The sequence below is a fragment of the Mobula hypostoma genome, chromosome 23 (genome assembly GCF_963921235.1).
Source record: "Mobula hypostoma chromosome 23, sMobHyp1.1, whole genome shotgun sequence".
Lineage (NCBI taxonomy): Eukaryota > Metazoa > Chordata > Chondrichthyes > Myliobatiformes > Myliobatidae > Mobula > Mobula hypostoma.
Genome location: NC_086119.1, coordinates 39,383,078 through 39,948,039, shown reverse-complemented (window position 1 = coordinate 39,948,039; position 564,962 = coordinate 39,383,078). Strand labels below are relative to the sequence as shown.

At 41.8% G+C, this 564,962-nt stretch overlaps 4 protein-coding genes, 1 non-coding gene and 1 pseudogene across 25 annotated transcripts; 1 reads left to right on the top strand and 5 right to left on the bottom strand.

Annotated features, from left to right (window-relative positions):
• Positions 1–791: 791 nt before the first annotated feature.
• Positions 792–57,140, bottom strand: vps37d (VPS37D subunit of ESCRT-I). Its single transcript, XM_063031973.1, has 4 exons — positions 56,965–57,140; positions 46,603–46,774; positions 23,359–23,441; positions 792–6,688 (listed from the first exon to the last, which is right to left on the bottom strand). Exons 1-4 carry the CDS (start codon positions 57,061–57,063, stop codon positions 6,185–6,187), a joined length of 858 nt encoding a protein of 285 aa, XP_062888043.1. The 5' UTR covers positions 57,064–57,140; the 3' UTR covers positions 792–6,184.
• On the bottom strand, positions 38,219–38,292 carry LOC134337132 (U4 spliceosomal RNA). Its single transcript, XR_010015942.1, has one exon. It is a non-coding gene; the product is annotated as a U4 spliceosomal RNA (small nuclear RNA).
• Positions 57,141–77,602: 20,462 nt separating the features above from the next.
• Positions 77,603–183,760, bottom strand: LOC134337005 (septin-4-like). Of its 4 annotated transcripts, XM_063031745.1 has the most exons (13): positions 168,266–168,280; positions 151,416–151,553; positions 146,811–147,149; positions 134,294–134,390; positions 131,215–131,301; positions 127,594–127,717; positions 125,983–126,117; positions 120,893–121,010; positions 114,472–114,573; positions 112,153–112,249; positions 105,530–105,692; positions 84,394–84,493; positions 77,603–79,303 (listed from the first exon to the last, which is right to left on the bottom strand). In XM_063031745.1, the coding sequence occupies exons 1-13, from the start codon at positions 168,266–168,268 to the stop codon at positions 79,232–79,234; spliced, it is 1,575 nt and encodes a 524-aa protein (XP_062887815.1). In that variant the 5' UTR covers positions 168,269–168,280; the 3' UTR covers positions 77,603–79,231. The 4 variants fall into 4 exon arrangements, with proteins under 4 accessions (XP_062887815.1, XP_062887818.1, XP_062887817.1 ...); XM_063031748.1 differs by lacking the exons at positions 146,811–147,149; positions 151,416–151,553; positions 168,266–168,280 and adding an exon at positions 183,730–183,760; XM_063031747.1 differs by lacking the exons at positions 146,811–147,149; positions 151,416–151,553 and having other exon boundaries at positions 168,266–168,356.
• Positions 183,761–204,643: 20,883 nt separating this feature from the next.
• On the bottom strand, positions 204,644–264,328 carry limk1a (LIM domain kinase 1a). Of its 5 annotated transcripts, XM_063031197.1 has the most exons (16): positions 263,984–264,328; positions 263,464–263,560; positions 238,797–238,935; positions 236,878–236,987; positions 235,631–235,837; positions 233,301–233,406; positions 231,730–231,908; positions 222,858–223,032; positions 220,516–220,602; positions 219,238–219,369; positions 218,092–218,151; positions 216,878–216,943; positions 215,292–215,445; positions 214,334–214,389; positions 213,081–213,238; positions 204,644–208,494 (listed from the first exon to the last, which is right to left on the bottom strand). In XM_063031197.1, the coding sequence occupies exons 1-16, from the start codon at positions 264,039–264,041 to the stop codon at positions 208,344–208,346; spliced, it is 1,935 nt and encodes a 644-aa protein (XP_062887267.1). In that variant the 5' UTR covers positions 264,042–264,328; the 3' UTR covers positions 204,644–208,343. The 5 variants fall into 5 exon arrangements, with proteins under 5 accessions (XP_062887267.1, XP_062887266.1, XP_062887270.1 ...); XM_063031196.1 differs by lacking the exons at positions 263,464–263,560; positions 263,984–264,328 and adding an exon at positions 247,586–247,772; XM_063031200.1 differs by lacking the exons at positions 263,464–263,560; positions 263,984–264,328 and adding an exon at positions 239,624–239,727.
• A 22,205-nt stretch (positions 264,329–286,533) lies between these two features.
• LOC134336752 (elastin-like) lies at positions 286,534–530,446 on the bottom strand. 14 transcript variants are annotated; one of them, XM_063031179.1, is made up of 71 exons: positions 530,153–530,446; positions 486,264–486,335; positions 477,220–477,285; positions 475,723–475,764; positions 474,018–474,086; positions 471,429–471,458; positions 470,463–470,525; positions 467,263–467,289; positions 457,897–457,932; positions 449,550–449,609; positions 448,858–448,893; positions 448,238–448,282; positions 445,171–445,218; positions 443,822–443,857; positions 442,338–442,385; positions 441,680–441,715; positions 440,911–440,946; positions 438,773–438,820; positions 438,054–438,089; positions 435,739–435,786; positions 434,319–434,354; positions 432,180–432,227; positions 431,472–431,507; positions 429,179–429,226; positions 425,558–425,605; positions 424,848–424,883; positions 422,866–422,913; positions 419,245–419,292; positions 418,534–418,569; positions 416,272–416,319; positions 415,554–415,589; positions 414,069–414,116; positions 411,433–411,480; positions 408,001–408,036; positions 406,775–406,810; positions 405,331–405,366; positions 404,318–404,374; positions 401,957–401,992; positions 401,004–401,063; positions 398,893–398,928; positions 398,494–398,556; positions 395,336–395,371; positions 394,568–394,624; positions 393,452–393,487; positions 391,743–391,823; positions 390,396–390,431; positions 387,016–387,090; positions 384,995–385,030; positions 383,322–383,393; positions 380,268–380,303; positions 377,289–377,348; positions 371,381–371,416; positions 362,630–362,689; positions 361,192–361,227; positions 358,160–358,219; positions 342,692–342,727; positions 341,531–341,566; positions 339,766–339,813; positions 338,685–338,720; positions 333,681–333,701; positions 332,131–332,187; positions 331,673–331,708; positions 326,826–326,870; positions 322,155–322,175; positions 319,920–319,955; positions 311,751–311,852; positions 302,634–302,681; positions 301,569–301,610; positions 299,517–299,564; positions 297,708–297,749; positions 286,534–287,684 (listed from the first exon to the last, which is right to left on the bottom strand). In XM_063031179.1, the coding sequence occupies exons 1-70, from the start codon at positions 530,214–530,216 to the stop codon at positions 297,727–297,729; spliced, it is 3,222 nt and encodes a 1,073-aa protein (XP_062887249.1). In that variant the 5' UTR covers positions 530,217–530,446; the 3' UTR covers positions 286,534–287,684; positions 297,708–297,726. The 14 variants fall into 14 exon arrangements, with proteins under 14 accessions (XP_062887249.1, XP_062887248.1, XP_062887257.1 ...); XM_063031178.1 differs by lacking the exon at positions 297,708–297,749; XM_063031187.1 differs by lacking the exon at positions 302,634–302,681.
• On the top strand, positions 471,812–472,242 carry LOC134336726 (small ribosomal subunit protein uS9-like; annotated as a pseudogene).
• Positions 530,447–564,962: the final 34,516 nt, after the last annotated feature.

Sequence of the window (564,962 nt, the reverse complement as noted above, 5' to 3'; positions counted from 1 at the left end):
GGGACCAAAACTGCACACAATACTCCAGGTGTGGTCTCACCAAGGCCTTGTACAACTGCAGTAGTACCTCCCTGCTCCTGTACTCGAATCCTCTCGCTATAAATGCCAGCATACCGTTCGCCTTTTTCACCGCCTGCTGTACCTGCATGCCCACTTTCAATGACTGGTGTATAATGACACCCAGGTCTCGTTGCACCTCCCCTTTTCCTAATCGGCCACCATTCAGATAATAATCTGTTTTCCTATTTTTGCCACCAAAGTGGATAACTTCACATTTATCCACATTAAATTGCATCTGCCATGAGTTTGCCCACTCACCCAACCTATCCAAGTCACCCTGCATCCTCTTAGCATCCTCCTCACTGCTAACACTGCCACCCAGCTTCGTGTCATCCGCAAACTTGGAGATGCTGCATTTAATTCCCTCATCCAAGTCATTAATATATATTGTAAACAACTGGGGTCCCAGCACTGAGCCTTGCGGTACCCCACTAGTCACCGCCTGCCATTCTGAAAAGGTCCCGTTTATTCCCACTCTTTGCTTCCTGTCTGCTAACCAATTCTCCACCCACACCAATACCTTACCCCCAATACCATGTGCTTTAAGTTTGCACACTAATCTCCTGTGTGGGACCTTGTCAAAAGCCTTTTGAAAATCCAAATATACCACATCCACTGGTTCTCCCCTATCCACTCTACTAGTTACATCCTCAAAAAATTCTATGAGATTCGTCAGACATGATTTTCCTTCCACAAATCCATGCTGACTTTGTCCGATCATTTCACCGCTTTCCAAATGTGCTGTTATCACATCCTTGATAACTGACTCCAGCAGTTTCCCCACCACCGACGTTAGGCTAACCGGCCTATAATTCCCCGGTTTCTCTCTCCCTCCTTTTTTAAAAAGTGGGGTTACATTAGCCACCCTCCAATCCTCAGGAACTAGTCCAGAATCTAACGAGTTTTGAAAAATTATCACTAATGCATCCACTATTTCTTGGGCCACTTCCTTAAGCACTCTGGGATGCAGACCATCTGGCCCTGGGGATTTATCTGCCTTCAATCCCTTCAATTTACCTAACACCACTTCCCTACTAACATGTATTTCGCTCAGTTCCTCCATCTCACTGGACCCTCTGTCCCTTACTATTTCTGGAAGATTATTTATGTCCTCCTTAGTGAAGACAGAACCAAAGTAATTATTCAATTGGTCTGCCATGTCCTTGCTCCCCATAATCAATTCACCTGTTTCTGTTTGCAGGGGACCTACATTTGTCTTTATCAGTCTTTTCCTTTTTACATATCTATAAAAGCTTTTACAGTCCGTTTTTATGTTCTCTGCCAGTTTTCTCTCATAATCTTTTTTCCCCTTCCTAATTAAGCCCTTTGTCCTCCTCTGCTGAACTCTGAATTTCTCCCAGTCCTCAGGTGAGCCACTTTCTCTGGCTAATTTGTATGCTACTTCTTTGGAATTGATACCTTCTACTTGGGCTGTTGCCTTCTCCCTATCCCCAGAACTTCCCAGCCTTTCCTTTGCATATATTAAACACTTTGTTCCATATACATCTGAGGTCAGTCAGCAGCGCAACCACATTCCTAATCAAATGTTGAAACTTTGTTTTTTTTCCCCGAAGAGTTAATTAACATGCCATCAGCTGATTGCACAAAGGCTGAGCTTTGTATCCAATACATGGTGGGGGAGGGAGTGTTTTTTAAAATTATTTATTAAGGTTTTTGAATAGATTCCCAAAAGTGTTTTCTGAAGTTCAGCTTTGCTTCAGTGTGACATGTTAGTCTTAGCATTTTAACGCTTAGTTTTGGTCAGCATTGGTACAATGGTAACCAGCGGAAACTTTGCATTAACATCTGCCTCCTTTCCTTCAATGGCGAGGTAACCAAATTAAGAATACGATTTGAGAAGCAATGAGCTATGGTTGAGATCAAACCATGGTTCCAGATTTGATAATTGGAGACACTGAAATATGGGACATCAAGGAAATAATTGTTAAACTATCCAAATGACTCTTAGGTATTTCCGATATATGTGAAGGCTATTTATCTCTTCGAAGTTAGCTTGATGACAGCAACAGGTGTCAGAAACTTGTACATGGGATGCACTCTCCTAGCAAAAATACTGCAATCCAGTTCAACCATCAGACTCCTGAACCAGTGTGGACAAAAAAAATTTAAGAAAAGGCATCCGTTAGTCTTGCGAGACCATGGATCTGTGCCCGGAAAGTCTTCACTCTCCAGGGCGCAGGCCCGGGCAAGGTTGTATGGAAGACCAGCAATTGCCCATGCTGCAAGTCTCCCCTCTCCACAACACCGATGTTGTCCAAGGGAAGGGCATTAGTACCCATACAGCTTGACACCAGTGTCATCGCAGAGCAATCTGTGGTTAAGTGCCTTGCTCAAGGACACAACATGTGTTGCCTCGGCTGGGGCTCGAACTCACGACCTTCAGGTTGCTAGTCCAATGCCTTAACCACTTGGCCACATGCCCACACTAGTGTGGATAACTTCACTCACTTCAACGCTGAACTGATTCCACAACTGAACCACTTTCAACGACTCTACAAATCATGTTCTCGGTATTATTTACTTGCTATTTATTCTTTTTTTTGTATTTGCACTGTTTGTTTTCTTTTCCATGTTGGTTATCAGTCTTTGTGTGTAGTTTTTCATTGATTCTACTGTATTTTTTTTATGAAAATGAATCTCAGGGCAGGATATGGTGACACGTGTACTTTGATAATAAATGTATTTTGAACTTTTGATCTTTGAATGGCACCCATAATAAACCATCGTGGATGCAATACTGCTTCCAGAGAAGCTTCTTCCTTCCAAGATCTCAGCATCTTCCTTTCTATCCAATACTAAATTCAATTTATTTGTTCCATGATGCTTAACCATTCTTAACAGCCTCATACTAGTAAGGAACTCCTGAAAATCTAAATATATTATATTTCCCTATCAATTTGGTTCAGTAATTCCCTCCTCAGAGAATTCCAGAGGATTAATGGGTTGGAACCCAGTAATTTTAAATTCATGCTGACTGCTGCGTTAGCCTCTGCACTCTTTAGTTTAGCATCCTGTGAAGCAAATCCAATACTTGTAAATTAAATGTTATGTTATCCATCCTGAAAGCTTGAAATTTATCTTTCTGAACAGTAGCTAGCCTTAGCTGTTGGCATGCTTGTGGCTGAGTTAGAAAACCACTGGTTAAACCCAGGCCTTCAACAAACATTCTAAAGTTCTAAGTAAATTTTATTAGCAGAGTACATATCTGTCACCACATACAGCCCTGAGGTTCTTTATCCCTCGGGAACTCAGCAAATCCATAGAATAATAACTACAAAAGGATCAATGAAAGAGCAAGTAGAGCATAGAAAACAACAAACTGTGTAAATGCAAATATAAATAAATAGTAATAAGTAATGACAACATGAAATAACACGATAAAGCGTCCCAGTACGAGAGGGCATGACTTAAGGATTGAAGGGCGCCCATTCAGAACAGAGCTGCGAAGACATTTTTTCAGCCAGAGGTTGGTGAATCTGTGGAATTTGTTGCCACGGGCGGCAGTGGAGGTCAAGTCATTGGGTGTATTTAAGGCAGAGATTGATAGGTGAGAAGGCGGGGGATTGGGACTAAATGGGAGATTGGATCAGCTCATGATAAAATGGCAGAGCAGACTCAATGGGCCGAATGGCCAACTTCTGCTCCTTTGTCTTATGGTCTTAAAGTGAGACTGATTGTGGGAACATCTCAATAGATGAGTGTAGTTCTCCTCTTTTGTTCAAGAGCCTGATGGTTGAGGGGCAGTAACTGTTCATGAACTGTTCTATCTTATGACTTCTATGTAAAGATAAGACATCTTAGCTAGGCATAAAGTATTCCATGAAGGTGAGTGGTAGTGTTCTCAGCAAATGACAAACAAAATCTGGTTGCTTATATGCTGCTTGAGTAAGTCCAGTTTGTGTAGATTGTAATTGAATGTGATTTGGAAGGGTTGGGGGAGGAATCCTGAAACAACCTACACTAAAGGATGAGGAATTTTAATACATTGTTATCTTGTTTCCTGGGATTCCCTAGCCTTTTAATCAAGCGGTAAGGTCATTTACTAATCTATGTCTGCTAATGGAGAAGTATCACCGAGAGTTAATTCCATTCAATTTCCAGCAGGACTCAATCCATTGGACTGCTCAAAGTCAGAAACCTTATTGCAAGTCCTAGTAGGAATAACTTTGAGTTCAAGGCTGAAACAGGACACGTTCAAACCCTAATATCTGTATACTTTATTCTTACACCTACTGGTATGGAGCCAAGAAGCAGCCAGATAAATGTAATTGCTCAAATTATTAATTCCATATAGAAGCTAATACAAGTTTGAAACTGGCTGTGAACTTAATGAGTGGCTTAATTTTATTGACATTTGCATTAACTTTTAAATCGTGTGTTACATTTCTCAAAGCAATCTAGTGTTTTACTAACCTGGCCCATCTCTTTAACAGAGCTGATCTCAATATGCAGTAAATGCAGGTCAAGTGCTGCCTCTTGTAATTTGTTGAAATCATTCACAAGGGAAATTGTAACTGCTTATAACTTGCATGTCAGTGACTTGATTTCTATTTTTCTCAATATGGTTTTAAATCCATGACAGTGACATTTACATACGGCACACATCTCAGCTACTAGATTGTGGATCATTATAGGTCAGGCAGCAGGATTATTTGCTGGACAAGTAATTGTCAATTAGGAGTTGCATACTCAGTTCCAGCATTAACAATGAACAGGAATTGGCAAAAGCAGGTGGAACAGCAGACTTAAAAAAAAAATTTATGCCAAATTGTTCAAAGTCTGCTTGTTTACATGTACACTTCTTGCTCTTTTCATGCATGAGACACATGCAGATAAAAAAATAACTCTGAGGAATTAATGTAACCTATTTCCTTTCAGACACATAGCACCAAATGAACACTAGCGTAGTAATTACAAAGGGGGGGGGAAGTTTTATGAGGGGGAACCTCTTCACTCAGAGGGTGGTGAGAGTGTGGAACCAGCTGTCAGCATAAGCGGTGGACGCAGGGTCGATTTCAACATTTAAGCGAAATTTGGATAGGTATATGGATGAAAGGGGTATGGAAGGCTATGCTCTGGGTGCAGGCCAATCGGACTAGGCAGATTAAAGGTTCAGCACAGACTAGATGGGCTGAAGGGCCTGTTTCTGTGCTGTCATGTTCAATGATTCTATTTACTCCCACACTTGGAGGCCATTTTCACGTCAGATCGGTTACCTCCAAGATAAGTCCTATTGACTTCTACTCGAGGGGAAATTCCCACCATTGAATTAATTGCCAGAGACTGCATTCAAGAGCTGTGTTTAACCTTTCTTATGATCACCAGAGGCAGATATTTCAGGAGATGATGCCTTGATCCATGTAGGATCATGTCTGAGAGTTCTCATCTCAGCCTCATCGGCCGTTATCCAGAACAGCTCCAGATCCAGTCAGAACTGAGCTGTAGCAAAGCAATACTGACCCAATTGGATCGAAGTGAAGTCATCCAGTTTCTCACCCACGTTTATCTTTCATGCAAGGAAACTCGTACCTGTGAGCAAGACAGGTCAGACCGACCTTCATTTTCAGGCTACTCATTCCACTGGCTACATCACAAAGCGGATAATTAACACAATTCTTCAAGTCTCCCAGATGCTCAATAACATTCATGGATTGTACAACCCAGACCAGTCTGTGCCTCCTCATGGAAGGTGGATACATTTCCAGAGAATGATCCTCTGGAACTAAAACTAGAAAATCCACCACTATAAAGGGGGAGTTTGAAATATTCCTTCATGACAAATTCTACAATTAACCACTTACGAAGAGACATTGTTCATTTAATCAGACGGTGTCGGTCCTTTGAACAACTATTGCTAAATACCGCATCAGGATTCTACCTCTTATCTTGCAAACACACTCAGGAGCAATCCGAGATCCCAAAATGAAAATCCATTTCTCCTCCACTGACTCTTACTCAAAGACTGTCTTCCAGCTAATTGCTTTCTCCTTCCTCACCCGACAAGGTACGTTAGATGCGGGTTTTGCCTGTAGTGTGTAATTCTGTTGTTCCCCCATCTGCAATGACTTGCATAGAACAATATTTGGAAGGCCTGTGCACGCTCCTATCGGTAGGGTGGTTGCTTCTGCACAGGGTACTCCCTCTGAATCTTAAATGGCCGAGGGGTCCAGAAAGAAATCTGGCCGAACAAACGCAGGCCTGAGCGAACTGCCTGGGGTACGAGGGGAGTGCCAGGCTGCGAGGCTGCAGGCTGGTGGTCACGCAGGCTGAGCGGAGGCAGGTTCTTGCTCTGAGGAACAGGCGAAGATGCAGGGAATGGACTCGTGGTCTCCGAGGTCAGAACGATGGCAGGCTTGAAGCCCTGACGCTGATGTAGCATGTGGCGCACAGGTCCATTTCTCAGGTTGGCGGGGGCGTTTTGGGAGGCTGTTCGCTGCTCTACCCTCTGCTGCACTAACCGCTGCTGACTCCGTTTGTCCTTTTTAATTAGCTCCTGCAGCTTCTCCACCTGAGTTTTCCTCACGTGGCAAAGTTTTCTCGTCCTGTGGAACCTCTGCAGGAAGCTCTCCAGTGACATCTTACCAGCCAAGAATGTGTCGGTGATTTCCTATAAAGAAAAAAAATAATCTCATTATAAACTCTGAACCTGGAGCAAGGTAGACCCCAAAACACACTATGATCAGAAGAAAAGTCCCTGAAAGCTCTCCCCCAAGTCTGATCGAGATCTGGTGGCCAAAGAGGGTTTAGGCTTCTCCACTGAGGTTGGGAAGGTCTACAATTAGAGATCATGGGTTAAGGGTGAAAGATGAAATGTTTAAGAGGAACATGAGGGGAAACTTCTTCACTCAGAAGGCCGCCAGAGTGTGGAACCAGCTGCCAGCTCAAGTGGTGCATGTGAGCTCGATTTCAACTTTTAAGAGAAGCTTGGATAGGTATATACTTGGCAGGGCTATGGTCCCAGTGCAGGTCAATGAGAGTAGGCAGTTTAACTGGTTCGGCATGGACGAGATGGGCCAAAGGGCCTGTTTCGGTGCTGTACTTTTCTTTGACTCTAGGTCCTAATACTGTGCCAGAGTTTTGCAGTGCAACAGGGTATCACAGGATTTAACAGATGCCTCAGCAATCTCCTCTGAATACAGGCCAATAAAAGATCAGGATCATCAGTGAGAAGCGAATAAGCTCAGTACATGGGCTATCATCAGGTCAAAATGTAACAGCCAAGTCAAGTGCACTGTTAGGGCTGCTTATGATGTCGCTGTGCTTCTGGCATTGAAATACATTTCCACACATTGCCACAGCGGTACGGTCAGAGCGCAGCCGTGCTGTGCACGACAATAAATAAATCAAGTGCTGTTAATTGGTTTACTCTCTGGTGAATATACCTCTTGCTTCACTGGATCTGCACACCATTGGCAAGTGCATATTTCATTGCCCCCCCCCCCCCCGCCCTGTGTGACAAGACCACATCATTAGGTCTGGAGGCAAATAGAGTTGGAGACGGACAATTATGGCAGATTTCCTTCCCTGAAGGGCACGGGTAAACCAAGTAAGCTTTTACAATGGGAGCTTTTGGTTACTGTTACTGAAGCTAGCTTTTTTTTTAAATTCCAAATTTAATTTATTAACCGATGCTAACTTTTTCATTCCAAGTTTGAATTGTGCAGATTCCAAGGTGAGATTTAAGTAGATCATCTATTGAGGCTTCTGCATTGCTACTCTGGGAACACAATGAGGTTACCATTTCTCTCAGTACTGTCCGTATGCATTTCAGATTTATTAGTGGATATAGTAACACTTAAGGCTTATTTTTTTTATGTTTATCTAGTTCCTTTTCAAAAGTCACAAGAGAATCTGCACTATATTTAAAAAATGCTTCCTTGTACCTTGGAACTTTTAAAACTTAACTCTTGGCCTTTGACTCCTCGGCTAGTAGAATAATTTTTCTCCATTTATCACATGTAAGTTTTTGTACAGCAAATTTCCTCTCAGCTTCTGTGCTCAGGGGAAGCAATACAACAGCAGGCGGTGAAAAAGGCGAACGGTATGCTGGCATTTATAGCGAGAGGATTCGAGTACAGGAGCAGGGAGGTACTACTGCAGTTGTACAAGGCCTTGGTGAGACCACACCTGGAGTATTGTGTGCAGTTTTGGTCCCCTAATCTGAGGAAAGACATCTTTGCCATAGAGGGAGTACAAAGAAGGTTCACCAGATTGATTCCTGGGATGGCAGGTCTTTCATATGAAGAAAGACTGGATGAACTGGGCTTGTACTCGTTGGAATTTAGAAGATTGAGGGGGGATCTGATTGAAACGTATAAGATCCTAAAGGGATTGGACAGGCTAGATGCAGGAAGATTGTTCCCGATGTTGGGGAGGTCTAGAACGAGGGGTCACAGTTTGAGGATAGAGGGGAAGCCTTTTAGGACCGAGGTTAGGAAAAACTTCTTCACACAGAGAGTGGTGAATCTGTGGAATTCTCTGCCACAGCAAACTGTTGAGGCCAGTTCATTAGCTATGTTTAAAAGGAAGTTAGATATGGCCCTTGTGGCTACAGGGGTCAGGGGGTATGGAGGGAAGGCTGGGTTCTGAGTTGGATGATCAGCCATGATCATAATAAATGGCGGTGCAGGCTCGAAGGGCCGAATGGCCTACTCCTGCACCTATTTTCTATGTTTCTATGTTTCTAAGATACATCATCCCTGAAATACCTCATTTTAGCAACTCTTTTCTTAGCTTCTCTAAGGCCTGAAATGAAAAGAGTGTCTGATCAATGTTTAAAGAGGTTCAACCAAATCTGTTTCATTGTCTCTGCTTCTGTTTGTGAAGCCCAGGATTCCACAAGCTTTCTAAAACTACCCTGCAACATTCAGTGACTTAGACTAGTATACACCCACAGTTCCCGTACTGTTTTATTACAATTGGACCACCCGGTCTACATTACAACACCCCGTTCTTCCTGCTGAAATGTTTCCGCATTCATATCTGCATAATATCTGTCACAGTCTGCAAGACAGTTCTCCCACTTTGCACACAACCCCCTCGTTCAGGGGTTCCCAACCTGGGATCCACGGACCCCTTGCTTAATGGTATTGGTCCTTGGCATAAAAAAGGTTGGGGACCCCTGCATTAGAGTGTCATTGAGGAGCACAGTGCACGTATGCCATCCAAGTCCAGTCACTACCAGATGGTCAGGCCAGTTTCAGTCATGTGCTTGTGCAATCCAACTGAATGACTTGCTAAACCATTACAGGTACCAATTAGGAGCCAACTGGATTGAATAGGCAGATGGGGAGAAAACAAAGGATTTCCCTTAAGGAACTCCTTTAACAACGGTACCTGCCCAAAAATGGCATTTGAACCCTGCAGTAAGTATTCCGAGCTGCCTGGTAGATGTCCAGTTTACCGGAACGTTCTGCAGCGTTTGCATCCTTTCAGTCAGCAACTCACGATGCATTCGAGCAAGCTGGGGGAGGGGAAAGCATTTCCTGTGTAAAACACGGTGGAAGAAATAAACTGAGTTTCACGGCCTTGTTCAGAAACGCTCTGCAGTCGAGTGAGGCAGCGTGTGGCTTCTGCTGCAGAACAGCAACCAGAGACAGAGTGGACCACAACTTCCTGAGGTAGTGAAGCACTGTCTCGATCTCCTCAAGGCTTTCTGTAATGACATACTGCTAGCTCACAAAAAAAAAAACTTTTCGAGAATATGCTGCAAGAAAATTGAAAACATATATAGCGGAGATTTACTCATTCAGTTCATTGGACTTCAATTTTCTTCTTCGGTGCTGAGCTTCATCCACTAGATCTTCAACAGGTGGGGATATGGACAATATTTTCTAGGCTTCCTCATGTATCAGGGAACTGCTTCTTTGTACATGAAATGGCTGCCATTTGCAGAGGAGTGATCTCTTGCTTCCAGCTAGACTTCTCAGAACGTAGGCATCGGTAAATCAAAGGGGGGGGGGTGGGAGAGGAGAGTAATGAACGTAAAAGCCAGATGTGGATTGTCAGCATTCCAACACTGCGCTGCACTGCATTAATCGGGCACACGTCAAAGAGGAAGGTGGCCTCCTCTTCTGCCAAATGAGGCCATCCTCAGGGTGGAGGAGCAACACCTTATATTCCGTCTGAGTAGCATCCAACCTGATGGCATAAGTGTCGATTTCTCCTTCCAGTGAACAAATTCCCACTACCCACTCTGACCTTTTCCTTCTCACCTGCGTCCCCTCCTCCCATGGTTCACTCCTCTCCCATCAGATTCCTTCTTCTCCAGCCCTTGACCTTTCCCATCCACCTGGCTTCACCCATCAACTTCCAGCTGGCCTCCTTCCCTCCCCACCCCCCCCACCTTTTTATTCTGGCGTCTCTGCCCTTCCCTCTCAATCCCAAAGAAGGGTCCCAGCCTGAAACGTCAACTGTTTATTCATTTCCATTGGTGCTGCCTGACCTGCTGAGTTCCTCCAGCATTTTGTACTTGTATTGTTTTGGATTTCCAGCATCTACAGACTTTCTTGTGTTTGCTTTGCATGTCAACTTTGCGTATCACGGCTGCATTGACTTTAACCAAGTAATGTTTCCAAAAGGGCATTAAAATATGAAAATGCCCATGGTTTATTTGTTACACTAAAACTATTTACATGCTGAAAGTTAAGCTCGGAGGCTGATTGCCAGTGACATTTTTACATTGTTGAGAAGCAGGCATATGACATGACTATCCTGTCCGTTAAAGATCAGTGTATGGGCACAGCGGACAAAACTCTATCCACCACGAAGGATCGTCACTATACAGAACATGCCCTCTTCTCGTTGTTGCCATCAGGGACGAGATATAGGAGCTTGAAGACCCATAGTCCAACAATTAAGAAAAATCTTTCTCCCCTCTGCCATCAGATTTCTGAACCGTCCATGAACACAACCTCATTATTCTTTTTATTTCTGTACTATCTGTTTAATTTTGCAATTTATAATATTTTTATATCTTTGCACTTCCCCTACTGCTGCAAAACAACTTCCACATCATATAAGACAATGATAATAAATCTGATTCTTATTCATTACAAGATGTTCGAAAGTTCCTCATGCCGTTTAAAAAATTTCAAATTATGGGCCTCATGAATTTTAAACAAGCTTCAAATTTGCTTCTTGAACTTTCACACGACGGAAGTAATTATTCAGCTTGCTGGATCTTTAAGGATTTCTGTTTTCCTAAGTGAGACAGGCCAAGGCAAATACAACCACGTGGCCTAGTACAGGGTTAATGGAAACTCGGGACTGCACAATGAAGGGTCTCCATCCGAAACACTAACTGTTTATTTCCCTCTGTAGATGATGCCTGACCCATTGAGTTCCTGCAGTATTGTGTGTGTTGCTCCAGACCTCCAGCATCTGCAGTCTCTAACTTTGTGTGACTGACTGGCAGCAATATTAAATTCTAATTAGTATACTGAAAATGGAAAATAACTGTGCTTTCCTGTGGGGTAAGAGGCATTATGCCATCGAAAGATGCTAGGTCTACAGCCTTCGCACTGGATTTGGAGGAGAATCTCAATATAGGCAAAAGTTAGAGAAGTGGGTGGCTTTATGAAGAGAGCCGCAAGGTATGTGACTTGATGGCATAGTCGACAGAGGGGTTAAGAGAGGGAGATGCACACAATATCCAAAGACTGGACAACTTGAGAAGGGGATTGGATTGTACGGTTGGAGTATGTGACGGAGACAGGGGAATTAGAGAAGGGTACAGTTGACAGCCTCGTGAAATTATGGAAAACCAGTTGGACGGTGGATGGAATGGAGCGATAGGGCTGCCTGGTATCTATTACATATGGAGGGACACCTGTAGATGAAGTCAGTTCAGAAAGGTATATAGATAACGAAGAGAAGGTGTACAGTAACTTCTTCCAACAGACTGCAGCCAAACCCTCTGGAATCCTGCACACGGAGTTGTGGAGGCTAGGTCACTGGGTCAAAGAGGAGGTAAATAAATCTTTGAGGGGCTGAAGCTTGAGGAATTGAGGACTATTGATAACTGACACAGAGGGAAGTTGAGGCCTGGGACAGATCAGCCACGATCATATTGAATGATGGGGGCAGGCTTGAGGGACCATCTGGCCTATTCATGTGCTTGCCCAACGTTTTAATTCAATTTTCAGTTTAGAAACCAAAGAATAACAATATTAAGTAATAAAATTGTGTCACGTCTGGAATACTGTATTAATATAACACAAATGATAAGTAATCTAAACAGACAGTTGAACTTAATGTTACACAATTATAAAACCTGGGTACTTTCTCTCCCCATATAGATTGTTAGTTTTATTCAGTTTGGTTTAATTTGTTTCTGATTTTTTTATTGATTGACTTTTAAAATCCCTTTTCAATTTGTTATGTTTTACTTTAATTCTGCATTGCCCTGCCCTTGCAATGTTAAAGAAATATCGCCAACGATGCTAATATTGCTGGGCATTCACCAGACACCTGCTCCTACAAACCGCTGGAGGATCTCAAGCGTCAGGCCGCGTCTATGGTGGGAAATGGACAGTAGAGGTTTTGGGTCAAGGCCTTGTACTGTCCAATCCTGATGAAAGGTTTTAAATCCAAAAAGCACAATTTGAAGGAGAGACTTCCTCCAATGAACCAGACAGTATCTTTCCCTAAACACAAAAAAACCCAATGAAAAAAATTAACTGCTTGTATGAATCACCTGTGTGTGAAAACAGCTCCTGTGTTCATGTACATCATAACATAAAGACAGCACCAAGTTACAATTAAGTGTCCCACAGTGCAAATCCTTCCCCATTAACCACATGTTTATGTCCTTGCCAAATGCGTTAAGCAGAAGCGACATCCTTGTTTGCTGTCTCACATCCATTCACCACGTTCAATTATTTTGGAGTGGATTTGGATACTGTTCCATTTGTACTGCTTTTGTATACGAACATCGATGGAAAATTTCCCTCCACAGAAGATGCCTGACCCACCGAGCTCTCACAGCAGCTCTTTTTTTGCTCCATATTCCAGCATCTGCAGTCTCTCGTGTCTCCGCCTGCTTCTAATGGACTGTGTTGTTCAGGAAACACCAACCAAGTTCCGCCCAAACAAAGAAGTAACTTGGGAAAACATCAAGTACTAATATTCCAATTAAATCCAGGCATTAACAAGTGTGGATGGGGATAAATTTAAAAAGCCCACTGTGCCCATGCTGAATATCAAGCAGCCACATACACTGATCCCGTTTTATATTCTTACGAATTCTTCCCAGAGAGTAATTCAGAGTGGCCTCTTAACTTACTAGCCCACACATCCTTGGGATGTGAGAAGAAACCAAGGTTTCTGCAGTACACCCATGTGTTTTGAAGGAGAACGTGTAAACCTTAGGCAGCATCAGGGGTGAGGATCGAATCTGGGTCACCGAAGTGGTGAGGTAACAGTTTTACTAGCTATGTCACTGTGCAACCTCTACAGATCTGTCTCTAAACAAAGGGTTTGATCTTAACCACCTGGCAGGCAGATTGAAGACTCGGTTGTATTTTTTTTAAGGTTGCATCCTACCCTAGCCAGATCTTCTAACAGACACTGGAGTATATTTAGCATTTTCATTGATAAAGTACAGTAAGCGTTCTGCACACTACGTCGAAGTATTAACCTAACTAACGTACAAGTCTTGGTGCCCTTACAATCTTCCTACTTCCGATGCAAAAAAAATGCGCCATTCAGGTTGATAAATGTTGGTGTTATTTGTACAATTAAGCAGGTTTTAGAAATTCTTAAGCACAATATGAAGGAGGGATTTCATTCAGTAAAGCAAGCAATATCTTTCCCTAAACAAGAAAAAAAATTGAAACAAAATTAACTGGCTGCTTGTATGGATGGATCACTTGTGTGTGAAAACAGCTCCCACGTTCATGTACATCATAACATAAAGAGAGCACCAAGTTACAATAAAGTGTTCCACAGTGCAAATCCTTCCCCATTAACCATATGTTTATGTCCTTGCCAAATGGATGAGGCAGAAGCCACATCCTTGTGTGTCCGCTCATATCCATTCACCACGTTTAATTATTTTGGAGTGGATTTGGATATTGTTCCCTTTGTACAGCTCTGTATATAAATATTCAGCGTGCTCTCTCACCCAGGGCAGGTGAGAATTCTGATAACCACACATACCATCTGTTCTAAATCCTCTTGGGATTCTGAGATAACCCAGCATTGCTAATTCCTTTGAGCAGATTGCCTGTGTTTTAAATTTTAATGCACTCGGAACAACGCAAATTCAGTTTTCCAGATTTTTGATCTCTTTTTGACTTGATTTTTCTCGTCCGGCTTTTGTGCAGGATCCACGATAAGATTGAAGGCTGGTCTGGTATGAGCTGTGGTATAATCATTTGGACTTCAAATGGTAATTAATAATCACAAACAGGCAATGAAGACAACTCAGGGAGAAAATGATGGACTTGGCACCCATTTGAAATGTATGCACAGAACTTCTAATCAGCTTTTACAGGTTCAGAATTAGCTGAAGAAAGAGTGACAAAGTTAAGTGTATTATTTCTGATAGGACTGCACTGGTAATAAATTAAGGCATAATGCAGCCCAATTCTGATAAAAATGAATTTCCATTGGTTTGATTGGACCCATCAAATAAAATAAAGAAACTAATGTTCCTTTTAATGCATTATAATCTAAAGATCAAGGGATGTACTAAAATATAAAGGCTTTGAGGTTGAATTGCTCATAAAACATGCACTAAAATGGCATTCTGTGTATTTATGGCAGCCTGTTCGGGTGCCATCAGTTGCAAGTATTTGTGTCTTCAAGAGGCCATAAGCCAGCAACCGTTTCCCATGACCACATTATTTATAGTGGGCAATCTCAGGAGTTCTAACCACAATGAAATTAGTCTACATACTGCCTACCCCTATATGCAAAGATGGAGGGAGGAGGAAAGTAATAAAGCAGGATAGTTTGCTCAACATCTGTCAGTGGGAAACAGTTGGAAGCTATTATTAAAAGCATTGTCTCAGAGCACATCCAAGGTAATTAGGCATAATCAAAGTGGCTTTGCAGGAGAAACGCTCTGTCCGCCAGAGAAAGCAACCTCTCCCAGTGGCCACACATTTTAATTCCACGTTCCATTCCCATTCTGATATGTCCATCCACGGCCTCCTCTACTGTAAAGATGAAGCCACACTCAGGTTGGAGGAACAACACCTTATATTCCATCTGGGTAGCCTCCAACCTGATGGCATGAATATTGACTTCTCTAACTTCTGTTAATGCCCCACCTCCCCTTCACACCCCATCCCTTATTTATTTATTTAATATTTTTTTTCTTCCTGTCCCTCTCACTATAACTCCTTGCCTACTCTCCACCCTCCAGGCTCCCCCCACCCTTCTCTTTCTCCCCAGGCTTCCCGTCTCATGACCCTCTCCCTTTCTCCAGCTTGGTATCCTTTTTGCCAATCAACTTTCCAGCTCTTAGCTCCATCCCTCCCCCTCCTGTCCTCCTATCATTTCGGATCTCCCCCTCCCCCTCCCACTTTCAAATCTCTTACTAGCTCTTCTTTCAGTTAGTCCTGACGAAGGGTCCCAGCCCGAAACGTCGACTGTACCTCTTCCTGTAGATGCTGCCTGGCCTGCTGCGTTCACCAGCATTTTTTGTGTGTGTTGTAGGAGGAAATCCTGTCCGACCAGTTCATTGTTGCTCTTGGAACAAGCAACTTGTGCTGTGATAAAGGGAGCCAGGTGGATGCACCGTATTCAGATGGCCAAATGGCATTTGACAAGGTGTCACATCAAAGATTATCGTGGAAAATAAAAGCTCAGTGTAAGAGATACCATATTAGCATGGATAGAGGAGCGAGTGCCACATAGATCAGCCCTAGGGGCCAAGGACCAAACATTTGGCAGCTAAAATCACTAATCGCAAAGACAGGTGGGAAAGTAAGTTGTGTCGGCTGCATGAGGAGACATCAATGGAACGAGTGAATGGGGAAAGAATAAAAGTGTGGCAAATGGAATATTACATCGTAAAATATTGCATTATCCATTTCGGTGGGGAAACTGAAAAAGATTATCTAAATGGCAAGAGCTTGCAGAGCTTTGAGAAGCTAAGGAATTGGGTGTTCAAGGGTACGCAGGTGCAGCAACCATGGAAAAAGTTAACATTAGAACAATAGGATACAAAAGCTGGGAAAGTGTATTGTTTGCCATTATATCAGGCATCAAAGGTCAACTGAAGATTGGAAAGTCTTCTATCCTCTAGAGATAAACATTGAGAGGGGACTTAACTGAAACATACAAAACCCTGATGCATAATGGATGCTTTATCTGTGAGAGTACAGGTTTCCCCCGCTATCCGAATGTACAGCGTTCCTATGAAACCTTTCGTAAGCCGAAATGGCGTAAAGTGAAGAAGCATTTACCATTAATTTATACGGGAAAAATTTTTGAGCGTTCCCAGACCCAAAAAGTAACCTACCAAATCATAACAAATAGCAGATAAAATCAGAATCGGGAAGGTTTAGCCAAAAAAGCGATCTGCGGAAAAAAAAATCAGCATGTACACGCATGCGCACACACCTGCCCGCGCAAGGCTTCACGGTCATGGTAGTCTTTCTCGGGGTAAACACAAGTTTAAAGCGGGCGCCTTTTTTCGAAAAAGTGAAAATCCTCTTCGGATTTCTTCCGGTTAGCGAAAACAGGTACTAATGTAAGTCATTCATAAGAGCGAAGTGGTGTAAAGCAAACTTTCATAAAACGGGGGCACCTGTATTTAGTACTAGGAGTCACTGTTGCAAAATAAGGGATCACCCATTTAAGGCAGAGAGGAAGTGATTCCACCCCCCGCCCCCAGAGGATCATAAACTGTTACAATTTTCTTCCTCAAAAGAAAACAGGAGTTTTTGAACATTTTAAAGGAGAATTAGATAAGAATCTTGATAAACAGGGAGCAAAAGATTAGGCAGGTAGAAGGGAATGTGTTTTGTTTACAAGGAAATCAGTCTTGACCTTATCACAGTTAGTGCATTGCTTTACAGCGCCAACGATCCCAAGCATGGTTCTATTCCTGCTGCTGTCTGTAAAGAGATTGTACATTCTCCCCGTGACCACGTGGGTTTCCTCTGGGTGCTCTGGTTTCCTCCTGCATTCCAACGACATGCAGGTTAGCATTAATAAGTTCTGGACATGCTATGTTGGCACCAGAAACATGGCGACATTTGTGGACTGTCCCCACTGCACCCCTAAACTGTGCTGGTCGTTTATGCAAAAGGCGCATTTCATTTTATTTTTCCATGTACATGTAACAAACAAAGATCACCTTTAAAGCTTTAAATAGTCAGCTAGGCTCAAGGGACACGTGGCTTATTCCTGTTTCTAGTTTGTATATCTGTATACATACATCTCTTCGGAAAAAATAGTAATTACTAAATTCAACTAAGGCTGAAAGTCATTACGCTGCTTGGAGGGATATGTGGCATAGAGTCAGTGGCTACTTGAGTACACCTGTACATTTATGCAAATATCTTATCAGCCAATCGTGACAGCAACTCCGAATCAGAATTCTCTAGAAATTTGTAATAAAACTGATTCTGATTTGCTGTCACGTAATTGGCTGATAAGATATTTGCATTAATGAGCAGGTGTACAGATGTACTTAATAAAGTTGCCACTGAGTTTATGCCACACCTCTCTCCAAGCAGCATAATGACTTCCAGCTTTGGTTGAATTTAGTAATGCAAACATGGTCAAATCAGTTGCTTTTCAGACCAAACATCAGAATGGGAAAGAAATGTGATCTTAATGACTCTGACTGTAGAATGACTGTTGGTGCCAGATGAGGTGGTTTGAGTATCTCAGAAACTACTGATCTCCTGGGATTTTTGTGCAGAGAACGGTGTGAAAAACAACAAAAAAAGAGTGAGTGGCAGTTCTGCTGTGAAAACGCCTCATTAATGAGGGAGGCCAGAGGAGAACGGCCAGGCTGGTTCAAGCTGACAGGAAGGCGACAGTAATTCAAACAACCATACGTTACAACAATGGTGTGCAGAAGAGCATCTCTGAATGCAGAACATGTCCAACTTTGAAGTGGATGGGCTACAGCAGCAGAAGATCACACTGGGTTCCACTAAAGTGGTCACTGAGTGAATATAAAACTTTATTTAGGCCACATTTGGAGTATAGTGTGCAGTTCTAGATGCCATACTATGAAACGAATGTGCAGGCTTGGTAAAGATGCAGAAGAGGCTCACCAGGACGTGGTCTGGATCAGAGTGTACCAGCTATAAGGGTAGTTTGGACAAACTGGGATTGTTTTCACCTGATATCCTGATAGAAGTAAATAAAGTTATAAGAAGCAGAGATGCCTAAGAAGAACATGGTGGCCCGCCTCAATGACTACCATCCAGTAACACTTACATCCACTGTGATGAAGCGCTTTGAGAGGTTGGTGATGAAACCCATCAACTCCTGCCTGAGAAGTGACTTGGACCCACTCCAGTTTGCTTATGGGAGCAGCGGGTCCACAGCAGATGCCATCTCATTGACCCTAGCCTCAATACCGCCTTGTGCAATTTGATGCTCGTTTTCCTCATATGCAGACCACAGTCAGTTCGGACTGGCAGCAACATCTCCTCCACAATCTCCATCAGCACCAGAGCACCACAAGGCTGTGTGCTTAGTCCCCCTGCTCTACTCACTTCATACTTATGACTGAAGTTAAACGTAGCTCCAATGCCATTTTTAAGTTTGCTGATGACATCGTTAATGTTGGCCAAATCAAAGGTGGTGATGAATCAGCCTATAGGGGAGAGACTGAAAATCAGGCTGAGTGATGCCACAACAACAACCTCTCTCTCAATGTGTAAGCAAGACCAAGGAGCTGATTATCGATTTCAGGAGGAGGAAACCAGAGGACTATGAGCCAATCAATCCTCATTGGGGCATCAGAGGTGGAGAGGGTCAGCAACTTTAAATTCCTCGCTGTTATCATTTCAGAGGACCTGTCCTGGGCCTAGCATGTAAATGCAATTATGAAGAAAGCGCAGCAGTGCCTCTACTTCCTTAGAAGTTAGCGAAGATTTGGCATGGCAACTAAAACTTTGACAAACTTCTATAGATGTGTGGTGGAGAATATATTGACTGGCTGCAGCACAGCCTGGTAAGAGAAACACCAATGCCCTCAAATGGAAAATCGTAGAAAAAGTACCGGATATAGCCCAGTCCATCACAGGTAAGGCCCTCCCCGCTATCAAACAGATTTACATGGAGCTTCGTCGCAGGAAAGCAGCATCCATCGTCAGGGACCCCCACCACCCAAGGTCATCTTCTTTTCTTCATGCTACCATCAGAAAGAAGGTTCAGAAGGATCGGGGCTCACACCACCAGGTCCAGTAACAGTTACTAACCCTCATCCGCCCGGTCCAGTAACAGTTACTAACCCTCATCCGCCAGGTCCAGTAACAGTTACTAACCCTCAGCCACCAGGTCCAGTAACAGTTACTAACCCTCAGCCACCAGGTCCAGTAATAGTCACTAACCCTCAGCCACCAGGTCCAGTAACAGTTACTAACCCTCAGCCACCAGGTCCAGTAATAGTTACTACCCCTCAACCACAGGGGATAACTCCACTCAACTTCACTTGGCACATCACTGAACTGTTCCCACAACCAATGGACTCACTTTCAAGGACTCTTCATCTCACGATCTCGATATTTATAGCTTATTTATTTATTATTAATACTTTTTTTCCTTCTATCTTTTTGCATTTGCCCAGTTTGTTGTCTTTTGCCACACTGAACGCCTGCCCTGGCGGGGTGGGCTTTCATTGATTCTATTATGGTTATTGGATTTACTAAGTATGCCCACAAGAAAATGAATCTCAGGGTTGTATATGGTGACGTACATATACTTTGATAATACATTGACTTTGAACTTTGATACAGATCAGGTAGATAGTCGGTTTTAATCCCCACAGTAGAAAGGTAAACCATTAGGAAGTTTAGGACAGCGGTCCCCAACCACCGGGCCGCGGACCGGTACCGGGCCGCAGAGCATGCGCTACTGGGCCGCGAGGAAACAATATGATTTGGCGATATGAGTCAGCTGCACCTTTCCTCATTCCCTGTCACGCCCACTGATCAGCCATTACGCATACGAGGTCATGACCCGCGCGTCATCCGTGTCAGGGTGGGAAGGAGATCAACTCCTCGAGCTTGCAAATGACGACGGGCTGAAAAGTATGTTTGACATAACATCTCTGCCGGCATTTTGGATCAAAGTCAAGGCTAAATATCCTGAGATAGCCACAAAAGCACTGAAAACGTTGCTTCCATTTCCAACGTATCTCTGCGATGAATGCAACGAAAACCAAATTGCGGAATAGACTCGACATAAGGAACCCCCTTCGAGTATCGCTGTCTCCCGTCACCCCTCAATAGGACCGTGTTGTTGCAGAGAAACAAGCCCAGGGCTCCCACTGATTCAGCGATATTGGTGTGTTGCAATGATTTTATATATTTATACGGGGAAAATATGTGCTGTGTGTTTAATATCCAAATGTTACTAAAAATGTTATGATGCTATTGACTTATAAGTGACCGTATAACAATTACAGCACAGAAACAGGCCATCTCGGCCCTGCTAGTCCGTGCAGAACGCTACTTTCACCTAGTCCCGCCGACCTGCACTCAGCCCATAACCCTCCATTCCTTTCCTGTCCATATACCTATCCAATTTTTCTTTAAATGATAATATCGAACCTGCCTCTACCACTTCTACTGGAAGTTTGTTCAACACTTACTTCAAGCTCCCCTGATAATTGACTTATCACTATATTCATGCGAGGAAAATATGCGCTGTGTGTTTAATATTAAATTCATTAGATAAACCCTTTTAGAAACAAAATTGAGTGTATTACCCACTTATCACCTATATTCCAGTAGTGATTAACACCCACCCCCACGAACAGAATCGCCAAAAAGGATTTGCTGGTGGGGGGAATCAGCAGGTCAAGACGCGCATGCGCACTGGTGCATGTGCAAGGCTTCATGGTCATTGTAGTCTTTCTGGGTAAACAACGCATTTGACTGCTACGCTTGTCCGCTGGCAACCCCACCCCCCCGGTCGGCCGGTCCGCAAGAATATTGTCAATATTAAACCGGTCCGCAATGCAAAAAAGGTTGGGGACCCCTGGTTTAGGAGAGAATGAAGGTAATATAGAACATAAAACACAGAAATTTACAGTGCATTACAGGCCCTTCGGCCCACAATGTTGTGCCAACCATGTAACCTACTCTGGAAACTGCCTAGAATTTCCCTGGTGCATAGCCCTCTATTTTTCTAAGCTCCATGTACCTATCTGAGAGGCTCTTAAAAGACCCTAATGTATCCACCTCCACTACCGTTGCTGGCAGTGCATTCCACACACCCACCACACTGTGTGAAAAACTTACTCCTGACATCCCCTTGGTACCTATTTCCAATCACCTTAAAACTATGCCCCCTTGTGTTATCCATTTCAGCCCTGGGAAAAAGCCTCTGGCTATCCACACAATCAATGCCCCTCATTATCTTATACACTTCTATCAGGTCAGCTCTCATCCTCCATCGCTCCAAGGAGAAAAGGCCAAGTACATTCTCATAAGGTACACCATCCTGTCCAGGCAACATCCTTGTAAATCTCCTCTGCACTCTCTCTATGGTATCTACATCCTTCCTGTAATGAGGTGACCAGAACTGAACACAGTACTCCAAGTGGGGTCTGATCAAGGTCTTATATAGCTGTAACATTAGCTCACGGCTCCTGAACTCAATTCCACGGTTGATGAATGCCAACACATCATACAGCTTCTAACAACACTGTCAACCTGCGGAGCAGCTTTAAGTGTCCTATCGACACTGACCCCAATATCTCTCAGATCTTCCACACTGCCAAGAGTCTTACCATTTATATTATATTCTATCTTCAAATTGGACCTACCACAATGAACCACTTCACACTTATCTGGGTTGAAGTCCATCTGCCATTTCTCCGCCCAGTTCTGCATCCTATTGATATCCCTCTGTAACCTCTGACAACCCTCCACACTATCTACTACACCCCCAACCTTTGTGTCATCAACACAATGTGAGGCGAGTTTGTTTCTTTTTAATACACATAGAGTGGTGTCTGAAACATGCCGCCAGGAGAGGTTGTAGAAACAGATACAATAGCAATGTTTAAGAGGCACTTATGAAAGCACATGAACAGGCAGTGAATGGAGAGCTAGACCATAGACAGGCAGATGAGATTAATTTAATTTGACACCATGGGCAGCACAGATACTGTGAGCCAAAGAGCCCGTTCCTGCACTGTTTTATGTTCTATAAGTTGTGGCCATTTCCCAACTCCTAATTACACCTGTAGAAGCTCCTGAAACACCATCAAATTTCCACGTCAATAGAGGCCTCCCAGACCAGAAAACTTGGGGGAATTCATCAAGCTCGTGGCTACTCAAATACTCCCACCTGAGTTAGGATGACCTGCGACAAGCGCGAGCATCTTTTCCATCACAATTACCCGATCCAAGCTGGAGCTTTGAGCTCACAGCCTTTTGTCTCAGATTCAAGGGAGGGAGAAATGAAGCCTCAGAAAAATCAAACTAACACAAAGGTGTTAATCCATTTGATTAAGCAGTATGAAAACAAATTTAAAACATTCCCAGGCAAAGGACTTTAGTCTCTTAAGTGCTTAATTTGATGTCTTCACAGCTCACAATCAGGCTAATAAAAGTGGAATGTAATTTAAACTATCAATTATCTCAGAGCATCTGTCTGCAGGTATAAATAGCCCACATAATAATGTTGATTCCCTCTCCTTTAACATTCTGTTAACATTATGGCTGGGTCAGATTTGAGACTGCCTGCTCACATTTGGGTCTTCTAACATTTGGACATCACTATAATTTTAAAGTGACAAAATATCGATAAACACGAGAAAGTCTGTACACTTTCAAAATCCAGAGCAGCACACACAAAATGCTGGAGGAACTCAGCAGGTCAGGCAGCATCGATGGAAACGAATAAACAGTCGACGTTTCAGGCCGAGAACCTACTTTGGTATTGAGAAGGCAGGGGAAGATGCCAGAATAAAAAGGTGGAGGGAAATAAAGATGGCTGTTTGAATATTCAAGATCCCATACAACAGAAAATAACTTATCCCCAGTTTTTAGGGTTACTGATTGTGTTGTTGGGTTAAAAACCAGGAAAGGGGATACAAGGGCTCTAGCTTTGTCAAAATCTTACCTCAGATTCTTCTTCCTTTTTGACCATATCTCTTTGCAGGTGTTCCAGTGCAGACTTGGGGCTACGTCTCTCCAGGTACGCAGCTGTGGAGACAGGAAGTAAACTCAGTCAGAAGATCACAGCAGTAAATATAATTCTTACACAAAGAAACATCACCAGCGCGGAGTTCCATTTCTGCAGAGTTCTATCATCTCACTAGATTGGGAACAAATGTATGAATTCACCTGGTGGCAGTTTGACCACTTTGAAAGACTGAGAATCATTACCACCTGAAAGGTCACTGTGATAATCCTTCATCCAACAAATCTCCAAAGTTCATCAAAGTTGCTGGGGAACACAGCAGGCCAGGCAACATCTCTAGTTAGAGGTACAGTTGACGTTTCGGGCCGAGACCCTTCATCAGGTCTCGGCCCGAAACGTCGACTGTACCTCTTCCTAGAGATGCTGCCTGGCCTGCTGCGTTCACCAGCAACTTGATGTGTGTTGCTTGAATTTCCAGCATCTGCAGAATTCCTCGTGTTTAAATCTCCAAAGTTGACTATTTACTCTTTTCCTAGATGTTGCCTGACCTACTGAGTTTCGTGTGTGTTGCTCCAAAGTATATCATTAGATTTCATTTGACAATCTTTACTGAGGACTGAGGATGTGTGATTCAGCAAAGGAGATGGGTAACTAGGCATAACAGTGCAAGAAGCCTCAAACATAGAGGTAAGAATGGGGATGGGATGAGGAATTATTGTCTGGTAACAGAAGCTCAGGGTCACTCTTGGGATAAGTCCCACAAAATGATCAGCAGCATACACAAAATACTAGAAAAACTCAGTAGGTCAGACAGCACCTATGGAAATGAATAAACAGTCAACATTTCGGGCCAAGACACTTCTTCAGAGGTGGTACAGACAGGGGAAGATGCCAGAATAAAAAGGTGGGGAGGGGGAAGGAGGACTAGCTGGGAGATAGGTGAAGCCAGGTGGTGTGTGAAAGGTAAAGGACTGCAGAAGGAGGAATTTGATAGGAGAGTGGACCATAGGAGAAAGGGAAGAAGGAGAGGCACCAGGGGGAGGGTGATAGGCAGGTGAGGTGAAGAGGTAAGAGGCCAGAGTGGGGAATAGAAAACAGGAAGAGGAGGGAAAAACACAAAATTGATGTTCATACCATCAAGTTGGATACTATCTAGACGGAACATGACGCATTGCTCCTCCACCCTAAAAGTGGCCTTATCATGGCAAAAGACAAGGCCATGGACTGACATGTTGGAATAGGAATGGGGATAGGAATTAAAATAGCTGGCCTCAAGGAAATTCCATTTTTTTGTGGATGGCTAAACTGCATTTGGTTTCTTGAATGTAGAGGGACCACATCGTGAACTCCAAATCCTTGAAGCAGAAGTGATTTGGCATCTTACCTGGAAAGACTGATTGAGTTACTGGGAAAGGAAAAGGTGAAAGGGCAGGAAGTGTAGTGGCCTGACACTTTAATTCACCATCCCAATCTCACTCTGACCTTTGCTCATGGACTTTTGCACTCTTTCAATAAATGCCAATGTAAGCATGAGAAACAACACTTCCTTTTTTTTTGTCTAGGCATTTTGCACCCTGCATGACTCAGTGCTGAATTCTCCAATCACAAACAACAGTGAATCTGCAGATGCTGGAAATCCAAGCAACACACACAAAATGCTGGAGGAACTCAGCAGGCCAGGCAGCATCTACGGAAGAAAGTCCAGTTTTTGTTTCGGGTGAAGGATCTTGACTGTACTCTTTTCCATGGAAGCTGCCTGGCCTGCTGAGTTCCTCCAGCATTTTGTGTGTGTTGCTGAATTCTCCAACTTTGGATAATTCGCCGTTTCTTACTCTTTGTATCAGTTCTGGCCACCTTTCCTGCCGTTGTTTTTTCCTCTTTATCTTTCATTTCTATAATCTATTACACAGAATTTACAACATCGGCAACTCGCTGAGCAAAGGAGCTAATTAATCTTTTAATGAAACACATTATTTCACCCTGTCAGAGAAATTCCCTTTGTTCCACCCCCCACCCTTCCCTACTTTCTCTGCCTACTAACATGCTTCTCCAGTCCTGATGAAGGGTCTCAGTCCGAAACGTCGACTGTACTCTTTTCCATAGATGCTGCCTGGCCTGCTGAGTTCCTCCTGCATTTTGTGTGTGTTGCTCTGGATTTTCTCGTGTTTATGCTTCTCTCTTTCTCAGCCCGATGAAGGGTCTCAGACCTGAAATGTTAAGTTTCTCTCTCCGCAGAGGCTACCTGACCTGCAGAGTTTCTGTTCCAGCTCATTTCAGATTACCAGAGCGTGTAGCTTTTCCAAAGCCGCTTGTGCTCAGTGTATGCAGGCTGGAACTGGCAACCCTTCAGCACTTCCAACCTGCCACTAGTACATGCATGAATGAACTGACAAGTCCTCAGTGCCTGCAGCCTTTTCAATGCCCGTTTCTTTTGGACGAATGAATCTCTAAACTGTCAATTTATCACCAAGGTCTGAGCTGTGAACCCATTTAAGAACAATAAACTGCCTATCATTTACGCTGTCCTCATCCCTGTGATAGGTGGTGCTGATTAACTGTGTAACTGAAGCAGGCAACTGTTTAACACAGAGGAAGGGAGTAGAACAAACAAACAGCACTGAATATATTCACTATTATATCAATGGTGTGTTATTGATGGAAAAGCTAAAAATTAACCAATCAATGCTTCTTCACGCCTTGAAATATAAGGGAAAAAGCCGCAAGAACATTGCAACACACACAAAACACTGGAAGGACTCAGCATCTATGGAAAAGAGTATCGTCAACGTTTCGAGCCAAGGCCCTTCAGCAGTCCTGCTGCCTGGCCTGCTGTGTTCCACCAGCATTTTGTGCGTGTTGCTTGAATTTCCAGCATCTGCAGACCTTCTCTTGTTTGCAAAAACATTGCTTTTCAAATGCACCTTCTGTTATTACATGTGCAAAACTTAGGCAAAGTACATACAAAGTCCCACTAATTAATTATTAAACAAATTCTACTGGAATGGGTTACACTAGGAGAAACAGGGTGTAGTCCTGAAGAGATTTCATTGGTACTTTGACACTGGTTGAAGTAGTATACAGTTTATGTTAACAAATTTCATGACATATGTTGGTGATATTAAAACCTGATTCTGATGCGTCAAATCCTGTATACAGTTTATGGGAAGATTATGATTGTGGGATTAGTGTGATTTCAGATACCACACAAAATTCCAGGCTTGCTTTCCTTGGAAAAGAAGGCCTCATTGTGATTCAGATTGATTGAGATTTTGAAAAATTGATTAAGGGAAATTATTCCTGACAGCAAATGGTCAAACCCCAATGGGCTGGCTTAAAGAAAGGAAATTTGAGGAGGGATACAGGAACACACGCGCCAAAAGGTTTGATAATTAAAACCAACATGCCTGCTGCACCACCCAATTCTCTGATATTAAATCCTCAGCATCTATTCCATCCACACTATCTGCTCCTTCCACTAAACTGATAACTAGTGACATCATGTTCTTGATATTCCTGATTAATAAATTACCCTTTCTCTCCATTCCTTCCACTCTACCATCAGCAGACATTTTTTTTACTGACTTAGCAGATGGCAAAGCATTTTAGCAATTTGAAGAGACTTTTAGAAACATGGCCATTCCAAAAGTGAGTGCTGAATCTGCAGAACAGAATGAGAGTTTATCATCAGATTACGGTCTCTGAACAGCGCTGCAAGCCTGAAGCCCTGAACTTGGAGGTACCTCATGACTACAGCTGGGACTGGAGCAGATGGGAATAACTATAAAGTGGGAGACAATAATGAGGAGATAATGAGGGTATGTTTGTGCAGTCGTTCTGCAATGCACCGGGGAAATTCCACGAAGTGCCCACAAAATGAGCACCACCATGATTGCCATCTGTTTCTCCGACCTCACCCATCTGCTTTACGGCACCCTCCGTGTTCCTCGTGCAACCTCTACTGTCACATTTTCTTGTTCCAACAAGCTTCGGCTGTCTCTCCATGCCAAACAATCAAATCAGCACAGGCTTGATGCCAGCGTCAATGCTCCCCTCTTGGCTCAAAGGCAACCATAGGCAGTCGTCAGCCTTGTTTCAGAGAATTGCTCTGGGTTTTAGGCCAGCCCCTTTAATTGATTACTAGATGGTCAATGAATATGCAAGCCCAACCAACAAAAGAGGAAACCAAAAGATACAATTCCAACAGTTTTTGGACAGCACAGCGACACAACCAGTAGGGCAGCTGTCACACAGCTCCAGTGAGTTGGGTTCAATCCTGACCCTGGGTGCTACATGTGTGGAGGCTGGATATGCTCTCACATCCCAAAGATATGTAGTTTGGTAAGTTAATTGGGCTCTGTACATTCCCCTTTTATGTAGAATTAAGGGGTTGAAATTGATGACAGTGTGGGAACAGATAAAGAAGCTGAGAGATATAGAGGATTAGTAAAGGCAGATGTTTGGTCAGCATAGGCTCTTAGACTATGTGCATAGTGGAAATGTGGTGTTTATATACCTATCAACGAAACGTCAAAGAAGGAGGGTGCCCACCTGATGACCCCGATGACGTACCTACCCTCCCTCCTTGTCACCACTCCAAGCCCACTGCCAACATCGAGAGTGCCAATTTACCATAGGGATTGAAACATCAAGTCCTAGTAGCTCCACTGCCTAAGTGGAACAGTGGCTACATTACTGGTTTGGTAAAAAAGCAGTAATGGTGCCTTATCCATTTAACAGTGAAAATACCATTATATTAATGGAATAAAAATCAAGATGTCTAGACCTGTAATACAGGACCTTCAATTCAATCTTAACCTTTCTATTCTGATCTTTTGAATTTGTACGTAGAGCAGTACAGCAGCGTACAGGCCCTTTGGCCCACGTTGTCGTGCTGACCCATGCAAGTCTACGCCTTGATCAATCTAATTCCAAGATCAATCTAGCCTTCCTACACAGTTCAGAATCCTCCATTTTTCTAACATCCATGTGTTTATCTGAGTTTTCTCCCCCCAAAAGTCCCCACAAACAACAGTGTGTTCTCTGTAAAAAAAAACCTACCTCTGACGACTCTCCTAAACTTTCCTCTATTCACATTAAATAGGACGTCATCTGGTATTGACCATTGGTGACCCAGATAAAGTTACTGGAGTTTCACTCTGTTCATGCCTCTCATAATCCTATAGACCTCTATCAAGTTGTCTTTTATCCTCCTTCGCTCCAAAGAGAAAAGTTCTAGCTCAGCCAACCTTTCCTCATAATACATGCTCTCTAATTCAGGCAGCATCCTGGTAAATCCTGTCTTCACCCTCTCTAAGGTTACCACAAACTTCCTAAGACGTGGCAACCAGAATTGAACAAAATATTCGAAGTGAGATCTAAGCAGGGTTTTATAAAGCTGAAGAATTACCTTGTGGCTCTTGAACTCCATCACATGACTAATGAAAAGTCAGCACATCATACACCTTCTTAGCCACCCTATTAACTTGCACAGCAACTTGGATGGATCTATTGATTGGACTCCCAGATCCCCCTGTTCCTCCACACTGCCAAGAATTCTGCCATTAACCTTGTACTCTGCCTTCAAGTTTGATTCTCCAAATTGTATCAAGTTCACACTCTTCCAGATTGAACTCCATCACAACTTCTCTACCCAACTCTACATCCTGTCTATATCTCATTGCAACATGTGACAATCTTCTATACCATTCACAACACCACTAGCCTTCGTGTCGTCTGTAAATTTGATAACCCACCCTTCCACTTCCTCATCCAGGTCATTGATAACAATCACAAAAGGAAGTAGAACAGATCCTGACAGAGCACCACTACACTGCAACCTCCAGGCAGAACACGCTCCATGCATGACCACACCCAGCCTTCTATGGGCATCCAAACCTAAGTTTCCATGGCAAGGTTTTCTGGATGAGCTACCATGAAAAACCTTGTCAAACTGATACTAAGATTCATATATAGCACATCTACTGCTCTACCTTCATCAATTTGTTTTGTCACCACCTTGAAAAATTAAATTAGCCTCATGAGGCATGACCTGCCCCTCAGAAAGCTATGTTGACTATCCCCATAAAGACTATGCCTCTCCAAGTGTTCGCAAATCTTTCCCCCAAGAATTCTCTCCAATAGTTTGACTACTAATGATGTAAGGCTCACTGCTGTATTATTCCTAGGATTGTACCTTTACCTCACAAAACGCTGGAGGAACTCAGTAGGTCTGGCAGTATCCGTGGAAACCATCAGTCAACGTTTCGGGCCGGAACCCTTCGTCAGGAGGGAAGGGGCAGAGGCCCTATAAAGAAGGTGGGGGGAAGGTGAGAAGGAGAAGGCTGGTAGGTTCCAGGTGAAAAACCAGTACCTTTACCTTTCTTGAATAGTGGTACAACATTTGCCATCCTCCGCTCCTGGTACCACTCATGTGGCCAGAAAAGGCGTAACAATCATTGTCAACTCCCCAGCAATCTCTTCCCTTGCTTCCTGTAGTAATCTGCAGTATGTCCTGTCCGGCCCTGGAGACGTATCTATCCTAATGTTTTTCAGAAGCTCCACATTACCTCTTCCTTAACCTAAACTTGCTCTAGAACATTATCTGTTCTATGCTATTCAAAGTCCCTCTCCTTGAACACCTCCCCTACCTCCAACCACATATCCTTCTTTATCCATGAGTGGCCCTACCCTCATTCTAGTGATCCTCCTGTTTTTCATACACGTGTAGAATGCCTTGGGGTTTTTCTTAATCCTACTCGCCAAGGCCTTCTCATATCAACTTCTGTGGATATGTGCTGTCTCATGCGGGTGTTCATGGTCTTTGACCATGATTGTTCGTAGCAAATTTTTCTGCAGAAATGGTCTGCCATTGCCTTCTTCTGGGCAGTGTCTTTTCAAGAAGGGTGACCCCAGTCATTATCAATACTCCTGAGAGATGATCTGCCTGGCGTTAGTGGTCACATAACCAGAACTTGTGCTCTGCACCAGCTACTCGTACAACCATCCATCACCTGCTCCCATGGCTTCATATGACCCTATGGGGCGGGGTGGGGGGGGGGAACTAAGCAGGTGCTAGCGGAGGGATGGAGCGCTTTGCACATCCTTTATTAGAGAGGTGTCTCCACCCTGCCACCCAATGTCCAGGAAATGGAGGAGAACATCAGTAGCGGAGGAAGGGAAACCTCATTCCTTGAAGAAGGAAGATACCTTTAATATTATGGAAAGGAATACCTCATCCTGGGAACAGACACAGCGGAGACAAAGGAACTAAGGAAAAGAAATGGCGTTTTTTCAGGTGACAGGGTGGGAAGAAGAACAGGCAAGGTAGTTGTGAGAAATTGTACTAGAGGTGTTATTGAGCAGTTCAAGGTAGCGGTTGTTTCCAAATAAGATTAGGCAGTTCTTGACACTGTTCATATGCATGTCAATGTCAATCCTCCACTGCATCTTGTGCCACATAAGGATACTAGCAATGTGCATAGCCCAGTTTCTTTCCTCCGCTGAATCACAGCCAAGATTTACAACCTGTTTGTTTAGCGAGGATTTCCACACTATAAAAAACCTGTATGATTTCAAGCCATACCTCTGGGGCATTTTAGGATATTATTGTTCCAATTGAGTTTTATTAAAAAATCAACTTCTGATGAAACATTGTTGTTCCTTTCCACACCATGCGGCACATCAAGTGGCAATCTTGCCATTTCTTAAGCATTTGCCTGTGTTTTATGAGGCTGAGTTGCTAGCTTGACACTCAACCCAGCACGGATGCAAGGAGCCGGCTGGATTCGAACCCAGGACCACTCGGAGTCCAATGCGGATACCACTACACCACCGGTCAGCAAAACATAACTGACCTGAAATATTAGCTTTGTTCCTCTTTCCACAGAAGCTGCCAGACCTGTGTACCTCCAGCATTAAATGTTTCATTTCAGATGCGATATGTAGAGAACAAGTTGGCAGAACACTTCAATATGTTTTGTCTCAAGTATATGGATGAACGAGTACAGGACGAGGCTAATTTGTATCTCATATGGTGCAATGAGATCTGATTAATTAATAGCTGTGGTTAGGGGACTCTGGGGAGCAGCAAATGAAAATATAATGGAATTTTATATTGAGTTTGGGAATAATCTGAAAGTAGACCAAACAAAGTAAATTCTGTAGATATGTTGGCTAAAATAGATTGGAAAATTACATTAGAAATTTTAATATCAGAGAAGAAATTGCAACTATTTAAATAAATAACATGTACAAATATTCATTAAAGAATAAAAAAAGCCATGGTCGAACAATAATCTAAATCTGTCTCTAACTTCATATAACTAAAGGAAGAGGCTTATATTGGTGCATTAATGAAGTCAGAGCTTTAGGAGGGTTTTACAATTCAAGGAAGAGTGATTGATATATTGATAAGAAACACTGAAAATAGAATTAGAAGAAATCACAAGATACAAAACAGATGGTAAGAGTATCCTACTAACATGTAAAAAGAGATAAGTTAAATATATGGGTCCCTTAAACATGGAGAGGAGAAATAAGGAACTGGGGGAAATAGTAACGATGTCTTATTGTCTACAGAATTATAAGTTAAAACATTGGTAATGGGACTAACAAAACAAAACCAACAGATTTCTGGATCCAATGCTTACACTACAGAGACTTGGAAGATTTGGCTACAAACAGAACAGGTCATTAGTTTTGCTTTTCCAGAAATACCCAGATTTTAGAATTGTGCTCAAGAGTTTAAAGTATTAAGTGAAACACACTTACTCCAAAAAGAGCGGAGAAAATGAAGATCTGATGTCAATGGTAGGGACAATGCTAGAATCTCTTGTGAACATTGTAATATAGCACCTGAGAGAAATTATAGTTTGATAATGTACAGTGAACAAGGTTAGCCTAATTTGTCACATGTACATCAAAATAGACAGTGAACCGCATCGGTTGTGTCACATCAAATCAGCTGGGAGCAGCCTGAAAGTGTCACCACACTTCTGCGGCCGAAATAGCATGCCCACAACTCACTAACCCTAACCATATATCTTTGGAACGTGGGAAGAAACTGGAGCAGCTAGAGAAAAGTCACATGGTCTCAGGGAAAACGTACAAACCCCTTACAGGCAGCATGCAGGAATCGAACCCCAATCATTCATTGCTGGCACGGTAAAACAATTGCACTAACTTCTACTCTATCACAAGGATTTATGAATGGGGATTGTTGCTAAATGGGTCCATTTCCAGTTCTGAAGAAAGCTTATTATAATTGAAATGTCAACTCTCTCCACGGATTTAATACTATCATCCCCTCAAAACTAATTAATAAGGTTCAAGACCTTGGCCTCAATGCCTCCTTGTACAATTGGATCCTCAATTTCCTCACTTGCAAACCCCAGTCAGTTCAGATTGGCAAAAACATCTCCTCCACAATCTCCATCAGCATAGCTGCACCACAAGACTCTGTTCTTAGCCCACAGCTCTTCTCACTTTATACTCATGATTATGAGGCTAAGCACAGCTCCAACGCCATATTTAACTTTGCTGATGACACCGCTGTTGTCGGCTGAACCAAAGGTGGTGGCGAGTTAGCACATAGGAAGGAGATTGAAATGAGAGTGGTACAACGTTGTGGGCTGAAGGGCCTGTAATGTGCTGGTAGGTTTCTAGTTTTCTATAACCTCTCACTCAATGTCAGCAAGACTAAGGAGCTGGTTATTGACTTCAGGAGGAGGAACCCAAAGGTCCATGAGCCAGTCCTCACCAGGGGATCAGAAAAGGAGAGATTCAGCAACTTTAAATTCCTCGTTGTAATCACCTCAGAGGATTTGTACTGGGTTCAGCACATAAGTGCCATTACGAAGAAAACATGACATCACCTCTATTTTCTGAGAAATCTGCAATTCAGCATGTCATCTAAAACTTTAACAAACTTCTATAGATGTGTGGTGGAGAGTATATTCGCTGGTTGAGTCCAGCCTGGAATGGAAACATCAATGCCCTAGAATGGAAAATCTTACAAAAAGGAGTGAACGTGGACCGTCCATCACAGGTAAAGCCCTCCCCACCATTGAACACCTCTACAAGGAGCACAGTCACAGGAAAGCAGCATCCACTCTCAAGGATCCCCACCACCCAGACCATGCTCTCCTCAGTGCCGCCATCAGGAAGAAAGTACAGGAGCCTCAGGACCCATACTAGGTTCAGCAACAGTTATTACCCCTCAATCATCAAGCTCTTGAACCAAACTGTTCCCACAACCTATAGACTCACTTTCAAGGACTCTTCATCTCATGTTCTCGATATTTATTGCTTATTTATTATTGTTATTTTTTATTTCTGTATTCGCACAGTTTGTTGTATTTTGCATACTGGTTGTTTGTCTGTCCTGTTGGGTACCGTCTATCACTGATTCTATTGTGTTTCTTATATTTACTGTTTATGCTCACAGGAAAATGAATCTCAGGGTTGTACATGGCGATAGATAGGTACTTTGATAACAAATTTACTTTGAACTTTGTGATGCTGCCTCACCTGCTGAGTATTTCCAGTATTTTCAATTTTAATTTCAGATTCCCAATATCTTTAAATCTTGCTTTCACCTACCCTTAGGTAAAGAGGTGGGTATGAAAACAGCGGACAGAATATAATGCGGACAACTAGATTTAGTGTTGTGCAATGAACCGGATTTGATCAGGGACCTCGAGGTAAAGGAGCCATTAGGAGGTAGTGACCATAATATGATAAGTTTTAATCTACAATTTGAGAGGGAGAAGGGGAACTCGGAAGTGTCAGTATTACAGCTGAACAAAGGGAACTATGGTGCTATTCAATGGAACAATACCCTAGCAGGGATGACAGTGGAACAGCAATGGCAAGTGTTTCTGGGAATAATGCGGAAGGTGCAGGATCAGTTCGTTCCAAAGAGGAAGAAAGATCCTAAGGGGAGTAAGCGGAGGCCATGGCTGACAAGGGAAGTAATGGACAGTATAAAAATAAAAGAGAAGAAGTATAACATAGCAAAGACGAGTGGGAAGCCGGAGGATTGGGAAACTTTTAAAGAGCAACAGAAGGTAACTAAAAAGGCAATACGTGGAGAAAAAATGAGATACGAAGGTAAACTAGCCAAGAATATAAAGGAGGATAGTAAAAGCTTCTTTAGGTACGTGAAAAGGAAAAAATATTTAAGACCAAAATTGGGCCCTTGAAGACAGAGGTGGGTGAATTTATTATGGGGAACAAGGAAATGGCAGACGAGTTGAACAGGTACTTTGGATCTGTCTTCACTAGGGAAGACACAAACAATCTCCCAGATGTAATAGTGGCCAAAGGACCTAGGGTAATGGATGAATTGAAGGAAATTGATATCAGGCAGGAAATGGTGTTGGATAGGCTGTTGGGTCTGAAGGCTGATAAGTCCCCGGGACCTGATGGTCTGCATCCCAGGGTACTTAAGAAGGTGGCTTTAGAAATGGTGGACGCATTGGTAATCATTTTCCAATGTTCTATAGATTCAGGATCAGTTCCTGTGGATTGGAGGGTGGCTAATGTTGCCCCTCTCTTCAAGAAGGGAGGAAGAGAGAAAACAGGGAACTATAGACCGGTTAGCCTGACGTCGGTGGTGGGAAAGATGCTGGAGTCAATTATAAAAGATGAAATTACGACACATCTGGATAGTAGTAACAGGATTGGTCCAAGTCAGCATGGATTTACGAAGGGGAAATCGTGCTTGACTAATTTTCTGGAATTTTTTGAGGATGTAACTATGAAAATGGACAAGGGAGAGCCAGTGGATGTAGTGTACCTGGACTTTCAGAAAGCCTTTGATAAAGTCCCACATAGGAGATTAGTGGGCAAAATTAGGGCACATGGTATTGGGGGCAGAGTACTGACATGGATTGAAAATTGGCTGGCTGACAGAAAACAAACAGTATCGATTAATGGGTCCCTTTCTGAATGGCAGGCAGTGACCAGTGGGGTACCGCAAGGTTCAGTGCTGGGACCGCAGCTGTTTACAATATATATTAATGATTTAGATGAGGGAATTAAAAGTAACATTAGCAAGTTTGCCGATGACACAAAGCTGGGTGGCAGTGTGGAATGTGAGGAGGATGTTATGAGAATGCAGGGTGACTTGGACAGGCTGGATGAGTGGGCAGATGCATGGCAGATGCAGTTTAATGTGGATAAATGTGAGGTTATCCACATTGGTGGTAAGAATGGGAAGGCAGATTATTATCTAAATGGAGTCAAGTTAGGAAAAGGGGAAGCACAACAAGATCTAGGTGTTCTTGTACATCAGTCACTGAAAGCAAGCATGCAAGTACAGCAGGCAGTGAAGAAAGCTAATGGCATGCTGGCCTTCATAACAAGGGGAATTGAGTATAAGAGCAAAGAGGTCCTTCTGCAGCTGTACAGGGCCCTGGTGAGACCACACCTGGAGTATTGTGTGCAGTTTTGGTCTCCAAATTTGAGGAAGGACATTCTTGCTATTGAGGGAATGCAGCGTAGGTTCACAAGGTTAATTCCCGGGATGGCGGGACTGTCATATGTCGAAAGATTGGAGCGACTGTCCTTGTATACTCTGGAATTTAGAAGGCTGAGAGGGGATCTTATTGAAACATATAAGGTTATTAAGGGATTGGACATGCTGCAGGCAGGAAGCATGTTCCCACTGATGGTTGAGTCCAGAACCAGAGGCCACAGTTTAAGAATTAGGGGTAGGCCATTTAGAACGGAGTTGAGGAAAAACTTTTTCATCCAGAGAGTGGTGGATATATGGAATGCTCTGCCCCAGAAGGCTGTAGAGGCCAAGTCTCTGGATGCTTTCAAGAAAGAGATGGATAGAGCTCTTAAAGATAGCAGAATCAAAGGTTATGGAGATAAGGCAGGAACTGGATACTGATTGTGGATGATCAGCCATGATCATAGTGAATGGTGGTGCTGGCTCAAAGGGCCGAATGGCCTACTCCTGCACCTATTGTCTATTGTCAACTACAAAATTATCTACATGGATTGAATCTTTAAAAATTATTACTGAAGGAGAGTGAGAAGAAAATGTTGTTATTCAGGGTGATGCATAGGAATTGAAAATGTAATCATTATTGATCAGTAAGCATTGTCAAAGGGAATGGAGTTGGGCTTTATTGATATTGTATCGGGATATAGAGCCAGATATTCTAATACAGTTTCACTATAGTGTGTTTTAGTGAGACACAGTTTGAGATCACACACAAAGCAGTTATATATATATATATTATTTTGGTATCTTTACCGATGGAAGGGGGCTCTTTCCTTATTGATAATTTAATCAAGGATCACAAGGCTAACTTCTGGGTTGATGGACAAGTTTTTGAGACAAGGATTATGAGGAACAGGGAGGAAAGCAGAGCTGAGGCCAAAATCAGTATAGTCATTATGTTTTTAAATAGCGGCACCATCTCCCGGGGCGCTGTAGTACCCTTGTGAGACCAAGCCTGGAATATAAAGAACAGGTCTGGTCTCCTTACCCAAGAAAGGGAATGCTAACGATGGAGGAGTGTAATGATGGCTCACCAGATCGATTCCTGGTACCCTCGGGTTTGGCAAAATGATCAGTGATCTCATCAAAACCACAAAACATCATGGGGTTTGACGAGATTGATGCAGGGCTAATGTCCCTCCCCGGCTAGAATCAGAGGTCGCAGTCTCAGAATAAAGGATCACCCATTTAGGACTGAAATAAGAAGAAATTTCATCTGTCAGTGGGTATTGAACACTTGAAGCTCTCTACCAGAGAGTGCTGTAGAGGCAGACGGACATCAATGGGATTTTAAATATACAGGGCATCTGGGGATGTGGTGTCAGTGCAGGAAAATGACACTGAGGTAAAAGATCAACTATAGTTTTACTGAGCAATAGAGCAGTCATGTGCAGCTAGTGTTCCTGTTTTGACACACAAAACGCCAGAGGAACTGAACATGCCAGGCAGCATCTATGGAAGTGATGTTTTGGGCCGAGACACTTCTTCAGGACTGAGAAGGAAGGGGGAAGACGTAAGAATAAAAAGGTGGGGGAGGGGAAGGAGGCTGGCTGGAAGGTGATAGGTGAAGCCAGGTGGGTGGGAAAGGTCAAGGGCTGGAGAAGAAGGAATCTGATAGGAGAGGAGTGGACCATAACGGAAAGGGAAGGAGGAGGGGACCCAGGGTGAAGCAAAATGAAGATGAGAAGAGGTCAAAGGCTAGAGTGGCGAAAAGAGGAAGAGGGGAGGGAAGGGGCAATTTTTTTTTATAACTGGAAGGAGAAATCGATATTCATGCCATCAGGTTGGAGGTTACCCAAGTGGAATATAAGGTGTTGCTCCTCCATCCTGAGGGTGACCTCTTCTGGACACAAGAGGAGGCCATGGACCAACATGTCGGAACGGGAATGGGACTCGGAATTAAAATGTTTGGTCACCGGAAAGTTTCGCCCATGGTGGATGGAGCAGAGGTGCTCGATGAAGCAGTCCCCCAGTTTACGACAGGTCTCAGCGACATAGAGGAGGCTACATCGGGACCACCGGACACAACAGACGACACCAGCAGATTTGCAGGTGAAGTGTTGCCTGGTCTGGAAGGACTAGATGGAGGTGAGGGAGGAGGTGAATGGGCAGGTGCAGCTTATTGGTCGATAGCAGGGGTAAGTGTGAGGAGGGACGAACAAATAAGAAACGTGTGGGGGGTGGGGTGGGAAGGTGATCCTGGCAGAAATCGGGGTGGGGGGAGGTGGAGGAAGGTAACGATACGCTTTGTGGTGGGATCCCTTTGTTCCTGTTGTCTTTTTGAGGATAGAATGAGCAGACTTGATTGAGAATGAAATGAGAAGCAATCTAATTTCAATAAGCAATAATCGTGCCTCAGGTAAACCTCATCGGCTACGATACTGCCACTGTGCAAAGCTAAAAGCGATCTAATTAAAATACAAGTTGTTAAGGGGCAAGGCACTTAACTTCTGGGAGAGTGTTTTCCTCAGCCGGGGGAACCAGGATTTATGGTCTCAGAACAATCAGCCATCCGATGAAGAAATGACATCCCTTAAGAGGATTGTAAACCATTGAGATTCACGCACGGAGGGCTGTGCATTTTCAGTCATTAAGTATACTAAAAGCAGGTCCGTAGATCTTCGGGTACTAAGGGAATCAGCACAGGGAAATAATGCAGGAAGATATATTTAAGGTAGGAGAGCAGACATGTCCTCATAAGATAGCGGAGCAGGTTCAAAAGGCTGAATACAGCTATTTCTAATGTCATGACATACGGGCGCCGCCCCAATTCTGAACTCTTGGGTGTCCTTTGCCTTGAAGCTCTGACAGTGGAGAACACACCAAGCTGGTTGAAGTTTAAAATCGCAGTGGTGGACATGTCCAATGAAGTGATACCAAGAAAGAGAAAAGAGAAGGAAAAAAAATGGATGACAAGATGAAGTTCTGGATCTAATGAAAGAAAAAGAGAAAATCACCCCAAAGAACAGCATCAAGTATAAAACTTTGGACTAAGAAATCAAGTGAAAATGTAGGGAAGTGAAAGAACAATGGAGAATGTAAAGAGATTGAGAAACAGAACAATTCTCACAATATGAGAAGGTAAGGATGCTCACAGGTGCTAACTCTTGTACTTCTTGTCGGTGTTTGAAGGCAAAAGAGGGATTGATACGCATGGAAAAAGCAGGTACACTGGCTAGATGGTCTGAATACATTGCCAACTTGTTTGAAGATATGAGAGGAGAGAAGTTAGTAAGACGAAAGAGCTGATTGTGGACTCCAGGAAGGGTGCGACGAAGGAACACATACCAATCTTCATAGAGGGATCAGAAGTGGAGAGAGTGAGCAGTTTCAAGTTCCTGGGTGTCAAGATCTCTAAGGACCTAACCTGGTCCCAACATATCGATGCAGTTACAAAGAAGGCAAGACAGTGTCTATACTTCATTAGGAGTTTGAAGAGATTTGGTATGTCAACAAAAACACTCAAAAACTTCTATAGATGTACGGTGGAAAGCATTCTGACAGGCTTCATCACTGTCTGGTATGGGTGGGAGGGGCTACTGCACAGGACTGAAAGAAGCTGCAGAGGGTTGTAATTCTAGTCAGCTCCATCTTGGGTACTAGCCCACAAAGTACCCAGGACATCTTCAAGGAGCGGTGTCTCAGAAAGGCAGCATCCATTATTAAGGATCCCCAGCACCCAGGGCATGCCCTTTTCTCACTGTTACCATCAGGTAGGAGATACAGAAGCCTGAAGACACACACTCAGCAGTTCAGGAACAGCTTCTTCCCCTTCCACCATTTAATCATGCCCTGATTCAATTCTTCCAATCATCCCCACTCCCCTGCCTTCACCCCATACCCTTTGATGCCGTGGCTAATCAAGAATCTGTCTATCTCTGCCTTAAATACACCCAATGACTTAGGTGTATTTGGATTCCTAAATGGACATTCAACCCTTGGACACTACCTCACTTTTTAATATATATTATTTCTGTTTTCTGCACGACTTTCAATCGATTCAATGTATGCATACTGTAATTGATTTACTTATTTTTTTTTCTCTATATTATATATTGCATTGAACTGCTGCTGCTAAGTTAAAAAATTTCATGACACATACCAGTGATAATAAACCCGATTCCGATTAAGAACGTGGTTGGCCCACCGACTATGAAATTAGAAGTTAAAGTAGCAGTGGGGAACATGAAAATGAATAAGACATTAGGACCAGATGGCATTGCTATAGAAATGATTCAAGTGCTGAAAGATTTCAGGATTAAATGGTTGACAGATTTACTGAATGAAAAATATGATAAAGGGGAAATACCTGAGGAAATGAACAAGTCGTTAATTATTGTACTGGCTAAGAAACCTAAAGCAATTGAATGCAAATTACACCGCACAACTAGTTTCATGAGTCACATTGTGAAAGTCCCGCTATGAATCATCATGATGAGAGCAAGAAACAACATGAAACCGGAGATCGCACAAGAGCAGTGGGGCTTCATTGAAGCTAGGGAATATGAAATGTGATCTTCTTCCTTCAAATGATTTGTGAGCATGCCATCGAGGTCCAGAATGACCTATAATTATGTTTCATCCATTACACCAAAGCCTTTAATAAAGTGAGGCATGAAGAGCTTGGACATTGATGTGAAAGACATCAGAATCATCAGAAATTTGTTTTGGGAACAAAGAGCAGGAATGAGAGTTGAAAATGAGCAAGTGACTTTGTCCAGATTAAGAGGGGAGCCACACAGGGTTGTGTTCTGTCACCTAACCTATATGAGCTGCCTCCAGCGCATCCTGGGAATTACCTGGCGTGAGCGGGTGCCTCACACTGAAATACTTGTAAAGACCAACTGCAGGAGTATTGAGGCCATGATCACCCAGCGTCAGCTGCAGTGGCTGGGGCACGTGATAAGGATGCCCCCATGTCGACTACCCCGCAGAGTGTTATATGACCAGCTACATCATGGTCGACGCTCAGCTGGAGGGCCAAGGAAGCGCTATAAGGATCAGATGAAGAATGCTTTAAGGAAGTGCAAGATCAGACCCGAGGACCTGGAGGATGTTGCTGCCGACCGTACCACTTGGCGACAGCTGGGTAGGGACAGGGTTCGTATTCTGGAGATGGAAAGAACAACCAGAAGACAGCAGAAGAGAGCCAGGAAAAATGCAGCCATGGTTGCCACCACTACTACATATACATATCCCACCTGCAATAGAGCTTGTGGGTCCAGGATAGGACTGTATAGTCATCAAAGATCTCACCGTTAAAGGAGTGGACGTCATCGGATTTCAATCGACAATCGAAGAAGATTCAATCTTTATAGCGAGAAGGTTCTAAGAGAACTTAACAGCATTCCAGACATGATAATTGGTGGATACAATTTGATCAACCAATGATACGCAGACAACACAGTGCTGATAGTTACTTCTAAAGAGAAGCTCCAAGAGATACTAGATATAGTCGTTGAAGAAAGTCCAAAGACAGAAGTGACCAAGAGGACAGAAAGTATGGTTGTCATAAAGCAGAAAAACAGAAATACAATCTTAAGGTGGGCAACAAAACAATTAAACAAACATAGAATTTAAATTACTCAGAGAGAACGATAACATTTGATGGTAGGGCTGATGAAGAGGGCTTGCTGCGGCGTCCATTCCGGAGCAACTCACTCACCTTGATCCCCACCACTCAGCTCTCACCTCCGGCTCCAAGTACCTGTCTGCATGTGGCAGCAGCCAGACCATGTACACTACTTCGACAGGTGGGCTAAACCAGGTGAATATAGCAGGTGGGCCCCATGCTCCCCTCCCCCCAGTGAAACAGACGGGCCTCATGCTCCCCTCCCCCCGGTGAAATAGGTTTATGCCTGTCCTCGCATACATTGTCAGCTCAGGCAGACTGAGCTGATGAGATCAACAAGATCCAATGACCAGGAAGGAGGTTCTGCAAAGTTTTGTGGAGAGTGAAGGGTATGACAAGGCACGGAAGAAGTCACGGTCATCCACTGCAACCAAGGAAGACACCAGCCCTGACGACTAACCGTACCAACGGACCCAGATATCCGAGGCCAAGAGAGTGGAACTGTCCCAGTAGAAAGTCTTTTCCACTTTAAAAACTCACCCGCACAAGTGTCCATCATCATCAAATGCGACAGACAACCAATCAGCTCAGGATCTCAGCAATATTAATATAGGAAGGGCCATCTGATCATTAAGTCAGTTCTGACTCTATACAAGAACAATCCAGCTAGCTAGTCCATCGCTGCAGCCTTGCCATTTTTGTCCTCTCAAGTATTGTATTCAACTGTCCTTAGAACACCATCATTCAATCTGTTTCCACTACATATGCTACAATGCACTTCAGAACCCATCCACTCGCAATGTAAAAAGAAGTTTTCCACACTTCACTTCTGCTCCACTTTCTACCTGTTCCAACTGGATCCTTCATCATTTTAACATGCTCCTGTCAGATTCCCTCTCAACCTCTGCAGGTTCTCCAGTCTACCTTTGCAACCGGAATCCTTCACTTCCGGAATCATTCCAGCCACGTCCCCTCCCAGGCTTTCATATTTTTCCTGAACTATTTAGATCTGGACAAAATGCTCCAATATTGGCCAAAACGTTAACTTAGAAAGGTTGATCATGACTTCCTTGCTCTTGCATTCCATGTCTCTCTTTATAAAGCTGAGAAACAGAAATATGAATTGGTTTCTCAACCTCCTTGACCCCAAGAAAACTCACATACATACAGTATCTCCAGATCTCTCTTTTCCTGCATGGTGTCTTTGAGTTTCTAATGCCTCTCCTTGTTCTTCCAGTTGAAATATAAAGGCTGATTTATACTTCTGCGTCAAATGGACGCCGTAGGTACGGCGTAGCTGCGAACCCTACGCAGAACCTACGTGGATCCCTACGCTGTAGCCTGACACGCACCTCTCCCAAAATGTAACTATGCATCGCGACAACGCAGACCGCAACAAGTGTGATTGGTTTGCTTGGTAGCATCGCATTTCCTCCTACGCTGCAATAGCTTCCCATTGGGCGACTGAAGGACAGGGAAGGAACTCTGGCTGCAATGCCTTCCATAAAGCTTTACAGACCTCCAAAATTATGGAGGACACGTTTCACTTTTATGAAAAAAGACGCTTGCTTTAAACTTGTTTACCCTGAGAAAGACTACCATGACCATAAAGCCTTGCGTGGGCAGGTGTGTGCGTGACGTGCCCGAATTGCAGAGTGACGCAGACACACCAACGCACAAGCGTAAATGCTCACAACGTGCGTAGGCCACTTGAGGCCTACTGCAATCCTTCTTCCAGGTCTCGATTATCTGCGGATTTGGAAAGCCAATTCTTATGCATCCGGGCCCAATATTAATATTTATTAAGAAGAGCAATGGTCGTGATGGTGCCAGCTGGGGAAAAGTCCCCTCCAATCTGAAAAGTGACCATTGGTTACACTGCCTCCTCCCATCACTCTGCCAGTTCTCTATCCATGCTTCCACCCATGGGCAGCAGTCTCCATGGCAAGTCTATGGTTCGGCATATAATGCTTTATGGAAGTCTATATGCATCACCTCATCAAAGCCTCTATCATATTAATCAAATATAGTTGGCATATTTCTACAATCAATTCACACTGCTCCAAGTTACTGCTAATACTGTATTTGATTAACCTTGGATTACTCCACTTCATCAGGCAGCAATATTATTTGGGTTTGAATTCACCCATAGGTCAGATTAGATAAGGCTGGCAAGTTCCTAGCACAGAATCAGAATCAGGTTTATTATCACCAGCATATGACGTGAAATTTGTTAACTTAGTAGCAGCAATTCAATGCAATACATAACATAGAAGAAAAAAAAGTAATAAGTAAATCTTATTCAGTATACTTTATACAGTACACGTATATTGAATAGATCAAAAATCATGCAAAAAACAGAAATTCTATATATTAAAAAATGAGGTATTGTCCAAAGCTTCAATGTCCATTTAGGAATCGGATGGCAGAGGGGAAGAAGCTGTTCCTGAATCGCTGAGTGTGTGCCTTCAGGCTTCTGTATCTCCTACCTGATGGTAACACTGAGAACAAAGCATGTACTGGGTGCTGGAGGTCCTTAATAATGTATCCTGCCTTTCTGAGGCACCGCTCCTTGAAGATGTCCTGGGTACTTTGTAGGCTAGTACCCAAGATGGAGCTGACTAGATTTACAACCCTCTGCAGTTTCTTTCAGTCCTATGCAGCAGCACCACCCGCCCCCCCCCAATACCAGACAGTGATGCAGCCTGTCAGAATGCTCTCCATGGTACATCTATAGAAGTTTTGAGTGTATTTGTTGACATGCCAAATCTCTTCAAGCTCCTAATATAGCCGATGTCTTTATGACTACATCAATAGGTTGGGACCAGGTTAGATCCTCAGAGATCTTGACACCCAGGAACTTGAAATAGCTCACTCTCTCCACTTCTGATCCCCCTATGAGGATTGGTATTTGTTCGTTCGTCTCACACTTCCTGAAGTCCACAATCAGCTTTTTCATTAAGTGCCAGGTTGTTGCTACGACACCACTCCACTAGTTGTCATATCTCACTCCTGTACGCCCTCTCGTCACCACCTGAGATTCTACCAATAACGGTTGTATCATGAGCAAATTTATAGACAATATTTGAGCTATACCTAGCCACACAGTCATGGGTATATAGAGAGTAGAGCAGTGGGCTAAGCGCACACCCCTGAGGTGCACCAGTGTTGATCGTCAGCGAGAAGATTATTATCACCAATCCACACAGATTGTGGTCTTCCGGTTAGGAAGTGGAGGATCCAATTGCAGAGGGAGGTACAGAGGCCCAGGCTCTGCAACTTCTCAATCAGGATTGGGGAATGATGGTATTAAATGCTGAGCTATAGTCAATGAACAACATTCTGACATAGGTGTTTGTGTTGTCCAGTTGGTCTAAAGCCACGTGGAGAGCCATTGAGATTGCATCTGCCATTGACCTATTATGGTGATAGGCAAATCGCAATGGGTCTTGAAGCAGATTAGTGATAATATATATATTTTTAACAGTCTTCATCACTAAGGCTAGTTGTTAAGACCAATTCTGGCTTTCAGGATTCATTATCGAATTTTCCAACTTTAGGTAACTCATTCTAACTTTCTGTCACAAAACTGGCCACTTCTACCTTTTATCATTTTGATTGAGTTTTTCTCTCAGTCTAGCCTAACAGACATTCCTCACAGATTTACCACGAGTAACAAAAACAAAGAAACTTAATCTGATTTTAACTTCCGCAGTTAGTCATCTGCTCTTACCCTTTCAGAAATATTCCCCTTGTTCTACCCCCCCCCCGCCCTTTCTCTGCTATTGAAAATTAACTTGGTTTTTCCAGCACTTTCGGTTTCAGGTTTAAAGTATCTGCAGTTTTTTTTGGATAAGACTAGTTATTCTTTCCACAAAGCAGTTTATTAATTTAAATTCCACAGGCCCACAGCAGGATTTGAATTCAGGACTCAGGTTACAAGTCCGGTAACTTAACTACTACACCACCGCCAGACCTAAACCACGAAACTTTGGTTTTCAAACTAGCTCTTGGCAGCTCACTATCAGCAATAAGATCACATAGATGCTCTATATGTAGAACAAGCTATAGATCATCTTGTTTTAACATTTGGTGCTCCAGCAAATATCATCAGAAGCAAGAAAAACATTTCAAGTACTCAACTGGTTTGCAAAACACACAAAATGCTGGAGGAACTTGGCAGGTTAGGCAGCATCTATGGAAATGAACAGACAGTCAACGTTTCAGAACTGGAAAGGAGAGGGGAAGACGCCAGAATAAAAAAAGATGGGGGGAGGGGAAGGAGGCTAGCTAGAAGATGATAGGCGAAGCTAGGTGGGTGGGAAAGATAAAGGGCTGGAGAGGAAGAAATCTGATGGGAGAGGAGAGTGGACCATAGGTGAAAGGGAAAGGGGGGGTAACCCAGGGGAGGGGATAGGCAGGCGAGAAGAGGAAAGAGGCCAGAGTGAGGAATAGAAGTGGGGGGGGGGGGAGGGAATTTTTTTCACCAGAAGAAATCGATATTCATGCCATCAGGTTGGAGGCTACCCAGATGGAATATAAGGTGTTGTTCCTCCACCCTGAGGGCGGCCTCTTCTTGGCACAACAGGAGGTCATGGACTGACACAGCTTTGCTATTTTCCTTTCTTTGTATCTTTGATTCAGTACTTAGCAGGAAGAAGCCAGTCATATTCAAATGACACACATAAAAGTTGCTGGTGAACGCAGCACGCCAGGCAGCATCTCTAGGAAGAGGTACAGTCGACGTTTCGGGCCGAGACTCTTCGTCAGGACTAACTGAAGGAAGAGCTAGTAAGAGATTTGAAAGTGGGAGGTAGAGGGGGAGATCGAAAATGATAGGAGAAGACAGGAGGGGGAGGGATGGAGCCAAGAGCTGGACAGGTGATTGGCAAAAGGGATAGGAGAGGATCATGGGACAGGAGGCCCAGGGAGAAAGAAAAGGGGGAGGGGGGGACCCAGAGGATGGGCAAGAGATATAGTGAGAGGGACAGAGGGAGAAAAAGGAGAGAGAGAAAAAGAATGTGTGTATATAAATACATAACGGATGGGGTACGAGGGGGAGGTGGGGCATTAACGGAAGTTTGAGAAGTCAGTATTCAAAGTCTTGCCCAGCCATTACAGAAGAAGAGGAACTTACCCACTTTTCTCTGCTTCTCTGCACATACTGTAGTTACCTCCAGCAGCTCCTGGTACTTGGTGGCCAAGTGCAGTTTGTTGGTGTCCAGCAAAGGCTGCATGCCAAGATTCTTCTCTGCCATGCTCCGGTTGTTGGCTAGGATCATCTCCCGCTCCTTCTGGAGTGCCTGTAACTAAATCGCAAACACACGCATCAGCCCCAGAGATGTGCGGCCACCTCACACAGAGGACGTAGCTCCTCCGTGTCCTTTCCAGCAGCATGTTATCCACAGCGGTGGCTCTTCAGGTGATAGTTTTAGATACATCTTGTACTTAAAAATGTCCGCCTGTTTGCTCAAAGGTGATTACTTTATAACACCGCTCTACTATAACCATCCACTTCTACTGACTTCAAACTTTTTAGAATGGCGCGTGGCTTGTCGTCTCTGGGTGTCTTTGCTAAATGCAAAGCTCGTTGAAGAGAGAGAGGAGAGCAGCTCAGAATGACTAACCACAGGAACACAATGAACACTGAAGTTCCTTCACATCAGCGAGACTTTTGCAGCTTAACAATTCCATTTTGGTACATTGTTCAAATGCCAATCTCCAAATCACTTGGACATGTTATGGTGGTGCCAGAATATGTGGGAACTCTTGCAGGGCTGCCCCCAGCAACATTCCTAGGTCTGAACACAATGTCACTTTTCACTGTATGTTTCTATGTACATGTGACAAATAAATCTAGGTCTAAATCTGGATCTGAAAGATTTGGCAGGAATGAAGTGGCCACCTAATGAATCTTTAATAGATCTTCGGTTGCAAGGAGCACATAATGGACTCTGATTCCTTAGGTAATACATACACACACACACACACACACACACACACACACACACACACACACATGCCTTTTCCCACTGTTGTTATCAGGACAGAAACATTATCTGTGCTACCTGATGATGGTCTGTGCATACATGTGGCTGTGTACCTTTGTGAGGCAGGAAGCTGGACCAGCTTCTGCACTGTAAACTGGTGACTACTGGCTCTTGTTATAGGATATAAATAGTCACCATCATCAGTTAAGTATTTTACATGTCTGCTGAGGTGTTTTGTGACCACAGCAGTGTTAAGTCAGTAATCACATGATGTAAGATTTACTAAAAAATAAAACTGATAATGCTTCAAAATTATTCAGAGATGACTGAGGACACAGAACAGAGGAGAGATACAGACAGATGTAGAATAGGAAACACTGCTGGCTGTTTCCAACATTCATGTTGCAATATCTTACACTTGTAGCATATCCATTTCTGGTAAAAAGCTGTCTACTGTATGTCACAACTTCAGCAATTTAACTTTGTGTCCTTTCCTCAAGGATACGTATACAGAACGTGCATACTTTTCTCACTCAGTTTTTGAACAAGTACGCATTTAGGGTGTGACCGACTTTCTGCAATTTCCCGTGCCTTCAGGAGCAACAAAAAAATGCACCGTGTAACCAAGAGCAATAGTGTTGCAAGCCTTATATTAGCATTTCTCACAAAGCATGCAAGAACAAAGGGATATAGGCAAAAGGGCTACGGCATGTTTGGATAAAATCAATGGACGAAAGGTGCTCCTAATAGAGGGCACAGATTTCAAGGGAGATGTAGACGATAGAGTGGATTGAGGATGGATGTTGAAGTGCCATGCAAAGAAAAATATGTATTTTGTACCCAGTGTGGTTTGATCTGGATATTTTCTGTGTGTAATGGTAGCTGAAGAGTTGCTTATGCCTTTCAAAAGAGAATTAGACCAGCATGAATTAAATACATAGGGAAAGAGCAGGAGAACAGGATTTAAGGAATTAATTAACATCGAGCTTGCATAGAATCAATAAGCCAAATGGTCCACCGTACAATCTCAAACAGACAATTTGATGCATGTGTACCAGATTCCTATTTACCAATGTCAGTAGACAATAGACAATAGGTGCAGGAGTAGGCCATTCGGCCCTTCGAGCCAGCACCGCCATTCACTGTGATCATGGCTGATCATCCACAATCAGTATCCAGTTCCTGCCTTCTCCCCATAACCTTTGAGTCCACTATCTATCCGCTATTCATCAATACGAATTTCCCTTACTGATGCATCACCAGATCATGAAGAGGCACACCCTGAACTTTCTGTTTCTATTCTGTTAGTTATAGCAACCTGTTTGGCATGATCATTTTTAGAAACCACAGAAGAAAGATGCAAGATATATCACGTAAAGTTAACTGTCTGAAGAAGAGAATGAAAGAGGAATCTGACCTCTGCCCCTAACCTGTGCTATTCCTTAACAGCTCAACATAAGCTTGAGCCACAGCTCCTCACTGATTGAACATATCACAGCCTTCCAGACTTAACGCCGAATTCAACAAGTACACAGCCATTCCAGCCATACATCTGTATACAATTCTTTTTTTCATTTTCTCTTCTGCTAATTTGAAATTTGATTGTTTCCACCTACTTTCATCCTCAAAAAAGGGCACCAGTTTATTCTCTGTTCTATCCTCCAGCAATTGCACCCGAATTCCATGAGTTTTTATCTCCTGACCATTATCCTCTCATAGACCTTCCCTTTTGGTCTTCCCTTCTGTCAGCAGCTTCAAACTTGTTCTGTTTCTAACTTTTCCCATTTCTAGTGAAACATCATCACTGTTTCTCCCTCCATAGATAGTGATCAATCTGCGGAACATTTATTTCAGGTTTCCGGCATCTGCGGTGTTTTGCTTGGATTACTGATCCACTCAGCAGCAACTAGCTCAGGGACGTCATCAGGAACTTTTGTTGATAAAACAGATGTTACTTAATTGCTGATTGTGCTGAAGGGTTTAAATTGCAAGGAATGTTAGCTAAAGGTGGCAAGATTAAAAATAAGCGAGCTGAGATGAAAAGGATTCCCTAACTATGAAGCAGTTTGACGGTAATTGTATTGAGACAGGGAGCCTAAACAGACCAGGGCAGCTCAGCCATTTCTATTTCTGGTAGAGACAGGACCAAGGCTTCTGACAGACAACAGTTCATAGTACAAAGTAAATTTATTATCAAAGTACATATATGTCACCATATACAACCCCGAGATTCATTTTCTTGTAGGCGTATTCAATAAATTCATTATAGAATCAATAAAAGACCGCACCACCTTGGGCGTCAGTTGGTGAGTGTTACCGAACAGAGTGAGTTTACTTGGGTCACCGTCCTTTGCATTTCCTAAAATCATTTATAATATTGCCCGCTTCCTTTACCATCCACTACAAATTAGTTGACTGGTTAATTATTAATATTATTGTCTGCCAGAAAAATCAATCTCTTACCTGTTGATCTGCATTCATAATTTCTCACAGCTCATTACTCACAAACAGGCCAATATTGTATCACTAAAGCATGGACATCATGTGAATGTAAGCACTGAGGAAGAATGGCCATTTGTTCTGAAGGCATAGGGTGCAATCTCCTTCTCTACCGCTTACGTTTTCCCCGTCCTCCCGTGAGAGGGTATCCTGCAGCCACCCATCATCCCATTGACAGAAGGAGAGTTCAGTGTTCGCTCTGTAGATGGACAGTGGAAGGCCTCAAAGTTTTACTCCCTGCTATATACCTTACATGATATAGAGCAGGATTGTTTCAACAATGCAAGAGATTCTGCAGATGCTGGAAATCTAGGGAAACACACACAAAATGCTAGAGGAACTCAGCAGATCAGGCAATGTCCATGGAGGGGAATAAACAGTCGACATTTCAGACTGAGGATTATTACGTTGATTTATTTCTATTTGGGATTTGGGATCCCCAGGAAAGCAACCCTCAAAGAGGACCACTACCTTGTTGTGGTTTGGAGGCTTGTGTGCCTCAATGACCCAGAGAGCTGTGTTGGCTGGAGTCAGGGTTTTCTGCTTTGGCTCTTGGTAGGGTCACCCATGCCAAACAGATCAAAGGGTAGAGGCCAGACTAAGAGTGACCCACTGGTCCTCCAGGTTCAGGGGTTCAGCTCAGGGCTAACAACCCTGAGTGGTAAAACAAAACTGTTACGGAAACAGCAATGAAGAGTCCTACATCTGAAGCCAAGAGATGGAGGACCTTCATTGCTACCCTAAACACCAGCAGTGTAACAGGCAAAAGAGACCGAGAGGAAAGCAATAAGTTAGCATGATCTCTAACTGCCTTGAGAGGCCTATGGTCCTGGTGAAGATGACTCCTTGGTACAATGTATAGAGAATTACAGGATTTACACTCAGCACCTATGACACCACATTTCCAAATCAAGGTGGTGTGTGGGGAAGCTGCAGGAGGGTGTGTTCTCATGCACTTGTCCTGCTAGAGGTCATGGGCTTGGAAGGGAATGTCAGTGTAGCCCAGGTGAGTAACTACGGTGTATTTTATTGATGGTAACCACTGCATGCTGGTGGCAGAGGGAATTAATATTTAGGATTCTCAAATCCAACACAGTGTTCTGGATGATCTTTCACTCCTTGAGAGCTTCTACTTTACTTAGAGATACAACACAGTAACGGAGCTCTTCCAGCCCAACGAGCCCACTCTGTCCTAATACATGTACGCGAGCAATTAACCCACTATCCTGAACGAATTGGGAATGTGAGAGGAAATGCGAGTGCTCAGGTGAAACCCACGCGGTTACGGGGCAGATCGTGCCAACTCCATACAGACAGTGGCGGAATTGAACCCAGGTCACTAGCGTCACGTTAACTGTAACACCACTGTGCCACTTCGGTGGCTGCTGGAGATGCGCTCAAGACAAGTGGCGAGCATTCCATCACACCTTTGGCTTGTGCCCTGTAGGTAGCAGGAAAGCTTTGAGTGTTAGGAAGTGAGTCACCCATCCACAGGATACCCAGCCTTTCACCTGCTCTTTTGACCACAGCATCTTTGTGGCTGGGGCAGTTGAGCTCAACTCTGTGAAGGAAACTGTAATGTGCAAACTCTTGCTTGGGTTAACTCATTTTCAAACCAATTGATCGCAGATATGGAGTGTCAACAGTCCATTGTACCACAGAGCCAACCCAATTAGCTCTATGATTCTGCTCACCCAATAAAGAGAGAGTTTACTGCCTGGCTAGGTTCACAAAGCAGATCAACATACCTAAACCCAGTGTAGGACACCAGTTACAACAAACTCACTTGGCATGGAAGTTATTATTAATTGGATGGAAAAATGTAACGTAAGTTAGCTGTCTGCTGAGAAAGAAAAATTCTTTATAGAGCCAATATGAAAAACATCCAAAAGCATTTCAGAACAGTTATATTTAGATATCTCATTGATTTTACTGAATTCAAGATGGCTGAGAGGATCAGACGCACAGTGCTCCAACGGGACCATCATGTTCAGTGGTAGTCACTGAGGAATAATGGAAGTATTCAGACTACGAAGGCAGAGCAGGGTAATCCACTAGGATAATCTCCAGAGTTGGAATCTGAGTTTATGAGATAAGACGAGAGTGAGCCTCGGAAGGAGATTTTACAAGGGACTAAAAGATGTTCAAGGAATGACATAGGGAGATCTGCATCACAATTAAATGGCCAATGATTCAAGAGAAAAACGATAACTCGCAGCAGAAACTCAGTGTTCCACTTCAAGGTTCTGGGGGTGATTAAATACCCCATGTAGATCGTGGGTGGTAAACATTGTGCATGGGTGTTGCTGGCACCGAAACTTTGAGCAAACTAGTCAGGCAGGGTGAAGGGCCACTGGGAGAGAGCACGAGAGTACTGTGAGAAGTGAGAAATGAAAGCCGCAGTCGCTGGAAACACTGAACGTCAGGTCCGAACTTGGGCTCCCCTAAACTCATCCAACACATTCCATCCCCATCTCCTCCAGAGAGATCAGCTGCCATTAGCCAGCCTTCTGTCGTTCAGTCCCCACTCTACCACAGGCATTCTATTTGTACTTTTCACACCCACCCACACCCAACCAAAAACGCATTTGTCTTCTAACAGTTACGGGTTCTGATGAAAGATCATTGTTTGAAACATTAAATCTTCACACTTGAACTGGGCTTCAAAGAACAGCTACGGAGGCATAAATCCTGGAACCATTTAATAAGCAAAGGGACGTGGCAAGGGAAAAGAATGCTCAGTTGTTAAAAAAAATGGGCGAATTAGGGAATGTACAGAAGGTATGCCTCATTCATTACGATCCGAGCAAATTTACCTAAATCTGTTTTTGTCTAAGGGCAAATCAGATCAAAGTAGGTGGCTTAATTGAATCAAAACCAACGGTGGCCACAGATGTGCAGCATGAATTTAGAATGAATTACTCGTACAGGAATTAAATTTAAGCAGAATTTCATCACTGTTCATGATAGCCTTCACAAACTCTCACTCAGCATGACCTCCCCATCTACACATCCCCAGCAGCCTTTCATCACACCATCTCCCGCTGTGCCTGCATGGTGTATCTATCTGGCAATTCATTGATCTGAAGTGCGCTAACTTATCAACCAGGTCTGCAGTGCGTTCACAGTTCTTGGCTATAGTCATACAACTCAGATTGGGTAACAAATTAGCACTCTTTTTGATGACTGCTGGGAAGTATTTATCCCGTAATTTTAACTATTTTATCTCTTGTTATTTATTCTCTCTCCACCTACCATTCAACCCAGTTGCTGGTTAAAGCTCCAATTTAGGACTGAATTTTGACTGCACTAGATGATGCAGTATCCTTTACATTAAGGTGTTAAATTGTGACCCCCCCAGTCTGCTTGGCTGGATCTTGAACAGTAGTAGGATGGTTTATTCGAGTTGCAATCTTCAATCAACAGATACCAAAACACAGGCTATTAACTAGTATTATTCTGCAGGGCAAGGTTAAGCACTGCATCTTTCTGGCTTCCTAGCACTTTGAAGCACTAAGATTTTGAAATTTATTATTGAATTTTCGGTATCTCTATCTCAAATGCTTTTTGTTGATTCAAGTTGAATACCCCTTATCCGATATGCCTGGGGACATGATTTTTTTTTAAATTTTGGATTTTTTTTGATTTTGGAATATATACTGTAATAGGATTAATTGGAGTTGTCGGGGCTGCTGGAGTGGCGTGAGTCAAAGGGCTGGAAAGGTCTACTGAACTCCGTATCACCAAAATAATTTCCGACTCTTAATTTATGTGCTACCGGTAAGCAGTCTTAGACTTAGATTTGCTTATCACACACGTACTTAACAGTAAAAATTATTCCATACAATTAATATACTGAAACTATAATGTGTGCAGGGTAACAATAGCAGCATAGCAGCATTAGAGAATTCCTGCATCGGCCATTGAACACCAACAAACAACACAGGCTTTCAGTCTCCACCTATGATGCCATGTTTTGATTAAACTGTCTTTGTATTTTAATTTATTCAGGTTTTACGGAAGGTATAAAAACAATCAGCTTTGTAGACTTGTTCTGGTGTTCAGCAGTGATGATCTTCACAAACTCATCAATGAATTTCTCTATTGTTTCATGATCAGCAGAAGCTTTACCTTTGAAGTTTCTTTAAATCTAAGAATTTAACATCTTTTCCTAAATTTTTGCAACTAGCATGCTGAATATTCACAATTACCTTCATCGTGACGGAGCTTTGCTTGTTTCATGATCGGCATACTGTTTAGTGGCATGCGTTCACTCCAACACTGACAAATCCACTCTGTCAATACGCCATCGAGAGCTTCATTTTTCAATTCATACAATGTTTTTCTGTTTTTCATTAGCCGAATGTTCATTACGGTCTCAGTACTGTCAGAGACCTCTGCATCACCTGGGAACCATCCCAGCACCTTGTGGAATTTTCCACTTATGCATCATGTCAGTGCTCAAAACAGATTTTGGATTTCAGAGGATTTTGGATTTTAGAATTTCGGGTAAGGGGCACTCAACCTGCATTATGTTCCATACGTCAGGCCATCCCCAGGTTAAGAACATTTGACTTATGGACACCCTTTCATATATTCAAACTCCCATATTATTAAGTTCAGAGTCAGGCATATGACCATACACTCATTCCTGCAAACAACAGCACTAGTTTCCCCTCCCCTTCTAAATTTAGTATTTGTTCTTTCCTGTCAGACCTGTATGATTCTGATGCTAGTCAATCTAAGAATGTGGAGGTATGCTTTCTGTTTTGAGTGAATTTTATGTATTTTCTGACTTACATACAAAAATCAAATTACAGACATTTGTAAAACTGTTACTTAGTGGAGGCCTGATTTTTTAGTATTTATTTACACTCCCACTTTGTTCCTCTTTATCCATTAGCTTAATTTTGCCCTTATATTGATAGATAGATATAATTTATTGATCCCGAGGGAAATTGGGTTTCGTTACAGCCACACCAACCAAGAACAGAGCATAAGTATAGCAATACAAAACCCACAAACAATCAAACAACAAAATGCAAACTATGCCAGATGGAAAATAAGTCCAGGACCAGCCTATTGACTCAGGGTGCCTGACCCTCCACGGGAGGATCTGCAAGTTCGATGGCCACAGGTAGGAACGACCTCCCGTGCCGCCCAGTGTTGTATCTCGGTGGAATATGGCCGAAGTCCTGATTGTTCCTGATTATTCCAGTAGTGATATTCCTGTACTGACAATGGAAGTTATGATTTACTTGCATTTATTTTTCTTAAGTATATAATTCCTCTGCATTCTCAACATTTCCCACATTTTTCTTCCTTCCTCAGCTGAACTATCTTTTAGTGGTATTTTCTTGTCACAATGGACCAAAGTGCTCCACATCTCCAGATCACTGTTTGTTTCTACTTCTAACACCACACGGACAGTGGATCCAGGTCATTACAGCTCAAAGAGCAAACTAAGCTCACTCCAACTTCCCTTGGCCTAACACCTCCCCTCAAATGTATGAGGAATGTTTGATGGCTCTGGGCCTGTACTTGTTGTAGTTTATAAGAATGAGGGCAGGTGTCACTGAAAGGCCCACAGAGAATGAATATTTCCAATAATGTTAGAGTAAAGGACCAGAGGACACAGCCTCAGAATAGAAAGATATCCTAAAGGAATTTCTTTAGCCAGAAGGTTGTGAATCTGTGGAATTTGTTGCCACAGAAAACAGCGGAGACCAAGTTATTGGGTATAATTAAAGCAGATGTTGATATTTTCTTGATTAGTAAGGGAATCAAAGGTTATGGGGAGAAGGCAGGAGAAAGGGGTGAAGAGAGAAAATAAATCAGCCATAATCGAATGGTAGAGCAAACTCAACAGGCCAAATGATCTGCTCCTACGTCTTATGGTCTCAACCTTCCTTGGTCTAAAGAGAACAACCCAGCTTCTCCAGGACAATCTGCAATAGTTATTCACCTCCAGTAGAGAACTTTAAGGGATACAGATTCTGTCTGTTTTTTGGAAAAGAAAATGATTCATTATCTCAAGAGAAATTATGTTAAACTTGTCTCGCAGTGTGTATCTCTTCCTTTGAACCACTTCAGCTGAGGGGAGGACAGAGTTAGGTAAACAACAGTTTGTAGAGAGTCTCTATTCTAAAAGAGTGTTAGAATTCTGAAAGGAGGAAGTTAACAAGATTTTTATTGTTGCTTTGTGGATAGCTGCATGGCTTTTTTTAAAAAAAATTGTTAATTCTGCATCGGCTTTCTTCAGTCAGAGTATGGTGAATCTGGAATTCTCTGCTGGAGTGGAAGCTCAGTCATTTAGGACAGAGTACTGTGGATTTCTGGATACAAGCAGGATCAAATAGTCTGGGAGTGGGACAGGGAAATGGCTTTGAGGTAGATGATCGGCCATGATCTTTTCGAAAGGTGAGGCAGGCTGAGGCGCTGTCCTACCCACTCTTCTCCCTGCTTCTGATGTAAACAGTTACTAGTCAAACCCACCTGTTCATTTAACACCCTGTGCCTAGACAATGAAAGCTGTTGACAGCTTAAGTGTGGCTCCAGCAACAATAGGTTGTCACTGGGGCACTTTTGAATGTCGGTGCTAGTTAGCTGGAGTCTCAGGGGTCAAAGGAACCCGTCAGCCGGCACACAATAGATTCCTTCCGTTGTGAGTAACGCGGTCAACAGTGGATGCTACCAGCAACTGCACAGATCTCCACTCTTTGTTCCAAACTAAAACCAGAGTTTACCTGCTCCGATTCCCAATTACTCTGCATTGCTCTCGCCTCCAGTCCCATCACCATCCCTCCTGGATAAAAAGATTTCAAGTGTTTCTTAAAATCTTTTTTAAAAAAAATAAATTAATGGCTTTGATATGCAAGTATTTGTTCATTTCCCCCACACCATCTGTCTTTGGGAGAGGTGCAAATTCAATGTTAAATTGGGGAGGGTCCGACGCCCACGGGTCCCTATGCTGCGATTTATTACAATGTGACTGGTGTCTCGATTCCTACCTGCGGACTCAGCTGCACCATCCTGGCTAGTTTCTCCTCGTCCTCCAACACTTCCTTCAGCTGCCGGGTGCTGAAGATACCGAAGCGGTCCCGGGACATGCTGCGGCCGGTCTGCCACCGGAGGGGTACGCGCCACCGAGTTAACAGCGGAGCCGGACCATGCCAAAGGCAGCATCCGAGACACAGGGACAGCGGACCGGGGCGGAGTGTGTGCAGTGGGGCGGGGACTGGGGGGAAACGCCACGGCCGCCAGGTGGGGCTGCAGCGGCGGCGAGCGATAGAGCGGAGCGGAGCGGGGCGGGTGGAGAGGGGGAATGATGTGGACCAAAAACAATGCCAACGTGTTAGTGTAGTTGCATTAGAATTGCCTGCAGCTGAGGCATAATCAGCAACAGAGGAACGGAGCAGTTCCTCGTTCACGGTCCAGTATTTATTGTCCATCTCTCCAATTACCCTTGGGAAGCTGATGGTGTTCTCCAACAGTTCCTGTGGGTGAAGGTGTGCTCACTGTACTCAGGGCAGAACCACACGCCATGAGGTCAGGAGTTTTGGAGGGGAACCTGTGGGTGGTGAAGATCCCACGGGTTTGTTGCTTTTCTCTTTGTGGAAGGGACTTAAGGCTCGGGAGGAGTGGCCTAGAGGAGCAATTGCAATGCGCTTTGGAAAAAAGGCGCACTGGTGATGTGAGAATAATATTTTGCGTGCTTGATAAGATGCCGGTCAAACAGACTGTTCTGTGCTAGATGGAGTCGAGTGCAGTTGAAGTCACTCTCCTGCAGGCAAATGGACAGCTTCCCACTTAACCCCTGACTTGTGACTTGGAGTCAGTGGAAAGTCTTTGGGATGCCAGCAGAGTGTTGGAGGACTGGAGGAGGCGCTCAGAGAGGAAGGACTTGGGAGCAAAGACGAACATTTTTAAGATTGTTGGTTGGTCAGTGAACACAGAAATGATGAGTGAAGGGGATGATATGTATTCACATGTGGGAGGCAGAGTTTTGGAGTTAAGTGTATTTACACAGGATGTCAGGAATGTGAGTCCTGCGATTGATGAGTGTAGGTGTAATAGAGGGACAGATGATAGTGAAAAGGTGATCACCCTATTTAAATCCATGATAACGTGGCAAACATGGAGGCATTGTCCAGCCATTCTTTGGATAGGTTTACTTTACCAATATGGTGGGTTTGTGGTGTGGGGCCCCTGTCAATATGAGCTCACCCAGACTGCAGGTTTGAGTGAATTATAATTCCTATTTACAAATGAAAGTCTTTCCTGCCTGTTCTCCAAACCACACTGGTGATGATGTTTACAGCTAAGGATTTTATCTTAGGTCTTCAAAATAACAAGAGGTTTCAACTTGGTAAATTCTTAACATTATACTGCACCTTAGTGAAAATACATTGATCACTAAATGGGTAAATAGCAAGCTGTTATGAAATATAAATATGTCTATTAAATACATTATAGTCTGTGCATCTGGAAGGGCTTGGTTGTTGCTGGCGATTCCTATTATTCTTCAGTGTGTGCTGGAAGATGTTGGGCAACTCCCATGACTGCAGTTTACTGGCTCAACGCTTTGGCCTGTATCTGGTTGCACTTCACCACCGGATTACAGGAGCAGACCATGAAGTGTCCCAGTGCCTCTGTATTTATGCTGGCAAATTTGCTTTCAGATTCTGTGGCAGGATCTAGCATGGCACTCTATCGTATCTACTATGGACCAGCATTCTTCCCAGTTCACAGCACATGTCCTTGTTAAGGATCCCCGTGCACTCACGCCTTTGCCTGTTCTGATGCTTCATCTGGGAAACACATTCATCAGTCAGCTGACTGAGTTGCAAGATGGAAGAATATTCCCCCACCCAAAAGAAAGGCAAATGAAACATCGGCAGGATTCTGTGTCAAACTTTCTCTTTTAAATTGGTGAATGGGTTTATTATTGTCACGTACTGAAGTAAGAGTGAAAAATTTGTCTTGTACCCTGTTTATACAGATCAATTCGTTACAACAGTGAATTGCAGAGTGCAGAATAAAGTGTTACATTCACATTCAGTGCAGGTAGACAATAGGATTCAAGATCACAATGAGGTAGACTGTGACGTCAATCGTCCATCTTATTGTATTAGGGAACTATTCAATAGTCTTATAATGATGGCATAGAAGCTGTCCTTGTGCCAGGAGGTGTGTGTTTCCAGGCTTTGTATCTTCTATCTGCTCTGGGGGGCATGGTGGGAAGGGAGATTGTTCGGGGTGAGTGGAATCTTTGATTAAGCTGGTTGCTTTACCGAGGCAGTGAGAAGTGTAAATGGAGTCTGTGGGATGGACGCTGATTTCTGCGGTGTGCTGAACTGTGACCGCGACTCTGTGCATTCTCTTGTGGTCTTAGGCAGAGTAGCTGCCATACCAAGCCATGATGCATCCAGAGAGGATGCGTTCTGTGGTACGTCAATACAAGCTGATGATGGTCAAAGGGATGCAGGTAGCATTCTTGGCCGTGGTATCAACGTGGTTGGACCAGGGCAGGCTGTTGGTGATGTCCACTCCTAGAAATCTGAAGCTCTCACCCCTCTCAACCTCAGCACCTTTGATGTAAGCAGGAGGATCAGAGGTGGAGAGGATCAGCAACTTCAAATTCCTGGGTGTGATTATTTTGGAGGACCTGCCCTAGCCCCAGATTACAAAGGAACCATGGCAACGCCTCTACTTCCATAGAAATTTGTGGCGATTGAGCATGATATCTAAAACTTTGACAAATTCTATAGATGTGTAGTGGAGAGTGTATTGACTGGCTACATCGTAACCTGGTACGGAAACACAAATGCCCTTGAATGGAAAATCCTACAAAAAGTAGTGGATACGGCTCAGTCGATCACAGGTAGAGCCCTCCCAACGTTGGGCACATCCACATGAAACACTGTCACAGAAAAGCAGCGTCCATCATCAGGGACCCCCCACCACCTAGGACATGCTCTCTCCTCGCTGCTGCCATCAGGAAGAAGGTACAAGAGCGTCAGTACTCACACCACCAGGTTCAGGAAGAGTTGTTACCCCTCAACCATCAGGCTCTTGAACCAAAGGTCCTTGGTGATGGCGGAGTTTCTTAGATTGTGAGACACTGTCAAGGTAGCCTAGGAGGGTAACTACAGAGCATTTTGTGGAGAGACACACAGCAGCGACTGTGGTGGAAGGACCGAATGCTGAGAGTGATAGATGGGTTAGCAAACTGATGTGGATTGGATGGTGTTGAGTTGGATGAGAGCGTTTGGAGCTGCACTTGTGCCAGGGAGTGGAGGTTATGGTGCCACATCCAGGCTTGTTCCTTGTAAATGGTGGGAAAGTTTTGAGGAGGTGGGTAACTTGCCCCCAGGATACCCCCTTGTAGTCAAAGTATTTGTGTGCCTGATCCAGTTGAGCTTCTGGTCAACGTGATGCCATTGAACATCGAACATCACAGGTAGGAGATCAGACTCTCTTTTATCAGGGATGATCACTGCTTGGGATTCTTGGCATGAACACTATTTGCCACTTACCAGCTTATGTGTGAATGTTATCTGGGCTTACCATGTTCAGGTACAGTATATAGAGCTGTGTTTGCTGAAGAGTTGTATATGGAATTGAAGATTATGCACTCATCTGTAAACATCCCCACTACAGACCTATTGGTGATAATACTGAAGAAGCTTGGGTCTTGGATCTTGAGTCTTGGATATTTCTGCCTCCCTAGCAGTACCGGCTCCAGCCAGAATAAGATTTACAGTGTACAATGAACCATTAAATAGTAACAATGAGACTGTCTCCTCTCTGCTTAGTCTAACTTAAGAACACCCAGAAATGGTTACCAGAATGTTTGCATTAAAGTGGTTCTGACAATGCAGCAGAAAGCTGCAGGTTTTTGGTGTGATGTCCTCCAGATGATGTCAGCTGACAACTCTGGATATTTGGGAACTCTCAGTCGTTTGCTGTATCTGTCCATCTCTACCCAGTCAACTGTTTATCTTTACCCAGTCTATTTAGGCCTTAAGTTGAGAGACTTTATAGCCTCCGCAGGACACTCTGTCTGCTGCAGTGTTACCAAAGACTCTAGGACTAGCCTGCGAAAAGGTCCTTTGTCAAGTTGATGTAGAAGTCTCTGAAAACATGAAATGGATGGCACTTTTTGTTGAGAGTGCTTGTGTTCCTCTTAAGTGGGGCTATTAGAGTTAGGCAGCTTGGTTAGAATGGACAGGATGGGCAGAAGGGCCTGTTTTCCATTCTGTTTAGCTCCAAGACTCACTTCTGGCAAGTTAGTAAGCTCAAAGGTACTTCTCTCATCTGCTGTGTTGTATTGAACATCATTCATTCAGGTGCCTTGCCGTTTGGCGTAGGCGATCATGTTTCTCCATCCATCACGGTCCCTGACCCTCTGAATTGTAGTTGTTGCCTCCCCTGTTTCTAACCATGATGTTATTCCATCTGTCATTTTCATTCTCTGTCTGCCCCTGCTTCTTTTCCCTTCCAGCTTTCCAGTTGTAACGAAATGTTCTAATGTCTCTCTTCGCATAATATGTCCAAAGAATTTTGATTGCTGTTTTCTGATTTTTTAAAGTAATGTACGTTTTGTTTTCGTTCTCTGTAGAACTCCTTCATTGGTTATCTCGTCCGTATATGATATGCATAGCATTCTTCTGAGGAACCACATCTCTGCTGCATTGATTCTTTTTCCCATTGCATTTGTGATGGTCCATGACTCGCTGCCATACATCAACACAGGATGAATGTAGCAGCTGGGAGTTCTGAGGCGGATGTCAATTGCTATTTTCTTGTTCGTTAGGATGTTTCTCATTTCTGTAATTGCTGTTCTTGCCATTGCTATTCTTGCTTTTATGTCTGTTTCGCATTTGCCATCAGATGTTACCCATGATCCAAGGTACTTGAAGTTGTGAACTTGTTTCAGGATTTCATTTCCCAATACGATCATACAGATGGGACATCAGATTTCTTTGATATTACCATTACTTGTTTTCTTTTTGTTTAAGGTTAGGCCAAGACTTTTGGTCTCTGTGTTAATGGTAGATACTAATTTCTGTAAATTTACTTCACTGTTTGCTATCAGTACTGTATCATCCGCATAGCGGAGGTTGTTGATATTGTATCCTCCTATACTTATTCCAGGTAGGTCTTGTATGGTTCTCATGATGTTTTCACTGTACAGGGAGAACAGGCCTGGTGATAGAACACAACCCTGTCTGATTCCTCGCTTTATTGTACAACAAGATCTATACTTCTGTTTCATTGACTGCACAAAAGCCTTTGACAGAGTCATCATGAAAATGCTTAAAGATATTAATATCAACAGAAAGGATCTAAGAATAATCAGGAATCTCTACTGGCAACAAAGTTCATTCATGCGGATAGACAACAAGATTGGTTTATTGAACATCAGGAAACTTTTTAAGATCCTCACGGATTGCCTCCAGAGGTCTAGGATCATACAAAACTCTGCCCTCACGTGGCTTCTCAGAGTCCTCTGGTGCCCTCTGTAAATCTCCAGGAACAGCTCTCCTTCCATTTCTTTACTAGTCAGCCTGCAAGTAGTCACCACTATCTTACAAACAGCATAGAATGGGGGTTCTCCCCAGTTTTAGATGTCTATTTCCTGCTGCTTGCCTAAGGCATTGTTAGTTCTTCCACAAGAACGAAGGCTTTACAATCTTCACAGTTCTGGTTGTCCCATTACGGAAGCATATGGAAACTTTGCAGAGAGTGCATAATATTTTTATCAGGAAGCTATCTGGATCAGAGAGTATTCACAATAAGAAGAGGTTGGGCAAACTTTGATTGCTTTCTCTGGAACATCTTGAGGCTGAGGGAAGACCTGATAGATGTTCATAGAATTTTGTGAGACGTGAATAGTACAGATAGTTTTTCTCCCAGTGTGGGGTATTGATATTAGTGGGGGTTCTCAATCGGGGTCCATGGACCCATTGGTTAATGGTAGGAGTCCATGGCGTAAAAAAAGGTTGGGAAATACTAGAGGATATTTTAAAGGAACTTCGTAGGAGATGCCAGAGATTGGTAGCAGACGGTTCTCTCTGACTGGAGGCCTGGGATTGGTGCCGGGTCCATTGTTATCATCTATATCAATGATCTGAAAGATAATGTGGTTAACTAGATCAGCAAATTAATGGATGATAACAAGATTGGTGGCATAGTGGTCAGAAGGCCCACCAGCGCCTTTACTTCCTGAGAAAACTAAAGAAATTTGGCCTGTCCCCCAAAACTCTCACTAATTTTTATAGATGCACCGTAGAAAGCATTCTTCTAGGGTGCATCACAACCTGGTATGGAAGTTGTCCTGTCCAAGACCGGAAGAAGCTGCAGAAGGTCGTGAACACGGTGCAGCACATCACACAAACCAATCTTCCGTCCTTGGACTCACTTTACACCGCACGCTGTCGGAGGAGCGCTGCCAGGATAATCAAGGACATGACCTGCCCAGCCAACACGCTTTTCGTCCCTCTTCCCTCCGGGAGAAGGCTCAGGAGCTTGAAGACTTGTACGGCCAGATTTGGGAACAGCTTCTTTCCAACTGTGATAAGACTGCTGAACGGATCCTGACCTGGATCTGGGCCGTACCCTCCAAATATCCGGACCTGCCTCTCGGTTTTTTTGCTTTTCATTTTTCTATTTTCTATTTATGATTTATAATTTAAATTTTTAATATTTACTGTTGATTTGTAATCCAGGGAGTGGGAAGCGCAGAATCAAATATCGCTATGATGATTGTACGTTCTAGTATCAATTGTTTGGCAACAATAAGGTATAAAGTAAGGAAGGCTATCAAAGTTCGCAAAGTGATCTGGACCAGCTGGGTAAACGGGCTGAAAAATGGCAGATTAAGCTTAGTGCAGACAAGTGCGAGATGTTGCACTTTGGCAGGACAAACCAGCTTGGTTAAGTAGGGTTGTAAAGAGAGCTTTTACCTTTATAAATCCCTAAGCATTGAGCACAGGATTTGGGAAGTTATGTTGAAGTTGTATGAGAAGTTGGTGAGGCCAAATCTGGAGTACTGTGTACAGTTCTGGTCACCTACCTACAGGAAAGATGTAAATAAGTTTGAAAGAGTACAGAGAAAATTTACAAGTATGTTTCCCTGACTTGAGGACCTGAGTTATAAGGAAAGGTTAAATAGGTTAGGACTTTATTCTCTGGAGCGCAGGAGAATGAGGGGAGATCTTATAGTGATATACAAAATTATGAAGGGTATAGATAGGGTAAATGCTTGCAGGTTCTAGACTAGAGCTAGAGGTCATAGGTTTCAGGTGAAAGCTGAAATATTTAAAGGAAATGTGAGGAGGAACTTCTTTACTCGGAGGTAGTGCAAGTGTGGAACAAAATGGAAGAAGTTTGAGGAGAAGTTTAGATAGGTACATGATGAGATGGGTATAGAGGGTAATGATCCAAGTGTTGGTAGATGAGACTAGGCAAATGACCAGACTAGCATGGATTAGATGGGCTGAAGGGCCTGCTTCTGTACTGTAGTGCTCTAATAAGTGTACTGTTTTGGATACTGTTGAGGGGAATGACTGACTTGAGTAGGCGGGGGGAAAGTTGCAGTGCCTGGGTGACACTGAGTCTGGCACTGTGGCTCAGAAGGGAAGGGGAGAGAAGAGGACTGCAATAGTGAGAAGGTTTCCATAGTTAGAGGAGTAGACACAGGATTCTGTGGGCGTGATAGGGACAGCTGGATGTTATGCTGGCTCCCACGTGCCAGGGTCAGGGACGTTTCGGATCGGGTCCACGATATTCTAAAGGGGGTTGGTGGACAGTCAGAAGTCCTGTAATGTATTAGCACCATTGAAATGGGTAGGGAAAGCGAGGAGGTCCTGAAGAGAGATTTTAGGGAGCTAGGTAGAAAGCTGAAAAGCAGGACCTCCTGTGGTGGTAATCTCTGGATTGCTGGCTGTGCCATGTGCCAATGAGGGTAAGAACAGGATGATTTGGCAGATGAATGCACGGTGAGAAACTGGTTCAAGGGCAGGATTTCAGATTTCAGGATCATTGGGATCTCTTTTGGGGAAGGTATGACTTGTACAAAAGGGACAGGTTACACCTGAACCTGAAGGGGGCCAGTATCCTTGTGGGCAGGTTTGCTGGAGCATTTGGGGAGGGTTCAAATCAAATTTACAAGGACGATGCCTGGTTTGGAGGGTGTACCTTATGAGAAGAGGTTGAGTGAACTTGGCCTTTTCTCCTTGGAGTGACGGAGGATGAGAGGTGACCTGATAGAGGTGTATTAATTGATTAGGGGCATTGATCATGTGGATAGCCAGAGGCTTTTTCCCAGGGCTGGAATGGCTGACACGAGGGGGCATTGTTTTAAGGTGCTTGGAAATAGGTACCGAGGAGATGTCAGGGGTAACTTTTTCACACACATAGTGGTGGGTGTGTGGAATGCACTGCCAGTGGCGGTGGAAGTGGATACTATAAGGTCTTTTAAGAGCCTCTTAGATGGGTACATGGAGCTTCGAAAAATAGAGGGCTATGCGTTAGGGAAATTCTAGGCAGTCTCTAGAGTAGGTTACATGGTCAGCACAACATTGTGGGCTGTAGATTTCTATGTTCTAAATGGTGCAAATGGTTCTGTTTATTGTCAGAGAATGTAATGTTGGCATTACATGTTGGCATTCATTTCTAGAGGAATAGAGTATAGGAGCAGGGATGTGATGTTGAAACTCTATAAGGCGTTGGTGAGACCTCACTTGGAGTACTGTGGGCAGTTTTGGTCTCCTTATTTAAGAAAGGATGTGCTGACGTTGGAGAGGGTACAGAGAAGATTCACTAGAATTATTCTGGGAATGAGAGGGTTAACGTATGAGGAACGTTTGTCTGCTCTTGGACTGTATTCCTTGGAGTTTAGAAGAATGAGGGGAGACCTCATAGAAACATTTTGAATGTTGAAAGGCACGGACAGAGTGGATGTGGCAAAGTTGTTTCCCATGATGGGGGAGTCTAATACGAGAGGGCATGACTTAAGGATTGAAGGGCGCCCATTCAGAACTGAGATGCGAAGAAATTTTTTTAGCCAGAGGGTGGTGAATCTATGGAATTTGTTACCACGGGCGGCAGTGGAGGCCAAGTCATTGGGTGTATTTAAGGCAGAGATTGATAGGTATCTGAGTAGCCAGGGCATCAAAGGTTTTGGTGAGAAGGTGGGGGAGTGGGACTAAATGGGAGAATGGATCAGCTCATGATAAAATGGCAGAGCAGACTCGATGGGCTGAATGGCCGACTTCTGCTCCTTTGTCTTATAGTACACAAACTGAAATACTTGTCTGGTGGACATCCATGAAAAACAGAAGAACCCCAAAAGAATGAATGATAGAAAAACATTAGAACCACAAAGCCCCTTCTCCCCCCTCCCCTGCGCAAGCAGTATCAACGCAACAACCTCCTCTTCGCGCGCCCCCCCCCCATTTCAGCAAAAAGCCTCAGTGCCCACCACCTACCAAACGATAGCAAAGCACCTAATGGGAGACCATGCAGTCACAAAGACTATTGTTTACCTAACAGTTCGACATCCACAGGCTCTCGCTCACCAACAAGGGACAGAGGGATATAAGCAACACACTTCAAAGTTGCTGGTGAACGCAGCAGGCCAGACAGCATCTCTAGGAAGAGGTACAGTCAGGAGGGTCCTGACGAAGGGTCTCGACGAAGGGTCTCGTCCCGAAACGTCGACTGTACCACTTCCTAGAGATGCTGCCTGGCCTGCTGCGTTCACCAGCACCTTTGATGTGTGTTGCTTGAATTTCCAGCATCTGCAGAATTCCTTGTGTTTGCGACAGAGAGATGTAACCCATTTTCACAGCGAAAGGGGAGACTGACAGTCACTCTTACGATGTTACAGTCTGCCCCATCGCTTTTTATTCCGAGATTCTTCAACTTGAGAATTGACAGCAAACATCCCCCACCGTCGAGAGAAAGAGAGGGAGAGTGCGACCACTTGACCACAGAGACCTCCATCTGCACATCCACAGCAAATCCTGATGAATTGGAATTGGAATTGAATTGAATTGACTTTATTTCTTATATCTTTCACATACGAGTAAAAATCTTTATGTTATGTCTCCATCTACAAACATAAATGTGCCATGTGCAATCATAGTAATTTATAATAAATAGAACAGTCAATGTAATATAAAGTACACTCAAATCAGTGTGAGTTCATCCATCTGATGGCCTGGTGGAAGAAGCTGTCCTGGAGCCTGTTGGTCCTGGCTTTTATGCTGCGGTACCATTTCCCAGATGGTAGCAGCTGGAATACACCGTGGTTGAGATGCCTTGGGTCCCCAATGATCTTACGGGCCCTTTTTACACACCTGCCTAGGTAATGAACCGGGTCAGGTCACAGATCTCTCAATGGGTGAGCATCTGGGGGACAGTGACCACCGCTCCCTGCCCTTTATAATTATCATGGAAAAGGATAGAATCAAAGAGGACAGGAAAATTTTTAATTGGGGAAAGGCAAATTATGAGGCTATAAGGCTAGAACTTGCGGGTGTGAATTGGGGTGATGTTTTTGCAGGGAAATGTACTATGGACATGTGGTTGATGTTTAGAGATCTCTTGCGGGATGTAAGGGATAAATTTGTCCCGGTGAGGAAGATAAAGAATGGTAGGGTGAAGGAACCATGGGTGACAAGTGAGGTGGAAAATCTAGTCAGGATGAAGAAGGCAGCATACATGAGGTTTAGGAAGCAAGGATCAGATGGGTCTATTGAGGAATATTGGGAAGCAAGAAAGGAGCTTAAGAAGGGGCTGAGAAGAGCAAGAAGGGGGCATGAGAAGGCCTTGGCGAGTAGGGTAAAGGAAAACCCCAAGGCATTCTTCAATTATGTGAAGAAAAAAAGGATGACAGGAGTGAAGGTAGGACCGATTAGAGATAAAGGTGGGAAGATGTGCCTGGAGGCTGTGGAAGTGAGCGAGGTCCTCAATGAATACTTCTCTTCGGTATTCACCAATTAGAGGGAACTTGATGATGGTGAGGACAATATGAGTGAGGTTGATGTTCTGGAGCATGCTGATATTAAGGGAGAGGAGGTGTTGGAGTTGTTAAAATACATTAGGACAGATAAGTCCCCGGGGCCTGACGGCATATTCCCCCGGCTGCTCCATGAGGTGAGAGAAGAGATTGCTGAGCCTCTGGCTAGGATCTTTATGTCCTCGTTGTCCACGGGAATGGTACCGGAGGTTTGGAGGGAGGCGAATGTTGTTCCCTTGTTCAAAAAAGGTAGTAGGGATAGTCCGGGTAATTATAGACCAGTGAGCCTTACGTCTGTGGTGGGAAAGCTGTTGGAAAAGATTCTTAGAGATAGGATCTATAGGCATTTAGAGAATCATGCTCTGATCAGGGACAGTCAGCATGGCTTTGTGAAGGGCAGATCGTGTCTAACAAGCCTGATAGAGTTCTTTGAGGAAGTGACCAGGCATATAGATGAGGGTAGTGCAGTGGATGTGATCTATATGGATTTTAGTAAGGCATTTGACAAGGTTCCACACGGTAGGCTTATTCAGAAAGTTAGAAGGCATGGGATCCAGGGAAGTTTGGCCAGGTGGATTCAGAATTGGCTTGCCTGCAGAAGGCAGAGGGTGGTGGTGGAGGGAGTACATTCAGATTGGAGGATTGTGACTAGTGGTGTCCCACAAGGATCTATTCTGGGACCTCTACTTTTCGTGATTTTTATTAACGACCTCGATGTGGGGGTAGAAGGGTGGGTTGGCAAGTTTGCAGATGACACAAAGGTTGGTGGTGCTGTAGATAGTGTAGAGGATTGTCAAAGATTGCAGAGAGACATTGATAGGATGCAGAAGTGGGCTGAGAAGTGGCAGATGGAGTTCAACCCGGAGAAGTGTGAGGTGGTACACTTTGGAAGGACAAACTCCAAGGCAGAGTACAAAGTAAATGGCAGGATATTTGGTAGTGTGGAGGAGCAGAGGGATCTCGGGGTACATGTCCACAGATCCCTGAAAGCTGCCTCACAGGTGGATAGGGTAGTTAAGAAAGCTTATGGGGTGTTAACTTTCATAAGTCGAGGGATAGAGTTTAAGAGTCGCGATGTAATGATGCAGCTCTAAAAAAACTCTGGTTAGGCCACACTTGGAGTATTGTGTCCAGTTCTGGTCACCTCACTATAGGAAGGATGTGGAAGCATTGGAAAGGGTACAGAGGAGATTTACCAGGATGCTGCCTGGTTTAGAAAGTATGCATTATGATCAGAGATTAAGGGAGCTAGGGCTTTACTCTTCAGAGAGAAGGAGGATGAGAGGAGACATGATAGAGGTGTACAAGATAATAAGAGGAATAGATAGAGTGGATAGCCAGCGCCTCTTCCCCAGGGCACCACTGCTCAATACAAGAGGACATGGCTTTAAGGTAAGGGGTGGGAAGTTCAAGGGGGATATTAGAGGAAGGTTTTTTACTCAGAGAGTGGTTGGTGCCTGGAATGCACTGCCTGAGTCAGTGGTGGAGGCAGATACACTAGTGAAGTTTAAGAGACTACTAGACAGGTATATGGAGGAATCTAAGGTGGGGGCTTATATGGCAGGCAGGGTTTGAGGGTCGGCACAACATTGTGGGCCGAAGGGCCTGTACTGTGCTGTACTGTTCTATGTTCTATGTTCTAAACGTCCTGAATCATGGGAAGTTCACATCTACAGATGCACTAGACTGTCTGCAGCACTCTCTGCAGAGTCCTGTGATTAAGGGAGGTACAGTTCCCATACCAGGCAGTGTTGCAGCCAGCCAGGATGCTCTCAATTGTGCCCCTCTAGGAAGTTTTCAGGATTTGGGGACCCATACCAAACTTCCTCAACCATCTGAGGTGAAAGAGGTGCTGTTGTGCCTTTTTCACCACGCAGCTGGTGTGCACAGACCACGCAAGGTCCTCGGTGATGTGGATGCCAAGGGGTTTGAAGCTGTTTATCCTCTCAACCCCAGATCCATTGATGTCAATAGGGGTTAGCCCATCTCTATTCCTCCTGTAATCCACAACCAGCTCCTTTGTTTTTGCAACATTGAGGGAGAGGTTGTTTTCTTGACACCGCTGTGTCAGAGAGATGACTTCTTCCCTGTAGGCGACCTTGTTATTATTCGAGATAAGGCCAATCTATGTGTCATCAGCAAACTTAATTAGCAGATTGGAGCTGTGGGTGGCGATACAGTCATGGGTATACAGGGAGTAAAGGAGGGGACTCAGTACACAGCCCTGAGGGGCTCCTGCATTGAGAGTCAGAGGGTTGGAGGTGAGGGAGCCCACTCTTAAAACCTTGATGCCCCATCTCCTGCGGTGTCTCACTCAGCAACACTGGCCTGGAATCAGTCATTCACAAAGCCGCACCCCTGAGGCGCCATCTGTCAATCTGCGCCTGGAGAATGTCGGAAAACAGTCGGCCGGGGAGCTCCAGGAACAGGAACTCATACGCCATCTAAAAAAATAGATGCAGTTTGAGTGCCACTTACTGATCAGGATCTTGATAGAACCCCAACCACCTTGAAAAGGGGAACAAAGAGACATTAAAGAGACGAATTTAAGCTGCTTCTGCAGATGTGCTCAAAGAGTCAGCCACTTGGCGCCATCTTAACTCCTGATATATACTAGGTAAGAGGTGGATTGGTAAATACAACTGTGCAGAAGGCAGGAATACCAGGCTTCCCGGGATGCCTTGAACATTCTAGTATGATATGACATACCATCCAGGAGTTGAAAAGGTTGAGAAGAAATCTGGCTGTAGTTTGGCTTGATCTGGCAAATGCGTATGGTTCTGTTCCCCATGTCCTGATTGAGTTTGCGATGGAATTCCTATGGATTCCTGCTAAGGTGAGGAACTTTGTTATGCAGTACTACAAAGATTTCCAGATGAGGTTTTCCGCTCAGCAGTTTACAACTAGGTGGCAGAGCTTGGATGTTGGAATCCCAATGGGATGTGTGATTTCACCCATCCTTTTTGTGGGGTGTATAGGGTGTCAGGGAGGGGTAGCACCTCTGATGGGGGAACATGTCGCGTCCTTGTCAAGGCGGTTAGTCCACCTTTGGTCCCCACCTGGCACTCAGCTCTCACCTGTAGCTCCTCGTAGCTGTTTGCATGCGACAGCGGCCACACCCTGGGCAACGGCTTCGACAAGCCGGCTAAACCAGTTGAGGGTAGCCAACGGGTCTCAAACCCTCGGTGAGATAGCGAGTTGTCTATCCCAGCATGTGAAGACAGACTCCGGCGGATTAAGCGAACGAGACCAATAGAAGGTCAAGAAGGTGGCCTCTGAAAGCGTCGTGGAATGTGTAGAGCAGGACAAGACACAGAAGATGTCCTGGTCATCCACTGCGCCTAGTCCCATCTCCAGCCATCTCGACTCTGTCTTGCCACTGGATCCAGATGAGAATTGGGAAGAGAGAGTGAGGCTGACGCTGCGCAACTCTCCCTCACTTAAATCCAAATCATGCGGTAGTCTCGACACCATCATAATGGTGTCGAGGTCCTCATCGATGTCAACGATGGGCGAACACTTGTGTTAGCCATGGAGATCACTGTGAGGGCTGCAGAATCAGTGGGACCAGGTGTTGCACTTGATGGCGAGGGGAGTTCCAAAGAAGTAGTATTGTAAAGGCAGGATGCCACAACCATGGCTGACAAAGGAAGTCAAAGCTAACATAGAAGCCAAAAAGAGGGCTTATAATAGAGCAAAAATTACTGGGAAGTTAGAGGATTTGGAAACTTATAAAAACAAACAGAAGGCAACTTTAAAAAAAACTCATAAGGGAAAAGATTAAATATGAAGGTAAGCTATCCAGCAAATCTGTTAGAATTCTTTGAGAAATTAACAACCAGGATAGACGAATGATAATCAGTGGATGTTGTGTACTTGGATTTTCAGAAGGCCTTTGACAAGGTGCCGCACATGAGGCTGCTTAAGAAGATAAAAGCCCATGGAATTACAGGAAAGATACTAGCATGGATAGAGCATTGGCCAAATGGCAGGAGGCAAAGAGTGGGAATAAATAGAACCTTATTTGATTGGCTGCCATTGACTAGTTGTGTTCTGCGGGGGTCGGTGTTGGGACCACTTCTTTTTATGTCGCATGCCAGTGATTTGGATGATGGAATTGATGGCGTTCTGGCCAGGTTTGCAGATGGTACAAAGATAGGCGGAGGGATAGGTAGTGTTGAGGAAGCAGTCAGTTTGCAGAGGGACCTGGACAGATTGGCAGAATGGGCAAAGAAGTGGAGGATGGAATATAGCATAGGGAAGTGTATGGTCATGCACCTTGGTAGAAGGAATAAAAGCAGAGATTATTTTCTAAATGGAGAGAAAATTCAAAAATCAAGATGCAAAGGGACTTGGGAGACCTTGTGTAGGATTCTCTAGAGGTTAAGTTGCAGGCTGAGTCGGTGGTGAGGAAGGCAAATGCAATGTTAGTATTCATTTAAGAGGACTAGAAATCTAAATCTGGGCCGGCTCATGTGCTGTGATGTACTGATGACAAAAGACCTCTGAATGAATCCTGATGCAAGATTGTCAGGCAGGTTCTGTTTAAGCAGGTATTTCGATCGAGCGCTCTTTCAAACACTTTCTTTGACAATGTTACCTCTTTTAATGGGGAAATTGATTGGGGGAAAAGCACTAAAAGAAATGATAGTCAAGTAGACCAAAAATTGTTGTGCTAGCTGTCAGTTTTGGGCTGTGGAGGACAATGGTACCCAATTCTGGCTGGTAATGGAACAGAGAACATTACAGCACAGTATAGGCCCTATAACCCATGATTTTATACTGGCATTTTAACCTACTCCAAGATCTAACTTCCCTTTCACATAACTCTCCATTTTTCTTTCATCCATGTGCCTATCTAAGAGTCTATTAAATGTCCCTGCTATGCCACCTGTCCTCTTCTGGGTAACTGGGAAGGTATCTGGGCCCCTTACCTAAGAAAGGATGTGGTGACATTGAGGAGATTCCAGAGGAGGTTCACAAGGATGATCACACGAATGAAAGAGTTAAGGTATGAGGACTCTGGGCTACACTCGCTGGAGCTCAGAAGAATGAGGGGAGATCTCATTGAAACCTACTGAATATTGAAAGGCTTAGATAGAGTGGATGTGGAGAGGATGTTTACTATAGTGGGAGAGGCTAGAATCAGAGGGCACAGCTTCAGAATACAGGGACTTACCTTCAGGACACAGATGAGGAGGAATTTATTTGCTAGAGGGTGGTGAATCTGTGGAATTCATTGCCACAGATGGCTGTGGAGACCAAATTATTGGATATATTTAAAGCAGAGGTTGATAGGTAAGGGTGTCAACAGTTACAGAGAAAAGGCAGGAGTTAGGGGTTGAGAGAGGCACTAAATCCAATGTGATGGACTGGCAGAGCAGACTTGATGGGCTGAATGGCCTAATTCTGCTCCTTTGATTTATGGTCTTATTTGCCTGTACCACCACCAGAGCCACAGTGCAGTTCATTCATTTACCATTCTCTGCATATAAAAACCTACCTCTGACATCCCCGTTATACTTTCCTCCAATCACCTTTGTAATGGCCTGGTTTCCATCATGTGCAAAAGTCACAGGCACATATATATTAGTAGTGTATGTAGTGTGTGTGTGTGTGTGTGTGTATATGTAGTGTGTGTGTGTATGTGTGTGTGTGTATGTGTGTGTGTGTGTGTGTGTATATATATATATATATATATATATATATATATATAGCCTTTTGCACAGTACTGTAGTTATTTTATGTATTGCACTGTACTGCTGCCGCAAAAAATAAATATTACATTACATTTGTGAGCGATGATAAACTTGATTGGGATATGGGTCTCTGTTGTGGGCTGAGACAGGGAAAGGGGAATCATGTTTGATGAAGGGGATGGGAGAGGGAAGCACCAGTGACATTCTGTGTGTTGCTTTGGATTTCCAGCGCCTTCAGAATTTCTTGTGTTTTTGATCAATAAACCAATTGTTTAGAATCAAATGACCTTGCCTAGTGTCTCAGGGCTGGGTGTGTCTGCACCCGTACACCACCCCTACCCCGGCAGTGTCTGCCACCCATCCCACGGCGCTCCATCCTCACCATTCCCAACATCCTTTGCTACCGCCAGATTTACAGACTGGCTCTCCCCTCCACATTGACAAATGCAGTGATGTACAAAAGTCTTAGGCACTGTAGCTATACACACACCTAAGACTTTTTTACAGTACTGTATACAGCTGAGAATTACTTCTTGTTGAGGATAAAATATTCAAAATTAATATTTACTGTTGCACTTGGCAACAGAGGGCAGTGTTGCACTTGCAACATCGTAAACCATTCAGTGCAGTGCAGGAAATAATCAGGTTTTCCCAAAGTACCTCGCTTTGTGAGATGTTTTCTGGTGTGGTTTGTGTCTGTGTGTGCGCTCTTGTATAAACATTAATACATGATTTCATATCTGTGGTTGGCTTAACTTTGTGCACATAGTAATTACCATAATCTGTAAGTATGTGTTTACATATTTATAATGTATGAATTTGTGTGAAAATGAGATCTGTAAATTGAGGTCATGTGAAGGTCTTGTATCAGTAAATTTATTTTAAAGTTGCCTTTGTAGGTTTACTTTGGACAATATGTCTAGTCTTGAAAGAACAGCTAAAATTCTCCTAACAATTAAATGTTGTGAATACACACTTCCACCCAATTTTTGTATCCACATGCATGTTTATACTGTGAACCCAATAGCCAGTAGAGTCATAGGGAGTGCCTGTATATCAACAGTATAACTTTGACCCAGAGATTCAGTTTGCACCATTACTTCAAGTGCTCAATATGTAAAGCTCAAAGTAAATTTATTATGAAAATACACATATGTTAACATATACTACTGAGATTCATTTTCTTACAGGCATTTAAAGGAAAAAAGAAATGCAATAGGAGTTTATGAAAAACTCTAGATAAACAAAGATTGACAAGCCAATGTGTGGAAGAAACCAAACTGTGTGAATGCAAGTTAATGCTGAGAACGTGAGCTGTAAAGGGTCCTTGAAAGTGAGTCTGTAAGATGTAGAATCAGTTCAGAGTAGTAATGATTGAAGTTATCCATGCTGTTTCAGAAGACTGATAGATAGAGGGTCATAACTATTCTGTTCCTGGTGGTGTGCGGTCTAAGGCTTCTGTACCTCCTGTCCGATGGTCGTAGCCTGGATGATGGGAGTCTCTGATGGACACTGCTTTCTTGCTGCAGTACTCCATGTAAATATACCTATTAGTCTGTTGCCATATATGAATTTCTTCTTAATCAGCTCCTGCAAGTCAGGTTAGTTCATCCGTTATAATTCAACGCTAATAAATTTTGTTTGGAAGTAGACTTGACAATAATACAAACGAGAGAAAATCTGCAGATGCTGGGAATCCGAGCAACACACACACAATGCTGGAGGAACTCAGCAGGCCAGCCAGCATCTATGGAGAAGAGTGCAGTCGACGTTTCGGGTCACACACAGTCATTTCATAATCGTGTGTGATCTTGACAATGCAACCATCTTGAGCTCAGATGTGTGAGCCCTTCTGTTTCTGTGTGGGAAATGTTAATTGAACAAGTACACCCTGAGTCTGCAGTATTAGGTGCTTCAACCCGACTGAATCTGCAGATTGCGGTGGTACCTGGGAGCAAGCTGTCTGTCGGACAATTAAGATGGTTGACATTGTGATGTTTAGCCTCATAAAGGGAACTTTAAATATTTTAAGAGGTTACATTAAACTATGAATCTTTTTCTTGATTTCAGGTCTATCTTCACAGCATCTGTGCTTTGAATATGTCTTGATGTGAGCGAACCCGTTCGCACAATGCTTGTCTGTTATTTAGTGGTGACCCTGCAGACGTCAATGTACACATTTGCAACTTTGCTCTCTACATCCATTGACTGAAAGTCAGTTTCTGTCTCCGCAGATGCTGTCTGATCTGTATCACATTTCCACATCTTCTGTTCTGTGTTCTTCAAAGCCTTTTTTCATGGATTGACTGATTTGCTGTTTCTTCGAAGAGTCCTGTAATAATCACCCCCCCCCCAAGTAGTTCAGTGTATTCTATGAATGTAAGTCAATGTTCAAATTTGTTATCGAAGTACACTATATACACACAACATAAACAACCTCGCAATTCATCTTGTAAGCACCCATCTCCCATCTCCACTTTGACAATGCAAGGGTTAGGGGACCCAGATGAACTCAAGAAACTGCAGATACTGGAATCTTGAACATAAAACATCTCAGCATCTTTGGAGCAAAAAGGTGCAAATTGATACTTTGGATCAAAATCCTGCATCAGGACGGAAGCTCTCTACAATAGAGCAGTATCAGAGCAGAGGAAGAGAGACTAGTAGGTGATGGATGGAGCCAGAGGGGAGGATAGGATGGGCAGGTGGGGCATTTACCTTAACCTCAGTGTCCTCCCATACACGTGCTCCTGTCCTCCCAGTTTCCTTCTCCCTTTGTTCACATTTCCCATCCACTTCCCCTCCTGGTTCCATCTGCTCATCATCCCCACCTAGCAGCCTCTATTTCCTACAGTACCTATCTACCACCCCTCCCCACACATACACCTTGCTGTACTTCAATATACTCGCAAACTTCTCCCCAAGTCCTGATGTAGGTGTCAACCCAAAATGACAACTTAGACCTTTCGCTTCCACAGATGCTGACTGACCCACTGAGTTCTTCCGGAACAAGTGTTGTTTTTAAAATCCTGGATGGAGTACCGTGCACCATGTAAACTATTAAATAAAATCGCTGTACTTTATATAAAATGGAGTTGTGGGATAGAGATGGAACATACCGGAAGCTATGTCCTACTGGACAAAGTTTATTAACTACATCAGTTATTGTTTCAAGGCACTACATGTTTAACTGTCTTCAGGTCTTGAACTGATTATTTTATGAGTGACTATAAATCACCAACTGCAAGAACATAAGGAAGCATCAGACTGATTTCATTTAGGGCTGGTTTGCTGCATGGTGTGCTAGAGTTGACAAAGGTGAGGTACTTAATGGCTTCAAAAGCTGGCATTTCAGGTCGAGACCAGTAGCCATAAATCTGAAGAAGTATATTTTTAAAAAAACTTATTCTTGATCTTTGGTGAGGAGGGTTGTTTGCTCCTCCAGCAATGAAATTTGTGGATAGTAATCCTGCTCTCCCAGGATGAACAGAGCAGGTAGTGCTGCTGTCTTCAGGTTCCTGTGGCGGGGTTTTGATCCCGACATCTGGTGCTTTCAGCATGGAGATTGCCTTTTCTTCCTGGGATCGTGTGGATTTCCTACTACATGCTGGTTGGCTACTGTAGGAGGTCGAAGGCTTGGAGGGTAGTGATGGGCATCCGAAGGAGAAGCGAGGCAGTAAGATTTATGAAATTGCTTTGGGGGCCAGAATAGAGTTGATGGGCTGAATAACCTTCTGTGTCATAAGGGAAAGATGAAAATATAATGGAGTCGAGTTCTACTCCACAGAAACAAGCTCTTTGGCTTAAATCATCTTCTGGATCTGACTTACCTGAACCAAACTGAGTGCTTCATAAATCAGCTGCAACAAAAAGCAAACCTGACCAGCCCGGTGTTTTGAATAGCTGTATTTATTCAAATTGTAGCAACTTACCAGACAGCAGTCCAACTGAATTGAAAAACACAAGTACCTAAACATAAGAAGCTAATAACGGGTTCATGCTTGGTTGTTAAAATATCTACCAATCAACAACCATTTCATTCAGAGAACCTTTAGAAGCAGCAGACTTTAGTTTGGAGGTTTTTTTTCTCATCCTTGATTTTTTTTCTGCCATTCTTACACAATTAGTGTGTGCTGGAGTATTGTCCTCCAGGCCATGGCTGCTCTCCGTCATTCAACCCAGATGCCATTGTTTATGGGTACCGGGGGGGGGGGGGGGTGTAGACTGGAGTTTGAAATAACACATGTAAGCCTGGCTGACTTCCTGTTCCTCCCTCAAAGTACCTAGCAGCAGACAGCAATGCAACCTTGGCTCAATTCGCCTGATCCAAGAACGCCAAGGTCCATTTTAGGACTCCCTCGTCTAACTGAGAGTTTAAAGCATGATAGAGGCCCGGGCCCAAACCTTTATGTGCACAAATCAGAGCAGGAAATCCAACTCGCCCACTGAGCAATGAATTGTTCCAATGCCATCAATTACTTTTCTTCAAAAGGAGCACTGTTTCTCTGAGCCTGGTCCTAGGAGAGTCTAATTGAAGGACCTGATTGCAACCCTTGTAAGGTTTGTGTTCATTTTATAATAATAACACATTTAAGTATTCAAAATATATTAAATAAGAATTCATAAGTGACTTTTATAGTGCATATTTTAAATATCTCAGAAAATAGAAATCTGTTCAATAGAAGTATTAAATTGTTTGCTACCTCATTCAATGTCCCTGAATGGCTTCCAATATTAATTGATAAAGGTCAGTGACCTGTTTGTCTCTCTAGCGATGTTGGCTGACTTGCTGTATATCTGTTTTTCTTTCAAATATTGATGGTGCTTTGTCAAATTTCCAGTAAGGTTAGCTTTCATTTAAAATGTTTTGCTCCTTATTTCAGTGCCCTCTCCCATTTCTTTCTTTTCATTCCCACTAGAGCTCAGTGTTTTAGACCTTCTAGTTAAGTCATCTTCCAGCAAACTCTAAAAGTTGCAAGGATGAGATTCTTGACATTACTAGTGCCTCAGGACTAATCTGAAGTTTAAAAGCTGTCAATAGAAACCTTGTGCTATCAAAATGTCGTGGAAATCTCTGCTGGGTTCTATCCATGACCACAGATGTTCAGACTGATGCAGTTTTATAAGTCTAACCACATTAGAAACCCTATGACGATAACAGCAGTAAAATCCATTATTTTACCATCAGAATAGAGCATAGCTATTAAAGTCTGTGGAAAGAAAGACCAAGCCTGCTTTAAACAAAGCTAAATGGGATAATTAAAGCATGTTGAAAATGCCTCAAATTTAGCACAACATCCAACATTTATTGCAGTTATTAACCTAGGTTCATTTCCTACTGTTTTAAGTGCTTTAAATTAGTGGGACTAATAAATTAAATGCATTTCTTCCCGGTGACAGGTGAGATGTTGAATATTAAAGTTAAGTATTTGGATAGGCAGATCTCCAAGCCTACAGCTTTGTCTGTAGGAACTGTCTCCCTGCCTGAGACAGGGGTGAACCCTGTAAACATCTCAAATCCCTGAAGTAAGCTGTCAGCTCCTTGTGCTACAATCCTTCGGGATTCTGCCCATGCATTTGCTGCTGAATCTTCTGCAACATCTCTTGCATTCGCCGCAGCTGCAATACAAGAGAGACAACAAAGCCGTGGTCATTTTACAAGGAAGACGAGGCCTTCATCTCACCACGAGGACAATGGTGGGTGTGTTTCTGGTCATGCACAGCTCTCACCTGTGTTATCCAACTAGCCACACAGGACATTATGGCCATGATTGACCCTGCCCTGATTGGGAGACCCGACACATACATTGACCAAGATACAGTATTATAAGGAGACAGTGGTAAATTCATGCCCTACATTCGGTAGGTTTCAATGAGATCCCCACGCATTCTTCAAAATGCCAGTGAGTACAGGCCCAAAGCTGTACTCACTGTCATATGATAACCCCTTCATTCCCGGAACCATCCCTGTGAACCTCCTCTGGACTCTCTCCAATGACAACACATCCTTTCTGAGATATGGGGCCCAAAACTGTTGACAATACTCCAAGTGCAGCCTGACTAGTGTCTTATTAAGGCTCAGTATTATTCCTTGTTTTTATATTCTATTCCCCTTGAAGTAAATGCCAACATTGCATCTGCCTTTTTTTTAAAACCACAGAGTCAATCTGTAAATTAACCTTTTGGCAGTCTTGCATCTCTGATGTTTGAACCTTTCCCCCATTTAGGTAACAGTCTGCACCATTGTTCCCTTACCAAAATGTATTATCGTACATTTCCCAACACTATATTCCATCTGCCACTTTTTTGCCCATTCTTCCAATTTGACGAAGTACTGCTGCAATCCCATTACTTTATCAGCACTACCTACCCCTCCACCTGTCTTCATATCATTGACAAACTTTGCCACTAAGCCATCAATTTCACTATCCAAATCATTGAAAAACAATGTGAAAAGTAGCAGTCCCAATACTGACCCCCGAGGAACACCACTAGTCACTGGTAGCCCACCAGAAAAGGCCCCATTTATTCCTACTCACTGCCAGCCATTCCTCTATCCGTGCCAGTGTCTTTCCTGTAACAGCAGATTTTATCTTGTTAAGCAGCTTTGTGTGTGGCACCTTATCAAATGCCTTCTAAAAATTCAAGTAAACGACATCCACTGCCTCTCCTTTGTCCACCCTGCTTGTTACTTCCTCGAAGAACTCTAACAGATTGGTCAGGCAAGATTTCCCTTTACAGAAATCATGCTGACTTTGACTTATTTTATCATTAGTCTCCAAGTACCACAAAACCTCATCCTTAATAATAGACTCCAACAATTTCACAAGTACTGAGGTTAGGTGAACTGGCCTATAGTTTCCTTTCTTGTGCCTTCCTCCCTTCTTAAAGAGTGGAGTGACATTTGCAATCTTCCAGTCCTCCAGCACCATGTCAGAATCAAGTGATTCTTGAAAGATCATGAACAATGCATCCGTTATCTCTTCAGCAACCTCTCTCAATACTCTAGGATGTAGTCCATCTCGTCCAGGTGACTTATCCACCTTAAGACCTTTGAATTTGCCTAGCACTTTTTCCTTTGTAGTAGCAATGGCTCTCCCTCCTGGTCCCTGACACTCACGGACCTCTGGCACACAGCTAGTGTCTTCCACAGTGAAGACAGATGCAAAGTACCCATTAAGTTCATCTGCCATTTCTTTATCCCCCATTACTACCTCACCAGCTTCATTTTCCAGTGGTCCAATATCAACTCCTACCTCCCTTTCACTTTTTATAGAACTGAGAAAACTTTTAGAATCCTGCTTTATATTATTGGCTAGTTTGCCCTCATATTTCATCTTTTCCCTTATAGCTTCTTAGTTGCTTTTGTTGAATTTTAAAATCTTCCCAATCATCTAATTTCCACTCACTTTTTCTACCTTATATGCCCTTTCCTTGGCTTTTATGCAGTCCTTAACTTCCCTTTTCAGCCACAGTTGCCCAGTTCTGCCATTTGAGAACAACTACTTAGAAACATAGGAAACCTACAGCATAATACAGGCCCTTCAGCCCACAAAGTTGTGCCGAACATGTCCCTACCTTAGAAATTACTAGGGTTACCCATAGCCCTCTATTTTACTTCTGTGGGTCATACCTATCCTGCGCCTTGTGAACTATTTCTGGAAACGTTGGCCATCTCTCCTCTGCTGTCATCCCCACCAGTATCCTCCTCCAATCCACCTGGGCAAGCTTCTCTCTCATGCCTCTGTAATTTCCTTGCGATACTGATATGTGACTTGTGCTTCTCCCTCTCAAATTACAGATTGAATTCAATCATATTATGATCACTGCCTCCTAAGGGTTCCTTTACGTTAAGCTTCCTAATAAGTTCTAGGTTATTACACAACACCCAATCTGAGATAGCCTTTCCCTAGTAGGCTTAAGCACAAGTTGCTCTAAAAAGCCATCTCATAGGCATTCAACAAATTCTCTCTCTTGTGATCCAACACCAACCTGATTTTTGCCAATCCCCTCTCATACTGAAATCCTCCATTACCCAAGGGTCATTACCCTTATTACATAACTTTTTCCAGCTCCCTTTGCAAACTCAACCCCACATCTTAGCTACTATTTCGAGGCCTGAATATGATTCCCATAATGGTTTTTTATCCTTGCAGTTTCCTAACTCCACCCACAAAAATCCAACATTCTCTGACCCTATGTCATCCCTTTCTAAAGATGCAATTCCATTTCTTACCAACAGAGCCACACCACTGCCTATGCCTTCCTGCCTGTCTGTCCTTTTGATACAAAATATATCCTTTGATGTTAAGCTCCCAACTATGGCCTTCTTTCAGCTACGACTCAGTGATGCCCACAACGTCATACCGACCAATCTCTAATTGTGCCATGAGTTCGTTCACCTTATTCCGAAGGCTACGTGAATTTAAATACAGCGCCTTCTGTCCTGCATTCATCACCCTTTTGAATTTTGCCTCTGTGGTACAATTTAACTCTTTGCTCTGTCTGTATTTGTACCCAATCCTTCCTTACATTCATGTTATATCCATCATCTGCTGGCTCATCCTCAGCTCTATCATACTGATTCTCATTCCCCTGCCGTATCAGGCTACATCCACACTAGACTGGATAATTTTGAAAATGGCGGTTTTGCGTAAAAACGATAGGCGTCCACACCAGGCATTTTTGAAAATACCTCCGTCCACATTAAAATGGGTATTTGGGTGAATCTCTTCCTACTGGGCATGTGCAGGACACATCTACAGAAAACAAGCGAAGAGGAAATGGTATACTATTTCCGTTTTCGCGGCGGCGTTGTGCTATTTCTGTTGGTCAAAAACTGGAGTACCTACAACAACAGCGAAAGAAAGTTTTCAATGATGTCTTCGAGGAATACAAAGAGAACCTCCGCTGGAAAAAGCAGACTGGACTTCTTCGTTTGGACAGATGATGAAGTTGAGCTGCTTCTGTGAGTTAGAAACGACTACAAAGTCAGCAAAGCAGTGGAGGACGTGGACTGGGAGTCGTGCCAAACCAAATACAAAGACATCCTCGACTGCTATAAAGAACAGGTTGCGTTCAAGAGAACAATGAAATGCCGTGCTGCTGCCATCATCTGTACCGGCACATCGTGACGGCGTTTTTAAAAAGCTCCGGTTACCCCGTACACACTACACCGCCCAACCGGCATTTTCAGATTTACACACTCTGGTGAGCGTTTTAGAAAAGCTCCATTTTTGGGGGAGGAAAATGCTGTTTCAGTATGGACGGAAGGTCAAAACGAAGAGAAAAAGCTTCGGTTACGGATTTATCGGGTCTAATGTGGATGTAGCCTTAGTTTAAACCATCCCAACAGCTCTAGTAAATCCACCCACAAGAATATTGGTCCCCCTTGGATTCAAGTGTAACCCGTCACTTTTGTACAGGTCACACCTGCCCCAGAAGAGGTCCCAATTATCCAGAAATCAGCCGCGCATTTATCTGCCACCTCATTCTATTCCTATCCTCACTGTCGTGTGGCACAGGCAGTAATCCTTGAGGTCCTGCTTCTCAGCTTTTTTCAGGACCTCCTTCATTTTTCTATCTATGCCGTTGAGATCAATCTGTACCGTGACTTCTGGCTGCTCACCCTCCCTTTTCAAGCTATTGTGGACATGCTCAGAAACATTGTGGACCTTGGCACCTGGGAGGCAAAGTATCATCCGTGTTTCCTTTTCACATCCACAGAATCGCCTATCTGTCCCCCTGACTATAGAGTCCCCTATTACTGCTGCCATCCTCTCGTTCCCTACCCTTCTGAGTCACAGGGCCAGACTCTGTGCCAGAGGCACGGCTGCTGTTGCTTCCCCTAGGTAGGCTTCCCCCCCACCAACGGTACTCAAAATGGAGTACTTATTATTCAGTGGGCCAGCTACAGGGGTGCTCTCCACTATCTGATGTTCTCCTTTCCCTCTCCTGACAGTCACCTATTTATCTGTCTCCTGTAGCCTTGGTGTGACTACCTCCATATGTAGCTCCTGTCTATCACTGCTTCACTTTCCCTGCATGTGTGTGCAATTCACATATTTATACATATAACCTATAACAAATTATTTCAACAGACAAGAATTGTTAATCAATATTTATATATAAGAAGATGACTCAATCATTACCTAAATATTAATTATAAACAAGCACCATGTGCACTACCCAAAGGACATTCATCATCTCACCACTACCAATGTGGCAGAGACTTTGAGACTGATTTGGAAGAAGATGGAGTGACAACATTACAATAACTGAATTGCATTAACTATAAACAACTGGTGGCAACACCACCCCTGCCTTCTTTCCTACTGAGAGATGATGCTGGTATTAGTTTCACTAGTGCTGAACTCTTAATGAGGAGTGAAGAAGCCCTTGGAATTTGTCCTGCCATCTTAAATAATTCTGATGCAGACAGATAAAATGGGACCACAGTGGGGTTGAAGGACTGTTTGGAAGTCTTCCCTGATTTCTGCAGCGATTCCGCCCTTAAAATCTCCCACTGAATGTCTTGGAGAGTTAGAGTGAGCCAAGTACAAGATTGGCCTGCAGGCTTCTCTCATTCTAATGAACACAGACTAATGAACTTTTCAATACAAAGCTATATTTCCTTGAAGAACCTAAAATGTCTTAATGCAAACATTCACTTGAAGGGTTGCTTACAATATACACATTTTTTTTCTTACCTCCTCATCCTTCTCCCGGATTATTTTCTCTGTCTCATTGTCCGTCAGACCTGATACAATGGGAATTGGGAAATCTGTGCCACTCTCCCTTGTAAGTTTGCTGAAAGAAATTGTAGGGTCATTTGAGTGTCTGCCTCTCACACACCATGTTAAAGCCATAACCAGAACTTGTTTTTAATCAACCTTCAGTAAAGAACACAAACAACAAAAACTTGTCCATCTGGGTGACAATTATTTGCTTTTGGAATATTACTACTGCAGAATTCCCACCATCGATACAGGATGGATTGGCAGTAAGCAAGTTTATGCATCAGTCCTGCAGTGAACAGGGATGTAACACTTATAACCCACTGCTCCCATGTCCAAGGTAGACTGTTATTTCTGTTCTTGGTTCCTTCAGCCAGCCAGGATACATTCCACCTGAATATGGAGATTTTTTGATCTGAATCATCTTTGATACAAACTCTTTTTTTCTCACTGATCCTATTTCTCTCCCATGTCTTCAATCACTGAGATTAGCAGCATCTTAGGGGGCCCTGTCCGAGCCTTTTCTTCTACCACCACAATATTTCCTGCTGCTCTGATTGGTCTGACATTCTTTTAATTATCTTTTTACCTTCTGGATATAATGCAACTTAAAAGTTCCTCATATGAAACTTGCTGATCTTTATTCGTACAGTCACTTTGCCTCTCTTCCTAATAGAATCCCTATTTGTGTTCTTTCCACTCAGTTTGGAATTTCTGTTTATGTAGAACCTGATAATTTAATAAACACTCAGTGCACACTTCATTAGGGTAACTCCTGTATGTAATGGATTGTATGCATTTCGAGATGATCTTCTGCACACCTCTGTTGTAATGTGTGGTTATTTGAGTTAGTGTTGCCTTCCTGTCAGTTTGAATCAGTCTGGCCATTCTTTGACCTTTCTTATTAACAAGGTGCTTTTGCCCACAGAACCACAGAAGTTTTTGTTTTTGTACCTTTTTCTGTGAACGCTGGAGACTTGTGCGTGAAGATCCCAGGAGTTTGGCAGTTTCTAAGATACTCAAACCACCCCGAATTGCACTGACAATCATTCCACGATCAAAGTCACTTAGATCATATTTCTTCCCCATCCAGATGCTTGGTCTGAACAACTGAACCTCTTGACCATGTCTGCATGCTTTTATGTATTGAGTTGTTGCCACACGATCGGCTGATTAGATATTTTCATTAATGAGCAGATGTACCTAATAACGTGGCCACTAAGTGCATGTTCTGATGGAAGGTCTGACATGTTAACTGTACCTTCCTCCACACATGGGGTCGGAGCTGCTGTGTAATCCCAGCAATCTCTGTTCTTCTTTCAGCGTTCTAACATCTGCAGTCTTTTGTTTTTAGATGTTCAACTTCATTTTAATTTCAGTTATCCCGAAAACTGTAGCTTTAAGTGTCATTCATTTCTCCAGTAGGTATGGTATTGTTTGTACTTAAACTCTATTTGAAATCTGACCTCACTTAACCGTACAATTTAATTTCAATTCACCAGGGTCAGATCCTTTTACAGCTGTCCAAATTTAGAAACACAGAAAATGGTATTAGATTAGATTATTAGATTATGAGGACACGCAGTCCTCTTTTATTGTCATTTAGTAATACATGCATTAAGAAATGATACAATATTTCTCCAGAATGATATCACAGAAACACAAGACAAACCAACTGAAAAACTGACAAAAATCACATAATTATAACATAGTTACAACAGTGCAAAGCAATACCGTAATTTGATGAAGAACAGACTATGGGCACAGTAAAAAAAAGTCTTAAAGTCTCTCACAAGTCCCATCATCTCACACAGATGGTAGAAGGAAGAAAAAAAACTCTTCCTGCCATGAGCTTCCAGCGCCGCAAACTTGCCGATGCAGCATCCTGGAAGCACCTGACCACAGCCGCCTCTTGAGTCCGTCCGAAAACTCCGAGCCTCCGACATTGAGCACAATCTCTGCCAAGTGCTTCGACCCCGGCCCCGGCAACAGGCAATAGGCAAAGACGAGTATTTGGGGCCTATCCCTCCGGAGATTCTCAATCGCACAGTAGCAGCGGCAGCGAAGCGGGCATTTCAGAAGTTTCTCCAGGTGTTCCTCCGTGCTTCTCATGGCTGTCTCCAGCAAATCAGGATTGTGCACGGCATCCTAGTTAACACATACGATATCATTCGGAACGGCCGCACGCACTGCGTCGCGCCATCTTCTCCTCCCTCCGATATTGGTATTGGTTTATTTTTGTCACATATATTGGGGTACAATGAAAAGCTTTTGGTTTGCATGCCATCCAGACAGATGAAGCCATACATAATTACGTTGAAGTATACATAAAAAAAAACAATGCAGAATATTGTATTGCAGTTGCAGCAGAAGGGTATTGCAGGTAAACAAATAAAGTGCAAGGGCCATAAAGTAGATCTAAAGATAAAATACTCAGGGGACCTATGACAGGTCCTCACAAGAGTCTGATAACAGTAGGATGGAACTGCCCTCGAGTCTGGTGGTTTGTCATCTCAAGCCTGACAGGAAAGGGGAGATGGGAGAAATAATGGAAATAGAAACAGGAGGTCGTCATTTGGCCCTTTGGGCGTGCTCCACCATTCTGCATGGTCATATTATTTCATGTTTTGAATGATCCTGATTTTTTTTTCATTGCTACTCTAAACTTAATATTGTGGTTAGTTTCTTAAAACGAGCAAAGTTCCACCTGGTTCTTTTCCCAGGACTGCATCCATTTGGTTATGAGTTGGGTTGTTGTTATGGAGATGAAACTCTAGAACAACAACCCTTCTACTTGTACTCCCTGCGGCTGAAGAGCGCAGCACCAGGGCTGAGGGCCAGGGTAGGTGGAGGAGTGGTTAGAGGACGGCTTCGAGTCAGTGGACTGGACTGTATCCAGGGATTCATCTTTGAGTCTGAGTGAATACATCACAGTTGTCACTGACTTTATTAAAATGTGTGTGGATGAGTGTGTGCCTACGAGAACAAACTGTGCATACCCTTATCAGAATCTGTGAATGAACCAGGAGGTTCGTAGTCTGCTGAGGCCTAGATCTGTGGCATTCAAGTCTCGTGATCCAGGACTACACAAGAAGGCCAGAATGGAGGGTTATCTCAAGAGCAAAGGAACAATTTTGATTGCGTTTAGAGGCAGTATCAGATGCACATCAACTCTCGGCAGGGTCTGCAGGCCATTACTATCCACAAAGCGAAACCCAACATGATGAACGGCAGTGATGATTCACTCCCAGGTGAATTCAACGCCTTTTATGCTCACTTTGAAAGGGAAAATAAAACTGCAGCTATGGGAGTCCCTGCAGCATCCAGTGACTGTGATCTCCATCTCGGAGGCTGATGTCAGAACGTCTTTCAAGACGGTGAGCCCTTGCAATGCGACAGGTCTGGTAGGGCTCTGAAACCTGTGCCAACCAACTACGGGGTGTGTTTAGACATTTTCAATCTCTCATTGCTACAGTCGGAAGTTCCCACCTGCTTCAGAAGGGCAACAATCATACCAGTGCCCAAGAAGAGCAGGATGAGCTGCTTTAACAACCATCATTCGGTAGCACTTACATCTATGTGATGAAGTGCTTCGAGAGGTTGGTTATGGCTAGAATCAACATCTGCCTTAGCAAGCAGCTGGACTTACTGCAATTTACCTATCGCCAAAATAGCCACAGTGGATGCGATCTTGTTGGCTCCTCACGTGGCCTTGGATCAGCTGGACAAAACTAATACTTACATTAGGCTATTATTGACTACAGCTCAGTGTTTAACACTATCATTCCTACAGTGTTGATCAAAAAAACCTCCAAAACCTAGGCCTCTGTACCACCTTCTGCGACTGGATCCTCGACTTCCTCACCGGAAGACCACACTCTGTGCAGATCAGAAATAATACCTCCACCTCACTGATAATTAACACTGGCACACCTCAAGGATGTGTGCTTAGCCCACTACTCTGATCTCTCTACACCCATGACTGAGTGGTTAGGCACAGCCCAAATGCCATCTATAAATTTGCTGCTGACACAACTATTGTTGGCAGAATTTCAGATGGTAATGAGAAGGTGTACAGGAGCGAGATAAATCAGCTGGTTAAGTGGTGTCACAGCAACAACCTTGCACCCAACATCAGTAAGACCAAAAAAATGACTGTGGACTTCAGAAAAGGTAAAATGAGGGAACACACACCAGTCCTCATCAAGGGATCAGAAATGGAAAGGGTGATCAATTTCAGGTTCCTGGGCATCAGCATCTCGGAGGATCTATCCTGGCCCTGACATACTGATGCAGTTACAAAGAAGGCATGGCAGTGACTATACTTCATTAGAAATTTGAGGAGATTTGGTATGTCACCAAAGACGCTTGCAAATTTCTACAGATGTATGTGAAGAGCATTCTAACTGGCTGCATCACTCTCTGGTATGGGGGTGGGGGGGCATTGCACAAAGTCAAAATAAGCTGCAGAAAGCTGTAAACTCCGTCAGTCCCATCATAAGCAGCATTCAGGACATCTTCAAGGCGCAATGCCTCCAGAAGGCAGCATCCATTGTTAAGGGACCCCATCACCCAGCACATACCCACTTCTCATTGCTACCATCGGTAGGAGGTACAGGAGCCTGAAGGCGCACACACAATGATTCAGGGATAGATTTTTCCCCTCTGCCATCAGATTTTTGAATGGACTTTGAACCCAGGAGCACCACCTCACTAGATTTGCTCCTGGTGATTTTCTCCTTTTGCACTATTAATTTAACCTTTTAAATTTACAGTTTTATTATGTATTGCAATGCACTGCAGCCATATATCAACAAATTTCATGACATATACCAATGATTTTAAACCTGATTCTGAAAGTAACTATTGCAAAATATGGTGACGTGTCTGCTTGCAGCTATCTCCTCTATCCCATTGGAGACAATCTAAAACTACACTTGTTATCACACATTGTGATGGTGTAAATTAAGTAAACGGTGAGAAAACCAAATGATGCAGACACAGATTTCAAAGAAGAATGCAGAACATTACGGCTTTAATAATGAAGTGCTACACCTTAGGATGTTAGCATATACAAAATGACTTGTATACGGGTGGAGTTTAGAAACGGAAGGGGGAAAAAGTGTGCAAGGAAGCATAAGTGAGAAGGGAAAGCAGGTGGGACTCCGGGGCAGCTAGGCAAGTGGAGCGCTAGCTCGGGCATCTGAGTGGGTGACGCAACAGTGTGGGAAGAGCTGGAGCACCAGTCTCAGGAGTAAGGTTTCCCTTTTAAAGTGAGATTGAATTTACAAATGGTCTTTTTTTATCTTGTGCTTCTTGGTGTTACAGAAAGTTGCTATATGGACTGATTTCTAGCAATTTCAATATGGAATGTCAACTGCCCTCCCAAAAACGGTGGGGTGGGGTGTTGATTGTCCTCTTCTGTAGAGCTTGAATAATACCACACAGACAGACATGTTGGCCTTGGAGAAGGTGTGAGTGAAATTTGCTGAAATGATGCTGGACTAAAGGGTTAAGGTACGAGGACAGGATTCGTGCACTTGGGTTGTACATTTATAATTTGCCTTTGTAACTTCAGAGTATCTCAATGGACAGGATACACAACAAGATACATCTGAAAAGTGCTAGTCCAGTCACACACAAAGGTCTCAGATTATGAACATTATGAGATAAATTACTTCAGTGACCTTCATTCTGGAAGTTAATTTGGGATATCTGTTCTCCAGTCCAGCCCAACTACTGGGGTTCTCTCCTTTGACCTCCAACTCTATGCCTTCTTTTCTCTCCTTTCAGGTTATCTGTACATTTGTGTCTAAGCAATTGATGTTCCACACTAATTATCATGTTTTAAAATTATGTTGGATATTTTATATTTACATCAGAGGAAGACATAACCTTGCCTTAAAGCCTAATCTGGAAATGCGCCACCTAGTGGTACTTTTCTTAAAGACCCACATCAGAACATCAAAGTAGTTATATATTTAGGTCTTAGCAATAAACTTGAGCTGACAACTTCTAACTCACCGGCAGGTGTGCTAACACTGAGCTGCAGGCAACAATATCATGGTCAGGGGATGAACATTTGGAGGTTTTTAAAACTGATAAGAAGCCATCTCCTAGCCTTCCAGAACACAATCTCAAAATCATCACAAGGCTCTTCAAGAGTGCACCAGGCAAGACTATTAAAGGGGGAGTAGGCATGACCATCTCTATTCTCCAAATGCTAGGAGTGCTGGATGAAGCCTAAATTGACAAGTTTTTAAACGAGGAAGTCTAGCAAGTCACATGCTTCAGCAGGTGAATGGAATGACATGTTTACTTCAAATGGCAGAAACCATCCAAAAGGCCAAATGTTCCCTTTGGGTCTTCTTGGTTAAAGTTAAAAGGGTCACTGAACAAAAAGATTCATTCTGTTCTTGTGCTTCTGATGTCAACTACAGTAGACACAAGCAAGATAAAATGCAACATCTGTTCCTGAAAGACATATTGGATGTGGTACATCTTCTGACCTATGATGGTGCATTGTTTTTGGTCAAGTTGAAGATTTTCAAGATCTAGTTTGCTATGGAATAAAATGGATTGTCCTGTTATCTCATTATCTCATGTAATCTTTCCTTTACTTGCGATGAAACAGTTGTTAACATTTGACTAGTTCCACCCAATAATGCAACTTTTATGAATAACTAAGGGACTACAAAACTCTCTGAGAGGTTTAACTTGTTTTGTTTATTTGTAGTTTTAAGACAAGACAAGCTGAGGTGACCAGGGGTTGTTGAGTAAAATTGGTTTGAAAATGACGATGTGCAGGAAACTCAACCTATCTCAACCTGCAACAGAACCAGAAAGATTTTTTAAAGTTCTTAATACTACTTTCAAGATAATTTAGTTCTAGATTGTAAGGCAATTGTTTTCTTTAGTCCAAACAGTATAAAAAGGCTGGCTTCAATACAAATGAGACTGCCATCTCCAATTCTTTCTCTCAGAACTGATGGTGGAGAATTCACACCATATTGTTGCAAAGGAAATTGGGCAGTCTATCCTACTGCCATTCAGTAATATCATGTCTGATTGGTATCTCACTGTTGCTCTATATCCCTTGATTTTGTTAGAAATGAGAACATCTGTTTTTCACCACCTATCCACCAAGGACAGTAGCAAGAAATGTGCAGCCTCATCTCCTCCATTGTGTCAATTTTCCTTGTTTCTTGGGAAAGATTCACTACCCACAGAATTGTCATGACCTGCATCAGACAATATAGGCCATCTGCCTTAGAGCTACAGACAAACATTAACTGCAGCTAGCTACTGCTAAGATTGAGTCCTTACTATGGCCCCCACAGTCCATAACATGTTACTCTCATTTCTCTGCATTGAGTCATAATCAATGAATGAGGTTAATTGTGCATTTTAATCACTTGGATCATTTAGCTCCCAGTCATCTCTTTCACTTTTTGAGTAGACTAACAGCCTCTATAATTGGTAATAAAGTTGACTTTGAAATTTTATTTCAGATACTGAGTTGACAGTGCTATTTTAGAACTGCAAATTAATGAGGTATTGATTTCTTTTGCCTTAGGGAAGTGTTCAAAGTAAGAGGGTAATGCACATGGACCTCTCCTCTGTGTAGCCCTCGGCACCATCTTTCAGGTCCAGCTTTTCCTTCCAATCAAACAACCAATTTAAATGTGGGACGGAACTTAGAAACCCCACTCCAGACATCTTTTAATCAAATTGTTTTTTTTAAATCCGGATGATCTCCAAACAAATCATTTATGGTAGACTGTTAAAGTTGCAATAATTTTCATTTTTCTGCACCTATCTAGAGTCTCTTTGATAAGTTAAAAGTAAATTTATTATCACAGTATGTACACATCACTGTAAACTACCCTGAGATTCATTTTCTTGTAGGCATTCACAGTAGAACAAAGAAATACAACCATATCAATGAAAAGCTACAAAAACTGATGAACAACCAATATGCAAAAGACAAACTGTGTAAGTACAAAAAATGATAAATAATAATAAATAATACTGAGAACATGAGTTATAGAGTCAAAGAAAGTGACAGCACAGATTGTGAAAACAGTTCAGAGTTCAGGTAACTGAGGTTATCCACACTGGTTGAGGATCTTGATGATTGAAGCGTAATAGTTGTTTTGAACCTGGTGATATGGGAACCAAGGCTCCTGTACCTGCTTCCCCATGGAAGCTGCGGGAAGAGACCATGGCCTGGGATGGTGAGGATCCTTGTTGATGGATGCTGTTTCTTTTGCAGCGCTCCTTGTAGATGTGCTCAGTGGTGGAGAGGATAACTGACAGAACTCAATGATGCATACACGAGGAAATCTGCAGATGCTGGAATTTCAAGCAACACACATCAAAGTTGCTGGTGAACGCAGCAGGCCAGGCAGTATCTCTAGGAAGAGGTACAGTCGACGTTTCAGGCCGAGACCCTTTGTCAGGACTAACTGAAGGAAGAGTAAGTAAGAGATTTGAAAGTGGGAGGGGGAGGGGGAGATCCAAAATGATAGGAGAACACAGGAGGGGGAGGGATGGAGCCAAGAGCTGGACAGGTGATTGGCAAAAGGGATATGAGAAGATCATGGGACAAGAGGCCTAGGGAGAAAGATAAGTGGGGGGGGGGGACCCAGAGGATGGGCTCTTACTAGCTCTTCTTTCAGTTAGTCCTGACGAAGGGTCTTGGTCTGAAACGTCGACTGTACCTCTTCCTAGAGATGCTGCCTGGCCTGCTAAGAACTCAATGATAACTGACAGAAGTCTTGTTAAATATTCTTATGTCTTTAGTGAGGTGCTATTTCCTATAGAGAGATACCTGGTGCAGTCCAAATGGTGTCCAGCTTCCCAGAGGAAAGCTGTGTTATCCTGTGGTTGTACATTGTTTAACGAGATTATGGCTAAAGACCAGGCATGGTTCTGAGTATATGCAGCATCTTAGATGAGACAGTAAAGGAAGAAGCAATTATTTACATTATGTTCAGAAATCAGCCAATCAGTGTAATTAACCATAGACAGAAGGGTCAAACTGCCCCAGTTTAAGAGAAGAAAATTCTCAGCCAAGGCTAAGTTTGGTCTCCTGCAAACACAAAGCTTTATGGTTGATGTGCCATCGTAATGCAATAGAACACACACCTTGACTAAAGCGTTATACCTCCCTAGCCACTTTTTGACTGGCGACTGATTTACCTACTAATCCACTCGACCATGCAAAGTGAGAATCTGTAGAGACTTGGATCATGTTACAGTAACATGTGATTGTCACAACATGAAAATGAAACTAGAAGGCCTGGTAGACTGGTACTGTGACTATTCTCTTCCTCCAGAGATGGGAGCCGAGCCTCATTACAAACTTTAAAGAAAGCACTTGCATTTATGGTTCATCCTTTGAACATTACAAAGTATTTCTCAAACATTTAAATTCCTTTAAAAGAGTCCTTATGGTTAAGGAGGCCTCTTGGCCCATCAGACACATGTTGTTACTCTGTACAGCAATTCACCTAGACCCATTCTCTTCTCTTTACCAGAGTCCTACAAGTTTTTTTTTGTTTCCTTTTGGAATGCTTGATCTGCTTTATTTCCATCACAGGCAAGAAGTTGAAACCAATGCCATAAAAGTGGAACATAAAATGTTCTTCCTCATCTGCCCCACCTCTCTCAGCCAAAAGTTATTATCTATGTCTTCTAAATTTTATAAAGAGAAACTTTGTCCTATCTAAATCAGTCATAGCCCTGTATTTCTGTCAAATCTCCCCTCATCTCCTCTGCTTCAATGAGAACAACACCAGCTTCTCCAACCTAACCTGCAGTTGAAGGTTCTCTTTGCTTTGGTAACTACCCTGTTTGTTCTGATGCATTTATTTCAAACTACAGGTACCTCTGTTCCTGCAAAAATCCCTCAAGTGTAGGTGTGCGTGTGTTTACGAGACACACACGCACGCATGCACTGGATTACAGAGGGGGAATTTCCAGAGTGCCTATGAGATGGCTTTTTAGAGCAGCTCGTGGTTGAGCCACTAGTTGATAGCTATTCTGGATTGGGTGCTGTGCAATGAACCAGAATTGATTGGAGAGCTTAAGCTAAAAGAACCCTCGGGGCAGGTGATCATAATATGATCGAATTCACCCTGAAATTTGAGAAGGAGAAGTTAAAGTCAGATGTATCAGTATTTCAGTGGAGTAAAGGGAATTACAGAGGCATGAGAGAGGAGTTGGCCAGAATTGACTGGAAAAGAACACTGGCAGAACACTGGCTTGAATTTCTGGAACCAAAGAGGAAGTAGTATTCTAAAGGAAAGATGACACAACCGTGGCTAAAAAGAGAAGTCAAAGCCAACATAAAAGCCAAAGAAAGAGCATATAATAGGACAAAAAACAGTGGGAAGATAGAGGATTGGGAAGCTTTTAAAAACCAACAGAAGGAAAATTTAAAGAGTCATTAAGAAGGTAGAGATGGAATATGAAAGTAAGCTAGCCAATAATACTAAGGTGGATACCAAGTGTTTCTTCAGATACATAAAGTGTAAAAGAAAGGTGAGAGTAGATATTGGACCTCTGGAAAATGATGCTGGAGAGTTAGTAACGGGGGACAAGGAAATGGCAGATGAACTGAGTAAGTATTTTGCATCAGTCTTCACTGCGGAAGACACTAGCAGCATGGTGGAAGTTCCAGGTGTCAGGGAGGATGAAGTGTGTGATGTTACCACAAGTAGAAAGAAGGCTCTAAGGAAACTGAAAGATCTGAAGGTAGATAAGTCACCTGGACCACATGGTGTACACTCCAGAGTTCTGAGAGAGGTGGCTGAAGAGATCGTGGAGGCATTAGTAATGATCTTTCAAGAATCATAAGTTCTGAAATGACTCCAGAAGACTGGAAAATTGCAAATGTCACTCTACTCTTCAAGAAGTGACAGAGGCAGAAGAAAGGAAACTATAGGCCAGTTAGTCTGCCCTCAGTGGTTGGGAAGATGTTGGAGTCGATTATTAAGGATGAGGTCTCAGGGTACTTGGAGGTACATGATAAAAATAGGCCGTAGTCAGCATAGTTTCCCCAAGGGAAAATCTTGCCTGACAAATCTGTTGGAATCCTTTGAAGTAACAAGCAGGATAGGCAAAGGTGAATTGGTTGATGTTGTGCACTTGGGATTTTTCGAAAGGCTTTTGACAAGGTGCTACAAATGAGGCTGCTTAACAAGCTAAAGCCCATGGTATTACAGGAAAGATTCTAACATGGATAAAGCAGTGGCTGATTGGCAGAAGGCAAAGAGTGGGAATAAATGGAGTCTTTTCTGGCTGGCTGCTAGTGACTGGTGGTGTTCCACAGGGGCCTATGTTGGGACAGATTCTTTTTGTTATATGTCAATGATTTGGATGATGGAGTTGATGGCTTCGTTGCAAAGTTTGCAGATGATATGAAGATAGGTGGATGGGCAGGTAGTTTTGAGGAAGTAGAGAGGCTACAGAAGGACAACACAGATTAGGAGAATGGGCAAAGAAATGGCAGATGGAATACAGTATTGGAAGTGTATGGTCATGCACTTTGGTAGAAGAAATGAAAGGGTTGAATGTTTTCTAAATGGAGAGAAAATACAACAAAAATGAGGTGCAAAGGGACTTGTGCAGAATACCCTAAAGATTAACTTGCAGGTTGAGTCTGTGGTGAGGAAGGTAAATTCAATGTTAGCATTCATTTCAAAATGACTAGAATATAAAAGCAAGGATGCAATGTTGAGTCTTTATAAAGCAATGGTGAGGCTTCACTTGGAGTACTGTGAGCAGGTTTGGGCCCTTAGAAAGGATGTGCTGAAACTGGACTGGGTTCAAAGGAGGTTCACAAAAATGACCCCAGAATTGAATATCTCGTCATATGGTGGCTCTGGGCTTGTATTCACTAGAATTCAGAAGAATGAGGAGTGACCTAATTAAAACTTAACAAATGGTGAAAGGTCTTGATAGACTGGATGTGGGGAGGATGTTTCCTGTGGTGGGAGAGTCTAGGACCAGAGTACACAGCTTCAGAATAGTATATGTAACCTCTCCACCCCCACCTCCCCCACTTTCTGCCAAATGCATCAACTCACATTCTCCACATTATAGTTCACCTGCCTCGGTCTGCTCTTTCCTTTCAGCCTAATATCTTACAATGTTTTTAATTGAGACATGTGGCTATAAATGTGTACAGTGAAATCCAAACGACGAGTGTTCAGACTAGTCACATATTGATGACTGAGGGAGAAGCCTTGCCCATCTTTGAGAGGCCCTATTCTTCTTTGATTGTTTATATTCTCAGCCTAACATGGCGTATACATTTAACATTCAGGACACAGACACACAGACACACACACACACACACACACTTTGGGCCAATTGCACAATTAGCCTGTCCCTAGATCCTAAATGACAAGCAAACTACAGCAATGGTGAAAAGAGGAATCTTCAACATTGTATTCTCCTTCCTGTCCTGAGGAAATCTTAAAGCAATTTGCAACATACTGATTCCTAAAAGTAACTTCAGTTATGTGGGTTACTTGGGGCAGCAGGACCTTGCAAAGTGGACTAAAAAGACAACTATATAATCCTGTGCTTGGTAGTGGTCTACTTCTGTAGTCTTCATAACAATTAAGAATTGTTTTCTCTTCCACAAACTCGACAACCCTTGCCTTGGCTGAAGGCATTTAGCTTCTTTCATTTGGCAATATTACAGTTGTTGCCATGTCTGTAAGATCTTGGCTTGATTCTGAGGTTGAGCCCCTGGGAAGTAGGCTTGGGAAGTCATGTCATCGCTACTAGAAGAATTCCAGGAGTTATATTAATGCCATTGATGACATACTAAGATGGCCTTTCAATTACTGAAGTTATCATACTAAGAAAGGCCTTAGGAGAAGTGGAGATTATTTGGAGTTGGCAGTGAATTGCATTTTGTAAGAGCACTGAACAGTATAGTCAATTCCAAGCCTTGGATCACAACTCATTGGAGCTTGGGTTCTTGAAATTTTGGTCCATAATTAATATACAACTTGATCCCTCAACAAGAACAAGGAATGGTTAACAATAAATGTTAAGGCTTTATAAGGCATTGTTCAGACCATATTTAGGCCCCATATCTGAGAAAGGAGGTGTTGGTATTGGAGAAGGTCTAGAGGAGGTTTATGAGAATGATCTTGGAAATGAAAGGGTTAATGTATGAGGAGCGTTTAATGGTTCTGGACCTGTATTCGCTGAAGTTTAGGAAAATAAGTGAGTGCAGGGGTGGGGGGGGGGGAAGATCTCATTGAAATCTACTGAATACTGAAAGGCCTGTATAGTGTAGATGTGCAGAGGATGTTTCCAAGAGTGGGAGAGTCTAGGACCAGAGGGCACTATCTCAGAATAAAGGGACATCCTTTCGAAAAGAGATGAGGAAAAAAAAATGCAACATGCAGGTGGTGAATCTGTGGAATTCATTGCTACAGTGTGCTGTGGAAGCCAAGTTATTGGATATATTTAAAGCAGAGGTTGCTAGGTTTTTGATTCTTAAGGGCATCAAGAGTTACAGGGGTTGAGAGGGAAAATAAGTCAGCCATGATCAAATGGCAGAGCTGTACCGGGTACTATTTCAGAATTACAGAAAGATAACGATAAGAGGGAATGAAGAGAACAAATAATTTTACAGATCAAAGGTAGTAAATATAAATAAAATAGAATGGTTAGCCTGATGCAAGGAGAAAATAGGATAAATTCTTAAAGTGATACAGAACACTTAATAAATAATAGGGCTGTACATTCTTAACATTTATTTATATTATTTAACGATACAGTGCACAGTAGGCCATTCTGGCCCTTCAAACCATGCCAGCCCAGTAACCCCAGACAAATCCGATTAACTCTAAATTAATCATGGGACAATGTACAATGACCAATGAACCTACTAATCAGTACCGTATGTCTTTGGACCGAGAGAGAAAACCAGAGAACCCGGAAAACCCCACATATCTCATGCGGAGACCGTACAAACTGCTTATAGAATAGCACCAAACTGAACCCCAAACTCCAGAACGCCACCAGCCGTAATGGCGTCACGCTAACCGCTGACCCCAGGCTTTCTATCAGCATCAAATTTACAAACGCTGCACTTGGTAAAGTGAATGGATGAGCAGACGGCAGGTGGAGCATAATGTGGAAAGTTGTATGGCCTCCCTCCCCGGGTGAAAAAATAGAAAATGAGGTATTTTGTTTTAAAATGGTGAGAAATTTAAAGTTGCTGGTGTTGTTAGAGAGCTGGGTATCCTTGTATATAATAATTTGAATGTATCTACAACTTCAATCAACATAAAGGGAGCCATTCAGTCCATCAAATAAATCTATGGCACCTACCAGAACAATCACATTCACCACTTATTTTCCCTTTTGACTTATTGTTCCTACAGTTCCATCAACTCCTTCCAGACTTCATCATTTACCTACAAGGAGAGGTAATTTACAGTGGCCAGTTGACTTGCCAGCTCACATACTGGAGAGGAAACTGAAACTACCGGAGGAATCCCATGTGAACCCAAGGGAAAATGAGTGAACTCCTTATAGACAGCACCAGAGGTCAGAGTTGAACCGAGCTAGCTGGCGTTGCGATGTGCGCCACTGTTCTGATTCAGCAGGCAACTTGAAAGGGAAAGGGTGTGGTTACTTCATTGCAAAAGGACTTGAGTGCAAGAGCAAGGATGTCTTGCTCCAATTTAACAGGGCCCTAGTGTACCGATCCAGTTCCACTACTTTAGAATTAGTTTTATTAATGCCACGCAAGGTACAGTGAAAAACTTGTATTCCTTACTGTTCAAACAGATCATATCATTGCACAGTGCAGTGAGGTAGTACAGGGCAAAGCAATAACAGAATGCAGAATACAATGCACAAGATACATAGAAAGTGCAGTGCAGATACTTTGGACAACATACACAGAAGTTCACCAAGTTGATTCCTGAAATGTCAAGTTTATCAGACAAGGAGAGATTAAGCAGACTCTGCCCATACTCCACTGAACTAAGAAGAACTAGAGGTGGTCTCAGTGAAATGTTCAAAATTTCCTGCAGAGCTTGATGGAAAGAGGCAGGGCTCGGCTGTCTACAACTAGGGATCACTCAGAACAATGGACCAGCCATTCAAGATTTCCGAATATCAAGAGAATCAAGGGATGAGGTTCACAGGAAAAGCAGTGGGCAAATGATTAGGCACAATCTTATCGAATAGCACAGCACAAGTGAGAGCTGAGGGTCCTGCTTTCTCCTTATTCTTCTATGTTCTTTTTTTCTTAATACGTCACATCGGAAATGGAAGCTATTTTCACCAATAAGTAATTTGTTAGCATGTCTGTGATTGCAGAAATTTCTCGATGTTGGGACCCATGACCCCCTACCCCCAAGTCTATTGATATAGGATGAGAAAAGTTTGACCTTCCAAAGTTACATCTTTACAAGTACTCAAATTATGAAAGGTATATAAAATAAAAGACCAAAAGAGTTTTCTCTCCCCCCCCCGCCCCAAACCAAGGATGAAAATGTAAAATGCATGCGGGCATGGGTTTAAGGTGAAAGGAGGAAAGTTTAAAGAGATTTTGAGACTTTTTTTTAAACACACAGAATGGCAGGTGCCTGGAAAGCACTGCCGGAGAGGTGGTGGTGGAAGCAGATATGATAAGGATGTTTAGACAGGCACATAAACAGGGAACGAAGGGCTACACGCAGGGCCGGGGCCCCTGGGCTGGAGGCCCTGATGGGCCCCTGCTAACACCGTAAAACGCTGCTGTACCAAGCAAAAAAAGGCAAGAACAAGAGCAAAGGTCGTACTGGTCTAAGTATCAAAGCTGTGGACCAAGACATTGGTTTAGTCTATAAACTTACAGGCCTTAAGAGGGAGGACAGAAAGTAATGCAGATTCTTATTTTGAAGGACAGCATCTAAAGAACTCAAAAATTGACCTAGGCTTAGTTGGCTTACTAAAGTTATGAGGGAGACGAAGTATGATGTACCCAATCTTGAATCTTTATTTAGCTATTGCTGCACAGACCATAGGCCATATTTCTCAAACAATGCCAAAGCATTTTTATCTAGGTATTTTTCTCAACCGTGTGTTCCGAGAATGTAAAATGGAAATGAGAGACAAAAAGGCCAAGAGAGATGCCACCATGGCAAACTAGGAAACTTGACTCCAACAATCTTTTTGAAAAATGAGATCTAGGACATACTAACCTATTGCTGTACTGTGTGGCTTGCAGAGTAAAGACCACTTATTACTTACTAGGTTTGTAAACTATTAGCCTATTGCCACAAAAACAGGAACAGCACTGACACACAAGCCTAGATATTTACAAAGTCAGATGCTTGTTTTTCAAAATTAAAGCCTAGTTCTTCTGGATTTCTTTGCAGCAAAGTCCTCGATCAGATCACTAAAATCCAGTTTCCGAACAAGATCACTTTCAAGTGTCATCAGAGTAAGACGACTCAGCCTGTTCTGTCCCATTGTGGATCTGGGCCTATGTAGCTGCCGTTATCAGGCCTGCCAAATATGGCAGTGGAGCCTTGGATAGCCAGTCCTCTCGCGACCAAAAACTTCACAACCACCAACACTCTTCTCAATACGTCGGTCCAGTAGACACACTCTGACTCAAACTGTTTTTGCAGTTCTGTATCTATTCTTCCGCTGTCAGAGGCTAGTGTTACATAGGTCAGTAACGTTTTCCTGTGGTGTTCGCTATTTTCATGCTCTCCTATGTGCTCAGCGGCATGTTTCCAGTCGCTAAAGCCAGTTTCGAAGATGGTCAGACAGTTACCATCACTGAAGATGCGGCATGCAAAACAAAACACACAGCCGGTGGAAGGGGAATATAAGAGCCACTGCCTTGATATGTACTCACCATTTACCAGCTTGCGTTTGAAGTGAAATTTGGAGAAAAAACATCTCTGCTGTTTGTATACTCATTCCAAAGCTTTGATATCCACATCCTTATTCTGGAAGGACTCTGGCCCTTTCATAGCCCAGTATGCTTGGACTGAATCATCTAACGTTTCCTTTCCCCAGCGAGCAGGATCAGTGCTGTAAGGATCCTCAGTAGCAGTAACGTTAACGTTAATGGCGACCCGACTTGGTTGTTCAGAGGCCTCTGTGGTTGGGAATCCCAAAGTCATGCCCTCTGCCTCTTCAACGTTAGCTGCTGACTGTGGCAAGGACGGTGGTCCTGCACTAACGCTGGTGCTAGTGCTAGCTGTTGAACAAGTCTCCATTTGTCCACTGGTCTCAGACTGTGACAAGAGCGATGGTACTGCTGCATCATCGAGAACAGGTTTAAAAAATTCTGTCAAGTTCAATGTCTTTTTTAATGCTTCTTTCTCAAGGTCCTCTTTTTCGTGTTTCTTTTTTCTTTTCTGTGCTCCACTCTCGTATTTTTTTTGTCCGTCATGATGATAGCTACCTATTTTGGGCCCCTCTGCAGCTCGGGCCCCTGGGCTGCAGCCCAGCCTAGCCCTGGCTACACGTCACATGCAGGCAGATGAACCTAATTTAATTCAGCATCATGGTTCACTTCATGCACTGAAGGGCCTGTTCCTACGTATGGTTCTGTGTTTAAAATAATTCTGCAATAGTTTTAGAAAGATTCAGAGTGTAAGAAGTGCTAAAAGAATTTATTGGATGGTATTCAGACAATGGCTTCCATGACAGTTCAATGGTTGGAAAATAGCCGTCAATGTAATGGGGAAAGGGTTGAGGAGTGGTACCGGAGGTTTGGAAAAGGGACTTCCCATGTCATGAATGAAAAAAGACAGATATTGCTCAGGCCCGTGCTGGTGCCCATGGCTATGCCTTTGATTTGTGAGAAGTCAACCAGGTGGATGAGAGTGTTGCTGGCAGGAACTGGTTACACCTTTGTTGTGGAAAGAAGTGGAGGGCTTTAAGACCTTCCTGATGAGGTGTATAAAGACTGAACATCCATTGTGAAGATGAGGTGGGCGGGGGTGGGGGCAGTGAAACTAGAAGTTGTCCAAATAGTGGAGAGCATGCAAGGTATCCCGGATGTGGTTCGGAATGAACTGGACAAGGGGAAGCAGTGTGGACTCAAGTTATGAGGTGAGGCATTTGTTAGAAAAGCAGAAACACTGTCCCTACCAGCACAGTGCTGCTTCTCCACCTTGAGTAAGAGATAGAAGGGGGAAATGTGGAGTTAAGGCACCATCAGGTTAGAACAGCGGTTTCCAGAGTAGGTGACATCACCCCTCTGGGAGCAGTGGCAGTTTCTAAGGGGGCGATAAGGATAAAGAAGGCAGTAGGGGGCACTCAGTAGCAAGGGGGCAGCTGAGGGATTACAAGCCTAATTTAAGAAATAAATTACTTTTAAGTATTTGAGCCTCAGTATCTCATAATTGATTAAGATGAGCATGTAATCACCTCACCTCTTGCTAACCCATTGTTCTCTTAGACTTTGCTTGAAGCATGTTATGGTTGCTCAAAAGTAATGTGACACTTCTGTACTCGGCAGACCATGAGAAATCTGGACTGAAGAAATTGTGTATTTCCGGGCCCAGCCCATGCATTATTGATGTTCAGGGTGTTCGCTAGAATGATTCCCATATTCATCATGCAGTGATGCACTTCCTGGGAATTACGGTATTAAAGGGAAATGGAAAACACTTCAACACGTTTCCCAGCACTGCACAACAAAACAGTGATGGTTTGTATGTTTCATACAGCATCTCATTTCTCAATGCTAAACCCAGAAAGCCCCAAACAATTGCAGAACTAGTTCCACTGGCAGTAAGGGAGGCTCTGAGTACAGTTATGCACAAGTCACCAGACCAAATGATGAAAGTAATTCCGCAGAGCGACAACTCTGTTCAAAGATGAATAGATGAAATGTCTGACACATTGTGTAACATACGCAGGACAACAGAATTTGTTCAGCATCAACCTTGCTTCCTGGTTATGTTTGTTTCATAAATTATAAAAGCATGGTTCAAGAGTTGTTATTTGCAAGGGGACTAGAAACAGATACGAAGGGGAAGTCAATATTACGGGTTGTTGAGCAATTTTTCCAAAGAGAAGGACATTCCCCTCACCAGCAATCTTGCTTGAGCAACAGATGGGGCACCAATAAGGCTGATTTATACTTGTGTGTACAGGCTGCGCCGTAGGCCTGATTTATACTTTAGCAAAGCCCTACGCCATAGCGCATATGCGTAGTTGTGTCTGCATCGCTCTGCAATTCACGGCCGAAACACTAGTTGGTGGGGTTTCTGCGCCACTGTGTTGAGTTTCTTTGTGAGAGACCTGGACGAGGAAATGCATTTCAAATATTTTCGGATGTCGGCAGGTAGATTTGATGATTTGGTTCATCGTCTCCAGCCTTTTATTTCGCATCAGTGTACAGACATGGCGGAGGAAATGCGATACTACCAAGTGGACCAGTCACAGTTGTTGCAGTCTGCGTCGCCACGATGCACGAGTTACATTTTTGGGGAGGTGCACGTCACCCTACGGCGTACATTTGATGCACAAGTATAAATCAGCCTTAAGTGTCAGGACACAACTGTGGAGTAATTTTTTTTGAAGTTGTAAATAATATATTTACCATTCACTGTGTATTTCACAGATAATGTCTTTTCACAAACAGAACAGTTTGAACACTTGTTGCACACAGCAATCAGATGGTTATCAAAACGAAATGCCTGACATGCTGCTATGTGCTCTTTGAAGCTGTGATCAAATTCTCAGAGGACTTGGATGCTTTATTCAGTAATCAACTGAATATTAGGCATGACATTGCTTATTTGTCCGATTTATCCACAAAGATAATTAAACCAATCTTCATTTGCAAGAAAATTATGTGAATCTTCTGAATGTCAAATCAGTCATCTCCACATTTCTGTCCATGCTAATCCTATTTAAGTGCAATATTGGCTGTCACAAGCTTTTCCAATTTCTGAGCCTCTCTGAGCTGGAAGAGATAGATGATGATCTTCATGTATACCCAGCCCATCTGGGTGAGCTGCATAAAGACTTCAGAGAGATTTCAGGATCTTCTCTTGATCCAAGTTGTGAATTGGGTAATAAATCTACTCCAAACCACTTGTAGTGAGGAAATAAGAGGAAAGATGGAGGAAGAAGTGCTCTTGCTATAAAATGACTGAGCTGAAGCCAAGGTTCAAATAATCCTATCAAGACTTTTAGTTGCAGAAAGAAATCTCTGAATTGTGGAAAAATTGTGGACAAACATCTAGATGTTCTTTGCCTTTCCAACGTCACATTTAGTGGAGCGTGGTTTCAGTGCAGTTGCCTGGCTTCTTTCAAAGCAATGACACAGACCGTGAATTACTGAACATGGGGATCTGAGACTCATTGAGTGATATTCAGTCTGATGCTGAGAAGCTGATATCACTGCACCAAGCCCATCCATCTCAGTGAAAGGTGAAAAAGCAATGAAATAGTGAGTAGTTGGACTACTGATGTACACTCTAAAATTGTTGATGAAAATTGTCTTTACTGTAATTATTTTATTTGTAGCTTTCAATAGGTTTGAATAATTTTTGCAATTATTTGGCACTACTTTGAATTTGCAGTTTCTATTTCCTTTTGATGTGCATCATAAATCAAAATTCTTTCTAGCTTTTATATAATGTCACGAAAGGGAGGGGGTGAGGGGTGCTGGGGATGTGGTCTGGGAACCAAGGAAGTTTGGAAACCACTGGGTGAGAGGTTGTGGAGGGGAGATCCCTTGGCATGATGAGGTCTGTGACAGTGTGGGAGATGTTGGCCTGGTGTTTGTCAGTGGTTTCGCGATCCAGAGGTAGGTGGTCCCAGTGCAGGGTTTTGACCTGAAATAACAAAAATTCCTCTCTTCACAAAGATACTACTTGACCTGCCGAGTTCTTTCAGCAGATTGTTTTCTAAATCTTATTGTCCAGCACCAATTTTAATGATAATCAGATGTATTGAGTGTAGCCGACGTACAATGGCATTATGTGAACTAACAGTCACTGGAATTACACATCTCTCTCTCTCTCTAGCAACTCCTTCCCTTCCCCATCCCACCCCAACACAAACAATTAACTGACTTCAGCCAGATGAGTACACTTACTTCCTGTTCCTCTCTTTCACCACCATCCTGGTCATGCTCTGGATGCACTGGGCCCGGTAATTTTCATAGTGTACATCACGTGTCACATCCTTCAGGTCCTGCATGTGTGTTCGGATCAGCATGTTTCGTAACTTGACAAAGTCACAGTGAGTTGGATTCTCCACTGTGAAGAGACAATGGGACAGAATAAAAGGATGTGGATAATATATAAAAAGAACTGTGCTACAGAGCACTTCATGGATACTAAACAATCTTAATCTTCCAAAAGGACCACAGCCTTGCTGTGGTTGGAGGCTTGCGTGCTCAATGACGTGGAGAGCTCTGTTGGCTGGAGTCAGGGCCTTCTGCTTTAACTCTTGGTAGGGTTACCCATGCTAAAAGGTCAAAGGGTAGAGGACAGACTAAGGGTAGTCCCCTGGTCCTCCAGGTTTGGGAGTTCAGCTCAGGGATGACAAACCTGACTGGTAAAACAAAATTGTTACAGAAAGGGCAGTGAAGAATCCTTCTACATCTGAGTGTGATAGTATTCCTGAACCTCCACCCGGGACTTGCACGACTGACATTGTGTAAACTGAAAGGAAGCTACTGACATGACAAAGGAAGCCCTGAACAACAAGAGACAACTGACAAAGTCCCAAAGCAGATCTCAGTTCAAGTCCCTTTGCCTCCACAGATGATGTTTGACTGGCTGAATTCCTCCAGCAGCTCGTCCTTGGCTCCAGATTCCAGCACCTGCTATCTCTTGTGACCTCAGCGAGACAAATGACCTGTCAACCTGCTTTTGGAAGAGACAAGACCCTATAGACTCCTTAATATCCATTTGAACAGATTGAAAGCTCTGCTGTAACATCTCAGCCAAAGGGCAATGTGTCCAAAGCTGTGACACTTCCTCAGTTTACAACTTTAGACCCTGAGTGGAGTGTTCCCTCACCCTTATGACTCGGTGGCAAGAATGTATCCAAAGTTGTTTTGGAAAATGAGACACTTTCAGGGGTTCCCAGTCTGGGGTACATGGACCCCTTGGCTAATTGCAAGGCTTCATGGCATTAAAAAGGTCAGAAACCCCTGCCCTAAATCTTCAAAGGAGTCTTTAAATTACCCAGACCTATTTCAAATGATCTGCATCCCAGATGAGTTTGGACTGAAAACAGGTTGAAAATAGGCAGATTTCTCTGATGGGTTTACCTCAGAGTGGTACAAGTCCCTGAAGACACAGCTAGCCCCATTACTACTTAACACCTTTAATTGGATCTTGCAGAGAGGAGAAACTCCACCTTCCTGGAGAGAAGCGATTATTTCAGTTATTCCTAAAGAGGGTAAAGATAAACTAGAATGTGGCAATTATCGGCCAATTAGTGTTCTTAATTTAGATTACAAACTATTTACATCTATATTAGCACGCAGATTGGAAAAGCTTTTACCTGGCCTAATCCATTTAGACCAGACTGGATTTATTCAACAAAGACAAACACAGGACAACATAAGGAGAACTCTGCACATATTAGAACAGGTTAATAAGAACGAGACAGAGACAATGGTAGTAGGATTGGACGCTGAGAAAGCTTTTGACTCGGTTAGTTGGGCATTCCTATACAGAGTGTTAGGAAGATTCGGCTTTCAAGAAAGGTTTATTAAAGTAATTCAGACTCTATATGACAGCCCTACAGCCCGAATTAAGATAAATGGGGACCTCTCTGACTCCTTCATTTTAGAGAGAGGCACTAGACAGGGATGCCCAATTTCTCCTCTCCTTTTTGCGCTATATATTGAACCACTTGCCCAACTAATAAGACAGAGCGAAATCGTAAAAGGTATCAAGGTGGCAGGGATTGAACAGAAAGTGGCGTTATTCGCAGATGATGTTTTGGTCTATCTGAGTGAACCAGAAAAATCATTTATAGGATTGTTTACACTGTTGGATGACTTCGGGAAAATATCAGGTTATAAAATAAATGTAAAGAAAACGCAGGTTATGTCCCTAAATTATACACCATCCAAAAAATTGCAGGATACATACGATCTTAAGTGGGAAGCTAAATCATTAAAATATTTAGGAATAACCCTGCCAAAGGATCTTTCAACACTGTCACAGGTAAATTATGGGCCATTAATCTCAGAGATAAAAGCAGATATGCATAGATGGAATCTTATCCCCTTTTTAAGTTTAAATTCAAGGATAAATACTATAAAAATGAATATTCTTCCTCGGTTATTATATCTTTTCCGTACTTTACCAGTGGAGGTGGATGATAATCAATTCAGGGAATGGGACAAATGGATTTCCCGCTTCATTTGGCAAGGAAGGAAACCTAGAATTTGATATAACACCTTACAGTTAGGGAAGGAAAGAGGAGGTATGGTTCTTCCTTGCCTGAGAAATTATTTTTATGCCGCACAGATAACCCCTCTGTTATATTGGTGTAATAGGGAATATAAGGCTAGATGGAAGGAAATAGAATTTGGATTAGTTGACAGTTTTCCTCTTCAGGCCTCAATAGCTGACAAAGGATTGATGGCCCAGTTGGAAAAATTTAATAATGCTTGGATAAATCTTACATTAAAAGTATGGCAGAAGGTGGTTAATTCATGTGGAATTAATAACATGCTAAAACTCTTCAGATGGTGTGCATATGATACCGAATTCCTTCCCAACAGAGGAGATAAAAGATTTGAGCTATGGATAAAGAAAGGTCTTACAACCTACCTCTCAGTTATAGATAAAAGAGTATTACAAAGTTTCCAAATCCTGCAGGACAAACATGGCCTAGAACATAATGACTTTTTTAGGTACCTTCAAATACGAAACTATGTTAACCAGAGTTGTAGATATACAGACCTATCAACAGTAGAATTAGAATTTTTCAAGATTCTGAATTCGGCTTGCAGTTCAATACCTAGTAAATCAGTTTCTCGCCTATATAATGCACTCTCCCATGCTAAAAATGTAAATACACTGTATATTAAAGAGAAGTGGGAGAAAGAAGCGGGGTTGGTACTTTCAGAGGAGGCTTGGGGGAAAATCTGCAGCTTTCAATGGTCCTCGACTAATTCTTTGACTTGGAGAGAACATTGTTGGAAAAACATTATAAGATACTTCAAGACCCCATATCAGGAAAAATATAAAGATACAAATGTGATGTGTTGGAGAAGGTGCGGCTCCAAGGAGGCAAATCATTTTCATATTTTCTGGGATTGCCCTAAATTAAGTCTATTTTGGGAAGGTATTCATAGAACATTAGTTAAGGTACTTAGGTCCCAGATACCTCTGAACTTTGAGACGCTCTATTTGGGGCATGTATTGTTCCTTGAACAGAAGGAAGATATAAAGTTGCTGCAGGCCCTCTTAGCGGCAAGTAAGAAATCAATCACTAGAAAATGGCTAAATCCAATACCACCTACATTAGAAGATTGGTACGCAATTACCTTGGAAATATTTAAAATGGAAAAGTTGACCTACTCCCTGAGAACTCAAAAAGAAACATTTTATCAAATCTGGAATAAATGGATTGAATATATAACCCCAATGTGAGCAGACTTTAGATGACTCTCCTGATGATTTATATTGCTCTTCTCATCAACACAGTAATATTGCTAACGTAAGCACCCCTAGTCAAAATGTTTGTTGTTTTTTTTTGGAAAATAGAGAATTAACACAAGTAAAGGGAAAGATTTGGGAAAGGGATAAAAAAAAATGAAAAAATTAAGTAAATAAGTACATAGGGATTGGATAATTATGTCTGCGGGCAGGAACAAGCACGAACAAATTGGGATATAAACACCTATAATGGTTGGTATATAGGCTTGTATGCAACATTTTGGACCAGTGGAAGTGGTCCAGAAGGGTTGTATGGAAACTATTATTACCATTTTTCTTTACAACTAATTTCATTACTTAGCCTAATAGGTTAGATTTACCACAGTACATAACTATCTATTTAAATGTTTATTTTGCTTTTATATCATCTCAATGTGTACTTAAGAATGTATAAATAATTGTAGTTTTATACATATAAAAAAATGGAAAAGGTTATATGTGTGAAAAAAGTACATGATAATTGTGAACTCCTTATCCAAATAAAAATAAAATTAAAAAAAAAAGAAAATAGGCAGATTTTCCCTTTTTAAAGCAGATTTATGGGATAACGTGAATACTTTGCCTGGGGCCTTTGACAATAGACAATAGGTGCAGAAGTAGACTATTCGGCCCTTCGAGCCTGCACAGCCATTCTGAGATCATGGCTGATCATCTACTATCAATACCCTGTTCCTGCCTTGTCCCCATAACACTTGATTCCCCTATCCATAAGATACCTATCTAGCTCCTTCTTGAAAGCATCCAGAGAATTGGCCTCCACTGCCTTCTGAGGCAGCGCGTTCCACACCTCCACAACCCTCTGGGAGAAGAATTTCCTCCTCAACTCTGTCCTAAATGACCTACCCCTTATTCTTAAACCATGCCCTCTGGTACTGGACTCTCCCAGCGTCTGGAACATATTTCATGCCTCTATCTCATCCAATCCCTTAATAATCTTATATGTCTCAATCAGATCCCCCCTCAATCTCCTTAATTCCAGCATGTACAAGCCCAGTCTCTCTAACCTCTCTGCGTAAGACAGTTTGGACATCCCAGGAATTAACTTAGTGAACCTACGCTGCACCTCCTCCACAGCCAGGATGTCCTTCCTTAACCCTGGAGACCAAAACTGCACACAATACTCCAGGTGTGGTCTCACCAGGGCCCTGTACAAATGCAAAAGGATTTCCTTGCTCTTGTACTCAAGTCCCTTTGTAATAAAGGCCAACATTCCATTAGCCTTCTTCACTGCCTGCTGCACTTGCTCATTCACCTTCAGAGACTGATGAACAAGTACTCCTAGATCTCATTGTATTTCTCCCTCACCTAACTCCACCCCGTTCAGATAATAATCTGCCTTCCTGTTCTTGCTCCCAAAGTGGATAACCTCACACTTATTCACATTAAACGCCAACTGCCAAGTTTCTGCCCACTCACCCAGCCTATCCAAGTCACTTTGAATTCACCTAACATCCTCATCACATGTCACACTGCCACCCAGCTTAGTATCATCAGCAAACTTGATGTTATTCACAATGCCTTCCTCTAAATCATTGACGTAAATTGTAAACAGCTGTGGTCCCAATACCGAGCCCTCTGGCACCCCACTAGTCACCACCTGCCATTCCGAGAAACACCCATTCACTGCTACCCTTTGCTTTCTATCTGCCAACCAGTTTTCTATCCATGTCAATATCCTCCCCTCAATGCCATGAGCTCTGATTTTACCCACCAATCTCCTATGTGGTACCTTATCAAATGCCTTCTGAAAGTCAAGGTACACCACATCCACTGGATCTCCCGCGTCTATCTTCCTGGTTACATCCTCGAAAAACTCCAATAGATTAGTCAAGCACGATTTGCCCTTGGTAAATCCATGCTGGCTCAGCCCAATCTTATCACTGCTATCAAGATATGCCGCTATTTCATCTTTAATAATGGAGTCTAGCATCTTCCCCACTACTGATGTTAGGCTAACAGGGCGATAGTTCTCTGTTTTCTCCCTCCCTCCTTTCTTAAAAAGTGGGAGGAGTAGTGAGAGCTCTGGAATATTGGGTGTAGCTGCTGAGTTAGAGAAGATGCCTCACTTTGTTTCTCAGGTTACTGCTCAGGTTAATGCCAGTGACGTGATGGAAACAAGCTCTTCCTGAGGCTAATTGCTGCAGGGATTTCGGCTGAAAGAAGAATGCTCATAACTATCATGTAAAGGGTTATGCCCTGGACAGTGGTTAGATTATTGGTGTGAAAAAAAGCAGAAAAAAAAACTAGCTTTTAAAAAAAAATTGTTTTGCAACAGAGGTGTTTTGTAAAATTTGCAACGGGGTGATATCCTGACCGAATGTGTTGTAGCCTGAGATTCCAGATTCCAGAATCCTAATTGTATAACAACACACACACACACAAAATAGGTTATTTAATTGTAATTCTTGTTAATGAAGAACTTAAATTAAAACACTAAAGATAGATTTTATTTTATGGGTCTTGTGTGGAAAATAAATAATATGAATTCTTCTGGTAATGCACCCAATAATAAAATTAACCTTCATTATGGAATGAGTCAAGTAACCAAGCATTAAATTCTGCAATTGTCTGATTTAAATTCACTTCAGCATTGTGTATGTCAGCATCAATGCTGAACAGGAGGTGAAGTACCTACTTTCACTTATTTTTTAAAATTTATTGATTTACGGGATGTGGATGTCGCCAACTAAGCCAGCATTTATTGCCCATCCCTAGTTGCCCTTGAGCAGGCGGTGATGAGCTGCCTTTTTGAACCACTGCGTTCAGTGTTCGAAATGCTGAGGTAAAATGTGGAGAGCTCTCTACAGCCTTGCATTGAATGTACTTTTACCCTTTAGTCTTATTGTTTGACGAGGAAGAGCTTTATGATATTGTTTTCAGAAACGGCTCACACATCTATTTTGGAAATCCGAAAACCGAAATTAAAGGGATTAATTTTGGAAAATCTTTTCCCACACCCCTTAAACCAGTGGGGCAAGACACCACCCAGATTCATCAAAGAGTACACAGGATAATGTCTGTGCATTACCTTCTACAATTCCCCAGGGATACAGTCGTCCTCGAACTCTCCTTCCTTTGGCTTCAACCACAGTGTTGCTGCCGATCACAGTGAATGGGATGCTTTCCTGGAGCAGACAATTAAAGTCCACATGAAAAGGAATTGATTAAGGGTGCAACATCTCTTTGCAGACAGAACCTTGAACACTGGTAACTAAGTGGGAGCTAAAATCGAGTCAGTAAACTGCACACCGAACTTTAGGAAGCCTCTAGGTAGAAAGTGGGATTGGCTAGAGAAAGGGCCATTGTCATCTTAAGATCATGGGCAAATTTAGCTAAATTTTAGTCAGAAGGGATTGGTATCAGTCTTTTACAGGGGTGAAACTTTCCAAACAGGATCTTCAACCTGAATTAAAGGCACTATCTCACATTAAAGACTTGCATTTGTAGATCAGCTTTTATGAGCTTAAGTTATGTGAAAGTGTTTTACAGTAAATTCAATTCTGTTGTAAGCTAGAGAGTGTGCAGAAAATACACTAGCATTGGAATGCTTGAGTTACAAGGAGCGACTGGATAAATTGGGACAGTTTTTCCTAGAGTGAACTAGACCGAAGGGTGACCTAACAGAGATTTATAAAATGATGAGGAGCGTTGATAAGGTGGATGGTCAGAGGGTAGAGGAGACTAAAACTAGAGACATAGTTTTAATCGAGAAAGGAAAGAGTTAAAGGGATTCCAGGGGGCAAGTTATTCTCCCAGAGGCTGGGAGGTATCTGGAACAGGCGGCCAAAGGAAGTGGTGGCAGTAGGTATAATTAACATGTTTAAGACATTTGGACAGTTTCATAGATAGGAAGAGTTTAGACGATGTTGGCCAAAGTGGGCAAATGGGACTAGCTTGGGAAGGCATCTTGGTTGGCATGGATGAGTTGGGCCAACAGGCCTGTTCTGTACTGTAAAATTCCACGCGAGCCCTCTGTTGGTCAGGGTCAACTACGGATGTTGTGTCTTCAAAGGTTCAAATTAATGTCAGAGAAATGTATACAATATACACTCTGAAATGCTTTTTCTTCACAAAACATCCATAAAAACAGAGATGTACCCCAAAGAATGAATGACAAAGTTTCACCCCCCCCCCCCAGCTGTCTCAGCTGTTTACGCAAGCCAAGGCAGTACGATACGGAAAGCGAGCTGTTGCCCGTGCAGCAGGCTCCCCCTCCCCACGCAGCTGATGTGTCTAAAGGAACAACAAAGACCGATATAGTCTGGCACCAGCGGCGTTGCGGGAGTTGCCAGTCAGCGTTGAACTCAGCTCTGGACTTTTCCTTGGGGTTTACTCGCAAGGCCTTTCCCACCAGAGGGTACAGCCACAAGGCAGCGGAGGTTTTCCTTCTAGGCGAGCTTTCAGCCGTGACTGATGAGCACCATCTGCCTGAAGTGACTGGGCTTCAGGCCCCAGAAACTCAGCTTTTGCTGCTTTTCCTATCAGCAGAAACGGTTCCACCAGGCTCAGTAGCTAAGCTACACGTGACGGCCAGGAGCTGGAATAGTTATCAGAGGCTAATGAGGTGCACACAAGTGGGAGCATTTAATAGGTAGTGGGAGCTTGTCCACACTACTTCCGCTGGCTATGACAACGTTAAGGAACCATAATTCTAAGATTCTGTAATAAAATACACATGGCAGCCAATCTGTGCACAGCCAACTCCCACAAAGAACAGTTAGACAATGGTCTAACTGATTGTGTGCAATGATACTGACTGAGTGACAAGGAGGACTGAAAGAACTTCCCCAATAGTGTATTGAATCTTCTAAGCATACGCCAGTGACCACCGTTAAAAATGAAGACAGATAATTGCTTGAAAGATTGAGGAATTACAGGCTGTGGGGAAATGGCACAGAAGCGGAGTTGAAGCCATGATCATATTCATTATATCTGGTGCACTGTAGCCATTAACTGCAAAGAAGAGATTTATAGCACATTTTGTGCCTTTTGTGTTCACGTTAACACCCATTGCGTGGAATTTGGTGGAAAAAAAGTTGGATTGTGTTCGCCTGCAGCTGTACTAGTGCGTGATGAGGAATTGCTGCGGGCTTGTTCTTACAGAAATGTGGCTCCAGGACATCACCCCATGTACCATAATTCTACAGGCCATGGCACTCAGGGACTTGGGCTATATTATTTTTGAGACTGTATGCTTTTCCTGCTGTTGTAATTATATGTGTGACTGTTGGTACTGTGTTTTAGCACCTTCTCCCTGGAGGAATCCTCTTTCGTTTGGCTGTATTCGCGTGCGTGGTTGAACGATAGTTAAACTTGAACTTGACATTGTGCCTGAACTCTTCCTCACCTTCAATTCTTGATCCTGCTGTTTAAATTCCTCGTCTTCATCAGAGTCACAGTCGGGAAATTGATAGATTTTGATCCCGTAGGATTTAATTTCTTCACGGATCTATAGATAAAAATTCAGAACAACATCATATCTGTGGGCAACCAACAGGAATTCTGCAGATGCTGGAAATTCAAGCAACATACATCAAAGTTGCTGGTGAACGCAGCAGGCCAGGCAGCATCTATAGGAAGAAGCGCAGTCGACGTTTCAGGCCGAGACCCTTCGTCAGGACTCACGAAGGGTCTCGGCCTGAAACGTCGACTGCGCTTCTTCCTATAGATGCTGCCTGGCCTGCTGCGTTCACCAGCAACTTTGATGTATGTTGCTATCATATCTGTGGTATAGTTTGGAGTTGGATCCCACCAATCAAATAAAGAGGGTGCTTATTCTGACAAGAGTCTGACAAGCATGACAAGAGATCAAGAGGTCAAAATGTTCACAAAATGTGTCTGGTTTGTTTGGCTATATTGGAAACTGAACAGAAAGGCCAAAGCAAATTGATGTAATTCATGTTTTTTTTTGTGTGAATGCTACTTATATGATGCTATGCATATATCATGTATTGTGATGGTCATGATTTTGGTAGAAGGAATGAAGGCGTAGACTATTTTTTAAGTGGGGAGAGAATTCAGAAATCAGAGGTGTAAAGGGATTTGAGGGTCCCAGTGCAGGATTCCCTGCAGATTAACTTGCCGGTGAGTTGGTAGTAAGGCAAATGCAATGGTAGCGCTCATTTCAAGAGGACTAGAATATAAAAAGCAACTATGCATAGCTGAGGCATTGGTCAGACCACAGTTGGAGGACCATGAGCAGTTTTGGGCTCCACCATAAGACAAAGGAGCAGAATTAGGCCATTTGGCCCATCGAGACTGCTTGCCATTCCATCATCGTTGATATATTATCCCTCTCAACCCCATTCTTCTGCTTTCTCCCCATAGCCTCTTACTCCCCTTACTAATCAAGACCCCATCTACCTCCAATTTAAATATACCTAATGACATGGCCTCCAGAGCCATCCTTGGCATATATTGAAGAAGGTGCTGGTGTTGGAGAGGGTCCACAGAAAGTTTAAGAGAAAAGGTTAATGTAGCAGGAGCATTTGATGGATCTCTGTTCATACTCACTGGAATTTAGAAGAATGAGGGGGGATCTCATTGAAACCTACTGGGTATTGAAAGGCCTAGATAGAGTGGACATGAAGAGGATGTTTTTAACAGCGAGAGAGGACATGGCCTCAGAACAAAAGGACACCCCTTTGGAACAGAGATGAAGAAAAATTTCTTCAGTTTGAGGGGCGGTGAAACTGTGAAATTCATTGCCACAGAATGCTGTGGAGACCAAGTCATTGCATATATTTAAAGCAGAGGTTGCTATGTTCTTTATTAACCAAAGATTACAGGGAGAGAAGGCAGGGGAATGGGGTAGAGGGGGAAAAATAAGTCAACCATGATTGAATCACAGAGCAGACTTGATGGGCTGAGTGGCCTTATCCTGCTCCCATGTCTTATGCTGCTGCAAAGTAAGCTTTTTATTACACCTGTGCATACATGTACTATGCATATGACAATAAACTTGACTTTGAAAGCATCAAATTGCCACCTTTTGATGCCACGTATTGTCAGGAGTGATTATTTTACCTGTATATCACCATATCAAGGGAAAAGCAAGAACAGTTGAAACTGAATCTTAAAAGCTGGTTTAACTATTCTTAAGCATCACTTGTGAAAATTGTTTACTCTGACTTGTAGCAACTTTGCTTATGCAAATATAGAAAGAAGGAACTGTCAAGAAACATTGATGGCTTATTGTTCCCATAGCTCTGTTCCTTAATTATATTTTGACACACATGTACAACTAACCTGGGGTTCATTTTTAGACTACAGAGAGATACAATGTGTGCATTCTACACACAATACAGTGTTGAACTGCCCGAGTCAATGTGGCTCACTTTACCGCCCAATCCAGCCACTAACGACCAAGACCTCGTGAGCGTGATTTGTGTGCAAGAGTCAACAGGGAAAACATAACGCGTGAATCCTGCCTGATCCTAAAACTCACTGAAAATGTGGGTTGCTGATGGGGGCAGAAACGTGAAGGCTGGAAGACCTCGGGCAAAATTCTGCACGCGGGTAGAGATGACAGCTTTAGGAACCCTGGCGTTGGGCACTGTGTGCCTGGCCAATCCTCTTCACTATCCCATCCACTCAAAGGTGGGCGACTAGAAAATAAACAGAACTTCTCAGCAATCAAAACCCACCAAACCTGACCCTTCAATGCCCAGGGACCACCGCTGCCAACAGTACGGTAAGGAGCTGTGTGGTACAGTCAGTACTGATGGTGTACTCACATATTTAACAATGAAGATCATTATCACAAATAATATCATTAAAGACTGGCCTCGTCTACGGTGAAACAGAGACCTAAAAGCTGTTGAAAATCTGACCCAAGCTAAACTGACACATATAGTTGGATGCTGTTGACCTCTAATATCACATCCTCTCGGGTGGCAAGGGCTCTATGTTCCATTGGTAAAACTGCATTATTGTGAAAGGTTCTTGTCTTCCAGCCTTTCGAAGAATGGGATCTTGAAGTCACCGTGTGTAACTATGACCTAGTTGGTTACGTGTGAACTGAGTGTTCCTGCAGCCCTGTTTATCAGACCACTCTGAATCACTTATTGAGAAGGTACTTGTAACTCCTCATCTTCATTTACCACTGATCTTACCTGGCCCAGACACCGAGTGTTACACCTTCACAGCCAGGTTCCCCGTGCACTTCCAGTGGGACTGCAACCAGTTCTTTCCTTGGTTTGAATTTTGTGTAAAGTTATAACTGGAAAACTTCAAAGCTAATATTTAAATCCTCCATAGTACTGACAAGCCCCACCAACCAATTCCACCCCCACCCTATTACATACCCAACTAACTACTGCCATCCATGCATTAACTTAGGCTCCTGCCAAACTCTTGGCCACTAACCTTAGCAACAGTAGTTCCCTCTACTGGACCACCACATCTGCTCTTCCTCCCCCCATGACCTGACCAAAATCTACTTGAATATTTTTCTTCGTATGCTCTACAAGGCTGTAAAATCTAGAGGGATGTGCCATACAATAATATCCGACAACTACGTCTCAGTTACAGTGGGACTGGGGCCAAGATGGTTACTGCTGGACTGCACATTCACTCTTTGGCCTCTGGAGAGGTTTTTGGAACCTAATGGTGTTAGTTAATCGCCAAGAAGTTTGTCTTTCAAACACAATCAGAAGCTATACAAGTTCCAGATTCTTCCAACTGACTTAACAAAGGAAGCCCAGCCCAGGGGATCCTTGGTTGTGCAACAGCTAGCGACAAACTCATACTTGTAAGACCATAAGACAAGACAAAGGAGCAGAAGTCGGCTATTTGGCCCATCGAGTCTGCTCCGCCATTTTATCATGAGCTGATCCATTTTATCCTATTTAGTCCCACTGCCCCGCCTTCTCACCATAACCTTTGATGCCCTGGCTACTCAGATACCTATCAATCTCTGCCTTAAACACACCCAATGACTTGGCCTCCACTGCTGCCCGTGGCAACAAATTCCATAGATTCACCACCTTCTGACTAAAAAATTTTTTTCGCATTTCTGTTCTGAAAGGGCACCCTTCAATCCTGAAGTCATGCCCTCTCGTACTAGACTCCTCCATCATGGGAAACAACTTTGCCACATCCACTCTGTCCATGCCTTTTAACATACAAAATGTTTCTATGAGGTCTCCCCTCATTCTTCTAAACTCCAAGGAATACAGTCCAAGAGTGGACAAACGTTCCTCATATGTTAACCCTCTCATTCCCGGAATCATTCTAGTGAATCTTCTCTGTACCCTCTCCAACGTCAGCACATCCTTTCTTAAATAAGGAGACCAAAACTGCCCACAGTACTCCAAGTGAGGTCTCACCAGCGCCTTATAGAGCCTCAACATCACGTCCCTGCTCCTATACTCTATTCCTCTAGAAATGAATGCCAACATTGCATTCGCCTTCTTCACTACCGACTCAACCTGGAGGTTAACTTTAAGGGAATCCTGTACGAGGACTCCCAAGTCCCGTTGCATCTCAGAACTTTGAATTCTTTCCCCATTTAAATAACAGTCTGCCCGTTTATTTTTTCTGCCAGAGTGCATAACCATACGCTTTCCAACATTGTACTTCATTTGCCACTTCTCTGCCCATTCTTCCAATCTATCCAAGTCTCTCTGCAGACTCTCCGTTTCCTCAGCACTACCGGCCCCTCCACCTATCTTCGTATCGTCAGCAAACTTAGCCACAAAGCCCTCTATTCCATAATCCAAATCGTTGATGTACAATGTAAAAAGAAGCGGCCCCAACACTGATCCCTGTGGAACACCACTGGTAACCGGCAGCCAACCAGAATAGGACCCCTTTATTCCCACTCTCTGTTTCCTACCAATCAGCCAACGCTGATAAGAGAAACAAAGACAGTATCTGTGGATCAAAATGAGTAACTCTCTGCCATCCCAAGGTCACTCAAACACAAAAACACAGGCAGCACCTCCTTTCCAAAACAAGCAATTCAGCCTTCCAGCCATTGCAGACCTGAATCAGCATGTTCCTTGACTCCTAGTTCTGATCTCTTAATGATTCCAAATGCCCGGTTAGATGCCAGTGGGGCTGTTGCTAGGAGCAGTGTTGTAACATTCCAGTATCCTTTCAAAAAAACACCAAAATCTTTAAAAACAGATTGGCCTCTTTAAAACAAGCCCCAAACCACTTCTTTTAAGCAGACTTGTTGTTAGTGGTTGTGTGACGGGGTTTATTTGATATTGACCACTGGTCATCGAGAGCAATGATACCAGCTCACTCAAGTGCTTGTGGCACATCTAATGTCCTCATTGGATAGACCTGTATCAGCACAGAGTATCAAAACAATAATGTGGGTAAACAGGAAATTTAAATGGAAATAAAGAAAATCCAACAGATATAGGAGCAGAATTAGACTACTTGGCCCTTCAATTCTGCTCCACCTTTCAATCATGGCTAATTTTTATAAAAAAATTCCTATTTTGCCTTTTTCCCCGCAATCCTTACGCCCCTCGGTAATCAAGAACCTATCGATTTTGCCTCAAATATACCCAATGACGTGACTTCCATGACATTCTGTGGCAATGAAATCCAAGAATTCATCACCTGCTGGCCAAAGAAATTCTTCCCGTCTCTGTTTAAAAATGTCTCTCAGATCCTAGACTTTCCTACCAGTGGAAACATGATAATAGGAGGATTTCCTGGTCATTTTTAAACTATGCAGGGCTTATTCTAAATAAAGAGTGAGTTCATTAAAATTAGAGACACTGGTTAAATAGAAATTAGATTTACTCATTACAGTGGTAGAAGAGTCACTGAGGGCTTGAATTGACCAACAAAGAACCAGAGCTGACATAAACTCCTTCACCAATAAAAGCAGGATTTGGAGTTGATTGGTTGATTCAGCGGTCAATAACTGATCTCAAAAGAGAATGTTAAGTGAGACTAACTGAATTGGTCTTTGAATTAGCTAATGCAGACATCGGGATCAGGTTTATTATCACTGATGTCATGACATCTGTTGCTTTGTGGCAGCAGTACATCGCAATATATAAAAATACTATAAATTACAATGAATTAAGTAGCACAAAAAGATAGCTTGATGGGCAATATAGTTTTCTGTGAACTGTGTTCTATTATTTCTGTAGAGTGGAAGAGTACAGCACAGAAATTGGCCATGTGACCCACAATGTTGTGCCAAACCAGCTGAAAAGCAAATCAAAGACACCCAAACACTAATCCCTCCAACCTACACAATGTCGATACCCCTTCATCTTTCTTACGTCCGTGTGCCTATCTAAACATCTCTTAAAAGTCTCTAAAGTATTTGCCCCTCTACTGCCATACCAGGCAGCACATTCCAGATATCCACCACTCTGAGAAAAAAAAAACAAATCCCAAATAAAACAGAAAACCACGTAAAATCAAGAAATACTCTTTCATAATCCTTAGGGGGAAAGCACAGGTTTATGTTTGTGGCAGCAAAACCAGAGGACACTCAGGGTAAATATTGTGTGACTGTCATATGATTAAACCTCAGTTAGTACTCAGACAATGTAGCCTCTAGAAATTGTGCAGCTAGAGTTGGCAAGATCCACAGTCATCTGGCTCAGAAACAAGGCAGCTACTGACCAAGAAAGGCTGATGCTTGAAGCACATTTATGTCCAGGGGAATCTTTTCCCAAGTAGTTGATGACAGAGTTATCAAAATTGATCTCTTCCAGCAGTGGAAGAAACTCAAAGTGGGATGTGAATGTCAACTATAATGTGGTGGCTGATGTAAACAATCCAATTACCTTTGCTTTCATTTTGTGAACCTCTGCAGGAGTCAGTGTATCAGCTTTGGCAAGGATCGGGACAATGTTCACCTTGTCTTGCACAGCTTTCATAAATTCCACATCCAAAGGGCGTAACCTTCAAAACCAGACAAAACTTAATGAAAAGAAGGTCTCTGAGCAGACAGTTGGTGTTTTGTAAGTAGTAGAACAAAATTCTGTCACGGCATGGATTAGTGTGTCCAAATCTTTTCCTAGCAAAGAAATAGACTGGCACCATTTTTTGGCATTAAAGTGGGTTGATTTTTCTGTTAAGTTCTGACCTCAGGAAGTAACCCTCAAGACAGTGGTCCCCAACCACCGGCCGCGGACCAGTACCGGGCCGCAAGGAAACGATACGAGTCAGCTGCAACTTAACTCATTCTCCGTCACGCACTGTTGAACTTGAACACAGGGTTGCCAACTGTCCCGTATTTGCCGGGACATCCCGTATATTGGGCTAATTTGGTTTGTCCCATTTGGCACCGCCCTTGTCCCGTATTTCCCCCGCTAAGGTAGAGCGTTCCTATGAAACCTTTCGTGCCGAAATGGTGTAAAGCCAAGAAGCAATTACCATTAATTTATATGGGAAAATTTTTTGAGTGTTCGCAGACCCAAAAGATAACCTAACAAATCATACCAAATAACACATAAAACTTAAAATAGCACTAACATATAGTAAAAACAGGAATATGATAATATAAATACACAGCCTATATATAGTAGAAATAATGTATGTACAGTGTAGTTGGGAAGATTAAGCCAAAACCGATTTGTGGGGGGGGGGGGGGGAAATCGGTACATATGCGCATGCACACGTCACATATGCGCACACAGGTGCCTGTGCAAGGCTTCATGGTCATGGTAGTCTTTCTTGGGGTAAACCCAAGTGTCCCGTATTTGACTGCTACTTTTGTCCCTTATTTGGGAGTGAGAAAGTTGGCAACCCTAACTGTAAAAGACATGTCGAGGTGAGTTTAACCCTACTTGAACACCCCCCCCCCCACCCCACCCTGGTCGGCCAGTCCACAAGAATATTGTCAATATTAAACCGGTCCGCGGTGCAAAAAAGGTTGGGGACCCCTGCCTTAAGATGTCATATATCACAGCACAACTTGCACTTACAGCTAATGGGGAATGAGTGCAAATTCCTCCCAATTGTAAAGGGAGAAATGCACAGGCTCCTTTTGCAGAGGGGTCTTAAGGCAGGAAGTTGCCAGCGATGTATCAGTGAGGACACATGGGCTTTGTTAATGCCTACACTTTTGGGAGTTGGGCACCAGCTTTGAATATAAACGTCGCTATTATCAACATTGGAAGCTTCTTCATTCTTTTTATGATGAAGTTTTCTTGACTTTAAAAGCAAGAGTGTCACGTATGGCACAAGGCAGCGAGGATCCTGGGCCAGCGTGTCAGAGAGTGACCCTGATTTCCACTACGAGGGGCAAGTGCTGGTTTGTTACTTTGAGATCTTTAACCAATTTTTCTAATCTTTTTCACCTGATGAATATAGAACCGCTTTTTTTTAAATATACAGAATTTCTTCTGATATTTCATTGGGGGTGGTGGGATGATTCTGCTGAGGATGTGCATACTCAGGTCCCAGGTCAAGTCAGTCTGTCTGAGGTTTGTTTGCCAAAATTGTGCAGCGCTCTGCCTCTGACACCAGCAGAGGTGTACTTGACCCATCAAATGATGCTCAGTTATTAATAGCTGAGCTTACATGACTGACAGTGAGAGCTATCTGGACCACTGTGGTTGAAGAGCTCTTCAGAATTCAGCAAATTACTAAGAATGTCATTTGGATAAGCCGAATGCCGGAGAAACAGCACCACAGTACACCAGAACTCCAATCCTTACTAATGATTGGTATATCTTATTGGGCCTAGTTGGGTAACACCATGTTAACTTGGACCTTTTGCAGAGAACTTCTTTAAAGTTGGTCCAATATAGCCTTAAAGTTAATTTACAAAGATTAATTGTATTAATGCATATAGATCTTAGCCCAACACTATGGATCTTGGTGTTCTGGGTCATGTATTTTCTACTAGAGATTATAGTACTAAGTACAGGCAACACAAGGTTCATAACATTCAAAATTCCAGATATATTTGATAAAAGTAGCACAAGAGAGTATTCGCTGATTTGATATTGGCAAAGACAAAAGGGTATGGAGTTAGAGTCACCAAGTCATATAGCACAGAAACAGAGGTTGCCCTTGCACCTATCTACACTGATCTGATTTACTCTCGTTAGATCTGCAACCTTCTATTCCACAATGATTCATGCCCATCATTATTCAACATCCTGACACACTGGTTGGGAGGCTGGTGGCAGAGAGTGCAGGCGAAGTTCTTGAATTTAACTGGATGCTTGGACTTGCACTGCATCTTTTAATTTGGGTAAGCAAATAGGGAGATGGATATCCATTTACACAATTAAATGGAATAAATTAGTCAAATAGTCTTTGCTGGCACATACACTCCATGAGCTTCCTCCTATCCCATTTCACTCTCAACCAATCACGTACGCGATTTCTTTTCTCTCACGTACGCGGGCAGTCTCCATGCATGCTGCTTGCGTCAACCACCCATTGCTAATGAGTTCCATTTTCAAAATGATCTGAAAGCAGAGATTTCTCTCCAATTTCCTTTTGGATTTATCAGTAACTGTCAGTTAATAATGACAGCTGGCTTTGGATTTTTCTCTTCACATCTACACCATTCAAGCTACTTCTAAACAAAAAAGACCAAACTACTTCTCTTCTAATTGAAATAGAATCTCAACCCAGTCATCTGTCCCAGTATGCAGTTCCATTAATGCCTTGGACTTTCGGGTGGGGTGGGGGAAAATGGATACAGATGTAACTGTGAATGTTGAAGACAGGTTGATCCCTTCCTGATTTGCTTGCTACATTATCTGATGGAGGGAGGAACGCTACTGAATTTTTTCTTGGTAATTTGGTGGAAAGCGTCATAGTGATATGCAGCATGGAAACAGGTCCTTCAATCCACCGTCTGTGCCAACCACCAAGGAGGTATCTTATACCATACCTGCCGAGTCCCATTTCATTCTCCCAATATTCGCATCAGGTGTTCCCAGATTCTACCATTCACCCACACACTTGGGACAATTTACAGTTAATATACCAGCATTAACCTTTGGGAGAACCGGACAGTTGGACAGAGAACATGCAAACTCCAAGCAGACAACATCGGAGGTCAGGATTGACCCTGAGTTGCAGATCTATGAGGCAACAGCTCTCCTCTACTAGCTACACTACTGTGGTGCAGAAATTTATTCCTCTACATGAGCTTTATATTCTTGTGCTAAATACTGTGCTGTTCATAGGAAAGGACTTCCATATTTCATTTTTTTTCCCCACAATATAGGAAGCCACTCAGCCAACGCTGGCTCTCAGTGCAATCTCATCAGTCCCAATTCCCAACACTTCCCTGCAGCCCATTCTCCCTCACGTGTCCACCAACCCAACCCTGATTCTTCGAGCTGGTGACCAATTAACCAGCCAACCAGCACACCTTTGGAATGTGGGAGGAAACTAGAGTACCTGGAAGAAACCTGTGGGGTTACAGAGTGAATGTGCAAACTCCATGCTGACAGCACTGGAGGTCAGGACTGAATACAGGAGGATGGAGGCTGCAGTCGTACCATGGTACCATGGTGCCACCAGAGGTCTATTCCTGCAGCCGAGCTAAATACTTCTGATAGCTCACCTCAGAGTTCTTACAGACAACACATCACAAGACATTTTCTACATCTCTACCAGAGATTCAGTCAGTGAATTGGCTATTTCGGTATACCGCTGACGATATGTCCATTGAAATTAGGAGCATATCAAAGCAGAGGCTGCAGGTGCTGGAATCTGGAGCAAGAAACAGGATGCTGGATGTGTTGGGGAGTACTCTGAAGTTATGATGAATATATCAAACAAGAACCAGGCTTCAGTTCTTATTGTAACTGTAAGTAAGTTCAGGAAGCTTGCAATTAGCCTTCAGTTTTTTTTTGTAAATTGCAAGCAGTAAATTGATGGTAAAAGCACAGGCTAAGAGATTGCATAGGCAAAAGCCAAACACTAAGACAATGAGGTTGTGTTAATTGGCTTGCATCAAACCAGGCAAAATGGATAAGATATTTGCACCATTGTGACTTCAGTGCAAGCTGACAGACCAGATGGATGTGCTCACTTAGCATATCAAACATGGTGACAGATATAGGTAATCAATAGTTTTAAGGTACTTACCATGTTTGTGTATTCAACAGCCCTGACAACATTAATTTTGGGTGTCTGGCTCTTTATCGTCAAAAGGTTTTAGAATATTTGTGTTAATTAGTTTCTTCCAAATGAATTTGGGCCTTCAGAGGTGTCTTATCAACCACAATTTGCTTCTACTATGTATCTCAAAGGAACCATTTGTAAACCCAAACTACTGATGTAAACAATGTAATTGTAACTAATGAAACTGTATTGAATCACCCACTGTTACCTTTGATCTTAAGGCTATAAAAATGTGATGTACCATTGGGCTTGGGAGCATCCGAGAGTGTCTCTGGGACGATGCCTGCTCGTTGTGCTGAATAAAGACTTCTATTTCACCAGCTTCAGTGTCTCTCCAGTGAATTTGATCACAGTCACAAAAGGAAGAAGTCAGCAGGCCATCTGAAGGGTCTTGAACGAAAATGCCAGCTGTCCATTTTGTTCCATACATGCTGCCTTGCCTGCTGAGGATCCTTCAGCATCTTGTTTGTTGCTGTAGCACATCAAAGCGTTCATTCTAATCTCGGAACTGACTGAGGCTCAGTCAAATGTGACTTGTATTGGCATTGAAATTAAAATTTACCTTTCGCGTGTCAGAATAGGACTGAAATCCATTTCTCCATTCCACCACCCAAACACAAAGAATATAACACAGGCAGAAACCCTACTCGGTTCTCTGATTGTCGGCTTCCCTTACAGCTCTGCATAGCAGATTGCTGAGGATCAGTGTAAGTGGCCTATTGACCTGGAGCTAAGAAGCACCAATGAACACACTTGTGAAAACCGTTCTGCTTACCCATGTCCGAAAGGAGAGACGAAGTAAAGGCAGCAGTGAACTCGATTGTCTACAATGTTTTTCCTGTTCAGGCCACTCTCATCTCGGAAGTATTGCTCAAACTGTTGGTCCAGGTAATCTGCAACTGGTTTCCAGCTGGGAAGGAATGCAAACAAGCTGAATCACACTTACATTGGACAACCTCACTGAAATAGCGTTGGGAATGAGGGAGGGGATGGAAAACACAATTCTCTGTGCTAGCGAGGAAGTAATGTCAACAGCCATGTGGTTTTGGAAATGCCTCCAGTGTCAGTATTTTATTGCAGAAGGGGAATAAAGGAGAAGATGTTGATTGTACGTGCAGTACAATCAGTACAGGGACATCGAAGGTCATTGGCTGTCAGTCATGTGACACAGCATTGGAAGTAACTCGGGGAAAGTTGGAAGCATCAACAGTAGTGTACCAAATTAAGAGGTAATGACCAGGAAGGGCTGGTAATTTTAAGTTAACTTCTACAAAGAGCAAAGGGACACAGCGGTAACAAGAATGTGAATGTGAACTAAGCTGTAACCTAGCAAGTGAAAGCAAGTTCAATAACGTTGATATTAATCTATCATTGGGTGAATCACATCATTTGGCTAGAGAGGATAATAATAATAATAATAATAATAATAATAATAATAATGCCCAAAACAGAAAGCAACTGAGTTAATAACTCAGCAAATGTTTTTTTTCTCTCTCTGAAGGTTTATTCACATTCAACGGGATAAACAGGTTTTAATTTCCAGCATCATAATGCCTAACACACTGAACCTGGTTTTCCAGTTTGCCTCTGCCCTCTGAAAGTTACAGAAATTTGTAAGACTATGCCCTCCCCACCCTCAGTACCCCAGCCTACTGTGCTTGATGCAGGCTCTATAAACGACTACTTCATCCCTCTTCACCAACAAGAATTTTGGCTTCACTATTCTCGGCAGAAATAAAAAGAATCCAGTCTTCTCGCACTTAGATTTCTCTAGTTTTCTGATGGTAACTGGCTTCAGTTTCCATATATCACTAGAAATTCTCAAGTACTGACATCTGGCCCTGGGTTTATGATCCAGGCAGAGGACTTTTTTTTTAAAATAGAGGGGAAAGTGTGACAGAGACAAATCACTTCTTCAACAGAATGGTTCAAAGTAGTTATGGAATTTGTGATTATTTGTTTCCCACATCACCTGGCTGCAAAATCATTACACATTTACTGCATGCACTGATCCTTGCTAGGACACAATTCTACAGGTGACAATAATTTTCCAAAGGCTCTATATATCCATCTGGCTTTGTGGTATCCTAACATGTTACACCAATATGGAAGGCATCACAATAAAGACTGATTTGGTTCTCAACAAATGCCTATTTGTATACACTTTGCTCAGGAGCATTGGCTATACATTTCCCTCTTTAACCAAGGTTGCTAAGGCCATGCACAATTCCCTTATACTTAACCCAGACGACGACAACTAACCCAGTACGGTCCAAGAACAGAAACCAGACCTTCTATTTCATGCAGTCAGAACTCAAATCACTGTATCCCATTTAACATGAATATTTAATTTAAGCTTCCATCTTGAGCAGTGAGTTTCACATACCATTCCTGGTTATTGACCGCGTCACCAAACCCTGGCGTGTCCACAATTGTGAGTCGGAGCCTGATCCCTTTTTCCTCAATCTCCACCGAATGTTTGGTGATCTCAACTGTCTGGGTGATCCTCTCTGGACAACATTGAAGGCCGAGTTAGTGCAGCAGGTGAATAATTAAATCCAATGAGAAGACTCTTTAGACCTTTGACCTTTTGGTAGCCCTTTGACCCTCATTACATTTGAAATTGTCATGAAACCCTTTATTGGTTGTATTTAAAGGGTCCTCTTTCAATTGCTTGACAGTTCCATAGAGTGGATCAGCATGGATCTACGAAGGGGAAATCATGCTTGACTAATCTTCTGGAATTTTTTGAGGATCTAACTATGAAAATGGACAAGGGAGAGCCAGTGGATGTGGTGTACCTGGACTTTCAGAAAGCCTTTGATAAGGTGCCACACAGGAGATTAGTGGGCAAAATTAGAGCACATGATATTGGGGGTAGGGTACTGACATGGATAGAAAATTGGTTGGCAGACAGGAAACAAAGAGTAGGGATTAACGGGTCCCTTTCAGAATGGCAGGCGGTGAATAGTGGGGTACTGCAAAGGCTCGGTGCTGGGACCGCAGCTATTTACAATATACATTAATGATTTAGATGAAGGGATTTAAAGTAACATTAACACATTTGCAGATGACACAAAGCTGGGTGGCAGTGTGAAATGTGAGGAGGATGTGATAATACAGGATGACTTGGACAGGTTGGGTGAGTGGGCAGATGCATGGTAGATGCAGATTAATGTGGATAAATGTGAGGTTATCCACTTTGGTGGCAAGAACAGGAAGGCAGATTACTATTTGAATGGTATCAAGTTAGGAAAAAGGGAAGTACAACGAGAATTAGGTGTCCTTGTTCATCAGTCACTGAAACTAAGCATGCAGGTACAGCAGGCAGTGAAGAAAGCTAATGGCACGTTGGCCTTCATAACAAGGGGAGTTGAGAATAGAAGCAAAGAGGTCCTTCTGCAGTTGTACAGGGCCCTGGTGAGACCACACCTGCAGTATTGTGTACAGTTTTGGTCTCCAAATTTGAGGAAGAACATTCTTGCTATGGAGGGAGTGCAGCGGAGGTTCACGATGTTAGTTCCCAGGATGGTGGGACTGTCATATGTTGAAAGATTGGAGTGACTGGGCTTGTATACACTGGAATTTAGAAAGGTGAGAGGGGATCTGATTGAAACATATAAGATTATTAAGGGATTGGACATGCTAGTGGCAGGAAACATGTTCCCGATGTTGGGGGAGTCCAGCACCAGAGGCCACAATTTGAGAATAAGAGGTAGGCCATTTAGAACGAAGTTGAGGAAAATCTTTTTCATCCAGAGAGTTGCGGATCTGTGGAATGCTCTGCCTCAGAAGGCAATGGAGGCCAATTCTCTGGATGCTTTCAAGAAAGAGTTAGATATAGCTCTTAATGATAGCAGAGTCAAGGGATATGGGGAGAAGGCAGGAACAGGGTACTGATTGTGGATGATCAGCCATGATCACAGTGAATGGTGGTGCTGGCTCGAAGGGCCGAACGACCTACTCCTGCACCTAATGTCTATTGTCTTCTGAATTTCTTTAGTCAGAGGGTGGTGAATCTGTGGAATCCATTGCCATAAACAGCTATGGAGGCAATGTCATTTGGTATAGTTAAAGAGGTGGTTGATAGGTAATTGATTAGTAATGGCAGCAAGGTCACAGGGAGAATGGAGCTGAGGAAGATAATAAATCCACTGATATGGAACGGTGGAGTAGACTTGATGGGCTGAATACCCTAATCCTGCTGCTGTGTCTTATGTCTATATCTAGGAGTGTGATTGAGAAACAACAGATGTCTACAACATTTCCAGTTTCTACACTTCATTGGAAATTATTGGAGAAATTTCAAAGGAACATGATTAATGTTCACTTGGAAAGGTAGGGAATGAGTAGGAGCCAGCTCGGCAGACAGAGTCTTGTCTTTTACACGTGATTGAGTTTTTTGAGGAGGGAACTAAGAAAATTAATTAAGGCAGGGTGGGATATGTGGTTTACATAACTTTAGCAAAGCCTTTGACAAGGTCTGCATGATGAGATAGTGAAGAAGGCAAGTATATAGGATCCAAGGTGCGTTGTAAACGTGGGCCCATATTTGGCTTAGTGAGAGGAGGCAAAGGACAGAGGTTAAGGGGTGTTTTTCTGACTGGCAGTCTGTAACCAGTGATATACCACAAAGACTGGTGTCGGGATCTTTGCTGTTTGTCAATTGTATATATAATGACTTGGATGAGGACGTCGATAGCCTAATTAGTGTGTTTGCGGTTAACATGAACACTGGTGGAGCTATAGGAGGTTGTCTAAGGATAGAGAGAGATATGGAGTACTGTGCAAAAGTCTTAGGCACCCTCCATCTATTTATATAAATTTTGTTTTAGATGCTTATTTTTTGTCTTCTGCATTAGTGTGTCAGTAGAAAAGGGCAAATTTTAGATTTCCAAACATTCATTTTCCAAAACATTAAATGCTACAGAGAATTTTTTTGTATTTCATTGAAGATAGTAACACATTAAGTAATAGACCACTTTTCAAATAAAAGCTGATCAACCATCAATGACATAACGAGTTAAGTGAACTAAACTGATAACTGAAGCAGAAATGGGCGTAGGAGGAATCAAACTGGGCAAAGGAAAACCAAACAAAAAGTTGAGGGTGTGGCAGATGTGACAGTTCAACTTTCAAATCATCAATTCTTACACCATGGCAAGAGTGAGCAAGGCAACAAGACACAAGGTGGTCATCCTATACCAGTAAGGTCTCCCAAGCAGAAATTCTGCAGCAGATGTGAGTTTCAAGATGTGCTACCCAAGCTCTTCCGAAGTAGTACAAAGAAACCGGCAAGGCTGAGGACCAGAAATGCGGTGGTCAGCCACAGAAACTGTGTGCAACACACGAGGGATACATCAAAATAATTTTTCTTCTAGATCAGAAGAATCCAATACTATTATCAGCTCTGAACTCACAAAAAGCACTGGAACCCAGTAGTAGTATTTTTTTGATATTTAAAAACTTTTCATTTTATTATTTTTGAAAACATCCTCACTTTACAGATCTTTTTTAACATGTGCCTAAGACTTTTGCACCGTACTGTAGATCAGCTAGAAAGTTAGGCAGAATGGTGGCAGATGGAATTTAATCCTGACAAGTGTGAGATAATGCATTTGGGAATGTTTAATACTGATAGGCTATACACAGTCAACAGCACGGACCTTAGGAGTAATGAAATACAGAGAGACATTGGAATGCAACTTCAAATTGCCTTGAACATAGTGACAAAAGAGGTTGGGGTAATGAAGACCACATTTGGCATATTACTCTTCATAGGCTGAGGCAGCTGTACAAAACATTAGTTAGGATACACTTGGAGCATTGTGCACAGTTCTAGTCATTACACTACAGGAAAGATGTAGCATTAGAGAAAATTTCAGAAGAGAGTCATCAGGATGTTGCCTGAAATGGAGGGCTTTGGTTACAAGAGGGAATTAGATAAACTGGGTTTGTATAAGGTTTGGGGTGGTACAAATGGTTTACCATGATGTCTAACACCAACCTTCTGTGTTGAGGAAATCCTTCTCCTTGTACAAGTCTGTTAGGAAAAGGCTATTGACCAGGGTTGATTTCCCAAGGCCTGATTCTCCTGCAAGGACATCATAACATAAGTAGACCAGACTGATTCACGTTCAGGACCAATCATACATTTGGAAACTGGTATGTTCATTATACACTTGACTTCTGTTTGGCTTGAAATAAAGTTACTAAATTCCATGCCTTTATGGGAAGAATTCTCTCTTCCCTGCTTGCCCATTCCTATAAAATGGGCCAGTGCCCAAAACCAGTACTAATTCTCTCTCAATTCTCAGTCTTGAAGAAGGGTCTCGGCCCGAAAAGTCCAGTGTTTACTCTTTTCCACAGATGCTGCCTGACCTGCAGAGTACCTCCAGCATTTTGTGTAAGTTGCCAGTTCAACATGGCTCTCGGATCTCAGCTAATGCCTAGAGGTTACAGCGTGCAACAAGCGTTGGGAATTTTACTGGCAGGGGATTGTTGAGTAAGCGGCCTCATTCTAAAATTTAATTTCGATCTGTATTTAGATTTTAAACTTTGAAATCTAATATCCTTTATAGTTCAGTCAAAATCAAACAAGCTGCGTGGCAGTGAGGGTTAACTTGTAAATCATCAGTTGTAACCTGTTACCTTAATAGGCAGTAATTACTGTCAGCAAAGGCTGATTCTGTAAATGGGTAATTTGCATTGATTTAAGGAAGTACTGAAGTATTTAGGTTTCGTTCATACAAGCTGTCACTCACACAGGAGTGCAGTGCAGAAAGACAAAGACAGGGATTTGGTCAGCATGGACATTCGGGCCAAAATAGAACAGATGCGTTACTTAGTGTCTTCAATATTCATAATGATTTATTTTCATCTTCAACCAGGAGATATTTACATTTTGTCCTGTGCAAAATGCACGCTAACGTTTTTCTTACAACTTACAGGAAAATAAAAATAGATACAATCAATATAGATTATTTAATAGATTGGGATGGCAAGGCAGTTAATGTGGGAGCATTCACAGTAATCATGGCCCATTTATGTGATTCATCACAGTGTTACTAGGGCCTGTTCATCACAGGGATTTTCATACATCATAACTTTTTACTCAGAGAGTGGTGAATGCCTGATTGCGGTGCCTGGTGTGGTGGTAGAGACAAATACATTAGAGGCTTTTAAGAGAGGTTTGGATAGGCACATGGATGTATGGAAGATGGAGGGATATGGACATTGTGAAGTTAGGAGGTATTGGTGCTTGGATGCTTTTGGTTTGCTCTTTAGCTGGTTCAGCACAACACTGTGGGCCGAATGGCTTGTTCCTGTGCTGTACACTTCTACAAAGTTGGTGCCTGTATCACTAGCAGTGACTAGTGGGGTACCGCAAGGCTCAGTGCTAGGACCCCAGTTGTTTACAATATATATTAATGACTTAGATGAGGGAATTAAATGCAGCATCTCCAAGTTTGCGGATGACACGAAGCTGGGCGGCAGTGTTAGCTGTGAGGAGGATGCTAAGAGGTGACTTGGGTAGGTTAGTTAAGTGGGCAAATTCATGGCAGATGCAATTTAATGTGGATAAATGTGAGGTTATCCACTTTGGTGGCAAGAACAGGAAAACAGATTATTATCTGAATGGTGGCCGATTAGGAAAAGGGGAGGTGCAACGAGACCTGGGTGTCATTATACACCAGTCATTGAAAGTGGGCATGCAGGTACAGCAGGCGGTGAAAAAGGCGAATGGTATGCTGACATTCATAGCAAGAAGATTCAAGTACAGGAGCAGGGAGGTACTACTACAGTTGTACAAGGCCTTGGTGAGACCACAACTGGAGTATTGTGTGCAGTTTTGGTCCCCTAATCTGAGGAAAGACATTCTTGCCATAGAGGGGGTACAAAGAAGGTTCACCAGATTGATTCCTGGGATGGCAGGACTTTCATACGATGAAAGACTGGATCGACTAGGCTTATACTCTCTGGAACTTAGAAGATTGAGGGGGGATCCGATTGAAGCATATAAAATTCTAAAGGGATTGGACAGGCTAGATGCAGGAAGATTGTTCCCGATGTTGGGGAAGTCCAGAACGAGGGGTCACAGTTTGAGTGTAAAGGGGAAGCCTTTTAGGACCGAGATGAGGAAAAACTTCTTCACACAGAGAGTGGTGAATCTGTGGAATTCTCTGCCACAGGAAACAGTTGAGGCCAGTTCATTGGCTGTATTTAAGAGGGAGTTAGATAAGGCCCTCGTGGCTAAAGGGATCAGGGGGTATGGAGAGAAGGCAGGTATAGGGTTCTGATTTGGATAATCAGCCATGATTGTACTGAATGGCGGTGCAGGCTTGAAGGGCTGAATGGCCTACTCCTGCACCTATTTTCTATGTTTCTATAAGGAACTTTGGTTCAGGCACGTTGAGCTGGAGTCAGAGTTGCAAATGTGATGATACATCAAGGGACAGGGCAGGGGCCATGCAGCGCACAGTTCCATCAAGAAGCTAACAAAGATTTTTACTCCTCATCTACGTGAAGGAAGCAAGAAATAAAGTCAATTCAATTCAGTCCATTTAGCCGGTGATCAGCAACTGTGGAGCAGCAGGAATGGGGGCCAAGGAGGTGCTGAAGACAGAGCTGCAGCCTTTGACCTTGTCCAAAAGATACAAAATACCGGCTGCCTATACACATGTGGACAAGGGAGAGGGGATAGGGAAACACTGACCCCAGCATTTTGGTCCAGGAGACCATCCAGGAGGACAGAAGGTGGTGATAGGGATATATAGTCGCAGAAATCTGTTCTATGCAATCAGGACTTTGTATACAGGGCAAGTTTATTCAGCAACTACGTACATAAAATGGGTTTATTTCAAATCTATTATTATGCAGATCATTCAACCAGGGCTTAATACCATTAGGAGCTGGCCAGTGTTGCATTCATTCAGACCTGATTTATCACCCTATTTACATAGGCTCTATTTCTTTATGTCCTAGAATAAATGACAGGAGTTATTAAAGTCAGTCTGCAATTACATCATCTGCAAAGGCCAAACATGAGACAGAGAACATACTCCAACAGTAACAAACTATTTTACCTGCCACCAGCAGCGTGAAATCAAACCCTTTCTTGACAGACTTGCGATGAACCTGGCTGGGTAGTGTTGCAAAGCCGACGTACTCTTTTTCCTGGTCCTGTGGAAAGGAGTAGGGAGACTGTGCTCACCAATTCACATGTTAAAAATCGGTCAAATCCTACAGGTGCTGCCTGCTTCCACTCCTCCTTAAACTGCTGACATAAACTTAAGGAATTTTACACGTAGATGAAACCATAACTGATGTTCACGCATACACAGGGATTGAGGCATAGAGAAAGATTAAGCAAAGGTATTATTGCATATTTACATGAATAATGTGAAGGAAGGAGATAATCCCATTAGAGATGCTTAAGTAGTCAAATATAATTGCTAATAGTTACAATGCAGCAGTATCCTATAATATCATTTCAAAAACTCCACGTACCTAATAAGTTTAGGTATAGAACTAAGGATATAATTTTTCACGTCAATCTTCCACATTTCATTGTAGGCTTACATACAAGTGAAAGAAGACAAAACAAATGTGATGATGCATCAAGGGACAGGGCAGGTGCCATGGAGCACACAGTTCCATCAAGAAGCTATCAAAGATTTTTACTCCTCATGTATGTGAAGGATGCAAGAAATAAAGTCAAATTTAATTCAATCCATTCAGCCAGTGATCAGCAACTGTGGACAGGGGCAGCCACACGCTCCACCATTCAGTAAAATTGTGGCTGTTCTGATTTTTGTTCGGCCTGACCTTGCAAACTTTGACTCCTACACAGCCCAAAGCCATGACTCTACCTTGCATGACTTCTGGGGTAGCGATTCCCAAAGATTCACAGCATTTGGAGTAGAAATCCTTCCACCTTCGTGTCACTCTGCCACACAGCTCTACGGGCCCCAACCCTCTCAACCTCCTCCAAAGATGACGCTCCCATTCCCACCACAGGAATCAACCTACTGAAGTGCTCAATACGGAGACTAAAATTATGTCTCATCAAAACTTTGTAGAGTCATAGTGAGATTTCTTCATTATTGTGCTGTATCCTCCATTGTAACTAGGGTTGCCAACTTTCTCACTCCCACATAAGGGACAAAAGTAGCAGTCAAATACGGGACACTTGTGTTTACCCCGAGAAAGACCACCATGAACATGAAGTCTTGCGCGGGCATCTGTGTGCGCATGCGTGACGTGCCGATTTTTTTCTACAAATCGGTTTTGGCTTAATCTTTCCGATTCTGTTCAGTGAAACTACACTGTACGTACATTATTTCTACTTTATATAGGCTGTATTTATCATATCATTCCTGCTTTAACAATATGTTAGTGTTATTTTAGGTTTTATGTGTTATTTGGTATGATTTGGTAGGTTATTTTTTGGGTCTGGGAACGCTCAAAAATTTTTCCCATATAAATTAATGATAATTGCTTCTTCGCTTTACGCCATTTTGGCTTACGAACGGTTTCATAGGAACGCTCTACCTTAGTGGGGGAATACGGACAAGGGCGGTCCCATATGGGGCAAACCAATTTAGCCCAATATACGGGATGTCCCGGCTAATACGGGACAGTTGGCAACCCTAATTGTAATAAAACACTTTCTTTCCTAATAGGTTGCTGCACCTGCACCAATTAACAACAATTTAGGACCAAAAGACAGACCAGGTAAACTGAAACTGGGTTCATAGTTCCTATCAAGGACTTTGCAGATTGTAGCTATTTGGTTCCTATGTCATGTGTTATACAGCAGCAGAATCTTTATCATATGCAATAGGTTTAGTTTTATTATTCTGCTCAAGACAGTGAGCTATAGTAGAGTTGAAAGGTGCACCAGGGCAAGATGATTTCCATTCCTCACAACAGCTCTGCATACAGTATTCCAGCTAATGCCTTTGCAACACAGGAACTGAGCTACATTCAAAGTTGTCTGCATGTTTCTGTTGGGAGTATATAAAGTACAGGAACGGCCATCACTCTGGGCAGAATCACATCTCGGGTACTGAAGATAAAAGGTCAGTACCCAATCCCTTCCGGCACTTACCCCTGCAAGTGGCCTAAGTGCCCATACACCTCCTCCCTCGCCTCTATTCATGGTCCCAGGCAGTTCTTCCCGGTGAGGCAACACTTCACCTGTGAATCTGCTGGCTTGTCTATTGGTTAGCGCTCCCGATGCAGCCTTGTCTATATTGGTGAGACCCATCATAAATGGGGGAACTGCTTCGTCAAGCACCAACACCCCCATCCAGCACAGGGAGGGATCCCCAGTGGTCAAACATTTCAATTCCCATTCCGATGTGTTGGAACGTGGCCTCTCCTGGGCCAAGACGAAGCCATTCTCAGGGTAGAGGAATAGCACCTTATATTCTGTCTGTGTGGTCTCCAACCGGATGGCATGAATATCGATTTCTCCTTCTGGTAAACAAATTCCACCCTCCACCCATTCCCCACTCTGACCTTTTACCTCCTTTCACCTGCCTATTCCTCTCCCCGGTCCTCTCCTCCTTCCCCTTCTCCTGTGGTTCACTCTCCTCTTCTATCAGGTTTCCTCTTCTTCAGCCCTTGACCTATCCCACCCACCAGGCTTCACCCATTACCTTCCAGCTAGTCTCCTTACCCCCACCCCCAACTTTTTTATTCTGGCATCCTCCCCCTTCCTTCTCGGTCCTGAAGGAGGGGCTCAGCCTGAAACGTCGACTATCTATTCATTTCCATGACTTGCTGAGTTCCTCCAGCATTTTGTGAGTGTGTTGCTTTGAATTTTCAGCATCTGTGGAATCTCTCGTGTTTAGAACATTTAATCCAGCCGACTATTATAAAGAAGATAATCTTGTTTTCTGCTCATGTTTCAAAGAAGGCTGCTTCTCAAATTAATACTGATTACTAATCTATCTATTTTCAAGCTTCAGGTAAACTGAAAATTAACGAACGAATCATTACAGTATACATAATTCTATTTTCAAAAACTAAAACCAGCACTGAAAGTGGTAAAAAGAAAAATCACTATTAAATGATACAATGACATTTCAACTGAACAATTAAATTTACAGTTATACCAGATATGCAGTACTTATTTATAGTTAATGTAATAAGTATGCACTTAATACTTATTATTCAGCATCATGATGAAATGAGCTCATGCACTATTTTGTAATTGGGTACAGCAACCATTTTCTTTATAGGAAAACTATATATTACATTAAAATTATCTTCAAAGTCTCAACATGATTCAGCAAGAGAAGTCAATTTTCCAACCACTTAAATGGGAAAAGATTTGGAGGCAAAGATAAGGAGGAGTCAGGAGATGGGGAAAGTAAGGAGCAAACAGAAGGTCAAAGGGGAGCAAAGAAGAAATTCTAGATTAGGGTGGAGGTGTATCAGGAACAAGGGCAGGCTGTTAATCTTGGATCAAAGGATTCAGGGAGAAAGCTATGAAGACTGGGTGGGGTTGGGAAGTACAAACAGGAAGATACGATGTACTACAGAGGACTGAAGATCACCATGATAGGTCAGTCAGACTGTCACTATAGGTAAAAAGTTAAACTAGGGACCTTCCTTAAAATCAGTCCACATCTTCAATTCCTGGGTACTAATCCAGGAAAAGGTGGCCCATAGAGCCACGCTTAATCATGGCTGTGTCATCAGTGTGAACACATCACATAGCCTCTGTGCATGTGCACATCGTACTCAGAGAGTCTTGATTCTGGAGACACACACACACACACACACACACACACACAGCCATCATGTTTAGTGATAGGATTATAGATAAAATTCACTTTTTGTAAGCTGTTAATACCATTTGAACTCAAAAGAAAAGTGTAGGCAAGGCATTTATCTATGTATACCAATAGTGCTTTACCATCAAAGTATGTTATCACATCTTAGTGGTTTCACTTTGAACACCCACTCTTTATGCCTGTAAATGCCAAGCCTTTGTGTCAATGATGTCTCAATTTGTGCCAAGAAACTAGATTCACCCCATTTAGTGCATTAGGCATAGACGGATGTAATTTTGGTCCCACTCGAAAAAAAATCATGAAACTGGGGTAAGTGATGGTATGGGTTTTCAATCGGATCAGCCCAAATTAAAGTCATCCTTCAACACCACTCAGCGCAGACTGACAGCAGCAACATACAATGGCTGCCAAAGCTGTAAGCTTCTGTATTTACAAAACACGGCATTGCAGTGCTTGTGGTTGAGATGCTCAAGTGGAAGGAGACCCTTGCATCCTCTCTTACAGGTGAGCCACAAGAGTCAGCACAAGAAGAACTCAGCAGCAGACAGCTTCAGTTATCAACTAAGATTGAAAATCCCCCACAACCCAGCAAATGCAGAAGGAATTTTATGGCCTCTCACAGCACGTTGTGGAGATCTGCAGACCAGGAGAACACTGCAACGTTCTACACTTCCCCAGAGACAGCCACATTATCCGTGCATCACACCCACATTCTCCCGCCACACATCCCGACCCTCACCCCATCACTGCCATTCTACAATCCCCAGCCCGAGAGAAAGCCTAGAATGTGCAATAGTGAAAATGCTCTATTTGATGTCCTTAACTTCAGTTAAAACAGAGGGAGGTCACCTAGGATGGGAGGGGAGAGACTAGAGTACACCAGCTCACCAGATCAAAGAAAACAATCCCACCCCTCAAGGGCAGAGGAGTCAATGGAGCTCAAACTGCTTCATGGATCGAGTCGTATGGAAGCTGCCAGGAAGACTCACTAACAATATTTCACTGTGATTGCCACAGCAGACAGAGTTCTTCCTAAAAGGAGTTTGAAGTGCAGATTGTTTTTCTTTTCTCGCCCGTCCGGCAGGGTATGAATCACAGACCATCTCGTCGCTAAATATGCAGCTGGTTGTGGGTCATCCAAGAACTTGGTGATGAATGTTGTGTTCCCCATCAGCAGCCATAACAGATTAGCATGTTCATCCTCAGGGAGACTGAGCAGCCAGGAATCCTCCTGGCCAGCATTGCCTAGAAGGATGGATCCATGTTGGGGTGGTGAAAATAAGGACCATTCTCCACCTGAATATAAACCAACAGGCAGTCTGCCACTCTTGCTCGGTGCCACAGAAGGTCCGCTAAAAATGGCGACGGTAACTGGCGACTTTGCACGTGCTCTCCTGAGCAAACTGCCCTCTCCACTATCCTATACCCGAGAAACCCTTCTAAACCTCCAAGTGTGGGAAAAGAGCTGGGCTGCTGGTCAGATTGAAGCTGAGGGGCTTCAGGGTCCCTGTGCCCATCATCCTACTAGCTAATATGCAAGCCACAGAGAACAAGGTGGATGATCTTAAAGGGAGACTCACCTACTGCAGGGAGATGCAGAACTGCTCTGTATTCTGTTTCACCGAGACCTGGCTCTCCCCGCCACCCCCAACTGTGCCATCCAAGTGGAGGGATTTTCGATCCATCGGATGGACTGCACGGTGTCTTCGGGCAAGATGAGGGGAGGTGGTGTCTGCCTACTGACCAACACTGCGTGGTGCTCGGACACAGTGGCACTGATAAGTTCCTGCAGCCCGGACCTGGAACACCTGTCGGTGAAGTGTCGTCCCTACTATCTGCCACGGGAATTCACCTCGGTCATACTGACAGCGGTCTACATTCCCCCCCAGGCGGACGTGGAGTGTGCTCTGCATACTGTATGCCAACATCAGTGAACTTGAGACCAGGTATCCGGAGGCTTTGCTCATTACAGCCAGGGAATTTAACCAGGCCAACCTCAGAAAGGCGCTGCCAAAGTTATACCAACATGTCTCCTGCCCCACTAGAGGCCCGAATATACTTGACCACTGCTACACAGCAGTCAAGGATGCCTACCATTCTGTCCCACGACCTCATTTAGGAAAATAGGACCATCAGGCCGTACTCCTCCTCCCGGCTTACAAACAGAAACTGAAGCGGGAGGTCACGGTGGCAAAAGTAGTGTCGTGTTGGACGGAGGAAATGGATGAGGTCCTCCGTGACTGCTTTGAATCGGTGGACTGGTTAGTATTCATGGACTCGGCAGCTAACCTCGATGAGTAAGCCTCAGCTGTCACAGACTTTATTTGGAAATGCACGGAGGACTGTGTGTCTTGCAAGATGATCCGGGTATTCCCTAACCGGAAACCTTGGATGAATTATGAAGTCAAGTCCCTTTTAAAGGCTACAGCTGCGGCTTTTAGGTCTGGGGATACCAGTCGCTACACGGAATCCAGACGTGAACTCCAGAAAGCCATTAAGGGCACCAAGAGGCAATAGAGCCAAGTTGGAAGCCCAGGCTAACCAAAGGGATGCCAGTAGACTATAGCAGGGTCTAAATCAGATCACTGGGCGCCAAGAAAATGCTGGAAATATCAATAACTGTGGCGCTTCTCTTCCTGACGAACTTAGCGTATTCTACGCAAGATTCGAACAGAAGAGGAGTGTTCCGCTCCCTCCGGATGAACCAGACCTGGTGGCATCCAGATTCATCGTCACCGAGGAGGACGTTAGAAGGGCCTTCCTGAAGATAAATCCAAGGAAGGTGACGGGCCCAGATGGCGTCCTAGGACGAGTTCTCCAGGCCTGTGCAAGCGAGCTAGCTGGAGTATTTGCTGACATCTCCAACTGCTCCTTGCTTCAGTTTAAGATCCCCTCGTATTTTAAGAAGGCAACGATAATCCCAGTGCCGAAGAAGAGCAAGGTGGCATGCCTGAATAACTATCGACCTGTGGCTCTGATATCAATTGCTATGAAGTGCTTCGAGAGATTGGTTATGGCACACATCAACCACAGCCTACCGGTCAACCTTGACGCTTTGCAATTCGCCTACTGGAGCAACAGGTCAACAGCAGATGCCATCTCTCTGGCCCTACTTTCGTCCTTAGAACACCTGGAGAATAAAGACACATACGTAAGGCTCATTTTCATTGACTACAGCTCTGCCTTTAATACCATCATTCCAAATAAACTGATTCCTAAGCTCCGGAACCTGGGCCTTAGCCCTCAGATCTGCAGCTGGATCTTCAACTTCCTCACAGACAGGACCCAGGCTGTAAAGATAGGGGACAAGCTCTCCTCTACAATCACTCTGAGCAACGGTGCCCCACAAGGCTGTGTACTCAGCCCCCTGCTGTACTCAATCTACACCCATGATTGTGTAGCCAAATTTCCATTGTGAGGGGATCCAGGAGTGCCCCTATTAACTGTTTGGAGAGAGACATTTATCATTGATGCAACACACATCAAAGTTGCTGGTGAACGCAGCAGGCCAGGCAGCATCTCTAGGAAGAGGTACAGTCGACGTTTCAGGCCGAGAACACACAACTTTGATGTGTGTTGCTTGAATTTCCAACATCTGCAGAATTCCTGTTGTTTGCGTTTGTTTGGAAAGGGGGGGAGAGAGAGAGGAGGGAGGAGGGAGGGAGGGGGGAGGGGGAGGAGGAGGGGGGAGGAGGGGGGAGGAGGGGGGAGGAGGGGGGAGGAGGGGGGAGGAGGGGGGAGGAGGGGGGAGGAGGGGGGAGGAGGGGGGAGGAGGGGGGAGGAGGGGGGAGGAGGGGGGAGGAGGGGGAGGAGAGGGGAGGAGAGGGGAGGAGAGGGGAGGAGAGGGGAGGAGAGGGGAGGAGAGGGGAGGAGAGAGGAGGAGAGAGGAGGAGAGAGGAGGAGAGAGGAGGAGAGAGGAGGAGAGAGGAGGAGAGAGGAGGAGAGAGGAGGAGAGAGGAGGAGAGAGGAGGAGAGAGGAGGAGAGAGGAGGAGAGAGGAGAGAGGAGAGAGGAGAGAGGAGAGAGGAGAGAGGAGAGAGGAGAGAGGAGAGAGGAGAGAGGAGAGAGGAGAGAGGAGAGAGGAGAGAGGAGAGAGGAGAGAGGAGAGAGGAGAGAGGAGAGAGGAGAGAGGAGAGAGGAGAGAGGAGAGAGGAGAGAGGAGAGAGGAGAGAGGAGAGAGGAGAGAGGAGAGAGGAGAGAGGAGAGAGGAGAGAGGAGAGAGGAGAGAGGAGAGAGGAGAGAGGAGAGAGGAGAGAGGAGAGAGGAGAGAGGAGAGAGGAGAGAGGAGAGAGGAGAGAGGAGAGAGGAGAGAGGAGGGAGGAGGGAGGAGGGAGGAGGGAGGAGGGAGGAGGGAGGAGGGAGGAGGGAGGAGGGAGGAGGGAGGAGGGAGGAGGAGAGAGGAGAGAGGAGAGAGGAGAGAGGAGAGAGGAGAGAGGAGAGAGGAGAGAGGAGAGAGGAGGAGAGAGGAGGGAGGAGGGAGGAGGGAGGAGGGAGGAGGGAGGAGGGAGGAGGGAGGAGGGAGGAGGGAGGAGGGAGGAGGGAGGAGGGAGGAGGGAGGAGGGAGGAGGGAGGAGGGAGGAGGGAGGAGGGAGGAGGGAGGAGGGAGGAGGGAGGAGGGAGGAGGGAGGAGGAGAGAGGAGAGAGAGATTGATTGAGATTTTAACCACCGATATGTTGCTTTTGGAAAAGAGAGAGCAGACGAAGATTAACAGTTGGACTGTCACTTTAAGGCATTGGAAGTAACTTTGGATTTTTACTGAGGTTGGAGTTGGAGACAGCACCAAGCAGCTCGTAAGTTGCTATGGTGACCGAAGGCGGTGGACACTCGATGTCATGATTTTCAGCTGGTTGTTGATATTTCTTCAAGGACAGGTTGCCTGCTTATGCACTTCTTTGAAGACAAAGGGACTCTTTGAATGACAGGTGATGCTCAGCCTGGTGAGATAAATGGGAGGTCAGATGATACAGACCTTAGGACACATGATCTGGACACTGAATGAGCATTGTTGTGCCCGCAGGAAAAGCAGGAAAATACTCCACACTTACTTTTATATATAATCATTGCTAACCTGTTTGATTTATCTACATTTATATTACTGTATTGCATAGTTACTAATAAATATTAGTAGTTTATAGCAATACGAGACTCCAAAGTGTTTTCCATCTCTGCTGGTTCTTTATCCCCATCACGGGGTACGTGACACCATCAAACTCAATATATAAGTTTGCTGATGACACAACAATTGTAGGCCGTATCTTGGGTAATGATGCGTTTGAGTACAGAGAGGAAATTAAGAACCTGGTGGCATGGTGTGAAGACAATAACCTATCCCTCAACGTCAGCAAGACAAAGGAATTGGTTGTTGTCTTCAGAAGGAGTAGCGGACCGCACGACCCAATTTACATCGGTGGTGCGCAAGTGGAACAGGTCAAAAGCTTTAAGTTCCTCGGGGTCAATATCACAAATGACCTGACTTGGTCCAACCAAGCAGAGTTCACTGCCAAGAAGGCTCACCAGCACCTTTACTTCCTGAGAAAACTAAAGAAATTTGGCCTGTCCCCTAAAACCCTCACTAATTTTTATAGATGCACCATAGAAAGCATTCTTCTAGGGTGCATCACAACCTGGTATGGAAGTTGTCCTGTCCAAGACCGAAAGAAGCTGCAGAAGATCATGAACACGGCGCAGCACATCACACAAACCAATCTTCCGTCCGTGGACTCACTTTACACTGCATGCTGTCGGAGCAGTGCTGCCAGGATAATCAAGGACACAACCCACCCAGCCATTACACTTTTTGTCCCTCTTCTCTCCGGGAGAAGGCTCAGGAGCTTGAAGACTTGTACGGCCAGATTTGGGAACAGCTTCTTTCCAACTGTGATAAGACTGCTGAACGGATCCTGACCCGGATCTGGGCCGTACCCTCCAAATATTGGGACCTGCCTCTCGGTTTTTTTGCACTACCTTACTTTCCATTTTTCTATTTTCTATTTATGATATACAATTTAAATATTTAATATTTACTATTTTTTACTATTTTTAATATTTAATATTTTTAATCCAGGGAGTGGGAAGCGCAGAATCAAATATCGTTGTGATGATTGTACATTCTAGTATCAATTGTTTGGTGACAATAGAGTATAAAGTATGAAGTATAAAGAACAGGGACCGTACATTTGGCAGAATGACTGTGGAAAACACCAGGGAATAATATTCTGGTGCCTCGTTAACCTGGGGCCACCCTGCAGCGTTGCCCAGGAGATGGACTGCACAACCCGGCCATCAGAATGCAGCGCAGATTCTGGGCGAAAACCAGCCAGGAAAGCTGGGTAGTTCAGGGCCAGGACGCAGGGGCAGGCAGGAGCAAGAAAACAAGCAAGTCCCAACAGGACACCAAAAGGTTCCATTGTTCACCGATTAAAGTGACAAGGGAGATTGGAATACCAGCTGCCTGCCTTTTTATCGCTGCTGAGGTTGCTCTGCTACGGAGAGGAGAGACTGCCTTTTTAAAAATCGCTGTGGAAAAGGAGAATATTGCCCATGTTTTCTGCGTTTTGGATGTGGGCTTGGACTGTGAACCTTTTTCAGTCTTATGGCGTGTTTTTCACCCAATCTTTCTCATTTTTTGTGTGGGGGAGGGGGATTTGGGTGTCATTGTACCTGTTCCGTTTTTGCTTATTCTTTGTGCAGGGTGGAGGGTTTGTTGGGGGGGGTGGGGTCGAAGACCGTGCTGCCTTTCCCTCCTTTCTTGGTTTCTTGGCTATCTGGAGAAGAAGAATTTCAGAGCTATATACTTCGATAATAAATGAACCTTTGAACAAGCTAACCTCCCAAAAGAACAAGAAGTGAGCACTGGCCACACAGGCAGGAATGGACTCTTTGACATCTCATCCTTGCAAGGAGCCTTAAAAATCATCATCTTCAATCCACAACACGGACAGTGCTCACCAAGAATCACTACAAAAGCCCTGGTGACACATTAGAATCCCTTACATCCTGCCTGACAGAACAGCTGGCTGGTTGTAACACATCAGTGAATGAATTCCCTGATCCAATTACTAAGATGACTCGCTACAACAGCTCTCCATAGTTTCCAGCTCACTCTGGCATTACATGAATGAACGCAGGCCCCAGAGAAATTATAAACACCTCCAGCCAGGCTTTTCTGAGGAGGGCCTGGAGATCTGGGACACAGGACCTCCTTCCTGCATTTATTTACTATTGAAACACAGCATGGTCTGGGCTCTTCAATTCACTTTGTCCAGCAAACCCAACGTGCAATGACTTGTTGGACTGAGGGAGGAAACTGGAGCACCAGGAGGAAGCCCACGTGGAAAGTACAAACTCCTTACAGGCAGCGGCGGGAATTGAACCTGGATCGCCTGTACTGTAAACTGTTGTGCTAACCACTATGCTACCGTGCCACTCTCCCTGATGGTCCCCTCCATTTCATTGGTGCAAGAGCACAACTTCCAAAGTAAAGTCCACGTCCACCCCGAGATTCTTCTCCAATGGGGGAACTTCTGTAAAAGGCTGAAGAATACAAAGTTCACATGATGATATCTGACACCTGTATGCCATCTGTTCTATATGTGCAGAGTAAAAAAAACCTGCTCAAACAGGTGAAATTGTATTAGCCAGAAGTCATCTCTTGAGCGTGAAAGAGTGACAAATATTGCATCTGATTTATATGAAGCAAGCGAAATGTCGTTCCTCTTCCACAGAGATTTCATCAATATTTTCCCATTGTGTATCATATTATGATCAATTAGTTCAAAGGCCTTGGTGGAACTCATGATTCCACTTGAGTTCCATGTGAGTGTTGTCGTATTTGAACAAGCGTAGTCCTCGTTGTTGAAGAACTGTTCAGAAACAAGGATTTATTTATCAGAATGTCTTCGTGTGACAGGGATTAAGGATTGGTTAAAGGCCATAAAACAGGTATAAATGGGTAATTTTTGATCTGTAAGGCTATGACTGGTGGGGTGCCCCAGGGAACAGCGGTTCACAATCTACAGCAATCACTGGGGCAGCACCGTGGAGGTGTCGCCTCACAGTGTCAGAAGTCCAGGTTCAAATCCGACCGCAGTTTGTGCATACTCCCTGTGGCCGAGTGGCTTTTCTCAAGGTGATCTGATTTCCTCCCACATCGTATTGATGAGCAGCTTTGTACATTAACTGGCCGCCATGTCTGGTATAGGAAGCAGCAGGGGCAATGTGGTATCAGTACAGTGCAAAGACATAAAAACCTTTACATTCCAAAAAAATAAATAAATGGTGTAAAAAGAATAATGAAGTAATGTTTACTTATTTTAAAATCTGGTCGGGGAAGAACTGACAGGAATATTTCTTTTGATCACATTACTACTTGTATCTATAAAACAACTATGTTTATAGAAATATGATTCTTAAATAATGTACATTTTAGAATCATCATTATCTAGAAATTTAACATTTTTCAACATGATTGTATGAGACTGTAAACAATATTACAGCAAGCTACAATAAATACATATGATTCTATTGTATGTGAACATTTCAAATTTCTAGGTATCCGAGTTCTAGATATCAGAGTTCATGTCTATGCACTAATAAAGAAAAAACACACTTAACCCAAACTATATAAAAATTCAAAACAAACCAGCAAATATAAAATAACTTGCACCCAGATTGCTGTGTCCTGGAGATTTGGGCAGGATTTGGATCCATTTATGAACCTAAAAGAGGTTGACAGTTCTATCACAGATTAATTTATTTAATCACAGCCAGAAATTTTAAATTCTTCTAATGTTACCTCAAGTGAATCATATGGGTCCAATTTTCCCCAGGGACTCTTTGGCCTGGATGAGGAGTTCTGTGACATCGAATCAACAGCAGAAAGACTATCGGCCTGCTGTACTTTGTATGGTTGTTTCCAGAACTGATCTTTTTCTACATCTGAAGTTCCTGGTGAACTTGAACTCAACTGTTCCAATATTCCCAATCCAGGTTTGATCTCTGCGTTTTCTTGGTACGTTACATTTATTGGAGAATTCTCTTGGATAACACACACAGGGTATTTCTCATTGGTAGACTCTTTCATTATCCATTCTACTTCAGAGTCATCCGAGTCTTCCTTCAGAAAATGTGCAAGCTATTGAGGAAAATGGATGCAAACATGGTCACATGACCGGAGGTGATGAGAGGAATGCGTATTAGGAAAACGGAATAAGGAGAAATGTTAAACAGAACTAAAGTCATAAATAAACAATATGAGAAGTGAATGCCAAAAAGCAAATTGTTTTAACCTTAGCCAAAATAACAATATACTATGAATCTTGACTAATGAGTCCCTCAAATCAATGTGCTTAAGCATTACATACATAGTTATTTTTAAAGAAGGCCATTCTCAAGTGACCTTAGCCTGTTTGCTGTTCTGTAACACTGAAGCAGGAAAAGTTCTCTTCATTAAGTAAACTTGTTCATAAATGTAAAGTTATAAATCCATGACCCTGAAATCCATTATTACATATTGTGTGTGTGTGTGTGTGTGTGTGTGTGTGTGTGTGTGTGTCTCTTGATGTGAATCAGCTATAATTAACCCAAATGAGTCACACAAATCACATTTATACCTCTGAAGGTCTAGAGAGATCTCTAGGGGGGCAAGCACAAACGGGGTTTAGCATTAATCATTTAAATATTCCCCACATGACTGGGAACCATCACCAGTGGTAAAATATTAACTTCCACACAAGTGCACCATGGACATTTCCAGAAAGCTAAGTTAATTGATGTCAGAGAATGACATCAGGTCTTATAAGCGAATTCAGCTGGGGCAAGAAAAATATGGCTTCCTGTTACTAATAGCTAGACTATCGGGATTCCGGAAATGCTGCCATGCGGAAGCAATAACTTATAGACCCCTAAATGAGTGGAAGTTAAGTCCTCATAATTATTAAGAGCCCAATAGGTTGCAGCAATTGGGATAGTGGAGGGGGGACCAGATGGAATCATTCTGGGTAGATGAATTAAAATAGAGCTTACGGATGACAAAAGTCATCCATAATTAATTATGTGATATTGTTAATAAAAGCATATACAGTCAGACGAGGAATGATTGCAGTTACGATACAATATATAATCTAATTCCCTACCAAAGAACATTGTCTATCACAGTGAACAAGATCATTAATGGTTGGGTGACTTGAGCAGAAGCAGAATGGAAAAATAACATTAATTTACTATCAACCATTAATTATGCATACAAATAATCCCTTTAGCTTCATAAAGCTACAAAATAGCTCTGGCTGTGGTCTAAACAATCTTCTCTGCGATAACTTTGGTAGCTGCAACTAACAGTAAAGAGTGATTCTCAGGTTTCATTAAGGGCAGCACAATAGTTCAGCGGTTAGCGTAATGCTTTACAGCACCAGCAATTGGAAGATCAGGGTGAAACATCCCACTGCTGTCTATAAGGAGTTTTTACGTTCTCCCTGCGACCATGTAGGTTTCCTTCCACATTCCAAAGGCGTACAGATTAGGATTAGTAAATTGTGGGTGCGCTATGCTGGCGCTGGAACCATGGCGACACTTGTGGGCCGCCCACAGCACATCCTCAGACTGTGTTGGTCGTTGACGCAAATGCTGCCTTTCACTCCATGTTTCGATGTACGCGTGACAAATAAAGCTAATCCTTCACTCCAATTATAATCACTATTTAGTTAGAAATTCCAGTTAGGTAAGAGTTGAGGAAAGGTTTCTCAGTTTGTGTGTAACACCTGAGAAAGGGAGAGAGACCAAGATCTTGAATAGGTTCAAAATTGTAGCTAGATTTCTAGAATTGGCCTCCCAAAGACAACCATGCTTTTGAGTGAGAGGGGAAACTTCTCTCTTCCCACCACCACCTGGCAAAAAGGCAGCATTGAGAAACAGATTGACAATTTTGAGATTTTAAAATCTAAAATAATCTAGATTATAAGCATGTCTTTGTGATATGATTGTTCAAAACAAAAACGAACAAGCCAACAAATTTCTTTTTACTGCAACAGTAAGAGGTCTTGGCCTATTGGACCTGTATTGGCTCACAGCAAAGCAATCACATTAGTCCTGTTCCCCCTCTCTGTATTTCCCTGTGGCTCTGATAAATTATGTTCTCTCATATTCCCATCATTTCCTCCTTTTCAATCTATTGCCATGTACCCTACCAAGGGGTAATTTGAAGCAGCCAATGTCTTTTGGATGTGGGAAAATCTGGAGCACCTAACAGAAAGTTGTGTAGTCACAGGGTGAATGTGTAAACTCGTCAACGCCAAATGCACTGCTCTGTAATCTGCAAATTGTCATCTGATAGGAAACAATGAAGAAACGATCTCTGTTTTATGTTAAACTTGTTCCTATCTAAAGGCAAGTAATGGGAAAAAAAGTGTAACTATTTAAGAGACATTACAAAAGTTAAATCAAATGAAACAAAGGCATTATCAATTGTAAAAGACAATACCAAAGTGGTGTCAGTTGTCACTTTAATCTTCCATCCCACTTTCTTGTTAACCTCGTGGTCCTTGGCATCCTATCCTGCACCAAAGTAAACCCAATATAATCTTGAGGAACAGCATCTCATCCTTAATATGGCAGCCTACCAGATTCAACAATCAACAATTCCAAATAATGGTATTCCCATTTACATCTCCTTTGTGTTTCTCTGTCTTATACTGTGACGACAGACCAAATTATCAGAAGATTGATGCCGATAAGAGGACAATGGGGGAACATTCAGAAATGTTAATGAGGGACGAGAGGGATTAACGAAAAGGAGACACAGTTCCGAGTATTGTCAGAGACTGGTGGCTTTGAACCCTGAACTGTTTGAAGTTTGATGGACAGGCGATACCCCAGCAGGGGGATAAAAAGGGACAGGTTCGCTAAGGCAACAGACACACGACTCCACGAGGTAATGAGACCCTGGAAGCGGTGTGCCCCCACAAGTTGGTGGCAGTTTTGGAGGTCTGGTCACGGGACCAGCCATAGACGCACAGGGTAGAAAGGTACGGGTCGGCGGGAACCTGGTGTGTGTGTCCACCCTTGCCTGGGTGCCGGGTTCACCGCAGAAGAACGATCGTATCTGGAACGGAGGGGTCACTGTCGGTGACCTCAGAAGACATTACAAAGGGCTCGCCCGAAAGCTAACTGCGAGGAATATCGAAGGTCTGTTTGGAATCCGATTTGCATATTCATTCGTTCTCTCTCTCTCCCCCCAATGGCACGATGGCGATTACTGCGAACTGAACTAAACTGAACTCTGTCACGTGTGACTGATCATTTTACCCCTAGACTGTGATAGAGCTTGATTGATCCTATTATCCTAGTTCTGTGTACATGTGTTTATTCATTGCTAACCTGTTGCATTTATATCCTTATGATTAGAGTACTGTGTTACTTATTTCTTTAATAAAACTTTCTTAGTTCCAGTAATCCAGACTCCAACTAAGTGGTCCATTTCTACTGGTTTGGCAACCCAGTTACGGGGTACGTAACAATACTTACTCATTAGTCCTGGATCAGTATTCTTGTCATTTAATCTCTCCATTGACCTCCTTCTGCTCTCTGCATCTGCAAAAGCTGACTTAATTTAAATGCTTTGATTGACCCAAAACAAGGAGCAGCGTTGTGAACCAAAGGTGATCCTCAAAGTGCTTGCCCTTCTAACTTCCAATTACACGGAACTAAAATGTAATTAGAAGCTCTTTCCACTGAGCCCCGCCTGTAAATACAACTCCTGGATTTTGTTTCAATATGAGAAATAACTCTACCAAATACCACACCGCTAATGAACTCTTCTCGAAAAAAAAAAATCGCTGCAAGTAATCCACTGGCCATTCTGCATCGGCAAAAAGGTAAACAGTTAACTGAAACAAGAACTCTCTATAAACAGAAGCCGCTAAAACTTGCTGAGAACCTGCAGCACTTTGTCCTGACCCAACAGCATTTAAAGTATTTTTCTTCAGTAAAATGTTATTATCTGAGACTGATGAAATTGTGCATAAATAATTGACACAGGAAACTAACCAAGTAATGAGAAGTCATTTAATATGTTAAATGTGGAAAGGGGATACTTGTAAAGTTGGAAGAGATGTCACAAGTAGTAATTATTATGCAATACCTGCCCATTCCTTACCGTCCAGCTCAGGGATGCCCAACCCTTGTTATGCCATGGACCAATACTATTACACAAGAGGTCCATATACCACAGGTTGGGAACCTTTAATCTAACTGAATGGTTAAAGCATTGATTGGGGATTGTTACCAAAGTTATGGTGAGGTGTTGAGTGAAAATTACTACTGTATGTGGTATATGGAAATGAAGGCGCCAACGTCCAATTGCCAGGCACGACAAGACAAACATCTGTGTCAGCACAATTGTTACCTGCTTCTGATGCACGGTGGACTGTGTGGGACTTGTCCTCCTGGTGCAGTGGATGTGCCAGCTGGGATCCTCTGTGTGTAATTGCGCAGGGTGCTCCCCGTTCTCAGGGTGTGCCTGAGGCATGTCAGAATCTGCCATCTCAGTGCAGGAAGGGAATGCGGCGTAGGCAGAGGGAACAAAGAACGGCAAAAATGGGGGGAAGAAAGGGAACATGCCAAAGGAAAGGATTATGCAAAAAAAAAATTAAATGCAATCTGGTTATAAAAAAATTAGCAACATAGTAAACAGCAAAATTTTCAGCACCTCAAATGTCTCACAAGTTTAAGCTCATTTACCAGAGCACAGGTACTCCAACCATTGAGTCATACAGCACAGAAATGGGCCCTTCAGCTGATCATCCCCATGCTAACCAGTCCATCCATCTACATTAATCCCATCGGTTTACAATCGGCGTGTATCTTTCTATGCTCTGCCTATTCATGCCTCTCTAAAAGACTTTTAAACACAATGCCTGTATCTGATTCCACTACCTCCTCTGGCAGCCAGTTTCAGATATGAGCAATTGTGCTCAAAAGAAATCCTGAAATCCCCTTTAAACCTCATTTTTCTCACATTAAATGTATCCCTTCTTATTTTCTACACCCCTTGCTCCAAAAAAATGAACTATTTCTCGCAAAATGAAGGTCACATGGAAATACTGATGACAGCTTTCATACAAGCTGAACAGACCTATTCAAAATGCACCAGTGTCTTGGGGATGTGAAAAAGTAAAATCTACTTCTCAAATTATCAGCAGACCCTTGTTACGTATATGACTCAATGCAAACCTCACTCAAAATTAGCAATTACCCACCTGTCTGAAACAGGGTAATTCCCACCTCATTAAAATTACCAAATGATACAAATTGTATCATTTCTTAATGCATGCATTACTAAATGACAATAAAAGAGGACTGCGTGTCCTCATAATCTAATCTAATTATTTTAATAGCATTTCCTCACAATTTTAATTTAAATTAAAAAAAAGTTGGTAATGGATAATTATTTTAATTCTGCCAGGATCTCTCAGCTTTTGCTCACCACTGCCTTGATTCCAACAAATCACGGCACGGTAGCGTAGTGGTTAGCACAACACTTTACAGTGTAGGCGACCCAGGTTCAAATCCCACCGCTGCCCACAAGGAGTTTGTACGCTCTCCCCGCGACTGCGTGGGTTTCCCCTGGGTGCTCCGGTTTCTTTACACAGTCCAAAGACGTACCAATTGGTAGGTTAACTGGTCATTGTAAATTGTCCCGTGATTAGGTTAGGATTAAATTGGAGGATTTCTGGGTGGCGTGGCTCAAAGGGTGTACTCTGCAGTGTATCTCAATAAATAAATAACATCGCAGAATTGTCTTAGCCTGGGAGATAATCAGGGATGACTAGCTCTTTAAGCAATCCTGTTAGTCCCATTGCCCCACACTTTAACTGTAGCCCTCCAACTTATGTTCTCTTGTGTTTATCCATTTCCCATTTGAAAGGCACAGTGGCTCTGTTTCCACCTCCCTTACAAGCAATGTGTTCCATTTTTAGCCTGTGCAAAACAGTTGTGCCTCACACCCTCCCTGTATCTTTATTTTGTCACTTTATATCTGTTGCCCCACCTGTGAACCAAACATGAATGGGAACAGCTCCCCTTAGTTTACAACATCTAAATGCTCCATGACCTTGTATAGATTTCAAAATACCGCTTAATCTCATCTTCCTTCAAGATTTCTCTAGTTTCACTTATTGGATGAAATCTCTCAAAGTACATTTATTATCAAAGTACGTACGCCTTTTATAATCTTGGGGTTCGTCTGATTACAGGCAGCTACAAAACAAAGAAACCCAAAAGAACCCATTAAAACAAAAAGACCATCAAACACGTAGTGTGCAGGGGGGAGAAAAAAACACCTCTTGCAAACAATACAAAGAAGCAAGTAGCCTTCGGAATGGAAGTGAGTCTGCAGACACGAAGCTGAGAGCAGCCGGAACTGTCCGTAGCCTCAGTTTAGCAGAGAGTTAGGCGTGGAGCGGCGAGCAGAACTGACCCTACCCCTGCCTCTGGTCCCGGTACCCTGTCTGTTCAATCTGGCCTGACGGTAGGCTTATTCAGAAAGTCAAAAGGCATGGAATCCAGGGAAGTTTGGCCAGGTGGATTCAGAACTGGCTTGCCTGCAGAAGGCAGAGGGTGGTGGTGGAGGGAGTACATTCAGATTGGAGGATTGTGACTAGTGGTGTCCCACAAAGATCTGTTCTGGGACCTCTACTTTTTGTGATTTTTATTAACGACCTGGATGTGGGGGTAGAGGGGTGGGCTGGCAAGTTTGCAGACGACCAAAGGTAGGTGGTGTTGTAGATAGCGTAGAGGATTGTCAAAGATTGCAGAGAGACATTGATAGGATGCAGAAGTGGGCTGAGAAGTGGCAGATGGAGTTCAACCCGGAGAAGTGTGAGGTGGTACACTTTGGAAGGACAAACTCCAAGGCAGAGTACAAAGTAAAGGGCAGGATACTTGGTAGTGTGGAGGAGCAGAGGGATCTGGGGGTACATGTCCACAGATCCCTGAAAGTTGCTTCACAGGTAGATAGGGTAGTTAAGAAAGCTTATGGGGTGTTAGCTTTCATAAGTCGAGGGATAGAGTTTAAGAGTTGTGATGTAATGATGCAGCTCTGTAAAACTCTAGTTAGGCCACACTTGGAGTACTGTGTCCAGTTCTGGTCGCCTCACTATAGGAAGGATGTGGAAGGATGTGGAAAGGGTACAGAGGAGATTTACCAGGATGCTGCCTGGTTTAGAGAGTATGCATTATGATCAGAGATTAAGGGAGCTAGGGCTTTACTCTTTGGAGAGAAGGAGGATGAGGGGAGACATGATAGAGGTATACAAGATAATAAGAGGAATAGATAGAGTGGACAGCCAGTGCCTCTTCCCCAGGGCACCACTGCTCAATACAAGAGGACATGGCTTTAAGGTAAGGGGTGGGAAGTTCAAAGGGGATATTAGAGGAAGGTTTTTTACTCAGAGAGTGGTTGGTGCGTGGAATGCACTGCCTGAGTCAGTGGTGGAGGCAGATACACTAGTGAAATTTAAGAGACTACTAGACAGGTATATGGAGGAATTTAAGGTGGGGGGTTATATGGGAGGCAGGGTTTGAGGGTCGGTACAACATTGTTGGCCGAAGGGACTGTAACGCGCTGTACTATTCTACGTTCTATGTTTAAATCGTCCAAACATCATGTTTTCCTTGCTCTAAGACCTGGGCCTAGATCTAGAGCATATCGAAGTGACCATTTGAGCATATACAGTATTTTCTGAGACCTTCCTGATAAGTAGTGACCCAAGCAGTACTGTCGTCCAGTTGTAGCCTAGTTAAAGTTTTACAATTGCTCAACTAGCCTCTTTGCTTTGTCTACTATGCTCCACAAGGAAGCTTTACTAAAAGCAGTTCCAACACATTCTGCCAGTTTCAGCAAATTATGCACATATACAGCCTCTGTTCCTGCACTTTGGCAAAAACATGTTATTTAATACGTTGATTTTTTGTCTTCTTTTTTCCTATTAAATTTCATCCACTACTTTTTTTTTTCCAGTTCTGCTAATCTACATCCTCCTGTGGTCTATTAAAATTCACCTCAGTCCCACAACTTGAGTCATCAGAATTTTATTCTACAAGCAAAATAATACAGATCTGAGCACCAAATCTAGGGGGAGCACAGCTCCTATGAAATCCTAGTCTGAAAACCCTTCACCACAATTGTCTGCTTTCTGTTTCAAGCCATTTTTTTAAAAAATCATATGCCAGCACTTTCATTTTTCTATTTATCTTTTATTTCCTTTTGTAGAGGATGAGGTCATTCCATTCATTGTACCTGTACAGATTTTACACAAGAGCAATCCATTCCCCAACGCTCTCCCGAAAGAATGCAAACATTTTCCTTTCAGAAACATGTCCTGTTCACTTTCAGTCTTAATCTTCCCCCACTACTGTTCCCAGCAATGAATCTAGTTGCCTCATCACTTGGTACGCAAAAGCTTTCTCCCCACTTGTCTCTATGTTTTATAGACTGACTCCTTCATTTGTTACTCTCTTGTCCTTGATCCTTCTGCCAATAGGAGCAGTTAGTTTCTCCTTGTCTACTCTGTACTCTCTACTTCACCCATCCTTCAGGCTGTCAGTAGCTCCAACACAACTCCCCACAATCTCGTAAACACGAGGAATTCTGCAGATGCTGGAAATTCAAGCAATGTACATCAAAGTTGCTGGTGAACGCAGCAGGCCAGGCAGCATCTCTAGGAAGAAGTGCAGTCGATGTTTCAGGCCGAGACCCTTCGTCAGGACTAACTGAAGGAAGAGCTAGTAAGAGATTTGTAAGTGGGAGGGGGAGGGGGAGATCCAAAAGGATAGGAGAAGACAGGAGGGGGAGGGATGGAGCCAAGAGCTGGACAGGTGATTGGCAAAAGGGATATGAGAGGATCATGGGACAGGAGGCCCAGGGAGAAGGAAAAAGGGGAGGGGGGAAAAACCCAGAGGATGGGCAAGGAGTATAATGAGAGGGACAGAGGGAGAAAAAGGAGAGAGAGAGAGAAAGAATGAATGTGTGTATATAAATAAATAACGGATGGGGTACGAGGGGGAGGTGGGGCCTAGCGGAAGTTAGAGAAGTCAATGTTCATGCCATCAGGTTGGAGGCTACCCAGACCGAATATAAGGTGTTGTTCCTCCAACCTGAGTGTGGCTTCATCTTTACAGTAGAGGAGGCCGTGGATAGATATATCAGAACGGGAATGGGATGTGGAATTAAAATGTGTGGCCACAATCTCCTCTGTTCCAAGGAAAACCTTTTTCCTGAGACCAATTGATATATCTGAAGTTCCTTGACCCTGGAATCAATTTAGTAAAACTCTCCTGCTCCCATTTCAAACCCTTCGTATCCTTCCCCCAACTCCTGATGAAGGGTCTCGGCCCAAAACGTCGACTGTATCTCTTCCTAGAGATGCTGTCTGGCCTGCTGCATCCACCAGCAACTTTTATGTGTGTTGCTTGAAACTCCAGCATCTGCAGATTTCCTCGTGTTTACCTCCTTCCCCTATTTGGGCTGTTCAATATGAACAAAGCAATTTTGGTACAGTTTGATAAATATTATCAAGACTTCCTTACATTCTGTGTGTCTATCTACAAAACCTATACATGATGCTGAGTTTAGTAATTTTAGGTCATAACCACTGTTCTCATTGTTTCAATCACAAAATGCTGGTTCATGTATTTACACCTGCCTCCTTTCCACCTTACTGAGGTTCCTCCTTTTTTTCTCCTCACTTCTGCCATAATTGCTTAAAACCGACAACATATTTAATATCCTGTAGTTGGATTGAAAGATCGTAGATCTGCAAACATGAATGCCATTTCTCTCTCCAATGATATTGCCCAACTTGTTGACTACTTCTGGCAATTTTGGGTCGTATTTCAAATCTTTAGCATTAAAATACTTTCCACGTTCTATTTCTCATATCCATAAACGTAACTGCATCATACACATCTATTAACCACATCAGTGCACATGTACATTTAAATTACACATACAGAAACATGTGCCCCAGATGGAGCACAACTACTGTTGACATACACTCATATTCCTAATGAAGATATATCTACATAAACCCATTGATATACATTCATGCACAGAACCTTGCAATCTTGCGTATTTATAAAAATCAACCCACATATGCATGCATGTACCAGATTGATCAACTATTAAAACACCATTAAATGTTAAGAAATAGCCAATACAAGACATGGGAAACATTGCTGACAAGACATGGGAAACATTGCTGCTATCTCACCCATATGTCTTGCCATTCCATTAGACGAGCTGCGTTTTTACTTAGCTCGAGAGGATGACCTCTCACAGTGACTGGGAAACTGTGTCTGCACGTAGCTTGCATAAGATGTATGGGATGTCTTTCATGCACACTGAAGCCCAGGGGCTACAATTAATCACATCAGCACGATTCCCATTTATGCTTCACAATTCCATAGCCAACCCTGGGTAGGAGTCTCCGCTAGCTCGATTAAACAATCAGTGAGAGCAATCTATAGGCAAAATGAGTGAGCATGTGTGGACTGGGAGGGAGCAGAGAAAGATATAGATGTGAGAAAGAAAAGTACTGCACTGTAGGTAAAGATATATTCCATGATTTAGACAATGGAAAAGACAAAATGAAACTAAGCTAGAATTGGTGCAGGAAGCCAGAATTAGGGAGAACAAGCAAGAACAATGTTTTCTAGAAGAAAAAAAAACAAGACCACAAGGAGAACTTCAGGACAGACCTGGCAGCTCAAGGATGGGCATCATGAATTGTCAAGGACCATCAGTAGCAGAAGCACGTAGAGACACCACAACCCGTAACTTTATGGTCAGCCATTCCCTTACTGTACAATCACTCTCAAGCCAGGAAATCACCCTATGGTTTGGTGAAGAGTGCAGCACACACAACACAGTTCAAAAAGATTGAGCTGGCTTAGTGAACCTTCAGTGTCCAAATCCCAGAACTTGCTCAACAGCACTATGGGGGCACTTTCACCACATCTGCAATGATTCAGGTACACTGCTCACCACCAGTGCAAGGACAGTCAGGGAAGGGCAATAAATGCTCGCTTCACCTCTGGAAAAGTAATTTTTGAAAAGTGTCACATACTCTGGACCAGTGCAAAGACGAGGCCAATGTGTAGAGAATTTTAATCACTAACCTTTTCTGATTTTGAAACATCTCATCAAATTTAAAAGGTTCTGTCTTCCCTCAGCAGTATGGCGAGTGCCAAGATTAGCAATGAATGTGATTTCATTGAAAGTAAACAACTTGCAGATAATAACAGAGGTCAAGTGACAAAGAGGAAGAATCCCCGTGTATCTTGCAGGAACTGAAACTCTTCCTAGTCTGCATCAACAATCAAAAATAATAGAGATGCTGGAATTGTGAAACAAGAATAGAGTGTACTGGAAACATTCAGAAGGTTAGGCAGAATCTGTAGAGGCATTTCAGAAGGAGATCAGTTCTACCTTGTCACCCCTCCCCATGGATATTACCAGATCTGGTTACTGCTATACAAAGTTACTGTCAGGTTGAGGAAGGGTAGGCAGACACAACCTTATCAATGATATTGATGGGGCTTAAAATGTACAGTTGCCCCTGGCACAATCCAATCAGTTCAATTAATCACAGAAAGCAGCTGGACAAAGCCAAGTCACCTTGAATAAACAAACCCTGGGCAGCTCATTTGCCTGCACCATACTGAAAGTACAAGGACTTGACCACAGTAGATAAGGCATTTGGCACTCGGCTATTTTATTGGACACTGGCAAAACTTCCCCTCTGATATTCAGCCTGTCACAATATGTTCTCATATTACATTGTGGAATCTACTCTAATCAGTTCAGCACATCTAAAACCGTTTTCCCTCCTTTAACATTGGTATGTCACATCTTTTCCTTGGGTTTTCCCAAGATACTCAGCACATGGACCTTAATTTACCTAATTGACTCATTCTTGTTACAGGACAAATGGAATACAACTTCTATGGTGATAAGCAGGCCACTGGAGGAGAAAAAAAAAATCACCATCTCAAAGAAATCCATGTTCTTACAAGGAGAAGACCGTGAGGCACAGGGGGACACTAACTGAGATCCAGATTTCCCATCCGGATTCTCCAGCACCTCAGCCTGGTCACCTTTTGAATATCATGAGTAGTCAGCTACCTCCGGTGATCCCATCTCTCACATTTCACACAGGAGATCTATGGCACAGCGCCATTAAAAACTGATAGTTCTGGGAATGACTGCTAATTTTTACATCAATGGCTCAAAAGAGAGTAGCAGTGGGCAACAATGTTACTTGTCTGACCTCCAGTCACATTGGGAAAGGAACATTAACAAGCACGTAGTGCTGAAATAAGCAGCTGGGAGTTGAATTTCCATGCCAACAAGTGTAGTCCAAACTCCCAATTAATTATGGGCATCAAGACAGGAAAGCTTCTACTTACCATAAAACATTATGATCCACCTGGAACTTTAATGACATCCAATATTCCCTTTCTCCTATGGCATTAAAGAGGCAATGGAAACTGTTGATGTATAAGTGATTTTACAAGGAACCACTGGTAGAAGATAACTACTTTTGATTCACCAAAAGTCAAATACTTTACACTTATATATGTATTCCTCTGCCCCTCCTACTACAGCTTTTTATGCCTGAACCCTCATCATCTCTCACTGCAGCAACCTCTCTGCCCTCACTCTTCTTTATAACACAGTACAACAGAAACCAAAAATACAATCCACAAAGTTCTGTCAGTTTCACCACCACATATCTGTTGGTACAGCCAAAAAGAAACGCTGATTATTGAAGAAACAGATCACCTTGTTCTTCTCCAGGGAATATTGCAGCATCAACATATTTATACTCTTTCTCAGAAAGTTACTTCTAGTCAGTTTATGTCTTTCCCAACAATATCAGCTTACACCATAATGATGATCATGCTATAGTACCTTATCAAAGTCACTATCATCTTGTGTGATCATCAGTATTTATTTGAAGCGCATGCATTATTTAGATCTGCATCATAGCAGAACTCAGTTTTCAGTGTGCCCACAGAAGCACGATTCCAGCAGTGATGTTATTCAGTAAAGGGAACCCTGGTAGGGCATCCACTCATATCGGTTTAATACTAGTCCAACTCCATAATGGTGAGTGAAACAGATTTTATAACAGCAACTGTTCAATATTTAAACAGCGGCATGAAGTGCATGCCAAAGATTTCAATTGCTCATGGAGGTGCTGTGAGATATGGCTGTATTGCCCGGGCTGAATTTACTAGAAAGGGCACACAACAGCACGGAAGACACAGGCATCGCACCAACCAAATCACAAACGCAACTTTCGACCTTGGAGCCGGAGCATTAACTGCAGTATTCGGTGCTCGTCATTAAATCCTGTCTCTTTGCGCACTACTTTTTTTTCCAGTAATCAGAAATGTATTAGAGAATTAATAAGAAACTCCTCAGGGTTATTGGAGAGATCCTACATTCTAGCCGGAGGCTGCCCCGAGCCCCTCGTATTCATAGAATAACCATGAAGCAGCTCGTGCTGAGGAAGAGAATTCATAACACAGCCACATACCTCAACAATTTCAGACATCTCTGTGTGACAGGCCATGTTTCAAGTCAATCTCAGCAACAATCAACGGGCACTCTGAGGAGACAGTGCCTGTTGGTTCCCTAGCACCGCAGTGAGTCACAGCTCTCCAAACAGATGCTGGTACTCAACATCATTGACATATTCCCACCCACTATCAGCAGGCTGTGTACACACACAGACCACAGACTGCAAGGAAACTGGAACACATCCCTATGGTAATAGTAGGATGTGAATATTGTTAATATCCACACACCTTAAATCCAAATTAAACCATAGAGGGAACAATGTTTTTTTTTTGTAACTCTTTGAATGCCAGCTCTTAGCTTTTATTTCAGTGTCAGAACTACATCCAACAATCAAAATAGGCTTACAAAAACAGATAAGGAAAAAAAAGTCTGATTAACTATCATTTATCACAGTTAAATAGTCTTGGAACACAAATGCCCATAGGATGAAAATTGCTAGTTAACTGTCCTTATCACAACAAAATAAGAAAATCTAAAACAAGTTAAAAAAAAAATTGAGTTGACCCAATAAAACTTCTCCAAACTGCATTCAAACGTACTGAAACACCAATTCCTTATGGTTTGAATTAAATTACCAAAAAAACAATGGCAATATGAAAGAGTTCAGCAACATTTTTTCACTGGCCTTCATAAGCTAGACAAAACTGCAAGTTAGCAATATAAAAGAATAGCTGGTACCGTTAATCATCGTTTTTTGTGTTTTATTCTGTTAATTAATTCCAGAATATTTACTTATTTATTTCCATCAGCCACCATCCTTTTTATTCTCTTTCCCAAAACATGTCTATTTAAAAGCAAAATACTTCAGATACTGTGAAATCAAAAGGAAAATGCTGAACTAGTCAGCAGGTCAGGCAGCATCTATCGAGAATACACAGAGTTATATATTTCAGGTCTCATTAACTGATTCTCTCTGCAGATGATGCTGGACCCATTCTTTCCAGCAACTTTTTAAAAAATGGATATGTATTTCACTACTTATTGAAAGAATTCAATGATAATAGTGAATCAATTGGAATAATTTCTCATCACTGAAAGGAGCTTCTGATCAGAGTAGCTGTAAATTTATGATCAAACAAAATTAGAACATACAAGTACAAACATTTACACTGCAGTTTCAAGGGTGTGGAATTTCCAATGCAACCAGCAAGTCCACTTGACTGTAAAACCTAGTTAACACATCATTCAAAAATCGTACAATGAAAAAAGTATCAACTGCATAGCTGGGGCTCTTTGATAACCCAATTGCTAGTTTCTTTCCAATTATCTAAACATCTACCTGTATTTGTCTCCTGTAAAGGTTCAATATTCTCCCACAACCTACGTCTAAACCCTTGTTAACTTTGAAACGTTAAAAGAGACCTAGATGATGATTTTCAATAGCATTAGTGGGGTAGTGAGCCAAAGAACTCGATATTCCCAAGAAAATGCAGCTCTGTGGACAGCATAGTGTAACTTAGAGAGCTGCTGTCTTGCAACTCCAGTGACCCAATTTCAACACTAATGCTGCTAGTGAGTTTTCCCCAGTGCTTCATTTTCCTTCTGGATTCCAAAGGCATGAAATGGTAGGTTAATTGAGCCTTTAAATTACCCTAGATATGTGGGTGAGTGGTAGAGCTTGAGACTATGCAGTAAGAGGTAAAGGAGAGTATTAGTGGGGCAGTGGGGTTGCTCTGCGAATTGGCTGATGCAGCTTCCTTTTACATGTAGAAACCATAATGAGCGAAGCAGGGGAAGGTTCCCTTACCTGCTTCATGCACAGCGAATATTTAGTTCAATAACTGAAGACCGAGCACTGCAGCAAAGGCAGCAGCAAAATCTAGACACACGGAATAATATTGCTCACTGCAAATCTGTCCCGATAACTCCATCAACCAGCTAACATTAAAATTCAGGAAATCCACAATTAGATATAGACTACCCGCACTTCAATTAATTAGATGTTACATTTGAAGGAAATACACCAGCATTTCGAATAATTGTAGTCTGGAAATTTAAGACATGTATGCCAGTTTAGGATAGATTCTTCCTACAACTGACAGTGCAGCAACATGTAGGTGACAAGATGAAAAAGTCAGGCACTGATAACTGATTTTTATTCATGTTTTCTAACACTGGTGACAATTCTGTTTTTCCCTCTTCAAGAGCTTCTTGACTCGAATATTTCCTGCACATTCTGCTTTTATTTTTTTTTAAGTTTCTGATTTCCAGCATTAACAGCAAATCTGGACGATGATCGAAGCACCAGGCCGAATTGGAAAGGTTAGGAAGAGGCTGAGTCGTGGCAGTGGGGTCCAGGCCACAGCGTATCCAAGCAACAGAACCTGATGTCTGGACGATGACTTAGGCACCGGGCCAGATCGAAAAGGTCAGGGTGCCAGGGCCCGAGGCGAGAGACAGGCCGGTTCAGCTCACTTCTCCGTGACGTCTACTTGGCTCTGTGCTGAACTGAGGGTCTGGACGGACTCTCTTTCGTAGACTTCAGTTCTGAACACCATCTTCTTGCTTTTATTGTTTGCATGCTTTGTTTTCTCTCTGCACAGTGGATGTTCAACAGACTTTTTTAAAAAACGGGTTCTTTCGGGTTTCTTTGTTTAGTGTCTGACTGTAAGGAGACAAATCTCCGGGTTGTATAATGTATACATACTTTGATAAGTGTACTTTGAAATTTGAAATTACTTTTATTGCCAAGTATTCGGGCAGGAATAAATAGGCAAAGGCACAGGAAGAGTCAGGAGATATCGGAAAAGTGGGGCTCAAGATCAAGTGTATTTGTTTATTAAGATTAATTTGGTGTGTCCTTGACCAAAATTCTGGATAGTAATGGACAATTCACAAAATTAAAGATCATGGGGCAAGGGTAAACAATGACAATTAGAATGGGGAAGGATTCAGAATGCAGGGAGCAGCAGCTCACATCAGGAGGGGCTGGGTTTTACAAGGCACAAAGAAGTAGACACAATAAGAAGCAGGATTTGAAATGCGTAAATATTTATACAAAAGGATGGATTCACCAGGCAGGGATTACCAGGCACAAAAAGAAGGAGCTGGATTACAACACGGGCACAATTAAACAAAATGGTATTCACAGTGCCGGGATAATCAGAAGAAACACAAGTCACAAGGCAGGGATAATCATGCACAATTAGAACTGGTGGATTTGCAGGGTAGGAATAATCAAACACAATTAGAAGGGGTGAGAATAATCAGGTAGAATTAGAAAGGAGGTTATTCACAGCGCAGTAACAACATCCACCAGAGGGAATCACAACGCCGGAATAATTAAGACCAGTCAGAAGTGGGACACATGCGGCTGGCATTGTTAGGGTATGGTCTGTAAGGGCGTCAGTATACATGTGCTGTATTGATTATCCAAGTTAATTTGATTATGGATTCTTAGACTAAAATTATTAATAAATCTAAATTAAAATTGTGGGATTATAATCACAAATCCATGAAAAGTGGTCCAATACTACAAAATTAATGATATAAATAGTTTGTAGTTCTAGGTCAGGAAGCAGAATGTACGCTTATTGGTCACTACAGCTTCTATGATGAGCACAAGCCCTTAAATTACTTGTGAGGCTTAACAGGAAAATGGATGCATCCCAAATCAGCAGATGGCCAAAGTTGACACAAGCACCAACTGATTCCCTGTTTAACATGTATTTTTGTGAGATGTGGAGCAACTGAAGTCTACGTCACCAGTCAATGCATTCAGCCAAATATCTGGCAGGATTAGCCCTTATATGGTTTCAGCTTAACCAAGTGAGCAAGGGAAAGACCATTCAGAGTTGGCAGTGTCCTTCTTAAACATCACAAATAGAGAATCTCTGCAGACGCTGCAAACCCAAGCAATACACACAAAATGCTGCAGGAACTCAGCAGGCTGGGCAGTGTCTATGGAAGAGGTACAGTCGGCGTTTCGGCCCGAAAGATCGACCGTACTCTTTTCCATAGAATCTGCCCGGCCTGCAGAGTTCCTCCGGCATTTTGTATGTGTTGCTCCTTTTTAACATGGTGGCCTAGAGAAAAAACTGCACAATCCGGAGCTGCTTAGTTTCTCGTGTGCAGCCTGGGAAAGGACTGGCTGTAAGCAGTCAGTCAGACCACACCACCTGCAAAACAGGGTAATGCCAGAGGAGTAAATTCTCTGCAACAGAGGCACCTTTCTTAATTTTATAGCAGCTTTCAACAGTTCCACTACAATCAAGTGATATGACATTTTTTTCTTCCAAAGAACAAAGCTGCTTATGCAGATGTGCTCCTGGAATTTCCAGAGATTTAAAAAAAAAATTCCTACATAACTCCTGTGGAAGTTCAGGTGAGAACCAGCTGCAATGGATAAAAATAATTATCATTACTTTTCCAACATCTTATATTTCTAAGTTTGTTACCATGGACTATCACACTTCCTTAAAAATTGTATTACATTATGAATATCGGTAAGAGGGTGGATTTTCCACATTTAGCTATTGGCTCATCAAAGCACAACCCTATAAAATACAAAGCCAAAAAGCTCACACAATCGCAAGAGACCCATCGCATTCTCAAAAGAAAACTTGTTTCTGTATTTAAAATAAAAGCAGAAAACAGTGGAAGTACTTAGTGAGTTAGGCGGAGAGTAAAGGGTTAATGTTTCAGGTCAATAACCTTTTATCAGCGACGAAATGTACTTCCAGTGCTTTCTGCCTTTAAACCAGGAGTTGGTAATTGGTCAAGTATTTTCCTCAAACTATTCTCACTTTCCATTTTGTTTTCCACTCTGGCTGTAGAAATACAAATAAAGGTTTATCATAGAAAGAAAAACTATAAAATTAGACTCTAAAGGAGGCACAAGGGTATCTGCAGATGCTGGAAATCTGGGGACACACACACACACAAAATACTGGGGTAATTCAACGAGTCAAGTAGCATTTGTTGAGGGAAATGAAGAGTCGACGTTTTAGGGTAAAAGCTTTCATCAGAACTGGAGAGACGAAGTAGAAAGCAGAATGAAAACGTAGGGGTGAAGAGAGGATCACGAGCTGATGGGTGATAGGTGAATCCACGTGACAAGGGTAAGGGCAGAGAGGGGTGGGGTGGGGATGGAAGGGATTGGTGTGAGAAGATGGGAGATGATAAGTAGTAACTGACAAATCAGAATCTGTTAGGAGAGGACAGTGGACCATGAAATAAAGGGAAAGAGGTAGAGAACTAGAGTGAGGAAGGAGCGGGTGATGAGCAAGTTGTCAAAGGCAAAGCAGAAAAAAATGGTGAAGGGGAAAGAGGGATAGAGAAAACAAAGAGGGGGTGGGAAAACAGATGGTGTGGTTACAGGGAGCTGGAGAAATTGACGTTGATGCCATTAAGTTGGAGACTACAAAGATGGAACAAGGAAGTGTTGCTCCTCCAATCTGAGGCGGCGGTTATGGACAGACATATGGGAATGACAGTTCTGTCAGGTCCCATCCATTGGCTTCCATCATGGAAAACAAACCTAACCTATCAAATCTCTTCTCAAACTGAGAAACTTCACCCCAGCCAACATTGTGGTGCATCTCCACTGTATTCTTTCTGATTCAATCATGTTCTTCCTAAGATTGTCCACCATATCTGTACACATACCTCCACCAACAACCTAGCCAAAGTTTCATAATGTTGTACGATACCTGGTTAATAAAGGCATGTATCCCATATGCCCGCTTTAGCACCTTATTTACTTTTGCAACCATCTTCAGGAATTCAAAGTTCAAAATACATTTATTACCAAAGTATGTATACACTAAACAACCTTGAGATTCGCCTCCTTACAGGGAGCCAGAAAAATCAAAGAAACATCAAAAGAACCCATTAAAAAAACCCGTCAAACACACAATGCGCAGAGAAAGAAAAAAAAACAAATCACGCAAAAACTAAGCAAATAGCCTTCAGGAGTGAAGTTTTACGAAAGGTACAAAGCCAGCATCACGGCAGCTGGAGCTGGCTACAGCCCCAGTTCATCGCAGAGCCGAGTAAACGTGAAACCACAGATGCGAAGCCAGGTGTCACTGCAGTTCAGCATGGGGCTGACTAAACATTGTGGGGCAGCAAGCAGAAGGCCCTCGCCTCCAGTCCCAAAGTCCTGGCACTTCAATAGTCCAAGCATTGGGCTGTTTCTCGCTCTGGGACCACTCTGGGAATATTGAGGAACAGGTCCCCTTATTCCGCCATACTCCCTACAGTTCCGCCATTTATTGTGTACTTGTTGCACTTCCACATTAGTTCTCATGAGGTCCATCAGGTTGGACTTACCAGGATTATGTTCCATCTGCCCATCAATATCTATCCTTACTACCAACACCACCAAACTTCACGTCATCTGCAAACTGAACATACTTCCTACGTTCATATCCACATGTATACCAAATGTTTCATGTCCTGTCCTGTGTTTTGTGATATCACACCAGAGGAAATATTGTATCATTTCTTAATACATGCATTACTAAATGACAATAAAAGAGGACTGCGGATCTTCATAATCTAAAAAAAATAAATTAAGAATGAGAGCAAGAGAGACGTTTGCTTAAAATTGTTTACAGCAAAAGTTCAACAGTCAAAAACAGTTAAATCCCATTGAAAGGGTCAATGTTGTTAGTTTAGATTTAACTTTCTATGTTAGGATTGATGAGTAATTTGGATGCATTACAGTCAGTTTGGGCAAACAAGATGCAATAGCATGAGGTGTTGTTTCTGCAAAGCTAATTGTCCATTAGTACTAATCAGGTATCACTTTCTGGAGACTTTTAATTCACAGGGCTTTTCATTGCTGTCTACAAGTTTCTGACCAAATAACACTTCGATCATAGTGTGTATTATTATTTTAGCAAAATAACACCATTTAAACATACACATTATACACACATATAATGCTTCAGGCAAATGGCTTTTCACCAAATCTGATGGAAGGCCACCAACCTGGCAAGATTATTATCTTCCTCTCTCCACAGAAATGGCATAGAGCTACTAAGTACTCCCAACAATTTTTATTTCGATAGGGAACGGGCTATAGTTTCTTGAAGTGTAACCTTCCTCTGTAGGATTGAATCTTCAGTTCAAACACCCTCAGCCAGAATCGCAGTGGGGGAAAAAAAAACAACAAAAGTCCCTACTTCAAGAACTGGACAATGGGAAATTTTAACCCATTTCAATGATTTATAAGTTCAGGTATTTAATGATTCTCCATAATCATTTTACAGTCATACTGTAAAGGGTTAAGGACAGACGAGGGAGCCATGATAACAAGTCTGTGTCTGGTTCCCTGCTCACTCCGGTCATCAGCATCCCGGCTAATGGCAGCAGTCACTGACACACCAAAGCAATATGATCAATGCTTCTGGCAAGGTTGAGTTTCCATACTCAGCCAATACACAGAGAATAAGAGGGAGAAAAAGACGGAGACAGTTCTACACCCCTCATGAGATCACTTTTGATATGTTCAACCATTAGGTAGAAGCAGGTGGACATATTCCTGAAAGATCCCCCATTTCACGGGGCTGCAGTGACTACCTGAGCGTTGCTAAAGTTGGACGAAGTACAGCTACCGCTCACTCCTCCCTCTCCTGTGCAATGCAAAAGGCCTCACTTACCATGCCAGCATCCTCCAGCATCACCGCAGCTAGTATTGCATCGGGGGGGGGGGGATGTGTCGGATACAGGGAATGTGGGAACACTCCTTGGCCAAGGTGCTGAGTATAAACTGCAGTCCCTGCTCTCACTACACACCGCACACACAGGAAATAAAGCACAAAACCAGCTGACTCCGCTCCCATTGGAGAACTCTGAGATCACATGACGGTGTCCTTGCTTGCCAAAGGGGAGTGATATAAATAGTCATTAATATGAGGAAGGTTGGTTGGGGAAGGCAAGCACACTGAGCTGCTTGAATATCACCTGCTGACAATACTGCTGAAGTAAGATCTGGAACGACAGGTGCAATGGGGGAGGCTCCCTCTCCCCCGAAGGTACACCGTGGCAGGGGTCTCTGGCAGATAACCGTGCACTCCACATCGATCAGGCGGACAGTCCATACTCTGTGGCAAATGTGCTTGGCTTCTCTCTGTGAAGGAGCATGCCCCTCCTAAACAGGTAACACCACCGTCGTTCATTCACACTCCTGAGCAGGACACCTGGTCGCCCTCCCCCTCCTGGGGAGCGTCTCTCTCCCAAATTCTAGAAACAGCTTTCCCCTCTTCTCCACCATCTTTTGGAGCACCTTCCATCTCTCTCTCACCCCTCTCCCACGGGAGGCCATTCTCATCTCTCCTCCACACTCCAAGGGAACTCTTCTCTCCTCTTCCCTTCAGGGAATTACTCTCTCCCCCTTCCTGGATACAGCTCCTATCACTCATTCCCCTCCCCTCTCTCCTACCAGAATTCTCCCCTCCTCACTCTCCCCCTGCCAGGGCACATACCTCGTCTCCCTCTCCCTCTCAGGTAATACCTCTCCTCCCCTCCCTCCTGGGCAGGTTGCTCTCCCTCACACCGACCATGAAGGGAGCTGTAACATAGTTTGAAAGAAATTTTGGCCATATTCTGAACTCCTCCCCCCCCCCCCAGGTCTTAGTTACTTTTGGCACTAAGGAGGAGTATTCTTATAGTCCTCTCAATGGTAGTTGTAAAAGTGGATGAGGCATCAGTGAGAAGATTAGATGCGAGAATAGCAAACATTATAGACTGGACAAATCAGATTTGAAATTGATGACCACAGAGAGGAAACAGTTAACATTAAAAAAAAATTGCACAAGTTGCAAAACACAAAAACCCTTTAAAGCACAAAACCCAGAAAGAAAATAATTCATTCATGGCTGTCCAGAGAAACTAAAGATGATATTAAATCAAAAGAAATTGTCCTTAAAATTACCAGAATTAGTTTGAATGATCGGGAGGAATTTGAAGACAATAGAATGCATTCAGAGGACATCAGATAGATGGATAAAGGTAAAACAGAATAAGAATTTACGACCAATCTATTGAAGAAGATGGGGGTGAGGGGTCACTCCCTCCAACAAGCAATCAGGTCCTTGTCAAATGCAGCAGAAGAAAGCAGCAATTGGATTTGGATTAAAAGGAAAGACAACAACTGGGCTGCAAGATGAAGACAGGAGGGTATGGAACTGAGGGGGGTGTATCTGGGACACCAGGTAGCACCATTGAGCCCTCTGGAGATGTCGTGGGCTTATCAACAAAACGTCAAAGAAGGAGGGTGCCCACCTGATGGCCTCGATGATGTAGCTACCCTCCCTTCTTGTCACCACTCCAAACCCACTGCCAACATCGAGAGTGCCAATTTACCATAGGGATTGAAACATCAAGTCCTAGTAGCTCTACTACTCAACCGACAACATAAAAGCAGACTGCAAGAGCTTCTATAGGTATGCAAAATAGAAAAGGGTAAATAAGGTCTTCTTACAGACTGAGGCAGGAGAATTTATAATGGGGAATAAGGAACTGGAGGATTTAAGTAATTACCTTGCATCTGTCCTTATGGAAGAAAGCACACACAAAAATCTGCCAGATATACTGCAGAACCTGAGGATCTAGTGAGAACATAGCAATGGTCAAAACCTAATACTGGAGAAGTAGGTGAGCTCAAAACCTGATAAATCCCAAGGAGCCGAAGATCTCAGATTTTTGAAAGAGACACCTTTAGAAATAGTAAATGTTACAGTTATCAGGTCCTGTGGATTCTGCAACTGTGCTTAAGGGTAGTGACCTCACTATTTAAGGAGAGAGCGAGAACAAAAAAAAGAATTAACCCATCCAATGTCTGTAGTAGCAAACACTGCTTGCAAAATATTATGAGGGATGTAACAACAGAGCACCTTGGTAATAATAGGATTTAGCAGACTCTATTTTTTTTTAAGGAAAATTACGGTTGACTAATCAGTTGGACTTATTTGCATTAGTGCCTCATAGATGGTGTGGTATACCTTGATTTCCAGAAGGTCTTTGAAATCATGATTCCCAAAGTCAGAGCAAGTGGCACTGGGGTCAATAACACTGGCATGGATTGAGAATTGGTTTTTGGAGCAAAGCAGGGGAATAAACAGATCTTTCTCTGATTAGCAGGATGTTACCTGTGGTGTGTTTGGCAATAATTTAGTACAATGACTAGGTGGGGAATGAAATGCCATATTTCAAACCTTGCTGACAATACTAAACTAATTGGATTCCAAGTACAAAGGAAGACGTGAAGAAGCTTCAAAGCAACATGCCAAATGGAGTGAGTGGGTGACAACCTAGCAGATGCAATACAATGTGTTAAAAGCGTGAGGCCGCCTACTTCTCTCCACAACAGGGAAGTGGAGTGCTTGTTATATGGCAAGAGATTGGGTAGGTTCATAGATTACACAGCACAGAAACAGGCCCTTCAGCCCTATTCATCACTGCTGACCAAAATGCCTACCTGAGTTAGACTCACTTGCCTACAATTAATCCACGTCTTGTCCAGCCTTCCACACAAGATCTTGTCAAAGGCCTTGCTAAAGTCAAAAGTAGATTTTATTATCAGAGTACATGTTTGTCACCATATACAACCCTGAGATTCAGTTTCCTGTGGGAACTCTCTGCAAACCAATAGAATAGTAACTATATTGTATGCATGGATGTGATGAGGACCGACAAGTACCTGGGGGTGCACCTGGATGACAGACTTGAGTGGAGCATCAACACAGAGGCTGTGTACAAGAAGGGCCAGGGTTGTCTCTACTTCCTAAGGAGACCAAGGTCCTTTGGAGTATGCAGGCCTCTCCTTCATACATTCTATCAATCTGTTGTTGCCAGTAGAATCTTCTATGCAGCGGTGTGCTGAGGCAATGGCATTAACATGGGTGATGCCAACAAGCTCAATAAACTGATTAGAAAGGCTGGTTCTGTTACACGAGTTAAACTGGACACGCTGGAGGCTGTGGTAGAACAGAGGACCCCTACGGAAAATCCTAGCAAATCTGGACAATGTTTCTCACCCTCTGCATGCCACCTTGGCTGAACAGAGGAGCACTTTTAGTAATAGACTAAGACAACTTATTCGTAATAAGGTGGATGAATTGAAAGTGCAGATTGTTATTAATGATTATGATATAGTTGGGATCACAGAGACATGGCTCCAGGGTGACCAGGGATGGGAGCTCAACATTCAGGGATATTCAATATTCAGGAGGGATAGACATGAAGGAAGGGGAGGTGGGGTGGCGTTGCTGGTTAAAAAAGAGATTAACGCAATAGAAAGGAAGGACATAAGCCGGGAAGATGTGGAATCGATATGGGTAGAGCTGCGTAACACTAAGGGGCAGAAGACGCTGGTGGGAGTTGTGTACAGGCCACCTAACAGTAGTAGTGAGGTCGGAGATGGTATTAAACAGGAAATTAGAAATGTGTGCAATAAAGGAACAGCAGTTATAATGGGTGACTTCAATCTACATGTAGACTGGGTGAACCAAATTAGTAAAGGTGCTGAGGAAGAGGATTTCTTGGAATGTATGCGGGATGGTTTTTTGAACCAACATGTCGAGGAACCAACTAGAGAGCAGGCTATTCTGGACTGGGTTTTGAGCAATGAGGAAGGGTTAATTAGTGATCTTGTCGTGAGAGGCCCCTTGGGTAAGAGTGACCATAATATGGTGGAATTCTTCATTAACATGGAGAGTGACATAGTTAATTCAGAAACAAAGGTTCTGAACTTAAAGAGGGGTAACTTTGAAGGTATGAGACGTGAATTAGCTAAGATAGACTGGCAAATGACACTTAAAGGATTGACAGTGGATATGCAATGGCAAGCATTTAAAGGTTGCATGGATGAACTACAACAATTGTTCATCCCAGTTTGGCAAAAGAATAAATCAAGGAAGGTAGTGCACCCGTGGCTGACAAGAGAAATTAGGGATAGTATCGATTCCAAAGAAGTAGCATACAAATTAGCCAGAGAAAGTGGCTCACCTGAGGACTGGGAGAAATTCAGAGTTCAGCAGAGGAGGACAAAGGGCTTAATTAGGAAGGGGAAAAAAGATTATGAGAGAGAACTGGCAGAGAACATAAAAACGGACTGTAAAAGCTTTTATAGATATGTAAAAAGGAAAAGACTGATAAAGACAAATGTAGGTCCCCTGCAGACAGAAACAGGTGAATTGATTATGGGGAGCAAGGACATGGCAGACCAATTGAATAATTACTTTGGTTCTGTCTTCACTAAGGAGGACATAAATAATCTTCCAGAAATAGTAAGGGACAGAGGGTCCAGTGAGATGGAGGAACTGAGTGAAATACATGTTAGTAGGGAAGTGGTGTTAGGTAAATTGAAGGGATTGAAGGCAGATAAATCCCCAGGGCCAGATGGTCTGCATCCTAGAGTGCTTAAGGAGGTAGCCCAAGAAATAGTGGATGCATTAGTGATAATTTTTCAAAACTCGTTAGATTCTGGACTAGTTCCTGAGGATTGGAGGGTGGCTAATGTAACCCCACTTTTTAAAAAAGGAGGGAGAGAGAAACCGGGGAATTATAGGCCGGTTAGCCTAACGTCGGTGGTGGGGAAACTGCTGGAGTCAGTTATCAAGGATGTGATAACAGCACATTTGGAAAGCGGTGAAATGATCGGACAAAGTCAGCATGGATTTGTGAAAGGAAAATCATGTCTGACGAATCTCATAGAATTTTTTGAGGATGTAACTAGTAGAGTGGATAGGGGAGAACCAGTGGATGTGGTATATTTGGATTTTCAAAAGGCTTTTGACAAGGTCCCACACAGGAGATTAGTGTGCAAACTTAAAGCACATGGTATTGGGGGTAAGGTATTGGTGTGGGTGGAGAATTGGTTAGCAGACAGGAAGCAAAGAGTGGGAATAAACGGGACCTTTTCAAAATGGCAGGCGGTGACTAGTGGGGTACCGCAAGGCTCAGTGCTGGGACCCCAGTTGTTTACAATATATATTAATGACTTGGATGAGGGAATTAAATGCAGCATCTCCAAGTTTGTGGATGACACGAAGCTGGGTGGCAGTGTTAGCAGTGAGGAGGATGCTAAGAGGATGCAGGGTGACTTGGATAGGTTGGGCGAGTGGGCAAACTCATGGCAGATGCAATTTAATGTGGATAAATGTGAAGTTATCCACTTTGGTGGCAAAAATAGGAAAACAGATTATTATGTGAATGGTGGCCGATTTGGAAAAGGGGAGGTGCAACGAGACCTGGGTGTCATTATACACCAGTCATTGAAAGTGGGCATGCAGGTACAGCAGGCAGTGAAAAAGGCAAACGGTATGCTGCCATTTATAGCAAGAGGATTCGAGTACAGAAGCAGGGAGGTACTACTGCAGTTGTACAAGGCCTTGGTGAGACCACACCTGGAGTATTGTGTGCAGTTTTGGTCCCCTAATCTGAGGAAAGACATCTTTGCCATAGAGGGAGTACAAAGAAGGTTCACCAGATGGATTCCTGGGATGGCAGGTCTTTCATATGAAGAAAGACTGGATGAACTGGGCTTGTACTCGTTGGAATTTACAAGATTGAGGGGGGATCTGATTGAATCGTATAAGATCCTAAAGGGATTGGACAGGCTAGATGCGGGAAGATTGTTCCCGATGTTGGGGAGGTCCAGAACGAGGGGTCACAGTTTGAGGATAGAGGGGAAGCCTTTTAGGACCGAGGTTAGGAAAAACTTCTTCACACAGAGAGTGGTGAATCTGTGGAATTCTCTGCCACAGCAAACTGTTGAGGCCAGTTCATTGGCTATGTTTAAGAGGGAGTTAGATATGGCCCTTGTGGCTACAGGGGTCAGGGGGTATGGAGGGAAGGCTGGGTTCTGAGTTGGATGATCAGCCATGATCATAATAAATGGCGGTGCAGGTTCGAAGGGCCGAATGGCCTACTCCTGCACCTATTTTCTATGTTTCTATGTAACTGCACTGCTCCAAAGAGCACTACGTATATGCAGTCATTCTTACCCTCGGCCATTAGGCTCTATAATGAGTCAACCTATAGCCGGGAAAGTGATAACCCCCCTCCCATTAGACTTTGTGGTAAGTTTTTTTTTATTCTTTCTTCTTCTCTTCTAATATTTATAACTGTGCACTTGTAACACTACTGTGATACTAAAATTTCCTTTGGGATCAATAAAGTATCTATCTACAACAGGATCAAGGAAACATCAACCAGAGTGCAGAAGACAACAAACTGTGCAAATGCAAATATAAATAAATAGCAATAAATAACGAGAACCTGAGATAATGAGGTAAAGAGACTTAAAGTGCGATTGTTGGTTGTGGGGAGCATCTCACTGATGGGCAAGTGAGTGTAGTCATCCCCTTTTATTCAAGAGCCTGATGGTTGAGGTTATTGCCATGTAGACAATGCCTGCCACCCTCCCCTCAGCAAACCTTTTGATTACTTCTTCAAAAAACTAAATCAAACTCAATAAACCAAGTATCAGTTTAAGTGGATTTAACGTAGTAATTGTTACTGTCTGCCACTCCTCTGACAGCTTGTTCCACATACCCACCAGCTTGTCTGGAAAGCTTACTCTTCAGACCCTCGTAAAGTTCTTCCCCACTCATCTTGAATGTAACCTATAATTTTAAACTTCCCTAACCCTGGGAGTATGACCATTCACTGTATCTATGATTCACCCATATGATTTTATAGACCTCCCTCTCTTATGAGGCCACCCTCTCAGCTTTCTACATCCCAGGGAAAATAGTCCCAGTCAGTCCAGTCTGGTATCATCGTTGTGATTGTTGTCTGCACCCCTACCATCTTAATGACATCCTTCCTGTAGCTAGGTGATCAAAGCAGCCTACAATACATCCAGCACATTCCCGCCAATATTTTGTATGCTTGTAAGATGACATCCCAACCCTTGTACTCAATGCCCTGATCGATGAAGGCAAGCATACCAAGCACCTTCTTCACCACACTGTCTACCTGTGTTGCCACTTTGAGAGAAGTATGGACTTGTAGCCCCAGCTCTTTGTCCTACAGCACCCTTGGTGGCCCTGCCATTTGTTGTACAAGTCCTGCCCTGGTACAGCTGACCAAAAAGCACCACTACACATCTCCGATTTCAATTCCATAGATGCTGTCATAATCTTAGATAACCTTCTTCAGTGCCCACTTGGTTAATTGTGCTGTCAACCACAAACTTCCTAATCATGCAAGCTACACTTTTATTTAGATTGTTAATACACATGGCAAAGAGTCATGGACCCAGTATTGATCCTTGCGACTGGTTGAACACTGGTTAGAGACCTCCAATCTGAGAAACAACCCTCCACTATCACCCTCTGATTCTCATTATCAAGACAATTTTGTATCTAGTTGGCTAACTCACCCTGGATCGCAAGTAATCTAAATTTCTCAACTAGCCTACCATGCAAGACCTTCAAACTTTCTGGATAAGTCTTCAAAAAGTTAAATCAAATTTGTGAACCATGATTTCCTATACACAAAGCCATACTGGCTATCCCTAATCAGTCCTTGCCTTTCCAAATGCAGGTAGATCCTATTTCTCAGAATCACGGAAGTTAGGCTCACAGGCTGATAGCTCTTTAGCTTGTACTTTCAACCTTTGCCACACTCCAGTCTTCAAGCACTTCATCCCTGGCAATAGACAAATGGCAATTTTTTCCCCGAACTTCCCACAACATTCGAGGATACAGTAGTTGGGTACTAGGAGTCTTTATGGGCCTCAAGACTGCAGCACCTTCTCTTTGATAATGTGTATGTGTTTCAAAGCATCACTATTCTCTTCCCCAAATTCTATAGCTGCCTGGCCTTCTCCAAGGCAAGTAAATATTTATTTTAGACCTCACTCACCTGTGTGTGACTCCACACATAGGCAACCACGTTGGTCCTTGAAGGGCGGGATCAATTCCCTCCCTAATCCTGATGCAGTATTTCAATCCAAAACATCAACAATTCCTTCCCCTCCCCACCCACCACCCTCTACAGATACTGTTTGATCCACTGAGTTTCTCCGGCAGATTGTGGGTTTCTCCCTAATTACTTCTTTGGTCTTAATATATTTACAGAATCTCTTGTGATTTCTCCTTTACCTCATCTGCCAATGTTCCACATTCCTATCTCCTTCTGCTTTCAAAATATTCAAAGATTTAGTGCCCATCACCCTCCAAGTAAAGACATTTCAGCATGCCTCTGTCTTAACTGGGTGACCTCTTATTTTTAACAATGACTCCTGGTTTTAGATTCTCTCAGAATATTGTATACTCCCACCCTGTCAAAACAACTCAACATGTTAAATATTTCAGCCATCCCCTCTCTGTCTTCTAAACTCTAGCAGATACAAGGCTAGACTCTTCAACAGTTTCTCTCAACAGGATCTTGAAGACGCACTCTCAGTGTTTTAGGAATCAGCTTTTTTCCCTCCGCCATCAGATTTCTGAACTGCCCATGAATCCACTATTTTGTTCTCATTTTGCACTATCTTTTTATATGCAGTGGATTCTGGTTAATCAAGTCATGGATAATCAGGTCAGCCGCTTATTTGGGACAACTCTTAAAGAGTAAAAATTAATTGAGAAAGTAGCCCTGATTCCCTTTGTTTATTTGGGCCATGGTTGAATGGTAATTAAACTTGAACTCATCTTGAATGTTAAAATGAAAATGAAGATTTGGAGGAAGCAATCATCAAAAGCATTGTGTGAAGGCAGTCCATTATCTGCACTTGGTGTCTGCACTGGTTCGCTTCATTTTCAGTTAATCATAGCAGTATACACTGGATGTATTCCTCCTTTGATAACTATTAAACTAGAACAGTTTTATAGCACTGTAGTAGTATTGGTGATGTTCTAATTTGTTCTGTATCTCACTTAAATACATAATCTGTTACTCAGCTAAACAGTAACTTGTCTTTTTTATACCTCTGTAACTATTTCCATAAAACTTGAGCTAATTGGGGCAGCCACTTAATTGGGTCAAAATGTACTAGCCCCGATGTGTCCCAATTAAGTGAAATCCACTTTATTTTTATTGTAACTTACAGCTTATTTTATATATTGTACTGTGCTGCTTCTGCAAAACAAATTTCACCACACATTTCAGTGATAGTAAACCTGGTTCTGATTCTGATCAAACCAGTAAATCCTCTGTCAACTGTTTCCAATGTCTTAACCTCCTCTGTTAAAATAGGAAACCCGATACTGCACTATGCCTAATGTTGTCGTACCTGTGCCTTAAAGAACAGAAACACATCTTCCCTACTTTTAATCCAATTCCTCAAGCAATAAATAATATTATTCTCAAACAAGAGAAAATCTGCAGATGCTGGAAATCCAAGCAACAAGCACAAAAAGCTGGAGGAACTCAGCAGGCCAGGCAGCAACTATGGAAAAGAGTACAGTCGACGTTTCAGGCCGGAACCTTTCAGCAGGAACAGAATATTATTCTACTAACTCTCCAGATTACTTGCTGTGCCCACTTTCTGAAAAATTGTGTACCTAGACACCCAGATTCCAAAGCTCACCAATTTAGACAAAATCCTTCCTTTTTCATTTTTCCCTTCCAAAAAAGAACAATTTTGCATATTCCTCATGTAATACTCTATCAGATCTTTGCCCATTCATTTAACCTGTGGCACACTATTTGTTACATAGTGCTATCTGGAAAATTTATCTATCTCTGCCTCTTTTCTGTTTCTTGTTAACATTAAGGACACAGTAAAAAGCACTTTGAAAATTAATAATACAGCCAAGGAGACTCAACATGGTTTCATCCAGAAAGCAGTTAGGTATACCTAAATCTTCAAAAGCCATTGTTAAGGTGCCAAAAAACACAAATGATTGTCCAACAGAGAAGGTTAATAAGGTGGGGATCAGAGCAGGGGTGTAACATCAGCATTGATTAAAGGTCAAGAGGTGTAGAATAAATCTCTTCGATGGAAGTAGAATGAAACCCTCTCTCACTGCTCCCCCTTTGTGATCTCTACTACCCTCCGACTCTTCGATGATGTACTCACCCAGACCCACTATCACAGCCATGCATCCTTCCGGGGAGCTCGATCAGATTCCTTCTTCTCCTGCTCTTGACTTTTCTCTCCCACCTGGTTTCACTTTAAACCTTCCAGTTAGCCTCTTTCCCCTCCCCCCCACCTTTTTATCTTGGCATCGTCCACCTTCCTTCTCAGTCCTGAAGAAGAGTCTCGGCCCAGAAACGTCGACTGTTTATTCATTTCCATAATGCTGTCTGACCTGCTGAGTTCCTCCAGCATTTTGTGTATGTTGCTCTGCATTTCCAGCATCTGCAGACTTCCTCATGTTCAGAATATAAGCATGTTGGTTCCAAATTGGTGACGATTACTATAAGGGGATTATAAGGTATTAAGTCCTGGATGGTCAAGAGGTGATCTAACAAGGGATGGTGTGAGGTTATGTACTTTTCAGAGAAAGCATGTAAAAGAATAGCTTTCAACAGTGAGAAACAATGCACATGAACATTGAGAGGCATATGAGGCACAAAGTAAACATGGATTTACAGCCTTCAATTTGGAAGACAAATGAATATGCCATCTTTTATTGCAAGGCAACAGGAGTGGAAAAGTAGTCTTAACAAGAAAGTGTAAGGTCTCAGTGAAACCTCGCTCGTGAGACCATGCAGTTATGGTCTCTATACTTGAAGAGGGATGTACATCCCCTGAAATGAGTGTGACAGAGATCAAGTATGTAATTGGACAAGACACAGATACAACCACAGTCTTATTTAGTGGCCTACTGTTGCTTCTATTTCTTATATTCTTTTTAAAGCAGCCCACATGGTATTTATCCAGTTTTGGAGGGGAAAAAAAACAATTCTTCTAACTTGACCTTTATTTTTCTAATTATGGGAACAAAATTAAATAACAGGGAAGGCCTGTTATAATAAGACTGGGATAATAATCAATGTTAACCTGACCATTGTAGTTCACTCTCAATATAGTAGCCTACAAAGTACTCAGGATATCTTCAGGGAGTGGAGTCTCAGAAAGGCAGCATCCACTATTAAGGATCTCCAGCACCCAGGGCACGCCCTTTTCTCACTGTTACCATCAGGAAGGAGATACAGAATCCTGATGGCACACACTCAGCGATTCAGGAACAGCTTCTTCCCCTCTGCCATCCGATTCCTAAATGGACATTGAACCCTCAGACACTACCTCACTTTTTTAATATACAGTATTTCTGGTTTTTGCACAATTTTTTATCTATTCAATATACATATAGAAATGTATTTATTATTTTTATTTTGTTTCTTTTCTTCTGTATTATGTATTGCATTGAACTGCTGCTGCTAAGTTAACAAATTTCACGTCACATGCCGGCGATAATAAATCTGATTCTGATAATAAATTAAGTAATGGCCAAGAATACACTAAATCAGAGTCAGTCAGAGTCATACTGCAATGAACCAGGCACTTCGGCCTAGTTGAACTATGCCAAGGAAGCTAGTCCTATCTGCCTGTGTCTGGCCATAGCCCTCCAAGCCATGTGCTGATCTAGATGCCTTTTAAATGTTTTTAAATGTGCCCACCTCAATCAATATTTCTGGCAGCTCATTCCAAATACACCACCCCCTTCCTTGCATGAAGGAGCTGCTCCTGATGTCTCTTTTAGATCCAGATTTTAAACCTATGCCCTTTTGGTTTTAGAACACACCCACCACCCCGTGATAAAAAGACTATGCCCCTGCCTGTGCCCCTCATATCTCTACCAGATCACTCCTCAGTCCCCTATATTCCAGAGAATAAAGCCCAAGTACACACAACCTCCCCTTGTAACTCAGCCCACACTCCCCTCCACCCCCCCCCACAAAATCCAGGCAACATTCTGGTAAATCTTTCCTGCACTCTTCCTCTCTTCAGTCCTGACGAAGGGTCTCGGCCTGAAACGTCGACTGTACCTCTTCCTAGAGATGCTGCCTGGCCTGCTGCGTTCACCAGCAACTTTGATGTGTGTTGCTGTTCCTCTCTTTCTAGTTTAATAACATCTTGCCTATAACAGGGTGACCAAAGGAGGACACAATACCCCAAGTATGTCCTCACCAAAATTTTAAACCACTGCAACATATCTTTCCAGCTCTTATGTCAAAGCTCTGGCCAATGAAAGCCAACATGTCAAACACTTTCTTCATCACCCTATCAAACTCTGACACTGCTTTCAGCAATCAATGCACTTGCATTCCTAGATCCCTCAACACCATAACACTCTATCGTTCAATGTTATGTTTTATTTTAGTTTGATCTTCCTAAATGTAGTACCTAAAATATAGAGTCATTTGATCAAGTATCATCTGCAGGAAGAACCAAAATTCTTGCCAGCGTGTTGCTTGGATCTCCCTTATAGATAGCAGAAAAGTAATCTGGACATATATTGAATGTTACTCATGATCAAATGTTACATAGAAAATGTCTACAAAATGGTTCATGATCAACAAAGTACTAACATGAAATGAATTCTACAATCAGTTAAGTAGTCTCTGTTTACTGATAGACTTACCTACAGTTCTACAATTTAATATTGTTATTATGCAAGGAGTCACCAGATGCCCAAATTGATGGATGCATGCGCAACTCCTTGAATAAAATAACTCTTCCTTGCATTTGAAGATGTACACAGATTCTGATAAAATAATGAAGAGAAGAGACCATTTAGTCCATTTAACCTGTCGTCCCATCGAGTATTGTGAGCAGTTTCAGTCCCCTTGTGATGGATATTCACTCCTGGTCAGTAGGCTTCTTGGTTGTTTGCTAATCTTGCTTTCTGAATACAACAGCTGACATTTGTAAGACCACAAATAATTGTAAGTAAACTTCCAACTAACAGCTGTTTGACTTCTGGTCATAAATGGAAGTCAGTCTTTCGTTCTTAAAGTGTAAATGGCAAGCAGTAATCAGCTTCAAGTTAAAACCAGTACTGTTTATAGAGCAGTTTGGCAAACAAGCTCTGTAGATAGACGATGCTCTGTCCGTGAGAAGTAAGATTTAGCTCACTACACCTGGCTTATTGCTGCTTGAGATACAGTTTAAGTTAATGAGTTGTTTAATTTGGCTTCTTTCGAACAGACAAGCTGACTCTAAGTTGCTTAGTTGAAGGAAGCTTGCAGAATTGGATGGATAATATCATTTAGCATATTAAATAACTTGTGGTTATGGTTGGAATGTTTATGTGCTCAAGAATGTTAGTTTTACAGCATTAATTCTTAACAGTCCACCTGAAAGCTGATACCCATGTCTCCAAAATGCTTTTTGTGTTAAAAGGGTATCTGTGGAAATATCATTTATATATGAAAAGACCAAAGTGGCAGAAAAAGAGTATAAATGTAAAGAGCAATTCAGGCTTATAAGGAGTGGTTGAAGAACATCAAGAAGGATGATAGGAAGGTGGGGTCCTCTGGCTTTGGTTTCTGCAGGGGATGATTCATTGGTCTGCATTATTGGCATGTCTTTTTAGTTTAAAGAAATTATATCTGTATTTGGAAATACTTTTTGTTTCACAAATGATTTGAAATTTGGAAATTTTTTTATAAGATAGAAATCCTCTGCGAATTTTAAATATGTTTTAAGATCATTGTTTCGATTTAAATGTTTATCACTGAAAATAAATGAACTATGTTTAAATCACTGTTAGCTTCTCCTTGGTAGGGAGGGGGGACAATGTGAGGCTAAAACTTGCCGTGGGAAATAAACATCTTTGAAGATTAGGTAGTTACAGTATAATCTCCCTTTAGTGAGAGTACGCATGGCTACTTATATCAGAGAGGACTTAAGGTCTTCATTCAAGTTTAGAACTTCATGGTCAGCAAACCCAATACCATCACACCCTTATCTAAGAAAGGATGTGCTGGGATTGGAAAGGGTCCGGAGAAGGTTCATGAGAATGATTCTGCAATTGAAAAGGTTAACTTATGAGGAGTGTTTGATGGCTCTGGGTCTGTACTCACTGGAGTTTAGAAGAATGGGGTGGGGTTCTCATTGATACCTATTGAATATTGAAAGGCCTAGATAAGAGCGGGTATGGAGAGGATGTTTCCAATAACGAAGGAGTCTAGGAGCAGAAGGCACAGCCTCAGAATACAGGAACGTCCTTTCAGAACAGAGGTGAGGAGGGATCACTTTAGCCAAAGGGTGGGTGAATCTATGGAATTCATTGCCACAGATAGCTGTGAAGGTCAAACCATTCCAAGGTAGGGAAGTCTAAAATCGTAGGGCACAGATTTATGAGGGGAGAAAATTTTAAGGGGGCCTGAAGAGCAAGTTTTTCAAGCAGAAGATGGTAGGTATTTAAAGTGGAAGTTGATAGGTTCTTGATTTGTAAGGGCGTCAAAGGTTATTTGTAGGCAGGAGAATAGGGTTGAGGGGGAAAATAAATCAGCTATGATGAAATGATGGTGCAGACTCAATGGGCCAAATGGTCCAATTCTTTTCCTATATCTTATGGTCTCAAACAAATACTATACCTTGTAAGTCATTATATATAATGTCATACTCTGCCCAGAAATCACATAATATCCTGGGAGTGGTGAAAAAAAAACAGATACAGATCAAACAAGTTTAGGGGTAAAATAATCTAGTCCATTTTTGCTTGATCCGCATGGCAAACTGAAATGATCGTCTAGACTAGCACCACTGTGACAGGATAAATGAAGAGAATATGATACTGTGACAGCACTTTCCAAAGATCAGCATAACTGGATACAGTACCAAAAGTACTGAGAAAATTAATTTATTCCTCATAATAAATCTTAACAGCAAACAAACTTACTAACAAGAAAGTTGCTGAGATTGGTACAATCTACATTTACATGTCTATTTAGCTAGCTGCAAAAGATTCAACTTACTAGATACCTTCTGAAAACATGAATCAATAAAGCATTTCTAGAATTTCACATTTAACGTACACAAGCTTTATAAGCAAAATGCCATCTGTGAACTCAACAGTTTCCCTGTAACTGAAAGAACACACACACAGCTCACCTCCAGGACAGTTAAATGACCTTGACACACTCATCAACTAATTAAGAGAATTAAACCTACACAATAGCATCAACAGATGGTGGAAGAAAACAGCTCACAGACCTCTCTCAGCTGGAACACCATTGCCACTGAGTGGAACCTATTCCACACAAACAAGGAAGTGACACCTCCAGTATCAGCCAATGAAAACTAAAGATCCATCATACTAGCAGCCATTGTTTTGAGCAATGTAATCTCATTGGTTTAAATTGCTGTGCGGGGTTTAAGTAAGCGCTCCTTATTGCCAGTATTCCAAGCCCTTAATAACAGCTTGAGACTCTCCAGGAAAGGATTAGGGACAGTGTTTGTAGTGAAGCTGAATGGTAAGTGTAGCTGAAATAATTAGCTGCATAGAATGCCAGCGGATAATTAAGCAGAAACCTGCAGTCTTTAAATTAAATTAATCTGAATGCAAATGGATACAGCAGAAGGATTTACGAAGAAAATATTCTATGAATGGAAGCCCAAAGTTTCAACAGACCTAAAATGTGAAATAATATGAGAGAGAAACAAACAGTTGTTAGAAATAAAGCAGTTTCTTTCAGTTACTTTTACACCACACGACATGAAGACAACACTTGTGAGATTCCAATTTATCATCATGTGACCTGGGAAAGATTGGTGTCTGCATGCAACAGAGAGCAAACAATATTCAAGTCTGAGCTGGAAAGTAGCAGGTAATGGGCACTCTGTTCAAGTTCCATGTAATGATCAGCTCCAATAAAAGGAATTCTGTCCACTCCTCCATGACAGTGTGAGGTTGCCATTGTTGAACTCGTCAATATCGTGGGATCACCACTATTGCAAACAGAGTACAAATTATCGATGGATCTACAGTAGCATGCTGCACTATTACCCTCCCAAACCCTTCCCACCATCAGCAAAGCACAACAGGAATGAGGCAAAATATCCTCCATTTGTGCGGACGAGTACAGCTTCAACAAGAGTGACAACATGAAAGACAATGCTGTCCACTTCATCAACGACCCCAACAGGCACTTTAGACATGCACACCTTGGCTATACTGCAAACCGTAAAGCTCAGCTTGCTTCCATGACACCCAGTAAGTCCCTTTGAGTGGTGATGTATGGAGAGATAATGGCAATATTGTGAGTTTAAGTAAGAACAGAAAACTCAGCAGATCAAGCAGCGTCTGTGGAAAAAGGAACAGTTAACTTTTCAGGTTGAAGATCATCAGAACAGGGAAAAGAGAGAAAACAAGTTAGTTTCAAATTGCAGAGCAGGTGGGGAGTGGTGGGTGGGAGAGATCACATTATGGTTTATTATACGTTTGAGAAACCAAACACAGATTGGGCAACTACGGAGCCCACAGCATATTCAGTTTGCACGTGTAGTCCTGAGCTCCAGGTTGTGCGTCACCTTAATTCTCCATCCCCCTCCCACTCCTAGATAATCTATCCATGGCTTACTGCTCTGCTTCAACAAAGCCCAACCGACAGGGCGGTGGCACAGCAGGTAGTGCTGCTGTCTCACGGCTCCAGCAAACCAGGATGAATCCCGATCTGTCTGTATGGAGTTTCCGTGTTCTCCATGTAATTGTGCGAGTTTCCCCCCGATGTTTTGGCTTCCCCCCACATCACAGGGACACGTTTGGGGTTGGGGGGGGTAAGTGAACTCTTTTCTATACATTACCCCTACTGTAGGCAAACAGTACAAGAATTTGAGTAGAGTTGATGAGCACGTAAGAGAAAATGAAAAATCAGGGAAATCAGAGGAAAATTTGAATGTTCCAAGGGCTAGCACGCCCGCACCTAACACGGGCCAAATGGCCTCCTTCAATCTCACAAGAAAAATGAATGTTAAAATATCAGCACTTCGTCTTTCCTCTGGGTGTTTTGCAGCCTTTGGACCTCAAAAATCAAATTTGATAATTTTAGAGAAATTGATTGTATATGAACTAGCCAGGTCTGGTGTGTGGTTATCCATCTGTAACAGTAATTCAGTTTTTTTTATCTCTCCACAGACACTGCCCGATCTCCTGAGCATTTTCAGCATTCTCCTGCTTTCAATTTGTAGCAAAAACTCTGACCTGCATTTCACATCTTTTATAATTTCTTTGCTTTTTCTCCCCCCCATCCTCTCTCAATAATCAATCAACAAGGCTCCGTAACCAGCGTAAGAACCTAAGCAACACTAATCTCATCCAGTTGAAGAGGCTCCCTTTGAGACTAATTTATTTTATTCCTTTCCCAGTTCTGAAGAAGGTTTTTCACCAGAAATGTTAATTCTTCTTTTCCAGTCAGCTGTCCAACTTGCTGAGTGTTTCCAGCATTTTTTAAAATCTCATTCCAGCTGTAGTTATAGCACCAATTCGTTCTGCAAATAGAACCGAATCTTGGTCATCAGATGCTGCTCTTTGATTGGGCCTACAAGTGGTGAAATGGCGCAGGCCACCGTGGTATTTGAAGTCGATGCAGATGCATACCGAGCTGAGCTTCCCCATGCTCCAATATTTCATCCAGATCCACCTACCTGCCAATGTGCCCAATATCTCATTACCAAGTCCATCACCCCTCCTCAACAGGTTTGTCCATCAAACCTTCCCTCCAAGAAGCCCTCTGGACCAATGTGTGAGACCTGACATTCAAGTACTCCTCTCTGTTGAGACAACCATTCATGTCGATTGACCCACCATGTCTAGGTCTTGCATCTAATCTACCTTCTCTGATAAGAGCTTCTTCTCCATGGCTCTAAAACAGCTTAACTGCCTGGCCAGGTTAATGTCTCTAAGCGTATCTAGAACAAGAAAGGTACAAGGCTGGAATGATGGTGAGGGAAGGACAAGCAACAGATACACACTTTTACCATTTGAATCATGTAGATCAGAAGTAGTGGAAGTGATATTTGGGAATGCGGATTGGTATGAACACACTCCCACCACTTGCCCTACACAAGTGGTGGCCATCTCTATGCCACTGAGTTGTCAGATGCAGCACTGCCTACCGTTGGTGTATTGCCGGTGAAAGCAATTATTTGTCCTGCGAGGAAGTGTGTCTTTACAAGTGTTACAGTGTGACATGCCTGCCCTGGTTAAATAGTTTCGTCATCATTAGGTCACATCTGGAATTTCCAGTTGGTGGGTGATTGCCCTCCATGCCGCTCTGTCCCGACACTTGTCCACAACATCCCTGGTCTTGTCCAGCTTAGTCCAATCCTTGATGTTATCCAGCCACGTTGTTCCTTGCCTTCCTTTTCCTTTCTTTCCCTCCACCTTTCCATATAGCAAGTCCAACAAGATGTTATCTCTCCACGTAACGTGTCCACAATAAGCAACTTTTAACTTCATGATCTTCTCCAGCAGTATCTGTGGTCTATCAACTTCAGATAAAACCCTCTCATTTGAAACTTTCTCTACCAAGCTGATCTTCAACATTCGTCAATAGCACCACATTTCAAAAGCATTAATTCGTTTCATGTCATCCTTCTTCAGGGTCCATGTTTCTGATCCATACCTCAGCACTGACCATACGCAACACGCGAGGAAGCGGATTCTACTTTGGATGTCTACCTTCCGACTGCATGGTAGATCTTTTAGCTTCATGAACTGGGTCTTAGCCATACCTATTCTCTTTCTGAGCTCAATTTCACATCTCCCATCATCTGTCAGACAACTGCCAAGATAATCAAACTTTTGCATCTGTTTAATGTCTTGTCCATTCACTTGTAATGATACCATCATTAATGAGTCTTTAGTGCTTGTTTTGCTTACCACCATTGATTTTGTTTTCTTAGGGTTGATTTTTATAAATAGTTTGGGAATCCTTAAACAGTGAGAATGAACCACTAGAGCATCGATGAGTCTGTGAGGCTCTTGTGGAGTACGTCAGTACCTGGTGGGAGTTGTGATTGACAGAGATCGATATCAGGTCAGTGACTGCAGTGACTTTTGTGATAAAACCGCATTCTTTAGCTTATCCGCATATATGTATGCGAGTTAGTATATTAGCACTGTTCAACATGATATTCACAGTCACTGTTAAAATCTTAGCTACCAAGAGAAAGCAGTACGTTGCCTAATCAGGGAGAGGTCCATGAAAACAACAAAATAGTTAGAGTTAGAGAAAGGTACAGCACAGAAACAGGCCCTTCAGCCCATCTAGTCTGTGCTGAACCATGTTGAGTCAGTGGAGCTGAAATGAACAGCGGTGCTGTGTGAAGATAAAGGTGACACATTTACTGACCAGATGTCCAGCGTGATTTGGTTTGTGGCCAGATACACTCTCATGTGATTACAGGAATAAAAAAAACATACATTTGATATATTTGTGGAACGTGAAGTGTAACAAGCTGTGTAAAACTTGGGCTGACTAGAGAGATCAAAAGAGAGACAGAGACAGGAGTTAGACCAGCCTGCTTGTTCAACCGTATGAGAAGAGGTCACAGACTCTCAAAGTCAGAGGATCAATCAACATCAAGTTCACATTCCATAGGACCGGCCATCTGAGATCAGGTAATGTCTGTAACTTCAAAGTAACTGGGGGCTGTAACAATAAAGTAAATTAGTTGACATTATTTAAAAGCAGCAATATTTTGGTAACTTATGACACAGTGTTTCAGGGTGAAGGGACTTTGATGTGTTGCTTGGCGCAGATTTGTGTGTGAGAACATTAGTGTTTTTTCCAGTTCTGCATCTAGGTCCTGGGAGTTTTAGTCCTGGTGCTGACATCATTAGCCACTGCAACACATCCAAAATGCTGGAAGAACTCAGCAGGCCAGACAGCAACTCAGGAAAGGAGTAAACAGTCTACGTTTCGGGCTGAGACTCTTCATCAAACTGTGTGTGCTGCTTTGATTTCCAGCATCTGCAGATGTTCTCGTTTGTCATTAGTCACTTCTCACCACAGACATTTCATGATATACTGGCAATGAGATATTTACTGGGGTTCTTTGTGCAAATACATTGCTCTCAAATTCCTCCCCCCAAACTTCCCACCCCACCCACGTCATTAGCTAAAATACTCGGAGTGAATCACAACATTCACCCACTTCCATGCTCTGCCTTGGCTTGCTAACCTCTGAGTGACTTCGAAGAGCAGCTTTATTTTATGAGGTACACTCATAGTTCCAATCTGCATATTAGCTAGAGACCACAACTCCTGGATAAACATTAATGCAATGAATGGTACGGTTGGTACTGCAAAATCATGACAATTAAGCAGGAACAGTGCTTATTCATGGAAGGCACATCAGCTGAAAGCAGTGTCAGTATATATACAATTAAATTAGATTAGATTATGAGGACACGCAGTCCTCTTTTATTGTCATTTAGTAATGCATGCATTAAGAAATGATACAATTTGTTCCTCCAGAATAATATCACAGAAACACAAGACAAACCAAGACTAAAAAAACTGAAAAAACACATAATTATAACATGTAGTTACAACAGTGCAAGCAATAATTTGATAGAAGAACAGACCATGGGCACAGTAAAAAAAATCTCAAAGTCTCTTGAAAGTCCTATCATCTCACGCAGCCATGAGCTACCAGTGCCGCAAACTTGCTGGTGCAGCATCCTGGAAGCACCTGACCACAGTCCAACTCCGAGTCCGTCCGCAAACTTCAAGCCTTCGACCAGCTCTCCAATACCGAGCACCATCTCTGCTGAGTGCTTCGACCCCGGACCCGGCAACAGCCGAGGATTTGGGGCCTTTCCCCGCCGCCCCGGAGATTCTCCATCGCACAGTAGCAGTGGCAGCAAAGCAGGCATTTCAGAAGTTTCTCCAGATGTTCCTCCATGCTTCTCACGGCTGTCTCCATCAAATCAGGATTGTGCACGGCATCCTACTTCACAATGCAATTGCAATAACCATTTCACATCACTTTTCAGCTGGCTCAGTTTATCCAATTTGTTTTGACGTTGGAATTCATGGAGGATCCATTCTCAAAGATTTATTTCAACAAAGGAGCAGAATAAAAACACAGAAAACAAACATGGAAAAATACACCTGAAAACTCACTTTCTAGCCTTTTGGAAACACAAATATATAGTTTCATGAATTTCATTTACCTCAACCACCACTTGAGAATTTGAGTCTGAAATAGTCATGTTTCTGTTACTCATTAGAAAAGAGATTGTTTAAATACATGAATTATAATGAAGAATTGTACTATTTAAATACGGGTGTGGGGGGGGGGGCCTTCCAACATAGATCATAACCTGTTTCAGATGTCTTTTTAATTGCTCTAGTAGCCATGGTCAAATGGAGTCATCCCGTTAAACGGTCTGTCTCAAGAAGTGGTACATAAAGTCAACATCAAAATAACCTTGATTCCCAAACAGCTGTTAACTCATTAAAATGATTTGAAATCTCCAGCACTGAGAGATAACCATTCCTCTCAGATTTTCAATTGGCCATTCTCGATGACCATGAAAGGATTGGTATTAGATGGCCAGTGAGGCAGCTGCCTCATAGCTCCAGTGACCTGCTTTCAATCCTGATCTCTGGTGCAGCCTGTGTAGAGTTTGTACATGCTCCCTGTCACTGTGTGGCCTTTCTCCAGTTGCTCCAGACACCCCACATCCCCAAAATGTGTGGATAGATTAATTGACTGTAAATAACTCTTAATGTGTCAGTAAGTGTAGGATTTAGGGTGAGCTGATTGGAACATGGAGAGAATAAATGTGATTAGGTTGCAGAGTTAGTGGGCCAAAGGTCCTGTTCTGTGATGACAACCCTCATGCACAGTTTAAAAATCGGCATTGTAAATTAAAACCTCATCTTGGTCATCTTTTGTTTAATAAAATACAAGCCCAAAATCCTTCTGACCCTTTGTTCCTTCAATCTATATGGTTAAATAAAACTCCATAATCAGTTATCTGAATATTCAGAAATCAAAGTTCAAAGTAAGTTTGTTAGTAAGTACATTCTATACAACCCCAAGATTCATTTTCTTGTGGGTATACTCAGTAAATCCCAGAACCACAACAGCATCATAGATTGTACACAACAGGGTGAACAAATAACCAGTATGCAAAAGACAACAAACTGCAAATACAAAAGGAAAAAAAAAACTAGTAATAAATAAAGAAACAATAACTATTGAGGGCATAACATGATGAGTTCTTGGAAGTGAGTCCACTTCAATGATGGGGCAAGTGAAGTTGAGTGAAGTTCTCCCCTCTGGTTCAAGATCCTGATGGCTGAAGGGGAATAACTGTTCCTGAATCTTGCGGTCAGAGCCCTGCACCTTCATCCTGATGGCAGCAGTGAGAACAGAGCATGATCTGGGTGGTGGGTGTCCCTGATGATGGATGCACCTTTCCTTTGTACAGATATGCTTAATGGTGGGGAGGGCCTTACCCGTGACGGAATGGGCCATATCCACTACTTTTTGTAGGAATCCCAGAGGTTCAGCGTCTGACTTGCAAGGTGACGTTGACCGCCTTCCTTTCCACCTTACTGGGCAAGTTCCTACGCCCTCCCTAAAATTTTCAGATCCACTGAAAAATTTGTTACAGCATCTGAACAGACAATCATTTGGGACAGTTCTGCAATGGTCTTATTGCTGTTTGTGGGACGTTGCTGTGTACAATTTTACATTCACATCGCCCTATAAAGCTGATTACCGCCAAGGTACTTTGAATTGAAATGCACACGCACAGGGCTGAGGAAATGCCAGTGTGAACTTGCCAAGAGGGAAGACAGGTAAGGTGCTAAACGCGGCCCGACCGTTCACTGGCACTGACGCAAGTCCAGTTTAAAGCTGCCCCATTCAGACAATTTTTCTGTCCTAAATGCATACAAATACCTGAGTGAACATATACAATAATAATATTCACGGTCCGGATTTACGAAAGATTTCGGATTATCACATGCTCAGGGAGCAGGGTGTTGGCCCAGGAAGGACAGCGATTTAAGAATTGGACTTACCTCCCAGTCTGGGCCGTCCCAATAGAGCGATCGGGCGGCAGCGGTTTCCAAAATCCGGAAATCGGCAAAGAGAGAGAGAGAAAACAAGAGGAGAGAACTGTAAGCTGCAGCAGTGGGCTGGACATCATTGAATGTGCAAGTGTTGCGGCGGGGACTTACCCATACTCAGTAACGCCTTCTGCAGCACCTCGTCCGTCATCTTCCCTTTTCTGGCACCGCGGCACCCTGCGGACAGCCGCCTGGGTTCACCCCCTCCCCGTGCTCTCTCTCTCTCCCCCACCCCTCCCCTTTTCTACGCTCCTGCTTGATGCCCCGAGGACCTTCCTCACTAGCATGCGGTCCCCATCACAAAGGGCGCCTCCCGCACACGCCACAATGTGGGTCCGGCAGCCTCACACCCACCCTCGCTCGCTCACCCCGCGGGGCAGCTGAACTCTGACGCGGGAGTTTTACCTGTGGCCAGCCGGCGGAACAATGGCTGTAAATTAACACCCCTGACGCAGGTTTAAATAATTCACACATCATGAACGGAGATTTAACTGCGACCTGCGGGTTTGTGGGTGAATTGGTGACTGACATGTCATAACTGGGGAGACACCTGCCTGAATTTTCAATGTCTGCTACACCAGAAATTCTGCAGATGCTGGAAGTCCAAAGCAACACACACAAAACGCTGGAGGAATCAGCGGGTCAGATAGCATCAGTGACAATAGTCGATTTCGGCTGAAACAGTTTTGTAGAATGGGCTTGGCCTGAAAGGTCAACTGTTTATTCATCTCCACGAATGCTTCCTGACTTGCTGAGTTCCTTTGTTGCTTTGAATTTTACCTGCTTTGTTTTGGTGGCTAAGGTTGTTGTAAATGTTAATGTAGATGAACTGAACACACTGATGAGGGAGAGGGAGAAGTAACAAGTCCGTCATTGTGCCCAGCGCCGGCCCCCTAGGCCTGAGTCAACGCAGTAGTAGTAGTTGTTGTAAATCTGGTCAAATTGGTATTCCCACCTACCCTGTGAAAAAGAACTCACAAAAATTGGCCTTTGTGTCATTGGGACTCATTAACCCCCTCTGCACTGGATCCTTGACCTTCTGACCAATAGATAGCGATCAGAAAGGATCAGCAACAGCTCCTCCACCAGGATTAGGCTCAAAATAGTGTCCCACAAAGTTGTGTCCTCAACCACTCCTCTCACTACACTCATGGCTGCCTGGCCAGAGAGGTCCCTAGCCTGGGGTCCATGGACACCTTGCTGAATTGTATTGGTCCCTGCCATGAAAAGGGTTGGAAACCTCTGATTTAGAAGTCTTAAGCTGATACAACTCACTGGGCTGTACCTCAATGCTGAGTTGATTTATCCTCGTGCACGATAATGACCTTTCCCTCAGCGTCAGCAAACCACAAGAGCTGGTCATTGACTTCAGATGCTAGGGACAGTGATGCACATGCTCCCGTTTATGTCAGCGGTGCTGAGATCAAGAACGTTGAGACAACTTCCTATGATTGAACACCACTAGTAGCCTGTCCTGCTCCAAGCACGTTGATACCACAGCCAGGAAAGCTCGCCAGTGCCCTCACTTCTTCAAGAAGCTAAAGGAAGTGAGCATGTTCCCTTTAACTCTCACCAATTTTTATTGATGCTCTGTAGAAAGTGTCCTACTTGGTGTATGGCAACTGCTTCAATAGACAATAGACAATAGGTGCAGGAGTAGGCCATTCGGCCCTTCAAGCCAGCACCGCCATTCACTGTGATCATGGCTGATCATCCACGATCAGTATCCAGTTCCTGCCTTATCCCCATAACCTTTGATTCTGCTATCTTTAAGAGCTCTATCCATCTCTTTCTTGAAAGCATCCAGAGACTTGGCCTCCACAGCCTTCTGTGGCAGAACATTCCATATATCCACCACTCTCTGGGTGAAAAAGTTTTTCCTCAACTCGGTTCTAAATGGCCTATCCCTTATTCTTAAACTGAGGCCACTGGTTCTGGACTCACCCATCAGCGGGAACATGCTTCCTGCCTGCAGCGTGTCCAATCCCTTAATAATCTTATATGTTTCAATAAGATCTCCTCTCAGCCTTCTAAATTCCAGAGTATACAAACCCAGTCGCTCCAATCTTTCAATATATGACAGTCCCACCATCCCGGGAATTAACCTTGTGAACCTACGCTGCACTCCCTCAATAGCAAGAGTGTCCTTCCTCAAATTTGGAGACCAAAACTGCACACAGTACTCCAGGTGTGGTCTCACCAGGGCCCTGTACAGCTGCAGAAGGACCTCTTTGCTCCTATACTCAATTCCCCTTGTTATGAAGGCCAGCATGCCATTAGCTTTCTTCACTGCCTGCTGTACCTGCATGCTTGCTTTCAGTGCTTCGCCTTTAACCATGGGCGACAAGGGCATCTACCCTGATGTCTGCAGTTCAGAGTACACGTAGCAGATACAATGAGAAACAAGCAGTGATTCCACTCATGAGTGAATGATGACTGTGGTCTCCCAACCTACATTAAAAAGGGTCTTCCTCTGGGAACCTCCATCCAGCGCAAGTGGTGCATGTGAGCTCGATTTCAACATTTAAGAAAAGTTTGGATAGGTATATGGATAATAGGGGATATGGAGGGCTGTAGTCCCAGTGCAGGTCAGTGGGAGTAGTCAGTCGAAATGATATCGGCATAGACTAGATGGGCCAAAGGGCCTGTTTCTGTGCTGTACTTCTCTATGACTCTATATGAGTTACTGCATTGCCATGAAGGAGTTTTGGCTGCAGCTTACATGTGCAATTGTTTTCTGTTTTGTCTTGCAGGGTGTGAGGGTAGGCCAGTTACTTCCCAGCACCAGAACACGAGGAAGTGGAACCACATGAGCAGCAGACACATAGGGAGCTGGAGGAGCAGGTGAGAGTCTCACCTCTGTGAAACTGAATTTGGTTTTCTTAGTGCTTAAAAATAGTGCCATGTAATCAATCCCACTTCAGCCATAATTTCCCTTTAATCTGCTCTCTCTCACATGACCATCAACTCCATCCTGGCTCTCCCACCTACCGTCCACCTGCACAGGGTGCAGTTTACTGCAGTTAGTTAACTTGCCAAGTGAAACATTTGTAGGGAACTGGAACACCGAGGAGAAAGCAGTGTGATGACAGGGAGAATGTGTAAAGGCCATTCAAGCATGTCTCCGCAGGTCGGGATCAGACCAGGGAAACCAAAGCTATGAGGTAGCAGCACTACCTGCTGCACCATTCTGCTGCCCCTCCCACCCTTGCCAAAGGGACTAGTGGGTGTTCATCGTGCAGGATTAAAGGTGTAATCCAGATAGTGGAGAGTGCGATATTCAGCAGTGTTAAGGCAAGATCAACCAGTACAAGGAAGAAGATCATTATGTGAATGTCTGTATGGGTTGTTTGAGAAAACTGGTCTTGGTAATTCTACAATGAGACAGAGATCCAATTTCTTCAGGTTGTTGTATCTGGGGGTGGTAGTGGCGATAAGCTCCTACTATCTATTAAATGCTCCCAATGGCATCAGTTTCAAACAGCCTCTGACAACCAAGTCCAGCTCCTGGCCTTCGTGTGTGGCTTAGCAACTAAGCCCAGCAGAAAAGTTTCTATTGATAGGAGAAGGGACATAAGCAGGTTACTAGCATGTTAAAACAGTCACTTTGGGCAGATGGGGCCTGTCAGCCGTGGTTGGCAGCTCATCTAGGAGAAGGAAAACTCTGACCTCAAACCTCTGCTGGCTTGCAGTTATACCCACGTATGGGGAAGGCTTCAGGAGTAATCACTGAGCAAAAATCTGCAGCTCGAGTCCCTACGTCGCATTCAACGCTGACTGGCAACTCCTGCAACACTGTGTCGGTCTACGCCGTTCCTTTGGGTTGTTCAGCTGCTTAGAGAGGAGGAGCCTACGACATGAGAAACTGCTTGCTCTCCATATCCTACTGCCCTTGCCTAGCACGTAGACGGCTGGGACATAACATCTGTGGTCATCCCAAACAACGGAAGGCCTCAGAATAGAGATTCAGTGTCGATATATGTCTTAACATAGAAGTTGCTGGTGAACGCAGCAACTTTTATGTGTGTTGCTTGAAATTCCAGCATCTGCAGATTCCCTCGTGTTTGCATCTATATATGTCTACTTGGATATATTGGCTTGCAATTGAATGTGACACCGTTGTATTGAGAAACCTCCATAAGAATGGGACATGAAACTCTTCAAAATTTGTAAAGGAGTGTTGCAGCTGGTGAAAGTTCAAAAATGTTCAACGTTCAAAGTAAATTTATTATCAAAGTACGTATACATCACCATGTACAACCCTGAGATTCATTTTCTTGCGGGCATTCACAGTAAATGGATGAAACACAATAGAATCAGTGAAAGGCCACACCCAATAGGATGGATAACAACCAGTGTGTGAAAAAAACAACAAACTGCAAACACAAAAAGAAAGAAAAAGCAGAAATCATAATATAATAACTAAAGAAGCAATAAATATTAAAAACATGAGATGAAGGTTGAAAGTGAGTCCATCTGGTTAACCTCCAACTTAATGGGATGCATATTGATTTCTCAAACTTCAGGTAATTAGCTCCCCTCCTTCCTTCACCATTCCCCATTTGTGTTTCCCTCCCACACCTTCTCTTCTTACCTGCCCGTCAACTTCCTCTGGTGCTCCTCCCCCTTCCCCTTCTTCCATGGTCTTCAGCCCTTATCTCTTCCACCAATCATCTTCCCAGCTCTTTACTTCACCCTCTCCCCCTCTCCCGGTTTCACCTATCACCTGCCACCTTGTACTTCCTCCCCTCCCCCATCCTCTCATTCTGATTTCTTCCTCCTTTCTTTCCAATCCTGATAAAGGGTCTCGGCCCGAAACATCGACTATTTACTCTTTTTCATAGATGCTGCCTGGCCTGCTGAGTTTCTCCAGCACTTTGTGTGTATGCTGCACGTAGATGCGCTCAATGGTGAAGAGAGCTTACCCACGATGGACTGGGCCTTATCCACTTCTTTTTGCAGGCTTTTCCATACAAGGGCAAACTTCTAAGAAAGTAGAGGTGCTGCTGTGCTTTCTTCGTAATGGCTAGACCCAAGACAGAACCTCCGAAATGATAACGCTGAGGAATTTATTACACATTGAGGAGATGATTGATCTGCATCACCGAAGCTTTCAAAGGAGAATCCAAAGTAAAATATGGACGGATGAAAGTTTTCACTCCATCGTGATTCAAGTACATGGCAGCAAAGAGAATTTTTATTTCTACTCAGATGGATATTAGACCAACATAGAACTACGAAGTTCATTTTAATAATATCGATAAAGTGTCTTCAGTATGACTTTTTATAGCTTTGTTTGATATGTGAACGTGTACAAGTAAATAGCACCTGATCAAAATCACCATCATCTTCACTGCACCATGTGCAGACTTTGGCCATTGGACGTAAAGGATGTTTGAAAATCAAGATGCTAAACTCAGCATAAACTAATGGTGTGTGGCATAGCAACCATCTCTCCTCTCTTTACTGTAAAAATAGGGGACAAGTTCTCTACAATCACTCTGAGCACCGGTGCCCCACAAGGCTGTGTACTCAGCCCCCTGCTGTACTCACTGTACACCCATGATTGTATAGCTGAGTTTCTATCAAACTCAATATATAAGTTTGCTGATGACACAACAATTGTAGGCCATATCTTGGGTGATGGTGAGTTTGAGTATAGAGAGGAAATTAAGAACCTGGTGGCATGGTGCGAAGACAATAACCTATCCCTCAATGTCAGCAAGATGAAGGAATTGGTTGTTGTCTTCAGGAGGAGTAGCGGACCGCACGACCCAATTTACATCGGTGGTGCACAAGTGGAACAGGTCAAAAGCTTTAAGTTCCTCAGGGTCAATACCACAAACGACCTGACTTGGTCCAACCAAGCAGAGTCCACTGCCAAGGCGGCCCACCAGCGCCTTTACTTCCCGAGAAAGCTAAAGAAATTTGGCCTGACCCCTAAAACCCTCACTAATTTTTATACGCAAACAACAGGAATTCTGCAGATGCTGGAAATTCAAGCAACACACATCAAAGTTGCTGGTGAACGCAGCAGGCCAAGCAGCATCTATAGGAAGAGGCGCAGTCGACGTTTCAGGCCGAGACCCTTCGTCAGGACTAACTGAAGGAAGAGTGAGTAAGGGATTTGAAAGCTGGAGGGGGAGGGGGAGATGCAAAATGATAGGAGAAGACAGGAGGGGGAGGGATAGAGCCAAGAGCTGGACAGGTGATAGGCAAAAGGGGATACGAGAGGATCATGGGACAGGAGGTCCGGGAAGACAGACAAGGGGGGGGGACCCAGAGGATGGGCAAGAGGTATATTCAGAGGGACAGAGGGAGAAAAAGGAGAGTGAGAGAAAGAATGTGTGCATAAAAATGAGTAACAGATGGGGTACGAGGGGGAGGTGGGGCCTAGCGGAAGTTAGAGAAGTCAATGTTCATGCCATCAGGTTGGAGGCTACCCAGACGGAATATAAGGTGTTGTTCCTCCAACCTGAGTGTGGCTTCATCTTTACAGTAGAGGAGGCCGTGGATAGACATGTCAGAATGGGAATGGGATGTGGAATTAAAATGTGTGGCCACTGGGAGATCCTGCTTTCTCTGGCGGACAGAGCGTAGATGTTCAGCAAAGCGGTCTCCCAGTCTGCGTCGGGTCTCACCAATATATAAAAGGCCACATCGGGAGCACCGGACGCAGTATATCACCCCAGTCGACTCACAGGTGAAGTGATGCCTCACCTGGAAGGACTGTTTGGGGCCCTGAATGGTGGTAAGGGAGGAAGTGTAAGGGCATGTGTAGCATTTGTTCCGCTTACACGGATAAGTGCCAGGAGGGAGATCAGTGGGGAGGGATGGGGGGGACGAATGGACAAGGGAGTTGTGTAGGGAGCGATCCCTGCGGAATGCAGAGAGAGGGGGGGAGGGAAAGATGTGCTTAGTGGTGGGATCCTGTTGGAGGTGGCGGAAGTTACGGAGAATAATATGTAGGACCATCTATAATTTTTATAGATGCATCGTAGAAAACATTCTTCTAGGGTGCATCACAACCTGGTATAGAATTTGTCCCGTCCAAGACCGGAAGAAGCTGCAGAAGATCGTAAACACAGCCCAGCACATCACACAAACCAATCTTCCATCTTTGGACTCACTTTACACCGCACACTGTCGGAGCAGTGCTGCCAGGATAATCAAGGACATGACCCACCCAGCCAACATACTTTTTGTCCTCTTCCCTCTGGGAGAAGGCTCAGGAGCTTGAAGACTCGTACGGCCAGATCTGGGAATAGCTTCTTTCCAACTGTGATAAGACTGCTGAACTGATCCTGACCCGGATCTGGGCCGTACCCGCCAAACATCTGGACCTGCCTCTCGGTTTTTTTGCACTACCTTACTTTCCCTTTTCTATTTTCTATTTATGATTTATAATTTACATTTTTAATATTTACTATCTATTTGTATCCCAGGGAGTTCGAAACGCAGAATCAAATATCACTGTGATGATTGTATGCTCTAGTATCAATTGTTTGGCGACAATAAAGTCTAAGGTATTGCTTCTGAGATGAATCACATACAGTCGGCACCTCAAAGCACTGGAGAGGTACCACAAATGCTATAATTGCAAATGCTCTGATTTCACTGGAACGATAACCAAACATCAGTCTCTGGCATCAATGCCCCCAGCATTGAGACCCTAATTACATTTAGTCATCTCTTTCACGTAGGCCATTTTGTTCAGGATCCAGAATCAATAGCTTATTCCAAACTCGCTTGTGATAACTGAGCAGAGGAAAAGATTCAAGGATGCTCTTAAAATCTCCATAAAAATGTACAATAAACCTGGAAATCCTCAAAATGGACAAGGAGCAATCTTGGTGACACTGAGAACCCCATTCTGCTTTTTACAATGGACTTCTGTTTGGAAGCACATAAAAGCCCAGTATTAACAGAAGGAGGGCACTAAAGCCCTTATCATCTCACCAAGGACCTCCTTCAAATTGTGACAAAATTTATAGGACTTTACATTGACTTCACAAATCACCCCCAGGACCCATGGAACTGAGATGGAACCAAGTCATCTTTGATCCTGAGGGACTCATTATGAAGAAAAACCTGCAAGAGTTTAATGCTACGGTTTCTGCTTGTGAATTAGAGTCGTTAGGTTTTATCAGGCAGCAGATACTCTAAATATAGTTCTGCAGTCTTGGTTATCAGCATTACCAGAGGTTTTGGATTTCCGGAAGAGCCAGCTACTTCAGGATAGGGAAGATGATTAATGAGTTAGATTATGAGAATATTCTTTGGTGATGCATCTATTGAATTATAATTATAACAAATTTTCTTTATTATTCTCGTCTTCCACAGAGGATCTATGGATAAATCAGGCAGGTCAGGTCTATTGGAGCAGCAAAATAAACTGGAGCACATTAAGTGGATCCTAAACACGAGAAAGTCTACGAATGCTAGAAATCCAAAGCAACACACACAAAATGCTGAAGGAACTCAGCAGGTCAGGCACATCTATGGAAATGAATGAACAGTCAATGTTTCAGACTGAAACCCTTCTTCAAGACTTTGAGTTCTAGACATTGAGTGGATGGCCAACGTTTACTACAGGGAATTAAAGAATAGCTCACAGATCATACCTGACTAGCTGAAGTTGTATCATGGAGATGAAAGAAGCTTCTGTCAGAGGAAGAAAATTGTTAAAACTGAACAAAGCGTGGGCTTTATTGACTTCCAAGTTGAAGCCAGTGTCTGATTGCTTCTATTATATTGTAATTGGAACCAATACAGACTGGTTTCAAACTGTAGGCTGGAATTAAAACCTAGGTAGGGTGGTTCTTCCTTATTATGCTACATTTGCCAATCATATTCTTACTCATTTAGTGAAGTAAAAGCAGAAAATACTGTATATCCTCAGCATTTCCAGAGAGTAAGGAATTTAATATTTCAGGTCAATAAGGTTTCATCAGAACCAGGCAAAACTATTGATATATAAACTTATAAAATGTAGAGAAAGGAATGGTAGAACATTTCAAAGCAGGTTATTTGGCTCCTTGTGTCTATTCCAGAACTTAGTGGAATTGTAGTTTATATTTTACTTCAGCATCACTTTCTTGCAATAACTCCGTATTAATTGATTCCATCAATACCCAAATCTACCAGCCTCTGTCTTGAATATATTCAGTGATCGAACCCACATAATCCTTCCTGGCTTATAATTCCAGAAAAATTCTTCTCCTCTTAGTCCTGAATGATTGACTTCTGATATTGAGACTGTGCCTTCAAGTTCCCCCGTCAGGGGAAACAGCAACACCGCATTTTTCATGCGAATCCTCTTTAAGAATTTTGTATCTCATTGAGATCTCATAAATTCTAAGCTTGAGGAAATCGCAGCCCAGCCTTTGATTGGAAGGATTGTAGAAGATACGAGACATTGAATGGACAAATGATTGTTAAAATATTCTTCAGTTTATAAATAGTTAAAGGGGACTTGTTTTGCTGTAGAAATAATTCAAAAACACGGCAAGGGTGTACCGAAGGCAGAAGAGGCAACGGATCAGCCGAGCAGAAGAAAAGAATCACTATCTAAAATTGTGAATCTGATCCAGGGTCTGTGATCAGACAAGGCAAAAGATGAGGTGTGATCCACAACTGATCCAAGGCTTCATTAAACATTGTAGGGGGCTGAGGAAGTAGGATCAGGATTAGAATAGCAAGGAGAATTAGGTAGAGGCAACCAAAAGCTCTACCTAATGTATAGAGTTGTTTCATGAAAGAATCACTCAATTATTAACCTCAGCAAATGAAGTCACAGCATGAACAATGATTATGGTGTGAAGTGTAAAAAATGCAGATAAAATCACTGTTTCCTTACTTGTAAAAGAGCAGATGTTGCATCTTCTACGGCAGCACAGGACAGCGCCAGAGGATGGAGAGGAGACATTGGTGGAATGAAGAACCACAGTGGCCCAGAAGAAATGTTCAAAATGGTGAAAGAATAGGTGTGGCATTGATATCAAGTAGATGTCACGAATGGCACAAGATAACATGGAGATTAGTGGATGGAGTTCAAAGCCAAGGGTAACGCTACTGTAGTTCTGGGAGAAAGGAGAACGGCTGAGCACACAGTGCAGTTGAGGGCTTTGTCAACAGTAGTGGAATGGAATTCTTCTTAGTTAAAAAGAGGTCTTACTGAATTATTAAAAGAGCAGATGGGGTTGTATGAAGGATCTTAACAGTGACGGTGGATCTGAGAGATGTTATTTGGAAACTGGGTACATTCATAGCAATTGATTTTATCTTTAATTCTCATTAGTATTTTGCTTCTCGTACATTTCACCCCATTTTTCCTTTATCCCTCCTCTTCCACCCTTTCACTTTTTCATAGATTTATCCCCAACTTAGCCCCATCACATTGCTATTCCCCCAGTCTGTCATTCTTCCCAATGCCTGCACTTATTTCAAATTCTTTCCCAGCTACATGCTTCTAACACACATCAATGGTGGTGTGGTAACATAGTGGTTAGCATAATGTTTTACAGTACCAGTGACCCGGGTTCAATTCCCACCACTACCTGTACGTTCTCCCCGTGACCACGTTGGTTTCCTCTGGGTGTTCCAGTTTCCTCCCACATACCTGTCAGTAGGTTAATTGGTCATTGTAAACTGCCCTGTGTTTAGGCTAAGGTTAAATTGGGGCATTGCTGGGCGGTGCAGATCCAAGGCCCTATTCCACGTGATAGCTCAATAAATAAATATAAAACTCCATGTCATAATCATTGCTCCACAACTTATTAACTACCCTCTAATATTTAAAGGCTCTTCTGCCAGTTTTACCACTCCACATCATCCCTATACAATGACTGATTCCTTGTTGGATATGAGGTTAGGTTGGTTTTGACCCTGTCCACAATGAAGTTCGAGTCCTGTGTTAATCCAGTGCTGCACTAATCTTGTGTCTACGTGGCTCCATGTAAGCGTCCTACAAAGTGGGGATTCGTGCTCCAGTAGCAAATACAGAGTTTCCATTGCTGGAGTGTACTGTTGGGCTTTTGACAGCTGAAATTGTTCAGTTTAGCAACTCCAACCAAATGGCCTGGCTTCCACTACATCTGCCAGCCCATACCACCTAGCTCAGTGTGAGAGGAAGCACCCCGGACTCTGGTGATAAAGTCAATTGCAAAGGCATCTGCTGTCCTATCAGCTGTGTCCTGTGATGAAATATCCTTTGCATTGCCTGCAAGGAGGGACCACACACACACTCACTCCTCCTGCATTCCAACAGCAAAAAGCACGATTTCACATAAATAATTAAGTGTCTTACAGGCATCAATATCTTTGTTCCCCCCCTCCAACTCCCATCCCAACAAGAAAGCCATTTGCAGCAGGTGAATTTAACAGACACTTTGTAGCTTTCCAGTTTCTGCACCTTAGGTCTTTTTGTCTGGACTTTTCCAGTTTTCTGGATAAATTCTTCTAGGCGAGCCAAGTGTAAAACCTGAAAAGCTTCTGGTAATATGGCGGCACACTCAAACGCAGCAGCTTCTAAGGGACCAACCAAAGGTGTTATTGTCTTTTTTAAAAATCAATCACAAGACCCTACTGGACATTAAGAATTTAAAGTACTGCAGGTCTACCTCATCAGTGAGATTCTCGTTGGCAGAGAAACTGAAGGTATAACTGTTGGTTCTGTGTTCTACACCTTCACCCTAGAGAGACGTGGTTTCATTTGGTTGTATTCATGTGTAACGGAGTGATAATTAAACTTGAACTCAAAATGGAATATTCTGTTGTATTGATCTCCATGTCAACCTCCCAACTCAGATACAATTAAATAGAGCATGGTTTACTGTACTCTGTTCTGCCCAAAACACTTGGATACCCAATACTGGGGCATTCTCACACACAAGGTTGCTATTCACAGTAGTCTATCACCTGGTAGCATGCATGTTGAATTCTTCAACTTTTGGTAAGCTGCTTCCCGGTCATTTTCTCTCTCCTCCTGCTCTCATCACTGTCATCTCCGGCCTCTCCAAGTGCCCATTACTTACGCTTAATCCATTATCCCATCTGCCTCCTTAGATTCCATTCCATGCTCCACCCTTCTTTCCTATCAAATTCTGACTAGTCATTTGTCACTTCCACCAACTACCTCTCAAATTCCACACTATTCCCACTCACCCCTTTCCCATCTGCCTACTGCCCCTCCTCACCTGGACCCACCCTCTGCCCTTGACCACCTTATTCTGGCTATCTCACCTATCTTTCAGTCCAGATGAAAGGCCTCGGCCCAAAGTGTTGACTGTCCATTTCCCTCTGTTGATGCTGTTCAACACAAGAGTTCCTCCAGCACTTTGTGTGTTAATATATGTAGTTTTAGGCGGAGGCCAAGGTTGACCCCACACTGATCCAAGACAGCATCTCATTTGATGTCACTTGACGCTTCATTCATTCAGGAAGTCAAGAGTGACTTGCTTCCCATTAGCCTTAGTTCAATGTTAACCTGTCATGGACACGAGGCAATGATTTCCATTTTCTTTCTCAGACAACCTCCAAGAGGACAACATTGTTGTAGGGCTTGAAGGCTTGCATGCCTCAGTTTCCTGGAGAGCCATGTTGGCTGGAGTCAGGACCTTGTGTTTTGTTTCTTGGTAGGGTCAATCATGCCAAACAGGTCAAAGGGGAGAGGTCAGACCAAGAGTGATCCACCAATGCTCGAGGTTCAGGGCCAACAACACTGACTGTTTTTTTTAAGATGAAACAGCAATGAAGAATCCTTCTATATCTGTTAAGAGATGGAGGGCCTTCATTGTTGCCCTAAACGCCAGCAGCATAGTAGGCAGTAAGTTTCTCAGACAATGCGAGCTGTTGTGCTCCCCTCATGGGCCACTGCTCTGTGTTATCCACAAATCAATTAGTTATTGTTAAATATTTCCAAGTTTTTAGCAGGAGTCACAGCACAGTGCAGGGATGGTGGATATTAAAAGCCCTATTGCAGATACACCATTTAAGCTGTATAACAAAAAGAAAAGCAGAAATTTTGGGTTGAGATGAAGCTGGTTTTATTCCATTTTCCCCCATTATAATACTTTACAGACTTGCTGTCATCATCAGCCTCCCGTGTTTAAAGTGCACCATGTTCACAGCTTGAGTTTTCACAACATAAACATGAGAATTAAATGAACAATAACCGAATTCACAGAAACAATAAATTAAAACATTTTAAGGAAATGCAGGTTTTGAGCTCATGAATAAGAAGCCAATCACTGGTCCTTGGCAGCTCTGACTAAACAAGGCACAGAACGATTCTGTGTAATGAGACTTACAGCGTTTTCATTGCAGGGTTTACAGTCGTGTTCACCTGGTCTCAAACATTCTGATGGCAAGGATTAAAGGTTTCATTTAGTTAAGACTGACACTTAAAATGAATATTATTTATTCTCTTTTACTCTATAAATAGCATATTCCTCTTGTCTGGGCGTGGCCCTCAACAATAGTGTAAAGTTTCAGTACAAAATTGATAGCATCATATGGCAAATAACATTGTTCCATATTCAAAGGGGTTTCTCCCTTGACCACTGAAGGCACCAAAATGCTGGGGGTGGATCTAGCAACAGCCCAAGCTGCCATCCTTCATGGAGGGATTGAGACAATGATTGTAAGGGAACTAACTAACCCATGGATGGCACTGAACCAAGAGTTTAATCCTGTTCCAACCAACCAGAATCCACACAAAGCAGTTTGAAGCATGGGCAGCCAGATGGACATCAGGAACACACGAGATGAATCAAGTCTCTCACCATTCCTAAAGGTCGACCACAGAAGACAATTGTAATACCCTAGCTGGCTCAGCACAAGACCAGCATCAAATCTTAGCTCTGTACCATACAGTACCAGATAATCTACTGTACCATATGTAACATTCTGTAAGATAGAGCTGCCCCATAATCGGCACAGTTTTTGGATAAATTGTAAGTGGAATATTTAATTAGTTTTAAACAGTGAAAAGCAGTCAAATGCAAAAAATCCTTAATGTATACAATGAAGCTCCTGTAGGGCTAACATTAAAAATCCTTCGTAACTTTGAGACGATTGTTTGAACAGAACAATTTCTTGGAATTCCCAATCCTAATTTTCAAATTCTTCTCTGATATACTGGTCTATTAGCAAAGAAATGGTTGGCAGAGATTTATATCTTCTCCCACTGAAATGGAGACCATCTCACCAGTAATGCTACATAGATGTCAAGCCCACAATCTTACCTCATTAACTAATACAAACTTCGCACCTGTCAATAGGCTAGTGCTAAGCCCATACTGTGGTTGTCTCTTAACTGCCTTGTTTATAAAACATCCCTACATGCAGATTTTACTGGAACTTTAAAAAAAAATGCCCAGTGCTGTTTGGTTGTGGAGACAGAATGTGAAGATTTTATAATGAATATTCTCACAAGTAAATATTTAAGCGTTATGCAAGGTACTAAGAACAGTGTGTTTTTTTTCTTTTCCTCAATGGTCTGAGTAGAAGAGTCTTCTGATTTTAGTTATTGGTAAGTAATATTTCAGTGATTTGTTCCTGTTAACTATTTCATTACCTGAACAATCAAAGCCAAAGCTTCACTGGATTCCATCTCAGCCAAGTGGGAATATACAGTCATCATAAGTTTATGTTTGGAAAGTAACCAGCTGTTAGCTTCCACATATCAGGTCAAACACAACACAGGTTACGTAAAGATCCTCAAATAGTTTCCCACTTTGTGAGTTGGCCCAATTTCAAGAGAATTCCCGCTCTAGCCACCAAGAGTGAGATTTATTTATTTATTTTTTAAATCACAGCAGTTGTGTACCACAGGATTATACTGGTAAACATACACCTGGTCAGAGAGGTTTGTCTCATTCCAGGGTGGGTGACAGCCAGGTCCGAGAGGTGAGAGATGTAACAACCAGTTTTTAAAATGCAGCTTGCTGTCTGTGACAAGTGTATGTGCCTGATCAGAATTTGCCTTTGTTCATCAGTGCGAAACAAGGGCTGTGATATGAAAGTAAACGGTATGAACATGGGTGGTGTAGGGTGGGGGAAAGGTAGGTGGGTTGAAAACATGGAAATCAGGCCAAGCATAATGTGGATGTTAATCTAAGGTAGAGAAGGAGAATGAATACAATCCTGAATAGAAGCTAAAAAGCAACAGCTACGCAAACTACAGGGCAAGAACTATGCAAATTACAGGGCAAGAACCATCAAGGCTGAAGAACAGAAAACAAAATTTATGGCTTTTGGGAAGTTGATCAAAATGCACTCATGCAAGGATGAAAAGTAATCACTGATGGCCACCATTTCTGGAATCAGAAGCATTACCAATAGGAGATATTTGAAGACTTGTACAGTATTGCTCTGCCAGAGGCTCCAAGCCAGAACTCAGGTTTGAAACTTAATAGACTTCATTTTACCCCAGAAAAGTCTGACATCTTGCAATCCATCGTTGATTAATAACAATGGCTGTGTTACTAAAGCACAGAGGACCAAAACAGATCCTTGAAGCGGAAAGTTTAATAATACTAATAAAATGGTCAAATATGCAAACAAAATGAATGAGGGACCACAAGGATCCAAAAACAAAAATGTAAAAAAAAGCAAATTAAATCCAGTTTTTAATTGGAATGTTTAAAGTGGACTGAAAAATAATAAGGTGCACTGGACTTGAAAACAGTGGTTATGTCAATGTGAACAGGAGATCAAAGACAAATTGTCCAGTCTATGTAGAAACAGGGGAAGTGAAGGAGGTTGAAACTAAATGGGTTAGTTCCAGAGGGGCTCAATCTTAATCAACGCAAGCAACTCACTGAGAAAATAATCAAATCTTGGAGTGTCCAAATTTGTAGTGGTTATTGTTTTGGGACTTGCATTCAGACAACTCCTTTCAGCAAGTTACTGACCACTTGACTCATTAAAGACCCTGAATCTTAAGTAGTAGGGCGTCACATGGCAAATTACAATCTTCAAACAATTCATTACATGAGTTTTCTAAATTATAATAGTAATTGCCAAAGCTCCCCTTAATTGCTTCCGAATTATCACTCTATGGGATGCTTAGTGCTGGTTTCTAAGTTTGTCCTCATCAGGATGAGGGGTGGTAGTGCTTGAAATGGAATGCTTTCGCTCAAGATACGCGCTATGGTCCCAGCTCGGGCACAGAATGCACACCAAGTGCAGGTTAACATCTTACTCTGCCCAGTCCAGACAGTGCTGTACATCATGACAACCTTACTGTTCTTACGCCAACCACCCTGTGGCCCCTCTTGTTAAGGAGACTGCCAAGCTTGGGGCATTTCTCTACTGCAAATCCGTGCTTGCTGGGAGTGAGTACCGGTGCCAAAAGGCCTTTTACTCATTACTCCAGAGCAAATCTTTCTATAATCAGCATTTGAACAGGAACTCTGTACCAACACTAACTGCAGAGTGCTTGAGGAGTAGAATATCTGACTTGGACACCAAAGCTCCAGGAATTCCCCTGTGGAAACAGCCAACTTTTTGATTTACTGTCAATGTTCTATGTCCAGCTGAATGTGGATGGCTGAGCTTTGCTGTCCCGTGAAATGTTAAAAGCTGAAGCATCACCCGGCAGGATTATAAACAGCAGCTGTGTACCCTGCATGCAGGTGAAATGTGTGCCTAAGTGAAGTTGGTCAGCTGACCATCAGCATGCTGGTGATTAACACTGATGATTCAGCCTCCTGATCGGTGCAGCCCCCCTCACATGGGCTGCAGAAGGTTCTCCTTGCTCCTCGAGTGATTCTGGAAGAAGGACTGATCGATCTGTTCCAGGTCAGAGGTGAGTGGGAGGTGCATCTCCACATGCAGCTTCAGGGCTAGAAGCCACTGCCCCAACTTTGTAAAGGATGGCCTGTGAAAGACAAACAGGTTTCAGAACCAGTGAGGATGGGCTTAAGAAATGCAGTTCTAATGTAACATTTGACATTGATCATCAACTCTCAGATCTTTCTTCTCACTGAACTCAGCTCTTATTTGAGTAACTGCAAAACTGTCTCTTAGTTATATTTATTGGCTATTTGTTGCTAGTTGTTGATGCGTGCATGAAAGTGATCAGATGAAGCAACGTTAATGAGATTCAATCCGCTGTACACGAGGTTAAGGAAAAATCCATTAACAGTGGGAAGGGGAATCTAGTCACATTATTTCCTAGGTTCACTGGATTTCAAAATTCAAAGTAAATTTATTACCCAAGATCATACATGTCAGCACATACTACCTTGAGATTCATTTTCTTGCAGGCATTCATAGAATAGTTGATGACAATAGATTAGATAACAAGGGAGTCAAGACAAGATGACAAGGTTGAGTACTCTGAGCTATCATATGTCCAACTATACACGTCAGTTATTCAAGTACTTGATTTTTGGCTTTTTTGGTCCATGCTGTGTATGATTAAACTACAGGAAATCCAGTTAGAAACTTCCACTGTTAACACACAAATCTGAGTGAACAGAATTATCCAGTTAAATTCAAAACCTGTTGTACATCCTATAATACTGTACCATTCTACAGCACCTCAGACTTTTTACATAATGCCTTCTAACCCCATCTTCAGGCATGGGACAAGTGTTATAGTTGGCTGCTTTCATCATTATCATATCAACAATTAGCAGGAATGGTCTGTGGCAGGGGAGGGGTGGCAAATGTTTTTGAGAACGTGAGCCCAAACTACTTACTCCTATAATTCGACTTGACCAAGTTCATCATTGAAAGTAATGGCTCACTTTAATATGTGCTAAACTATATACAGTATATACTGATATTATCACTGAATATCAAGTGTTCACTTACAAATAACAGAAGGAAAAACATAAGCAGAACGAAGCCAATGTCAATCGGCCCAGCCGTTTACTATCCAAATACTACTATGTACACCAGGTCTGCCAGGATTTCAAAATGTATCATTGAATGTCCCGTGTTCTTATAATAGTCCAGCTGGTACCAAGCCAGCGTGAGACGTCTCCTGTGAAAACATCTCACTACCCTCAGGCTGTAAAAAAAAAATCATGCATCTGGTAGTAAAGATCATCATAATGGATCTTTTTATTACGGGTGGATTTAAAGAATCGCGAGGTGGCACCACACGGCATGTACTAACACAATTTTTTGCATGCGCCAAGTTGGGCACATGTGCCACAGTTTTGTCAGCCCACTCTGTGGTCTAGTTAGCAAATACCATATCCTCAACCAAAGCACGTTTGAGGGGTGGAGGAAATTATGAAATCTTGACAGCCTAGATAAGGCAGATGGTCAGTCTTTCTCCCCCTCAGTATAGGGTGGTCTTAGACTCACCCCTACCCTGGGCATTTAAGATGAGAGGGGAAAGATTTAAAATAGGGACCCAAGGTACACATTTTCCACACAAAGGCGATAGGTATATGGAACAAAACGGCAAAGGAAGTGGTAAAGGATGGTACAATCACAATGTTTAAAAGACAGTTGGATAAGATCATGAACAGTCAAATATTAAGAAGGATAAGGGCCAAGTACAGGCCATCTGGACTAGCTCAGGATGGCACCTCCGTTGGTAGGGTTGAAGTGGCTATTAGTGCGCTGTGTAACACCATGGCAAGGTTTTTATCTGTGAAACCATGGACAATACATTTAGAAAGGTCACTCAGGACATAGACCCGGGGGAAACGGGTGACTTTCAGCAGTTTAGGAGGCAAAGAGTTCCTGACTACCTTCCTCAGATTCTCAGTTGTGGGCCATGAGTGGCTCAAGTCCAAAGGATTAATCTGGGCAAGCAATAGTTACGGAGACAGTTTCTGTGGTCATAAAACGTGACTCCACTCTGACGTGTCACTATACAGCTCAAGAGCATCTCAGAGAAAGTGGTTACACAGCCAGAAACCTGGTCCAGTTCAGTATCAATGACACAGTTAGAGGAGGAAATGGGGACACTAGGGTCCTGATGATGGGTCTTGGCCCAAAATGTTGACTGTTCATTTCCCTTCACTGATGCTACTTGACCCGCTGAGTTCCTCCAACATTTTGTGTGTTACGAGCTTAGGTAGATGCCTTAAATAGCATGGATGAGTTGGGATGAAGGGACTGTTTTGATGCTGTTTTATTCTATGACTGAAAAGGGGTTTTTTTCCTTTAAAAAAAAAGGCAGTAATCCCTGGATTTCCTGCCACACGCTAGAAGAGGTTAGTGCTGATGAATTTGTGGCTGGAGGGATGGTGTAGGAAGGAGGTTTTCACATCCTTGAGGAACTGGTGCTGTTTCTGAGTGACATACCAACGAGCCAGATGTATTGAACCTCAACCGGAATGGGGAGAACACGGTTAGGTGAGTGTTCTTGGGGAGGATTTCAACTTGAGAGAAGTGGGGAACCTTTGGATAGAATGAGAGTGAAAAGCTAAGCTGGAGATGGAAGACGGCAAAGAGACAGGACGAGACAACAGTGCAGAACAATGGAAAGGATAACAATAAACCAGAGCATCAGGGAGGGGCAGGATCTACCAAAGTCAAAGTAAAAGAAAATAAATTAAAATTAAAGGCTCCTTATGCAGATACACACAATATTCACAAAGTAAGCAAGCCGATGGCACAAGTATACAAACACTGTTATGACTCACTGCTTTTACAAGGATTCAGTTCCTGGTCTGGTTACCAGGCAATTGCATGTTCAGGGGTACTTGGCATTTCAGAAAGACAAGCAGAAAGGTAAAGAAGTGGGCTGGAGTTGTTACCCAAGGACAAGATCACTGCAGTGGTGAGAAATGATATTGGCTGAGAAACTCAATTCTGATGAGTGAAATTTCAAATTCTGTTAGATGGTAAAAAACCAGTGTCTGGAAATGACAGACAATTATAACAGAGATGGCAAAAGTGGAGAATGAAGCGGATTGCAGGGTGACCAGTACAGTAGGGGCAGTCATTTGAGGAAGGCTCTGTGAGATTTGACCATCATGGCTGAGGAATCCAAGGATGGTTTCAAATTCAAAAAGCCACGTCGTGTTGTACAGATTAGGGACAGGCTGAAGACCGGAAAATTTTTAGCAACCAGCAAAAGATGACAAGAAGAAAAGCAAAGTTCAGTTGACATACAGATGAGCACAGCTTCACAAGCGTGCTTAAGGGGTTAGTCTCATGACAGATCCGGCAGCTAAACTAGGCATCATGAAATGTTGCAGATTGTCATCATTGCAAAAGCACAGCACATTTGGTGCATCCCCCATTTTATTATCACAGTCAAGCCAGGTTCAATGAAGAGTGCAGGAAAGTCAGCAAGCAATTGATAACTTATTCTCCCAACCAGTGGGTCACAGTGAAGTTCTGCAGTACAACTATATTAAACCAGTATGTTGGCAGACTGGAGCTACGTCTCTACCAAAGTAGGTAGTAAGGGGGTCCTTCCCTCCGCTAGTTGCAAGTCACCCTTGGGAAAGGTGTAGCACCTTGCTTAGCCCCCTGATCAGGATTATGTGAAACCATGGGAGCAGGTGGTGGATGGTTCTACAAGCAGCTGGTGCACATCACAAGTCCTGCTTATGTGACCACTGACACCAGGCAGACAATCTCCGAAGAGCATTGATAATGGCTGGGGGCTAAAGACACCGCCCAGAAGGCAATGACAAACCACTTCTGTAGAAAATTTGCCAATTATGAGACCATGGTTACATGACATATGACACGGCACATAACGATGACAACGATGGATAATTAAACTGCTGACGTGAGGAAGACATCTCCATCTCAATGATAGCAGGGTCCAGCATGCAATTACTCAGGAGAAAGCTGAGGCATTCAGTACGTGTGTAGCCAGAAGTGACAATGGATAGCCGAAGTGACAATGGATAGCCGAAGTGATAATGGATAGCCGAAGTGACAATAGGTCTACCCAAGACCTTCACTTCAGCCAATTTAGTTCACTCTACATGCGAAGATACTGGAAACAGCCAAGTCTATAGGAGCATGTAACATCTCAACTTTGCTAAAGACCAGTCCTCTAAATCTAGATGCACCATCACCTAAGCTGTTTCAGTATAGTTACATGGTCACCTACCTTATTATGTGGAACATTGCCAGGTATGTCTGTTCACAATAAAATAGGACCTATACAATCTGGCTAATTACTGTTTGGTCCAACGGTTTGGCAGATCGAGACATCTCACAAGTGTCTAAACCTTTACACTAATTGCAGTGGCATTTCAAATCCTTTTATCTCAACAAGCTGCTCAAAACTTACCAGGTTGGACTCTATTTAAATCTTCACTCTTTAAACGAGGAGCACATTCAGGGCAAATGTAGAACAAGGTAATTTTTGTTTCTACCACCCCAACTTTACCCTATTTAAGTCCTTCCATCCCAATTTCCCTAATGAACTGAACCATCTCCAAATGTGGCCCAAGCCTTTCCACTCCATGGCTCAGTCACTGCATAACCCAAAATCCGCACCAAAGATCACTCAATGAAAGACTGACTTACCTCTTCTCAGGATCCAGGTCACAGCACATAACCGCAAGTGGAAAGAAGGCAGTTGGACAATCCTCAGGACAGTATCGGTCTAAGAACACTGGGACATTCAGACCAAAGTCTGTTGTCCTGGGCAGGTAATCTGGGTCTGCATTCACTCTACCAATAAGCTTAAACAAAAGAGGAAGAAAAAAAAATAAGGCCAATGTCCTCAGAGAGCTTGATCACACAAATAAAACCTATTGAAACTATTTGATTTCAACGTGTTAGATTCCATTAGTACGTTGAATCAGACACTCCTAAAATTGAGACCCAACTTCAAACAGCTGCTTTTGGAAACCTCAAAATGCTTAGCAAGACGCAAATCCAGGCTGAATCACACAATTTTAGGAATTTAGCTCTGACAACCAACACGGTGACCAAGTTGATGAAGGTCCATCTTATCTTTTATATCTTACGTCTATTTGTACAATCAGCAATCTCTGCTAATCCTGCCTCTGATCTATTAACTACTACCTTCCTAACTTTTGAAAACAGAAGCTGCAAACAGCTCAAGCACCCAGCATCCTTTCATGTAGACGAAATCTTTATGTCTGAGCTTGGGATTATTTTGAGGTTAAGGTAGTATAGGAACACACACAAAATGCTGGAGGAACTCAGCAGATCAGGCAGCATCCATGGCCGTTTCTGGAAACACTGACTAATGGAATTAGCATCAATGGATTTAAACCAGCCATTAGCAGCATAGGCTATTCCTCCCAAAATATATTGCTGTTACCTGCAGTATGGGCTACATGGTTTCCTTGTGTGCTGTAATAATGCTGTACTGGTTCGGTTCTAAAGTTCTATCATTTTAGTGTCCCCTTTCTCCCTCAAAATAGCAGAAAATAATTCAAATTTCGATTATTTTTTCCTAACTGATACAATGCAAAGCAAGGCCACAAAACTGGCTCTTTTTATTCTCTTAAACTTTACCCTTTCCTAATATTCCCCCTTTACTTAAGATTTAAGGGAGAAGCCTCTTGCTTCAGTTGTTTGGGTTCGTAATGCCAATCATACTGGGACAATGGAGAAAAAAATCTGGAAAAACAATGGGAAGCTTTGGGGTTCCTTTTCTTTAAAAAAAAGACTAAGCTCTTCTAACTAATAAATTAACACAATATCCTGGTTAGAGTTCTCTACCACATTTAAAGAACTGATCAGGACGACATGACAACAGTGTCCCAGCCTTCAGTCAGAAACACGGCAGCTTGTCGGTTTCTTACCTCACATAGCACAATCCCAAATGAAAAGATGTCAACTTTCTCATCGTAGCTTTTTCCTGGGAAAATAATTTTAAAAAAGTGAAAATCTCTAACAGAAGTTAAGTAAAGCACAAATAAAAGACGGCAGGCAAGAAACAGATATCTGAGTACAGAATGCTGATCCAGGGAGCTCTCCAGCATTACCACAGGCTGACCAGCAGAGGGAGCACTGATCAATTCACAAATTTCACTGGCTCAGGCAAGCACTGAAGAGAATCAGAGGCATTAGGAATGGCTGATACTCTTCCCATGCTGTGCTCCTTGTCTGCAAATAATAATATAGGCTAGAGTAGAATGGTTTGCAGTTGACTTCGGAATGTGCTCAGCTGCTCTGGAATGGAAACACTGTGGTATTTAAATTTGTGCTCTATATCTGGGGTCAACTTTCCACCACAGATCAGACCAGAAACTAAATCTGAAACCTGTAGCTTTGGTTAGGCTAAGGGAATGAGACTCTCTTTATAATAATGACTTAAAATAAGATTTAGCCATTGTTATTTCGCTTGCTTAAAAAATCATGTTAAAACACAATTTATTCTGTTGATTGGAAAGAGTCCATGCAGTCTCCCCAAGGCCCACTGGACTGATAAGTGGTCAGCTACCAAGCCCAGGAAGCTCCACGTTCAACCGCCCCCCCCAGCCCCTCCACCAATCTGACTGCCAGCCGAAAGGATGAAGTGAATAATGAAGCTGGACTCCCTTGTTCTCAGTCATAACCCACAGATTCTTGCTGGCAAATGGTCATCTGGGGAAAGGTTACGTCCTGTAGTCACAGGATTGCCGGTCATCACTGCTCACATATAGAGAAGACCTGTGGGTGAGGTAATGGGCTAATCACAATGCTGAGAAGCCTGGGGGATAAATGAATGGATAACTTCGGGGAAGGGGGGGAGGGGGAGAGAACAAGTTGTCCACTGACCATTGATCATCTCTGGAGCCATCCAGTAAGGGTTTCCCACGACGGTGTAGCGCTTCTTCCTGTCCTGCTTCCTCATGGTGGACTGGCTTTCCTGCTTCTTATCATCGACCATCAGTCGAGATAGTCCAAAATCTGCCACTACTAATGTTTTATTCTGGGGGGAGAAAAAAGTCAAGAAAAGATTTCAATTAATCGTTCTTCGATAAAGACCAAACAGCACCAGAAACAGTCGTCCGAGTAACCGTCAACACCTTGTTCGCCACCCCACCAAGCAGAGACCGTTGTTGGTCCTGATGCATCACCCATAGCAGTGTGACTCTAGCCCAAGCGATCCTCCTGAATAGGGATAACCAATGCACAGACATCCAACACTGGCCTGACACTAGTAATGTGTAGGAGCCACCATCACCCTAGACCAGGGGCTCTCAACCTTTTTTATGCCAGGGACCAATACCATTAAGGGATTCATGGACCCCGGGTTGGGAAACCCTACCCTAGACCCTCTTGGCTGAGGGAGATGAAGCAGGAACAGTTAAGTATTGTAGGGTAGTAGCCATTGATACAGTCTTCAAACTGTTCATAAATAAACCCTAAGCTGTAATTAGTTTTGAAATTCTAAGAACAATTGCATGAATAAACAGCACTGCTGAAGAGCAGGCTGGGAACTCATAGCCAGAGGCCACTGGAGACGTAGCTTGGAAACCACATGCCATGAGGCGCTCTGGTAGGCATTGGATACAGGGCTGTTTTAATTGGCCTACCCTACATCAAACCAGACATCGGACATCTTCAGCTAAGATATTCTGCACCACTGCAACAGATCAAAAGGTGAAACAGGACTGGCCATTTTGCTATTTGTCACAAACATAGTCATTGGCTTATTTGTTCTGCAAATTAATACTTGGTATTCTTGTATATCCGGAGAATCAGTCCTGACAACACAGAACAGGGTTTTATCCTCAAAAGCTTTAGGAATATTGACAAACTTCCTAATCACAACAAAGCTGTTGGCACATTCAGAGCTGGTCTTCTTAGTCAAAATGTGCAACGGTTGTGGATATGTAATTCTATGGAATCATTTGTCTACACACAAAATATTTAAGTAAACTCTGCAATGGCTATTGAAATTATAGTCAATGACCTGCTATAACCTTTGTACTATGAATATTAAAACATGACTTTATGGAGATTCACCCATTAGATCCTTCTGGTCTCTGAATAAAGATCTGCTGTTTGTACGGCTCCAGACACAATATGGATCTATCACAGACCCTGCCTACCACTCTTCCCTTCCAGTGGGTAGCAAGCTTCCTTTGCTGGCTAGATGCTGGCCACAGAGTGACCATCATCACTTGGGAGTGTCTAATACATCACCCTACCTCAACACTTCTTCAGGCAGGGACCACAATCTTCAGCAACTTCTATCCTCTCCCCGCACACGAACATAGGCAGTGTTCCTACTGCCCAGGAGATGTGTTATCGCCGCAAGAATATTCAGGGTAATTCCACCCAAAAGGCCATGCAACATATCCCCACACCTGCACATTGTAGCAGACCCTTTCACACCTCACCTGGCAGATGCTTACCTCTCGCACAAGACAGTTATGGGAGTTCAAATCTCGGTGGATAATGTTCATGGAATGCAGATAGGACTGAAATTTAAAAAACACAGGAGGGTAGATGAAGAGCTTAAGAAAACGTAGCCATGTCTCCTTTAGTTTACTTGCCTGTGTCTCCTATACAACTTTGGGGGAGAAGGGAGATAAAGTACCCCTCCAAATGCGGGTGGAGGCTAACCTACCTACAATGCCCAGGTAAAATCTGTCTACAATGCTCTAGGTTATCTACAGTAGCAAAGTCTTCTGCAGAGCTACAGATACCATAAAATATCAGTGTTCTTAGAACTGGCTTTCCCATGGAATTTTATGAAGGGAAATTAGTAAAAGCTCCAATGGGTCAAGGACAGTAGAAGCAGACAAACCAGATGACTTTGTTCTTGCCAAGTGCTTGAAGGAATGGAGGCCATTTTGTGAAGCTGCTCTGTAACCTCCATTTTGTGAGCTGTTTTGTGAACTGGTTTTGCTCAGGAATAGTTCTATCAAAGTGCTTTAAAGTTGACACAGCTACACTCCTGATAACCTGCTGAACTAGAGAAAATCTGCAAGTAAGAAGTTATTTGAGAGGTGTTCTTTGGTACGATGGAACATGTAGGTTTATGAATAAGGGAGTCTGTGCCTGGACTGAGTAACTTGAGCCTAGCAGCCAGCTGATTCAGAACAAAGAGACATTAATTACACTTGTAGGAGGACAATAAGTTAGTACTGGTCTGGACTACATCCGATGGGAATCTAACACAGATCAGTCAGATGACCTTAGGCCAACAAAATCAAAATGCAACATTTGAACTTATAAGGAAAGACTCTAAGAATGAAGGGCTTCAAATGCAAAGTGGCAAGAACTCTGGAGACTAACTAGTGCAGGGGCTGGGAGGGGAAAATTGGACCAACCGTCTGGTCAACAGGAGATTCTAGAATTCTTCTTGTAAGTTGTTGGCCTGGTGTCAACATAGTTATGTTGTTTGTGCAGAGATATTAAAGTGAGACCTTTAATTAAGAGTTGCCCAGTGAATAACCTAACCTAGATCTGCTGATAAGTCAACAAAAACACACACACACAAAACAATATTATTGTTATTACAAACTGTGGATTCTTTCTTGTGCTAACCCTCTCTGGGTGGGTCTAAATATTGAATTTAATCTGCAGTAATCCAACTTGATCCTCCACAAGTCCCAAGGCTTACCATTCCCTCAGCAATGTCCCTGGCAAAGCTCACTCGGTGATCCCACGGTAATGGAGTGTCCTACAGGAGGCAGAAAACAAAGAAAGCCCCAGTGTTATTATATTTAAGCTTTTACTGTAATAAAACAGCTCCCCGTACTTCAACTGGCTAACTGCATTCACCAACCCCTGTCATTTTCCAGCAAGTCTCAGCACCAAGGGCAGATGGAAAGTGATACTACAGAGGGAGAGTAAGAAGGGAAGTTGGGCAAATATAACACCAAAGGCCAGTAAAATCGTGGAGCATTTTACTCTCCTGAGAGGAGAGATTTTTGGGTGTTGTGGATATTAATGAAGTTCACTGTGAAGCAGTACAGACAGGTTGGTGGAACACATGTCCGTATCATGCTCTGATAAACACCCTTGGAAAAGGTGTCAAATGTCACATATCAGACACATATTACGGGCAGAGTCCATAGTTCAACGACAGGACAGGCAACTGGTCGGAGAATGTACGGCACCCAGCTGTTCACCTAAAACAAGCATCGGGCCCTGTATGTAAATGATCACGGACAGCATTTTTAACAAAATATATCCCGTGCACAGCCCTGCCCTCAAAACACTGTGGGGAAATTAATCACTTCCTCTTATTATTTGAGGGCCAGGCAAACCGTCTGTTGGGATGTGACCACTTGAGTACACGCAAGGGAAGCAACTTCCATGAACATGACGCACTGCCCCCACCAAACAAAAAGGTTCCAAACCAACTCCTACCACAGCGTGTTAATACTCATACTTCTAATGAATCCATATTGTGTCAGACGGCATGGTAGGGAGAAAAATCAGTTTTCCTCCCACACTGTAAGCAGTGCCCCCCTTTCCTATTTGGTAAGTTATTAAAGAACTCAAACTGAAAGTTAAACAGCAGTTTACAATATGTTAAACATCAGTAGAGTTTTTGATAACTGCACCATTAGTCTGCCCACAGTTTATGACATGTGGATAGTTCTGCTGGAGACATTTTTGCTTTAGAAGGTTGGTACTTTCAATAACATGGGCACAGAGCGCTCAGGCAAAGGCCCAACACAACTTTAACTGATTTGCAGCTCATGGTTTTACTGCAGCCCTAGAGTAACCCGGTACACTCTGGTGCTCCATCGTCACTTACTAAATCTTTGATGATGCTTCTCAGTGTTCCACCTTTGATGTACTCTGTAATGAAGTTCAGCCTCTTGTCTTTATAAAGGACACCGATAAACCTGAGAACGTTCGGGTGGTCGAGACAGCGCATCACCTTAACCTAATTTTTGGAGGGAAAGTTTAGGCTTTATAAACAGCATGTTATAGAGAGACGAGTAAAGAACGGTCACTTCCTGTATTCTGGGTGTGGTTTCACACTCCTGCGCATCAAGGTGGAATATTTTTCTCAAAACATTATAAACTTTCCAGATTAGATCAGAAATTCTGCCGTCATTCAGTATTACAAAGACAATTAAATGTCATGGTTTTAAAAAAAACCCACAGTTATTTGTACATTGCTGTTGACAGGAGACCTCTGGATGGAAAACATTTAACTTTATTACAGTACAAAGGTAACTTTGTAAACATTTGTTGCTGCAAGTGTAAAACTTTGAAGGAATAAGACTAATGCAAGCCTGCAGTTGATCCTGCCTTGAGCTACCCCTTAGGATTGACGGGTGATTTATTACCACTCCAGTTATGCGGTTGAGGTTCTGAAGAGGTGATCAGATGTGGGAATGGCTGCCTCTTCCAATGATCAAGGGGGAGGTGCCCAACAGGACAGGCAGGTGGCCTGGTCCTTCTGTCATCCGTGCTGAGCCACCATGGGACGCTGACACAACATTCTCAACACCACGCTGAATACTCCACAACGTTACAGGCTAGTGATTCAGCCAGATGTGGCATCTCTTCCATGACAGAGCTGGAACAGATTATCTGTTTCAGGAGCCATAGCTCTTGAAAGACGTGAAGTGAATCACATAACCAGGTGCCTCAATTCTGAGGTCCTCACCAGGTGACCAAATGAATCTTTGAAAAGCTCCAGCCCTGGCAGCAGCGATGTTGAATTGTTCAGAATATTCTGAAGGGTGGCAGATTTTGCACCACAAGCACGTGAAGGCCTGTGGAAACCTGGCAGTGAAGTTTAGCTCCAGCCAAAGATCCAATCAACCACGATAGCACTTTACTTTGGAAAAGACTCAAGAGACCTCCCATTTAAAAAAAATACACCAATCATAGTTCCAGTAAGCCAAACAGGTTTGTTTCACTTGCCACTTCAGAGCTTTAACAAGTCTAGTCGTACCTGCATAATCATACACAAGGAGTACACAAACCTCTAAACAGGATCTTGTTATTTAAAAGGACAGTGAACTTCCAAACAAATGTTGCTGTGCTCACTGCAAAAGTGAAACTCTTATTTACCAACCTCTTTCAAAAAGGTCCTCTGTGTTTCCTCATCAAATCGGATCAGTTCCTTCATTGCCATGACCTCTCCAGTTTCTCGATGCGTCACCTGTCCAAAAAACAAGGAACCGCGATGACGGAAATGGACACAGCTACACTGGGCGCACCTTCAACACAAACCTGAATTACTGAACGAAGGATCAGGTGGGCAATTATACACACACACAATGAATATTAACACAAGAACTACTGTTCCCAGTGGAAATAAGATTACATTTAGATTGTATGTACATTAACATATTCGGAAGAAAGTTTGGAGAATCAAGCTGAAGGTTTTAATTTATTTGTTGACAAGATGGGAAGTTGTACTTATAATATTACTTACTACTTGAAACATTTAATTAAGTGGTATGTAAGACCCTGATAAAATATTTTCAGATAATTTGAGCTGAAACAATGTCTGATTACCACTTTAGGATTGAGGGACACTGACGATAAAATGTCCTTTATTGTTTCAAGCAGTGTAAACAAGGGCAACACACACAAAATGCTGTAAGAACTCAGCAGGCCAGGCAGCATCCATGAGGAAAAAGTACAGTTGACGTCACAGCCTGAAACGTCAACTGTTCTCCCCCCCCCTGCCCACCGTAGATGCTGCCTGGCCTGCTGAGTTCCTCCAGCATTTTGTGTGTGTTGCTTAGATTTGCAGCATCTGCAGATTTTCTCTTGTTAGTATAAACAAGGGAATAGATTGATAATCAGGTGTGGGGTAAATTTCATATTTAATTCTGAGATCATTTTGAGAGTTAGTCTTCACTGATGCCTTTTCCCTCAGGATTGGTTGATTATTGTCACATGTACCGAGGGACAATGCTGAACTTGGTTGTGGACGCCATCCGTACGTCAATGCTTTGAGACAGAACAAGGGAAAAACAGTAACAGAATGTGGAATAAAGAGTTACAGATAAAGGAAGTGCAGTGTGGGCAGACAATAAGCTGCAAGGCCGTCATGAAAGAGATTGCCAGTCCATTATATTGTACTTGGGTACCATTCGACAGTCTTATAAGAGCAGGAGAGAAGCTGTCATTGGCGCACACTTTTACATTTTTCATCTGCCCAGTGGAAGGGAGAAGTAAAGCAAATGCCCAGGGTGGGCGAGGTCTTTATGGTGGTTAATCTACCGAGGCGGCGAGAACTGTTGACAGCGTCCATGGAGTGGATGCTGGTTTCCGTGACGCACAGAGCTGTCTGCAACTCTGCAGTTTCTTGCACTCACTGTCACAGCAACTGCCATACCAAGCTGTGATGCCTTCTCTGGTGCGTTGATGAGGTCGGAGAACAAGTGAAATTTATTTAGCCTCCTAAGGAATAAGTACTGGTGAGTTTTACTGACTGTGCGCCTATACAGTTAGACAAGGACACTTCGTCGGTAATGCTCACTCCTAGGAACTTGAAGCTCTCAACCCTTGACCTCAGCACCACTGATGTAAACAAGAGCACGTGCACCAAATCCAATCCCTACCACCACTTAATCTCACATTTCAGTAAGTTACATCTCAGTCCATTCTGTGCCTCTGCTTGTAACAATGCAATTGTTCGAAAACTGGACTGGATTATTCGCAATGTCCCTGAATATTGCTGAACAGGGTCCCATCTAGAGGAACAAAGCCTACAGTTTTAAAGGGCTTTCAGTTAAAGTTTCATTTTTTGCAACATGGGGCAATTAAGCAAAGTTGCATAAAAAGCAAGGATGTTTTGGGTTTACACACATTTCCTTCTGAGGACCAAACTTTAAACACTTGGAACAGCAGTCAAATAGACCCCCGCATTCTATGTCACCCTTGTACAGAGCATTTTGCCATTGAACCATGCACGTGTATGGCTGTAAATCAGTGAGAGTGAAGGCTGCCCTTGGTGCTGATCATCTGTTGAATGGAAGACCAGCAGAGAACCATGGTCAATTCTACACCTCACCTTGGAAAGCTGAACTTCCCTCCAGATCTAATAAAAAGGCTGGTAGATAGGAAAGGACATCTAGATTTAGACACAATACAAAAATATCTATTATAAAATGACTAATTTGCATAGTATTAATTTTAATTCTGTTTCCTCCACTGACAAAAATGTATCTTCTCGCCTCCCATGGACCAGAAGTCAAGTCTTCCAATACTTCAGGAAGGAAAGCACAAATAATCATAATGAGACTAGATGTAACTCTCCCAGACTTCCGTGTTAGCAGAAGAGTCAGTGATGGGTCACTGTGCAATTTGCATAAACCAGCCCAGCTCAGTGTGACCTCCAAACTAATGCTTCCTACTGCAGACTGAAAGCTCATTCGAGAGAGGGGCTGGCGATTGATTTACCTTAATGGCCCGGCCAAAGTAGCCCTTCCCCAGCACTTCGCCGTGGATCAGGTCCGAGGGACGGAAGATACGATGCGTCTTGGCGCCAATTCGCAGGGACTCAGAGCGGCCCAAGTCTTTCTTTTGGGAGACAGGTGATCCTGCCCTGGGAGATTTATCAATACTACAGCTTCTCCTGGAAGTCGATAAAGAATTATAATGGATGACTTTTAGAGTGGACCAACAAATTAAACTCTACAAGATCGAATCCATATTAATCAAAGCACACACACACACACACACGACACCCCTGTCCTTCCCCCAAGCTACTGAAACTCTGCAATGTGGAATGCAATTCTTAATATCATTGTTTCAAACCTCAATGCTATCTTTTAAAGTGACCAATCAGCACAGTGTACTCATTAGTATCCAATCAGGCCCCAATGAGGACCTACAGATTATGGGACTGTCCCCATATTTGAATTTGGCACTGGTTATCAGACGCTGAAACAATTTTCCAGAATAAGGCCTTGAAGTTGAATCACTGTTACTGGATAGTAGTGACACAGAACATACTAGCGGAACTTGGTGTAATAGAAGCTACAAAATTATAACATTAAGGTTCTATGAGTCTTCCTGTCCAAAATTTAGTGTGTTCTCACCAACAACAATAACAATGTAATGGCAATTATTGGAAACTGATTGTGATCGTTTAACACTGAATAACGTGATCTGTGCATGTAAACCACACACAGCCCAGTTTCTCATTGCTGGTTCCCCTGTGAAAATGACTTGCAGAAGTGTCACTAACTTGCAGTATAGGCAAAGGACAGGAAGGCAGGCCTTAAACAGCGGAACGTTCACTGTTGAGAAATACTCCAAGATAAGAGGAGTGATACTGCAGAGAGGAAGTTTAAGAGGATTCGTGCAATGAGATACTACTTTGGCTCCAATCCGCTCTGAAATTAAGTCTGTGGTGGGAAAGAGTGCACATCGTCCTACAGCAGATGTTGAGTAGTAACAAATTCTGAAGATACAGCTTGAGAGGTTTCTCCCTCATCCTTCCCAGCTGGATTGAAAATATTATGTGAAGATATAAAAGGCAACATTCAACGTTTGCCGTGCTTGCCAAAGTCAACCTGCGTTAGCAGTTCAGTGATGCTCAGTTGTGATGGATGTAATCCACACTGCCGATCAGACGTTCCACACAATGGCTATCGCTGTCACAGACAGCAGACTCCTTCGTTATTACTGCAGCTGGACTTACATAACTACAGCTTCATTAAGGTCCTCAAGCCTGCTTGTGATGTACCAGATCTTCGGCTGCTCCAGAGACATTATCTTCTCAGCTGCTGGATGGTCATTGCACATAGAAAGAAGGTCTCGGGTCTCTTTGCGAAGTGGACATAGTTGCAAGGGTCGCCCACCATCACATGACCATGGTCCTCAACATTTCACACGACTCTAGATCCCACACACACACTCAAACAGTTGCATTCTTTCCTTGATTTTCCTAGAAGAAGGCAGCTTGCTTCTGCAGATTCTGGCGAAGCCACCTGGAAGAGCTGGACTACCCCCAGGCCTGGGGCGAAAAGGCAGCACGTGTGCCATCTCAGGGGGTGGTTTGCCCACGAGCTCTGTCAGGAAGATGAGATGGGCTCCAGACTGCATGGGGCAATGCCTAGTCCATCCTTGGACAGTGTTTGCATTGAGCCTGGAACCCACGTTTTCCAACATGGAAGTGATGGCCAACTTCTCATTGACACTCAGGGAACCAACCATAGTGCAGCAACTAACAGCTGGAGTCTCTTCATCGATTGCAACACAAGTACTGACACTAGAGGTACCATGACAGCACACACAAAAATGGCCTCTCATGACTGCTCATCCTCCCCATCATTGCAGCAGGGAAGGTCTGTGCTCTCAAGTCTGTTAAATTAGTTCTACTCTAACGTCCGATCGCTAGAAAATAAGATCGATTACCTGCTTCTGCGTTAGGAGGGAGACTAGTCCTGACAGAAACATGTCCTCAGGACACCACTTAAGACTTGGCCATCCAGCTAGGAGGCCCAGTCTCCTTTTGGGAAGACAAATACTGTGACCTCTGGCAAGACCTGCGGAGGAAGTCTGTGTATCTATGTCAATAAGAACTGGTGTGGGAACGCCCCGGTAGCGAGGGCCCACTGCTCACCGCAGAGCGAGTTTTTAAAAAGGTGAAGTGCAGGCCCTTCTACTTACCAAGGGAGTTCACTGCCATGATTGCTGCTTTTTACATTTCACCATGCTAATCCTGGGGAAGCACGACAGAAGATCTATGGCACCACGTGCAACCTCAAAGCCACTCACCCCAATGGGCTTTCGTTGTTGCTGGTGACTTCAATCGTGCCAACTTAAAAGCAGTCCTACCAAAGTTCTACCAGAATGTCAACTTCACAAACAGACGAGAGAATATACTAGACCTGGTTTCACCAACATTCATGGAGCCCACAAGACTGCCCCAAGCCCTCACCTTGGATACTCAGAGCACATATGCATTTTGCTAAACCCTGCATACAGACCGCTGGGTAAACGATTCAAACCAGTTTGATCAGGACCTGGCCAGAAGGTGCCGCCTCAGTGCTGCAAGTCTGTTTCAAAAGCTCGGACAGGAACGTAATCAGAGAGACGGCTTCCTACGGATCATCATGTCAACAGTGATGAATGGGTGGGATCGGTGACGGCTACACAGGACAATGCATCAGGGATGTTGCCATGATTAAACACCACACTGCCATAGTTTAGGGATCAAGATGCTGCCTTTGGATCAGGGATAGGACCACTTGATGGTCAGTAGGAGGCACACACTCCCGTGCCAGCAGGAAGGCAAAGTGCGATTGCTCACAGAAAATTCCCAGACAGCTTTGTGACACCAGGGACGCGCGAGGCATGTGGCAGACTATACAAACCATAAAAGATTACAAGTCCACCCCAAGTATCAATGACAGTGACACCACCCTTCCTGATAGGCCAAAGCCTTCGATGCATGATTTGCCGCATCCAGGGTAAATCCATGCAAAGCTGCAGGGCCAGGCACTGAGTGATTGTGCAGCCCAGCTAACACAGGTCTTAACAGACATCTTTAACACCTCTTTGAAACAGTCCACTCTCTCTGCAGGCTTCGAGGCAGCCAGCATCATTCTGGTGCCCAAGAGAGCAACAGAAATTGGCCTAAGTGATTACTGCCCAGTGGCACTGACTTCAACAATAATGAAGTGCTTTAAGTGGCTGATAATGGATCATATATAAAAAGAAAAATAAATCACACCTTCCAGCTACAGTGGACCGTTTCTAGTGCGTCCACCGCTCAAATCGGTCCATTGATGATGCCTAGCCTCAGTCCTTCGCTCCATCCAGTCCCACCAAGAAAACGATGCCTATCACGCCAGGATGTTATTCGTCAACTCCAGCATGGTGTTTACAATGATCATCCCTCAGAGGCTGCCATGTAAATTGTCTTCACTGGGACTCAATGCCCCTCTCCGTAACTAGATCTTGGACTTCTTGATGGAAAAACCGCAGTCAGTCTGAGCTGGCAGCAACATCTCGAGCTCTATCAGGGAGCTTAAGGTAAAGGAACCCTCAGGAGGCAGTGATCATGATATGATAAAATCCACCCTGCGGTTTGAGAAGGGGATGATAAAATCAGACATATCAGTATTATAGCTGAGTAAAGGGAATTACAGAGGCATGAAAGAGGAGCTGATCAAAGTTGATTAGAAGGGGACAGCAGCAGGGATAATGGTGGAACAGCAATGGCTGGAGTTTCTTGGGCAATTTGGAAGGTCCAGAATGCGTACATCCCAATGATAAAGTAGTACAGTATTCTAATTACCTTGATTTTTGATTATCTGACTGGCAGACCACAGTACGTGTGCTTGCAACACTCTGTGTCCGACAGAGTCATCAGCAGCACTGGGGCTGCACAGGGGACTGTCTTGTCTCCCTTTCTCTTCACCATTTACACCTCGGACTTCAACTATTGCACAGAGTCTTGTCATCTTCAGAAGTTTTCGGATGACTCTGCCATAGTTGGATGCATCAGCAAGGGAGATGAGGCTGAGTACAGGGCTACGGTAGGAAACTTTGTCACATGGTGTGAGCAGAATTATCTGTAGCTTAATGTGAAAAAGACTAAGGAGCTGGTGGTAGACCTGAGGAGGGCTAAGGCACTGGTGACCCTTTCCATCCGGGGAGTCAGTGTGGACATGGTGGAGGATTACAAATACCTGGGGATACGAATTGACAATAAGCTGGACTGGTCAAAGAACACTGAGGCTGTCTACAAGAAGGGTCAGAGCCATCTCTATTTCCTGAGGAGACTGAGGTCCTTTAACATCTGTCAGACGATGCTGAGGATGTTCTGCGAGTCTGTGGTGGCCAGTGCGGTCATGTTTGCTGTTGTGTCCTGGGGCAGCAGGCTGAGGGTAGCAGACACCAACAGAATCAACAAACTCATTCGTAAGGCCAGTGATGTTGTGGGGATGGAACTGGACTCTCTGACGGTGGTGTCTGAAAAGAGGATGCTGTCCAAGTTGCATGCCATCTTGGACAATGTCTCCCATCCACTACATAATGTACTGGTTGGGCACAGGAGTACATTCAGCCAGAGACTCATTCCACCGAGATGCAGCACTGAGCGTCGTAGGAAGTCATTCCTGCCTGTGGCCATCAAACTTTACAACTCCTTCCTCGGAGGGTCAGACACCCTGAGCTGATAGGCTGGTCCTGGACTTATTTCCTGGCATAATTTACATATTACTATTTAACTATTTATGGTTTTATTACTATTTATTATTTATGGTGCAACTGTAATGAAAACCAATTTCCTCCCCAGGATCAATAAAGTATGACTATGACTATTAGTATGACTATGAGCATGAGCATGAGCATGACTATGACTAAAGGGAGGATGAAGCAACCATGCCTGACGAGGGAAGTCAAAGACAGCATAAAAGCAAAAGAGAGGGCATATAATATAAAAAAGAAAAGATGAAATATGAAGGTAAGCTGCTCAGTAATATAAGAGAGGATACCAGAAGTTTTTTTTCAGATCTATAAAGAATAAAAGAGAGAGGCGAGAAATATTAGACCATTGTAAAATGACATTCAAGAAGTAGTAATGAGGGACAAAGGAATGGTGGATGAAATGAATAAATATTTTGCATCAGTCTTTCGGCAGTGTTGCAGAAATTCGAGTGTGTCGGGGCAGAGACAAGTGCAGCTGCTAATACTAGGGAGAAGGTGCTTGGGAAGGTAAAAAGGCCTGAAAGCAGATAAGTCACCTGGATCAGATGGACTACACCTCACTGTTCTGAAAGAGGTAGCTGAAGAGATTTTTGGGGCCTTAGTGATGATTTTTCAAGAATCAATAGATTCTGGAATGGTTCTCCATTCCATTCTTTAAGAAGTAAGAGAGGCAGAAGAAAGGAAATTATAGGCCAGTTAGCCTGACTTCAGTGGTTGGGAAGGTCACTTAAGGCAGATGGAGTACAGTGTAACGAAGTGTTCATTATTAAGGGTGGGGTTTTAGGTACTTGGAGGCCAAAAAGTAGGCCAAAGTCAGCATGGTTTCCTTAAGGAAAAATCTTACATGACTAAACTGTTGGAGTTCTTCCAGGAAATAGCATGCAGGATAGATAAAGGAGAGTCAGTCGATGTTGTTTACTTGGACTTTCAGAAGGTCTTTGACAAGGTGCTGCACGAGAGCCCACTTTACAACATAAGAGCCCATGGTATTACAGCAAAAATACTTGCATGGAGAAGATTGGCTGACTGGCAGGAGGTAAAGAGTAGGAATAAAGGGGGCCTATTCTGGTTGGCTGCTGAAGACTAGTGGTGTTCTGTAAGGGTCGGTATTGGGACCGTTTTTCACGATGATTTGAATGACTGAATCGAAGGCGTTGTAGCCAATTTTGCGGACGGTATAAAAATAGGTGGAGGGGCAGGTAGTGTTGAGGAAGCAGGCAGTATGCAGAAGAATGGGCATAAAAATGGCAGATGGAATACAGTGCAGGGAAGTATACAGTCATGCACTTTGGTAGGAGGAATAAAAGTCAGACTACTTTCTAAATGGGGACAGAATTCAAAAATCAGAGGTGCAAAAGGACTTGGGAGTCCTCTTACAGGTTGAGTTGGTAGTAAGGAAGGTAAATGCAATGTTAGCATTCATTTCAGAAAGGCTTAAATAGAAGATCAAGGATATAATGCTGAGGGTTAAAAGGTGTTGGTCAGACCACACTTTGGAGTATTGTAAGCAGTTTTATGCTCCTTATCTAAGAAAATATGTGCTGGCAGTGGGGAGGGTCCGGAGGAGATTCACAAGAATTATTCTGGGAATAAAAGGATTAACGTATGAGGAGCGTTTGATGGCTCTGGGGCTGTACTTGCTGGAGTTTAGAAGAATTGTGGAGGGAGAAGAGGGGGAAGATCTTATTCAAACCTATCAAATATTGAAAGGCTTAGATAGAGTAGATGTGGAGAAGATGTTTCCTGTAGTGGGCGAGCCTAAGACCAGAGGGCGCAACCTCAGAATAGGGGGAACACCTAGTTAGAACAGAGATGAGAAGGAATTTATTTAGCCAGAGGGTGGTGAATCTGTGGAATTCATTGCCACAGACGGCTGTGGAGGCCAACTCATTGAGTAGATTTAAAGCAGAGGTTGATTCGTCAGGACGTCAAAGGTTACAGGGAGAAGGCAGGAGAATGGGGTTAAGGGGGACAATAAATTAGCCATGATGGAATGGTAGAATAGATTTAATGGGCTGAATGGCTTAATTCTGCTCCTACTGTATGTCTTATTGTCTTATCACGCAATGCACCCCCCCCCCCAAAAGAATGTGTGCTCAGCCCGCTGCTTTTCACAGTTCTGGCCCACAGATGCACTGCCACATCCAGTTCAAACTACATCATTAAGTTTGCTCATAGTACAACAGTGGTTGGCCTCGTCAGTAACAACGATGAGTCCTCATACAGACAGGAGGCAATGAGGTTTGTCAAATGGTGTGAAACCAACAACCCAGGTCTCAACATGAACAGGACAAAAGAGATTATTGTAGAAGCCGCAGGTCGACCACTCCCCACTGGGTCTGCCACGGAGAGACTGAAGAGCACAGAGCTCTTTGGTGTGCGGACAAGGGATGACCCAACCTGGATCCACAACACCTGCTCATTAGTCAAGAGCACAGCATCGCCTTTCTCAGCAGATAGAGGCGTAAAAGATCCCCACCCCCATTCCGACACGCGTGTCCCGTCCGGTTGCATTGTTGTGTAGTACGGAAGCTGAAATGCAAATCCCTGCAGAGGACAGTACAAACTGCTGAGGTGATCACCAGGGTCTCCCTCCCCCCCCCCCCACCTATTTGTGACACTTACCAGGAGTGTTTTAGACAAACAGCCCAACACATTGTTGAGGATCCCAAACACCCATCCCATAATCTCTTTAATCGGAAAGAAGGCACACAAGTATCATTAGGACTGCCAGACTGGGAACAGCTTTTTCCCTCAGGCTGAGAAACTAATGAATACCCTGCCACCACCGAGGACTCATTACAAGGACAGTGAGATGTGTATACACACACACACAGAAAATAAACAAACTAGAACATGACTCACTCTAGTGTGCTGAAGGAAACCTTGTGACCCAGTTAGCAGAATCACCAAGGTCTTAGGAACTATCCAGACCCCCAGGGACTGAAGCTGGAGTTGTAGTTGCACTCTGCACCACAACTGGATACGCAGATTGAGTCAGGAATCAGGAGGATTCACTTGTACCCCGACAGCCTGTCACAGACACAGAACCTGAAATACAGGGGCCAGTGCTGACTGCAAGTATCTTCTGTCGACAGTCACTCACTCTGTTCGGTGTTGAGAATACGCTAGTTTCAAATACATCCCAGAACTTGCAGTCTCCAACACCAAAACGACGCAGGAAGCACATAATCCCACGAAATCCATGTGGCCGGGATGACCGACTCTCTGCTCCAAAGGTGAACAGGTTCCCCACTCTGATTAGTGAACACTGTGATATCCTGAAGTAGTGACACGCAGCAAGCTGTGCAGTACAGTGTACAGCAGACAGGGTCTGAATTGAGGTTTAACATTATAACGCTTCCAGAGGCAGGGCAGCTGTCCCACAGAGGGATGACTGGAGCATTGAGTACAGAAGATCAGATATCTGTCACATCTGCTTAGAAAACCTTAGGCCCCAGATACATTCCTTAAGCAGTTGGAGGCAGGATTGGTAGCACCGGCAAGGCTCTTGAGAATTAAGATTCTTTAAATCAGAAACTTCCACTTCCCCTACTTCAGATTCCTCCAGCAAATCAACCTGTCCTTTGGCTCCTCTTTCCTAACTTCGGAAGCCCAGCAGGACCACTGCAAAAGCTCCCAATACTAACTGCGATAAAACTCAAACATGTTCAGTGGCAATGCTAAACTTCCAACTGCAGGTGCCTACCTGGTGTAATGAACATGTAGACTTCCACACAACTGGAAAAACTGCCAATTCCTTTAAACATCAGAGCTACTAGGCAGATCCCTGCCGTTAAAGACTTGCACTCCTCTGCTTGATCTTCACCACGCGCCAGCTACAGAGAAATCAGCAATGTGTTGTTGGACATGGGTTGGAACATCACAAGTGTTCAAAATGTTGCTCGCTCGGGCACATCTAGTGTACAGATCACATTATTTGGCGTTATATGGCCACAATCAATTTCACACACAAATCAATCACACATGCTTAAATACCACGCACTACATATTTGAATTTCTTGGTTGACTACATTTAAAGTTTTTGATTTGTACTTAATCTGTTATTTTGTCAGTATACATTATTCTCCAATCTAAGTATCCTTACACGATGGGACGTTTTTTGACCGTGCTATCTTCTCCATTTGGGGCACCTGATCTCTGTGGACTGTAGACGTCAGACACTGGATTGATCGTGTCCACTTGATTCTCCAGCATTGGATCGTGTGGGTCATGTTCTATGGTTAACTTAAGCAAGCGACTGGTCTCCTGGATCAGAAGATCAATCTGAGGAAGTTAAGAGTCACATTGTCATAACACGCCCAGCCTCAGGGTTCAAGCATTTGATGTGGCTGGCTGTGATGTAAATAGACTGCTACAAATGGATTACATGCCAGCTGTACTCCCTACAACACATACATTCTGACTGTGTTTTCTTCTGAAAAAACAAATGACAGGTGCTGGAAATCTGAAAACAGAAAATGATAGAAACACTCAACAGGTCAGGCAGCATCTGTGGAGAGAGAAACAGCTAAATGTTTCAAATCGAAGGTACTCTGTCAGACTGGGGCAGTTTTAATATTATCTCTTTCCGTCTGACGCTCTCTGACCTGCTAAGTGTTTCCAGTATTTTTTCCTTTCCCAGCACACTCCATTGCATCCACCCAGTCACCATTCCTGTCTACGTATTACTGGTTTATCCCATACCACTAACCACGATGCCCTTCCCAATTCCCCTCTCAGTTTACAGCCTGTATCCCCCATTCCTTTTACCACTTACGGTTCATCACTCATATTCTGCAACACCACAGTTGACATTTTCTATTGTTCCCAACATACGTATCATTTCTACCCCTTCTAATATATAATACAGTACTTTATGCCTCTCCTCACCCGCATGTTACCAGCCCAGTGTCATCTCCTGCTCTCTGAACACATACCCTTGGCATCCCTTCCTGGTACGATTGACACCTTTCACTGTTTGGTGTCATATATAGAACTTTCAATCCTAATTCTATTATACTGGTCTCAACAGAGCTGGAGTAAGCCACTCCCTTCTCCCAACTGGGACAGCTGGAGTCTTCAAAGCATGTGTGAATTCGCTCTTCACCACCTGCACAAAACTGCTTTAGTCTTTCCACTCCAGTCGCCCCACAAGTATTCCAACAAAAAAGTGGGCATCAGTTAGTGCAGCCATCAGAGCCCCAGCAGCTGAGTATTCCATCCTCACCTTGTGTTACTACGCGGACTTCACACCTGGGTGCTCCAGTTTCCTCACACGCCAATAACAAAGTTATTAGGATGACCGGACGTAAATTAACCCTTCTGCAGGGCTCAGTGGGAGATTCGGGGGCCAGATAATAGTCATGCAAGGGTTTATGAGGACACACATGGGGGGGATAGGATTCTGTGATGGCTCCGAGAGCCAGCACAGACTCAATCAGCTCCTGTGGTGCAAGGAAATGAAAACTCCCTCTACAGCCCCAGCTCTCCCGCCAGATGTTGCCTGCCTTTCTAAGTCTCCCTTCCCCCACTTCCCACCCTTCTACATTAAGCAATGACATTAATCAAAGACACCACCTAATATGTTCATTTTAAATGCATGCTCTTGGATAAAAAGTGTAGGCGAAGACTCAGGTGAACAATGAAGCTGCCGCAGCTGCCCTTGTCCCAGCTTACCTCATCTAGAGGCACATTCCTGATCGGTGTTCCATTGATTTCCAAAATCCTATCACCAACGTGAATGGAGTTTTTCACATCTGGACTGATACAGTCCGTATCAACTCTGCAACATCAGAAGGGTTGTAGATTAACCATTATACACAGTACATTATAGAACAATGCCACAAGGTAAAGGTCTGATCAAATTTCTTAATAATCATTTACATGAAGGTCCATAAACTGTATCTAGTTTTGTGGGTAAAAAAATAAGTAGAATCTCTTCACTCATCTCCCAATTCTTCAAAAGCACATTTCAATAAACATCAACTTTGACAACCAAGCACAGTTCAACAAGCAGTACCTCAGACGTGAGCTATTACTAGGCACTGCACTGTATTAGAAATATAGTGACTTGTTAATACCTCATAAAATAAATTTAAAGAGCAGAGAAATGTGTTATCAGTCATCAGGAGCCCAAGGTGACTGTACCAATTCCCCATTAAAAACATCCCACAGGTTCTGGCAATCAGGCTTTGCAAGTCTTTGAGGAAGGGAACCAGCACAGGTGATGCCCACAAGTATTTGACTATAGTTAATTCATTTGAGCACAACAGTCTTCATTTCCCATCAAGGTAATAGCCCCCACCTCCACTCCCCAATTCTGGACATTCAGTCTGCCAACTCTCCCACTTTAGGTTACTTCACTACAGTTGCCCCCTTTCCCTCCAGAAACCTATGACTGTCACTTGCTGCATTTGACCTATATGGCCAGGATCACTCACCTCAGTTGCAAGTTTGAAGAGAAGGGATGCAAAAATGGAGTTGATGTGCTACGGAACAGAATCTCTCATTCCCTATTTACTGATACAAGTTTTGGCATTGTTTGTAACAGTCCAGATATCACACACTATGGATCACCTAGTTAAATCTCCTAGATAGGTCAGAGCGTCAAAGGATATGGCGAGAAAGCAGGTGTATGGGGTGGAGTGGGATCTGGGATGAGCCACGATGGAATGCTGGAACAGACTCAATGGGCTGAATGGCCTAATTCTGCTCCTATGTCCTATGAAGGTGGTGAACCTTCAGCACTCACTGCTCTGGAGGCTCAGTCACTGAGTTCATTCCAGAGATTGAGCAATTTCTGAGTATTAGGTGTCCAAGTGTGTGGTGCAGCAGGTAGCCGGTGTAACTCTCCCAAGGCTCTCTACAAAGGAACGGTCAGGAACGTGATGGAATACTCCAACAAAGCTAACGTTCAACACTACCCTCGATAAAGTTTGCTTAAACGGGCACTGTCAGCTCCAGTTGACAGGAATACTCTAGCCCGAAAGCTTAAAGTTGGGCTGTAGCAATTGTGTAATCATACTTCCACCACTCAGGCCAAGGGCACCAGATATATGCGAGCAGCAATGCTGCCATGTGCCAGACACTACCCTGACCACGACAGGTACACAGCAAAGCAGAGTCCACATCTGCACTTAGACCAGTGTAAAACAGCCACAATAACCTATTCAGTCATTATCCCTGGTGCTTTAGGGAATATTAACCTATTCTCAGCACTAAAACAACAAATAAATGGTCATTAAATTACTACTGCAGTGTCATCATTCCTCCTATATTTTAGTAGCAAAGGCCATTAGTAGCAAATGGCTCCTGAAAGCCATTCACAAATGAAAATGTTCCCACCATTGTCATTCTGTCATTCAAATTTTGACTTAGAATGAACCTCGGAAAAAAAATTCGAAATCATAAAAAAACAAATGGCATTTTTTCCTGTTTTTTTCTTCTTCTCTCACCCAATATGGAGAGACAGAGAGCGTTGATGTAACAAAAGGAGAAACACTGCTGTCAATTTAAATAATTAACAGCCAAATGATCTCAAGATGTAGTCAGACATTGTCCCACATGGAGCTCTGAGTTATGGCTTTCAGGGGAAATGCTACACTAGCACGTTAACGTTTGCCAGATGTGATCCAGACCTCCGACTTCCCAGGAGTATTTGCAATGGAAATTGGGTAGTTCAGCAACTTGAATCCAATCCCAAAGTCCAGGTTATCCATCATTTAAACTAGGTCCTTCATTAAAATAAAATCACACAATCCACCTGCCACCTCACCCAGGAATTCAGCATCCTGTTCTCCCCTTTACCCTATGAACTGGAACACAATCAAAACATCATTACTGTTGGAATTCTTGCTATAGACCAGCGCTGAAGTTTTTCTCAGCTTCATCCAGAAAAAAAAATGATTGCTTGGGAATCACATTAAGCAACACCAACTAAAACTTCATAGCATATTTAGATGCAAATTATCTGAGTTCCAGCAATGACTCCCTGCTTTCTCACTTACTCTTTGACCCGTACGGTGTGCCCATGGTCTGAGGAGCAGCTCCTGGGACTGCAGGGCTGGTCAATGGACACAGAGAAGCCTCGCTTTCCCTCCGTCGAGGCTGGGATCGAAACCAAGGTAACGGTGTGCGGAATACGAGCGCAGGGTGAGTCTGGAAGGATCTGATCAATGACGGGTGTGACTATTGTATGATAGTAGCAGCAACCACTGGAACAGAGACGAGAGATGAGGAATAAAAAAAACATACCGAGCAATCTAGATAGTCAGCAGACTAAATTAATAGCTGCAAGATGGCAAGTCTATAACGTCAACTGATGTCCCTCCAAACTATCCCACTAAAACATCCTGTGGCCAGTCCCTAGTTTGTGCCGAGACTTTCAATCCCAGTCAAGGTGGGTGAAAGACAAAGTAAAATAATTACTCCTTGTGATGTACAATGACCCTTTTTCCTATGACGCTAAAAAGGACAACAATTAGTATTAAGGGATGTGGGAAAAAGCTGCAACCAGAAAATCTGTCACAGACCCAAATGTTTGTTAACTGATCTCTCAAATGCACTATTCAAGTCCCACAGAATGACTGAAGTATCTCTAAAACTTTTATGGTCAGAAGGCCAGGAACAAGTTGCTCTCATGGAACATGAGCAATGCCAACTCAATCCACAGTGGAGAAACATGGAATCAGGTTTCACTACATAAGGAAGTGCTTAAAACTCCTGCAAATATTCTATACTGAGTACTGACAGTGTGAGCCTGTCTGTGTGGGACAGACAGTTCCCTTCCTCCGAGTATCAAAATCTTAAGCTGGTTCATTACATTTCTCTTGGTGTCCTAACAAGGTACTGACATAACTAACAGAGAATAAGTAAACAGAATTGTTTTATTTTATTATTTATTGACATTCAGGGCAGAGTAGATCCTTCCAGCCGCGCTACCCAGCAATCCCCCAATTTAATACCAGCCTAATCACTGGACCAATTAACCTATGGACTGGCTTGTCTTTGTGCTGAAGGACGAAAGGCATGGGGTCACGGGGAGAACGTACGAACTCCTTACAGGCAGCAGCGGGAATCGAACGCGGGTCGCCGGTACCGTAAACCGTTGCGCGAACCACTACGCTGCCGTGCCGTCCTTAAAAGAAATCAGAACAAGGGCAATAATGCCAGCTTATCCGTGAAATATGGTGCCAAAGCAAATTAAGCGGGACAGACAGACCAGCGGGTATCACAGTCCACACACAGTACTTACCAGTAGAGTTTCGAGCGCTCTACCAGAGCATAGGTGTCGCCATCTCCAATGAACGCTCCACACTTGAGACACGTGAAACATTCAGGGTGATACTTGTGTTCCCCGGCGACCTGCAGGTTAAACATGGAAGTCTCACACCCCTGATTAAGACATCTAGCTGCTAACGTTCAGGGTGGCCAGTCTGGAATATCTGATTGTCGACTGTGCATGAAGCATTGGCTCTACTACAGTTATAGGCACTGAAGTGGTTGGGGATGTTCTAGTGGCTCTGGTGTTGCTTCGCTTACAGAGAAATGCAGGAAGGAACAGGAACTGGGAAAGGCTTTGCTATCTGTTCTGTCAATTCGAGGCTAACTATGCTTTTTATCTCCACACTAAGCCATCCACACACTTCTTTCAGTCTTGGCATTGCCAGTTACTTAATACATCCTGTATGCATCCTGGCTGTTCATCACCACCTTCAAGGGCAACTAGGGGTGGGCAGCAAATGCTGGCCCAGCTGGTGATGCCCACATCCCGAAAATGAATAACTTAAAAAATTCCAATTATCTGATTTGTAACAGCTCTGAACAATTTTGTTACCCATCACTGCATTGTTTTCAATAGTTAGATAAAAGGAGCAGAATTATTTCGCTGATCTATCAACATCACTTCCAGGACCTCCACCCAGCCGCTCAGAGCAAGATTCGAGACGGCGTAAATTCCCCTCACTATGTGAGGAGAGTTTCTGGAGCCACAGCAGATAGGTTCATTGGTTGGTAGCCGTCAGGAAGGGATGCAGGTCCCTGGGAATTGCTGGTGACAGTTTTTGCCCAGTCACCACACCAGACACACTGTCTGCACTTGGGGTTGACAGTAACAAAGCAAAGTAATTTTCCTCTAACCTAATGTTTCCATCGGAGTCCTCGAACAAAGTAAATTCCACGAGTTTCATAAACATCTGTCCTTGCTGAGGTAGACATTATGTAATGATTCATGCAATATGATCCAGAGACAGTCTGAACAGTGAAAATGCTGTTCGAGGGTCTCGCAGTGACATTCCTGTTTCAGTGAAGGCATGTAATAAAGGGCAGCACACAGGCGCACCGGTAGTGCTGTTGCCTCACAGTGCCAGAGACCCGGTTCAATCCTCTCCTCTGGTATAATCTGTGCAGAACGTGCACACACTCCCTGTCACCCATGTAGGCTTCCTCCCACATGGATCGAGGAAGGAAAAGAACAGAGACACAGGAGGTCCCACAGATGTTGGAAATCTTAAGCAACACACACCCACACAAATAGTACTGCTGGAACTCAACAGGTCAGGCAGCATCTACGGAGGGGGAAAAAAAGCAGTATCTCAGGCCAAAGCGCTTCATCAGGAGTTGAATGGAAGGGGGCAGAAGCCAGAACTAGAATAGGATTCATTCTTCAGCCTTTTACCTGTTCCACCTATCACATCCCTGCTTCCTACGTCATCCCCCCCATTCCCCCTCCCCCACCCACCTACTCCCCCCCCCACCTGGTGTCACCCATCATCCCCTCCCCCTATCTCCTTTATTTTGGCTTCTGGCCCCTTCCTTTCCAGTCCTGATGAAGGGCCCTCCATGGATGCTGCCTGACCTGCTGAGTTCCTCCAATTGTTTGCGTGTCGCGCTAAGGAAATGAGCAGTTGACTTTTTAAGGTAGAGTCCCTTTACCAGGCCCATTCCAACATCCACAGTCTCCTGGATCTCCGGGCGAGTCAGTAATTGGCCTCTAAGTCACCACTAGTGTGTTGGCAAGTGTGGAACCATGGGGCAACTGGGCAGAATGTGGGGATAATTTAAAATGGGGTTGACGTCGGAGTAGTTTAAGCAGGTGGCCAGTGTAGACTTAGTAGGCCGAGAGGCTTGTTTCCATGCCGTTTGTCTCCATGTCTGACCACTGGTGGTCCTTACCATAATCAGCCCTTTGGTGATCCGCTCACAGCAGCCATGGCACAGCTCCCCAAACCGAGCCCAGTAATCCCTCTTGCAGTAAAGCCGGCCCTCCTTCTCGTGATACCAATGGCTGAGAGAAATGTTGCACTCACAACACCTGTTGAAGCAGAAACCGGCGGCGTTAATGAGCAGATAACAGCCCGAGTTCCTACTCTCCTCGATTCGAGGCACTGTCATACTCATACCTGCACACTGGGGCCTGCCCCCCAAGCTACAAGCCTGACCTACGGTGAACACCTCGACAAAAAGCCACACAGGGCCCGGCGAACCGCAGCTCAGTTAAACAGGATGGGAGCAGGAGCTAGAGCTGTGGTGAAACAGGGCCGAGAATGCTCAGCTACTAACTGAGCAGAGTAAGTCTGACACCTCTCTACAACATGGCCCACGCAGCTGGAAGCACAGACAGCCACCACCCCCCCCCCCCCATGCCAGAAACCAAGGAAATTCCCAACATTAAAGGCGAGTATGCTCAGCCCCCGCTCCCAGGAACAGCCCTTGAAGTGCCTGGGAATCTGTAATGGAAGAGGAAGTGTGGAAAGAATCCAACAGAAACTTTCCAAAAGGTGATGGAAATCATCAACGTTTCAAAAGTTCCCGCTGGCCTACTTCAACAGAGCAATTTAGATTTGAAGTCAACACGAATTTAAGAAAGAGCTCTTTCCACAAGAGTGTACTTCGGGTACAGACATGAACTAATGATAGCGTTCACTCAAGCTTTCGGATTCACTCTTGACGAACAAGCAACGAGTCAGTCACTGCCTCTCTTCCCCCAACCCCCCTCTCACTGTCAGCAGCAGTCACTGTGGCTGCAGCTCCCAGTGAAACAGCCCACACGGACAGCAAGTCAGGGGGTTGGGGGATTAGCAGCCGACTCAGCAGCCAGGACAAAGAACGCTGCAAGGCTTTGATTCGATCCTCTGTAACTAAATGAGAAGGACCAGAAGCCCTTGCGCTCACTCTCCCAGCCACTCATTTATCAGAGAGCAGGCCTTCCCACAGCGAGTTGAGGGAAGCGCTGTTACAGAAAGTCTCCGTTAATTTCACAGATACTCCCCCCTTCAGAAATCAGATCCCTTAAAATAATAAAACACAGCTCTGACCCATGACCTCTGGACCCCTTGGCATCTCTGAGGTCACCGCAGCAGTTTCCCCTTCTCTCCATTTGTCCTTCGCAGCAAATGCTGGCCAACTATGCAAGTACCCAGAGTTACAAAGAAAGACTGAACTTCAGTGCAGTATAAGGAAAACAGAGTTCCATAAAAATGTTGGAAAGTTATACTGAATTCCGATTAAAATCCTTTCTTTGCAGCTAATTCTGGCTACTGATCTGTAGATGCAAAGATATGGAGGTGACTTACTAGACTATTTACAGTAATGCAAATTTCAGCTACAAAGTTTGGCAGGAGGGCCTGTGTTGGTAAAAATAGTTGAGTGGAGATTTGATAGAGTGGACGTAAGATTATAAAGAGTTCTGCGAGAGTCTGCTGCTTTCAGTAACAAATAGTTCAGGGGTAAACTATTGGAAATGATGAGAAAGAGATACTGTGTGTGTGGGAGGACGGGGTAGAGGGACCTTTTCTGAAAAAGTGATTATGAGATTATGATTCTAATCTTACTGCCTTGCAAAGGTGATGTAGGCAGTCTCAAACATATCTTTCAAAAGTAGATGCGCAGCAACTACTGTGTCCGGTGCTCCCGATGTGGCCTTCTATATATTGGCGAGACCCGATGCAGGCTGGGACACCGTTTTGCTGAACACCTACGCTCTGTCCGCCAGAGAAAGCAGGATCTCCCAGTGGCCACACATTTTAATTCCACATCCCATTCCCATTCTGGTATGTCCATCCACGGCCTGCTCTACTGTAAAGATGATGCCACACTCAGGTTGGAGGAACAACACCTTATATTCCGTCTGGGTATCCTCCAACCTGATGGCATGAACATTGACTTCTCTAACTTCTGTTAATGCCCCTCCTCCCCTTCGTACCCCATCCCTTATTTATTTATCCCCCCCTTTTTTCCCCTCTGTCCCTCTCAGTATAACTCCTTGCCTATTCTCCATCTTCCTCTGGTGCTCCCCTCCTCCTTTCTTTCTCCCTAGGCCTCCCGTCCCATGATCCTCTCCCTTCTCCAGCCTCGTATCTCTTTTGCCAATCAACTTTCCAGCTCTTGGCTCCATCCCTCCCCCTCCTGTCTTCTCCTATCATTTCGGATCTCCCCCTCCCCCTTTCAAATCTCTTACTATCTCTTCTTTCAGTTCGTCCTGATGAAAGGCCTCGACCTGAAACGTCGACTGTACCTCTTCCTATAGATGCTGCCTGGCCTGCTGCGTTCACCAGCATTTTGTGTGTGTTGCTTGAATTTCAGGAAGTTGGTTCAGCAGCAAACAAAGTTGCTAGGTTACAAGTACAAGTAGAATGGGGATATGGAACGGTTTGGACTGCTCCACAAGGAGCTAGCATGGATTAAATGGGCTGAGTGGCTTTTACAGTGGCTGTAGCTATTTTGTAAAGCACTAGTTCTAAGTCACTTCACCTGCAAGGTGCTGCTTCATCGCCAGTTGCTAAGTTAATAACAGCAATTGGTGCGAAAGGCAGGAGTGGGGCAGCCAGTGCCTCAGCCTCACTGGACCCAGGAGAGCGGTTTTGAGCAGTCTGAAATTACCAGTTCAAATGAGCTGGCCACCAGCACTTCCATATTTAAAGAGGGAAGTAATATTTTCCCTAATTCTACTAATGACAAATAGCCAGCAGCACAATTGCCCTAGTTCTATGACTTACACCTTTTGACAACGTCTGAGGCTGTGAATGCATTTAATGCAAACTGTTGGGACATTCACTTACAGGATACCCCACACAAAAGAAACTGGCTGGGGAAACGGCAGTAACTACAGTATTACATACCTGGCTTGTGATCCCATCATGCCCATAATGCGGGCTCCACATAGGCAACATATCCTTTGAAATTATCAGGTAACAATGGGCCTGGTTATGTGAAATCTTGCCCCCAATTTTACCACACTATTAAACACATAAATGCCCATTCACCCCTGGAATTTGAAAGCCTCACTTGCTGTACAAGTGAAATCAAGAGGACTGGGTGGGGGTTCAAGACTAAGGAGTTACCTCAATATATGTTGAGGTATTGAGGTGAGGCAGCACAGTAGCGTAGTGGTTAGCACAACGCTTTACAATACCAGGGGTCTAGGGTTCAAGTCCCTGCGCTGCCTGTACGTTTTCCCCGTCACCCCATGTGCACTCCCCCTGCCCACAATCCAAAGGTGTACCGGATGGTAGGGTAATTGGTGATTGTAAATTGCCCCGTGATAAGGTTAGGGTCCAACTGAGGGATTGCTGAGTGGTGTGGCCTGAAGGGCCGACTTTAAACTGCATCCCAATAAATAAATAAAGATAAGAGAAAGCAGGATCTCCCAGTGGCCACACATTTTAATTCCACGTCCCATTCCCATTCTGACATGTCTATCCACGGCCTCCTCGACTGTAAAGATGAAGCCACACTCAGGTTGGAGGAACAACACCTTATATTCCGTCTGGGTAGCCTCCAACCTGATGGCATGAACATCGACTTCTCTAACTTCCGCTAATGCCCCACCTTCCCCTTGTACCCCATCCATTATTTATATACACACATTCTTTTCCTCTCTCTCCTTTTTCTCCCTCTGTCCCTCTGACTATACCCCTTGCCCATCCTCTGGGTCACCCCCCCCCTTTCTTTCTCCCTAGGCCTCCTGTCTCATGATCCTCTCGTATCCCTTTTGCCAATCAACTTTCCAGCTCTTGGCTCCGTCCCTGCCCCTCCTGTCTTCTCCTATCATTTTGGATCTCCCCCTCCCCCTCTCAAATCTCTTACTAGCTCTTCCTTCAGTTAGTCCCGACGAAGGGTCTCGGCCCGAAACGTCGACTGTACCTCTTCCTAGAGATGCTGCCTGGCCTGCTGCATTCACCAGCAACTTTTATATGTGTTGCTTGAAAAATAAATATTTCAACTTTTGGGGGAAAAACAACAGGAGGGGAAGTTAAAGGAATAAACCATTACCAATATTTGATGAGAAGGAAACAAGACAGTCAAGAAGAATAAAAGCGGAAACTGAATATATGTCAGATGATTAGTGAATCCACAAACAGAACAAAGGGATGAATAAATTATACAGGTCATACAGGGTGTGGATTGTGCCAGTCGGCAAACAATAGTTGTCAATCCAGTCTGCAGACGTTTCTTTTCAAAAGGAAGAGCGGCAGAGGAAAACAAAACATTCACTCACCACCTTTCAAAGCTCCACGATCAGACAGAGGATACTATCAGGAAGAGAGGGCCTCAGTTATTGGGTGAGGTTGGCCAGGTCATTCCAAGAATGTAGGAGATGTGGTGGGTGTAATTCGGAAGGGCACAGATAAAGTAGACAATATCACGGAAGTCCAAAACAAAGGGATGCAAATTTAGGGTGAGAAGGGGAAGGTTTAAATACGATTATAAAAGGTAAAATTTTCACACAGAGGGTGATGAGTAGCTCCCAGAGTACATTGTTCAAGCAGGTACAGGAGTATCATTTAAGCACTTGCATCGTTACGTGGAGGGGCAGGGCTTAGATGGATGTGGGCTAACACAGGAAATGGTTGAGTAATAGGTCAGCATGGACTTGTTGAGCTGAAGGGCCTCTATTTTTTTTTACTATATTTGCTTTACGACTCAAAAATATGACAGCTTGAACAAAAATACCACCACTCTCAAGAACAGCTTCTATTCTGCTGTCGTAAGACTATTGGTAGTTAATGATAAAAATTTGACCTCACAATCTGCCTCGTTACAGCCTTGCACCTTATTGTCTACCTGAGCCACACTTTCTCCGTAGCCTTCCCACAGCATTCAATATTGTTCTTGCTTTTCCCTCATACTACCTTAACGTATCTCCAAGAGGACTACAACCTTGTCACAGGGTTTGGAGGCTTGTGTGCCTCAATGACCCGGCAAGCTACATAGGCTGTAGTCAGGACCTGGTGCTTTGGCTCTTGGTGAGGTGACCCATGCCAAACAGGTCAAAGGGTAGAGGCCAGACTAAGAGAGACCCACTGGTCCTCCAGGTTCAGGGGTTCAGCTCAGGGCTGGTAAAACAAAATCGTTATAGAAAAAGCAATGAAGAATCCTTCTGTACAGAGATGGAGGATCTTCATTGCTGCCCTAAAAAACAGTGGTGTAATGGGCAGCGAAAAATAAACCTTAATCTACTTATATCTTGAAATGATCTGTATGGCTGGCTTGTAGGACTCGAGTTTTTCCCCACGTGGCATTAATAAAGCCGATTTCTGGTGGTTACATAGAACTTCACTGCTGTCACAACATGACAGATGAAGATGCCAACTGAATGTGAAACATGGGGCGCCGTGGCAGTGTAGTGGTTGGCACAACGTTTTACAGTACCAGTGACCTGGGTTCATTTCCCGCTGCTGTCTGTCAGGAGTTTGTACGTTTTCCCTGTGACTGTGTGGGTTTCCTCTGGGTTCCTCCCACGGTCCAAAGATGGACCGGATGGCAGGCTAATTGGTTATTTTAAACTGCCCTGTGACTAGACTAGGGTTAAAACAGGGGTTCCTGGGCTATGAGCTACAAGGGCCAATGCTGCTCTGTGTCTCAACAAACTAAACAAAATCTTCTGAGCTCATCTTTGTGCAATGACGATATAAATGGAACCCCTGCTTTGTGGCCAATGCACCCAACCACAACCTGCAAATAAGCTTGTGCCCTTTCTGAGAAAGCACAGCTAAAAGAATGTACGACTGTGGTTTGGGCCAAACCAGCCCTGTGAAAGGAAAAAGAGAGAAGAGTCACTGAGTAGCTCGGCTCTGCACACAGTGGGACTGTGGCACTGACGCACATTCAACGCCCTCTGCAATCCCACAATGCAAAGAGACCCAGAAGGGGAATATTTCCACACAGTGGATGATGGGTACATGGAACAAGCTGCCAGGAGAAGTGGCAGAAGTGTTCTGAACATTGCAGTTGTACCCACACCTAGTCAGGATCCGAAGACACACTACAACAAAGACTGAAAAAGGTAATCAGAAGTCAGATCCACGGCACCCACTACATCATCATGTGCCAGTTTCCAACCGCCTAAAATCGAGGAAAAGCTTTGCTACAGTGGAGGAACAACCGCACGGAACATCCCCCCAAACATGCAGGATTGAGCTCTGGCAACAAACAGAAGCCAGAACCCCACCAAACAAACAATACAGTGCAAGACCCCACAGAAATGTTAGCAGACGGGGCACTGCTTGACAGACGGAAGTGGTGCACTCTCAACAGAGCGAGAGCCGGAGTTTGTAGGACGGGAGACAATATGGTGAAGTGGAGTTTAAAGACCAGCGAATCCTGTGAGTGTGGCGAAAGGGTGCAGAACACCAAACACGTTCTGCGTAACTGCCCACTCTCACCTGATCTAGCTGACACTGACCTGCTCAACATCAACCAAACAAGACTAGAGTGGCTGGCTGTCTGGTGTGACAAGCTATGATGATGACCTCGTCAGGTACAAAGATAGGAAAAGTTTGAAGGTTTATGGGCCAAAAGCAGGCAAATTTGACCTGGTTAGGTAGAAAACTGGGGATGGCATGAGCGAATGGGTTGAAATGCCTATTTCTGTGCTGTATAACCCTAAAATGGAAGGAATACAGGTAAGCTGAACCATCACTGCCAGGAGTTACCAATGGCCAGACAGCTGGCACTAAAACTCCTTTGTTTTATAATGCCTTTAATATATCGAAAAAGTCCCAACTTCAGATCGTAAAAGGAAGACAGATTAAAGGAAATATAATCACGAGAAATTCTGCGGGGAGGGGGGAGGGGAAGGGTGGTGGAATCCAAAGCAAAACACACACAAAATGCTGGAGGAACTCAGCAGATCAGGAAGCATCTATGGAAAAGAATAAACAGTCACCCTTTCAGGCTATATTAGTGCCCAAATGTTTGGTTAAGAATGGGAGTAAGTTTAGTGAAGGATATCTAGGGGAGGAGATCCAGACAGCTGCCAGCAGGACCAGGCCAGAGCACAAGCGCAAGAAATTTAAGTTGGAAAAGCAAGCGTCTGGGATGGGAGTGTGAACTTTATGTTACAGGGCAGCATTATAAGGATACAATACAGTCAACAAAGATGGAAATATTACACAAAATGCTGGAGGAACTCAGCAGGTCAGGCAGCATCCAATTAGGGGAATAAATAAGTCGACGTTTTGGGCCGAGATGCTTCAGCGGGTCTGAAAAGGAAAGGGTCGGAAGGCAGAATAAGATGGGGGGGGCGGGAGGGGAAGGAGTACAAGCTGGCAGGAGATCGATGGAAGAGCTGAAAGGATGAAGAAAGGAATCTAATAGGAGAAGATAGTGGCTTTAGGGAAAAAAAAGGGAAGGAGGGAATTGAAGGAAGGGAGGTGATGGGGAGGGGAGAAGAGAGAGGGCGGGAAGGTAACCAGAATGTAGAATGGAAAAAGAGGTGGCGGGGCAGCAAATACTGGAAGTTAGAGAAATTGATATTCATGTATCAGGTTGGAGGCTACCCAGGTGGAATATGAGGTGTTGTTTCTTCCACCTGAGCTTGGCCTCATTGCGGTAGAAGAGGCCGCCATGGTCATGCATGTCAGGATGGGAACAGGAAGTCAAAGTGAAGTGGGTGGACATCGGAGACCACGCCTTTTGCAGTGGAAGGGCAAAGGTATTCAACAAAGCAGTTGCAATCATGATGAGTCAACGATGGGAATAACTTCTGGGCAGAATGGAGAGCTGGGCAGCAAGTGGGCGGTGGAGATTATATTGTTTAGCATGGATGGATGAGTAGAAAGCACTGGATACGGCAAAGGGGACCTGCTGGAATGGCGGTGGGTGCAGCTACTAGGTGGCGTAAAGAACAGCAAGCCTGGTCCAGTATAGAGTGGGATACGTCCAGGGCTGCTCACAGGCAGGGGTGATACACGTGGGGTTGCTGGAATGAGTGACAAGGCCCAAGGATAACTTAGACGCAACTTTCCCAAGAATTGGCAGATTAGTTTGTTAACTCTATGATTGAGTGCTATGAGGATTGTGGAGGCAGATTCATGGTTTGGCACTCTAGCTGACTTCTTTTCTTATCCAACCATCAGACATTAATCTGTCACTAAAGGAATTCAGCAAGGAAAGGGGTTGAAGACTGGAATAGGGGAATGAGGACTGGGTAAGGATTAAGAAGCAGCAACCCCTTATTTCCCAAGCAACTATAGGCCATCAGACTTATTCAAATATACTTCTAAATTAGGTTCACAACTTTAGAGAAACTTGGCGTACCCTTAACAATTCCCCTTCATTGTAATGGAATCCAGCAAGTCCTCTGTTGGGACACAGTATGTGTGTACAAGTGTCAATGTGTAATGTTAGGTGTAGTACTGATGGACGTAGGTCTGCCACTATCGAAGGTGAAAAATTACACCGCACATTAACGAAAGTGCCTCAGCAGGATGCTAGAAATCAATATACTCCAAACAAAAGGACCTTATTGTCCTGCCAACTACGTCAGAAGTGAAATTCTACCATAACCAATTCTCAAGGCTGGGAAATACACCTACAGCAGAGACTAGCTGGGAAAAGGCTCGGGAGACGCGACACCGAGGTGACAACCTCTTCGAGATTCACATCAGCGTTCACGGTCAACCAATATAACTGGCTTCCCAGCATTAAAAGGGGATAAAATTGGCAGCTTTACCACTCACCTCTTCCCAGAGTTCGAGCAGCGGACTCTGTAGTAGCGGGCTAACATTCTCCAACAGTTCTCCAAACCTCTGGCCAAAGCGCAGCAGTATCTCATCGTTTTTAAAACAAACTTCCAGTCTGCAAGCATCTGAATAGGCTTGCAGATACTGCCGGTATCCAAAATTAGCCGCCCTACCATGTACCAGAATTGCTAATGACATCACTGAAAAGCACTGAGACACAAGTCAGCCTACTTCCTGTTCCAGCCCACGAGGGGAGAATGAATGGGGTGGGGACGGGAACCACTGAACTGTACACCTGCTTTATCCAGCCAGACACCACAGCTAGCAGAAGCGTCAGCTGCATTTTCACATTTCTGTGACAATTCCTTTCCGACATCAAGGAGGAATTGGTTTTGGGAAGTTAATAGCATGGTAGCAGAAGAGAATCGCAATGACAGTGACAGCTTGCACAATTTTCTTTTGTTATTTTGCTGCACCTTCTCCCATCTGCGACAGTCACCTTCAGAACACAGCCCTGAACTCCACTCACATTCGTACAAAATCTCCTGACGCTGTCTGATCCAGCTGTTCAAAACACCAGGGCTGGTGAGAATGTTTCGTATTTGCAAGCTTGTGACCAGTGGCGGGGGAAGGGGCTGGTGGGCGCAGATCGAAGTGGAAATTGTGGGGGCAGGCTGTTTTCATCAGACGACGATGAAGCAGCAGGCGGGCTGTCATGTGATCAAACTTCCAGAGACATTCCGTCTGAATTTTGAAACCAAGTGACCTGGTCTTTATTAAACAGCAGCACCCCACTCTGTCCAAATCTGAATAGCAACACCCATTTTGTATTTAATCATCACCTCAATATTGACGATTCTGTGGAGTGCTTCTCTTTCCACAGAAGTCGCTCAACCTGCTGAAAACTTCCAGCATTTTTGCTTTTTGTTTCAGATTTCCAGCATCAAGACTTTGTTTAACCTTCAGTTCCTGACACTCAAGAGTAGGACAGCATACGGAACAGCCTTCATTCACATTCAGCGTAAGTTAGCACGCAGCAGTTATTCACCCTCTCATGACCCATCTATTGAAAATTATGCTCCTTTGTACTTTGTCTACATCAGGTACATGATTAAATTATTAACTCCTTCTCAGTTAATTTACGTAAGCAATCTTAACAGCTCAATTAAAAACATTTCCCTCAAACAAGGACATAGAATTCCTGGTCTACCTATTCTCAAATCTCTTGAGCAATTGAACTAATATATTCCTAAATAAATAGAACATATTAAAGTCAACTGATCTCTGCCCACACTTCACGCACTATTGCAATTTTAAAATCACTCACGAAATGCTGGAGGAACTCAGCAGGCCAGTCAGCAGCTACTGAAGACAGTAAATAGTTGACGTTCGGGCCAAGACCCTTCATTAGGACTCGATGAAGGGTCTTGGCCCAAAACGTCGACTGTTTATTTTTTCCATAGACACTTCCTGGCCTTCTTCCAGCATTTTTTTAGGTGTTGCTTTGGATTTCCAGCATCTGCAGACTCTCTTGTGTTTAAAACCACTCCCGTTTGATGCTGCTCCAAACATTTTCTTTAAAGAAAAATTGGATGCCTTAAAGCACCAGGGCTGCTCCATTTTGATCATGAATAAACAAAGTTGCTGAATTCAGTAGACAATTGAACTCAAGTTTGAAACATCTGACTGTTGCAGACACCATTCCATGTTTCTATGATTCAGTTCCAAGGGAAAAACTAATGAACTCTAAAATAGAACTGCATGGTACTTTTTTATGTCAGCATGATGAAAGAGAAATCAATTTCCCTCCAGGCTGGTACATGATAATGGCTATTTCACATAATGAGATATAGTGCACCACCCTGGAAATTTGATTAGGCAATTCCAGTGTCATAAGGCGTTGTGTGCGGAAGTACAGGACGACATTACTTCCTGTGTGATGCTCCTCTGAGCCTCGGAGAAGTAAAACCACAATAATTTGGAACGACTGCCACTCCCAGGACAACAGGATCCACCCCTACATCAAATGAACAATTAGAAAATCTACAGTTGCTGGAAATTCAAGAACAGAAAACACTGTCAGGTAGCAATTGTGGAGAAAGGAACGGGGTTAATATTTAGGATCAGAAACCTTCAGATCTTTAAAAAGGTATAATAAAATTGCAGAGAATATAGACAAAAAGACAGGCGAGACAAAATCTATGCCTGTTTGAGCAAGGTAATCAGGTCAAATATTCTTTTCTGTTACATGTCCGGTGTGGTGGGTGCGTCTGTTAATTCTAATAGAATACATTGCTAAATATATAACACACCGCAGTCTCTACCGACATTTAAAAAGTGTAATTTTACTTGTGTTTTTCTCTCTCCGTTAGTATAGCCTGAGCTGCTGAACACATGCCACAGTCCTGCTATTAACAAAAGCATGACCATCCTCTAAATGCCCACATTATCCTATTTCACTGAACCACACTCTCTCTCTATTCTCATTCTTACCCCCTCTAACTATCCACCCCTCCCACCACCCTCATTGTAACTTAAAACTTTTTTTTAAACAATAAGTCTCCCTTTCAATTGTCTTGTCAGCCCTGACAGTATCATATAAATGATATAGGTATTATTATATTGAATATAAATCAATTCTTGATTTTATTCAGCCATATGTTGTGTTAAGGGAAAGAAAAGGAACAATATCAAACAATAGTTTATCATAGAGCAGTGAATTCATAATAGCGTGCCTTTTAATCACTGCACATTTAGATTCTGAAATATAACGTTAACTTTCTAGTCACAGGAAAATGATTAAGAAACTATGTCAAGTGACCTTGTGACTTCTGGCGAAATACATCAGCCAACATAAAAAGGTGACTTGTTTTTTCTACTTGTTGCCTAAATCAGGTTTTCTAAGCTTTATTAAAAGGTTTTGGTTAATTGTTAAAGCTATTCAAAATCTACAGAATTCACATTGTCTGGTGCCTGTGGATCCATGAATCTACTGGGCCAGAGGGTTGTCCTGGGGCCAGAGGGGCATCTGTCTGTGTGCTTGTTTTCCCATAAAGGGTCTTGCACCCAGAACCTTTTTATGCTTCTTCACCACCCCCCCCCCCACCCCACACAAGCTGTTGACCTGCCGTGTGCTTTCAGCATTTTCTGCCTTCATTTCTTATTTCTCAGGGCTGGACTGGAAATTACGACTCCACATCACTGCACCATTTCCACCCTGCCCCGCTGTAACCACTTGACTCCTGTGCTCCTCTCGCTGCTGCTATCAGGTAGAAGGTACAAGGGCCTCAGGACTCGCACCACCAGGTTCAGGAGCAGTTACTACCCCTCAACCATCAGGCTCTTGAACAAAAGGGGATAACTACACTCACTTGCCCCATCATTGAAATATTTCCACAATCAGTATTCTCGCTTTTAAGGACTCCCTCATTATCTCATGTTCTCGTTATTTATCACTTCTGTCAAAAAGTAATTTCAGGTTGTGCCATGTTACAGCAACTGATTCTCTTGCTCACCCCCCACAGATGCTGTCCCATGTACTGATCATTATAAGAATTCTTTAATTTTAGTTCAATAAGAATATTGATCCTCACTGTTTCCTATATGCCAATGTCTTCGTTTGTCATCCAGTTACACCTCTCCCACACAGATCAGTTGGGATTAAGAGGCCTTCAACACCCTGCCTTGGTCTCCATCCTACCACAGACATCCCCTTTCTTCTCTCCACCTCTTCCTTCTCTGCAACTTAAAACAAACTTACTTTCTCACTGTTCTAGTTCTGAAACATCAACCTTAGTAGCGTCTATCGACAGAAATAATCTGATTATCTCCAGCAATTCTTATCCGCATTCTTAGAACCTGTAGTCTTTGCTTTACTAACTTAGAATGTTTTCACAGAGACACAAAGTTCAATGAGCTACAATGCAATCTAAATTACATCTTGCAGTTAAGATAAAATGCTTTACATCACTGTGATAAACTATAAAATTCTATACATCTTGAGTCTCAGAACTGCTCCGTAATATTCAGCAATACCATGCCACATGCTGAATTTAGAGTACTGTTTGATCTAAGAACCTTACATTCATCAGTGATTCATAATATCCAACTCTGGCACACATAAGGTCAGATTATAGATTCGTATTGCAAATTAACCTGATACATTGACTACACACCAAATCCCCAGAGCCATCCAAATGTTCAGCTATGCAGTATCGAGGAACAGATGAGATATAGCAGCACATCTATGATTTGTTAACTATGTGTAATTAGTACTTCAACATAACTACATCCAACAGATCAGCTGACTCTTAACGCATACGTATTGGTACAATTACATAAAGCGAAAGTTACACATATGCCAATTCATCACTTGTGCAATGATTTTACTCAAATTACCCCCACACTTAAAGTATTTTCACTGTAGCCCTGCAATTCAAAAATTCACTTTGGATATACACAAAACACAGAAGCAATTATGAATATGAAGGAAAATAACCATGCAAATTCAGCAGCATGTGTGAAGACAGCAATCATCTACAGATTTTAAAATTGAGAGATGAGAGTTTTCAAATGTAAAGGAAGTGAGGAAGGAAAGAAAGGAACAAAACACAATTTGATAAATCACATTTGTGCAGTATGATAAACCACATAATAAAAGGGAAATATGATGAGCATGGAAACAGAACATGCACATTTCCAGTAGGTTTACTATTCAAAACTGTTGAACTTGATGTATTGGATAGACCTCAGAAATCATGAAAATTTAAGACAGACACAGGTCAATCATCCCAGTGTCCACACCAACCAAAAATGATGTCAGTCTCCAGCTTCTGTACCACTGACCCACAGGATATGGCTCATCCAGGGATCTTCAGGCAGCGGGCCCCATATTCCAGCACTCACAGGGAGTAACTTCAGCTCCCCTCTAATCTTCCTCTGCTGTCCGTTAACACCGCTGACGTTTAGGGCAGCAATAAAGGTCCCCCATCTCTGGTGGTGTGCAATTCCCGGGTGGAGACTCAGGAATACCGTTGCACTCAGATCTAGAAGAATTCTTCATTGCCGTTTCCGTAGCAATTTTGTTTTACCGGTCAGGATTGTTAGCCCTGAGCTGAACCCCGCCCCCGTTGAACCTGGAGGACCGGCGAACCACTCTTAGTCTGGCCTCTACTCTTTGACCTGTTTGGTTTTGGTGACCGTACCAAAGCATAAGGCCCTGACTCCTGCCAACACAGCTCTCTGGGTCATCGAGGCACGCAAACCTCCAAACCCCAAGACAAGGTGTGGTCCAGCTGGAGGCCTCTCTGATCCTGTTACTAAACTATTTAAACCTATGCTCCTTACTCACTGACCTCTCTGCAAAGGGCCATAGGTCCCTTCCACTTATCACTGAGGTCTCTCAATTTTAATATACACAAGTTGAAACTCCCTCTGTTCTGATATAAACCTCAGAGGCAGGCTTAGTCCATAACTCAAGTTCTAACAAAGTTCCCATGAATCTCTGCAACCTCTTTAGTGCTACCACATCCTTCATTTGGTGTGGTGACAGGAAGTGGCCAGACTTAAAGACTGAACTAAAGTGTTTCACAGTCATTTACATCGTTATTTTTCAAACAAAAGAGACTACATTTGGAACACCAAACTTATAAAGAGTGCAAATAATCACTGGTCCACCTTTAAAGGATTCTGGGATCCTGGATGGCAAAGCAGTTTTTTTTGGGGGGGGGGGAAGAAAGGCAAGAGATACATTTCCTAATGATTGGGAACACCATGGGAAAAGGCTTGGTAATGCTGCTAACTGGGCAAAACAGCTTCCCAGAAAGAATTGTTCCCTCAGAATACAGGGCAGGACAGGAAGGGAAATGTGTATTTAGCAGTAGTAAATTGCAAGGACTGGAAACTATCCGGAAGAGATTGAGGGGAACCTTTTCCTTGTTAGCTATTAAGGGAGGGAGTAATTAAAAGATATAATCCATCAGATACATTTCTGTGGGAGCTCAAAACAGATGTGAAGATAAAAACCGGGGCAAAGGAATGGACTTTCAGGAAGTGGAGGGTTGGAAGTGTAGACAGGAAAAGCTGTAGGAACCAGTGGGTTTGTAGAAGATACTGGTCACTAATTCATCCTTTGAAATATGGAAGAAAGAAGAAAAAGAGTCAGATGAAAGATGCAAAGGTCAGGGTAGGAGGGAAACGGGCAAAGGAAATTCCCCAGCATAAGCAACAGGAAGTGAAAATGATAGTCAATGAATCTGAAAGAGGGCAGGGGACCAGAATCAGACTGAAACCAAGAGTGACTGTCACTGACTTCATCTCCAGAAATCCCCCCCTCACAACTTCCACCCTAACCACGCACACGGTCTCCACCACCAGCTTCTTAGGATCCACAAGTAATCCATCACCTGTCTATCCTGCCCAACTTTGTGTTATTTCAGGTTTCTAACATTTTTATAGAATTTTTTGCCCCACCCTCTTTCAACACATTTAAGGGATTCTGGTATATACAGATACCGGCCTAGGGTCCAAAAGCAGGGGAGCTACCTTGAACATATGTTAAACATTGTTCAGCTACAACCAGAATGTTGCATCCAGTTTTGATCACCTAACTTTCGGGAGTAACTTTGAACATGAAGCTCCCAGAAGGGGAATTCAGAAAACACTTACTACATTAGTTTCAGAGATAAATATCATAGACAGACAGGGCCACCTCTGAGCCTTCAGACCTTAGCCCCAAACTCTCAGACACCGAACCCCCAATCTTCAGTCCCCGAGCCAGATTTGCAGACAGTGGGCCTCTGACCTTTCAGACAAGCCGACCTAGGCGCTTCGACCTTTGGGCCTTTACCTCCAGACTCTCCAACTTTGGGCTGCTACTTCCGGACTCACTGAGGTGCGAGTGGGTGGGAAAAGGACATGCCGCTGCTTGTGTTATTTTGCTGAGCACCGTGAGCATGCCATGTTGACACCTGAGTGTGCAGCGACACTTACGAGCTGCCCCAAGAACTTGAGTGCGCTGTTTGTTAACACAAACGATATACGTCTCTATATGTTTCGATCTAGATGCGGAAAAAATAAATATGAATCTGAATCTAAAGATACAGTACACTGCTAATTGTAAGACTCTTAACATAAGAACATAAGAAACAGGAGCAAGAGTAGGCCTCTGGCCCGTCAAGCCTGCTCCACCATTCAATAACATTATGTCTGATCTGGCCACAGACTCATCTCTACCTACCTGCCTCGTCTCCATAACCTTTAATCTCCTTACTATGCAAACATCTTGCCAACCTTGTCTTAAATATATTTACTGAGGTACCCTCCACTGCTTCATTGGGCAGAGAATTCTACAGATTCACCACTCTCTGCGAAAAGCAGTTCCTCATCTCCATCCTAAATCTACTCCCCCCGAATCTTCAGGCCATGTCCCCTGGTTCTAGTACGGGACAATGTTGATTGAACAGAGGGATCTTGAGTTCTAACCCCATAGCTTCCTAAAAGTGGCTGCCCAGATTGATAAGGTGGTTAAAAAAAAAGACATGCTTGCCCTTATTAGTCCAGGAATTGAGTTCAAAAGGTGGGAAGATACTTTGCAGATTTATAAAGCTCTAGTTAGGCTGCATCTGAAGTACCACATAAAGTTCTGCTCACCCATTATTACAGGGTTCCCCAACTTTTTTTATGCCATGGACCATTAAACAAGGGATCTGTGGACTCCAGGTTGGGAACCCCTGCATTCTAGGAAGGATATTGAAGTTTAGGAAATGGTGCAGAAGACGTATACCAGCGTGCCGCATGGAGTAGAGCCCATCGGTTGTGTTCTCTGGAGTGGCAGAGGCTGAGGGGAGATTTATAAAAGATTACGAGAGGCATAGATAGCGTAGACAGCCAGTATCTTTTCCCCCAGGGTTGAGATGCTTGCACTTAAGGTGGGGAGGGCTAAGTTCAAAGGAGATGCTCAGAGCAAGTTTGTTTTCTTTCCAATGCAGAGTGGTGAGTACCCCAGGAATGAGCTGCCTGGGGTGACGGTAGAGGCATATATAGTCGGAGCACTCAAGATGCTCTCAGATAGGCACACAAATGTACGAGAAATGAAAGGATATGGACTTTTTGTAGGCAGAGGGATTAGTTCAGTCGGCCATTTGACTGCTAATTTCATTAGTACAGCCAAAGGACCTGTTCCTAGGCTGTACTGTTCTATGAGAAGGTTCGACTAGAGAAACTGAAGTTTCTCTTGCAGCATAGAACTTTAGAGTCTCGAAAGTGTACAAGATCCTGACTGGTTTTGATTGGACCCATTTAATGACTCGTTCAAAAGCAAGGATGGATGGGCTTAAAATTATTGTCTTCGATAAGACATGCAACTATCAGAATTGATCAGCACTTCAACATCAGACTTCCAAACGTACACAAGGAAAAGGCTCTTGAGGGGAAAACCTGCAGGAACACAGAAAATGGAAAGGACAGGACTGGCTCTCCTCTCAGCCTTGAATCATCTGGAGAATAGTAATACCAACATCAAGCTGCTGTTTATTGATTACAGCTCAGTTTTCAACACAATTGTACCCTCAGTTCTAATCAACAAGCTCCAAAACCTGGGCCTCTGTACCTCCCCTCTGCAACTGGATCAGTGTCAGCATCTCTGAGGATCTATCCCGAGCCCAACATATTGATGCAACTACAAATCAGGCATAACAGCAGCAACATCTTATTAGGCGTTTGAGGGGAATTGGTATTTCACCAAGGACACTTGCAAATTTCTACAGTAGGGAGCATTCTAACTGGTTGCATCACCACCCGGCATGGAGGGGCTATTGCAGAGGATCAGAAAAAAAGCTGCAAGTTGTAAACTCAGCCAGCTCCATCATGGGCACCAGCCTCTCCAGCACCTTCAAAAGGCGATGCCTCAAAAAGGCATCATCCATCATTAGGGACCCCCATCACCCAGGACATGCCCCCTTCTCATTGCTGCCATCAAAGAGGCAACACAGGAGCCTGAAGACACACACTCAACATTTCAGGAACAGCTTCTTCCCCTCCACTATTAGATTTCGGAATGGACAATGAACCATGAACCTACGGCCACGCTCGCAGTATTTTCTTTCTTTTCCTCTCTTTTTAAACTATTTATTTTATCTTTTAAAAAATATGCTTCTTATTATACTTATCATTGAGCGTTGCAAGTACTGCTGCTGCAAAACAACAAATTTCATGACATATGCAGTGATACTAAACCTGATTCTGGTTCTGTTCTATGACCAGGCATTGACCCAATGGGCTCCTTCTGTGTCATAACAATTTGCAGCATCTCCGACTCTTTAAAAGGCAATGACCGCGAGATCACTGGCAAGTAAAATGGAGGAACCAGCAGTGTTCAGGAGGACACAGAATGAATATCAGGAATACAGTGCTCTCTGTTTCACTGAGACACGGTTATACGAGCAAATCCTGGATTCCAATGCTACTGTGAATGGGGTTTTAATGCTATGAACAGACAGAATTGACCTACAGTATGGTAAGAGGAAGAGAGGTGGCTTGCTGTGCTTGTGATGGTGTAATCCTGGTCACATTTCTATGATAGAATGAATCTGCAGTCTGGACATCGAACTGCTTGCTGTGAGTTTGCGTCCGTTTTACCTACCGTACGAATTCAGCCACACCACGCTGCTTGTCATCTACATTCTGCCTTCCCGACACATTCCTGATGCTGTGTGTGACGTTGTACACACTACCATTATGAGACTCCGGGCTCAACACCCCAATGCATTCATTGCAGTATCGGGAGACTTCAACCATGTTTCTCCCTCGACAAACCTACCCACCTTCAATCAGTTTGCCAAGTGTCATACAAGAGAAAATAAAACATTGGATCTCTTGCGTGCAAATGTTAAAGATACATACAGCTCCACGGCTCTCCCCCAACTCGGAAGATCAGATCACAACCTGGTTCACCTCATGCCCTTGTACAAGCCCAAAGTACAGCAACAGTTAGCTACCGCGAATATAGTAAAGAAATGGTCTCCAGATGCTATCGAGGCCTTGAAGGACTGCTTTGAGGTTATTGACTGGAATGTGCTTGGTGAACCATATGGGGAGGACATTAATGGACTTACTGATTGCATCACTGGCCCTTGAACTTCTGTGTGGACACTGTAATGCCATCGAGGACTGTTTACTGCTTCCCGATCAACAAACCATGGATCACCGGTGATCTGAAGGCTCTTCTCAATCACAAAAAGAGAGCCTTTAGATCAGGAGATAGGGAGGAATTGAAACACGTGCAGAGGGAGCTAAAGGAGAAGATCAAGGAGGCTAAAAAGGAATACAGGAGAGAGCTGAAGAACAGGCTTGGGCAGAGTAACACAGGAGGTGTGGAAAGGCATGAAGAACATCACTGGCTTCAATCAGCCTAGCTGTAGAACCTCAGAAGGCAGCGTGAATGGGCTTCAATAGGTTTGACAATTACCCTCCTGTTCACACCCCTCTCAGCACATCACTCCAGGTGCCGAGGCACCCAATGCCCCCCTCCTCCCTCATCCCCCCCTCCAGTTCGACATGTGGATGAACAACACAGGCTACCACTGTCCACACCCCTCCTTTCACTGCATCCATCCGCATCTCCACATTAACAACTGCTACCGTCCCGATATTCACCCCCCCAGCCCCCTCCTTCCACTAACTCCCCAGTCCTCATGGACTCACTGAGCAGGTGAGAAGGGCTCTGGGGAAACTCAGACACGGCAAAGCATTGGGACCGGATGGTGTGAACCCCAGGGTCCTGAAGGAGTTTGCTCAGCAGCTGTGTGTATTCTCCAGTGCATTTTCAATCTGAGTCTCAGCCTGTAAAGTCCCGACTGTGTGGAAAACAACATGTGTGGTCCCAGTACCCAAGAAGGGCCAACCAAAAAGTCTTGAATGATTAACACCCAGTGGCCCTGACCTCACACATCATGAAGACCCTAGAGAGGCTGGTCCTGACTCACCTCTTACCCCAGTCAGCTCAGCTCTCAACCCTCTGCAGTTTGCCTACCAGGAGCATGTTGGAGTTGGCGATGGTGTCATCTATCTGCTGAACAGAGCCTACTACCATTTGGATACACAGGGCAGTACGGTGAGGATCATGTTTTTGATTTCTCAACTGCCTTCAGTACCATAAGCCCTCATTGCTGGGGGAAAAGCTCCATAATGGACTACCTGGCCGGCAGACTACAATCTGTGCAGCTTCAGAGCTGTGTGTCAGACATGGCTACAAGCAGCACTGGGGCCCCAAAGGGGACTGTATTGGCTCCCTTCCTGTTTAGCTTGTATACCTCAGACTTTAGATACAACACTGAGTCATGTCATCTGCAGAACTCCTCTATGACGACTCGGCAACAGTTGGGTGTATAAAGGGAGGACGGGAGGATGAATACAGGGCCCTGGTGGAGGACTTTGTCAAATGGTGCAAGCTGAATCATCTGCAGCTCAACATCAGTGAGACGAAGGAGATGGTGATGGACTTTAGGAAGACTAAGCCTGCACTGCTCCCTGCTACTATTGATGGTGTGGATGTGGTGAGGACCTACAAGTACCTGGGGGTGCACCTGGATGACAGACTTGAGTGGAGCACCAACACAGAGGCTGTGTAGAAGAAGGACCAGAGTCGCCTCTACTTCCTGAGGAGACCGAGGTCCTTTGGAGTATGTAGCAGGCTTCTCCTTCATGCATTCTACCAGTCTGTTGTCACCCATACAATCTTCTACACAGTGGTGTGCTGGGGCAATGGCATCAACACAGGTGACAGGCCAATAAACTGATCAGAAAGGCTGGCTCTGTTACAGGAGTCAAACTGTACACAATGGAGGCTGTGGTAGAACAAAGGACCCCATGGAAAGTCCTGGCAATTCTGGACAGTGTTTCTCACTCTCTGCACACCACCTTGACTGAACAGAGGAGCACTTTTAGTAAAAGACTAAGACAACAGTGCTGCTCCAAAGAGTACTATACAAGGTCATTCTTACCCTCAGCCATTAGGCTCTATAATAAGCCAATCTATAGCCAGGGAAGTGATGACCCCTCCTCCTGTTAGACTGTTTGTGGTAACTTACCTTTTATTCTTTCTACTTCTCCAATAATATTTGTATAGCTATGCACCTGTAATGCTACTGTGACACTGTAATCTCCTTTGGGGTCAATAAAGTATCTATCTTTATTTCAAAAGATCACCAGGAACCATATTCATGACCACTGCATAAACTTCCTCCCTCCCCATTTCTAGAATGTGCTTCCACTCCTCTATTTCTCAACCACATCTATTCTGGGAAAGCCACCTTTAAATAGGACTTCTCAGAAATTCCTCAACTAAGGAGTCCCCTTCACCAAGTGCTGTATACTTCAGTACCCTCCCCCTCCTAAACCTATGATAACATATTCAATGGACTATCTTCTAAATCTTCAATGTGATGTCACCAGCATATATATTTTCATTTTCCCTTTTAGTAATCTAGAGCAACAATTCTCCTGTGGGACGATGTGATTCATATATGCACCATCCTCCATTTGCAGAGCCATTGTGGTGAAATTATAAGAGAAACAACACACACACGTGCTGGAGGAACTCAGCGGCTATGAAGAGGAATAAACTCTCGACGTTTTGGGCAAAGACCCTTCCTCAGCACTGGATAGGAAAGCGGTAGAAGGCACAATAAGAGGGTGTGGGGAGGGGCAGCAGTATAAACTGGAAGTTGATAAATGAGATCAGGTGAGGGGGGGAATGAAGTAAGAAGCTGGGAGGTGATAGGTGGACGAAGGGGTTGCAGAAGAAGGAATCAAACATGGAAGAAAGGGAAGGAGGCGGCAAACCAGGACCATGGAATAAAGGCTCACCTATCACCTGCCCGCTTGTACTCTGCCTTCTTGCTGCTGCTTCTGTCCCCTTCCTTTCCCGTCCGGAGGAAGGGCCTCAGCCTGAAACATCGACCGTTCATTTTGCTGTTTGATCTGCTGAACTCCCAATCATTTCGTGCGTTTTGCTCAATATTTCCAGCATCTGCAGAATCTTGTGCTCAGGAGATACAACACCTGCCCCTTCATCATCTCCCTCTCCACTGTGCAGTTCCAGTGTTTCTGGGAGAAACAGCATTTACTTGTACGCTTCAATTAGTCCATCCAATTCACTGCTGACAAGCTCTCCTCAGCGCTGAGATCAAAAGCACACCAGAGGACTGTTTCATGGAAACAGTGCCAATCAATTCACATCTGACCACAATCACCTGGAACTTTATTTTGCTGCCTTATTCTGACTTCGGCTCCCTATGCAGTCTCAGAGCTCAACTTAACTCTGAGGATCAGCACCAGGCACAAAATGAATCCCTTGGCTAGTGGCTTCCATTTGGCCGTTGAAATTAAAGCCCTGGAGTCCCAGGTACGCAGTGTGGAACACACACCTCCAAGCCCCAACGACACATTCAGGGGGTTAATTCAGTCTCTATCTCCGGTATGTGAGCATCAGAGCAGGGCCCATTCTTACTGAGATTTCCCTCATTATGCTGGTGAAAGATTAATCTCCTCTGGGTCATCCCAGGTCAGACCAACTCCAGGATCCAAAAATATACCACCTTCAAAGGGGTGGCTACAAAGAGCTGGGAGGTAGTCGGGAAGGCGAGTTATTTGAAACCGAATTTAGATTTTATTTTGACATACGTCTCTCAGTTACCCTGATGCCCTTTATTTTCATTTCTTAAAATAATTTGATTGAATTAAGTGTTAGCAATGTCCCAGGCTTTCAGCAGGCATTAAAAAATTTGATGGCTGATTTCACAGAAGGCAAACCCCTGCTTCGAGCTGCATTTAGCTGAGGAGGTTTCAGGGAAGAGCTCACCCCTACAGTACCCAAGATCCACATTGCTACACTCCAGGGGACGGAGGGGCTGGAGAGACAAGCCCCCACCCACATTTTGCCCAGGAGGCAAGAACCCTTCCCCTACCCCAAACCATGTTCGAAGAGGTATGTAGCACACACAACTGGTCCAGGTAAGGGCAGGCATTTGGCTTTCTGAGTAGGGGTACGAGACACCAGATCAGGTTGACACTCCCCAGCAAATCCAATACACCTAAGCACAGTGCTCTCTTTGCCTTCCCCTTTACTGCACTCTTCCACTCTTCACTTCCGATGTTATTATTTCTTCTGCCTTCCTCCCTCCCACAGACTCCTGTTCAGTCCCTCCTCTTTCGTTTTAAATCTTTTTATTGAATTAGTACACAAAAGGTAAAACATACAGCAACCAATACATTGTTACGATATAAATATACAAGTAATATTAATACAAAAAAACAATGCAAACAATGTGTTAGTTCTAAAATAACAAGGTAATGTAGTTGTATACTAATTTTCCATATATATCGATAAAGGAGAAAAAAAACCCAGAACCCCCCCCAAAAAAAACCCACTGTGCAACTAACCTACAAAGCAAAGCAATGGGCTAACTAGGTACAAAGTAGACTTAAACAGATTAAACAATCACGTCCTCAAACCCAACCTTCATTCCCTCCTCACTGCACATCAAAATGTATTTACCTCAACTCTTCCCAGCGCTGAATAAAGATGAATAATCAGATACGTTAACTTTGTTCCTTTTTCCCACAGAAGCTGAACACGCCGGTGTTCTCAGTTTTTATTAAAGAGCAATCAAGGATCTACCTTGAAGTTCCGATACAGGCAGCTGGAAAATATCACCATCAGTTTCCAAAACCCCACAACCGTGCAGAATCCCAATCAACAGAACCATTCAGCACAATCCTGCTCCACCGTTCAATGGGATCACGACTGATGAGCCCCACCTTCCAGTTTACACCCCATAATCTGTCCCCGCTTTAAATACAGTTGATAATTGGCCTCCAAAGCGCTCCAAGGAACAGAATTCATAGAAAAGTACAGCACAACAACAGAGCTTTCGGCTCATCTGGTCTGTCCAACCATTTAAGCTGCCTATTCCCGTCGACCTGCACTGGGACCACAGCCCTCCATATCCCTACTATTCGTGTACCTATCTAAATTTCTCTTAAATGTTGAAATCGAGCTGGCATGCACCACTTGTGCTGGCAGCTCATCCCACACTCTCACTGCCCTCTGAGTGAAGAAGTTTTCCCTCATGATGCCCTCAATCTTTTAACCTTTCACCCTTAACTTCTGGCTGTAGTTCCACCCAACCTCAGTGGGAAAAAGCCTGCTTGCATTTACCCTGTCTATACCCTCATAATTTTGTATACCTCTATCAATTCTCCCCTCAATTTTCTACATTCCAAGGAATAATCTTTTCTCATCAGAATCAGGTTTAATATCACCGGTATATGGCGTGAAATTTGTTAACTTAGCAGTAACTGCAGTACAATGCAATGCACTATAAATATAGAGAAAAATAAATAAAAGTATATTAAATAAATTAAAAATTGTGCAAAAACAGAAAAAAAGTAGTGAGGTAGTGTTCATGGGTTCAATGTGCATTTACAAATCTGATGGCAGAGGGGAAGAAGCTGTTCCTGAATCTTATAACTCAAGTCCTCTAGATCCAACAACATTCCAAAGTCCTCATAGAAGAAGATCCTCATCTTTAGAGTGAAAAGGGTCTATTCTGAAACTATGTCCCTTGGTTTTAAGATTCCCTCAGAGCACAGTACACACTCTCACAATTATATTCCGTGTGATCCATCGACTAGGCAAAATGTGCTGTACTCCACGTACTGAACAGATGCTGTACACAGCATGTACCAACATACAGACAGTATTCAATACCGTACAAAATCTTCAAGGCAATTTACATATTTCTTTTTAGGAAAAAGTGGACAAGAATGCTAACACAGGGTACCGAACACAAAGGGGCAGGAGCTTGCGTGCCTACCTGAAGCAGTCGTTGTGCCAGTCCGTATTAAGAGCCTGAAGGTACTGACCATCATAGATGGACCGGCCACATCCCGCACAGCAAGGCAAACAACCCCCTGCAAAGCAAGGCAGCAATTTAACACACAACATAGCAAGTGAGCAACGTGCCCTTCTCTCGCCCACCGGCGGCAGGCCCGGTGCACACGCACACACAGCAACTCAACAACAGAAGGCCTGAGAGGGCAGATGATCCCAATTACAGGCACAAAGACAAAGCACAAAGCGGCCGGATGGTGCCCTGCCAAGGCCATGCGCTCTGCTGCAGCCCGGCAATGCCGACAGACCCCCAGCTCGGGAGACGTTCTAGCCAGAGAGCGGTGGACACCTCCAGAGTGGGTCAGCGCCACCATGCCCGGCAGCCAGCCGCTACGACGGGGCACGGGGCGGTGAACGGGATCAAGGGCAAACCGAGTCCGGTGGCAGCGGGCAGGGCGATGGCAGCCGTGCCCGCAGCCACACACACACCCGTCCGTACCCACCCTCTTCCTCTCCCATCCGATCGTCCCTCCAGGTGCAGCACAGCAGCATCAACCACATCCACGCCCGGCAGTCCTGACGCCACTAAAATCGGACTTGGTGCAGAACCGGACTCCCGGCCGCTGCTCCACTTTCCGCACTCGCACAGGCGGCGGCGGCCTGGCCCTGGCCGACCGCAGACTGCTCCGGGGACTCTTGTCTGGAAACTGCACGCAGCGCCCAGAACACGCAAACTCCCGCAGTAGGAGAATTAATCACAGTGCAATCCCAATCATAGCAGTGCAGAGACAGCAATGCAACCCCGTAGCACTCTAGATGCACACTCCCTTGCAGCACTCCAGTATACACTAGCGCATCCACTGCAGCACTCCTGTGTACACCAGTGCACCCCCCTGTAATATTATGGATGTAGGCGCTGCATTTGTTTTCCCGGTTGTAAATGCACACTGAATACCCTTGCTGTTACCTTTGAGGTTAGAATTACATTCCCACGATCACATTATAATTACATGGATTTCTTTTTTTTAATTTTCAGTAAAAATTGCATTCACGCTACATTTTAGGTACAAGGACATTCCCAGGGAAGTCTGAAAGGTCACGAAAATGAACAATTCATCACACTCCAACTCCGGTAACGCCACTAATCACTTTGTAATGGGGGGTTTAGGATGTAGTCAATTAGTCGTCAAGTGCAAAGTCTCTTGAAAGATGTTGTCCTTCTAAATCAGTTACTTGAAGATATGGTAAATGAAGCTGAATGCTTCCTGAACATGTTCAGCTGCTTCTGCTTATTGCAGATGGACGCTGAAACCGTTAACTTGATTGCTTACTTGTATTTGTTAGACAAGGTCAAATAAACCAGTGTTTCCAATACAAAACAAGAAAGAAGAGACATAACAGAAAAATGAAAATACTGGAACAACTCAGGTCAGGCATCATTTATGGAAAGTGAAACAGTTAATGGTGTGGGATTGATGGGAGGAATCCTTCATCTAAACTGGTTCTCAAAGAAGAGGGAGGAGAAGATGGTGGCACCACGGCAGTGCGCACGGCGTCTCCGGTGAATGATATCTGTAATCTGTCAAGTAGGGGACAGTGCACAATTCTGATTTGATGGAGATGGACGTGAGAGTACAGAGGAACATCTGAAGAAACTTCTGAAATGCCCGCTTCGCTGCCGCTGCTACTGTGTGGTAACCGGAATCTCCAGAGCAGAAGGCCTCGAATCCTCGGCTTTGTTTGTTTCAGCAGCCGGGGCGAGGTCGAAGGCGCTCAGCAGAGGATGGCACTCGGGAGGCTGTATCGGAGAGGCTGGCTGGAGGCTCGAAGTTTTTGGTTGGATGGACTCAGTGTCGGCTGTGGTCGGCTGCTTCCAAGGCATCGGCAAGTTGACGGTGCCTGGAGGTTTATGACAGGGAGTTTCTCCCTTTTGCTGCCCGCTATCGGGGACTCGGGAGTCGATCGACTTGGGGACTTTGAGACTTTTTTTACCGTGCCCATGGTTTGTTCTTTATCAAATTATGGTATTGCTTTGCACTGCTGTAACTATATGTTATAATTATGTGATTCTGTCAGTGTTAGTCTTTGGTTTGTCCTGTTTTCTGTGATATCACTCTGGAGAAACATTGTATCATTTCTTAATGCATGTATGCATTTCTAAATGACAATAAAAGAGGACTGAGTGTTCTCATAATCTAAAAAACTTTGCCCCAGTTCTGACACAAGTGCCCTGAAACTGAAACATTAACTGTTTCCACAGATGCTGCCTGAACTATGCCTTCTATTTGGTTTTTATTCCAGCAGTTAAGTGCTTTTATTTTCAATAATTTTTGATTTTCAAGATAGAGAAGATGCTAAAAATCTAACACTAAATCCTAGAAATAGCAGAAAATTATGTGGTGAAGAAAGAACTGTGGAACATCTTGGTTCGATGGTCTTGTGTCCACATTGAAGAAAAAGATGAAAAGCAAAATTTAAGATGGCATAAACAGCAAACATTGATTGATGCTACAGTGAAAGGCAGGAGGGTTTAATTGATGGAAGGAGTGATGTTGGAATAGTCCGCAGGATCTGTAGAGAGAAATGGAGATAATGGTTGTCAGTAATGGTCACTGACCTGAAACTTTCTGTTTCTCCATTACAGGTAGTATCAGACAATATTTGCCAGCATTCTCTGTTTTACTTCATCTTTCTGGGAGTCTGCAGAAGAGGCTTGATGTTGTTAGAAATAAGACTGACAAAAGGATAATATTGAAACATCAGCTGGCCCAGGAGAGTTAGAAATGGGAGCAGCAGTTGCAGCATTTATAATTGTTGAATAATATTGAGTCTGGAAAACAAAACTGTGTAAGAGGTCAAGGAGAGAAGGATCAGCACAGATGAGAGATGGGTAATTAATTGAGGCAGAGAAGTTCAAGTGACTTCAATTAATATTGCACTTGAAAATGTGTTTGAAATGCCGAGTAAATGGGTGAGTTGGAGTTGGGAAATGAGAGGCGAATTGACCGAATAGAGCCGAATTGTGGAGTACCGAGCCTGCACGTTGCGGGCAGCGAGGAACGGAGGGCGACAATGTCGCTTGTTTTCATCAACGATTCGAGTCAGACCGGAGTGCCGATCGTGGGCGGAACTGCTGAAGAGGAGACGAGTAGAGAGGCCACAACCGCTGAGTTGATAAAGAGAATATCCCGCAGGATGAACTGCTGGTCGACGGATAATGGAAGTGAGTAGAGATGGACGTTGGCGAGAAAGAGGAATGGAGTGGAAAGAGTAAGAAAAGAAAACAGAGGTGTGAGATGTCAAACTCTGAGGAGTCAGGAGACAAACAAAATAGGATAGCAAAACATCGGAAAGAAGATGAGATTAAAGCAATTATAAAACTGAGCGAAGACGGAGTGTCTTTTGGTGAATTGAACCCGATTCATTTGATGAAGATAATCAACAAACTTATAGGTGAAGTCAAAGGAGCAAAGATTTTACGAAATGGATCGCTATTAGTGATTTGTCGGGATAGTGCTCAACAAGGCAAAGTGATAAGATTAAATAAAATAAACGGCAAAAAGGTACAATGCTCAATACCCAACAATAGCAAGTGGACTAGAGGAGTTACTTCGGGGATACCAACAGAAGTTACTATGGATGAGATTAACCAGAACATAAAAGGAGCAAAAATTATTGAGGCAAAACGTTTGAAAACTACAAGAAACGGGAAAATGTGTGATAGTTTATCGGTTATGATTAACTTTGATGAAGAGAGATTGCTGACTAAAGTTTATTCAGGGTATATGTGTTATGAGGTCAGAATAGATATACCACCACCTTTAAGATGCTTTAAATGTCAGAAGTTCGGGCACATTGCGGTGGTCTGCAGAGGGAAACAAAGATGTGGAAGATGCGCTGGAGAACATGAATATGGGAAATGTGAGGCGGGAGCTAGGCTGAAATGCTGCAATTGTGGTGAGGAACACAGTGCAGCTTATCAAGGGTGTGTTATTAGTAAGAAAGAAGCTGAGATACACTATGTAAAAGTAACTCAAGGGATCAGTTACGTAGAAGCAGTGAAAGCATTTGCTGGAAAAGAGAAGACTATCAAGCAAACAAATACAGGGAATAATAAACCGGTGAATTGTGAGGGCTGTAATATGATAAATAAGGATACACTAATTATGAGTAAGAAGGATTTCGTACTGTTTATGGTAGATGCAATTAACTGTTCAGCGCAAACAGACAAAAGAACCGAAAAAATTAAAATTATAGTCAAGTCTGCAGAAAAATATCTTGGTATTACAGGGCTTAGGTGGGAAGCAGTCAAAGATACGCTGAATGGAGGATCAAACAGTTCACAGGCAGGAGAGGCGGGAAATTAATAGCTGTATATATATCTCACAAAGGAATGCAAGGTGTCTTATTGCAAATGATCAAGAATTTATGAAGTATGTATCAGAATTTAAGGGAAAACCTCAGATTTTATGTTTACAAGAAGCATGGTTGAAACCCAGGGTAAATGTGCAGAACTCCATCAACAAATAGAAGTACTCAATAAGAACAACTGTGAGTTAGAAAGAGATTGGATGAAACGGTACAGCATTGAAAGGAGACAGTTTCTGAAAAGATGCTTGTTGTCAAAATTCAGTGACATGGAAAACAGATTAAAAACGGAGGAACTTATTTCAAAGTTACAAAAGGAAAAAGGAATTTATTGCAAAGTGAATTATCTACATTTGGATTATAAAATGGAAACATGGAATCAACTGAGGAAGAACTTCAAGGTCTCAATAAACAACTACAGGCTTTGATTCAAGAAAAAGAAAATTTGGAAATAGCAGATAGACTTGGAAAACAGCAATTTTAAACGTTAAGCATGTGATAGTGAATATTCTCAAACAAGAAGCTTTTAGTTTTACAAATGATTCAAATGAAATTAATGTGATTTGAGGCAATGCAATTATTTGGAAACCACGTGACAGTTTATACGTGAGACTAGGTTATATTCGAGAATTTGAGTTCCTTGAAATTCTATAATTAATTATACATCCTGCGGAGGGCAGTAATACGCCTAGGTGTGTCTAAACTGCCGGAAATAGAAGAAGAAGAAGGAGAATAAACGGGCGGGGATGTAAAGAGGTAAGTGCCGCAATTCCTGTATTTTCATGGAAAGATGCTATGGGAAGGTTAGGGGGTTAGTGGCGATTGAACAGTGCACCTAATTATTGCAGAGGAAACTGGAGGGGAGATGAAGCTGTGTTTCATTGCACTATTACATCAGAGATGCAGGAAATCGTGTGAGTGATTGATTGAGTGTTAAAGGTGTTGGGGTGGAATGCAAAAATAGAGGAATACACAGGAAGAGAAAGCATAAGAGCATGGAGGGTGCAGGGAATGGAATGGACTGCAGTGGAGGGAATCCATGGCTGAAAGTGAAGGAAGACAGATTGGAAGCACAGTAAAAAATGGTGTCATTGGTAGAACAGATGAGAAATGGAGAGAATGCACTGCAGTCCTTATAGCAAGTGGTGTTGAAGAAATTGTAGCCAAGATAGCTGTTGGGGGTCATTGGATTAATTGCAGATGTTTATTCTTAGTTCATTTCAGATAAAGGGGAAGAGGTCACAGCATTAAAACTAAATTGTTCAAAGCTGGTGGAAGAGTAGAACTTAACAGCAAACCTGATGATATAACCAGATAAGCATGTATGAGAAAGAACATTTACAGTATATAGCTGTTCTGTATTTAATATTTTAGCAATATTTGAGTAATCTTGTATATATATTGTTTGATTAAGCATTCTTGTTTGTTTAAATCATTAACAGTTATATGTATAAATTTGTGAATTGCATGTCATCACACTACCACGTGATACGTCCGTGCCTCACTTTAGGTAAACTTGTAGTTAAACCCGTATTTCAGACTCCCGTGTTTTCTTTGAATGAGTTTAATGTTTTGAAGTTACAAAACCTAACAGTAACTGAGTTCCAAAATACATTAGTGATAGCTTGAGGAACAGAGTTCAAAACAGCTCAAAAATTACGTGATGTAATATTTCCAGCATCCTTAAAGACAATGAGACCCCAAGCCATTGCCACTCTCCATAAAATTATTTATTTTCACATTTTGCGTATGTTTTGCCCAGTGCCTTAAAACTTCACCCTGTGTCCTTGCATTCACCCTGAATTCTTGAGCTGTCTGCTAACAAGACTGGTTTTCCTCTATTTTCCTGACAAAAAGCAGCAATGATCCCTAAATTTAATCTCAATAACACAGCAGATTTCTCTATTTTACATTGTAGATTAATTTCTTTCTTCCTTTTCTTTTTTTTTCAATCGTTAAGATAATGTCTTTTTTGAGACATTGTAAGTGTTGTTACTTCAATGTACTCATGTTATTTTTCCTGTATAATATAACAATAAAAAGATTTGAAAAGAATTTATTCTATCCCTGGAACTATTCTGGTAAATCTTTTCTCCACTCCCAAGAGAGGGAACTTGTAAAATGCCTACAAGATGGCTTTTAGAGAGCAGCTTGAGGTTAAACCCATAAGGAGACAGGCAATTCTGGATTGGGTGCTATGTAATGAACCAGATTTGATTAGGGAGATTAAGGTAAAGGAACCCTTAGGAGATAATGATCATAATATGACGGGATTCACCTTACAGTTTTAGAAGGGGAAGATAAAGTCAGATAAATCAGTATTATGGTGTAGTAAAGGGAATTATGGAGGCATGAGAGAGGAGCTGGCCAAGGCTTATTGGAAGAGGATACTAGCAGGGATTATGGTAGAACAGCAATGACTGGAACTTCGGGGGGTGATTGGAAGGTGTGGGTTAGATACATAAAGAAGAAGAAGTATTCTAAAGGAATGGTAAGGCAACTATGGCTGACAAGGAAAGTCAAAGACAGCATAAAGGGAAAAGAGATAGCATAAAATATAGCAAAAATTAGTGGGAAGTTAAAGGATGAAGAAGCTTTTAAAAACCAACAGAAGGCAGATAAAAAAAGGAAAAAGGGGACAAAAGATGAAATATGAATGTAAGCTCGCCAGTAATATCAAAGAGAATACCTTTTTTTCTGATATACAATATAAAGAGTAAAAGAGAGGTGAGAATGGATATTGGACCATTGAAAAATGACACTGGAGAGGTAATAATGGAGGTCAAATAAATGGGGGAAGAACTTAAGTATTTTGCAACATTCTTTACTGTGGAAGGCACTAGCAGCATGCCAGAAATTCGAGGGTATCGGGGCAAAAGTGCGTGTAGTTACCATTACTAAGGAGATGGTGCTTGGAAGCTGAAAGGTCTAATGGTAGATAGGTCATCTGGACCAGATGGACTACATCCTAGAGTTCCGAAAGAGTTAGTTGAAGAGACTGTGCAATCATTAGTAATGATCTTTCAAGAATGGTTCTGGAGAACTGGAAAATTTCAAATGTCACTTCACTCTTTAAGAAGTGAGAGAGGTAGAAGAAAGGAAATTATAAGCCAGTTTGTCTGACTTCAGTGATACATATACTTTATACTATATTGTCGCCAAACAATTGATACTAGAACGTACAATCATCACAGTGATATTTGATTCTGCGCTTGCCGCTCCCTGGATTACAAATATTAAATATTAAAAATAGTAAAAATTAGTAAATATTAAAAAATTATAAATAGAAAATAGAAAAATGGAAAGTAAGGTAGTGCAAAAAAGACCGAGAGGCAGGTCCGGATATTTGGAGGGTACGGCCCAGATCCGGGTCAGGATCCGTTCAGCAGTCTTATCACAGTTGGAAAGACGCTGCTCCCAAATCTGGCCGTACTAGTCTTCAAGTTCCTGAGCCTTCTCCCGGAGGGAAGAGGGACGAAAAGTGTGTTGGCTGGGTGGGTCGTGTCCTTGATTATCCTGGCAGCACTGCTCCGACAGTGTGTGGTGTAAAGTGATTGGAAAGATGTTGGAGTCCATTATTAAGGATGAGGTTTTCGGTACTTGCAGGTGCATGATAAAGTAGGTCAAAGTCAACAAGGTTTCCTGAAGGGGGAATATTGTCTGATAAATCAGTTGGAATTCTTTGAGAAAATAACAGGCAGGATAGACAAAGGAGAGTCACTTGTATTTTCAAAGGGCCTTCAACAAGGTGCCACACATGAGGTTGCTTAACAAGATAAGAGCCCATAATATTACAAGAAAGATTCTGGATGGATAGAAGATTGGCTGACTGGTAGGAGGCAAACAGTCAGAATAAAGGGGGCCTAATCTGGTTGGTAGATGGTGACTCGTGGTGTTCTGCAGGGGTTAGTGTTGGGTCAGCTTCTTTTCACATTATATGTCGAGTATGTCAACAACTTGGAGGACGGGATTGATGGCTCTGTACCCGAGTATGTAGATGATATAGAGATAGGTGGAGGGGCTGTAGTGATGAGGAAGCAGGGAGTCTACAGAAGGACTTGGACAGATTGGGACAATGGGCAAAGAAAAGGCAATTCGAATATAGTTTAGGGAATTGTGTGGCCAAGCACTTTGACAAAAGGAATAACAATGTAGAAAAAGTTTTAAGCGGAGAGAAAAATCAAAAATCAAAGGTGCAAAGGGACTTGGGAGTCTTCGTGCAGGATTCTCTAAAGGTTAACCTACAAGTTGAGTCAATGGTAAAGAAGGCAAATGAAATGTTAGCATTCAATTCAAGAAGACTAGAATATAAGAGCAAGGATGTGATGCCGAGGCTTTGTAAATCACTGGAGAGGCCTCACTTGGAGTATTGTTGGAAAGGAATGGGCCTCTTATCTAAGAAAACATGTGTTGACATTGGAGAGGGTTCAGAGGAGGATCACAAGAATGATCCCAGGAATGAAAGGGTTAATGTATTTGGAGTATTTGATTTCTCTGAGCCCGTACTCTCTGGAGTTTAGAAGAATCGGGGGTGGGTCTCATTGAAACCTATTGAATATTGAAAGGCGTAGATGGAGTGTACATGGAGAAGATGCTTCCTACAGTAAATGAGTCTAGGACCAGAGGAGATAGCCTCAGAATACAAGGAGGATTTCCTAACCTTGTGGGATAACATCTTTCCTGTTTTGGGGTGGGGGATGATTCGAAGAAACTCATGGCTGTGAAACAATCTCAAATTCTTGGGTCTCTTCTGTGGTTGTTGTAGGAGCTGACTCTGGCACTGCAGGAAGTGGTTCTGACAGCTCTGAACACTTTTCCTCTTCAATAATTGACTCCGCTCTCCTCAACTGATCAATGTGTTGTCTCCAGATGATATCAGACACAATCTCAACTGTGTAGAAATCTGTCCAATTAATCTTTCCATGTACTCACTTCTGATCACCTTTGTAATGGCTCGCCAGGACTGCTTGTCCAAGAGTGAAATATCGAACCTCCTTGTTTGAGTAGGCCTTAATTTGTCTCAGCTGTTTGTGCTGCATACTCCTTCTGAGATTGGATTTGGCCAGATCCAAGCCTGAGCACCAAGGACGACCCAAGAACAGCATAGCTGATGAGATGTTGGTTGTGGAATGTGCTACTTTGTGATATGCAAAGAGGAAATTGTCAAGCTTCTGATTTGATGTTAGTGCAGTTCTTTAGACTCTGTACAAACATTTCTGCCAAGCCATTTGTAGCTGGGTGGTAGAATGTAGATGTAATATGTCTTACTCCATTCATTTTCAGGAATGACTGAAACTTTTCCACAATGAACTGTGGCCCATTGTCACTGACTAAATATTCCGTAACACCAAGCCTTGAGAGGAAGCTTCTCAACACATTAACAGTGTGTGAGGCTGTAGTGGAGGCTATTGGGAACACTTACAGCCACTTTGTAGCTGCATTCACAACTACCAAGAAAATTGTGCCCATGAATGGTCCCGCAAAATCCATATGAATCTGATGCCAGGGCAATGCAGGCCATTCCCAGGCATAGAGAAGCACTGACCTTGGCATCTTCTGGAAGTGTTGGCATCCTGAACAGTGCATGGCAAGCTGCTCGATCTGTTGATCTATCCCTGGCCACCAGATAAAGCTTCTGGCCAACACTTCCATTTTGAGCATGCCTAGGTGACTACCATGTAGCTCCTCCTACATTTAGCTCTCAGTTTGAATGGTGCAATAACCCTCAATCCCCACATAAGGCAACTTCTGTCAAGGGCAAGTTCACCTTAGCACTGCTAACAATGGGAGAACTGGAGTTTCTGCTGAACATTCCAGCCATTTTCGGTTGCCAAGTAGACCTGAGACAATGTGGGGTCTTTTCTGCAACATACATCAAAGTTGCTGGTGAACGCAGCAGGCCAAGCAGCATCTATAGGAAGAGGCGCAGTCGACATTTCAGGCCGAGACCCTTCGTCAGGACTAACTGAAGGAAGACTCTTCCTTCAGTTAGTCCTGACGAAGGGTCTCGGCCTGAAACGTCGACTGCGCCTCTTCCTATAGATGCTGCTTGGCCTGCTGCGTTCACCAGCAACTTTGATGTATGTTGCTTGAATTTCCAGCATCTGCAGAATTCCTGTTGTTTGGGGTCTTTTCTGGTTTCCTTTTGGATTATCTCTGCCTTAATAGGGAGATTTGCAATTTGCATTGGGGGAATATGTCAAGAGGTGTGTCCTCTTTTGTATTTCCTTTTTCAAGGGAAAATGGGAAAATCCATCAGCATTTCCATGATTAGTTGTCCTCTTGAATTAGATCTTGTCATTGTATCCTCCAAGAAACCGAGGCCATCTCTGCATCTCTGCCTGGTTTAGAGAGTATGGATTATGATCAGAGATTAAGGGAGCTAGGGCTTTACTCTTTGGAGAGAAGGAGGATGAGAGGAGACGTGATAGAGGTGTACAAGATAATAAGAGGAATAGATAGAGTGGATAGCCAGCCCCTCTTCCCCAGGGCACCACTGCTCAATACAAGAGGACATGGCTTTAAGGTAAGGGGTGGGAAGTTCAAGGGGGATATTAGAGGAAGGTTTTTTACTCAGAGAGTGGTTGGTGTGTGGAATGCACTGCCTGAGTCAGTGGTGGAGGCAGATACACTAGTGAAGTTTAAAAGACTACTAGACAGGTATATGGAGGAATTTAAGTTGAGGGCTTATATGGGAAGCAGGGTTTGAGGGTCGGCACAACATTGTGGGCCAAAGGGCCTGTACTGTGCTGTACTATTCTATGTTCTATTTGTGCTGCTGCTGTCAGTGGAACACCCTTCAGTGGTTGATGATCAGTAATGAGGGTAAACTCCCATACAAGTAATGGTTGAAATGTTTTACACCCCAAACCAGGCTCAAAGCCACTCCATCAATCTGTGCATACTTTTCTGTCTGCAGCGGTAAGGGAATGTGATGCAAAGGCTATGATGCACTCACTTCCAACACTCACAATATGTGACATGACTGCACCTATACCATAAAGTGAGGAATCACAGGCAAGCTTCATTGGATAATGTGGATCGTAATATGTGAGTACAGTGTCTGCTGTCACTATTTTCTTTGTCTTTTGGAAAGCCACCTGACACTGCTTTGTCCGTTGCCATTTCTTCCTGATCCGCACTAATGGGTACAAGGGATGGAGTACAGTAGCCAGGTTTGGAAGAAACATATTATAGTAATTAACAAATCCTATAAACGACCACAAGTATGTGATCTATCTCACTGGCTACTTTATCACTGATGGTATAAGGAACTGGATGGGCTTTGTAAAACATGGGTGTAACATTTTCATTTAACACTATTTTATCCTTGATATGCCTGAGTTTTCCAATGCCATCCCTAAACATTACTGTCGCATCATCCAGTACCTTTCTTAATTGGCTTTCAGTTGACTCTATTGCAGGGGGTGCGACATGCAAATGGTGGATGGATCAGGTTGTTGTTGCTTCAGCCAATCACAGCCCCACATTGCTGGCCCTCCTGTTTTTATCACGTGTAAGCCCAGTGTGGTTGTTGTATTTCACTATTACGAATGTCATTCCCACAAGAGTTTAGTTGGATATCTGCAAAAGTCCTGCATTAATTTGACTTTACAAAATACAACATTTCAGACGGACCTGAATTAATCTCCATTAGCTATTTGTCAGCCCTCTCACCCTGCTATTCATTTAACAAATTCTGCCCCGTTTAAGCCCTTTGCATTCATTGAGGGCAATTATCTTCTGATGAGAACAACTTACGTTCACAATTGATGTCTTATTGAAAGACTTCTCATTTATTACGAGGTCAGGCAGGCCATCTGCCACACAGAGGAGCTCCTGTAGTGATGAAACAGTTGGATTGCTAGTAAAGATTTTAAATTTTCTACTGTAAATAATGTTAGTAAACAGCCTGAGGGATTCTTAATCACAGACAGCAGTCAGATTGGGAAGGATATTGGTAGCCATTATTATATAGACTTAATATTCATCTAGCTTCTGGGTGATTTTTCAATTCAATTCAAGTTTGTCATTCAACTGCACATGAATACTGTGAGTACAGCCAAACGAGACAGTGTTACTCTGGGGCCAAGGTGCAAAATGTAGTACCAACAGTATAACATAGCACATGCAAGATAGCAAGCATACGTAAGCTATCAGTAAGATTTAGCCATGCAAAAAAAAAGTCCAAACCCTGGGTCCATGAATGCCGCAGAAATCTGCAGTCGACAACAATAGAGCTTGTCTTCTGCCAAGCAAACACTGGGAGCAGCACTGACTCCAGCCTGGATGATGCATGAATGTTGTCATCATCATAGAGCAAAATGTGGCTTCAGTAGTATATAGAGCCTTCACGATCTTCAGAACTGCAGGGTTGTTCTCACTTTCATCTTCTTGGCAAATGAGTTCAATGTCCCTGACTTCACTGCAGTAGAAGTCCCAGCAGCTCAATGGCCTGGTATGCTACTGGTATGAGAGAGGTGGATGTCAGAGGTTCAAAGATTCAAAGAACATTTATTATCAAAGTATATATACAGAATACATCTTTGAAATTCCCACAGGCAGCCACGAAACAAAGAAAACACTATGGAACTTGTTCAAGAAAACATCAAATATCCAACACACAAAAAAAGGACAAGTTGTGCAAACAGCAAAAAGCAAGCGGACAACACATAGAATATCAAACATCAGACCTAGAGTCCAGTAGATTAGAGTATGAGGACACGCAGCCCTCTTTTATTGTCATTTAGTAACGTATGCATTAAGAAATGATACAATGCTTTTCCAGAATGATATCACAGAAACACATGACAAACCGACTTAAAAACTAACAAAAACCACTTAATTATAACATATAGTTACAACAGTGCAAAGCAATACCGTAATTTGATACGAACAGACCATGGCACGGTAAAAGTCTCAAAGTCTCTCGAAAGTCCCATCATCTCACGCAGACGGTAAACCTCCAGCGCCGCCAACTTGCCAATGCAGCGCACTGGAAGCATCCGACCACAGTCTGACTCCGAGTCCGTCCGAAAACTCCGAGCCTCCGACCAGCTCTCTGACACCGAGCACCATCTCTGCCGAGCGCTTCAACCCCGGCCCCGGCAACAGGCGATAGGCAAAGCCGAGGATTTGGGGCCTTCATCTTCAGAGATTCTTGATTGCGCAGTAGCAGCAGCAGCGAAGCAGGCATTTCAGAAGTTACTCCAGGTGTTCCTCTGTGCTTCTCAGGGCTGTCTCCATCAAATCCGAATTGTGCACGGCCCCCTAGTTGCACATATGATATTTATTCAGAACGGCCGCGCGTGCTGCGTTGCGCCGCCATCTTCTCCTCCCTCAGTGTTCAGTTTAGTTCAGTTCAGCGCTGTGCCACTAGCCCACCGCAGGCTGCAGAGCCATTCTTCGCTAAAGCGCCCAAGCCCTCAAGCCCTCATTGATCAAAAAAGAGGAGTCATCAGAATCCAGAAACACATGCAACGTAAATCTCGTAGTAACCCAAAACAACTCAACAGCCTCGCTGATTAATTCTTGGAATGTGGATCCCAAGACTCCAGCACTTTTCTCCGATAAAAGCTAGTGAGAGGGAGAGGAAGACCGTCCAACGCAAGCAGATGGCGCTGAGCGGCCGCCCGTCCTTCATTTTCATCCCCGTCGACTTTAGCTTTGGTTGACTCCTCAATCGGAGAGAAGCAATGGAATCGGTCATCGGCTCGTGCCCTGTCTCCAGGCTTCCAAACCTTCTGGCTGCACGCTCGACTCCAAACCTCACCGAACTTCCTCGGAGACAGCAAAGCAACAGATCACTTAAATGGCCCCAAGGCACGCTATCAAAATGTAAATTACAGGTTCCAATCACACGCAGCTTAGTTGTAGAATCATATTTGAAAGAGCAAGAAGTAAAAGAAGTACAGAGTCTCGTGAACTGTCTGCAAGATGTCGCCGTTGGTCGTGTTGTTTGCTGGTGCCATTTTGGAGAGCGGAGGGTGAGTTATGTTTTTGAATAGTGAGAACATCACAGCGGTACCTAGGGAAGATATTTTTGGGGGATCTTCCAGTGTGAGACCATAGGAGTGAAACTTAAAAGGCAATGAACACTTTGATAGGATTGCATTATGGGCTTTCCAATACTCGGTAGGACTTATACGTAAGAACAAATATATTGAAGGATCTCAGGTAGCTGTCAGAATAGCAGAATTTAGATACTGTAGGTTATTTCAAGTTCTCTCATATTAGCTATAGTGCAAAGGGCTTGGATGGGGTAGAATCTATTAAATGAATAGTTGGGTAGTGAAGAATCAGTATATAGGAGAGAGATTGAAAATCTGGCTGATCGGTGCCATAACTTTGATGAGAGTCCTTGGCGAGAATGGCTTGGACCCAAATGCTGGAGTATCCGGGGCAAGGACTGAGACACGGTTTCAAACTAGATTGAGAATCCGAGCACAAAACAAACACTAGACGAAATCACGAGTAGGCACTCAGCTCAGGCGCTCCTTATGTGCTCAATCCTTGGCACCCAGAATATGATTGCCAATTAGCGGGACTGACCTGAACCTTTATAGGGGCCGCGCCAGTTATCCATACTCTTGGGAGTTGGTGCGTCTAAACCTTAGAAGTTGGCGCGGATGAGTGCGTGTCGTAACAGAACCCCCTCCCCTATGACTGACTCCTGATGGCTCTGGCTGCTCGGCAAGATGATGATTGTAGTCATGAATGAGAGCAGGATCCAAGATGTCTCTTTCAGATACCCAGCCCCTCTCCTCCAGAGACCTTCTGGCCAGTCTGGAATTCAGTCTCTTGGCCTCTTGAATAAAAGCCAGGTTCTTGTGGTCCGTTCGTACAATAAAAGGGTTTTTGGCCCCCTCGAGCCAGTTATGGCATTCTTCCAGAACCAACTCGACCAAGAGCAGCTGTCTATTCCCAATGTCATAATTCACCTCTGCCGGGGATCATCACCTGGAAAAGAATGAACATGGGTGCAGTTTATTGTCTGAAGGTGCCTGTTGAGACAACTCTACACCCATTCCGACATCTGAGGCGTCCACTTCCATGATGAAGGGAAGGTCCAGGTTAGGTGTGACCAAAATAGGAGCTGTTGTGAACCACAGTTTGAGCTCTGTGAAAGCAGCCTGTACCTCGGTAGTCCAAACAAAAGGGCCCGTGGATCTCTTGGTTAGTGCCAGCAGCAGAGCCGCCACTGAGTAGAAGTTTCTGATAAGCTTTTGATAAAAGTTAGCAAATTCTAGGACCTGCTTCACACTGGATGGTGGTGGGCAATCTCCAACTGCCTACGTTTTACTAGTGTCCATCTTGAGATTGCCATTAGAGATGGTGAAACCCAAATAAGAAATAGTGGTTATGTGAAATTCAGACTTCTCCAGCTTGATGTAAAATCCATGATCAAGAAGTCTCTTTAAAATATCTCTACCTTGAGCCATGTTTTCATTCATGGACTTTGAGAAAATTAGTATGTCATTCAAGTAGACGAAGGCGTACTTATGGAGATCCCAACCTTACCATCAACTTGTAGGCAAAGGGTGTGCTGTTGTAGTGTGGTGTACTGACCTCTACCTTTCTGAGGCCAGGTGGCAATTCCAGACACCTCCTCATATCTACCTCTTGTAAAGGACCCCGCAACTGTCTCTGACACCATCACTGATCTCATCAACTCCAGAGAACTCTAATCCACTGCCACCAGACTCTTGTTTCCCTTACCCCGCACTGTTTGCTTCTGCTTCCTACCCAAGATCCACAAGTCTGACTGGCTGGGTAGGCCTATTATCTCTGTCTCCTCCTGCCCCACTGAACTCATGTCCTCATACCTTGATTCTATTCTATCGCCTCTTCCTACCTACATCAGCAACACCTCTCATGCTCTCGATCTCTCCAGTAACTTTCAATTCCTTGGACCTGATCACCTCATTTTCTCCATGGATGTTCAGTCCCTATACACTTCTATCAATTATCACGAAGGCTTCAAAGCTTAACAAAAGAACAAACCAATTCCCCTCCACAACCACCATCCTTCATCTGGCAGAACTGGTCCTCACGCTCAACAATTTTTTCTTTGGCTTCTCTCACTTCCTCCAGACTCGGGGGGGGGGTAGCCAGGGGACATGCATGGGCCCCAGCTATGCCTCCTTCTTCATTGGCTACGTAGAGTAGTCCATGTTTCAAGCCTTCCCTAGTAATCTGACCTCTTCTCATCTACCTATCACTTCCCACTGGGTCCCCTCCTCCTTTCCTTTCTCCTGTGGCCCACTCTTCTCTCCCAGCAGATTCCTTCTTCTCCAGTCCTTTACTTTTCCCTCCTGCCTGGCTTTACCTATCACCTTCTAGATATCCTCTCTCTCCTCCCCCTCACCTTTTTATTCTGGTGCCTTCCCCCTTCCTTTTCAGTCCCGAATAAGAGGTTTGGCCCGAAATGTCAACTGTTCATTCATTTCCATAGATGCTGCCTGACATGCTGATTCCCTCCAGTATTTTGTGTGTGTTGCTTTGGATTTCCAGCATCTGCAGACTTTCTCATGTTTGACATTAAGAATGTATTATGTATGATAAATCTTATATGTTCAGAGCAGGGAATAAAATTGCTGACTAAAGCTGTTACCGTAGATTTAAATGATCTGATGTTTCAATCGTCACTGTAGCTTGAGTTCAGTTAGTTATGTTAACAGGGATAATACATTTGCATTAATAAGCATTTGAATAAACAATGAAAATCAGAAAGTCATGATAATTAGGGTTCTTTTTGGATTGGCAATATGTAACTAGTAGATCTGTGCTGGGTTTCACATGTACATATCCTGCATTAATCACTTGGATGAAAGGACCAAGTTGCTGCAGCCAAGTCTGAAGCTATGGTTTAAAAGTTGTGGAAAGAATATAGTGTCTATAAGGGGATATAGATTGGTTAAGGATTGAGCAAGATGATGGCAAATGTAATGTAATGCAGAAAATGAAAGAGGCTGGTGGTATAGGCTTTTGTAGCCAAGTGCAAATTGAACAATTGATGACACCAAGGTTAGGGGTGTTGTGGATAGTGTGGAGGGCGTCAGAGGTTACAGCGGAACATTGATAGGATGCAAAACTGGGCTGAGAAGTGGCAGATGGAGTTCAACCTAGATAAGCATGAGGTGGTTCATTTTGGTAGGTCATATATGATGGCAGAATATAGTATTAATGGTAAGACTCTTGGCAGTGTGGAGGATCAGAGGGATCTTAGGGTCTGAGTCCATAGGACACTCTAAGCTGCTGCACATGTTGACTCTATGGTTGATAAAGCATATGGCGCATTGGCCTTCAACAATCATGGGATTGAGTTTAGGAGCCGAGAGGCAATGTTGCAGCTATATAGGACCCTGGTCAGACCCCACTTGGAGTACTGTGTTCAGTTATGGTTCGCTCACTATAGGAAGGATGTGGAAACCATAGAAAGGGTGCAGACGAGATTTACAAGGACATTGCCTGGATTGGGGAGCATGCCTTATGAGAATAGGTTGAATGAACTTGGCCTTTTCTCCTTGGAGCAATGGAGGATGAGAGGTGACCTGATAGAGGTATATTAGATGATGAGAGGCATTGATCATGTGGATAGTCAGAGGCTTTTTCCCAGGACTGAAATGGCTAGCATGAGAGGGCACAGGTTTAAGGTGCTTGGAAGTAGGTACAGAGGAGGTGTCGGGGTAAGTTTTTTACGTAGAGAGTGGTGAGTGCGTGGAATGGGCTGCCGGCGACGGTGGTGGAGGTGGATACGATAGGGGCTTTTAAGAGACTCCTGGACAGGTACATGGAGCTCAGAAAAATAGAGGGCTACGGGTAACCCTAGGTAATTTCTAAGGTAAGGACATGTTTGGCACAACATTGTGGGCGAAGTGCCTATATCGTGCTGCAGATTTTCTATGTTTCTAATTCTTTCTTAATGATATCATAAACACAGTCTTCTTCCATACAAGATAGATTGGTGACAATCAAGTCATGGGTTTATCTCTCTAATTGGTTCCATCCTTACTTGTAGCGGATATTGTCCAGCATCCTTGTCCTGGAGCATTTGGTCATTCAGTCAGATGCACAGTAACCAAGCTGCTTTTAATAATGTTCATTGAAATTTCTTTCCAAAACTATATCTTGTGTTACTTTCTGTGCCCTTTCAAATATTGATCAGTGTGGATGAGCTCTGATTCGTCATGAAGGGTGGAGGATATAGTTTCTTTGTTCATGTTCAACCTAATGCCATTTGAATTTCTAGTGTGAGAATTCTCAGTGCTATTCGCTCATCATGCTCATGGTACGCAGAGCTGATTCAGAATCAGGATCAGGTTTAATGTTGCTGCATAACAACAAATTTCATGACACTTGCCAGTGATATTAAACTTGATTTTGATTCTGATTTATCTCTACATAACATTGTGCCTTCGGTGCATTTGTTATACTGGTGGGACATGATTTATCCAAGTCTGACCTGTGTCTGCATTTCTCTGAATAAGACTTTATCAGGCTGTGGCTTCACTAGTCTGTGGGACAACTCAATATTGGTCAGTCTCGATATTGGTATCAATATTTGTTTCAATCTCAATATTGGTACCAGTTCCTAGTTGTTTGCGAAGAGCAGGGTTGACTTTTGTGTTCTATGTTTGTGTCAAGTAGTCCCATTTTAAGCCTTTTTTAGTTTTAAAGGACAGAGGACAGTTAATTGTTCACTATATTGCAAACATAAGAGATTCTTCAGATGCTGGAAATCTGGAGCAGGGCATATAAAATGCTACAGGAGCTTAGCAAATCAGGCAGCATCTAGGGAGAGGAACAGACAGGTGACCTTTTGGGCTGAGACCCTTCGTCGTCACTATGTTGCTGTGGTTTGGGTCACACATAGGCCAGATTGGTTAAAAGCAGTGGATTTCCTCCCCTAACAGACTTTGGTGAACTCCAAGGTGCCAGGCAAATAACCTCTTGCTCAATGTCAACAAGACAAAGGAGGCATTAAACAATCCTGAATCTTGAAACTTATATTGATTAGTATGACTGTCTAGATGTTTCACAAACATAACTATTACTAAGACAGATTAATTGAAAATTTCATGTCAAATGTTCATGGTTAGATTATCTCAAGCAACACACATAAAAGTTGCTGGTGAACGCAGCAGGCCAGGCAGCATCTCTAGGAAGAGGTGCAGTCGATTTTTCAGGCCGAGACCCTTCGTCAGGACTAACTGAAGGAAGAGTGAGTAAGGGATTTGAAAGTTGGAGGGGGAGGGGGAGATCCAAAATGATAGGAGAAGACAGGAGGGGGAGGGATAGAGCCAAGAGCTGGACAAGTGATAGGCAAAAGGGATAAGAGAGGATCATGGGACAGGAGGTCCGGGAAGAAAGACGGGGGGACCCAGAGGATGGGCAAGGGGTATATTCAGAGGGACAGAGGGAGAAAAAGGAGAGTGAGAGAAAGAATGTGTGTATAAAAATAAGTAACAGATGGGGTACGAGGGGGAGGTGGGGCATTAGCGGAAGTTAGAGAAGTCGATGTTCATGCCATCAGGTTGGAGGCTACCCAGACGGAATATAATGTGTTGTTCCTCCAACCTGAGTGTGGCTTCATCTTTACAGTAGAGGAGGCCGTGGATAGACATGTCAGAATGGGAATGGGATGCGGAATTAAAATGTGTGGCCACTGGGAGATCCTGCTTTCTCTGGTGGACAGAGCGTAGATGTTCAGCAAAGCGGTCTCCCAGTCTGCGTCGGGTCTCGCCAATATATAGAAGGCCACATCGGGAGCACTGGACGCAGTATATCACCCCAGCCGACTCATAGGTGAAGTGTTGCCTCACCTGGAAGGACTGTTTGGGGCCCTGAATGGTGGTAAGGAAGGAAGTGTAAGGGCATGTGTAGCACTTGTTCTGCTTACACGGATAAGTGTTTACAGTAGAGGAGGCCGTGGATAGACATGTCAGAATGGGAATTTTACAGTAGAGGAGGCCCATTCCCATTCTGACATGTCTATCCACGGCCTCCTCTACTGTAAAGAAAATGCCACACTCAGGTTGGAGGAACAACACCTTATATTCCGTCTGGGTAGCCTCCAACCTGATGGCATGAACATCGACTTCTCTAACTTCCGCTAATGCCCCACCTCCCCCTCGTACCCCATCTGTTACTTATTTTTATACACACATTCTTTCTCTCACTCTCCTTTTTCTCCCTCTGTCCCTCTGAATATACCCCTTGCCCATCTTCTGGGTCCCACCCCCCTCCTTGTCTTTCTTCCCGGACCTCCTGTCCCATGATCCTCTCTTATCCCTTTTGCCAATCAGCTGTCCAGCTCTTGGCTCCATCCCTCCCCCTCCTGTCTTCTCCTATCATTTTGGATCTCCCGCTCCCCCTCCCGCTTTCAAATCTCTTACTCACTCTTCCTTCAGTTAGTCCTGATGAAGGGTCTCGGCCCGAAACGTCGACTGCACCTCTTCCTGGAGATGCTGCCTGGCCTGCTGCATTCACCAGCAACTTTTATGTGTGTTGCTTGAATTTCCAGCATCTGCAGAATCCCTGTTGTTTGCAGTTAGATTATCTCGATTGTTTGCTTGGGCCCCCGGATTGCTTATCACTCGACCACAACCAACCCAGTGACTGGTCCAAGAGGATTACTGTAACTGTTCAGGTGCTAATTCAAAGGAACAGCAGAAGGCCTACTAAAGGAACACTGTAGGTAAAATGACATCATCCCATTCATTACTATTGTAGAAATCATATCAGTTGCACAAAAGTGATTCACATGGGGAAACAGGTAGTAGAATGTCCTGCATAACAATGTAAGGACTTGGAAATGGCACCTTGGTACCATCTGCCACAAGTGGGACTTCCTGGTTTTAATTCCAATTCCCATTCTGACATGTCAGTCCATGGCCTCCTCTTGTGCCACCCTCAAGGTGGGGGAGCAGCACCTTATATTCTGTCTGGGTACCCTCTATTCTAATGTCATGAATATCAATTTCTCCTTCTGGTAAACAAATCCTACCCCCCCAACCTTTATTCCCCACTCTGACCTTTTCATTCTCACCTGCCTATTACTACCCCCAACTGGGACCCCCCCTTCCCTTTCTCCTATGGTCCATCTCCTTCTCTATCGGATTCCTTCTCCTCTAGCCTTTGACCTTTCCTCCCCACATGGCTTCACCTATCACATTCCAGCTAGACTCCTTCCCCTCCCCCCATCTTTTTATTCCAGCACCTTCCCCCTTCCTTCCCAGTTCTGAAGCAGGGTCTCAGCCCAAAACGTCGACTGTTTATTTCCATAGATGCTGCCTGACCTGGTGAGTTCCTCCAGCCATTTGTGTGTGTTACTTATCACATTCTGATTTGTGTAACATAAATTTTAAAAAGTGTATTTCTAAAATATGTTTATATGACCTCCTAGGCCAATCTGTTTATTTTATATTAATGCTGTTTACAGGACTTTGCTGTGAACAAGTTACTTGCTTTACTTCAGAAGTACTTGATTATCTGTAAAGCAAACATAAAAAAATTTTATATTTCTTTTCTTTCACTATTGCAAGTTTTCTTGTGTAATATTTTGTGACTGTTTGAAGGCCTCATCGGAAGGGTAGGAGCTACCCAATGCTCAGTTGAATCTTTTTATTCATTACTTAATGGTTAGTCATACTTAGTTAATTGTATATAATTACAAAATAATGGAGTGCCTTGATTTTGACCACTGATGAAATGAATTGTGAAAGTTGTGCAGAAAATAAATTTTTCAGTCTAATATTTTACCATTGATTCTGATATTGCACTTGTCGTTCAATGATTTACATACTAAATTTAATGTAAACAATTCTGTTTATTTAAAAGCAGTTACTGAATTATTATCCATCCGGTAATTGAGTCACACAGTTTACAAAGATACAACGGATGGTCATTACACCAAATCTGAAGCAATGCATTAATGCTGGGGCTCAAGTTCTGCTACAGTGCATATTACAACAGAACTGATGTAAGGTATTACATATGACAGCATAACTTCAAGCAATCTCATTTATTAAAAGGAGTTGCAGGACAACGGTGAGTTGCAATAAAGGTAGAAACTGATCAGCAATTGCTTCTCTGAACCTATAAGGTGCTCAAATCAAGTTGCTCTCCCCACTATTTTCAAGAAAACTTGGAAATCATAATTTTCACCATATACAGTACAAGATAGAGCAAAAGAGAAAGCGAGCTAGAGAGAGTGGAGCCAGAGGGAAGTTGGAAAACAGGGGGGAAGAATAAATTCAACAAGTGTGGCTTTGGTGGGCTTCTGCATTTTCACAAGTCAGACAACTCCAATTTGCATGCAATTCAATAACTGTGCATAATTCCGTTGAAATAACTTGTCATTTCAAAATAATTGATTTCAAAGATGATGCCCAAGATACAATGTAGTGCCACAGGGATTTATAATACCCTATACTATATACAGTGGTCAATCTCTTTATTTCTAATCTGTGACTGGTTGGAAAGTAAACAACAGGAATTCTGCAGATGCTGGAAATTCAAGCAACATACATCAAAGTTGCTGGTGAACGCAGCAGGCCAAGCAGCATCTATAGGAAGAGGCGCAGTCGACATTTCAGGCCGAGACCCTTCGTCAGTTAGTCCTGACGAAGGGTCTCGGCCTGAAACGTCGACTGCGCCTCTTCCTATAGATGCTGCTTGGCCTGCTGCGTTCACCAGCAACTTTGATGTATGTTGGTTGGAAAGTAATTTTGTTTTCAAAAAAAAATCCTTGGATACATTTTATGTAATTAAATCAGTTGGAAGATTTCCGAGAGGACATCAATAAGATAAAATTCTTAGTTAATTACAGCTGTGGAGGTAATCAGATTGTTGAAACATATGGAGCTCACTTAACAATCTTGATCTCGGAGGTAGTAAAACCCTGGCCACACCATGCCAATAGTGAAGAGATTAACGATTTCTTAATCTAGGGCAGATTTTCCTGATCCTGAACCTGGGGCCATTGAGTCATGTATGTGCAATGGATGCAGGAAAATCAGATGGGGAGGAGCACACACCTGTAAAGAAGCTGGCATTTTATCCCTTGTTTGCTCTGCATACAAAATCCAGAAGCCTGAGTGGAAGACAAGGAAAATTTGTCCTAAAGTCTCTCAACTTGCATGAACTTCAAAATTCATCAAATCAACCTCTCCAGGAATATTTTGGCCAGGAAGGTAATTCGGCCTCCAAGTACAAAGTTTAGGTGGCCACGTGCACAAGCATGTTGAGCTGCAATACGTGAAAGTTGCATTGGTCACTTCAGGCCCCACTTGTCAGGTTGAGCCATCATTTGTATGAATACAGCTGCCACACTCAAATATAGAATTTTAGCACCAAAAATTATGGTGGGTTGGAGCTACTGCCCAGCTGTATAATCCAGACATCACTCACAGTACAGTTTGTAAAGCAAAGCACAAGCAACTGAAAATTAATAACACCGGTTTTATAATTTAAAAATACTGGAGTCAGAGTCACCAAACAAAACAAATCAAGTTACGGATGGTGTTAACTAATACTGAGATTAACAACAAAAGACTCAGCTGTAAACTGGTCTCTAAGCTCTTGAAGCACACAACATATTACAGAGTTTCCTTGATAAAAAAAATCCATTAGATATCGATAAAGAATGCAGATGAAATTGGGGGATGGAAGGTGTAGCTGTGGGAAAGGGATGTAGCCGAGGAATTCCATTACACACCATCCTTTACATTCCAAATCAGGCAGTAGCACCAGAATTCTTGAGGTCACTTCTTTTCCAAATGGTTGCTTATTTTCTCCTTCTGCCACAATATTTTCCCATCGCACAAGGGGCTCCTTAAGAGAGACAAAGGTGGATTCAATTAGAGATATAATTACTTTTAGTCTAGCCTACAGCTATTTAAAAAAATGTTAAACATTTGATAAAACTAAATTTGAAAAGGTTACAACTGAACAAGATTCTGACTATCTTTAACATTATGAAACTCTTCCAGCATTAGCGACAATCAGTAGAGAAGTAGAGCTATAATCAGAGAGATTTGTTGGCTCCATGCCTCTTTGACGTGAAGTAGTTAGAATTAATTTAATTAATTCTTGAGATGAGAGTGTTGAACATTTGAGTAAGGACGGTCAAGTTCATTATAATTCAGAAGGATGAGGAGCAATCTCAAGGCAGTCAGGATGTTGTGAGGGAATGACAGGGAAGATGCTGAGAAACTTTCATGTGGCTTGAGAATCGAGAACCAGTGGAGATCATCAGGAAATAGAATTTTCACTGAGGATTCTGATGAGAAGAAATTTGTTTACACAAGGGATTGTAATTGTTTACACAAAGGATTGGAATTCCCTGTCTTAAAGAGTGGTGGGTCTGCCACTGAGTATATTCAAAGCCCAAAATTAAATAATTTTGGAAATTAAGGGAACCAAAGGATAAGGAGATGAGGGAGGAAAACAGCCATGTTCTTCTTGACCATAGCTACTTCTGCTTCAAAGCCTAATGCTCTTCAGTTATGTGTAAATAAAGTAGGCAAGTTTAAAAATATACATGTTGGAAATCTACTGTTCCCCACCACCAACTCCATCTATCCACTCCAAATTGGAAAATATATCTAGGATCCATGCCTTTGTGCTTGAAAGAAGATCAAAATCATATTTCAAGGCTACCTTTTAAAAATTCCTTGCTGACTAACTGTATATGATATTGAAACCAGTGTATTCCCAACTTCTATTAGCCAAGTATTGTGATGGTTCTCCCAGCTCTAATTTAAAGTTGAGACCGATAGTTAACATCATTTCCCAGGTTCCGGAAGAACTTTTGGGATTATGGTACAAATGATGTGTCCCTTGTCACTCAGCTGGCACTTGCAGCTAGTAAGCAAGGCTTACAAACATATATATTGGTCATCTAGTCATCTATCTCATTGCAATACATAGAGTCTGGGTTTCATGTACAAATTTAGCTCAATGACAGAAATAGATAATTCAGATACAAACAATGTAGAAACAACACAACTTGCTGAAGTCAAAGGACTTGGTTATTTCAATATCTAGGTCAGTGATTGATACTATTGGTAATTTCAAAAAAAAAAGAAATACAATCACTTTGAATATGTTTTCCTTATGCAAACACAATCAAACTCAATGCAGATCATGAAATGGAAATTTTTCTATGAACCAGTAACAAATTAAGAAGTTTAACTTGGCAACACCATGTTTACTTTTTAGTTCCCATTATAGTAAAGTTAACCATTGAATGATACCCTTAATTATATAAAGTAGAAGAACGTCCCCAATGTGGCCCTCACCCTGATGGCCAGCTTCGTATGTGGCTGCATCAGGTTGTGTGTAGAACCCAGGTATGTGGGCACCAAGTACTACTATGTGCCCAGGTTCTACCTGTCACCCTGGCTACGAAGGATGGGTCTGGCCCCACTCCCGCGCAACGCCCCAGTCAGTTGGTCGTTGCCGGCATACCTGTCCTACGTAGAAAAGTTCTTCCAGGAGAACACATTTGACCACAGGGCCATCAGGCAGTGGTCGGCACGTAGTGTCCTGCAGGCACTGCAGGAGAAGGACGTGATGGACACAGTGGGGTGATTCCCTGAGCAGACCGTCCAGTTAATCTGGCAAAATGCCTCATCGCCAGGTCTCACCAACAGGCTCCAAGACCTCTCCTGGCTGGCGGTGAGAGGGGCCCTTCCAGTCAGAGCCCTCCTGTACGCCAGGAACGTCGTCTCCGCACCCCACTGCCTACGGGAGGACTGCAGTGAGGAGGAGTCTGTGACTCACCTCCGCACACTGTCAGTTCACAAAGAGGGTGTGGAGGATGGATGGGCTAGTGTCACGTTTCATCCCCAGCAGCTGCGTAACAGAGGACTCTCTGATCTACTGGCTGTTCCCGGGGACGCACACGGAGACCAACATCCGGTGCTGCTGGCAGATCACCAACTCGGTGAAAGACGCTCTTTGGTCGGCCCGAAACTTGATGATCTACCAGCACATGGAGATGTCCGTGGCAGAATGCTGCCGACTGGCACATTCTCGGCTGCAGGAGTACGTGCTGAGGGACGCGCTGAAACTCAGTGCAGCCACCGCAAGGGCCCGGTGGGGAAGGACCACGGTATAGGTTTCTCCACCCGTGGGAGTGGGAGGGGTCGGTGGGCGGGGAGTATACCCCTCAACAAGGATGTGGTAAGGTGAACAACTGGAGTGCCACGTAGGTGGCCATAAGTACGGATATATACTGACTATAATGGGAATGTATGTAAAGGATGGAAAGTTAGTGAATGGTGTATTGTATATAATTATATTTTTGAATAAAGTATACTTTGAAATAAAAAAAATATTCTTACTATGTCTTCCCTGCATGAGCCACGTCAGTACAAAGCAGGGTTGGCTTTAACACTTCAATTCTGGAACACACTGGCTCATATCACTGAAAAAATGTTTCGGCTGGAAAAAGTTTGGCCAGGAACAACTTGAATACAGTTGGAGGAAAGAGCTATAAAGCATCTCTCCTAGCACAAAGAAGATAATATGAATATGTAAAAGGAAACTAATAGAATAAATGAGCAAAGTTGTCAATAAACCAGTAGCTGGAGCTTCAGTAACTATCCCCTATAATCAGTACACTCAATGAAATGATGTAATTAAGATCAAAGTAAATTTATTATCAAGGTACATATATGTTGTGGGCACATGGCCAAGTGGTTAATGCATTCATCTAGTGATCTCAAGGTCGCTAGTTCGAGCCTCAGCTGTGGCAGCGTGTTTGTGTCCTTGAGCAAGGCACTTAATCACACATTGCTCTAGTCTGTGCGAGGAGTGGCGCCCCACACAGACTTCCAATCTGCGCCTTGTAAGGCATGAAAATGCCCAACGCAGGCCTCTCATGGTCTGAGTTGACATTCCCCTACATCTGACTTGGATGATCAGCCATGATCATAATAAATGGTGGTGCAGGCTCGAAGGGCCAAATGGCCTACTCCTGCACCTATTTTCTATGTTTCTATATATGTCACTATAAGATGCATTTACTTGTTAGCATTCACAGAAAATGCAAGAAACACAATAGAATCAAGGAAAGACCACACCCAACAGAACAGACAAACAATGAACGTGCAAAAGACAACAAATTGCACAAATACAAAAAGAAAAAAGTAATATTAACAATAAATAAATAAACAATAAATATCAAGAACATGAGATGAAGGGTCCTTGAAAGTGAGTCCATAGGTTTTGGGATCAATTCATTGAAGGAGCAAGTGAAGTTATCTCCTCTGGTTCAAGAGCCTAATGGTTATGGGGTAATAACTGTTCCTGAACCTGGTGATGTGGGTCCTGATGTCTTCTTCCTATATCTTCTTCTTGATGGCAGCAGTGAGAAGAGATCAAGGCCTGGATGGTGGGGCTCCTTGATGATGGATGCTGCTTTCCTGCAACAATGCAGTGTAGATGTGCTCAATGGTGGGGAGGGCTTTACCCGTGACGGACTGGGCCATATCCACTACTTTATGTAGGCTTTTCTGTTCAAGGTTATTGATGTTTCCGTACCTGTTTGTGATGCAACCAATCAATAAACTGTGCACCACACATCTATACAAGTTCGTCAGAATATTAGATGACATGCCAAATCTTCACAAACTTCTAAGAAAGTAGAGGTGCAGCCATGATTTCTTCATAATGGCACTATGTGCTGGGCACAGGACAGATCTTCTGAAATGATGACACTGAGGAAGTTGAAGTTGCTGACCCTCTCCACCTCTGATCCCCTGATGAGGACTGTCTCATGGACCTGTGGTTTTACATTCCTGAAGCCAAAAATCAGTCCCTTAGTCTTGCTGACATTGAGTGAGAGGTTGTTGTTGTGGTATTACTCAGCGTGATTTGCAGTCTCCCCGCTACATGCTGATGCATCACTTCCTTTGGTTTGGCCAATGACTGTGGTGTCGTCGGCAAACTTAAATATGGCATTGGAGCTGTGCTTAGCCTCTCAGTCATAAGCATAAAGTGAGTAGAGCAGGGGGCTAAGCACACAGCCTTGCAGTGATGGAGATTGTGGAGGAGACTTTGCCAATCTGAACTGACTGGGTGTGCAAGTGAGGAAACCGAGGATCCAGTTGCACAAGAAGGTATTGAGGTCAAGGTCTTGAAGCTTATTGATTAGCTCTGAGGGTTAATAGTATTGAATGCTGAGCTGCAGTCAATGAAAACCAGCCTGATACATGCACCTTCACTGTTCAGATGTTCCAGAGTTGAGTGAAAAGCCAATGACCTGCTCTTGACCTGTTGTGATGGGAGGCAAACTGGAGTGGATCCAAGTCGCTTCTCAGGCCAAGTTGATATGCTTTATCAATAAGCTTTCAAAGCACTTCATCGTAGTGGATGTCAGTGGATACTGGATGATAGGCCCTGAGGCAGTTCACCATGCTCTTCTTAGGCACCAGCGTAATTGAAGCCTGTTTGAAGTAGGTGGGTACCTCAAACTGCTGAAGAGCAAGGTTAAAGATATCAGTGAATACTCCAGCCAGCTGATCAGCACAGGTTTTTAGCATTCAGCCAGCTATCCCATATGGGATGAATGCTCTCAGGAGTGTTCACCCTCTTGAAGGATGTTCTTATATCAGCCTTGCAGACTAAAATCACAGGGTCAATGGGGACTCTGGGAGTTTATAAAGGTTCCACCATGCTTTGATGGTGAAATTGAGCATAAAAGGTATTGAGCTCACCTAGGAGCGAAGCCTTATTTTTACCTATGTTTCTTGGTTTCACTTTGTAGGAAGTGATAGCATTGAAGTTCTGCCACAGCTGTCGAGCATCCTTCATTCATTCAAGTTTGGTCTGGATTTGCTACTTCGCACATGAGATGGTTTTCTGGAGATCATACCTAGATCCCGTGTATTTTATTTGGTTGCCAGACCAGAATGCCACTGATCTGGACCTCAGCCGATTGTGGATCTCGTGGTTCATCCTGGGCTTCCGGCTGGGGAAGACTCTGAATGATTTTGTGGGGACCCACTCATCTACAATGGTTTTTGTAAGGTCAATGACAACCGTGGTGTATTTGTTCAGATCCTCTGACGAGTCCTTGAACACAGACCAGTCCACTAACTTGAAGCAATCCCGTAGCCGATCCTCTGTCTCCCATGACCAATTCTTTGTTGTCCTAGTCTCTGGAGCCTTGCTCTTTAGCCTCTGCCTGTATGTAAATCGGGGGAGGACAGTCAATTGATCAAATTTTCCAAAATGCGGTGTAGGTATGAATCGTAGAATAGCAGTGCTTGAATGTGTTGGAACACCTGGTCGCATGTTGATGATAATCGGGCAGAGATTTCTTAAACCAAGACAAAGAAGCCGCCAATAGTGACGTGAAAGGTGTTGTTTCTTGTTTGCTGATGGCGGAACTTAGCACCCGGAGTGCCTGCTTGACATCAGCCTTTGGCGTACGTAAACTGCAGTCAGGATCACAGAGAACTCTCTTGGCAAGTAGAATGGTCAGCACTTATTCATTAGATGTTCTGGGCTGGGTGAACAAGAGTGCAACAAGACTACAAAGAGTTTATCATGAAACACAGCCCCCCACGTTTCGCTTTCACCGAATCGGCAGTCTGGTCCACCCTGTGTATTGAGAAGCCGTCGGTTCTTACCAACAAATGACAGAGAATGCAGCAGTCCCTCGTTTTCCTCTGATACAGCAATCTTGCCCTGAGGTTCTCAATTTTGTTCGGCGACTGTACATTTGCTAACAAGATGCTAGGTAGAGGAAGTTTCATACCCTGTGTTTTAGCCTGGCTTAGAGTCCTCCCTCCTTCCTTCCTTTCTTCCAGCCATGGTGACGTACCTTCATCTCCTTAAAGGTGCCGCACCTGCACACTCGACAATTAAGTCTGCCAAATCCTTCAGAAGACCCTGAGGTCGCTAGTTTGTTAAGACAGTTCAAAATTATGTTGCTTAAAGAGAAATTATAGGCTGCAGATTGCAGTGAATACAATTCGGAAGAAGTATATTTAGAAGTTTTGTCAGATGCCCACAACACGTTGTCATGGTTCAATAGTGCCATTATGCTTTGATTTAGTAGTTTGATTTTGAAATAGTAATTCAAGATCTAAGATAAGGCAGACAGAGAAAACGCCTTTGTAAACTTGGGCCTAATGTGCTAATTAATTGAGAAGAGGCAGTTGCAGTCAGATATATGGATAGAATTGCAATGGTTCATTAAGACTGACTGCAGTTGCTGGGGAGACCAAGCTGACCAACGACTGCAGGTTTCTGCAGAAACTAAACTCACAGAACATCTGCAGGGTCTGAATGGTTCCGAGTAACTCCAGGTTTGTGCAGGGACTAAGCAATTCAGAGACTGCAGTTTGCAGCGGAGGCTAAAAGGCTCACAGATATTGCAGGCTTCTAACAGAAACTGAATGGGTCAGAGTGACAGCAGGCTTGTACAAAAACTGAATGGATCTGAATGATGCACCACGACTGCAGGTTTAAGCAGAGACTTAATGGCTGAGTGTGACTGCTGGACACTGCAGAAACATCAGCAACCAAGCTAATTGCACGAGGTTGCCGCACAGACTGAAATTATGGTGCAGTGCAGCTGTTGCAGAAGCCGAGCAGGCAGAACGTTTACAGCTTCCTGCAGAGACCAAACTGACAGCGTAACAGCAGGTTGCTGCAGTAACTCAAGCAACGGTGTCTGAAGACAAATGTGAATATTGAACTGCAAATGACAAGAAGTTGCCTGTCTGAGGTTTCCCTTTGTGCAGTCATGTTTATTTTCTGATTAATTGTTGCTTTGTGTTTATTGCTTCTCATTCTGCATTATTCCACAATCCTTTGAACCTGGAAGTAGTGTGGAAGATTGAAACACGCCATCATATTAGGAGTCGGACCACAGTAGAAGGGATTTCAATGGGGTATCTTTTTTATTGTGGGATCTAACAGTACTTAGTCAAGGTAATGTGATTATCTTTGAGACGGGATAGCACAGTTGTGCAAATAGTAGAGCTGCTGCTTCGCAGTTCCAAAATGGCCGCCACAGTGGCGTAGCGGTTAGCACGACTCTATTACAGCTCAGGGTGTTGGGCGGCGGAGTTTAGTTCCAGTATCCTCCGTAAGGAATTTGTCCACACACCCCGTGAATGCATGGATTTCCTCCGGATGTTCCTGTTGCCTCCCACCGTCCAAAGACGAACTGATGGGCTCGCTGGTCATGGTAAGTTGCCCTGCGATTAGGTTAGGGTTAATTAGGTGGGTTGTTGGGTGGTGTGGCTCAGTCCTGTTCTGCACTGTATCTCTAAATAACAGTAAATAGATAAATGAAATTCTGGGTTCAATCCTCTGTGTGGAGTTCACATATTCTCACTGCAACGGCGTATATTTACTTAGGAACTCTGGCTTCCTCACGCATCCTAAAGAATTTGAGTTCGGAGGTTGATAGGTTAATTGGCCACAGTAAATTTCTCCGTACATGGAAGTGATAGAATCTTGGGGGAGTTAGTGGGAATCCGAGGAATTGGTGGACGGGGAGGATTGTGATTGCTCTGTTACCAGTATTGACTCTATTGGTCAAAATGACCTCCTACATATTTATTTATTTATTTAGAGGTTCAGCATGGAATCGGCCTTCCGGCCCTTCGAGCCACACTGCCCAGCAACCCCCATTTAAGCCTACCCTAATCATGGGACAATTTACAATAACCAATTACCTAGTAACTGGTATATCTTTGGACTGTGGGAGGAAATGGGAGGACCTGGAGGAAACCCACGCATTCCATGGGGAGGAGGTACAGATGAAGTTGGAATTGAACTCTGAACTCTGACCCCCCCCCCGAGCTAAAATAGCATTGTATGCCACCGTGGCGCTGTGGCTGATGTTGTGAGATGGAAATCTGGACAGGAGAATCAGGGCAAGTGAAATATTCCCATAAATGAAACCAGTGGAATTTGATAAACAGCTGGTGGAGAAAATGATCAGAGACTTGCCAAGGACAAAATAATGTCCTGGTGATCAAAGGGGCAAGACTTTCAAATAAAAACTGAGGTACCTAAGATAAGGGCAGTTTTACAGATGGTAACTGCTTTACCTGGCTGTTTTCTTGATTCGTTTTTGTTCTTTAAAAATTGTCCCAAATAACTGGCTGCCCTAATTAACTGATACCCCAATTAACTGGAATCCATTGAGTGAAAAAAAGAGGATAAATGAAACAAATAATTGGCTCTTTAGTGATTTTTTTGTATCTGACAGATGATATAATTGGAAGTTGTGACATGGCATCACTCAAATAACATACAAATACCACCTTTAATGTTCCTGGCATTGTGATTCCTGCTTGCTCACAGTTCAAAATGTGATCATAACAGATGAACGATTGGATAGGGCACCTTACAAATCTGACCTTAATGAGCTGCAGAAAGGAGAAATGCTCCTACTCGGGGCAGTCAAAACCTCTTTATTCAACCTCTTCCTCTGTCTAACATCTTGTACTTCTCTATTCATTCTCTCAGTCTTCAACTATACCCGTGCCTGGAAGCAAATACTTTTATGCAGAAAACGTACTGTCAACAAAGTGTCATTTCACACGTGTTGGAATTTGAAGCAACTATGGTAAACAGCAAGGACTTGTAAAATATTGAAACATCCAAAAAAAGTAACAAATGGTTCTTATAAATATTACTTATAAGAATGTTATTTCGGCTGCTGATAACGCATCCAACAGTACGAGGTAATATTGAGCTCCAAAAACATGCAGCCATCAACTTGATAATTCTATGTTGAATGTTATGATGAAAAGGAAATATTCTTCACTCATGCAATGGACATAAGATCATAAGAAATAGAAGAAAAATTCAGAGATTCGGCTTTTCACACCCGTTTTGCCATCTAACGAGATCATGGCTGGGTTTGAATTTTGTGACAAACAGAAATATATTATTGACTGAGCCTCCACTGTGCCCTTGAGCAGAAAATTTCAAAGATTCATTACACAGTGGGATAAGCAATTTCATTTCATGATCCGGAATGGCTGATCACTTATTTCCGTGTCTCAGAAAGGCAGCTTCCATTATTAAGGACCTCCAGCACCCAGGGCATGCCCTTTTCTCACTGTTACCATCAGGTAGGAGGTACAGAAGCCTGAAGGCACACACTCAGCGATTCAGGAACAGCTTCTTCCCCTCTGCCATTCGTTCCTAAATGGACATTGAACCTGTGAACACTACCTCACTTTCTAAATGTACAATTATTTTTGGGTTTCTTTTGCACGATTTTAATCTATTCAATATATGTATACTGTAAATGTATTTATTTATTATTATTTTATTTTTATTTTTCTTCTTCTTCTATATTATGTATTGCAACTGCTACCACTAAGTTAACAAATTTCACGACACATCCTGGTGATAATAAACCTGATTCTGATTAAACTATGAAAACTTAAGGAATTTTCTATATTTCAAGTTGATCACCTGTTATTCCTTAAATTCAAGAGAATATAGCTCCATTCTACCCAATCTACCCTCATAGGACACAAATGCTTCACCCCTCTCCATATCCTACCCCTGTTACACTTAGTGATATATTTTAATATTTTCTCTTCCATTGATGCTACACAAACTCCTCTTTACTTAAATAGTGGGGTTACATGGTTTATTTTCAAATCTTTTGAAGCTGTTCTGGAGTCATGGGAACTTTGGAAAATAAAAACCAGTGCATCAACTTGGTTTAAAACCAATCAAAATTAGCTAGTAGCCAGGTCATCAGGTTCTGGAGACTTACTCATTTTCAGTCCCATTGTTCTTCTCTACTTGTTTTTTTTTAAATTAATTATAAATTATTTGAAATCTCTTTTCACTCTGTACCTGCAGTTCTTAAATATCTTCAGCTGGATTCAATATATTCTTCTGTGAAAAGAGACACAAACCATTTGTTTAACTTGTCTGCCATTTACTGATTCTTATATCAGTCTCAATCTCCATTTCATTCCATATGATCCTTTCATTAATCGGAGCTAATCTTTTCCTTATTACATACTTAAGAAATATTTATAGTTTGTTTTTATATTCTTTCCCAGACCAGTTGAATTTACCTTTTCTTATCAATGATTTGGTTCTCCTTGCTCTTTTCTGAAATTTTCCAAATTCTGAGAGTTTTGACTTTAATTGGCAACACTATAACCCTTTCCCATTGATTAAATAAGACAAACGCACAAAGGACTTAAATAAAGAAATGAAGTTCAAAAACCACAGATGTAAATGTAAGGCAAATATGAGTAACTGCTATATAAAATAGTATTTAGGAAAAGAGAAGAAAACATCCATGTATCTGAAATGAGGTAATAAAATCAAAGAACATGAAATGTTGATCAATTCTGTCAGATTTGCTGATTTATCCTGATCATTTTATACTTTGATGGAATAATAATATCACATTTTCTCTTTCTTATACAGCTTCTCCTATTCTGTTGTATCTCATCTTTCTATTGTACAGCTAGCTTATACTGACAGCTGTTTACTTTCAATGATGAGAGATCTGTATGGTCTTTGATGCTTCCTTTCACAGGAGATGAGTCTACAATTCTGATAAGAAATAAGAGAGCCTCAGTCTGAATTAAACAATGGAAGGAAAAATGTTGTAATTCCCATGGAAATATCTTAATTTAACCATGATTCAGTATTTCCTCACAACTCCTTCCTTTGTAAAGGAGCTTAGCTCTGTTGCTTTTTAACACCCTCGTCTATCCACCAAATGCCCTGGTTATGCTGTAAAGGTATTAATTGGCTAATTGTTCATTTGTCTTCAAAATTTAGTTGGAAGCTTATTTCTATCACCAAGGGCTAAGAACGTATTTCCTTTTCTCCAGTTTGCTTAAAATATGCCAACTCTTTACCTCAGAAATAGATTCCCACTTTTTGTTATCAGTTTTATTTCTTTACCCATTCTTTTCCCACAGTAGGCAAATCATTAAAAGAATCACTGATATATCATTCCCGTGATTATTCTTTCATCATTATCTCCCCCATCTTTCTGGGGCTACTGTTATCTCTCAGTGCCACATTGTTTTGATGGTAATCAATGCTAGAATGAGGCAGTAGGATTTACTATTCAAAATCATGTGTGTATGATTTAACCAAAACCATACTATTCCACCAGGTGCATAATAGATGAGCCTTGAATGTCATATTCATTTTATAGACACATTGATTGGTACATCAAATATTTACATTCTGCTATGAAAAGCACCAAAACAAGTTATTTAGTATAAGCCCATTCTGAAACAGTTGTAGAGATCCTTCATTGTTACTTTTCCAAATATGTTAGCCAAGTGGCTTCTTTTGTTCTCATGCATTCACAATGGCTTTCTAAATTAGAGCAGAATCTCTAGATAACTATCGTCTATATATCATAACCTTTGCTAATGTAGCACTCATATCTTATTATAAATACTGCTTGAAGAATGCATTTTCTGTTGATCAAGCTTTTGCAATGGAAGTATATTTAGCTGAACAAGCAAATAGTTTAATTTCCAAACCGTTCCTATAGAATCAGTTTTCCGGGTATACCACTTCATACAAGATTAAACTACCATCAGAATTATCTTTGGAAATTTAAAATCATTCTGGTGTTCCTCATTCCATTCACATGGAATATCGAATGTATCACATCCTTACCAGGTTGATAATAGGGTAAGAATCCAGCAGAACCTCTTGTCCCAAACCCTGAAGAAGAACCAGAGTGAGAAAAAAATGATGATAAACACACTCTTAAAATGATAAGATCATAATAGTTAATAATTATTTTATAACAATTGTATACATTATTGTAAGGTGAATAAAGCTCTTTTAGAAGTTGTGTGTGAAATCATGCCATGTCTAGCCATTTGGACAATGGTATGACCTGCCAACAGTTCCCTTACGATTATGAAATTGTATTCTGTCAACTGTGGGTTACTTGAGGGAATTAATATTCGCTATTGCATTCAATGTGTCAGTATAGTCATCGTTTTGTAGATGAAATGAGTGCTTGAAGATTAAAATCTCACACCTGGCACAACACTCATGGTGTACTGGGCAGCAGAGACCCCTGCTTTTCTGAGACATTGGCTACCTAAAGCAGCCACTTCAAGAAACTGAAAAGGTACCATAAATGCTAGCTCGGTAAAATCCTCCAAGTTCACTGGAAGGTTAATGCCCTCATCCAGGCCAACATCTCCAGCACAGAGGTACTAGTTCTCAATCGCTGCATCATTTATGCTCAATATCAGAATACTAAAATAGATACACTAGTCCAAGCTCCATCAAGAAAAGGGATCACTAGGTGGACAGAGGAAAAGATTGAAGAATGTGCTTAAAGCCTGCTTGAGGAATGTTATATCCCCACTGACTCCTGGAAATTTTCAGCGCATGACTTCTAAGTATGGCGAAGCAGCATTTGAGATGCTATTGAGAACCTCGATTGCACGCAGTTGAAGAATAAATAGGCCCCGAGAACAGCAGCAGAGTGCACTACATCACAAACTATCCATCCTGCCATACCATCATCCACTTCCAGCCCCTGCTGTGGAAACATCTGCAGTTCCCACAATGAGTACAGCAGCCACTTCAGAACCAACAAATCTGGAGTGGAAGCAAATCATCCTTGATTCTGAGAGACAGAAAGAAACAGGAAGAGAAGAAGAAGACTTGAGAAGAGAAATAGAGAAGTAGAAAATACTATTCTTTTATACAAGTTGAAAAATACTAGATTGAAGCCTCAGCTCAGTGAAAATAATATAGCAATCTAAACTTTTTATCAAGCATAGCACCTTTAGGATGCAGTGATAAGCTTTAAGTTTCATCTGCATTCTTGTTTGGATGTAAGCACTCTTTTGTGCAATTTCTGGGCATTCTAGAATGTAGTTCCCTATCAGCTGAACTATTGGCCAACTTCAGAATGTTTACAAGGGGTTTGATTGATGTTCTATCATATAGACATAGGACTGGTGCACCATTAAGGTCACCATCAACTTCCAGGCAAATATATTTATATTATCTGAATTGGACTGCAAAAGGTTTCAGCAAGACAGCAATAGGTCAAGCAAGATGAGCAAATCTGTGACAGATTCGATTCATTGTGGAGAGTTTGGGATAATACACTTTGAATGGAAATCAGGTCCATATACTCTAAAGAAAGACCACACAAGTTGTCACGTAATGATACATTCAAACGGAACAGTTTATGCTATAATTAGATCACAGGGTACAAGATTGTATTTACCTTCAGCATGTTTGCAATAGGAATAAGAGGTTATCATTACGGCTTGAGACCCCTGGACTATTTTTACTGTAGTATGAATGGCTAAAGGGGGAATTAAAATGAATCTTAAGGAAAGTGAAAGGCATTAAATGCAGACTTTGCCAATATCATCCACATTCTGAAAAATAAATAAACAAATAAATACACAGCCACGCTAAAGGTAGGGGACTGACGTTGTTGCCTTCAAATTGGTCTACATTGGTTGAAGGTTGATGGGATCACCAGTAAACTGTTTCCAAGAAATAGGACCGGATGTTAGGCATATAATCCGGCATGGTCTTCTCAGATCAAGTACAAACGGGGAAAGTCAAACATGTGGTTTTCTGGGAATACCATAGTAACAGTAATTTCTTTACCAGGGTGATATTCAATACCAAGTAAGTCAAGAGGAACAACTAGAAATTTCCCAGCAAAGAGTTTTCAGTTACCTAGCTTGGCAGCTTTTGCTCCAACGCCTGGCAGCGCTTCACCTGTTCAGAGAAAACAGAGTTACATGATGTAAATGATGAAAGGCTGGGGAATTTTCTCTTATAAGTGTGAAGTAGCATCTAAAATTAACTGTTAATGATCTATTATCCATTACTGCTTTGGAAGCAAATTGAAACATTTATCAATGCTGGCTGGCCGGAGCGGACTTTCTAAACAGGTGGTTAGCCTGTTTGAAATGGACCTGTGTCCTTTGATGTAAAGAGGAACTACTTGTCATTTCTGAACTGATTTGTAGCCATCCACACTTTAAACAAGCATCAGGGAATATCAGATGGTGAATGCTTAAATGGCCTGTAACATTGGCTTCTCCCTTCAACAAAATGCATTTCCTAGAATATGACATTCCTTTGGCACATTGTTACGTAGGAATTCATGATATTGTGGTAGGCTGGAACTGATGGGCTTCTCCGAGATATGCAGTTTCCGCTTGCGAATCTGACAGAAATGAGACCTGGAGTGGAGTAAATGACAGGGCTCCAGAAGGCTAAATGGTACATCTCATCTACCAGGCACACCGATATCGCTTGGTTAAAAATACACTTCTAAATTACAGCTGTTGCTATCTACAATGATTATCTTAAAATTCAAGGGCAATATTTCCAATGTTAAGCAGCATTTTCTATTCTTAGATCATAGCATGAGAAACAGCAGTTATAGCAAAGAATCCATGCAGAGTTTTTCAGTTTTCGTTTAAAATCATTCACTTCTTCCATTGCCAGTCGCTTGAGTTAAGGGTGATTTACAAACCTAATGTTTCCATTTTCATTTGTATTGCTCCTTTGAAATGCTGGTACCCATTTTTTTTTGCTCTGCATCAAACACTAACAAAACTTATCATATTTCATTTTGTCTGTTATGATGATCAGGAGATTGTCCCGTCTATGCAAGTGGAACAGGACCCATCTTAGATAATATTACTGCATTCGATTCTATAAATAATACCTATCCCTCCTTCCAGAATACTCAACAACATACTAGTTATTTAGCTGTAGTAATAATGGTACCTGGTTGGGGTGTCAGAGGAGCACCGGTGGGTCGAACTCCAGTTACACCTGCAATTACCATGCATACACTGTTAACTCTTTGAATTTACTTTCACTGTCCAGAACCTGCTACGTTCAGAACAAGATATAAACTTATCACCCACTTAATGTAAATGTAATTCATTCTCCTGTTATTACTGAATATCTAAACTGATTCAAATCATATTGATTACAACCATGTTAGTTTCAGTATAACTTTCAGCAGGAATGACAATGTTTGCGTGTTCTGTACAATCGAGAATGAATTAGATTACTTTGTTTGAAAGTTAGAATGATTTATTGGAAACAAACTCTTCCACCACATGTGTAAGCTACTTTTTTTTTATCTGGTATTGGGTGAAGGACAGTACATGTGGCCATTTGTTTCTGGAAATGGAAAGTGATATTCCAGGTCTTTTAGAGATACAACACTTCACAGGATGCAAAATGGCTTAAACCTAGGGAAAGTTCTCTCTGGAAATGCCCTGTAATACTTACTGGGAATAGATTCTCAAAAATGAGACACTATTCAGATGCTCGAGTTGTACTACAAATTGACCACAGCATTTAAATTTTCCTCACAATCCCGATGAACCCAGAACAGTTACTGAGCATGATCAAATGCACTTCAATCTGATGGAATTATTGTGCTACTTTGAGCCTATCAGGCTGTGATGTGTTGTAGGCCTCAATTATCAACACACAGGGGGCCTCTGATGACATTACATTATTGGTTCTTTGACCTCAATTCACCTGTATCAGGGTAAGTGTCACATCTAATTCTCTCTTATATTCACTTGATAAATATCTAATTCAATAGATATATTCTCTTTGTTAAGTATCAGTTTCATTTGATTTTCAAAGGTATGTGGAATGATATATACTGTTAACTACAGTAGAAAGCTGTGATCCAGTACTTTGTCTTTCATTTCTAAAATTAGGATATAATTGCATAAACTGTCAGAGTAATGTATGGAAAATAAGGAATAGTCATAAACACAAGACATTCTGCAGATGCTGGAAATCTTGAGCAAAACACACAAAATGCAAGAGGATCTCAGCAAGTCAGGCAGCATATACTGCATGAAGAGGAATAAACAGTTGATGTTTTGGACCAAAACCCTTCTTGACAGGAAAGGATAATGAGGAGGAGGAAGGAGAAGGAGATGGTTGGCGAGTGATTACCTGCTGGAGGGTCTTGGCCCAAAACGTCAACTATACTCTTTTCCATGGATGTGCCTGGCCTGTTGAGTTCCACCAGCATTGTGAGTGTGTGTGTGTTGCTTGGATTTCCAGCACCTGAAGGTTTTCTTTAGTAGGTGGTAGGTGAGACCAGGTGAGGGGAAGGTGTGTGAGTGGGGGGAGGGGTGGTGAGGAAGTAAAAAGAGCAAAGGGGAGAAGGGGATAGGTGGAAGAGGTAAAGGGCTGAAGAAGAAGAGTTCTAATAGGAGAGGACAGTGGACCATGGAAGAAATGGAAGGAAGAGGGAAACCAGAAGGAGGTAATGGCAGGTTAGGAAAAGAGAAGGGGAGAGAAGGTGAACAGAATGGGGAATGGGTAAAGGGAGAAGGGGTGATGGGGGAGTGATTACTGGAAATCAGAAAATAATGGTCATGCCAAACAGGTTGGAGACTACCCAGATAGAATATAAGGAATTGCTCCTGCACCTTGAATAGCATAGCAGTAGAGGAGACCATAGACAGATATGTCAGAATGGAATGGGAAGTTGAATTGAGATGGGTAACCATTGGGAGATTTTGCTTTTTGCAGCGGACAGAGCAAAAGTGCTCGATGAAATGTCTCCCATCCTGTGTTGGGTTTCATCGCTATCCAGCAATGTGCTAGTGGGGCAGACCTGCAGTACTTGATCTCCTCGATAACCAACAGTGTCTTGCAATGTTGAAAAGACGTAAAGGATTATCAATTTGAAAAAGATGTCAGTGTATAATCTGTTTCCAGAGATGGAGACAGAAAGATCAAGAAAAGGTGAGAGGCGTCAGAAATGGGTTAAGTACATTTGAAAGCAGGGTGGAAGTTGTGGGAACCGTTGATGAAATTGACAGGCTCAGCATGGGTGAAAGAAACAGCACCAAAGCGTAGTCAATGTAGCGTAGAAAGAGTTGGGGAGCATTACTAGTGTAAGCTTGGAACATGTTTATGAAAAGCTCATTCTTTTCATGGACCGCTAACAATCTTCATTATCATAGCCAGTTCCTATTCCTGCCTAAACGCTGAATGCAGCAAAATATCGGAACGTGTGTCATGTCACAACTTATGTCTTATAGTAGACATAGCAGTCTTTACTTTCTAATCACTATCACTTTGAATGACCATCTGCACTGATCAAATCTGTGCATCTTAATGTAACATTTCCACAATCTAGCATTCCGAATGTCACAAACACTGGACTATTCCTGTCGTCACCAGATTGTATAGTCTGCAATCCATGAGTCTGTCTTCATCAGGGTATTGGAGGTGGAGAGGGTCAGTAACTTTAAATTCCTTGGTGTTTCAGAGGATCTGTCCTGGGACCAGCAGTAACTGCCATTACAAAGAAGGCATGGCGGTGCATCTACTTTCTTAGCAGTTTGCACAGATATATTTTATGCCAACTGAAACTCTGACCAACTTCTATAAATGCACAGTGAAGATTTTATCCTGACTGGTTGCATCATGGCCTGATATGGAAACACCAACGTCCGAGAATGAAAAAGCCTACAAATAATAGGGGGTGCTGCCCAGTCCATCAGGGGTACAGCCCTCTCCACCATTAAGCACATCTACACGCTGTTGCAGGAAAGCAGCATCCACCATCAAGGATCCCCACCACCATCCCTCTCTTGCCATTGCCATTGTGGAGGAGGTGCAGGAGCCTCAGGTCCCTAACCACCAGGTTCAGGAACATTTATTGCCCTGCAATCAACAGGCTCCTGAACCAACATAGATAACATCACTCACCTCAACATCAAACTAATTCTACAATCTGGACTCACTTTCAAGGACTCTTGAACTCATGTTCTCAATATTATTTACTTATTTTTTTATTTGCGCAGTTTGTCTTCTTTACATTGGTTGTTTGTCCATCCCTCTGTGTAGCTTTTCATTAATTCTATTGTGTTTCTTTGTATCTATTGTGAATGTCTGCAAAAAAATGAATCTCAGGGTAGTATATGGTGACATATACATACATCAATAATAAATTTACTTTGAATTTGAAATCCACTTCTACAAAAAAAATGACAAATCGAACTGTTGCAATGGTCTAATTAAAGGATTGAAACTTGGTTCCACCATTATGCAACACAGAGTTCAGTTTTAATGTGAAAGTAATCTGTTGTTTCAAAAAAACTTCATGGTATTATTTTGAGATTAAATTAACAATTATGAATGAGTAGAATTTACAAGTTAGGCAACATTTTTATGAACAAACCCTTGTCCAGTGGAATAAAAGAAATATGATCCGTGAACTAAGAAATCTCTCTAATTTTGTGCACTGCTCTAGAATGTACTCTTTTGAAGTAAGTGATGAATATAGCGCTAATTATTAATATCATTTTTTATCCCAAACTATTGCTTGGGTCAGGCAATTAGCAAAGTCTATTTAAGTTGCTCATTTTTTGAAAGATAGTTACAAATGACAGCAATTTTAAAATCATATTGGCAGTTTTAAGACAATTTGATGTTTGAATGAAGACACAGGTATAAATCCAATCAAATGCCCTGTAAAGCTATTTGAAACACTCTCCGAGTGAATGTTTAAACTTTGAATTATATTTAGGCTGTTCATATAAACTGTACTTTTGAGAAAAATAGATTCATCCAAAACATGACTTCAAGGGCAAATAATCAAAAATTGTTGGGGCTTTTTATGCTGAATTACTGCATTTGGATGGTTTACATGAACTTAGCAGTGACAATAACACTTTAAGATTTTCTCTACAGACACACAGACCTTGTTGATGTTTATCATACATGCAAGGAGGTCGTAGGAAAAGTGATGCATTGGTATTATTTTGGAAGCATGTTTACAACAGCAACATCACAAGATATTGTATATAGCAATAATTCAGTTATACTCTCATGTGCTCATTCTTTGAAAGTAATGGGCACTGAAAACTAATAGCTGATGAACATATCATAAACCTAATCAATCGTGTCTACATCTACAATAATCTTAAGCCTCCCTGATACCTTTTAATGAACCATCAAACATTCATGCTGTCTCTTTTGGCCATTGACAGAAGATTATATCACTTTCATAAGTTGGGCACTTTTCCTGATCCCACATAGTTGTAAATACAGAATATATGAGTAGTCAGGCTCTGGTGCAACTTGTACACCATGTCTTTGGCCCCTCAGCTTTACACCAGCAATGACTGGTGTACGTGATACCACCTCACCCATTTAAAAAGTGTTGTCATTCTACATGGAAAAGATTTCTTTCCTTTTATTTCTACAAATATTAATGTTTTAATTAACTTACCAATTAAATGTTTGTAAACTTTTTAAAAATTTTGGATTAATATATGATTTTGAATTTATTTTCTATTACTTTTAATTGTTTCCAATGAGAATCAGTTGCCCAAGAAATGCAGTCAAGCTTTTAAGGTGGTATGCTACGCAGCCTCCAGATTCATTGCTTAAGCCCTGTCATTTCTCATTGCATTGCCTTAAAGGACCTGCAGGGCCACCGAGAAGCAGTCACAGTGACTACAGGAGGTAAGGGAGGGGTTTGTGAGAGTGAGGGAAAAAAGACAGAGGTGGGTCAAACACAATCTGGCACACTACTGTTTCTCAGTTTATTGGTCAAAGCAGCATCATTTTATGCTGCTAGTTCAGTGTCATTGAGTTGTACAGCATAGAAATTGATCCTTCAGCCCACCACATCAATGCCAACTATCCATGCCTACCGATATTAATCCCCTGTTAATTCCATATGCCTCTGTGCCCCACTCATTCCGTGTTCTTGTCCAGATGCCTCTTCAACATACCTAATCCTGCCTCCAACACCTCCTTTGGCATCTCATTTCAGATACTAACCACTCTCTGTCCAAAAATATTATCTCTCAGACCCCCTTTAAGTCTCTTCCCACCCATGTTAAACCTAGTCTTGGACACCCCTACCATAAGTAACGGACACTGGATATCAATCATATCATGTCATCCCTGAGCCTCATTGCTCCAGGGAAAATACTCTCCTTATCCAACATTTTCTTATGACACCTGTTCTTCAGCCCAGGCAACATCCCTATTTCACATCCTCTCTTGTCTAGTCACATTTTTCCTGTAGCGTGGTGACCAGAACTGCAGACAATACTCCAGAAGTGGTCTGACTATTGTTTTATTCAATCCTAACATGACATTCCCAACTATAAGTTACTGATGACGGTAAGCATGCCAGATGACTTCTTCATTATCCGGTCAATCTGTGTGGCTACTTTCAGGAAACTACATACTTGTATCCTAATGTCTCCCTCTTCATTAACACTCACCAGGCCCTGCCATGCAACGTGCATCTCCTGCCCTGGTTTAGCTTCTGAAAATGCAGCACTTGTCTTGAGCTATATTCTGTCACTACCTTGCTCACTCTCCCGGTTTATCTGCTTTGGTGTCATCCGCAACACGTATTTATAGTTTTCTCTATGTTGTATGTCATTGTGTTTTCAAAATCTACGTCAAAAAATTATCAAAGCCCTGGATGCTGCTGAATGGGTACTGCAATTTTCCAAAGAAAGTGTGCTGCTTGGGAGCAAGCTTCTGGGAAGAAATCTGACAGTGGTTTTGAGCTGGAGGTGTGGTCAAAGCTGGAGATCAGGATATGTGATGGTGTTGGGGAGACTGAGTGGTGGACTGGATCCTTCACCGGAGGGGACAATAAAAAAACTGGGCATTAGTAAGTCTATGTTGATGAGAATCAAAGGCTAATTGATAATTGGTGGGAAGAGAGAGAGTAATCAGTACGGAATCTGAAAAATAAAAGTTAGGTGTGCAATTTAACTTGGCAAGTTACCAGTTCTCCACTGTGCAATAAAAACAAGGTCTCTATTTGTTACATCCAAAACAATGTGGATTAATTGCTGTAGTAACAATAGTCCTGAAAGATTTCATTTGATGTACATCTGGCACTTACACTGTAAAACACATATAAATGCAACTCAAGCCTGATTGATCGACAGCAATATTAAACAACTGGCAAAATGTTGTTACTGCATTTCACTCCTTAAGACTATTGGTGAAATAAGTAGGTTACTTAATTTTATTTCTAGGCTTACATTTCTTTAAATTGAAATAAAATGATGAAAACATGTATTTGGTGGGGTAAACGAGGGTGGGGTATAAATCACAATTAATGCTAACAATTTCTTTTAAACAGGTAGTTGATGGTGTTGGGGAGCATCATATGTTCCTGTCAAGGGTGAGTTTTTCTGGATAGAAGGTGAGGGTCTGTTTCGATGAGTAATCTTGTGGCAAAGGGTAGGAGTGAAGATTATGGTGGGAAATCTATAAAGTGTCATTGAAAAGCAGGTATTATGCTGAAGGTAAGTACCTCCAAAGTTCCTCCTGCTCTACCAAAGATTTTGGTGATGAGCAGCAAGACACAGAACAGTAAAATCTCCAGAATTGCTTATGCCATAATCCACATTGGAGCTAAGGAGCAATGCAAATCCATCAATTCAATGAGTCTTGCTCTGTTTTAAGGAGGAGAAATCACAAGGAATGGCACAGTTTACAAATGAAAACATACAGGGTATCTGGGTGGCAGTAGGATAACTGATCACAAGGTATAAATTCTCTTCTGAACGTTCAGATTCGGTTATTTATCACATGTACATTGAAGCATGCACAGAAATGTGTCATTTGCATTGACAGTGAACACAACATAAGGCTGTGCTGGGAGCAGCCCGCAAGTGTTGCCACACATTTGAACACCAACATAGCATGCCCACAATGTTCAGCAGAAGAACAGCAACACAACGAAAGCTGTAAAGCAGACTTCTGTCCTCCATCCCATCCACGTACCACCCACTCACACAAACAGACAGTCTGTCAACCTGAGAAAAGGCTGCCTCCAGACCTCCAGCTTCCAAAGGACTCGCAGGCATCAGGTCTCCAACTTCCCTGTAGTCTTGCAGACCCAGGGCTTTGGCCATCGGCCCTCGACTTCCAGATTTCCAATTGACCTTCAGGCTTTGATCATTGGTATCGACCCCAGGACTCGCTGATTACAGAACCCCTAATTCTAAGCCTTGAACACTAGACAACTGGACCTTGGACTCTAGACTTACTGACTTGTGTACCTTGGGGGATATCAGCCCCCACCCCATGCATCCTGACTGCACAGACCTCCAAGCCAGTGATCCTTTAGGGTATTCACTTACTTGTGGGGAGGTGGGGGGGAGGGGGCAGTGGATATGGTGCAGGAGCTCTTATCCTCCTGGTTTTCATCCTGAGCCCAAACTGGCCTGACATCTGTCCAAGGTCGTCCTATGTCCATGTCGTCGCCAGCCGTAGAATATGGGGTGCAGAGCACAGACCTAGACTCCGACCTGACCCCTAGCTCCCCATGTCCCTGCTCCTAAATCCTAACGTGACCCCTAACTCCCCTCTCTGCCCCTAAAACCATCCCTATGGACCTAAATGACAACTAAGTCTGAGCCACGTCGTCAACGGAGGCTGCAGCTTCGTGCCATCTTGACTGAAATGGAGTCCACATCTAGCTGCTGAAAAAGTTAACTTAGCTGTCTGTTTTGCAAAATATGTATTTTTTAGATGCTTTCTATTCTGAGTCCAGTGGAGAAAATGCTTTCTCCTGATGTATTGAAATTTTTGACTTAGGAGGTACAACGTAGCACTTCTCATTGCTCAAGAAAGAGAGCATGACATAATAATAGGAGATGATAATAATAACAAGGAAATAGGGAAGTAGTTTCCCTACCAAACTGATTCCACAACTTATGGACTCACTTTCAATGACTGTACTATACTTATTGCTTACTTATTTACTATTGTTGTTTTATTCTTTTTTCTCTTTTCTATTTGCACAGCTTGTTGTCTTTTATACTTTATTATGTGCATTTTTTCATTATTCTATTCTGTTTCTTTGTATTTAATTTAAATACTCGCAAGAAAATGAGTCTCAGGGTTGTATGTGGTGACATAAAAGTACTTTGATAGTACTTGATAGTACTTTGATACTCTGTCCGCCAGCGAAAGCAGGATCTCCCAGTGGCCACACATTTGAATTCCACATCCCATTCCCATTCTGACATGTCTATCGACGGCCTCCTCTACCATAAAGATGAAGCCACGCTCAGGTTGGAGGAACAACACCTTATATTCCGTCTGGGTAGCCTCCAACCTGATGGCATGAACATTGACTTCTCTAACTTCCGCTAATGCCCCACCTCCCCCTCATACCCCATCCATTATTTATTTTTATACACACATTCTTTCTCTCACTCTCCTTTTCTCCCTCTGTCCCTCTCACTATACCCCTTGCCCATCCTTTAGTCCCCCCCCCCCGTCTTTCTCCCTGGACTTCCTGCCCCATGATCCTCTCATATCCCCTTTGCCAATCACCTGTCCAGCTCTTGGCTCCATCCCTCCCCCTCCTGTCTTCTCCTATCATTTTGTATCTCCCCCTCCCCCTCCCACTTGCAAATCTCTTACTAGCTCTTCCTTCAGTTAGTCCTGACGAAGGGTCTCAGCCTGAAACGTCGACTGTACCTCTTCCTAGAGATGCTGCCTGGCCTGCTGCGTTCACCAGCAACTTTGATGAGTGTTGCTTTGATAGTAATATTTACTTTGACTTTAAAATCGATATTACCAATACTGATTTCTTGGATTTTTCTGCTTGCATCTTGGGCCTATTTTAACAGACAGGAATATCCCACATTATCATAAACAGAGGTGGCTGACTTTTCATTTGAGACATCATAGATGAACTTTAATGTACATATGAAATGTAATTCAACCTCGGCCATATCCTTCAAAATTTCCGCTATCAATTATTTCCCCTTTAGTTTGAAGAATCAAACATGATGGATTACTGAAAATCTAATCGGAAAAAAAGCTGCCTTTCTCATGATAGGACATTACCCAATCCGAGGCCAGGTTGCACACCGACTCCACCTTCGGGTTTAACTCCGACTCCAGGCTGGACACCAAGGCCAGCACCCGGCTGGACACCCAGGCCACCGTCTACAATACAATCATAGGAACATATACTTTAATATATCTATTTAATTCTTTGGGAAAAAAAATTGAAATTAGGTATTTTGACCAATGTTCTTTGACAACAACTAATCCAGATATTAATGACAACATGGTCAAATAATTATTCTCTATAATTCTTCCATATGGCAAGGAATTATAGATGCTTCTTTAGAGATGCCAGCTTTAATTTAAGAGTAACATGAAACACAGTCTGACTGTTCACATGGATATAAAATATTTCATGGTAATAAAAAAAAGTTCTGAAGATCCCTGCTACAGGACATCTATCTCAAAGTGTGAGTTAAGCGTGACAGCATTAGTGAATAAAATAGATTAAATGGTATTAATCTGTTTCATGTTCTGAAGCGGATTATCTACATCTAAATTCATTATTTTGGGAACTGATCTCTACCAACTGTTAATTCAGAAAAGAAATACGAATTTTTAATAGAGGTTCAATCCCTATTTATTAAAACTTATGATTTTTTTCATAACTAATTACTGGACGTTTTGGTATTAATATAATATAATGTTTAAAACAATTATCAAATCATATCTGATTAAGGGAAAATGTTTGCCACATGCAATTATTATACTTCATATAGCTTCTTTAACTTGGAGATAGCTTATTCAAAACCATAATAATTATTTGCTGCTACTGTAAGGTTCTAAATTTATAATTGAAAGATATAACTCCATTATAGTAATAATAGAAAATCAGTATGCATTGAAACTATCAATGTCAGGCCTGCATAAGCAGGCACTTCCCAGACTCTATCCAGCTAACAGGAATCGCCTGCTACGCATTTCCAACTTATCACCTGCAGCCTATTTAAACCCAGATCTCACCCACAGTCCTTGTTCACCCATTGAACCAGCCAGCCTCAACCAGTTGCTCCTAGCCTTCGGGTACCTTGTCGCCAGTTGTGCTTAGTATCTGTTCTTCCTTGTTTTCTGGTCCTCTCATGGGTGTTCATTTTGCAGTTTATTATTAAAGTTATTGTTGACCACTGAATCTCTCCACTGCTCTGCGTTGGAGTCAAGCCTCCTCTACATTTCTTGACAGCCTGACAGAATGAGTGATTGACTCAGCAGAGTTTGCTTGCCTGAGGAAAATTGTCCTTTGACATGAACACACGATCACGAAGTAGCAGGAATCCATTGGCCATCTGCTTGCCATTCTCAGTCAACTTTCTGTCTCAATACAGCAACACCGTGCCAATCAGCCTTCTCCCTTGGAGCCCCAGATTATAGTGACTGAATGCTTTGACAGATCCCCAACGTGATGTCACAATTTCCTGTCCCAGTGTGTCTTACACTATGAGCTCCAGACATCTCTGTACATTACGGACAGAGCCAAGATCACCTTTGTCATTTATCACTTGACTGGGAGAGCTCTGACCTGGGCCGCCACTAACTGGGACAGTAAAACCACCATTTGCAACGAATATGAGGAATTCAATGCTGAGATGTACTGGGTTTTCAATCCTCTGGGAAGTGGAAGGGGGCAGCAGATTAGATACTTCACCTGTGTCATGCTCAGTACTGGATTACACTGTTTTAATCAAGACCCTTGCGGTGGAGTGAAGCTGAAATGAGGAAGCAATGCTGGCCCATTACCATCACGGCCTCTCACAGCACTTGAAGGACATGCTGTCTACCTGGCAGATGACCGATCTCGAAAGCTTCATCCCTCTGGCCCTCCAAAATGACAATTGTCTAATGAAATGACCTTCCATATCATTAGCCAGAACCATAGTTCTGTTCCCAGAACCAGTTCAGGCTGCAGGACCCACACAGTTCGGGAGAGCTCCCTAAAACTCCCTCCCCCCCCATCTCCCAAGAGCGCGATCGCCGGCGAGGAAGCAACTTGTGCACCTACTGCGGATCTGTTGATCACCCACATATTGAATGCCCGCTGCATCCGAGACAATGGCGCCACCAGGTGGAGACGAGGAGTCTTCTACCTGATAAGCTCCATCCAGCCACTCATTCCAGCACCGTAGCCCAACTCACTGTCTCCTCCACACTGTGACAGCACTATACACATAGAAGCCTCTGGTGGATTCCGGTGCAGCAGGCAACATTCTGACCCAGGCTCTGTGTGCGCAGCTTGCACTCCCTACTTCCCTCGCCATTCCCCACTCCTTCTGCATCATGGCCATTGACACAGACGTCCCTTAGGGTTTGCTATGGTCAGAGCGTGCACTTGGCTCGTGCACATCAGAACCGGATAGCACCACGAGTCCCTTCGATTCCTCCTTATCGACTCACCCAGCTCTCCTCTCATCATGAGTTACCCCTACCTCTCCAATCACGACCCTCACTTCATCTGGTCATCTGGATCACTGCCGAGCTGGGAGGTCATCTGCCGGACCACCTGCCTGCTACCTCAGCTGACCGCACCCCATAACTCTGTGGAGACAGAGAAAACTCTCAACATTACCAGACTCCCACAAAAATACCACACCTTAGCCATCACCTTCAGTAAAACGGAACCTACCGCCTCACAGAACCTATCGTACAATCTACGTCCTCCTGGCCACCACTCTTCACTGAGATCACCTGTTCTCCCTATCCCCTCCTGAGACCCAAGTTATGAGTGACTACATTGCTGAATCATTACAACATGAATTCATTCAACCATCCCAATCCCTGGGCAGTGCAGTATTCTACTTTTTCCAAAAAGAGTAACAGGGGTCTTTGTCCCTGCACTGACTACCATGGACACAATAAAATTACCATCAAGAACCACTACCCTCTCTCCTTGATCAATAGTGCATTCAAAATGCTCCCCAGGGCCCAGATCTTCTCCAGACTAGATCTACAGAGCAAGTGCAACCTGATTTGCCTCTGCCGGGGGATGAGTGAAGGAGTGTTCATAACACTCACTGGCCACTATGAATACTTGGTGATGCTTTTCAAACTTCCCAACAGTCCAGCCGTTTTACATGGCTTCATCAACGAGATCCTCCGAGACATTCTACACAGGTATGTGTTTGTCTATCTTGATAAGATCCCCAACTTCTCCAAGGGCCCCCAAGACAATATCTGTCACGTCCGGCAGTTCTTCAGCGTCTCCTTGAAAACCATCTGTACTGCAAGTTCCACAGCCCAGTTATTTCCTTGCTGGGTTACATCCTTTTGTCCCAAAGTGTAGCCAGAGAAAGTGTGTGGTGTTGTTGAATGGTCCTGACTGTGCTCCCTCAAACAGCTGCACAGCTCCTTGGGCTTCTCCAAATTTTACTGCTGTTTCATCAGGAACTACAGCCAAATCACCTGCTCCTTGTCAAACTCTGCATAAATGGCAATTGTTCTATCCCTTGGCAGCTTACTTGACTTATCTATTAGCACCAATGGATTTTTTTTGCTATGATATTTATTTAAGTAGATCATCCGGGTCTGTCATTGATTAATTTTCTATTGCCTGTTGTGATAATTCTACAAAATGTTGGTACTTTTTAAGATTTTAAAGATGCTAAGCTCTGCAAGATGTTGTGGGCCAGGGATAGGTACTGACAGGCTTTGACAATTTCAGAGCATCCACATAAATCAGTGGAATCCCTGCTGATGTGGACTCAGGTGCATTCTTTCTGAGCTAATGCATTATTCGGAAATTGAGCTGGGACATACAGATCAAAGTGAATAGTTAGAAGAGGGGGGATGACAATGCTCTCTGCTAGAGGCTGTACCTACACAGAATGGTCAGAGAGAAATCCTGATTTGTACCACAGTCTGTGAAATGTCTGCCTTTCATTAAATGACATTTCACTGAATCTGCCGCTTTCCCTGCCCATTCTAACTGTAGGAAGGGCAGGGATTTGCAAAGGCTGTCTCGACAATAATCCACGAGCTGATATTCGTGAGGATCCTTTTAAGCCAAAGAAAGAAGCAACCATCCGCAAATGCAGTAGAAAGAATGTCAAAGAGGATGGAATGTATTTCATTTTGATTTGCCAGATAGCAAGAAACCCAGAAGGGATCAAGAAAGCAGACTTTTTCACAAGAACTGCAGAATTTTCCATGATGTACAGAATTTAGGCACATATTATATAAGTATATATGTTTGTACATACTATATACACATGTGTGTACACACACACACACACACACACACACATATATACATATCACCCTCAACATTTTGGCTCCCGTCAGATTTACAAACAGAGTCTCTGCTCCACATTGACAAATACAGTACTGTGCAAATGTCTTAGGCACCCTAACTATATATATTTGTCTAAGACGTTTGCACAGTACTGTACAATTGAAAGTGATTCCAGCTTCTTCGTGTCTAGTTCATCTGTGAACACCAATATTTCAGCATGAGGATCAAAATATGAGCTCAAGTTACAAACTTTCAATTTCACCCCCTTCTTGTTCTATAACTGGGCCACATTCTTAGACTGTTCTGAGGTATTGAGGGTAGCTTTGCTAGTTCCGAGGTGACTGATAAGGACCATATGGAACCTGTAGGCTCTCCCACAGATGCCAATGAAGAGGGAAATGAGCAGCTTGGGCGATGAAGTTACTTATGCTACTTATTCAGAGCATTTGTGAATATTCATTTAAATTTAGATTACAACAGAAGGAAAGTAGCATGGGAAGGGACTTAATTGTATTTGAGAAGTAGCTAGTTGTGGATGGAATAACTGTTGGTAAGGTCACCAATTAATAATCATCTCTGATGTCGGTGCATTGGATGGAGGGGGACTTACTTTCCCATGAGCTTGCTAACCTTGTGATTACGCTGATGGTCAGGAATGTTTAGGGAATGGATTGAATGTTCTGAATGACATCCTGCATCTTGAATATTATTGGAGCTACACACAAGTAGTGAGAATTCAAATACAATTCATTTTAATTTTACATATGACAGAAACTCTCTGAGAAGTTAGGAAGTGAGTTATTTATCCTGGTCTGAACCAACAATTAGTTAACTCTGTAAACAGTATGACTTTTCGGTCAGGCTTAACATAGGTTTAAGTTTTCCAGCATGAAATTCAGAGAGTGTTTTATTCATAATAGACATTAATGTGACGGTAAATTTGGGTAAAATAAAATGCCTTCAAGCAGTTGGAGGTGATTTTTGGCATGCTTACACCTTTGCAGAATCAATTCAAATTCTAACTTGACGCTTTACTTGCAGAAAGCCCTCCATTCCGAGATTTTATGACTCCATGTGGGGTCCAGAGGTTGCACTTCCTTTCTTAGATGAACCAGATTTATTTTCCAACAAATGAACCATTCACAACATGTTTGCTGAAATATCTAAAAGAGTGCCAGGATGGCGTGTTGACCTGCAGGTGCCGGGGCTCAGGTTGCCTTGGAATAGCTGCAGAACACTCTCTAGGGAGAAGGTGAGCAGCTCGAGGTTGTGGTGCACATTGGCATTAATGACATAGAGTAGGTAGGAAGAGGGGAGAGGTCCTGTGAGGAGAGTATAGGGAGTTAGGAAAGTGGCTGAATAGCAGGACCTCCAAGTTAGTAGGTAGTCTCTGGATTACTCCTGATGCAACGTGCTAGTCAGGGCAGCAATAAGATGACGGTACAGATGAATGTATGGTTCCGGAAATGGTGCAGGCGGCAGGGTTTCAGGTTCTTGAGTCATTGGAACCTCTATCGGGGCAGGGTAACCTGTACAAGACGGACGGGTTGCATCTAAACTGGAAGGGAACCAATATCTTGGCTGGGAAGTTTGCTGGTTCTGGTCTGGAGGGTTTAAACTCATTTGGCAAAGGGGTGGGAATCAGAGCACCAGGTCAGAAAGTGGAGGGACGGAGAGGAAGGTAAGGGCCAGTAAAAACAGACAGGAGCAAAGTAATAGATATGATAGGATGGAAAGTAGCTATGCAGGATTGATAGGGTGGCAGAGAAGACATAGGATATGCTTGCCTTTATTAGTTGAGACATTGAGTTCAAAGGTCATATGTTGCCACTTCATTATGTCTTGTCCATACTGCACCAACTGCTGCCACTGGGCTATAAACGTGCAGGAGCAATGTGTGGTTAAGTGCCTTGCTCAAGGACACAACACGTTGCCTCAGCTGAGGCTCGAACTCGCGACCTTCAGATCACTAGTCCAATGCCTTAACCACTTGGCCATGCGCTAACACTCTAGTTAGGCTGTATTTGGGTAGTTAGGCTGTATTTGGGATATTGCACACATTTCTAGTCACCCCATTATAGGAAGCATGTTGATGCTTTGGAAAAGGTGCAGAAAATATTTAACAGGATGTTGCCTGGATTAATGGGAATGCGCTATACTGTATAACGAGAGGTTCTTTTCTCTGGAGCGGAGGAAACTGAGGGGAGATCTGATTGAGATTTATAAGATTATGAGAAGCACAGAGGCAAAGAGAGTAGACAGACAGAATCTTTTCCCCTGAGTTAAGGTAATAAAGGAGGAGATGTGAGAGGTAAGGTTTTTAGAGAGTGGTGTGTGCCTGGAATGCGGTGACAGAGGCATTGACAGAAGAAAATAGAGGGATTTGGACATTGTGTAGGCGTAAGGATAGTTCAGTCAGCCATTTGATTATTAATTTATTTCGTTCAGCACAACATTGTGCATTGAAGGGCAAGTTTCTGTGCTGTACTGTTCTATGTTCTAACTTATTCTGTTCAAATACAGGACAATCTGCCAGCTGAAAGTAGGAAGGACTAAAGCTGGAAGTGAAATTCTTGAACCTAGACTTCAGTATTTACTTATGAGGATATTGTGACTTATAACAGCCCATGCATACTTAATATGAAAACTAAAAACAAAATTAAAACAAGAAGATGAAAACAGTATTTTGAGTGGAAATACCTTCAAGGAAAGGTTGTATATGTCTGAATCAAAAATACCTCAATGCAATGTTCTCAAAGAACATGTTCGTTTGTTTAAGCACTGAAATCATACTCCTTTTCAAATCGGAGCAAGAGCTGAAAGAAAGCAAGTATGCAATTCCCTTGTGAACGATAAAGCTGCACACAGGCTGCAAGGTGATAATGTCGCATGTCACATATCCCCATCCAAATGTGAACTGTCTCCCCGATCCATGGACGACAGCCCATTTAGGCACCGATTGAAAAGAGAATAGATGATGGGAATACTTCATATGTTCAGCAGAAAAATCGAAGTAAAAAATTAATAATATACCATTATTCAATAACACAAAGGATTCTGCAGATGCTGGAAATCCAGAGTACCATTATTAAATACTCCATTTTTGACATAGTAGAACAAATCATTATTACATCATACAAGATAATAATGGTTTAAAATTATGGTTGACAGTCATTGCTACTTTGCATTAAATTGTACTTCTTTGTAATTCCCATGTGTACATTCTTACAATTACACATGTATTTTATCTGTTACACATGCATCATTTTTCCCATAATAATACTATATATTATATGAAACAATTTCATTTGTCATTGAATTTCTAAAGCCTTTCCTTTCTCATCACATCTGTTATTATTACATTGATAAGTATACATAACTCTTGATATCCTTCTTTAATAATAGTTAGGAAAATTATTAATCACGTTATTGTAATTTTGGAATTACATATTTAATTCCCTTTCTATTCTGAGCTAGTAAATAAAGTTACATTTATTGAGTAAGAAACCTGTTGTTAAACAGGTACATCTTAAGCTGCAGCTCTATACAGTCAACACATTAAAAAATGTTAAAATTATTTGATTTCATTATAAGGTACACAATGACAGTGAGAAAAATAATTACTTATCCATGTATGAAGAAAAATAAGAGTACATTAATGAGATGGAACTATTAGATTCAATAGTGATATAGATATTTAAAAAGCTCAATTAATTTTAAGATCTTGATAGATTTGGTTTGTTACTCACCTCTTCTAAGTGTAATATTTACACAGATTTTATGCCATATGAACACTTTTATAACAACTTAGAGATTTAGTTCAGCATTTGTAATACAGGAAAACTTTCGCGTCTTTAAATGCACCGATCTGTGTTTTCCTCAGAAATGGATGTTGCTGGTACGAAGCAGTGAATGATCACTTTGTTATATATAGAATAACTCACCTCCATATTTAGCTGCTTTAGCGGCTGCATAACCAGCTGCAATGAGAGAATTGACAAGTTACGACATCGAAAATATTGAACAAGATAGAACAAAGTAGAATATTACAAAATGCAATTATGCAAAATACTTTGTAAAATATTTCAACTGTTGAATCTCTAAGGAATGGATCAAAAACAAAAAATGAATAACATAATATAAATACACAAGTATAAAAAAACCTCAACTACCACAATAAATATTTATTTCCAAAAGAAGGTGGACTGGTATATAGGGTGAATACTTTAACAACCTTTCCACTAAATATACAACTGATCCCTATAATAACCTTTATAGTTAAAGAACCACCACAAAATTTAGGTGGCTTTAATAATGATTTAGGCAGGCAATAGGAGGTTATCCTATCAATTGCCTTTTTTCCAGATTGTGAACCTGAAATATTACTTGATATTTAGCACCCCTGGTTCTTTTATAAAGACAGAATTTACTGTAATGTGAAAACTATGAACAATTTCATGATGACCAACAACGTTGTATTTTAACTAGAAAAAATATTTATAAAAAATTATGATCAGTGCAAACAAATCCAATCTAATAAATAGCTTAATTTTTGCAATGTTTTGGATACATATTTTTGTGTTTTCCAGTGATTCTAATCATTTTCAGAAAATTTGTTAAAATGTTATAGAAACAAAATCAAGACATGAATGTGCAAACTTGTTGTAAGCTTTATGTTAGATGTTGTTTTGTAATTTGACAGCTACCAAATAAATTCAAAAGGCTACAAAAATGAAATTAACAAAAATTTCCATATAAAGCCATAGAAATCTAAATTTTGAACACTAGAGTCTCTGGTCATTGCAGTGGAACAGTATTCAGTCATTCCTGGTCTCAGGTCTATACCTTTTCTTAGTCTCTGGGATGTAGATACAAAATTGGCAGTGTGGGCTGCAGACATTTGCTTGCGAGGCAACAACAAGAAGACTGAATCTAACTCATCTTTATAAAATACAGAGACATTAATGATCTGTTTGATGGACCTTGGTAAGATGGATAATAAAAAAACTTACTAACAGACTTCAGAATCCAGTTTTGCTGTTAATTCTAAGACAATTAATCCTGAAGTTTATTGACTACTTTTGTCTGATAGAAGTTTAGAACATAGAACATAGAATAGTTCAGCACATTACCGGCCCTTCAGCCCACAATGTTGTGCCGACTCTCACACCGAAGTGGACTGAAAGTGCCTAAAAGTTGTTGCAAGGTTTGCTAAGGCCTTTAAACGTATAAGGAGCGTAGATGCATGGTGGATAAGTAATTGGATAATTTATTTGTAAGCCAAATTCTAATCACACTAGAGCAGTTGAGAAATTAAATAAATCTGGGGGTAATATGATCATCCCAGTACTTTGTTGTTGCAAAATCCATCTGATTCACTAATGTCCTTCAAGATTAGGGAGGAAATTTTACAATTCTCAGTGCTTCACCCAGTTGGAACTCCAGACCAACCAAAATGGTTGACTATAGAAAAAAGCACAGTCGACGTTTCAGGCCAAAATGTTGACTGTGCTTTTTTCCACAGATGCTGCTTGGCCTGCTGAGTTCCTCCAGTATTTGGTGTGTGTTGCTCGGATTTCCAGCATCTTCATATTTTCTCTTGTTTGTTAAATGGTTGACTCTTTGGTTCAAGCCCAATAATGGATACACAATAATTGGTGTTCAGAAATGATGTGGATAAATTTCTTGGCCATAATATTTCCTAAAATCCAAACCATGCTCTCTTCTCGCTGGTGCCATTGGGAATGAGGTACAGGAGCCTTAGGTCCAACACCATCAGGTTCAGGAACAGTTATTACGCTTCAACCATAAGGCTCTTGGATCAGTGTGGATAACTTCACTCACCTCACTGAACTGATTCCACAATCTCTGGACTCACTTCTCAACCCAGGTACTCACTTTCAAGGATTCTGCAACTCTTGTTATATATATTAATTATTTGGTTATTTATTTTTCTATTTGCACAGTTTCCCTTCTTTTTGCACATTAGTTGTTTGTCAAACTTTGTGTGTAGTTTTTCACTTATTCTATTATTCTACTGTGAATGCCTGAAAAAAATGAATCCCGAGGTAGTACGTGGTGACATAAATGTACTTTGATAATAAATTTACTTTGAACTTTAAAATGGTCATAATATCAATAGCACAATGTTACATTAAAACAAGAAGAAATAAATGTACCTGGTAAATCTTCTAGAACACCTGTATTAGCAATATATAAAGGAGACATCAGTATACCAAGTTACTCCAGTTAATTAGCATCCATTGAAAGTAGGAATGGGAGGCCATTCATCCCTTTAAACCCTCCTGCTCTACCACCGAATTCAATCATGGTTGATCATCCAAATTCAATACCCCTTTCCTGTTTTCTCCCAATATACATTGATCTATTAGCCATTAGTTATATACATATATACATATATTATTGAATATCTTTAATAATTTGACATTGTCTGTCTTCTGCAGCAGAGGATTCCACAGGTTCACAGCTCTTTGGCTGAAGAAATTCCTTATCTCCATCATAAATGGTCTACCCCACATCCTTATGCTGTAGTCTCCCACTATAAGAAATATCTTTCCTGCACCTCACCTATTTGGATGCACTGAAACTTCTGGGTATGTGCATTACATTTCCGAGCAAGTACATATGGATGAGTCTCATGATGTATTGATACAGCAGTTACCAATCTCTCCTCAAGCAGCTTTGCTTGGTTATAGTAGAGGTAAAACCAGATTCATGCATCTCCTGTTAACCTGCAGCTCTCTCCGGTGTAGGAATGCACAGGGGATGTGCAAACTCCCAGAAGTTAAAAAAATTAAATATTTGGACTGTGGATGAACAAGAATTACTGACATCTGAACAAGTAGGTCCACAAAGTACCCAAGTTTAAATGTAAGCTGGTTCAATTGCAAATGTCTTCCTAAACTGCCTTGCATAGTACAATGTAGATAATAGTGTTCTGTGAAATGAAAATTAGAAAGGTTATCGACCTGAAATGATACTGCTTTTCTCTTCACAAAAGAGAAAAATTATCATCTGCAGCTGCGGGACTTTGGTTTTGGACTGGGTAGTTAATTTAATATTTTATGCATGGAGCTTTACTTTTCATATTTCCAGCATTCAGCAAGCTAATGGGGCAATGAGCTCATGTGACGCCCTGGAAAATATTATCAGTGAACATCTATACAAATGCTGATTGAAACAGAAATTGGTAAGAACATTTAAAGATGGAAAATGAAGCATTATGTGAGGACACAATGATGAAAACGTCTATTATTGACATGAAATGTTCCTTGATTCCTTTTTACTGTCATTGTCCGAAAACCAAGGCAATTCCAGAGGTTTTGAATTAATATCCTGAAATTTCACTTAAGATATTCCATTTTCCCCCTAATTGTTTTTGTTTCCTTGGGGTATTTATTTAAAATGAGGTATGTTAAGGTATGTCACTTTTCCTGCTTTATAAAAGAAACCAAATACTTTGGATAGAAGGAGGAAGAGGAATAACAGACACAAAAATTTACACAACCGTCAGATAAAACTTCTAAGGATATACTTTCATCAAATAATAAAGAGGGACCACCCCTGGTTGCAGTGTCAGGCTGTGTTTCAGAACTCAGAAATTTTTTTTCAGTGTCTGTTTTCCAAGTACCTTTACCTAGCCTAGCACTTCGAAGCAATATGATTGAGCATGGGTCTACTGAGCTATTGGAAAGCTATTGCTATGCAGTGGAGCAGGCAGGTAGTCCATTCTTGGACTGCAAAGATTCACCGCGATTTACTTTGGACAACTTGTCTGAGGAGTAATAGCGAGGCTGTGTTGGTCTGTTGGTGTACCAGTTCTGCCAGACAACCAGATGGATGCACAAATATTGTTGTTCTAAGGTAGCAAATTCTTTCTCCATAAGTGAGCCCTGGACTAGAAACAGCCTTGTCAGATCGAACTACAACAGACCCATGTCAACAATTGAAACCAACAATATGTTGACTGCGTTCTTGTGCTGAATGACAGAAAGACTGAGCATAGCAGGCAGGAATCAGGGCAACGGTCTGCGCCTTATGCAGCACTGACTGTAGGTGGCGCTCTCTGTGCTTCAAGCATTGACATAGGTAGCCACAGTGCAGCAGATTCTGCATATGAAGGCAGAGGACGAGCAAGAATGAAATCTAGGCTTCACTTCCAGCTCTGCAAGAGGTTGAAAATGGGCTCTTTTGGCACCTAAAACACTCTCCCTACTTTTTCTCTTTTGCGGTTGTTGTGAAGCGTCCTCCTCCTGAAATGTTAACTGTTTCTATTTCTATACTGTTGTGCTGTCTGGTTTGCTTTTTATTTCAGAATTCTTTGTTTCTGTTTCATATATTAACAACTATTAGTTTAAAAAAATATCTGCTGTAGTCTGCCCATTGTGTAGAACTCAGCTGCGCTCTCTGGGACAGAATGTGTGTGTGAATGTACCCTCTGGTGAGACAGTCCCCAGCCTTGCTACACTACACATGCCATCCAGAAAAGGAAGGAACAATATATAGTATACATATTACCTACAGATTATACTAGAGGCAGAACTATAGTGGGGTGAGGGTAGAAAGTAGAAATGCAGTGCTGTCAATCCATCATCCTGGGGTGACTGAGCGTATAGTTTCCAGAATGCAGTCATCCAGGGACTGGAAGAGTGTACTGTTCGCATTGAGTGAGGAACTCATCAGATTAATTTACAATGTAAATTTGGAAATATTAGCTATTTGGATTTGTTTTAGCTTGTAATTTGACTGATACTTACGTGCGCAAGTATTCATTTAAATTAAAGAACTGGACGATCCTGAAGATGATTTGTAAGAGAATTAACAGTTGATAAAATTCCATTGTTGAACTCCCTCTAGTGACTGAGTGACTACAGTAGGACAAAGGAAGCCAGGGTAGCACAGTTGATGTCCTTTTGCCATCCCTCTGTCGCTTGCTGTCCAGATCCTTAATAACATCTTTCCTCTTCCTCCTCCTCCAGTTAAAGGTGTCAAACGATGGTTGACCCCTTCATATGACAGGCTATGTCAGAGGCAGCTGATGATAAATTTCCACTCCTCTCTAGAGAGCAGATAAAGAATCCCATCTTAAGCATCCCTAGGGCATTTTCTTCTGGCTGGTTTCCCCGATATAAGAAGCTCCCAATTACACGTGCCAGAGCATGGATAGGAGGCAGAATGAGGGTATAAATATTATCCTCAAGATTCACCTCTCCATATGGAATTGTTGGTGAAATATGACAGCTTGGAACTAAAAAAAGTCATGCAAACTCCTTAGATACCTCACAATGACCTCAAGAAATGACTCCCAATAGCAAATTCTTTTATAATTCAATAATTACTCTGTATACTAAAGATATGTTCATGACGCATGAATTCTGCCCATCACTGCATGCTTATTGAGGCTGATTGACTCCTTCCTGGTAATGAGATATAGATCGCTGTTGCCATTTGATCTGGTTGCTAGGAAGTATCCGTGGCTTCTGCAGGTAGGGTAATCCAGGCAAAAATAAGAGGCCATAACATGTTGATATTTGTCACCTCTAACTTCAACCTCTTGATACATTGTTCTTTATAAAAGGCCACATCGGGAGCACCGGACGCAGTATATCACCCCAGTCGACTCACAGGTGAAGTGTTGCCTCACCTGGAAGGACTGTTTGGGGCCCTGAATGGTGGTAAGGGAGGAAGCGTAAGGGCATGTGTAGCACTTGTTCCGCTTACACGGATAAGTGCCTTTTATATATTGGCGAGACCCGACGCAGACTGGGAGACCGCTTTGCTGAACATCTACGCTCTGTCCGCCAGAGAAAGCAGGATCTCCCAGTGGCCACACATTTTAATTCCACATCCCATTCCCATTCTGACATGTCTATCCACGGCCTCCTCTACTGTAAAGATGAAGCCACACTCAGGTTGGAGGAACAACGCCTTATATTCCGTCTGGGTAGCCTCCTACCTGATGGCATGAACATCGACTTCTCTAACTTCCGCTAAGGCCCCACCTCCCCCTCGTACCCCATCTGTTACTCATTTTTATGCACACATTCTTTCTCTCACTCTCCTTTTTCTCCCTCTGTCCCTCTGAATATACCTCTTGCCCATCCTCTGGGTCCCCCCCCCTTGTCTTTCTTCCCGGACCGCCTGTCCCATGATCCTCTCGTATCCCCTTTTGCCTATCACCTGTCCAGCTCTTGGCTCTATCCCTCCCCCTTCTGTCTTCTCCTATCATTTTGGATCTCCCCCTCCCCCTCCAACTTTCAAATCCCTTACTCACTCTTCCTTCAGTTAGTCCTGACGAAGGGTCTTGGCCTGAAATGTCGACTGCACCTCTTCCTACAGATGCTGCTTGGCCTGCTGCGTTCACCAGCAACTTTGATGTGTGTTGCTTGAATTTTCAGCATCTGCAGAATTCCTGTTGTGTTTTTTTTTCTAATTCTGCTCTGTTGTTGTCAAGATTTTTTTGGCAAGCATTAGAGCTTGGGAAACCCAGGGTAAAATGAAGTTGAAGACATGAATGATTAACATATATAAATTGCCAAACCACTTATCTATGGGGATAGCAGATTGCTGCCAGATGTGTTTGACTTCGATCTTGAAGCAAGTGGGTCTACACTGCATTTGTACTCTGCTTTCATGGATTTAATCACTCCAAGTGCTATGAAACATACCTGACCATAAAACCAAACCCTACCCTCAGGACTTTTTCTTCCCATCTTAAAATTTAATACTTATGTCAGAAGTATAAAGGCCAGCCATTTTTGTTTTGTTAAGGTAGGTTGTAAAGTAGATCCCAATTTACATTTTATGCCTGACATTGGAAATCAACTTACCGGGTACAACTCCTGGTTGAACTCCAGGTACAGCTCCTGGGGCACCTTTGTTGTCAACAGAGAAGAAGCATAATTAAAAACACTCAATAAAGTAGTGTAATTATCATTGACAGTGTAAATTTCTAATCATTTATTTATTCATATGTGGGATATGAGGATCGTTGACAAGCCAGTATTTAATTTGCATCCTTAAATGCTTCTAAATCATTTTCTTGAACCACTGCAGTTTCTGGTTCAAGATTCCAAAGTCTTGTTTGCTGGGAACTTCCAATGTCTTGATCCAGCTCTCATGAAGGAATGACATAACTTTTCTAAGTTAAATGAATTGAAGGGCATTCAGAAGTAAATGTGCGAGTTGCCCTCATTTCCCTAAACTGTACAATGGTACAGTCTTCTACGTGGCGGTGTGCTGGCACAATGGCATCGACACGGGTGATGCCAGCAGGCTCAATAAACTGAGTAGAAAGGCTGGCTCTGTTATAGAGTCAAACTGGACACACTGGAGGCTGTGGTAGAACAAATGACCCTATGGAAAATCCTGGCAATTCTGGCCAAGATTTCTCATCCTCTGCACACCACCTTGGCTGAACAGAGGAGTATTTCTGGTAATAGACTAAAACAACCGTGCTGCTCCAAAGAGCGCTATATGAAGTCATTCTTACCCTTTGCCATTAGGCTCTATAATGAGTCATCCTATAGCTGGGGAAGTGATGACCCCCCCCCCCCCCGTTAGACTGCTTGAGGTAACTTTCTTAAAAATTCTTTCTTACTTCTCTTCTAATATTTGTATATCTGTGCACTTATAACGTTACTGTAACACTGATTTCCTTCGGGATCAATGAAGTATCTATCTGAAGAGGCCATGGCTTCCACAACAACTGCAGAATAAAAGTAGCTACAATGTTAGCCTCAAGACTCACAGCTCCCGTGACATGTTTTTTCATCCTTATTTTTGGTGTCATTCATCTAGAACTTGCACGCGGCTTCCAGGTACTCTTATTTCCGCCCAAATCCCAAAGATATGTGGTTGGCTGAGTTAACTGGCACAATGATTTGTTCGAGATAAGTGGTAGAAGATGGGGAACTTGCTGGAATGTAGGGAGAATAGGCTGCCCCAACCAAACTAAAGAGACAGGGCTGGTGAGGGAAGTTGGTAGTTGCTTTTATGCCAGCAATCCATGCATATGGTAAGTACATTGAGGCATTGCAGAGGTAAAAACCAAACAGAATGCAGAACCATAGTGTTTCAGTTACAGAGAAAGTGCTGGTAGATAGGTAACAGCCATGGTGAGACGGGCTGAGAGATCTAGAGATCATATTTGTTGTACAAGAGCTGTATAATAGTGACACAGGGCTGTTTTTGAGCTTGGTGGTCGATGCTTCTCAACCTTTTGCACCTTCTGCCGGATGAAAAGGGGAAGAAGGGACAATGACCAGGTTGAGAGGGGCAGCTTTCCCAAGTAACAGAGAGTCAATGGAGGGCGGGCTGTTTTTTTCTTGCTAGAAAGGGCTACGTTCACAACTCTCTACAATTTCTTGCGATCCTGGGCAGAGCAATTGCCATACCAAGCTGTGATGCATCTGAATAGTATGCTTTCTAAAGGTGCATCAGTAAAAATTGGGGACTTGCTGAATTTCTTTAGTCTTCTGAGGAAATGGAGGCACTGGCAAGTTTTCTTGACCACAGTGTCTACATGACTGAATCAGGAATGTCATGTTGGTGATACTTACACCTAGGAACTTCAAGCCCTTAGACGTCTGCACAGCAGCATCACATGATACAGACAGGATTATGTATTCTGCCCTGCTTCCTGAAGTCAATGGCCAGCTCTTTTGTTTTGCGGACACTGAATGACAGATTTTTGTTTTGACACCATGTTACTTGGGAGTTCTTGTGCTGGATTCCCTAAAGGTTAATTTGTAGGTTAAGTCAGATGTGAGGAAGGCGAATGTGATGTTAGCATTCGCTTCGATAGGACTAGAATATAAAAGCAAGGATATAATGTTGAGGCTTTATAAAGCACTGGCGAGGCCTCACTTGGAGTATTGTGAGCAGTTTTGGGCCCCTTATCTAAGATAGGATGTGCTGATTTTGGAGATGGTTGAAAGGAAGTTCACAAAAAAATTCTCTTTTTTGTGTCACAAAAATAGTTCTGGGATTGAAAGGCTTATCGTATGAGGAGCATTTGATAGCTCTGGGTCTGTACTCAGAAGAATGAGGGGGGGAACTCATTGAAACCTATTGAATGTTGAAAGGCCTTGATAGAGTGGATGTGGAGAAGATACTTCGAATGGTGGAGGAGTCTAAGACCAGAGGACACAGCCTCAGAACAGAGGGACATACATATATGAGGATGAATTTCTTTAGTCAGAGAGGGCTGAACCTGTGAAATTTGTTGCCACAGACAGCTGTGGAGGTCATGTCAATGTGTATATTTAAGGCAGGGATTGATAGATTTGATTAGTCGGGGCATGAAGGGATACGGGGAGAAGGCAAGAGACTGGGACTGAAATGGAAATGGATCTAACATAATCAAATGGTGGAGCAGACTCGATGGGCCAATGGACCTAATTCTGCTCTTATACCTTATGGTCATATAGTCTCTCCATCTCCTTCCTGTGTTCAACCTCATTGTTACTTGAAACCCAGCCCACTACATTGATATCATCTGCCAAGTTTTAAATGGAATCAGAGTAGAATCTGGTCACATGGAACTTTGGAGTAAAAGTAAAGAAAGGGGCTGAAGACACAGCCTAGTGTTGGGCGTTGATGTTGGTATTGATCTGAGAACATTTATTAATTGTAACAATGGCTGGTTGTGTGTGTGTGTGCCCGTAACTCCTGGTGGAGTCGTCGGGGCGCAGTCATGACAAGCTTTAGTATGCATTGTACAGCGTGTCTTGGGCATCTGAAACCTGGCGAAGCCCATCTCTCTCCAGGTTTTTTTTTTTACGAGGTCGAGTTGCTAGCTTGACACTCAACCCAGGCACGGTTGGAGAACATGCAAGGGAGCTGGCCGGAGTCGAACTCGGGACCTCTCGCCCCGTAGTCCAGTGCTGATGCCACTACGCCACCAGCCATTGTAACAATTGTAACAATGGCTGGTTATCAAACATTAAACATCAATGGGAAGAAATTGGATAGTACAAGAATCTTAATGCATGGTTAAATGATATCAACTAGACCAGGAGCAGAAAGAACAGAAAGGTAGTGAACAAATCTGGGACCTGGCGGACTTATTCTGAACTTTCCTGATTCCTGCCACATCCTGAAGATTTACTTTAGTGAACACAGAATTATGATAATGCAGTGCACTGATCACATTGTGGTGATTCAAAAATCAGACCAAGCTGGAAATCTAGAAGCAAGTGGTAAGAGTTTCTCTAGATATTTTCAAAAAGAAAGTATTTAATGAAGTGAATGTTGGTCAAATAAAAAAGTGAGTCTGGAGACTTAATGGAAAAGAAGAAGATGAATTAAAGAGATATTTTACATCAGCCTTCATTATGGATAAGAAACGCAGCATCTTGGAACTAGATGTAAATTGGGAAATGGAAGGGAGGGAAGAACGCTGGAAAATTACAATCACCAGTTCAGTGGTAGGAAGCAAATTACTGGAAATGACAAGTCTCTGTGTCTTGTTGGACTTCATCTCTCGAAGCATTAACTTGACCGTCGGAGAAAGTAGCCATTATTTATATTCAGCTTAGGGGTGAGTCACAGATATAATGGCTGAAGAAACTGAGTTTACCTAACCTGCTCCTTTACCCCGGACCAAATTAAGGCAGGTTTTTAACCATGGATAGCCCACAATCTCCTGATCTACTGGAGTCGAGTCCTCAAGAAAATCAAATACTGAGAGAGACATGACAGTAAATTCAGAGAAGACATCGCCTTTGGTGGAGTTAATACTTATCTACTCCTCCTCTTGCTGTTGTGTAATCATTGTGTAGTGCATTCTCATAATGGTGAGATTAAAGAGCATGCACAGTTAGTGGAAAAGTGCAACACAGGCTGTGGAGAGCGGCTTAGACGTAGCTGCTCCTTTGGGAGAGTACGGTAAATGGCTACCTGCATATGGAGCACATACCAGACCAAAACAAACTGGCACAGGACTCAGTGTTGTATATTTTAATAAGCTAATTAATTTCTTTTCCACTTTATAGTTTTGATTTCAAAAGCGAAAGGGTTAAGAGTTGAGGAGAAAGATAAAAAATGCTGTGAAACTAAATTTAACGTTTAGTGAAGAACTTTCATGCTATTAGGTAAAATACGCTTCTTTGGGGAGCGTACATATCTGTATATCAATATGAACAAATGAAACAGTCAATATTACCCTCAGGATGTCGCAATAGTGATTAAAATAAAATATGTATTATTTCAAAGGTTAACACTTCTGAAAATAATGTGATTGATACATTCAATCATTCGCTTTGATTATAAACTGATTTAAGGCTTGAGCGTGTAGCAATCTTAGGTCAGGGTAAAAGTGCTGTTAATTGAATCACCTACCAGTACAACATAAAACTGCATTTTCAATTTAATTCCTATTACACTTGTCTCTATATAAAATAATTAAAAAATGCCTTGAACCTATTTTAATTTCCACCTTTGAGCATAAACATCAAGCTTCGCTTCGCATGATGGTGAAGAACCTCCTGTTCCAGTCAACTCAGAAGCAATTTGTTGTGTAAAAATTTTTATTATTATTCATTAATAACAAAACATGTTGATCTACCTCCCAGAGGCTAATCTTTAATAGCTATCATTGACAGCATTAATTTCATTCCACAAAGAAAATACTTTTTGAACTCTCCAGAGTATTAACTAAAGTATGAAGATTTACCTCCATATTTAGCTGCTTTACCATCAGCTAGCCCACCTGTAATATTATAAGATTGACAGCATAAGGAAACAGCTGAGGCTATTTGCATATAGCAATGAGCTTATAGTGTTATAAAGATCAACCATCATTCCTGAATTTTGAAATATTTGAGATAACGAGGAATGTAGCCTTATTGGTACTGCTGTTGAATGCCTTGCACTGAGTACATGGATGAATATATTTTCAATGATTACAACATTTTGGGTTATCTTGTCCAAAACTTTCTAAAGTATGCTCTACATTTTAACTCTGAAAACAAAGTTCGACATAAATATTTAGAGACTATTCTCAAGATGGTTTTTAGTTTAAAGGGGATCATTTTAATTTGTTCATGCTTATATCTAGTTCAAGATAAATTCATAGCAAGTTCCTGTTTAGAGAACTGGAACAGGGTAATTTAAATATTTCGCTCCACTTACCTGGCACAACTCCTGGTTGAACTCCTGGCCCAGCACCTGGAACTGCTCCTGGTACTCCTGTGTAATCATTGAGGGAGAGTGACATCCAAGCAACATAATGAATAAACTGTGACTTCTTTCTCAGAAACTATCAGATAATACATTCAATAATGTCTTTCAAAAACTGAAAACAGGAGCCTCAGAGTTTACTGTGGCTTTTTCAAAGAGCAAGTACATTAATTCCATGCCTTCCTCTTTCCTGTTATGCAATAACTTTTTCAAGCATTTATCCTATGCATCTAATGCTCCCAATTTTTGACTCCAATAAAATTTTGGATTATGATTCCTAGTTTCTCTGAGAATACCCTCTCTTCCTATGTCCTGACTCACTTAGATAATATAGTTTGCCCAAGGTCAAAGATGCAGATTTGTTATTTTGCCTTGCTGTCACATGCCTGAACTGCAGGTATTTGTAAATGCTATTTTTTTCAAAACTGACTGTAAATTTTTCCATGTTGTTTCAATGCTCAACACATGTGATGTGCAGACTCTTTCATATTTGATACCAGTTGGTGTCAACATTAGTCTAATTGATCTTCAGCAATTACGCAAAACAAGCGATGGCAAACCAATGGTTAATTTAGGAACTATTTGATTTCTCTCTCAACTAATCATAAAATAGGATGTGTATCAAAACCAACAATGACCAGTCCAAATTTTTGAACTGGAACAATGTATCTCACAAATGATTACAATAATGTTCTACGCAGTTAAATCTGTTCTCAGTGTAAAACAAAAACAGCATTACATTGTTTAATTTTTAGGCAATCTCTTCTTATGCTTTAACAACAAATGCCTAAAGTATTCAAACACCGAGTAGATTAAAAGGGGAACTAAATAGAAGCAGACTGCAGAAGTAGATCTGCTATATCTTTAGTGCAACAAAAAAGACTAGTGTCAGATGGTTATAAATCTTCAACCCAGGCAGTGCGATAAACAAGAAGCTATAAACTTTATTCAATTTTTGTCAACAAGTGAGATGTTTTGAATAAAGGTTTATTGTAAATGTAGTATATTAAACAAGGCAGTGTTAATCAGTGCCAAGGATACAATAAACGAACACGTATCCTGTAATTTAACAATTATGATCTAAATTGGAACTATTAATTATCACAAAAGAAATGAACTTATACTGGGAACAAAGGTAAACAATGTCATACACCTACAAATAGTTACTTCAATTACTTTCCTGATACTATTTACTTTTACTTTGTGTTTGAAGATATAAAGTTGCTGAAGGGGAGAAACTGTGTGATTGTCTGTTAACTGAAGAATTTACAATAAGTAAAAATGTGTCAATATCATGTGACCATTAATGGAAACTTAATGCAACCAATGAACATCAAGCTGTTAGTAATAAGGCAATACATGAATTGTATAAAAAATCCATTGCATAATCCAGTCAGTTGTCTTCATTGTAACATCACTAATTAAATGTGTTCAACATGATAATATAACTAATACTGTATCCAAATAACAGTGAATCAAATAAATTTAAACAATGACAATACCTTGTATAGCTCCCGGTACACCTATATTAACAGCAAATAAAAATGTTATTATGTTGAATGTTAAAGGCAGAACTGATGTTATGGCATTAGTTAATATTCCATTAGCTTGAGTCATCAGAACATTCTCTTCAGTTCTTATTGGGGCAGATCTTCTGATGACTGGAAAATCTCTTGCTAGTTGTACACTAGTCAGAGTAACAGCTTTCAACATTTTCTCAGGTCATAACTTTAATAAAATGATTCACCAATACAACGCAACAATAGCATTCAGCTAATTATATGCTCAGTGAACTATAAATCCAATTAAAGGTGGAATAAAGCTGTTATGACTTAACCACAAAATACAGGACATTTCACATCATGAAGTTATAGAGACAGTGTTACACAACACAGAAAAAGACCTTCTGCCCATAATGTCCATGGCAACCCCAAAGTACTGATCTATACTAATCTCATTTACCAGTACTTGCTCTATTGGCTAGTATGCCTTGGAGATTCAAGTGCTCGTTCAATTGCTTCTTAAATGTTTTCAGAGTACCCACTCCCTTTGGCACTATAGTACAGATTGCAACCACACTTTGGGTGAAATATTTCTTTCTCAGCTCACTTCTAAATCTCTTATACCTTACTTTAAATCTATATCCTTTGGGCTTAGATATGATTGCCATGGAGAAAAGTTTTCTACTATTTACCCTATGTGTGGCTCTCATAGGTTTGAACGTTTCTGCTCAAAGGAAAGCAAATCTAGTCTATCCACCTATAATCACGACATCCTGACAAATCTCCTCTGCAGCCTCTCCAGTGCAATCCTGTTTTTCCTTTACTGTAGCAATGATAACTGCACACAAGGTTCCAGCTGTGGCCAAACTAATATTTCATATATTTTGCTGTTACATGCTGCAAGGATGGGCATATTTGGAATAACCTGTGCAGATACAGGACTGCAGTCCTCCATTCTGTGGATACAAGCTCGCCCCCACGCTCACAGGGCCCTCTCTCTCATTTGAAGCTTGTTTACAAAATAAGGATTCCATGTGTCCACATGAAAAGGATTAAAGTCTATGGGATATCATCAGACCTTACTCAAACTGGATAAAGTGAATGCATCTTTCCTCGTGTTTGCATCTTAAATTTATTTGGTATTTTTAAATTTTGGACTCAGTTATATCATTTTCCCCATATACTAATAGTGATTTTAACCCAGCATGCCTGGTAGAAATGACAACCTGCAACAGTTACTGAAATAGCACCTGGAAGATGTGTCCAAGTAGCATATGAAATTAGAACAATACAATGCAGAAATGAAACGTAGATTGATGACACTTTAATGGCTAAAATTTCCTTAACTACACACCAAATACACTTACTCAGCCCCTGTTAAACGCATATAGCAATCGCTAGATTTTTTTTTCTGAATTTTGGGACAAAGCTATGTCATTAGTAGAAGCAGGTTATTAATATCACCAGTGGGTTTATCTGTTGACATCCCATTCAATCATCATTGTCTTCTATTTAAACCTAGTTTTCTGAGTAGGCATCAAAAACACCCATGAAAAGGTGGCAGATTTCTTTCTCCAAGTGAAATACTCTGCTGATCAGACACATCTTTTTGGCAGAAAAACCTCATACATATATACAGATTCATGACCCATCAGAACTGAAAAATATTTAAAAATATTTACACAAGCCCCCCCCCCCACCAAAAAGACCACATCCTTGTTGAGGTTTGGAGGCTTGCATGTCTCAACAACCTGGAGAGCTGTGTTGGCTGGAGTCAGGGATATATGCTTTGGCTCTTGGTAGGGTCAGCCATGCCAAAAAGGTCAAAGGGTAGAGGACAGACTCGGAGTGGTTCACCTGTCCTCCTTATTCGGGGGTTCAGCTCAGGCTAACAACCTTGACTGGTCAAAAAAGAATTGTTACAGGAACAGCAATGAAAATTCTTTCTATACAGACGGAGATGGAGAACCTTCATTGCTACCCTGAATGTCTGCGGTGTAAAGAGCAGTAAGTTATATGAGCACAGGGCCAGAGGATAATGGGAAGGTTTAATCAGCATCAGGTTTGTTACCTCTGTTATATGCCATGAAATTTGTTGTTTTGTGGCAGCAGTACAGTGTATGATATAAACAATTACCATAAGTTACAATAGATAAATAAACAAACAAACAGATAAATAAAGAGTGCAAAAGAGCTATAGCAAGGTAGCATTCATGAGTTCTAAGACCATTCAGAAATCGAGTGGCAGAGGGGAAGGTGTTTCTAAAATGTTGAGTGTGGGCCTTCAATCTCCCGTACCTCTCTTCCTCCCTCCCCCCCATGGTAGTAATGAGAAGAGGGCATATCCTGGATAATAAGGGTCCTCAATGATAGATGTCTCCTTCTTGAGCCACTACCTTTTGAGGATGTTCTCAATGTCGGGTTGTGTTGTGGCTGCTGCTGGAGTTGGCTAAGTCTACAACCCACTGTAGACTCCTTCAACCTTGTGCATTGGCGCCTCCTGATGCAGACAGTCAGGAAGATGCGCAAAATAGATAATAACGTGAGGAAAAGGGATGTCGGTGCTGAAAGTCAAAAAAGCAAAGGATAGGTCTAGGGGAGGTGAAAAGGATCGCAACAGAGCCGTTGTTAGCAGCACTGCCAAAGCAAGCAGTGGATGTCATCCAAAGTTGTTGAACTTGATATTTAGTTTGGATTTATATAACGCAATTGAAAGATGCAATTTAGATTCTACAAATCAGCGCAGGAAGCTGAGGGTGAAGAGGCTGTGTGTAGTAGAAAATTAAATAAACAGGCAACTGGGCTCAGCAAAGTTTTACCTCCCCTATACATTAAAAAGAGGGAAATGAAATAATATTCTAAATCAGAACAGCAACTCAAATACCACTCATTACAACAGTGGAGTGTAGAAGAGGATCTCTGATGAAGTTTGAAGTGGATGGGATGCGGCAGGAGAAGACCACGAACATACACTCAATGGCCACTCTGTAAGGTGCAGGAGGTACTGAATAATGTGGTCATTGAGTGTATTTCTTGGTCAAGATGATGGATGTGTGTATTGGAGGTTAAATGTTCCCACGCTCCTGAAGCTTTTCATCTTCATGTACAGGTAATGAGTTTGAGAGGTGCCTTCAGAGTTGTTTAGGTGATCAAATAGGGTCATTTTGCAGACAGTGCACACTGCAGCCACATGTCCTGGTGATGGAAAGACTGAATGTACACTTTGGCTTTGTTCTTTTAGTTCTAGCCTGCAGCATTTTTAAAATATTATTTTTCTTTAACATGCCTTTCCAGCTAGGGGCTGGTATGCTTCCTCACTATTTTAAGGAGGAGTTAAAATAGCCCAGATTTTACACTGCTGAGGTAAGATGTGGGTGGCAGGGTGGAGATAAGTCTCTACCTAAGGAGGCTCAAGACTCTCCTTTCCTCTGCTAGCCTGCAGGTCACCCCTGGGCAAGGTGTAGCAGCTGCTTAGGCCCCTGACAGGGTCACGTGAAGTCGTGGGGACAGGTCACGTGAGCAGCTGGGGCATATCACAATTCCTGGTTATGTGACCACTGACACCAGGCAGATAATCTCGGAAGAGTATTAATAATGACTGGGGTCACCTGTCTTGTGAAGAAACTGCCTAGAAGAAGGCAATGGCAAACCACTTCTGTAGAAAAATTTGCCAAGAAAAATCGTGGTCATGGAAAGATCATGTCATATGTCATACCACACAGCTCATAATGAATGAATGGGTCTTCAACTGCCTAATCTTCACTTGGCTCAGATTTACACTTAGTTTTGTGATTCTGGTAATCTGATAACACTTTACTTTGCAGACTTGCACAACATGGTGTAGTCTTTGATTGATAGTTCTGCTACCTGCTCTACATAGACATGTAAACAAATGAGTAATATATTATTTCAACAATATCAACTTTACATCTTGCCCTGGGAATTAGCATATGCAATAAGAAATGTAATGTGATCTCTCCTGCTGCAGTAATTTTATTTGTTCCCTCTTTTTTAATACTTCTGTAGGTAACTGGCACTAATTTTACATTCAAAAGAAGAATGAAATAAACACACACACAAAAAAAATCCAGAAACATACATCATTCTGATGCAAGGTCATCAGTCCAAAATCGGAATTCACCTCCTAGACCAGTAGAACTGTAAACAACAGGAATTCTGCAGATGCTGGAAATTCAGGCAACACACATCAAAGTTGCTGGTGAACACAGCAGGCCTGGCAGCATCTCTAGGAAGAGGTACAGTCGACGTTTCAGGCCGAGACCCTTCGTCAGGACTAACTGAAGGAAGAGTGAGTAAGGGATTTGAAAGCGGGAGGGGGAGGGGGAGATCTAAAATGATAGGAGAAGACAGGAGGGGGAGGGATGGAGCCAAGAGCTGGACAGGTGATTGGCAAAGGGGATATGAGAGGATCATGGGACAGGAGGCCCAGGGAGAAAGACAAGGGGGAGGGGGAAAACCCAGAGGATGGGTAAGGGGTATAGTCAGAGGGACAGAGGGAGAAAAAGGAGAGTGAGAGAAAGAATGCGTGTATAAAAATAAATAATGGATGGGGTACGAGGGGGAGGTGGAGCATTAGCAGAAGTTAGAGAAGTCAATGTTCATGCATGACCCCATCCGTAATTTATTTTTATACACACATTCTTTCTCTCCTCTCCTTTTTCTCCCTCTGTCCCTCTGACTATACCCCTTGCCCATCCTCTGGGTTTCCCCACCCCCCTTGACTGAAAGATGCACAAACTTCCAGGGGACAAATAAGGAACATAAAGTGGAACGAAGGAAAATGAATATGGCAGATGCTATCAGGGTGTCATATCAGATATTCTTTAATTCCTATACCTTTGTGAATTTGGTGTAGGTCTTGCTCCTTTTGTTGTGGACTTTATAAATAAAAATTCACCTGACTTTGATGTTATGAATAAAAAAAACCTATTATGAACTTGAAAATAATGTGAATTAGTGTGGAAATTTCAGAAGTTGGCTCACCTGCAAATTTTGCAGCTTTAGCTGCCGCAGCTCCATCTACAACAAAAGGCAGATATGGAGTGAAAACTTTCTTCCAACAATGTGGGCTGATTATCCAATTACCACACGAATGCTTGTATATTCTTTTCCAAGAATTCCATGGTTTGCTACTTACTTCCTATTATTAACAGTTTTAAATCTTTTTTCCTTGTCCAGACCCTTCCCCTTCTGACCATAATTGCACTTAAGGCTCCCTGCTTCTTCATGATCCTGAGCCCAACCCCCAACATTCACCTTCTTCCTTCTGGCCTGCTTCTCTCTCCCAAGAAACCCCAGACCCAAACTGAAAAAGCGCACCCTTCTTTTCAATGACCCAGACGCAACACGGTTTAAGTACCCCATTTTATCACCCACCTCACAGTTCTGCATGCACTCAAACGTTTAGGCTACAGTCTTGAAAAATTGACAATTATCAATAACATAAACAAACTAAAAACCCAGAAAATGTAGTAAGCAGCTTCTGTGGAAAAGGAAGGAGAGTTAATGCTCAGGTCAAAAATGTGACAGAGGGTCATCAACCAACAGCTTCTGTTTGAATTTCAGATTTTCAATGTGTGAATTTCTTAATTTTCACAGGTAGTTTTATATGAAAAGGGGTAATTTCAAAACCAATATGCTGATGATTCTGCCAACTATAAGTTTGGCGAATTTTGCTATCTTTTGGACATTTCTTCTAGCAGCAGCCTGTGAGCACATTTCCTCAAGCAGAAATCTGATTCTTTACTCTTTCAAAGTAAGACTGAGAAGTAATCTATTGGAGGCGTTCAAATGATAGCAGACATCTATTAATGAGGATAAACAACAGAATAGTCTGCTTGCCCTTGGCTAGGCAGTTAGTCTCCTTTTGGGAGCATGACTTCATTATGTACCTATGTCAAATAAAACCCTAAGGGCATTTTAATAGCTGATTGATATGAAATGAATAATTTAAATTACAGAGTATGATTTTCTGCTATTGCAAAATTCATGAGAACGAAACCTACATTTTTCCGTCAATTTATCACAATGAAGTTACAATCTCATTGACTGCATGCCAAAATACCTGGTACACCTCCTGGAATGCCTCGGGGTAAACCGTCTGAGACACCCGCTGGAAGGAAAAATAAGCATTACAAGAACTACAGAAATATATCTCACACTATTGAATGAATTTTATTTTTTTAAGCATTTACATCAAACCATCAACACGTCTAAATTGAACAATATGAGAATGGTTGAAAATAAGCCAGAGGCAATACGAATCCAAGTATCTATTATAAATATATAAAGGGCAAAAGCATAACATAGTGAAAACAAGGGCCTATTAGAGACCAAAATTATATGTGGATGCAGAAAACCTTGGAATGGTTAATCACTACTTTGTGTCAACTTTCACAGAACTGGGGTCAATACAGTTGTTGAACTGGCAGAGAAAACATGGAATATTGGCTGTGTGTTCACCCAATTGCTTCAGTCAACACATTTCTTTCGCTTGTTAGACCAAGCCAGCTCCAGCCTCATCAGTCAAGTATATCATGTGGCGAAGTTTGAACAGCCATGCTACAAAAAATACTTTACAGCTAACTAAACCATATCAATGACTTAGTCAGCTGTCAAAATAACGACTTTTTATGAATGTTTGCGGCTTTCAGAAATATTCAAAAAACTGGAGGTAGTTCAAATGCAGATTCTCCAGTGTAGGTTAATTACAAGACGTTCATATGGTAGGACTGGAATCCACGAGCATTCCATTTGTATAGTGTTGTTGGCAAAACCCCAAGAAACGTGCACCAGGAAGGCCAAAGATATCCCACTGTCCCACTAAGTATGTTAGAGACCAAGAGAATATACTGTGTTCAGGAGTTTAACATTGATATATTGCCAGGCAGGTTAAAACGTTTCCCAGTATGTTAAGCAAAGCAAGGAAAGGAACAACAAAGGCTCTGATTATAGTTTATATTTCTCCCTGGACCCACATTGCTGGCTTGGTACTGCTGTTTAAAAAGAGAGGGAAAAAAGCAGACCCAGAAACTGCAGGATAATAAGCCTCACATTGATGGTGAGCAAATCACAAGTTATTCCCAGTTTATGGCAATGTTCCATTCCTGTGAATTGATTGCAACCCAGACAGCTCACAAATCGGAAATGCGGCTGTGAACTGTTTTTACAGGTGACTGAGGATGGCTGCAGCCCGCAGCAGCTGGCAAATCCAAACCACCAACGTCCCAAATGCTTGTTCACAGGCATGGGCGGAACATAAATTAGAGTTTCTAAGCTGGGGAGGACCTGTACAAGAAAAATTCTGACAGACATTTTAAATCATTTTCAAATCAATCAGTTTGCATTGTATAGAGAAACTTTTGTATGACCAATTGTACTTATGAGGAAGTTTTCGTCAAGTCCACATGGAAATAATTCAAAATGATTGACAAAATTCCATATTACAGACTGGTCAGGGAAGTAAGAGATCTAGGGTTTGAAGGAAAGTATGTAACACCGGTGATAAGCTACCCGAAATAAGGGACTGTTGGAGGAATCTAGGGAAAGATTGAGCAAGATGAAAAGTACAGACTGGGTGGACAAATGCACATTGGGCTATATGGCATATTAGATTGTGTTTCCCTTGGCAAATCAGTTAGGTGATTGAATACTCCTGACTTCACTCTGTCTCAGATAAAGATCTGACAGCGGAATCAGTCAGCACTTGCATTTTAATTGCAGATAAAAGCAAAGTGGAAATTTTAAGTTGACACACTGCATGGGAATACATGCCATATACAGTATTAGTTCAATATATTACAAAGAATCAAAGATGCTCTTTAGTTCACCTGGAAGGCCTCCAGGAACACCTCCCGGCAGAGCACCTGCAATGTAAAGATAGGAGTTACATAAGACTACAGAGTATATCTTAAATTTTAAAACTTTTAAAAATTATTTAAAAAGAAAATACTAGTTCTTTTTCTTACATCTGATTATCAGAGATATTCAAAAACTGTTAAATTCCTCTCAGACATGACAGGAGGTATGAAAATTTAATAAAATAATAAAACAGAGAAGGAACCATTTGCCCTACTGAATTGTCAGATCTTTGGTGGAATAATATGACCAGTCCCTCTCCTCTGCTCTTTCTCAGCAAACCTAAATGTTTTTCCATTTCGATTACTTATCCTATTTTTTCCCCTGAAGTTAGCTACTGGATCTGCATTCGAAATGACAACTTTTTTCTCCCCATCTTCCTAATACTTAGTCATATAATTATTTGTCTCTTTCTGTAATTCCTTTAAAAGTGTAGCATTTTCTGCAGATTCATTAACTTTCCTTTAGAGATTTACCAATCCTCTGCCTTAAATTTCATTAATTTCAATGTTAAAGTTCAATTGACGGCAGATCTTTGGAGCAATGATTATCAAATTCCCAATATATGGTGACAATTTTTTTTCATATCTACAGTAAGTATGTTAAACTGTTTTTTGTTTTGTGGCTGTGGGAAGACAAATCTCAGGGTTGTATACTGCATACTTACTTTGATAATAAATGTATTTTGAAATTTTTAGTGGCTGAGAAGTAATTATAGAATAATAATGCTTTAAAATGTAAGACAAATTAGTTGGCTCCAACTTATGGCCAAATATGGAGTTCCAGCTCATATAACACATTCTGGTGGGACATGCAGTAGATATTGTTCATTTTATGGTTATCTAAACAAGAACAGATTCTGAAAAAATAATTACGTGCTTTGAAAATGTAGATTAATACATCTCTAATATGTTTGTTTTTGTTAAATATACAGAAAACAGAACTGATAGTAATATCTGACTAATAAAAGCCATTGTAAAAACATGGTAGCTGGGATAAAACTCTTTGATGATGGATTTAATTGTTTTGTAGATCCCAGAACCACCAACCAGCTATTTCTTAAGGAAATAATATACTCCGAATACAAAAATAATATTATGTTTTTATAAATCATAAAAATAGAAAAAGTGTACCTCTATATTTAGCAGCTTTAGCCGCTGCATATGCAGCTGCAATGATAAAAGATCGAGAAGTTATAACCCAATAAAGACAGTTACTCAGAATGTACATCAATGATCAACAGCATTGCTTCACCTCAGGTAACCACTTTTACTGAAAAATAACAATATTAATGCAATAAAAATAGCAATGTTAGTACATTCCAATCCAAAAATTAAGATATGAGTGCCTTTAAAATCACATAAAAAATGGAATAATTTGGTCCTGTTGATAGGTCATTGGCTATCAAGAGGATCAAATGCTAACTTGGTTTTATCAACAGGATCAAATAATAACTCACTGGAGTATTAACTTGACTTCTTTTTCCAAAGATACTTCCTGACTTCAGAGCATTTCCAGCATGTTCTGGTTTCATATGTAACATGGAAGTACTTTCACACTTTAATTCCCATCTAATAGGCATAACTTATCATGGATGGAAATCATCCTATTCTTTACTAAAAGAGCACACATTGAAGCAGGATGTGAACTATCTCACAAAACTCATTGCAATGGTTAATTAATTTACAGAAAAAACTTGTTGAGCACTGCGCTGTGCTTGAGTATCTACTAAGCTCACTAATTCCCAGGCTCATTGCATGTTCCAGGAACAATTTCCTAGGAAGGGCTAACTAATTCAGCACTTAAGTTGCATGTGTATTTAGATCATATATGGAATTTCACCACTCATCACACATTGAAATTGATGTAGAATGTAGATAGGCAGCTTGTGTTTCTCAGAATTAATGATGCTGATCCATTTACATTCTTTACTGGGAGCAACAGCTATCTCAATTACATTCCAAAGAAGTTTCTAAGAAAAATATGACTTCCTTTTTCATGGAAAACTTTATGGATATGATCTTAAATAAAAATATTGTGAACAAACTTTGACATCACGTTGTTCACTTGTTAAAGTTTATTATAACCAATTGTAAACTGACATTTAATTTAGTACAATGGGGAAGCAAATTTGCACAAAGCCCAATAAATAATGTTAGCCAATTGACTTGTTTAATCATTTATACTAGCTGAAGGATGCTCTTCATTAAATAATGTTCTGAGATGTTTTGTGTCATTTTGAATCACTACATCAAGATCATTTAAATACCTCATTGTAAAGAAGGCATTTTCGACAACACAGCAATCTACTGAAGTACTGGTGTTATAAAACGGTTTAAAATCACCAATACTGCTTTCTGATTTCCACATGAAAAAATAGTAACCGGCAGTAAAAAAATCCTTCTATACTTAAACAGTGGTTGGGCCAACAGTACTATATGGCTAGCTTTGTCAATTAATCATTCTTTTAGAGGGGAGTAGACAAAAATGTTCTCACTGCACTCTTATGTGCAAAAATGCCTTTTGGTTTAATTCCTAAATCACTGAGAAATAATTGCAATTTTTTCCCTTAATACCTATTAATGTAGTATATATAAGTGATCCTAACTCATAGCTCTGAACAGAACAAAATGACTAAAATGTGTACTTCTTGCAGAATCCTTTTCAGGTAACCTTCCTTCACTGATTTATTTCATTCTGTAACTCAAGTAACTTTTTGTTTTACAAAGCCTAAAATAACCTCTCATGGTCTGAGTCGACGTTCCCCTAAAATAACACAAGTTAGGGAACTTGCTCAGAATGCTCAGAAATAATGATGAAATATTTAAAAATATTAACATTTAAGGAACAATGTAGTGCATTATTGGAAGTTATTTTTGTGTCTGTGAGGAAATATTTGGAGAGAAAAGAAAACAGAACTGAAAATTAGTGCATACATCAAAATTTGATCAAAGGTTCAGATTTATTGCCCTATTTAGTTGTCATGTGATAAGATACATTTTGGCACCCTTAATTTAGTTAAGACCAAATTAAATTGTAGACACACCCAAAAATTCACAGGCACAGAAACACATGTACACACAAACACCCATGCACTCACAAGTACACACACACACACACACACACACACACAGAAACAAATTCAATTAAATTCACCTTGATAATGGGTGTACTTCTTGTTTCCTCTGACCAGAAGAAACAAAAAGTACACCCATTATCAAGGTGGAGGAAATGACCCATTACCCAGTTCCCCAGTCAGATATCTGCACAGAGTCAGACACTAAGGCTTTTCAAAAGTACACATATTAGTACTTAGTCAATAAATCAAAACAAATTGTAATGTAACAGTAGCACGTTTATGTGGCTTCTATATACATAACTTGTCCTCAGGTCATGAAATCTCTGCTTATGTGCATCCCTGAGATACGAATAAACACACACAAGTTCAGAAGTCCAACACATGACCAGATATTTGATCCCATGAATGGCATGCCACTGTGCAAATGAAAACAGTTGATTGAAAAACAAACAGAAGTTTTCCACTACTCATTATCTTGAGAGTGGACTATTGAGAGCAGGTAGGTACAAATTTATTGATGATCAGGTAACATTGGTGAAGGTGAAGGGATAGATTCCATATTGAGAGCAGTGTTTGTGGTTCTTTACAAGTATTTTGTGGTTTAAGTCTTGCAGTCTTTTCCATTAACACGCCTCACAAATGCGTATAAAAGATACATGTGATGCTAATGCATCAAAGTACAGGAAGACCACCCAATGAAGGTTACAATTAAATCATCGAAAAAGGGAGAGATACCATTGAAAATAGGCAAAGTGCTGGATTTCAATTGCTCAGTAAAAAGCACCATCACCACCAGCATTGTTGAGCACAGTAAAGGATCAGCCTAGATGAAGGCTACCATCAGCACAAAGCAGAAAAATGATTTGATGTTTGAGATGGATAAACTATTGCTGATTTGTGTGATTTGTTCAGACTTGGGGACAAATTCCACTTATGACCATCCGTAAGCTCAGAACCCATGACGCAGGGACAACCTGTATTAAATTTCCTTACAAAAGAGGTTTAAAACAGGCCATTGTAGGGTCAGGACCATGTCTTTTAATTCTGGAGGAATCATCTCTAGTCTGCAAAGTCACAACTACGGACCCTGCCATGGAGTCTGGGCACCTTCGCAGGTGGGCACCTGAACGGGTTGGCAATCACGCACATGAGTACGCACGTTCCAGCCAAATAGTGTCTCATTGTGGTTGTATTTAACACCCTTCCTCCTGTTTCAGTCTCGACCAAAGCACAGTGATGTCAACACACTCCACTTACCTCTGTCCTTGTTCCGGGAAAGAAGACTACAGTTTAGATTGATTCTGTAAAGGAGCGGAATTTACTTAGCGTTAAGTTACTGCTTTTGTGCAGCCGTGTCAGCGTTAGCTTTTAGTTTGAAAGTTTTAGTTAATAGCTTTGTTGGCCTATGGTTTATCATTTTTCCTTTTGTTCTCATTAAAATTCAGTAAACTGTTCATCGGCTTCTGTGCCTTTCGCTCTGCATTTGAGCCGAAGACACACATCCTTGTCAGAAAGACTTGACCACCAGCATGGACCCAGTGGACAGAACAGCTGATGGTGGCCCTGACTTTTGCTGGTCATGTAGGACAGAAGTTAAAGTCAGTGGAGGCTGCTTTGGCAGAAGTGGATCATGCAGTGCGACAGCTACTTGCAGAATGATAAGCCCAACCTAAGGTGAAGTACGTGGAGAAGGTAAAGTCAGTAGAGTTTGGGTTGGTTGAAGTGTCTCAGGCAGTTTGACAACTACTCTCAAAGCTACAAGACGGTCCAAGCAGGAAGAACAGGCATCGGCCCTTGCAGCTGCAGTTTGGTAACTTACCACAGATAGCTGGGATCAGGTGACAACTGTTACTGATCTCATGACCGCGGTTCAACAGCTCACTACTGGCAGCCAGAATCAGGTGACAGCTACTACTGCTCTTACTACCACAATTCAGCAGCCTTCAGCCAGGTCAATCCCACTCTTAGATCCTCCACTTCAAGTTTCATCAACATCAGCTAGGAATGCCCTGACTCCAGAGACAGCGTCCAGATCAGAAGCGAATATTCCTCCACCAGGGAGATATTCCGGTGACCCTGACGACAGCAGGAATTTTATTACACAGTTTAAGCTGACTTTCCAAGCCCAGCATGGTCAGTTCAGCGATGATATGTATAAACTGGCTGACATGGTTAATCTTTTAGATGGACCCACAATCAGCCTGTTTAATGCCCTATGGAAACAAGGTTCCCCTGCAGCCCAGTCATTCCAGCAATTTGTTGTCAAGTTCAAGAGAGTATTTGCCCATCGACCTGCACCAAGGGAAAGGGACAGTGAGGGACTTTGTGATACTATTCCACAGTTGAGATGGGATGGAACGAGAGATCTCTTATAACTCCTCTCCAGTGTGAGCTGAGCGCAGGTGTCCAACTTCACAGTACGTGACAAGCAGGACAGCTTGAATAACCTGATAAATCTGGCCATTCGAATTGACAGTGGGCCCCAAGCTGCCTACTTTTCAGATCTCCATCTCTCCTCACCCTCTCCACCCAGTACACAGTCCGCAGAGGAGTCTATGCAGGTGGGAGCATGGACCTGACCCAGGAGGAACAAGATCAGCACAGGAGAACAGTTTCCTGCTTCTACTGTGGTGCTCCGGGACACTTCCGGACATCACATCCTAAGCACCCAGTAAAAGAGAATATCTATTAGGAAGGGGAATTCTGGTGGGTTGATTCTCCCTGTAAGCATCCTAAAGTTAGTAACTTTAAATTCCTGGGTGTCACTATCTCAGAGGACCTATCCTGGACCCATCATATAAATATAATTGGAAAGAAAGCACGACAGTGCCTCTACTTCCTCAGGAGTCTGCAGAGATTTGGCATGTCATCAAAAACCTTGGCAAACATCTATAGATAGTTGGTGGAAAGTGTGCTGACTGGCTGCAGATGGCCTGGTATAGGAACACCAATGCCCTTGAGTGGAAAATCCTACAAAAGATGATGGATTCAGTCCAGTACGTTATGGGTAAAGCCCTTCCAACCACTGAGCATATCTACATGAAACATAGCCATAGAAAAGAAACATCCATCATCAAAGATCCTCACCGCCCAGGCCTTGCTATTTTCTAGCACTGCCATCAGGTAGAAGGTACAAGAGCCTCAGGACTCACATCACCAGGTTCAAGAACAGTTACTACCCCTCAACCATCAGGCTCTTTAACAAAAGGGGATAACTACACTCATTCTATTTCTGGGGTTCCCACAACTGACAGTCTCACTTTAAGGACTCTATCTTATTTCATGCTCTTTCATTTTATGCTATTTTTCATGCTTGTTATTTATTGCTATTTATTTGTATTTGCATTTACCAAGTTTGTTGTTCATTGATCCTGTTTACGGCTACTGATCTATAGATTTGCCAAGTCTGCCTGCAGAAAAAAAGAATCTCAGGATAATGTATGACGACATGTATGAACCCTAAACTCTACTTCTGAACTTTAAAAAAAAATAGCGTCATGCTTCCAGCTTCCTTGTCGTGGGGGTCCCAGAACATGAGCTTCAGGCACTTATTGACTCCAGGGCAGCCGGGAACCTCATGGATATCTCTCTGATGGACAGTTTCTACTCGGAAACTGAGAGAGAATATTGATGTCAAGGCTCTGGATGGTTGGCCTCTGGGCATCGGTGAGATCCACCTTTCCACAGAACCCCTCCAAATTGTGCTCAAAGGACCATCATAGAGAACAGCTCTGCTTCTGTCTTACTGATTCACCTCAACTGCCACTGGTGCATGGCCTTTCCTGGCTATCTGGACATAACCCATGGATCAATTAGTCCTTAAAGGTGCTCCAAGAGTAGGAAGCGGCATGTCTAACTACCTTTCTGGCTCCAGCTTAAGCCCCTATCAGCATATCTCCTCCTGCGCCAATTGCTAGTGTTGACCTGTCTGGTGATCCAGATTAATATGCTGACCTTCCTGAGGTCTTCAATAAGAAGGCCACCTCGGTACCTCCATGCCAGCCATACGACTGTGCCATTGACCTCTTACGTGGTTCCAGTTCTCCCTGGGGTTAATTCTTTTTCCTCTCTCATCCTGAAACAGTGTCCATGGAAGAATGCATAAGAGAGGCATTGGCCTTAGGATTTATCCATCTGTTAATCTCGCCAGTGGGGGTGGCTTCTTTTCTGTGAACAAGAAGGATGGCAAGCTCCATCCCTGCACTGATTACCGGCCTTTCAAAAAACATCACTGAAGAATCCATTACCCTCTTCTGCTGCTTGCCTCAGCATTTGAACATCTCCTGGGATCAACCATATTCTCCAAGGTAGACCTGCGCAGTGCGTACAACTTGGTTTGCACCTGAGAAGGAGATGAGTGGAAGGCAGCGTTCAACACCTCCACTGGCCCTGTGATGCCTTTGGGTCTGGTCATCACCCCTGCTGTTTTTCAGGCCCTGGTCAACGACGTGCTCCGGGACATGTTCAATCAGTTTGTTTTCATGTATTTGGACGACAATCTTATATATTCCCGCTCTCGCCAGGAACATGTCCAGCATGTCTGGAGAGTTCTCAGATGGCTCCTCGAGAACAACCTTCATGACAAGCCAGACAAGTGCAAGTTCCACAGAGAGCAGAAGTCATTCTTGGGCTATATTCTCACTCCTTCCAGTGTTCAAATGGACCCCAGTAAATCTCAGGCAGTCACATTATGGCCCAGATCATCTACAGTAATGCAGATGAGGTGCTTCACAGGGTTTGCAAACTTTTATCACCTCTTCATCAGAAACTTCAGTTCCATTGCGGCCCCCATGATTGAACTCACTGATGAGAACTCTGCAGGATTTCTATGAACAAGTAAAGCAGATCAAGCATTATCAGAACCAAAGCGATGCTTCAGTACCGTCCCAGTGCTGCAGCATCTAGACCCAACCCGTCGATTCACTGTTGAGGTTGATCCATCAGGTGTCACCATTGGAGATGTACTCTCCCAGCACTCTTCTGTGAACCCTTGTGCTTTTCTTTCCCAAAGCTTGACTCCTGCAGAGTGAAACTACGCTGTTGGGAACCGAAAGCAGTTGGCTGTCAAGGAGGCCCTGGAAGTTTAGTTACACTGGCTAGAGGGGGCAGAGCACCCCTTTCTGCACTGGACAGAGTATCCATTTGTCCTCCACTGGCATGTCCTCCTTTGAAAGTCAGAAGAGATTTGAGCCACCACTCTTTCTTGCCGTGGGGGTTCCCACTGCTGAACATTTGGTGCAAAGCTACAAGTGCACATAGAGATGGGCCAGGGCTTCTCTGCTGCACACTCAGAAACAATGTGCCTGGTAGGCTGATCAGTTCCACTGACAGGTGAGGCCTCTCAAGCCAGGGGAAAAAGTCTGGCTGGCGTCTAGAGACCTTCCTTTGAAAATAGAGAGAGCAGCAAGTTGACCCCACACTACCCGAGACCATTCATAGTGAAGAAGGCTTTCAATAAGCCTCCTATAGACTACGTCTACTACCATCAAGGAAGATTCACCCAGTGTTCCAAGTTTCCCAGCTCAAACCGGAGACCTCCTCCTCCCTTGCTCCAGTTACCTGGGTTCTTGGTCTATTCTGTGCGGTATCTCATGGCATCTCGCTAGGTGCGGGTCAAAGTCCAACATCTTGTGGATTGGGAGGAGTAGGCCCTGAGGAACAATTTTGGGTTCTGAGCCTTGGCATCCTTGCTAAGTCCCTCATCCAGGACTTCCATCAGGCACGGGTCTCTGGTCTCTTGGGAGCTGTGGCTAGGAAGGAGGGCCCTTTCACAACCATGGAGTCTGCTGCAGAGTCTGGGCAGGCTGCAGGAGAGGGTTGGCACGTTCCAGTCAATTAGTTTTTCATTGTGGTGGTATTCAACTCCTCTCCTCTCATTTCAGTCTTGTTGAGTTTTGACCAAAGCACAGCGACGTCAATGCTCCCTGCTCAATGTAGTCCACGGTCCGGAAGGTAGACTACCGTTTAGATTGACGTCGTCAAGGAGCAGAATTTATTGCGTGTTAATTTTCTGTTTCTGAGCTGCGGTGTTGGCGTCAGCTTTCAGTTTGAGAGTTTGAGTTAACAGTCCTGTTGGCATAGTGTTTATTATTTTTCCTTTGTTCTGCACAGCTCTTACTAAAATTCAGTGAACTGTTCATCACTTCAGTGTCTCTCCAAAGCACCTGGGCCATAAGTGCACACCCTTGTCACATAGTGAAAATTTGTACTGTTTTCAGGCCTCATTAAAAACCATAGTACTGTATACCACCAACATTTGCAGATCATTAACTACACTCTAAACTCTCCCATCCACCATGGGCAACCAACGGATTTAATATCTTCCCAGGTTTAATTAATGACAGAAATATGTGCAGTGTCCTAGTTGGTAATTGTTCATGCTAGCATTTAGTTCATGCTGGGTAATTCAATTTAACTGGGGTCAAAAAACCAAATAAACCCAAATATATCATGGAGAGATGAAATTCCGTGATGTACATTAGGGAAGAGATGAAATTTGCCAGCTAAAAGTTGTTGTAGGCCCAGCAAGCATGCACGTCTTTTCTATAGAATGTTTCGGCATAGAAGGAGAAAGCTTATTCCGGAAAAACAACCTTGAGGCACCAGGCAACACCGAGAGTCATTTGAGGAGCACAAACAAGCTTAGGGCACAAGCTGAGCCTGAAAAAAATGAGCACAATATATCAATGTGTGTGTGCAAAGCATACCTCAGATACTGGCACAATATAATGGGGTTGCAGCCAGCTCTGAAGGAAAGGAGAACAACTGCTCTGGCTGGACAAAGGTTGAGGCAATCAGAAGTGCTGGCCCATAGGGGACAAAGCCTCATTATAGGGGAGGTTTCTGAACATGATTATTAATGAGCTCTCCAGATGCATCACGCAATATCAAGTCTGTCTGATTGGTTCAATAAGCAACCAGGAATCCATGAAGAGCTTCTCTTCAGAACTTACATAGAGCTGAGGGAGACGCACATTACTTTGAAAGCAAATCATGCTTCGGTGATAGGAAATGCCTAGCCTTGCTAGATGCAGAGCAACTGTGTCGTCTTTTCTTTCACGGAATGCATATTCTAGCAGCAGCACCTGTGTGTGTGTGTGCCTATAATGTGCATGTGCAATTTTTCCACGGTGTAAAGGTACAGATTGATTTGCAAACTGGTTGCAGCAGCTTTACATGCTACTGAGTGTATCCCTTGTTTAACTGAAACCAGTATCATTTGCACCTATTGCTCAATTATTCTTTTTCGTCCAGTTACGATCAGTAAATGCACTTATTTTGGAACCAAATGTGTATCTGTGCTGTTTTTTGTATGTTTCTGCCTGATCAATAGCAGCTTACAGAACAATCCAATCCCCCGACTAATCTTCCCTCCCTACATTCCAAACAACTGCCCATAGATTCCATCACTCAGTAAACCTACCAAGCCATGTCTTTGGGATATGGGGGATGCCTGGAGGAAGGTCCTATGGTTCTAGGGAGAACGTGCGAACTCCACACAGACAGCGCTGGAGGTCAAGATGGAGCTGTGAAACAGCAGCTCAGCTAGCTATGTTAATGTACCACCTCTATACATATCGATCTTTAAATATCTATTTGTATACTTGCCTCTATTCTTAAATAGACCATTGATGAACATCTGGAAAATTTTTAAATGGAAAGGTCTGCTTGTAATGAATGTATTTGTCATTTGACAAATACCAAATGGAAACAAGTTTTAATTGCAGAAAAGCCTCTAACAAAGACTCAGATTTAAGATTTGACTGTCTGTTGACTAATCATTCAGATCAACAAGTATTCAAGGGCAATTGGCTCCTTAAAGAATTCTGTGTGTTTCTAGACTCGGGGGTTTTTTCCCTCTCAATTCCACGAGGCAACTCATTAAAAGACCAGGTTTTGTTTTGTTATGTTAGGCCATCCAAGTGAAACAATGTGTGTCTGTCATATTATCCAGATGATCCAAAACATGCCAGAGGCGACTGATTGCACATGAAGTCAGAACAGAAAACTTTGGAAATATTGGCAGGTCAGGCAACAGCTGTCAAATAAGAAGCAGAAGTTAATGCTTCAGGTCAAAAATCCTAATTAAACATGAAGCAGTTAATGTCCGACACAGCTAAAAACAGAAGTGTATTCTCATTATTCAGTGTTTCTAAGGAAGAACATTCCTTTTCGCTTCATCAGATAGTACATTGTTTTGATTCCTTTGAAACACTTGACCAGGATTGTTTTAAACCTGAATGGGAGGGCGGCATACCCAGAATTGATCACAATAGCAGAGACTTGCAGATGGCAATGTGTACTTGTTATTGGAAAACAAGTACAGAGAGCTGCAGGTTGTCCAGAAAACAAGTATGGAGCGAAGAAAATTCTCAGCCACTGAACAGTAAAGCTAAGACCTCCAAAATTAGAGTCTCTTAGTTCCAAAATTGAGAGATCATAGATTCCAAGTCTCTTCTCAGAAAATGTGCATCACCTTGGTTTTGTGTCAGACCTGGTCAAGCCACAAACATAGGAGCAGGAGTAGACAACTGGCTGATCTACCCAAGGCCTGAACGCTTCTGTTGTGCCAGTTCCTCATCACCCTCAATTCTCCGATCTGCCAAATATTTATTGATTGCCTCCCTTTAAGCACGTCCACTGATCTAATTCCCACAATCTTTCTGGAGAGAGAATTCAAAGCATTTCTGCAAAAAGAAATTCTTATACTCCTTGGATTTAAATGACTGAGCCCTTATTTTGTATGGTAAATATGTCCCTGCCGGACTCTCCCTCTGGTGGAAACGTTTCAACATCTACCCTGTCACATGCTTCCCTAAGATCGCTGTATCTTTCTTTAAGAATATCTCTCATTGTACTAAACTCCACAGGGTTCTGCACACTGCATCATGGATACAAAGAGCAAGACCAACACCAACAGGCAAACTATCATAAAACTTCCACTTGCACGCAACTCATTGAAACAATTCTCATGTGTTATTATTAAAAAAACAAATTACCAACATCGTCGCCTCTCAAACCTGATAGAAAACTTAATATTCTTCCTGGAATGACATTTACAATCGTCACTATATCAAGTACAATCTGAACAACATAATACATTGCCAAATTACAGAGAAGGTTCAAGAACATCTACAAACCATCAACCATTCAGTTCTTGAAATAACTAGCAAAATCTTAATCACTGCAGTTTGCACCAGTTGGATCACACTGCACTTAACAGGATTTTTTCATTCTAATTGTGTTCCTTTTTTTGTAAAAATTGTGCATAATTTATGCTTGCTATATTTTTATTGTAAATTCTGCTGTATGATGCAATGTGTCTGTGATGCTGCTGCAAGTTAAGTTTTTCATTGCACCTGTCCAGATTATATGTGCATATAATAGACTTAACTACGAGGGAACACACCTTGTCTCAAATCCCAAGTTTTCCATTTTATTTTCTATGCGTGCACAATTTAAAAAAATCAAACATGAGGAAATCTGCAGATGCTGGAAATTCAAGCAACACGCACAAAATGCTGGCGGAACGCAGCAGGCCAGACAGCATCCATAGGAAGAAGCACAGTTGATGTTTCGGGCTGAGACCCTTCGTCAGGACTAACTGAAAGAAGAGATAGTAAGAGATTTGAAAGTGGGAGGGGGAGGAGGAGATCCGAAATGATAGGAGAAGACAGGAGTGGGAGGGATAAAGCTAAGAGCTGGAAAGTTGATTGGCAAAAGGGACACAAGGCTGGAGAACGGAGAGGATCATGGAATGGGAGCCCTAGGGAGAAAGAAAGGGGGAAGGGAGCACCAGAGGAAGATGGAGAGCAGGCAAGGAGTTATTGTGAGAGGGACAGAGAGAGAAAAAGGGAATAAATAAATAAGGGAAGGGGTAAGAAGGGGAGGAGGGGCATTAACGGAAGTTAGAGAAGTCAATGTTCATGCCATCAGGTTGGACGCTACCCAGATGGAATATAAGGTGTTGTTCCTCCAACCTGAGTGTTGCCTCAGCTTGACAGTAGAGGAGGCCATGGATTGACATATTGGAATGGGAATGGGACATGGAATTAAAATGTGTGGCCACTGGGAGATCCTGCTTTCTCTGGCAGATAGAATGTATGTGTTCAGCAAAACGGTCTCCCAGTCTGCGTCGGGTCTCACCAATATATAGAAGGCCGCACCAGGAGCACCGGTCGCAGTCTATCACCCCAGCCGACTCACAGGTGAAGTGTCGCCTCACCTGGAAGGACTGTCTGGGGCCCTGAATGGTGGTGACGGAGGAAGTGTAAGGGCATGTGTAGCACTTGTTCCGCTTACAAGGATAAGTATAAGGAGGGAGATCGGTGGGAAGGGATGGGGAGGACAAATGGACAAGGGAGTCATGTAGGGAGCGATCCCTGCGGAAAGCAGAAAGGTGGGTGAGAGAAAGATGTGCTTGGTGGTGGGATCCCGTTGGTGGTGGCTGAAGTTACGGAGAATTATATGTTGGACCCGGAGGCTGGTGGGGTGGTAGGTGAGGACCAGGGGAACCCTATCCCTTGTGGGGTGGCGGGAGGATGGGGTGAGAGCAGATGTGCGTGAAATGGGAGAGATGCATTTGAGAGCAGAGTTGATGGTGGAGGAGGGGAAGCCCCTTTCTTTAAAAAAGGAAGACATCTCCTTCGTCCTGGAATGAAAAGCCTCATCCTGAGAGCAGATGTGGCGGAGACGGAGGAATTGCGAGAAGGGGATGGCATTTTTGCAAGAGGCAGGGTGGGAAGGGGAATAGTCCAGGTAGCTGTGAGAGTCCGTAGGCTTATAGTAGACATCAGTAAATAAATCAATAAATAAAATTGAAAAAATCAAATCTCTTGAGCATAGAAAATCCTATTGCAACATGCCTTTAAAACCTGTGTTAATATGACTGTCATGACACAAAATATATAAATAACAGCAAGATACAAACATCGGACCAGGGGAAGACCATGTGGCTTCTTGGGTCTCGGGCCAAAATGCCGACTGTTTATTCACTTGGGAATAAATGGGAATAGGGACTGATGAAGGAGAGGTGTGTGTGTGTGTGGGGGGGGATGCATTACCAGAATTCTGAGAATCAATATGGATGCCATCAGGTTGGAGGCTACCCAGTGTCCAACCCGAGTGTGGCCCTACACTTCCTCCCTCACTAACATTCAGGGCCCCAAACATTCCTTGCAGGTGAGGTGACAATTCACCTGCGAGTCTGTTGGGGTCATCTACTGTATCTAGTGCTCCCAGTGTGGACTCCTCATTTCTCAGTGAGACCTGACGTAGACTGGGAGACAGCTTCACTGAGCACCAACACTCAGTCTGCCAGAAAAAGTGGGATCTCCCTGTGGCCACCCATTTTAATTACATGTCAGTCCATGGCCTCCTCTACCTCCTCAATGAGGCCACACTCAGGTTGGAGGAGAAGCACCTTGCATTCCATCTGGGTAGCCTCCAACCTGATGGCATGAACATCAATTTCTCAAATTTCTGGTAATGGACCGCCCCTCTTCACTATTCCCCATTCCCACTTCCCTCTCCCTCCTCATCTCCTTACCTGCCCATCGCCTCTCTCTGGTGCTCTTCTCCCTTCCCTTTCTTCCATGACCTTCTGTCCTCTCCTATCAGATTTCCCCTTCTCCAGCTCTTTCTCTCTTTCACCAGTCGACCTCCCAGCTCTTTACTTCACCCCTCTCCCACTCCCAGTATGACTTTGTGTTTCTTCCTCCACTCCCCCTACCTTCTTACACTGACTTCTCATCTTCGTTTTCCTCCAGTCTTGATGAAGGGTCTTGGCCCAAAACATCAACTTCTTACACTTTACCACATTCAGTTTCAGTTCTTTGTGAGAAATCAGTTGCATCTGGCTATAAACAAGACTTACTGGCAGGTCTTTCATATGAAGAAAGACTGGATGAACTGGGCTTGTACTCGTTGGAATTTAGAAGATTGAGGGGGGATCTGATTGAAACGTATAAGATCCTAAAGGGATTGGACAGGCTAGATGCGGGAAGATTGTTCCCGATGTTGGGGAGGTCTAGAACGAGGGGTCACAGTTTGAGGATAGAGGGGAAGCCTTTTAGGACCGAGGTTAGGAAAAACTTCTTCACACAGAGAGTGGTGAATCTGTGGAATTCTCTGCCACAGCAAACTGTTGAGGCCAGTTCATTAGCTATGTTTAAAAGGAAGTTAGATATGGCCCTTGTGGCTACAGGGGTCAGGGGGTATGGAGGGAAGGCTGGGTTCTGAGTTGGATGATCAGCCATGATCATAATAAATGGCGGTGCAGGCTCGAAGGGCCGAATGGCCTACTCCTGCACCTATTTTCTATGTTTCTATGTTTCTATGTCTAGTTACTTCTAAATAACTGCATTGTGTATTATATATTGGTCGCCAATGAAATGAAGACAAACTGCTGAAATAAAATGTTGGCGAAGAAATAATTTAAAGGAAATTATCAAAATAATTGACACAAGCTTCAAATACAATTGTAAAGTAATGAATAAGGTAATAAATAATGAATAAGATAATTGCTTTGTTTATTATTTGTGGAAATAAAGACTTTGGGCAGCCCCTGACCCTTCTTCTAGTTCTGCAGACTTCTGTAATATGATAGTGCATTACTTTCTTTATTTTGACATTCCATTAAATATTTAGATTCAAACATCTCATCTTGGAATATATCCATAATTCTGACTTTCATTTCTTGCTTTTCATGTGGTGAGATATCCTTTGGCTTCTCTCTTAAAAGAACAGTGCAACTACGACAAGACTAATTGTGCTTTAACTGCAATTCCCCGTGCACTCTGGCAATGAATATAGTTGGTTCATGGAACCATAATCTTGAATCAGAAAGCAGCTTCTCGGTGTTAAGTTCTATGCTGCCGAATTGCAGGTTGATATTGTTTTTAATGACACTTTAGAGATAAATTGGGAAGGTATGATTGCAGTACTTTGAAAGGTTTACCTCTTACAAAATTGTAACTAGAATTCAAATGTATTTTTGATGCAATTAATTGTTCTGGTACATTTGAAACTCATGAAAAACTTTAGCATTGAATTTTTTTGGTTACTCATACAGCAATAGTTTAATATTTTCATACAATGTATGAAGTTAGAATGATTTACCTGCATATTTAGTACCTCTAGCTGCAAGAGCACCTTCAATAACAAGGAACTGACAAATTATGACAGAGCAGATTTGGGGCTCATACAGATTAGAACATTTATAAATAATATTAAGATTAACAGCAACACCCCATTTCAGAACAGCTAATACTTTAAAAATTGCAATTTGTTGAAATTCAACTAAACAGGTACATTAATCTTTCACAACACAAAATGGAATAAAGGAAGGCTGGTGTGGCATATTTACTGATAATTCAGGCTCTCCGGCCATATTGGTAGTTCTGATGTAAGATGGATGACAGTCACGATGGCACCTTAACATGCTGATGGAGTGCATAGTAAAACTGACAACAGTAATACTGAAGTTTGCATTCAGTGATGGCAATGATTAAGTAAATGTTACCTGGATAACCTCCAACTACACCCCCTGGAAAGTCTCTGGGCACAGCTCCTGCCACACCAGCTGCAAAGTCAGCAGAGAAGAGATACAACAATTAACGTGTATAAAACTGACCTATCCGTGGAATACATTATTGTTAATTAACACATTAGGCACAGAAACAGGCCATCCAGCCATTGTTTATCCTCCATTTCTTCCACCCTTCATTACCAAGTTGTCATCAAAAAACTGTATTTTTGTGTACAGTACTCTCTTTGTAGCTTCTTACTGTTTTTTAATAATACCTAAAGCTGGTCAACGTCCTCTAACCAGGGACTTGATGCGTTTACCTTATCTCAATTTTCTTCAGATTTAATCCTCTTGAAATAGTTGTGTTGCAAAGCAGGATACACAGTGATTTCACTACGTATAAATTTCTACACTTATTGTACCTACTTCTTCCTGTCTAACTTTACTCAGTTTAGATTCTTCTTTGGAACTCAGCAGGCCAGGCAGCATCAGTAGACCGTTTACTCTTTTCCACAGATGCTGCCTGGCCTGCTGAGTTCCTCCAGCATTTTGTGTGTAGTACTTTGATTTCCAGCATCTGCATATTTTCTTGTTTTAGGTTTTTCTTCCTCCAGTTACTGTGACCTCCGTACTGTCATACTGTTCTTCTGCACAATAGTTCACAATGTGTGGTATTACTAACACACCCTTTAATAAAACTTGAATGCTGCTTTCTTTTGCCAAAAAGCCAAATCATGCGAAATGTGATCAAATGCTCACATGTCTTCAGATCATCATCTTAACTACATCTTTGCTGTATTTAAAACCTGGATGTAGTTCTACGCAATAGCATTGTGGAAGTACAGAACCTTCAATAGTTCAAGAAGGTAACTCACCACCAACCTTTCAAGTGTAATTAGGGATGGGCAATAAATTCTGACCTCACTAGGTAAAGTGTGATGGCAAAAAATGCATTCAAAATTTGTATTATCGTAAATATTTCTCCAGCTTATATATGCTCTGTGAATGTCCAGTACATGACCATAACAACTCTACCATCACAAAAGTCACCAACAAATAATAAATTCTCATTACTCAATAAGTTCCAGTCAAGATGGCACCTGTGTACAATGCTCCTTTGGTTGACATCTTCTGGATAGATCATTAAACCATTTTTATCACTTCTTTTATGTCTTTTACATTTGTTTCTTGTCTTGAATGGAATACTGGAACTGTTGGAGCCCGTGTTTTACTGGTTGGAGATTGCTTGCGTGCTTCAGCGTTCCAAAATCTCTGAGGGGATTCCGGGAGGCAGAGGCGGTGTGAGTGAACCTCATGGCGAGAAGGCTGCAAGATGGTGCGCGAGCCAATGTTTGACCCCATTTTGCCGATTAAATTGACAAAGGGTGATTGAAACATCAAGGTGATTGCGGGAGTTTGGAGATCCTTTGGGTATTCCAGCGCTCTGCAGTCTCCGAGAAGATTGCGGGAGGCAGAGGCGGTATGCGCAAACCTCTCAGCGGGTAGGCTGCAGGACGGGGCACAAGCTGACACCTCGCTCCATTTCGCCGATTAAAGCTTCCATCGTTTGCTGATTAAAGTGTGCTGAAGGTCGAAGCATCGATGTGAGTGCAGAGGCTGAGCGCCAGCTGCTTGCCTTATGATCGGTTGCTCCGTACCGAAGATGTGAGAGCTTTCCGCTGCACCCGGAGTGTGCTGTCCAGGTTTCCTCTGCATTTCAGATTTGGACTATAGATTCTTTTTTTCCCAGTCTTACACTTTTTATATTCTGTTGTTTATCGCCTGATCTTCTCTTTTTTTGTGTGGGGAGGGGGTTTTGGGTGTCCATACGCCTGATCCATTTTGTTCGGTTTTTGTGCGGGAGGAGGGAGTTGGGGTCAATGTGCCTCATCCATTTTTGTTTGTTTTTTTTGTGTGGGGAGGTGGGATTCGGGGGTTGATGATCGTGCTGCCTTTCTTTTCTTTCTTGGTTTCATGGCTACCCGGAGATATGAAGAACTTCAGAGTTGTACACTTTGATAATAGAACTTTGAAATCCAAATCTGTCCAAGTACAGAAACAAGTGAAGGCCAGTCCAGCTTAGGTTAATCTAAGCATTCAGTTTGGTACTGCTTTACATACTTTCATTTCATTTACCAAATTTGATTGGAATTGTTTGATATCTTTCCTAATAAAAATCTTCCAACCTCATTGTGGAAGTTTAATTCATTGGGTGGCCATACGATTTTGAGTAACAAGTTTCCACTACGTTCCATGTAGAAGAAATACTTCCTGTTATCCATAAACCCAAATCCGAACTGGAAAATTATAAAATCTTAAAACCTACGAAGAGTAACCCATTGATTTCATCTCATGCCAAATAAACCACAGATTGAAATGAAGTAGTTAAAATTGGTTAACTTACATAAAATATGAACCAAATATGAATCAAATCATTCATAGTAGGCAAGGCAGGATATAGAGATTGATTCTTTTGCACTCTTTTTGTTTAACTGCAACTTCTGTTCTTTGGCATAATTTATTAGATTTATCTTTTTAATATAGATGCCTCCTTGCTCCCAGTGAATGAACAAGATCATAAATGGTGTATGCATATGGTTTGGATTTTCACTGTTTATTTCTTGTGTGGCTTCTCTCTAGATAAAGCCTTTGTAATTAAAACAGGACAGTAACGTGGAGTGCCTGGCCTGATCTCCCAATGTTCTGAGTACTCAGACAACAGATATTATTCTGTTCATGTAACTGTAATTTCAGTGTCAGTCAGCAATTACTCGTAGCCAAATTCAGTGCAGTCAAATTACACAATGGTATTTCTTTCTAAAGTTATTCCAATTTTTATTATTTATATAGTAAACCGATCCTAATATTTTGAAATTTTTGTTGTGAGAAGCTGTAACAGAGATTCAAATGCATTCTTCTATAGATGATAAATTTAATGGTTCAGCATGCTTCATACCCAGTGTTTATTACTATTCCATACCCTAATAATTTGATTCTTCTGTAAATTACAAAAGTAGACATCATACCTCCATATTTAGCAGCCTTGGCTGCCCTGTAGGCATCTGTAACATCAAAGGAACAATGAGTTACAATGGGACAGATCAGTTGCATCTACAGCAGAATGATAAATAACTTTATGACAGCCAACAGCACCACCTCATTGTAGGTAAAACCCACTGCAAAAGTTTCTGCTCTTAACCCAAGTTGTTCAAATGCAGATCTCAAAACAACAAGAATACAAAGCTACTAGATCAGATGTGAAATTTACTTTATTGTGGAAAATTTATAATCTTTTGTATATCAAATAACATTACAACTGGTGGCATTCAAAAAGAATGAAGTAGCAAAAGCAAGTGGCCAAAGAAATGGAATAATTATTGTGTTACATATTGTACAGTTCTAAATGAGGAATATATTGCTCTTTCTTGAAATATTACTGTTGCTCATATTCTATCAATGGGAAATGGCCCAAAATGATGATCTGCAACACCATATGTTGTTTTAACAGAATTGGCTCCATCAATGTCATAAACAAAAGTAACTAAAACACATAAATATCTATTTAACTAAAACATAAAAATACAAACACTTAAACAAAACAACCTGTGCAAAGGAAGAACTCACCCTAATGAACCAAGTTATTTGAGAGATAATTATATGACAAGATCTCGTTCTGCAGGGATTCAGCAGCACAGCAGAGCCAGGAAATGGCTATCAATGCTTGGTAAGTTCAGAACTTCTGTGTTTGCATGGGAATTCCAAAACTTAGCTATGCTTACTCTGAGTAATGCAGACCATTTGAAACAGAAGTGACAGCATTTCCCAGGAGAAACTAGATCAACATTCATGGTCAACAATAATCCTGACGCAAGTTCTGACCTGAAATAATGGCCATAAGTTGTTGAATTTTGTCAGTGGTTCCAATTAGAGCTGCCAGCATTCATCCTGATGGATGTACCTGAGGTCTGAAACTGAATCCATCAGTTCACTCCAGCACTGGAGGCCAATAAGTATTTTCTATTTGTATTTCATAGTATCCCTGATTTTTAAATAAGTTTTTTACATGTCCCAAGTGGTGATCCATGCTAAGGAGTACTATGATAGCATGTTTTTTTGCAAGGACTGCAGGAACCTAAAGAAAACTACTTATTTATTTACTTAAATAGCTTTGACAATGAGGAATTATGCCAATGTAGAGTCACAAGTGAAATAATTGCAGCTAAAAAACTGCATATGTTTCCTGTTTGCCATTCTGGAGAGAGGAGTCTGCAGACTGTGCAGAAACAGGAATAGATAAATTCATTTTAAGTTTGTAAATCCAGAAAAATAAGAGATCAAATATCTCCAGGAGCACTGATCACTGGATTCAGGGTTTCATTTTAAAGAACTGTTGCATTGATATGAAAATGTGAATGGTAAAACTAACAATTTAAAAATAAAGGTTTTGTAAAAAGAGTAAATCACCTGCTAGGCCCCCAAGAAAACCTCCAGGTACACCTCCTGGAATGCCTCCACGAAATCCTCCTAACAGCAAAACAGAGTTACAATCATCTATATATTAAATCAGCCTTTCTCAACTTTTTGCCCTGGAGGAACCCTTGAAAAAAAATTTTCAATCTCAAGGAACCCCTGCATAAAAATTATTATATCTAGAGCTCACGGCATGTTAACATGATCAGTAACTTGTAGATATAATAATCCAAAAATAATTGTCAATGCTCTTTTGAGTAGAGAATGATTTTTTTTTAGCCAACCTTTCTTGAAAAAGACAAGTAGTTAAGCTTAGCTTACCTTTCTTGAATTAATCTCTTTCTTTCCCTTTTGTAAATTTAAAAAAAAACTCATAGGCAAATACAGTAAATTTCTGTTAAGTTACTGGCTTAAGCCAAAATGGGAGTTACTTTTTCTAAAGGTAGGCTTGGTGGATTTAATTTAAATAAAGTTTGCAAATTGATTTTAATTAATGCTATTTACAACATGAAAATTAATTGACAAAAAACCATAATGTGAATAAAAATATAGCCCAAGACATAATTTTAATTCAAGACTTTGAAAAAGCATTTTCTTACTAAGTGACATGATACGTTTTACATATAGGCCTAGCATGTGAAACCTGTACTTCTTTTTTGCTGTTCAAATACTCAATTCTGGGTTGAACTTGAGATAAGCACACATGGATTTCACCTTCAACTGAAAGTAGACAATTTCTATCCCTGGTCTTAATGCTTGTTAAACAAGAAAAAGCTTGCTCACACATGTAAGAAGTTGAAAACTGCAGCAGAATGCTCATGGCTTTCCTATGAATGGCAATTCCCTCCAATTTTCCACTACGCCAGTAGAGCTTGTTCACTCCCATAAGTCAGTCAATGGCACGTAAGGGGAAGTAGTCCAGGAGGGAGAGACTGACATCACAGCCTGAGTTGGGCGAGTCCATTCAAAGCTTGTAAAAAGCACTTCACACTCCTCATCAGCCTACCGTCCCTCACTCTGTGGAATACAGTACTCACCAAATATCAATGGTGTCCCGTATCTTGCGTCAAAAACTGAGAATGGACACAAGCAAATAAACACTGTCCTACTGCCACACTGCCTGAGAGACTTTTAACGAGATTGCTAAGGGGACTGCTTGGTCACTGTCCACCACTGCGAGCGCTAGCATTGTATGAAGTTCAAAAAAATGATTTTTTAAAAAATCACTAGCAGAACCCCTAGCGACCTCTCGCATAATCCTGGTTGAGAAACTCTGTATTAAATTATTGTAAAGGATCAGACTATTGATATGAAACTTACTTAGATATTATAACGGCAGCTATCACCAGGCTTGAGAAGCAGCTTTTGTTTTCTATCGGAACACTAAGCAAATTATTAAGATCCAGCATGAAGTAGGCCCTTCTGGCCCTTCAAGCCATGCCGTCCATCAATCCCCGGATTTAATCCTAGCCTAATCATGGGACCATTTACAATGACCAATTAACCCTGCAACCAGTAGGTCTTTGGACAAGGGGAGGAAACCCACACAGTACCAATGCAAATCAGGGAGAACATACAAACTCCATACAGATAGTGTGGGCATTGAAACAGGGTTGCTGGTACTATAAAGTATTATGCTATCCACCATGCTACTATGCCACCATCAAAGGTTCCAAAGCATTTCAACCATAGATAGAACTAATAGAATTACAGTCATCCCCCCACTTTACAAACGTTCACTTTACACCACTTTGCTTTTACGGAAGACCTACATTAGTACCTGTTTTCGCTAACCGAAAGAAATCCGAAGAGGGATTTTCGCTTTTACATAAAAAGGCAAAAAGCGAAAATAGCGTTCAGCGTTTGTTTTGCAGCGAGCCGTTATAGAGGCAGCGCGCACCCCGAGCAGCGAGGGTGACACCGCCAAGCTCCTTTCCCGGGAACTACACTCAGCATCTCAGCATCAAGCCGCCATAGCTTTGAACTGCGTCTGTGAGCATCTGTGCTTTATCTCGATTTATTTTGTGCATCCATTAGCAAGATGTGTCCTAAGGTATCAGAAAAGCCTAAGAGAGCTCGTAAAGGTGTTACGCTTAGCGTAAAACTGTTCGTAATTAAGCGCCTCGATCGTGGTGAATGAAACTATACGCAAAATGTGATGCGTTTTATTGTGAGTGCCATTGACAGAGAGGGCAACTCCGAAGCATCTTTGCGAGAGATCTGGGAAGACTACAATATAAAATTGGCAATCGCCAACCTTGGAGATGCTCTCGATAGGCTAACAGTCTCGATGAGAAATGGCATTTGGAGGAAACTGTGTCCGGAAGCAGTGAATGCAATAGCGAACAGCCCAAAAGTGAAGTCATCCAGGAACTGAACATGAAGAACTTGTGTGAGATTTTTGCTACGATTGACAGTGCTGCAATGACTACAGAAAGGTATGACTTTAATTTTGAAAGGGCACGTAGGTTTAGGGCAGGTTTGCAGGATGTTTTGAGTGCTTACAAAGAACTGTATGACAGAAAAATGCGTGTGTGTTGCGCTTGCTGTCTTCCCAATTCCGGTAACTGAAACTACACTGTACATACATTATTTCTACTTTACATAGGCTGCGTATTTATCATATCATTCCTGCTTTTACTATATGTTAGTGTTATTTTAGGTTTTATGTGCTATTTGGTAGGTTATTTTTTAGGTCTGGGAATGCTCAAAAATTTTTCCCATATAAATTAATGGTAATTGCTTCTTCGCTTTACGCCATTTCGGCTTACGAGAAGTTTCATAGGAACGGGCTACTTTCGGATAGCGGGGGAAACCAGTATAATGCACAACGTGGCTAGTGTAGGTATTGACAATAAACTGGCATAATAAAAAGCGTCAGTACATAACAGCAGGGCTTCAGAAATTCAGCTCAAGTCTGTTGCACCGATCAGTTTAGTCAATACTTCTTTTTCTGTCACTAGAATCAATCAGTCATTTGATATACAGTACATAGATGTCAAAATTTAAATTTCCCCAGTATTAACTTTCAAATAATTTATTATTGCCATCTTATGCAGGAAGAAAGTACTAAATTTCCACCACTTCTTGCTGAATATGTGAAACAACTGCTTCTTGATTTGTATTTATTTAGCCTCAGTGCAGAGAAGGCCTTCCAGCCCTTCGAGCCACAGCGCTCAGCAATCCCCCAATTTAATGCTAGCCTAATCATGGTTTAATATACGATGACCAATTAGCCTACCAACCGGTGGGTCTTTGAACCGTGGAGGAAACCCGAGTACCCGGAGGAAACCCACGTGTTCACTGGGAGAACGTACACACTCTTTACAGGCAGCAGCAGGAACTGAACCTGGGTCGCCTGTACCGTAAGGCGTGGTGCTAACCACTATGCTACCATGCTGCCCTACGGTAAAGGATAATTAAAGACTAATCATGCTACCATGATTTTGTCTTTGATTATCTTAAAATATACAAATATTTTTAAACCTACAAATACAACCTTGTTGATTCTTATGGGGTCAGGTAATTAGCATTTGACATTCATGCCTCTTCTGGATCGTTAAATAATGGCACTAGAATTGGAGTACAATACACAACCTGTGGAACCAGTTATGCGTGACTGAAAAGAAGTTGCAATATTTAAATCTGACGGATTATAAACAAATGCCAGTTGTTATTGGTGGCCCTTGTTGAAATGGTAAAGAGCAATGGTAGAATGAAAAAGAATCGGGACACAATATAATGGAATTATTACTGTCAAATCAGCTTCATTTGTAACTGGTAAAGAACATGAATATATTCATTGTTAATAAAAATATTTAAAATGTGTGGAACATTATACAAGAATACTAAATTTGAATAAGCAGAGAAGCAGCTTTTCAAATAGACTCATTCAGCTCCACTGTCACAAGGATCATTACAGAGAATCTTTCCTACCAAATGCAAAGAGCATATACAACAGTTCATCTCTGTGCGACAGGTGAACACACATCATAGTACAATAGTCTCTACTTTATTATTTTGTACATTATTATTGCACATTGGTACATTATTTTTATATTATTAGCATTTTTACACTATTATTGTTCTGTACTTATTATTTGTTAGCACACTGCTATGTGTGTTTTTAAATGTTGCTGCTGTAATGAAAGAATTTCCCACTCGGGTTCAATAAAGTGCAGGTCGCCCTTCTGTAATCCAGCACCATTGGGACCTGAGGAGTGCCGGATTAGTGAAAATGCCGAATTACAGAAGGATCACATTAAGCAATAGCTAACCGCCTCATCATACCTTTAAAATATCAAAGGTTTCAAAGGTTCATTTAATGTCAGAGAAATGTATACAAAATACATCCTGAAATTCTTTTTCTTCACAACCATCTATGAAAACAAAGGAGTGCCCCAAAGAATGAACAACAGTTAAATGTCAGAACCCCTAAACTCCCCCCCGCTCCCCTCCCTCCTGCGCGTAAGTGGCAGCGGGCAAAAATCCCCCCTCCCCACCGTCGAAAAATAAAACGCACCCACTACCAGCACTCAAGCGTGAGCTTAGCGATAGCAAAGACAGACTCGTAGTTACCCCAAAGACTACATTGCACTCGCAGTTACTGAGGAAATCCTCGTTAGTTTCTTTTCCTCCACTTAGTAGTATGCTTAACTTCAGCGGGTCGCCATGTCTGATCTGAGGTTGTCGGCAGAAGAGAATGGAGCACTGGCCGGTCGATGCCGGAGGGCAGTGCGCGACTGCCGGCAGGCAGGTGAGAAGGCTGACTGGCCCAGCGTGCGCCAGCCCCCTGCCGCTGGCGGGTGAGATAAGTGGGTGCTGGGCGGCCGCACCTCACACAAATGATATTAGTAAATGCAGGAGAACAAGCAGGAATCACCTGTCTGTGCTTACAAGAGCGCGCCAACATGTGAACAGATCTAGCGCAACCAAAACAATGTGCAGCAGATTGGTACAGTGGCCCGGAAAATTTGAAATCACAGTTGCACAGAAAATTTGAAATCAGTGCGGATTATTGAAGGAACCGGATTACAGGTAGTCGGATTAGTGAAGGTCAACCTGTATTATTATTATCATCATTATTATGAATAATCACATCCACCTAGCACTTAGCTATTGGTGAATGAAACTTCATAATTCTGTGTTAAGCATTGTTACTGGATGTAATGAATGCACCCTCTATTGAAGGGATCCAATTGCACTGTAATTGGAGAGACCACTACTAAAGTATTGCTTGCAAATTTGGTCTTCTGAAGCTTGGCCTGGAAATTAACTTGCTTTAAAAGCAGAATTTTAAAGTAAATTTGTGCGTAGGGATAGTACAGATTTTATAAGTTGCCATCGATTGGTTATTTTTCCTCTACTGCTGCCCGACATGGAAACTGCGGCACCATATAAAATGCTTCCAATGCAGTTTTGCGCAAGTGCCTGCTCTTGGCTGGGCATCTGAGCCTTGAGTCATCTGCTCTCAAAGGGACCCATGCCTAAGGCACAGACTCACATGCTAAGAAAGAAAGAAGGAAAGATAAGGAATGAAACTCCTACTGATCAGGACTTGCAGCTGTGATAATCTGGCTGGACACCACACAGTACCACTGCATTTAACCCCTCACTGGAACCACAAGGGCAGAAGTTGGCCTCGAGAGGAGAGCTGTATGTTTAGAGACAGCTGCTGTCGGGCAGAAGTGGTCAGAAACCTATTGTAGCACCTTATTAGGCAAAATTTCATATTATACTACTGCCCCAAATGACTCAGAAGAGGACCATAAATGGTAAGTGTTCAAGAGGAGGTAAGTAAAGACATGTAATATGACCGTTAGATTTTCAGATCCTGCAGACCATGTATACGAAGCCGCTAGGAACATGGGCAAGTCACATCAAACATCTTGTGACAGTCATGCAGGGCTAGGCCATTGTTTCAACTTTGGAAGTAGCACATGTTTCCACACTAGCTGCCGTCAATTCTCCAGTAACGGAAGCAGGTTTCTGATCCACAGGAGCACATGCTGAATTCATCAGGTGCTGCTGACTATAAAACTGCAGAATAAACAAATTGCTGCTCCATGGGAGTAACAAGATGCCTCAGTGGAAATTGGCATGGTCCCTGGGTGCTTTCTGGTACTGTCGTGCAGTCATGTGCAAGTTGGATCACATTGTCGGTCCAGCCTGATGAGAGTCCCAGCGGTATTCCGGGCACTGAAAATCCTTTACTCTCTCAGGATGACAGGACTTCTCTTCCCAACACATCTTTTCTCAGATCATGCCATCGTCTATGGTCGACAGTCGGTCGTCCCAGATTGCTGCAGTACTCAGTGTAATATAGCAACTAGCTGATCATGGTTGTCCAGTGTATGGCTGTGATATCTTCCTGCTCCAGCAAGGCCAACCAATGTAGAAGAACTTTACAATGAGGAAGAGCTATAAACACAAGAGTTTCTGCAGATGCCGGAAATCTAGAGCAACACATACCAAATGCTGAAGGAACTCAGCAGATCAAACAGCATCTATGGAGTGGAATAAACGATCGACGTTTCCACCAAAGGGTCTCGGCCCAAAGCTTTGACTGGTTTATTCCTCTCCATAGATTCTTGACTTGCTGATTTCCTCCAGCATTTTGTGTAAGGAAGGACTGTGGTTTATATCATAGAAAAACATTTTATGCCTCTGATGATGCAGTCCTAAATGAAAGTATTTACACATGTTCATTCATGGTAGATCAAATTGTTTTGGCTTTTTTTTCCACTAACTAAAGCATGTCAGTGAAACCTTTATTTTGTGAATGAAAGGGGAAAGAGCAATGACACAGCTTGCAATTATTATAATAGAAGTAATGAGTGGTTCTGCAGGGAGTAGCTCTAAAGTCTGATACAGTAAATCCTCATTGTAATTTATTTACTTGATTTATTAATTGATTTACTTACTTTTTTAAATTATTATTTTATTTATTTTTTCTTTCTTCTATATTATGCATTGCATTGAACTGCTGCTGCTAAGTTAACAAATTTCACAACACATGCCGGTGATAATAAACCTGATTCTCATTAATCCAGATAACCAGGTTCAGTCCTCCTACAAAAAAGTAACATTATGTAGTCACTGAAACATATTATCTTTGAAGGCTGAATCACTCCTCAGTCCTGAAGAAAGGTCTTGACCCAAATTGTCTATTCATTTCCATGGATGCTGCCTGACCTGCTGAGTTACTCCAGCATTTTGTGTGTGCTGCATTGAATAATTTTTAAGTAATTTTCTTTCATTATAATTAAATATTTCTCTACTTAGCACAGCTCTGTGCACTGTAACACAGTAGTTCTCCATAGTGTTCAATGCATGTGGATGAAGAAGGGTAATAACACTCAAAGGAATGGTAGCTTTCATACATTGTCTCCAATGGAAACACAAGCTTCCATCAAGAATGGAATCCCATAGATTATACTATACTAGCTCACTGTATGAATTCTGAATAAGCTCAGGCATCATTACTAAAGAAGGAGGTATTGCATAAATATAGACCTTGGAATAACAGTCAGAGAAAATTCAACCCCTGATGTTGCACGTTGTTATTGTAGAGCCTCCATCCAATAAGGTTAAAGGTAGAAAACACTCAAAATATGTGACCGGTAACTCATAAAGGTAGTTCACTCCCAACATATTTCTGTTATTAGAGCCTACACCTTAGAAAGTGATCAGAAACTTAGTTATCAGTGCTTAAAATGATAATAAATAAGCAGATTTATTAAACAATCGATCGAAAATGCATATCACCTATGATATGTTGTCTTGCAATGGGTTCAATCCATTCTCATTGTTTAAATGCACTGGGCATCCATTTAAAATAATATTGTGGATTCATCCTCAGAAATGGCTACAACATCCCACAAGAAATTGCATTATTTGTTCAAAGCATGATGTCTTTGAAGGGAATTGGCAAAAAAAGCATAAAACTTATAAGTTCTGATTTACAGCAGAAAGCGAATCAGTAATCATCACTGTATGGGAAGAATTAAGACTGGAGAACCTGAATAAGACTGAAACCAAGATATTCCACATATTCCATAGAGAGACAAGCTTGGCACAAAATATTTAGAACAGGTTTGAAAACAATTTCACACACAAAATAATGGAAGTCATCAAAATAAAAATCAAAGTCCATAAATGAATTCCTATTGGTGAGAAAAGTAATAGGGCCTGAGAAAACTGGAGAAGGGTTTTTTTTTGAGAAGCACAGGAGCCAATACAAATATGCTTCTTTAAATCAATCTTACGTTTGTAACTGATATCAGAATCTATTGGGGTGTCATGCTAGTGTAATGTTTAGAGCGATTACAGATCGGTTTGTCAGAGTGGAGTTCAATCCCAGCATCCTCTGTAAGGAGTCTGTATGACCTCCCCGTGAACACCTGTGTTTCCTCTGGGTGCTCTGGTTACCTCTCTCTGCCTGAAGGTTAATGGTTAGTAGGTTGATTAGTCATTGTAAATTATCCCATGATTAGGCTAGGGTTAAATTGGCGGTTGATGGGTGGTGTGGCTCAAAGGGCCAGGAAGGCCTATTCCACACTGTATCTCTAAATAAAGCTAATTAGGAAGCAGAACACCTCCCGGACATGCTGGAGACTTGAGGCTGTATGTTGTGCTCTCCAGAAACGCTGTTCGGCCTGGTGAGCACTTTTCATTATTTTATATTTTTCACTGTCAAATTCCCAGAATTTCTAGATTGTTCTGTATGAAAATAGGAATACTTACCTCCAAATTTAGCAGCTTTAGCTGCTGCTAATCCACCTGCAATGCAAAAAGATCAACATGAGAGACTTGCCTCATGCATTGTAACAATTGACTGCATTTCCAAAATAATCAATGTTAATATAGATTGTTGAAACCTTAATAAAGTTTTCTTTAGCACAAGCTAAGAAAAGCATGTGTGATAACATTATTAAAGATTTAGATTAAAAAAATCAATTTTTTTGTCTACTAAATAACCTTACAACAGTTCAGATCAAAAAGTTAAATGAATAAACATCTCACAAATATGTTGTTCTTGCAGGAGCTTACTGGACAAAAGTAGATTGAATATCAGTTAGGTTCAGCTACCAGCAGAGATCCCTGACCAAATAGCTACTCCAGAATTTTTTGACAAATTATGATTGATTTGGTTTTTAAACTTAAGAAAATAAACATAAAAAAAAGAAAGCAAGTGTTACCTATTGAGTAAGATCATGGATGAGCTTTCATCTTGGTATCACTTTCCTGTGCTAATCCCCATATCCTTTGATTTTTATAATAACCAGAATTCTGTCTTCATAGATAGATAGAATAATACAGCACAGTACAGGCCCTTCAGCCCACAATGTTGTGCCGACCCTCAAACCTTGCCTCCCATATAAGCCCCCACCTTAAATTCCTCCATATACCTGTCTAGTAGTCTCTTAAACTTCACTAGTGTATCTGCCTCCACCACTGACTCAGGCAGTGCATTCCACGCACCAACCACTCTCTGAATAAAAAACCTTCCTCTAATATCCCCCTTGAACTTCCCACCCCTTACCTTAAAGCCATGTCCTCTTGTATTGAGCAGTGGTGCCCTGGGGAAGAGGCGCTGGCTATCCACTCTATCTATTCCTCTTATTATCTTGTACACCTCTATCATGTCTCCTCTCATCCTCCTTCTCTCCAAAGAGTAAAGCCCTAGCTCCCTTAATCTCTGATCATAATGCATACTTTCTAAACCAGGCAGCATCCTGGTAGATCTCCTCTGTACCCTTTCCAATGCTTCCACATCCTTCCTATAGTGAGGTGACCAGAACTGGACTCAGTACTCCAAGTGTGGCCTAACCAGAGTTTTACAGAGCTGCATCATTACATTGCGACTCTCAAACTCTATCCCTCGACTTATGAAAGCTAACACCCCATAAGCTTTCTTAACTACCCTATCCACCTGTGAGGCAACTTTCAGGGATCTGTGGACATGTACCCTGAGATCCCTCTGCTCCTCCACACTACCAAGTATCCTGCCATTTACTTTGTACTCTGCCTTGGAGTTTGTCCTTCCAAAGTGTACCACCTCACACTTCTCCGGGTTGAACTCCATCCGCCACTTCTCAGCCCACTTCTGCATCCTATCAATGTCTCTCTGCAATCTTTGACAATCCTCTACACTATCTACAACACCACCAACCTTTGTGTGTCTGCAAACTTGCCATCCCACCCTTCTACCCCCACATCCAGGTCGTTAATAAAAATCAGGAAAAGTAGGGGTCCCAGAACCGATCCTTGTGGGACACCACTAGTCACAATCCTCCAATCTGAACGTACTCCCTCCACCACCACTCTCTGCTTTCTGCAGGCAAGCCAATTCTGAATCCACCTGGCCAAACTTCCCTGGATCCCATGCCTTCTAACTTTCTGAATAAGCCTACCTTGTGGATCCTTGTCAAATGCCTTACCAAAATCCATGTAGATCACATCCACTGCACTACCCTCATCTATATGCCTGGTCACCTCCTCAAAGAACTCTATCAGGCTTGTTAGACACGATCTGCCCTTCACAAAGCCATGCTGACTGTCCCTGATCAGACCATGATTCTCTAAATGCCTATAGATACTATCTCTAAGAATCTTTTCCAACAGCTTTCCCACCACAGACGTAAGGCTCACTGGTCTATAATTACCCGGACTATCCCTACTACCTTTTTTGAACAAGGGGACAACATTCGCCTCCCTCCAATCCTCCGGTACCATTCCTGTGGACAACGAGGACATAAAGATCCTAGCCAGAGGCTCAGCAATCTCTTCTCTCGCCTCGTGGAGCAGCCTGGGGAATATTCCGTCAGGCCCCAGGGACTTATCTGTCCTAATGTATTTTAACAACTTCAACACCTCCTCTCCGTTAATATCAACATGCTCCAGAACATCAACCTCACTCATATTGTCCTCACCATCATCAAGTTCCCTCTCATTGGTGAATACCGAAGAGAAGTATTCATTGAGGACCTCGCTCACTTCCACAGCCTCCAGGCACATCTTCCCACCTTTATCTCTAATCGGTCCTACCTTCACTCCTGTCATCCTTTTTTTCTTCACATAATTGAAGAATGCCTTGGGGTTTTCCTTTACCCTAATCGCCAAGGCCTTCTCATGCCCCTTTCTTGCTCTTTTCAGCCCCTTCTTAAGCTCCTTTCTTGCTTCCCTATATTCCTCAATAGACCCATCTGATCCTTGCTTCCTAAACCTCATGTATGCTGCCTTCTTCTACCTGACTAGATTTTCGACCTCACTTGTCACCCATGGTTCCTTCACCCTACCATTCTTTATCTTCCTCACTGGGACAAATTTATCCCTAACAACCCGCAAGAGATCTCTAAACATCGACCACATGTCCATAGTACATTTCCCTGCAAAAACATCATCCCAATTCACACCCGCAAGTTCTAGCCTTATAGCCTCATAATTTGCCTCTCTCCAGTTAAAAATTTTCCTGTCCTCTCTGATTCTATCTTTTTCCATGATAATGCTAAAGGCCAGGGAGCGGTGGTCACTGTCCCCCAGATGCTCACCCACTGAGAGATCTGTGACCTGACCCGGTTCATTACCTAGTACTAGATCTAGTATGGCATTCCCCCTGGTTGGCCTGTCCACGTCGTGAATGTACTTTGCAACTGAATCAACATCCCTCTTGGATACAGAATCCCACAGATTCACAGCCTTATACAGATAAAGTTCTGATCACTGTTCTGAATAGCCAATCTCTTATGATGATGATAAGAGTCATGGGAAACATAAACCCTGTATTTAAAAACAGAAAACGCTGGAAAGGTTTAGTAAATCAGGCAGCTCTGTGCAACGAGAAAAGGAGTTAATATTTCAGGTCTAAGATTCATTTCAGATTCCTGGAGCTGAAGCTTCTTTTATTGATTTTCATAAACCTAATTTATCACCCTCATTGGAATTTTGTACATTTCTGTGAAATCATATCTCATGATGGTGAACCCACCATTTCAGGAATCAAAATGGAAACTGCAATCATGGTTGGTCTTTGTGAATAACACCTGAAATTTTATCAGTCAGAGTCTTACAGCATGGAAAAAGGCTATTTGGCCCATCTGAACTAGTCCCATTTGAATTTGGCCCATATTCCTCTAAGTATTTCCTATCCAAGCACCCATCCATGTAATAGAGTCATACAAGGCCTTTGGCCGAACCAACATATGCCAACCATGTCATCCACCCAGCTGGTTCCAATTTCCAGTGGCTGGACTATTTTCCTCCAGGCCCCACTCTGCCATGTACCTATCCACGTGCTTCTTAAATGATACTACTGTACCTGCCTTGACTACTCCCTCTGCCAGTTCATTCCATATAATCACCACTCTGTGCTTGAAAATGTTGCCCCTCTAGTTCCTTTAAAATCTTTCTCCTCTTACCCTAAGCCAATGCCACATTGTTTTGGATTCCCATTACCTGGAGAATAGATTCTTACCATTCACCTTGTCGATGCCTTGCATAATCTTAAATACTTTTATAAGTTTTCCCTTCATTCTCTTACATTCCAAGGAATAAAATCCTAGCCTGGCCAACATCTCCTTACCATTCAGGCTTTCTAGTCCTGGCAACATCCTTGTAGATTTTTTTCGGCACTCTTTCGAGTTTAACCATGTCTTTGCTGTAGCAGGGTGACAAAAACTGGACGGTACTCCAAGTGGGGCCTCAATGACTTAAACTACTGCAACATAGTTATATTCTATGGAAACATTTGGAATTTACAGCTCTAATAACAGTTGTCTATTCACCAACACTGGAGCTGAGTCCATCATTGTACCATTATATTCATCACAGATCTCGCGGAAAAGCTCCTTGTGACATTTTACACTGTCTCTAAAAAAAGCTGGCCAACAATGATTAAAAAATTCCAAGAAACAGAATATTTTCTTTCAATTCCTTTTTTTTAGGGGATCTGATGATTTTGTTCAATCAATTCCTGATGACTTAATTTGGAATTTGGCATCCCATTACCATAACCCTTTTCCATGGCAACAATTTTCTGTGTGAGGAAATCAGTAACCCATCAAGAAAAGACAATAGCCTACTTTTCACATTTATATCATGTTCTCAGGTCTTTCTTTAAAAATAATTATCAATCAGTCGAGACTAAATGTTTAAAATCTCTTCAGGGTAAAAGCCACTCCCATCTAAACACCAGTGCACTGAAATGAGAAGCAAGATCACTTGCTGAGGATTTGTTTGCTTGAGTCTCAGGTAAAATATATACACCACTGCAGAGACAAAAGAGGCGAATTTAGTTATTTGATTCATTTTCTTCAGGAAATTCCTTAACTGGATTGTATAGTGAGCTCAAAATGTGGAGAGGTATCTTTGAACTTACAAAAATTGGATATGGCTCAGCAAATGGCTGTATCATCATGTTTTTTTTTCCCCCTGCACAACATATGGGATACACAGTATCTGCTGAAAAATAGTAGGGTGGTGAACGACCTCATTGCTGGTGATAGTGGTTACTGAAAACTGGGACTCTAATTGCATGATGCTCTCATTCTAAACTAGGTAAGTGAGGGATCTGTTCTTATGCTAGGCCAGGGAGGTCTATCAATAAAGATTCAGGCCATATTCAGATCGCCATCACCCAGAAGTGCTCTCTTTTTACTGCTACCATCACAGAGTAGATACAAGAGCCTGAAGAAATGTACACACAGTAATATTTTAGGAACAGCCCTCATCCTTCAGATTTCTGAATGGATAATGAATCATCCCATAGATACTACCTCACTATTTTTACTCTCTTCTTATACTAGACATTTAATTTAGTATACATTTCTTATTGTAATTTATAGTATTTTTATGTTTTTGCACTGTAGTACTGTCTCAAAAGTAAGCAAGTTTATTTGTCTAGCGCTTTTCAAACACAAGGCAATTCAAAATGCTTTACGTAGAACAAGATATAAAAAAAAAATCAAACATCAACTTTCAGACAATATTATTCTTAACAGAATAAAATCACAAAACTAGATATGATAAATAGAATTTACAGTGCAGGAGATACTAATTAAAAGCTGCAGCGAAGTTTAAAAAGCTTTAAGACTCGATTTAAAAGAGCTTAAAGTTGGGGCAGACTTCAGATCCTTCAGAAGGTTATTCCAGATATGTGGAGCATAGTAACTAAAAGCTGCTTCATCATGTTTAGTTTTGACACTGGGGACAGTAAACAGACCTGCCCCAGATGACTTGAGAGCTCTGGAAGGTTCATAATGCAGCAAGAGGTCAGAGATGTATTTTGGCCCGAGACCATTCAGTGCTTTATAAACCTGTAGTAATATTTTAAAGTCAATCCGCTGATGGATGGGAAGCCCGGGTAGTGATCTGAGAACTGGAGTAATGTGTTCTACTTTCTTGGTCTTAGTGAGGACTCTAGCCATTGGCGTTCTGAACCAGCTACACCTGTCCAAGGGATATTTTATGTTATTGCACTCTAGTGGGGCCGCAAAACAAAAAAACAATAAAAAAATCACAACAGATCGTATGCCAGTGATTTTGATACAGAATACCATGAAATGAAACATAATATAGTTATCAAATAATGGCACAGATATTATTGCAAAACTTGTTCAACAATTGAAGATGTCAGCACTGAGAGACACCTTACCTGGAACACCACCTAGTCCAACCCCAGGTACTCCGATCGGAACGCCTCCTGGAACACCTCCTGGAATATCAACATAGGAGAAGTATTTTCTGAACAACTGGCAGAAGAACTTTCAATTGGAACTGAAGAAACTTCAGTATGGTATTGACCACTTATCACAAATAAATTACTAAGTACAGATTTTGGAGTATAATCAAAGGATCAAATGTGGTATTTAAGATTATTTAAATATGATAAAACTCTGATAACCCTCCATCTACATGATTGTAACTTTTGTGATTCTAGACTGGCAGATTTTCCATACAATTGGATATTAATATGAAAAATGAATAGTTTAGTACTCTTTTTAGTTGTACACAATGTGATCATGAATGTTTCAGTAAAACTGGTAAATTGAGAGACAGCGTGGGAACTCTGGCCCGGAAACATTAAAAAATGGGGCCCAGGTGAGTGGAAAGGGAATGAGTCAACTAGTGCCTGGGTACTGGAAAAGGAACATAGAAACTAGGTCTTTGTGAGTTGAAAGACCATGTATACACTAAGGCCATATTTAGTGGAAAGTAAGGACAGGAACTGGGTCCGTAGTGTGCATCAGGAAACATGCAAACTAGGCCCCTTGTGAGCCAGATGCTGAAACATCCAGATTTCTGAATAGTCAGACAGCAGATTATTGAAATTCTACTAAAACTTTATTATCTTTGAAAAGTGCCATTCAAAACTATTATTTGCTCCTTTGCTTAGATACTGGCTGTGACAGAATCATGTGAAATAAAAACAGAAAATGCCAGAAACATTCAACAGTTCAGGCAACATCTGTGGAAAGAGAAAAAGAGTTAACATTTCATGTCTGAGACTCAGAGAGAAAACAAGTTAGTTTCAGTTGCAGAGAAGGTAAGGGAGAAATGGCCAAAATAAAGTGTCTCTGAGACTTTGAACTTTGTACGGTTACAGGAAAGGTAATTGAAAATAAGAGGTAGAAAATGTTTCCTTTCATGCAGTAATGGAAGAGTAACTGAACAATTATGCACTTTTTCTCAACAAGTTACACACAAGATGTACTTAACATTTATGATTGTTAGAGAATGTAGGCTCAGTCAACTGAGGAAAGGTGATATAGAAACAAGCATCAAAAAATGACCGGTGTTTCTTCAGCTACTTTGATTATTTGAGAAAAAAAAAACGAAAGAAGCTCAGCATTGGAGAGAAACTGTAGAACTCCAGGCAGTTGGAGATCTGCTAACCTCAAGTGATGAGGATATGTGTTAGGATTTGCAATTAGCTGCACTCATTTATGAAGTTAGCTTCTTCTTTAATTGACAGTCATATGCAGTAGATCTACCCACATAATAGCAGTGTACTGTATTGTTCATTTGCTGCAGCATTGTATATCAGTGGAGTAGGCCTAAAAGTAGAGCGGTCAGGGGCGCGAAGCAAGTTTTACCAGGGACTGGATTGCAAATGGTACTGCAGATTGGGCAGAGTGGAGGTGTGCTGCAGTGGGTGGGGGGATGCGGCATGCACATCCAGATAAGTATAATGCATTACAGTACCAGCGACCTGTCGCTGCCTGTAAGGAGTTAGCGCATTTTCCCCGTGGTTGCGCGGAGTTTTTCCGGGTGCTCCAGTCCAATAGTCCAAAGATGTACTGATTGGTAGGTTAAGTGGTCATTGTAAATTGACCTGTGATTAGGCTAGGATTAAAATTGGGGGATTGAAGGGCTGGAAGGGCCTATTCTACACTGCATCTCAATAAATAAAAAAATAATAATCTACTGGCTACAATGATTAGATTAGATTATGAGGACACGCAGTCCTCTTTTATTGTCATTTAGTAATGCATGCATTAAGAAATGATACAATATTTCCTCCGGTGTGATATCACAAAAAAAACAAGACAGACCAAGACTGAAAAACTGACAAAAACCACATAATTATAACATATAGTTACAACATTGCAATGCAATGAGCAATAAGCAATAAAAGTTGCAAAATTATCTTCCAAATTGTTTACTGCCAGTTCCTTAAGACGTATGACATCATGCCTTGTATAATCACTGGCTGTTATTAATATCATTGCAAATATTCCATCACGTCTGTATGTGTTCCATTGCTGACTATACTAATGCTAAACTGCAATGATAGAAAGTGCCGCTATAACTGCCGGTTAACATATTCACTTTAGTTATAGATGGTTCATATATTATGCAGACAAAACAGATGTTAAAACTTGATAGCACTGTGCTACAAACAGAGGTCACTGAGGTTCTATTCAGACCAAGGTTCACAGTACAGACAAGCAAACCAAGCATTTGCCTGGATTACAGGAATTTCCTTGGCTTTTCATAGTGTCATTGAACGAACTATGAAAACAAGATAAAAATAGTTACATATTTAGCAGTTTTGGAAGTATTTTCTGGGATGTTACATATCATCTAATGTTAAAAATCTCTCACTTAGCAACTGATGAGTGACCAACCCCTTATCTTTGAGACTATGACCACTGGTTCTGGACTCTTTGGTCATGAAATAACATCTCCAAATCAAACCGATCATGTAGAAGTTTTGTACCTTTCCCTTTTACAAAACCATGCAAATTTTGAAAATCTGCCTTAATAACCACTGAGAAGTATTAGGATTATTGGAAGTGTGGTATCTTGACAATGTATTTCCCACAGCTAACATACAAGAAAGATATGTGGAATTAATTGCAACTAGAAGATATCAGTTAGTAACAGCAAATTCTATATTTATATATAACAGAAAGCAGCTCTGTTTCTTGAGTCATAGCAACAACTTTCCTATATTTGTCCGAAGGAATGTGCCAATATTTATAAAAAACATTTTTGATATAGATAGTACATCCCTAGAAGTAGGGAGGTTACTGTGGTGTTTTAATCTGTGAGACTTTTATCTCCTTCTTGACAGAGATATACTGACAGATTAGGTTTTTAAAGGAACCAAGAAATTAAGATGATTTACCTCCAAATTTAGCAGCTTTGGCTGCAGCATAGCCACCTGAAACAAAAGATAATTGACAAATCATCACAGATGAGAATAATGATCAACCACACCGTCTCATTCCAGAGAAAACATAGTTTGTAAATATTCAATATTAATGAAAATTATTCAAAACAACAGTGATATAAGACTTAAGATTGTAAAAGATTTGAATAAAGTCAGACAATGTCCCTTGTTTAATTAAGACACATGTAATCCTGATAATTCTTTTGGCTATTAGATGGGATTTTACAAATTATAAGTAGTAACATATAGGAGTACAAAACAAAGTGTGATGTGTGCAGATATCACATCACACTTCACTGGATAAATGCGAGGTGACTCGCAGAATTGCTCAACTCAGTGGTTTCTGTATCTCAAGTTTGTATAATCCATGCATTGAGCTACTTTTGGGAGTCAGATTGCAAGCTTCCGCACACATATCTTGTGGAAGTTTTTGTAGCAGAATCACGACAAAAAGCTTAACCTGTAAACAACAGGAATTCTGCAGATGCTGGAAATTCAAGCAACATACATCAAAGTTGCTGGTGAACGCAGCAGGCCAAGCAGCATCTATAGGAAGAGGCGCAGTCGACGTTTCAGGCCGAGACCCTTCGTCAGGACTAGTCAGGACCTGCGTTCACCAGCAACTTTGATGTGTGTAGCTTAACCTGTACTTGTGGATGTACTATCTCCATTAGTTTTAATCCAATCCCAATCTCATCGGGGAATGACAATCTCATTGCATTTCCCACTTAGACTCTAAATAACCAAAAATAATTAAAATTACAAAAAGAAAGCCTTCCATGTTATTGTTGAACAATGAAGTCAATTTGCAGACCCATTGTGTCAGAGACAAACAAATGGGAAACTAATTTATTCTTTGGGAGGAGAAATTCTGCAGCTCCTAAATAATGTTCAGGTATCTTTCAACTGATTCTGAATCATCTGGTGAGGACTATTTAAAATCCCAGTGGAGAAAAATCATTTTCAAGAAAGGAATAACAACATGTGGCAAATGTGAGACTATGGGCAAAATGTTAGATGCTGGTTTTCTGATCTTGTATCAAATAAATGCGACTAGCAGAATAATTTTTTTGGCCATTATTAGCTATGTTTAGAAACTCATTGCTTAATGCAGCTTTCATGTGGGTTGCTAAATGAGTGGCTGGACTAAATTGACAAGGGGTTAAATTGAATACTGAAGAAAGCTTTGTTACAAGGCCCCAGAGCCTATTTTAACAATATATTTGTTTATTTAACCAGTTCATTATTTTGTAATTGACATTGAAAAGTCCAATCAAAGATGATTTTCAGAGCAATTCTGGCTAAAGATTTGAGTGTGTTGCCAGGCATGATGGTGGCAGAAAGTGAAAGTGAGCATATTTCTTAGCTAGCAGTGCTTTCCACTGAAATCCGAAACTCTTTTTACAAGACCATCTCAGCTCAAAACCAAGCAAGAAGAAAATCCAATCTTCTCCATAGAAATGTCATCAGAAGGGTTGCACAGTGTTGCAGCTATTAAGCCACTATTTCACAGTAGAGTGACATGGCTTCAAACCTAATCTCAGGTCCTGCCTGTATGAAGTTTGCCATGTTTTTTCTGGGACTACAAAGGTTTTCCTCCAGTGCTCCAGTTTCCTCATACATTCCGAACAAGTGCAGATTAATAGGTCATCTAGCCACTGTGCATTGCCCCCAATGTGTAACTGAGTGGTTGGGTCTGGCAGAAGTCAAAGGGGGGGAAGAATCAGATATGGGATTAATCGGAGATTAGTGTTTATGTATTATTTCTAGTTTTGCACTATTTTTAATGTAACTATTTAGGCTGGATGGAGAGCGAGGTGTCTCCCAGTGGAGGTTGGTGGTAGGGGATTCGCAGCCCGTTCCTTAGTTAGAGCCTTCACAGCAATTTGGGCATCGAGGGAGAGAGGAAGAGGAGAGCCATCCGCAGTACCACCGATGCAGCAGAGAGGGCCTCAAGATGGCTGTGGCTCAAAAGAGGGGAGCCATGGAGTCATAAGTAGCTAGCCATCTGGACACAAGCTGGGGTCTGATCAGCCCCGGCTGGGTCACCTGGAGGAGGTTGTATGATGTTGAAAGACCCGAAACACCCGATGATTCCAGGAACATCACTGAAGATGTGTCCAGAAGCATCAATAGATGTATGTACACAGCAGTATACACATTTTTTTCTGTATTTAACATGTATTGCATTGCCCTGCTGCTGCTGCTGCTGCTAAATTAACAAATATCACGACGCATGCCGGTGATATTAAACCCGATTCTGATTCTGGTCTGCGAGAGCTGAAGGGACTGTTTCTGTGTGTATCTTTCCACAGCTATGACTCCACTCTCAAGTTTGCTCAGGAAAGATAATTTTTTTCTACTTGCAATCAAACTATAGAATTCATATAAAGTGAAAGACTACAATTTTTTTAAGAAAAAAGATTACAAAACTTGTCAAAAACTGTACTTAAAGTTTCCATTCAAAAATTAAGATGGCTTTTTATCTCTCTTATGGCTAGGAGGGCGACTTTTGTTAAGTGGAAGGATGCTGTTCCGCCAAATCATGCTCAGTGGTTACGGGACGTTATGCCATGCTTAAATTTAGAGAAGATTCTTTGTTCAATTTCTGAATCTAACCAAGATTTTCAAAATTTGTGGGGGCCGTTTGAAAATTATTTTCATAATCTTTGACTTCTGGTTAAAGTACAGAAGTTGATTAATAGCATATTTTATTATCTGGTAAGGTTTTTTTCCTTTTTTTTTCCCCCAAACAGTTTCGACTTTGGTAGTGGGTATAGATCTTTCTTTTTATAAAATTGTTTATATTCTAATATACGAATTAATCTAATTTATATGAATATAGAGTAAGAAGTTTGTTAATGTGATTCAATATACTGTATCTGGTATTATTATATTTTTTCTTTTGTTTTATAAAATATATTCTCTTGGACTCTGTATTCTTCTATATAGAAATCAATAAAAATATTGAAAAAATATTAAGATATAATTATTGAAAGATAAAATTACCAGGTACACCTCCTGGAACAGCACCTGGAACACCCCTAAATGGAAGACCAGGAACCGCTCCTGGAACACCAGCTGGAATATCAACACAACAGATGTACAACCACCTTAATTTTGTATAGCCTTAACAAGAGTAATTTTTATTTGTTACCAAGTCTACAGCATTGTTCATATTACCAATTGCAAGAGTAAATTGCTAGTTTCATTGACTGCACGAACAGATTGTGCACCGTGTTCAAAAGTTTAATGACTTCATTATTTAACTCATACAGTCATTGTGAGAGTGGAGAAAATGTGTTTGATGTGAAAGTGTAGTTTACTCCATTTTGAATGTGAAGACCATGATGTTAACTGGCCGTGGAATATGTACTGTGATGGAAAACCTGAGAATCATTCTAAAAAAAAATGGGCTACAGCATACAAGGGCACCAGAGATACTCAGGTAAGTGAAGGACGTGGTTAGGTGAAATTTGGAACAGTTTAGCAGTTGATCCTAACGCTTGAGTGTCTGAATATTTAAACAGCTGCCTAACACTAAACAGTATGACACCAGGTCAGAGAGAAGGAGAAAAGAATAAAGCTTGTAATTTTACCACATCTGTAAGCAGAATGTGTTTTATGGATCAAAAACAATTACCCAATATTCTATTCAAAGAATTCTTAGCACCAGTGATTGTCACTCTTCTGATTTTATTTTATAAGAATATCTGTACTTAATTTTATTAAGTCCACTATTTTTTTCAAACTTCCATGACAGTATGTTTCCCTCATCATTTCTGAACACAACAGCAGGAAGTTAAAAAATTAAATCTTTAATTTTGGGAGACATAGAAAACCCCTACCATATTGAACATCCCACTTGAATTCTCAGTACATTGGCTACATCGACATTGAAGATGATGGTTGTACTGCAAAACATCTTGTACAATAAATATCTATATGTGGAGAGGGTTGTCAGACTGATTCTACTGAGAGGAATCTGATCACTTCTAAACCCTATTAGTAAAACTATGAACCAAGATACAAAATGTTCCCTTTCGTGGAATTATCAACCAATCTTAAGGATCTTTTACTCAGTTAGTAACGCATGTAGCACACCTGTCACTTTCTTGTTACCAGTCATGAGAAGGGATGGAAAGGTAGATTTAGATAATACCTGTGAGTGAATGATAACTCCTTGAAAAGTTATCTGCTTTATATTTAGCCACATAACAATGTTGTCTTTATCACCAAAGACACTTCATATATAACATATTTCAATATTATGTACTGAAAAATTTGAAATATGCCCTGAAAAATCACAGGTTTTGTTCTTCATGCCTACAGGTTCAATCATTGCAAATACATGGCACAGAACTGTAATGACTAAAGTTCATGTTCTCTGGAGTAGGAAAAGCCGATTCTGACTTTTTGCAATTTTCTACCATTTACTTAAGTTATATGTTTGTTAACAGGATTATTAAGTTATTGTACTATGCTTATTAATATATTATTGATATTTGGTGACACACTGCCTACACGTGAAGCCATTAAGATTCTCTTGAAATGAAGACTTAAAAAAGATTATTGTTTTTTGGTAGGATCAAATAGCAGAGTGAACACAAGGTATTGTATAGATTACAGGATTCTCCATGAAACAAAGTGGCATTGATGGAACAATGTATAGGAAATTTTACCTCCAAATTTAGCTGCCTTGGCTGCTCCATAAGCACCTGCAATGTCAAAGGATTTACATTACAGCAGCGCCCTGTGTAGATCAACACCATCACACCATTACAGAGAAAAATGATTCCAAGATATTTAGTATTGAGGCAAATTCTTCAAGCCCAACTAACAAAATTCGTATGAAACATTAAATCTGTTCATCACTTTATAGATGCTGCTTGATTGTTGTGTGCTTTGAGAGCTGTTTTTGTAACAAAATAAAATCATCTTTAAGCTTACATATAGGGCAAGAAAGAACAATTTACCTTTTTCCCTATGGTTGCATGGTATATATACTGAATGATATACCTTATTCCATATGGTTGCATGGTATATATACTGAATGGTTTACCTTATTCCATATGGTTGCATGGTATATACACTGAATAATTTACCTTATTCCATATGGTTGCATGGTGTATATACTGAATGATTTACCTTATTGCCAGGTTTTTCAACACTCTGTCATATATATACTTTTTGACATTTGTTGGCACTGCAATACATTCCGTCATCAAACTAAACTGAGATGGCTCTTAGGTCAAACAATGTTATTGAAGGAATGTTGACTGAGCATCCAGTGAGTTGGGTTACCAGCAGAAATCAACAGCTGAAGATACTCAGGCAATCCATGTCTGTAAATGATAATTCATTCTCTGGCCATTTACTGTTATGGACAGATCCTCACCTGGTAATGTTTAATCTATCATCACTCAATTTGCACTAAGAACATTGGAATTGATATAGAATATTGACTGCAATAGTTATGTACATCTATAGCCTCCAAGGGACTTGAACCCATGAAAACCTCATTGAGGGTCACATCATATATTTAGTATGTGGTCAACAATGCCTCACTCAGGAAGACACCTTGGAGGCATGGAAACAGGACCCTTGGTCCTTTGGTCAGAATAATATCTACCACCACTAACCCTCTGTATGAATGCCCAGACCAAATTTAAATCAGGTCTACAAAGTCTCCATGGACCCCATGTGCCTTATTTTGAATCAATTTACCATGAGTGACCTTGTGAAAAACTTTACTTAATTCAGTGAAGGCAACATCCATTGCCCTACCTTCATCTATCATCTTTGTCACCTCCTTAAAAACGTCAATTGTTTGTAAGATATGACCTCCCCCGCAGAAAGACATGCTGATTATTCCTAAAATGTCTATGCTATCCCAACTGCAAATAAATCCTATCCCTTAGAATTTTGTCCAATACTTTCATTACCACAGATGCAGGCTCACCAGTCTATAAATTCTTGGTTTCTCCCTTTTGCCATTCTTAATCAGAGGGACAACACTGGCTATTTTCCAGTTCTCTGGGAGCTCACCTACCGGCAAAGCCGATGAAACTATCTCTGTGAAGGCCTCAACAATCTCTTCTCTTGCCTCTCTCTGTGACCCACCAAGTGCTGGAGGCTTATCAACCCCAATGTTCCCCAAGAGACCTAACATCTCCTTCTTGAAATCAACAAGCTCTAGAATATTGGCATTTGACTCGCTGATCTCGCTATCCTCCATGTCCTTTACTTCACTGAATACTAACCTGAATTACTTACTTAGGATCTTACCCACTTTCACTGACTCCAGGCAAAGGTTTCCTCCTTTGTTCTTGAGCAGTCCGATACTCTCCTTTAGGCCTTGTGTTTTTAATGCATGTATAAGGTGCCTGGAGATTTTCCTAAATCCTACTTGCCAAGGATATTTCACAGCCCCTTTGACTGCAGCCTCCTGATTTCCTATTTAAATTCTTTCCTGCTTCCTTTATATTCCTCAAGGGCCCTGCCCAGTTTTACTAAGCTTTACACATGTCCAGTCCTAAACCTTGCGCATGCTTCCTTTTTCTTTTTAACTAAATTTGCAACACTTCTCATTCTCCAAAATTCATTTTTTTTTTACCCCTGGAATCAATAAAACATATGTAATCCATCAGCATCAATATATATTGCAAGTATCATGAACAAGTGACAAAATTTTCACGGAGACCTGCTGGAATGCCACCTGGAAGGCCCCCTAGACCAGATGTAATTGGAAGTGCAGGAATCCCTCCTGGAACACCACCTGGAATATCAAAGTAAGAGAGCGAAAAAAAAATCAGTGATATTTTCTGTAAATTCTCAGACTCACATAGCATTGATTCTAAAATCATTTAGTTATTACTGAATTTGCCAAACATTAGGTTGTCTTGATTTGTTGTCAGAACAGATTCAGGAAAGTGAATAGCTGTTCAAGTACTTCCGATTACATTAATGGGAGCGCAGAATTTACCTCCGATGAGAAGGAGAAACTACACTCAGTGGCCACTTTATTAGGTACCACCATTGCAGCCCATCCACTTCATGTTTGACATGTGCGTTCAGAGATGCTCTTCTGCACACCACAGTTGTAACATGTGGCTATTTCTATTACTGTCAGCTTGAACCAATCTGGCCATTCTCCTCTGACCTCTCTCATTAACAAGGCAGTTTTGCCAACAGACCTGCTGCTCATTGGATATTTTTTGTTTCTCGCACCATTCTCTGTCAGCTCTAGAGATTATTGTGCATGAAAATCCCAGGAGATCAGCAGTTTCTGTGATACTTAAACCACCCTGCCTGGTATCAACTCTTACAGTAGATCACATTTTTCCCCTTTCCAGTGTTTGGTCTGAACATTCTGACCATGCTTTTATGCATCGAGTTTCTGCCTCACGATTGGCTGATTAGACATTTGCATTAATGAACAGGTGTACCAAATAAAGTAGTAATGAGTGTACTGTATACTGTAGGGTAATTCTGGATCTAAACTGGTCAAGAAATAGAGCATAATGAAAACCTAAAAATACTGCAAACAAAGTGTGCCAGGACAGTGGAAATGGTCAGCTGTAACCACTGTGGATGGAATTTAACACTGTTCAGTTATTGATTCAGAATTCATTACTCTTGATCAATTGACTCATCTATTTAAATCTTGGTTTAAAAGGACACCAGGAAGACTTTCAGCAGGATGTTGTCTGAAATGGAGAGCTGCCATTCAGGAAGGTGTAGTCACTGGGTCTAGCACAGGCAAATGGAATTACTGTGGATAGGTACATACCAGTATTGAAGTGGCAGGACAAAAGATCAAGTTTCAGAGCTGTATATTTTTATGAATCTATGATTATGATGTGACTCAGTAAATGTTATCGAAGAATAATGTTTGAATTTAACAACCTGTAATCTACTAATTGGCTTATGAATCACCAATCTATTTCATATTTCATTCAAAGCACTATGAGCACAAATAGCTTCAGCAAAACAGATTTTAATACCATTTCATTTTTAATCCATGCTTTATTAAATGTTTCTTTTTAAGTGTTATTCTGTACACTCTGGTTCATGCACTTTAGGAGCCTTGCTCTTAAGGTGCAAAATGAAACCTGTAATTTTATGAGTCAGCACTTCCACATGGAGAAATAGGCTTGATTACTCAGCATGGAAAATGATGAATGCACTGAGGAACTACACTCAGTGGCTACTTTATTAGGTATACCTGCTTGTTAATGCAAATATATAATCAAGCAATCGTGTGGCAGCAACTCAATGCATAAAAGCAGGCAGACATGGTCAAGAGGTTCAGTTGTTGGTCAGACTAAACATCAGAATGGGGAAGAAATACAATCGAAGTGACTTTGACAGTGGAGTGATTGTTAGTGCCCCACAGGGTGGTTTGAGCATCTCAAAAACTGCTGGACTCCTGGGATTTTCATGCACAGCCGTCTTTTAGAGCTTGCAGAAAATGCTGCAAAAAAAAACACACAAACAAAACAAAACAAAATCCAGCAAGCAGCAATTCTGTAGGTGAAAACACCTTGTTTCACCCAGAGAGTGGTGGATATATGGAATGCTCTGCCCCAGAAGGCTATGGAGGCCAAGTCTCTGGATGCTTTCAAGAAAGAGATGGATAGAGCTCTTAAAGATAGCGGAATCAAAGGTAATGGGGATAAGGCAGGAACTGGATACGGATTGTGGATGATCAGCCGTGATCACTGTGAATGGCGGTGCTAGCTCGAAGGGCCGAATGGCCTACTCCTGCTCCTGTTGTCTATCGTCTATTAATGAGAGAGGTCAGAAGAGATTGGCCAGACTGGTTCAAGTTGACAGGAAGGTGACTTTAAATCAAGTAACCATACTTTACAACAGTAGTGTACAGAAGAGCTTCTCCGAACGTACAACGTGTTGAAGCTTAAAGTCGATGGCCTCCAGCAGCATCAGACCAGATACACTTAATGGCCACTCTATTACGTACAGTGTGGTGCGTGACCAAGTGTTGGACTAGCGATCTGAAAGTCGTGGGTTCGAGCCTTGGCCGAGGCAGCTTGTGTGTCCTTGAGCAAGGCACTTAACCACTCAATGCTCCAATCTACCCAGCTGAGAATGGGTACCGGCAAAAATGCTGGGGGTTAACCTCGCGATAGACACCGGTGTCCTATCCGGGGGGCGGGGGGAATCTCATACTCTCAGTCGCTTCACGCCACGGAAACCGGCATAACCGGCCTGATGAGCCACAAGACTTAAATCTATTAGGTACAGGAGGTACTAATCTACCAAGGAATTTTACTTTAAAGAAGAGAAGGGGTGCTAATGATAACTAGTTCAGTTGCCAACTCTTGGCAGGAAAGAAACTGAGATACAAAGTAGTTCCCTCAGTGCAGAAACCTGAGATTTAATCAGCGGGATTAGTTGTTCAGCGTGTTGCGCAAAAGACCATCCTGTTGCTTCCCTCTTCCCAGTTATGCAAAGGGATGGAACGGGAGATCCAAAAGTTGGATTTATCCACTGAAAAGCCAATGTTTGGTACTTGCAAATATCTCTTTATTCCTATATGTTCTAACAGTCTCTATACATTTAGCACGACAAAACACAAAACTAAAATAAAATGGTATCAGTGAGCAATAACAGATTCCAAATCTAGGAAAATGGCATCATATCTATCACTAATATGCTACTAAGAACATCATATTTATGAAAAGGATTACCATTATTTATATATACTGTGCATAATACTATATTGTTATGTTTGATAGATGTTTGACATCACTGCAAAGTGGTCACTGATATTCTCCTTAACCAAAGTGATATTTTTAAATCTACCTGGAAACACGCAGCAGATCAGGCAGCGTCTGTCAGGACTCGCTCTGTTTCTCTTTCCACAGACGCTGTTTGACCTGCTGAGTCTTTCCATCATTTTCTATTTTTGTTTCAGATTACCAGCTCCTGCAGCTTTCGACTGAGAAATTTTAAATGCCTGCCAGTTGCTTAGGTCAAATAGAAGAGAAACATGAATTTGGACAGCAGGGTTGTCGGTGAAGCACAGTGTCACTGAGTTATGAAAACAGGAAGATTTACCTGCAAATTTAGCTGCTTTAGCTGCAGCATATCCACCTACAATGAAGAAAAATGAATGAGAGAGGACAGGTACATTGAGTGTGGAATTTTGAGCAACATTACTTACACCAATGAAATCCAAAAAAAATTCAAAATGCTGAAAATATATTTGTGCACTTGAAATCTGTGTGTGGTTTCCAGCCGTCAACATACAGTACATACTTCACAAGCTATATACTGCAACACTATTTTCTTGGCTAATAAGACATAGGAGCAGAATTAGGCCATCAAGCTCATCGAGTCTTCTCTGCCATTCCATCCTGGCTGATCCCGGATCCCACTCAACCCCATACACCTGCCTTCTTCCCATATCCTTTAATGCCCCGACCGATCAGGAAACAATCAATTTCCATATAACCAATTACAGCACAGAAACAGGCCATCTCGGCCCTTCTAGTCCATGCCGAACTCTTACTCTCACCTAGTCCCACCGACCTGCACTCAGCCCATAACCCTCCATTCCTTTCCTGCCCATATATCTATCCAATTTAAATATATGCATGGACTTGGCCTACACTGCAATCTGTGGCAGAACATTCCTCAGATTCATTACTCTCTGGGTGAAAATATTGCTCCTTGCCTCTGTTCTAAAAGGATGCCCCTCAATTCTGAGGCTGTTCCCTCTAGTTCTAGATAACCCCACCATAGGAAACATCCTCTCCACATCCGCCCTATCTAGTCCTTTCAACATTCCCCCTGCATTCTTCTTAATTCCAGTGAGTACATGCATAAAGCTGCCAAATACTGCTCATCTGTTAACCCCTTCATTCCCGGAATCATCCTTGTGAACCTCCTCTGGACTCTCTCCAATGACAACACATCCCTTCTGAGGTATGGGGCCCATAACCGTTGACAATACTCCTACTCCAAGTGCGGCCTGACTAGGGTCTTATAAAGGCTTAGTATTATCTCTTTGCTTTTATATTCTATTCCCCTTGAAATAAATGCCCACATTGCATTTGCCTCCTTTACCACACACTCAACCTGTAAATTAACCTTCTGGGAGTCGTACACGAGGACTCCCAAGTCCTTCTGCACATCTGATGTTTGATAATAATATGGCTTATTCACACCTGAGGCTCCCATTTTAGGAAAATCACTCAGTCTGTTTTTGAATTACACCAGGCGACTCTATGATTGCTGAATAATTAATCTGATCACAACAGTGATAAGAATTTAAAGACTACTTTCAAGTGCAAAGCATCTGAATTGCCAAAGCTGTTAAAATACAGCATACACATTTCAATCAAGACCAAAATAGATTGGAAAAAATGCATTAATAAGTGACTGAATTACTAGGAGCAGCACCTGGAATACCTCCGGGAACAACCCCTGGAACACCTCCGGGAACAACCCCTGGGACACCTCCGGGAACAACCCCTGGGACACCTCATGAAATACAAGCACAGGAGAGACAAATAACTATATTTTCCACAAAACTGATAGCATCAATGCTATTTAATTCTATCACCATTCCATAATTACTGAGACCATAAAAGTGTATTGCTGTAAAGAGAGATTCTGCAGTGTGACCAGGAGATCAAATATTTTTAGTTTCTTGAATGAGATTGCTGAGATCAAATTTGATGAGGAACAGCAATTTATTCTGTAGCTTAGATCCTGCACCCTGTGAGAATTTTTGATAATTGGCAATTAAATTATTACAACTGTTTCACTTTTGCATAAGCGTGACTTCATTAATAGTGCATTCCAACATGGAAACAATGACAATGACCAAAAGCATAACTGAGGAACAGCAACTTCTGTATCTATAAACAGCAATTATTTTGATCTAACATTTGTCAGGAATGTTGTTCCTTTTTTTGATATTTAAAAATGTTTTGATATTTGTTTAATAAGGATCCTCATAAAGGACTTATCAATTGGGTAAGAATGATGGAGTTGGAGATGATATATTGGCATTTACAGAAGACTGGTTAATCAATAAAAGGCAGAGATATGTAATGAATGGGTGTCTGTCTGGTTAGCAATCAGTGCTACAGGGGTTGGAGCTGGGCTCACAATTGTTCACAATACTTATGAATAACTTGGAAGGGAGACTGAGTGTAGTATATCGAAATTTGCTGATGACACTAAATTGAGTGAAAAAGCTAGCTGCGTGGAGGATTCAGAGAGACTGCAAGGAGATATAGGTCGGTTAAGTGAGTGGGCAAGTGTTCAGCAGATGGACTACAATGCTGGTAAATGCAAGGTCATCCGTTTTGGGAGGAGAAGTAGAAGCTCCCATTGTTACTTAAACGGTGAAAGATTGCAGCATGCCGTTGTGCAAAGGAACTTAGGAGTGCCTCTGCACAAAACAGTCTTGGGACAATGATCGGTCAACGTTTCGGGCTGGATCTTTTGGTCCTGATGAAGGGTTCCGGCCCGAAACATCGACCGATCTTTTCCACGGATGCTGCCCGACCTGCTGAGTTCCTCCAGTGTGTTATGAGTGTTACAAGAAAGAGTGCAGAAGGCATGTCAGCATGCTACATGCAATGGAGGACTTCAGTTACAATTAAAGAATAGAAAAACTGGGATTGTTCTCACTGGAGTGGAGGAGGGTAAGGGATGACTTTATTAAGGTTTCTATTAATTATAAAGGACATGAATACGGTAGGTCGTCAGTTTCTCCAAAGTAGAGGAGTCTAAAACTAGAGGACAGGGGGAGAGGGGAAAAGAGTTAAAGGGAATCTGAGGAGATAGTTTTTCCACACAGAGGGTGGTGCATATATAGCAAGTTACCAGATGGTAGAGGCAGATACAATCACAGCATTTAAAAACAGTTACATGATTAGGAAAGGAATAGATGGATATCAATCAAATGTAGGAAAATGGGATAGGCATAGATAAGTATCTTGGTTGGCAAGGACATGTGGATGAAGAGCCTGTTTCTATATTGTACAACTCTATGGCTCCACAACTTCAGTGGCATACAAGCAGAGTGAGCGAGAGAATTTGTATAGATTAGCTTCCCCAATGTGCAGTGACTGGACCAAGAAAATAGGAAGATTTACCTCCATATTTAGCTGCTTTAGCTGCTCCATATCCAGCTGCAAATGACATGAGATTGACAAGTTAACCCAGAATATTGGTACATATTGTGTGAAGTGACCAGCAACCCAAAAGAATGAATCCCATCATCATTTTCCTGTAAAACCCCATATGCTGACCTTCCGTATGAGTGTAAATTGTTCAAATAATTTAACAAAGTAATCCATGTGATTGCAATTAGAATACAGAAAGGCTGTTCACAAATACATTTTGCATCAATATATGGTTCATGTGTAGATTGTCAGATAAAGAGTATTAAACTGTGATTAAATTACTGGATTATTGAAAAGAGGTCTGGAGCATTGATACCAAGATACTGGTTTAAATCCCAACATAGCTGTTGAAAAATTTAAATTCAAATAATTAAATAAATCTGGAATTAAATTCAAATAATTATTATCGGTAGTTGTGACCAATTAATCAACAAAATTGTGTAAAGATGTTTGTGGTTCATTACCTTCACTATATTCAGAATAAAGTTATTTCCAAAATAACTCGTTAATATGTTGAAGTGACCACTTAAATTATATGTAAGAGTATCAGGATGGGCTAAAACATATGCAATATTATATGTATTAATATATATCAATATTAAACAAAACTTTTTGTAAGAAGCATAGAATCTATACTAAATAATTTATCCATTTGTTTACATAGTTCAGATGTTCTTTAACTTTAATTAATAGAACGGATGAATTAAATCTGCCAGTAATACACTTTCCACTCAGAGGTTTGGTATGCTTTCCCACCAGTATTGTGCAGACACAAGAGGCCACGTAACACATAAAAGTGACTGAGCAATTTTCACTTTTTATAGTAGGATTTACTCTAACATTAAGCACCACTTTATAAGATTTGCTAGTTTAAACATAGGGGGTCCTGAGTTTCCTCTATGAAATCTTATTCCATTCTGTTCTTGTGTCAAGCTGGGCTGCATATGTAATCAAATCACAACAATGAAAAAAATTGAAAGTCTCCCAAGTGTAAAGCACAACATAGTGAATTGTAAAAATCTGCAAACAATAAAACACACACATTACATACAATATCAAAATTTCATTAAAAAGTGACAAAATTACCAGGAACAGCCCCTGGAATTAAACCTCCTGGACCAAGTAACCCTCTTGGAAGAATGCCTGGAATATCAACACAGGAAAGGTACAGTCATCTATATTTTCTGTAGAACTCACAGAATTATATTGATAATTTTTTTTAATCTAAAGAAGTACTCCAATCTCAAAGGTGGATTGTTGCTTTATTTCCTGTAAAAAGAAAGATCCTACAGTGTGACCAGGTGTTGAAATACATTCTTTTGCCAGAATGAGATGGCAGAAATTATATTTGATGAGCAAGAACAGTTTATCCTATTGTTTAGATTCAGGGTGTGATAATCATCCGTACTGGAGGTGTACATATTTACAGTATGATGAAAAAAAATGTGGAAATATTTCATGTTTCACCATCTGATAAGCACAACATTCCTACACATTTTCCCCAATTACCAATGAATACCATCTGGAATCAATTACATTGCCCAAAGGCATAAATTAATAATAGTCTGAATGGTAGATCTGCCCCTCAGTTTCCTTCCATCACTATTATCAGACTTTAATTTTGTTGAGAGAATTGTTCCCAAAAATTCTGACATATAATATTATAATGTCTTGATATCTGATATTACATTGAAATATTTCTGTTGGGAGGATACCTTAGTAAACTCCCTAATGAGGCAATTATTTACCTCTTGACAGAAGCATGCAGAGAGAACGAGCATGAAAGTTTGCATGAGTTATGTCCCTCAAGGTGCAGTAGATCCTTGACTGAGCTAAGAAAATAAATGAACTTACCTCCATATTTAGCTGCTTTGGCGGCTGCATACGCATCTGTGATGACATAAAATTGGCAAGTTAAGACAGTGAACAGGCACATACAGTGTAAAGTAATGAGCGTCACCCTATCAGCACATTCCAGAGTAAACCCACTGTGAATAATCTATATTAATGCAACTATTTCAGGTAAACTAACCAAGTAATCTATAATATTACAATTAGGATAAGAAACCGTGATTTAACCATAAATTCCTTACCCCATTATAGATAGTTTACAACTTATCTTATGAAGAGCTGACAATTGGGTACAATTAAGCCACCAGATGAGCAGCCAATCTCTGGAACATTGATCCAGAGGTGGGCATCTAAACCTTAAAGTGACAGTGGAAAATACAAATTCAAGTAACTTCATGAATTTGGAATTACTTACTGTCACTAATAATAATTGTATGGTCTGACAACAGTGGAGAAGTGGTTATTGGTGAACTCACAGTCCCCTGGGAAGACAACATCGATGAAGCCCATGAGCGCAAGTTAACCAAGTATGCAGAGTTAAGATCAGAGTGCAGAGACAGAGGGTGGAAGGTCTCATGCTATCCATTTGAAGTAGGCTGCCGTGGGTTTATTGCGTTCACTCTCCAGAAGTGGCTGCGTGACCTTGGCTTCACTAGAAGAGAGATCAAGTCAACCAGCAAGGCTGTAGCTGAGGCAGCAGAGAAAGGATCAGCATGGGTGTGGACCAAGTATGTCTGGAGGGGCAGATAGTCAGACAGTGTATACATATCTTGCAAACCCTTCAGTAGTTGCATAGACACCTGAAGAGCAGACTATCTGTTGGATGGAAGTGACCAACAACTCTGATAGAGGCAGATGCCAAGTTTTTAAGCTCACCAGTGGGAGGTGGTGCTTTAGCACTGCTGGCCCACCACCTCGAGGGAGTCTTGATCATAAGCGGGCCGAAACTCCTGAAGACAGGTGGGAGATCAACTGATGATCCCACTGGTGATAGCACAGGACAGTTAACATCTTAGTCCACGTGTATTTTGTAACTCTAATGCTGTCTGTGTATTCACTTAGTTGTCATAAAGTTGATTGTGGTCCATTGATGTCCCGCTTGGAAAAAGAATATGCATTCCATATTATTCTGGCATATAGGCGACTTCAGACTCACTAACATGGCTGATTCTGAACCTCATCTGAAGAGCAGCTTCTGTAAGTTAGTAACTGCTTAGTGACATCTGTACCCTCAAGTATGTAAACACATTTTTGAATATTTAATGATATCACATGAGATTCCATCATCAAAGTAAGTAGATGATAGGGGGACTGACTCACAAAATAAATTTTGATGGCAATTGCTCCCACTTATTAAGTTCCTGACCAAAGGTTGTTTGAACTTCCACTGAGCTGAACCATCAGCAGAGCTCTTCAGCTGAATGGATATCAAGCAATCTTCACCTAGCAAGGAATGAATGACTTTTATTTGAATACTTGCAGACATGGGCCAGGTTTATGCTGGCAGTGTTTGAGATTTCATTGCGCACTCCCTGTGAAAACCTTTGACATTCATATAGAAAGTTTACTGAAGCTGCAAAATCTCTTGTGCATCTTTCAATAATAATGGACTTGATCTCATTCATTATCAAATCCATTGTATCACTGGGGGATACTCATAACATTACATTTCACATTTAGGAGCTGGACATCAATGGCTAAAACTTTCAAATGAAAAACACGTTTCTTTTCCATTCCTCAAGTATCATCTAGTGTAGACATTCCCAACTGTTATTGAATAGGACAGTTAAAAGATAGAAGCAGCGCATATCTAGAATTTTTCATAGACATTCACAACCAGTTACTTGGGAATGTTGGCGCGTGACCAAGTGGTTAAGGTGTCGGTCTAGTGATCTGAAGGTCGCTAGTTCGAGCCTCAGCTGAGGCAGTGTGTTGTGTCCTTGAGCAAGGCACTTAACCACACATTGCTCTGCGATGACACCGGTGCCAAGCTGTATTGGCCCTAGCGCCCTTCCCCTGGACAACATCGGTGGCGTGGAGAGGGAAGACTTGCAGCATGGGCAACTGCTGGTCTTCCATACAACCTTGCCCAGGCCTTCCAAGGTGCAAATCTATGGTCTCATGAGACTAACGGATGCCTACTACTTGGGAATTGAAGTTATTATCTGGTGTGTATTTAATATTTGAACAATATTTGAGTAATCTTTATTTTTATATATATAGTTGGAATAAGCATTCTTGTTTGTTCAAATAATTAATTATGGATTATATGTATAACCTGTAATTATTCATATTTACATCCTGTTAATTGCTTACGTCATGATGCTACCACATGATACATGGGTGTCTTGCTAAAATAAAGATGAAGCTACACCCATATTTTGGACTCCCATATCTTTCTTTGAATTAGTTTAATGTTTTGAAGTTACAAACATAACACTATTTGCAAAATGAAGACTAAATTGCAAGGTCCCACAGAGCAAGTACCACAAAGAGATGAATGTATAGATTTATTTCTCTAATGGTGCCGGTAGAGGGAGGAAAATTTTTCTTCTATTGGCGGGTAATGTTCTCGGATTGTTTGTAGTATAATAAACTATACGGGAATTGTCAATATTCTCAAAGGAAAGCTACCTTGAAAATTATAGTAATTTATTAAAGTAACAGCTAAAATTATGTGTTGAAATTCTGGGTCTAGAGACACATGACAGGATATAAGTTAATTCTACTCTATATTAGAATATAATTTTAGAAAGACACAGAATTTATACCAGTGTGTTTATTCATTAATTTACAAATTTCAGATGTTTTTAATTTACATCAATGCTACGAAACAATTTAAAATGCTAAAAAAGCTTTTCTGACTCAAACATTTTTATTGCATCCTAAGCATAAATTCAACAAAGTCCATCCACTTCGAAAATGAAAGACCAGAGAACAATTTTCCAAGCTAATACCAAGGGCTTATACAAGCTCCGATTTACAAAGTTTTCTTAGGTCATAAGTAGGCTGGGGAATTTGCAGTCTCCACTGGGGAACCTGACTTGACACTGTGCTGCTAACAGCCCAAGGTAATACAGGAGTGATAAAACCTTTAAGTTTAGTGTTGGGTACAAAACATAAAATCCATCACAAATAACTTAAACAACTGATAAAGTTACCTGGAACACCCCCTGGAAGAGCACCAGGAAAAGCACCAGCTGCGAGCCCTGCACCACCAGCACCTGCAATATCAGTACAGAAGAGCAAGTTTCACAGAATTATATGACACCAATGCTAAAAATATTGTTAACATTACCAGTGACAAGGGTGTGACTGTTATTTGCTCCAAGAAGGGCTTCTATAATGCGACTAAATTTAAAATACTTTCATTTCCTTGAATAAGTTTTCATGAGGAAGAACTATCTATTCTATTATTTAGGTTCTGCAAGTAATAATTAAGCAAAGGTGTTTTGGCCAGGGTGATGGCATGGAAACAGAATGGGCATAGTAATTTGCTCAAAGTAGTTTCTTCGAGGACAAAGAGGCATTGACTAAACCAAGGTAGCAGAAGGACTTACCTGGATATTTAGCTGCTTTAGCTGCTGCATATCCACCTGAAATGTCATAGATTTAGACAATTAGGATGGAGAACAACAAATACAGTGTAAAAGGGTTGGAGGTATTATATTTGAATAGTCAGTATTGATTCAAATTATTCAGTTAAACTAATAGTGACAGTATATTCACTGTAATTACAATTGAAGAAAGAAGAGACATACCTACAGGTTCTCTAATCTTGCAGAATATGGATCATGAGTCCTTTACCTGACATTAGCTTGACTATTGTTGTTGTCATTCCTTTCCGTACCTTGTGGTGCATTGGGCAGCAACCTTGCTGGTTCTCTAGCATTTGTCTGTGCTTTTTTTTTTACAAGGCCCAGTTGCTAGCTCGACGCTCAACCCAGAACCGATGGAAAGCGTGCAAGGAGTCGGCCAGATTTGAAAGCAGGATCACTCACCTCGAAGTCCGGTGTGGATGCCACTGCACTGGCTAGCAAATTTGACTGTTAGGGCACTATTAAATTACTAGATAAGCAGCTGGAAGTTTGAACCATTGGCCCAGCATAAAGAGTTTAAATTCCAACACAGAAGTGGAAGAATTTAAATTCAATAATTAAGTCAATATGGACTTAAACTTCTGGATCTGTGATGGTGACAATTGAATCATTTAAATGGAATAAGAAACTTTGGGCCTATTAGTATCCTTCTGGGGAAGAAAATGATCTGCCACTCTTGTCTGGCTAATATGTTCAAAGTTCAAAGTAAATTTATTATCAAAGTACATATATGTCACCATATACAGCCCTGAGATTCATTTTCTTGTGGGATTTTACAGTAAAGGCAAGGAAACAAAAACAAACAAAATAATTATAATAAACACATAAGCAATAAATACTGATAATAAATAAACTTAAGATGAAGAGTCCTTGAAAGTGAGTCCATAGGTTATGGGAACAGTTTAGTGTTCGGGTGAGTGAATCTATCCCCTCTCATTTAAAAGCATGATTATTGAGTGGTAATAACTGTTCCTGAACATGATGGTGAAGGTCTTATGGCTCCTGTACCTTCTTTCTGATGGCATTAGTGAGAAGAGAGCATGTCCTGGATGGTGGGGGTCCCTTATGATGGATGCTGCTTTCCTGCAATTGTGTTCCACGTAGATGTGCTCAGTGGTGAAGAGGTCTCTGCCCATAATGGACTGGGCTGTATCTGCTACTTTTTGTAGGATTTTCCATTCAAAGGCATTAGTGTTTCCATTCCAGGTTGTGATGCAACCAGGCAGTATACTCTCCACTACACATATATAGGAGTTTGTCAAATTATTAGATGACATGCCAAATCTTTGCAAACTTCTCAGAAAGTAAAGGCGCTACCACACTTTCTTTGTAATGGTACTTGTGTTCTGGACCCAGTAAAGATCCTCTGAAGTGATAACACTGAGGAATTTAAAGTTGCTGATCCACTTCACCCCTGATCCCCTGATGAGGACTAGCTCCTGGGCTTCTGATTTCCTCCTGAAGTCAATAATCAGCTCCTTGGTCTTGCTGACATTGAATGAGTGGTTGATGTTGTGGTACCACTCGGCCAGATTTTCAGTCTCCCTCCTGTACACTGATTCATCACCAGCTTTGATTCTCCCTATGACAATGGTGCGGTCAGCAAACTTAAACATGGCATTCGAGCTGTGCTTAGCTCACAGTCATAAGTAGAAAGCGAGTAGAGCGGAGGACTACGCACACAGCCTTGTGCTGATGGAGATTGTGGAGGAGATGTACCAATCCAAACTGACTGGGATCTGCAAGTGAGGAAATCGAGGATCCAATTGCATAAGGAGGTATTGAGGCCCAGGTCTTGGAGCTTGGAGCTTATGTGGCTCCAGATGTACAATGTGGGTGGCTCTTCAACATTTACTCAGTTGAAGTGCAATTAGAACAAAAAATACCAGCAATTCAAGTGACAAACATGATATTGAATATGTAAGTATTCCTTTTCTGGGTGGTACGATGATGCTGTCTGTTTATCTAGCTTCTGTGTGTTGCTAAACCCATGTATAGCGAATCATGTTAAAGATGCATTCAAAAGATCATTATAAGTGAAAATTTACCGGGGATACCCCCCGCAATCCCACCTGGAACAGCTCCTAGGAAACCTCCAGCTGAAATCCTGGGAAGCCCTCCTGGAACAGCACCTGAAAGGCCAGCACAAAGGAAAGTGTGAATTTTCTATATTCTCTAAAAAGCTCACAAAATTGCACGGTATCAATATTAAATTTCTTATTCTTACTATACTTTATTTACTATTAGTTAGAGATTCTGTATTGTGACTGAAGTTTGTGTACTTTCAGTTACTTGAGTGAGATTGAAGAAATTGTATCTGATGAGGAAGAATAGTTTTATTACTTAGGATTTGGATGTGTCTATCATGCAAAGTGGTTGTACAAATATACGCATTATGATGAAAGAAATGAAAATATTTCAGGTTTTTGCCCTCTGTAAATTTTACAATGATACTCTAGTTAGTAGTAAGATTGCTACAAGTGTTGCAGTACTTCCACAAGTATTCCCTTATAACTAATGCACAAGGCGTGTAACATTCAATCAGTTATCAAGATCAAAGGCATTAAAGAGTATTTGAAAATTCTAAATGTATAAATGGCAGATCTGCACCTTGAATTTTATGACATTTATTTTAATTATATATGTATTTTTGAAAGGTTTGTTTTCAACATTTTTCTACACAAAACATTAATATAATTTTTTGATAGTTAGTAACACCAGGGAGATTACTAAGATGTCTTTGCAAGCCAGTGGTTTCTTTATCCACGTACAAGAGAAAACCTGCAGATGCTGGAAATCTGAGCAACACACACAGACTGCTGGAGGAACTCTGCAGCCCAGGCAACATCTATGGAAAAGAGCCAACAGTCGATGTTCCGGGCCGAAACCCTTCGGCAGGAATGTAACAAGTGAACACGAGAGTTTGTTCAAGTTAGTTTTCCCAAGATGCAATGGGACAATTGATTGAATTGAGAAAATAGAAAGATTTACCCGTGTATTTGGGTAAATTTACTTGCATATTTACCTGCATATTTAGCTGCTTTGGCTGCTGCGTAGCCATCTGCAGTGAGAGAGAATGAATGAGTTATGAGCCGGAAGAGCGAATAATATTATAGAGATCAACTGTAGAACAATCTAGTGAAAAGTAATTTCTGAAATATTCAATATTAATGAAATTTGCTTCAATCCAACTCATAATGCGACATCGCGAGTGGAATAAAGAAAAGCAATTCAGTCACAAATTCCATACTTCCACATTCACTTAGTGGCCACGTTATTAGGTACCTCCTGAATATACATACTTCCTGTACCCAATAAAGTGGCCACTGAGTGCATATCCATGGTCTGCTGTTGCCCATCCTCTCCAAGGTTTGACCTGTTGTAAATTCAGTGATGCTCTTCTGCACATCAGCGTCATAATGGATTCTTATTTGAATTCACTTTGCTTTCCTGTCAGCTTGAACCAATCTCCTCTAACCTCTTTCATTAACAAGGCATTTTTGCCCACAGAACTGCTATTCACTGGGTGTTTTGTTTTGTTTTTCGCACCATTCTCTGCAAACTCTGGAGACCGTTGTGCCTAAAAATTATTGGAGATTAGTAGTTTGTGGTATACTCAGACCTCCCCATCTGGCACCAACTAACATTTCATGGTCACATTTGTTCCCTATTCTGACCTTTGGTCTGAACAACAATTGCAGCTCTTGACCAAGTCTACATGCTTTTATGCATTGAGTTGCTGCCACATGATTGGCTAATTAGATACTTGCATTATCGAGCAGGTGTACCTAATAAAGTGGCTATTGAATGTAGATCATGCATAATTCCCCTTACTGAGGGCACACTACACCTGAGCATTAGGTATAGTAGTTGAAGGGTTAAGTTACTTGTAAGTAGTCAGTATCCAAGTGATTGATACGGAGTTTGTATCCTACCAAAATACTGAAGGATTATATTCAACTAATTAAGTAAGTTTGGACACTGTAATGGTGACATGAAGTCACCAAACTGGCATAAAAACATAGCAGCTCTATTGGTTTCCTTCAGGAAAGAAAAGCTGTCTTCATTATCTGATCTAACAGTATGTTATTCTCTACCCACCAATGAACTGACTCTACCTGCCTCTTCATCTCAGGGGTAAAGGGGAAAATAAAAACTGTCACAGCTAAGGATGCCCACAGCCGCAGAGATCAGATAGCACTGGATTGTAAGAGCAAAGGTTCTCAGCTTTGTCACCAGTCACAAAGTTACTGAACAAAATATCCACTGAGTTGGACCAACTCCTAGGCTCCATGGAGTCTTGTGCAAACTTTATTCAGCAAATGCTAATCAGTACTCCACTGAACATTCGCTGTTATAAACCAAAGTTATGATAGAGGTGTTTGAACCTTCACCATTCATATTTCTGTGGATATCTTTGAAAAAGGTATAGGATTTTGACAGGTGGCCATGAGCACCTTCCAACTCAAATGATTTTAATGAAATCATGAAAGTGATGTCAGAATTTCACATTTTTTGAGGAGCTGATCAAAAAAAAAATTAGTGCTTCTAAGAAAACATTTTAAAATTCATCTTAGATATTAAGAGCACAACTAGAAATAGCAACAGTCACTAGATTTTTCAGAAGGATTTTCAAATACTTAAGGAGTGAAATTACGACATGAAGGTCATTAATTGGAATTTCACTTTTGGCAGCACAAATTACACAGCAAATTAATGAATAGCTGATAATTCCTTTTCTATAGTGGTGTATTTAGTGAGAAGAAAAATTCCTGCTGCTTGTGGATAATGTTCTAGGAATCTGAAGCAATATTCTCAAAATGCCAGAGGAACTCAGCAGGTCAGGCAGCATATGTGTAAATGTGCATGGAAATGTCGACATTTTGGGCAGAAAACCTTCTTCAGGACCGAAAAGGAAGGGGGAAGACGCCAGAATAAAAAGGCTGGGGGAGAGGAAGGAGGCTAGCTGGAAAGTGATAGGTGAAGCCAAGTGAGTGGGAAAGGTAAAGGGCTGGAGAAGAGTCTAATAGGAGAGGAGAGTGGACTATAGAAGAAAGGGGAGGAGTAGGACACCCAGGGAGAAGTGATAGGCAGGTGAGAAGAGGTCAAAGGCCAGAGTGGGGAATAGAGGAAGAGGAGAGGGGAGGGGATTCTTTTTAAACTGGAAGGAGAAACTCCAAACTGAGTGTGGTCTCATCTTGGCACAAGAGGCAGCCATGGACCGACATGTCGGGATGTGAATGGGAATCGGAATTTAAATATCTGGCCACTGGGAAGTATTCTGGGGATGTATGTATCACTGTGAATAAAAGCTGAAACCAATAAAATATACTCATTTCAATCAAGCTTAAAAATACGTTGAATAAGTTATTAAAAGCTGAATTACCAGGAGCAGCTCTGGCTAAACCCCCTGGAACACCAGCTGAAACCCCAGGAATCCCTCCTGCAATATCACCACATGGAGATACAAATTAGTATATATTTTGTGCAAAACTCACTGAATTCCATAATTGTAATGCTGAGAGCACCTTATTATACTAAGACTACCAATTACAAAGATAAAATGCTGCTTTAATTTGTTGTTACAACAGATCCATAATGAGTTGAATAAAATTATTGAAATCAAGGAGCAGTTTACCCTATTGCTTATATTCTGGAGGTGACAATCAGATGAACTATGTCAACACATGCAGTATGATGAAATGTTTCTGAATGCTCCAATTCTCCATCCGATGAAAATTTTGGAAACGTGTCTGCTACAATCAGTGGGTAGCAATAACAGTAGTGTAAATATTGGAGCATGTTCATGAATATGTTCTCACTCCTAATAGGACGGTAGCGTAGCACAGTGTTTAGCACAACATGTTATAGTACCCGCGACCCGGGTTCAATTCCCGCCACTGCCCTTAAGGAATTTGCATGGCTTTCCTCCAGGTGCTCTGGTTTCCTCCCACAGTCCAAGGATGTACTGGTTGGTAGGTTAAGTGGTCATTGTAAAATTGTCCTGTGGTTAGGCAGGGGTTAAATCAGGGGTTGCTGGGTGGTGCATCCCGAAGGACAGAAAGGATCTATTCCGTGCTGTATCTTAATAAATAAGTACAACATGGAGTGAATTGCAATGACAAAAGACACAGTGAGAAACAGTAGTAGGTAGTTCCACCTCCTTCCATTTACTTCACCATTCACTTTCATCTTATATTTGTCTTGTAGATCATTCCCATTTATATGCATTGATCACTCAGGTACAACAAATAGAGACAGAGCATCATCATTTTCCTCTTGTGAATTAATAATAATAATAATAAGAAAAACAAGAAGACTGACTTAATAATAACAAGAATTTGTGAATGAGGATCGGCATGAATTAGTTTCCCTAAGCTTCAGATGGTTTGGACTAACCTCCATATTTAGCTGCTTTGGCAGCTGCATATCCATCTGCAATGAGAGAAGATTGACAACTTACGATAATGAATAGTACAATGAGTTACGTTGAGATGATCAAACACTCACCCTCCTTCCAGAGGAAGAAAAACTATTTGACAGATTCAGTATTATGGCAGATTATTCAAATCCATTCATCAAAACAACAGTGTTGAGATTATAAGTAAAATAAGGAAAAAGCAATTTGTCTGTTAATTCCTTATAGTTACAGAGATCTTGTTTGAGTTATCTTATTCTGGCCACATGGAGTTTGGTCACTGAAACTACAGTAGTCTTGTGGTTAATTTGCAAGAATGATAGCCAGATGCCTAAAGTTTGATTCAAGGATTATAAATTCGAACTTGACAAGTGAATGGAAAATATGAATTCAAGAAATAAATCTGGAATTGAAATGATTAGTCTCTGTGATCATGAAACCACAGAACTGTAGTAAAAACTTCATCTGGTCCACTTGTATCCTTTAGGGAAGAAAATCTGCATTCATGGAATATTCACCATATATATGCCGGACTGATGCAAAACTGAAATGTTTTTAGCTTCAATGGTGTAGGTTTTTTTTAAAAACTGTGTTCAGTGGAACAGATCAGTTTAAAATGGTGAAAACGTTCTTGCCACTTGAAAATGAGTATGCTTCCAATCAAGTGGCTGTATATGGCATTGTTGGATTAGATTATAAAATTGTTATTTTTCTTGTTGTTTAACTTTGTTATATTTGTACGTATTTTTATATAAGCACCTATATACATGTTCAGCATGGTTTTCAGTGGCTATGGTTGCCTCTGTATTTTTGTGGAAACTTCTTGGTTTCAGTGGTGGGTGTCACATGACTTGAATCTAGCTACTTAATTGGTTAACTATTATCTGTTGTGATTTCAATGGGATTTACTTTTATCAGTGGTCTGGTATGAGAGGACCAGAGCTCCTTTGTTCTCTCTCCTTCTCTTTCACTCTTCATGTTGCTTCTTCCCTTCTGTTTTTTGTTCATGTAACACTTAATAAAACGATTGTAAGCAACAAATTTCATGCCTCCTTCTTAACTTCTGAAGAAACTTTGGATCGCAAAAGAATCGGGATCCAACAGCATGTAAAGTGAAAGTGAATTATTTTCTTGCCCAATCATAGAGTTTCTCAAACTAAAGGCTCATATTTACAAGAGGTTCTCAGGTCAATATTGATAGGTGGAGGATCCTGAGTCTATTCTGGGGAATTTCAGTTCACTCTGTTCTTGTGCCAGTTAGGATAATCCATTATAGCAAATTTGTGCCGTATTTCTAATCTGAAAGTAGCAAATGATTAAAAAAAAATCAGAGACTAGTTTTGTGGGACAAAGCACACGTATCTATGTTTATAAAAGTTAGAACCATTTTCATAAACATCAAAAATATGAATAAGTGAAATTTACCAGGAACAGCTCCTGAAACACCCCTTTGGACAGCACCTGGAAAATCAGCACAAGAGACATACAATCACTGTGTGCAGTTCCGATCACCCCACTGCAGGAAGGATGTGGGGGCTTCGGAAAGGATGCAGAAGAGGTTTAGTAGGATACAGCCTGGGTTAGAGTCAATGAGCTACAAGGAGAAGCTGGACAAACTTGTGTATTATTTCTGGAATACTGGAGGCTGAGGGGAGACCTGGCAGAAGTCTATAAGATTATGAGAGGTATCGATAGGGTAAGCAGTCAGAATATTTTCCCCAGGGTAGAAATGTCAACTTTGAGAGGACATGCATTGGAGGAGAGAGGGTGAAAATTTAGATATGCAGGCAAGTTTTTTTTGACTGAAGATCGATAGGTGCCTGGAACGATCTTTCACAGGTCATCATGGACTCAGATATCATAGCTGAGTTTAAGAGGCCATTATATAGACATGCGAATATACAGGGGTTAGGAAGGAATTGAATCATGTAGAGGAAGAAGAGGTTTAGTTTGATTTAGCACAGAAATCATGGGCTGAAGTGCTATATTGTTCTATGTTCCATGTTAATTATCATTACACGCTACAAAAGTAACAGACGATGTTAATTTTGCTGCTAAATACATTTTGTTGTATTTAACACTACCCATCTTAACCATGAATCACGGCTTTTATTCCCTATAAGAACAGGTTCTGGATTGTGACTAAGAGTTCAAAAATGCTTTAATTTACTTGAAAGAGATGGCAGAAAACATCTTTGATGATAAAATAAAAGGAAGTTGATTCAATTATGGATGTGAAAATCCTGGAGGTATGAAGGGAAATAAATTTCATATGGAGTTCTACGAATCATTAAATGGCACGTAGACTACTTCAAGTATTGCAAATGCACATTTGATTCTCACACTGCTTATATACAAGGACTGTGATATTGCAGTAACAAATTCCGCTCCTGAGTAACAGAAGAAAGCAGGTCTGTGCCAATGTGCCTATTCCCCCTTTCAATTTAGTCTGTACTTGTGGATTAATTCTATATTTATGCGGTGTGTACTAACAATACATTCCTGCATAAGAGAGATTATTACCATTCTCTTCAAACTGAGACAGCTTTATTCATTTTCACTTTAGCAGAGGCAAGCAAAGAAAATAAGTATGAGAATTCGGATGAATTAATTTCATTAATATGCAGGGGCACCAAAGATAAAAGACTTACCTGGAAGTTTAGCTGCTTTGGCTGCTGCATATCCACCTGTAGTTATAACGAATTAACAAATTATGACAGAGTTGATTATGAGTAATGCCAAACATGTCACGTTATCTGGACAAATCCCTTCTCTCTGAAATACATAGAACATGGAACAGTACAGCACAGGAACAGGCCCCTTGGCCCTCACTGTTGTGCCAAACCAGCTAAAAAGTAAATCAAAACCCTCCAAAAACTAATCCCTCCTACCTACACAACGTCTGTGTCCTTCCACCATCCTCATATTCATGTGCCTTTCGAAACAACTCGTAAAAGCCTCCACACCACCATACCAGGCAGCGCAGTACAGACATCCACCACTCTCTGAATGAAAAACTTACCCCTCACGTTCCTTTTGAACCTACCCCCTCTCACCTTCACTGCATGCCCTCTGGTATTAGACATATCTACCCTGGGAAAACGATACTCCCCGTCCACTCTCTCTACGCCTCTCATAATCTTACAAAGCTCTATCAGATCTCCCCTCAGCCTTTGCCATTCCAAAGAAAACAACCTAAGTTTGTCCAGCCTCGCATGATAGCACATCAGGCAGCTTCCTGGTGAACCTCTTTTGCACCCTTTCCAAAGGCTCAATGTTCTTCCTAATGTGAGGTGACCAGAACTGTATGCAATACTCCACATATGGCCTAACCAGAGTTTTACAACGTTGCAAGATAACCTCTTGACTTTTGAACTCAGTGCCTCAACTAATAAAAGCAAGTATTCCGCAAGCTTTCTTAACCATCTCATTGACTAGCCACCTTCAAGGAATTATGAACTTGGACCCCAAGATCTCGCTGTCAACAACACTGTTAAAGGTCTTGCCCTTAAAAGTGCACTATCTCCTTGCATTTGCCCTAATTTCAGTGTTAATAAATCTTATTCAAATCTAACATCCAAAGTAACTTCATCGCACTAAATGCGGAATTAAGGGAATTTTAACATTAATTCCATTCTCTTACAAAGATGACGTACAAATAATTTTCTGTATCTTAAGTAGCCTTACGACAGACTGGATCAAAAAAAGACATAAGATAGACGGAATGGTGACTACTGATACCACAACAAGGTGACTGGATGAAAATCAATTGACCAACAACAGGTACACAAGAGATTCCACAGATGCTGGAAATCTTGAGCAACACACACAAAATGCTGGATGAACTCAGCAAATCAGGCAGCATCTACGGAGGGGAATAAACAGTTAACATTTCAAGCTGAGACCAACATTACTAAAATTCTCTAGCTCGATAGATTCTTTGTAAATTTTCTTCAGTAAGTGATGAAGAATTCTGCATCTGAAGATCTGCATTTATGGGCTGGTCTGTTGAGACTAATCTTGTAGCTTTGTCACTCACTTTCTGCTAAAAATGTCAGATTAATATAGAATGTTGGCAGGAAACTTGAATTACTGGTGTACATCTTGGAGCTCCAGTGATTGGCTATCAGACCATTGAGTCTGCTTCACCATTTGATCAGGGCTGATTCATGTGCTCTCTCATTCTCCTCCCTTCTCCTCGTAATCTTTCATGCCCTTACTAGTCAAAAACCTATCAACAAGGATGAAAAAATCTGCAGGTGCTGAAAATCCAAGCAACACACACAAAACACTGAAGGAACTCAGTGGGCCAGACAGCATCTATGGAAAAGAGTAAACAGTCAACATTTTGGGCTGAGACCCTTCATCAGGACCCAACCTCCCAGAACCTATCAACCTCCCCTTTAAGTACCCAATAAAACATGAAACTCTGCTGCAGGAAAGCGGCATCAATCATCAGGGACACCCACTACTGAGGACATGCTCTCTTCAAGAGCTTTAGGACTCACACCACCAGCTTCAGGAACAGTTAATACCCCTCAACTATCAAGCTCATGAACTAAAGGGGGCAACTTCACTCAGTTTCACTTGCCCCATCATTGAAATATTCCTGCGACCAATGGACTCACTTTCAGGGACTCATGTTCTTGATATTTATTGCTTATTTATTTATTATTATTATGTCTTTCATTTTGTATTTTCACAGTTTGTTTTCTGTACTCTGGTTGAACACCCAAGTTGGAAGGTCTTTCATTGACTCTGTTATGATTAGTAGTTGATAGATTTATTGAGTGTGCCCATAGAAAATAAATCTCAGGGTTGTTTATGGTGACATATATGTACTTTTATAATAAATTTACTTTGAAATTTGAACTTTTTTGAATTGGCCTCCACAGCCATCTGTGGCAATGAATAATACAGATTCATTCCTCCTGGCTAAAGAAATTTCTCCTCCTGTCTCCACTAAAGGTATTCTGAGGATATGCCCAATGGTCCAAGGTTCTTCCAGTTTTGGATTCAGTCTCTTCATGTCCATTCTAGGTTTTTCAATATTTGGTGGGTTTCAATGACGTGTTCCATTAGACTTAAATTCAAGTGAGTACAAACCCATAGCCATCAAACACTCCTCATACGTTAACCTTTTCATTTCTATGATCATTCCCGAAAACCTCTTCTGGATCCTCTCCAATGCCAGCACGTTCTTTATTAAATATGGAACACAAAACTGCTCACAATTTTCTGAATGTGGTCTGACAAATGTCTTATAGAGCCTCAGCATTACCTCCATGCTTTTGGTCTCTGTTTGAAGAATATGATATTTAAGGGAATTTTCTAAGCTCAACAATTTTGTCAGAAGTCATATCTGGAGATGTCTTGCTGTCTGTTAAATGTTTCTGTGACAGAAATGACAGAGATTGACGATTTATGGCAGGGATCTCCAGCATTTTGACTTTATCATCAACATGTACTTCAGAATTTCCTCCTTGCTTTTACATTCCAGTCCTCTTGAAATAATTACCAGCATTGCATGTCCCTTCCTTACCGCAATCCCTTACTCAACCTGCAATTTGATCTTTAGGAAATATTTCACAAGGACATCCAAGTCCCTCTGCTTGTCCAGTTTCTGCATTCAATCCTCATTTAGAAAATAGTCCATGCATCATAACAAGATAAAATTTCTCTGGTGAGCTGCCATCAATTATTTTTGTATATTCTTGTAATTTAAGGACTTTATCTATATCTGAGCAAAGAATTTCTGAAGTTAATGTGAGATTGCAGCCAATAAATCTGTTTGGGCATTCTGCTCTTGGTGTGAGCTTGAAGTCTACGACATTCATAAACATTTCCTGAGCTCAACAACTTTGTCAAAAGGCATAACTGGAGATGGCTTGGTTCCGTTAAAAGTTAGTGTGACAGAGCTCTTACTGGCTTGTGTATATTATCCAACTGGGACACACAAGGGATCTGAACCTGGTAGAGCCTTGCTGACGAGGTTCAGGAGATTTTTGGATATCTGTGAATCTGAACCAAATAAACACATTACAATTTATTATGTAGAGATGGAAAATTCGAGCACAGATTACCTGGAACAGCTCCTGGAATGGCTCCCGGAACAGCTCCAGGTACAACACCTGAAATGGCATAAAGGAGAGTTATACTCATTAAAATATTAAATTAACCCAAGTGAAGATCTAGCTTATTGATGTAAACATAGTAAGTATCACAACAATTTCAATCACAGGGACGATTTACTGTTTCCATTTCTATCAAGAGCAGAATAAAGAGCATAACGAGGAATCATTTATTCTGGTTTTTGCAATTAATCAGTGTTAAATATGACTAAAAATCAATGCATATTTAATAAATTAATTGTGCATGTTAACAGCAAATAAATTGCAGAAGTTTTAGAAACTATAGTATTTATTTTGCCTTATGCAGATCATATACAGTTCATTGTCTGGGAGGCTGGATATTCACACATCACCTGCCAAAGGACACTGAAATGCACTCCCTCTCTTTCCAGAGATGCTGTCTGACCTGCTGAGTGCTCTGAGATTTTATGTTCCTTTACCTCAGATTTCCAATAACTTCAGGTTTTCTTTTTAATTTTCCCTTTTAGTCATTCACTCCTGCTGATGCTCAATTTGCCCATGTTATGTTTCTATCTTCTCCTCACTCCTTCCCTATTCCTTCAGTCTTTAATTCCCTTTCTCCTGTCCATCGTTTCATATTTCCCCTTTCTTACATCCCAATCCCCTTGCTCCCATTCTTGCTCCTGAGTCTCCTGATCTCAGTCTCTCTCTTGTAGGATGACAAGGTAGTGAAGTGGCTGGTGAAAATGCTTTACAGCAGGAACAGTCACCGATCAGGGTTCAATTCCTGCCATTGTCTGTAAGGAGTTTGCACCTTCACCCAGTGACCACGTGGGTTTCCACCAGGTACTCCTACCAACCAAAGTCCGATAGTTAAGGTTGGGGTTAGTAAGCTGTGGGCATGCTAGTTGGGCCCTGCTGATAGTGCAATTGATACGTTACTGGGCTGGCAACTGCAGATCTGGGTTCAAATCTTACCTGCGCATCTGACGATCTTAAACCGCTAATAACCTGGATTCTGATTTTCCTCCAGAGAAATTTTAGCGCATTGGCCTTCATAAATCAAAGTAATGAGTACAGAAGTGGGGAAGTTATATTGAAGTTGTATGAGACCTTAGTGAGGTCTAATTTGGAGTATTGTGTGTAAAGTTCTGGTCACCTACCTACAGGTAAGATTTAGAAGGAAGTCGCTAAAACTTGAGGATCTGAGTTAAAGGTTAGGAATTTATTCCCTAGAGTGTAAGAGAATGAGGGGAGAGTCGATAGAGGTATAAAAATTTATGAAGGGTATAGATAGGGTAAATTCAAGTAGGCTTTTTCCAGTGAGGTTGGGTGAGATTAAACTAGAGGTCACGTGTTAGGGGTATAAGGTGAAATGATTAAGGGGAACATGAGGTGGAACTTCTTCACTCAGAGGTTGGTGAGAGTGTGGAATGAGCTGCCAGCAGAAATAGTAGATATGGGTTTGATTTCAACGTTTAGGAGAAATTTGAATAGGTGCATTAATATTCTGTGGGTGGGGGGGTTATTGAGGGCTATGATACCGGTGTAGACTGATGGGACGAAGCAGACTAACAGTTCAGTATGGACTAGGTGGGCCGTAGTCCGTGTTTCTGTGCTGTGGTGTTCTATAACTCGATGTCTCTTGTCTTCCCACACTTGCTCTGCTTAGTCCACATCCATTCATCTATTCTCACATATGCAGTTCCTCCTTTTGGGCTGTCCCTCTCCTCTCCTGTGCACAATATCTCCTCTCAGGCTCGTTCACACCTCTCCTGCTCTCCCTTTCTCCTCCTCTTTGTTCTCTCTCTTCTTCCTCACATACACTGCTCTTCATCTCCCATTTTCACTTTTGCTCACATTCCCTCACAGCTGTTTGCTTGCATCAAAAATACTCCTCTCCATTTTGCTCTTTATCCTTTCTACCGTGCTTATTAGTACAGAAATATTCTCATGTTAAACACCTTTAACAGATTTACCTGCATATCTAGCAGCTTTGGCAGCTGCATATCCTCCTGAAATGACAGAGCTTGACAATTTATGGCAGGGATCACCAGCATTTTGACTTTATCATCAACATGTACCTCAGCATTTCCTCCTTGCTTCTGCATTCCAGTCCCCTTGAAATGAATGTCAACTTTACATTTCCCTTCCTTACCACCAACTCAACCTACAATTTGACCTTTGCATTCACTCACTTTTAGAAAATAGTCCATGCATCATAACATGATGACATTTCTGTGGTGAGCTGCCATTAAATATTTTGTATATTCCTGCAATTTAAGGACTTTATGTATCTATACCTGAGCAAAGAAGTCCTTAAGTTCTGTGAGATTGCAGCCAATAAATCTGTTTGGGCATTCTGCTCTTGGTCTGCACTTGAAGTCTACGATATTCATCGACATTTCCCAAGCTCAACAACTTTGTCAAAATGTATAACTGGAGGTGACTTGCTGTCTGGTAAAAGTTAACGTGACAGAGCTCTAACTGACTTGTGTAAATTATCCAATTGGGACACACAAGGGATTGCTAATGAGGTTTAGGAGATTTTTGGTTATCGGTGAATCTGAAACAGATAATGCATTGCAATTTATTATTCAGAGATGGCAAATTCCAGCACAGATTACCTGGAACAGCTCCTGGAATGGCTCCTGGTATGCCTCCAGGTACAGCACCTGAAATGGCATAAAGGAGAGATATACTCATTAAAATATTAAATAAAGCCAAGTGAAGTTCTATTTTATTGATGTAAACACAGTAAGTATCACTACAATTCCAATCACAGGAATGATTTGCTGTTTCCATTTCTATCAAGAACAGAATAAAGAGTATAACGAGGAATAATTTATTCTGGAGTTGTCAATTAATCAGTATTTAATGCGACTGAAAATCAATGCATATCTAATGAATTAATTGTGCATGTTAACAGCAAATAAATTGCAGAGGTTTTGAAATATATAGTGTTTATTTTACCTTATGCAGATCATATAGAGTTCATTGTCTGGGAGGCTGGATATTCACACATGACCTGCCAAAGAACACTGAAATGCAGTCCCTCTCTTTCCAGAGATACTGGCTGACCTGCTGAGTGCTTCTGAGGTTTTATGTTTCTTTACCTCAGATTTCCAATAACTTCAGGTTTCTTTTTAAATTTCCCTTCTAGTTATTGGCTAGAATAACTAGAAGGGAACTGTTCTTCCTGTTGAAGTTGGGAAGTTATGTTGAAGTAATACGGGATGTTAGTGGGGCATAATTTGGAGAATTATATCCAGTTCTGGTCACCTACCTACAGGTAAGATTTACAAGGAAGCTGCTAAAACTTGAGATCTGAGTTACAGGGAAAGTTTGAATAGGTTAGGAATTTATTCCTTAGAGTGTAGGAGAATGAGGGGAGAGTTGATAGAGGCATAAACATTTATGAAAGGTATAGATAGGTTAAGTTCAAGTAGGCATTTTCCAGTGAAGTTGGGTGAGACTAAACTGGAAGTCATGTGTTAAGGGTAGAAGATGAAATGATTAAGGGGAACATGAGGTGGAACCTTTTCACTCAGAGGGTGGTGAGAGTGTGGAAGGAGCTGCCAGCAGAAATAGTGGATGCAGGTTCGATTTTCACATTTGAGAGAAATTTGATTAGGTGCATTAATATTTGGAGGTGGTAGATTGGAGGGCTCTGGTACCGATGCGGAATGATGGGACTAGGCAGAGCAACAGTTCAGCATGGACTAGGTGGGTCGTAGTCCTAGTTTCTGTGTTGTTGTGTTCTATGATTCGATGTCTCTTGTCTTCCCACTCTGCTTCTGCCTAGTCCACATCCATCCATCTATTCTCACATATACAGTAACTTCTTTCAGGCTGTCCGTCTCCTCTCCTGTGCACATTATCTCCTCTCAGGCTCTTTCACACCTCTCCTGATCTCCCTTTCCCCTCCTCTTTGTCTCTCCCTCACTCCTCACACTCCCTGCTCCCCCTCTCCCTTTTTCACTTTTGCGCTCAAACCCTCACGGCTGTTTGCTTGCATCAAATATTTTCCTCTCCATTTTCCTCTTTCTTGCTTTCTACTCTGCTTATTAGTACAGAAATGTTTACATTTTAAACACCTTTAACAAATTTACCTGCATATTTAGCAGCTTTGGCAGCTGCATATCCACCTGAAAATGAAAGAAATTGACAATTTATGACAGAAATCACCAGCATTTTGACTTTAACATCAAAATGTAACTCAGTATTTCCTCCTTGATTTTACATTCCAGTCCTCTTGAAATTAATGCCAACATTGCATTTCCTTTCCTTACTACCTACTCAACCTGCAATTTGACATTTAGGGAATCTTCCACGAGGACACCAAAGTCCCTTTGCACATCCAATTTCTGCGTTTACTCCCCATTTAGAAAATAATCCATGCATCATAACATGATAACATTTCTGTAGTGAGCTGCCATCAATTGTTTTGTATATTCCTGCAATTTAAGGATTTTATGTATCTATACCTGAGCAACAAATTCCTGAAGTTACTGTGAGATTGCAGCCAATATATCTGTCAGGGCACTCTGCTCTCAGACGCTGCTTGATGTCTACGACAGTCATAAGCATTTCCTAAGCTCAACAACTTCGTCAAAAGGCATAACTGAGATGGTTTGCTTCCGTTAAAAGTTAATGTGACAGAGCTCTTACTGGCTTGTGTAATTTATCCGACTGGGGCTCACAAGGACCCCAATCCAGGCAGAGCCTTGCTAATGAGGTTCGAGAGATTTTTGGATATCTGTGAATCTGAACCAAATAAATAACATTACAATTTATTATGTAGAGATGGAAAATTCCAGCACAGGTTACCTGGAACAGCTCCTGGAATGGCTCCCGGAACAGCTCCAGGTACAGCACCTGAAATGGCATAAAGGAGCATTATACTCATTAAAATATTAAATTAACCCAAGTGATGTTGTAGCTTATTGATGTAAACACAGTAAGTATTATTACAATTCCACTCACGGGGATGATTTGCTGTTTCTATTTCTATTAAGAACAGAATAAAGAGCATAACGAGGATGTGATAGGGTCTTTTAAGAGACTCTTGGACATCCAACTCAGATCATCTGAGTTGGATGATCAGCCATGACTATACTGAATGGCAGTGCAGATCGAAGGGCCGAATGGCCTACTCCTGCACCTATTTTCTAAGTTTCTGTGTTTCTAGGTACATGGAGCTCAGAAAGATAGAGGGCTATGGGCAAACCTAGGTAATTTCTAAGGTAAGGACATGTTCGGCACAGCTTTGTGAGCCAAAGGGCTGTATTGTGCTGTAGGTTTTCCATGTTTCTATGAATTGCTTATTGTAGTTTTTGTCAATTAATCAGTATTAAATGTGACTGAAAATCAATATATATTTAATGAATTAATTGTGCATGTTAACAGCAAATAAATTGCAGAAGTCTTGAATAATATAGTGTTTATTTTGCCTTATGTAGATCATATACAGTTCATTGTCTGGGAGGCTCGATATTCACACATGACCTGCCAAAGGACATTGAAATGCACTCCCTCTCCTTCCATAGATACTGTTTGACCTGCTGAGTGCTTCTGAGGTTTTATGTTTCTTTACCTCAGATTTCCAATAACTTCAGGTTTCCTTTTTAATATTTCCTTTTAGTCATCGACTCCTGCAGATGCTCAATTTGCCCCATATGATGTGTCTATCTCTTTCTCACTCCTTACCTATTCCTTAAGTCCCTAATTCCCTTCCTCCTGACCACCATTTCATATTTCCTCTTTCTTACATCCCCAATCCCCTTGCTCCTATTCCTCGTTCCAGAGTCTCCTGATCTCAATCTACCTCTGGTAGGATGACAAGGTAGTGAAGTGCCTAGTGCAATCGCTTGACAGCATGAACAGTCACTGATCAGGGTTCGATTCCTGCTATTGTCTGCAAGGGGTTTGCACCTTCACCCAGTGGCCACGTGGGTTTCCACCAGGTGATCCTATAAATCAAACACCTATGGTGAGAGTTAGGGAGAGGGTTAGTAACTTGTGGGCTTACTATTTTGGCTCCGGTGATGGTGCAAATGATAAGTCACCAGGCTGGCTCAGTAGACCTGGGTTCAACTCTTACCTGCAGAACTGAAGAACCTGAACAGTTAATGACCTGGATTCTAATTTTTCCCAGGAGAACTTTTTGTGCATTGGCCTTCATAAATCAAAAGTATTGAGTGCAGGAGTTGGGAAGTTATGTTGAAATTGTACAGGACTTGGATGAGGCCTAACTTGGAGTATTGTGTGTAGTCCTGGTCACTTACCTACAGCAAAGGTATCAATAAGATACAATTTACAAGGATGTTGTTGGAACTTGAGGGACTGAATTTAAGTGATAGGTCGAATTGGTGAGGACTTCATTCTCTAGGGCATATGAGAATGAGGGGCGATTTGATAGAGCTGTACAAAATTATGAAGTCTATAGATAGGGTAAGTTGAAGCAGGCAAGACTAGAACTGGAGTTCATGGGTTATGGGTGTAAGGTGAAAAGTTCATGGAGAACATAAGGTGGAACTTTTTCACTCAGAGGGTGGTAGGATTGTGGAATGAACTGTCAGAAGTAGTAGTCGATGCAGATTTTAACATTTAAGAAAAATTTGAAGAGGTGCATGGATGGGGGAGTGGGTATGGTCCTGATGCAGATTAATGGGACTAGGCAGACAAATAGTTCAACATCGACGAAATGGGATGAAGACCTGTTTCTGTGTTGTTGTGTTCTATAACTCAATGACTCTTGCCTTCCCAGACTGGTTCTGCTTTATCCACTTCCATCCATCTATTCTTAAGTATGCAGTACCTCCTTTTGGGCTATCTCTCTCCTTTCCTGTGTACAATATCTCCTCTCAGGCTCTTCCACACCTTTCCTGCTCTCCCTTTCCCCTCCTCTTTGTTCTCTCCCTCACTCCTCACTCTCCCTGCTCCCCCTCTCCCTTTTTCACTTTTGCCCTCACACCCTCTGAGCTGTTTACTTGCATCAAAAATACTCCTCTCCATTTTCCTCCTTCTTCCTGTCTACTCTGCTTATTAGTACAGAAATATTTTCATGTTAAACACCTTTAACAGATTTACCTGCATATTTAGCAGCTTTGGCAGCTGCATATCCTCCTGAAATGACAGAGATTGACAATTTATGGCAAGGATCTCCAGCATTTTGACTTTATCATCAACATGTACCTCAGCATTTCCTCTTTGCTTTTACATTCCAGTCCTCTTGAAATGAATGTCAACATTGCATTTCCCTTCCTTACTAACAAATCAACCTGCAAGTTGACCTTTAGGAAATCTTCCACGAGGACAGCCAAGTCCCTTTACTTGTCCAGTTTCTGCATTCACTCCCTTTTTAGAAAATAGTCCATGCATCATAAAATGATAACATTTCTGTGGTGAGCTGCCATCAACTATTTTTGTGTATTCCTGCTATTTATATGTATATATATCTGAGCAAAGAATTCCTGAAGTTTCTGCAAGATTGCAGCCAATAAATCTGTTAGGTCACTCTCTTCTTGGTCTGAGCTTGAAGTCTACGACGTTCACAAACATTCCCTGAGCTCAACAACTTTGTCAAAAGGCATAACTGGAGTTGGCTTGCTTCCGTTAAAAATTAATGTGACAGATCTCTTACTGGCTTGTGTATATTATCCAACTGGGACACACAAGGGATCTGAACCTGGTAGAGCCTTGCTAATGAGGTTCAGGAGATTTTTGGTTATCTATGAATCTGAACCACATAAACACATTACAATTTATTATGTAGAGATGGAAAATTCCAGCACAGATTACCTGGAACAGCTCCTGGAATGGCTCCCGGAACAGCTCCAGGTACAACACCTGAAATGGCATAAAGGAGAGTTATACTCATTAAAATATTAAATTAACCCAAGCAAAGTTCTAGCTTATTGATGTAAACACGGTAAGTATCACGAGAATCCCAATCACGGGGATGATTTGCTGTTTCCATTACTATCAAGAGCAGAATAAAAAGCATAACGAGGAATCATGTATTCTGGTTTTGTCAATTAATCAGTGTTAAATGTGACCGAAAACAAAGGCATATTTAATAAATGAATTGTGCATGTTAACAGCAAGTAAATTGCAGAAGTTTTAAAAACTATAGTATTTATTTTGCTTTATGCAGATCATATACACTTCATTGTCTGGGAGGCTGGATATTCACACATCACCTGCCAAGGGACATTGCAATGCACTCCATTTCTTTCCATAGATGCTGTCTGACCTGCTGAGTGCTCTGAGATTTTATGTTTCTTTACCTCAGATTTCCAATAACTTCAGGTTTTTTTTTAAATTTTCCCTTTTAGTCATTGACTCCTGCTGATGCTCAATTTGCCCATGTCATGGTTCTATCTTCTCCTCACTCCTTACCTATTCCTTCAATCCCTAATTCCCATTTTCCTGTCCACCTTTTCATATTTCCCCTTTCTTACATCCCCATTCCCCTTGCTCCCATTCTTGCTCCTGTGTCTCCTGATCTCAGTCTCTCTCTTGTAGGATGGCAAGGTTGTGAAGTGGCTGGTAAAAATGCTTTACAGCAGGAACAGTCACTGATCAGGGTTCGATTCCTGCCATTGTCTGTAAGGAATTTGCACCTTCACCCAGTGACCATGTGGGCTTCCACCAGGTGCTCTCACCAACCAAAGTCCGATGGTTAGGGTTAGGGTTAGTAAGCTGTGGGCATGCTAGTTGGGCCCTGGTGATAGTGCAATTGATACATTACCGGGCTGGCAATTGTAGATCTGGGTTCAAATTCAGAGATTTTGTAGATTTTAAAATAATACAAATTATGTATAAAGCAAAAATGGACAGCTACCACAAAGTATCCAAAGGTTGTTTAAAATAAGAGAAAGTCAACATGATTTGAGAGGAACATGTATATTTCAAAAACAAAGGATAAGAACAAATGTAAAAAATCATTGTATTTCAGTCAGAGGGGTGAATCTATGGAACAGTTGTAGTGAGAATTTAAAAACATGCACCACACTTAACAAGTTAAAAAATTATTTAAAAATAATTTAATGAACAAATATAAAACACATGATTTAAAATGAATGGGAGTAATGTAAATAAATGATACTTGGAATTGGATTTTGTGTTAAAAGATTATGAAATTTTTGGTTTTGATGTGATGATTGACGCCAAATATGTTGTTGTATAAGTAAGAGGCACAGGTGTAATAAGCTGTAGATTCAGGCCACACCCTTTCAGTCTGTTTTAAAGAATATCTATATTTTTTTTGTTGTAAATTTGTCCTATGAAATCATCATTGAAAATGTTGCTTTTTGTTATGTTTGTACTGACTGAAATAAATTTCATTCACTCAAATCTTACTCGCGCATCTGAGGATCTTAAACCACCAATCATCTGGATTCTGATTTTCCTCCAGAGAAATGTTAGTGCATTTGCCTTCATAAATCAAAGTAATGAGTACAGAAGTTGGGAAGTTATGTTGAATTTGTATGAGACATTAGTGGGGTGTAATTAAAGTCACTCTTTAATTCAATTTAAAATTGTACATCGTTACTATTTGACAAAGGAGAGATTATCTAAAATATTTCCTAATGTTGATAGCCAGTGTGATAGATGTAAAACTGAGACAGCTACATTGACACATATGTTTTGGTCATGTTCTGTATTGAAACAGTTTTGGAAATCTATTTTCTCTACAATTTCTAAAGCTTTAAAAATTAATTTACAACCTAATAAATTGACAGTTTTGTTCGGTATAATCCCTCAATATATTCATGGTATTATATGTAATTGCATTTGTCACATTATTGGCCAGAAGGGCTATTTTATTGAAATAGAAAGATGCCTTTGCTCCCACTTTGGTACAATGGTTCTCTCAGGTGATGCTATGTCTTAGTTTGGAGAAAATCAGAAGTAAAACTTTTGATCATTGATTTGACTTTGAGAAAAGGTGGAGTTCTTTTGCCCGCTACTATAATTTGATTTGAGTTAATTAAGATGGTCCCATTCTGATTCTTATTTAAATAGATTTGGTTGGCGGATTTACATTTTTCTTTTATGGAAGCTTGTATGGCGTATAGCTCTGGGGTTGTGCTCCCAATGGGTTTTTTTGTTTAGTTTTAGTTGTAGTTTTAGTTAGTTTTCCTTCTTTCTCTTTTCCAAAAAAATAGTTTTAACATTTTGTTTTTTCTTATTATTATTGATATATTGTTTAGCTTTGTTAATCAGTTATTTGATAATTTAATTTATTGTACATATTGATATGTTGACTTAATTACTTTAATGTATTTTTGTTGATTTTCAATAATAATTAATAAAAAAGATTTAAAAATGAAAATGAAGCAGTTCAGTATGGACTAGATGGGCCGCAGTCCGCGTTTCTATGTTGTTGTGTTCTATGACTTGATGTCTTTTGTCTTCCCACGCTTGCTCTGCTTAGTCCACAACCATCCATTTATTCTCACATATGCAGTACATCCTTTTGGGCTGTCCCTCTCCTCTCCTGTGCATAATATCTCCTCTCAGGCTCTTCCACACCTCTCCTGCTCTTCCTTTACCCTTCTTTGTTCTCTCCCTTCTTCCTCATATACACTGCTCCTCCTCTCCCATTTTCACTTTTGCCCTCATTCCCTCAGCTTTTTTTGCTGGCATCAAAAATACTCCTCTCCATTTTCCTCCTTCTTCCATTCTACTCTACTTATTAGTACAGAAATATTCTCATGTTAAACACCTTTGACAGATTTACCTACATATCTAGCAGCTTTGGCAGCTGCATATCCTCCTGAAATGACAGAGATTGACCATTTATGGCAGGGATTACCAACATTTTGACTTTGACGTCGACATGTACCTCTGCATTTCTTCCTTGTTTCTACATTCCAGTCCTCTTGAAATGAATGTCAACTTTACATTTCCCTTCCTTACCACCAACTCAACCTCCAATTTTGACCTTTAGGAAATCTACCATGAGGACACCCAGGTGCCTCTGCTTGTCCAGTTTCTGTATTCACTCCCTTTTTAGAAAATAGTCCGTGCATCATAACATGATGATATTTCTGTGGTGAGCTGCCATCAATTATATTTGTATATTCCTGCAATTTAAGGACTTCCTGAAGTTTCTGTGAGATTGCTGCCAATAAACCTGTTTGGGCATTCTGCTCTTGGTCTGCACTTGAAGTCTACGCTATTTATCAACATTTTCCAAGCTCAACAACTTTATCAAAAGGCATAACTGGAGGTGACTTGCTGTCTGGTAAAAGTTAATGTGACAGATCTCTTAGTGACTTGTGTAAATTATCCAATTGGGACCCACAAGGGATTGCTAATGAGGTTCAAGAGATTTTTGGTTATCTGTGAATCTGAAACAGATAATGCATTGCAATTTATGATTCAGAGATGGCAAATTCCAGCACAGATTACCTGGAACAGCTCCTGGAATGGCTCCCGGTATGCCTCCAGGTACAGCACCTGAAATGGCATAAAGGAGAGTTATACTCATTAAAATTTTAAATAAACCCAAGTGAAGTTCTATTTGATTGTTGTAAACACAGTAAATATCACTACAATTCCAATCACAGGAATGATTTGCTATTTTTATTTCTATCAAGAACAGAATAAAGAGTATAACGAGGAATCATTTATTCTGGAGTTGTCAATTAATCAGTATTAAATGTAACTGAAAATCAATGCATATTTAACTAATTAATTTTGCATGTTAACAGCAAATAAATTGCAGAAGTTTTGAATAATATAGTGTTCATTTTACCTTATGCAGATCATATACAGTTCATTGTTCGGGAGACTGGATATTCACACATCACCTGCCAAAGGACATTGAAATGCACTCCCTCTCTTTCCAGAGATGCTGTCTGACCTGTTGAATGCTTCTGAGGCTTTATGTTTCTTTACCTCAGATTTCCAATAACTTCAGGTTTTCTTTTTAATTTTCCCTTTTAGTCATTGACTCCTGCTGATGCTTAATTTGCCCATGTTATGTTTCTATCTTCTCCTCACTCCTTACCTATTCCTTCAGTCCTTAATTCCCTTTCTCCTATCCATCATTTCACATTTCCTCTTTCTTACATCCCATTCCCCTTGCTCCCATTCTTGCTCCTGAGTCTCCTGATCTCAGTCTCTCTCTTGTAGGATGGCAAGGTTGTGAAGTGGCTGGTGAAAATGCTTTACAGCAGGAACAGTCACTGATCAGGGTTCGATTCCTGCCATTGTCTGCAAGGGGTTTGCACCTTCACCCAGTGGCCACGTGGGTTTCCACCAGGTGATCCTATAAATCAAACACCTATGGTGAGAGTTAGGGAGAGGATTAGTAACTTGTGGGCTTACTATTTTGGCTCCGGTGATGGTGCAAATGATAAGTCACCAGGCTGGCTCAGTAGACCTGGGTTCAACTCTTACCTGCAGAACTGAAGAACCTGAACAGTTAATGACCTGGATTCTAATTTTTCCCAGGAGAACTTTTTGTGCATTGGCCTTCATAAATCAAAAGTATTGAGTGCAGGAGTTGGGAAGTTATGTTGAAATTGTACAGGACTTGGATGAGGCCTAACTTGGAGTATTGTGTGTAGTCCTGGTCACTTACCTACAGCAAAGGTATCAATAAGATACAATTTACAAGGATGTTGTTGGAACTTGAGGGACTGAATTTAAGTGATAGGTCGAATTGGTGAGGACTTCATTCTCTAGGGCATATGAGAATGAGGGGCGATTTGATAGAGCTGTACAAAATTATGAAGTCTATAGATAGGGTAAGTTGAAGCAGGCAAGACTAGAACTGGAGTTCATGGGTTATGGGTGTAAGGTGAAAAGTTCATGGAGAACATAAGGTGGAACTTTTTCACTCAGAGGGTGGTAGGATTGTGGAATGAACTGTCAGAAGTAGTAGTCGATGCAGATTTTAACATTTAAGAAAAATTTGAAGAGGTGCATGGATGGGGGAGTGGGTATGGTCCTGATGCAGATTAATGGGACTAGGCAGACAAATAGTTCAACATCGACGAAATGGGATGAAGACCTGTTTCTGTGTTGTTGTGTTCTATAACTCAATGACTCTTGCCTTCCCAGACTGGTTCTGCTTTATCCACTTCCATCCATCTATTCTTAAGTATGCAGTACCTCCTTTTGGGCTATCTCTCTCCTTTCCTGTGTACAATATCTCCTCTCAGGCTCTTCCACACCTTTCCTGCTCTCCCTTTCCCCTCCTCTTTGTTCTCTCCCTCACTCCTCACTCTCCCTGCTCCCCCTCTCCCTTTTTCACTTTTGCCCTCACACCCTCTGAGCTGTTTACTTGCATCAAAAATACTCCTCTCCATTTTCCTCCTTCTTCCTGTCTACTCTGCTTATTAGTACAGAAATATTTTCATGTTAAACACCTTTAACAGATTTACCTGCATATTTAGCAGCTTTGGCAGCTACATATCCTCCTGAAATGACAGAGATTGACAATTTATGGCAAGGATCTCCAGCATTTTGACTTTATCATCAACATGTACCTCAGCATTTCCTCTTTGCTTTTACATTCCAGTCCTCTTGAAATGAATGTCAACATTGCATTTCCCTTCCTTACTAACAAATCAACCTGCAAGTTGACCTTTAGGAAATCTTCCACGAGGACAGCCAAGTCCCTTTACTTGTCCAGTTTCTGCATTCACTCCCTTTTTAGAAAATAGTCCATGCATCATAAAATGATGACATTTCTGTGGTGAGTGCCATCAACTATTTTTGTGTATTCCTGCTATTTATATGTATATATATCTGAGCAAAGAATTCCTGAAGTTTCTGCAAGATTGCAGCCAATAAATCTGTTAGGTCACTCTCTTCTTGGTCTGAGCTTGAAGTCTACGACGTTCACAAACATTCCCTGAGCTCAACAACTTTGTCAAAAGGCATAACTGGAGTTGGCTTGCTTCCGTTAAAAATTAATGTGACAGATCTCTTACTGGCTTGTGTATATTATCCAACTGGGACACACAAGGGATCTGAACCTGGTAGAGCCTTGCTAATGAGGTTCAGGAGATTTTTGGTTATCTATGAATCTGAACCACATAAACACATTACAATTTATTATGTAGAGATGGAAAATTCCAGCACAGATTACCTGGAACAGCTCCTGGAATGGCTCCCGGAACAGCTCCAGGTACAACACCTGAAATGGCATAAAGGAGAGTTATACTCATTAAAATATTAAATTAACCCAAGCAAAGTTCTAGCTTATTGATGTAAACACGGTAAGTATCACGAGAATCCCAATCACGGGGATGATTTGCTGTTTCCATTACTATCAAGAGCAGAATAAAAAGCATAACGAGGAATCATGTATTCTGGTTTTGTCAATTAATCAGTGTTAAATGTGACCGAAAACAAAGGCATATTTAATAAATGAATTGTGCATGTTAACAGCAAGTAAATTGCAGAAGTTTTAAAAACTATAGTATTTATTTTGCTTTATGCAGATCATATACACTTCATTGTCTGGGAGGCTGGATATTCACACATCACCTGCCAAGGGACATTGCAATGCACTCCATTTCTTTCCATAGATGCTGTCTGACCTGCTGAGTGCTCTGAGATTTTATGTTTCTTTACCTCAGATTTCCAATAACTTCAGGTTTTTTTTTAAATTTTCCCTTTTAGTCATTGACTCCTGCTGATGCTCAATTTGCCCATGTCATGGTTCTATCTTCTCCTCACTCCTTACCTATTCCTTCAATCCCTAATTCCCATTTTCCTGTCCACCTTTTCATATTTCCCCTTTCTTACATCCCCATTCCCCTTGCTCCCATTCTTGCTCCTGTGTCTCCTGATCTCAGTCTCTCTCTTGTAGGATGGCAAGGTTGTGAAGTGGCTGGTAAAAATGCTTTACAGCAGGAACAGTCACTGATCAGGGTTCGATTCCTGCCATTGTCTGTAAGGAATTTGCACCTTCACCCAGTGACCATGTGGGCTTCCACCAGGTGCTCTCACCAACCAAAGTCCGATGGTTAGGGTTAGGGTTAGTAAGCTGTGGACATGCTAGTTGGGCCCTGGTGATAGTGCAATTGATACATTACCGGGCTGGCAATTGTAGATCTGGGTTCAAATTCAGAGATTTTGTAGATTTTAAAATAATACAAATTATGTATAAAGCAAAAATGGACAGCTACCACAAAGTATCCAAAGGTTGTTTAAAATAAGAGAAAGTCAACATGATTTGAGAGGAACATGTATATTTCAAAAACAAAGGATAAGAACAAATGTAAAAAATCATTGTATTTCAGTCAGAGGGGTGAATCTATGGAACAGTTGTAGTGAGAATTTAAAAACATGCACCACACTTAACAAGTTAAAAAATTATTTAAAAATAATTTAATGAACAAATATAAAACACATGATTTAAAATGAATGGGAGTAATGTAAATAAATGATACTTGGAATTGGATTTTGTGTTAAAAGATTATGAAATTTTTGGTTTTGATGTGATGATTGACGCCAAATATGTTGTTGTATAAGTAAGAGGCACAGGTGTAATAAGCTGTAGATTCAGGCCACACCCTTTCAGTCTGTTTTAAAGAATATCTATATTTTTTTTGTTGTAAATTTGTCCTATGAAATCATCATTGAAAATGTTGCTTTTTGTTATGTTTGTACTGACTGAAATAAATTTCATTCACTCAAATCTTACTCGCGCATCTGAGGATCTTAAACCACCAATCATCTGGATTCTGATTTTCCTCCAGAGAAATGTTAGTGCATTTGCCTTCATAAATCAAAGTAATGAGTACAGAAGTTGGGAAGTTATGTTGAATTTGTATGAGACATTAGTGGGGTGTAATTAAAGTCACTCTTTAATTCAATTTAAAATTGTGCATCGTTACTATTTGACAAAGGAGAGATTATCTAAAATATTTCCTAATGTTGATAGCCAGTGTGATAGATGTAAAACTGAGACAGCTACATTGACACATATGTTTTGATCATGTTCTGTATTGAAACAGTTTTGGAAATCTATTTTCTCTACAATTTCTAAAGCTTTAAAAATTAATTTACAACCTAATAAATTGACAGTTTTGTTCGGTATAATCCCTCAATATATTCATGGTATTATATGTAATTGCATTTGTCACATTATTGGCCAGAAGGGCTATTTTATTGAAATGGAAAGATGCCTTTGCTCCCACTTTGGTACAATGGTTCTCTCAGGTGATGCTATGTCTTAGTTTGGAGAAAATCAGAAGTAAAACTTTTGATCATTGATTTGACTTTGAGAAAAGGTGGAGTTCTTTTGCCCGCTACTATAATTTGATTTGAGTTAATTAAGATGGTCCCATTCTGATTCTTATTTAAATAGATTTGGTTGGCGGATTTACATTTTTCTTTTATGGAAGCTTGTATGGCGTATAGCTCTGGGGTTGTGCTCCCAATGGGTTTTTTTGTTTAGTTTTAGTTGTAGTTTTAGTTAGTTTTCCTTCTTTCTCTTTTCCAAAAAAATAGTTTTAACATTTTGTTTTTTCTTATTATTATTGATATATTGTTTAGCTTTGTTAATCAGTTATTTGATAATTTAATTTATTGTACATATTGATATGTTGACTTAATTACTTTAATGTATTTTTGTTGATTTTCAATAATAATTAATAAAAAAGATTTAAAAATGAAAATGAAGCAGTTCAGTATGGACTAGATGGGCCGCAGTCCGCGTTTCTATGTTGTTGTGTTCTATGACTTGATGTCTTTTGTCTTCCCACGCTTGCTCTGCTTAGTCCACATCCATCCATTTATTCTCACATATGCAGTACATCCTTTTGGGCTGTCCCTCTCCTCTCCTGTGCATAATATCTCCTCTCAGGCTCTTCCACACCTCTCCTGCTCTTCCTTTACCCTTCTTTGTTCTCTCCCTTCTTCCTCATATACACTGCTCCTCCTCTCCCATTTTCACTTTTGCCCTCATTCCCTCAGCTTTTTTTGCTGGCATCAAAAATACTCCTCTCCATTTTCCTCCTTCTTCCATTCTACTCTACTTATTAGTACAGAAATATTCTCATGTTCAACACCTTTGACAGATTTACCTACATATCTAGCAGCTTTGGCAGCTGCATATCCTCCTGAAATGACAGAGATTGACCATTTATGGCAGGGATTACCAACATTTTGACTTTGACGTCGACATGTACCTCTGCATTTCTTCCTTGTTTCTACATTCCAGTCCTCTTGAAATGAATGTCAACTTTACATTTCCCTTCCTTACCACCAACTCAACCTCCAATTTTGACCTTTAGGAAATCTACCATGAGGACACCCAGGTGCCTTTGCTTGTCCAGTTTCTGTATTCACTCCCTTTTTAGAAAATAGTCCGTGCATCATAACATGATGATATTTCTGTGGTGAGCTGCCATCAATTATATTTGTATATTCCTGCAATTTAAGGACTTCCTGAAGTTTCTGTGAGATTGCTGCCAATAAACCTGTTTGGGCATTCTGCTCTTGGTCTGCACTTGAAGTCTACGCTATTTATCAACATTTTCCAAGCTCAACAACTTTATCAAAAGGCATAACTGGAGGTGACTTGCTGTCTGGTAAAAGTTAATGTGACAGATCTCTTAGTGACTTGTGTAAATTATCCAATTGGGACCCACAAGGGATTGCTAATGAGGTTCAAGAGATTTTTGGTTATCTGTGAATCTGAAACAGATAATGCATTGCAATTTATGATTCAGAGATGGCAAATTCCAGCACAGATTACCTGGAACAGCTCCTGGAATGGCTTCCGGTATGCCTCCAGGTACAGCACCTGAAATGGCATAAAGGAGAGTTATACTCATTAAAATTTTAAATAAACCCAAGTGAAGTTCTATTTGATTGTTGTAAACACAGTAAATATCACTACAATTCCAATCACAGGAATGATTTGCTATTTTTATTTCTATCAAGAACAGAATAAAGAGTATAACGAGGAATCATTTATTCTGGAGTTGTCAATTAATCAGTATTAAATGTAACTGAAAATCAATGCATATTTAACTAATTAATTTTGCATGTTAACAGCAAATAAATTGCAGAAGTTTTGAATAATATAGTGTTCATTTTACCTTATGCAGATCATATACAGTTCATTGTTCGGGAGACTGGATATTCACACATCACCTGCCAAAGGACATTGAAATGCACTCCCTCTCTTTCCAGAGATGCTGTCTGACCTGTTGAATGCTTCTGAGGCTTTATGTTTCTTTACCTCAGATTTCCAATAACTTCAGGTTTTCTTTTTAATTTTCCCTTTTAGTCATTGACCCCTGCTGATGCTTAATTTGCCCATGTTATGTTTCTATCTTCTCCTCACTCCTTACCTATTCCTTCAGTCCTTAATTCCCTTTCTCCTATCCATCGTTTCACATTTCCTCTTTCTTACATCCCATTCCACTTGCTCCCATTCTTGCTCCTGAGTCTCCTGATCTCAGTCTCTCTCTTGTAGGATGACAAGGTAGTGAAGTGGCTGGTGAAAATGCTTTACAGCAGGAACAGTCACTGATCAGGGTTCAATTCCTGCCATTGTCTGTAAGGAGTTTGCACCTTCACCCAGTGACCACGTGGGTTTCCACCAGGTGCTCCTACCAACCAAAGTCCGATAGTTAAGGTTAGGGTTAGTAAGCTGTGGGCATGCTAGTTGGGCCCTGGTGATAGTGCAATTGATACATTATGGAGCTGGCAACTGCAGATCTGGGTTCAAATCTTACCTGCGCATCTGAGGATCCTAAACAATTAATGATCTAGATTCTGATTTTCCTCCCGAGAGATTTTCACACTTTGGCCTTCATAAATCAAAGTAATGAGGACAGAAGTTGGGAAGTTACATTGAATTTATACGGGACATTAGTGGGGCATAATTTGGAGAATTATATCCAGTTCTGGTCACCTACCTACAGGTAAGATTTACAAGGAGGTTGCTAAAACTTGAGGATCTGAGTTACAGGGAAAGTTTGAATAGGTTAGGAATTTATTCCCTGGAGTGTAGGAGAATCAGGGGAGAGTCGACAGAGGTATAAAAAATTATGAAGGGTATAGATAGGGTAAATTCAAGTAGGCTTTTTCCAGTGAGGTTGGGTGAGATTAAACTAGAGGTCATGTGTTAGGGGCATAAGGTGAAATGATTAAGGGGAACATGAGGTGGAACTTCTTCACTCAGAGGTTGGTGAGAGTGTGGAATGAGCTGCCAGCAGAAATAGTAGATACAGGTTTGATTTCAACATTTAGAAGAAATTTGATTAGGTGCATTAATATTCTGTGGGTGGGGGTTATTGAGGGCTATGATACTGGTGTAGACTGATAGGATTAGGCAGACAAACAGTTCAGTATGGACTAGATAGGCCGTAGTCCGTGTTAATGTGCTGTGGTGTTCTATAACTCGATGTCTCTTGTCTACCCATGCTTGTCCTGCTTAGTCCACATCCATCCATCTATTCTCACATATGCAGTAACTCCTTTTGGGCTGTCCCTCTCCTCTCCTGTGCACAATATCTCCTCTCAGACTCTTTCACACCTCTCCTGCTCTCCCTTGCCCCTCCTCTTTGTTCTCTCCCTCACTCCTCACACTCCCTGCTCCTGCTCTCCCTTTTTCATTTTTGCACTCAAAATCTTTTCAACTGATTCCACTTTCTTGCTTTCTACTCTGCTTATTAAAGTAAAGTAAAGTAAAGTAAATGCATTCGTTAGTCTTGCGAGACAATGGATCTGCACCTGGAAAGTCTTCACTCTCCAGGGCGCAGGCCTGGGCAAGGTTGTATGGAAGACCAGCAGTTGCCCATGCTGCAAGTCTCCCCTCTCCACAACAGCGATGTAGTCCAAGAGAAGGGCATTAAGACCCATACAGCTTGGCGCGATGTGTGATTAAGTGCCTTGCTCAAGGATGCAACACCCCTCGGCTGGGGCTCGAACTCACGGCCTTCAGGTCGCTAGTCCAATGCCTTAACCACTTGGCCACATGCCCACTCTGCTTATTAGTACAGAAATATTTGCAGTTTAAACATCTTTAAGAGAATTACCTGCAAATTTAGCTGCTTTGGCAGCTGCATATCCTCCTGAAATGATAGAAATTGATCATTTATGACAGAATTCACCAGCATTTTGACTTTGACATTAAAATGTACCTCAGCAATTTTTCCTTGCTTTTACATTACAGTCCCCTTGAAATTAACATCAACATTGCATTTCCCTTCCTTACTACCTACTCAACCTGCAGTATGCACTTTAGGGAATCTTCCACGAGGACACCAAAGTCCCTTTGCACATCCAATTTCTGCGTTTACTCCCCATTTAGAAAATAGTCCATGCATCATAACATGATGACATATCTGTGGTGAGCTGCCACAAAATATTTTGTATATTCCTGAAATTTAAGGACTTTATGTATCTATACCTGAGCAAAGAATTCCTGGAAGTTACTGTGAGATTGCAGCCAATATATCTGTCTGCTCTCAGACGCTCTTTGATGTCTATGACAGTCATAAGCATTTCCTAAGCTCAAAAACTTTGTCAAAAGGCATAACTGGAGATGGCTTGCTTCCGTTAAAAGTTAATGTGACAGAGCTCTTACTGGCTTGTGTATATTATCCAACTAGGACTCACAAGTGCCCCGATCCAGGCACAGCCTTGCTAACGAGGTTCAGGAGATTTTTGGTTATCTGTGAATCTGAACCAAATAAATAACATTACATTATTATGTAGAGCTGGTAAATTCTAGCACAGATTACCTGGAACAGCTCCTGGAATGGCTCCTGGAATACCTCCAGGTACAGCACCTGAAATGGCATAAAGGATAGTATTACTCATTAAAATATTAAATTAACCGAAGTGATGTTCTAGCTTATTGATGTAAACACAGTAAGTATCACTACAATTCCACTCACGGGGATGAGTTGCTGTTTCTATTTCTATTAAGAACAGAATAAAGAACATAACGAGGATGTGATAGGGTCTTTTAAGAGACCCCTGGACAGGTACAAGGAGCTCAGAAAGATAGAGGGCTATGGGTAAACTTAGGTAATTTCTAAGTTCAGGACGTGTTGGGCCAGCTTTGTGGGCCAAAAGGCTGTATTGTGCTGTAGTTTTCTATGTTTCTATGAATCGTTCATTCCGGTTTTGTCAATTAATCAGTATTAAATGTGACTGAAAATCAATACATACTTAATGAATTAATTGTGCATGTTAACAGCAAATAAATTGCTGAAGTTTTGAATAACATAGTGTTTACTTTGCTTTATGCAGATCATATACAGTTCATTGTCTGGGAGGCTGGATATTCACACATCACCTGCCAAAGGACATTGAAATGCACTCCCTCTCTTTCCATAGATACTGTTTGACCTGCTGAGTGCTTCTGAGGATTTATGTTTCTTTACCTCAGATTTCCAATAACTTCAGGTTTTCTTTTTAATATTTCCTTTTAGTCATTGACTCCTGCAGATGCTCAATCTGCCCATGTGATCTGTCTATCTCTCTCACTCCTTAACTATTCCTTAAGTCCCTAATTCCCTTCCTCCTGACCACCATTTCATATTTCCTCTTTCCTACATCCCCAATCCCCTTGCTCCCATTCTTGCTCCTGAGTCTCCTGATCACAGTCTCTCTCTTGTAGGATGACAAGGTTGTGAAGTGGCTAGTGCAAATGCTTTACAGCAGGAACAGTCACCGATCAGGGTTCGATTCCTGCCATTGTCTGTAAGGAGTTTGCACCTTCACCCAGTGACCACGTGGGTTTCCACCAGGTGATCCTACAAACCAAACACCTATGGGTAGTGTTAGGGAGAGGATTGGTAACTTGTGGGCTTACTATTTTGGCTCTGGTGATGGTGCAATTGATAAGTCACCAGGCTGGCTCAGTAGTCCTGGGTTCAACGCTTACCTGCACAACTGAAGAACCTGAACAGTGAATGACCTGGATTCTAATTTTTTTCAGGTGAACTTTTTGTGCATTGGCCTTCATCAATCAGAAGTATTGAGTGCTGGAGTTGGGAAGTTATGTTGAAATTGTACAGGACTTGGATGAGGCCTAATTTGGAGTATTGCATGTAGTCCTGGTCACCTACCTACAGCAAAGATATTGATAAGATACAATTTACAAGGATGTTGTTGGAACTTGATGTCTTGAATTAAAGTGAAAATTTGAATAGAATAGGACTTCATTCTCTAGGGCATATGAGAATAAGGGGCGATTTGTTTGAGCTGTACAAAATTATGAAGGCTATACATAGGGTGAATTGAAGCAGGCAAGACTGGAACTAGAGGTCATGGGTTATGGCTGTAAGGTGAAAAGTTCATGGAGAACATAAGGTGGAACTTTTTCACTCAGAGGGTGGTAAGATTGTGGAATGAACTGTCAGAAGTAGTAGTCGATGCAGAGTTCAACATTTAAGAAAAATTTGAAGAGGTGTATGGATAGGGGAGGGAGTATGGTCCTGATGCAGATTAATGGGCCTCGGCAGACAAATAGTTCAACATCGACGAGATGGGATGAAGACCTGTTTCTGTGTTGTTGTGTTCTATAACTCAATGACTCTTGCCTTCCCAGACTGGCTCTGCTTTGTCCACATCCATCCATCTATTCTTAAGTATGCAGTACCTCCTTTTGGGCTATCTCTCTCCTTTCCTTTGTACAATATCTCCTCTCAGGCTTTTCCACTCCTCTCCTGCTCTCCCTTTCCCCTCCTCTTTGTTCTCTCCCTCACTCCTCACTCTCCCTGCTCCTCCTCCCCCTTTTTCACTTTTGCCCTCACACCCTCTCGGCTGTTTGCTTGCATCAGTAATACTCCTCTCCATTTTCCTCTTTATCCTTTCTACCGTGCTTATTAGTTCAGAAATATTTTCATGTTAAACACCTTTAACAGATTTACCTGCATATCTAGCAGCTTTGGCAGCTGCATATCGTCCTGAAATGACAGAGATTAACAATTTATGGCAGGGATCTCCAGCATTTTGACTTTGACATCAACATATACCTCACAATTTCCTCCTTGCTTTTACATTCCAGTCCTCTTGAAATGAATGTCAATTTTGTATTTCCCTTCCTTACTACCAACTCAACCTGCAAGTTGACCTTTAGGGAATCTTCCATGAGGAGTGTCAAGTCCCTTTGCTCATCCAGTTTCTGTATTCGCTCCCATTTAAAAATAGTCCATGCATCATAACATGATGACATTTCTGTGGTGAGCTGCCATCAATTATGTTTCTGTATTTGTGCAATTTACATGCATCTATATCTGAGCAAAGAATTCCTGAAGTTACTGTGAGTTTACAGCCAATAAATCTGTTAGGTCACTCTGCTCTTGGTCTGAGCTTGAAGTCAACGATATTCATAAACATTTCCTAAGCCCAACAACTTTGTCAAATACCATAGCTGGAGATGGCTTGCTTCCATTAAAAGTTAATATGACAGAGCTCTTAATGGCTTGTGTATATTATCCAATTGGGACTCACAAGGGATCTGATCCTGGTAGAGCCTTGCTAATGAGGTTCAGGAGATTTTTACTTTTCTTCACTTTTGCCCACACACCCTCACAGCCGTTTGCTTGCAGCAAGAATACTCCTCTCTATTTTCCTCCTTCTTCCATTCTACCCTGCTTATTAATACATAAATATTTTCATGTTCAACGCCTTTAACAGATTTACCTGCATATCTAGCAGCTTTGGCAGCTGCATATCCTCCTGAAATGACAGAGGTTGACAATTTATGGCAGGGATCACCAGCATTTTGACTTTACCTCAGCATTTCCTCCTTGCTTCTGCATTCCAGTCCCCTTGAAATGAATGTCAACTTTACATTTCCCTTCCTTACCACCAACTCAACCTGCAATTTGACCTTTAGGTTTCTGCATTCACTCTCTTTTTAGAAAATAGTCCATGCATCATAACATGATGACATTTCTGTGGTGAGCTGCCATCAATTATATTTGTATATTCCTGCAATTTAAGGACTTTATGTATCTATACCTGAGCAAAGAAGTCCTTAAGTTCTGTGAGATTGCTGCCAATAAACCTGTTTGGGCATTCTGCTCTTGGTCTGCACCTGAAGTCTACGTTATTTATCAACATTTTCCAAGCTCAACAACTCTATCAAAAGGCATAACTGGAGGTGACTTGCTGTTTGGTAAAAGTTAACGTGACAGAGTTCTAACTGACTTGTGTAAATTATCCAATTGGGACACACAAGGGATTGCTAATGAGGTTCAGGACACTTTTGGTTATCTGTGAATCTGAAACAGATAATGCATTGCAATTTATTATTCAGAGATGGCAAATTCCAGCACAGATTACCTGGAACAGCTCCTGGAATGGCTCCCGGTATGCCTCCAGGTACAACACCTGAAATGGCATAAAGGAGAGTTATACTCATTAAAATTTTAAATAAACCCAAGTGAAGTTCTATTTTATTGATGTAAACACAGTAAGTATCACTACAATTCCAACTACAGGAATGATTTGCTGTTTCCATTTCTATCAAGAACAGAATAAAGAGTATAACGAGGAATAATTTATTCTGGAGTTGTCAATTAATCAGTATTAAATGTAACTGAAAATCAATGCATATTTAACTAATTAATTTTGCATGTTAACAGCAAATAAATTGCAGAGGTTTTGAAATATATAGTGTTTATTTTACCTTATGCAGATCATATAGAGTTCATTGTCTGGGAGACTGGATATTCACACGTCACCTGCCAAAGGACATTGAAATGCACTCCCTCTCTTTCCAGAGATGCTGTCTGACTTGCTGAATGCTTCTGAGGCTTTGTTTCTTTACCTCAGATTTCCAATAACTTCAGGTTTTCTTTTTAATTTTCCCTTTTAGTCATTGACTCCTGCTGATGCTCAATTTGCCCAGGTCATGTTTCTATCTTCTCCTCACTCCTTACCTATTCCTTCAATCCCTAATTCCCTTTCTCCTGTCCACCATTTCATATTCCTCCTTTCTTACATCCCATTCCCCTTGCTCCCATTCTTGCTCCTAACTCTCCTGATCTCAGTCTCTCTCTTGTAGGATGACAAGGTAGTGAATGGCTGGTGAAAATGCTTTACAGCAGGAACAGTCACTGATCAGGGTTCAATTCCTGCCATTGTCTGTAAGGAGTTTGCACCTTCACCCAGTGACCACGTGGGTTTCCACCAGGTGCTCCCACAAACCAAAGTTGGATAGTTAGGGTTGGGGTTAGTAAGCTGTGGGCATGCTAGTTGGGCCCTGGTGATGGTGCAATTGATACATTACCGGGCTGGCAACTGCAGATCTGGGTTCAAATCTTACCTGCATATCTGAGTATCTTAAAACAATTAATGATCTAGATTCTGATTTTCCTCCCGCGAGATTTTCACACTTTGGCCTTCATAAATCAAAGTAATGAGGACAGAAGTTAGGAAGTTACGTTGAATTTATACGGGACATTAGTGGGGCATAATTTGGAGAATTATATCCAGTTCTGGTCACCTACCTACAGGTAAGATTTACAAGGAGGTTGCTAAAACTTGAGGATCTGAGTTACAGGGAAAGTTTGAATAGGTTAGGAATTTATTCCTTAGAGTGTAGGAGAATGAGGGGAGAGTCGATAGAGGTATAAAAATTTATGAAGGGTATAGATAGGGTAAATTCAAGTAGGCTTTTTCCAGTGAGGTTGGGTGAGATTAAACTAGAGGTCATGTGTTAGGGGTAAAAGGTGAAATGATTAAGGGGAACATGAGGTGGAACTTCTTCACTCAGAGGTTGGTGAGAGTGTGGAATGAGCTGCCAGCAGAAATAGTAGATACAGGTTTGATTTCAACATTTAGGAGAAATTTGAATAGGTGCATTAATATTCTGTGGGTGGGGGGGTTATTGAGGGCTATGATACTGGTGTAGACTGATGGGACGAAGCAGACAAACAGTTCAGTATTGACTAGATGGGCCGTAGTCCGTGTTTCTGTGTTGTGGTGTTCTATAACTCGATGTCTCTTGTCTTCCCACACTTGCTCTGCTTAGTCCAGTAACTCTTTTTGGGCTGTCCCTCTCCTCTCCTGTGCACAATATCTCCTCTCAGACTCTTTCACACCTCTCCTGCTCTCCCTTGCCCCTCCTCTTTGTTCTCTCCCTCACTCCTCACACTCCCTGCTCCTGCTCTCCCTTTTTCATTTTTGCACTCAAAATCATTTCAACCGATTGCTTGCATCAAAAACATTTCTCTCCATTTTCCACTTTCTTGCTTTCTACTCTGCTTATTAAAGTAAAGTAAAGTAAAGTAAATGCATTCGTTAGTCTTGCGAGACAATGGATCTGCGCCTGGAAAGTCTTCACTCTCCAGGGTGCAGGCCTGGGCAAGGTTGTATGGAAGACCAGCAGTTGCCCATGCTGCAAGTCTCCCCTCTCCACAACACCGATGTTGTCCAAGGGAAGGGCATTAGGACCCATACAGCTTGGCACCAGTGTCGTCGCAGAATGATGTGTGATTAAGTGCCTTGCTCAAGGATGCAACACGTTCCCTCGGCTGGGGCTCGAACTCACGGCCTTCAGGTCGCTAGTCCAATGCCTTAACCACTTGGCCACATGCCCACTCTGCTTATTAGTACAGAAATATTTGCAGTTTAAACATCTTTAAGAGAATTACCTGCAAATTTAGCTGCTTTGGCAGCTGCATATCCACCTGAAATGATAGAAATTGATAATTTATGACTGAAATCACCAGCATTTTGACTTTGACATCAAAATGTACCTCAGCAATTTTTCCTTGCTTTTACATTACAGTCCCCTTAAAATTAACGTCAACATTGCATTTCCCTTCCTTACTACCTACTCAACCTGCAATATGACCTTTAGGGAATCTTCCATGAGGACACCGAAGTCCCTTTGCACATCCAATTTCTGCGTTTACTCCCCATTTAGAAAATAGTCCATGCATCATAACATGGTGACATATCTGTGGTGAGCTGCCATCAATTATTTTGTATATTCCAGCAATTTTAAGGACTTTATGTATCTATACCTGAGCAAAGAATTCCTGGAAGTTACTGTGAGTTTGCAGCCAATATATCTGTTCGGGACTCTGCTCTCAGACGCTCTTTGATGTCTATGACAGTCATAAGCACCTCTTAAGCTCAAAAACTTTGTCAAAAGGCATAACTGGAGATGGCTTGCTTCTGTTAAAAGTTAATGTGACAGAGCTCTTACTGGCTTGTGTATATTATCCAACTGGGACTCACAAGGGCCCCGATCCAGGTACAGCCTTACTAACAAGGTTCAGGAGATTTTTGGTTATCTGTGAATCTGAACCAAATAAATAACATTACAATGTATTATGTAGAGCTGGTAAATTCCAGCACAGATTACCTGGAACAGCTCCTGGAATGGCTCCTGGAATACCTCCAGGTACAGCACCTGAAATGGCATAAAGGAGGGTTATACTCATTAAAATATTAAATTAACCGAAGTGATGTTCTAACTTATTGATGTAAACACAGTAAGTATCACTACAATTCCACTCACGAGGATGATTTGCTGTTTCTATTTCTATTAGGAACAGAATAAAGAGCATAACGAGGATGTGATAGGGTCTTTTAAAAGACTCTTGGACAGGTACATGGAGCTCAGAAAGATAGAGGGCTATGGGTAAACTTAGGTAATTTCTAAGGTAAGGACATGTTGGGCCAGCTTTGTGGGCCAAAGAGCTGTATTGTGCTGTAGTTTTCTATGTTTCTATGAATCGTTCATTCCGGTTTTGTCAATTAATCAGTATTAAATGTGACTGAAAATCAATACATATTTAATGAATTAATTATGAATGTTAACAGCAAATACATTGCTGAAGTTTTGAATAACATAGCGTTTACTTTGCTTTATGCAGATCATATACAGTTCATTGTCTGGGAGGCTGGATATTCAGACATCACCTGCCAAAGGACATTGAAATGCACTCCCTCTCTTTCCAGAGATGCTGTCTGACCTGCTGAGTGCTTCTGAGGTTTTATGTTTCTTTACCTCAGATTTCCAATAACTTCAGGTTTTCTTTTTAATATTTCCTTTTAGTCATTGACTCCTGCAGATGCTCAATTTGCCCATGTGATCTGTCTATCTTTCTCACTCCTTACCTATTCCTTAAGTCCCTAATTCCCTTCCTCCTGACCACCATTTCATATTTCCTCTTTCCTACATCCCCATTCCCCTTGCTCCCATTCTTGCTCCTGAGTCTCCTGATCACAGTCTCTCTCTTGTAGGATGACAAGGTTGTGAAGTGGCTAGTGCAAATGCTTTACAGCAGGAACAGTCACGGATCAGGGTTCGATTCCTGCCATTGTCTGTAAGGGTTTTGCACCTTCACCCACTGACCACGTGGGTTTCCACCAGGTGATCCTACAAACCAAACACCTATGGGTAGAGTTAGGGAGAGGGTTAGTAATTTGTGGGCTTACTATTTTGGCTCTGGTGATGGTGCAATTGATAAGTCACCAGGCTGGCTCAGTAGACCTGGGTTCAACTCTTACCTGCAGAACTGAAGAACCTGAACAGTGAATGACCTGGATTCTAATTTTTGCCAGGTGAATTTTTTGTGCATTGGCCTTCATCAATCAAAAGTGTTGAGTGCAGGACTTGGGAAGTTATGTTGAAATTGTACAGGACTTGGATGAGGCTAATTTGGAGTATTGTGTGTAGTCCTGGTCACCTACCTACAGCAAAGATATCAATAAGATACAATTTACAAGGATGTCGTTGGAACTTGATATCTTGAATTAAAGTGAAAAGTTGAATAGATTAGGACTTCATTCTCTAGGGCATATGAGAATGAGGGGTGATTTGATAGAGTTGTACAAAATTATGAAGGCTACGGATAGGATGAATTGAGGCAGGCAAGACTAGAACTGGAGTTCATGGATTATGGCTTTAAGGTGAAAAGTTCATGGAGAACATAAGGTAGAACTTTTTCACTCAGAGGGTGTTAAGATTGTGGAATGAACTGTCAGAAATAGTAGTCGATGCAGAGTTCAACATTTAAGAAAAATTTGAAGAGGTGTATGGATGGGGGAGGGAGTATGGTCCTGATGCAGATTAATGGGACTCGGCAGACAAATAGTTCAACATCGACGAAATGGGATGAAGACCTGTTTCTGTGTTGTTGTGTTCTATAACTCAATGACTCTTGCCTTCCCACGCTGGTTCTGCTTTGTCCACATCCATCCATCTATTCTTAAGTATGCAGTACCTCCTTTTGGGCTATCCCTCTCCTCTTCTGTGTACAATATCTCCTCTCAGGCTTTTCCACACCTCTCCTGCTCTCCCTTTACCCTCCTCTTTGTTCTCTCCCTCACTCCTCACTCTCCCTGCTCCTCCTCTCCCTTTTTCACTTTTGCCCTCACACCCTCTCAGCTGTTTGTTTCCATCAAAAATACTCCTCTCCATTTTCCTCTTTATCCTTTCTACTGTGCTTCTTAGTTCAGAAATATTTTCATGTTATACACCTTTAACAGATTTACCTGCATATCTAGCAGCTTTGGCAGCTGCATATCGTCCTGAAATGACAGAGATTAACAATTTATGGCAGGGATCTCCAGCATTTTGACTTTGACATCAACATATACCTCACAATTTCCTCCTTGCTTTTACATTCCAGTCCTCTTGAAATGAATGTCAATTTTGCATTTCCCTTCCTTACTACCAACTCAACCTGCAAGTTGACCTTTAGGGAATCTTCCACGAGGACTGTCAAGTCCCTTTGCTCATCCAGTTTCTGTATTCGCTCCCATTTAAAAATAGTCCATGCATCATAACATGATGACATTCCTGTGGTGAGCTGCCATCAATTATGTTTCTGTATTCGTGCAATTTACATGCATCTATATCTGAGCAAAGAATTCCTGAAGATACTGTGAATTTGCAGCCAATAAATCTGTTAGGTCACTCTGCTCTTGGTCTGAGCTTGAAGTCAACGATATTCATAAACATTTCCTAAGCCCAACAACTTTGTCAAATACCATAGCTGGAGATGGCGTGCTTCTGTTAAAAGTTAATGTGATAGAGCTCTTAATGGCTTGTGTATATTATCCAACTGGGACTCACAAGGAATCTGATCCTGGTAGAGCCTTGCTAATGAGGTTCAGGAGATTTTTACTTTTCTTCATTTTTGCCCTCACCCTCACAGCTGTTTGCTTGCATCAAAAATACTCCTATTTTCCTCCTTCTTCCATTCTACCCTGCTTATTAGTACATAAAAATTTTCATGTTCAACGCCTTTAACAGATTTACCTGCATATCTAGCAGCTTTGGCAGCTGCATATCCCCCTGAAATGACAGAGGTTGACAATTTATGGCAGGGATTACCAGCATTTTGACTTTATCATCAACATGTACCTCAGCATTTCCTCCTTGCTTCTGCATTCCAGTCCCCTTGAAATGAATGTCAACTTTATATTTCCCTTCCTTACCACCAACTCAACCTACAATTTGACCTTTAGGTTTCTGCATTCACTCACTTTTTAGAAAATAGTCCATGCATCATAACATGATGACATTTCTGTGGTGAGCTGCCATCAATTATATTTGTATATTCCTGCAATTTAAGGACTTTATGTATCTATACCTGAGCAAAGAATTCCTGACGTTCTGTGAGATTGCAGCCAATAAATCTGTTTGGGCATTCTGCTCTTGGTCTGCACTTGAAGTCTACGATATTCATCAACATTTCCCAAGCTCAGCAGCTTTGTCAAAAGGCATAACTGGAGGTGACTTGCTGTCTAGTAAAAGTTAACGTGACAGAGCTCTAACTGACTTGTGTAAATTATCCAATTGGGACACACAAGGGATTGCTAATGAGGTTCAGGACATTTTTGGTTATCTGTGAATCTGAAACAGATAATGCATTGCAATTTATTATTCAGAGATGGCAAATTCCAGCACAGATTACCTGGAACAGCTCCTGGAATGGCTCCCGGTACGCCTCCAGGTACAGCACCTGAAATGGCATAAAGGAGAGTTATACTCATTAAAATTTTAAATAAACCCAAGTGAAGTTCTATTTGACTGTTGTAAACACAGTAAGAATTACTACAATTCCAATCACAGGAATGATTTGCTGTTTCCATTTCTATCAAGAATAGAATAAAGAGTATAACGAGGAATAATTTATTCTGGAGTTGTCAATTAATCAGTATTAAATGCAACTGAAAATCAAGGCATATTTAATGAATTAATTGTGCATGTTTACAGCAAATAAATTGCAGAGGTTTTGAAATATATAGTGTTTATTTTACCTTATGCAGATCATATAGAGTTCATTGTCTGGGAGGCTGGATATTCACACATGACCTGCCAAAGAACACTGAAATGCAGTCCCTCTCTTTCCAGAGATACTGGCTGACCTGCTGAGTGCTTCTGAGGTTTTATGTTTCTTTACCTCAGATTTCCAATAACTTCAGGTTTCTTTTTAAATTTCCCTTCTAGTTATTGGCTAGAATAACTAGAAGGGAACTGTTCTTCCTGTTGAAGTTGGGAAGTTATGTTGAAGTAATACGGGATGTTAGTGGGGCATAATTTGGAGAATTATATCCAGTTCTGGTCACCTACCTACAGGTAAGATTTACAAGGAAGCTGCTAAAACTTGAGGATCTGAATTACAGGGAAAGTTTGAATAGGTTAGGAATTTATTCCTTAGAGTGTAGGAGAACGAGGGGAGAGTTAATAGAGGTATAAACATTTATGAAGGGTATAGATAGGTTAAGTTCAAGTAGGCATTTTCCAGTGAAGTTGGGTGAGACTAAACTGGAGGTCATGTGTTAAGGGTAGAAGATGAAATGATTAAGAGGAACATGAGGTGGAACCTTTTCACTCAGAGGGTGGTGAGAGTGTGGAAGGAGCTGCCAGCAGAAATAGTGGATGCAGGTTCGATTTTCACATTTGAGAGAAATTTGATTAGGTGCATTAATATTTGGAGGTGGTAGATTGGAGGGCTCTGGTACCGATGCGGAATGATGGGACTAGGCAGAGCAACAGTTCAGCATGGACTAGGTGGGTCCTAGTCCTAGTTTCTGTGTTGTTGTGTTCTATGATTCGATGTCTCGTCTTCCCACTCTGCTTCTGCCTAGTCCACATCCATCCATCTATTCTCACATATACAGTAACTTCTTTCAGGCTGTCCGTCTCCTCTCCTGTGCACAATATCTCCTCTCAGGCTCTTTCACACCTCTCCTGATCTCCCTTTCCCCTCCTCTTTGTCTCTCCCTCACTCCTCACACTCCCTGCTCCCCCTCTCCCTTTTTCACTTTTGCCCTCAAACCCTCACGGCTGTTTACTTGCATCAAAAATATTCCTCTCCATTTTCCTCTTTCTTGCTTTCTACTCTGCTTATTAGTACAGAAATGTTTACATTTTAAACACCTTTAACAGATTTACCTGCATATTTAGCAGCTTTGGCAGCTGCATAGTCACCTGAAAATGAAAGAAATTCACAAGTTATGACAGAAATCACCAGCATTTTGACTTTAACATCAAAATGTAACTCAGCATTTCCTCCTTGCTTTTACATTCCAGTCCTCTTGAAATTAATGCCAACATTGCATTTCTTTTCCTTACTATCTACTCAACCTACAATATGACCTTTAGGGAATCTTCCACGAAGACACCAAAGTCCCTTTGCACATCCAATTACTGCATTTACTCCCCATTTAGAAAATAGTCCATGCATCATAACATGATGACATTTCTGTGGTGAGCTACCATCAATTATTTCGAACATTCCTGAAATTTAAGGACTTTATGTATCTGTACCTGAGCAACAAATTCCTGAAGTTACAGTGAGATTGCAGCCACTATATCTGTTCGGCACACTGCTCTCAGACGCTGCTTGACGTCTACGACAGTCATAAGCATTTCCTAAGGTCAACAACTTCGCCAAAAGGCGTAACTGGAGATGGCTTGCTTCTGTTAAAAGTTAACGTCACAGAGCTCTTACTGGCTTGTTTACATTATCCAATTGGGACTCACAAGGGCCACAATCCAGGCAGAGCCTTGCTAACCTACATATCTAGCAGCTTTGGCAGCTGCATATCCTCCTGAACTGACGGAGATTGATAATTTATGGCAAGGATCTCCAGCATTTTGACTTTATCATCAACATGTACCTCAGAATTTCCTCCTTGCTTTTACATTTTAGTCCTCTTGAAATGAGGACAATGTCAACATTGCATTGCCCTTCCTTACTACCAACTCAACCTGCAATCTGACCTTTAGGGAATCTTCCATGAGGACACCCAAGTCCCCTTGCTCATCCAGTTTCTGTATTCAATCCCCATTTAGAAAATAGTCCATGCATCATAACATGATGACATTTCTGTGGTGAGCTCCTATCCATTATATTTGTATGTTCCTGCAATTTCAGGACTTTATGTATCTGTATCTGAACAAAGGATTCCTAAAGTTACTGTTAGATACCAGCTAACAAATCTGTCTGGGCACTCTGCTTTCAGTCGCCGCTTGATGTCTACGACATTCATAAACATTTCCTAAGCACAACAACTTCGTCAAAAGACATATCTGGAGGTGTGGCTTGCTGTCTTTTAAACGTGTCTGTGACAGGAGCCTTACAATTTTGTCTATGCTATTCATGTGGGACACACAAAAGCCTAGATCCTGACAGACCCTTGCTAATGAAGTTCAGGAGATTTTTGGATATCTGTGAATCTGAACCAAACAAACACATTACAATTTATTATGTAGAGATGGAAAATTCGAGCACAGATTACCTGGAACAGCTCCTGGAATGGCCCCCGGAACACCTCCAGGTACAGCACCTGAAATGGCATAAAGGAGAGTTAATAATTAAGTAAACCAAAGCGAAGTTCTATTTTGATAGTAAACACAGTAAGTACCACTACAATTCTAATCCCTGTACTGAATTGTTATTTTCATTTGTACCAAGAACAGAATAAAGAGCATAATGATGAATCAATTATTCTGGGGTGTCAGTTAATCAGTGCTAAATGTGACTGAAAATCAATGTATATTTAATGAAATAGTTGTGCATGTTAACAGCAAATAAGTTGCAGAAATTTAGAAAATATAGTTTACTTTCCTTACACAGATCATATGCAGGTATTGTTTGGGAGGCTGGATATCACACACTACCTGCCAAAGGACATTGAATTGCACTGTCTCTTTCCATAGATGCTATCTGACCTGCTGAGTGTTTCTAACATTGCATGCTTTTTTTCCTCAGATATCCAATAACTTCCATTTCGTTTTAATTTTTTCTTTCAGACTTTGACTCCTGCTGCTGTTCAATCTGCCCATCTCAGGTTTCTATCTTCCCCTCATTCCTTACCTACAGTAAACAGTCCCTGGTTCCATTTCTACCACCTGCCATTTCATAGAAAACAGAAACATAGAAACCTACAGCACATTACAGACCCTTTGGCCCACAATGTTGTGCCAACTACTCTAGAAACTGCCTAGAATTTCCCCGCTGCATAGTCCTCTATTTTTCTAAGCCCTATGAACCTATCTGAGAGGGTCTTCAAAGACCCTATTGTATCCGCCTCTACCACCTTCACTGGCAGAGCATTCCACGCACCCACCACTCTCTCTGTGAAAAACTTACCTCTGATATCCTCCTTGTACCTTCTTCAAAGTACCTTAAAACTATGCCCCCTCATGTTAGCCATTTCAGCCCTGGGAAAAAAGCCTCTGGCTCTCAACACGATCAATGCCTCTCATCATCTTAGACACCTCAATCAAGTCACCTCTTCATATTTCCTCTTTCTTACATCCTCATTCTTGCTCCCGAGTCTCTTGAGCTCGGTCTACCCCTTGTAGGGTCACATGGTAGTGTAGTGGCTCGTGCAATCACCTTACAGCATGAATGGACACTGATCAGGGTTCGATTCCTGCCATTGTCTGTAAGGAGTTTGTAACTTCACTCAGTGACCACGTAGGTTTCCATCAGGAGCTCCCACAAACCAAAGACCTGTGGTTCGAGTTAGAGCCAGTAAGCTGTGGGCATACTATTTGGGCTCTTGTGATGGTGCAATGGATAAGTCACCAAACAGGTAACCGTAGACCTAGGTTCAAATCTTAGTTGTGCATCTGAGGATCTTAAACTGTTAATGATCTGGATTCTGATTTTCCTCAAGAGAATTTTAGTGCATTGGCCTTCATAAATCAAAGTAATGAGTACTGAAGTTGGGAAGTTATGTTGAAGTTGTACAAGACCTTAGTGAGGTCTAATTTGGAGTATTGTGTGTACAGTTCTGGTCACCTACCTACAGGGAAGATATCAATAAGATTGAAAGAATGTGGAGAATATCTATAAGGGTGTTGCTAAAACTTGAAGGATCTGTGTTGTAAGGAAAGGGTGAATAGGTTAGGACTTTATTGCATAGAGTATAGGAGAATGAGGGGAGAGTTGATAGAGGTATACAAAATTATGAAGGGTAGAGGTAGAGTGAATTCAAGCAGGCTTTTTCCACTGAGGTTAGATGAAACTCGAACTACAGGTCACGGGTTAGGGGTGTAAGGTGAAATGTTTAAGGGGAACTGAGGTGGAACATCATCATTCAGAGGGTAGTGAGAGTGTGGAATGAGCTGCCAGCAGAAATAGTGGATGCAGGTTCGATTTTAACATTTGAGAGAAATTTGATTAGGTGCATTAATATTTGGGGGTGGTGGTTTGGAGGGCTCTGGTACTGGTGCAGATTGATGGGACGAGGCAGAGAAACAGTTCAGCATGGACTAGATGGGCTGTAGTCTGTTTTTCTGTGTTGTGTTATATGACTCGATATCTCTTGTCTTCCCACACTTGCTCTGCTTAGTCCACATCCATCCATGTATTCTCACATATGCAGTACCTCCTTTTGGGCTGTCCCTCTCCTCTCCTGTGCACAATATCTCCTCTCAGGCTCTTTCACACCCCTCCTGCTCTCCCTTTCCCCTCCTCTTTGTTCTCTCCCTCACTCTCCCTGCTCCTCCTCTCCCTTTTTCACTTTTGCCCTCACACCCTCTCAGCTGTTTGCTTGCATCAAAAATACTCCTCTCCATTTTCCTCTTTCTTGCTTTCTACTCTGGTTATTAGTACAGAAATATTTTCATGTTAAACACCTTTAACAGATTTACCTGCATATCTAGCAGCTTTGGAAGCTGCATATCGTCCTGAAATGACAGATTTACAATTTATGGCAGGGATCTCTAGCATCTTGACTTTATCATCAACATGTATCTCAGCATTTCCTCCTTGCTTTTACATTCCAGTCCTCTTGAAATGAATGTCAACATTGCATTTCTCTTCCTTACTAACAACTCAACCAGTGACTTGACCTTTAGGGAATCTTCCACGAGGGCACCCAAGTCCCTTTGCACATCAAATTTCTGCATTTACTCCCCATTTAGAAAATAATCCATGCATCATAACATGAAGACATTTCTGTAGTGAGCTTCCATCAATTATTTTTGTTTATTTTTGTAATTTAAGGACTTTATGTACCTGTACCTGAGCAAAGAATTCCTGAAGTTATTGTGAGATTGCAGCCAATATATCTGTCAGGACACTCTGCTCTTGGACTCTGCTTGAAGTCTACGACATTCATCAACATTTCCTAAACTCAACCAACTTTATCAAAAGGCTTGCTGTCGGTTAAAAGTCAGTGTGACAGAGCTCTTATTGGCATGTGTATGTTACCCAACTGGGATACACAGGGACCCAGGTCCTGGTAGAACCTTGCTAATGAGGTTCAGGAGATTTTTGGATTTCTGTGAATCTGAACCAGATAAATGCATTATAATTTATTATTCAGAGATGGTCAATCAGCTGCAGATTACCTGGAACACCTTGAATGGCTCCTGGAACACCTCCAGGTACAGCACCTGAAATGGCATAAACGAGAGTTATATTCATTAAAATATTGAGGAGACCTAAGTAAAGTTCTAGCTTATTGATGTAAACACAGCAAGTATCACTACTATTCCAAACACAGGGATGATTTTTTTTCCCATTTCTATCAAGAACCAAGAGCAAAATGAGGAATCGTTTATTCTGAGTTGTCAGTTAATCATTGTTAAATGTGACTGAAAATCAAAGCATGTTTAATGAAATAATTATGCATGTTGAGAGCAAATAAATTGCAGATGTTTTAAAAAAAGTCTTTATTTTGCCTTATGCAGATCATATACAGTTCGTCCTTCTCCTTCTCTTCTCCTGTGCACAATATCTCTGTCAGCCTCTTCCACACCTCCCTGGATCTCCCTTTTCCCCTCCCCTTTGTTCTCTCCCTTTCTCCTCTCACTCCCTGCTCCTCCTCTCTGATTTTCATTTTATCCCTCATTCTCTCACAGCAGTTTGCCTATATCTAAAATTCTCCTCTCCCTTTTCCTTTTTATCTCGACCCCGTTTATTATTAGTACAGAAATATCTTCATGTTAAGCACTTTTAATAGATTTACCTGCATATTTAGCAGCTTTGGCAGCTGCATATCCACCTGAAATGATAGAGATTGACAATTTACAACAGAGATCACCAGCATTTTGACTTTATCATCAACATGTACCTCGGCATTTTCTCCTTGCTTTTACATTCCAGTCCTCTTGAAATGAATGTCAACATTGCATTTCCCTTCCTTACTACCAACTCAACCTGCAATTTGACCTTTAGGGAATCTTGCACTAGGACACCCAAGTCCCTTTGCACATCAAATTTCTGCATTTACTCCCCATTTAGAAAATAGTCCATGCATCATAACATGATGACATTTCTGTGGTGAGCTGCCATCAATTATTTTGTATATTCCTTCAATTTCAGGACTTTACGTATCAGTATCTGAACAAAGGATTCCTAAATTTACTGTTAGATACCAGCCAACAAATCTGTCTGGGCACTCTGCTTGACGTCTAAGCATTTCCTAAGCTCAACAACTTTGTCAAAAGGCGTAACTGGAGATGGCTTGCTTCCGCTAAATTTAAATATGAGAGAGTTCTTACTGGCTTGTGCAAATTATCCAACAGGGATACACAAGGGATCTGATCCTGGCAGAGCCTTGCTAACGAGGTTCAGGAGATTTTTGGTATCTGTGAATCTGAACCAAATAAATACATTACAATTTATTATGTAGAGATGGAAAATTCCAGCACAGATTACCTGGAACGGCTCCTGGAATGGCTCCTGGAATGGCTCCTGGAACGCCTCCAGGTACAGCACCTGAAATGGCATATACAAGAGCTATATTCATTAAAATATTTAATCAACCTGTGAAGTTCTAGCTTATTGATGAAAACACAGTAAATATCACCACAATACCAATCACAAGGACAAATTGCTGTTTTCATTGGTATGAAGAACAGAATAAAGAGCATAATGAGGAATCATTTATTCTGGGGTTGTCAATTAATCACTGTTAAATATGACTGAAAATCAAAGCATAATTAATTAATTAATTGTGCTTGTTAACAGCAAATAAATTGCAGAAGTTTAGAAAACAGTGCTTATTTTGCCTTATGCAGATCATACACTGGTCATTGTCTGTGAGGCTGGATACTCACACATCACTTACCAAAGGACATTTAAATACTTTCTTTCTCTTTCCAAAGGTAATATCTGACCTGCTGAGTGTTTCCAACATTGTATGTTTTTTCCTCCTCAGATTTCCAGAAGACTCTATTTTCTTTTAAATCTTCTCTTTTAGACTTTGACTGTGCTGCTTTTCAATATGCCCATGTCATATTCTATCTCTCCCTCACACCTTACCTACTCCACACAGTCCCTGGCTCCCTTTCTCCTGTCCACCATTTCATATTTTCTCTTTCTTACATGCCCATTCCCCTTGCTCCCATTCTTGCTCCCAAGTCTCCTGATCTCAGTCTATCTCTTGTAGGGTGATATGGTAGTGAAGTAGCTAGTGCAATCACTTTACAGCATGAACAGTCACCGATTAGGGTTCAATTCCCGCCATTGTCTGTAAGGGTTTTGCACCTTCACCCAGTGACCACGTGGGTTTCCACCAGGAGCTCCCACAAACCGAAGTCCAATAGTTAGGGTTAGGATTAGAGTTGTTAAGTTGTGGGCATGCTACTTGGGCCCTGGTGATGGTGTGATTGATACATTACTGGGTTGGTAACCATAGACCTGGGTTCAAATCTTATTTGTGCATTTGAGGATCTTAAACGGTTAATGACCCAGATTCTGATTTTCCTCAAGAGAACTTTTAGCGCATTGGCCATCATAGATCAAGGTAATGAGTACAGAATTGGGGAAGTTATGTTGAAGTTGCACAAGACCTTAGTGAGGTCTACTTTGGAGTATTGTGTGTACAGTTCTGGTCACCTACCTACAGGCAAGACATCAATAAGATTGAAAGAATGTGGAGAATATTTATAAGGATGTTGCTAAAACTTGATGATCTGTTTTGTAGGGAAAGGGTGAACAGGTTAGGACTTTATTCCATAGAGTATTGGAGAATGAGGGGAGAGTTGATAGAGGTATACAAAATTATGAAGGGTATAGGTAGGGTAAATTCAAGCAGGCTCCAGTGAGGTTGAAAATACTGTAATAGTTGGACAGTTTAATGATTTCAAATTTTCCATGCAAGAAAAAATTAAATCCAAACTGATTTCAAACTTTGCTCAAATGGTGGCATTTGTACTTCAAAATGAACAGTTTTGTGACCTTGCACAGTTGATAGATATTGGGGGAGCCTTTCTTGCGGCTTGTGCGGACTGTGAGCGAGGTTTTAGCCTAATGAATCAACTCAAAAACAAGCTGAGAAACCGTTTAGGTGAATGTCATTTCGATATGTTAATGAGAATCAAAAGCTATCAATTGGATGGAAGTTCTATTAGTCTAGATAGAGTTTACAAAGAATGGGTAAATGCCAAAGACAGGAGAGAGAAAAAATAACTGAGTGACTTAAATATGTATGTTATTTTGTTGTTATTCTGTGCAGTATTATGTCAAATATTTCGTAAACCTACATACACTGTGCCATGCGTGCATTCAGTGCACACATACTTCTGTCACAGAAAAAAAATTTGCACAACATAAGATTTTTGCACACACTGACTACTAAAAATTAGAGGGAACAATGCTCACCACAGACTCAACCTGAAAATTAACCTTTAGGGAATCCCGCACAAGGACTCCCAAATCCCTTTGCACCTCAGATTTTTGTATTTTCTCTCCATTTAGAAAATAGATACCCCTATCATTTCTTCTACCAAAGTGCATGGCCATACACTTCCCGACACTGTATTCCACCTTCCACTTCATTGCCCATTCCTCTAATTTATCTAAGTCCTTCTGTAACTTCTCTACTTCATGGTTATCTGCTCCTCCACCTACCTTTGTATTGTCTGTAAACTTAGTAACAAAAATATCAAACTCATCATCCAAATCATTGACACATAATGATATATATGAAATAATAAAAAAAATCGGACCCACCACAGACCCTTGTAGAATACCATTAGTCACTGGCAGCCAACCAGAAAAGGCTCCCTTTGTTCCCACTCTTTGCCTCCTACTAATCAACCACTGCATTATCCAGGCTAGAATATTTCTGCTGATACCATGGGTTTGTAGCTTGTTAAACCGTCTTCTGTGTGGCACCTTGTCAAAGGCCTTCTGAAAATCCAAGTACACAGCATCAACCAATTTTCCTTTGTCTATCCTGCTTGATATTTCTTCAAATAATTCCAGCAGATCCAGCAGGCAAGATTTTCCCTGAAGGAAGCCACGGTGACTACGGCCTAGTTTTATCATGTGCTTCCAAGTACCCCGAAACTACATCCTTAACAGTTGATTCCAACGTCTTCCCAAACACTGAGCTCAGACGAACTGGCCTTTAATTTCCATTCCCCTGCCTCTCTCCCTGCTGCAAAAGTGTAGTGATATTTGCAATTTTCCAGTCTTCTGCAACCATTCTGGAAACTAGTGAGTTTTGAACGATTCTTAGTAAAGTCTCCATAATCTCTTCAGCTACCTCTTTCAGAACCCTGGTGTGTACACCATTTGATCCAGGTGACTAATCTAGATTCAAACCTTTCAGTTTCCCAACAATATTTTCCCTAGTAATGGTGACTTCACAGACTCCATGACCTCTGACACTTGGAACTTCCACCATACTGCCAATGTCATCCATTGTAAAGACTAATGCAAAATATTTAGTCAGTTTGCCTGCCACTTCCTTGTCCCCCATTACGACATCTCCAGCATTGTTTTCCAGCAGTCCAATAGCTACTCCCACCTCTCTTTTACAGTTTATGTATCTGAAGAAACTTTTGGTATCCTCTTTAATATTATTGGCTAGCTTACTTTCGTATTGCATCTATACCTTCTTAATGACTGTTTTTACTTGTCCTCTGTTGGTATTTAATAGCTTCCCAATCCTTTAACTCTCACTTATTGTTACTCTATTATATTCAATTCAATTTCCGTTCAAGTTTAATTGTCATTTAACCATATATGACACAGCCTACAGATCGGGGGACAGGAGTGCGCTTCGCTCAGCCAGGTCTGCGCTTTCACTAGGGATCAGGAAAGCGAAAAGGGCCTACGCGGGCAAAATACATGGACACTTCTGTGACACAGGTGACACCAGACGGATGGGGCAGGGAATTAAAGCTCTGACAGACTACAGGATCAGGCAGAAAACTGATGACAGCGACACCTCTCTACCAGACAGGCTTAACAATTTCTTTGCCCGCTTCGAAGCATCAAACACTACAGCAAGAGGGAGAACCAGTCCCTTTTTACCATCTGACCAGCCGGCTCCATTCATTGATCCAGAGCAAACACGGAGGACCCTTGCCAGGGTCAACCCATGAAAAGCGGGAGGTCCCGACAACATCCCTGGACGTGTGCTCAAGGAATGTGCTGATGTATCAGCAGATATCCAGACAGACATTTTCAACACCTCCTTTAGTCAAGCTATTGTCCCCAGATGCTTTAAAACCTCCACAATCATCCCTGTAGCAAAGAAATCAGTTGGAGCCTGTCTGAATGATTACCGTCCCGTTGCCCTGACCCCCATAGTGATGAAATGTTTTGAACGGCTTGTCAAGCCTCATATCACAGCCAGCCTCCCCTCATCACTGGATCCTCTACAGTTTGCTTATCATCCAAATCGATCTACGGAGGACGCAATATCCACCACACTGCACACAGTTCTCTCTCACTTGGACAACAAAGACACTTATGCCAGAATCCTGTACATTGATTTCAGTTCAGCGTTCAATACCATCATCCCGCAGAGACCAGTGGAGAAACTGTCGCTGCTTGGCCTTGGCACTGCCATGTGTCGCTGGATTCTGGATTTCTTGACAGAGAGACCACAGTCAGTCCGTGTTGGCAGGAACATCTCTGACTCCATCACACTGAGCACTGGATCCCCACAAGGCTGTGTGCTTAGCCCATTGCTGTTTACACTGCTAACACATGACTGTGCAGCCAGATTCAAGGAGAACCTGATCATTAAATTGCAGATGATACCATAGTGGTGGGGCTCATCAGCAAAAATGATGAAACTATGTACAGGGAGGAGGTCAAACACCTAGAGAGCTGGTGCAGGGATAACAACTTGATGCTTAATGTCACCAAAACCAAGGAGGTGATTGTCGATTTCAGACGGTCTCAGCCTGAGCACAAACCCCTCAGCATCAGCGGCTCCACAGTGGAGAGAGTGAAAAACATCAAGTTCCTTGGGGTGCAGATCTTGGACAATCTCATCTGGTCCAGGAACACCACTGGGATTGTGAAATGGGCCCAGCAGAGATTGCACTTTCTGAGGAAGCTTAAACAAGCATCACCCCCCACTAACATCTTAACTACATTCTACAGAGGCGTGGTTGAGAGTGTGCTGACCTTTTGCATCACAACCTGGTACTCCAGCTGCAGTGCTGTCGACAAAAAAGCCTTGCAGAGGGTGGTTAGGGGAACAGAGAAGGTTATTGGGGTCTCCCTACCTTCTGTCCAAGACCTCTTTCAGAGTCGATGCCTCCAGAAGACACGGTACATCATTAAAGACCCCTCACACCCTCTCCATGAACTGTTTGTTCTTCTGCCATCAGGCAAACATTACAGGAACATCAAAACTAAAACCACAAGGCTACTAAACAGCTTCCTCCCACAGGCAGTCAGACTGCTAAATAGCTGCTCTACCTGACTCTGCTTTGGACACTTTTAACTTGCACTGGACACTTATAACTAGATTTTAACTGACATGTGGCTGTTGTGTTTTACTATTTATTGTTATGTTTATTATTTAGTGTTGCATTTGTTATGTTATGATTGCACTGCTCCTGAGAAACGCTGTCTCATTCTGCCCTGCAGAGCTGATGTACGGATAGAATGACAATAAAGTTTTTTGAATCTTGAATCTTGAATCTTGAATACTCATGAATACAGCCAAATGAGACAGCGTTACTCCAGGGTCAAAGTGAGAACACAGTAGCAACTGTCCTCTCTTTGGCTTTTATGTTGGCTTTGATTTCTCTTGTTAGCCACAGTTGTGTCATCTTACCTTTAGAATACATCTTTCTCTTTGGGATGTATATATCCTGTGCCTTCAAAATTATTTCCAGAAATTCCAGCCATTACTGCCATCTCCTCAGTGTTCTTTTGTAATCTATTCTGGCTAACTCCCCTCTCACGCCTCTAATTCCCTTTACTCCAGTGTAATACTGATACATCTGATTTTAGTTTCTCTTTGTCAAATCGCAGGGTGATATTATGATTACTTTCCCCTACAGCTTATTTTCCCTTAAGCTCGCTAATTAATTCCAGCTCATTGCACAACTGGACTGAATAGAATAGCTGATCCCCTAGTGGGTTCAACTATGAGCTGCTCTAAACAGCCACCTCATAGGCATTCTAGAAACTCCCCTTCTGGGATCCAGCACCAACCTGATTTTCCCAATCTACCTGCATATTGAAATCCCCCATGACTATTGTAACATTGCCCTTTTGGCATGCATTTTCCATTGTAATTTATAGACCCCATCCTTATTACTGTCTGGGGTCCGTATATAACTCCCATCAGGGTCGTTTTACCTTTGCAGTTCCTTAGCTCTATCGACGACGATTCAACACCTTCTAATCGTTTGTCACCTCTTTCTAATGAATTGATTTCAGTTTTTACCAACAGAGCAACACCACCCCCTCTGCCTTCCTGTCCATCCTTTTGATACAATGTGCATCTTTGGATATTAAGTTCCCAGCTATAATCTTCTTTCAGCCATGACTCAGTGATGCCTACAACCTCATTCATGCCAATCCGTAAATGTGCTATCTCATTCCGTATACTGCGCTCATTCAAATACAACACCTTCAGTCCCGTATTCACCGTTTTCAATCTTGTCCACCTTTTACATTGCATCTCATTCTGTTCGCCCTATGATCAGCCTCTCCCTGCTAGGAGTCTCACTACACATTGCTTCTGTTTTTAAACCAACTACTTCATCTTCAGCACTATCACTCTGGTTTCCCATCCCCCTGCCAACTTAGTTTAAACCCACCCAAACAACCCTAGACAACCTGCCCACAAGGATAGTGGACCACCCCCGCCCCAGGTAACCTGTCCCTTTTGTACAGGTCTTACCTTCTCCAGAAGGAATCCTAATGATCCATAAATAAGCCCCCTGCACCAGTCTCTCAGCTGCGCATTCACCTGCTGAATTATCCAATCCAGAGATGACTACTCTGGAGGTCCTGTTTCGCCACTTTCTATCTAGCTCCCCAAAATCTCTCTCCTCACCTTGTCTACCTATGTCATTGGTGCCAACATGTTCATTATATTCACTAATATATTAAATAAACCCAAGCTAAGTTCTTCTGTATTAATGTAAACACAATAAGTATTACTATGATTCCAATCACAAGGATGAATTACTGTTTCATTTGCATCAAGAACAGAATAAATAGCATAATGAAGAATCGTTTATTCTGAGAGTTGATCACTGCTAAATGTGACTGAAAATTAATGTGTATTTAATGAATTAATTGTGCATGTTAACAGTAAATAAATTGCGGAAGTTTAGAAAAATATAGAGTTTACTTTGCCTTACACAGATCAATACAGTTCATTTTCTGGGAGGCTGGATATTCAGACATTATCCGCCAAAGGACATTGAAATGCACTCCCCTCTTTCCATAGATGCTACCTGACCTGCTGAATACTTTGACAGTTTATGTTTCTTTAAATTTCCAATAACTTGAATCTTAGTTTTAATTTTCTCTTTTAGATTTTGCCTCCTGCTGCTGTTTAATCCACAGATTTCTCTTTTCTATCTCCTCCCCACTCCTTACCTATTCCGCCAGGTCCCTGGTTTCCTTTCTCCTGTCTGCCATTTCCTCTTTCTTGCATCCCCACTGCCCTTGCGCCCATTCTTGCTCCCGAGTCTCCTGATCTCAGTCCACCTCTTGTAGGGCGACACTTTAGTGTAGTGTCTAATGCAATCTTTGGTCACCGACCAATACGATTGAAAGAGTGCAGAGAAAATTGACAAGGATGTTGCGGGGACTTGGAGCCTCAATTATAGGGAAAGGTTCAATTGGTCAGGATTCTAATTCCTGGAGCATAGGAGAATGAGGGGAGATTTGATAGAGGTATGCAAATTATGAGGGTTTATGGATATGTTTTTTATAGGTATATATAGATAGGGAAAAATCAGGCTTTTTGTAAATTTTTTGGAGTATTTTCTTTTCTTGCTGGCGGTTTGATGTTTATTTTTAGAAGCTTTTTGTATGATGCATGGCTCCGGGGTTGTACACCTAATGGGGGATTTTTCCCCACTTTTTCCGCTTAGTAGGTTTTTTTTGTTATCGCAAATTTTTTTTCCGTCTTTAAAATAATGTCTTTTTTGAGATATTGTAAGTGTTGTCACTTCAAAGTACTCATGTTATTTCTTTTGTATAATGTAAGAACAAAAAGATTTGAAAAGAAAGAAAGAAAAAGTAGGCTTTTCTGCTGAGGTTGGGTGAGACTACAACTAAAGATTATGGTTTAAGCATGAAAGGTGAAATGTTTAAGGAGAACCATGAAGGGTCACCTTCACTCAGACGGAGGTAAAAGTGTAGAGCAAGCTGCCAGCAGAAGTGGTGGATGTATGTTTGATTTCAACTTTTAAGAGAAATTTGGACAGGGACATGGTTATGAGGGATATGGAGGGCAGTGGTTAGGGTCCAGGTCGATGGGACATGCAGAAAAAATATTTGGCATGGATTAGATGGGCTGAAGGGGCTTTCTGTGCTCTACTGCTCTATGTCTCTTGTTTCCCTACATTTGTCCTTACACCACATCCATTCATTCTTTCTTGTAGCACTTAGTTTTGGGCTCTCCTTTCCTCCCCTCCCCTCTCATTTTCACTTTTACACTCATTTTTTCACAATTGTTTGTGTGCTTCACCGGTATTCATCTCTCTTTTCCCCTTTCTATCTGCATAACTGCATATTAATACAGAAATATTTTGGTGTTAAAAACTTATGACAGATTTACCTGCATACTTAGCAGCTTTGGCAGCTGCAAATCCAGCTGAAATGACAGAGGATTGACAATTTATGATAAACATCTCCAGTATGGACATTAACATCAATATGGACATTAACAAAATGATTTCAATCTAGGTAAATGTTATTTTTGAAAATTAATATCAAGAAAATTGTTGAAATCCTACAGTCAAATGTATATTATAAATATCAGAGGAAAACAATAATATACTATTTTCTCATTAATTCCTTAATGAAACAAATACGTTACCTTACAGTGGACTCAACAGAAAATTTGACTTTTTTTTATATCAAATGATACTACGACAGGCTGCTTCAGACAGGAATTAAGATGGCATGGGTTGAAACCTCATCATTTATATTCCAAGGAAACAATGCAAAATGAAGATGGGTAGGTGCAATTCTAGTGCTTCCCTGAACCGTTAATCCCTTCATTATCTCATTGAGGAATGCCCTTCAGCTGCTATTTAGGGTTTCAAATACAACTTAAGTATTGCTAAGATTTCCAAGCAAAAATATGTTCTGTTGTTTTTCTCTTTGGGAAGCTGGGAGTCTCATCTGTGACAATCCAAAGAACTAATTTGTACTTATAGCATGTCCATAAGACCACAAGACATTTGCCAAATGATGCCAAGTACATCAAAAAAAGAAATTACATGAAGTGAATTTACAGTATTATAAAATCAAGTAAGGAATTAAATTTGCCCAGTGCAATATCTCAGAAACAAACCGTTCATTTATTTGAGTCAGAAAAAGGAAAACAATTCTCTGCGTGTCATCAATAATCCAATGGAATGTTTTATTTCCCTTTGAAGACAAAACTAGATTGGTTTAAAATCTCATCAGAAAGATGGTACTTATACTATGAAAGCACTGCATTGAAGTACCAGCCTTAATCATGTGCACATATTCCTTTTGCTATCTATATAGTACGGAGGCAGAATGAAACCTTTGCCCTTTGATGCTCAAAACATTCTTGACAACATTTGGATAACCATCTGATACATTGCTAGGCAGGTCTGGATTAGGTAACTGATATATGAGACTTACATATGAGTCTTCCAAATTATCTTAGGATCCTGCTTTAACTAAATCGTTCGTTTGCCTAGATGGATTTGTATGCACATTTGATGCCTATTTTACCATCAAAGCTACTGTAATAGCAAGGCAGTTCTCGACAGATACGCTTCTTTCCACCATGCCAGAGGCTGAATACTGCTTGAAAAATCCATATGGATTTTGTTAATGGAAACTTGAAGATTTGCGTTACAAGATATAATCAGTTCCACACTAGGATGATAATTGTAAAACTACTTGCCAGTAGTGTAGGACTTTGTGAGCCTGGAGAGATGTCAGCAGCCAATTCAACTTGTACAGGTCGACCTTCACTAATCTGAAACCATTGGGACCTGAGGAGTGCCGGATTAGTGAAAATGCCGAATTACAGAAGGATCACATTAAGCATAATCAGTGCTGGATTATCGAAGGAACCGGGTGACAGATAGTCGGATTAGTGAAGGTCAACCTGTATTTGAACCATTATTGCAGAACTGATGTAATGTGAAATAATTCTGTTGTAGAAGTACACTAATAGATTAGTTGGAATTTGCATGTAACTATTTATCAGCCACTATACTTGCAATATAAATGTTTCCCAAGTAATTATGAACAACTTCATGAGTTCCATGCTAACATAGAAGTTACAGTCAGATATTCATTTGCTGTTGTTATTCTCCAAATGTACACCACTGCTACATTTCTAATGGACTCAAAGAAGAGTTATGGGAATTATACCTCATTAAAAGTTGGGGTTTTTCCACTTGCTTTCAATAGTTTCTTTAAAATTATAAATCTTTTAGATTCTTATAGGCATTTTTGACGTTTTAATCTTTGATAGCTTCAGGTAATGCAGGGGATTTGGCTTAGAGATTGGCTGGAACAGTGGCGTTGTTCCTGGTAGGCTATGGCTCCATTATTAATAACTTGAACAACATTTTGTAACATGTTATTAGTTATCAGTAAGTCACAGTATATCTGGGACTCCCAGCTACAAATCTTAAATTGTGCTATTAGATTTTTTTCAGTGTGGTAAGTCAAAGAGATACACAGTCCCTTCTTCATTTTTGGGGTGTAACTATCCTATGTCTTCTGAACTGCTCCCAGAAGCTCCAGCCATTGCTGTTCTGCATTCATTACTGCAAGTGTCCCCTTCCATTTTGGCCAGCTCTTCTTTCATGCTTCTGTAATTTCTTTTACTCCACTGATACATCTGAGTTGAGCTTCTCCCTCTCAAGCTGTAGGGCGAATTCTATCATATTATAATCACTGCCTCATAAGAGTTCCTCTATCTTAAGCTCCCTAATTAAATCAGTTTCATTACCTAACACCCAATCAAGATTTGCCTTTTCCCCAGTGGGCTCAATGACAAGGTACTTTAAAAAGCCATCTCAAAAACATTCTATAAATTATTCCTCTTGGGATCCAGCACCAACCTGATTTTCCCAATCTTCCTGCATATTGGAATCCTTATAACCATTGTAGCAATGCACTTTTTTTTTACATATCTTTACCATCTCCTGTTGTAATTTGTACTCCACATCCTGACTTCTGTTCAGAGGCCTGTATATAACTCCAACCATAATTTTGTTTTCACCCTTACAGTTTCTTAACTCTACCCACCAGGATTCTCTATCTTCAGAACCTATCTCCCTTCTTTCTAAGGATTTGATTTAATTTTTTACCTGTAGAACTACCCCACCCATTCTGCTCACCAGCCAGTCCTTCCAATATAATGTGTACCTTTGGACATTAAAGTATGATCTTCTTTCATACACAACTCAGTGAGGCTCATAATGTCATGCCTATCAATTTCTAACTGCGCTACAAGATCTTTTAGTTTATTCCACATACTGCCTACATTCAAATATAGTGTAGGATTCTCTTAAGCTCAACTTGCAGGTTGAGTCCATAGTGAGGAAGGCAAATGAAATGTCAGCGTTTATTTTGAGAGGTTTTGATGGCTCTACGTGTGTACTTGCTGGAATTTGTCAGCATGAGGGATGATCTCATTGAAAACTGTTGAAGCTTGAAAGGCCTAGATAGACTGGACATAGAGAGGATGTTTCCTATAGTGGCAGAGTCTAGGACCAGACAGCACTGCTTCAAGATAGACGAACACCATTTTAGAACAGAGATAAGGAGAATTTATTTAGCCAGCGGATGGTGATTCTGTGGAATTCTTTGGCACTGTCAGCATTGGAGGCCAAGTTAGTGGCTATATTTAAAGCAGAGTTTGATAGATTCTTGATGGGTAAGGGAATCAAAGGTTGAGAGGGATGGTAAATCAATCATGCTAAAATGGCTCAGCAGAATCAATGGGCTGAATGGCCTAATTCTGCTTCTATATCTTATGCTCTTCTGCTGAAGGGTTTGCTAGGAAGGGAAAAAACAAAGAAAATTCAATGGATAAATTACAGTTTAGCAAAAAGGGGCAGAGTGTACACACAAGACTGACCAGCAAAAAGAGTAATGACACACAGATGTTGCTGGGATTTGAGGACCTGAGTACAAAGAAAGGTTGAATAGTTTAGGACTTTATTCACTGGAGCACAAGAGACTGAGGAGAGATGTTATAGAGGAACACAAAATTATTTGAGGTATAGATAGGCTGAATGCATCAATGCTTTTTCTCCTCAGTCTGGGTGAGACTGGAACTAGAAGTCATAGATTTAGGGTGAAAGGTGAAATATTTAAGTGGAATCTGGCAGGGAAGCCAGCCCGAGTTTAATCTCTGCTACAACAAGATGGAGATCAATTCCTTTAGTTGCTCCTCTCTTCACTTTTACATCCTGCAAGGATCATTTCCATGTGGCATTGATCACCAAATGGTCAATCTGGTTCTTGTTGCATCCATTGGGTGAGCACCACATCAGTTTGTGGCTTTCATGATATGGAAATAGGGTCCCTCCAATGAGCAAGTTGTTCATGGCACGTAAATCTACCAGTCTTTCACTGTCCATCGTTCCACATCCAGGAGTACCCATGGCTCGAGTGAACTGTGAGCTGTTACTTTCCACTCTGGTGTTTAGATCTTCCATGATTATGATTATGTCATGGCGCGGTGTTAACTCTACCTCTGATTGCTGCTGTTTGTAAAGACGCCCTTTTCTTCAACTGTCGTTAATTGGAGCATAGCATTGGATCACTGTCATGTCCACTTGCTTCCCTCTCAGCCTGACTCTCGTCAGCCCACTGTTGACTGGTTTCCACTCCAGCAAGCACTTCTCAATGGCTTTCTTTAAAACGACAGCTACACTATCATGATGCTGAGCAGCTTTCCTCCACCAGTTGCTGCCTTTCGTCTGCCAGACCCCATCCATCTGCTTTCACTGACGCCCAGTATATGTAGGTTGTAACGATGCATTTCTGCAGTTACTTGTGCTCGTTTGCTAATGTTGTGCATGGTTCGCACACTACAAAAACAATTTTTGTCTTGGTCCGGGTGATGTTCAGGGCTTCCTTCATTGTGACAGTAGTTTCTTCTCAGTTTTCACTACTGTCAGCTATGCAAGTCCCGGGGGGAGACTGAGGAATACCATCACACACAGATATTGCTCTTCATTGCTGTTCCACAACAATTGTTATTTTGACCAGTCAGGGTTGATAGCCCTGAGCTGAACCCCTGAACCTGGAGGACTGGTGGATCACTCTTAGTCTGGCCTCCACTCCAAGGTGAAGCTGGACCAGAGCTGTGTTCTGTCTATAGTCTTGTAGGGGTCAGAATGCTGGCACATGACAGAGAGCGATTTTGCCAAGCTGTCGTCATTCCACGCTATGAGCCTCCAGAAGATCCTGTGTATTTTCTGGCTAAGAAAGACCTCCAATCGTGCCCTACTCCATCAGTTTCACCATGAGGACATGGTCATAATCACTATGAGGAAATGTTGGAGATGGATTGGGCACGTGATGGGAAGAAGCCAACTCCGTCATCAAAACAGCACCTCTTTGGACCCCCGAAGGTGGAGAAAACATTGAAGACCAAAGACAACATGGTGCCGTACTACAGAGGCAGAAATGAAGACCTTGAATGGCACCTGGGGCACAATAGAGAAAATGGACAAGGACAAACAGAGATGGGGGAACTAAATACCAGCAGCGTAATGGGAAGTAGGTCAGAGGGTGGTGTGAGTGTGGAATGAACTGCCAGCTGAAGTGGTAGATACAGGTACAATTGTAACATTTATGAGAAGTTTGTATAGGTATATGGATGAGCGAGACAAGGAGAGCTATGGTCCAGGGGTACATAGATGTGATTAGACAGAAAACCAAGCTAGAACAGACTAACTAGATGGGCTGAAGGGCCTGTTTCTGTGCTGTATGACTCTACCAGCCAAAATTAAATGATCTTTACCTGAATGCATAGAATACACATCATGTAGGTGGATTGAAGACACAAGCAGAAAAAAATGGGTATGATCTGATAGTCATTATGGTGATGAAGATTGGGGTCCTATTGGCTGAGAAATAGATGAAACAGAACCAGCTTGGGTGGAGCCAAGAAAGGTAAAGGTAAGAAGTTGTTAGTAAGAGTGATAAACTGTAAATTGTAGGACATTGAATAATTCAAGAGATAATATGGATTTGTGTGAAAGGTCATAGGTGGTTTTAATTAGCATATAAATATGCCAAATCAAATTGGCAAAGATAAGTTTAGGAATAAGTTTATTAAATATATTCAGGGTGATTTATCATTAAGTTAAAAGCCAGACAGGAAGCTGGCTATGTTAGATTTGATACTGCGCGAGGATTTCCACAGAAAGCGATCATAATTTACTCAGTTTTCAAATTCATTTTGAAGGTGAAAAACATGAAACCAATGTCCTAAATTTAAATAATTTCAATTACAAGTGTATGAGGACCAAACTGATTAACATACAGTATACTGGAAAAGTACAAGGGGTGATTGATAAGTTCGTGGCCCAAGGTAAAAGGAGTCAGTTTTAGAAAACCTAGTGCATTCATTTTTCAACACAGTCCCCTCCTACATGTACGCACTTAGTCCAGCAGTCGTGGAGCATACGAATCCCTTCTTTGTAGAAGTCGGCGTCTTGGATCTCCAGAAACTGGTCCACAGCAGGAGTGATTGATAAGTTCATGGCTTAAGGTAGAAGGAGATGAGTTATTAACTTCAAACTTTCTGCACAGTCACTCAAAGAGTTGAACTGCACGTGCATGTAACGAGAGCTGTATAACTCATCTCCTTCTACCTTAGGCCACGGACTTATCAATCACCCCTGCTGTGGACCAGTTTCTGGAGATCCAAGACGCCGACTTCTACAAAGAAGGGATCCGTATGCTCCACGACCACTGGACTATGTGTGTACATGTAGGAGGGGACTATGTTGAAAAATAAATGTGTTAGGTTTTCTAAAATTGACACCTTCTACCTTAGGCCACGAACTTATCAATCACCCCTCGTAGATTAAAAGGTAAGACATTGGATGAACACAAGCAGGAATTTAAGAAGGTATTTCATAGCAAAGTATACCATAAAAAATTCCGAGTAAGAGCTCCTACAGGAATATACACTCAGTGGCCACTTCATGCATATATCTAACCAACTATGTGTCAGCAACTCAGTGCATAAAAGCATGCAGACATGGTCAAGAGGTTCAGTTGTTGTTCAGATCAAACATCGGAATGGGGAAGAAATATGATCCTAGTGACTTTGACCATGGAATGATTGTTAGTGCCAGATGGAGCTGTTTGAGTATCTCAGAAACTGCTGATCTCCTGGGATTTTAATGTACAACTGTCTCCAGAGTTCACTGAGAATGGTACAAAAACAAAAAAAACACATCCAGATTTTTTTTTGTCCTGTTAAGGACAGAAGTCAGAGGAGAATGGCCACACTAGTTCAAGCTGATCGAAAGGTGCTGGCAACTCAAATAACCACACATTACGATAGTGGTGTACAAAGAACATCGCGGAACAGACCACATGTTGCACCTTGAAGAGGACAGATACAGCAGGCAGAGAAGACCATGAACCTACACTCAGTGGTTTCTTTATTAGGTACAGGTGCCACTGAGTGTAGACAGGAAAAGTATTTAAAGTGAATGTTGGTCACTTAAAGGATGAGATAGGGAAATTAATAATGGAAAAAAGAGAAAAGGCAGTAATTGTAAGTAATTGTCCTGACGAAGGGTCTCGGCCTGAAACGTCAACTGTACCTCTTCCTAGAGATGCTGCCTGGCCTGCTGCGTTCACCAGCAACTTTGATGTGTGTTGCGTAAATTTCCAGCATCTGCAGAATTCCTGTTGTAATTGTTTGGATTATTGTTTTTAGCTGAAGACACTAAAATACCCCAATAGTAATAGATCATCACTAGAAATACTCAGCAAACCAGCAATTACTCAGTCCATGGACCAGATGGCTTGCATCCTAGAGTCCCAAAGGATGCATTTGCAGAGATAGTAGATGCTTTGTTTATATTATATCAAAAATTTCTGGAACTTAGAGAGGATTACTAAATCACAAGTATAATACCACTATTCAAGAAAGGAGGGACACAAAGCAGGAAACTACAAACCAGTTATTCTGTTGTGTCTCACTGCAAAAATAATGAAATCCATTATGAGAGAAGTCAAAGTAGGACATCTAGAAAATCATAAGCCAGTGAAGCAAGGTCAACATGCTAGCACCTTAGCTACTTCCAGTCTTTATTGATCATTTGGATGAAGGAATGGAGTGCAATGCAAGCCCTCATGGTGGCAAGGGGCATAACAAAGAAACAGCTGATAAAAGTCAACGTCAAATGCTTATAATAAGTAATTTATTTCTTAAATTAAGCCTGTAATCCCTCAGCTGTCCTCCTTGCTTCTAACTGCCCCATCCACAGCCCCTTTTGTCTTATGCCCCTTTAGAAGCTCCCACCATCCCAAGGGGGACAATAACAGCTACTTTTGGAACTTCAGGTCCAGACTAAATACCTGAAAATGCTTGGAAGTCATAAGGTCTGTGTATGACTGGAACAATATGGCTGATGATGGGGAGAATTTGGCACTATTACCACTGACTTGGACCTCATATGTGAAGTTAATAAATGTTTTCTAGCATTAGAATCAGGTCCTCATCACATCACTCCTGGCAAGAGGTCTCTGGGCACTTCATCTTAGTGCATTTAGTGATAAACCTCAGCGGCTTTCGTGGTTCCAAGACAGCTTTCCTGCTATATACCTCTTCTACATGCCAAGTGAGATATCCAATCATGTCCTACGTCAGAGCTGTGTTCAATTCTCTTTTAAGTAGTGCAGGCTCACTTTAGTTTCAGCTGGTATGCAGATTCCTTAAGTTATTTGCAGTTAACCTCTGCCAGTGTAAAAAAAAATTGGTGCATCCTGGGCACACAAATCCATGTAGATGATGCATACAGTATATGAAAACCATGAACTAATGGAGTTGGTTCCCCATCCAGCACCATTTTAATGCATATTTTTGCATAAAAGTAATGTCTGGACAACCATGTTTCCTTTTCAATGGTAAACCACTTTAACAGCACTTTATTTTCAGAATTTTAAAAACTGAATTCAAATTCTAAAATCAGTAAGATTAGATCTGAATTTATGGTCACTGGATTATATATCAGGCACTCTATTATATATTCAGTAACATTAGTAGTAGACTACAATTCTTTCAGCAATAAAAAACAGACTGCTGGAAATACTGAGCAGGTCAGACTTCACCTGTGTACAGATGAGCAGACTTTATCTTTCAGATTGGCAGAAGTCCACATTCTCCTTTCATCACCATACCTTGTATCGACTGGCAGATCATTGTGCTCGAAATGTTAACTCCTTTTGCTCTCTCCATAGGCGTTGCCTGATCTGCTGAGCATTTCAAGAATTCTGCACTTTCTTACATTTTTGATTATTATTTCTGCTATGTTTGGTTTATCAATTATTCCAGTTACACAATGGGAATATCTAACAATAGAACTACAGATGCATGGCATCATTTTCCAATGTCATACTATTGGAATTTAGCATATCTACAAGCTGCGTACTCTGGAAAACACTTCTAATGATTTTCTATTCTTCTCTGGTGTTTTAATGTACATAAGAGTGCTTTGTAAACCTTGTTCCAACAGCACTGCATAACCTTTAACAGTGAGTTTTTTTTTTGCTAGACAAAAAAAAACCAAAACGGGCTAAAGGCTTGCTCAGAAATTCTTCAGACAAAATTCCACCTTTAAAATTTGTATCATTTAATATTAACATTGTGTTGCAGTAACAAGACTAATTGCAGTATTAAAATTAGTTTAAGAAATGGAGAAAGCATTATTATGGAACCTACCAGCACTGTATGGAATTCCATAACCACCTACAAAACAAAGAATAATGTCACTAATTAAATTTAGCAGTAAAATCTAGACTACATTAGATTAAATGCAGTGAAAGATATACAAAGCAGTTGATGGTAACAATGAAAACATTCACAAATCCCATCACAATGCAACATGGACTGATTGCAGGAAGTCTGTAAACACCTCACTGCTGTTTGAGGTCAGTTGTGACCAGATGTAAATTATCTACAGCAGATGAACACATATGATCTTGTAATAGGGTCCTAGTGATTCATTAACTTTACACTTGTTCAGATATTTGCTTCGGGGTTTTACAGGGAAGTAAGTTCACCAAAGCTATTTTGTGCAGGGCTAGCATATGCATATGGTCAGCATTTATATATCCTCTCAAGAGATCGGAGTGAAGAAGTGCTACAGGCCAGGTTAATCTGACTAAGATGTTTTCAGGGTTGAAGAAGTAGTCCTACTGGTCTCATGCAAAGCTTTAAGCATTGAGGAGTGTATATAGGTGACCATGGCATATTGCTTCTGTGACAGAATAAAGTGAAGAATCATTAGCATTTACTAGTCCTGCAGAGTGAGTTACTGAGATATCAGTTCTAGCTTGACCTTCGAGAAGGTGCACTCACTGGCTTTTCCTTATTTATTTACTTATTGAGCTAAAGCGTGGAATAGTCCCTTCTGGTTCTTTGAGCCATGCAGCCCAGCAATCCCCTGATTTAATCCTAGCCCAATCACGGGACAACTTACAATGAGCAATTAATCTACCAACAGGTACATCTTTGGACTGTGGGAGAAAACTGGAGCACCTGGAGGAAACCCATGCGGTCCCAGTGAGAACGTACAAACCCCTTACAGGTAGCAGTGGGAATTGTACCCAGGTTACCTGCACTGGAAAGTGTTGTGCTAACACTACACTACCGCGCTGCCAGAGTATTCTGCTTTACATTTGCCAGGAAGAAAGTTTAGTTAACAATCTTGTTTTAGTATGATTTTGGTGTGGCAATGAAGAAGTATATAAACAGTTAGTAAAAGCAAGTTAAGTATATGATGCAAGTATATAAACACTTGTGAAGAAGAAGAAGAAGAAGAAGAAGAAGAAGAAGAAAGCCTCAACTCCAAGGGGAGTCATTGGGGCACCATCATGACGGCGTCTTTTTTAGCAGGCTTTCTTATTTTTACAAGGTTGAGCTGCTAGCTCGACACTCAACCCAGCACAGATGGAAAGCGTGCAAGGGAGCCAGCTGGATTTGAACTCGGGAGCCCTTCGTACTGAAGTCCAGCGTTGATGCCACTATGCCACCAGCCGGCTAATAAACACTTGTAGTCAACCTGTTTTCTGCAGATGGTATCCATAGCCAGCAGAAATATGCATTTAATGCAATCACAAAGAACATTATTTTGATTTAAAATCAGGAGTTAATTATGTAAAATAGGAAAGGCGCCCAGAAATCACCATGGATTGATTTTTTTTGTCACAGTTACCACATGTATAACAGAGAAATAAATAACAGATTGAATTAGCAAAGAAATAGACTGTAGACCTGGAAGACTATAGTGTTTGTGCATAAAGGTAAACCAAAATCCATAGTCTGATTTGTCCATGCACTTATATGGAGCCTATCACATCATCCCAAATATATTCTCACAAATACTAGAGTGATGGTGATCTGATTTTTATATTGGTGGCTGCAGAGTAAACATTGGATGTAATTCTTCATTGCAACATCACAGGATATTTTACATCCACCCAAGAAAGCAGGCAGAGTTGTTGGTGTAACATTCATCTGAAATAGAGTATCGGCAACCGTACAACCGCCGACAGTAGCACTCTGGAACATAAACCTGGGGTTTTCATTCAAGTCTCTGAAATAATTCTTCCATGCATATACGTCTTCCTCAGAGGCAGAAATATTGCTTAGTGAGAGGTGTGACGAAAAACCAAGTTATCAGAAGTTGATGCTAATGAGAGAGAGATAAGGGAGACAATGGAGAAACATTCAAAATGCTAATAAGAGAGAAGAGAGAAATTAACGAGAAGGAAACACATTTCAGATATTGACAGACTGATTGCTTTGAACCTGAACTGTTTGAAGTTTGATGGACAGGTGATACCCCAGCAGGGGGATAAAAAGAACAGGTTCGCTAAGGCACGACACATCATGAGATCACGAGATATCGAGACCCTGGAAGAGCAGTGTGCCCCCACAAGTTGGTGGGAGTTGGAGGTCTGGTTTGAGGGAACCGACCATAGACTGACAGGGTGAAAAGAGACGATCGGCGGGAACCTGGGGTGTGTGTCCGCCCTTGCCTGGGTGCCGGGTTCACTGCGGAAGAACGGTCGTATCTGGAATGGAGGGGTCACAGTCGGTGACCACAGAAGACATAAAAGGGTTTGCCCGAAAGCTAACTGCGAAGAACATCAAAGGTCTGTTTGAATCAAAATTTGCATTCTCTCTCTCTCTCCAATGGCACAACAGCGATTACTGTGAACTGTGCTAAGCTGAACTGAACTCTGCATCACTTGAGACTGATCATTGTACCCCTAGACTGCGAGAGAGCTTGTTTGATTCCTATTACCCTAGTTCTGTGTACATGCGTGTTTTATCATTGCTAACCTGTTGCATTTATAGCCTTACGATTAGAGTACTGTGTTACTTATTTCTTTAATAAAACTTTATTAGTTTCTGTTAAACCAGACTCCAACACGTGGTCCATTTCTGCTGGTTTGGCAACCCAGTTACGGGATACGTAACAGAGGAAATGTATTTAGTGAAATCAAATGGCAAGGAGATTGGATGATTACTCTATTAATAAGGACGAGTCTTTTTAGTGAATGGACATTGCCAAGTCCTCAAAAGTGGATGCCAGCGAGCATAGTCATTGCACACGACAGTGAGAGATTACACAGTTTGATCAACAGCAGTCAGGACAATAGCAATAGTGATAACAACATAAGTGACAAATCACATTTTGAAAACATATGCTTAAGTAATCTATTTTTTCAATTATTTTTAGATTTAATACATGAACGTACCTGGAGTTCCTATTTCCAAATTTGGATAATGAGCCACTTTACTCAAATCTACTTTCCCACACTCTCCATATCCATTGTATCTGTGTGTTTCCGCAGAATCCCTGCTACACAGTCCTCTGTATTGATACATACAAAAGTATGAACAGCACCTACCTGGCAATTTAGGTGAAAGAACTGGATAGCCAACAGGTACTCCTACTCCAAAGCTGCCATAGCCTATCAGAAAACAGAATCTCAGATCTCAAAAAGTACTTCACAAAAAATTTTTAGAAATTATATTTTCAAAGGAATCTAGTTCTCATGAAGTGATTCAGTAAGCAAAAGGTGAAAAAGATATTTTAGCTTGTCAAAACCTAATAATCATACAATTCAGACAAAAATATCCAAAAACAAAGCCAGATGAATCTTCCAATCCCAGACTATGGATTATGTAGAGCATGTTCGTATAAAGAATAATTCAAGTAAAAGAACAGATGCACTTGAAGGATTTCCAGTCTCTGACAAACTAGCAGTCAAAGGAAACTTGCACCTGTATATTGGTTTTTAGTGACGTGCAATCACGCACATGAGCAGTCTCTTTGAACATCAGCACTACCTAATCTCTCACTAGTTAACAAATAATCCGCTTATCTGTTCTGTGCACTGAAGTGGGCGACCTCACACTTTTCAAAATTCCATTCCATCTGCTGTGTTCCCATTGTTCACTCAACTTGTCCACATCCTCCATGCCTTTTACATTCTCCTCCACCGCAATTCCACCTAGTTATTAGAGTTTCAGCAAATTTAAAATATCCCCTCAGTTAAACTGTTGACCTAGGTTATGAATAGCTGGGATGCATGCCCTGATTCCCATAGTACCACACTTCATCTCAGCCTACCTACCAATCCAATAAGGATCCATGTTTTTTCCCACGTGTTCCTTTCTGTCAATAATCAATTTTCTATGCACATCAGTCCATTACTCCAAATCTCAGTGCTCTAATTGGTTAACCAACTTCCTGTTCAGAACTTTATTGAAAGTATACATTATCACCCCTTTGTCCTCTTTTATTTAAATAGAACTATTTTAGCCATAAAAAATTGTAGATATAATTATTAGGTGCTAATATCAATCTTTACCTGTTGGATATCCATACTGACCACCAGCACCTGGATTAGCAAGCAAAGCCACAAATTATAAAGTGAAATAAGGAATTAGTTTAAATGGTACATCCTAAATTTAGTGGAAATGCGTCATCCAGTCAGCTTGTTAAAACTATTTTTTGGCTTTTGTTCAGTACACAATGTATTAGTTTCCACATTACAGTATATTTAACATTATTTCAGCAGGCAAATGCATTTACCTCTAACATCTGCACTGAGATACAAATTTGTATTTTGTATTTTTGATTTAGGGAATTAAGGATGATAAATCAAACTTTATATCTTGAGTTATCAGATTGCGTAAAAAGAACAGGATAGCTTCAAAGTGCTGTGAAAGGGAAGGCTGCTCTACCAGTAACATGCCTGCTATAGGACTCTTGCAATCTGTTCAGGCTTTCGGGTGAATTAAAACAGCAACTGCTGTTGCCTATTGTAATAGAGGAAATGACCTCATCAAATTGAACGGCAGGCCTCTGGAACAGATGGAGCCGAAGTCCTCACAGCACAAGCTGTTGGAACCATTACTGCTGTCGGGCAAAGAAAGATTTGCTGGAATTTACATCAGAGTTCCTGTGAAGGGTGGTGATTAAGTAGCTCAAATCTATGCTATCCATAAATCCATTTCTAAAGCATTAGTGGCTTTCTACCAGAAGTATATAGATGCAGCCACTCAGAAGGTGATCTTCATACAGTATGACAGGACCCTGCTGTTGCTGATCCTTGCTGTTGTGAGGCCAAGAAATTCAGTGGACCTGGTGCCTGTGCACATTACCAGAAATGTTACCGTTAACACACACAAAAAATGCTGGTGAACGCAGCAGGCCAGACAGCATCTATAGAGAGCTGTACAGTCGACGTTTCGGGCCGGGACCCTTCGTCAGGACGAAGATGCTGCCTGGCCTGCCGCGTTCACCAGCATTTTTTGTATGTGTTGCTTGAATTTCCAGCATCTGCAAATTTCCTCGTGTCTGCATGTTACTGTTAAAATATTATATTTTGATTTGTGGCAAATAAATATCTAACTGTCAAAAAAAGGACAGTTTTTTTTCAGCTCTACATGAAATGATTATTTTCAAAGTAAATGAGTTATAGTGATGACACAAGCCATTAAGTGATATGAAATAGCTGAGGAGATAAATACAAGTTAACTGATCTATTCTCCCGACAGGAAAAAAATGACTAATAAACCTCATTTTTCAAAGTGGTCCAGAACAGTTTAGCAAGGAAGTCTTACTTGAGGAAACTAGCTTTGCAATAATAAGTTTGAAATGTTTATAAAAGTGGACTGCTTTCAAACAATTCACAAATAGATACACAAGTTCTTATCAATGATACTCATCTTTGATGCAGTCATTTTATATATAATTATATGGATTACAAATGCTCGATTAAGGAGCAAAAAAATAAACAAACTGCTGGAGGAACCCAGTGGGCCAGGCAGGATCTGTGGGAGTGAACAGTTGATGTTTCAGGTTGAGACCTTTCACTTGTACTGAAAGACAGGTGGAAACAAAAGGGTGCCGATGGTGGGATCTAATAGAAAAGGATGATTGAATATAGAATCAACTAAGGGAGGCGAGGTGGACTGATGGGAACAGTGATGCACAGATAGGGTAATGGAGGAGGAGAAATAAAAATCAGGGTGATGGGGTCTCTGGGCTGGGGGCAGGTGGGTGAAGGGTTAATGTGGGAGGAATTAGGTAGATTAGTGTTAAGAGAAAGTGGACAGAGGGATGGCAGGTTACCCGAAAATGGAGAACTATATGTTTCTGCTGTCAGATTGCAGACTCTACTATGCCTCTGCTTTGTATTTAGTCTTTCCATGCAGTGGGAACATCCAAGGACAGATAGTGTAGGTGTGGGAATGTGAAGAGGAATTCAAATGGTTGGCAACTGGGAGCTCCAGAAGGCTATGACACAAAGAACATGGGTTCCCAGCAATTACATATATAGATTTCATTATATTTACAGAAAATTTTAAAAATATATATATTTCAAAATACTGGTCTCTCTGTATGGGTATTCCACCAGTCAATGTATACTGTAACAATAGTGTCTTGTGCTTACTCAAAATACATAGTTGTGAGCCAGAGATGGAAAATGATTGAATGCTAATGTGGAATCACCACTGGTTTTCCCAGTTCTCCTGCTGAAACCCTGAGGAAATTATGTAAGTGTTGCTTCTGTTGTTTTTGACTATTTTCCACCAAAGACTGGGAAAGCACGATGAAAATTCCAAGTGCTCGTTCAGCATTTTAACATTTTAAGAATTTTCAGCTTCCCATCTTGAACAGTGTACTCAAGATACTAAAGCACCAAATAAACCCAAGATGTGACATGAAGTAAAATACCTTACTCGAATATGTCTAGTTGTGCTGTAGTCTTGTGTCAGATTGACTCCTGACACTTCACAGGTTTTGCATAAGTACATTCTTGTCAGTACAATTGCCAAGGAATATTAATTCTGATTGTTACGTTTTGTGGTATTCCTCTGTTTCTGAATCTGATTTTATGAACTGCTTCAGTACCAATGAATACATATAGTGATATAAACAAAATAATTACTTGGTTTAGCTTTCAAACCAGTTCCAGTTGGTACTCCAGGAAGGACTCCAAGGCCATGATTCCTTGCACCTAGTATGCAACACAAAAATTTTTGAAAAATGGTATTCCTGCTTCTTACAAGTTCAGAATAGAAATATATTTGTCTATGTATTCCGTCAGCCAGCGCATGCTGCTGAATTAAATGGTCGAGTGGGGGCCCCCAGCCTAGGGTCCTTGGACCTCTTGGTTAATGGTAGGGGTCCATGGCCCCTATCATAGAGCAAAATCACTGCAGAGCTCAATTGTGTTATTTGATTGCATAGTTCAGTTCACCTATCTGCAAGCGTATAAAATATTTAGGGGATGCAGGGATAACATCAACCGTCATTTAATGCACAATCGATATCGCTTCCCAGTGAAATTAACTCCCCTAAATTAAACCACTAGACTTTGGGCAAAGCCCAGAGGAACAGAGCTGAACTCAGGGATAAACTCTGAGTTTGTCAATCGGGTTGTCAGGAAGATGGTTAAAGCAGAAGCCATTGCAGTCAGACACATTGCAAAGATTTTGGGGCATTGGAGAAAAGGAAGAACTGGAGCTGACCTTCAATATGTATGCTTTAATCATAGTCCTTCGTGGCTTCAGGACAATCAATACAGGGGAGAGGTCCTATATCTCTCCGAAGGGAAGGAAGGGATGGCTTGAGGTTAGGCATTTTTATTGTGATGACACATGTTGAATTGTGCAAGCACAACAATGCCCATGGAAGGCCTGCCCTTCCCGAAGAGATGAAGGTCACTGTCATCTGTATTTTTTGGCCTCCAGATCATTCTCATCGGCAGTGATTGCTTTATGCCATGATGCCCAAGTCTGCAGCATGCTGCTGTGTAAAATAGGTCATGAAAGTTGTCTCACTGAGGAGAAAGAAATTCTTCATTTTGATTGAAAGGCAACAGGAGACATATGCACAGAGTGAGGAGAGATTGTGGGCTTCTGAAGAATGTGATCAAATGCGTTTGCATGGCACATTTTCTCTGAGCCTAGACTTATCAATAGTGTGTATAAATACAGAATCAAACAGATTGCAATTTATATCAAAGAACTTGGGAAGTTGGTTGCATTTTTGTCTAGATGACATAGTGCTGAGTACAATGTTAGGCTGTATAGGATTTTTCCTTGTCCTTCTTTAATTTTTGATTAACTATATGGATCAGCACTCCATTTACTGTCAGTTGTCTTGTCAGCTTTTTCTTTTGCTTTTCCAAAGTATTCCACTCATTTTATATATATGAAATCAATGAGGATGGCTGGAGTTCAGGAGCTGAGCAAACTTGCTTACAAAGGAAATATTGCACTATTTCAAATGTTGTCAATTGGAATAAACCTGTAAACTTTTACCAGTTACTGTCCTCTCAAACAAAACGTGGGTTACATAAATATCAGCAGCAGGAAGGATTGAATGTTTTCCAGCTTCGGAAAGGTGTGAAAAAAAATTCAAAACAAAATGAAATAAAAAGCTGCTAAAAATAAATTTGGCCCTTGCAAAAGTGTTCATATCATCATGAACCCCTCGGTATAATCTTAGTATTTCAATGAAAATACAAAATAAAAAGGACAATTTTCAAGATCACATGAAAATCCAGGATTATCCCCGTCAATGAGCCACAGGAGTGGTATCCTCAATGTAAAAGACCTGCACACATCAAGACAGCATCTCGCACATACCTGGATATACACCTGGAACACTGGCCCCTGGAACTCCAGCACCTAAAGAGGCAAAAAAAAACCCTGTTAAAAATAAAGCTTTTTGAAGAATTTTGAATTAATCAAAATTTCACAAAATTGTGCAAGAGATGAAATATACATTTCACTTGTTGTTATAACATTAATATAACACGCATAACATGAGGAACCGAACCAATGTGATTCACAGAAGTATGAATGTAGGAGGCAACGTAAAAGAATACTCATTCCTCTGGAAAACATTGAATATCCTGATGCTGTTTAAGGTGAGCATGCAATTAAAGCAAAATAGACTTTTTTGTTTTCATATTTTGACACAGTTTTCTAATACTGTGGACATAATTCAGGAAGGATGAATGAATCAAAATAGTAAAATCTCAGATAGCAATGGGAGACATACACAAGTAATATCAGTGGTAGAAAGGGTAGACAGCTTCAAATTCCTTGCTGTCATCGTTTGCAATCACGAAAAAGGCCTACTAGTGGCTCCTTTAGGAGTTTGAGGAGATCTGAGAAGTCGCCAAAAACCCTTGCATGTTTAGTGGAGATCATTCTGACTGATTGCCTCACAGCCTGATGTGTAGGCTCGATGAACAGAATTGCAAGAGGTTCCACAGGGTCGTAGATTCAGCCAGCTCCCTCACGGGCACCAGCTCGCTTACTGTTGTGGACATATTCAAAAGTCAGTGCCTCAGGAAGGTGACATTCCTCACCATCAGGGACATGCCCCCTTCTTGTTACTCCATTGAGGAGGGTGTGAAGGAGCCTGAACACCCACACGCGATGATTCAGGAACAGCTTCTTCCCATCCATTATCAGATTTCTGGGTGGCCCATGACTCATGAACACGACTTCATTATTCTTTTATTTTGCACTATTTATTTAGTTATTTATGTTTTGCTGCAAAACAACAAACATCGCATCAGATAAGACAGTGCTAATAAATGCTGACTCAATAGCTGCTCTCACTCTGTGAAGAAGAACACGACAAGAACAGAGGTACTGTTTCCCACAGGGCCACTCCAAATAAATCATTGAGTTGACATGCACGGATGTGGGAGATAGAATAATTGTTAGTTGGTATTGTAAAATCTTCGGATCAGATGAAAGTTGGTTCCTCTGCCACAACAGAGTAACTAAATAAGTCCATGTCAGTACAAGTAATGGACTGCAGCTGGGTGATAAATGCCTGCAATTCTACAGCAAACAGCTGGCAATTGCCATCACAAATTCAGGTACTTATGCAAGTTCAAAGCACTAAATCTGAATGTGGAGATCCCTAACTTGCACAAGATTCCATATGGTGACTCTGTCAGTGCACTCCTCCACTGAACTCCACAATGCTGGAGCATGACCTTGCTGAAGTTCCCCAGACCCCCCAATGGGGAATCTGCTCATGAAACCTGACATTAAATAGGTTCAGAGCACAATCAATGAAGAGGAAGAAAAATCTTTCCAAGTAAAACAGAAAAATCTTACCAAGAAGTCCAGCTCCAGGCGCAGCCTTGTAGGGATATGCTTGCCCTGGAATCTGGCCAGGTACTCCTGAAATAAAACAGGATGTGGAGTTTAATCTGCTTTGGTACAAGGTACAGGCTAAAGAGGGGAAAATATAACTGACATGATGGAGAAGTTACGAGCATTACAAATACTTTCACTTAGAAACTTCGCCTAACTGATATTCTACAATATGTGGACTCTAGTCATCTTGATGTTTCCAAAGTTGCTTGGAGGACAGATTAGACTGTGATTTCCAATCATTTGTGCATGTGTGTGTGTGTAAAAACATTTTCTACACATCATGCAACACTCAGATCAGCTTTGTGCAATGCACAAATCAAGTCACTACTTAAAATAAACTTACATATCCTGAACTGAATTAGTTCTGTAAACAATTCTTTTCAAACAATGGTAAAATTTTAAGAGTAAAGCAATCTATGTGTCAGATGTATACTTTTAACTGTGATGTTTTGTTATAACAATTTCCATCTGCATTTCCTTTTGTATGTACTCTATGGTTCTATATAATCATGGCTTAGCATTCATCACTGCTTGCTACATAAAAATACTTGTACCTTTTGAAAATATTAACAGAAGTTTTGCAATGATACTACAGCCTGATATCCTGTGTAAGCAGCTACATAACGTGAGCAATATTTCCTTCTAAAATGGAACAAATTTCCATTGTAAGACCATAAGACTGTAAGACATAGGAGCTGAACTAGTCCTTTCAACCTATCGAGTCTGCTCCACCATTCAATCATGGCTGATTTATTATTCTTCTCAAACCAATTCTCCTGCCTTCTCCCCACAACCTTTGAAGGTCTGCCAATCAAGAAACTATCAACCTCTGCTCTAAATATACCCAATGACTTGACTTCCACAGCTGTCCATGGCAATGAATTCTACTGATTCAACACCTTCAGCTCTATTCTAAATGATGTCTTTCTATTCTGAGGATGTTCCCTCTGGTGATAGATTCCCCCATTACAGGAAACACTATGTACATGTCCACTCTATCGAGAACTTTTAATATTCAATAGGTTTCAGTGAGATCCCCCTCATTCTTCTGAACTCCAGCGAGTATAGGCCTGGAGCCATTAACCATTATCTTAGACCTATTGAAATCTCTTATTTAACTATGTAGGATACAAGTCTACACACTTTGTCACAGGACAAGGTTGTGACCCAGTATTAAATCCAGTCCAATGAGCTAGTGATAATTTCAGAAAATAAGATGATGCTACAGACTTTGACCACGTTGTTTACTTTCAGTTGTTTTCCAGATAAGATCAATGTCCAGATAAAATCTGCTGATTCTACTTGACAAATTATTCAAAGGAGTTACTTATTGAGTGTGTCTCTATGGATGATTGATCATATTTCAGTAATGTAGCAATTCCGTTTCCCTTGATAACCTAATCTAGTTTAGGGTGAATTATAGTTCTTTGATCAATTTTAAATCATTTGTTCTCAAACTATTGTGAATATAAAGCAAAATTTATTCTAGTTTTTTAAAAATCCTTTTTTTTTTTGCTTTCAGACATGTTCACTGGCTTTCTTCCTTGTCATTGTAACCTCCAGTCATATAACTTTCAAACATCTCAGCACATGTCCAACTCAGGCCTCTCATGCTTCCTTGATTTTCATGGCATACCAGTAGCAGCTATGCCTTCATTTTCCAGAGTAGAATTCCCTCCCTATACCTCATGATAACAGCCACCTTAGCTTTTCCCCTTTGGTCAAGCTGTTCTAATATGGTGGAATGCAGACGATATATTTTATGGGCAGATGGTTAGGAATTATATAGCTTTAAGGGGCACTGAAATGATGTCTAAGGAAAAGGGGTTTTGGAAAACCAGAGCTTTGCATCAAAGCCAGATCTTCAAACCCAGAATGCAAGTCATGGCTCAGAGTGCAAGTGTTGCCCATCTCCAAGTGACCTTGACAAGGTGGTGGAGCCCCTGGCCTGTGATTTCTTCAGATAATGTAGATATACCAGAATCTCCATTAGGCTAAAGTGACAACAGGTCCAGTGCTAGGTGGGAAGAGTGGTGAATGACAACCTCGCGAGTGATAGTTCAGCTCGCGAGTCTCCGTCGTCAAAGGGGCACTCACAGACAGGGAGCTCATGACTAGTGAATACTCCTGTGAGTGACAGTTGGTGGGCGCACCATACATAGTTTAGTTTGCAAGGCTAATCAGATGCAGTCATGCTCCCCTGACCAGCACCGTGAGGCAGGCAATCGATTTTGATCTCCAAGTATCATAGCATGCAACATTAGTGACACCTTTTCTGCATTAAAGTTTCTTACCTATGTACCAAAGATATTCAATATTGTATTTTTCATATTTGTTATTAATTATGTTCTCCAAATTTCCTGGCAGGATTCAGGAACATTCATGGCTGTTCTGCACCAAGTTGCCAGTTGCAGTCTGGCGTAATCCAGTCATTTGATTTGTTTCTCAAAGCTTTACAGAAAATGCATTACATTGATAATAAAATTAATGAATCTGAATGAGATGAGCGAAACACAATGATCGGTTCACGAACTGTAGACATACACAGACTCATGCCTCTATGCTGACTGACTATCACATGAATGCAACCTGCAATAGCTGCATTAGCTGCAAGATTTCAAGTGTCATTATCACCAGGCATTTACCTCAGCAGGGTGTGCACTGCTGGTACAACAGATACTGATGGCCAATTCAAAGCAGAAACTTACGTGGGACCAGAGAGAAATGTTAGGGATGAAGGAAGTGGATTCAATTCATACCGCAGTGCAAACATTGATGGGGCGGGTGCAAAGTAGGACGGAGGAGAGGGAGACAGTTACAGTGGTCAGTGCCAGCAGTCAAGTCCCAGGGAACGATATGCAGTGTCATAAAATGTTCAATTTAGTGTTTGAGATCTGGGTATCACTGACAGACCATATCGCTGACATGCATTGCCCATCCCTCATAGCTGAACAGGTGATGGTGATGGTGATGGTGGGCTGCCTTGTTGAACCACCACAGTCCAGCTGAGGAAGACACTCCCACAAGACAATTATGTACACACATATATGGTTTGGAACCAGCCTGGAAGGGTCAAGGTATGCAAAAACAGTTGCCTCACGGCCTCCTCTAATGTCAAGATGAAGCTACACTCAGGTTGGAGGAACAACACCTTATATTGCATCTGGGTAGCCTCCAACCTGATGGCATGAACATTGACTTCTCCAACTTCCGTTATTGCACCACCTCCCCCTCGTACCCCATCCGTTATTTATTTATTTATTTACTATTTCCTCTTCCATCTTCCTCTGGGCTCCCTTCCCCCTTTCTTTCTCCCTGGGCTTCCTGTCCCACGATCCTCTCCCTTCTCCAGCCTTGTATCCCTTTTGCCAATCAGCTTTCTAGCTCTGAGCTCCATCCCTCCCGCTCCTGTCTTCTCCTATCATTTCGGATCTCCCCCTCCCCCTCCCACTTTCAAATCTCTTACTATCTCTTCTTTCAGTTAGTCCTGACGAAGGGTTTCGGCCCGAAACGTTGACTGTACCTCTTCCTAGAGATGCTGCCTAGCCTGCTGCGTTCCACCAGCATTTTGTGTGTGTTGCCTCACTTAAAATATGGCTGGATGAGCACTGCAAGAGCTATATTCTTTAAAGTACTGCACCAAGAGATGAAGGAAGATTAAAGATTAAACTATCACCATCTTCCAACTCTGCATATTTCTGACGGCTGTTTGCTGTGGTTTTGAAACACTCTCATCAATTCTGTTATTGCTAAAAGGACCTGAGCCATGGATCTATATTTTTTTATATATCAGAAACTATAGAACCCTGAAAGTTGTATGACCGCTGCAGTGCTCTGGTTTAACCTCAGCTGGACTATTGTGTCTATTTTTGGGATTTTTAGGAAGGATGTGATAATTGGTAGGATACAGAAGACTGGTTCCATTATTCAGTCATTAGTACTGCAGGAATAGACTGGAGAAACTGTTCCATTATCTTAGAGTCTAATATGGAGGCCTTAGAGAGGGTGCAAAAGATGTCCGTAGGATGGTGCCCGGATCAGAGAGTATTTGCAATGAGAACTTGGAATAACTGGGATTTTAAAAACACAAACACAAGGAAGTCTGCAGATGCTGGAAATTCAAGCAACACACATCAAAGTTGCTGCCTGGCCTGCTGCGTTCACCAGCAACTTTGATGTGAATAACTGGGATTGTTTTGTCTGGTGCATCAGAGGCCAAGTAGCAATCTGATTGATGTATATAAAATTATGAGAGCCATACACTGCGAAGATAGCCGAAGACAAAACAGAATATGTATACTAAGAACTGGAGCAAAACGTGGAAAGGTGCTGGAGGGACTCAGTGGGTTAAAGCAGTATCCCAAGGCCTTTCATCCAGACTGATAGGCAGAGTCTTTTCTCCCCATGGTGGAAATACCATGTCACTGTAAGATGAGAGGAGGAAAGTTTAAAGGAGAGTTATGTGGGAACTTGAACTTTGAAATGCTTGGATGATACTCCCAGTGGAGGTGGTGGGACCAGACATGATAGCAATGTTTCAGTGTTACATGAGCAGGCAGGGAACGGAGGGGTAAAGACTGCATGAAAGATGTGTAGTTGTTAGAAAGACATGACTGTCAGTACAAATACAGGAGGGCTGAAGCATCTGTTGTTGTCTTGTGTTGTCTACGTTCACTGCAATATTTTGTTGTTTTGCTTTTATGACCTTGTTCATCTGCTACACACATCTACTGATTTTAGGTGCAAGGGATGAACCAGCACCAAGGAAGAACAGCTTGCCTTGTTTAAGGTTGTTAAGGTTCCTCAATAAAAGAATAATTCGCATGGGTTTGAATACAAGCTGACCTACAGATTTACAATTTCAAAAAAAGAATAAGCGCTGACTCTCGTAAAGCATTTTGTGATGTTTCTCTGTAAGCTCTATACGTACTGTCAAATAACTCCGCTTTCTTTTTTCCATTAGGTAGTAACTTTGCCGCTCACTTTGGCATTGATCTAAATATGTTTCAGATGTCACTTTTGAATTTGCTTTTATCACACTTTTAGTCAGTACAACAGCTTAATTTGCAAGAAATATTTCCTCATATTGCTTCTTATTCATTTGCCAATCATATTAACCTTGTATTATTTGGTCACTGACGTGTCTCCCACTTAAAAAGTTATTTATTCTATCAAATTCATTCACAATTTTAGCATCACAATATAATCCCTTTGGTTCTAACAATGGAAATTGCAGCCTCATTCTGTTCCCACAATCCTGGATCGAAACAAGACACTCGTCTGCACCCTTTCCAATGCCTCAAATCTTTTTTAACACATGGAACTCAGTAATAAACAAGATTATGCATCTGTGTTCTGTCCATGGCCTTCATTATAGGGTTGGCATAAGCTCCTTGTTACCATCCATTGATAAGGCAAAAAATCACATATATTTTAATCAGCCATAATAAATACCCAAAACATGAAAAATTGTACCATTTAGTTCATTTTGCTTCCCTTCATTCCTCTGACAAAAATCCAGGAGTTATTACATTTGCTCATTTCGAAGCATCTGCAAAATTTGAAATTATTCCATAAGCTCTCAAGTTTTTTTTTAATTTTTTAATTGCTTTCTGAATCCAACCATTGTTGTCAAGGCCAACATTTTTGCCCATCTCTAACTGTCCTTGCAGAGGTGATGTGAGCCCCCTTCTTGAAATGCTGCAGTCTGTCCGGTGAGGGTATTCTCATAGTGCGGTGACTAGGGAATTAAAAAATTTAGATCCCATGACATTGAAAGCTCCGGCAATATGTTTCCACATCAAAATGGTGCTTTATATATTAAATCCTTGGGAACAAAGGTGCAAGACTTCCTCAAATTGAAAACAAACTCTTTCCTCTATTTCTTAGTTAATCTGGTATCCATTCAGTCAGTGTTCCTCTTAGTCTACGACCTTTAATTAAGCTGAGTAATTGGTCATAAATGTTGTTTAAAATTGAGAATTTGGCCAGTTGGAATATTTTGTAAAATGTGAAGGAACTGTTTCCACTTGCCTTCAATATATAGTGGTTTGTATACACTTGCAGCAGCAGCTATTTCCAATTACGTTACGTTCCGGTTTTGTGTCACCTAATGCTGAACTTCGTATCACATAAAAAGCCAAAAAATAAATTGAAATACTATTGTGTAGATTGTATCTGAATGACAAAATATGCATGCTTGCAGAGAATGAGGCCATCTGAGTGAACACATCTGCAATAAGTGTCATGCCTCAAAAATCCTTCTAGCTCAGAATTATTGACAACATTCTGACTCAGAACAAACAGTACAAAGTAACAAGAATCCTGAATAAGATGAAGAGCCAAACCACAGAGAGAGAGACAGACGGAGACAGAGACAGAGACAGAGACAGAGCGGTAAAATAGGGTCAGACACTATTTTCAGCAAACTTTTTCTTATCTTTCTCAAAACAAGCATATCTTTTCCTCAACGTACTCTGAGTTTGATAAAAATAGGGCCTTGTATGGTGGCAATATAGACCATAAGATAAAGGAGCAGAATGAGGCTATTTGGCCCATTGAGTCTGCTCTGCCATTCTATCACAGTTGGTGTATTATCCCTCTGAACTCCATTATTCTGATTTCTCCCTGTGACCTTTGATGTCCTTACTAATCAAAAACCTATCAAACTCTGCTTTAAATATACCCAAATGACTTGGCCTCCACAGCCATATGTGGCAATGAATTCCACAGTTTTACCACCATCTCTAATGAAATTCTTTATCTCTGTTCCAAGGGAACATCTTGTATTTTGAAGCTGTGCCCTCTTGGCCTAGACTCCCTCTCCATTGGAAACATTCTCTCCACATCCACCCTATCTGGACCTTCAATATTCAATAGATTTCAGTGAGATCACCCCTCATTCTTCTAAACTCCAGTGAGTCAGCCTCATATTAACCATGGGATCATTCTTGTGAATCTCATCTGGACACTCTCTAATGCCAGCACATCTTTTCTTAGAGAAGGGCACAAAACTGCTCACAATACTCCAAGTGTGATCTGACCAATGCATTATATAGCCTCAGTGTTACATTCTTGCTTAATATTCTAGTTCTCTCAAAATGAATGCTAACATTGCTTTTGCCTTCCTTATTGGTGACCTAACATCCAAAGAAACCTTTAGGAATCCTGCATGAGGAATCCCAAGTCCCTTTTGTACCTCCAATTTCTGAATTTGCTCTTTATTTCGAAAATATTCTCCACTTTATTCCTTCGACTGAAGTGCATGACCATATACTTCCCTATATCATATTCCTTTTGCAGACTACCTTTTGTCCCACCTATATTTGCATTAAAGAATGATATTTTATAACTATAGAATGAACATTTGAAGCATTTGGTCAATCCACCTTTAATAATAGGTTTTAATAATATCTAAATAATAGAATTGAAAAACATTCATAGAAAATTCTGTTTTGAAGTTCAAAGTAAATTTTATTATCAAAGTACAGATTTGTCACCATACACAACCGTGAGATTCATTTTTCTTGAGGGCATATTCTACAAACTTATAGAATAGTAACCATAACAGGATTAATGAGAGATCAATCAGAGTGCAGAAGACAACAAACTATGCAAATACAAATGTGAATAAATAGCAATAATTAATGAGAACATGAGATAATGAGATAAAGAGTTCTTAAAGTGGGATCATTGGTTGTGGGAATATTTTATGATGGGACAAATTAGTGTAGTTAACCCCTTTTATTCAAGAGCCTGATGGTTCTGGGGTAGTAACTGTTCTTGAACCTGGTGGTGTGAGTCCTGAGGCTCTTGTACCTTCTACTTGATGGCAGGAGTGAGAAGAGAGCAGGAACTGGGTAGTGGAGATCTCTGATGATGGATGCTGCTTTCCTACAACAGCGCTTCATGTAGGTGTGCTCAGTGATCGGAAGGGTTTGACCCATGATGTACTGAGTGGAATTCAATAACTTTTGTAGGATTTTCCTTTCAAAGGTGTTGGTGTTTCCTTGCCAGGCTTTGGTGCAGTTTGCCGATATACTCTCCACTACACATTTATAGAAGCTTGTGTTTCCTTGTTTTGCAACATAAAAGACTGTTTTTTGGCCCGTTAAAGCTCTATATCCTCATCTTCTTCGCTATTCTTCTCACCCACACACACTAGGGGTAATTTACTGTAACCAATAAACCCAACAAGTTCTTTCATTATTCTCAGAGATCTACACATGTGTGATTAACCATACATATTATCATTTTAGGGATGCATTCTCTTTTGCCAAAAGATTTTCTCTATTTTGAGGTGAAATTAAAAATAGCAGCATCTGATTAATGTAATTTTACATCTTTGACACCAAGCATAAGTTTCGCTTGCAGTCTTTGATATCTGGTGGCAGTTTTCTTAAAGTAAAATTAATTAAGTGAATATTTCTAACTTACATATGCAGTTCTAAATGATCATTTACCAGAAGCTTACCATCAGGAAGGGGGTAGAGAGGCCTCAGGGCCCACACCACCAGGTTCAGGAACAGTTATCACTCCTCAGCCATTTGGTTCTTGAACCTGTGGGAATAACTTCACTTACCCCAACACTGAACTGTTCCCACAAAGCTATGTACTCACTTTCAAGGTTTCTTCATCATGTGCTCTTGATATTTATTGCTTATTTATTTATTTATTTATCTATCTATCTATAAGTTTGTTTTTTATTTTTTGTATTTGAACAGTTTGTTGTCTTTTGCACATTGGTTGTTTGTCCATGTTATTGTGTATCATTTTTCATTGATTCTTTTGTGTTTCTTTGTACTTACTGCAAATGCTTGCAAGAAAATGAATCTCGGTGGCATATAGTGATAGCTATGCACTGGATAATAAATCTTTGAACATGTACGTTCTAAGTATAAATTTCACTTGCAATCCTTGTTAGATGCAGACTGTTACTTTAAAGTGAAATTTATTAAATTAATATTTCAAATTTGTATATTCATTTCTAAATTATCACTTACCAGCACCTCGTAAGAGGCCACTTGGAAGAAAGAGGCGCCCTATTGTTCCTTGAATCCCTGCTCCTGGAACTCCTGTTAAATCAAAGGGATTTTTAAAAAAATACTTCAAACTTAATTCGCAAAATCTCTTGAGTTTATAAACCTTATCTTTTGTTTTGTTGTTGCTGTTGCTGCCTGCATTGTTCTAGTAAACACTGTGGGCATGCATTTTGGTGTGGAGAGACTTGTGGGCTGCCCCCAGCACATCCTTGGGTGTGTTGGTTGTTGACATAAATGACATATTTCACTCTATATTTTGATGTACATATGATAAATAAATTCGAATCTGACAATAGGAATAATAATTATTTTCCCTCTTATTAATTGAATTTTGTTCAGCTTCATATCACTTCATTATAAAATCTCACAGTGAAGGTGTTTCTCTTAACTGGGAGTAAATAGAGACCTGCATAGGCAGCAGTCAGAGCACATCAACACACAAACAGCCCACTTGTCTGCCACATCAATACAAATGGCAAATGCTTATTTTATTTCAATACATCAGCAACAAACAGAAACAGAATTAATGCAAGGGAAAGGAAACATTCTCAAGGCTGTGCAATTACATGAGCTCACAGAAGATAGTGGGCTAAATCATTCTGATCAAATTAAATCCCAGACTTCCACACACGCGTAATGAACCATGGTAGCTTGTCCCATCGGTGGAAGAGTTTGAACATGGAATCAGAGCATTCTCAGCCCCAAGGGACCATCCAAAGAGAAATGGAGACCTCACGCTACACTCAAGTTAACCCGAATTTCATACATTTCTCCACATTGTGCTTTCAATGTGTTCTTCTTGCCATTCTGTGTCGGTTTGGGTACTTGCATATCTGCATGAATGCAAATCTTTTCCAGCTTTCACCATCTGGACAATATGTTTTGGTGCACTCCATGGCATGTTTCCAACATCACTGTTTTGTGCAAACTGACATTAGAGTTCTCTCTGTGCCGGTTTGCAACTGTAAAAGTGAATGTTGCAATGTGGTTGTGCAACTGTTTGTATGTTAAGAATGACGTACAAAATTGAGAGACCTAATTTTAAAGCTCCTTTACTTCAGTCATAAAACTAACTTCATGGTTTGATACAATTAAAAATATAGACAAACAAAAAATTAAGCAAGAGCAAAATAACTTACAAGTAGTGATGTAACTACCACTTTGCTTCCTGAATGTGTGCCTTACAAAACCCCAGTGAAATCAAAGGGGCTTTGTACTGTGTGCCGGGTATATCACTAACAGATTTCTTCTTGCGAATCCTGTCAGTAAGCTCCAGGCATCCATATTTCATTATATGTGTATGGAAGTCTGGGATTTAATTTGATCACTATGATTTGGCCAACTGTCTTCTGTGACCTAATGTGATTGGACAGTGTTGAGAATGTATTTCTTTTTCCCTAGCATTAATACTGTTTGTGCTTGTTGCCATTAGAAAAAAAATACAAGGATTTACATTGTGTGTTGATATATTAGGTCAATCATAGATAATGAGTTTCTGTGCACTAGGAAGCTGAAGATAGCTGGACTGTGCATATTTATATTCTCATCCTTCTGCAGATGCACAGTATAGAGCATCCTAACATATTACATCACTGAAAGGTATGGAAACTACACTGTGGTGGACACGAAGGCTCTAGAACAGGTAGTCAAAACTGCCCAATGCATCATCAGCCCCAACCTACACACCATCAACGACATATATAGGGAAAGATGCCAGAAAAGGACCAGCAACAATATGGAAGATCCCATCATCCTGCTCATGGTCTATTTGTCCCACTCTCATCAGCGAGGAGACTCAGAGTATACATACTAGCACCACCAGACTCAAAAACAGTTATCATGCCCCAGCAGAAGGGAAGGGGGCCAAAACTGCTCACATTACTCTGTGGTGGTCTGACCAATGCCCTATAAAGCCTCAGCATAATATCCTTACTCTTATCGTCTAGTCTTCTTGAAATAAGTGCTAACATTGCATTTGCCTTCCTTATCAGCAACACAATCTTGCACACGGACTCCCAAGACCCTTTGCACAGATTTTTGAATTTTCTCCCCATTTAGAAAATAGTCCACACCTTTATTCCTTCTACCAAAGTGTATGACCCTATACTTTCCTATGCTGTATTCCATCTGCCACTTTTGTCCTTTCTCCAAATCTATCTAAGTCCTTCAGCAGACTTCCAGCTTCCTCGAAACTATATGACCCTACAACAATCTTTGTATCGTTCATAAACTTGGCCACAAAGCCATCAGTTTCATCACCTAACTCATTGATGTATTACTTGAAAAGAAGAGGTCACAACACAGACACCTGAGGAACACCACTAGTCACTGGCAGCCAATCAGAAAAGGCTCTCTTATATTTGACTCTTTGTATCCTGTCAGTCAGTCTTCTATCTATGCTAGTATATTTCCTGTAATACCACGGACTCTCATCTTATTAAGCAGCCTCATGTGTGGCATCTTGTCAAAGATTTTCTGAAAATCCAATGAAACATCCACTGGCTCTCCCTTGTCCATCCTGCCTGTTATTTTCTCAAATAATTCCTACAGATTTATCAGGTAAGATTTCTCCATAAGGAAACCATGCTGACTTTGGCTTGTTTTATCATGTGCCTCCAAGTACCCCGAAACCTCATCCTTAATAATGGACTCCAACATCTTCCCAGCCACTGGAGTCAGGCTAACTGGCCTATAATTTCACTTCTTCTGCCTCCCTCCCTTCTTAAAGAGTGGAGTGATATTTGCAATTTTTCCATCCTCTGGAACCATTCCAAAATCTAGGGATTCTTTTTTTTTATATAATTTTTATTGAGTTTTCAAAGTGATACATGAGAAAATAATATCTACCCTCCCCCCTCCCCTTAACCCTCCCCCCCGGTATATACTCCTACCTAAAGAGAAAAGAAAAAAAGAAAAAAAGAAAAAAAAAATGAACCGCCTGAATATTGGAAGGTTTGCACATGCTCCATGGGATAAAAATAAATTTAATATATATTTGTTACTTTCCCCCAAGGAACCAAGATCTTCATCATCGGAGCTATAAATAAGGGCTCCAAATATTCAAAAATGTTTCATATTTATCTCTTAAAATCTAAAACATTACTTAGCTTCTCAACTCTCATAGTTTCCTAGGGAATCTCTTTGAACTTCGCCATGTTGCTATGTGTTTCCCTCCCAATCATCCAGGCAAAAAGAAAAAAAAGATAAGATACAAAAAAAGAAAAAACAAAATACCCCCCCCACTAATGTTGTGAATGAAAAGATACACAACACTACCCCCCTCCATTGTGCGGGTCGTGGCTATTGCCATGCTTGCACACATGAATAATGTAGCGATTGGTCAGTGTTTCTTCCAGCTCCCCCGTAACAAAAAATTGTGTGTGTGTATATATATATATATATAAATTAATCTCATTATTCCCAGCTAATATTCCTCAAATTTTAACCTTTCTTCCCTTCCCTCATATAATTAATAATATATTTATATATTCATCCACCTAAAAATCCAACAGGCCTAATCCTTGATCCAGTCTTCATCTTCAATCCATCTCGCTCCCCTAGGTTTGTTCTTGTATCTGGTGAATATTCAAAGAATCTCGCACACACTCCTCCGCTTTCCGGTAATCGTCAAAAAATCTTTTTTCTCCACCAGGCAAAAAAATCTTCAAGGTTGCGGGATAACGCAATATAAATTGATAACCATGATCCCATAGGGCTTTTTTTCACTGGATTAAACTTCTTCCTTCTCTTCAGAAGTTCATAACTTATGTCAGGGTAGAAAAAAATTTTCTTCCCTTCTATCATCAGTGGCCCTTTTCTCTTCTTGGCAGTTTGGGCAGCTGCCTGTAGAATCCTTTCTTTGTCTTGAAATCTTAAGAATTTTATTAAAATTGATCGTGGATATTGGTCATCTTGTGGTTTTGGTCTTAGAGCTCTAGGTACCCGCTCAATTTCAATTGATCGGTCTTCCTCTTTCATTTGCAAGGTTTTCGGGATCCATCTTTGAAAAAATTCTATTGGATTATCTCCCTCTATACCTTCTTTAAGACCAATAATTTTAATGTTATTACATCTACTAAAATTTTCCAACAAGTCCACTTTCTCCAAGAGTCGATTTCTTTCCGTGTTCCAGACAAATACATCATTTTCTGTTTTTTCCACTCTATCGTTAATGTGCTCCATTGTTCTTTCCACCTTCTGAAGTTTCTTATCCATTTTATCCTCTTTTCATAGCTTTATCATAGCACATCTTCACGTCTCTAAGCTCTGTGCTTAATTTTCTTAGTTCAGCCGTTAATTGCAATAAAGCCTCTCTTATGTCTCCGTCGTTTCCTTTACTTCCAGTCTCTTCCAGTTCTTCCTCCTCCTAATCTAGGGATTCTTGAAATTCCATTATTAATGCCTCTACAATCCTTTCAGAACCCTGGGATGTAGTTCATTTGGTCCAGGTGACTTAACTATCTTCAGACCTTTTAGTTTCCCCAAGCATCTTCTCCTTTGTAATAGCAGCTACACTCAATTTTGACCCCTGACACTCTCGAATTTCTGGCATACAGTTAGTGCCTTCCACAGTGAAGACTGGTGCAAAATACTTGAGTTCATCCAGTATTTCTTTGACAACCATTACTTCCTCTCGTGTCATTTTCCAGAGGTCTGATATCCAGTCTTTTACACTTTACCTATCTGAATAAACTTTTAGTATCTTCTTATTTTATTGGCTAGCTTCGCTTCATATTTCAGCATTTCTCTCCTTATGACTTTTTTCGTTGCCTTCTGTTAGTTTTTAACAGCTTCCCAATTATCTAACTTCCCACAAGTTTTTGCTATATTATATACCCTCTGTTTTGCTTTTATGCTGTCTTTGACTTCCCTTGTCACAGACGGTTGGCTCATCCTCCTTTTAGAATACTTCTTCATCTTTGGGATGTATCTATCCTGCACCTTCTGAATTGCTGTAGAAATTCTAACCATTGCTGTCCTGCTATCATCCCTGCTAGTGTCCCCTTCCAATCAACTTTGGCCAGCTCCTCGCTCATGCTTCTGTAAATCTCTTTACTGCACTGTATTACTCCATCTGAGTTGAGCTTCTCTGTCTCAAACTCCAGGGCGAATCCTATCGTACTATGATCACTATCTCATAAGGGCTCCTTTACCTTAAGCTCCATAATCATATTTGGTTCATTGCACAACATCCAATCCAGAATTACCTTTCCCCTAGTGGGCTCAATCATAAGCTGCTCTAGAAAGCCATCCTGTAGGCAATCTACAAATTCACTCTTTGATGTCCAGTACCAACCTAATTTTCCCAATCTACGGTACATACATACTGAAATTCTCCCATGACCCTCATAACATTGCCTTTTTTACATGCTTTTTCTATCTCACATCCTGGCTACTGTACATAAATCCCATCAAGGTCTTCTTACCCTTGTAGTTCCTTAACTCAACCCACAAGGATTCTATATCTTCCGATTCTATGCCACCTCTTTCTAAGGATTTGATTTCATTTTTTACCAACAGACCAACCCCACACACCCTGCTTACCAGCCTGTAACAAAGTGTATCCTTGGATGATAAGCTCCCAACTGTGATCTTCTTTCACCCATGACTCAGTGATGCCCACAACATCATACCTGCCAATCTCAAAGTGTACTACATGATCATCTACCTTATTCCATATGCTGTGTGCATTCAAATATAACACCTTTGCTCCTGTATTCATCACCCGTTTCAATTTTGCCTCCATGTTATATTTCAACTCCTCCCACTGACTGCAGTTTTGCCCTATTATTTACATGTCCCTCCTCAGTCTCACTACATACTGCACTTACTTGTATACCAACAGCCCCATCTTCAGCCCTATCACTACAGTTCATATCCCCCTACAAAATTAGTTTAAACCCCCCCAACAACGCTAGCAAATCTGCCTGCAAAGGATATTGATCCTCCTTGGGTTCAGGTGTAAACTGTCCTTTTTATTCAGGTCACACCTTCCCCTGAAGAGATCCCAATGACCCAGAAATCTGAAGCCCTGCCCCCTGCACCAATTCCATAGGCATGTATTCACCTGCCACATCATCCTATTCTTAGCCTCATTGGCATGTGGCACAGGCAGCAATCCAGAGATTCCTCACATGGAGGTCCTACTTTTCAGCTTTCTACCTAACTCGCTAGAATCTCTCTTCAGGACCTCCTCTCTTTTCCTACCCGTGTGTTTGGTACCAATATATACCACGACTTCAGGCTGTTCACTCTCCTCCTTTAGAATGCTGTGGACTTGATCCAAGACATCCTGAGCCTGGCACCTGAGAGGCAAAATACCACTGGGGTGTCCTTTTCAAGTCCACAGAGTCTCCTGTCTTCTCCTCCGACTATGGAATATCCTGTCACTACTGCTCTCCTCTTCTCCTCTCTTCCCTTCTGAGATAAAGAGCCAGACTGATTTTACTGATGAGGATAGTGTTTTATAATAAAAACTAAAATTTAAAAAGCTATCTATTAATTAACAAAATAGCAACAAAACTGTCCAACACATGAATAATGCTTTGCTGACAGTTTTGTTTTCTTTCTAACTCATACAATCCATATAACAATTACAGCACGGAAACAGTCCATCTCGGCCCTTCTAGTCCGTGCCGAACTCTTACCCTATCCTAGTCCCACCGACCTGCACTCAGCCCATAACCCACCATTCCTTTCCTGTCCATGTATCTATCCAATTTAACTTTAAATGACAACATTGAACCTGCCTCAACCACTTCTGCTGGAAGCTCGTTCCACACAGCTACCACTCTCTGAGTAAAGAAGTTCCCCCTCATGTTACCCCTAAACTTCTGTCCTATAACTCTCAACCCATGTCCTCTTGTTGAATCTTCCCCGCTCTCAATGGAAAAAGTCTAACCACGTCAACTCTATCAATCCCCCTTTTAATTTTAAACACCTCTAACAAGTCCCCCCTCAACCTTCTACGCTCCAAAGAATAAAGACCTAACTTGTTCAACCTTTCTCTGTAACTTAGGAGATGAAACCCAGGCAACATTTTAGTAAACCTCCTCTGTACTCTCTCAATTTTATTGACATCTTTCCTATAATTAGGTGACCAGAACTGTACAAAATACTCCAGATTTGGCCTTATCAATGCCTTATACAAATTCAACATTACATCCCAACTCCTATACTCAATGCTCTGATTAATAAAGCCCAGCAAACCAAAAGCTTTCTTCACCAACCTATCCACAAGAGATTCCATCTTCAGGGAACTATGCACCATTATTCCTAGAACCCTCTGTTCTACAGCATTCTTTAATGCCCTACCATTTACCATGTATGTCCTATTTTGATTAGTTCTACCAAAATGTAGCACCTCACATTTTTCTGCATGAAACTCCATCTGCTATCTTTCCGCCCACTCTTCTAACTGTTCTAAATCTCTCTGCAAGTTTTGAAAACCTACCTCATCATCCACAACACCACCAATCTTAGTATCATCTGCATACTTACTAATCCAATTTACCACCCCATCATCCAGATCATTAATATTTATTACAAACAACATTGGACCTAGTACAGATCCCTGAGGCACACCGCTACACACCGTCCTCCAATCTGACACACAGTTATCCACCGCTACTCTCTGGCGTCTCCCATCTAGCCACTGCTGAATCCATTTTACTACTTCCATATTAATGCCTAATGATTGAACTTTCTTAACTAACTTTCCATGTGGAACCTTGTCAAAGGTCTTACTGAAGTCCACATAGACAACATCCACCGTTTTACCCTCGTCAAATTTCTTAGTAACCTCACCAAAAAATTCAATAAGATTTGTCAAACATGACCTTCCACGCACAAATCCATGTTGACTGTTCCTAATCAGACCCTGTCTATCCAGATAATTATATATACCATCACTAAGAATACTTTCCATCAATTTACCCACCACTGATGTCAAACTCACAGGCCGATAATTGCCAGGTTTACTCTTAGAACCCTTTTTAAACAATGGAACCACATGAGCAATACGCCAATCCTTTGGCACCATCCCCGTTTCTAATGACATTAGAAATATTTCTGTCAGAGCCCCTGCTATTTCTACACTAACTTCCCTCAAGGTCCAAGGGAATATCTTGTCCGGACCCAGAGACTTACCCATTTTTATATTCCTTAAAAGAGCCAGTACTTCCTCTTCTATAATTGTCATACTTTCCATAACTACCCTACTTGTTTCCTTTACCTTACACAATTCAATATCCTTCTCCTTAGTGAATACCGAAGAAAAGAAATTGTTCAAAATCTCCCCCATCTTTTTTGGCTCTGCACATAGCCATCCACTTCGATTCTCCAAGGGACCAATTTTATCCCTCACTATCCTTTTGCCACTAACATAACTGTAGAAACCCTTTGGATTTATTTTCACCTTACTTGCCAAAGCAGCCTCGTATCTTCTTTTAGCTTTTCTAATTTCTTTCTTAAGATTCTTTTCACATTCTTTATATTCCTTGAGTACCTCATTGACTCCAAGCTGCCTATATTTATTGAAGATCCCTCTCTTTTTCTGAACCAAGTTTCTAATATCTCTTGAAAACCATGGCTCTCTCAAACTTTTAACCTTTCCTTTCAACCTAACAGGAACATAAAGATTCTGAACCCTCAAAATTTCACCTTTAAATGACCTCCATTTCTCTGTTACATCCTTCCCATAAAACAAATTTTCCCAATCCACTCCTTCTAAATCCTTTCACATCTCCTCAAAGTTAGCCTTTCTCCAATCAAAAATCTCAATCCAAGGTCCAGTCCTATCCTTCTCCATAATTACACTGAAACTAATTGTATTGTGATCACTGGACCCGAAGTGCTCCCCAACAAATACCTCTGTCACCTCCCCTGTCTCATTCCCTAACAGGAGATCCAACACTGCCCCTTCTCTAGTTGGTACCTCTATGTATTGCTGCAAAAAAACTATCTTGCATACATTTTACAAACTCCAAACCATCCAGCCCTTTTACAGAATAGACTTCCCAGTCCATGTGTGGAAAATTAAAATCTCCCACAATCACAACCTTGTGCTTACTACAAATATCTGATATCTCCTTACAAATTTGCTCCTTCAGTTCTCTGTCCCCATTAAGTGATCTATAATACACCCCTATAAGCATCATAACACCTTTTCTATTCCTCAATTCCACCCAAATAGCCTCCCTAGACGAGTCCACTAATCTATCCTGCCAGAGCACCGCTGTTATATTTTCTCTGACAAGCAATGCAACACCTCCCCCTCTTGCCCCTCCTATTCTATCACACCTGAAGCAACGAAATCCTGGAATATTTAGTTGCCAATCACACCCCTCCTGCAACCACATTTCACTAATAGCTACAACATCATATTTCCAGGTATCAATCCATTCTCTAAGCTCATCCACCTTTCTTACAATGCTCCTAGCATTAAAATAGATGCATTTAAGAAACTCTCCACCTCCTACTCTCTGTTTATCCTTAATTGAGCAAACAACTTTATCTTTTTCTTCCTTTTCCCCTACATCAATCTCCCCTCTCCTAGTCTCCTTAATTTGATTCCCTCCCCCCAACCATTCTAGTTTAAAGTCACCTCAGTAGCCCTCGCAAATCTCCCCGCCAGGATATTGGTTCCCCTAGGATTCAAGTGCAACCTGTCCCCTTTGTACAGGTCATGCCTGCGCCAATAGTGGTCCCAATGATCCAAAAACCCGAATCCCTGACCCTTGCTCCAATCTCCCAGCCATGCATTTATCCTACATCCCATTGCATTCCTACTCTCACTGTTGTGTAGCACAGGCAGTAATCCCGAGATTACTACCTTTGACGTCCTTTTTCTCAACTCCCTTCCTAACTCCCTATATTCTCCTTTCAGGACCTATCCCCTTTTCCAACCTATGTCATTGGTACCTATATGTACCACGACCTCTGGCTCCTCTCCCTCCCACTTCAGGATCTCTTGGACGCGATCAGAAACATCCCGGTCCCTGGCACCAGGGAGGCAAACTACCATCCGGGTCTCCTGACTTCGTCCAGAGAATCGTCTATCTGACCCCCAAACTATTGAGTCCCCTATTACTATTGCCCTCCTCTTCCATTCCCTATCCTTCCGAGCTACAGGGTTGGACTCTGTGCCGGAGGCACGGCCACTGTTGCTTCCCCCAGGTATGCTGTCCCCCCCAACAGTACTCAAACAGGAGTACTTATTGTCAAGGGGCACAGCCACAGGGGTACTTTCTAATACCTGATTCTTCCCCTTCCCAACCTTGACCCACTGGTCTGCCTCCCGTGGCCCTGGTGTGACCACCTGCCTGTAACTTCTCTCTATCAACTCCTCACTCTCCCTGACCAGACGAAGGTCATCGAGCTGCAGCTCCAGTTCCCTAACGCGGTCCCTTAGGAGCTGCAGCTCGGCGCACCTGGTGCAGATGTGGACGTCCGGGAGGCTTGGAGACTCCACTACCTCCCACATCCGACACCGAGAACAACAAGCTGCCCTCACACTCATACTTCCCCCTCTTCAAATAACAGTGAAAAAAAAAATAACCAAACCCTCTTCGCCTCGCCCGTTTCCGCCTAAGCCCGTTTCACTCATAAACATAATTTTAGCCAGTACAAGATTGACATACAGGAAAACAAAAACAAATACATTAATATTTACAAGTTATGCTGATGCACTTTTCTTTCATACTAAATTAAACTTAGCCATCTCCCTTTCTCCCATGTTGTTCAAGATTGGATGTGTTAAGATGTACTAAACATAGCAGCCAGCTTGTAGACAGCAAACTTCTATGCAGCAGTCTGATAACCAGCAGATAAACTTTCTCAATCACAAATACTGACCAGATCACTGGAAGCAATTCTGTTGCAAAAAGTAGAATGAGTCCTTTATGTCACTTCACAGTGCAGACAGAATCTTGGGCCAACATTTCATACAAACTGCAACGCATTGAGCAGATGATTACCTCCTCAGTCCTTCACTGGAGATGATTGTTCGACCTTTTGTGCTCAAATCCCTGGACTCCCATCCGGTAGGTGCTACAGGAGCCTCCGCTCCCGCACCAGCAGGCACAGGAAGAGCTCCTTCCCTGAGGCTGTGACCCTGCTGAACCTCTCATCACAGTGTTAAGCAGTATTGTATCTGTATTGTACTATCTCAGTACTTTTATATTTGTGTGCTGTAGCACTTCTTTATTCGCAGTTATTTTGTAAATAACGCTATTCTTTGCATTTCTGGTCAGATGCTAAATGCATCTCATTGGCTTTGTATCTGTACTCGGCACGACGACAGTAAAGTTGAATCTAATCTAATCTAATCATTTAATTTATAAGTGACATTGCAGCATCAGAGGCACCGGTCAGAGGAGTGCACTAGATATTCCTTAGCACAGAGATAAGGAAATTATAGTAGAAACAGGAGTTCTTCAGAAATAGGATGCCCCTTTCTCATAGTGGATAACATAATTGTTTCAAGTTGAAGAGTGGAGAATGCGCACCAAAGTCATTTTGGGACCATTTTAACCCCATTGTTTATGCAGTAGACAGAGAAGACAGATAATTGGTGTTGATGTTGCACCATCCCTTACTATAATGGAAATGACTGAAAGATGGGTCAGGAAATTTCTGAGTGCACTGTGCAGTTGAATAAGCACAGCTTCACAGGCATGCTGAAATCTGTATAGGCTGGCTCAGTTGTAAATTGCTGGTAAGCACTTTGAACAACCGAACCAAAACAAGACATGCTAACTGATCTTTCTGCAACAAAATTCTATGTTAAATAGTTACTTTGTGGATGTCGCATGAAGAAACTGCTGGAGACAGCAAAGGAGGCTATCTAATACTATGGGACATGGATCAACAGGGAAGCTGTGCATAGCAGTGGTAGATGGAATTTAATCTGGACAGCAATGATGTAATGCTCTTTGGGAGGTCAAATTCTGGTAGGAAATGTAGAATAAATGGCAAGGACTTTAGCAGCAATGATATATCAATAGACTAGGCCATACACATCTAGGATTCCCTGAAAATGGCAACACAGGTGAATTGGGTATTGACAAATGAAAAAGGCAATTGGTACTTTTGCCTTCATAAGTTGAGGCACTGAGTATAAGAGTTGGGATGTCATGTTGCAGTTTACAAAATTGGTTAGACCCACCCCCACAATCTTTGAATATTATGCACTGTCCTGGTCAATACAATACAGGAAAAACCTGGTGGCAATAGAAAGTGCAGAAGAGATTCACCTGATTGTTGCCTGGAATGTGACACCTGTCATTACAAGGAGAGATCAAGTAGGAAGTTTGTTTTACTTATAAACTTCAGAGGCATAGATGAGACAGAAAGTCAGAATTTTTTTTTTACCGGCACTAGAACTAGAGAGCATGGGTTTAAAATGAGAGAGAAGAAATTTAAAGGAGATCTGAGGGAGAAGTTTTTCCTCATAGAGGGTAGTGAGTACAGTATCTGGAACAAGCTTGCAGACAAAGTGGAGGAGAAGGATAATGTTTCACAGATGTTTAGGCAGGCACTTAGATAGGAAGGGCAAAGAGGGGATGGACCCCAAGTGTACAACTAGGAAAAGTGAATGTCAACGTCACAGTAAGACTAGATGACGTGAGCCAAGAGGTCTGCTTCTGAGCTGCGGTTTTCTATGATTGAAAAATACAGAACTGTAAAAAAAAAGGAAGATAGTGATTTTTTAAACCCTATGTGTAAGGTGATTGTTGAGGGGAATGCGACATTATTTCTTGTTCACGTGATGCATATGCAATGCTTCCATCAATGTCTGGTATCCTCTGATGTCTCGTATGTAGCCTTCTCCTCCAGTAGGAATACTATTCCTTATACTGTGATCTCCAGCTTCTTCACACAAAAGTGGTCATGACTTCTAAGATTAATGATGAACCAAACATAAGCATGATAGTACACATTTGATTTTTCCCTAACACTTGAATCATTAGTGACTATGGATCTGGTTGCAATGAATAATTTGGGTATCCAATAGCAACAATGGCAGCTACCACAAGGCAAGTTGAACACTATTTTTGAGAGCACACACATTGAATGCCTGCAAGAGCTAAGCAGAAAGACTGAGATCAGCATACACTGCTGATCTAACATCATTCTGAAGTCCTGCAGCTAATAACTTCTCTTAAACGTACATGGCTGAGCCCATTTTGTGAGGGGGGAGGAGTTTACACCAGAGTTACTCAACAGAATCAGCTGCTGTATACAAGTTTATTGCTGCTGAGGAGGGTTTAAACAAAAGTATAGATTTAGAGCTTGGGATAGAAGGCAATGAGTTTGAAAGGTTAAGAAACAGGGGAAGTAATAAAAAAGCACCATTCCCCTACTTATTTCTGTACAACCTATTCTCTGTCCCTCACATACCAACCAACTAATTTTCCCAAATAGTTCCCACTATACCCAGTTCGCACCCCATTCACCTGCTACCCATTTATACTAATTCACAGAAACCAATCAACCCAGCAAGCATACCTTTGGAATGCGAGTGAAAAGTGATACACTGAGGAAGCCTACACTTTCATAGGGCATAAGTGCAAGCTCCATGTCAACAACTGGATGTCAGAGTCGGACCTGGGCTGCTGGAATGGTGATTCCCTTACACGACCTACAATGCCTATCAGGCTGATTATCTACAATAAGAGGGAATATAACCATGTATCCTTGACCATACAACAGTACTACCATCACTAAGTCCCCATTGTCAATATTCTCGGGGTCACCATTATCAGAAATTCACCTGCACCAGCCACAAGATTATTATGCCTGCAAGAGCACAGCAAAGGCTATGCCTTCTGTGCTGAATGTCTAATCCGCTGACATCAAGGCATTTCCATTATCTGCAAAGCACACATCAGGAGCGTGATGCACTATGCTCCACTTGCTTAGATGAGCACATCTACATAAAATGCTGTTGCAGGAAAGTGGCATCCATCATCAGGGACCCCCACCGCCAAGGACATGCTCTCTTCTTGCTGCTACCATCAGGACTTGCACCATCAGTCAGCCATCAGGCTCGTGAACCAAAAGGGATAACTTCCCTCAACTTGACTTGCCCCATTATTGAAATGGTCCCATAACCAATGAACTCACTTTCAAGGACTTTTCATCGCATGTTCTCGATATTTATTGCTTATTTATTGATTATTGTTACTTATTTTGCATTTGCATAGATTGTGGTGTTCTGCACTTTGGTTGAACACCCTAGATGAGAAGTCTTTCATTGATTTTGTTATAGTTGCTAGTCTATAGATTTGTTGAGTATGCCCAGAAGAAAATAAATCTCAGGTTTGTAACTCTCACAGGTGGATAGGGTAGTTAAGAAAGCTTATGGGGTGTTAGCTTTCATAAGTCGAGGGATAGAGTTTAAGGGTTGCGAGGTAATGATGCAGCTCTATAAAACTCTGGTTAGGCCACACTTGGAGTACTGTGTCCAGTTCTGGTCGCCTCACTATAGGAAGGATGTGGAAGCATTGGAAAGGGTACAGAGGAGGTTTACCAGGATGCTGCCTGGTTTAGAGAGTATGCATTATGATCAGAGATTAAGGGAGCTAGGGCTTTACTCTCTGGAGAGGAGGAGGATGGGAGGAGACATGATAGAGGTATAAAGGATATTAAGAGGAATAGATAGAGTGGATAGCCAGTGCCTCTTCCCCAGGGCACCACTGCTCAATACAAGAGGACATGGCTTTAAGGTAAGGTGTGGGAAGTTCAAGGGGGTTATTAGAGGAAGGTTTTTACTCAGAGAGTAGTTGGTGCGTGGAATGCACTGCCTGTGTCAGTGGTGGAGGCAGATACACTAGCGAAATTTGAAAGACTACCAGACAGGTGTACGGAGGAATTTAAGGTGGGGGGGGGGGTTAAACAGGAGGCAGGGTTTAAGGGTCGGCACAACATTGTGGGCCGAAGGGCCTGTACTGTTCTATGTTCTATATGGTGATATATACGTACTTTGATAATAAAATTTACTTTGAATTTGAACTTTGAGTGCAGCACTAACAACATTCACGAACTGGGACAAAACAGGCCACCTGATAAACCACTCTAAAAGTCAATTTCTTCATCAGTGGCAGATAGTCACAGCTATGTGCACCAACCACAAAATGCATCACAGTTACTTACACAGGCTACTCTGACATCATCACCTCCCAAATCCAGAACCACCATCATCTGGAAGGACAGAGGTGGCAGGCTCATGAGAACAGCAAGTTCTCCTCCGAATCATTCACTATCCTATAGTATTCACTGTCACTATAGTATTCATTGTCACTGGGTTTACATTCTGGAATTGATGGCCAGCATCATAATAACAGTAACTTTACCAGAAAGATTGCAATAATTAAAAAGGTGGCACACCACAACTTTCTGGGAAAATTAACAATATAGGCTGGCCTTGCCCAAGCTGTCAAAACCCAACAACAAGCTGAACATTTCCAGCAACAATATGATATTTGGTTGACTGTGTTTATAAGATATATTTACTTAGATCTGTCACTAGCTTAGGCACCACTAGAAACTCAGAAATACTGATCATAAACACAAGAGATTCTGCAGATACTAGAAATCCAGAGTAGTATACACTAAATGCTGGAAGTACTCTGCAGGATCTATGGAGAGGAATAAACAGTTGATGTTTCAGGCTGAGACCCTTCATTAGGATACTGTCAAAGCTAAGTTGGCAATTATTAACACGACTCTTTCCACCCAACATTTGGAGATGTTTGCATTGGAGCTAGGGCTTTACTCTTTGGAGAGAAGGAGGATGAGAGGAGACATGATAGAGGTGTACAAGATAATAAGAGGAATAGATAGAGTGGATAGCCAGTGCCTCTTCCCCAGGGCACCACTGCTCAATACAAGAGGACATGGCTTTAAGGTAAGGGGTGGGAAGCTCAAGGGGGATATTAAAGGAAGGTTTTTACAGAGAGTGGTTGGTGCGTGGAATGCACTGCCTGAGTCAGTGGTGGAGGCAGATACACTAGTGAAGTTTAAGAGACTACTAGACAGGTATATGGAGGAATTTAAGTTGGGGGCTTATATGGGAGGCAGGTTTTGAGGGTCGGCACAACATTGTGGGCCGAAGGGCCAGTACTGTGCTGTACTTTTCTATGTTCTATGTTGTCTTGCACTTGGTGTTGAGGAAGTTGTTGGCAATCCCTATTCAAAAATAGTAACAAGAGTAGGGTGTTCTGCCCACCAACTCGCTCTGCTGTGCAGCATGCTCATGGTTGATGTAAATCATACTGAAACCTTTCTGCTTACTTTTCACAACTCACTATCCCACTCAGTTACATATTATTGACAAACTTAGAAAGAGCACACTTGATTTACTCATCCAGATTATTGATAAACTGTGAGCATAGCACAACACAGTCCTAGACTGGAACAAAACAAAGATTTAAAACTTTAACATTAGGCTAGCTGTATTAACATTAGTAATAAAACATGTATGTCAATCACCAATATTGTGAATCTCAGGAGACATATTGTAATTTTTTCAAAGCCGACATATGATGAATAAACTCTTCTCAGGCTTCCAGCTGTGTACAGGTATCGATTATAACCCACGTTTCAATGACACACTCTGCTATCTTCATCAGGAATGATGCCTGGGCATGTCTAGTCAGGTGGTATTTATACCCCCGTAGTCTGTCCCTCCTGATTGGTTAGTCCTCATCCAATCAGGTTTCAGCTCTCCCACCTTGTTTATAATAGAATTCTAGTTCTTACTTAGAGCGAGACCTTAGACTTTGCTGAAATTCTTTTCCTCTAGTTCTATTTCAATGGCTTCCTTTACCAGGCAATGCCAAGAAACCATTGGTATGGCACAGAAGTTTTGTGCTGTTGAAGTCAATCCTATGGCCATTGTGAATGCAGTGTTCTGCTACTGCCGATTTCTCCAGGTAACCCAAATAGATTCACCTTCTGTGCTCCTTGATGAAGGTTTCAACAAATTAGGAGGGTCAGACTATGGGGGTATAAATACCACTAGATTAGACAAGCCCAGCCATCATCCCTGATGAAGATGGCAGAGGTTGTCATTGAAACGTCGGTTATGGTCGATACCTGTACCTGGCTGGAAGCTTGAGTAGAGTTTATTCATTTTAGAAATTCAATTGCCTTTGTTACAGACTGAAGTGATGTCACGATAACTTAGCAGTGAATCAAGGTCTGACTATCCTGGGTGAAGAAATGTTTGACTGTGTAATGAAACCATTGGAGTAGATTCCACAATTAAATCTTAGGGCAGATAGTTTGCCCTGAAATCACATCCCGATGAAGCTTCCCCTCGATGCCATCAAAATTCAAGGCACATATATATCATTTGGGTGCCTAAGAATTTTGCACAGTACAGTATAATGGTTAAGCTCGGAAAGTGGTTGGGAAACAGAAATAAAGGTACTTAGCTTTGTATTAGCTCAGTGGTTATTTAATAACTAGAAAGACATAATATACATTACTGTGCAAAATTCTTAGTCATTATAGCCTAATACACAGTATACGTGCTTAAGTCTTTTGTATAGTATTGTATGTGTTTAATGTGTCTAGGTTTACATATCTGGGCACAGGAATCTTACTCTGAAGGCCTCAAACAGCATTCTCAAGTGGGTTGTAATATCTCCATGGCTCAGAATGTATTGGTGCCTATATAGTCTCTAGCACTCATGCCTTGATACTTGACATCCTCCAAGAGGATTTTCTGCTTAATACCTCACATCAAGGGGAAAACCTGGTTGGAATCTTACCTAGCATTATAGAAGACAATTGGAGGTTAATTATCATGTTCACAAGAGGTCACTGCAAGAATTCCTTTCCTCGTGGTGTCCGTGACCCAACCGTTGCGAGTTGCTTCATCAAGGACCTTCCCTCAGTTAGAAGGTTGGAAGCAGCGATAGTTGCTGATTGACAACTGCTTGATATTGAAACAGTCCAGGCCCAAATGCAGCAAGACCTAGCCAACATCCAAGCCTGAGCTGACAGCTGAAAATTAACATTTGCAATGTTCCAAAGGGAGACAATGGCAATATCCAAGAGAAAATCTGGCTATCACCCTCTGCCATTTAAAGGCATTACCATCACTGATTCCCCTCACTATCAATATCCTAAGGGTTACCATTGAACTGAAACAATGTGCTACAATAGCAGATCAGAGGCTAGGAATCCTGCAGCAAACTTGCCTCTTAACTCTCCAACGTCTGTCCATCTTCTGCAACAAATGTGAGGGAATACAATCGACTTGGCTGGATCAGCGCAGTTTCAACAAAATTCAGGAGGCTTAGAACCATACAGAGCATGGCAGACCATTTGATAGGCACCCCACGCACAAGCATTCACTCATTCCACCGCTCATGCACAGTAGCAACAGTTCATACTGTCTACATGATGCAGTGCAGCAATTCACCTACACACTTAGACAGCACCCTGCAAATCCACAAACTCTACCAGCTAGGACAAGGACAGCATAAGGTTGGGAACACCACCACTTGGAATTTGTCCTCCAAGCCACATGGTATCCAGATCCAGACCTGGAGATCTATTATCTTTTTCTTCGCTATTACTGGGTCAAAATCCTGGAACTCACTACAGAAGTAGTAAGTAATTCAAGAAGGCAACTCACCACCAGGAGGTAGGAGAAGATGGCGGCGCGACGCAGCGCGCACGGCCTCTCCGGTGAATGATATTGTATTCGTAAGTAGGATGCCGTGCACAATTTTGATTTGATGGAGACAGACGTGAGAAGCATGGAGGAACAGCTGGAGAAACTTCTGAAATGCCCAGTTTACTGCCACTGCTACTGTGCGATCGAGAATATCCAGAGGGGAAGGCCCCAAATCCTCGGCTTTGCCTGTTGCTGGCAGCCGGGGATCGGGTCCAGGCGCTCGGCAGAGATGGTGCTCGGTGTCGGAGGGCTGGTTGGAGGCTCGAAGTTTTCGGACGGACTCAGAGTCAGACTGTGGTCGGGTGCTTCCAGGATGCTGCATTGGCAAGTTTGCGGCGCTGGAAGCTCATGGCAGGGAGAGTTTTCTTCCTTCTACCGTCTGCGTGAGATGATGGGACTTTCGAGAGACTTTGAGACTTTTTTTTACCATGCCCATGGTCTGTTCTTCATCAAATTACAGTATCGTTGCACTGTTGTAACTATATGTTATAATTATGTGGTTTTTGTCAGTTTTTCAGTCTTGGTCTGTCTTGTATTTCTGTGATATCACACTGGAGGTACATTATATCATTTCTTAATACATGCATTACTAAATGACAATAAAAGAGGACTGTGTGTCCTCATAATCTAATCTAATCTTCTCAATGGCAATTACAGACAGGCAGTTAAATGCCTACTCAGCCTGTGAAGACCACATTATTTCATTGAATTAAACAAGTACACAAGCTGAATGATCAGGAAGTAACAATCTTCGTGATTCTTGTCGAGCTCCAAATTTAATTGGAGAGCCAAATGTGTTCACTCCTCACTCTCAAATCTTTGCATAGCTCATAACCCTGTTTCTATCAAGAAGCAGGTGAAAGCCCCTTGCCTGAAGAGAGATTATTGATGTGATTCTTAATGCAGTGGATGTAAGCTGTTAAACCAAATGTTTACATCTGGATCGATAAGGATATAGCTGAGTGGTAGGGGCTCTGCCTGCAAGAGGATACAGATCTGTTAGCCTGGCTTAGAAGACCTTTACTGAGGAGTTCAGAGAACAAGAGCCTAATCTGGGTTCCCTATAGATTCTTACAGATAGGTTTCCCTTGCAGGAGTTCTTCAGGATTTCTTTAGAAAAAATGAAGCTTGTCTCTGCAGTAGATTGGTTGACAAGGCTCCCAAAAGTCTCTATTTACTGTGAATAGATCAATATCAAATAAGTCCTCCTACATGATTGATCGCCCTTTCAAATATTGCAGGTGCAGGGCACGTTGATGCTCTTTTGAGCTACTTTCCAGTGAGTACTCTGAACTGTGATTCAGTTACAGATGTGCAATAAATTTGATCGAGGAAGCATCCAGAGGGGATGACGCACACTGTACTGAATGTTTTAAACCCAATTCAGTCATATTTTTAAGCCTTATGACAGGAAAGAGCAGACTGAGTGCAAGTACATTTTTCGATATTGACTTTCTTAGGCATTTTTCAACAAAGACTGCCAATGAGATAAGAACACGAGATACCAGAAATCCTTCTAACCATTGACTTTTTATGGTCAGGAAGTAATGAATTAAGCATAGTTGCCCACCACTTAATGCACTAGGGCTCAGTTTGTCAATGACAAGGAGCTGATGATGAGTGAAATGCATGGTGGGCGGGTTGGGCATGGCCTCACTCCGTTGGAATTTAAGAAGCCACAACAATCTAACAGATAAGCACATGGCCTTATTGTGAACTGTAATGCGTTGATGTAAAAACAGAAAATTCTGGAAATACTCAGCAGGTCAGGCAGCAAAAATCCAGACTTATTATTTCTACTTCAAGAGCTTTCCACTTTAATTTTGTATGTTACAGAGAGGTCTGATTTGTCCTTCTCTTTATAAGAGAATAAAGTTAACGTTGAGTTTACTGTCTTGTGTGGAAGTGCAATGAAAACTTACTTTTAGCAGCATTATAGACACACAGCATTATACAAGCAGCATTCACAAGAAATTTATAAATTAAACATGCTTTTTACAAGAAAGAAACAATTTTAGCAGAAAGGCCCACTTTAATGCAACATGATTGAAGTGAGAAAAGTGTATCTAAACTGTAGAGTATAGGGTTGTGCCAGTTGGTTCAAGAACTGAATAGCTGAAGGAGAGTAACTTTTGAAGCAGTAGGTGAAGTGAAAGTAGTGGCACCAAGAAGAGATATCATTTTGCCAGCAGCTACCACTAACACAGAACAAAAAGTTAAGCAGGTAAGCAGGAGAGACAAGACAAAATATTGCAGCTAAGAACCAAACAGTTGGAACCATGAAGGATAAAGCCATAAGGATTGAGCAATAAGTGGTACAGTTGTGACTAACACATTTACCAGAGACTTCAAAGTTGCTGGTGAACGCAGCAGGCCAGGCAGCATCTCTAGGAAGAGGTACAGTCGACGTTTCGGGCCGAGACCCTGCGTCAGGACTAACTGAAGGAAGAGTCAGTAAGAGATTTGAAAGTGGGAGGGGGAGGGGGAGATCCAAAATGATAGGAGAAGACAAGAGGGGGAGGGATGGAGCCAAGAGCTGGACAGGTGATTGGCAGAGGATATGAGAGGATCATGGGACAGGAGGTCCGGGAAGAAAGACAAGGGATGGGGGAAACCCAGAGGATGGGCAAGGGGTATAGTCAGAGGGATGGAGGGAGAAAAAGGAGAGTGAGAGAAAGAATGTGTGTATAAAAATAAATAATGGATGGGGTATGAGGGGGAGGTGGGGCATTAGCAGAAGTTAGAGAAGTCAATGTTCATGCATGACCCCATCCGTTATTTATTTTTATACACACATTCTTTCTCTCACTCTCCTTTTTCTCCCTCTGTCCCTCTGACTATACCCCTTGCCCATCCTCTGGGTTCCCCCGCCCTTGTCTTTCTCCCCGGGCCTCCTGTCCCATGATCCTCTCATATCCCCTTTGCCAATCACCTGTCCAGCTCTTGGCTCCATCCCTCCCCCTCCCCCCCCACTTTCAAATCTCTTACTAACTCTTCCTTCAGTTAGTCCTGACGAAGGGTCTTGGCCTGAAACGTCTACTGTACCTCTTCCTAGAGATGCTGCCTGGCCTGCTGCGTTCACCAGCAACTTTGATGTGTGTTGCTTGAATTTCTAGCATCTGCGGAATTCCTGTTGTCTACCAGCAGACTGTAGTCTGGAAGCAGATGTGGGAAATCTGGTACAGGAGCTCGCTGGCAATGGGTCAAATCATCAGAGGGCCCCGATTAGGAATATTTTCATGACAAGCCCTTTGCAGGTGTACAAAGATGGTCCCCAAATACAGGTGGTGGGGTAGTCCACCTCCATGCTGTCTTTGGAGATGAATAGAGCCTGGAGACTGAACACATCTTTGCAAGTGCTTGGTTTCAACCCTCTCACACTGCAATAAAGCAGAAGTGAAAGCAATTTAACGTCTTAATGCACTCATGCATTGCATCCGTGATCTAATTGAGTATTCGAAATCTGCCATATGGATGGAGCTTCATATGGCAATGCACTAGCTTGGTGTTCTTGTGGAGCAGAGAGATGGCATATATCAGCTTTGCTGTTGTTATTGAAGAAACTGTTCCGACTGTATAAAGGACAAACTCCAACAAAAGGAGTAAAAACAATCAAGCCTTCAATCTGTGCTTCAGCCTCCCAGCTGCATCAGGTAGGTAGATAGATAGGTACCTTACTGATCTCAAAAGAACTTACAGTGGCACAGTAGCATTACAAGTGCACAAATATTAGAAGAAAAGCAAGAAAGAATGAAAAAAATAAGTTACCTCAAACAGTCTAACAAGAGGGAGTCATCATTTACCCAGCTATAGGTTGATTCATTATATAGCCTTAATGGCCAAGGGTAAGAATGACCTCATATAGCGCTGTTTGGAGCAACGCAAATGTCTTTGTCTATTAATAAAAGTGTTCCTCTGTTCAGCCAAGGTGGCATGCAGAGGGTAAGAAATATTGTCCAGAATTGCCAGGATTTTCCGTAGGATCCTTTGTTCTACCACAACCTCCAGTGTATCCAGTTTGACTCTTATAACAGTGCCAGCCTTTCTAATCAGTTTACATAGAACATAGAATAGTACAGCACAGTACAGGCCCTTCGGCCCACAATGTTGTGCCGACCCTCAAACCCTGCCTCCCATATAAGCCCCCACCTTAAATTCCTCCATATACCTGTCTAGTAGTCTCTTAAACTTCACTAGTGTATCTGCCTCCACCACTGACTAAGGCAGTGCATTCCACACACCAACCACTCTCTGAGTAAAAAACCTTCCTCTAATATCCCCCTTGAACTTCCCACCCCTTACCTTAAAGCCATGTCCTCTTGTATTGAGCAGTGGTGCCCTGGGGAAGAGGCGCTGGCTATCCATTCTATCTCTTCCTCTTATTATCTTGTACATCCCTATCATGTCTCCTCTCATCCTCCTTCTCTCCAAAGAGTAAAGCCCTAGCTCCCTTAATCTCTGATCATAATGCATACTCTCTAAACCAGGCAGCATCCTGATAAATCTCCTCTGTATCCTTTCCAATGCTTCCACATCCTTCCTATAGTGAGGCGACCAGAACTGGACACAGTACTCCAAGTGTGGCCTAACCAGAGTTTTATAGAGCTGCATCATTACATCGCGACTCTTAAATTCTATCCCTCGACTTTTGAAAGCTAACACCCCATGAGCTTTCTTAACTACCCTATCTACCTGTGAGGCAACTTTCAGGGATCTGTAGACATGTACCCCCAGATCCCTCTGCTCCTCCACACTACCAAGTATCCTGCCATTTACTTTGTACTCTGCCTTGGAGTTTGTCCTTCCAAAGTGTACCACCTCACACTTCTCTGGGTTGAACTCCATCTGCCACTTCTCAGCCCACTTCTGCATCCTATCAATGTCTCTCTACAATCTTTGACAATCCTCTACACTATCTATAACACCACCAACCTTTAGTAAGTACTTAGTAAGTACTAATCTCTTGCTATATAGACGACTATATATGTATAACTCTCCCCCAGCCCCAAAAGGTGATACCTCCCTGCATGCCTTCAAGATGTCTGAAAAGTCTTGCAGAATAGTGATTACTTGATTCCAGGTTCTTTAGGAGAATTACAGGGTATTTTGTATGCTTTCAGTTGTGCAAGTGTGCACTTGGCTGCCACAGTGAAGTCCTTTAATGGTAACATTCAAAATTAATGTCTTCAAAGCTAACTGAAGTTTATTGAGCCCATTGGCATCACCCATGTAGATGACATTGCCCCAACCTGTGAAGGAGAGGCCTGCATATTCCAAAAGACTTCAGTCTCCACAGAAAGCAGAGGTGACTCTGGCCCTTCTTGTACACAGCCCCTGCATTGGTGCTCCAATCAAGTCTGTCATCCAGGTGCACCCCCAGGTACTCGTAGGTCCTCATCCCATCCATGTCCTCACCATCAATAGTAACAGGGAGCACTACAGGCCTAGTCTTCCTAAAATCCACCACCACCTCCTTTGTCTTACTGATGTTGAGCTGCAAATGATTCAGCATACACCATTTGATAAAGTCCTCCACCAGGGCCCTGTATTCATCCTGCCATCCTCCCTTTATACACCCTACTGTTGCTGAGTCATCAAAGGATTTCTGTAGATGACATGACTCAGTGTTGTAGCTGAAGTCTGAGGTATACAGGGTAACAGGAAGAGAGCCAATACAGTCCCTTGTGTGGGCCCCTGTGGTGCTTATTGCCATGTCTGACACAAAGTTCAGAAGCTATTTCAGTTTGATAAAATGATGGAGAAGTTTGACCACCACTGGTGTCCTCTAATACATTACTCAGCATTGGGCTCCGGATATTGATGACAGCCTTTCGGTGGGCACCACATCATCTGGCACCATGTCTTCTCGGACGGCCAGCTTGTCCATGCCTCACAGCCGGCAATCCCAGTCGGCTTCTCCAGCTGGCTGGGAACAACTCTGAAGCAGGCTCATTTAGGGCAGGAGCTCTCGAGCACCATCCTTGTGGGCTACATCACTGGAGATAACTGTCCGAGGCCAAATATAGCACATTATGGCACGCAGCTGGGGTTTGTAAACCCGCTTAGGATAGTAAAATGTAAAGAGAAGGTTACGAAGTTGCTAAAAGCACTTGTTGAAATGAGACTTCACATTGCTCTGAACGCATGCCATTGCACTGGATAATCAAACTGTTTGTGGCATCTGCTGTCAACACTGTGTGGGTTGTTATGCCTTATCCTGACTTGTGATAATGTAATGGATGCCACATGACTATGCTCCAGGCAATTCCTGATTCGAATGATGACTTCCATCTGAAGACTAACTGTGTGGTTGCATTCCTTTTCATCAGGAAATTGTATTGTGTCATGCTATTCTAATGACTGCATCTGAGTCCAAGTGTGGAAACATAGAAAACCTACAGCATAATACAGGCCCTTTGGACCACAAAGCTAGAGCTCTTTCTTTCCTTGTAATTTTCTCATCTGTTCAAACATAGTTGTCATAGCCTGATACAAGTAGGAATAATGCAGCAGATGTTTCTTACCAAGCTAGAAAACCTGTAATTGCAGATTCTCAAACTGTGGGAAAATTAACCGGGTAGACTCATTTGAGAGAGTGATGCATTGTGAGGGGATGTGGCAGAATTGTTGTGTCCCTTGAAATGCCACTTGGCAATGATCCCATCTTAGTTAATACTTCAAACAAAACGAAGGGTCTCGGCCTGAAACGTCGACTGCGCCTCTTCCTATAGATGCTGCCTGGCCTGCTGCGTTCACCAGCAACTTTGATGTATGTTGTTAGTTAATACTTCCTCTATTTGTGCTAAACATTCCCTAATTCAATTTAAAGTGGTTCATAGAGCACATATGTCCAAAGATAAGTTAGCGCGTTTTTACTCGCATATTAATCCTTTCTGTGATAGATGTTCGGGGCAGATAGCCTCTTTAACTCATATGTTTTGGTCTTGCCCTACTTTGGAAACTTTTTGGAGAGATATTTTCAATATTATTTCTAAGGTATTAAATATAGATATCTCTCCTCACCCTATTACTGCTATCTTTGGACTACCTAAAATTTCTAGTAATCTTTCCCCTTCAGCCCGTAGAATGATTGCATTTCTTACTTTAATGGCGAAAAGATGTATTTTACAACATTGGAAAGAGCTTAATGCTCCAACTACCTTTTTTTGGTTCTCTCAGACGATTTTATGTTTGAATTTGGAGAAAATTAGAAGTAACCTTTATGATTCTTCATTTAAATTTGAACAGATTTGGGGACCTTTTATTCGATATTTTCATTTAATGTAATATTTACCCTTCTTGTTTTTTTTTCACTGTTTTTAATGGAGGTCGGGATTGAGGACGTGATTTTAAGTTTAACTCTGTTTGGTTTTAAGTTAGCCCATTGCTTTGCCTTGCTTTTAGTTAGTCGCACGGTGGGTTTTTTTTTGGGGTTTTTTTTTTTCTTTTTTTTCCATTGATATATATAAAATTTAGTATACTATTATGTTATCTTGGTTTCTTATGCTTAAATTACATTGTTTGTAGTATTTTCTTTTTGGTATTGATATCTTTTGGAATTTTATTATACTTTAACATTGTATTAATGTTTATATGGCTTACCTTTTTTGTATACTTACTTAATAAAAAGATTTAAAAAGAAAGAAAGGCAATGAACCCATCTAATCCTCATTTACAGTCTTATTATGGACCATCATCGGGCCTGCACAGGAAATCACCTTGCAGTCTCCACCTAGCTAACAGGAGTCACCTGCCACACATTTGCAACTCATCACCTGCAGCCTATTTAAACCCAGCTCTTATCCACAGTCCTTGTTCACTCAAACCAGCCAGCCTCAACCAGCTGCTCTTATGTTCAGTTACCCTGTTGCCTGTTGTGGTTGGTATCTGTTCTCTCTTGCTTTGTGGCCCTTCAAAGCTCATTATTTTGCAGTTGGTTATCAACGTTATTGCTCGTCGCTAATTTGTTTCCACTGCCTTGCTTTTGGGTCAAGCACCTTCAGCATTTTCTGACAGGGTGAGTGAACCAGCAACTGACCCAGCAAAGTTTGCTTGGCTATAGGAAGTCTTCCATCGACATGAGCAGCAGGAAACCACTGACCATCTGCTTGCCCTCTCAACCAACTCCCTCTCAACACAGCAACCCTGTGCCAGTCAATTTCCCTGCTCAGAGCCCAGATTCCGGTGCCCGAACTCTTTGATGGATCCCCAACTTAACGCCGCAACTTCCTGTCCCAATGAGTCTTACACTTAGAGCTCCAGCCATCTCTGCATTTTACAGACCAAGCCAAGATTGTCTTTGTCATCACTCTCTTGAATGGGCAAGCTCTGACCAGGGTCACTGCTCTCTGGGACAATAAAACCCCTATTTGCAACAAAAATGAGGATTTCACCACCGAGTTGCACTGGGCTTTTGACCATTTGGGAGGTGGAAGGGAGGCAGTGCATTGGACACTTTGTCTGTATCAAGGCTTATACTCTGTGCTGGATTACAGTATGGAATTCAGGACCGTCACAGCGGAGTGCGGCTGGAATGTGGAAATGCTGCTGGCCCATTACCATCACAGCATCTTGGAGAGCTTGAAAGATGAGCTGCCTACCTGGGAGATGCTCACCAACCTTGAAAGCCTCAGCATTCTGACCCTCCACACTGACAAGCATCTTATGGATGACCCTCCTGATCAACAGCCAGACCCCAGTTGCATTCCCAGAACCAGTTCAGGCTACACACCATCATCAGCAATGCCTCCAGAGCACACAATGTTAGGGAGAGCTCCTTTAACCCCCTAAGACACAAGCACCTGTGGAGAAAGAATTTGTGTGCTTACTGTGGAGCAGCCGATCACCTGTGCACCAGATTCCTACTGTGTTCCAGAAAACAGCACCAGCAGTTTGAGGAAAGGAGTCTTCTACTCGGTAAGCTACCTCCTGCCTCTCATTCCAGCACCATGGCCTGACTCACTCTCTGTCCTCCATACCCCCATGGTGCTCCATGCACAAGACAATCTGGTGGATTCTGGCACAGCAGACAACTTTCTGGATTGTGTGTGCAGGTTGAACTCCCTACTGAGCCTATCTCTCACCCCTTCTGCATCACGGCCATTGAAAGAAGTCCATATGGATCTGGAATTGTCAGAGCGTGCACATGAGCATCAGAGAGTACTGCAAGTCCAACCAGTTCCTCCTGATCTACTCACCCAACACTCCTCTCATGTCGTGTTACCACTGGCTCTCCACTCACAACCCTCCATCCGGCTTGTCATCTGGTTCACTATTGAGTTGGGGAGCCAAATGTTTGCAACCTCAGTTGACTTCACCCCATAAATCTGTGGAAATGGAGGAAACCCTCAACCTCACCAGGCTCTCACAGGAATACCACAACTTAACCATCACCTTCAGTAAAATGGAAGCTCACAGTACACACAACTGTGCGATCATCCTCTTTCCGGGCAACATCTCACACAAGGTGATCTGTACTCCTGCTCACCTCCTGAGACTTGAGCCATTAATGACTGCATTGCCAAAGTACTACAGCATGGCTTCATTCAACCATCCCAGTTCCCTGCCAGTGCAGGATTCTTCTTTATCAGAAAGAAAGATGGGGTTCTTTGTCCCTGCATTGACTACTGTGGACTCAAAATCACCAGTAAGAACCACTACCCTCTCCCTTTGATGGATAGTGCATTTGAAACATTCCATGGGTCCTAGATCTTCACCAAAATGGAGCATGTACAACTTGATCTGTATCCTCCAGGAGGATGAGTGGAAGACAGTGCTTATAACACCCATTGACCACAAAATAGAATCCTTGGTGATGCCTTTTGGACTTTACAATGGTCCAGAAATTTTCCAAGCTTTCATCGGTGAGATCCCCTGAAACATGTTACACAGGCATTTGTTCATCTACCTCAACGACATCATCATATTCTCCAAGGACCCCCAAGATCACTTATTTTATGTCCTTTCAGTCCTTCAGCATCTCCTCAAAAACCAACTGCCCTGAAAGATTGAAAATGCCAGTTTCACACCCCAGTCATTCCTTCCTGTGTTACATCCTTTCAAACCAAGGCATAACCATGGACTCAGAGAAAGTGTGCACTAATGTTGTATGACACCCATGACACTTCCGTCTTGGACTTCTCCAGCTTCTAACGCTGTTTCATCTGAATCTACAGCCAAATCGCTGCACCTCTCACCTCCCTCACCAAGTCACCTACCTCATGGACAACCTGGTCTGCTGTCACTATCATACTTACAAGAAGCTCCAATGACACTTCTCCATCATTCTGACTCTCCACCATCAGAACCTCTCTGGATCTTTTGTGGTAGAGGTGGACACATCTGATATGGGTGCCGGGCCATCCTCCCCCAGTGACAACAGAACGGGAAGATGCACCCTTGCGCCTTCTCATGCAAGTTCAACTTTACACAGTGCTGTTATGGAGTAGCAGACAGGGAGCTACTTGCCATTAATTGGGCCTTGGGAGAATGCAGACATTGCCTGATCTGCACTCACCACCAGAACCTCATATCCATATAACAGACCTACCAGATCAACCCAAGGCAAGCTCACTGGGCCTCTTCTTCAAACAATTCAGTCTCCTACTGACCCGGTTTCAAGAACACAAAGGTGGAGATTGACCCTCATCCCTTCATTCCATCCTTTCAGATCCTGGCTCCAGTCATCTGGAACGTTGAAAACTGGATTCACCAGGCCCTGAAACGTGAACCTGCTCCAGCCGACACACCTGAGAACTGCATGCATTTGCCCTTGGCTGTATCCTCTGAGGCACCCCAAGGGGCCCACTCTGGCCATCCAGGCGCACAATGAACCCAGGATTTTCTGCAGCGCCGGTTCTGTTGGCCCACCATGATTGCAGATGTATGCCATTTCTTCACTGCCTCAATGTACCCAGTCCAATTCCTCCAACCAGCGGCCCTTCTGCAGCCCCTGCTGGGTCTTTGACATCATGGTCCCACATCGCTATAGATTTCATCACAGGTATTCCAACTTCCAAAGAGGACATGGCTACTTTGATGGTGGTGGATCGGTTCTCTAAGGCAGACCACTTCATTGCCCTCCCGAAACTTCCAATGAGACGGCAGACCTGGTTCTCCAACATGTAGTTGTGTCCATGCCTTCCCTCAGGACATTGTGCCAGACTGGAGCCCACAGTTCATCTCCTGTTTCTGGAGACAATAGATGACGTATGGCTACCTCCTCCATACTTCACTTGAGTTTGTCCTCTGGTTATCATCCATAGACCAACGGTCAATCAGCAAGTGAAGAAGTTTCTGCGATTCTTTGCTGCTTCTAACCCTTCCATATGGAAGTAGTATCTGCTCTGGGTTGAGGTGTCCCACAATCTACATATCTCCCCTGCCCTGGGTACGTCACCCCTTGAAGTGCTTCACAGCTGCCGACCTCCGCTGTTCTCGGCGACGGATCCAGCGGTGGTGGTCCTGTTCACGAGGACCGTGGTTTGCTGTTGCTGGGACCTGCCCTCAGCAGCCACTTCTTCAGCTCTCAGTCTTGAGGTCTTCAGCCTTAAAAACTCTTCTAGTATCTGCATCAGGAGACTGTTGTACCTAATGATGAGATCTGAACACCACTTGGAGTACTGGGACCTCCAGACAAATGAAGACACCAACATCATATTTTCAGGGTGGTTATCATGTTCTTCACAAGAATGCTGGCACCCACCTGACAATCATAGGGACTGTCTTGCGAGCGATGTCAGCTAAAGAGAAGGTTGCCTTTGCCCTCTAGTCTAACATTTAGGCTGCTGAACACATCTGGAAAATTGCTCTCCCTCAGTATATATATATATATATATATATATATATATATATATATATACACACACATGTATATGTGTGGGCATTGATCCTGAGGGGAAGCTGTTAATGACCAGGCACCTGGATGTTGAGTAATTAGGACGGTACAGAGATGTTACAGTTAGCATACATTTTACTGCGCCTGCTGTAAGATTGGGTTTCAATTCCCACCTCATTCCATTAGGTTAGAATTCATAAGCTGCAGGTGTGCTACGTTGGTGCTGGAAACGTGGCAACACTTGCATGCTAGCTCCAGTATTTCCTCAACACAAATGGCACATGATGCGTTTCACTCTGTTTCAATGTAGAGGTGAAAAATAAAACACTTTGTTGAGCAAGCAGCTGGAGGATATTTGATGCACCTACTATGGTTAGACTAGTGCAGTTAATGGCAGCCTGCCTTGTCGAAAGCCAGCAAAGTCAGCAAATTGTACTCCCCGAGGTGACACCAATTTCTCAATTATCACTGTCTCGGTGACCTCTAATGCTGTGCTATACGCAGAAGTCCCAATCCATGATGTATAACAAAGCAAATTAATATCAAACGCTTTGGGATTAATGTTAGGAAATTTTTTGTCATACTGGATAAGGAGGGCATTGAAGTGCCTCCACCAATTTTACGATGGGCTTCACTTCTAAAGTACTAATAGACATTACCTGTCTAACTCATTACAAGATAGTTTCTGTGCTTTGTGCATCCTTTTGCTGTATCTTTCATGGATAATGCTGGCACTTTTGAGTCACATATGCTTGCTAAAAGCAAATAGAGGAGAAAAGTAAATGAACAGAGAATTGTGTATGAACAGAGATTCCAAGTGGCATGATAAGTACTTTGCTATAAAGCTTGCTTTAAGGAAAAAAACGTTTAGGATGGTAATGTTTTCTCTCTTTTCAATTTGTATTTTTGTTATGCATTTCTTTTTGACGGGAGATGCCAGGATTCTCTACAGACACTCATTTTGGAAGTTCATGAGCTCGTGAACTCCGTGCATTCTGAGCTGTATAAATTCTCTCCATCAGCCAGATTACTACTAGGCCATGTCAAATGGTAGTCCTGTCTCTCAACTCCATTGGGTTTAGACCATAAGACCATAAGACAAAGGAGCAGAAGTCGGCCATTTGGCCCATCGAGTCTGCTCTGCCATTTTATCATGAACTGATCCAGTCTCCCATTTCGTCCCACTCCCCCGCCTTCTCACCATAACCTTTGATGCCCTGGCTACTCAGATACCTATCAATCTCTGCCTTAAATACACCCATTGGAGGAAAATCTAGATCAAAGAATCGTGACTTTAAATCAGCTACTAGAACAGCAAAATTCATGTCATCACATGTCAAATTGAAGGATTTAGAAAACATGGTTTGCATTTGTGTTTGAGAAGCATTTTGGGATTGTTACTGTTACAGACATAAATAATTAAACTGTTAAGTCTGACATTATTACAGTAACAGCAGTAGCCCAATTAGCTCCTGAAACTTGATCCTCAATCAATTCATCCAATTTGTCTTTGTCATTATTTGTCAGATTGGATTTGTGCTGCTTTTTGAAATAAAAGGAATCGGCCATTTTTCATTTTATCAGGTAGATGCCATTGCTTGAATGAGAAGAGTTTACTTGTGGCATGACTAGTTCTGAGTTCCAGTCTTCAGACTACATTTTGGATGGTGTCTGGTCCCATAGCTTTTGCTATACCCAGCTGTATCTCGATATTACATGAGTTAAATTGGCTCAAGGTTGGTTTATGCCATAGGAATGGAGTTGCTATATCAGGCTGAAGCCTGAATGATTCATTCACTCACCACTTCTGGCTAAACATGATAGTCCATGCTTCAGTTTTATCTCACCTGTTAGCCAAACTATTGCTGAGAATGTGTAGTCATCACTTGCTTTCTCCAGCTAGCTATTTAATCGTCCACTATTACTCTTCACAAAATAAGGCATGAATGTAAAGTTGTGGTTTATAGTGGGATTGCTTGGGGATAGTCCTGACATTAACTGTTGCAAGCTGCATAGTATGATTTGGATTCATTTACTTATCACATGTACATCAATGCATACAGTGAAATGCGTTGTTTGCATCCTAAGGATGTGCTGGGGGCAGCCAGCAGGTGTCACTGCACAATCTGCCACCAACATAGCATGTCCACAATGTTCAACTGAGCAACACAAACAACAACAGCTGCAAAAAAGTAAAACAACAACAGCAAGCCACACCCCTTTCCCACCAGCTCACACACATAAACACGCCTCCAGCCTCCAGACATCTGACCTCCAGTCCTTGGCTCTGGCCATGGTCTACGTCTGTGGGAATTGGTGGTCTTTGTCCTCAGTGCCTGCCAACCTGATCCCCAGGGATCAACGGCCTCTGACTGCAAAGAATGCATTGACCTGGACCCTGATCGTCAAGATTTGCCCCTGACTCTTTACTACCTCGACCCTTCTTTATGACCCTTGACCCTTAGCTCCCCCCGTTCTTGTTCCGAAAATCTAACCTAAACCCCAACCTCTAACTCCCCGTGCTAATCCCATAACCATCCCTATGAAGCTAAAGATCAATTAAATCTGAGCCATGACCTTAACAGACACTGCAGCTCGGGGCTATGAATGTAGTTCTGTGTTGCAACTGTCAGCTTAGTTCAGTTCCATATTCTTTGACACACAGTTCTTCTCACAGTGCGTCCTCCTTGTTTCCTCATTGCACCACTATTAATCTCCACTGTTTGATAATAATTAGAGAGTGAAAGATTCACAGGCTATGAGATTATAATGGAATATATTTCTGCTACTTCTGATGCTTCATAGCACCTCAGACTCCCACCTTTGATGTGCCAGATCTGTTCCGAGTCTATCCATTTAGTACAATTGTAACATCACTGTTAGAGTGATTTTTGGGTTTAGGATATATACGTTTAGCAATTGGCTTTGGCTACCAGCCTTCACATCTGAAAATGCATTGTGCATTTAATTTGGAGAGCAGCTTTGAACAATAGGTTCCTAAAAGCTGTGAATCCCAGTCCAGACAAAGCTGATTAAGCAACACACATCAAAGTTGCTGGTGGAACGCAGCAGGCCAGGCAGCATCTCTAGGAAGAGGTACAGTTGACGTTTCGGGCCAAGACCCTTCATCAGGACTAACTGAATGAAGAGCTAGTAAAGCTGATTAAAATTCATTGAGATGTCTGTGGTGGGGAGGTGAATCAGGAGGTGTGAGGTAGTTTCAAAGAAACCATTGTCCATACATTGTAAATATGGAGTTGTCCTTTGATGTTTGGCACATATAATACGAAGGTCCATGTCGGGCCAGCGAGACCTTTCAACCAAAAGCGTCTCCATACGATGCCTGATGTACCTTGTTTTGTCAAATAAAGAAGTTGCTTTGTACCTACCAGTAATTTTCTCCAGTGACTTCATTCACACAACAGGCATGACAGAAAGTTTATGGAGCAAGGAACAATGGAGCAATGTCACCCCTGCCTTTGCTGTCATGGACAGATAGATTAGCAAGGACAACTAGATTTATTCCTTGTGTTGATTCACTCACTTCCTGCTGCTGATCCAAGCTGACAGCATGTACTTCAGAACTTTTGGGATGCGGGTGGAGAGCAGAGGAAACATGTTCGCGATATTGGGGGAGTCCAGAACCAGAGGCCACAGTTTAAGAATAAGGGGTAGACAATTTAGAACAGAGTTAGGGTTGTGGTTCTGTGGAATGCTCTGCCTCAGAAGGCAGTGGAAGCCAATTCTCTGGATTCTTTCAAGAAAGAGTTAGATAGAGCTCTTAAAGATAGCAGAGTCAAGGGATATGGGGAGAAGGCAGGAAAAGGGTACTGATTGTGGATGATCAGCCATGATCACAGTGAATAGTGGTGCTGGCTCGAAGGGCTGAATGGCCTACTCCTGCACCTGTTGTCTATAACTTGGTCATCTCAGGAACTGGTGGTGATTCCAAGTTACTGTTGGTGGACATTCAAGTCCCACACCCTGTGTCCCATTGTTACTTCCAGTGCTTCTTACAAGTTTTTCCTCAGTGCTCAATGCTGTCTGATCTGATGGTGTGATATAAAGGGGACTGAAATCAACATGGAGGTCAATTTGTGCAATTTCCTCCCTCTCTGTAATCTACCACTTCTGAGGAGGTCTGTTATGCCAGTGGAGCAGAACATTTGGCATGTTGTCTATAAAGTACAATTTTATGAGGCTGCTTTACAAGACTGTGGGATTTTGTTTTTAATTTAGACACCAGTCCCCAGAATTTCATAAAAGATGCTTGTCTATATCCATCCGTGGCTCCAAATGTGCAGACACGTGGTCAGTCTTTTGTCAACTTTTTCCTATTTTAACATAATGGTTATATTGAAAGTATAACATGTGACTGCCAACTGACCACTTCATTAAACACCAGGTCATGACTCCTGGTCGAATAGAAATGTGCACAGCGAGACAAATCTGTGCACTTCAGCTGAGATCATGCACAAAGGAAAAAAAAAATACCCAAGCCATGGGATTTCCAGGATAGCAATGTTGATAGAATGGAGACAATGAAGGGAGAATTCACTCTGTAATTTGAGCTGGCTAAAGCAAATTAACTGGAGCAAATTAAAGATTTCATTGCATTTTATTAGTCACAAGGGGCAAGTAGCAATGGAGTTATGCTGCCTCTTGGGTTGTGATCTGCATTTATCTCTGACCTTCGGTGCTGTCTGTATTTCAGTTTCACACATTCTCTGTGTGACCAAGTGGATATCCTTTGGATGCTCCGCTCTCCACCCGCATCCCAAAAACATGAGGCTTGGTGGGTTGATTCCTTATTGTAAATGGCAGAATCTGGGAGAAGTTGGTAAGCAATTGGAGAGAATAAAATAGCCACAGTTTAAATTGTGCTTCAAGGTCAGTGGAGACTCCATAGGCTAAAGGTCCTAGTTCTGTACTGTATGACCATGTCATATAATCTGCAAAGGAGGCCCTGGAAAATGCATTTGAACCATTATCGTACTATATGTTGTAACACACCTAGAATTGAAATCATTAAATATTACACATTCTGTTCATACACCCATCAACAGGGAGAATTATTTGCTGCTTTCTTTAGTGAAGTTAAAATATTAGCAGATAATAGCAGTTTTGAGGATTTCATGACTTGTCCATCAAAGATAGATTTTTTTTTTTGTGCAAGAGAGTAGCTATCACATGAGACAGAACCAGCTTGAGAAAAAGACACGCAAAGGTGCAGAGCTGCCCAAAGCCAGGCTACAAATGTTGGAGACCGACAGCAAGGGGTAAATTAAATGAAAGGTAATACTTGGGAAAGTATTGTCAGGATTTCATAGATGATGCAAAATTATGGAGGCCAGCACAAGTTGCTGAAAAAAAAACTTCCTACATATAGGAAAAGGTATATACCATGTGAATGGAAAATCATTCTACAAAAGAAAGAATTCAGCTTCATCAGTCACAATCACCAGAGGTGATCTGGAGATCCAAATCCAGCAAAGGTCAAAGCAATAAAAGGAAATATCACAACTGGGTGAATGTTACAGAAGCTACAACATTTTTTGGGGGGTAGGGTTGCCAACAATCTAAGGAGTTCCTGCTTCACCTGAGTATGGGCCACTTAGGGTGTGGAATGGTGTTGGTTCAGTGCTGAAGTGGTCAGGTAGATGGAGAAAATGGGTTATGATATCTTGATGATAAGAAGTAGATGACACTAAGGCACTGTATGACTCAGGTAACAGTCTTGGAGAAAATGACCTGTAACACGATCAGCCAGTAGCAAATGCAGGTGGAGCTCTGACAAATAGAGAGAGATGAACTGAGAAAGAATTACTCTTTATGATATATATTTTAACTTAGACACATAAAACTATAAATGCACTGTAATTGCAGACTATTTGAGATTGCTGTAGCAGACATTACAGAGAATACTCGTGCAAGCAAACGTTTGGAATAGCCAAGATAGAGACATGGATGTAACCTATCTCAATAGCACAGGAGACCCACAGAAATGTATTCTACATCTTCAGCTATTGTTGTAGAAGCTTGAGAGGGCTGGTAGACAAGGCAAGACTACACAAAGCCTGAAGCAGTCATTCGGAAAGGATGAAGAGTGTCAAACTGAACCCGTTCTTACACCTTACAGAAGAAGTGAACAGGATTATAGAGTGACAAAAGGACAACTGTTTCCAGTCCATGAGAGAATGTGATGGTCAAATCTGGGACTGAAATAGTGCTTGTGTGGAATGGGAAATGTGCTCACTTGCCAGCAATAAATGGGGAGATTAGGGACCATGCATAGAAAGGTTTGATCTGCAGAGCTCTGTAAAGAAAGCTGCAAGTGAAATCTTAGATTCTCATCAAGTCTTAGACAGATCATGGGGAAAAGTTGGGTCTAATTTGTTTCATCTGACTGGGAATATGTATCAGATAGTAGTTCATTAATTTTCAAAATTTGGGAGATAAAGAACATTAATTTACTAAGAACCATTCACAAGCTCTGGACAGTTTCCCTGATTAGGATCCAGGAGATCCTGACCACTGATAATGGCTGCAGCTCGCAGCAGACAGCTGGATTGTTTTCTCCCTGGAATGTGGCTTGCGTAGTTTTGTCTAGTGTAGTTTTGTGTTGTTTCATGTAGCACCATGGTCCTGGAGGAACGTTGTTTCATTTTTACTGTGTACTGTACCAGCAGTTTGTGGTCGAAATGACAATAAAAAGTGACTTGACTTGAGCTCTAACAAGTGGACAAATCTTTTGACCACATCTCATTTATTTCCTACACCCTTGCAATCACCCCTCCACACCTTTCTCCTGGCCATAATATATATTTAGAAACAATATTTCCAAATAACGCAACCCTGGATTCTTGCTGAGGAAAAATGTTTTAAAAATTCTTAATATTAATAAGTTATGAGACAATCACTTCCCTTGATTTCCAAAATCAAACATTATCAGGATGGTGGAATTTTCCATTTTAAAAATGACAATATTTCTACTGCTTGGCATAGGACTTATGTCCCTTAGAAGCAATCAAATTTCTTTACTGCTATGCTTTTACTCTCAAATACCTATCCAATGAAATTGGATAAAAATTGTAGATGTTGCAGAATGGCTATTGAAAGGCTTGGCCTTGTGCCCAGAGGTAAAGCTGTTATCAATAACAACATGAATAATCCAGTAGAGAGCAAGGTAACCTATGCTTTCAAACATCTGTGCTGCACATTTCTGCTGTGAGGAATTTTGAGTCTTTTATGTGCTTTGTAAAATACGATGACCAGAAGCAAATTATGACAGCAAATAATGTTTTAGAGCAGAAAGATTGGCAAATACAATACTACTCCCCATTTCAGCATTAAATATAGGGCCGAGGTCAATAATTCTAATGGCATTACTAAAGATCGGAACAGAGCTAAGGCTTTCCAATGTTCACAATGTGACATGTTTTCAAATAAAAGTAGTCTGAGACTGTATGACATGCACAAACATCCAGTGCTTTGTTAACCATAAGAGATCTATGGGGATGAGGTATTTTAATAGTTTGGAAGAGGAAGTCAATGTCTGTAATGGTGTTAAAGATAACCCTCAACAATTTGATTAGAAGACAAGGTATTAAACAGTTGGAACAAAATGAAGTATACGAGCAGAAAAAAACATTAATATATGTATTGACTTATGGTGAATTGACCGCAACCTAATAAGCAAATTTCAGTTAAACATAGCGCCAATTGTATTTGGAAGTGGGCAGTATTAGAAAAAAACAACTGTCAGTTCCATGAAGGATAGTTGATTGTTAGTGACAAATCAGAGGATGCTTAAGAATCTGTTGCTACTGTTTTGGACAATAATGATTTTAATGGAGGGATGTCTGATGTTGTGCGAGATCATTGTATGATTCATGTCTTTCACACAGTTCCATGTCCAGCTTTAAAAGAGGAACATATCTTTCAGATATATATTCTACTGGTTGCCTACAAAGTCTTGAACTAATTGAGGAGTGTGATTTTATTGGCTGGTCCAGGCTCAAAAGGGGCAATGAGAACCCTACTCTGGACAAGATAAAAGAAAATTGCAACTGTGAAGCTAGGGAGGATGGATATTTATAATAATAAAATTATTCCAAACAAAAGGAAAGAAATCAGCTAACAGGAATGCTTATTAACGTGAACTGTTCATTGGACAGTGTTTCTAGAAACATCTAATGACAAAAAATGCTTACAATAGAGATGGAAAATTATTAACACTGAATTGCATTATATTTGTCCTAGAACTTTCAGAAAGTACTTCAAAACCGATGACCAGTAGTTCTGCTATTAGTCAGTAAATGTACAAGACCATCAGACAGAGGAGCAGAATTAGGCTAATTGGCCTATCGAGTCTGCACCATCATTCCATCATGGCTGATTTATTATATCTCTCAACCTCATTCTCCTGCTTTCTTCCCAAAACATTTGTCGCCCTGACTAATCAAGAAACCATCAACCTCCACTTTAAATATAGCCAGTGACTTGGACTCCACAGCCATCTGTGGCAATAAATTCCACAAGTTCACCACCTTCTGTCTAATGAAGCTCAACTTGATCTCTGTTCTGAAGGAATCTATATTAATAACGTACAGCGCAGACATAGAAGTATAACCTGCTTTTTTCTGCAACATTTACCCATTTGTCCTCACACCATCAAACAGATTTTCTTTTTCTGTCGATACCTCCCCCACTTTCATATACAACGTAGGCAAATCGGATACTGAGTAGGCAAAGCTGTACTCAATATATTCATTTGTCCCTCAAATATAGTATGACTGCTATCTTTTAAGGCTTTTCTCTCTCTATCCTGAACATATGTAACTTCTATTGATCTTGAATTCCTTCCAATTTTCTCTACATGCCATCTTTCTCTCTTCTGCTTTGCCTTTTTTGTTATCTTTTCTGACACTTTGAGTTGTAGTGGTATTTTGTACCTTTTGATTTTGTTTCACATTACACCTAACATCTCACAGTTATGAACGTGGGTTTATTTAGGCACGTGGAGCTCGTACTGTTCAATTTGGTTCTCTATCCCATTAAGTTCTTTCTTTGAACACCTCCCTTTTCCTCGTTGCAGTGGTCAATGTCAATCTCATTGCACAGAGTAAGTCTTAACGCAAATTAACAGCCCAAATAAATTATTGTATTTAACCCTCTCAGACATTACACTGAACTCTGCTGTGTTTTTATTGCAATTAGGTAAATGTTCACACACAGAGACTTTACTACCCTGACTCATTTCTGATTAGAATGTTGATTTTAGTATACACTGTTGCAGAAAAGTATTCTGGACATATTAAAGATATCAATCACCTTTAAAATGTAAGTTAGTCTTTTCAACTCAATAAATTTAAAGTGCCTTTACTACATGCATGTGTAATACAGTACCAACATTTACTGATTATAATACTTCGTGGCTACTATCAGGATACCTACCCAACATCCTATTTTCTATTTCTTACCCATTAAGTCCACATTGTATTTACTTTTCACTAGATTCTCTACTAATATTGCATTGTTTTCATATTCAGTTACTAATTTATATACCCCCTCCATTCCCTTGTTTCCCACAGATTAAGCCACACTGTAATGGCTTGGGAGCCATTTTCAGTGATAGTTATATCATTTCCATGATATCAAATGTATCTAATCCTCACAAAATTATTGCTAACATTCCATTTGCTTTCCTTACATCTCAATACTTCTTTTTCCTCCATACTTTGAGTTTGTACAAAGGTTGTTTATTTTTGTTGATATTCTTGAGGTAAATTTATGTGTAACTCAAAATACATCCCTCATAGCTTAAATTACCTTTTGCTTTTAGAGTCCCAGGCACAGTTTCTACTAATGGGTCTAAGTCTGTTCCCTTTGTTTTAGGGAATTAGGGATTATCTTCCTTCCCTGACCCCACCAGTTACTAGTTTAAAGTCTTCATGGCTATTTTAGTCATCTTTTTGGGTAAGGCTGTCCCAGTCCAGTTCAGGCAATAGCAGTCCCAGCACTGCAGCCCTTCTTGCCTTAGTACTATTAATGCTTCGAAGGTACTTTCCTTCCAATATTCTCCCTTGCATCCATATCTCCCATTTTAATTTGCATATGGATAGGGTGATACTCAAATGTTTATAGCATTTTAAGTCAGATATTTAATCTCGCTTTTAGCGCCTACTGCCGTCTCTACAACATCATCTGACTATATCCTCCACGCCCCCCCCTTAAAAAAAGCCAGGGAATTTAAGTCTTCCTCTTCAATATTTCATACGTCCTTCGCTCTTACACAATTTGTGTTAGTTTATGGGCTGGGTCGTTTCCGTATACCACGTTCAGTAGCAGGTGGACTTCAATTAATTTTAAATAGCACCCTAATGCCCGGTAAGAAAATTGGAGGCTTGGATTTCATTACAACGAGCGCGACGGATCGAATGTAATTTCTTTCTGACTGCCCTTTACAGCAACATTAAGCTTTCGTAGGAAAGTTTAAGATCTACATGCTCTTATACCGTGGTAACGTCAAACATGCAAAAATACGTTTCAGGTCTAGCCTGCTTGGCAGTGACCGGTCAGAATTCACGCATTTACAGGATTATATGGAATGTTTAGTATCTTTTGAAAGCCCTCTGTAAATGGAGTCTCGGAACTGGTGGCCCGGTGTTCGGCTACTTGAAATAGGCCTTAATAGTTTGCTGTGCAATTACACAACTGCTCGGGTAATTAATGGAGATTCATATAACGAGCAAACATTGCACTTGTACGCTGTGGGACATGAAAGTTGGGATTTGTTCAACTCTGTTGGCACAAATAAAATCTAGTGGAGTGCCGGCTTTGGAACGGAGCCGTCAGAATTTCCCACGCACGCATAAAAATTCACAGAGCGGCGCTATTTCCCGCTTCCTGTCACTTTAAGAAAGTTGTACGTCGGTTAGAACATAGTTCTGTATAATCAAGTACTATATTCATTGCATCTGCAGCCAGGACGAGGTTGTAAGACTCATCTCAAAGACCATTCATATCCTCAAGTTAAATGAGAAGCGAATTATAACACCTCGAGGGAGGTGAAGAGGTGCAACAGCTTTTAACAGTGCAGCAGAATTGGACGCTTGTAACATCTGTTTCCAAAACAAATCGTCCATAATCGTCGCGGTTACGCGCTATCGTTGGAGATGAAGACTCGCTGTGTAAAGTATTACACAACAGCCAAATTTTTCTTCGGCAGTCGCCTTTAGCACTTTCAATATATAAGCTATATTTATATATAGTTTTAGTTTTACTGTACTACTTGGCTACATAATCAACCCTGAAGTGAATTAGTCAAATTAACGTTACAAATATGGTCGCATTCAAATTATTATTAAAAAGAGACAGTTCAGTAACTAGATTTGCTACTCTATTGCCTCGCGTTTAGAAGTAGAACGTTTCACAAAGAAATAACACTTTCACGCGTTGTTTTGAGCGAGGCATGATCAAAGATTCTACCCGAAATACGAATCGGGTTCTCCCTTCCAGCAGCTGACCATTTTCTAGCATTTTCAGCGCAGAGTGAAAAAAAAATGTGTTTGTCTCTCTTAATTTTACACAGTCCAAAAATAAAGCCACGAAGCTTCGTTTAATATGACAACTTCTTGAAATCAGCAATCGCTTATCTTTTACTCGAAGTTCCGATGAAAGGTACGCATTCCTCCTTCATCGTTTCTGTTTATTTTAATTTCAGCTTTGGATTTTTTTTTAAATAGCCATCTTAAAGTCTGGTTTTGATAATTCACCGAAGGTGCAGACGGAGAACTGAGTAAACAAAAGACTACACACGAAATACGAATAAAATGCTAACATTACCATTCCAAAACAAAATTAGAAAATGTTAAAATATGAAACCGATCAGTACAATGGGAAGAAAGTAAATTCCAGCGAAAAGGAACGAGATTGGAGACAGGGAAGGGAGGAGGGGAGATCGGAATGGATCCGTACCCTCACCGCACTTTCAGCTGAAACGTATTGTCTAACATGGTACATCCCTGGCAAAACTAAAATTATTGCTAAGCAGTTTTGGCATTTTACTTAATATATATCTGTCAACTGTTAAAACGCATTTATAAATCAATTTATTTGAAATATATTAAAGGCACTAAAAGTGGAGACGGAGGCTGGGCGCAAGCCGTCGCCTCCGACATGTTAAGTGTGATTTCAGGAATGTAACCTATCGAGTAATTATGAATGTATACGATTGCTGGCCTGGGTGCCGACATATACAGGACGGGCCGAGTGGTCCATGTTGTTACAAGTGTAGACTACCTGAGGTGAAGTTTGGATTACACGTTTCCATAATAAACAAACTCTGATGTTGAGAATTGATATTTTCTCAAGACAACACTGGCAAATTATAAAATTCGGTTGAAGTTGCAGCAGGTGCATAAGTGGTATGGAGTGTTTAGATTCCCAATGACGGGTTCTTGTCCGGTAAGCAACTGATGTCGAATCTCATACTAAACGGGATGAGGTTTCAGACCTGTTCTTAGCTGCGCACAATACGTGGGCAAAGAGCAGCGAAAACTATATCATGCCTTCCAATTCACGCCAGGAGATGTTTTTTTTTTGATAAGATACTGCTTTGCGGGTGTACGAATTGTAAACGACTATCCCCACTGTTACAATGGACTGGTGCACGGAGATTACAGAAAGCACAGAGTTTTGCTTTATTTCAACACTCATTTGTCCATAAGGATTTTTACAAAAGCATAACGAGTACTATAGACCCAGAAGTCTTTAAATTTGCACTCAGAAAGTAACACTTATCCTTTTTGGATTTAACTCCGAATTTAATCTATTAAGCAGCCTGATTATAAAATCAGACCGCTGTTTAAATTGATTTTTTTTCAGGCAGGCTCTCAATCATATATGTCTCTGCAACAGTTCTTTAATGTCGAACAGCTCTGACAGGAAGACGCGCGCGCATACCGAAACAGCCGTGGTGAAGCAGAGCCACACTAACAATGATAAATTTAACATGCAATGTATACACACGTATGAGAGGGAACGGGTTGAGCAAACTCGATGAGCTCTAAACGGGGATTGTGTCACGACCAGAAAAGCAAACTGCATCCACGTGTTAAAAAAGATAGAAATTAAAATGGAAAAAGTCTATTTTGAAAGTTATGCAAAGCCCCCTGAAGCTAAAGTAAAAACAGCTTGCGCTAACCTAAAAGAAATTTTTATTCCTTAATGTTGCAGCATAAGCGTAAGGCAGGACGCCACCGTAATATATTGTATGTCAGAATCAGTAAAAGTTGTCAAGCTGCTTTTCGCACATACCTCCTTGCAGAGAAGCTTTGATGAGACTGAGGAGCAGGTATCCCTGGACGAGCCACAGAGCCATCTTGTCGGGCACTCCAAAAATACTAACGCTCTCCAAGTCCAACCGCTTTTATTCACTTGACCCTAATTGCCACTTGTAAGAGACGGAAGTGGACAATACGTAATTAGTGAGGGTCCCGACTTCGTCCAAGTAGCCAGTTGACTTTTCTCCGCTGTTGCGCTTTTTTTTCTAGCCATTCCTGCCAACATTGCAGAGCTCTTGCCAGAATCTCGGCAATTGCATCTGTTTTCGTTGCCAGGTCGTTTGCGTGCATTCTGAGACTATTACAGAGGAAAAAAAGGACAGCGAGTCAGCCAGATAAGGCAGTTCGAATAGTGCATGCAGTATGGGCACAATATGGGAAGAGAGATAAACTAATCTATATCATGTGCATTAATTCAGTGTCTCTTCAGAAAGCCCCGTAAACACACTATAGTTGGTAGGCTGTTTAAAAACACAAAACACTCACGATTTAAAAAAAATGCATTTCCACGGGAACATGATATCATTTACTCAGACGGACAATTATGTGGATATTGCTTACACCAATAACAATTTGCAGTGAAGCTAATGCATTAAGTGTGAATATAACTGGGGCTGTTCTACTGGGACAGTGTTATATAGGCAAACATACGCCGGCGCACCAAAAGAAAAAGAAAAAGGCGGATAATGCAAACTACAGGTTCAGGACTTTGGAAATCTACAATACCCGGACAACAACTCCCCAGATACACACAGAAACACAGCGCTACTGAAGTTACAACCCCATTGCCTTTGCGTCAGAAAATATAGTATAATATGTGCTACAAATATTAGGCCTTTTCTATAATGAGAAATATGTCTACTATAGGTCCAGTCATTCTTGAACATGTAACTACATACAGTGATGGATAAATGCTGTAAATATATATTACCAATTAGATAACATACGTTCTTTTAAATTGGATTGAAACGCACTAACGAATGGAAAGGCGCAGCGATGAAGTAGAAACAAAAACAGAGCTAATATATTTACATTTAAGGAAAAACATTGCAAAAAACAGATGAATATTTTTCAGGTGAAATATGCATGGCAGCAGTAAATGCCGACATTTCCTGCATGACGTCAGTGAAATAGCCCCGGGATAACACCGTTTGCAGACTTTTGACTAGTTTTGTTGGTAATGTCAAATTTGTCGTTTTCAATTTGGCAGGGGTTTACTCACTTTATTGGCTGATTCTGTATCAGACGCCCGACTCTTAGCCAACTGAGGCGTTTTATTATTCATTTTAAGTGGAATAAATTAGTTTGTTTACTTTCCTTAATCAGTCTGAGGCCATCTGGGTTGAGTGTGGGTGGACCAGTTTCCATGGGCGGCAGATTTTCTAGAGGCTGTTTTCTGATACAGCTTTACAGAAATTTATTTCGCGCAGGATATCCCACTAAATACATTAGCTCAAGAATTCGAAATTTTCAGTGACCGCCACGTCAGGATTTGCCGCACAGTAACATCGCGCAGCACTTCTCGTTACTTATGTTTTCCTCTGCTTCAAAAAGATGCCCAATTTGATGAATTGTGCGGTGATTTACCAGTTAATAAACGTTAGAAGAATATATCTGACACGGAAATGGTAAAATTGACATCAGGAATTAAGAGATTGTGTATTTATTTCATCGAAAGTTCAATACATCCAGTTGGTTGCAAGAATTTCAACGCGTTCTTGACGTTGGATCATGGTCTCCCCAAAGTAGCGTTCCCAGCACTGAAATATATAATTCTTCGGTCGTTTTAGAATTCAGCTTGATGAGCAAAATAAAAACACTAATGCTCTAAGATTCAAACTTCTGTGTGGAACCTATTTTAGACATTTCTGCACCAAAGGAAGCCGTTTGGCGATCGTGTCTTTGGCGCTAACTCACCCAAAGGAGCCTATATATTAGTGAGATGTTTCGTCTAATTTAATATATATCTTTCAAAATAAATTGAATACTTCCATTCGGTCCTTCTTTACCTGCTTCATTCAATTTCTTGTTTATAATTATCTGGCCGCTACCATCTTTGTGTTGCCAACGTGCCAATGAACATACGTTTAACATTTTCAATGACATTGATGCATCTTTTCATAGCTTTGTCTTTACATCTAAATAATGTTGCAGTCATGGCCTAACAGCTGTTTTAAATAGATATCTCATCTTTTTTGTTTGTTTTTACATCTAATATCTCTCCAAGAACCCACTGGTGTTTTCCACCAGCCCTTTGAAGTTACCTCTCTACTATACCTTCCCTTAAAATCCATAAATATTTCACATCCTGCTCTGCTGAATCACATTTTGCAAACGTTTATTCATTCTCTTTAACCTTGCAGCTTTCTTTATTATAATGCCTCCTTGCAGGCTTGAGTAAAGTCTGACCTAATGTTATTCATCCTTGGAACTCTGACCTTTAATGCAATCCCAAAACTCCTGTTTAGAATATTTTTAGTGTCATTAATAGCTCCCTTCAGAGGACTGTTGTTTCACCTGCCAACATTTCTGTTCTATCTGGGTTGTGTTTCTTTTTTGCCTCTTAGATATTTGCAGTTTTTCCAGTGCAGAGATATTTCTTTTTGGCTTTGTTTGTGCAGGCTACAACATTAATTACATTCTGGCCATTGGATCCCAAATGGTCTCTTTCCTTCTGTCCACATATTGACCCTGGTATGTTGCCAAGTGTTATATGTGATGGTGTAAACCTTTTTTTTGCTTAAATATAAATGTGGACTGCTTATATATATATTCCTTAAATAAATTACAGTTTTGGCAACATATTACAAATATTTTAAAAAATACTTCTGGTTACATTTAGAAAGGATTTCTTTGGTGATAAGGGATACTAGATAAATGAACACAGAAATATTGTCTGGGGTACATGTATATTTCTGCCAGCAATAATAATGTAATAATGCAGAGATTTTTTTTACGTTTCTGAAAGTATGAAAAGCTTGCAGATGTGTAATGATTACCAATTTTCCTGAGTGTTGAGTTTCCTTGTTTAAGTTGGAGAACCTTGTGGAAATTCAGTTCATCATCTTTGATCTGAAAATGAAAGTTGATTTATGACAACTGTTGTGAATCTTTTGGTAACAAAAATAAGCACAGGAAACTATTTTTCTTACGCTTCCCATATTGTATCACCAAGGTAAAATACAATGGTGCAAGGCTTTGTTAGGAGATGTTGAAAAAACCTCTAACTGCACAAAGGTGGTATAAGATTCAAGGTACCACACTTCAGATTCTTTGTCCACTTTGGGCAGAGCTAATTGCTGAGCATAGCCTTTCATCACTTCACTGACAAATAAGGGTAGATAGATCAGTTGGTGCTTGGCTCCTGTTGGCTAGGTCCTCTATTTTGTTTAACTGGATATTTTCCATGATTAGCAGGTAAATGCTATTGTTGTAGGTACCTAAAAGGGTGTTGGCCAATCATCAGAATTGAAATCTGATCTACTGCTGTGGGGTTATTCACAGATATCCCACCCTGCAAAAACTCATTTCAGGGAGGTCGCACCACTGCCACCCCCCCCACCCCGATCCAAGGGTGTATGTAATACTTTGTTTAGTGATTTCATCTGACCTGTAAACCAAGTTGGGTATATGCAGAAAATGTGACATTAAAATATGTACTTATATTATATTATCATGTTTATTCTATTACAATTTTAAGCAAGTCTACAGGGAGTTTAGCCTCATCACATAGGAAATCAATAGAGTAGCTCCTTAGCAGCTAGCCAGCTAGTTTAAATAACACTAGCTACACTAATGAATGAATGACACCTGTTAAACTCACCTCAACAAGACTTTTACATTTTAACCCACCATGGGCAATAGAAAAGTCACTGTTGCAAACAGTGCAGCGAGCAACACTGTCATTATTTTTGAGGTCAACTGTAAAGCCCTCCCACAGAGAAAACTGATAGGTCTACATAGCACAAAGAAAGACCAAACAGGATGCTCGCTCTCGCTCTCCCTCTCAAAAAACTCAGTTTCCGGGATATTGTATATAATTGCCGGGCATCAGGGAGCCACTATCAATATGTGGGAGACTCCTGGAACTTCCGGGGGAGGTGGGATGTCTGTATTCAGAATTGTCTATTATAGCCTGCTTTCACTATTTAGTATGTAGCTCAGTGTCAGTAGGGTTCTCCAACTTTAATACTCTTGACACTGCTCTTTCTCTGTCCTCATTGAACCATAATTTACTCCCTGGCTTGATCTTAATGCTCCAGCAAAATGTGTGTATGATGACATGCAACTCTGCTGTTGCTGCTGGCTTGTGGTGCTGTATGAATGTTCATTAGGTATAGTGGTAGGTTACCTTAATATAGAAAGTGAATGATGGCCACTGTTATCCCAATAGTTATGAATAAATAGTTATGAGAATGAGGCATATCAAATATCAAAAGCTCAATGTAAATGTATTATTAAACTACATATGTGTCAACATGTACATGTTGGTTCTTTCATAATTTCTTATCACTCCTTCTGGTATCAATGTCCTTGCTGCTGTGCAAATCAGCATTAAACACTGAAGTTCTACCACCTAAAATGCATTCTGTGACCTTATTATCCTTGTTGTTTCTTCCAAAGTGATTTTCAATCTTGCGTTGTTGAGAGAGAGGGGTAGGTGGTCTTTACCTAGACATTTGATTGGCTGTGAATGAAGGACATTTCCTCCCAGCTGTACTTGACCTAACCCTTATGGAATTTGGCTGAAGTAAGTTATTCAGTGTGAGTGATGATATGAGGTTTTTGCTTGATTAATGCATTGTAGCGATAAGGATTTTGCTGGGTTAATTGTGTGGTTGTGCCTTTCCTGGTTCCAGTGCCTATGGTCAATAATATTTGGCCTGAATTCATTTATGAATGATTTTTATCATGATTTTGATACAACTAAGTAGTTCATTAGTCTACTGGTCCTTAAAAGAAATGGTAGGTTTCCTTCCCAAGGTGACATCATATAATTTGTTGACTTTAGGATAACTTAACAGCTTTCTATCCCATGCTACCAAAATAATATTTTTATTACAGATTTATTTGTCACTGAATTCATACTACTGAGCTGTTGTGGTGGCATTTGAATTTATGGATGACTAGTTCAGATCTATTAGTTACTGGTCCAGAATTTTCATCACTCAGCTGTCATTCCTAACTCCAGCCCCCCAAAATAAAGGCCGACATATAATTGTCTTCCACCCTGCTTGCAGTGCCTGCATGTGAAGGTTGGATTTTGATTACACTTCGATGGAATGTTTCTATATTTTTCTTCCACCGGATAATTTGTCCTGAAGACCAGAAAAAGAAAATCCTACCTATTATTTGAAATACTGCAAAGCATGGTTTATTGAAACTTGAACATACAGCTAATGTACAACTATCATGACTGAACATTTAAAAAAGTAACTGACTATGAATTAATCCTCTGGCACAAGCTCTGATCACAGAATTTATAGCAAGCATGCAAAGAACTCTGTTTAAGTTTGGTTCCATTGAACTCAAAGTTACTGGATTCTTATGCACATGTATCTCGTCTGTCCAAGGATGTATTTTTATTCCATAGCATTGTATAAGCACAAATTATATTTGAAATATTTTGAGAGAATTACAATGCATCCTCTCCATTTTTGGTAAGGTTAAGGAATTTTGTTCAGCATTATTTAAGGCATAGTACAGCAGGAAAAACTCACACAGATCTTATGGCAAAGCACACACACAAATTTCCGAAGGAGTTCAGTAGACTACGCAGCATCAATGCAAGAGAGCATAGTCGACATTTCGGGCTGAGGCCTTTCATCAGGACTACCAGCATTTTGTGTGCGTTGCTTGGATTTCCGGCATTTGCAGATTTTCTTTCATTTGTGATTATGACAAAGTATGACATTTTTAGGATATCTTATACTTGGCCTTCTCGCTCCAATAAAATCCCATTGACTCTTTTAAAAGAGGCCAGAGAAAGATGGAGGGGGCCTGAATTATTTACAGTACCTTTAAAATAGAACTAAGCATGCTTGAAAATCCTGAGGGTGCTTAAATCTTGAAGTTCACAATGCAAAGGCAGTGAATGGATATCGATAACCCTAATTACAACAGCAAAATTCAAACATTTAACATCTGGCCCATTCTACTTTCCACATTTAATTCCTTCTATCTCACCCTCTAAAGGATCATCATGTACACTAGGTTGCCTATTTTTAAATAAGTGAAAGAATAAAGCACAGGTTTTTCAGGCATCACCAAACGGGAATGACAGTTCCAAAATGGAGTACAAACTTACTGCCCTTTTTCAGCACTACCACTGGCTTTTAGTAAGTTTCTGTGATCTTGTCACACCAGATAACCCAGAATGCTGCCAGTCATGACAGGAGAATATAGTCAAATATTTTCAGGACCACCTTTCAGGGCCATCTGCAGCTTTCTCAACAGTAAGTCGGAGGCCTTCCATCCACCTCATTCCAATTACAGGTGATCACTGCTTCTGCAAATACAATATCCATATTATTCTATTTCCTGCATATGCATGTGCCCATCTAAGAGCTTCTATTGTATTTGTCTCCACCACTACCCTAGACAGTTCATTCCAGGCACCCACCACACTTTGTGTAAAAATACCTGCTCAGCACATCTTTCTTAGACACCTTTCTCATCTTAACTGTGTGCCCTCTGGTATTAGATATTTTTTGACAAACTGCACAGTGGAGAGTATTATAAGTGGTTGGAAACACCAATGCCCAGGAATGAAAAAGTCTACAGAAAATAGTAGATACAGCCCAGTCCATTACAAGCAAAGCCCTCCCCACGATTGAGTATAGTTACATAGGGAACTACCTCAAGAACACAGCATCCATCATCAAAGACCCCGTCCAGGCTATGCTCTCTTCTCACTGCTACCTTTTGGTAGGAGGCACAGGAGCTTTGAATCCCACACCACCAAGTTCAGAAACAATTACCCTACAACTGTTAAGCTCCTGATCCAGTGTGGATAACTTCACTCTACACAGATGTGAACCAATTCTTTTACCTACAGTCTCTTTACTTTATACTTTATTGTCGCCAAACAATTGATACTAGAGAGTACAATCATCACAGCGATATTTGATTCTGCACTTCCTGCTCCCTGGATTACAAATCGATAGTAAATATTAAAAATTTAAATTATAAATCATACAAAGTTTGTAAATAGAAAATAGAAAATGGAAAGTAAGGTAGTGCAAAAAAACCGAGAGGCAGGTCCAGATATTTGGAGGGTACGGCCCAGATCTGGGTCAGGATCCGTTCAGCAGTCTTATCACAGTTGGAAAGAAGCTGTTCTCAAATCTGGCCATACGAGTCTTCAAGCTCCTGAGCCTTCTCCCGGAGGGAAGAGGGAGGAAAAGTGTGTTGGTTGGGTGGGTCGTGTCCTTGATTATCCTGGCAGCACTGCTCCGACAGCGTGCGGTGTAAAGTGAGTCCAAGGATGGAAGATTGGTTTGTGTGATGTGCTGGGCTGTGTTCACGATCTTCTGCAGCTTCTTTCGGTCTTGGACAGGACAACTTCCATACCAGGTTGTGATGCACCCTAGAAGAATGTTTTCTATGATGCATCTATAAAAGTTAGTGAGGGCTTTAGGGGACAGGCCACATTTCTTTTAGCTTTCTTTACAACTCATGTTCCCAGTATTATCTTTTTTTTGCACTTTCTGTCTTATTTTGCACATTAGTTGTTTGTCAGTGTTTGATTATGTATGTTTTTGTGTGGATTCTTTTGTAGTTCTTTTTCCTGTAAATACCTGCACGAAAATGAATCTCAGGTGGTATAGGGTAACATATATTGTATGTGCTTATTAATCAGTTTATTTTGACTTTGAACTTTGGTATAAAGGTGCTGGCTATTATTTACGCCTCTCATAATCTTATAAATCTCTGTAGATTTCCAGATAGCATCTACTGCTCCAGAGAAAAGAACCCAAGTTTGTCATAAGGTGGTGGCTGGGAATGGACCCAAGTGCAAGACACAGACGCTGAAGTACTAGAGACAGGACTAGAATACAGGGTGAGGGCTAGGATATGGACTCGAAAACTGGAAACCCGGAACAGGACTGGACGAGAAAGCTAGGAGCCTGGGCTTGGGCTCCGAGCCAGAGACTGGACAAGGACCCAGAACCTGGGTCTTGCCTCTGGCTCGGACCCCAGAACTAGGCAAGGACGTGACTTGACTGGCAGGCCGGACGAGGCTGGAGTCTTGAGACTTGAGGCGAGGCTTGAGACTGGAGGCGAGGCTTGAGACCTGGGGCGGGGTATGAGACCTGGGGCAAGGCCGGAGACCAGAGACTTGGGGCAAGGCCGGAGACCAGAGACTTGGGACTAGAGACTTGAGGCTAGGGGTCTTGAAGTTTGGCTTGGGGCGAGGCTCGTGGCTTGGGGTCTTGAAGCTCCTCCTGGGCAGGGCACAGTACTCCACCTGATGGAGGCAAGGGACAGGAAGGGACAAAACCAACCGCAGGGTAACGGCAAGATGTCCTGGCTTACCCGACGGAGGCAAGGCACAGGAAGGGAGCTAGGTACAGGGTGGCTCCAGGACAAGACTGCAGGCAAGACAAGGCGAGATTTACCAGCAAGACAAGGCAAGGCTTCAGGCAATGCAAGGTGAGACAAGAACTTCAGGCGAGGCGAGAGTTACTGGCAAGACAAGGCAGGGCTTCAGGCAAGGAAACAGAAAGCAGGGGAAGGGATACAAGGAGTAAGGACAAGAACAATCCAGCAGCCACACCCTGGTCTCTGGAGGTATTTATACAGCCAGCCCCAATGAGAATCAGCTGCCCCAATTAGTGCTCAACAGGAACAGAAACAGGGTAGACATGAAAACCTGGAGGAAGGGTCGATGGACCGGACCATGAACCGGAATGCGGATTCACGGACCGGACCATGACAAAGTTTGTCCATCCTCTCCTTAGAACATATGTTCTCTAATATAGGTAGCAATCTGGTAAACCTCTTCTGCACTCTCTCCAAAGCCTCAAATCCTTCCTATTATGGGGCAACCATATCCGAATGCATTGCTTCAGTTGTGGCCGAACTGGAATTTTATAAAACTCCAATGTAATTTCCTGACTCTTGAAACAGAGTCCTCAACTAATAAAGGCAAGCATGCCTTCTTATCCACCCCACCCACTTGTGTGGCCACTTTCAGGGAGCTATAAACTTAGATTCCAAAATCCCTCAACTCATCAACACTGTTAAAGATTTTCCATTAACAGTGTACTGTCTCTTTATATCTGATCTCTCAAAGTGCAACACTTCACAGTTAAGGCCAAAGTTCTTGGTTAAGACCAATATGCAATTGGTAGGAGGTTCTATAATTAAGACCCAATTAAGACACTTTCAATTAGGTCTGGGGCTTGCTTTAGTTTCCTACAGTCTAACTGTACTCATTGATAATGAGAACTAAAAGATTCACAAGCCCTAGGGTAAAGAAATTACTCCTCAACTCAATCCTAAATGACTAAACTCTTTGCTGAGAGTATATTTCCTAATTCTAAACATTCCAACAAGAGGAAACATCTTCTCAACATGTATCCTTTGATCCATACTTTAGAATTTTGTATGTCTAAACAAGCTCTTATAAAATTTTGTAAGTACATATATTATTCATTTTCAAACATCCCTCATCTCAACAGACAATCTGGTGATTCTGCTCTGTACTGTCTCCAGGGCAGCTATGTTGTTTGGGCATCTGGGCCAAAATAGATATCAAAACACTAGACCATAGTGACGGGTCTTGCTACTGTGATCAAACTCCTTTGTAATAAAAACCAACATACTGACACCTCCATATTTGGTCATTGTACCTCCACACTAAATTTCCACTTTCTGTGCATGAAGTGCAGGTATATTCCTGCCTATGTCATCATTTTCATTTTTCTTTTCATTAATTTAAAAATACTAACCTTGAAATTGAATGGTGCATGGACAGATAATGATGTATGCCAGGATATTGTTCTGTTCAGGGCTCACAATGTAGTCTCACGGAAACCCAATGGAAACCCACAGTAATCCCCCTGTATTGCATAAGGTGTATCCATATGCTCAGTTGAAGCCAGTATTAATAAGACTTATCTTCAGAGAACTCAGCTCTCTATTTCCTTCAACTTTACCTTCAAGCTGAGCGCAACTGAAGAGTCCATCTCTGTGCCTGCAGAATGAGACATTATTTAACCAAAGGGTGAAGGTGTTGCTGCATTAACAATATAAATCAAGAATGTATTTTGCTTTCAGTGTATGTGTTATATACATCCCTTTCCAGGAGATCCTTAAGCGATATCAGCAACCCTGTCTTCATTCCAAACCCATTGGGTCTTATTATTCTCACTGTTAAGGTGATTTTAAAAAGTTTGACAATGCATGAAAATAAAAAAAAATAATATGCCGTAAATTCAAAAGAAAAACGGAAACATTTACCCAGTTCTGATGAAGAACTTCCAGCCTGCAGCATCAATCTATCTGACCTCATAGTAGTCATAGTCATAGTCATACTTTATTGATCCTGGGGGAAACTAGTTTTCGCTACAGTTGCACCATAAATAATTAAATAGTATTAAAACCATAAATAGTTAAATAGCAAAATGTAAATTATGCCAGTAAATTATGAAATAAGTCCAGGACCGGCCTATTGGCTCAGGGTGTCTGACCCTCCAAGGGAGGAGTTGTAAAGTTTGACGGCCACAGGCAGGAATGACTTCCTATGATGCTCAGTGTTGCATCTCGGTGGAATGAGTCTCTGGCTGAATGTACTCCAGTACCCAACCAGTACATTATGTAGTGGATGGGAGACATTGTCCAAGAAGGCATACAACGTGGACAGTATCCTGAGTGTTTTCGGTAATTTCTGTCTTTCCTGTGACAAACTAGACCCTTAGTGGAATAAGGACTCTTAATATTCATTCTTTTAATCATGGTATAGCTTCTTTTTTAATTAATATGTCCAAAGAAACACACAATATGATAATAATTAATATTTAAGATTCTAAAAATCTTAGCCACTATAGAATGTTATATTTAGATATCCATAAAGTGATACAATCTACTGTATAGTAGTAAGTTATTTCTTGATGATTCTCCTTTTAAGCATTGATTAATAAAACCAGGTTACAGCAATCGTGACGAATGGTCTCGGCCCGAAACGTCGACTGTACCTCTTCCTAGAGATGCTGTCTGGCCTGCTGCGTTCAGCAGCAACTTTGATGTGTGTTGCTTGAAATTCCAGCATTTGCAGATTTCCTCGTGGTTACAGCAATCATTGCATTTTGTGGTTGACTGATTATAATCGGTTCCAATGATTATATCCAATTAATCTTGCACTAGCAATAGCTACCTTTGATTTTGCTTTACATCTGAGATGCTCTGGAATCATTCATTAAGGGACAATATAAATAGGAAACAATAATAGTTGCTTTGTCATGAGTTGGATCTATATTCTTTGGAGATTGGATGAATGAAGGAAGGTTATGGAGGTTAGATCACTGGAGATATTTAAAGATAAGGTGGATACAGTTTTGAAAGTGGGGATTTCATGAAAATGGGTAACTGGTATAGCAGAGTAGTTGAGATGTGGAGCAGATTGGCTGTAATTTTTCTGAATGGTGGGGAAGGGTTGAGAAGGCTAGTCGTCTACTCCTGCTCTTACTTTCTTCAATGTGCTTACTCCAATCTGGAGGATTTTTGTTAAACTAATACAAGTTGAATCCACCCTATCCACCCTTCTAATTATTACGATAATATGAAATTCATGCTAACTGAAATGGATCAAAAAAAGTCAAGAGTTAAAAAAAATATTTATGAACTATTTAATATATTTTGGTACTGCATCTCTTATATGAGTGGGCTCAATTGTGTATGAGGATTTAATTGTAATTTCCTGGAAACAGTTCTGTGTAGAAGTGAAGTTCATTGACCCATATTTCAACAACTGTCTGTACAGCTGCAAATAAAATCTAATGAGTATTTAGCTTGTCTTTCTCAAAATGATACAGCAATGTAATTTGGGTCTGTGCCACTAATAATTTAGGAAGGACATTTGCAGATTTGAAACAGTTAGGAATGTTGTCTTTTCAAATGTTCTATTTTCAAATTAAGAGAAGTTTTATCTTCAGTGTTATAACAATTTTCTGGATATGTTGCATCAGTCTGTAACCCTACCTGAATGATTACTGTAAGTTTATTTTGTTGCTATGTAAAGAAGGTCCTTATATAAAATTTTAGGCCAAATATTTTGTGAGTAAAGCTGAGATCCAATCCCAATTTGATCAAAATGATGATATCAGAAGTTGCTGCAACTTTTTACCAAAGTGCTTTTAAATTCAGAATTCTGGGAATTGGAGTGGAATTGAAAACTTGCCAGAAGTTTATAAAACGCACCATTTTTCTTTCTAACAATTCCTTTCGGTCTGAGAACTTCGGCAATCCTGAATTGTTTGCTGTTGGTCTCTTTATGTAACATGATCTCAACATATACAGTGCTTCCAGGAGTGAATTAGTCTCTACAGGGTATAAGCGCTAAAACTCATAGCAGATTGCAGTTCTGTGTTATATCCACTAGATGAAGCTAAACAATAATATTCCTTTTGATATACAATATAGACACAACTGCAAACAATTGATCTTTGTGTTTATTAGTGAAAATATGTGAGCTGGAAATGGCATTTGCTTTCAATTTATATTGGCCATCAGATCTATTGTCATCTGTAAAATGAGTGTTTTACCCAAGTCCATAGCTCAATAAAGGTGGCTACACAGGTAGATAGGGTGGTGAGGAAAGCATATGGCATACTTGCTTATATTAGCTGAGGAAATGAGTTCAGGAGATGGAACGTTATGCTGCACTTAGGCCATATAGATCACAGAAACTGGCCCTTTGACCCATCAAATCTATGTCAAACTATTATTCTGCCTTGTTCTATCAACCTACACATCGACAGAGCCCCCCGTGCCTCTCCCATCCATGTACTGATTTGATCTTCTCTTAAATGTTGAAATCAAACCTGCATTCACCACTTCCGCTGGCAGCTCGTTCCACACTCTCACACTCTGAGTGAAGAAGGTTCCCCTCATGTTCCTCTGAATCATTTCACCCTTCATCCTTAACCTACAATCACTAGTTCGATTATCACTCAACCTTGGCGGAAAAAGCTTGTTTGCATTTACCCTAACTATATCCCTCATAATTCTGCATACCTCTATCAAATCTCCCTTCAGTTGTCTACGTTCTAGGAAATAAGATTCTAGCCTATTTAACACTTCTATTTGAAGTAAATTGTGGTAAACTATCTCCGCAAACAATGAAGAGACAAGTGAGGGTAAAACGAACTGCTGCTGCAAAACTGATTCACTTGGATTTGGAGCTGTGCTGGTTGAAGTGGAATGACTTTGGACGATTTTTTAACCCTCCATATCCTTTCTACCTGCTCTTTCAAGCCCTGATATTTCTTCAGTTTCTCATAGTTTTTCTCCCTGATGTTACTGTGATTCAGAATTGCCACATCTATTCTGTTCCTTGTCCAGTATCTGGCTGCTTGGCCAATATCTGCTTATCAGTCTGTATTTGGAAATCCCAGAGGCTCTGTCATTCACCACTACATTCTCGGGTGTTTCCCATTTGGACTTGGGAGTGTCCAATCCATACCCATTGTAGATGTTCTTGCACATAATTCCTGCAACTTGGTTTTGCCGTTCAGTGTATGCTGTCTCTGCCTGCGTCAGGCACCCTGCTACTATGTGTTGGATGGTTTCAGTGGATTCTTTGTACAGTCCACATCTTGGGTCTTGTCTGGTGTGCTAGACCCCAGCTTCGGAGTGATGCTTGGGTCCTGGTGGTGGCAGTCCGGTAGGGTCTTGGGCTGGACTGCTCACACTCACGCTACATATGCCCACAAAAACCTCTGGATGAGAGTGGGAAGGAGACAGGGAGAGGGAAGTCATGGCTGGGAAAAGGGGAAGGGAGAGTGAAGAGAGCTGGAAGCACCAAAGACACATTCTGTAATGATCAATAAATCAATTGTTTGGAATCAAATGACCTTGCCTGGTGTCTTGAGCAGGGTGTGTCTGCACCCGCGCCATCCCCCACCCTGGCACTCCTTCTCTGCCACCTGTACCACACCCCTCCCATGCGCTCCACTCTCACCATTTCCAACATCCTTTGCTCCCGCTGGATTTACAGACTCGCTCTCCACTCCATGTTAACAAATATAGTGCTGTGCAAAAGTCTAAAGCAGCCTAGCTATATAAATGTGCTTAAGATGTTTTTACAGTACTGTATGTCTCTTGCAACTGTCTGCGATCTCTTGACAAATTTGCTCCTCTAAATCCTGCTGACTGTTGGATGGTGTATAATGCAATATATCCAGAGAATTACATTGTTTTAGTTCCCTATTATAGGAAAGACGTTGAGGTTTTGGACAGGGTGCAGAAGAGGTTTACCAAGATTCAGCCTGGATTAGAGACCTTGTACTATAATGAGAGGTTGGACAAATTTGGGTTGCCTTCTTTGGACTTATGGAAGAGATGAGATCTGATAGTGGTTTATAAGGTGATAAGAGAGCTAAGTAGAGTATCTTTCCCCCAGGGTTGAAATATCTACTACGGGAGACCATGAATTTAAAGCAGGAGGGGGTAAGTTCAAAGGAGGTGTGAGAGGCAGGTTTTTTTTTACACAGAAAGTGTTGGGTGTTTGGAATGCACTGCCTGGGCTAGTGGCAGTGTGGCAAATATGATAGAGGTTTCGAGAGGCTCCTAGATAGGCGCATGAATGTGCAGGAAATGGAAAGATATAGACATTGTATAGGCAGAAGTTTGGTTTGGTCACTGGCCGCTCGACCATGGTTCGGCAGGGGACGGGCGCCCGGTGCTCGGCCGGGGGCCGTGATCGAGTGGTCGGCGACTTGGGCCGGCTCCCCCACCAGACTTGGTCTGGTGAGGAGGGTGTGAGGACATCCAGCAGGACTAGAAAAAACAAGACCTGGCAAATGGTGGATGAGCTCCTTCTGAGCCAACGGCCGTCTTCCGTGGAAGAGATTAAAGCCTCACCACGTATCTACGAATCATATGCTATGCACCTAGTTAGAACAGACATGATGAACTTGGGCACTGCGCCGTGTGCCTGGACCTGCCCAAAGACTCCGCCTAAGGAAGGGCCGAGCTCGAAGAAGTGGCCGTGGCTGGAGGCCGACATGGCCTCGGGCTTGAGTTCGGCGGGGGCGGTGGCGGGCGGTGCCAAGGCGGCTGGCGAGAACAAACTGGAGAAGAGGTTGTACTCAGTGCTGTCGCAAGATCGAAGAAGATGGAGGTGCATAGCCGCCAACCCCGGATTCGGGATGGCACCCACTGACTGACTGACTGATAGGCAGGAGGGATTAGTTTAGTTGGGGCATATGATTACTCATTTAATTAGTTGGGCAAAACATTTTGGACGAAGGTCCTTTTCTTGTACTGTACTGTACTGTTCTGTGTTCTATGAGTGAGAGCAGAAAGAACTACCTACACACTCGCCCAACAAAACATACCCGAATAAATTCATATCACCATCATTATCATTATTATAATTACTGTTGTTGTTATGTATTGTAATATAAACATATCAGATAGGCGTGCTCCATAACTCCATTCTCAGAACAACACTCCTTATCACATTAGTACAGCTTTTCCATTTCCCACACTTTTCACCCTTGCTTTGTATGAAATTGATTGCTATTTTAGTGTTAAATTATGTGTAATTTTGTGCTGTGCGCTCTATGAACTGAATTGAAAATATTTCAATCTTATTTATTTTGGGAGTCTTAATTTGCTGCGAGGGTGCTTTCATCCTGTTTTGGTTGGATTCAAAACAAGGTAGCATCCAACCAGGACCTAACATATTGATGCAGCTACAAAGAAGGCACAACAGCAGCTATATTTGGTATGTCTCCAAAATACTTGAAAAATTCTACGGGTATACCCTGGAGAGCATTCTACCTGACTGCAACACTGTCTGGTAAGGTGGGGTGGGGGTTGGTCAGCAGTAAGCTGCAGAGAGTTGTAAACTCAGTCAGCTCCATTATGGGCACTATCCTCCCCAGCATCCAGGACATCTTCAAGGAGCCATGTCTCAAAAAGACAGTGTCCATCATTAAGGACCCCCATCACCCAGGTCATGCCTTGTCCTCATTACTATCATGAGGAAGGAGGTACAGAAGCATGAAGACACACACTCAACAACTCAGGAACAGCTTCTACCCCTCTGCTATCCGATTTCTGAATGAACATAGATCCCATGAGCACTATCTCACTACTTCTTAATTTCTATTCTTGCGCTACTAATTTAACTATCATACTTCCTGAATATAATATACTTACTATTATGCTTTATATATATAGGCATCCATTAGTCTTGTGAGACCATGGATTTGCGCCTTGGAAGGTTTCCAGGGAACAGGCCTGGGCAAGGTTGTATGGAAGACTGGCGGTTGCCCATGCTGCAAGTCTCCCTTCTCACCACCACCGATGTTGTCCAAGGGAAGAGCATTAGGACCCATACAGCCGGGCACCGGTGTCATCTCAGAGCAATGTGTGGTTAAGTGCCTTGCTCAAGGACACAACATGTTGCCTCAGCCAAGGCTCGAACTAGTGACCTTCAGATCTCTAGACCAACGCCTTAATCACTTGGCCACGCGCCGACACTATTATACTATACTGAATATATACTTATTGTAATTCACAGATTTTTTTCTCTGTTATAATGTATTGCATTGTATTTCTGCTGCAAAGTCAACAAATTTCATAGATAAGTGATATTAAACTCGATTCCAATTCTAATTTTGAAGGTGAGTTGTGATGGGTAATCTTTTTTTCTCTTTTCTCTCAGTAGAAGGGTGAGGAGATAAAGGATATGGAAGGAAGGCATTACATACTTGGATCATCAAGATTGGTTCTGGGGCACTTGGAATCTGCACAAGGATTGGTTAACACCTAAACTGCAAGGAGCTAATATCCCTGTAGAGAGGTTTACTCATGCCTTCAGAAGGGTTCAAGCTAACCTGGTAAAGTGTATGAGATGGTGTACAGGAAACAGTGGGAGAGTAGCAGGTGCGGGTGGGGTCGGTTTAACCCCAATGTAGAGAATAAATTGAAAAGTTCAATGGACAGAGCAGACAGAGACATATTAAAGAGTATGGGATTGGGGTAGCTTATAGACTCAAGAGCATTTACTTTAATGCAAGGATCGTCACCAGCAAGTCAGATAGGTTTAGAGCATGGATCAGCACACTGTAATTGTAATGTTATTGCTGTTATGGAAGCATGGTTAAGTGAACTGGCAGCTTATTATTCCATGGCATAGAAGTTTTAAAAGTGACAGAGCGAAATGCAAAAGATGAGGCAGAATCGAACTTCTTTTTAGGGAGAACATTGCAACAATACACAGAGAAAATACACTGGAAGAATTGTCCAACAAGACAAAATAGGTAAAACTTAGGAGTAATAGAGGGGTAATCACATTGCTGGGATTATATGCTAAGGTTCCACTCAGTCAACAGATTTGGAGGAACAGATATTTAAGAAAATTGAAGAAGGGCGTAAAAGTAATAGAGTTATAATGGTGGTGAATTTTAACTTTTCCAATGTTGACTGAGGTTGCCTTAGTGAATGGGGTTTAGATGGGGCAAAATTTGTTAAGTGCATCTAAGATAATTTTTGGGATAATTTAGATGGACTCTATGGATGGTGGTGTCTGAAAAAGGGATGCTGTCCAAGTTGCATGCCATCTTGGACAATGTCTCCCATCCACTACATAATGTACTGGGTGGGCACAGGAGTACATTCAGCCAGAGACTCATTCCACCGAGATGCAACACTGAGCGTCATAGGAATTCATTCCTGCCTGTGGCCGTCAAACTTTACAACTCCTCCCTTGGAGGGTCAGACACCCTGAGCCAATAGGCTGGTCCTGGACTTATTTCCTGACATAATTTACATATTACTATTTAACTATTTATGGTTTTATTACTATTTATTATTTATGGTGCGACTGTAACGAAAACCAATTTCCCCCGGGATCAATAAAGTATGACTATGACTATGACTATGACTATGACTAGATAGTCTTACCTGACATGGGGATGTACTTGACCTTATCTTGAGAAATGAAACCAAGGAAGTTAGAAACAGGATCATAATTCTGTTAATTTCAAATTAGTTATGGAAAAAGAATATGGTTGGTTCTCAAGTTAAGTTCCTAAATTGAGGCAATGCTGATTATGCTAGCACAGGAGAGGTCCTGCTAAAAAGATTGGAAGCAGATGCTTTTGGGCAAAATAACATATGACAAATGAGAATCTTTTACATGAAAGTTATCAAGAGTTCACAATCAGCATGTTCTAGTGAGGGTGAAAGGCAAGATTATAGAATTTTGGAAGACAGAAGTTGTGGAATGTTCATGAGGGAAAAAAGAAAGCAAATATGAAAGGTATAGGCAACTAGGATCAAGAAAGTACTTTAAGTGATATGGAGTGCAGGAGAAATATCTTTGACAGAATCCTTTTTTTCTATATTGGGAGCATGAGGATAGCTCGGGAAGAGTGAATTCTCTGAGACCAAAGGGTTATCTCTGTATGGAGCCAGGTGATAATGGCAAGTGCCTAAAATTAATACCTCCTGCCTGTATTCACCAAAACTCCACAATGGACATTCCCAAGCCAGGCTGTGGGAGGAGGAGGGTTAGGGCTTGGGGCTAACAACCCCATCTCCTAAAAACCCCAAGCTACAGAAACACCAACAGAAGCTCCAAAGACTACATTTCTGGGAGAGAAAGGATCTTTGAAGAAGGGCTACACTGGGGGACAACTTGAAAGACCGACCCAGGACAGAAGACTCTGGTGAGCTGCTGTTGGCAACCTATGCCCCAGTAAGGGCGATGTGATGAAGTAAGTATTCACCAAGGAGATGTATGTGGAAGATATTGAGTTTAGTGAGAGATATACTGATTGTCTGGACCATGTACAGTAAGTATTAATGATTAGTGGAGGTCTTGGAAGACGTAAGGATGAATAAAACTCCACAAATGATGAGATCTATTGTAAAAAGGTAATGGGAAACAAGGGAGAAGTTTGATGGGGCTCTGCTGGAGATATTTGCATCTTTGTTAGGTACGAGAAGATTAGAGTACAGATAATTTTGTTCCTTTATTCAAGAAGGGCAGCAGGCATAAGCTAAACAACTACAGGCTGGTGTCAAGGAAATTAGTGGAGGAAGTTTTGATGGATGGGAGCTGTACATTTGGAAAGATAGGGTTTGGTTAGGAATAGTCAATACAGCTTTGCCCAGGAGAAATCATGATTCATAAATTTGGTTAGGTTTTTGAGGAGGTAACAAGGTATCACCTCGCTCCATCTGCTAAATGTGGAATGTAAATTGCGGGACCACTTCGTCGAGCACCTCCAAAAATAGAACTTCACAGTGGCCAAACATTTTAGTTCCAATTCCCATTCCCATTCTGATATGTAGGCCCATGCCCTCCTCTTGTGCTACGATGAGTCCACCCTCATGGTGGAGGAGCAATATTTCATCTGGGTAGCCTCCAACCTGATGGCATGAATATTGATTTCTTCTTCCAGTAAAAAAATCCCTTCCCCTCCCCTCTTCTTCTAATCAGCACTCTGGCCTCTTACCTCTTTGTATCTGCCTATCACATCCCACTCCCTCCAACCCCAGGTACTTTTCTCTTATGGTTCATTCTTCTCTCCTATCAGATTCCTTCTTCTCTAGCCCTTTACCTTTCCACCCCACAAGGCTTCATCTATCACTTTCTAGTTATCCTCTTTCCCTTCCTCCTTTCCATTCTGACATCCTTCCCCTTCCATTCCTTCTTCAAACATAGAAACATAGAAAATAGGTGCAGGAGTAGGCCATTCGGCCCTTCGAGCCTGCACCACCATTCAGTATGATCATGGCTGATCATCCAACTCAGAACCCTGTACCAGCCTTCCCTCCATACCCCCTGATCCCTTTAGCCACAAGGGCCATATCTAACTCCCTCTTAAGTATAGCCAATGAACTGGCCTCAACTGTTTTCTGTGGCCAAGACCTCAAGAAAGGTCCTGGCCTGAAATGTCGACTGTTTATTCATTTCCATACATGCTACCTGAACTGCTGAGTTTCTCCCGCATTTTGTGTGTGTTGATTTGGATTTCCAATATTTGCAGAATTTTTTGTGTTTATGATAACATAGGATATTGATGAAGGCAGGGCAATGGGTTTTGTCTTTATGGACTTTGACAAGATCCTCACAGTAGGCTCGCCCAGAAGTTTAAGATACATGGGATCCAAGGTGAGCTAGCTAATTGGATCCAAAATTGATGTAGCCCCCCTGGCCAACCTCAGGGTCACTCGGCTCGCTGTCGTCTAGGGAAACAGCCCTTGGCCCCGCCAAACTGGGTAATTAGTTTGTGTGGATGCTGTGAGATGTACCCCACCCCACCTAAATAACAGACAATACACCAGATACAATTAAATGATTTATAGTTTATAGATATTACTGGAACTATATAATTAATAGAGAATAAAATATAAAAGGAAAATAAATGGCACCACACTTATCAAAGTTCAATCTCTTTGTGCACAAACAGTTGGAGCTCAGGACCTTTCTTCTTCACCCTGCGACCCCTCGGACCACCTCGACTGGCTGGCTGGGACCAACTACGGTGGTTGACCAGACGCTCCACACGAGTCCGTCTCCGTCTCCTCTCCTCGCCAAACGCCCCGCTCAGGGTCCGACCCCATTAGCGGACTCACAGCACCTGGTCCATCCTCTTTTTCTCTCTCCCGCCTTCTGCCCCAAAACCCCGCGCATACAGTATCTTCAAATACAACAAAAACATAACAACTATCCCAATTGGTTCGTAACATATTCTTATCACACTCCTAACCCAAAACAAGCTACTAGTGCAAAAACTTTCTCAGCGTTTAACATAACAAAGAAGCACTCCCAAGAATAACATAACAAAGAAGCCATTTTAATTAGTCTACGCAGTAACATAAGAGACAAAACCCCCTTACATTAGGAAAGAGGGAACTGATGGAAGGGTATTTTTCTGATTCTTGTGGCTAACAGCGTGGGGCCCTTTGCTGTTTGCGATATGTAATAGCAACTTGAGACTTGAGATATGAATGTTGGAGGCATAATTAGCAAGTTTGCAGATGACACCAGAATTAGTAGTGTTGTCTAAAGTTACAGCAGAGTGCTCATCAGATGGAAAGTTGTGCAAAGCATTGGCAAATGGAATTTAATCCTGGCAGGTGCCAGGCGATTCAATTTGGAAAGTCAAATGGGACAAGATTTTTAGTGAACGGCAGTTCACCAAGGAAAATTGAAGAAAAAAGGCCTTAAGAATCCAAATCTATAGTTCTCTGAAAGTGTCAACACAGATCAATAGGGTGGTGAAGAAGGCATGTGGTCAAGTCATGGAACAAATGAGTTGGGTCAGCATATTGCAACTTTACACTATATTGGTTCAGCACTTTGTACAATGAATGAAGCATGTGATTGTGCTGGACGGAGTGCAGAAGAGATTCACCAAACATTGCCTAGATTGGACAGCTTGAATTATGGGGAGAGATTGGACACATTGGACTTGTTACCTTAGAGTGAAGTGGATGAAGGGTGACCGGGTAGTTTATGATAAGCAGTTGACTACAATAGTTTATCAATGGTAGGGGTTTCAAAAAGAAGAGGGTATAAGTTTAAGGTGAAAGAAAAAGAGTTTTAAAGTGGATCTGTGGGGCAAGGTTTTTATCTAAAGAGGTGGTTGATAACTGGAGCACACTGGCAGAGACAGTGGTGGATTGGGGCAGTTCCTACATTGAAGAGGTATTTAACAAAAATACTAGAATAGGCAAGCAGGGTAGGAGATGACCCTATTGTAGGTAGCTGAGTAAAAGGACTGGCAAGGACTGAAGAACCCATTCCTGTGCAGTATAACTTTATGACCCTGATAGTCTTTGCATCATTGCACCAAGCAACTATTTTCTCTAACAGTTCAGTTCCTGATTCTTAACAAGAGATTATTTTTTATCCAAAGGAATTACTGTAACTTTGGGTTTCTGTGAGGACTGCAGGATTTGATTGAGGTTAGGGATGATGGTTTTACAATTCTGATCCACTACTTGAAAATAATGGTATGAATGTTGATGGGTCTGTTTCAGTGGATATCAGCTAGAAATCTGTTATATTTTAGTATCATTAATGTACTCTGTGAAGATTTTCTGCTCAGAAGAAATCTTCCAATTAAAATAAGTAAAATTTCCTTTGGAATGGGGAATGTATTTCAGACGTAATTGTTTAAAGTAAAAGGAGCTCAAACACCATGGTTATAACATAGTCATAGTCATAGTCATACTTTATTGATCCCGGGGGAAATTGGTTTTCGTTACAGTTGCACCATAAGTAATTAAATAGTAATAAAACCATGAATAGTTAAATAGTAATATGTAAATTATGCCAGTAAATTATGAAATAAGTCCAGGACCAGCCTATTGACTCAGGGTGTCTGACCCTCCAAGGGCGGAGTTGTAAAGTTTGATGGCCACAGGCAGGAATGACTTCCTATGACGCTCTGTGTTGCATCTCGGTGGAATGAGTCTTTGGCTGAATGTACTCCTTGTGCCCAACCAGTACATTATGTAGTGGATGAGAGACATTGTCCAAGATGGCATGCAACTTGGACAGCATCCTCTTTTCAGATACCACCGTCAGAGAGTCCAGTTCCATCCCCACAACATCACTGGCCTTACGAATGAGTTTGTTGATTCTTTTGGTGTCTGCTACCCTCAGCGTGCTGCCCCAGCACACAACAGCAAACGTGATCGCACTGGCCACCACAGACTCGCAGAACATCCTCAGCATCGTCCGGCAGATGTTAAAGGACCTCAGTCTCCTCAGGAAATAGAGATGGCTCTGACCCTTCTTGTAGACAGCCTCAGTGTTCTTTGACCACTCCAGTTTATTGTCAATTCGTATCCCCAGGTATCTGTAATCCTCCACCATGTCCACACTGACCCCCTGGATGGAAACAGGTGTCACCGGTGCCTTAGCTCTCCTCAGGTCTACCACCAGCTCCTTAGTCTTTTTCACATTAAGCTGCAGATAATTCTGCTCACACCATGTGACAAAGTTTCCTACCGTAGCCCTGTACTCAGCCTCATCTCCCTTGCTGATGCATCCAACTATGGCAGAGTCATCCGAAAACTTCTGAAGATGACAAGACTCTGTGCAGTTGTTGAAGTCCGAGGTGTAAATGGTGAAGAGAAAGGGAGACAAGACACTCCCCTGTGGAGCCCCAGTGCTGCTGATCACTCTGTCGGGCACACAGTGTTGCAAGCACACGCACTGTGGTCTGCCAGTCTGGTAATCAAGAATCCATGATACTAGGAAAGCATCCACCTACATCGCTGTCAGCTTCTCCCCCAGCAGAGCAGGGCGGATGGTGTTGAATGCACTGGAGAAGTCAAAAAACATGACCCTCACAGTGCTCGCTGGCTTGTCCAGGTGGGCGTAGACACAGTTCAGCAGGTAGACGATGGCATCCTCAACTCCTAGTCGGGGCTGGTAGGCGAACTGGAGGGGATCTAAGTGTGGCCTGACCATAGGCCGGAGCAGCTCCAGAACAAGTCTCTTCGGGGTCTTCACGATGTGGGAGGTCAATGCGACTGGTCTGTAGCCATTGAGGCCGCTGGGGCGCGGCGTCTTTGGCACAGGGACGAGGCAGGACGTCTTCCACAGCACAGAAACCCTCCAGAGCCTCAGGCTCAGGTTGAAGACATGGCGAAGTACTCCACATAACTGAGGGGCACAGGCTTTGATCACCCTGGTACTGACACCATCCAGTCCTGCAGCCTTGCTTGGGTTGAGACGTTTCAGCTGTCTTCTCACCTGTTCAGCTGTGAAGCCCACTGTGGTGGTTTCGTGTGGGGGAGGGGTATAGTCATGAGAGCAGGGTGGGGGACTGTGAGGGGGGGTAGGAGGGGAGTATGGAATATGTGTTGGTTGGGGGCTGACAACAGATGACTCATGTGGGGGATGGGCAGGGGCCACAATGTCAAATCTGTTAAAGAACAGGTTAAGTTTGTTGGCCCTGTCCACACTGCCTTCAGCTCCTCTGTTGCTAGTTTGCCGGAACCCACTGATGGTCCTCATCCCCCTCCAGACCTCTCTCATGTTGTTCTGCTGGAGTTTCCACTCAAGCCTCCTCCTGTACCTGTCTTTAGCCTCCCTGATCCTGGCTTTCAGGTCCCTCTGTATTGCCCTCAGCTCCTCCCTATTTCCAACTCTAAACGCCCTCTTTTTAGCGTTCAGGATGTCCTTAATGTCCTTTGTTACCCATGGCTTGTTATTTGAATAACAAAGGACAGTTCTTGTCAGAACATTGCAGTCCACACAGAAGTTGCTGTAATCAGTGATGCACTCCGTGAGCCCATCAATATCCTCTCCATATGGCTCACAGAATGCCTGCCAGTCTGTCACCTCAAAACAACCCTGGAGCACCTCATAAGCCTCCTCCGACCATTTCCTCACTGTCCTTGAGGTTTCAGGTTTACTCTTCACCAGAGGCATGTAGCAGGGTTTTAGATGCACCAGGTTGTGATCTGACCTTCCCAGTGGGGGGAGGGGAGAGGAGCTGTAAGCATCCTTAACGTAAGCGTACATCAAATCCAGAGTCCTCTCCCCTCTGGTTGTACAGCTCACATACTGCATGAAGTTGGGCAGTGTTCTAGCCATGGTAACATAGTTGAAGTCACCCGAGATGGTAATGAGGGCACTCGGGTGCTGGGTTTGTAATCTGGCTATGACGGTGTAAATGATGTTACACGCCGACATCGGGTTGGCAGAGGGAGGGATGTACACAACAACCACAATTGCATGCGAGATTTCCCTTGGGAAATAATATGGCCGGAGTCCAACAGCTAAAAGTTCAATATCCGGGCTACAAACACGTTCCTTGATCGTAATATGCCCAGGGTTGCACCATCTGTTGTTTACCAGAACCGCAAGCTCACCTCCTTTACGCTTACCGCTCTCAGTGCAATTTCGGTCAGCCCGAACGGTCTGGAAGCCCTCTATGGAAACACTTTGATCGGCTATGTCCTCGTGCAGCCACGTTTCAGTAAAACACATGACATAGAAGGAAAAGTTTCATCCCATTAAGTCTATGCCAATGCACAAAACAATCCCATTTCTTTAATAATTTTTCCTCTAACCTATTCTCTTCACATTCTCATCAGCTTTCCCTCCCCATAGATTCCTATATATACTAGGACCAATTAACCTACCAACTTGCGAGTCTTTGGGATATGGAATAAAACCAGAGTATGAGGGGAAACCCACACAGCCACACGGGGAAATTGCAACGTGTACAGACAGCACAAGAAGTGAGGTCATTCTGGCAACTGTGACACTGTTCCACTTAAACAACCAAAGTTTAGGGTTCCTAATGGATCTACAGATGGAAACTTACAGAACCAAATTTCAAACTCAATAAATGTCAGAAATAAAATTAAATTCAGGATAATCCAGGATTAGCTTGGACCTGAAAAAAAATTGCAGGAATGGGAAAGATTTTAACTTTTCTGCTTAACAGGTTTGGGCGCAGATAAGGTGTTGAATGTACTAAAAGAGCCAACTACAAGCACTGAACTTCAACCCAAGTACACCAGACTACAAATGTCAAAGGCTTTTGGGAGACAATTTAATATGATAACTTTTCAATAGGAATAGAGTTAGGATTTGGATTTGAACTCTGTAATGATTTTTGAATTTGGATTACCATAAATTTAGAGATAATTGTCCATGAAACCAAAGCAGGAATACAATGGTATTGAATGGGGAGCTGAAGAAATGGCAAACAAATTGAGCAATGCAGCTGTATTTGAATGGCTTGAAGGATTTCTTCATCTCAGTTGGGTTGTTTTTTTTGGGGGGGGTGCAAACTTTGATGTTTACATTGTTCTGGAGTTGCTTTCTTAAACTTTTCTCTCTATCTTCCATTTTTTGGTTTGTAACTTGCAGTTCTCTTCATCTTTTTGAAGCTTAGATTTTAGAGAAGGGTGATGGAACAGAAACAGCACCAAGCTTCTCCTTGCATACCTGCAACCCCATTCTTTCTCAGCAAGCAATAAATTGTCCCAAAGGTAGACCAGCTTTAGGAAGTTCTGCAATAATACACTCAATGATGAACTCAATTTATCCTCAGCTCATAAGTCATGTCAGTACCAGGCGTTTTGCCTTTAGTCTGAATATCACCTAGAAACTATCCATTAAATGATTGATCTGCTTACAATTCTCATTTTGCACGCAAGTTATTATCACATTATAGTGGATGTCATGCTAGTTAGAATATTGAATTATGAGGTATAATGCATGGTGCTAGTGCATACTGGAACAAGGTAGAGTTTGCAACAGTAATGTAGTACTGTACTTACTTAATACCTCCCAAGGTGTACCCAACTTTATATTCCAAAAATAGCGGAAAAGCTATAGATTGTTCACAGGTGGGAATGCAGCAAACTCTAAGTCATCAATACAGCACAGGCTCAATGGGCTAACAGGTCTCCTGCAGAAAATAATATTAAAAATAAGTGTAAGTGGAAAAAGGTCTAATACTCCTGAAATCCAACCATTCTTTACAGGACAATTCCTTTGAAATGTCTTATATTCTGAGGTCATCTATAAAGGCAACACATCAGACCTGACAAAAAGACATTTAACATCTCATGAAGTGTCTTCGGTCTGAAGCATTAACTCTGCTTTTCGTCCCACAGGTGCTGTCGAAGAGGTTCTTAGTTTCTATCATTTACTGTTGTTATTTCTCATCATTTTAGCTGTTCATATCTTCCTCTCAAAGGGAAAGTATCATTCCTAAGGAAGTCAGGACATTTTAACCCTGTCCATCTTTAGCAACCACTATACAGTAAAACTTAGATAATCAGTTATCCAGCTAATCCGAAATCCCAAAAACTCCGCAGCTGGCTCACCAGTTGCTGTTCCCACACTCTCTCTAAAATACTGGAGCCCCAGCTCCTTTACTCCCAAAATCACACCAAAGCCTTGGTTACAGTTCTTCCTTTTACACTCATGGATTTCAGTTCCCAAATTTCTTTTAATATGCCAGAACCATCTGCTTCTCCCCCTTTCACCAGTTCATGAGTAGTGCAACCAATCAAGTCAAGTACTGCATCATGTTCTCCTAAAGGGTTGCCTATTGGTGGGTCCTCAGGTGGCTGTGGAGATCGACCTGGGATCCACATATTCTGGTGCATTGTGGACACGAGTAAGTGGTTGCTGTGGTTAGTGGTTGGTCTTTTGGTTGTTCAGTCTCTCCTTTAGCAGCTGCCGTGTGTTCTCTGCGGCACAGCGGAGATTGCTGCTCACTCTTGAACAGATTTGCCCCAGGTTTATCTATGGAGTGCAAAGTCTTCCGAGTTTTTAGATGTGATGTTGAACTTCTTCAAGCTGATTTTGAAGTGATCTTTGAAGTGGTCTCGCTGACTTTCTTTCAGCTGAGAGTAAAGGATCTGTTTGGGTAGACAAGAGTTAGGCAACTGGATGACACGGCCTATCCATTGGAGTTGATATTGCTTTATCGTGGTGGAGATAAGTGATGTTCACTAATTCCCTCTTAATCACTGTGGCCACATTTCCCACACACTCTTGAAGCTCACTGTGGTTTTGTATCCATCACTCCCTTTACGCTTACTGGGTTCACTGGAAGACTTATCACTCTGCTGTCTAAAACAATACAATGGCCGTGAGAGACCTGTACCCACCAGTACAATGCCCCAGTGTTGTACTGTAAAATAAATATGTATAGGGATGAGTACTGTCCCAAGTATTATACAGTGACTGGTCTGAATCCAGCACGATTAAGCAAGTAACATTAAACAGCAACTGATCTCTATCCTTCTTTCGACAGACCACAGCCAAACAGTATGGACTTTGGCCTAGAAGATTAGATCAGGGCTAACATAATCCTTGGGTACTTTGCCTTTGGGACACTAGTCACTGGGACCTTAATGAGAAAACTTCTGTGTTTCTTGTCCCCAGAGAAAGGGCCAATCTAGTTCATGTATTTCTGATTCTATTGCTATTCTTAGTCTGTTTTTTTTTTGCTTTGTGACCCTGATGCTATGCGTAGTAAATTCCCTGTTTTCGGAAGCAGCCAGGTCTGCACCAGATGGCCACGTATACCTGGATGGCATAGCATATACGTCAACTCTTCCCATGGTGGAAATGTCAAATTCTAAAGGGCATAGCTGGAATACATTCCTCATCCCAAAGGAAATTTTACTTATTTTAATTGGAGGATTTCTTCTGATCATAAGATCTTCACATTAAAGATGCCAAAATATAATAGTTCTCTAGCTGAGATCCATTTGTGATGGAACTGTGTTTGCTTGCTGCAAGGTTCTAAACTCGAAGACCTTAAGCCCTATCGGATATAAATAGCACAAATATACTCACTGAAGAATAACTAGACTGCAACTGAAGAATCACAAGACTGTAACTATAGAATCACAAGATTGCAACTGAAGAATCGTCAAATTTCAAAGGGAGATTATACTGCAATTATGCAAACACGAGGAAATCTGCAGATGCTGGAATTTCAAGCAACACACATAAAAGTTGCTGGTGAACGCAACAGGCCAGGCAGCATCTATAGGAAGAGGTACAGTCGACGTTTTGGGCTGAGACCCTTTGTCAGGACTAACTGAAAGAAGAACTAGTAAGAGATTTGAAAGTGGGAGGGGGAGGGGGAGGGGGAGATCCAAAATGATAGGAGAAGACAGGAGGGGGAGGGATGGAGCCAAGAGCTGGACAGTTGATTGGCAAAAGGGATATGAGAGGATAATGGGATGGGAGGCTCTCTCTCTTTCCTTTTTCTCCCTCTGTCCCTCTCACTATACTCCTTGCCCATCCTCTGGGTTTTTTCACCCCTCCCCCTTTCTTTCTCCCTAGGCCTCCCGTCCCATGATCTACACCCGTGTCTACACCCGTGACAAAACTACCAATAGCACTTCTCTGCCACCTGTCCCCACCCTTCCCGCAGTGCTCTGCCCTCACCATTCCTAATATCCTTTGCTCCTGGCAGATTTACAAACGTGCTCTCCACTTCACATTGACAAATATAGTACTGTGTGAAAGTCTTCGGTACTTGAGCTATATAAACGGGCCTAAGACTTTCGCACAGTACTGTAGTTCTCAGCTTTCCACTATTAAATCTGTAAAGTTAACTTCCGTGAGTACATAAAACTTCCAACTTATTAATAGATCAATTATTAATATACTAAATGATATTATCCACCCGGTCTGCAAGCTTCTTTGAACTAAGCAACTTTGCCAGCATTGTCATTTTTAAAGCAAGCCAAATTAAATAACCTATTGTTTTATACTAGACCTCGAGCAATAATAAACTAGGTACAGCGAGCTAAATCTATTATACACAGAGCTTCTTTGCAGAGCTGTTCTGTTGACAGGACTTTGCTTTAACTTCAAACTGTTTACTGCCTGCTACTTACATTTTAAGAAATGAAGACTGCCCCCAGTTTACAACCAGAAGCTAAACAAAGAATTGTAGTTGGATGTTTAGTTACATCAGTTTCTGATCTTTCAAGCAAACTCAGCAAACATGAGCAGGAGGCCCAGGAAATGAACATCCATTACACATTGAGGTACCACCCATCTTCATTCATAACATTATTTTTCTTAAGTAATAGATTTGAAAACCATCATCACTAACCTTAAGAAAATCCCACAGTTATCATGGAATTCATTCAGGGATATAATGGTTTCTGAGGATAAGACATTCACAGTTGGCACAGGAGGTGCTTGTAAGAGGTAGGGGGTGGAAGATGGATAATTTTGGAGATGGTGCATTCATTTACCATTTTTGCTGGCTTCTGTTTACCTTAATGGGATTCTCAAAGCAATCCTGAAAGCTGACTTGCCATTTTGATTCGTTGTGGGCCAGGGATTTCCACGAGCCAGTATGGATAGTACGTTTTTTCAAGGAGACTTTGAGAACAACCTTGAATCATTTTGCCTTTTCCCTCAGTAAACAGTGCTTAAAATAGTGTCTGTTTCAGGAGCCTGGTGTGGTCTGTGCATAAGAATGACTGACTGTATTTTATAAATCAGTGCAAAAGATATTGCCAGAGCAGGGACACTGATATTGTTTTACTTATCCTTCGGTGGTTTTGGAAGAGGTTGTGGAGATATCATTGGTGCTATCTTTCCAGTTCTTTAAGATGCCTGCTGTAGGAAGTCCATGATGCATATTGGAGGTCAGGGAATCTCTGCCTTGGGCCTTGTGTCAGGTATGAGGTCTGAATTTAATTACTCTTTTATCTCAGATGGTCAAAGGTTGTGCTGTCAAATCGAAGATAATGGTGAACTTCATTGCTGTTTGCCTTTGCTGAGAAATTTCCCCTGAAAAATGGATCTCTAGGAATGCTTATAAGGAGAAGATATCTCCCTTTTAAATGTTACAGATGGAGGTTCCATCAGTACTTGTAGGTGATACCTGTGGCTTGAAACAATCTCATGTTCTGTGGCCTCCTCCATGGTGGTTGCAGGAGTTGACTCTGGGACTGCAGGAAGCAGTTCCGACAGCTCTGGATATCTCACTTCTCTAACAATTGGTTCTGCACTCCTCAATTGCAATGCGATGTTTCCAGATGATATCAGGTGCAGCCTGCACTGTGGAGGAGAGTGGGCCAGTGCTGTCCTTAATTTTTCTAAGTACTCACTTTTGATCACCTCTGTAGTCCCTGGCCAGGACCATAGCATGGAGATGGCTCTTACCATAATGGTCAGTGACCTTAGGCTCAACGCCGATGCCAGCAGAATCTCAGTTCTAAATCTTCTAGATCTAAGTGCTCTCCTTGATCATCTTCAGAACTGGGTTGGCCTCTCTGTTAGTGCCCTTGACTGGTTTTGTTCATATACCTGATGGAAAAAAAGTTTGTCTTGAGGAACATTTTGCTAAGAGATACAATGTTGGTATTTCTGGTGTTGCTCAGGGAAGCTGTCTTTGTCTCCTACTCCTTTCCTGAAACATATTCTGCTTAGGAGACGTTAGAGAGCATAAACTTGATTTCCGCAGTTATGCAAATGACACACAATTGTGTATCTCATTTGTGCCAGATGGTGATAACACTCTGTCTTCTCTGACTTCTGATATGGCTACAATAAACAAATAGATGAGCAATAATATCCAAAAACTAAAGGAAGAAAAAAACCAAAATAATTTTGGTTTGTTCCAAAGCCAAAAAAGATAAACTTCTTGATAAACTGGGGAAGTTGGCTCCCCTTGTAAAATCAGAAGTAACGAGACTGCATGTTTTCCATGATTCAAATTTGAATTTTAAATCCCACATAAAGAAGGTGATCAGAGCAGCAGTTTTACACTTAAGGAATATAGGAAAAGTGCATTCAATTTTGTCACGTAATAATGCTAAAACGCTAATTCATGTCTTTATTTTGTATAGACTAGATAACTGCAATGCACTTTTTTCTGGCTTTCCAAAGCAATCCGTTGACAAAATTCAACTCATTCAGAATGACTCTGCTAGACTTTTAACCAATACTAGGATGAGGGAACATATCACTCCCATTCTAGCTTCTCTGCATGGGTTCCCTGTATTCTTTAGAATTGATTTTAAAGTTCTCTTACTTGTTTTTAAAGCTTTTAATGGTCTGGGACCGCAGTATATCACAGAATCGTTTTATAATCCTGTTTGAGCTCTCTGGTCTTCTTCTGTTGGTCTCTTAAATTTAAACAATCTCCCTCAAAAGATAATTAGCAGGTCTGCCTTTTTGAAATATATTCTTAAAACTGTGGAATTCAATAGCTAAAACTATAAGGGCTGCAGACTCAGTTGACACTTCTAAATGCCAGCTCGAAACCTAACGAACATACACAAAACCCTTCTTCAGGATTATTGTTTCCATTGATACAGTGATCTCAACTGCTCTTTTAAGTTTGAGTTGTGTTTCAGTTAGGAGCCATTTCTGATTGTTTTCTTGTAAGGTTCTACAATCTGGGCAATCTCTCTGCGCATAATTAAGCCTAACAGTAAACTGGCAGTGCTTAGACAATTTCTTCAACTGAGTCCTGAAGAAGGGGTTTGGCCCGAAATGTTGACCGTTTATTCATTTCCATGGATGGTGCCTGAGTTGCTGAGTTCCTCCGGTATTTTGTGTATGTTGCTGTGGATTTCCAGCATCTTCAGAACTTCTAGTGTTTAACTCAAATCCTATCTAGTTAACCATCCTTTTAAACTACAAACAAGAGAAAACCTGCAGATGCTGGAAACCCAAGCAACACACACAAATTGCTGGAGGAACTCAGCAGACCAGGCAGCATCTATGGAAAAGAATATAGTTGACATTTTGGGCCAAGACTCTTTTTCAAGATTGGAGAGAAAACAATTTTTTTTTCCAGTGAAGGGTCTCGGCCCAAATGATCGACAATACTCTTTTCCACAGATGCTGCCTGGCCTGTTAAGTTCTTCCAGCATTTTATGTATGATCCTTTAAACTAACATCTTTTATTTTCATGTCTGCACTTTATCCCATTGTAAAGTGCCTTGAACTACATAGTCTGTATGAAAAGAGTTCTGTTAATAATTAATTATTACTATTATTATTATTATTATTAAATAAGCATGTAACAAGAAGCGCATATAAAACTTTCATCTGTGGTTTCAGGCCAATGAGAATCTTCATTAGGTTGGATTACAAGTGTGAACATCTGCTTCAGAATGACTAAATCAGCTGTCTGCTAAACTCAAAGAAAAAGGGTTACTTTTTGTTGGAAAAGACTGCTTTGGGGTACAAAGAAGAATCTTTGCTGTTCTTTGACAGTTTTGCCTACACGGAGAAACTAACCTTTGGAAATCAGAACCATGAGAATAAACACCCAGGTACCAATCTCTGGAGAGAAGAGTGGTATTAACCTAGAGATGTAGATGCTTCTTCAAAATTGAAAGATATTTAAGGTGAATATTTTTCTTTATAGTGAATGGAATGTACTGTAAAAATGCATAAGTATATGAAAATAAGTAATTAATATGTGGAGCCTGGATACACGAATTCATCTCTTCCCACAGCAAATGAGGAATGTGAATTTAAATGGTTCTATAAATCTGGATAAAAAGTTAATTTGGGTAATAGTGATCACAACATCACCAGAATTTCAAAACATACATAACTGGTTGTTTATTACTCCTCAGAGAAAGAAAACCGCCATCACATCATGGCTGATATTAACTGCCATTAGGGAGTAGCAAATAATTTGATTCAGAAGCAATCAGGGATGGAAATTAAATGTCGGCATGTCCAACGACACCCGCCCCTCTGTGGATCAATGAACAGCTCTCCTAACTGTTTTAGATGGTGGTTCTGTCAAAAATTGCATCCTATCTGCAGACTGCAGTTCAACCAGTTTCTGATATTCATGCATGATTGAATGCGGGAGTATTGACCTCCCTCTCTGCTGCAGTCAAAAGTTTTCAGAACATTTCAGGAATGGGGTTGTCCACCCTGTCTATGCCTTTCATAATATTAGGTACCTCTATCAGGTCACCTATCATCTACCTTTGATCCAAAGGGAAAACTCGGAGCTCACTCAACCTTTCCGCAGAAGACATGTTCTCTAATCCAGGCAGTATCCTTGTGGATCTCCTTGGTACCATCTCTAAAACTTCCACATCCTTCCTATAATGAGATGATCAGAAATGAACACAGTAGTCTAAAAATGTTCTAACCAGAGTTTTATAGAACTGCAAAATTGTCACTCATGGCTCTTGAACTCAATCCCCAAACTAATGACGATGAGCACACGATACAACTTCTTAACTACTCTATCAACTTGCATGGCAACTTTGAGGGATCTATAAACTTGGGACCCTCAGATCCTTCTGTTAAGAATTCTGCTATTAGCATTGTACTCCACCTTCAAGTTCAATATTCCAAAGTGTATCAATTAACACTCAATCCAGATTGAACTCCATCTGCCACTTCTCTGCCCAGCTCTGCGCCATGTCAATATCCTGTTGTAACTATAGGACTGTTCTACATTATCCACAGCACCACCAATCTTCATGTCATCTGCAAAATTACTAATCCACTCTTCCATTTCCTCATCCAAGTTATTTATAAAAATTACAAAGAGCAGGGGTCACAGATCAGATCCCTGTGGAACACCACTGGTCACCAATCTGCTGTCCTGTAGACTTAGTTTAGTATTTTCCAGGACTTCTATGATACAACATTGCCAGCAGAAATGAAATGTATTTCAAATATAAAAATTAATATAATCTTTTAATCAAGTATCTTTTCAAATGTATGCTCTCGGTAGATCGATTTTCCAAACAAGAAGGCTCAGAAAATCTCTGCATATAAACATTTGGGGAAAATGTCACAATCGGAAGGCACCTTTGGTTGATTTGATACTTTCCCTCAACTTATTAATCATTTCATGTTAATCACAGCCAGGTCCATCTGTAAGTGCTCAGAATCACAGAAGCAAAGATCACACATGGAGACATATAGCAGAGATTGTCTCTGGTGCCTTTGAATGTCATAATTCTGGCAGGGAACTCAGAAATGCACATAAGCAGGCAGGCCTGCTTTCTATCAAATTATACAGAGCAATTGAATGAAGCTCTGAGATAATTTATAGCAATTGTTTAAAGCCTTA

Bases quoted from the DNA above. Each gene is read 5' to 3' on its own strand.
- vps37d (XM_063031973.1), bottom strand. From the start codon at position 57,063: ATGTCCCGGGACCGCTTCGGTATCTTCAGCACCCGGCAGCTGAAGGAA. The intron at 46,775-56,964 runs GTAGGAATCGAG...TTTGCGATTTAG, and splicing joins TGGTGCAGCTGAGTCCGCAG to TTACAGGCACTCCAGAAGGA. The intron at 6,689-23,358 runs GTAAGATTTTGA...TTTTCTTTATAG, and splicing joins AAAAGGAAGAAGAATCTGAG to GAAATCACCGACACATTCTT.
- LOC134337005 (XM_063031745.1), bottom strand. The intron at 121,011-125,982 runs GTAAGCAGAACG...CTGGTTTTGAAG, and splicing joins GTCTCTCCTTTCGGACATGG to GTTACGCCCTTTGGATGTGG. The intron at 79,304-84,393 runs GTAAGAAAAAAA...CTTGTATTGCAG, and splicing joins TCCGGGAGAAGGATGAGGAG to CTGCGGCGAATGCAAGAGAT.
- limk1a (XM_063031196.1), bottom strand. From the start codon at position 247,764: ATGGTAGGGCGGCTAATTTTGGATACCGGCAGTATCTGCAAGCCTATT. The intron at 223,033-231,729 runs GTAAGGATACTT...ATCGACTTCCAG, and splicing joins GTCAAAAAACGTCCCATCGT to GAGAAGCTGTAGTATTGATA. The intron at 220,603-222,857 runs GTAAATCAATCG...TTTTTTGGACAG, and splicing joins ACTTTGGCCGGGCCATTAAG to GTGACGCATCGAGAAACTGG.
- LOC134336752 (XM_063031178.1), bottom strand. From the start codon at position 530,216: ATGGCTCTGTGGCTCGTCCAGGGATACCTGCTCCTCAGTCTCATCAAA. The intron at 424,884-425,557 runs GTAATCTGTGCT...CTGTCATTTCAG, and splicing joins CATTCCAGGAGCTGTTCCAG to GAGGATATGTAGCTGCCAAA. The intron at 398,929-401,003 runs GTGGGATTGCGG...ATGACATTTCAG, and splicing joins TTTCCTAGGAGCTGTTCCAG to GTGGATATGCAGCAGCTAAA.